Source organism: Numenius arquata, chromosome 1 (assembly GCF_964106895.1).
Source record: "Numenius arquata chromosome 1, bNumArq3.hap1.1, whole genome shotgun sequence".
NCBI lineage: Eukaryota > Metazoa > Chordata > Aves > Charadriiformes > Scolopacidae > Numenius > Numenius arquata.
This window is the reverse complement of record NC_133576.1, coordinates 116,060,427-116,637,142: the sequence shown is the minus strand read 5'-3', so window position 1 is coordinate 116,637,142 and position 576,716 is coordinate 116,060,427. Positions and strand designations below refer to the sequence as shown.

General features: G+C 41.7%; 4 protein-coding genes across 6 annotated transcripts; 2 read left to right on the top strand and 2 right to left on the bottom strand.

Moving 5' to 3' along the window:
- The first annotated feature begins 110,230 nt into the window (after positions 1 to 110,230).
- Positions 110,231 to 158,812, top strand: KL (klotho). Its single transcript, XM_074151773.1, has 5 exons — positions 110,231 to 110,971; positions 145,924 to 146,434; positions 150,646 to 150,914; positions 153,532 to 154,648; positions 158,475 to 158,812. Exons 1-5 carry the CDS (start codon positions 110,231 to 110,233, stop codon positions 158,810 to 158,812), a joined length of 2,976 nt encoding a protein of 991 aa, XP_074007874.1.
- A 14,125-nt stretch (positions 158,813 to 172,937) lies between these two features.
- Positions 172,938 to 488,482, bottom strand: STARD13 (StAR related lipid transfer domain containing 13). 3 transcript variants are annotated; one of them, XM_074155433.1, is made up of 19 exons: positions 488,286 to 488,482; positions 486,829 to 486,876; positions 436,549 to 437,458; positions 405,555 to 405,701; positions 397,753 to 397,887; positions 343,573 to 343,606; positions 209,621 to 209,692; positions 207,490 to 207,571; positions 200,092 to 200,155; positions 193,369 to 194,747; positions 191,774 to 191,947; positions 189,537 to 189,696; positions 185,384 to 185,582; positions 181,846 to 182,053; positions 180,763 to 180,877; positions 179,765 to 179,986; positions 177,944 to 178,161; positions 173,432 to 173,608; positions 172,938 to 173,055 (listed from the first exon to the last, which is right to left on the bottom strand). In XM_074155433.1, the coding sequence occupies exons 3-19, from the start codon at positions 437,299 to 437,301 to the stop codon at positions 172,938 to 172,940; spliced, it is 4,257 nt and encodes a 1,418-aa protein (XP_074011534.1). In that variant the 5' UTR covers positions 437,302 to 437,458; positions 486,829 to 486,876; positions 488,286 to 488,482. The 3 variants fall into 3 exon arrangements, with proteins under 3 accessions (XP_074011534.1, XP_074011552.1, XP_074011542.1); XM_074155451.1 differs by lacking the exons at positions 343,573 to 343,606; positions 397,753 to 397,887; positions 405,555 to 405,701; ... (1 more) ...; positions 486,829 to 486,876; positions 488,286 to 488,482 and adding an exon at positions 319,345 to 319,468; XM_074155441.1 differs by lacking the exons at positions 343,573 to 343,606; positions 397,753 to 397,887; positions 405,555 to 405,701; ... (1 more) ...; positions 486,829 to 486,876; positions 488,286 to 488,482 and adding an exon at positions 292,174 to 292,380.
- Positions 488,483 to 528,854: 40,372 nt separating this feature from the next.
- On the top strand, positions 528,855 to 540,650 carry RFC3 (replication factor C subunit 3). Its single transcript, XM_074154846.1, has 9 exons — positions 528,855 to 528,971; positions 530,649 to 530,786; positions 531,914 to 531,981; positions 534,433 to 534,530; positions 536,166 to 536,347; positions 536,597 to 536,733; positions 536,861 to 536,959; positions 537,962 to 538,031; positions 539,727 to 540,650. The coding sequence occupies exons 1-9, from the start codon at positions 528,885 to 528,887 to the stop codon at positions 539,916 to 539,918; spliced, it is 1,071 nt and encodes a 356-aa protein (XP_074010947.1). The 5' UTR covers positions 528,855 to 528,884; the 3' UTR covers positions 539,919 to 540,650.
- Positions 540,651 to 551,685: 11,035 nt separating this feature from the next.
- On the bottom strand, positions 551,686 to 573,097 carry LOC141466243 (probable tRNA methyltransferase 9B). The gene is made up of 3 exons (XM_074150069.1): positions 572,944 to 573,097; positions 565,900 to 566,073; positions 551,686 to 552,725 (listed from the first exon to the last, which is right to left on the bottom strand). The coding sequence occupies exons 1-3, from the start codon at positions 573,095 to 573,097 to the stop codon at positions 551,686 to 551,688; spliced, it is 1,368 nt and encodes a 455-aa protein (XP_074006170.1).
- Positions 573,098 to 576,716: the final 3,619 nt, after the last annotated feature.

Here is a 576,716-nt window from a genome sequence, read left to right as displayed (position 1 = left end):
CAGAACAGGCCATGAACAGTCAGGTGGTGACCAAGCCACACCAATTTCTCTCCTGAAGGGGAGCAGTATAAATTCACGGTGCTGAAAGGAGACTGGTAACAGGGTTAGATTCTAGCAATGTGCCATCACTTCATCTCCTCAGTTTAGTGAGTTTCTGTCCAAGGGAGCACTTTGGCCAGTTGGGATGAAGGTTTAGGTGAGTTACTAGTGACGTGGAGCAAGAAGTCAAGGGAGAAACTAATGGTTACAGAGATACAGAACAGGCAAAGACCAAGGTTAGCTTGCCAGCCACAGGTTAAAATGTGCCATAGTGAATGGAGCTGGGAGATGAAGACATGATTCCTGGGATGGGAAGAAACTGCAAGCTAAACTCTCTCCTGGGCATGGTCCAGCTGGTAATCCATATAGCGTTTCAATCCAGGCCATATTTGAATTAGATGAAATAAAGAATGGGTATTCTGGCTGCTTATACTGAAACATGAAGATTTTCTCTTGCACCTGCAAATAACCTAGTCTAGGCTGAGGAGGTATCAGTCAACCAGATGGGCAGAAACAGTGGTTGGATGATCAGACACGGAGAGGAGCGGATCAAGGGCTACTCTGCCTCAAGGCTGGTAACAACTGGGATCTGTCCTGGGATGTTGTTATGGGTCGCTTCCAACTTGAGATATTCTGTGTTATGTTTAACATCTTCATCAGTGACCTTGAGGAGATGCCAGAGCGCTTTGCTCATGAAGTTCCCAGATGACACAAAATGGGAGGGAGCAGTCAATATGCTGCCATACAGAGGCACCCAATAACCTCATGGTTATTGAGACCACCTCATGAAAATTATAGACCACCTCATGAAAGTCAGTAAGGATGAATGTGAAGTTCAGCCCTTGCAGAGGAAGAACCCCCGGCCATGATACAGGGTTGGGGACTGACTAGTTTGGGCAGCAGAAAATCACCTGGGGGAGTTGGTAGACAGCACTGCGGGATGCATTAACAGGAGCAAAGCCGGAAGGTGATTAGGAGATGGTGATTAGTAGTGACAGGACAAGGGGTAACAGTTTTAAATTGGAAGAGGGGAGATGTAGATTAGATACCAGAAATAAATTCTTTACTGTGAGGGTGGTGAGGCACTGGAACAGGTTGCCCAGGGAAGTTGTGGATGCCCCATCCCTGGAGGTGTTTAAGGCCAGGCTGGATGGGGCTTTGAGCAACCTGCTCTAGTGGGAGGTGTCCCTGCCCATGGCAGAGGAGTTGAAACCAGACAATCTTTAAGGTCCTTTCCAACTCTAACCATTCTATAAGTCTATGATTATTCCCTCTACTCAGTACTTGTTAGATCACATCTAGATACTGTGCTCAGTTTGGGCACCCTGAGAACATGAAAGACTAATAAATTCCTGCGAGTTCAGTGGTGGGCCACCAAGATGGTCAATGCCTGGAGCACAGGCCCTGTGAGGGGAGGCTGATGGAGCTGGGCTTCCAGTATGATTTTGGGGGACCTAAGAGCAAGCTGCTGATACCTGTGGGGAGGTTACCGAGAAGATGGGCTCTGGCTTTTCACGGCAATGCATGGTGGGAGGAAGGTAGGAGAAGTCAGAAGCTGAACCTGGATGTAAGGCTGAATGCAGGGAGAAACTTACAAAGGCAAACTGACCAAAATGGTATCAGTCAAGCAGCGGAACAGGTTGCCCAGGGAGACTATACAGTCTCCCTTGGAGATTTTTCAAGAACCAGCCGCATAAAGCTCTGAGCAACCTGGTCTGACCTCATGGCTGACCCTACTTTGAACTGGATTTTGGACTAGAGACCTCCTGAGGTCCCTTCCAGCCTGAATTATCCTATGATCCCATTCCTGTGACAGCATGGCTTATGAAGTGGGAATTGTGAAATAGGGAAACTTTCCCTGGCTTGGCAAATTTAGATCACTCTATTCTAGCATTCAGTTTTTATTCCACCTGCCATTTAGCGTCACCATAGACGAGTGTTAGCGTAGTTTAGAAGACAACAAATAAAAGCTAACAGATTGATTCACCTTAATTTTTCTGACTTGTGATTATATTTAAGTATGGGTTCAAAACAGCTTATCATACGTGTGTGCATGTATATATGCCTATATATATATATGCATGCCTGCACACATGCAGGCAGCTTGAAATCAGATTTTTACTTCTAGCTGATTTCTAGTTTTTAGTACCAGGAATATATGCATTGTTGTGTTAATAGTGTTAATTATTATTACAAGTCATGTACAATAGTCAAGGTCCTGTATGGCCGTGGGCTTAATTCATGGTTCTCCTAATCCACCGAGTACTAAATTCAAATCTCTAGATACTGTGGTGGACTCTGGATCTGAATAAATGAAGAACTACTTTAGCACAGTCAGGTTTGTTTAAAGAATTATAGAATTATTTGATATGGCAAGATGAATATTCCTCAGTGGACGATTGTCTGAAGGCAGACTGGGGTTGCTGGAGACACATGTTTGAGGAATTGCACATCTGCCAGAGGCAGCCAACAGGCACAGCAGTTTGTGCAGATGTTCTGAGACTTTCTCCAGGGCCTGGTGGAGAACTTCCACAGCCTTTTGAGGAGCATTGGTGTGCTGCTGCATGTGAGGATACTGCAACTTCTAAGAGGTCTGGCCTGTTCCTGAAGAAAGGGGGCTCTGAGCTCCTGTTCAGCTGGTTCCTGGCCGAAGCGGACACGTGCCTTTCCAGCAGGTACGGGGCAGCCCTGTACAAGCTGGCCAAGAACACAGCTTCTCAGAGCAGCAGGTAGTGCAGAACAGAGCTGGGGACCTTGCTGGGAGCACATGCCCTGCCATGGTGAGGATGTGCCACAGACCCCGGCAGCGCTGGGCCAACTGCCCCTGCGATGTCAGCAGCCTCAGCCCAAGTGCAGCTCTGCAGGGTTGGGGCTGAGGGACACTGAGGACCTCTCACCAGGGCTGGAGAGATGGGCTTTTGCCCACAGGAGGTGGATCCCTGAGAGGGTCTGTGTCACCAAGTAGCAGAGCTGTGGGAGGAAGGCAGTGGCTGCATAGCATCAGGGATGACAAGAAAGATCAACCAGATCTCTTCTCCAGGACCTCGCAGGTGTAAAAGCCTGAAACTCCCAAAAGCTGCACTCAGGGAGGCACAGGCAGAGTCTGTTGGGTGGGAAAGCAGGACTCCTACTATGACGAAGGCTAGGAGTTGGTGGCTTCTGGCCCCGCAAGTATGGCTCCTGCTCCCCCTGCAGATCTGCTACCAGGGAAGAGATTTAAGTGTCTGGCAGCAGACCAGGGGCTGGAAGCTCCCTCCAGTGCAGCTCAGTATCTCAGCTGGTAGCACTGGGAGAAAGCAGTAAATGGGAACAGTGGGAGACTCCATCTGCTGACCCAATCTGATATCTAAGGAGGCTTTTTGGGGGCTTGGATACCGCTTTTCCATGTGGGCACCAAAATTGTGCCTGGGTAGTCTAGGAATGACAGGGGAGGGAAATGGCAACTCACCATCAAGTGATGGATTGGGTTGGCAAGCAAAGGGAATCAAAAAAAAAAAAAGGCTGAAAGGGACAAATTTTGAGAAGGGAAGTACCTGCAGCACAGCTTTATGGGGGAAGGTCTCTTGCCTCTTCTGGGAAATCAGAACTGCACACCTTTCTGAAGTGCCTGTACGCTAATGCAGGTGGCAATGATGAGCAAACAGGAGAAATTAGGGGTCCTGTATGCAGTTGCAGGGCTATGATCCAGTTCAGATCACAGAGATTTGGTGAGATAGCTCACATGCCTGGAGTGCCACCATGGATGGATACGAGCTCTTAAGGAAGGTTGGAACAGGAGGGTGAGGAGGGAGAGTTCCCCTGTGTGTGAGTGCAGTAGGGGTGCACGGAGCTCTGTGTGGGGTGGATGAGGAGCCAGCTGAGAGCTTATGGGTCATGATTTCCAGGCAGGTCAACATGGGTGACGTGGGTGTCTACTACAGACTGCCTGATCTGGAAGAAGTAGTAGCTGAGGCCTTCTTCAGCCAATTGGAAGAAGCCTTATGTTTCCAGGCCTGGGTCCTTGTGGGGACTTTAGATACCAGAGGTTCCTTCCAGCCTCAAGTATTCTGTGATTCTGCCTTCTAGGAAACCTGCAGTCAAAATACCAGTCGTGGGAGTGAAGCAGTAGAGAATTACATACTCTGCTGACAAGCTGGAGAAAAAGGCTGATAGAGTAGCTTCTACCTCATTGCAAGAAGGTTTTATTTGAATTCATGGTTTGTTTTTTCACCCAGTCCTCTCCTATAGTGCTTGAGACTCCCAAGAGTTATGTTCATGGGTAAATGGGGTGTTTTATTAACCAGACACTGTACCATAATCAGGACTGTTTCCACTACTATGGGATTCCCTAGGGATGAGTCTGTGTGTCCCTTCTCCATCATAGGTCTTATCTACTAAAGAAAAAAAACCCAAACAAACCAAAACAAACCCAACAGGCCTTTTCCTGTGTTACATGTGTAACAGTTATTGGCAAGGATTTTAACTCTCCTTCCCCCAAGGATTGCTTTAGGGTTTCTTTTAGGATGTGGGAGGTGCCAGTGTGTGTGATGTGAACAGCAGAAACCAGGTCAAGCACTGGAGTTCATGACCAGACTGGCATTTGTTGGGGAGAGAGGCTGAGATCAAAGAACAGAACAGTGGTTGTACTGGGAAACTGTACTGTACAAGAGAGACAGGCTGCCGCCGGCAGTGGCCAGAAACAGGCGCCTAGGGGAGAGTAAGAACAAGATAAGAGTATATAGTAACTCCCCCAGACATCCCTGTTGCTGTAAGCCATCTTCAGTCCAGAGGATTTCCCGAGCTTGTTGGAGTTTAACTGTTTAGTAACTTGCAATGGATCTCTCTTCCAAGTCCAGTCTCTCTTTCAACCCACAGAAACTCCACGTGTAGGTGCTCCTTGGTAAGCTGTGATTGGGTGAACTGCCTCTGATTACCTGTTTCTGAATCCAGTGCCTATCACTGGACCTAATCTGACCATCCCTAGTTCTGGTGGCAGAGGACATGCTGAATGGTCAGCCCCTGACCACCATCCTCATGCCTCATGCCATGTAAAGGTCTAAACCTTTACAATACTGCTTTGGTTATCTGGTTTGGGTTTGGTTTTTTTTAAGACTATAAAGAAGCCATCCCACGTGCTTCAAAGACAACAGCAAGGATAATCAAACTTTTCTAGTTCTGCTATCTCATCTTGACATGAGGAGACTGGAACTGCCCCCGGTTTTGGCATAGTGATGGTTCTTTATTCTTTCTAATAATTCCTACCACTGGGTTGTGTCCTTTGAGCACCAAGCTGCTGTTTTGATGGAAGCAACTACCAAAACACCAAAGTCTTGCTCGTGAATGGTAACAATCAAGGGTGCTCCCTAGCTATGGGAGAAGTTTAATTCCTCCAGCAGGGATTGCAGTCCTCTGCCTTACCCAAGGAAAGTGTAAAATGGCAGAAAATGTGAGGAGGAGAGACAATATTCCCTTGCACCTTTGTTTCCTTTAAATGCTGGCTCTCTTCTCTGCCTGGGACAGCTGAGCCCTCTTGCTCAGGGTCATGAGCACTACTTGAGACTGAGGTGTCTGCACTGGCCACAGCTTAACAGCAGTAGTAGGTTGAGCCACCACTTCATTATCCAAGCTCCGGAATGACTTTCTTCATCCAAAACCGTTTAGTTTCCCTTTCACCCTGTGTTCTTGTTAAATACCTTCAACCCCCAAATTCCTCAGCAGCTCTATTACCTTGCTTGCATGCAAATTTTTAGAAAATGTTGAATGTCAAAGTTTACTTAGACCTTGAAAAGTGTCTGCCACAACAGCTCCATCTGCCACTTCACTGTCAACCCGGAATTTTTGTAGGTAACTGCTCCTTCCTATTTACTCTTTTGTTAAAAGATGAATTGACTAGTTTTGCTAACCAACCTCTGCAAGCACCAAAATCAGTCAGATTATTTTTGTTTTCAGTGGGAACAGAAAACTGCCCAAGAGCAATGTGTTTTTCACTGAGACGGTGGTTAGGCTTTTGTACCTATGGAAAGGGTGTGCGTTTCTCACTTGCATGAACAGTATAGTATTCAATGGACTTACCAGCTGGTAATTAGCTAGCAGCAAGTATAGAATGACTGTAATACTGTGATAGTCTGCTACTGCATAATCAAAAGCAAAACTATGTAGGCTTGTAACACCTGAAGAGGAAAGACCTCACTGGTAGTGCCACTCTGTTAGCAGGAGCTCCCAGTACTTCAGTTAAAAACAAGCGGGTTTCTTCCTGGCTGGCTTCTTTAAAATTTACGGTCAGGCCTGCAGCATCGGATTCTTTAACTGGGGTTTCACTTAGCCTGTGGTGCTGTTCTCTGTTTACACTTCTGTGTCCATTTGTTCCATGTCGCGTTGGCATTTAATAAGACGGGCTTCGTAGTCTTGATTTTATTTTTTCCTAAGTAAATGCACATTTCTAAAGGTTCTTCAGAAACAGGCCTGATTGTGTGAATGACTTCATAGATGGCTGAACGTGACCAGAAATGAAAAAGGTGCCAAACCCCCGACCCTGCATTTCAAGTTGCTGTGAACAATGCCTCAATGTGTCCATGATTCTGTTGGGTAAGATGATGTCACGCTGGAGTTTTTTTTTCTTGGTTACTTTAGTACAGATGTGTACACCGGACTTTGAGAAACTTGAGAACTTCGTGCTGTGATCAGTGACAGAGAGATGGACTGAGTTGTAATGGCTCAAAATATTTTGGTAGTTTCTTTAAGGTTGGATAATACCTTCACACTGGGATACCCTGCGGCTTACGGTGAGAAAGATCTTGGGAGCCAACTCATGGTGGCCTGATATGGGGAGCTGAGCAGCTGCACCCCAGCCTGGGGTGTCCCACTCATGGCTGCTGTCCTGATATGGCAGCAGGAGGTCGCTCCCACCCAAGGGAGAGGTGCAAGAGGACATGTGCCTGTGCCTTGCCCCTTCCTCACTTGAAAGGACAAGAGATAATGGGCACAAACTTGAACATAGGAAGTTCCATCTAAACATGAGGAAGAACTTCTTTACTTTGAGGGTGGCAGAGCACTGAAACAGGCTGCCCAGAGAGGTGGTGGAGTCTCCTTCTCTGGAGACGTTCAAAACCCGCCTGGACACGTTCCTGTGCAACCTGCTCTAGGTGGACCTGCTTTGGCAGGGGGGTTGGACTAGATGATCTCCAGAGGTCCCTTCCAACCCCATATCATTGTGATTCTGTGTGATTCTGTGAAAGCAGCTCATGGCCCTTTGGGTTAGGCTTTGGACAGGCGCAGGCAGAGCTGCCTGCCTGATGTGAGCAGCTGTTCCCCATCTCCTGCAGGGGAAAGAGGCACGGGGCCAGGCAGAAAACTCCTGCAAGCTGGGTCTGGCCTGCAGATCCCTGTTGGTCTCTGCTGAGCTGGCCCATCCATGCTCTAACTGTGCTGAAAACTATCTGCTTGGGCAAGACTTATAGATTTTAATTAGCATTGTTTGATGTGGGGGGAGTGGGTAAAACTGATCACATTCTGAAAATAGTTTCTGCTACTGTTTTGAACGTCAGTATTTATAAATCCAAGACTGTTAACATGTATTAGGTTTGGCACTGTTTCTGGAGTGTTGCTTTAGATTAATGTTGATGTTGTGTATGTATTGATGTATTGAATCATTTTTTTTTTTTTGTCTAGGAAATTAATGTTATCATTGTGAGCAACAAATACACTGTTTGAAAAGGCGTAAGGCTGAATTATCAGTGTGCCTGGTGGGCGTTAACATGAACTGCTTTCTTCTGTTATTTTAAACCGGTGAAATTGCTGATAAAGGGCTTTGAGTTAGGAGAAGACAGCAAGTTCGGTGCCTCCGCTTTATGGGCAGGCATCCTCTTTTAGCTGGGCATTGTGGATCAGAAGAAATAGTTTAAAAGCACAATATGCAGACAAGGCAAAAATATTCACTCATCTGATAATTTTGATTGCACTGCAGTCATTTAAAACTTTGGTACTTTCAGGAAAGAATAAATGTGGATGCTACAGAATCTGTATGAAAAAAGGAAGTATAGGGCAAGATAGGGCATGTGCACAAGGGCGTTAAGTAGATAAACAGTGTGGCGATTAATTTGAATGGTGCTGGGTAGGACCATTGCCCAGGGGGGTGTGGAAGGCAGCTGGAGGGAGCATATCCCTGGGTACTCCTGGAAGCAGTCGCTGAAAAAAGGATTATTGCTTAAAATAATTTAAATATTGATTTGTGCTCTGGGTAATTTCCATCTGACTTAGTGGAAGCTCCTTTTTACCCAGATTTTAGTCAAATCTGTGCACATTGTTATTCTGAAGAAAGATTATTTTCTCAAAGACAATGTTTACAGTTTGCAAGATGATCAAACAGATGGTTTAAATTTGTTCTGATGCTCTGTGTTTTTTCACAGTCTCTTTGTAAGTTAAATAAACTTGAAAATGATCTGTCTAGAACTGTGTCATTTCCCAGACGAGATAGCTGCTTGAGGACATGCCTCTCCTCTCTCTCCAAAGAGATCATCCTCATCTTCAGTAAATAGCAGTGACTGTGGTTCCCTGCCCTTCCAGGACTTCTGCTTCTCTCTCCACTCTGCTAAATGAACCCATGACCTCACTGCCTCCCACTGTAGCTTTTAAAAGAGGTTCTTCATCCTCCATGGACATTGTCCATGTCCTTTTCTCTTCTTGTTGGTCACCCTGACAGCATAGATCCTGTCTTCCATGCCAAGAGGGAGCAGGGAAAAAGCAGGGCAGCATGAAAGAGGTGATATTCCCAGTGTGACAGAAGTGATATTCCCAGTGTACAGCTATTCAGAATTGCAGACGTTTCCTTTTAGCATCCCTCCAACTGTTCAAAGTCTCTTTTTCCTTGCTGGCAAAGCACCCGCTGCAGCCCGCAAATGATAGCCATGTGGGTCGTCCTCTGAAGGGCTGAATGTGTGACTGTTTGTCCCATGTGTTACAGGCTGACGCTGGTTTCTGAACTAGCTCGAGTTTGTTCGGACTGGCTGGTTTCAGTCCCCTGTAGCAGGAGGTGCTGCCATAGCCCCCAGTCTGCCTCTTATGCAGTGAATGCAGTTAACAAAGATCTTTTGATGTCCTCATGAAAGCCTTGATTAACTAAGCAGCTCTAGAAAACTTATTTGTGCATGACAAAGTGATGAAAAAAAGATATTTTTCTTTTCTTTTTTTTTTTTTCTCATTTTGGGACAGGGTTGCAAATTCAGCCTCAGTTTGCTGTGCACACACATCCCTGAAGACATTTTAATGATGTACGTCTGTTGTCACTATGCTGAGGCAGATCCAACGGTAGATTCTCGTCCTTCACAGCATTTGGCGGGGCACTGGGCTAATTCCTTTTCATATTTAATTTAGGCAGAGAAGAATCAGATTGCAATTGGATACCTCTGAACTTCTCTTCATAGCTGTTGTCTCTAAATCGCTGTTAGTGCAACCAAGTAGTCCTTCAAACTGACGTAAAAACTAGCCAAGAGTATTAATCTAGTGGCTTTTTATCTTCTTTGCTTGGCATTGAAATGCAGTGTCAGAAAAGAGTGTAACTACGTAAAACCTGAAAATGTCCTTTTATTTTCTCTCCATATCTTTTATTTTTTCTTTCCAAGAAAAAGGAAAACAGGCTGGTGTAGAGATCTGTCTTGGTTTTTTTTCTGTATTTCTCTCTCTATATACTGTATTTTCCTTTTTTGACTGAATCAGAATCTTTGCTCTTTGCTGACACACATTCTGACAGTCTTTTGGGATACTAGTGACCAGTAGAATTAAAAATTATTGTGACAGAAATTTCTTTACTGCTTTTAGCAGCAGCAGAACAGTCAAAGTGGTGGACCGTGTATTCGCCTCTCTCCTGCTTTAGAAAAGGCCTCAGCAGTCGGATCCTCCTGAACCCAGTTAGTTTGAGGGGTTGGTTCCAATGAGACCAGGGTAACAGCTCATACCTGGGATAAGTCTAGTGTTAGACATTACTTATCCCATGTTAAATTACAATTTGCCATGAGCTCTGCGTAAAATCCATGGCAGTGGGCACAGCTGATACCATGGCGGTTTGGAAAAGTTAGTAGGCAAAATAAAATTTTTTCTCATTTTTAGGATAGTGTTCACAGTGAGAAGATCAAGGTACGTTCCTTTTAAGCACTTTTTTTTTTTTTTTTTTTTTTTTTTTACAAGGGTGGGGTATTTTTTACAAACTTGTGTAACCATGTTTGTACACCTGTGAGTCTGGGCTCTGCAAGCAGAAGGAACTAGCTGCAGGTTTGGACATGTTACTGTCTGCTCCTGGAGACAGCAGGACCTCCTTGTGCATACAGGGATTGGGAATGCTGGAAGGAAATATCGGGCTGTAACCATATTCTTTAGGTTTACCTTCTGGTGTATTTTTCTTCTGGTGTATTTTTCTGTCTCCATGAACAAATAACGTAGCCAATCTTGCAGGTGCTATAGACTAGATAAAACATATGCTACTTGTTTTGGTGATTTCCATGTTACACTAGGCTGGATTTCCAAATGACAAAAAATGTTTTCAATTCACAAATACAGCTCTAGTCCTCACATATATAGAGGAAAAGTATCCAGTGAAATTATCCTCTGCTCCAGAGAGGGAATGAAAACAAATACATGCAAATATAAATATTCTGGTGCTTCAGTTGACCCTTTCCTGTCAGCAACAAGTAGAGATCTCACAGTACTCAGGGGGTAGGAAAAAGGAAAAGATCCACAGTGATTCCTGCAGCTTTTAGAGTTTAATAAAGGCTGTGATCATAGTCTTGCATACGTGGTGCTGGGGCTAGAGCCTGGCCAAAGCTGCCTCTGCTCTCCTGAAGGGTACACCCTGCCAGAGCTGGCGAATGTGAGCCCTGAAGACATCACACCCTTTGTACCAATGTGCGCACTTTTTTGTTAAATGGAAAAAAAAAAAGTCCTATTTTTGATCTATAACAAATAACTTGTCTCAATCATTTGGACCAATGCTCCATTACTCTCTTGGGCGAGACCTTCACAGAGGATTTATTATTTACACTTCCATGCTCCAAGCTGGGCACTGGTAAATGCGGAGTAACAGCCAAACGCTGTTGTACAAGTTTCTGGTGTAATCTGACGTGACAGGAGAGCAAAGGGATGTGGGGAAAGCTAATGGAAATGCCAAAAGGACCACTAGTTAGAGACACGCTTCTCGGAGCTGGGTTTCTTGTGTGTTTATAAATGATCAAGGGTTTTTTCATGGGCTGCCCGCTTAATGTGTTCAAGGACCTATTTAGGGACGCAAATTAACAAGGATTTTAATGAAATACTAATAAACCTCTCAGAAACGGACATTTTCACATTTTTCAGGTAAATATTTATGAGCTTGTAAGGTAACGCTGGTCTAGAGCAGGTTTAGTACTTCTGAGGGCCCATGAGGAGCAGCAGGTGTGTTTTTGGTGAGGAGAGACTGGATCAGGTGAAAGTGGCCAAAGGACACAGCTGCAAGTCCTTGAGGAGAAATTAAAAACACAGAAAGAGGAGTGAGCCATTGCTTGAAGACATGGACAAGCAACTTCATGTGCTAAAGGTGTACTTGGAGTAAAACTCCGTGAATCTCTGGATTAAAGCTAATTTGATTGTTCTATGGCTGTTAACACAGCACTGTTTGTTGTTCTAGAAAGTTGCTGACTGCTGTTTCTGACAAGATAACAACGCCGGCTGGGGAAGGTAGAAGGCCCGTCTCCTACCTCAGTGCCTTGCCACGCGTGTCCTGGGGCAGGCCTCGGCTACAGGCCCGCGCCAGGCCGGCCACGACCGCGGCTCGCCGGCTGCCACAGCGCCGGGCGCAGCCCCGAAGAACGGCGGGCGGGGCACGGACTACGGCCCCAGATAGGAGCAACGCGGGCCGGGTAGAGGAGCGAGGGGCGGCGGGTGCGGGTGGCGGCCGGCAGGTGGCGCCGCTGTCCCCGCTGCGGCGCGGGCGGTGGCGGGGCTGGGGGAGGGGCCGCGGGGCGTCCCCTTCCCTGAGGCGGTAGCGGTCGCCTGAGGCGATAACGGTCGTTCGGGGCAGGGCCGGCGAAGCGGCTGACAACGGTTGAGACTGGCAGGTCTTAAACCGGTCAAAACTTTACTCCCAACTTTAGAAAGCTCATGTAAATCTTACTTATGCTTTTCTCTCCCTTCCTAAAATATACAGCACACATCGTAATGTCTGCCGGTACTGCAGCATGGAGGCCTGATAGTGAAAACGGCTGGCAGATATTCCACCCATTCCTCTCATGGTGTGGAGAATGCCGCTGCAGTGCAGAGCTCGACCTGCCCCACCGCTCTGCTGCCACCCTAAAAACCGGCTGACCACATTTGCAGTACTTTTATACACATTGCAGCAGAGACACATGCACCTGCCAACTGTGAGACATGGTGGCTCTAAGTTTGATGAAGCAACAACCTCAACTCGCTTCTCCGCTCCTTGAGGCTGTTAGCACCTCACATGTGCTGAGGTCTGTGTGCTCCTGGGTACAAGCTTGGGTGAGAAAGGCTGGAAGTAGCAGGTGCACAGCTTTCAGACTGGGATATTTTTACATAAAAATATGTTTGTGGGGTTTTTTTTTTGTTCTCTGAAGCTGCTGAACCATCTAGTACCTAGCGTATTACATTAAAGTTAGTGGCTTTGGTTTGTAGAGCTGTTCTGTTTTCCTTAATGTTAAGGGGGAGGGATTGGGGGGGGGAAGGAAAGTAAGTCATATTTGCTTCCATTGTTTTTAATCAAAAAGCAAAAAACACAGTCAAGAAAATTAAAATTGGAAAAGCGTAACCTTGAAGCAGAAAAAAAAAATATAAACATACATACGAAGGGGAGTTTGCAGGTAAGTTAGTTTCTCACGTATTGCAAAGATATGTGTTATCAAGTACAGCAGCCCAACATATCGGATCACTGTTTGGCATTTTAACGTGCAAGCACAGGATTTCCATTAAAAAAAAAATAATCAAAACCCAAAGGCTGTCACTGTAAATTTCTTCTAGTTGCTTTTCAGAGTTAGAAGGCTTTTTCCTTATTTTTCCTCCAGTTTACTGACTTTTCTTCTTCTCTCTTATTTTCTCTTATACCATAGGGGAAAAAAGTCAGAAGGTTACATGATTTTCAGAGGGCCACTTTTCACGCTAGAAAGAAAACCTATTAGTACAGTATTTACCAAGAAAATGTTATAAGCAACTAGGGTTCAGAAAATGAACAGCCCAACCAGATTTTGGGAAGAGCTTGTTCTTCAGGGTGTCTTAGCCACTGTGACTAAGCCATCAATTTCAGTTCTGCGTCACAGAAATACACAACTTGATTTTAGCAGGAAGTGACCTTCCTATTGGATAGACACTGATGAGAACAATGTTGGTCAGTGTTGACGTTCGTGTTTAGTGACATAAGTTATTGAGATATCAGGGAAACGCCATGAAAATGGTGTAAAGTCTGGGAAAGAAGTCTTGTGATACAAGACCTACAGAGCGAAACTTATACAGCTCTTTGGAATGACAAAAGATGTACAAATAAAAGCTACCTTATTATGAGGAGTTTTTTTCCAATTTTAGTGATGTCACCGAAAGATAACATACTGTCTGGAAGTCACTTGTATGAGTTCATCCGTGAAATACTGCTTCTGCTCACTGTAAGGCAGCTGGAGAAGGAACCAGAGGGGAAGGTTTGTGTGGGTCACTGTTGCTGGGTCCAGAGGGACCACTGATGGCCCTTTGTTGGAGTGACCAAGTGCAGGTTGACACTGACCTGTTCTGAGGCACTGCTGGTGGCAGAGACACGCTGTTTTGCACAATGGCAGCACAGGGTTCAAAAGACTGTTCATCCCCTTTCAACAGAGGTGGCTGAGAGAAGTCCCTATCTTGAGATTGTCCTTCCTGGGTTTTCAAAGCAGCACAGTGCTATGGTGGAGACGAGCTCTGCTGTCCCCGTGGGAGGCTCAGGACATACTGCATCCAGCTTTGGAGTCCTTAGCACAAGGAGGACATGGCTGTGTTTAAGCAAGTCCAGAGGAGGGCCATGAAGATGATCAGGGCTGGAGCACCTCTCCTATGAGGACAGGCTTTGAGTAACCTGGTCTAGTGGGAAGTGTCCCTGCCCATGGCAGGGGGGTTGGAACTCAATGATCTTTAAGGTCTCTTCCAAACCAAACCTTTCTATGATTTTACATGCCAGAAGATCACAGCAGATCTTCTATGTGAAGATGCTCAGCCCCCTCAAAAGCATGCTGTTCTGGAAACACATTGGTCCTGTGACTCTGGGAGCTTGCCTGCCCCCAGCCTGAGTGAGGACAGCCTTGTAGGAGGTGAGATACAGTCCATCTTTCCACATAAAGGAGTGAAATCAGCCCTGCCGAGGCCATGAGCAGGGAACAATTTCTTTGTGGCATGGCTGACCTGTCTGGTGTTACTCCTCTGGACTTGAGATTCCGAATGCTTTTTGTATTCTGTAAATGCTCTCCTGTGGAGGGGATATCAGGGGGAGAGAGAAGAGCTAATCACCCTGACTTCGTCTCTGCCCAATTTCCTCCCTGATTAAACAGGGCTGACACATGCCTTACATGGAGATTAAAGCTACTTTGTCATGGAAAACTGTAATTAGGGCTGATGGTCTAGTTCTGTAGAGACTGCAGTGAGCCTAGTGGTAGCTCCAAAGGGCCCAGTGGCTGTTTGATTTGACATGCATGGCAGAACCCGGCATATCATGATAAATCTGTCAGGCCTTTTACCTGGTTTTTAAAAAAAAAAAAAAGGTAATGGCTAGGTGTCTAGCTGTTAAAAAGCAGTGGCTGGGTGTTGGGCACTTCACGTCACCTAGCTGTCAGAAGCAGTTTCAAGAAGGCAAATTTTTTAAATTAGTATTTCTACCTTTCTGTTCTGTTTTCACCAACAAATCTAAAGAAGATGGAAGAGACTGACAAACACAATCTGTAGAGACAGAAGCAGTACCATATAGAAGGAAAATGAAAATTACGAAACTTTAGAAACATGATTATTTTTTTCCTAATGGAAATATTGTAGTCAGTGCTGGGCTCACTCATGATGGCAAGTTGTGATGGAATGGAGCAGAGCCCAAGGCCTGGGGCTGTATTCCTCACTCCATCCTCACCTGTGCGGTGGGACCTGGCTTCTAGCACTGTGACAGGCTCTTCATGAAGGAGGCCTCAAGTTCTGGTCTCCAGTCAGGTGGTGACCCAGGACTAACATTAGTTTCTAATGTAAAGCTTAGCTTGTCTCCCTCTAGATATGCGTCACAGTAGAACTCTGGAGCACAGCATACACCAGGGTGTCCCGCAGAGACAGGGTTGCTCACCTCTTTTGGGCTAGCGCTGGCTTCCCTCCCTGTTCATTTCATAGCAGCAGATAGGAAGGGACTGGCTGAATTGGTTTCTACCTTTTGGATGAACATCTAGCACAAGAAGACCTACACCTGCCCAATGTAATTTTTTGAAGATCTACATGGAGTCTTCTGTCCCCTAGTGTTGGGCTCCATCACAGGTTGACTGTTAGCAATGAAGATGTCCGTAGTGTATGCAAAGCTTTGGGAAGAGAAGAAAGATGAGAGTACCTGCAAACTGACAGCACTGTCAAACTGCAAATGCCTTTCCCACATCTCCAGCACTTCAAAGCCAAGGTCTGGGTTCAGGTGTGTCAGCAGCAGTCTCATCGTTGCCAGGTAGGGAGGGCACACCATTTCTGTGTTCAGCGTGCTACTGCACAGGTAGCAGCAGGGTTCCTTTCGTTAGAGCACGGTGCTGCTGACACCTGGGTGCTCTTCCACTGTGACCTGTTGTGTCCCTTTCAGAGCTGCTGCTTAACAGGATCTAACTCCCTGTTCCATGGGAAGTGTGTCTCTGTTGTTCGCAGGCACATGGGGTTGTTCAGCCTGGAAAAGAGAAGGCTCTGCGGAGACCTTACAGCAGCCTTCCAGTACCTAAAGGGGGCCTACAGGAGAGATGGGGAGGGACAGTTTATTGAGGGAGTAGAGCAATAGGACGAGGGGTAACAATTTTAAACTGAAGAGGGAAGATTTAGGTTAGATATTAGGAAGAAATTCTTTACTGTGAGGGTGGTGAGGCGCTGGAACAGGTTGCTCAGGGAAGTTGTGGATGCCCCATCCCTGGAAGTGTTCAAGGCCAGGCTGGATGGGGCTTTGAGCAACCTGGTCTAGTGGGAGGTGTCCCTGCCTGTGGCAGGAGCATTGGAACCTGATGATCTTTAAGGCCCCTTCCAACCCAAACCAGTCTATGATTCTATGACCTTGTATTTGTATGCATTGATTCGCAATCAAAGATGAGCTGCTTCTGTCCACCTGTGGCTTTGAGCAAGATGAGAGCACAGAGTAGGCCTAATGCTCATTGATAAAAAAAAAAAAAAAAAAAGTCACTTTTAAACTAGATTGCAGTGGCTCCTGAGCTCACTGGAAGCAAAGTCCACTTTAAAAACCAAGCTCCAATGGAAGCCGAAATGAACACTTTAAAGTGCTACTTTGCATAAAGTCTGTCTTCTTAATATGAAAGGGAGCCAAGAAAATAAGCAGGAGTTATGTTTTAGGCTCCCATACAGAAAGACAAGGAGTGCAATCTCCCTCTCATTTTCCCTTCTGATTAGGTTGTTCTCTTCAAGATGTGACATGGAGCCAACTTACAGCAAAGCAATTTCATCTCTCAGAGATGAGAAAGTCTGAATAGAGAGGACCATCAGAGATGGCAAGGTACCAAGTGAGACATACCGAGTCTCAAATAAAACATGGGCTACCCCACCTCCTGTGTCCTCTACTCTGGCTGAAGTGAAATGGGATAGTGTTGAAACACTGAAATACATAGGCCCTTTAAGTCCCAAATTTTATGCTGAGTGTACTGAGCACTGCATTAAGGCTGGCGGGTGAGTACTGCTCAGCATGCCAGGGCTCAGGGTTAAAGAGAAGCCAGGAGCTGCCTGGTGTACCTGCAAGATCAGCCCCTATTCCCATAAGGAATATGGTTCTGTGCTGTCTTACTAAGGAGAAAAGGACAGCTGCAAGGTTTGTTGTAATGTTACTGGTTAACAAAGTTCAAGGGTGAAAATGGGCAATAAGGATGGGATGACGACAAGAAATAGCATGTGCAGCAGTTGTGACCTCCCAGCCCAACTGAGCTAACTGGGAGAGAGCTTGCAGGAGCGCAAACCCAGTCATGTTAGACCAGTCTTTTCTACAGACTGCTGAAGAGCTGTTTACTTGCTCTGCTGATTGCCTCCGGCCAATTTTAATCTTGAGAGTATGCCTGCCTTGTTCTCTGCTTTGATCTCATTCCTTCTGAGTCAAAACACAAAGACGTTATTAAGATAAATTAGTAAAGACATCTCAGGAACTGGGTGGGAAATGCTGATCATCATCTCCCCTGGAGATAAAGTAATCCCCATGCTCAATCAATTCAGAGCATATAACAGTCCTGAATAACTGCTTTGAAACACAGGAAAACAATGGTGCTGTATGAATTGATTGCATTTGGCCTAATTATAGAAGACCTTTGGGTAGGGGTACTTAGAAATAAATGGGAGAGAGTGCTAGAAATGTGCATTGCTGAACAGGCTACCATGGAGTGAGTAACCTTTATGCTGTGACATTAAATACCTTCTCTCTGTGCCGGCCTGGTTTCATTAATTGTCATAAGCAAGGGAGTGGAAGTGCTCTGGAGAAAAATGCTGTATAAAGTCTAGTAAAGAAAAACACATGGGAGTGTCTGAATCATTTGGCGATGTTTCCATTTGAGAACAGCCCTCAGGAATGATTTGGTTTTGAACAAAATGAATGAAAGATGCAGTTTGGGCTTTTTGTGCATCCAGTGCCTCTGTGCTGAGCTAACAGGCCCATTTGGGAGCGCATAGGTTAAGCTGAGCAATTGGAGATGACAGATACCCTAAAAAGAGAAGATAAGTTCAAGAGTTATTATGAAGAGAGAGAAGATTAATAGTATCAAGTATTTAGAAGATTGAGATAATAATTTCACCAAGAAGTCTCTGACTTAGACTCAGCCTACAGCTATAATTCAAACCACTCATATAACAGCTACGCTTCTCAGTAATTTCTACGTCTAGAATAATCACTAATAGAAACAATCACCTATTGCCATAATTTCTCCCAAATGGTACAGTAAAGGATGCTTTGCATATTGCCTACTTGCAGAGATCAGTGTAAATCTGAGATATAAAATAGAGTGATTAATGTGTGGTTGCTGTGATTTTTATAATTTATGAAAGTCCATGAACATTTTACAGTGCCTCCAGACCTGAGGGGCATACATCAGAAGCAGCATAAAACACTAGGGTACCAGCAGAAAACAGGATGGTGTAGTATTCCAGTACTTACAGCAATGCTCATAAATTTCCATTGAGTCTACTAGGGAAGCTAACACTGTTAAACAAAAAATTGTGGGGGTGTTTTAGGGTTGTGGTTTTTTCTTGTGGTAACTCCAAAGCTCCACTTTGACCTGCAGGCCTGATGTCGCAGGCTTTCCAGGTATCAGCCAAGTAGAAAGCCAAAGCATCTTTTGACAAGCATCTGCTTAGAAAAACTTGTACTGTAGGGAGCAGTGAGGAGTAATTGTGAATATAAGTATCTCTGTATTTTTGTTTAAGAGCGAAATAGAAATGACAGTATAATTGGCAGCTGGAATCAGTCAGGATAGGGGGAACCCAGAATTTGAGGAAATTGTCCCTGGAAATCAATTAAATTGGACATGTTTTTGACCTTGAACTTTCAGTTAAATGTAGCTGAATTTTCATTGTCTTCAAAGTTCTATTCAGACTGATCTGAAATGAAGAATAAGTGAACTGGGCGCAAGCAGGATGTGTTTCCGAGGCACAGGAGTTACTGTAAGAGTGTAGTAGGGAGCTGCACAGCAGGAGCTAGTTTGAAGCTGGCAAGGTTAGGACTGAGGGAAGAACACTAAAGGAGCTACAGCACGAAGTATTATGATTTCCCCCTCCTTCCTCTTTTGTGCTAGGCTTTTTTTAGAAGGACGCTGATGAAAAGCACGGCATCCTGATGCTTACTTCTAGAATATGATTGCCTTCCAGTAGAAAAGGGGAGTAAGGAAGGTAGGGCAGCGTCTTTCTTGCAGCTCATCCAGGGATACACACTGCACTTGTTTCAGGTGGACTGTTCACTGGGATCTAGCGTGCAGGGCTGATGCAGAGTTACTGTGCAATTTTAAAGGGTCCGTGTCAGAAATGACAAAACCAGCTTGGAGGTGACTTTTGTGACTAATAAAATAGTAGCTTGTGTTTAAGTGGTATGCTTTATCTATAGCTGTTGGACTGCTTTGTCATAAGGTCTTAAGTGACAGTTCTGCCCAGATTTGGCAGGAGGAAGATCAGCCCCAAGCCACAGATTACCAGTGACTTTCTTAAGGTCGTGCAAGGAACTGCTGATGCATGAGGTAACCTCATGAGGAACCCAGGTAAACTGGGTCCTAGGACTAGGGGCCTATTTATGGCTCAACATTAAGCCAGCTCCTGCTCCTGAGGAACACTTTCCTGCATGCTATTTGCTGGGTTAAAATGCGTGGAAAAAACAGTCACCGGCAAAAGAAACCTTAAAGTTTTGTGTTGTTGGGTTTTTTTGTTGTTGTTGTTTTTGGTTTTTTCCCCTGCCTTTTAAAGCAGGCTAACTTTCTTCAAGGTAGGAGGGAAACAGTAGAGTCACCAATTAACACAGCTAGGTCAGGACAGATACAGCTGTTACCAGTAGCGATGTGAAGTTAATTACTTCCAGGTAAAAATGAAGTGACTATGAAGAGGAGTCTGAATGAACCGGTTCCCTCCCCCGGCTGTTTGTGAGGCATTGTGACTATGTGGTGGAGCTTTTCAAGGATGGACAATATTTGTATACTGTCATGTATCCGAACTTTGTGTAGCTCTGTACCTCCGTATTTACTGTATTCGTGGTAACACATGTTGCTGTTGTTTGTAACAGGCCACGGGTTTTGCAGGAGCTCTGTAAGGCTCGGGACTTACGGCTTTGTCTGGGCTTGTCTTGGCCTGCCTGGGGCTTTGCTTAATTTGTTTAGCTGCAATAGCAATTTCCTAACGACCAGGTGACTATTACACGATTTGTTCTACTTTTGCTTAGCTTTGTACAGTTTTGTGATATAACAGTAATTTTTATTTGGCTGAGAGCGACAAGTAGTTATTTAATGATGAATGTAGGACCCTAGCAAAATGGTGCAGTGTAGAAGACTATAAACATGGTGTCAATAGCAGAGGCCTTGAAAGGAAAGCTACTGGATGCACTGCAGAGGAGTTCAGATATGAGATGCCAGTAGAGGGCATGGGATGATACTTGAGACCCCACAGCTATAAACAATGCATCAGTGGTCAATGACTAATAGTTAAATAAAGGCAGACCTGGGAACTGGGTAAAACTGGTTTTAGGGGTAGCAAAGAGAACAGAGAGAAAGTATCCAGTTTATGAAAAACCTCATATGTGGTGTGAGGTCAGCTACCTTAGGATCCAGGTGGGCTGTGGAAAGGTGAGTATAACAGTGGAGAAGGGGTAGGAACTAAGCCTAGGGTGCGTGTAACAGTTTCGCCTGTATCATTATATTATTGAGAGTTAATAGCATTTTTCTTTTTTTTTTTTTCCTATAATAATTAGATTGGGATTAATAATTCAATGTTTGCGAGTTAAAGTTTCAGTGACAGTAGCAACACATTCTTGGCTTTGCTCATAAGTCATGAGCCTTTTTGTCTGTACCAGGATTTTGGCTGTAACACTTTGAACAAAGTGCATCCAAATGTCTCCCTAAAAAGATTCTCATCACACATTAAGAACACTCAGCAAAAAGGTATGGAGGTGAAATAGCTCAGAAATTCCCTAAATTCAATGTGACACGTTTCATCAGGTATTTATTTAAAAGAAAATGAATTGATTATTTGTTCTGTAGGAGGTGAAACAATGTAATAAAATTCTGAAAAGGCATCCCTATGATTTAGCTGTATCAATCAAATATATATCTTTTACTGAGGATGTTTGTTACAAGTACTTCAGTAAGCTTTGCAAAATGATATTTAGTCTACAGCTTGTTTTTGGGGGAAGGAAAGGTGAATGGATCACTGGTTATTAAGAGAAAAGCTCAGGAGTTGTTTGTTATTGATTCATCCATTACATACAGGAAATATTTCATTCAGATATTTCATGAGGCTGTATTCAAAATATAATGCGTCGTGTTTTGGTTTGCATCATAGCATGGATATGCTGCAAGAAACTTGCAATAAAACAAGATTTACTGTTATTTTTAGAATATGATTTGAATCAAATGCCTTTATAATGAAGTTTGGGACATTTACTGTGACTTTATTTTCCCTGAGCAAGTATGAATATTAACATACCTCATCATAAAACAAGCCTCTAATTAAAAAACATTTTTATCTGTAATTTACAACAATCTGGTGGATTTATTGGAATATGCCCTCATTTTCTAGTTCGGTTTAAATATACCTCTTGAAAAATTTTCTAGAACATCAGTCAAATTTGCTGATAGTGAAATTTTCTATTGATGAATTTTAATGACAAATTTGATTCAAAACAGAGAGTTCTCAATAACCGAGACTTTGATTCTAATTCTGATAGTGCAGCTGTTGGTTATCAAGTAAATACCCATTAAGATACAGCATGAAAATTGTACCACTGAGAAATACATGTTTTGAGCACCTGAATACTCTGAGAAGTAGAGTTCTGGATTGATTTCTGATGTCTAACTTGCAAAGATCTTGTGATGTGAGATGCTTTTTCCACATCAGACTTCCTCTTGCAAGCATCTTGGGTTTTGAGCTGCAGCTCAAATTTCTTGCCTGAATTATGGTACCTGGCTTGCTATTTTGTACTGTAGTACAGAACTTCCGCCACCGTAACCAGTACTCACTGACTTGGAGCCATCCTCTGACTTGTGACTCATGCTCCAGACTTGACAGTGCCTCCCAGGGCTTCACAGGGGATGAGGCAGTCCTTACCTGGAGGCTATAAAAAACCCCATTGGAGCCTCTAGCCTACTCTGTAGTTTTTTAGGCTGTTCAGTGAGGCGCCCCCAGCACGGGAGCTGCAATACATAACCATCACAGATCGGGGTATAGCTCTGACAGGAAATCAGAGTCAAAACAACCGAGCCTCTTGTTACTGTGTAAAAGCCAGCAATGTCTGAATCCCTCCTTCCACCAGCTGACTTTGCTCTTTGGAGTCCTGTTCACCTTCCTCCTGCCCCTGCCTCTCCCTCTGCTATGGGCAATATAAACAACCTCAGTCCTGGCTCTTGTCAGCGGTAGCAAGAGAAAAGAGCTGCTCTTTCTGCACAGACCACATGCAGTAGGACCATAAGGAAGAAGAAAATGCTGCCTCTTCCTTTTGTTCTGAGCATCCTGTGACAGCCTAGGATTGACCGAGCTGGTGCTTGCTGCTCGCTGTGTGCATCTGTCTGGAAATGTGTCTGGGTAAAAATTTTTTTGGTGTGTCTTGAAAATGGCAAAGGCTGGCAGCTTGTCTTGGTCTCAAAGAGAAGCTGCATCCTCCTCCAGAGTGTGCGTGCTTTTTGTCAAGGAATGCGGGCCCCCTTATTTGCCTGCCTTGTGAATTACCTGAAATACACAGCCGATGGAGAGCACCTGTCAGCACATTTCACTAGACAGCTCCAGAGGAAAAAAACAGTTTAAATAATCATCTGTCTCCCCTGTGCATCAGGAAAGAGCGATAAAAAACTGGAGATGAAAGACCATTGAAGCCTTAGGACATTTCATCTCTTTTCCTTGGGGCAAATGCAGGTCTCTTTCCTATAGTAAATACATTTCAAGCTGTTCAGTTTTAAATTTATTTAGTGACAATACTTCTGAGGCTTCCCTGGAGAGGTTGTTTTGTAATTTAATAGATGCCACTGTTGGGGATTTTTTTTTTTTTGTTCTAATTTACTAAGCACTCAGTGGTTTTCATCTTTAAAGCACATTACAGACATTAAATAATCTGCAGACAGTTACTGAGCGGTAGCTAAGCCACCACCTCTCTCACCCTGAGCCTTTCTGTTAATAACTCTGCAGGAACTCTATTCAACTTAACTCAGACGTGTTTTTCTGCAGTTAAATGAGAATTTGCAGTATGGTAAAGTGGCAGGTCAGGCACAGAATTTTTATTGTTCTTTCTTGCATTCTCATTTTAAATTGTGTGCAACTTGCTCATCATTTCAGATGCTTCCTATCGTTCAGCCCTGATAGTATTTTCCTTTTGCCAGCTGCATCTCATTGCTCTGAGCTCTACCCCAAACAACACTTCTTCTTCCTTTACCTTTCGAGGTGTGAGAAGTGTGCATGGATGATTATCTGATGTGGCCTCGTCATTCCAGGGGAGCTCAGTTCCTTCTCCCCATTTTGCTGTGCCTACCCTCCTTCTGAACTAGGCCATCTTCTGCGCTGACATCAAACTTGTCTGGCACCTCCAAGGACCAGCTTGCAGTCACATCTGTGTTTCCTCTCTCTTCCCAGCAGCAAAAGCTGCTTCATTGCCCCAGGCACCTAGAAAAATTGCTGCTGTCTCTCCTACGTGCCACTCCATGTGGAATGGCAACTCTGCTGCAGCTCGGAACAACCTCCAAGTCTAAATACCTGAGAAACTTATTGGAAGGACACAGGTCTCAGGAGATGACACCAGTGTCCATTAATGTCCTTATGGGATGGAAAAATTTACAAAGAAACTCTTTTATTGATTGTCAACAAATTGAATGCCTTTTGTTAGCCTGTTGTCCAAAATGCCCAGAGTTGGCCTGGGGGCCTGCGAAGTTGCCCTTGGCTGGCCCGTGTCCTTGTATCCTCTCCCTGGCTGCTGGGCTGTAGGTGAGGAGAGTGAGGTGGATGGCGATCTGCTCAGCTCTGTGCCATCTGGGGGTCCCTCTGCTTTCTGCGTGAACCTGGAGCCAGTGCCAAGACGGGATTTAAAACAGATTGGTCAGAACTAAAAGTTTCAGGTCAGAAAGCCTGGGAGGCTGCTTGCGAGGGTCACGCGGTGGCCCTGTCTCACCCCTTTGGCGGCTTAAACAGGGCCCCAGACAAAAGCATCTATTACACTTGGCCGCTCGTGTTTGAGGGCATATATGTTTGGACTAGATTTTGACACAGAGATATTATAAAACAGCTCTTGACCGGGACGGTGGTCCTCTCTCTTCAAGCAGCAGTTCAAGAGCTCTGCATGCTTTCAGGCAAGAATTGCCCGTGCCATGCCTGTGTAAATTGTCCTACATTTCTGCTACCTTGCAATGTGTGCACGGCTAAAAATAGCCCTGGCCTTTTAACCATCACGTTGCACACCGAGCACTTATCTGAGAGTCGGCAAACAACCGGCTCATGTAAATAGGAGAATCAAGGTAGCATCAAAAGAGCATTTGTCCGCTTTGTTTTCCCGGTAATTCCTCTTGTGGATTGGGCTGTCATTTTAAATGCAGTGAGTGCCTGTGTATTCAGCTTGCACCACTCCAGATGGCAGGTTCACCTGTTTCACATTTTATAATATCTTGTATTTCAGGGCAGTATTTAAAACTCTTACCTTTTTAATAGTTAACTCCAGGACAGAATTACACACTGCCTCAAAACCAATAAATAGCTTCAAGGAGTATTTGCTATAGGACCTTGGCTTTTTAATGTTTGAGTCTGCCTCCTGTTTTCGCCTGGGTTAGCCTACACCGTGCAGAGCCATATGTTACCCTGACACACCTGGCAGAGCAGATCAGAGTTTAGTTTGATGTTGTATTTCAGGTCAGCCAGAAAACACAGTTTCAGTCACAGTCATAAACATATTCAAGTCAAAAGTCTAAAGGAAAAAACATCTATATATTTTGATTATTAGCTAATCTGCTCTGCTGAATGCCACAGGATGAAATACTGCCTACCAGCTTACTGAGAGTAAAACAGGCATCTGAATTGTGGGATGATGATCTTGGATGAAGGCCTGTATCCTGCACACTTTCACTGATAGCACATGCCTTCTATTGGCACCTCCTCTGGGAGGCGTGCACTCCATTTTGGTTTTGTCAGCAAGACTAATGCCAGCCCTCTTGAGCACGTGCCCCTGACAAAATCCCTAAGTCACGCTACAGTAGCTGTTGCACATAAACCTCCAGAAGCTGTTCCATAACTTGGGAGTGTGAATATCTGTCCACGGTGAAAGTAATGGCACAGGATGGTTTTTTTGAAAAGTGGTAGAAGCAAGTGGGACATCTGGAGATGCACCTCCCTGTCCAGAGCTGAAATACACAACTGGGTGGAGATCCTGTTGGCATGAACAATATTGGGCATTTTAGCATTATTACCTGGTTTGGGGCTCTCTGAACTCTTGCTTCCATCCTTTTCCTTTCCTACTCTCAAAATCTATGCAACCAGGCAACAAAGCCTTTTGGAGTAATTGGTTTACTTCAGCTGTTTATATTAGCAAACCTAATGAAAGCAAAACTACTGCAAGCAATCTTAAAACGGTCACAAAAACTTGGTTTTCAGTGTTGTTCTGATCTAGGGCAGGCAGACAGTTTCTAGGGTTATAAATCTAGGCACTGCAAGCAGCAGAAAATGTACAGGCAGGTGATCAATTAAAATGCATGGTAATATAAAATGATTGTAGCAAACCATTCTGTTAGCATTCAGTCTGTATGAATTTCATTATTAACTTTGTAATGTAAACAGGAAAATTGCAGTATTTTGAATTTCCATTTAAAGATGCCAGAACTAACGACCTGTCTGCTGCTCTGTGGTGCAGGGCTGGAAGGAGAATAGATGAAATTTTGCTGTCTCAAGGGACTTGACTTTGAATGTGCTTGCAGAATAGGCAGCGGTAACAAACATCCCTCAGGCTATTTGGCCTGGCTGTACCTCTTACTCTCCCGCACTGTGTTAAGCATGTTTTTAAGTGTGTATCTCTAAAGTATGCCTGCCCTGAGAAAAGCTGCTTTGCTTTTCCTGTCTTTTACTTTAATTTCCTTCCCTATGTTTGGTACTGCGGGGAGCGAATAAAAGTGCTGGAATCACCACTACTTGCACTGAGCATTGAGTTTAGCAGTATTTACAACTACTGTTACAACAAAATTATCTGTCCATCCAATCAGAAAGGCTAGAAAAGGTTTAGAAAAGTCTCCCTGACACACCAGCTGGGACTGCTGGGCTTCACTGAAGGAAGCACTGCAGATGCTTGACTGGGTCATATCTGTTTATCATGTCTGATTTATCCTTTCCTAAGATAAACATCCCACACCAGTCAGTCTCTTTTTAAGTAAAATAGTGTCTGTGCCTCCAGTTGTTCTCCCTGTCATCCCACCCTGTGGTCTAACCTCTGATCTAAAACCCAAAATGGGTTAATTTAGATACGAGTGGTATCAGTCAGTGTTCAAACATGGACCATACCAGAGCTTGATAATTACAAAGACAGATGTTTTACAGGGCTCAACAAAAATGAGACTGAACTGGACGCTTTGTGCTAATGGGATGATAGCTAGTCAAGGATGAGTAGTAAAGTTTACATTTATACAGCACAAAACTGGAACGTTCCCATGAATCTTCAGAACTTTTATCCTCCACAACTGTGGATTGCCAGGTAATAGAACTCAGATTTAATGAGAACCCTAAAAACAATCCCTAACAGCCCACCCCCTCCAGGGTACTTCAAGCTACAGAACGTCTGTGATACACGACCAAGTGGCTCAATCAATATCCTGCGGGATGAACTTTGTCCCAAGAGGAAAAGGGACAGGATTGCTCTTCCGATGACTCTTGTGCTGACAGTTGACTTTGTGCATATTGTCCGTCCAGGGAATTACCTATGAAGGGTCTGGAGAAAGAGGAAGGGACCAAAACCCCTAGCACTTTTAGTACAAAGGCCCCCAAATTTCATGTGCTATGTGAGCATAGCGGTAGAACAGCAGAGATGAAGGGTATTGCCAATGCGTTGTATGGGGCATGCAACTTCAAGCACCCTGTTAATAATGTTTCTATTACATTTAGTATTGCAGCTTAAATTTAAGAGCTGGGTTTTCTCAGAAGTTCAGTATAAATAATTTAGAATATTTAGGGGAGTCATGAGAAAAGTATTTAGTAAATTTTTTTAAACTACGCAGCAGTTTTGTATTTGTTGCCATGTTAATCCCTCATAAACATGTTTTCATTAGCATTCTTTTTTATTGAATGCTAAGATTATTGCAAAATGAAGGTCATAACAAAAGTTTTATACCATACAAAATTGCAAAGAACCCTGCTTACTGTCTGTGCTAATTACTGCCAAAACCTTACTGCACAGATGCCAAGGAAAATAGCTAGCAAGACTCCTGGAACAATCTGCCCTCCTGATCTGCCCAAGTGGACCTCAGCATTGCACACATGGACAACCAGAATCTCTGGGGGCTTTGCCATGGCTTGTATGCAAGTAATTTGGGAGAAGTTTGGGAGAGACAAGAGTAACTTGGCCCCGCAGAGCACAAAGCTGCCATGCTCCCAGTGGACCTGGTTAGGACGGAGCGTTTGCATCCCCAGGAGTTGTGTCCTGTTCAGTGTAAACAGATGTGTTTTCGTTCATTTCAAGCCCTCTGTATTCCTCAGCTTTAATAGTTAATGAATAACTCATTGAATTCTATGCAACTTTTCCGTGCTCCACCCAGGATGGGGGGGCCCGTTATTCAGGAAGAAAATGCATTTCATTCCCTCATTACTGGATGGCCATGTACATACAGACAGATGGAGAAGGCATATGCCTTTTCTACATGGAGAAATTACAAAGGCTTAAATAAACTCCTATTAAAATCAGTTTCATTAGAGTAGCACAACCCTCCCGGATGCATATAGACTAGTTAACACCTGGCTAATACTGATTTTTTGGACGTCAGTGACTGGATGAAGCAGGTAGTTTCCTGTCTTACAGCAACAGTGTACACATGAATTGATTTTTGCAAACCCGGTTGAAAACCTTTAATAGAACATGTAGTACATATATATTATTTATGTGATTTTTGCTGTGAGAGTTAAAAACATAAAAGATTGCTGTAAGACCAAAGTTATAGTAATTATACAGCTTTTTAGGTTCTCAGGGGGAAAAAAGGATGGGTTTATTGGTTTTGATATCTATATAAACAGTAGAAAATGTGCCTAGATTAGTACAATTTGCACATGAAACAGGACAGTGTCATGTTAGCTGGTTCTTAGCACTGGAACAGACTGAGGCATTCCTGAAATTGACATTCAATGTTTAAAATAAATTTAATCTAGCTGGTGCTAGTGATCTTCAATGAATGCAAATTCTCTGATGAACATGGGCAGGTGTGGATGTTGAGAGGGAGAAAATGCAGTGATTTCCTTTTATGCAGTGCTTGCCTTCCTCCTCACTCTGGGTGGGTGAGCCCATGGGAATATGCTTTAGGTGCTTTTATGTATGAGCTCTTCAACTTTGTGAGGGGAGAGAGAAATATAGACAAGCAGTTGTTGCTGAAGGTAAAATATCATGACCCTATCCAAGTACAAGTGCTTTTCCTTTTCTCTGTAAATCTCCTACATTGCTGGCTGCTGGCTTTGGCAGTCAGGCCGCCTGCTGACCTTGGGCAGACACATGGTAACAGGGAAGTTAAATGGCCTGCCCGCAGTCAGAAAGCAGAGTGTCTCATTCCCAGAAAGTTCCCTGCTCTTCAGCCTCAAGACTGTTTTTCTTTTCCAAAGGCAGTTCCCTTTCTGCTTAAAGAAGAGATATGCCTACTTTGATGTCGACAGTCTAGAAAAAGGGGGTTTCAATCTGTGCTCAGACTGCTAGATTCTGCTGGTGCTTTCTAATGGATCTGTGACAGCTGTTGAGGAAAATCAAAGTTTTTATCACTAGGCTGAACTGCACTGTACTGGAATCCTCAGTCCCCATGGAAAATTTTCAGAGTCCCACATATTTAGAAAAGATGGAAAACCATCGCCTTGCGATTGTAATTTGTTAAGAGCTGGAATAATAGTTCTTATGAGGAAAACTCTGCGGAGTAAATGTATCCCCCAGCTACCTTGTAATCACAGAATCATAGAATGGTTATAGCTGGAAGGGACCTTAAAGATCATTGAGTTCCAACCCCCCTGCCATGGGCAGGGACACTTCCCACTAGACCAGGTTGCTCAAAGCCCCATCCAGCCTGGCCTTGAACACCTCCAGGGATGGGGCATCCACAACTTCCCTGGGCAACCTGTTCTAGTGGTTCACCACCCTCACAGTAAGGAATTTCTTCCTAATATCTAACCTAAATCTCCCCTCTTTCATTTTAAAACAGTTATCCCTCATCCTATTGCTGATAAAGAGTCCCTCCCCATCCCTCCTGTAGGCCCCCTTTAGGTCCTAGAAGGCTGCTGTAGGGTCTCCGCAGAGCCTTCTCTTCTCCAGGCTGAACAACCCCAACTCTCTCAGCCTGCCTTCATAGGGGAGGTGCTCCAGCCCTCTGATCATCTTTGTGTCCCTCCTCTGGACTCTGGACTTGTTCCAACAGGTCTATGTCCTTCTTACGTTAGGGGCTCCAAAGCTGGATGCAGTACTCCAGGTGGGGTCTCACAAGAGTGGAGTAGAGGGGCAGAATCACTTCCCTCAGCCTGCTGGCCGCACTTCTTTTGATGCAGCCCGGGATGCGGTTGGCTTTCTTGACTGCAAGCACACATTGTTGGCTCATGTTGAGCTTTTCATTCACCAGTACCCCTGAGTCCTTCTCCTTAGGGCTGTTCGCAATCCGTTCTCCACTCAGTCCTTTTATTTCTGCTTGGGATTGCCACATCCCATGTGCAGGACCTTACACTTGGCCTTGTTGAACTTCATGAGGTTTGCACGGGCCCACCTCTCAAGCCTGTCCAGGCCCCTCTGGATGGCAGCCCTTCCCTCCAGCATGTCGATCACTCCAAACAGCTTGGTGTCATTGGCATACTTGCTGAGGATGTACTCAGTCCCACTGTAATGCCACAAGAAGTTCAATTCTAGACTTCTAGACACTTACTTTTATACATATTGACTCCTTCAATATTAACTATTTCAGTTGTTGTAATTTAATATGATTCATATTTGTAGTAATGATTATTAGTTATATAATCCAATATTACAATCATATATTGATTAGAAATGCAATATTCTAGTGACAGGTTAAATTCTGTATTCTTGGTGATGCGACTTCATTACATCTTAGTATTGCAGTGCTGAAATTTTATTTACTCTCCAAAATAAACAGCTTTCCATGTAGCTTTACATAGTCAGCAGTCTTCAGTCTTTCTATTAAATTTTGCTTTTTAAAATTTATGCAGGCTCTAATCTGGGGGGTTTATACAGACCCAGGACTCTTAGGAAGTAAATCTCTGGGCAACCTCACAGGGGATTAGGTAAAGTTGAGCAATGCTCTTTTCTTTTGTTACCAGGCAGATACGCCAAGAGGGCAACGGCAGCAATTGATTCTTTTACACCGAACACTGTGTTAAGTTTCTCGCATTCAGTTGTGTAATAAAATCTCCTCCTCCTTCAAAGCAGCACTAGCTCAATGTCTCTTCCAGAAAGAGTGGCCAAAGTAGTCAGTGAATGCAGTAAATGGCTTACCATCAATGGTTTGAAAGTATTTTTAAATTTCGGTGGAATTGTTCGGTTTACAGGTTGGTTTTTAAAAGTTGCCTCTGTCAGCAGAGATCAGAGTAAGAAAATGAGTACAGAAAGGCTTGAACCACAGAACCTGAAACAAAAACGCAGCCTTGAAAGTCTGGGTTGTTTATATTCAGGGCTTCACATAATCCAGTCGTAGTGAGAGAGGGCAGACACCTGTTTGGATTTCTTTCCAGATTTCCTTAAATATGAGAACAAATTTTAGATCTGGGACTTTGGTTTGGGCCCATTTGCAGTTACAACAACGTACAGCTGTGGAAGAGCAGTGACAGAAAGGCAAAGGTTGCATGGAGGAGTAATTATTTGTAGCTACAATGCAGGAACAGACAGGATGATGGGAAGGTTGCTTAGCAGCTGTACTCACACAGTCCAGCCTCTGCTGTGTTTTCTTTGAGGATCTAATGTGCTTTCTGTTAAACTACTCATGGTGTAGGAGGACATACTTCAAGAGAGAACAACTCACTGGGCTTTTCTCATAATTAAAGCACAGTCACTATCCACTTACTGCTGTTCCTAATATTCAAAGCAAAAGCAGGGCTGACCACATTAGCCTGCTTTTCAACCGGTGCTTTTTACGAAAGGCTACATCTTAGAGCTTTTGCTCTCACTGAATATTTTTCAATCAATTTCACACCTTGGTGGAAGGACTGATGGCCGGAGCCAGGCCACTGCTGGCACTGATGTGGCTAGCTGTGGAGTGCCTGGCAATCTCCACCTTCCCACAAGTGAAGCATTTGCTGCTCTCCCTTGACCTGTGCTCCTCAGGACTCCTGCTTGACAGCTGCTTGGAAGCAGCCTACTAAGATCGTGAGCAGAGGTGTCTGTAGTGGTTTCTGTCCCCAGCAGCCCACCCTTCCCATTTCTCCTTACTGCTGCTTGTCTTAACAACTGCTTAACAACCATAGTTCGCAGGTACTGAGATAATTGGCACTGATTTAAACCACCAAGCTGTAAAATGAAATGATGTTCACCAGGAGCTGGCTTAGAAACTGCAAAGGTGTCCAGGTGGCTGTGGGGCAGGAATCTTTGCTGTCCATCCTGCAGCAGCTGAACCATGCAGCAAAATGGGAACATCCAAGAAAGAAACAGAGCAGGTAACTGGGGCAGAGATAATTTTGTAATTTCAGTCTCCCCGTTTTAAAATAGAGCTAGCAATGCCAGCAGGAGTTTTAGGGGTGGAAAGCCCTGTATTAAAACCAGATGTCACTATAGAACATCACATATAAGCAGCATACAGGCTCAGGAAAAAGTTAGTGGTGAAATCACCAGCAAAAATAAGGTTACTCTGTGTCTTCAGTTTTACATGTGTAGCTTTTCAAGGTTCTGATATAGAATATTTTTCACTTTTTATCTTTGTTTAAAGTGAGCTTTTTTTTCCCTTGTTGGCTCATTGTGCATGTCTGCATGGAACTGTAATAGGCATGGAGGAGTCACAGAACAAGTATTCATTATACTTGAATGCCAAGTCTAATATGGAACTCATGGGCAGGTGAGACTCATACTCTTATTAATGACATTTTTCTATATTATAATTCTAGCAATAAAGATGACGGTTATCCTTGCTTCTGTTGCTTGGGATAACGCATGCTGTGGTGTATAGAGCAGACAATGGTTCTCCAGGGGAGCTGGGCACAGCTCATCCACAGCCTCGATTACTGCTCTGAATATTGTGTATCCTCTTGTGTAGCATTGTAGCTCAATGTTCCTGTGCTGGCTGCACATCACCTGGGCTTTTCTTCTTTATTTTTCCCACATGCCACCCGCCAGAGAATAGGTCATACACATCAGAAAGTGACATGAGAAACGTTGCACCACCTCCTTCAAAGATTAAGCAAAGCCGAGCAAGGAAACTAACTTTAAATCATGTAGGATGTAATTGCTCCCTCCTGCGCTTCTAGCTGTCTCTTGTCTTCCGCTATTGCTTGCTATCCATGCATGCTTTAGCACACAGGACCAGGAGAGGCTGGGGATGGGAGGGTGGACAGTGGATGTCTCTTGTGTCATTGGACTCAGCTGATGTGAGACATAGGGCAGAGAGAGTTTCCCATGCCTGGGGTGTGTGGAGGAAAAAGTATGTCTGATTATGGATCTACCCAGCAAAAACACTGCTCTGCTCTCCATGTGGTGCAAACCCCATCCAGGCTACTTGTCTTAACATGCCCTCTGCATCAGGAAATAATCTCCTAGACTGCCCTGAAATGACTCTTGGTCTTAATTTAGTGACCCCAGCAACTTCTACAGCAACAAGGGTAGTTCAGATGGGAAGATTTATATGAGTTTTTCAGTTTCCCAGTGCTCACTCTATCAGGTGTCTGCCCTGCTGGGGCTCAAGGCCTACAATAAATATGTGGGGGAAATTTTTAGGGAGTCTTTGTTACTGTCTATATTATGTATCACAGCTGACAGATGTTCAGATGGTCCAGAGGTAGAATGTGTCTCTTTGCTGCTCACAGGATGCATTAATGAAGAGGGGTCAGAACAGGCAATTGTTGGGTTTGGGTTGTTTGTTTATTTTTGATTTTTTTGTTTTTTTGGGGTTTTTTTTTGTTGTTTTTTTTTTTCCACCAAAATCTATTAACAGTCTATTATTGGAAGCAAAAGGCATTGTGAACCTAGTTTAATAAATATTTTATTTTAGAAGTCATCTTGCTGTACTAGATACCACAGGCAGAGATCTTTCCTGGCTTGCTTCCGGATGTTAAAATTAAGGGAATATATGTATGTGCAGAGAAGAGTTTCAGAAGTTGCCAGGTGAAAAGCTGAAAACTCAGCATTTTAAACAATCTTCTCCCCAGTTAAAAATGAGTATTTTACTTCGGTGCTGCTCTGATGTACTTCACTCTTTGAGAAGCACACTGCATAATTGCTGCAACGTGTATTTTTGTTTCAGGTAAGGAAGGGTGTGGGATATGGCTGAGTGGTCATAACACAAGCCTAGTAAGGTGGATATCTCTGTTCTTTTGCCCACGTTGCCACTGAATCTTGTCCAGTTACTTCACTTTTCTGTGCCTCATCCTTCACTATACTAAGACTTTTATCAGATATTTAGAGCAATATAACCCTAAACAGTTGTGCATGTGCACCAGATGTATATATTAGTACTTGTATGAAGCTAACATTGCAATGAGTTTTAAGAAAAGATCTGCTTTTCCTACTTACCTTCCAAGTGGCAAATTGATCTCAGACATCAGTTGGCTGCTGCTGGCTTACTCTCAAGATGCTTGCCTTAATTTTCTGGTTTTGGTTTCACATTCAATGTCAATATGTCTTCTATTTGCTCACTGTGTACATAAGGGCCTGTAAACAACTTCAGCATTTTTCCCATGTCTGGAGACTTTGCTACTACTCTGTTATGGAAAAAAGTCCCCACTTTCCATCAGTGGTAATGGTCAGGTTCCACCCTGAGGTAATTTTGAAACGTTTCAATTTTTCCTTGCTAAAGGAAAATATTTGCTTGTTTATTATCAGCTGTGAAGTCAAGGTTTTACCTTTCACAGAAATAAATGACTTATTCTCAATGCAATTCTTTTTTCCAAAGCCTGAGGAAAACCACTTGTAATGGAAATTAGCAATGGCTATTACTGAAGAGGGGAACAAAATGTTTCCTTTTTATTATGTGTCCTATTAATAGTTACCAAGAAATGTCAGGTGGCAAAGTAGAAAAAGCAGATAACATCAAGTCATGTTTTAATCTTATTTAGTACCTCATAATGATGAACCAGAAGAGACCCTAATTATGCAGTTACATGACTTAAATAGTCTTGCTATTGTAGATAATTACATTTGCAACATGCCTTGAAAGTGTTAGTGGAGTTACGGAGCTGATTCTAAAGTAAATTTCTCATTTAATGCTTCCATGCAGAGGCAGTGATATATCTGTCTTTGAAAATGTGAAATTAATTTCTCAAGTAGTGGTAATACCACTTTTTTGAGTTTAAGGTTATGTGTAGTTCAGAGGTTTTTTTGTGCCTGTCCTCATATTTTATTCAATTGGGGAAAGAGAAAAGAAGGTTTTCATATGTGACCCAAAATGGAGACAGTTCCCCCAGCTGTTGTACCTGAAGAACTGTGTTTTCAACAAAATTACATTTTGTAGGTAGGACACTTCACCGATCTCTGAATTGCACTCACAACTTAGCCATTTCCATCCCAATAATTAGGCAAAAGAACAAATGCGACTTTATAGGATTTTATTTTGAGCGTGACAGAGCAGTGATTTGTTGCTTCACTGGGAACCTCCTCTGCCTTTTTTGTATTGTAGAGAGGATGGAAGTGCTAATGCCTGAAAATTTAAGCAAATGTTTTCCTTCCAATTTTATCTCTCTCTCCTAACACCCCTGAATATTTATCCATTTTTATATTTATAGCTTGAAATTACAGCCATTGTTTAGTAATTATTGAATTGTATGTCCTGTTTTTCTCAGAAATCTTTTGCCATTTAATCTGTCTATATTGTACAAAAAGATCTTTAAATGCCAAGTATAATATGGAACTCAGAAATATAACGTATAATAAATGTTAAAGTGCATAAGGAGCCATAGGATTTCAGCAGAAATACAGTGGGATACAATGAGAGGCTCATATCCTCAGCCGCATTGTATTTTTTTTTTTACACTAGAAGTTGCTTAGGATCAAATTACCTTCTTGTGCATAAGAATTTCTTAAGGGATAAAAAAAAATTATTTTCAAAAAATGTCCTTTCAAAAGTGTCCCTTGTTGATTGTACTCACAGGGAACTGAACAATGCATCCTTCTGCAAATGCCCCTTTATTTGATTTTCTGGTGGTGGCAACACCTCAAACTTCTAGTGGATTCAGAGCCAGGCTGTAGTCCTCCCTTTTCTGGCACATCCAAAAGATGGTTGAAACCGCTGGATCGGTATGAAACTCAGCACCATCTGTTTTATTGCAGTGCACAGTGCTAGGAAGAGGTCATAATCTCTATATATGCCTCATAACTCAGTGAGAAGAATGGATGCAATATTATCCTGTGTATTTTTCTTCCATGTGGTGCTTTTCCTCACTGTGCCAAGCGCCTGCAGGTAGAAGAAAGTGACAGGATTGCAGGGAAAGCCAGTGACATCTAAAGGCCACGCATTCCTGCTGTCAGGAGGATGGTACTTTGTCACCATATTTGCTATCACAAGTAAAATACTTGCTTTTTCTGTTCCCTATTCACTTATTCAAGCCATTGAGCAAACCAGTGTGAGAGGCTGCACATCAGTATTCAAGACACACCAGGATGTCAGGAATCTGGAGGGGGGGGGCTTGGCCTGTTCCCTTTTAAATGGGATTGAAATTGCTGAGTAGCTAGTTCTCATAGAGCCCTTTTTGTCAAGGGATCTCAAAGGGTTTCACAAAATTAACCACATGTAGCGGGTGATAAACGTCTGGTGAAAGGCAAGTGAACGATTAGCCATCGGCAGAGCCAAGAATAGGTCCCACTCTCGCTTTTTCCACCCGGCAGCGCTGCCTCTCACCAAGTTCCTCCTCACCCTTTCTTGTCTCACCAGGAGCTGCGGGAAGGACCCTGTTGCACCGAGGAGCGGGGACAGCAAGTGCTTTCCTGGGGGCCACAGACTGCGTGCCCCACGCCAGCCCCTTGCCCTGCTGGGGTCACAGCTGGAGGTGGCTCCCCATGGATGGAGGGCACGCACCTCGGAGCAGGGCTCTGTCTCCCTGCACACCCAAGCCTCCATCTCTGTGTGTCATGTTATTAGCGGGGTTGTGTTCAGGACCGTGAGACTTGGAGGCAGCGTTTCTTTTCCTGGAGGGTGTGATGGATTTGCAGCAGGGGACCTGTGGCAGTTAGTGCTTGGCAAGCACTGTGCGAGGCCGGGGGCCGAGTGACTCAGGGAAGCTATTAATAGTCTCCGTTGAGAAGCTTATATTGCCTCAATAACACGGATCATTAATTTTGCTTTTTAATCATTAAGAAAATACCTTTGTTTGAGGGAATGTTTGGGACAAAGTCAGACGTAAGAAATTTTTCTGTTTTTCTTACTCCTACTGCATTAGCTATTAACTAAGTCACTAAGTTCTTAACTACCCTCTTTTTGATAATTTAAAGCTGATGGAATGATTATATTTGTATGTATACAAATTAGTAAGCTGCTAAATCATTATTTCAAGTTGTATTGCTTTCTGAGCACTCTGTGTATATGAGAAATCTGGAGCAATAAAACACGTAATACAAACAAATTAAAGGAAGTGTTCTGGGGATTTACCCAAGGCATTTATCCTGTCTGAATACCAGTTCCTAATGAAATTATGAGGAAATAAGTGGAATTTATTTCTGCTGCTAATGTTCATTATTGTCTCCCTTTTAAAAATGTTCACTACAATATTAAGATGTCTTCTCCTCAAGTTCCCTCTCTCTCTCCAAGTTCTGTAGTTCTCTGCTCAGTGCCATTTTCCCTTTGTTCTTTCTACTAAAAATCAAACACAGTAAACTAAGTGGCTCCCAGGGCAGGTTGTGATTCAGAAAGGATACAAGCAGGGCACCACGCACAAAAAATTTAAAGTGGCCTACAGACGGTTAAAAATAGGAGGTGCAGGCCTGGCTGTGTTCCTACCACCACCCCATGCAATTAAGGACTTAAATATGTGTCGGTGGCCAACCTACATCCTTATTTTGACTTAGATGTGTGTGGTTGTGCAAGTCAACAACAATCACAGGATTACAGCTCTTCCCAAGGGTCTGTGTACAACAGCCGTGGTGCTTTGCCCGCAGGGGCAGGGCTGGAGCCCAGGCAGTGGAACCACAGCAGCCAGGTCTTGTACCACAGTCTGCACAAGCCTGCTGCTGCCAGCAGCACCCTCTAGGAAAAGTGACCATGCTTATTTTTTTGTCTGTTGCAAATGATAATTACTGCATCCAAAGATGCACAAGTGGCAGCTGCCTATTCCCAGGGTCAGATGTCACCCTGTGCAAGTATGAGTGAATGGCTTTCTGGAGACCCTCCCTGCTTCCCAGCAAAGTACGAGTTCCTTTCTCATGCCCTTGTTCCTCGTTAGGCTGACAACACCTGCTCTACCACCGCCTGCTTCTCACCTGGATCCCAGCCTGTTCCACCTGCCAAGGTTTTCCTTGTGCCAGATGAAAAAATGTCTTCCATGTGTACTGAGCCCTGCATAATTTTCTCAAAAAAGAACATCCTGCATTTAGGTAACTGAGGTTATTAATGCAGAAAATCGATGCCAGTATGTTATGTTCAGAGCCTTTTAATGTTATGTTCATTAAAATCTCATCATCATGGATTTTTCAGCAAAATCTTTGAGAGGCTTTTTATATCAACAAATCCTAGAAAGCCTTTTTATATCAATATTAATCTTATGAAGTCCTTTTTAATATCAGCATAACTTCTTAAGGCTTTTTTAACCATAAAAAACTTATCAATGCAGTCTTTAAATTTATTATGAGCCATAGAAAAGTAATAACCAAAGTACAAGCAAGCCATGCATTGCAAAGTACAAATTACAAAAACTGTTGCTGTCTTAATAACCTGAAGCTCTAAAAATCACAAGTAATGTTGTGGTGAACCTTAAGTACAGCCCTAGAGAATGCAAAATATAGTATTATGGACAGAAGATGTCCGAACAGGGACACAGCTATTACAGAACAGGAATGAGTTTTCTTTGGCCTCGAGTAAGGGCTCATGCTCTCCCCACTGTGTAAAACAGCAAGAACCACAGTGATGATAAGATCCATTCATATGGTTCATGATTCCTCACAACCTCTTAAATTGGACTTTATCTTACTGTTTTATCATAATTACTGTAGAATATGCTCCAGTGCTGATAGCAGTGCAAATGCAGTTATGATACATCTATATGTCCCATTGCCTGTTTTGCTGCTGCTCTTAATTAGCTACTTCCCCATTGGAGTCTGGCAATATACAGTTTTTGAAGTGGTAAATGACACCACAGAATCACAGAACAGTTTGAATCAGAAGAGGGTCATCTGGTTCAACCTCCACTCAGAGTGGATCCAACTAGACCAGGTTCCCTGGGGCCTTATCCAGTCAATTTTTCAGTTTCTCCAGGGAAGGAATTTTTTTTTTTCTTAATATCTAATTGGGGTTTTCCTAGGGCTTATTGCATCTTGTTCCATCACCATCTGCCTGTGAGAAGGGTCAGGCTCTGCTTTCTCTGTTGAGCATCCTAAGGCTGAAAAAACCCCTGCTCTCTCAGCTCTCCTTGTGTGTCCTGAGCTCCAATTCCCTTACCAATTTGGTGACCCTTCACTGGACTTGCATCAGTCAGGCAGCATGCAGTGAGCTTGATAACGCTATGGACCAGGGAGATTAGACACTCCTGCATAGCAGAGAGTGTGAGAGGAGAGGTGGAGAAGAACTTACTGTTTACACATTTCCAAAAAATTAGGAAGAGGCTCTGAAGAGGATCCATCCAGACCAAGGGATGGTGCTGTGGAAAATGAGTGAAGGAACTTCTGCTCTGCTCTGTAAGGACACTACTTACATCAGCCACTGCCAATGATTACCTAATTTGATTGAAAAGAAGAAAGTGAAAGAGATGTTCAAGGAGCTCGTGGAGGCATTTTGGAAGCATGGGAGGGTGGCTTATAGAGGTGCAGAGTTCTTGAGATGAGAGAACAGAAGGAAAGGGGTTTGGTGGGCAGGACTTAGTGGAATGCATACCAAATATTGAGAATTTTAAGGGATGGGCTCCCTAATGCACCAATTTTGGTGAAGTCTGAGAGGCTTCTGTACAGTCTCGGGGTGACTAAAATGAATCTGGCTGCTGCAGGGGGAGTAATATGACTGTACAGAGATAGGCAACGAACACTATGAACAGGTAACATGGCTGCTGGGTAACACATCCCGAAGCTGCTTTTGGCCTCCAAACTTCTACCCTTCAGACACAGCATCACAAAGACCAGCAGTACCAGGATTAGAGCCACACAAGAAGGGAAATATCTTCCTGTCAAACTCAATCTCCTTGCACCCAGCTATTGGGCTGTGACAGTGACACTCAAGATCTCAGTCACTTCAAAGAGAAAAGATTTCTCCCACAACCTCAGGTCAGATGCAGATCCAGCCAGAGCCTTTAGCTCCCTTTCAGTGCTCTTTGCTCTGTTTGCACAATTCAGAATGTTTCAGACTCTAGTTTGCTCTTGTGACCCATCTGCTTTGATGGTGCTTTAAGGACAATACCGTCAGACTCTTATTTGCAGGCAAGCTTTGTTTTGCCAGCTGAGAGACTGCCTCTAACCTACATGACATGAGCCACGCATAGACAAGGAGCCAGCCATGGCCTGTGGGCTTGGGCTTTCAGACAGATCTCACGCTAAGCTGTGATGGACACTGACAGTGGTAGAAGTTCATGAAATCAGGCAGCGCGAGTGTCATGGTTTCCTCAGGTCTGTCATGCACAGCTGCCCCCATGGCTAATTCGCACACACCTCTCTCACCAAAATTCACATGCTGCACAGCTGGGAAGGCCCCCATCCCTCCCCTCCCTGCTCATCCTCACCTCATTTAAAGGTGGTGTCAAGCAGCATGTGAAAACTTCCTGGTTCTTTCTTCAAGGTAGCTGGAGATAAACACATTTCTAGTATTTATCATTGAAGGGTGTTTAAGTTGTTGGAAGTGCTCTGCAGTCTTTCAGCCTGTGCCTGCTGGCTCTCAGCCCTGCTCACTCCGTGTTTGCAGCTGGTGCAGGAGACAACATGCCGTCTTAATTCAAGGCAGGTATTGATCAGTGGCCTCACAGGCCATTTACTCCTAAAAGCAAACTCTGCTGTCCTTGTGTTCACATGGTAGTTGAACAGTTCTCCATGAGATGCAGCTGTCCTGTAAGAAATGTCCTTGGACAGGGTGCTAAAGCTCATGCAGACTCTCCTAGGATAAGAGAAGGAGTGATGCCGCTGTGAATATCCATGTTATTGGTTAGATTGGCAATCACTTTCCCTTCCTCATCTTTTCTTTTTTTTTTTTTTTTTTTTTTTTTTTAAATTTATGGACTAGTTGAATACCTCTGATAATTCCAGTATCCAAAACATTTTTTGGGACAAGCCATGTTATTACTGTGCTCCAAGGGCAGGACCACAGCTGGAGGCAGTGACCTCTTCCTAGTTTAGAAACTCCATGACGTTGCACAGAGGATGAAGGGGCAAAAAGAGAGACTCCAATGGACGTGCTTTCGGTGTCTGCCAATGTGTGTAAGGCGCAGTTCAGGCCCTCTGTATTTGGGATCTTTACAGTTTCGCCAGAATTGCTCTTTCTATGTGGCCCCTCTTTCTGTGTTTTAATTAGATTACATTGGTGGGTTTTGAGGTGTGAAAATTGACAATCAAAATGGAAGGATTATTTCCCTTTTGCCTTGTGTGGGCTTTAGCATATCCGAAACCTTGAGGGCCACCTTTTGATCGCTGTCTATTCAAAATGGGAAATTTTCAGGGTTGCACTCTAGTAAAAATGACCCAATTGTGCATTTCTCTCTTCGCAACCAGCAGGACCACAGCTGCTCTACGCCTGTGTGAAGCATGTTCCTTCTGCACGGGGCATGTCTCTTAGCAGCTGGCTTGTGGGTGTGTGTACATCAAAAAAAAAAATCACTTAAACATGTTAAAAAAAATAACAAGTTGATTTTGCTAAAGGAAAAAAACGCATATCTTTGACAGTTTTTCTTTCTCACTCTCCCCCAACTGTAACAGTTGCGTAGAGGTGTCGGGCTTGCAGCTTAGTGTGGTGGTGCATGGGTTGCTCCCCACCGAGAAAGACCCATCCTTGCAATCAGAGCGGGACGTTGGCGTGGCACAGATACAGCTCCACACTTTCCCTAAAAGAGCCTCTATGCACGACAAGGCACTGTGTAGTCTGTCAGCCTGTGAAAAATCAATGGTGAAATCTCTGCCCTGACATCTGTGCTGGTGGAAAAGGCAGCCCCCATTTTACAGCACAGAGCAGGTTAACTGGTCGCTGAGATTTAGGTAGATTTTTGCCTCTTTGAGTTCATCTCATCAATCATTAGATATGAGAAAATCCATGTAGTTGTATACGTGGACCTTGCTGTAAAATTTCCGTCATTTTATTTTTCACATAGTTTCCAGTCTCCCCCAATTAAACCAGTATTTTACTATGATATGTGTACTGCTTAACAGATGAGGCTTTTTCCTATTTGATTCATTCAACTAAGAATTTTTAAACAAGTGTTATAAATTGTGACAGAGCACAGTGTTCACTCAACATCTGGATGCTTTTGTACATTTCTCAGTTCATTATGATAATTAATACCAATTTACCATGTTTCTGGGATTTTTACAGGCCATCAACGTTACTAACATTTCTACCCTTCACTGGAATGAAGATTTTTTAAATCCTTCTTCCCAACTAGGGTTACAGACACGTTAAAAGGTTTTATAAATGTTGGTATGGCTTTGGCTCATTGTGAGCTGCCATGTGTTCCCGCGGGTGCTGTGTCCTGCAGCCCCTTCCCAGGGTCCCATCGCAGTATCTGCCTCCATTCTCCCAGCAGTGGGGATATCTCCAGCTGGCAGCTGTGCAGGGCTGCGCCAAACTCTGGCGGGATTTTGTGCAGATTTAGGCACTTGAATTTGCTCTGCTCATCTTCTTAGGTCTGAGCATGAAGACAGCACTCTGAATGCAGAAAGGTCACCACTATTTGCAATTCCCACTGAAACTAATTATAATTGCTGTTTTCTTAACTTCTGTGTCCTTGTAGGACCTCATTGTAATGCTCTGCCTTTCAGAAGCTTAGATAAAACCATAAAACATACATATGTAAGGTTTTTGTACAAAATGAAGGCCTGAGTCTGTGTTTTAAACCATTTGGCTGGAGTGGGGACACCTCTATACAGATATTGAGGACTGCTCTCAGGATTGGTGCTTAGCAATTGGTCAAGTCTCTGAGCCTCTGAACCTCTGCGACTAAGCATAGTAGCTCAAGACAGATCCAGTACTGTCCTGTGAACAGGTTCAGAAAGTGGATAAATCATGACAGAAGTAGAGGCAAAGTCCTTGAAAACCTCATGAGGACTGTCCTTTTCCAGAAAACACAGTGAGATCACCTTGTCTTCATCGTGCTATCCATTTTGACTGCTGTACGCCTGTTTTTTGGTGCGGTAAAATCTAGATTATGCCTTTTAAGCTCATGACTAAAAATGGGTAACAAAGAAATACCTTGCAAATCCAAGTACTCCAGAAAATGATGGCACCCTTCTCAGAGGCAGGCCACATGCGCTCGTTTCCTGGAACATGTGCTCAAGGAATACAAAGCGGACTAAGTGGACAAGGGCAAAATTTACCTTAGAAACACTGATGTCCTGAAAGTGGAGCCTAATGTTGGTTCTGTGAATGGTCCCACAGCGAAGCATCTCCTCGCTGGCATGTAGCTGTGATCCTGAGAAACCAGCCTCCCCAAGGAAAAGCTACTCTTTATGGAACCCTCTCTTAATATCAGTTGGGACTGTTGCTTTCCTTCTGCCTGACTTTTAGTGACAGCTATGTAGAACATGTGCAGAGCTGTTGGATGATTACATATCTCTTAGTTTAAGTTGTCCCTTATTTTTTGAAGTGTCCCTGAGGGTGATTACTTCTCCCTTTTTCTATGAGTCATCACTCCATCTGTTGAGGGAGTAAAAGGTGGGTTGACTCAACCCAACTTTTGCAGAGCCTTGATAAACAATATATTGATTAAGCCTTGTTTTCAGAGAAGAGCCCAGGATCATAGCAAAAGCTAAAGAAAAATCTCAAAAATTCTTTTTTTCTCCTTGAGCTGTCCTTAGCCTTCACTGAAATGCACATCAGTGGCAAGATTCACAAACATGGCTTTGTGTTTCTGGTTTGACTATTAGAAATGTTATGAATAGCATTAATGAAATTGTACTCAAAGTAAAAAGACTTATGGAAGTGTTTTCTTTTAGCCTACAAATACTTGGCACACATGATCATTATATATTTTGTTGCCAGATGGTTTAGAGGTACAGAAAAAGCTTTTAAAGCCCAATAACGTATCAGCTCTTTCTGGTGTGGCCTTGATCGTTCCCAGGTAGACCTCTCACCAGTGCTCTGAGGAAATTTTCATGCAAATTTAGCAACTTTGAAAAAGAAGGATAGTGAGCTGTTGTGAGCTGTTCTGTACTGTTAGGAAGAGCACTTGTAGCGCCTTTGAGCATTAAAGCTGTAGAAGACGGAAAGCCTCTGAGCCCTGTGGTAGAACTACAAAGGCAGAAGTTTTCCTGTGGAGCTTACCCTACTGACTAGGACTGACATGGTGGAGAATTGAGGGAAAGACACTCGCAAATAAGCTTAATGTGAGGGCCTGGAAGAGTTTGCTGGAAATCTGCAGTGTGAAGATTGAAGAGCCTGGTTCAGAAAAAGATGAAGATCTGGGAATGATTGAGAGAAGTAGTTCCTCTGGAGGGAGTTCTGTTTGCTGAAAGCTGTTTCATCTTCCCAGCAATCCTGTTTGAAATAAAGTTGTATGTTCTGATCTCAAACTTCATGATTTATGGGTATGCACAAAGAGTGTATCCTAAATTTCTCTGACTGTATATAGATATATGTTCTTCTGCCTGTGAAACACAAAATGATACATTGGGATGAATTTACAGGAGAGTTGAAGTCTACTCAAAAGAATTACAGCTAGTGTTATCTGAGTACTTCAGCTTTTGTTAGCTGAAGAAGATCCACCACATATATCATCAGGGAGTAAATAGTAGCAGTGTGGGACACAACTTTAGGGGCTTATTAACTCAACATGCAGAGGTACAGAGCTGTCAAAGTGATCATCACATAACTAGGTGCCCAAATATTGTTCCTGAATGCTTGGTTCTTTGAATTGCATTCTTGCATGAACTGTGACTGTGATAATGACAAATGGTTACATCCCATTAATAAGGAAAGATACCCCCTCACATCTAAAAAGATGCTTTGCAATTAGTGATATAAATGATAATATGATTTGCATTAATCAGTAAAGGCAGGAGGACGGTCAGATGAAAGACAGCTTGTAAAATAATTTTACTTCCAAGAATGAAACTCTTGAAATATATTTTTTTTTATTCTGTTGCTAAAAACAACATTATGACTGGTACAGAAGCAAGAAAAGTACATTATAGAAAAACAGATGTCTGAGTGTCTGTAGGTCTTCATATAGTTACTACTTGATCATAACAGGAAATTAAATAGTATTATTGTCTAAGATTCATCCACATCTAAAATAATGCAATGGAAAATGGAGTTATTGCCAAATAGATTAGTTATTTTTTTCAACTGAGAAAGCAATTAAAGGGTTCGCTGAAAAGTCCATACTTCCTTTTGTGGTCAATGATTCCTCAAACCATTAAATGTCAAAATGCTTTTCATAGCTTTTTACTAAATAGTTGAAAGGGAAATCATCCATTGTATGATTATTTTTAAGACAACAATGAAGCTAGAGAAAGAGAATGAATATTTACTTCCACCCAGTTGCTTGTCTCCTGTCAGGAGAACATCCTGTGGGCAACTCATCATTTGACCTTGAAAGCTTTGCATCAGAATTCTTCAATTGCTTTTCCTTACTTACTAAGGGAATGTTAGGATTACCAGGACAGGAGCTCTTTTATTTTGTTAACATGAATGCACAGAAATGTTGGTGCATATCCCCTCTACACCCTTTAATTGAAAGGATCTGAAATAGCTTTGGACTATGGAAGATAATCAGTGTGTTAAGCAAAGATTTCCTGCTTGAGATTTAAAATTTTTAAAAAGTTATGTAAATAGAGATCATGATGAATAGAATTAAGAACCTAAACACTATTTACATTTATTTCAAAATGTTTAGGATCCATCCTTAAAATGAGAAACAACAGATCCCATATACTTCAAAGTTTATGACTTAATGTGTTTAGTGAAGAATGGTGAATAGACAATAGGAAGCGAAAGACCTGTGGGATGGTTCAATCACCTTTTTGGGGAAAAAGTTGATTCTTTAGGAAATTAGAGCAGACACAGAAAGATGTTTTTATGCGAAATATGGTGTGTTGAGGTTGAGTGGACAGTATGAGTCTGCGTCGCAAGGCTTGTCTTAGAAAAAGGTGCAGTGTTTGATCTTTGAAGAATAGCAATCTCAGTATCAAAAAGCTCCCCCAAATTGCGGCACTTCTATGGACTTTCATACCTCAAATGCAACAGAAGGAAACTTATTTTTCTTGTGTAAACAGAAGGACAGAGATTGCAGAAATCTGCTACATATTGTTTTTAATGTTGCTCATTCAATTAAACAATTTCACTTGTATGCATAAATGCTTTTATTAACTGATTTAAGAAAAAAGATATATTGAAAGAAATAATATGTTAAAATTGATGTTAAGCACAATTTTAAATAAAGTTCAGCCCAATTGAACACTTTGTGTTGTGATTTCTGTACCATTTCTCTACAGGCACTACTGTTTTAGTGGGTGTCACTTTGATAACAGAACTGAGGGCAGGGCATCCTTATATTCTATCTAGAAGGATAAAATCCCAGTTTCATGTTACCTAACTTAAAAGACTTAACTGAAGTATCTAGGCAGGCTCAGCCTGGGTCAATGAAGAAAGAGCATTGTAGAAAGAGCTGAAGAGAGACTATGTACCATAGCTCATGCTTTTCTGTAAATGTATGAAGCATGAACTGCTTATCTGTATATTAAGAAGCTAATACACTACTGTGAAGCAAACTTTGACTAATATATATGAATCTATTAAAAGTGTGTATATAACTACCAGTTTTCCAGTTTAGTGGGAGTTAAAGAGTCCCTCCAAACAGTTCAGAAAATAGTGATGCAGTAGAAGATGCCCTTATAAGGAGGTTTAAGTTAAAAGGTAGCTTTGGCCAAGAAAAAAGGACACAGGTTTAAGCAGCCTTCCATCAACCTGAACTCTAGATATGCAACTGGCATTTTGGGAGTGGGCATCAGAAGATGCTTTTCTTAAAAACATTCTGGTCTTGAATACATGTGGGCAAAACATCTGAAGAGTGGCTGTTACCATCAGATGTTTATTTTTTATCAGCATGTATGTGCCTGTTGTTTCATTTCTTTACAGTAAATCAGGTTGGCATGATATTAAAAACTGACAGGCAAAAAGTTAAGAAGTTAAGTGAAACAGAGAACCCCAACTCAACCAGCTTTACTAGCAAACCTGAAGCACCCAACAAAATAAATATGCATCAAACTGTGTGCTCTCAGCAGAAGGAAATGAAGCTAAACAGCCTGTGCAGTTTTGCCAATGACTGCTTTCATGGCTGGCAGCAGGGCAAGACCTTGTAAGACATGTGAGAGAGCATCAATCAGGGGAAAAGGGAGTCCTAGTCTCAGCACCATGCATTTCACATAAGGGAGAAAGATTAAGGTGTGCTTGGATGTTCTGCACTTGAAAGTAATATATTTATAGAAATATATTTTATAGCACTTGATCTTGTGGCATCACTAGCTGTTACATTCAGATTATTTCCTTACCCTACTGGAGGGGGTGCTGACATTGCAACAGATTCAGTGAGAAGAGCTGGCTAATTTTTCAGAAAGAAATATTCTCTCCCACAAAACACAGCTGAAAGCAGCAGTTACACAGGGCTAGGAGGGGAACAGAGAGCTGCCAGAACCCAAGAGCTGCCAGGTTGGACAGGAACCAAGATCAGCATAGTCCAGATCCATGCTGTGATCTAGCACCAGATGCCTCAGAAGAAGACACCAGAAAACAGCACATAACAAGTATGGGATACTTTCCACCCAGAAATGTCTCTTCCATTTGTGTAGAAATTACACACCTGTGTAGTTAGGAATCCCCTTAGCCACAGAACTAGGGAGGGCTTCCAAATCATCTTGCCATTAGTTTGTGATAATGCCAGGTATTCTTTATCTAAAAAACACAAGCCGCCTTCAAATTATTGCAAGTTCTTTGTCACATATTCTAAGCTTTCATGTTAGCAGTACAAGAGGACTCCAACTGAAGCACCTATGAAGGGTCCAAGATACCATGCATTTTTCAAAGAACAAAATGTAACACTTTCATAATGAAGCTAAGCCTGAAACAGCAGGCATCAAGAAGGAAAGTCATATTTTCAAGGAAAAAATGCATACTACATCTGTAGTAGATAGAGCCAATTCATACATGGCCAATGGAAAGTCTGAAGTTGTTTGATGCCTTTTTTTTCATATATGTATTCTTAATACCTCTTACTAAGCTTGGAATATTTATTTAGATGTTGTCCCGTAACTTGTGCGTCCCTACACATCTTGTCAGTGATAGCTGTGATGATTATTAGGGGAAGCAGTTTATTTTTCTCATGGATTTAATTCAGTTTTGAAGGTACTTATTTTCTTATGAAGATGCTGGGATTGCTGGGACTTGTTCTACTGAAGCTTGTGTTTTGTTTAGGTACATTCTATATTTACCTTTTTGTTGTTGCTGCAATCTTTACCAAATTCATAGTACTATGTAGCAGATAATTTTTTTCTGACTTTTGGATTTTTCAGATGCGTGCATGTACATAAACACACACACACATATATGTTATAATAAATTTATAATATGCATTATATACATATGTTATACGATGCATATGCATAATGTGCATAGTATTTCCAAGAAAAAGTATACTGGACATTTTATCAGACTGTATTACAGACACCAGTTAAACGATGGGTTTCAGCCCTTTTTTATTTCTGTTTTACATTTTTTGGGGGGGAATTTGAGTGTGAAATAGGATTATGTTTCTTGAAGACTTGTCTGATTGGTCATTTAACATCTATTTAGCTTCAGGACACGTGATTGTAAAGCCTTGCATTAAAGGCTGCATCCTGCTAGCAGCAGAAGCCATTCAGTATCCACTGAACGGGAAATTCCCACTGGTGGGAATTTAGGACCTGTAGCATCTTGCAAGAATGAGCCATCACCTGCCAGGGTCCCACACCACAAAACCACAAAACCGAAGAGACCCTACGCACAAATTAATGTGAAAATCTGGACCTTTTCTTGTGATGGGTCAATAGAGCTTTGCACTCTATGGAGATCAGAACTGGCCAATGTGTGGTGCTACATCTATATTGGTTTTTGGTAGCTGGGGGTATCTCAGGAGAGCCTGGTGAGCTGGTTGGGCTCAGTCCAGGCTGTAGATGCTATGCAAGTCAACATAGAGGAATCTAGGCCTAGACCAACAGGGTGGTGTAGTCTTAACCTCACCTGTTTCACATTACACCGTGCCAGTAACCTGTGGGGCTAAGTGTTTGCATTCACCAGAAAATTCAGGCAGGCTGTTAAATTATTTTCATGTCTCAGTTTCATAACTCAGTGGTTATCTGGTTTTGAAATAGTACAAATGCATTCCCTGCTGTGGGATGTGCAGCGATTAAGTGGTGAGGCAACCCAGAGGTGAGCAGCCCCGCGTCGCAGGGCCAGCCAAGGTACGGCCATCATGCCAGTGGGTGGAAAAGCTCTAACTCAGCCCAGTCTCTGCTCATCAGGGTGGGGTTTTTTTTTATTCATGTGTGGAGATCACTGCTTTTAGAGGTTAGCTTAATTCTCTGGGAAGTAAAAGGTCTTTCATGGTCCATGTTGCCACACTGCAGGGAACACAAGTTTGGCAAGAGGAAATCGACTGAATATAATGCACAGAAAAAAGAGACTGCCAGTGCTTGGGGGAGGTGGGGGGTGATCTGCAGGCTCCAGTGTGGACACGGTATGGGATACAAAAGGATGGGGCCCTTCAGGTCTTTAATCCCTCACAATTTCCCTGAAACAGCCTCAGTTGTTACAACACGAACCTTTTGATCGCGCAACCTGATTAACTGTCATAGCTTTCTAGAGAAAAAATATATTTCTTTTAAAGAAATTGTGAATTAAAATCCAGAAGATAATTCCTTATAAGTGTGAAATGCTGATGGATGATGCCATTTGGAGTCTGAAAGTCAGAGGACACGTGCTCCTCTCTGCTGCCTGGTGTAAGATGGTCCTGTTGGGAAGGGGTAGGGAACCTGAACTGGAAAGAGGGCTTCCTCTTCCTCTGCCCCACCAGCAGTCAGCATGGCAGCTGCAGCAGGGGGGCTACCTCCATGCCCTCTCAGACAGGGCTAGACCCTGTGCCAGAGGGAAGGGACGACAAGCTGAGGAGCGTGACACTGCCTAGCTGCAGTATGTTGCCTCTCCTCCTGCCGTGTGCCACGGGCCTGGCGTTGCTTGAGGCTGAACTCGAAGGTCCTCTCATGCTCCTGCCCTTGTGCTGGGATCAGGAGGGGAAGACCAGGCTGGTGGCGAAAACCATTTCTGTCGCTGTGGCTGCTCTTCTGGTTTCATCAGCACAAATCCCTTGTGATGGCACCCTTCAGTTCCTGCTGAGACTTAGGATGGCCGTGCCTCCTGCAGCCGGTCTCTATCCAACAGAGCTCTGTGGCTCAGGCTTCTTGGTTTGTTTTTTTTTTTCTTATGGTAAATTACTGACATAGGGGATGCTGAAGAATTCACTGGATTGCCTGCTAATTTGATTAGAAATTAAAGATTAGCTAATTCCACATAATTTTGGCTTTCCTCATTTGTTACAGGATCTGGCCAAGGTGGCACAGGAGAGTGGGCTGGCTCCCGAGGTGTGATGGGGTTTGGGTTAAGGTGGTTGGTACCTACAAGAAAGACTCTGCATGGCGGCCTGTTGCTCCGTTGTACTGCTGTAGGGGCCTGTGGGTGTGCATCAAGCCATGATGGAAATGTTCTGAACTAAAGAAAATGGAAACAACTTTATCTCAGGTGGGCTTTTTTTCAGCCCCTGTCTTTTCATGGTTCTAGTTTACAGCGTGGTCCCACAGGCACCCTGCCACAACTGAGAAGAAAGTGAGTTGCAGCACAGAGGTGGAAAGGGGTAGGAACTTCCTAAGCCTGTCTTTTTGTCAAAAGAAAGCTGTATTGAGTAACTTTACCTCAACCCAGGAGAATGGGTCAGTGTCAGACGCTGCAGCTTACAGCAGGTGTCCTACTCTCTTAGATGTTGCACAATCATTGACACTAATGTCAAGTGAATATTAAATACTAGCGTAGTGTGTTGTTTAACTGATCTTAAAAATCAAACTAAAATCAGATCCAAAATTGCCTTCTCCCTCCTCCTGGTATCTTGCTCAGAAGAGTTAGAGTTTAAATGTTTTTTTGAAAGAACGTCAAATCTTTACACACCTTGAAAAACGGAAGATTGATAAAATCATTGTTGCTACATACAAGCTGCAGTATGGATCCTGAGATGTTACTGTCTTCAGCTGATGGTGCCTTCATCTTCTTTTCTGTGCAAAGCAACTTGCAAATAAAGTTGAATATTTATTTTCTCTCACCAAGAACAGGTGGTCTGCATTTCTACGTTTCTAATGGTGAGGAAAGGGCCAAAAACACGAAAGACAAATTGTCCATCTAGCAAAATTAGTGGACCAGACATGCTGGAATAGGAAATGGAGCTAGGGAAGACTGGTTACAGCATCAGACTTGGGTTCAGCACAGAGAATGGTCTGTGGTTTATGACCCGTAAAAACACAATTCATCATACATCACCTGAGTAATCTCTGTTTAATTTCCCGGTGATAGTATGAGTTAACAAAACAGCCAAAAAATTTACTTTTCCAGCATGTTTTTCCCCTACCAGGAGTCCTTGCAGTTGACAGAGGTGTTTGCAATGGGTGAGGGCAATCTCTCAAGCTGTGGTTAGTGAAGGAGATGGCTCACAGGACTTGCTCTGCCTTGAGCTGCAGCTCCGTCTGTGGGGAAGTCGAGGATGTGAAGCTGCTGATTAATGACATTTTTAGCAAGAAATGCATCTCCAGCAGAGATTTTTTTTTAAAACCCCAACATTTATTTATTCATTCCTTTATTATGTGATAATGTATGCAGTTAATATTGTACTTCAAAGGCACTTTCATGTTTTCAGGGAGAGGTGTCAATGCTGTAGAGAGGTGTTTGTACTGTGTTTGTTTTTATGTTGCTTTTTGTGGGGCCTTTTTTTTTTAATCCAAGCTATTTCTGAGCTGATTAATTCAGAACTATGGGATCTGTTGCTACATACTTGTAGTCTGTGGTTATTATTTGTCTGAATCCTTCTACTCTTGTCAAAAGCCAATGAAAGAGTCTCACCAGTAGCAAATTAAGTAGTGACCTGAGATAACCTCTGCAGGTGGAGTGGCTCGGGGTGTAGTACACACTCCATAGAGGACCCGGCGAAGAGGGGGACTGTGCGACGCTGGTAGTGCTGCCACAAGGGACTTACAGTAAGTTTTTCATTATACCATGACCATCCCACAGCAATCTCTGTCCCTCAGAGAAGTCATCCCTTTCTGTGCTGTCTTCTAACAAATGCCCAGGAGGGGACTGTCACTTAATACTGATTATGTATGATAGGGACCACCAGCTCTGAGCACTGTGGAAGGCTGAAAAGGACTTGTGAGGCAGGTGGTTGTCTCCTAGCCTTCTCCTATGCCTGTGCCATATCTGCGTCTGACGTACTTATGAAGATCTCTGGTGGTAGTCTTCGCTATATTTTACTCTAGTACTGTGCTTACTGCTACAGAGTTTTTCCTCAGCTATTGTCTGGATTTTCTGTTCTGTAAGTTAGTCAAGTCCATTTTTTTTGGTCCACTACAAAATGGATTTGAAGAAAAGATTGTTCTCTTTGCAGCATCATTTTACATTCTTGAAAGCTTTATTATGTTCCTCTCAGCCATCTCTTTAGGGTAAGCAATCCCACTTCATTCAGTCTTTCCTCATATGATGTGCTTTATAGACCTCTGACTGTTCCAGTTGCTCTGCCTGTTCACCTCTTTCTGAATCGCAGCGCCCATGACCTTCTGTATCTTCAAGTTACAGTTCTGTTTTTATATTTGAGCATAGTGATGTCTTTTTACACAACAGAAGGGACATCGTTGATTGAAGCTCAGCACTTTCTCTGCACAAATCGTTAGATCACTCCAACACAGTGGTTGTGTATCTAATGGTTTCCCAGTTTGTATTTCTTAACGATCTTTCCTGACTGGGTGCAGTAACCTGCATTTGCCTCTAGAGAGGAGCGTCTTTTTTTTTTTTTTTTCAAGTGTACCTTCAATTTGTCAGGAAAGCTCTGAGCTTTGTCCTCCACTGCTGTGTTACCAGAGAGAGTGTCCTGTTTAACCTTTCTGCAAATCAATTAACATTGTTTGTCAGAGACCAGTGCCTTGGGTATTTGGTTGACACTTCCCTTTCACACTGGGAGATGAACTAACTACTTCTGTCCTGCCCTGCTGTGTTTTTTTTTATAATGCTAATATCCATTGGGAATCTGCAGTGTGTGCCATGTGGTAAGTATTCACAAACTGAAAATTCACTCTTTTTAGTCTTTTTAGTCTGGAGAAGAGAAAACTGAGGGTGGATCTGATCAATGCTTATAAAAATTTAAAGTGTGGGTGTTAGGAGGATAGGGCCAATCTTTTTTCAGTGGTGCCCAGTGACAGGACAAGAGATAATGGGCACAAATTTGAACATAAGAAGTCCCATCTAAACATAAGGACGAACTTCTTTGCTTTGAGGGTGGCAGAGCATTGGAACAGGCTGCCCAGAGATGTGGTGAGTCTCCTTCTCTGGAGACATTCAAAACCCACCTGGACGTGTTCCTGTGCAACCTGCTTTCCCCCCTGCTCTAGGGAGGTTGGACTAGGTGATCTCCAGAGGTCCTTCCAACCCCTATCATTCTGTGACTCTGTGAAACTGGAAGCTATGCTGTCTATCATTGCTAGTCACCACACTATTTACTAACCAAAATGTCTTGCAGTAGACCTTAGCAAGTTACTTTATGTTCAAAAGACAGAAATAAGCATCCTCAATACAGTGGAGACAACGGATGTCATCCTGAGGCAGGCATGTAAATCAGATCAGCTGAGTCATCCTCTGAAAGTCCCTGTCCCTCTGAACTGATTTAAAAGGGAGCATGGGGTGACTGTCTCAGACATAGTCATGGCTCAGATAAATCTCAGCCCATCTTTTTGGTGGTCATTTTACTGAGTGAAAAGAGCTGACAAAGAACCTAGTTTTCCACTGATCTGTGAAGAGGGTTGTCTTTCTGTTTGTGTTACTGAAATGAATGTAATAAACTATCAACTATGGGAAACCACTGCTGTGTTCTGAATCTGTGACTATAGACTTGAAATCCATGCATCTGTTAGTGCTCTTCACTCCAAAAAAGGTGACCTATTCAGTGGAAAGACCAACAAAGTCTTTCTGTGGACTTCAGAGGGGAGTCAGTCAGTATTCAAAAGGTTTTTCAGCAGAGGAAAGGCACAGTTTCAGACAAGGAGAGGAAATTGCTTTACGAACACCATTAAATTTGGTTCTTTAATGATTATTTGGTAAAAGCAAGTTGCACTAGTGTAGCTCACTGCTGTTGTCGATATTACTGTTCCATGCATTTTCCTGGTGTGGGTTCTGCACTTAGGAATGGAAATTACTCTTAGTAACACCCTACTTCATGAAGAGTTCTGATTTCAGTGTAATGGTTCAAGAACTGCATTAATATATATAGAATAATCCAGTAATGCAATAATACCATAATGATAGAAAAAATATAATACATATGTGTGCATGTATATGCGTCTCCCTCAGAGCCTCTCCTATATTCAGATTCTCTTACTATCTGTAGTATTGTATTGGAGTAATCCTGCTGGGGAATGCTCAGACACTGCCTTACTGACTGTACACATTTTTCCTTGCTACTACACTCATTATTCACTGACCGTAGCAGCAGTAAGCCTTCCACCCAACACGGTTTGCTAGAGACTCTTGTTTTCCTTTCGTGATCAATTCCTCAGGAGTCTAGAAGCTGCAAGGAGAGATGCTTTGAAACTTGATTTTCTTTTTGTCAAAGGGAGTTGTGCCTACCCTATTCACAGCAGTCAGTATCAGCAAATTTCCAGACCTGTCTATATTGTTTCCAGTCCTTGTGCTACTGAGAGATGTGAGACTCTGTGAAATGACAGAATTGAAAATGTTTATTTATAATAGTCATAAAGCTATATAAAAATAAAATGGCTTCTCAAGGGGATAACTAACTAATCAGAGGACAGAAAAACTCTTCACAGGGTAGACTGAAATTGTTCCCAAGCCCTACTAATGCTATTATGTTTGTGTGTTTTGCCCTGTAGAGCTTAAAGACTCTGTGGCACAAGATACTCTATAAATAGTACAGGGATGATGCATCAGTTTCTAAAGGAATGATGCATCAGTTGGAAAAACTTCATCTACCTTAACTATGAGATATTTCAAGCTGTTGTGTAAAGTCTAAAGGCTTGAATTTATTTGTTATCCAGTTCTTGCACAGTGCCTGCAAAATCCTATTTGACCTTGAGAAACTCTGAGTTTGGGGTTTCCAGCCCAAAGCTGGCAACAACAAGACTGGGGGATATGCGGGTGGGATAGTGGTCCATGTGAAAACTTGCACCTTTCAGTGCCTGATGATAAGATCATTTAATCAAGGAAAAGAAGTCACTGATATCTGACATCTTCATTGTCATGTTAAGCAACGAGGGACAACATCAGCCCATACAGGTGATTAACCTTCCCTGCTCCCCAGAGGGCTGGCTGCTCACAAGCAAGGTCAAAGGCAGATGATAGCACAGCCCTGTCACCACTTGAACTCTACCTGTACAGTAGATAAATGTGTATTTGGGAATGCAATGTTTTTTATTCTCCACAGAAGCGTGCATACTGTTCACATTTGATCCTGGGCAACTGGCTCTAGGTAGCCCTGCTTGAGCAGAGTGGTTGGAGTGGATGACTTCCAGAGGTCCCTTCCAACCTCAGCCCTTCTATGATTCTGTGATTATACTTGAAAAGTACATAAACTCCCTACCAATTTTTCCCTGAATTGAGTTAGAGGGGATTCTGACTCAAAGTCCAGTAAACGCTTCTTCTAGCATCAGCCTGGTGCTAGACTCCACTTTGTGTCGGGGTGATGACAATGTGCACAGTGCGTAAGTGTAATGTTGCTTATGGTACCATAAATTTACTAAATGTGTGACAAATGCAATACAATATGAAATACTGGGAACAACATAGTGCTTATCAGCTTAACAAGCTAAAATGTATTTGACGATGTTATCTTTGCTTTTTATTTGTGCTTGTTCATTTGCAAAATTCAATCATTTGCGATTGGCCGGCCTGTTGTTACTGCAAGTTGGTTCTGCTGAATATCGAACTTAATATAATTTGAGTGTTATTAAATATGATGCTTGGTCTATTAGTTTCATTTTAATATGTTGGACATCTTCATAGAGAGCTTTGTCTTGGTGTCCATTACAGAGGAATATCAGTTTCTAAGCAAGCTGCGGTGCTGCAAGCTGCATTTTCTGAGAGAAAGAAAGAAAAACAATTTAGGAAAATATATAGCTTGTCAATCCCCGCTTTTTCTAGTCTATGATGTGAAGGGTCTTTCAAAGACTGAACACATCACATATCAGTTGGTATAAACAGGTCATGCTACATGCCATGAATTTTAGATTGCGTGTCATTTTCATTTATTTTTCCTTATTTTGAGTAGCATCCCTGAAGTTTAAGCATGAAAAAAAGCTAGTTGAAAAAGCCTAGTGGATTTATCACCCAGCAGGTATTTGGTGACAGCTCTTGCCACAGGGATTATAACTCTTCTCTTGTCACTTTCTCCTTGAGCACAAGCTACACAGCCAGGGAATTTAAAATGCTAGCTAATGAGGGATTAGAAGCATGTAATTTTTAGAACCCTTGTACTGTCAGGAGAAAAAATAATAGTGGGTTTCCTCTGTCATTCACGCCAACCTGATCTAAATTAGCTGGAGAGACTGCAGTGAAGGACACTTCAGTTTAAAACTCTTATTTTCATGTCAGCTACGTGGCATTTCCTGGTCAACCTCTTTGTCTCCCGTGAAGGATGACAGGGAACATTCAGCTCTAGAGGTGGCTGAGAGCAGACTCGATTGCTTTTCGGGCTGTAGGCTGAGATGCGGCACAAGGTGTAGTGCGTATGTTCACCACTGCCCTTGCTAATTGTGTGCTTTAGGCTCTTCCCATACAGAGCTCCTTAGTGGTAAGGACTGGAGATTTTGGCATACATGATTCCAGTTGATCTTTGAAAGGTCTTAGAGGTGTGCCTTGCCAAACAGCAAAGGACATGGCAAAAAGTAAATGCAGAGCAGGTAGTAATCATATAATCATAGAATGGCTCAGGTTGGAAGGGACCTTAAAGACCATCGAGTTCCAACCCCCTGCCATGGGCAGGGACACCTCCCACTAGAGCAGGTTGCTCAAAGCCCCATCCAGCCTGGCCTTGAACACTTCCAGGGATGGGGCATCCACAACTTCTCTGGGCAACCTGTTCCAGTGTCTCACCACCCTCACAGTAAAGAATTCCTTCCTGATATCTAATCTAAATGTCCCTTCTTTCAGTTTAAAACCATTACCCCTCGTCCTATTGCTACGCTCTGTGATAAAAAGTCTGTCCCCATATTTCCTGTAGGCCCCCTTTAAGTACTGAAAGACCTTAGTAAGGTCTTCCCAGAGCCTTCTCTTGTCCAGGCTGAACAACCCCGGCTCTCTCAGCCTGTCCTCATAGGAGAGGTGCTCCAGCCCTCTGATCATCTTCATGGCCCTCTGCTGGACCTATTCCAACAGATCCATGTCCTGTAATCTGGCAGGGATGGATCCATGGTGGACCTTGGGCTGTAACCACCACCTCTGATGTTTGAAGAATGTGAAACCTGCATGTAGCTTTGTCCTTTGGGACCTGCTCAAGGTTTTATCCCTTTTTCTTAGTGGTAATATTAGTTTATTAATGTGGTGATAGCTTCAAAGGACTTTTTTTCTCTCTCACCATTCTCAGTATACTTTTCTGTGTGACTGATCACTCTGTTCTATGCTGTAGATACAAGTGAGGGTTATCATTTAGGACTAAACACTCAGCTGCAACAAGAAGAAAAATGACAGTACATCCAAACTCCCATTAAGTACTTTGAACTAAATGAAAAGGCTGTTACCAGAAGCCATATTCTTTTGGAATTTTTTTCTCCCTTCTTCAAGTATCTCAAATTGAAGGAAAAACTGGTTAAATTCACTGGAGATTTTAGATTCTAGGGGGTTTGGAAGACTTTGCTTTATCTTCACATCCCTCTTTAATAACTCACAATATTTCTTTTTGGTATTTTTTGGTGACGTTAGCTCTCTGCCGAAAAGGCTGTCTGAAGAGAGTGTATCTGGCTACAGACTGTAGTTCAGAGCTCTTTCAGGCTTTCTTTTTTGCATCTTAGCAAAAACTGGAATGTTTTTATTTTTATTTTTTTCTGAAGACTTTGATACAGTCTCTGGACGTGGTCTTATATTCCAAAAAGTGCATTTAATGACAAAGTTCCAGCTTGCCAGGTGTGAGGCTGGCAAGGACACAAACTACATTACATAGTGTTGGAACTAGTTGAAAAGGATGATCACTTCTGTCCTTTTTCCCTCTTCTTTTTCAGGTGGAGGGTTTGAAAGTCCTTTCTGGGAAGGGAGGGAAAGATTCTAAACCCAAAAAATCCCCATTCCCTTATGCTTCTGACAAAGTGAAAACCAGGGCCCCTAGAGTAAATTTTTAGAAGATGATCTGATCTCGTGGGTATTCCTTGAATCCCTTTTTCTAACTAAGCTCAGCTGGCACCTTCTCCAAGAGACAGCTCTGGCAGGAGTTGCACAGGATGAGTACAGCTGTTTTTACCCACACATCTGTGAAACCGACTCTTCACATTTCCAGGATGGGTGAGAGAGCTGTACTATGCTTCTGCTTTTGAAAACAGAGTCTAAGGCCTTAGACTTAGAGTGTTAGTTCTTGTGTGTTTTCCCAGGGCTCTCTTTAGAGGACCAGTGTTAAAAGTTATGAAGAGTTTTAGACATAGTAAGAGTTAAGATTGATAAAAGCATGAAGAGATGTTATTTTAAAAGAGCTCATCTTCCACACTGGTAAAGAAGAGTGTTTTTAGCAAAGGAGCAAAAGAAAAGGTCTAGTAGCAGTGGCAAGGGGCAAACCACTTTGACCTTGAATTCATACATCATCCTTAATACCATGATTCAAGCAAGTAGGATAAATAACTCCGTGCCCTTTGGACACAGACTGCTGCGCACAGCGGGTACTTTCCAGCAATGCGGATATTCTGTCCAGTCTCCCCAGAGACAGAAAGACTTTGGGCAGAGCTCAAACCCTCTTATAAACACAGTCGAGACTCCTTTGGTATTCAGCTGTTTTAGCTGACATCTGTACTAATTTATCTTTTTTAAAGTCTGTTCCGCTGGACTGCTGCCTGTATCTGTAGTGTGGAAAGGAGTTACAGAGGAGTGCTCTGAACAGATAGATAAGCAAGTGCAGTCACCAAAAGCAGAGCCCTTTTGACAACTTCAGCATTTCCAAGCACTGATTACTGGCAGTGGCAATCATTTCTAATGTACTCCCTGCCTGTAGGTATTGACGTGTTTGTTCTCATTCTCAGTCTTTGTTTAGGGCTGATTACTGTGATCACTTTTTCTGTTGTAGGTTTGCACATCAGCAGTTTAATTACAAAGACAGTTCTCTCTTAAATGTCAGCTTGCTATATTTTTGCTGTCCCTGTAGCCATTAACGCCTTTGTACTGATTCACCTGCAGTTTTACGCAGTAGACCTTGCTACCAACCTTGACGTCGATACTGTTTGTCCTTCTCATTTAAAACAGGAAAAAAGAAAAAGAACTCCTTTTTTTCCTGTAATATGAAAATGTTTGTGTCATGTTTATGTATGTACATGTACAGTTGTGTGTGAGGAAGATATATATTAATGAAAATCACGGACATTTATTCTGACGAATGGCAGTATGTTGCTTAGTGATTCATCAGGTCATGTCACATTGTCACTAAGCAACAAGATGTGATCTGACAACACTATGAATCCTTTTTTAAGTGTTTACTGGTTTCTTAGAAGTGCAAGTATTTTTTGCCCTGACCACAAGAAATTAGCTGTGAAATAGTTTAATGCTTTTATTTTTACTGTTTCTGTGGTTGTTATTTAGACTCTCTTCAGTTTGTCATCATTGTCCTCATCTCAGATATCCCAGAAGGCAAGTCGGAGTTGCTCCAAGTGTGAATTACAGCTACCAGAAATTAAAAATTCTGTCATTTTTGTCATGTTAGATTTTGTGCCCTTCTAGCTCTCATCACTTATACATCAATGCTGACCAGTGACAGTCATTCACTATGTCAATTCACTTATCAAACAACAAAGGTATTTTTAGCTTGGGTCATGATTTATTAGGTAAAAAATAGCTGTGCTTTCATATGACCCAGACTGAAAAGGAACTAGTGACCCCAGTCAGTAGATGATGGAAGTAGCCAGATACACTACTCCTGCAATCTGCTTGGTCCTTTTTCCAAGCCACCCCTTCTCAAAAGCTGCAAGATATTATTCTGGGATGAGCATTTTCCTCTTCATACAAGCAACAGGCCATGTACTTTCTGGAGCAAATGGTTGACTCAGGGGCTACTCAGCCTTCAGGTGCCTTCTGTTCCATCTGCGGAAACATCTCGTGACTCACAGGAATGACTCCAACATACAGCCATCTATTGCCTTGATGGAGACCCTGTAATGCAGCGGATTTGGTAGGAAAGCTACTACAGCTCTAACTTGCTCAGAAATTTCCAGTTGTTTGCCTCTGCCTTCCTCTGTGCCCTCCCAAGCATTGGGACCATAAAAGTGATGTTCTCCAATGGAGGGCGATCTGTGTGGGGACGCCCACCTGCTCTTCATAGTCAGAGAGCTCGTGGGTTTTACAGGAGCCCCCTTGGCTTTCTGTCTTTTGTGACAGGGAAAAGTTGAGAAACAAAAGTGAATGTTTTATGTTTGGGGTCTGCTTGGGTCACTTGGTCAGAAGACATTTGCTCATCTTAACTGAGGCTAAGAATAAGGTAAATATTAATTCCAAGTGGCGTACTGATGAACTGTGCATAGAATAGGGATGTGGCTAAAAATAGAATTGCTGCCTTCCAGTACTAAAAAAAAAGATTAATAAAAGTTTTGAAGGGCAGGAGTAACCATTAACTGAGCTGGCAGCCTCCCAGCCTTTGCTTGCACAGTTCCAGTATGGTGCAGTCCTGGTTCTGGTCAGGCTTTCTGAGCATTATTGGAGTATAAATGTCACCTAAATCAGAAACAAATTAGGCAGCTCTTGCTGGCTTAAAAAGTAGAATCAGCTGTCCTAAAAGAAGAAAGACAAATTTCCTTGAAACCAGAGCAATTTCACATTTCTTTCAAATGTGCAAATACTGGCATTGTCTTCAAATGGCGCTGTCTGTATGGGTGATAGGGAATATATTTGTCTTAGTAGCTGCCAAAATGATTTCAGTGCTGTGGTCTGTACTACTTATCTTGCATACTCATGTGTGCCGCTGTGTGAAGCTGACCCAGGTGAGGTGAGCCTGCTGTGCCTCTGCCGTGTCTCCTCCACCACCCCATGGCTGGGTCCCCTGCCGCAGGCTGTGAAGGCAAGGGATGGTGGCAACTGCCCTAAGCATAACTTGTGTTGGGGGGGGCAAGGACCAGTCAGGGAGTGCAAACCCATCCCGCAGCCTCACTGACCCTGGTGTGAAAAGGTTAATAATTACAAGACGGTTTTTGTCATACCTTGCAGGGGAACAGTGCTTTGAGTGCATCAAACAGCATGGTGTGGCAGCACTTTCCACATGCTCCCAGAGCAGTCACTGCCTCCTAGTCCTCCCTAACCCCCCACCGGCAACATTTCAGGAGAGCTCATTAGGGTTTAGCTTCCTTAGTGCAGCTCAAGTGAACAGCATCTTGTGGGGAGGTGCCTCTTTTTATGCATCCCCTCCCCGAAAAAACACTATCAATACTGAATTGCTTGTTGTGTCTCATGTCTTTTACAAGGTCATATTCACTGCACCATACGTCTCTGAAAAAAAATCAAGAAATAAATGTATTGGGTATGTAAGCCTTGCTACAAAGGGTGCTGTAAATCTGAGAGTACCTGTCTCTCCCCACAGATCAGAGAGGAAATCTAGTGCGGTGATGCTCAACTTGCCATAACCTCTCCTTCCTGCTTTCCCCACCTCTTCTTTTCAAAAGATGAAAAGTGAAATCCTGCCTCACTTTAAAATAGCCCCTTAGACAGGCTCTGTTGGGCTCCATTTATCAAAACCCTATATTGCATCCTTATCCCTTCTCAATTTAGCCCACTGATTGAAAGTCTTAAAGAAAGTATAAACTGGTATAATTTATATGCTGTAAACTGATGCAAATTTTATGCAGTGGGAAGCTCTAAATTATTCCATTATGGATTCACTTCTACATTTATCTCCAGTGTTCAGAATATATATGTCGAAGGTGAGGGTGGGGAATCCAGAATTTGCTCTTTTACACCTGTAATAGCTAGGAAAGGGTTAGATTGGGTTGGATTGGATTGCATTGCATTGGATGGGATTGAAAGTACACAGCCATTTTAAAATAGTAGGGTTTGTTCTGGAAAAGCAACAGGAACACAGAAGCAGCCATGTCAGCTCTAGTCCAGTTCAGTAGATGTCTGACTGATGGATGATGCTATCAGGTCACAACCCACTAATACCTCATTTGGAAAGTAAGAAGAAAATTCTGGGTGCAATCCTGATCCCTGAGGCACGCTATCTACATATTATTTCCGTGTCAGGCCACAGGCTCCAGCATCTGTAATCACCCATCCTGCTAGGCGCAGTCCTTACCACCATTTTGTCCAGGGCCAACTTGCACTCTTAGACAGGTCTAGGTTTAGCATGGGCAGGAGATGATTTCCAACAGGCCAGTTGTCTGACACTACCTCATGGTGGACGCCAAGGGAGTTGTAGGGTGACTGTGGGTTGCCCTATGCCATGCACCCCCAAGGCCAAGGAGAAGTCCCGCGCACATCTAATTTGCTGGAATGGATGCAGTCACAGTGTTGGGACCACACCTGGTTACTTGGAATAATTTACAGATTTGCTGTAATCACCAGTGTAATTAACATTGGTTGCAAACTCCTCTGCATTTTCTGGGTCTTACACACTGAAAATGGCTGTCATCACCCATCTTCCAAGAGGGAGCGGTGCTTTGATGAGCTGATTGGGCCAGGCGCAAAACCAGCTGTCATGAAACACAAGCCATCTGCCAAGCTCCTTCTTGGACTTGATGGAGAAGATGTTTCAAAAAGACACTCCATGAGGGAGCGTTTACACAAGGGTTTTTATTTCTTTTTGGATTACCATGTAAGTTTTAATAGTGTTCCTCCTGCAGACTATTTTCTGGCCGGAGGTGCAACTATCTAGCATATATTAAAAAGAATCAGTCAGTGGAGTTTTATCACTTCTCCTGGGGTTTTGTACTGAAGTGCACTGAAAAACATTTAAGAGGTAACAGCAGAAAAGGAAAAGATAGTCTATTTTGTTCAACAGCAGAAAGAGCTGCATGAATCCCTCTGCCTGTGCTTCAGGCTGGACTGGTGCCTCTGACCAAATTCATCCCGCACCAAAGCTTTCCTTCTGTCCAGACAATTTCAAACCTAGAGGGAGGAGAATGAAATCAGGTGGATCAGAAAAGGATGATTACTTGATGAATAATGCAGTAGTGGTTCCAATATTTAATTTTTTTTAGCTGTCACGTATTCATCAACTAGATGTGTTGGTCAGTCACTGACTGCTGCGTACTCCCCTGTGGGCATTTCTTGTCCGGGTGCGAAAGCAGCTCCCTCTGGGATTGCTAATTTGCAAAAGGTTTTATGTGAAATACCTCACTGTGAATGACACATAAGGATTTTGAGAAAAGTGTATGTATTTTAATCTAACTTTCTTGTCTTGTTTTTGCAAGCTCAGAACCCTTTTACATCTTTAGTGTCACAGCATTTTCTTGCGGTTACTCTTTATTCTGGAGGAACAAGTTGATGAAAAGAGTCAGACTGAAGTCCCAAAGCTCTCTGTCCTGTGCTGAAATTTTTATGGATGCTAAATTGCCTCTCAGATGTATCACCTTACTGTTTTAGTTGCTAGGAAATACATTTTTTATTTAATTTCTAGGAAGAACAAATAGTTAATGGAGATTAATTGGATGAGACAGAAGCAATTAATTTAAACATCCAGGAATTCAGAGGTTTGTTGGAGCAAGGATGTTGGTTGTCGCTGATAACATTTTGTAAAGTTGCAATTAGAATAAGACAAAATTATACAAATTAAAAAGACATTCTTCTTGGATCAGCAGGTTTGTTTTTTTTTTTAATCCATACACAACTGTAGAAAAACTTTTTGATATAACCACTCAGGAGGGATGACTTCCCATCTCTAGTGTATTAGTATACAACTACCCACAACTATATCAACCATATCTAATCCTTAGTGGGACTTGCTGTTTGTGTCAAACCCAGAACTGCTTTTGCTGCAGCCTCAAGCTTCCTAGGTTGTGCCCAGCAAGCTTCCAAGGATGGAAAGATCTCAAGGGCTGGAAGGCTCTGTCTCCCACACCTTGCCTTTAATAAGGAATATGGTGGGGGAATAGAGCTGAGAGATGGACATGCTCCATGTCCTTTCCTACCCACCAAACCTGCTCATGAGGAAAGCCAGTGCTTTGGTTTGGGAGGGAGCAGCACTGCCTGTAATGCCTCTCCCTCAACCAGTGTCTTTTCCCAAAGGAGAGGCTCAAGCATGGCAGCACTGTGGTGCTACTTGTGCCTCTCCATTAATCCTGGTGGGTCTGAGGGGCAAGATGGGTCCTGCCAGTGTGGCCCCCCATGAGGGGGGTGACTGGAGGGTGGCCAACATGACGCCCATCTACAAGAAGGGTCAGAAGGAGGATCCAGGGAACTATCAGCCTGTCAGCCTGACCTCGGTACCAGGAAAGATCATGGAGAGGATCATCTTGAGTGAGCTCTCACGGCAAGTGCAGGGCAGCCGAGGGATCAGGGCCAGCCAGCATGGGTTTATGAAAGGGAGATCCTGATTAACCAACTTGATCTCTTTCTATGACCATGTGACCCACCTTGTTGATGCAGGGAAGGCTGTGGACATTGTCTATCTGGACTCTGGTAAGGCCTTTGACACCATCCCCCACAGCGTTCTTCTGGAGAAGCTGGCAAATCATGGCATAGACAAGTGTACTCTTCACTGGGTAAAAAACTGGCTGGATGGCCGTGCGCAGCGAGTTGTAATTAATGGGGTGAAATCCAGTTGGCAGCCAGTCACCAGTGGTGTCCCTCAGGGCTCAGTTTTGGGGCCAGTCTTGTTTAATATCTTTCTGGATGATCTGGATAAGGGGATTGAGTGCACCCTCAGTAAGTTTGCAGATGACACCAAACTAGGTGGAGTGTTGATCTGCTTGAGGGTCGGAAGGCTCTACAGAGGGACCTGGATAGGTTGGATCAATGGGCCAAGGCCAATGGGATGAGGTTTAATAAGGCCAAGTGCCGGGTCCTGCATTTCGGTCACAACAACCCCAGGCAGCGCTACAGGCTTAGGGAAGAGTGGCTGGAAAGCTGCCCAGCAGAAAAGGACCTGGGGGTGTTGGTGGACAGGCGGCTTAACATGAGCCAGCAGTGTGCCCAGGTGGCCAAGAAGGCCAACGGCATCCTGGCCTGTATCAGGAATATCATGGCCAGCAGGAGCAGGGAAGTGATCGTGCCTCTGTACCCGGCACTGGTGAGCCTCACCTCGAGTACTGTGTTCAGTTCTGGGCCCCTCACTACAGGAAGGACATTGAGCTGCTGGAGCGTGTCCAGAGGAGAGCCACCAAGCTGGTGAGGGGTCTAGAGAACAAGTCATATGAGGAGAGGCTGAGGGAACTGGGCATGTTTAGTTTGGAGGAGGCTGAGTGGAGACCTCATTGCCCTCTACAACTACCTGAAAGGAGGTTGTAGAGAGGTGGGTGTTGGCCTCTTCTCCCAAGGGAATAATGGCAGGACCAGAGGAAATGGTCTGAAGTTGCGGCAGGGGAGGTTTAGATTAGATATTAGGAAGAATTACTTTACTGAGAGAGTGGTCAGGCACTGGAACAGCCTGCTCAGGGAGGTGGTGGAGTCACCATCCCTGGAGGTATTTAAGAAACATGTAGACATGGCACTTCAGGGCATGCTCTAGTGCCCGAGATTGTTGGTTTGTGTCTGTTTGTGGGGTTGTGTGTTTTTTGTTTGTTTTGTTTGGTTGGTTTTTTTGTGTTTTTTTTTTTTTGTAGTTAGACTTGATGATCTCAAAGGTCCCTTCCAACCAAGAAGATTCTGTGATTCTGTGATTCTGTGAGGTGCTTATGAAGGCAAATGAGTCTGCCCCAATTAGCTTGGTTGTAAGTCCAAGATTAGGAAAACCTCCTGCTACAGGATATTGTATTCTTGGAAGTGTCTCCTTGGGGTGAGGAGGAAGCCATACACCACTGAGTCTTGTTCCACTGTCGATCTTGTGAGTGTCTGGGTGAAATGAAACTGCATCAGTAACAAGCAACATTAATCTCTTTAAACTGTGTCTTTGCTTTGTGGAGTTAACTGGTACATATTGTATTGAAAACCAGAGAGTCTCAGTGACAGGAAGAGGGATGAAATCAGTCTAGCTGATGGTAGCTCAGCTTGTGATAGCTGGTACATTTATTGCTCCCAGGTGTCTGTGAACTCTCAGTTCATGGATGTCTGACTGCTCAGAAAACAGGTCCAGAGCTCCTCAGTTTGGTATTTTAAGAGAAATTGTCATTGATTTTGGATGTCTTAGTCCATAAATTTGAATCCTGAGAATTTGTTTCAGGAGAAACTCAGACATGTATGTAAGTGGAGCCAATAATTTTGACAGCCTTTCCAAGCTGAGCTGTACTTGCTTGGCACTCAGAGCTCTAATAATCTTAAACTGTCCACAGGCACATCTCACAGACCACTGTAATAGGAGACAGATAGATAAAGGAAAAAAATATGGATCAGGGCAAAATGCAGAAATTTGAAAGGGGTCGGTGACAGGGAGTGGTGGTGAAGTGCTACTGTGGTAAAAACATGTTTCTGGAGGGCTGAATTTAAATCTTGCTTGGGTTTCATCGCAGGCCCTATTAGTCTGTGCCACAAAATAGCTGACAAATACTGCCTAGCAAAGAACCAGAGTCGGAGTAATAGGAGCTCTGGCAAACCTCCATGGACACCCTCCTTGATGCCTACCTGGCACTTGCTAGTATTGATACAGCAAAGGGCCTGTCGCTGTGCCCCACCACTGCCTCAACCCAAGGAAAATGGATGGGGACTGGAATTAAATTCATGTCTTATACAAACCCGTGGAAAATCTGAATCAGCCCAAACATAGAACTGGAGAAGGCAGTTTAGCCCTGCCAGCATAGCTCATGTTTCAAGATAACTGTCAAGGTCTGGCAGTAATTTGTTCCTCCAATATTGGACACAGGAGCCCTTGGTTGCTGGGTCTGAAAGGTTTGACAAAATTTTGATCTGATGTCAAGGAGCAAGGCAGATTCCCCTCCCAACTGCATGGCTCTTTTGAGAGGAATGATTTGCTCTCTGTCACCTTTGAATGCTCATGTTTTACCTTATTGTATGAGTATTTAGTTCTTTTAGTTCTGAGAGGGTACAAATTTGATATGAAAAAAGGGAGGGAAAGTGGTGGGGAGGGAAGTCTCTGCGGCAGCTTGCGTCTCCCACACAAGGTCAGAAACTAGTTGCTGTGATGCACTGGGAGCTGTGAATTCCCATTTCTGCATTGTGGAAGCAGGATTGGGAGTTCACGGTTCTCTCCTCAATTTCAGATGGAACTGGCCTATTCATAGGTCATGGGCAGCTGACTGATGTCTAGGGTGATGCCATGTGTAGGATGTTTATTCCTAGAGGGTAGTAGGAGAAAAAGCCTATTGTGTATTAAGAACTTTTGACCTTCCAGATTTTTTAACATATATTCAATTTTTTTTTTGCAAGTGCGTGTGTATGATTTTAAAACTAAGCAAATGAATTTGCAAAACTTGAAAGTATATTTTCATTTGTGGTCTAAAAGGAAATACTTAATGTACAATGTGGTATTTTTGTATTTCTTCACAAGCAGAAGATATTATATGTTTTCTGTTAAAAAGGGGAGAAAAAAGTAATGCAAAACCCCAAGATTTCAGCATGCTGCTTGCTTTATAAGCAATGCAATATTGGTAGTCAAACCATGCCCTCCGCAGTAAGCACCCAGATTTCTCTTTTAAAGAAACAGGCATTGTTTTCCATTGGGTTTCTTGAAGAGTTCAGGAAGGGCGGATATTCATTGATTTCCCATGGCTACCTTCACATTCAGATTATTTACTGATAATTCCCTTAAGATTTGGTTGAGGTTAGAGGTTGCTTCAAAAGCCTAACTGGTTCCCTAGAATTTAGCCCCAAGTGTGGCTGGAAGTCTCAGTGCAGTAGTTGCCCTAAAGGATTTCTTGCCCATCTCCTTGAAGATTAAGTTTGGCAGCATACACCAAGAACAACCTTGGCATCAGAGAATCATAGAATCATCTAGGTTGGAAGGGACCTTTAAGATCACCAAGTCCAACCATTGCCCTAACACTGCCAAGTCCATCACTAAACCATGTCCATCACTAAACCATGTCCCTAAGCACCATGTCTACCTGTCTTTTAAACACCTCTGGGGATAGTGATTCAACCACTTCCCTGGGCAGCCTATTCTAATGTTTGATAACCCTTTCTGTGAAGAAATTTTTCCCAATATCCATCCTAAACCTCCCCTGGCGAAACTTGAGGCCGTTTCCTCTTTGGCGTTACTGATTTCAGCCCTAGCTTAAAACCAGAACTGAAATACTGTGCGAATATTCAAAGTCAGTAAGAATTTTTTCCTCTCTGCTGGGTGAAAAGATGTTGTCTCCCAGTTTGAGCATGCACAGTCCAGGAGTCTCCTCTGTGGTCTGAAGCAGGGTTGGAGCAGCTGGGAGATGCCTGTGTTCTTTGAAAAGCCTTCTAAACGCCTCAAGCTACACCATGGTAAAGTGTGCGGTCAACCTCATACTGCTCTCCATAGATCAACAAAGAAACTGTAAACTTCCAAAATTGCTGAGAAAGGATGGGCTTGCGGCAAAGGTGGTGTGCTCTGCTGTGGCAGCTTTGTGTTTTCTCCTCTTTTACCGGGGACTTCATGTAAAACCACAGATAATTGCCTATGTAATTTACCGTTGGTAATTAATTTCTATAAATTTTCTGGGCTTTAGTAGTAGAGATGCAAAATAGGAAATATAGTACTACTTTTCTTCTGGCCTTTGTCTATTCTGCTGATTTAAATTGAAAACCTTCAGAAGGGGGATCATTTTTGCTCTTTATGGGTACGTGGACTCTCATAAAGTCCTTACTGTCTCAGCTGGGATGCAGCAGCTTTGCTGCACCACAAATATTTACCAATTATTTACAGTAATTATTCCTTCATGAAGAGGCACTGAAACACAGCAAAGACTATTCTGGGAAAGAAAAACTTGCTATCAGTTGGCTGGATTGTTTGTACTGGCTGCTGTAACAGTGCAAAGTGGAATTATTTTGCTTTACACAATTGTTCCTGTAACTAAGGGAACCTCAGAACAGCTACCGACTTGTTAATTTGTTTGATACTTAAATTTTCTGGAAGCAACAAAGAAAATAAGTTTGGGGAAACTAGAAGATCAAACTGGGCACATTAATTGTTTCTCTGGCTTTTCTTTATAACTGAGATATGCTGCATGCCTCAGCAAATTATTGTTGAAACGTCTGAAGTATTAACATAAAAAACTTTAATTGAAAATATATCTCCTGAGAATTTAAGTTCTTCAGCTGTGGGCTCAGACCTCCAAGATTTTCACACATATTGCTGAGGGCTAGTGCACTGGGACATATAATCTTCTGCAGAGGATGATGCAAGTAATTCCTTTTTATAAAAATTACCCAGTTGTCAGAGTCCCCTCCCCACTGGGCTTGGTAAAGCACCAAAGCAGATACATTCTTGCCCTAAAGAATGTTCTTTTTATTAGCATGAAATATGTGGAGAGAGAGGAAGAGATGCCAAATCTGAGCAGAGCAGTGAGGATAATTTTTTAAGAGAATCCTCACAGTTTGGCTCCATTATCTAATCTTTTCCAGGTTTTGTTTATTCTTTGCTCTTGGGTTTTTGTAAAAAAGTGGGGCTTATGAAATTGTACCAGCTTTCCTTCAGTATGCCTGCCTACAATATCTCAAAGATACCATGTTTCTGAAAGTTTCAAGGAGAACTGAGTAAGTTTGAGAAGAGCAGAGACCTAGGTTTTGTCCCCTGTAAAGGGAAAGGCAGGAATAAGAGAAAGAACCTCAGCACATAGCTGTTGGGAAAATTACCATAAAAACATGCCTCGGAAATATATTTGGGCTGTTTTTTTCAAAAAGGCTCAGCAATACATCTGGACATAGAAACAAAAATGTAAACTGATATTTTTTAGTTATTAAAAACTCGCTGACCTATTTTTTTTTCTTATTTTATTTTGTTTAAGCTCATAAAAAGTTTGGATTCAGTTTGGAGTGAAACTTTAAGGGTTGAGCTCTGAAACTTTCAATGGCGTTCTAGGAACTTTTGGGTTCAAACACTGTTGAAAACCCAACTGTTTCAGGTGCTCAGATAAGCACTGATCTGCTCTGAAAAGTCATTTAGATTACCAGATGTCCTTATTCATCTGGAATGTAGGTCCTCATCCTGGCAGCCCAAAGACTTTATTTGAAAAGCTATTTTAAAGCAGATTTTCCCCATTTTCTTCCTCCATTCCTTAGTAGAAGAGCAAGCAATAGGCATCAGTTTCCAACTGGACAGAACTGAAATGATCTTCACTATAAAATCTGGTTCAGGAAATATTTTCACAATGGGACCTGTGATCTCACACAGAGGTCTGTCCTTCGAGATGTAATCAAAGCTGAAGCCATGCCCTAGATGTTCCAATATTGGTTTTCTCTTTAATTTGTGTACTTCAGATGAATGTTTTGTAATATATGAAAAGATAACAGAAAGAGCAGTTGTCAGCCATCAAATGATGTTTTTTCTAATGAAGTTCCTCAGGAATCAATACTAGCTGTGCATCTAGCCAAAATTTTATCAGCCTTCTGGAAGTAAACCACAAATAAAATTCAGATGATTTGTGAAGTACTACTGATGAAAGCAGATCAGACACATTCAGCAATGTGAAGTATGTGGTGACTGCAGGAAAGGGTCACTCAAAAAACCTGTTTTCTTCTAGGAAATGCAAAGCTTTATAATTAGAAATAAGAAATTTAGACCATTACCTGTATATAGAAATAGGAGCTGTGAAAACATTGTGGAAATGGTCAAGCAGCTATTTAGGTACAACACTGTGATGAAGAAGGCTAATACAATTAACGAAATAGGATGGAGAATGGAAGTATGAGAAGGTGATTTTTATTTTGCTTGTGGCATTATTGAGACTGATATGGGAAGGCTGCATCCTCTGGGCAGTATTCTTAGAGAATCTGCAAAACTGGAAACCTCCAGAAAGGAGCATGAGGAGAGGACAAGGGGCTCAGCTTCAGCAAGGGACTTTTTGGCTTATCCTAAGAAAATGGTTTTTTTACAGTGGTGGTGATCAAATGTTGGTACAGGCTGCTCAGAGACGTGGTTGGATGCCTGTCCATGGAGATATTCAAACCTCAGCTGGAGACAGCCTTGAGGAGTCTGCTCTCCCTTCGAAGGCCACCCTGGCTTAAGCAGGGGCTGGAAAAGGGACCTTTGGGGTCCTTTCCAGTCCCAACTCTTTCATAAGCTATGGTTTGTAGCAAAGTGCAAAAATGTTTTACACTGAGACAGAGTAAAGTTTTTGGACTCAGGATTTAACCGGGTCTTAATGGTCAAGTGAGCATACTTTCACTGTGAAAATACCTATGCCAAGGATGGGATTTGGTAGTATTCCATTTTAACTTAAGGCACCCAAATTTAGGTGTCCACAGCAGTGTCTACATATAAGCTTGCTATCACCAGTCATCACCAATGGTAACAGAGGAGGTGAAATATAGGTCAAGTGTAGATGTCTACTTGCAAGAGTTTAAAGTTTGCCAGGGTTAAATTCTACCATAAAATGCTCCTCAGTCTAATAGAGGCTTCAAAAGAGCTGTTGTGTGGAAGCTGAAGCCAGTTAAACTGGAAATAAGGAACATATTTTTAACAGGAAGGATGATTCCCCCCTTGGAGTCAATTCACCTTGTCTTACATTCTCAGCTCAAAACTGGACTGTTTTAGGGAACAAATACATCAAACATTTAATAAATCAAACACTCTTGTTTGATAACAAGAATCAACACTGACACATGAGCTCAGAAGAGGCAGTCTCATGGTTCCCTTTAGTCTGAACGTCTGCATATCTAAGAATGAAAACATTAGTTACTGCTGTCTTATACAACCAGAAGCATTAGGTTTTTGCAGCCAGCTCCAGCTCCTGTGTTGATGTGAGCTAGTCTATGCTTAGCTAGACTACATCAATTAAAGACATCCACTAGAAGAAGATGAACTAAATTAAATGGTCCCCTGCCCACTCCACCTTGATGCAATTTGCCTGCTGTCTGGCAAAAGGGACTGCGACACATTTATGCCTAGTGGGAAATTTCATTCCAGTAGACAAATCGTTGTATGGAGTTATGACTTGTCTTTTACCAATGAACATATATCTTGGATCTGGTGATTTGAAAGGTAAAAGCATGAAGATTTCTTCCCAAGAAAGCACAATTATCTGGTCTGGGAAACGACATTAACATCTTGGGTAAGATATTCAAACTTGTGACCAGAATATCCTTGCCTACCATTCCCCCTAAAACATGGATTACAAACTCTTTAGGGCAGGGACCATCCTTCTCAGTGTTGGGCCCACTTGTGGAATGGTGCTATCATAAATAATCACACCAGATGCAAATTCATTGACTTTAAATGGCCAGATGGCCTTGACCACATGCTTTTTAGTCCACTATTCTGACTCTGTCACCAGCCAAAATCTGGCTTCATGGGAAGGTGTAGATTTCATATCGTTCCCCACACAGGAAGGTATAAATTCTGTAAGTTTAACTTTTAATTCTAGAAGTTACACTTATAGAGTGGCAGAGTCTCTTTTTAGTCTCAGTAATTTTGTAGGTGCCTTATGGCCTAGAGCGTGATAACTCTTATCGTTTAAAAAAAAAATATCTGTCTAATATAGGTATGGATATTGTCATTAATTCAATGCATCTCTAATCTTATTATATTTTAAAAATGTAATACATTATTTTCCTCCTTAACAGCTTCAAATTCCCCAGTTTATTTATGATAAAGTACTTCTTATGCCAATACAAGTGTGATGCCTTTCAATGACGTTAGAATGCCCCTTAGTTTTGATCTTGGAGGGATTCCTTTCTCTTTTTCCCTTCAGGTTTTTTTTTTTTTTTTTTTTTTTCATTGGATACCTGCCAATATTCTATCAAATTATAGGATTTAGGCATGACAGACATCTTCAATAAAGTTCAGGGGTTGGTGCTGTGTGACCCCAGAGACGAATCTGACTTAATCCTTCCTGTCTCATTGCAGGTATGGATATTTGTAACACCCAGCTGTCACAGGACGCTTTTTATCAGCAGACCTCAGAGCACTTCACAAATGATCTTTTTTTGTCATCTCCTCTGTTTCTCTTTCATAGAAAGTGAAATGCAGAGAAGTAAAGTGACGGAGTTTTCTAGGGGCAGACATGGGATTAGTACCCTCACTCCCTTGACTCTTCTGTCCCAAGCTGCCCACCTTTTCTGCCTCCCACCCTCTCTGAGCAATACCATATGTATTGCAGCAGCCCAGTCATTATTAACTGATTAATTCCTTTTTTTTTTCTTTTTTTAAATGAGTGGAGCTCAGTTGCCCATTGCAGATCAGTACCGGATCCTAAATAATGGCCCTCTGGAAAATGGTTAATATCGCTATTGCATTGCAAAGATAGTTTTCTCTGAACCCAAAAGCTCCATTTGGGTGAGCTGGACAAATCCTGTTGGAAGACAGGTCCTGACATGAATCTAAAACCTCTGATTTAAAGCATCTGGTAGCTCATAATTATGGGAAATATCCCCTTTTAATTCCAGCTGTGTAGGGATATGGGATGTTAAAGAGACCAATGAAAGTGAGAAGGGTTACATTTAAGGGACAGAGCATAAGGTTTGGCCTCATGCTATGCTTGGCTTTCTTTCCAGTTCTGCTTTTAACCTGTAGTGTAAATGTGAACCAGCCTTTTAACCTTTCTATAACTGTATTTTCACATTGAAGAAATGTGAATAGTATTTCTGATATTTTAAGAAGCTCTTTGAAATCCTTCGCTTGTAAGGCATCAGAGGTCAGTAACTGTGTTTGTTGTTTGGTTGTATTTTTACACAACGATCCATAGAGAACAGTGGGTAATGCAAAGCAGTTAATTCTCATAAATATGTAGCTTATAAATATCTATAACCAAGTAATAAAAGAAAGATTCAGATTTATTGAAGACTGTAGGAGAAATGTAGCAGGCTGCTGTTTCCTATTTGGTGCACTTGGTTTAAAAGAAATGTTGTGGTTTAATTTGTGTGTATGAAGTATGCCTGATATTTTCTTTTCATTTTAAACTGTAGGATGTAAAAGAGCGATATTTCTCTTTCTGGTGTTTTTGAGAATTCATTTTCCCAATTTTAGATGTGATGAACTAGGAAATACTATTTGCTGTTTTCTAGAACCATTTTGTTTAGCTGCTCTTGTGAAACTCCTATCACAATTCACAGGTTTTGTCTATTATGGAAATGTCATTAAAGTCTGTGAGCTTTAAAAAGCATCTGTACTTAAGAAGAAAAGGAAATACCATATAATAACAAATACAACAAAAAAGCCCAAAACAGACATGGTAGAAGTACATTACATACTCTTTGCAGTAATATGCCATAGAGTTATGGCTTAATTTCCTGAGGATGAGCTGAAGTTTAACATTTTGAAGATAACTTACTGTTTTCTGTGATTTTTTCAAAGTAAAATCTTAAAAAAAAAAACCCAGAAGGCTTACCAAAGATTGGCTTGAAGACTAGATATCTATAAAATTCCTTTTGCATTGTAGTCAGCGAACCAGGACAACACTGAGAAAAACAAGTCCAAGACCTGTACGCAAAGTGTGTACACTGTGTGTTTAGCTTCAGCGATTACTGGGACTCTGAACCACTGTCATCCCGTTAATTGTTAACTTGGTTAAATACAATTCAGGCTATTTCAAAAATAAAAAAAAATAAAATGCTTGTAGTGTTCTCTTGGACCTGCCCTAAATATTAACATTCATATAGCTGATGTGAAGGGATGTATAGTGGGATCCTTCAGGATAGTTCAGGCCATGACTGAAGGACTGTCTAGTTTGCTTTGGAGGCTGTGCACTTCAAGATCACTTTCAAAGTCCCTTGTGGCTGAGAGCAACATTTGCATTGTAGAGTGCTTGATGCCACATATGGACGGTCTGTTCCCAGTGCAAGGGGTGAACATAGGACTGGGGTCCTCAATGAGCTCATATAATACTTTGAGAAACAAACATTTTGGAATCAGTGCTTCATGGGTGTTCTACAAAATATACAAGTGCATTTGATTTGCATGAACTAAAAGTGAAAATTAAGGTATTCTTTAAGAGTCTGTCTTGTTTTCTCTCCTGGGTCAACTAGAAATCTCTTGCTAGGGCTAGGGTGATAGCCTATACTTCTGTTCCCAGATCTCTGGGACAAATGCCTAACGTATGGAAGGAGCTGCTAATATATGGACAAGGATGTTGTCTTGCAAAGAGGAAATGACTTGCAGTGGTGGAAAAGTCTACCATCCTGTTCTGAACCATTTCAACATAAAACTTTCTATACTTGAACTATATAGAAATTTCATATGCAGTAATTTTTACAGCAGGTACGCTGCAAGGAGAATGATAGATTTGTGTCATGGTACCTTATCAAAAGCTAAGAAGTCCATACAGGCCTAATTATGTGAAAAAAAAAAAAGACATTTCAATTTATATATACTGTATGCAAGGACACAGCATATTCTAGCTGGTCCCCTCTGGTTTTAAAATCTGGAGGTGAGCCACTCAAAGAAGCAATTTTCGTTTAGAAACTGTATAGTGTTCAATTTTTCTTGGTCCATCCAGAATACCTAGAGAGCTTCTTCATATGTGGATGAATCCTCCCGTGTGTCTTCTCAACATAGGCAATGGGATTGAATACACCCTCAGCGAGTTTGCAGATGACACCAAAGTGAGTGGTGCAGTTGATACTCTAGAAGGAACAGATGCCATCCAGAGGGACCTGGACAGGCCAGAGAAGTGCGCCTGTGTGAGCCTTGTGAGGTTCAACAAGGCCAAGTGCAGGGTCCTGCACCTGGGTTGGAGCAACCAGAAGCCCTGCCGAGGGACACTGGTAGATGAAAAGCTGGACATAAGCTGACAATGTGAGATTGCAGCCCAGAAGGCTAACTGTTGCCTGGACTGCATCAAAAGAAGCGTGGCCAGCAGGTTGAGGGAGGTGATTCTGCCTCTCTACTCTGCTCTGGTGAGACCCCACCTGGAGTGCTGTGTCCAGCTCTGGAGACATCAGCACGGGAAAGACATGGGCCTGTTGGAGCAGGTTCAGGAGAGCACAACAAAAATGATCAGAGTGCTGGAACACCTCTCTTATGAAGACAGGCTGATAGAGTTGGGGTTATTCAGCCTGGAGAAGAGAAAGCTCTGGGGAGACCTTATTAAGGTCTTTCAGTACTTAAAGGGGGACTATAGGAAATATGAGGACAGACTTTTTAGGAGGGCCTGTTGTGATAGGACAAGGGGCAATGGTATTGAACTAAAAAAGGGTAGATTTAGACAAGATACAAGGAAGAAATTTTTTATAATGAGGGTGGTGAAACACTGGAACAGGTTGCCCGGGGGGGTGGTAGATGCCCCATCCCTGGAAACATTCAAGGTCAGCTTGGACGGGGCTCTGAGCAACCTCATCTAGTTGAAGATGTTCCTGTTCATTGCAGGGGGGTTGGACTAAATGACCTTTAAGGGTCTCTTCCAACCCAAACTATTCTATGGTTCTATAATACTTTACCATTGCTCTGTCTCTGTCTACAAGCTTCTTTATAGGAAACTTTTTTGTAATCAGTAATGAAATAGTTAATAATTATTGTGTCTTATTTGTTGTGTAACTTTTTCCTTTGCTTTCTTTTATATTAGTATAGCAAATACTGTTCTACTAGAAGGTACAATGTGACTGTGAACAATGGTTTTTTTTCCCATTTATAATATTATTAGTATTGATTTACTAATTGTATATTGAATTTGGTGCAGTGAATTTACTACCATGGTGATTCTTGTTTGTTCTTGTTAGGCAATATATTCCTTTTTTAATTCAACAGTTGAAAAAGTATTCTGATTGAGACCAGTAAGTGAAAAAAGAAATATATACAGTACTGAAAAATATTAAAAAGACAAATATTTGGAACAAAACAATGGAAGAACAATATGAATATACCACAGAAACCCAATTTTTAAACCTTTTAATTGTATCTTAGAATGAAGACTCAATAATTTTTGGTGTCTGGTAGTGAAATGGTCTCCCTGGTCAGGCAGAGGAGCATATATGTGGAATATTTTGTTGGCAGCCCAGTAGGTCTGCCTTAGGTGGCCATTTTTTTTAAATTACTACACAATGTGTCTCTAAATAAAAAAAAAAAAAAGAAAAAAAAGAAAAAATTGCCTCAGTAGCTCAGAGTGTCTCGTCTTCACCCCTGAAAATGGCCAGAGCTCACTGTTGGAGGCAAAACCCATGACACCATGACAGCCAGAGGCAAAACCCATGACACCAACAGGTCTGCCATGACACCAGAAGCCTACGCAGGTGAAGTATCTTGATGGGCTATGCTTTGGGGCTTGAGATTGTCCTAATGATGTCTTCTCCCTAGTGTGATTGTGGATGCTTCTTCTCCCTTAAATATGTAAGCGTTTTTGTTTCAGTTATGTAACATTTGTGTGAGGAAATAAGAACCCTCCTCAGCCTTGAGAATTTTTTCTATGTTACATTTCCCTACCTTTCAGTCAGATAGTGCTGTGTGAGCAGTGGTCCAACTTCCACCTGCCACTGGGGAAGGTAGAAGAAGAGAAAGCATTAGAACTGAGACGTTAAGAAAGATGTGAAGTCTTGGAGGTTTATTCTTTAATTTGAGTGAACATTCACTTCTGTTATTTTATGGTGAGCATTGAATAAATTTGTATTCTTATTAAAAGGAAAACTAATTCCAGGGTGAAATTGAAACAAACACATTGACAAGGAGCCTGTTTGGGCCTGATCTTTTTGGAGTGAGCAGATAAATGCATGCTGACTTCAACAGACACTATGTCAGGCTTTCAATATTTATGACATTAAATTCTAACCTTGATTTGCTTGCCATCCTAAATGTGGAACACTCCCAAGGACTTATATATATATGCTGTTATTTTTAATGTCTGTTCATTTTTCTAAGAAATATTTTCAACTACTTCTCACAATTTCCCTGTTCAATTTTCTTTAATTCATAATCTATCTTGGGGGAATATTAAAGGAACTAGACAGGGATTAGGATCTCACTGTGGGCTCCAAAACCCTAAAAGATGACTCTTTTGCCCAGGAGACTTGCAGCCTGAGTAAGAAGGCCTGAAAGCAAGTGGCAGTGATCTATGAGATTTCTGTGGTTTTGGGTTGTAATCCCATAAGAATCACACATTTCATCATCACTGAACACTAGCATTAGCCTGAAACCAAATTAATTTCCCTTCTCATCTGCAGGACATGTAAATGACCTGCCTGAAGAATTCTTGATTTTATTCTGCCCCACCGGATTACCCTGGATGTCAAAGTTCCCTGAGGGCCATGAAATCTTTTTGCCACTCTTGATGATTGCTCACTAGCTCTTTTAGATAGAATTGATTACTCGCATGCTTCCAAGAGAGTAGTTCTTTATACTGTCCAGATGTGGTTTGTCTTCGTGTCCATGCTGACCACTGTTGTTTTTCCCAGTAGATTCAGGAGACATAAACCAAAAGTCTTATCATAATAATCCATGGTTGCACCTGTATGAACTCCAAGTTTGTTAGAAATTGCAGGCCAAATTTTAAGGGTGCTCAACACGATGAGACTGAGTGAAATCCAAAAGCATCACAAAGATGGTAACAAAAGTGATAACAGGAAGCTATTCCAACTAATGCTGTAATTTCTTGTAGGGAGAGATGCTCTATTTTTCTCATCTCTATCATCTTTCAGAATAGCTAATCAGGAGATGGAAGAAGGATGTACACACGGCCTAGTTTCAAATGTTTAGCGCTCTAATATCCTTGTCCCAGCGATACTGAGCATTTTTCTGCTTTCTGTATAACATTTTTTCCAGCTCAAATCATAAAGCAGTAGCAATCAGGCTTCACTATTGAATTTTCTCTTCTCCCACTCTTGGGCACGAGCACAGAGTATGCAAAACAGAGAATGAAAAGTAGGAATTGTCTTGCTACTAATGGAGCAGGCAGGTGGTAACCCCACTTCCTAATGTGTATGGGTGATGGAGAAAAGCTGTAATCATCCAAGTCAGAATAAAGTGCCTTTGCACAAACCAGTCTCTGAATGGTGCAAAACGATGGTTGCCTGGCAATCTTTTTAAGCTTTTGATACTGCTAATTTGCTATGTGTTTTTCACACAGCACCATTCTTAGATAATTACTGTAGCTGGTACCATGGAAAGTAATCTTTAAATTGTATATATTAGATGGTTTTGCTGATGAGATTGCCTGCTAGCAATTGTCTTATTGTCCTGTGATGATTCCAAGTGATTGTTTCAGACCGTGAACATGATCTGGAAGCCTGGGAGTTATTGGATCAGAGTTCTGATTTTGGCAACAGCAAAACATATTGCAAAACATTATGTGAGTGGCAAAAATCCACTGTGTTCCCATATCACTGGCTATTCAGTGAAGAAATTACAAGAAATGATGCTTACCTCAAGCAGATGCTGTATTACTGTAAAGGATGGCAAAAGTTCCTGCAGTCAAGATGTGAGGATATGCAGATGGATATCTGGACAATTTACTAGTTTTCCTACAGAATATACTGAGCCTTGCTTTAGTAGATAATTATCACCTGAGCTACAGTTTCTTTGAATTTCCTCACCTGCCAAACGCTGCTACAGCTGACACACATAGTTTTTAAATAAGCTTCATTTTTTCACATTTTTTCTCCTGCCATATGCTTCCATCTCATTTTCCTTGCCATTTTGTCATCCAGATCTCACCTGCTCATCTCCTCTTTTTTCCTTTCCTCACACCTCTGTTTTTTCTCCTTGTCTTTCCCTCCTTTATAATGTTTTCTTTCTATTTTCCTTCACAGTATTTTGTTCTCTTTCCCTTTCTTGTCTTTCACCTTCCCCCTTTCTTCTTTCTGCCAGTATATTGTATCCCTCTTCTTTCTTTCTACTCAGTACGTTAATAAAACATTTGACCGTTTAAATATTTTCTGTCTCTGCTTTTCAGGCTTCTGAATTATTGCTATAGTTCTACCAAAACTTAATTACCACATCAAAGAGGAGCTGTCCTCATTTAGGCAGGATTTCAGCCTTTCCAGATTTTTTTTAACATGCTTGACCTAATTAGAAAGCCCATTTAAAACGATACTTCTACAGAAGCAGGAGGAAATTGTACAAGTTGTTGCCAGGATATTGAACATGTCTTACACAGAATTTGAGAAATATGAAAATGTCAGAAATGTTATTGAAAACATGTCTTGTATAAAAACCTTATGAGTTGTAAGAGTTGAAATAAGACTGATGGTTAGATACAATAACATCCCACTTTTATGGTGATAACACATACTTTCTCTAATGGGTAAATATGATCATTTTAACGTAATAAGCAATAATCCTGTGTCAAGACCGCTAATCACTACACTTTATGACAGCGAGCATTATTTTATGATCTATTTGCAACAAACCCACTTTTTTCCATCACATAGTTTTTATGGTCTCCTTGTTCCTAATGAAGTAAATTCACTTTCCACAGAGTCCACACAAGAACTGTATATAATAAACTGGTGAGTGCTATGATTTCCCTTCTGTAAGTATAAGTTGTTACATTCTCCAGCTATTAAGTCTTTGTATGTAAGCTTATGCTTAACTGCTTGTTATTTTAACTCTGGGTTTAAGCAGTGTGACCAGTAAATAATTGGTACTTCAGGTGTCTTCCAGTCGCATTTCTGAGATGGTGAGTCTGCAGTTACTAAATCTTTGTTAAAATTAAGATTGGCAGTAAAATGAAACATTTTAACAATCACTCCTATTAATCAGTAGAATAATTCACTTAGGAAAATGGCAAATTCAAAACTACAGGGGAATTATAGTCAAGACTACACGTCCTTCTGCACAGGGATACTTGGGCTGACAGTCATAGCTTGTTAAGCACTAAGAAAAATTTCTTCTTCAGCAGGAAACTCTCTGGTGTGTATTGTGTAAGAGACCAGCACGTTGGGGTCTCCCTGACCTTAAAAACTACAGGCAGCAACTTCTGCTGGCTTAATTCTGTTGGTCTGGATGGAGCTAAATGAGCAGAGAATTTATTACTGCATCCAGTTTCCTTAATCCCTAGGAACATGTGGATGCCCCAAAGTTATGTCTTAAAACTCCACAGCATATCTTCTTTGGTGTATAAATAAGACAGGCTGCTGTGAGAGTTAAGTACCTGACCTGCTCCCTTCTTCTGCAGCTGAACTTCACAGGGCAGTAAGTATCCTGGCTTGCGTATTTGCAAATCTCTGAGATAATGACTTATAAAACAGATATTTTTCAGACCTCTTTTAGTCTCTGCCTAGGATTTATTTGAGTCTGCTATAAGAAGAAGGTAAAAAGGTAGAAAGAAAGAAAGAACTTTCTTCTTTTTTTTTTTTTTTTAAGTGAACAGTTCTATAGCTGGAAGGAATGACTGGGAGCCAACGATTGAATGTGGGAGAAAATTAGAACCAACTGAATAATGTTGTAACTCTGTGAACACTAACTTTGAGTAGACTACAGTAGCATATGCTGTCCGTCACACTTTCTATTTGTACAATAACTGTTTAATAAAGAATGCCCTAGGAAGGTCATATTCAGAAGAAAGGCAGCCTGTGCTATGTATGGGTTCATAGCTAATTTAACTGCATAGTAAATATGCACTTTGGAGGGAGATTATGAAGTTACAATGCATGTTACTTTCACTGGTCACAGTAGGATCCCTGCATCTTCCAATGTGCCAGATCAATAAATCAGAGATTGAATAAGCCTCATTGAATATGTTTCTTGGCTCCGGTCATTTTCTCATGAAGTCCTCGGGCATCTGTTTACTTCCTCCAACTCAAGGGGGAGCAGATCACTAATATGAAACAGAGCACTTTCATGCCAAATAGCCTGAAGCCGAATGGCTCTAGATTATGTATGGTATTCACAAGCAGAATACTGATTTCTTGACTGGTAAAACTTGACAGAAATGTGCCTTCGTTTGACTGGACCCTGCAGGTATAACAATAATTTAAGTGTTCAATAATGCATTTCAAGATGCCATTCAAAGTCTTGTGGAACTTACCATATAAATTTGGTTCTTTTCAGTATTTCCTACCTCTTTCTCCGTGTGGTGGCTGATGAAATGTGTTCTCTGACTAAGGAAAACACTCCAGAAATGGCTGCTTCTTGGTGGTCTTATGTTTCATTTGTGATCACTGAGCTTGCTTCACATCTTTCAGATGCGAAGCAGTTAAGTTCCGGTTGTTTTAATAAAGCAACCACCACTGACTAGAGGCTTTACCTGTCTGTCCTGAGGTTGGAAGATCTCTGTCTTATTTGGCATATAATTTATCAGCATTTCCTCTCTTCTTGGCCCCTTAGCACAAATGAGTGACATGTGAACAATATATTCCCTTGTGACTAGCAACTTTCTGAGCATCACACATGGCAGCAGGAGCACTAACAGAAAAAACCCTACATAGACAGCAAAAATCCCATAAATCCTTAAAAGTCACCCTCCTCTTGTACTATATAAGATGTATATCAATAAAGGCAGTCCTTTTGCTGGATAGTAGAGTGGCTGATTTTCCAAGAAATACAGAGGACAACTAAATATCATTCATTAAATACCATTAAAATAAATAGAGGGTTTTGGTATCATTTTGTGCTGTAGCAGATTAGCTGCGGGAAGAAACTTATGCAAGAAATGATAACGCATATTGTGTGGTCCATTAAAGTAAATGGTATTACTATTCCATTAATTTAAATTGGAAATTAGGATTGTAGAGACTTTGCTTGCAGCAAACACACAGGGACACTTCTTTTAGAAGCTAAGGACCTTGGACTGTTCCAAGCAAAATACCATTTGGGAGACTAGTGGTCATATACTGAGTACCCTCATTTTCCGTTGGTTCACAATCAGCTGGAGGTGCTCAGCATCCCTCAGTGAAACATTAAGTGGCTGTAAAAATGAGACCTTGTTCTCCAGAGATATGTTTGGGACATAAGTCTTTTCAGACATGAGTCAAGCTGTATGTGGAGGTTTCCAGGAATGAGCTGTTTTTGATAGTGTGATAATCATAGAATCATAGAATCATCCAGGTTGGAAGAGACCCTTGGGATCATCGAGTCCAACCATCTACCCTACACTACAAAGTTCTTCCCTATATCATATCCCCCAACACCACATCTAAACCTCTCTTAAACACATCCAGGGTTGGTGACTCAACCACCTCCCTGGGCAGCTTATTCCAATGCCCGACCACTCTTTCTGTGAAAATTCTTTCCTAATGTTCAGTCTAAACCTACCCTGCTGGAGCTTGAAGCCATTCCCTCTCGTTCTGTCATTAATTACCTGTGCGAAGAGACCAGCACCAACCTCTCTACAGTGTCCTTTCAAGTAGTTGTAGAGAGTGATGAGGTCTCCCCTCAGCCTCCTCTTCCTCATACTAAACAGTCCCAGCTCCTTCAACTGCTCTTCATATGATTTGTCTTCCAGGCCCTTCACCAGCTTCATTGCCCTCCTCTGCACTCGCTCCAGCACCTCGATATCTCTCTTGTATTGAGGTGCCCAAAACTGGACACAATACTCGAGGTGTGGCCTCACCAGTGCTGAGTACAGGGGCACAATCACCTCCCTACTTCTGCTGGTCACGCTATTTCTAATACAAGCCAGGATGCCGTTGGCTTTCTTGGCCACATGGGCACACTGCTGGCTCCTATTCAGCCACTTGTCAATTAGAACCCCCAGGTCTCTTTCTTCCGGGCAGTTTTCCAACCACACTTCCCCAAGTCTGTAGCGCTGCTTGGGGTTATTGTGGCCCAAGTGCAGAACCTGGCACTTGCCCTTGTTGAAACTCATGCCATTGATTTTGGCCCAATGCTCCAATCTATCTTGGTCTCTCTGTAGAGCTTCCCTATCCTCCTGGGAATCAACACTCCTGCTTAACTTGGTGTCATCTGCGAACTTGCTGATGATACACCCTATGTCCTTGTCGAGATCATCAATAAAGACATTAAACAGAAATGGTCCTAACGCTGAGCCCTGAGGCACACCACTTGTGACCGGCTGCCAGCTGGATTTAAATCCATTGAGCACCACTCTTTGGGACCTTCCAGTCAGCCATTGCTTGACCCAGTGGATCGTATGCTCATCCAGGCCGTGTGAAGCCAGTTTTTCCACAAGAATTGTATGGGGGACAGTATCGAATGCTTTTCGAAAGTCCAGGTATACAATATCAACAGCCTTTCCCTCGTCCAATAATCTGGTTATCTTGTCATAGAAGGAGATCAGCTTCGTCTGGCAGGACCTGCCTTCTATAAAGCCATGCTGACTAGGCCTGATCCCCTGGTTGCCCATTATGTGGGTTTTGATGGCACTCAAGATGACCTGCTCCATGACCTTCCCTGGTATCGAGAGGATATCCTGTATCAGTATCAGTATCAGAGAGGATATCCTGTAACCAGTATCCTGGTTGCAGAGTCATTGAGTTCACTCTTTGGATTTTAACAAGTGCCAATTGAGGAAAGCAGTTTGTGACTTCCCCAGAAGAGCTCACTTTGAAAGTTACTGGCTTAAAGTATAGCCTGTCTCACTGGGTGGTAAACTTATTAGCCAGTATGAGAGAAACAGATCTTTCAGTGCTGTGCAAATGGACTCTGGGAAGAGATGGCGGATATAACACCACAACAGACATAGTTCTTAGACAGACAGGGCAGAATTTGTCATTGCTGCTGATTAAATCTTGAGTTTCTCCATAGTAAATAAGAGACAATGCAATAGTATTTAAATAATTAATGCAATTGAATGCATTTTACAATAGTATTTCTACTATTTCTTGACTACTTGTAATACAGTAGCATCCATACCCTAGAACTTTACTGTGCTAGATACTGCACAAATCTGTGAGAAAAAATTTGTTGCTTTTATATATGCAGGTTTTTTTTTACTGTTTGAACAAGAAAACAGATTGCTTAGAGAGCAAATGGAATCCGACTCCCTGGAACCATTCAAAACTCAACTGGACAAGGCACTGTGCAACCTGCTCCCACTTTGAAGCCTTGAGCAGTGGGTTCAGAGGTCTCTTCCAACAGAAATATTGTATGATGCTACTCTTTACTCCAAGTTATAGAGAATTATACACTTCTGTTATAATCTAAAGGACATATGAAAAGATACTTACAATGTATTGTGTTGCACAGAAGGTGTTTGAGGTGTGTAGGAGAAAAAGAAGAGTCATGGTCAGAACTCATTTTTCTACTTACCCAGCGATCCTCGTCATATTCCTCGATTCCTTTTACAAACTCATTTCCAGTCAGGCTGCACTAACTTTCACAGAATAAACTTCTTAAGATGCAAAAAATAGAGCAAGCCAGTCCAAAAAAATTCCTCTTGACCACCTCTCAGCTGCAGATGGAACTTCTTCCTGTTTGTGGCTTAAACATGGCAATAAACTCTTTGTTTTACCATGTTTAGGGACTTTTTTTTTCAGTGAGGCTTGTTGATCACATGAATTTCCAGTAAAATAAAATCAGATTGAAATGTCCCCCTGACCTCAGATATGAAGAGGTTCTCCTACTGTGACGCTGTGCCATGTCCCACAGATGCTTTCTCTGTGTGTCTGCACTAGTTGGAAGGATCTGTTTTATTTGCATCCCCTTCACAAGATCAAGGAGGCAAGACTACAGAAACATCAGATGATTAGGAATGCTCTTGGATTTGAAATTCTTGTATCTCTCAGATATAACACCAATAGTATTAGTTCTGCTTCTGTACCTGGCAGGTATTTGATGCTGAATGTAGCCAAGAAGATACTGTGCAATGCATAGAGAAGTTTGCAGTCTAAATACCTTTAGGACCATCAGGGTAGTTTTGTGTTAGTGCCAGAAACCTGTTTCTCTTGACTGTTGAAGAAGAAACAGAAAGTAGGAATGGTGTGTGAGAAAAGTCATGAAAACCCTTCCACCACTTCTCAAACCATTTTGTTTTAGATTGCCCAAACATGACTTTGTTATGATTTTCCTACATTGCTTTGGGAAATAAAAAACCAATGTTTTCATGCCAACGGTAATTTTAATTGACTCCGGTGTAAGTTGAGAAAAACTCTACAAAGTTATTCTTTCTAGTAATTCTGTGTAATGGAGCAGAGCTGGGAATAGCCCTTTTCTCAAGTGGGTCTGTAAGTCAAACAGTTGCAACAAAAGATGTAGAAGCTTATGCCCATTCACCATTACTACTGGGAGACTCCAGAGCTCCCTTATGTATTTCACTACTTCCAGTAGGAATGCAGATGTGAAGTATGATGTTACACCTCCTCAAGGACACTAAAAGCCATGGGCTTCACACTGTTCCCAGTTCATGCTTATAGTAGTGAAACTCATGCTCATTTTACACCAGAGGAAAATTCATATTCTCTCTGGGTTAGGATATAGTTAAAGTTGCAAATATGAGACTTTTTTAGTGCTATCTTTTTTGCTGTTTCTCAAAATATTTTTCTTAATCACTTGCTTCATGCCAATAATGACTATATTTAGTACATTTTATTCCACATGGACGGGAATTTATGGTTCCCACAGCTCTACAACAGATGGCCAAAGTTTGCCAAAATGCTGGCAAATGCATTAGTTAGACTGGAATCAAAGTTGTCTGCAAACACTACTTCTTTGCTACTATTTGTCACAGCCGTGGTGTTTTTTATGCTTTGATGCATTAGGGAAAAAAGCAAAACTGCAAAACATAATGAAAAACTCTTAAAAAATGCACAGATGCCATTTTAATCTCCAGTAAGTTTCCTCGTTGTACATCCAAACAAAACTAAAAGAGTTTACGGGAAATGCTGCTTGCAGTGGCTTAGCTATTGAAATTAATGGGACTGTGATACCATTCAGCTGTTTGGAAATGGAATTTGTCTTATCATACTCTTTGGGTGTAAAGAAATGTATTCGGCAGAGTACATCTTGCAAAAGGCTTCCATTGTAATGAATGTGGTATTCATTATTTTTCCTAGACAAGTTTATTTCAGAAAAAGAAAATGAATACAAATGGATTATTCAAAGTAATTTGTGAATTCACTCAATATTTTGAAAGGATAAGAAAAATGTCATGGCCATTGCCAGATAAAATGGATATCTTTAATATTACAGAAAGATGGTTATACAACACAGGCCGATCTCTTTCCTGTCCCTTACTACAATTTGCCAAGTTGCTGAGGACCCGCACCGTGACTTTCTAACTCATCTTAGCCATGGAGTGCAGCTCCCTTCTTCAGAAGTGCACTAATAAAAGACCTGTCTGCATTTCAGGTTCTGGTCAGCACAGCTTTCATTTTCACACACTTGCCTTTACACAAGCAGGTGAGGAAGGGAGAGTATGGGAGCTGTGTCTGCCACCTCAATTTGAGCTTTGGTTGGTGGGGAGGGAGAATACCTCATGGGCTGGAGGACAGCAGTTAGCTATGTTCTTCCTTGGAGAAGATGGATGATAAACCTCTTCCTGAGCCTTCTGCTCTGTGCAGCTCAAACACTTGCTCAGTTTTAAATGCATCCTGTCCCACATGTACAGCATAAAGCTGCAAAAATGAGGGGGGGGGGCGGGGAGTGGAAATAAGAAAAGTGAGGAAAAGGTGAGGTAGTCAGAAAGTGGCGAAAGCCAATTTTCTGTATGTGATTCATCCAATTAACATTTTTGTATGATTCTGTGGGAGTAAATGAGGACTTGGGTCTCAGTAATTTAATACAAAGAATGTAAAGACGGTCCCTGACTGTTAGACTTCTTGACATGAGGTCTGCTTTGTGGCATTGGGGGTGAAAAGCTGTCTTTCAGCATGAATCTCTCTAGCAATTCTCAGCTGTGTTCAGCCTTGAGAGGTGCAATGGCAGAACTGCATAAATCAACCAATTTGCTGGTTCAGGGCCAAAAAGGTGAAGAAGAATCACTAGTTTGTATCAATCAGAACCCCACCACCACCTTTTTATTCTTTTGTCACTGAACAAAATGGGTCATGTGTAACAAAATCTAAGCAATGAGGCCATCTATTCACAGCAGTGAAGGAGATGAGAGCCTTTGTAATGCTCCAGTGGCTGAGTCTATTAAAAAAAAAACACCCCACCTTCAAAGCCCTCCCACATTTAAAACCATCTCCCTCTTCCCCTCCCAGAAGAAGAGCTCCACCACAATGCTATTACATATCCCAGGTGGGCTTCTCTCATCTTGTAAGAGGTGTCCCATAGGATATAACAGGCACCCACAGCTGCTGAAGCAAAATTTGGAACTCGCATATCCTTCAAGTATGTATTTTATCTCCTAGGTCACAGAGAGAGGTGATAGCTAGATTGTATGTGGAAGGTGGAGCACCGACTTTGTAGTTACTGCTTTGCCAAATGGAAATCTGGTTCATCAAAGTGGAACAGTTTCAACAAAGTAAGATATCTCAACATTAGTCTCATTCTTTCTCCTGAAAATTCAATAAAAAGCTATTTAGAAATTGCTCAGTGTTTTTGGTTAAAAAGCTTCTTAGACACTGGCCTCTTTGGTTAAAAAGTTTCTTAGACACTGGCTTCTAGGCTTATCTTCCTTTAACCATACCCCTTGCCAATGTTGCTATTAATAAAGCATTCATAAGATATCCAAACAACTCTATGGGCCCCTTACATTTGTCAGAGGTTTTCTTTTTATCTACACACTTCCTATGTATTTTGGCTTCATTTTGAGTGATAGTAAAAGTTTGCATAGTAAGCAAATTTGAAGCATAGTAAAAGTTTGAAGTGGCGTGTTCAAAATGTTACAACAGTAGGAAAAGGCAAAATGAGGTGTGCTATTATCAGATATCAACTCCCCAGAACCCCACTGTGACTTACACAGAATTACAGAATCATCATCACATCCAACACTCCGCCATGGACAGGAACAGTTTCCACTAGACCAGGTTGCTCAAAGCCCTGTCAAACCTGACCTTGAACACTTTCAGGAATGGGGCATCCACAGCTTCTCTGGGCAACCTGTTCCAGTATCTCACCACCCTCAGAGTGAAAAATTTCTTCCTTATATCCAACATAAACCTACCCTCTTCCAGTTTAAAACCACCAGCCCTTGTCCCGTCACTGTAGTCCCTTGTAATACGTTTTTATCCATCTTTCTTATAAGCCTGATACTGAAAAGCTGCAGTAAGGTCCTGTCAGTGCCTTCTCTATTCCAGGCTGAACAACCCAAATTCTCTCAGTTTTTCTCAAAGGAGAGGTGTTCCAGCCCTCTGACAATTTCCCTGTCCCTCCTCTGGACTTGCTCTAACAGGTCGATGTCTGGGGTTACTACATGCTACTCACCTCAGAGGTTGCTCTGTTTCTTCCTTCTCTGTATCCTCCTTTGAAAACAACTGTCTGCAGGTCTATTATGATCTCCCCCAAGCCTTTCCTCCTGTGCAAAATACAGAGCTCAGTACATCCAGCTTAGTACTGCTTTCACAGTGCTGCAGCCACAGGCTTCCAGGGGCACTGTGCTGCCAAGGGGCTCACAGCCCCCATTAGCACTAACGACCACGACACGTACCCTCCAGGTCTTGTGATGTGGTGGTACCTGTACGGCTGTTCAGTCCCATACCTCCTTTCCCCTAGGAATTAGGGGACTGAATCTGTCCAGCCACTGCTGGAATGAAGGAATTCAAGAAGGGCAATGGCTCAACAGGGATGCCAGGATCCCCCCTATAAAGGTGCTCATAGTCTCTTAAATGTTGGAGAAAAGCTCTACAGCAATTAGTACGCACACTGAGAGATGGGGATGACATTTGATCTGCTTGTGCATGAACAGAATTAAAGTCAGGACAAGAGCCATATAGGTGATAGGGCCAAAGAGATGGTCCTGGTAATTTTTTTTAAGTAACAGGAACCACAGGACTTCTGAGCTACAGTTCAACTTGTAGAAAAACAAACTAGTCTAGATTTCGCTATTGCCAGTGATGGAGAACCCAGCACAGACAAGTTTTCAATGGATAAAAATTCCATTATTTATTAGGTGAACTTGTCTAGATTCAGCTTCCGGGGGCAAAAACCCTTTTCTTTGCAAGATTCCCTCTGCTGCATTGCTGTTCTCTGTGTTGTTAGACTGTGATCCAACCACCTCATAACCACTCCTTTTGTTCAGCTATGTAGTTTAAGACGCTTGATTTTTTTTACTCAGTTTTCTTGTCTTCTCACTCATTTTAATTTTCTCAAATTTTTTGCAGTTAGTCAGCTTCCTTCTTGGGCTGCACACACCAGTCCAGAGCTGAATATTCCAGCAGCAGTTGTGGCAATGCCAAAGGCAGCAGAGAGCTTCCACCAGCTGGGAAGTTTTCTGGACACTGTGTTGGAGCTCAACCCACTGGACTTTTACCTCCTTAGGCGTTCTCAGGTCTCATGATGCAGTAACATGACCTGTTACTATCACCAGTTATTATCGGCAGCAGCTATCACCTGTAGCTGGGAACAGTTATTCAGTTTATTAGTTATTCTATTAGCCTGCTGGTGTCAGATTCCAAGCAGGTTATGCACAGTGTTTCCCTCAATGTCTTCATAGTAAGCAAGCTGGAATGACTGCTTACCTTTGAATAAGGATAGCAGATAGTCAGCATAGTCTTTCCACAGGATTCTTAAACAAATTACTCTTTACTTAGATGTTGGAGGCAATATACCAATCAAAACAATCATTTCCCCTCATTACCTTCATTTGCCTTTCTCAGCCCAGTGAACTGCTGGCCGTTCAAAACCAGAGGAAAAAAGAAACTAAGTCACATTTGGAAGTAGTGCAACAACCCTGATAGCCAGAGGAGAAGCAGTGACTATCACACGTCTTGTGCTCAGTGAATATTTGACTTAGCCTTACATTCCTCCCAGCAAAGAAGGGGAACACAGTCTAGATGAAACGTCTGTGAAGTGAGTGCAAAGTGTTTGGAAAACTTTATTCACAAAGTCATTATCAGTTGTTCCCTGCCAAAGGAGGAGGAGATATTGACTGCTGTTCTGCAGAAAGCCTGTCCGGAAACTGACATGCTAATCAATGGGATAATTGAGAGGAGACCACATTTTTCATTTTGCAGATGATATCAAGCTTGGATGGACTGTAAAGCTACCAGTGAACTGGCTCAGGCTTCAGAGCGATCCTGACAAATGTGTGAAAACTGTCTGACCTTTCCCATCTCTGCAATTGAGTTCAACAGAGGCAGGAACATCTGACTGGGAACAAATGCAGGAAAGGAGATGACTGATTTGGCAGCAGCTCTGCAGAAAACGATCTGAGAATCACAGGGGATACGAAGAAGAACATGAATCAGCATCTTGCAAAAAAAGGCAAACATCATACAGAGACATATAAGTAGGAGTCTCATATATAGGTCAGTTAAAATAGTTGTCCAGCTCCACTTGGCACTTAAGAGGACTTAGACGGTATAAAGCAGTTCCTGACTTTGTAATAAAAAAATTTCAAGAATTATTATCATTATTTTTTAAATCAAGAGAGGAGAAAAGTGAAAGGATAATACAAAATTCATGGAATTAAGCTGAATCAAAGGAGTTCAATGCATTAGCTCTTGATGCATGTCCCAATAAGGATAGCGAGCACCAGTAGGTAACGTTGGCTGAGAGGTTGTGGTGTCTCTGTTACTGGATGTTTTTAGAAATAGGTTAGACAAACTGATGTTAGGATTGAGCTTGTAGAAAAGGCGATCCTGCCTTTTGGTAAGAGGTGGACTTCAGGGTGTACACAAGCCTTCGAGAGCCTTCCCAGCTCTACCTCAACCATTCTCTGACTTGGCACTGGATCATAGAATCATTTAAGTTGGAAAAGACCTTTAAGATCATCAAGTCCAACTGTTAACCTAGGACTGCCAAGTCCAGAATCACATCTACACATTTTTTTAAATATCTCCAGTGATGGTGACTCAAACACTTCCCTGGGCAACCTGTTCCAGTGCTTGATAACCCTTTCAGTGAAGAAATTTTTCCTAATATCCAATCTAAATAACATGACATGATAGTCAGAGATGAGACATGCAGCTGGGAAACAACAGCCAGAGACCTGGGTTGTTGAAGGGAGAACAGGAACAGTGTCAGCACCTCTGTACTGGCCAGAAGGTGAAAAGGAGATGTGGAAAACGTGAAAATGATTGCACATCCATGCCACATTGTGGCCCCGTTTTCTTATAAATAAGAAAAATAATAGTATGCCAGATTGAAAATAAATTGCATGGCATATATTGCTTTTTCTACTGCATCAGTAGTGCTGTAAAAGATAGACACATGCTAATACCGAGATATTTTCTTCTGGGGCTTGACCTTAAATAGCTTTAGGAGAACTCATACAACAACAGACTGGCAAGATAAAAATTTAGCACATCTCCAAATGCCACTTGCATTTCATACTATGCAGAAAACAGTCTAACTGTTCCAAAACCTCAATGTTTTCATATGCAGATTCACTTTTTCGCAAGGCCAGCAAGAAAATCACAAGCTCCTTTTATCTAGCCCGAGTGAAAGAAAAATGAATTTGACAGCTGGCCTTAAACACTTTCTCCTTGATGATTCAAAGAAAATGGAATCCATCTAAAGCTGTTGATTAATTCTTCAAATACAGATGGAGAGCAGTACCTTGAAAATCTACCCCTTACAAGTATAATAAATGAATGTATGGGAGGGGGAGGGCTTTCTTTTACAAGGTTTTCAAACATCTCTTTTCAAGGGATATAATACCTATTTTTTATTACAGGATGACTTTATCTTTACAGTTCATGAAATGCAAGAGAAAATCTTTATAGATTCTTGTAAAGGCGATATGTACTACACAGAGTCTAGACTTTGAGGAGTTGCCATGCATCCAAGCTAAACAATTTTTTCCTTTTCTTACAGTCCAAATGATTATTGGAGGCAGGAGACTAGTCAACAGTGAGGTAAAATATCTTCTAAAATATATTTTAGCAGAATTTTGAACAAATAGTAATAGTCATGGATTACAAGGCACATTTCTAGAAAGTACCAGAATATTTCATCAAATAATTAAAATATTTTTCAACATATCTGGGGCTAGTTAATCAATATATTATATTTTTAGGACTTGTTCCAGCACACAAGATTTTTTTATTGTTGTTATCAATAGTATGGGTTGTACAGTTAACCAAACAAAAAGTTTAAGAATTCCTCTAAATTTTTACAACTGTGTCAGAGTTTTCCACATAGTTATGTGGAAGTAAACCTGAGCTCTTTGTCATGACTGAACCAAAATCTGCCCCTACTTTAAATATATTACAATAGATTTGGTGAAATGTAATATGTGTTTCTGTGTTTATATGTACCTTTAAGAGAGAGGACAGTAATAAGAATTTTATTGAACACTCATATGTACACATTCAGTATGCTATAAAATATCTGATTAAATCTAACTAAAGGAGAACACTACAATTAAAAAACCCTCTTTCACTTCTTTTGAAACTTGCACACTTTCATTAAAATGAATGCAGTAGAAATGTACAATTTGCAGGAACTAATTTATCTTAACTTTTTTATTTCTTAAAAAATCATAGGAGGCTTTTAAAAGTCATTTCCTCCACAGAAAATAGGAAATAAAACACAGTAATTTTTATTGCATCTGGAGAATATAGTTTCCCCGACTGTGCCATTCAGTGGTAGTTACATGACTCTTCTAGATATGCTGACATAAAAAAAAACCAACAAATTTTGAAGGATGAGAAGAGGAATATATTTCTCAGGATGTCCACATTGAAGACTGCAGTACAAAAAACCCAATCTTTTTTTGAGCCATCATTTGTAATATCATGCAAGTAAAACATATTACTAAGGAAAGAAGCAAGTCAAATATATTCTTACAAGGCAGGGCACACTGTGCATGCAAATGAGATCATATATAAGCCCAACTCTTCCCATTTGGTGAAATATTGCTTTGGAGCTCTTCCAGAATATAGAGCACAGAGAAGCATATATAGCATTCAGATGCCCTCTAAGCAGAGGAAATCTTATTTTTCTTTGAAAATAGGGACTTTAATCAGCAGTGGTTAATAGCCAGATAGAAATGAATATGTTACCCACATTCCACTAATTAAAACAGTTCATGTTTGCTTAGACTACTGTTGCAATCATCATCCAGTAGAGGACCAGAACTGTGTCAGAGGAAGCTGCTGCTGGACGCATCCCTCTGGTAGATGCATCCACTCCTCAGTGTTTCTCTCCTCTGGAGAAGAACCATCTCCCATGCCAATAAAGTGAGCAGGACATTGGGGACCACCTGTGCAGGTCCATTGGGTGAGCTGGGCTCGAGGTTCGGTTCCATTTCATCCCATCTAGCAAATGACACTGGAGATGAAATCCTGATTTGAAGTGGCTGGTCACCTAAAAGGCAGCCTGCACCTTACAGATGGAGGATAAGGCAAGGCACACATGGATTTGAAAAATACCACCAGCTCTCCATGCTCCAGCTTCAGTAGCTAAAAACCAACTGGCTCCACCTGCCACTCTTACTGCAATTAGTTGATGAGTTTACATCAGTGACCTTCATCACCCCTGGGGTGATGTACATTCCTGGGCCAAGGCTCAGGACAAGATTTATGTATCATTTAACTCCTTCCTTTAAATAGTATACATGTGAAAATTAAAGAATCTATAATCTGTGTTTTACCTAGGCGGAGGGGTGCATTTTATTCAGTCAGAATTCAGAAAGAAGATGCACCAGTTAAAAAATAATGAAATGACTGATGTCTGTTTGATGAAAGGGAATGATAAAGAATAGAAAAATGTTATTCTTTATGCTGAGTCTAAGAGGTTTAGTGTAAAGAATAAATAAAAAGACATTTATAAGAGGATAGGTAATGATGAATTAATATTATAAACATTTATGGCTACAGAAAATCAGTATATTGTATTTTGGAAGGCAGGAAACAATGTTTTCAAAGCAACCTATCAGGACCCATGGTAAGCAATTGACTCTAAAATAATAATTTTAATCTACTTAAAGCCATTTGTAATTGGATTTTTAATATAAAATACAACCAGAAAAAAAGATTAACAGCATTATCTATGACTATATCTGGTACAAAAAGTAAAGCATGCCTGAGAAAAACTTTCTTGTGTATGAAAACGAAAGCTGGATAGGAAATATCTGAAAAGTGTTCTTGCTTTGCTCCAGAATGAGCCCTGGACCTTCTGCCTTAATCAGACAGAAACCAAGCAGACAAAAGAATTTTAAGTATTGCAGTAGGGAAGGATTTTTGGCTAGCATCAATATGAAGACATTAACGTGAAGGTCAGGTGTTCCTGCAATACAGTGCACAAAAACCACATCTGTCATGATAGTTGGTAATGTAGAATAAAACATAAACTTAGCAAATGTTCATTTATGGCAGTACAATTACGAAAGATATTTTTGCAGCACTGAAGGAAAGCATGGGTGCCCCTTCTCCAAGACGTATGAGGTTTCATTTTTTTGTCATAAATTTTTCTTGACAAGTTTTGTATTTAATTTCTGTCTGGCTATATTTATTTTTCAAGAAAGGTGGTTACATTGCAAATGGATATATGATAATTCAAAGAGTGTGACTTACACCTTGTTATACCCTTTGCGTAAGGCACACTGATACTTAGATTATGTTATCTACTCTTGTGCCTGGTCATAAGAGATAACACAGTTGTTAAGCAAGTCACATTTATTATCTTGTTACAGAATGTTCTTTTATTGCAATGGCATGCTTACTTAGCAGCTTTGAATACCTGGAGAAAATCTGAAATGGCTGCACTCCTGTCAAGAGATAAAATATGTGGAGGCAAAAGCTTCATATTCTTACAGTTCACATGGTGCTTCTCTAGAATGTGTCTGTGCTTCCACAGTCAGTCGGTCCTTTGTCCCTGCCCATGGCAGAGGGGTTGGAACTCGATGATCTTTAAGGTCCCTTCCAGGTCTAACCATTCTATGATTCTTTGGGAAAATGAAACACCTTTTCCTTCTTGGGTCCTTTCTCCATTTGTAGTCCTTTATATCTTTGGAATACCATGTTCTGAGGGTGTCTGTTGACAAGTTTTTTCCATCCATCCTGTGGCTGGTTGCGGTCACAAGATGCAACCAGCTATCAAATGGGACAAGGCAGATCAGTGTTTGAATCTGCTCTGCTGTATTCCCATCAGAGACACGAACTTTGGTTTCTTTTCTTGTATGTTTGTTCTCTCGTCACTTGCATCTCTTTCGCAATGGCACTGTAGGTGCGAGTTATGACCATTGGGGCTGCAGAGCAAGCCTTATTTGCTCTTTCCTTTGTTTATAGATGAAAACCAACTCATCCCAGCACAGTTGTGTGAAAGTGGTACTTTCCTTGCAGGTAGAAAACAGATCTTCAAGTCTTCAGGCAGAGTCATGCACATCCAAAAATCTTAATCTTAATTTCCCACAGCCAGATAAGTGAGCCAAGCCAGAAGGCTATTATGACTTGGGCTTCTCTAGCTCTTTGATTTTTTGATATGAAAATTCCATCTGTATCAAAGCTGGTATGTACATTTCCATAAAAAAGCTGTGGTTTTGATAAAGCTGCATTTTCTGACCAAAAATACTTTCTGTTGGAAAATTCCCAACCTATCCTATAAAATACCATTTGGATGACACACACTGAGATAAAATCACTGTAATAATAGCTTGAGGTTTAATATATATCTACCAGCAAGAAAGGCTAATCTCCAAAAATTTTCAGCAGTCATTTAGAGAAAGTTGTGCCTCATCCATCTGAGCTTGTTTTTAAAGCAATCTTCTCAACTTGGATATTTAATGCGATCCTTTCTGTAGCATCATTAGGGTCTTGAGCTCTGGAGATAAACTTCTGTTGGAAGCTTCTGGTAACCACCACAACAACTTGTATTATTGTCGTGTCTTTAATCCCTTTCCAAAGCTTCCCATTCACATTGATGATGTCTTCACTTTCCCTTCTTCCCCCAGAGCACCAAGGGTGCTTTCACTCTAGGTAAAAGTCAAGATGGCTATAGATAGGGGATTTTAAAGAAGCAATTAAATAGTATTAATAGGTATGGCAGACTATGCTAGCAACCAAAGTATTGTTAAGATTTGGGGTTTAAAAACAAATTCTCTCTTGTGTGAGAGAATCTGTAGGTAAACTTTGCAAAGCTCGGCATGGGAGAAAAAACAGCACTGCTCTGCTGTATAATGGTAATCTCAAGTAATCACCACTTAGCACCAGTTTTATCACCAGTGTTTAGAAATATGTCATGCATGTGTGTACACACTGAATTTCTTCCCTATCTTATTGATGGTCATGTAACTTTCTCAGAAGTGAGAGGATTAGCAATGTTTGTAAACTTGTCTGAGCCATGGCAACTGCAAGGTTTTCTACACTGTTCTTTTAGACCATGTATGTAAGTTGACTGCTGTAATTTTTTCCCCTTCTCTTAACATATGTGAATCACAGCTTCTATTTACACTCCTGAGCCCACTAGCAAACATTTTTACTGCATCATCGCTGTACATTTGTCCAGCTGGCCTGACAAGAACTTTTCTTCCACCTTCCTTCCCTCACAACTCCAGGGACCATGAATCTCCTGGGCCTCACGTTGACCTGTCCTATCCCTCCTGTCAACAAGCACCTGCGATTTTCATGCTTGGTGTTCCTGACGATGAGAAAGAGGGAGTTGGGAAGCTCAACTGCTGTGTGCAGGTCGGCATTACACAAAGTGTCGTGGAGGCAAACAGATGAGGGTAAAGGGGTATATATCACAGCAGTAATTGTGGTAGGTCTGTCTGTGTGGTGTTACCCCTTAGGAGGCAGTGTGATCATAGAATCATAGAATCATTTTGGTTGGAAGAGACCCTTATGATCATCGAGTCCAACTGCAAACCTAATATTGCCAAGTCCACCACTAAACCATGTCCCTAAGCACCACATCTACATGTCTTTTAAGAATCTCCAGGGATGGTGACTCAACCACTTCTCTGGGCAGCCTGTTCCAATGCTTGATAACCCTTTCGGTGAAGATATTTTTCCCAATATCTAATCGAAACCTTCCCTTGTGCAAGTTGAGACCATTTCACCTCATAATATGAAGTATAACTGCAGGTTAAAAGCTGGAAAAAAACATTTCTAAGGACTTACACAGATGTTTATACCCATTTTCAGAAATCTGCCCAGCATTTTGAACAGGGGCAGATGTTTTCTTTGAGTGGGAGCTGGTGGAATAACACCTTATCAAACACCAGTCAGGAAGGCTAGATGAGTTGTGGAGATGCTTAACTGGTTATTGGCGCATATGTAGATTTAAAAAAGATAATCTTGGTACCAAACAGAAAGGGCTAATAGCACTTTTAGCCCTTTCCATGCTTCTGAAGGAAAGAGAAGATAATGAAAGAGACTGATCCCTGTGCCTAGAGCTGAGTAGCACCATTTGGCTCAGGTCCACAGTGGTTATGGCTGCTCCCCTTTGTAGCAGACTGGTCTTGCAGAGAGTTGTCCAAAAGCGGAGCCAGAGAATGGCAATTAAACAGTGGGGTGATTAGGGGATAAGAGCACAGGCACATCACAGCTCTCTTTTATTTACCAGTACAGTTGGACGTGTAGGTTAGTTTACGACAGAGTAGCTCTGGTAGGACCATCCTTGTTTCGTTCCCTATAAGGCTGCTGGATTACTTTACTATTAAATCAGTGGTCCTGCAAGTGACCACAGAATTTCCCAGTTCCAAAAAGGAACAGAAATTAAAATCCTTTGCAAAAGACGCTATTTTTTTAATGTTTCAGTCTTAGAAAAGATAATTCCTTCTCTTCTACCAAGTTTGTAAATCACATTTATTCAATCTTTTATTTTTCTTCTCCACAATTTTCTCTGCTGCTTCCCCCCACCTAAACCTCTGTGTGCATCTGGGAAATGGTTACTGGAAAAAGAAGGTGTATGTGAGAAATGTCCCTGGATTAGCTCCAGTACTAAGAGACAACTGGGGTCGAGAAGCTGTCCTGGGAGTGGGTGGTAGGTGAGGAGGGGAGGCCTTTCATTTAAGGTGTAACAGGGGTAACAACAGTTGTCCTGTACCAAAAATACCCGGATGAACTGTTGGTGTGGGTCAGTTGGCACTTGCAGCCATTCAGAGACCTTCTCATGGATCCAAGCCCCCAGTTAAAAGACAGTAAAAACATTTCTGCTGGTGAAGATTATTCCCATTTTGGAAAAGGTATAAGGTAAGCCACAATTATGTAGTTTTATACCTACATCCATACTAGAGCTTTTACCAGTATTAGTATTCCATAGTGTGTTAAACAAGCCTTACTAAAAGGCTTCACTCTTTTTACCCAGCTTTGTTATGGTGTAGGTGAAGCTGAGAGAAGACAACCCTTTCAGGCTGTATATGTTTCACAGTAAAGAATCTTCCTACCTTTTCTTTAAGGAATTCTTTAAGTAATGGTCACTTGTCTGTAGGTATTCAGCTAATATGTGTTGTTTAAAGCTGACATTTGGTATACTCCGCAGCACCATTCAGTACTGCTCATATATGGGTTCGATAAAACACTGGCCAAAGTAAGCCTGGGTAGTGAATTGAGAATAAAATGCAAACGCTTGACATAAGCTAAAGCAATAAAGTAAAAGCATGCATAAGATGCTGCTGTGGGTGTGATGTTCTTTCATGAGATGGGTGGAAGAAGTGTTTGCGTTAAATATGGTATGGCCTGGGACTTAGGTGAGGAAGGGGAGCAGGGCAGGATGCAGCTGAGCAATGCTGTGCGTGAAATGAGATACCTGATCTGTTTTGATTGCTGCAAAAGAGGAGTTAGAAATCAAAACATTTCGTGTCAGCCCCAGGGAGGCTACAGAGGGTCGTGTCAACACCTTGTTACAGGCAAACATGCAACGCCTTGCCAGTTAGGTCATGAGTGTGTAAGGGACATGGCTTGAAGACAGTAAACCAGGCGGAGTGTTTGCCACCAAGCCAAGCCTGTCAGCACTTTAAGAGACAAGAGCAGTGCTGCAATCTCTGGAGACTGTATTCACCGACCCCGAGGTCTTACAGCATTGACTGCACTGACAGCTGTGAGACGGGTCTGGAGGATGCCCTTAGCCTTGGGAAGCACGCTTTCTCCAAGGCATGAAATTTTACTGAGCTTTTTGTCGGAGATACCTGCCACACTTTGAGAAATCACCGTTTTCCGGCTTTCATTTGTGATCCTCTGGAAGCTGCTGCTGGCCTGCTGAAATAATAATAGCAAACATGCTAAGACAAGTCTCACACACTGCGGGCATTGATACTCTGTCCTTGCAGCACATCCGCTGCAAGGGAACATCAAGAAAAACCATTGCATACAGAAGGGAGACTCTCAGGAGACAATGAAAAAAAGCATGAAAAATAAGTGGATGTAAAATGTTCAGCTTTTTAAGGTAAAAAACTGATTTGAACTGAAGATAGAAATAATAAAGATAAATGGACACAGATGCCTTCCTTTCAATGAATCTCTGAAAGTCAGGCCTCCAGGAATTTAAAGGATAAGTTAATAAAGAAAATGACAAAATTAACTTTTCTTGGTATCTACAACTAAGCTACAGAATTCAGGCAGATAAGTGCCATATCAGCCTTTGTGACAATATATTGCCCAAATGGCCTGCTCTGACAGCAGGACCCAAAATGTGTAGCTCACTCAATAGCTGCTACCCCTTGGTACTTAACAGAGAAATTGGTCTGGTAAATACTGGTTCTCCCGCACTTCCCGTACAAGGAGTCCTTTCCCTGTTTCAGCCAAAGGAGGAATTGCCTGATGATGCCTAACTGCAGTACATTTATTTAAATCTCTAATAGATTTAAAACTCTGTTACTGCTGTCTCCTATGAAGCATAATGCCAGGGGTCTGCTTTTCTCTCTGTGGGTGGGACTGCCTCACTGTGTATTTTTTGCTACAAAGAAAGTTTTTTTGCAATTAAAAAAAAATTAGGTTTAGATGAAGAAGACATGCACCAGGCTGGTAAGGGGGTTCATTCTTCCAGCAATGAATGCATTTGAGCATAGTCACATGGACTTCAATGAATTTTTTTCAAGCTGAATTTTTGCATGGGCTACATTCTGGGCACATGTAAAAGAGCACCGTAAATCAAAGATGTACACTTGGAAAACGCTTACTTTAGATGCTTGTACCAAACAGTAGGTAACCTTTCTACAGGCCTGAAAATTTTAGTGAATTGGTCTGCTTAACTTGCTTACATATAGCTCAAATATACATGTATCAAAGCTTCACTGATACCTCCTTCAGCCACAATTTGTGACTTTCCTCACAATCATTGAGCAGACAAACAAAACACTTTTTTTCTTAGAATCCCACATGTATTAATATTTTCTGAAGTTACCTGCTGGATGAAGAGAACTGAAACACTGATATGCCATGTGTTGCTTAATCACTGTGGCATTTTTGTTACTCCCACATTCAGCTACTGGCATTATAATTGCTGCATAGCTCCTCCTTCCTTATTATATTGCGCATCCTTCTTTGATTTGCAGCAGATATGACACTTAGGGATGAATCAGAGTGGCTGGTGGAAATCTAATCACTGACCTTGCGAAAATTTGCAATAGTCTCAAAAGCAATCTCACAGAACTGAAGTCAGTGGTAGCACATACAGCTTCCCGATTTGCCCCTCATTGTAAGTCCATCACTTGAAGAGGGCAATAAACCTAAAACATTTAACAGGCTGGCTCCTGCCCGGGAAGAAGTATTAAGAACTAACACTGTTAACAATATTATCCTATCTCTAATTTCACCCCAAGGAAGAGATGGGCTTCTTATTGCTCAAAAGATTAAACCTCCGGTGATTTCAAATATGGTTAAAGCAAGGCCTTATATTAATTATGGTAGTAGATGTATAATGTATAAAAATGTTATTAATGGTGTTAAGATAAACATTTTTGTGAGAGTACTAGTAGAGTGAGATTCGGTTTGAGATTCAGGCATTTGAATGTCTTCAATGAGAGCTGGATGATGCACGACCCACAAAGGTCCGACCATAGCAGACTGTGTAACTGGAGAGGTGAACACCCACAATGGTCAGGACTCCCATCCTTCCATATGGCATTGAGTACCATTCTGAATGTATGAGGGTATCCTGTTAGACTTCCAACTGCCATTGCAGGAGAACATAGATCTCCTGCATTCAACTGTCCACGGGAAGGTAGATGGTGTGGTTTGACCACCATTGTGTCATGCCTTAGAGTCACCATGCTGTCTACCCAAAGATGATAGATATAACACAGGACCTACAGGAGACCTGTGTTATTTTGGAATATTAAGTGGAGACAGGTGGGATACCTAGCCAAAAGTCATGTTAACTACATGTGGGCAGCTGAAATGAGCCCTCTGTGCAATATCGGCAACTCCCAAGCAGACGTGCCAGACACCATGGGCTGCTGGAGATGCAACCAGACATACGTGTTTGGGCAAGTGAGTCTCTCCTTGGTGCTTACCTTAGGGTGAGTTGAATCACTCTCTGGGCTGCATGTATTACATTGGTTAGATCTCCTTGAACTGTCATGGGCTCAACTCAGTTACCTAAACATAGGCATCTTCCGAGATGTCCTGGGGGCCCTAAGACATTAACGTGGAATGGCCAGGTAGGGCGCAAGACTGGTAACTTCTGAAGTGGGAGCCAGAGGGCTGACAGGGTACACCACAATGTCTACAATGCCAAAGGAGGCCTATGTTTAAACTACTGACTTTGTTTCTCACCCTACATATAGAAACCGATAAGTAGACAACTACAGTCCCTCCGTTAGTTCATCAGTTTTGTTAACTGTGGAAGGCGACAAGCCAGATAATTTTTGCAGGGGTCTGCCTCTTGCTCTCATAACTCTTGATATTTGAGGAATTACTGACTCCAAGCACTGCAGGAACCAACTACTGCTCCCCCAAGGTGTTCCTGACATCCTCCAGCCCAGCTCCAGAGCGTGTTTTGAAGGCCCAGCTTGCTAAGCCCCACAGCTCAACTGAGCATGGGAAGTCTCACAAAGGTTTCTTTGCTCAGAAATGGTAGACACAAGGCAACACTGCACTGTGAAAACATAGCAGTGATTTCAGCAATCTGAATCCATAGAATCCACATCCCCTTTACACACATTTGATGCGTCCTTCATAGGTTTATATCAAACATCCTTTTATTAGCCACCATATTCTACTCTGCCTCTGTTACGCATTATCTAATTGGCTAATTATTTTTTCTATAAGGTAAATATTGAGGGAAGCTCCTGTCATTACCATTACTTTAGGCTATATTTGGATGTTTTCTGGTCTGCACATCATCCTCCCTATATGACATGTATCCTGTGTAGGCTTCTTAGTTCTTTGGTAGACTACAGACATCCCATGTGTTAGTATCTGACTGCCTGTCAGACAGTCTCAAGCTTCTCATTACTTAGCTGCCCAGCTCCAAGCTTTAAATTTCATAACTGCAAGCCTTCATAGAAATGCTTTAGCCTATGCTGCTGGCCCACATACAGGACCTAGCAAGAACCTGCAAACATTCCTCCAGTCTTTCCAAGGAGCCAGATCACTTGAATAGCTATTGCTTTTAGAGACTTATTGGCTGGTGACTGTCACTTTTCAGTAAAAAGCTATTTCTTCAATCAGTGTTCAAAAATCGCAGGAAGAGTACAGAAAAAAAGCCAAAAACAACCCAACAGAAAAGAACCAAAAACTTACTACGGAAATTATTTGATTTTCAGTTATTGAAATAGTGCACTGATTCTTCTGGATAGTAGCCGTGATGCAAAATGCTTTGGCTACTGGCCATGCATCTACACTTTCATGTGTTAAAGGTGAAATTCATTACAATAATCCACTAGGGTTTTTTTCTTTTGTTAGAAAAGGTCTACTTTTCAAGACCAGACTGTTGCGGCATACTCTATGTTGGCCTAATCTGATTCAACTCCTCAACCACATTTGAAGAGGTAGACCCTAAACTGTACCTACTTACTGTTTTAGCAACAAATGTCTTGATTTACCAGTGTTTTTGAGCCAATCTTGGAAACACAGGAGTAAAGTCTTGCTAGAGTATCTGGGAACAGCTCCTAAGCACATTTATGTGAGTATGAAGCAGCACTAAAAGACTAAATGTCTTCTCAGCTGACTATAAATCATATTTCAGTACTACACACTTGACACAGTGCAGAGACTGAGTTTTTGATATTGTCAGAATTGACTTTGTATAATATAATAGTTGTGTTTATTAAAGAGCATCATATGCCTGTAGCCCTGAAAAATGTTTATGCATTTGCAGCCAGTGTCGCATGTACATTTAGTAACACAGCAGCACAGTGCAATATAGTTTAAATGACTAGTTTACAGAGTTTCAGCTCAGCTCAGTTTAAAATAACTCTTAACTGCAGAAGAGTCATTTAGGCAGGAAATCTTAAAAAGAATTAACACACTACAGTAGTTCTTAAAAGCATTCCTATTTTTTGGTGAGCCAGTCTTTGCCTTGCAGTAAAGGAGACCAATGAGCTGAAACCAACAAGAAATAAGTATCTGAACTGAGGTGTCATTCAACTGCTTTTTGTAATACAGATTTAGCAAGCACTAACTTGTCCTGCTGTGTGATTTTAGCAGGTGTAATTCTTATCAATTTACCTATGGGAAATGATTTAAAGATATGATGTTAGAAGTAATTTTGCAGGATATTCTTCCTTGACTGAATTTAATGCATAAAAAATTCAACTTCCATGTACATAAAACTCAGCATTGCATTTTCATTTTTTAATAGTAGTGCTTCTTATTTCTTCATTTAAGCCCCTGTGGATCTTTCTTTTCATAGAAGATATGGCATATTGCCAGAGGTTTTAAAATAGTAGGAATTTGAAGAGTGAAGGGAAACTCTTCAGCTGTGCCTGAACTGAAGAGATAGGATGACTGTATATGAAAAGTCACCATACGTGTCTCTAGGGTGCTGTCAGCTCTAGACTGAGCCATAGGATTCAAGCTTTCGAGCCATCCTGTGGAGACTAAATGAAATTGGTTTCAAAATGATAACAGTGTATCACAAATAGAAATTACAGTAGAAGCGAGCGCAATGACATTATGTTTCTGCTCCTTTTTATACTGCATCACAAACTGGGATTTTCACGAGTATGCACTTCTTAGGGTCGAGATCCAATCTAGCCAGCTCCAATCTAAATTGTTAAATCTATTTCACCCCTATGAGTGAACCAGTTCCTCTGTTTTCCAGAATTCTCTACCCTAAAAATGCCAAAACTCACCAGGCAACTCCCTGTTTGGCCTGTAACTTTCCTGGACACCCACCTTCACTTGCTCACACAGGCTCAGCAGACTCTGGGGAGATGAGCCTGGGGAGACAGGCCTATTTCTTCAACCTCTGCAACCCAGGGTTCGGTTCCTGCCTAAAACAGAGTCGTAGCCTGTGGCTCATGAGCTGCATGGCTGGAGTCAGCAAGGAGCACTCTTCTGTCCTCTCTCCAACATCCCTGACTCTTCTTCCTCAGCTCTGGACCCTTCTTACCAGCCAAGCCCATGTCCCCTGACTGGGATAGGAAGAGTGAGGATGTATCCGCCTCTTCACTATCTGCCTTCTCAGGAGAGAGGTAACTTCTATTCCCTTCTGTCTTTGCCCATCCCTTCTTCCACCAATTCAGAAGGCACTTTTGAAGACAGAGAGATCACTTACAAACTCTTGTCTCATTGTCTGGATAATGGGGAGGTGTTTGTGGCTTCCCAGAAGTAAGAGACAGCATTTCCAATATGTCATTTCCAATTAAAGGGCATTCCAAGATACCATCTTGGTTTCACCTTTCTTCCTATTCCCATCACCTTCTGTGATTCAGGGTTTGAAATGGGTTTACTGGTTCCCCTGAAGGTGGGTTTGCAAGGCTGGGAAGGCTTTGCAGCCCCTACCATCCAGGTATGAGGAAGCATCCAGACACCTCATGTCCCCTCCTAGGTTGCAATGGGATTGTTGTCCCTGCCCCATGCAAATAAAATATACATTTTTAGGCTTGCATTGAAGTTACTTCCCATCACCCTCCAAAGTAAGAAGGGCCAAAGGATTTGGAATTCCACTTTTCCTACAAGGGGATGTTCAGGATTTGCCCACTTCTTGGAAACACAGTTACAAAAGGGTAAATCAAAAGTGTTGGAATTTAGGCTTCTAATTTCCCACCTCACAGATCCTACTGCAGAATAGAGGAGAACAATTCAAGATCCTTTATGGGATAAAAGGAATTTGTCACACTTGAAACAGGAGATGACTAGAGTCTCCAGAATTCAAGAAAAGGCATTTCAGATTTTCCAGCACCCTTTCTATCTGCAAAAAAGCGGAGACGAGAATGATTTGGTGCTTACAGCTAGAGTAGAGGAGGATTTGATATCTTCCCAAGTATTCTTCAGCACTACACTAATTCATTACACCAGCAGGCATATTTTGGACCTGACAACACCGTGTTTCTAATTTCAATACAGTCAGTTACCAGTTGTCTTTAAACTCATTCTGAATGTACAGTGAATGCAGGCCACTAGTGGGATCAAGAGAAAAAGAAGGAATGGGTATGGAAGGCTGCATTTTTTCAAGAAAAATGGAGTTGCAACTTCTTGTCTGAGAAAAATGAGGAAGAGCTTATTTGCCTGGTGGACTGTGATGTTCTGGCAGGGATGAAGAAGGTAAATCTAGAACGCTGTTGCGTAGCTTTCCACTGGGAACAGCTATTCATCAGCAAGTGGAAGTAAAATTTGACAGCTTAGCAGTTTGCATTTAACAGACAGAATAAAGAAGTAGGTTATTATTGCAGTGATGGAAGCAGTAGAGAAAACGCTTGAGTCTAATTCAGGTGGTAATTTTTTTTCAGCAGTGTCCCCAACTGGTAGCAAGTACTTTCATATCTTGAGATGAAACTCTGAGAGTGTAAGTCTATTACACAAGGCTATTTTTAACTAACTGTATGCTTGTGTATGTTTGGAAATATCCTTGTGAACAGCGAAGGAGCATTAAAACAGAAGATGGCTGATTTAGGCACTGAGACCTCTTGTTCTGCCACAGTGAGGAGCACAGATGCTACCAGTGTAAGGCTGCTAGCTCTTCTGTGCAGATTTTAAAATGAGTAAGGGGTGTGCTGCATTGAAGTCAATGCATGATGTGACCTCAGGGAAAGCTGTTAAATGAATCTAAAGCAGTAATGGAGTTACTTTACCTAAAATTAGGTATCCCAGAAGATTCAGCCTCTTTGGGGCAGAAACAGAAATGATCAGTCGAATTTGATTGCATGCACTGACTGCACAGCTAGCAGAGAAAATCTCAGCTATAATGAAGATTATATGGACACTTACAGTATTCATTATGCATATTATCAAAAGTTGAACATCCAGTAATCACCCGCACAAAGAGTCTGAAAAGTAGATCCTGATCTGCCAACCTGGGGCAGAGTTGGAAGTGTGCTTGCTCAGCAACACAGACATGATGAAGCCATGCTTTGAACTCAAGGAGCAGTGAGGCACACCTGGATGTCTGCAAGTGTTTGGCTGACCTTTCTGCACGGTTAATATTGCACAGGGTTTGTTAGACTCTCTGTTAGAAAAAAAATAAAAATTGGCTCAGAGCAATGGGTGATTGTGTTGTCCTAAAACATGAAAACAAGCTTTCTCTGTAAGAAAAAAACCAAGCAACTGGAGGCCACAGTACACATTTTCTGACACTGAAACTAAAAAAAGCAACAAACAAAACACCCCCACCCCCTTTTTATCTCACAGACATACAGGTGAAGCGACAACTTTGTGCCAGCAACTTATGGCCAGATTTCACCCCTCAAAAATGGACTGCTTGTTTCAGGAGCACAGTCACTGTGGGTTTCCTGGATAGTTTTGGGAGAAGGTAGTCACCTCCAGAAGTTGACAAAGATCTTAGATAGGCTGACTTACATTAACAGCATAAGGCTCTTTTTTGACTGTTGAGAGGCTCTGAAAGAAACTCTCTTAATGAAGGACTTTCAGTTAAGTGCCTACTTTTAGGCATAACTGTAAATAAGATTGATCTAAGTTTTAACTAATAATTAGCAAATTAAAAGCAAATGTATCAAAACACATTTAAAAATCTCTCGCTTCCCCAGATATCAAATTAATTTTTCTCTCCTTAAACGTCAGCAATGGCCTCAGCATCACTAACACCCTGGTTTAGGCTAAGGTATTTCTGAGGCATGTCTCTACATCCCGATTTTCAAAATACTTAGGCAGTGAGCTCCAGTGAAGGCATTACACTGCCACTGAAATCAGGTCAGTGCTGAAGAGGAGCCTGGCTCTTCACTCCTTGCATGGGACTGACCGCAACAATGCCACTGTGCACTTAATCTATCTCCAGCTTCTGCAAGTAACTACCAGGTGATGCTAACACCCAGCTCTGTTGCTGCAGATCAAGTTGTCATTTACTTAGACTGTAATCACATTTCAGCAACTTGTCAGACTTTATAGCAAACTCCTGGCAGCCGATGACCAGCCCTGGTGCTGGGCCTGCCATCCCCAGCTCCCACCCCAAAAAATTCCTCCCTTAGGGCAGGGGTGTCAGTGGTCCCCTGCGCTGTTCAGACTTCTAACCTTTATCCCTCTGACATGGGAATAAATTAATTATCACCAATAGAAGACTAACTGCTATCCTGTACTCTGCATCTTTGGTCTTTTCCATAAAAACAATGCAAAACAATGCCTGAAACTGAACCTCATCAGTGAAGAAAAGGTGGAAGCTGGAAGTTCTAGAAACAGGAAAAGCAAGCACCCTGCCTGCACCCGTGAGGTGAGAGCCCATTGTGCGTGCTAGAGGAAACCTTCAGCAACTTGCAGTTGGCACTTAAATCCATCAACTCCTTATTAACGATTACCCCTGAGGACGTTTATTTTCTAAATATAAAATGAAATTATCTAAATGCCTTCATTCTGTAGTTAAACAACAACTTTATCTCCTGGGAACATCTCCTTGTCCTTAGCAGCCTGTCTAATAGGTGTGTCTTATTCTTAGATGTCCCAACTCGTGCTAGAGTCCACACAACTGAATATCAGGTTTTTACAATGTGTTGAGACAGTTCTCTCTTTCCAGTCCTGGTCGAATTATTTGGCTGAAGCAGACGAAAAGAGCAGCCTGACACCTGCCTATAAAGAGAGGTCCATGCATCACTCCCACATGATCAGTTAAAAAGTGTAACTCAATAATCAAATTTAGCTCATTTTGTTTCCTCCCCATAAAGATCCGTGAGGCATTTCTAATTGGAACTTGTTTTGCATAGGGTAAACAACCAAATACACCAACCTCCTACTCCAGGAAAGAAAAGCGTTATTACTGGGAGGTGGCGGTCCACGAATTACTGGGGGTGTGTGTGAATGTACGATGTCCTTGGACAACGAGTTGCTCTTTAATTACTATTACATGAGACATGGCAGATGCGATGTCTTTTGCCAAGGTACCACGAAGAAAATACTGGGTGAAGGAAAAATAATTTTTATTCCCTCGCCACCCCTCCCTCCTCCGCCCCCTCCCCGGGGATCGCTCCCTCCCCTCGGCCCCGCCGCAGGGGCCGCTGCCCGCCGGCCCCCGGGCTCCCCGACGAACGGCACTGCCGAGTGGGAAGGGGGCTACGCGCGGCTCCCAGGCATGGATCCAGCCGTCGAGTCTCTCCGTGGGCTCCTCAGAAAAGCCGTTTCGGGGAAAGGGTGCAGGGCACCCACAAAGGTCCCGCATCCGAGGGGAGGCACCGGAGCCGCAGCAAGGTGCGGGCGCCCGGCGAGCGGGCGGAGGGCTGCGACGGCCGCCCCTGTCACCCGCGGACGGGATCTCTGCCCTAAGGGACAAGGGGTGCGTGTGAGAGAGGCGACCCCGCAGGGGTCCACTTTTCCCCCGAGGAGCTCCCGCCCCGATGCCGCCCTTTCCTCCCCGCCCGCCCCGTCTCACCCCCTGGATCCCGCCCCCGGAGGCAGCTCTCCCCGAGGGAGCCGTGCGGGAAGGATGCAGACGGCAGCTCCGAGGTAATTATTAATAGCCGTGCCCACCGGGGAGGGGGGGGTGGGGGAGGGAAGGTGAGATAAAAGGGGGCGGGGGGCCGGGAGGAGGTAGCCGCCGTCGCGGAGCCCCGCCGGGAGCGATGGCCCCCGCCGCGCCGCTGCTGCTGCTGCTGCTGCTGTGGCGGCCGCTGCTCGGGGCGCCGGGGCAGGGCGCGGGCACCTGGTCCCGCTTCGCCCGGCTGCCCTACCCGCAGGACCAGCTCTTCCTCCACGACACCTTCCCCGACGGCTTCCTCTGGGGGGCGGGCAGCGCCGCCTACCAGACGGAGGGCGGCTGGCGGCAGGGGGGCAAAGGCGCCTCCGTCTGGGACACCTTCGCCCACCGCGCGGCTACCCCGCCGGGGTCTGCCCCGCCGGGGCCGGCGGGCGGCGACGTGGCCAGCGACAGCTACAACAACCTCTTCCGCGACGCCGAGGCGCTGCGGCGACTGGGGGTCTCCCACTACCGCTTCTCGCTGTCCTGGGCCCGGCTGCTGCCCAACGGCACGGCTCCCATCAACCCCGCCGGGCTGGAGCACTACCGCCGGCTGCTGGAACGTCTGCGGGAGCTGGGCATCGAGCCCGTCGTCACCCTCTACCACTGGGACCTGCCACAGGGCTTGCAGGATGCCTTCGGTGGCTGGGCCAGCCCTGTCCTGCCCCAGCTCTTTCACGACTATGCCGAGCTTTGCTTCCAGCATTTCGGTGGGCTGGTGCGCTACTGGTTGACCATGGACAACCCCTATGTGGTGGCCTGGCATGGCTACAGCACGGGGCGGCTGCCACCTGGCGTGCAGGGAGGCCCACGCCTCGGCTACCGGGCGGCCCACCACCTGCTCCAGGTAATGGTGGGTGGCAGGAAGGGCCCCCATGGCTCCTCGGCCACCCCGGGTCGTGCCAGGGGATGGGTGCAGAAGATGCCATCAGCCCACCCATTTCTGGGGAGCCGTTCCTTGGTCGGCTGCTGGAGTGGAAACCAAATTGATGTGCCTGACAGAGCACAGGCTGCCAATTTGTGGGCTGAAGGTGTCATAGAATCATAGAACGATTAGAGTTGGAAGGGGCCTTAAAGATCATTGAGTTCCAACCCCCCCTGCCATGAGCAGGGACACCTCCCACTAGACCAGGTTTCTCAAAGCCCCATCCAGCCTGGCCTTAAACACCTCCAGGGATGCGGCATCCACAACTTCTCTGTATCTGAGGTTACTTCGAGTTAGTGGGAACATGCCGAGTTAAAGTGCTGTGTCCTGCAGAAATACTAAGTCCTGCCCCCAGTGCTTGTGATGCCGTACTGGGTGGGTGAGTGGATGGATTCAGCTGTGCTAGTTCAGTGCTGGCTTACTCAAGTTACTGTGGAAGTGCTTAATATGACTGTAAAGAGAATTTTGTGCATTGGATAAAAAAAATCTTACTGAGTTAATGGAGATGGTAGAACTGGCCGAAATGCCATACTGAGAGATTTTCTTAACATAGGGTGGCTTTTTTTTGGCAATGTGAACTATTTGGGGGAGAAAACCCCTCTGCTCCTAGCCTAGTCTAGTAAGTGGCGTAAGTACTTTGCTATACATCATTTTTATGCAGTATACCCGTATATAGTGTGATTGTAATGTTTGCTGGAAGAAAACATTGTGGATTCTCAGGGAGAATTAAGCAGAATTGTGTAGAAATCCTTTCAGTGACAGGGGAAAGGATCCTGCCCGTCTAACTGGAATGGTGTGGTCATTAGGGTGTTATCTTAATACACGTTCACAAACTGCTAATGCCCATCTGCCCAGTGTACACTTACCGGCAGGAGTTGTATCCTAATGAGTATCATATATGAGATGGGAACACTGAGAAAACATCCAATGCATGTCTTATTCAACTTTTTGCCACTTCCTTATATTACCTTTGCATTGGTTAGTGCTACAAATAAGTCAAGAGAAAATATAGGTGGGGAAGATATGGGTAAAAATTCAGCTTAAATTCCTGGTCTTGAAGCCTTTGAATTCTTCATTTAGTACCTTGGGGTGTACTTGGCCGTGTTTCACGCTGTGATTTTTCAGTTCACTGAACTAAGTGAGTCTGCTTATGGGTAAAGTTACTCCTATAACTACATATAACTAACTGTATATAACTATTCCCCTAGGGATTAGCCCCAAATTTTGCAGCAAGGCTTCATCACCTATCAATGACCATTACGCTTTTCATACGGTCACTGAATAATTGGTGGTGAGTTATTTGCTCTACTTTGCATAGTTATTCTGAAGGCAGCGGGGCTGTGAACGAGGGGACGGGCTGCCGGCTCGGTGCCCACGGCACAGGACCTGGGGAGCAGAAACTTCATTCCTCTGTCTTCCTCCAGATCCCATGCAAAAGAATTCATTAAAGCTGGAAATTTGAGCACTCAGGTTGTCAGACCTTGGAATCCTTCAACTCCAAGGGTCGTAGGCTCACTGAGGTGGAATTTTAATGTTGCCTGTCACTTTTTTTATTTTTTTTAAAAGTCCCTCCTTTGCTGTGCAAAATGGGCAGTTAATGAGTCAGTGCATATTCTGTGTGGTTCTCCCTTCTGCCCTTTGTTGAATTTGTCACTTCAGACCTGAATTAATCCAAGGCTCTGAGAACAGACAAATAAAGATGAACACCTCTTTTGTCCTTGGCTTTTACATAATGTTGTCTGTCTTGACTATTTATATCCCACATCACCAGAGTACCTGAGTCTCTCATAATCTCAAACGTATGCTTGTTCTCATAAAAGCCCTATGGAGAAGGAAGGTGCTTTTCTATTTACTAGGTGGGAAACTGAGGCATAGACTTTCATACACCAATTAAAAAGTATAATTAAACCTGGAAAGTCTACCAATACTTGGTTTAGTGACAGAAGCTCAGGATTCCAACTCTAACCATTCTATGATTCTATGATTGGTTTTGTCCTAGTGACTGTCATTCAGGGTTTTCACAATTAGTGGACATTTCTTTTTACACAACAATGTAAGGCAGCAAGGTATCATTTTTTACATGTTTTACACATAAATGAGGAGCTGAAACACAGATGCAATTAAGACCCGAAGTGTCCACTGATTGTTAGTGCCCTGTTCCTGGCGTGTGATCTTTTTTAGAATGTTGGTCAGTTATATTATACTTCTAGCTCTTCTACAAGTCCAGATCCCAAAATCTCAAATCACCCACAGAGAAAACAGGGGATGTGCAGTTTATGCAGAAGAGCTCCCATCCCTGACTCATCAGGAGCCTTCAGTAGAGGCAGAGATAGAGCCTAACTCTTCAGGACAGAGAAGTACGGCTTTAACACTGAGATCCTCCTTTTCCTTCTTACATCTCCATAGCTTATTGATACTAGACCTATCAACTTGTGCAAGCAATGAAGTAGGAAGCTACAAAACATGGCTTCTTTGACTATGCAGCCTGATAACCATAGAGAAAGTATATGCAATCGTGTAATGAAAGATTAAGTTGTACCGCATATGGTAAGAAGTGAATCACATTTCCACATACAAATTAAATTTTTCTCTTAGATGATTCTTGAGTGTTTGACTTTGCAACTTGAATCATGTTCTTTAATGTGTGTCTGTGGGTTGCATATAATTTTGTCGGTGAGTTTGGTCAGTTGTTCTCAGGAGCACACACAACCTTGATTTAGATCAGAAGGCTGTACAGTAGTACCGCTTCATCATGTAACCTGGTGGGTGCGTGCAGCATCAAACAGTGCTGCCAGGAGATATGGTCCTCATAGCCCCACCAGAAAAGATGTGGTAGTATCATCCCACCCAAAAAAACCCCTTTTGCTACTTATATTACCCAAAAGGTCTGGTCCCAGGTTTCTTCCTAATGCTTTTTCCTTCTCTGTGGCATTCTTGTCTCCCAAGGGAAATTGAGCTTGCAGAATGTGTTTGGTTTTTAAAAGGTAAAATGCGTTGTCATTAATGTTTGATTCTTAGCAAATAAGCAGATTAACTCTTAATATGGGTGTTTTCTGATTTTTTTTTTTTTATTTACAATATGCAGTTTTAAGTGTCGTATTTCTGCATTTATTCAAACCAAAGACACTCATAAGTGGAAGGCTTAATAGCTAGTGAAAGCTGATGTCTGCTAATTTATTTTAGTGGATGCTAATTACATTAAAAGACTAAATAATTTCCTTTAAGTTCTTTAAAATTCAACAGTTATGCATGTAGATTTTGGGCTCTATCTTTCTGAGTGAGTTATTTTTTATCTGAATAAAAAATCAAATAAGAGTTTGATTCAATTCAGGTTGTTCATTTCAGGGCTTGTGAAGACAGGGCAATGAAGTTTGATCTGAATAATAATGTTTAAATTTAGCTTGAATGGATTTCATCCTATTGTATTGAATTTTTTAATTACCTTTCATTTTTCTGAACTTCCACAAGTGAGTCACAACAGATGCTAAATGCACAGAGAAAGAGACATTTTCTATACAGAGCAAATAAGAATAGTGTAAAAAAAAAACTTGTAAGAAAAAACATTTTATGGATGTATCCTTGGTTTGTTATTGAAGGATGTTGATCAGTATTCGGTGAAGACGTCGCCCTTTTATAGTATTTCCACTGACACTTGTCGCTTTTGATATATCTAAGCCCTTCAAACATAGTAAGAAATGGAGGAAGCTGTATGTGTTTATTCACAAAATAAATTGAATGGAACAAGTATAGTTCATAAAAGTTGGCATTCTCTCGAGTCAATAGCCAGAAAAGGTAATGCCAGCAATCTGTCATGTATATGAGGCATCTCTTTCTCCAGACAGAAGTTGAGAGGGGTCATTGTATTATGTTCTGGTTCTTGCAAATGCATTTTTTCATTACTGGTTCACAGTATATTGTCTGAGTTGAACATACTTGGATTTACTCAATATAAACAGCATTTGCAGAAACAGAAGAACACGTTGTTTCCCTGAAGAAGTGAGTGGAATTGCTGCCTGGAAACCAGTCACATAGCAACAGACTGATTTCCCTTCCAAAACTTTCCAAAACACAAGGTAAGTACTCTTTTGTTGACCTTCAGTGCTAAACCTAATAAAGTATCAGTAATTACAACATAGGAGAATGGTCTGTTCTCAGTGCATGTTGTTTCCTTCAAAATTCAGACAACTTTCAAACTTTCACTCAGTGCAAATGGAGTGATTCTGGATTTTCCTGAAAGTAACATGTCTCATTGTAGTTGTGAAGACAGACAGGATTTTTAGAAATAAGAAGGAATAATTCTAAGTAATAGTATTTTAATTTTTTTTCTATTCTTGATTTCTTAAGACTTAATTCAAAGATGAACGAAGAAGAAATTGCTTCTGTTTCTCGTTTTGAGTATCAGTTGGGTGGTATATATTTGCAAAGAATTTATTGCAGTAGTGATTATTCTAATCACTAATCATTTGAATCAAGTATCTTTCAAATGTCAGAGATGACAAACAAGCGCAGTCAAACCACAGAGCAAATTGAGATCTGATGCTGCAGTTTTCTATGCCAGTAGCTGTGAATGGTTATACTACGTTTACAAATAATATTAACAGCTATAGTGTACCTTTCTCAAGCTTTAGTCATCAAAAGAAAAAAAAATAAATTGAGTCTCATTTCAAAAGATGATAAATAGAGGAGTTTGGACTTTCAAGGATGCTCATTTTATTAAAATTAGCTCCAAAGATGGAATATGTAACTTTCCCCTTGTCATTTCTACCTGATCTCATACACATTTGAAAAATTGAATGTTTTCAAACGTTCCACTGTAACAAAAAAGCAATATGTTATCTTTATGGGGTACTTTGATTTTAATTATAGAACTATCAGGACTATGTGGAGAATAAGGTGTTATCATGGAAAAGTAAGAATCATAGAAGAATCATAGAATGGTTTGGGTTGGAAGGGACCTTAAAGATCATTTAGTTCCAACCCCCCTGCCATGGGCAGGGACACCTCCACTAGAGCAGGTTGCTCAAAGCCCCAAAGAGTGGGCCTTCCTCAAGTGTAGGGGTTCTAGAACTTGAACAGGTTTTTAGAGATGATAGGAAATCTTACTAAAACTCAATAGGCAGGACCTGGAAAGGCTATGCTGGTGACTGAAGTGAGATGGAAGCAGAATTTGTGTGTTCTCTGTCTGGAAGAGCACCAGGTCAAGCCTGTGGATACGTTAAGTCCCACCTCAACTTTTCTGCTGTTCATTATGAGGATGAGAATTTGTTGAGGGTCCCTGTTCATTATAAGAATTTTAATGCTTAGTAGTTATGGGTTTTATAGCTGCAAATCTGTATTTAATTTTATAGGTGGACCCAAATCTGTGTTTTCGTATCTCATTTTAAGTGTCATGTGCCTGATTTTTAATTGTCGCGGTAGCTGTTGCTGGAGGTACCTAGGTGAGATTTCTGGTTCCTATCCAAGGTAATCTAGTATGCTTCCTTTTTAAGTAGCGTGCTTTTCATTTAGGATCAAAGTTTTTATTTAACATGTTGGGCAGGGCTCTGCTCAGTGCCAAAAAGATAATGACTACTGATTAACAGCAGTTTAATATAGATAAGGGCAACAAAATTTTAACATCTCGTAAAGTCTCACTGGATACATGAGTGTAAAGCTTTCTGCTCCTTGATACTCTTTCATTTCACATTAATAAAACCTAAAAAATGTGAGATATTCTATGTTCTTCCTCATCAGCCTCCTTCCTCAAGCTGAAGAGAACCTGTATTTGTTATGGTTTCAGGGGATCTGAAGTGCAGTGTGTGGAAAGGCTTGTGTTACCGTGCATTCCCTCTATATGACAAACTTCTCCAGTTTCCATTTCATCTGGCTTCTATGGAAGGTTTCCAGTGCTTATGGTAGTTGATGGGCATAATTCCTATCTGTGCTTAAGGATATTGTTGAGACATGGAAAATAAAGCCTAGCTTTAATTTTTGTAGAGTAAAATGTATATTTTAATTTGAGATAGTTCACCACTTCTTAGCCCCTTTCCCTTTTCACTGAAGGCAAGGAGCTCTTAGAGCTTTTCCCATGATAGGTCAAGTAGACAGCAACCATCTATTGCTGTCTTGCTATTGCTATATATTGCTATTCTCTACGCTCTCTTCAGCAACCATCAGGAGGTGAAAGTGCAGAGACAGTCTTTTCTGTTGGAAGCGTCATCTTCTGTGAGGAAGAAATGCTCTGTGACGTAAGAGAGAGTTGCTTCACTCATCATGTGCCCACCTTGTAGAAGGTCAAATTCTGATCTCTCTCGCTTTGGTGGAAATTAAATCAGAATGGGACTCCAGCAGTTTTTTGGGCAATTACCTTAGCTTCGTTCCTCATGTTTATTAACTCCTTCTTTGAGTAACAGCATCTTGTTCCCAGTCTACTCTTGGGAACAAAAGATTTTTTGCCCCCTATCTTTCAGTATTTCTTCAACTAGACAGCAGCAATGAATATGTCTAAACAGCTGGTAGTATCGCTGGCAAGCAGCGACCATTAGGACAGTGAATAGAGAGCAGTGCAGAGTGTGGGCATTTGGAGGTGTCTCATTTTAACTAGTTTTGGTGATTATGGTGCATATCCTTCTAACTCTGGGAGGCACAGGGAAGAACAGACACGTGGATGTAGATGCTCTGTAGTTAACTCAGCTCCAGTTTGTGGTCTCTTGTGGTTTACAGTTTGTAGTTGGCAGAGTTTAAGGGCTATTTGCTAATCCTCCCAACTGAGTGTGTGATTTGTGTGTTTGGTTGTTGCTGATGAACAGTTAAATTGCAGAACTTAATCTGAAGGTGCAAGGCTGATCTTGGCAAAGTTTTAAAGAAGCCAAGCAACCAAAGGACCCTGCTTAGTAGAGACTTGTAAAGAAATGTAGACAAGGATATTTTCTTCTTCCTTTCCATGATGGTAAAAATAAAGAAGAAGAAATGATGAAGAAGTGCTTCTGAAGAAGTAGGGGAGGTGAGCCCCATATGCAATTATGACCGGTTGTAGAAATTATAGGGTATGTGCTATTTATTTTAAGTGCTAAATAAAAACTACTCATCCTTGAGTATTTGCCTGCCAAAGTTTATAGAAGAGTGTCTCAGGTAACTGTGAAAGCTGATTTTAGATTAAATCTGAGAATATAATGGAACAGAAGAAGAAGTTTATAGAAAACATCTCGGGATGTTTAGGAAATACATGAAAGAAGAGACTGGCTTCTGAAAGAAGACCTGAATTATAGCACTGGAGAGAAAATGTGCCAGCAGAAAGGGGAGGCAGGTTGTCAAAAAGGAAGAGTAATTAACTAAGCACTAGAGGAGAAAGATATTTGCCATCGCAAGGGACTGGAGCCTTCAGTAAAATGGGTTGGGTAGGAGGCAAAGGATACCAAGGAAGAGGAAGAATTAGATTCACACCAATGCTTTCTGTAAATGCTCCTGGCTGTAAATATCAATGATAGGAAGAAAATTTAAAGGACAATATGCATACACACGCAAAAAGGATAAAAGTTCAGTATCAATAAAATTAGATTGGCTATTAGCAGTCATGGATAGCCCTTGGAGGAATGAGTGTGTGGCCTTTCAGGGTTAATGGTAGGAACAAAAATCTGACTTTAAGAGAGCTGTAACAGTTTGAGAAAAGAGACTTTTGATGCATTTGGTGGCAGTAGAGGTAACAGTACTTGTAAACCTGTTTTCTTCCTCTTTGCTTGCAAATTCATAGCAGAATGACACATGGCAAGATTTGAAGTCTGAGAATGTAGTTCAATGGAAAAAAAAAAGAAGAAATACAAGCTGTATTAGCAATAAACAGTTTGTTGAGAATATTAGTGATAGCAGTTCTTGGCTTCTTGTGACAGCTTCAACACTACTCTGAGAGCACAAAAACACCCGTAAGAACCCTGGCCTGATAAGTTTGTAGTATATCTCTCTGGAGATTTGGCAGGGAGGGTCCTTCTAGATGCACACTGGAGTAAGACAAAGCAATTTAAGAACCTCTGGATTTGGCCACAGTGAAGCATATTTGTGTTGCTTCATTTTTTTAGTATGTTTAGTCTGAGAAAAGATAACATTCTGTGTTATAGAGAACTGCAGAAGTCAAAGTTTAGTTTTGTTTTGATTCTGAAAAAAGCCCATATTCTAAATTCTCCCAGTTACTGAACTGGCTACAGATGTAGTTTACAACAGCTGGTGTAGAAACCAAGGGACTGGGACCCTGGGTGGTCCCAGTGCCACCAGGCAGCCAGGGCTCTGGGACTTCTGCATGATGGGAAGCACAAGGGCTTTTGCACGTCTCAGGATCCAGCCAGCCTGGGATGCTGAAAGGCTGGGGAGTCCTGTGGGACACCCTGCGACGTGCTGTTCAGTGGGAGCCTGACCTGACAGGGAGCCACGCACGTTTGCAGTGGCTGTCACTTCAGTCTGCACATGATAATTTTGATACTTGCACTTCAGGTCTCATGATAACAGTTGAGCTTTGACTTCTGTTTTAGTCAGCACAGCACACCTCTAAAAGACAGCTGAATGGTTTAAAATTGGCCAGGAGAGATTATACTATGGAAATGCTCTGTTATTTTGTAAGTCCAAAAGTCAACCTAGGAATGCTTTTGTAGGTTAATCAGTTTAATGCCCTTACTAAAGGCTAGAAAATGTTAGCACCACCAGGATTATGTTTTACAAGCTATTTGCTTTACAGTTGGGAAGATAGTAGCATCTGTTTGTTTTGATCCTGCTTCTAGAAAAGACATCGGGTGGGGAGCGGGGACAGACTTGTGGCTGTTGGTCACACATTCCTGTAAGAGTTCTCTGTAATTTTCCGATGCCTTTTGTCAGTCAGCTTTTCTCTTGTTCTTTTGAATATGTAGTAGCTCTGCTGGATCAGTTGTTTTTCAAAGCTGAGGGCAAAGTTTACTCAATTTGTTTATATAACTTTCAACATTTTAAGGAATAATCTCGTTGTTGCTGCAGGCATGGAACTGTTGAACATAGTTATTGATTAATTATTCTAATTATGGTTCCTTAACTTAAATATATATATGGAAATGGTAGAATTATGCAGCATTTATTTTCTTTTGAGAAAGTAGGTTGGGAATATTTTGCATTGTCAGGCTGAGTGATTATTTTTTGTTTTGTATTTTGTAAGTAACAACATTTTGCTTCAAAATCAATTCAATAATGCTGACCTCAGGTTTGAAATGGAAGTTCAACTGGCTCCTGACTGTACAGTGATGACATTTTTTTGGTAGTACACTCATTTCATTCCTCATTTCTTTTCCTGTCATAGTACAATGTTAACTTGGGTACAAGCAGTGTTTGCAGACAGAAGGGCCACCATAGCAGAATGACCATCACTAGTTAACGTATTCCATCAGGAGGAAAAATCCAGGCCAGAGAGAGTTGTAACCAAACACGGGGTGATAGGAAAAAGGAATATTAGGAAAACAGACAAAGCACAAGGAACTGGTGAGATGTGGGGGTGACTGGCTGTGAATGGAAATGCGGGAGCTGACTTTATGAGACAATACTACATTTTTCTGTGTACCTTTAGCATTGAAACTTGACGTGAAATGAGATGGCCTGGTGTCCCCCAAAGATGACTTGTCATATGAATTTTTTTGAGGAAGCTAACTGGTGATTTAATAAAATCGCAAACCATGCCTCACAGTGATGGAGGCTAATTCCAAGAGACTGTCTGGGCTTATGGCGTCCGCTTGCTGTCCCCGCAATGCCACCAGCACAGGAAATGGGGGACACAGCAGCCTGCTAAAGAAAGGAGGGATGCTACATTAAGGCTGGGTTTCTCAAAAGAGCTTAAGGAATATAAGTGAGAAATGAATTTTCCTTAAGCTTTTTTGAGAATTCTGTCACTTTTAAGCAGTAAATTAGCAAGTTGAACAGATATATTCCTCTTAATTTGAAGAAAATGTGCATTCCCATATTCAAGTAACACCTCTGGCGTGTGAAGTGTAAGACCTTGGAAATGCACTGAGGGAGCTCTGGAACTCAGTTTGTCATCCTGCTTCCCTTACCAGCCATGAACATGCCTCTTGTTTTGAATGAGGAGGCAGTATTGGGGTATACCAAGCAGGGCAATGAACAAGCCCTCTTTTTCTTCTTCATAGTCAGCTGGCATTACTACCACCCTGTCATATCAGCTGGCTTTTTCTCAGATTCCTAATACCTCCTGTTTTCACAAAGTAATATAATGTAATTAGAGCAAGTCAGAAGGATCTAAAACCTTTGAAACTGGAATTTTCTGGTTCATTGAAATTAAAATATTTGAGAGAGGAACTTCAGTTTCCCATAAAGTTCCCAAAAAGTTGAGAACTACGGGAAATAAAAATCAGTCATTTCATTTTTACTTTGCCATGAAAATTCTTGGTTTTCCATTTAGATACGATATTGAAAAATTTCATTTTGATATAGTGAGTCAGTCATTTCACACGCTGCCTTCTATATTCTTTCATTGGATGAGTGCCCACTGCTTCAAATTGGGTCAGTTTACCCTTGTGAAATTGCTGTATAACGTGCTTCAATGTGACTGACTTCTTGAAGCTGCAGATTGATGCCTTTTATTCTTTGATGAAAGAAATAAAACAGTCTGAGAGCTGTCAGGACAGAATTCTTGCACCATAGTGGTTACTCTGTGCCTCGTATTTGTAGCTGGGCAGCTTGTGCTACTTTTGTTAGAAACTGTAATGATTCAGTCATTTATCCCACTCCGCTTTCCTATTTCTGGTAAAAAGAAAAGTGGTACTTGAAGGTAGTTGCTTAAAAGGGGGAAAAATTCTAATAAAAGCAGCACCAAATTGGCACAGTCATTCTGAGTCTGGTTGTTAGCACCAGCAAACTGTAGCACAGCAGCTCAGAAACAGCATTTTTCCATAGCCCAGCTTAGGGCAATGAATAGAGACCACTTCAATATTGGTTGGTGGTGAAATGATTATAGAAACAGCATTGTGACCACGTGAGCTATGAAAGGTGAGAACCTATGACCCACCAGTCAGATCCCACTTTACCTAAGCTGGACTCTTCCAAGAGGAATATTTGCTCTGTAACTGGTAATTTAGGAAAGGTTTATAGAAACCAGAGGAGGTGAGCATAGGTATGGATGAGATACTGGTACTGGCCTGTGGAATCTGCTTTTGGGGCTCTGGACCTTTCTTGTTATGCCTCTTTTTTCCCTCTCTCTGTGCCATGGAAGGTGGCCAGGTTCCCAGGATCACTTAGGCATTTTACCTAAATAATTTGCCTTCTGTTGCAAGAGGTTATAATAATCTGATAATAATCTTAATTCTTTCCTGTTTTATTCCTATGGCCCATTGTGATGTTTTGAGTATTTGGTGTTTTTTCTTGTGTTAAAGCTCTTGCGATTTGTTTTGCGGCTCATAATGCCATGAACGTGGGAAAAGGGGGATATATAGTGGATATTACTGTGTAGTGTTTGGGGCTAAAAGCTTGCTATGCTATTGCAGGCAACTAAACTTGATCATCTATATATCTCCTTTCTATTTTTTGCTGAGGGATTGTTCATTTTGTGAGAGTGCTTCTAGGGGAATTTTTTTAGAAATGAAGTGAGTATGGAAGAATGAAATGCAAAGAGAGACAGGAATTGGAAAGGGTCAAACGTACATTGCAGCAGCATGTTCCCAATGTGGGAAAGGACCTGGAGGGTCTAGAAACAGACTTGTGGGGCACTAGCTTTTCATATTCATAAGTAATGCTAGACCTAAGACCACACAGAAGTGCCTGACTGAGCTGTTTAAGCATCTAGGGGAAAAAGGTACACTGGGAGGTATACAGAGACAAGAGAGTCGATTGGTATGTCAAATCCGTAGAGTAATTTACCAACATAAACAGTTAACTGTCAGAGAACGTACATTGACATTGTATATAAGACAAAAACAGTAGCAATGACAACTGCCCGGAAAGCTGCCAGGCGAACTCAGCTGTTTTGTTGCATTACACTGGTTGTGTAATAAAGCAATTCCAGATTTTTTGAGTGGCTGGTGCAAGCAACCTAAGTTATTTCTCTGAAGCACCTTATTCTGGAACTGCTTCAACAGATATGAGATGGGTTGGACAAGCTGACCCATTGCAGCGATTCTTATATTCTACTATTACTCTTCTACAAGTGTAAGAAAATGTTACTTTCTGGGTCCCCACATTATGTTTCTAGTAAGGTTAATTATCGACTCCACCACTGCATAATTCACTATAGTTTAATGCAATAACTGTGCATAGATTTGGGAAGCACTAGCTCAAAGCCTCAGTTTTGTATTTCCAAATCTATAAAGGCTAGAGTATGTCCAGAAGGCAGACAGCTTTAGGTGTCATTCTGGAGCACGTCCAAAGAAACCACTGCAGTTCTGTGCTGGTGGGATGACACTGCCAATGTAGATGCTGAAAACCAATGTACATTATTGAAACTGTAGCATAATGTGGTAGTTTGGATACAGATAAATACCTTTTAGAAGGTCAACAGCATCCTGGACTGTATCGGGAACAGTGTGGTGAGTAGGACCAGGGGAGTGATTGTCCCCCTGTACTCGGCACTGGTGAGGCCCCACCTCAAATACTGCGTTCAGTTTTTGGCCCCTCACTACAGGAGGGACATTGAAGTGCTGGAGTGTGTCCAGAGAAGGGTGATGAAGCTGATGAGTGGTCTGGAGAACAAGTCTTCTGAGGAGTGGCTGAGGGAACGCGTTTTTTTTAGGGAACTGGGGATGTTTAGCCTGGAGAAAAGGAGGCTGAGGGGAGACCTTATAGCTCTCTACAGCTACCTGAAAGGAGGTTATAGCGAGCTGGGGTTGGTCTCTTCTCCCAAGTAACAGGCAACAGGACAAGAGGAAATGGCCTCAAGTTGCACCAGGGGAGGGTTAGATTGGCTATTAGGAAAAATGTCTTCACTGAAAGGGTTATCAAGCATTGGAACAAGCTTCCCAGAGAAGTGGTTGAATCGCCATCCCTGGAGGTATTTGAAAGATGGGTAGATGTGGTGCTGAGGGACATGGTTTAGTGGTAACTTGGCAGTGCTAGGTTAAAGGTTGGACTTGACTCTTAAAGGTCTCTTCCAACCAAAGGAATTATACGATTCTACAATTCTTTTCTAGCTAAAAATATTGTCTTTGTTTTGCTGACTGTGAAATGGATGGCTTAGTTGAAGAGCAGTCAGTGTGATATGCAAGTAATTTTTTTATCAGCTTGTCTCCTCCAGATCAAGGATAAAGGAGAGCACACAAGGAAAACCAGTATGCCTAATCAAGGTTGGACACCGCTGATACAGAAATGGTCTGTTTTAGTGTCAGTAGGCCACCAGCTCTCAAGCTCCACTTCATGGTGCTAATAGGAGAGTTAGATGGGGATTAGAACCTGCAGAGTTCCCATATTCATCTTTGTGTATAGCATGAAAACAATTTGTTGATATTGTCAGTGAGTAAAACTGGGACAGTCTTCAGCCTGCAAAGATTATCAATAGCAAATTATATTTATCCAACAGCTGATAAAATAATGTTAAACTACCCTGGGTTCATGTCCACCCTGAGTTACAGCTTTCAGCAGCAGGGCATTTTGCTATTTTGAGTGAGGCTGTAGGATGGAAAATTGCTCCTGCCCCACAGTTTAGCAGCATCATCGTGTTTTGTTCCAGGCGGTGTTTGCATCAGCTCTGAGACACAGTTTGGCATCTGCTTGGCCTTTCAATAGTTGGCTTTTCAATAACCATTATAAAATGTGGTCTAGAGTAAAGATATTTCTCTTGAAGCGGTTTGGCAGCATTCCCAGCGATCCCAGAGGGAAGAGCAGCTAAGACTTGTTCTAAAGCTCTGAGCCAGCTGTCCACTGGGCTGACCATGGGTGTAGCTGTGTGTACTTTGGCTCTGCACCACAACTAGCGAGTGAAGACATGGACTAAGCTGTCCTTGGCTGCCTGCAGGCCTTTGACGTAGAGCTGCATAATTTGAAGTGGTGGAACAGGAGCTCAAGACTCATACAACAGTGCTGTATCAGGGCTGGTGGTGGCTGAATGAAGATGAAGGAACACAGTGCATTGCAGTCTTCGTTGCAGTAGAACCATCTCCCTTGCAGGTTGTGGAAGTAAACACAGGGGAGAGCAATTACACTTGAACTAATTTTAGACATGTTCAGCAGAGACATCTACATTTGAGTTCGGCATCCTGATGTTCTTTTTACAAGTAATGGAGAGAAGTGAGCATGGTGTCTCTCATCCTATAACCAAAAAGAAAAATAATAATTGTTTCATTTCTGTGAAATGTCTGTGGGGTATAAACAAAACCTGTGGTGAAAAACTCAAACCCAGACTTTTTGTAGGCAGAGTTTTACACTTAGTCAAATGAGGGTGGGGAGAGGTGGGGGTGGATGACAGAGGAAGGGAGTGGTGAAGGGCTAGCTCAAAAACTGGCTTGAGATACTTTGTGTTCCTGTGACTTCTCAGATGGTGGACTCTGATCTCGTCTATTTCAGGCATGTGATATTTGTGGCGAAATCCTGTATCTCATGCTCTCCCCTGGTTTTCCTGAGCATTGAGCTGAGCCTTCTGACAGTGAAGCAGCTGATACACGTCAGCACAGTTTCCCCCTGCAAGGGCGGTCAGCAGCACCTGCTTGGTCCTGTAAAGTCAGACCAAGCAAATGGCCATGGTGTCCCATGTAAGATCTCATGGGCATTGAGTAGCCCCATCCTGTGCTTCTTTACACCTTTTTGCCAGTCAGCTGCCACTGACCCACCATGACTGTTGAAGTATGATGAAAGCATTTAATGCTTTTTCCAAAAATGTAGTTTAAAACATTAAAAAAAGTTTAAAACTTTAAAATTAACATGGCCTTTCCCTCCCTAGTTGGAACTGATATGCAAGTGGAAACCATATACTAGTCACAGTCTCTCTCTGTCTGGAAACAAAAGATGTCTCTTTCCTTTAGGGCCCCATTATTTTCTCTAAGGAAGTGATTGAACCTCATTTCAATTTAAGTTATACAATAGATATGATAAGCAGAAAACTTAAAATGTGCATCAAGTCTTAAAAATAAAAAAAGGCCCTCATTATTTTAAAACAAATCACAAGATATCCTTCCCTAGTGGGAGGTGTCCCTGCCCGTGGCAGGGGGGTTGGAACTAGATGATCTTTAAGGTCCCTTCCAACTCTAACCATTCTATGATTCTGTGATTCAATCACCTAAAGAAAACTAGCATAAGGAAAGACATACAGCCATCAGGTACTGAGGAAGAAGATAGGATGAAAAAAATGTACTTCCAAAACCAATTAATGCTTTTTGTCTGATCTATCAAGAGGGGTTATCATGTTGAGCACTGGGACTCATGGACAGGAAAGGTTAATGAGGACGAAGGTTAGATGAATGTAAATAACTACAGGTGTAATGGGCACAAAACACTCTGAATTTACAGTATCAAAGTCAAGCCAGACCCAACTGATAGCTTTCTGTGGTAACATTATCTAGAAAAATAAAATATGATAAACCTAATCAATTTGTATTTTCAGTAGGACACGAAATGGTGCCACATGGAGAATTACTGTTAAAATTCAGGAGGAAGGGAATTTTCAGCAGTAGCTACTCAGTTGCACTCAAAGTAAAAGCATCAGGCTCAAGGGCAGGTTCTACCTGAACTTTTTAATGTATTTTAACTCACATGCTTTGGCTGAGGTTAAGATTGCACTAATTAGAGCATGAGCTAAGCTTGAGGAAACATTGCCAATGCAAAGGATAATCAGGATAATAAACAGATGAACAGAAAGACTTGATTTTTTTTCCGTAAGATGAGAACTTGCTGATCACAGCATGACCATCAGATGCCAATATAATCCAGCTGTGACAAAGACACATTTGTTTCTGATCTGTATCAGGTGATGTTTCCAGCAGAGATGAGGAATTACCTTACTAGAGCATGGTTTATTTACCTGAGCAAGAACACTGGGAGAGGATATACTTGCTGTCTATAAATAGATCAATGGTAGAAACAAGTGAAGGAAAATAACTGTCTAAGCCCAGGGAGAGTTTTGGTGCAAGAACAGGTGTTTAGACTGAACATGAATAAATTTAACCTGAAAATCAGAAAAAAAAAGGAAAACCATTTGTGAAATGTGATTCTGTAATAGTCTTTCAAAGAGACTAGTATGAACAAAATACCTAGCCAATTTTACAGTGAATCTGGATCAAGTTATAAATAGGATTGTGTCATATATATATGCCCATAGCTGCAGGGGGTTGAACCTCATGCCCTTGAGGTGCTTCTTAATTTTATAATCCATTTTCCTAATCCCTGGCAGACAGTAGTCACAAGATCATAACGATAGTAATGCTTTTCCAGTAAAGTATTTTTTGTTTTTCTGTGAAAAATTTCTGAAGTCAGAACTCTTCTTACACGGTAACATGACTCATTACAGTCTTCTGGAATATTGTATCATTTAAGAAAGCATTTCCAGTGCTTTGCTCAGAATATTTCATACTTTTATGTGAAATTCTTTGTTGGGTCCACAGTGAAAACATAGCAGTTGATTAGTCATCATCCTGGGAGACTTACAATTAGCGGGACTAACTCCCGCTCTACAGTAGATCTGGCTTGTGAAAAGACTCTACTTTCATTCCCATTTTTCTCCTGCAGCACAGTCATCCCTGAAAGGAGGGATTATGGATGCAGCACTCTCAGAGTAGCAGTAAACTTCTCTTTATATATATCTATTAATTATATTTAATTAAACTGTGCTAAACTATATACTTTAAATTGGAAAGGACCAATTAAAGACTTAAAGGGTGTGGTTCATCTCACTTTAGATGTTTGCATTGTACACACATCTGAACTAGTTAGATTATGCTCCCTGTGCGCTCAGTGAAGAGACTTTTAAAGCATGATAATTCTAACCAATTTTACCCATCTACATTAGGGTAAGAGAAATTACAATCTAGAATTTCCTGTTTCTCTCCGTGGAATATAAAAGAAACCTGGAGCAAACAGTTCAGTCCTTTTTACGCAGTAGGTCAACTTTGAGAATTTATTGCCATGGCAGGTTCTGGAAGCAGGGTGTACCAGCAGACTCAAAAAGGGAGTAAGCAGATATGTGAACTGTGGGTCCATAAGCAGATACTAAACAAAATAGGCAGGAATGTTCCCCCTGACATCTCCAGCAGAACAGTGTGGATGTCTGGGAAGTAGGAGGCTAGATATCAGAAACTGACTGGGCTTATTTGTGCTCTTAAAATAGCACCATGTCCTGTTGTTGCTATCAGAGGTACTGTGCTGGATGGACTGTTGATCTGATCCAGCAGAGCATCCCTTTTGCCCTTATCTTCTGTCCCTGTATTACCAAACATGCCCAGTGGCTCATTATAAACATCTGATACATCTAATGCACTTGACTATAAATCATATCCTAATACTCTTGAATTATTTTATGTTTCAAAATACTTACATAAAATCCCCACTGTTTCTTCAGTATTTCTTTCCAACCTCTCTGCTTTCTTGCATCTTGCTAGCATAAGGAAAAGTGGGGTTTGATTGCTGTAGGTGGAGCCTTACTTTTTTCCAAGTGCTCATTTCTACAGAGATTTTTCCTTCTTCCCAATAAGACAGTAAGAACTTGCACGTCTCATGCAGAGTATCATAGCTCTTCTATAAAAGCTATAAAAGAGCTTCCAGTGAAAAAGTTGAGTTAATGTGATGCAATCTCTTCTACTTCCTTCCCTTTCTTCCCTTATTCCCTGCCTTCCTCCCTTCATCTCAGCAAAACACCTGGCTCTTCAAGCCCTTCACACTCTGATTCAGGCCAACAATTGGCTTTTCATTGGTGTTTGGGCAACTAGTTAATTATTGAACTGCCAACTGCTCTGCTTCCCGTAGCATCATTGATTGAACCACGATTCCATGCAAGTTGTGTAATTTGTGAATTTCTTAATATCTAAAGCATTATCCTGATTTAATGTATCCTGTCTTAAATCCATTTTTTCAATGTCCTTTGTACTACATACTTGTTGAAGGTTGTGTTGGCATAGCTGTGGCTAATGAAAACCTTTTTCGCTAGGACAGAATGGCTGGATGGCTCTCTCACTACCTTATGCACCATATGGGATCTCTCAAATGGAAAGATTATTTTCTGGTTTGATTTTGGTAAAAAATACAAAGCTTTTCATGCGTTTGTAGCATTAGGATGTTTAAGGGTGCATCTACAATAGCATTACAGTACAAATCAGGACTGGGTATGCAACATGAATCTCCTGATTGCCTCCATTTGCTCTACTGTAGTTTGTAGCCTGAAGTGGTTTTGGAGCACCCAGCTGGATTGGTTTTGGATGAAGGTAACCTGGAAATTGCTCTACAGAAGCACACCTAGTGTAATTCAGGCACCAATACAGGTTAGGTGTGGACCTACTGGAGACAAGTTCCGAAGAGAAAGATCTGGGGGTCCTGGTAGACAGCAAAATGACAATGAGCAAGCAGTGTGCTCTTGTGGCCAGGAAGGCCAAAGGAATCCTGGGCTGCATAGGGAAGAGTGTGGCCAGTAGGTCGAGGGAAGTCATTCTTCCCCTCTACTCTGCACTGGTGAGGCCACAACTGGAATACTGCATCCAGTTCTGGGCTCCCCAATTCAAGAGGGACAGGGAACTACTGGAAAGAGTCCAGCGAAGGGCAACGAAGATGATTCAAGGATTGGAGCATCTCCCTTATGAAGAAAGGCTGAGAGAGATGGGACTCTTTAGCCTGGAGAAGAGAAGGCTGAGGGGAGACCTTATCAATGCTTATAAGTATCTGAAGGGTGGGTTGAAGGAGGAGGGAGCCAGACTCTTTTCAGTGGTTGCCAGTGAGAGGACGAGGGGCAACAGGCACAAGTTGGAACATAGGAGGTTCCACTCAAATATGAGAAGAAACTTCTTTACGGTGAGGGTGACAGAGCCCTGGAACAGGCTGCCCAGGGAGGTCGTGGAGTCCCCTTCTCTGGAGATTTTCAAGACCCGCCTGGATGCAGTCCTGAGTAACATGCTCTGACATGCTCTGGGCAATCCTGCTTCGGCAGGGGAGTTGGATGAGATGATCTCTATGGTCCCTTCCAACTCTAAAAAAAAATTCAGTGAAATTCAACTGGCTCTGGTCCATGGCTTATTGTAGATACTGGGTCCTCAGCTCTGCTGTTTGCTAAAGTAGATGTAGGTATTATGGCTGGAAATTAACCAGCTACATATTATAATTATATTAGGCACAAAGGTACACTTAATCTCCTTTTCCATCTAACAAGCCCAGAATATATGCAAGCCATCTGGCTGCTTACCTGAGCTTGTACTGGTCTAAAAATTCAAGACTGTATTTTGAAAAAAAATCAGTCAGTGGATTTACTCCTCTTCCTGCCCTCCTGTATTTAAGCCTGAGATGTCTCTGATCAGTCTGTTGCTTAGGAGTGGCGCTGCAACAAATACTGAGCTAGTTTACAAAAACTTCTGTGGCTCTGGAAGCATTTTGATGGATGTCTTCATGGAAATTGTTGAAAGTTTTTGCTATACCTGTATAGCTCTTTGGTCAATTACTTCGAGGTGAGGCATTTCTCCAAACTCTTTAGTTTGAACTGTCCTCCTTTAAAACAGGCAATATTTAAATGGTAGGCATCTGTCTTAATGTTAGATATTGACCTAATTATCATAATTGTGTGTGGCCTCCTGACAACTGCTAACGTACCTACCCTCACAGTAAATGTGAAGCAGAGCAGCATTACTGACATATATACAGCTGGACATAGGAGGATGAAATGATGCCATATATGAACTTGCATTTCTGTTGTTCTAGTACATTTTGATCTTAAAACTGGAATTTCTCCCAGAATAAGTTATCTTTAAATTATTGGAAACATTATTGTACTTTGATATTGGATAGTTACATATCACAGTGTACTGGCAGAATTTCCAAAGATATGGTTGTAGAGAAACAAATGCCAACCCCAGACAAATTGCTTTAAAAGTGTATCTGAAGCTGTGAGTTAACTGCTTTGTTAAGATTTTGATTTGTCCTTATGTTTCTGTGTCTATATTTAAAGTGGCCAAGGAAAAAAATAAAGTTTCTAGCCGTATCTGGAATCAGTAGGAAAAAGAAAAGGTGGTTATACAGGCATTTCATTTTTTATACTCATAGCGCAATGACTCATTCATGTATACAAATATCTTGACATCGCTGGCTTTATATTTTGTTCTAGAGCAATTTGAAGTTTACTATTGCACTTTGAAATAGGAGACAAAAGATAAATTCTGTTTCCCCTTGTGCCGGTTCCTTCAACTCGGACAGTATTTTTTTGAAGACTTCATTCTGCAGCAGCGTTAGCCAAAGTGGTTTCTTTTGTGAAGAAAGCCCAATAACAAAGTTACTGTCTTTTCTTCAAGAGATAAATATTTTGTCTCCAAAAGAGAATATGAACAGAGAACTGGCAAAGAGCTGGTTAAGGAAACCTGAAACATGCAAAGTTCTTTTAAAAAAATCACATACTGGGCCTCCAGAAGTGCTCATTACACTGCCAGAGTAAAGTCTAAACCTAACTCTGCTAAGTGTGTTTAAAATTGTCCAATTGACACAATATTTATGAATAGCTCAGCCTGTTAATATGATGTTAATTCTAGTCAGAAAATGTCTAGTACTATGGTGGTGAGAGCACAGAAACTGAAACAAGGATTGCTGAAAGAAGAGTAAATTAGCCTTTACCACTGTATGTATTAACCAACACATGCCCTTTTCTGTGTGGCTTAGACTAAACAATCACCCTGACAACACTCTTCATTTTCTTTTGCTGTTTTCTATTTTTTTTAATTTTCTTTTTATTTATTTCTCTAAGGATTGGATAAAAGCTGCTGTAGGTCTTTTACTGTGGTTTCTTTTCTTGATTGCTAAGGCTGAGATTGCAGTACATTGATGTAGTAAACCCCCTCTATTCTGTATTGCATTGTATAAAAATACAGGATATACTTTCAAAAAGGAAACAACTGTAACTGGGTATTTTTATATCAATTTTATTAACATTTAGCTTCTTAGCAACAATGTTAAAACATTCATTCAATATTATGTTGGCCAAACTAGTTGGATTCCTTGTATACAAACAGATGAAAACCAGACTAATTTCTACAGATAATCAACAATATGAAGATTGTGTTTATAAAGTAAAAATTAGATATTTATTTTTAAATGCTTTTTGTTTGTTGCAGTTTTCTGCTCTACAAGAGTCCAACTATTAGCTTAAATGGTGCTTTTTACTGTGTTTGCAAACTACAATAAAGCAGGAAAACTTTTATTTGTATGCTTTTGAGTTAACACTCATCTCTGTAGTAGAGCAATTTTATATCTACCATTAAACATGCATTTAGAAACAGACATAAAGGGAGTTACTCATACCTCTGGAGTGTATTTTCATGTTTTCAGCAGGCTTTGGATGAGGTTCTAAATATCTTTCCCAAATCAAAGGAGATATAAATTTCATCTAGTTTAATCTGTGACTGTAGTATAGCCAAAAGCTTGTAGAAAAGACTGGATAAATACACATAAATCATTCTTCCCCTGAAGAAATGCAAAAATTCAAAAAAATTTTCCATGATAAAATTGGATGCTCCTCCATCTCGTGACCGAAGTCATTCTATTATTTGAGTCTTTAAAGATGTGGTACCCTAAGAGTTTATCTGCCCCCAATGAATCTTGTTTCCCCCATCTTTCCCTTCACTGGAATTTGTCTCTCCTCTTCTGGGTTCTGATTTGAACAGCTGCTCTTCATCTTCTTGATGGCTGCTGAGGAGTATGGCGATTCCTCAAAATAAAGGTAACTGACCAAAGTCTGCCTCCTCCAGTGACTGTATCCGCACTGATGAGATGTGCCTTTGCTGAGTAACTGGTTTTAATTCCTCCTGCAGTTTCCTAGATTTATCTTTCATAGCCTAATGTCATGGAAGCAATAACATTAAGGAAGAATTATGGCTAGTAATAACCATTGTATTAATTAAAACTTATCAGTTAGCCTTATGGTTCCCTGTGCTTTTGCAAAGATGGGCAGACAGCTGAGGCATCAAGACCTTGGCTGAGTCGTTATTAGTTACCAGTCATTCAGTTCTACTTGCCTTGTCCATCTACATGGTCCTATGATTCACTGTGTAAGCCTTTCAGGGGTTGTTGCTGGTGGAAGACTTCTGGAGTGAAAAAGTCTACCTTAGATCCTCTTGGTTTCCCTGATTCTTTCCATGATTTTGTTACAGTCTTATATACTCTTCCATATAATATGTCCTTCTCACAGTCATAACTTCATGCAATCACAAGACTACCTCTTTAGAAGCCACTAGGGCAAAAAAAGTTGCACACAGAGAGACAAGCCTGTACCATTTGAGAAGCCTGGAGCATCCTGCCTTGCCTCCAGCTGCCAGTCCAAAAGGTCTCACTCACAGGTCCTGTGTTGTGTCTGGTCATGCAGATGTCTCGATAGTCTGGAACTTTCCAAATGGTACTAAACGCCTCTAAACAAATTAATTGTAGGTCACAAGTGGATGTTACCACTTCTGACATCTAGTGCTATGTGTCAAGATCTGGAACTACTTTCTTCTTAGGGGTGGGAATCAATTGCTTAAGCATAGGTACCTGCTGCCATTCATGTTGTGGAATGCCCATGATATTTGCACTGGCTCACAGTTTTGACACAAGATTCATAGATAACCCATACTCTTCTGTAGTAGCAGGTCTAGGTTAGGCAGGATCTCTCTCAGACCTAAGTTGGCATTAGTGCTGGGATTCGGTTGCTTGGAAGTAGGCCTGTAATACCATTTGTATAGAACCATACCACACGGAGCTGACTTTAAGCAAAAGGGGTGAAAAAAAACAAGTCAGGCAATAGTTCCCTCCTCCCCTGATCATTGAGCAGTTTTGCGTCTAAAACAGACTCATGATCACCTGAAGCAGATCCCAGTAAGTGATGACTGCTGAGTCAAGATCAAGTGCACGTGCGTCCTGTAGCTTGGTACTCGCAATAGCAATATTGTATTTACTGGGCTATAATTCCCTTTTTTCAGTAGCCTGCAGACTGTGAGCTATTACTTCTGAATCTAGCAGTGATGTTGTAAATCCTCCTATGGTTTCTATGGATCAGGACCGAGCAGTGGTTCTTCTTGGAGCTGTTGGCTCCTTCTTGCCTGGTACGGCCTCCTGATAAGCTGTGTATGTCTGAGTGTAGTCCATAGTTCTTTCTTGTAGGGTATAGCTATTCCTCAACTTGCTCAGCACTTAACATTCTTCTGTTTGGTACAAATTATGAAATATAAAAGTATAAGTAGGATTAAAGCTACAGGATGTGGAGCCAAGTTCAAAATTCCTGCAGCTGAAGTGACCACACGAGAGGGATTCCCATCAAGACTGACACCCTGCCTTCACTGTTGCGGTTGTTTGCGAGTGATTTGCTTGCTATTGCAGTGCACTGTAATCATTGCTTTTGTGGCTTGTTTTACAACTAACTAGACTTCAGATGGTAGAGTTGAATGCTTTATTATTTGCAACAATCACGCAAAAGCTACTCCAAAAGTTACTGGATTAAAGTTAATTTAGTATACAGTTTCAGTGATTTTTTCAACTTGAGTGTTACTTGTAAAGGTGTATAATTGAAATCACATCCTTCAGTCATTTCTATTATACACGCACAAGCCAGAACATTTCAGGCAGGTCATACGCATTGAGGTAGTTTGTAGTGATTGCTTTATATTGGGTATGCGTGCAGACACAGCTGGGTCTCACATAAAACAGTTGCAGACTGATTAGAAAGAGAAGGAAGAATTCCGTATTCGCATCTGGTCAAATTGTTATCTAAACAGTTGCCTGAAGATTGAAAAACGGTACCTTCACATATGTATTACTTATCCTGCTCAGCTGCTTTTTGCATCCATTTAGAGGGCTGACTGGAACTTTCCATTGTATTCCGTAGCCCCTTGTCAGTGATGTACAGCTCTAATCTCAGAATGATTAATAGTGAAGATTATAGCAGAATAAACTCAGGTTATCATGTTGTTAGTGACTGATCTAGATTTGGGCATGAGCAACCCAATTGTTTGGTTTTAAAACAAATGCCTTTATAGAGATCACCTCAAGTAAGTCCCCTTCGTTCTGGGTTGCATTTATCTATGTTATAGCACAGAGCCCTCATCCAGTACTTTTGTTTTGACCTTGCTTAAGGATGCTCAGCTTTGCCTTGTGTGCACACGTGAGTCTTGCTGCATGCCATTGTCTGCCTGACAGCCTGAAGGTTTTGCAGTCATTAAACAACGGTGCTTACTCCGTATCATTATTTTGGTTTGATCCTCATTCATTTGAGGCTACTGTGGTGTCTGATCTCTGACAGCTTGTAATATGTTGGTTGCATATACATTAGCTGAATTTATAATTCCTGTGCCAACTATATAGCACCATGCACCTCCATATTTCTCACTGGTAACCTCCACTGGTGGGCATTGCTTTGAATTCCTTCTTTGCTGTTGCTGCCCAGTGGCTCTTGTTTCTCATGGAGGAACTCACAATGGGAAAAGCTATCCACCAGTGCATTCATCCAGAAATACCTTCTGAAGCTGTTTGGTGGGTAGCACCCAGTGAAACCACCACTGCTGTGATTGTCATTACCTTGTGGTAATGTACCTGGGCCCTGCAGCAATTACTCTTGTGTTGTGAGATTGATAAAAGACCTGTTAATTCATATTTGCAACCATGGAGCAGGTATCTTTGGGTGCTGAAAGGGGAAGGGGTCTAGTTTATGTAGTAGAAATGTTTACTATAGTACCCATTAAATAATTCTATACCCATTGTTTAATGTCTTCTCCCAGAGAGTGTTACTTTATGTTATTCTAGCCTCTTGAAAGTGACTTTTCTTGTGAACAAATTGGGTGAGATCCCCATGGTACGTTCTGGGCATCTCCTGTTGTTGTAGTTGAGTCTTCTGCTAAGCCCACACTATTGATATTCTTAAATATGCTGAGCTTGGTAATTATGCCTTTCACCCACTCTGTAATTTCTGGATCACCATGTTAAGTGTCCCAGGAGCATCACATGTGCTGTAAACTGGCTGATATTCCTTGGTTTTTTGATAACATGGGCTCCACTGCTCCTGGAGGGGTAGCAAAGTTCAAATAAAGTGGTCATGCTGGAACAGCATCTCCTGTAGGGGGGGGCTACCCTGTGTGGCTACCTATGCCAGCCTTTTTTGAATGTTTAAGAGGTCAGGTTTTGTCCTCATCTCTACTCCCATTGCTGCACCTTCTTTAACAGCTTGGTTGAAGGCTTAATCATATCTGCAAACACGGATATAAAATCCTGGGGAAAAATAAACAAACTCAGAAGAGTCCTGAGCTCATGCAGACATGTAGGGCAGGGATCTTCCTATTAATTTTGCTTTCTGTTGATAAGGTGATTAGTCTGCTCCTAAATATTTTACTCTTTCCTGTACCACTTGACCTGTTCATGACTTCATTTAGAACTGTGCTCCCAAAGTTATGGCTTACTTAATTAACTCTTTCAGCCCTTTTTGAGTCTGGGTGTGGGTTAATACCTCATCTGTTCATGAAATTACATGGGTTTGATCAGCCTCTGATAATTTTTCCTTTGTTCAGTTATAAGAATATTGTGTAAAGCTGGAGCACAGTGAAATCTGTGGGTGATGGGTGCATATGATGAGGTACTGCAGCCCCGTAAATGTTGGGAAGAATTCTTCCCAGCCTTGCCCTGATAACAAGATCACAAAGACAGCATATGTAGCATATGCTAAATCTGTTATGCCAGACTCTGGCATTTTTGGTACAACAGGTGTGGTTTATGGTGTAACAGAATTCATTGCTCAAAAATCAACCATTAGCTAGTAAATTTTGCTGTCTGCTTTTATGATAAGCCAGATTGGAGCATCAGAAATGTCTGATCTTCATGCAATTATTTGTTGCTCCAATAAGCTTTTTTCTGTGGTCTGGGAATATTTTTACTGCTTCTGGGGCTGATGGTCAGGACTCATAAACACTTTGGCATGAATACTCCTGCAGTCTAATTTCTTTTGGGACTGTAGCTCAGGAAAAGCCTCTACCCATTCATTTCTAGGTGAACTTCTGGGGTTTTTAGGCACATTAATGTACCTCAGGAATAATTTCTGACTGCCAGTCTGTCAGTCTTTCCCAACTCTACAAACATGGATTTGCCAAATCCAGTATCAGCTGATGTTCTTGTAATAATGGTATGATAGGGGTTTCTTGCTGTCTTTCTCCTGGGAAACTCTCAGCATTAAGTTGTACACAAAGTGTTCCAGTACATTTCCAGGAGCAGATACATACTTCATTTGGGTCAATTGATGAAAACGTCCCCACTCATTGCAGGAGAGTTGGACTAGATGGCCTTTAAAAGTCCTTTCGAACCCAAACCATTCTATGATGATTCTTTGAATTTATTTTGAATCTGCTGGTGTGCTCAGGGTGAGATTTGGGTTAATCATTAACACGAGAGCGAAGGGCTTCTACTCTGGGTGCTTTAAATGCAAGGATATTGGTAATAAGTAACCTGAGTTCTTTATTCTATAACTTTCACCCCAAATTGTAGGGTGTCTTCAATGTCTTTCCAAGCTAGGTTGCTGGTTTAGCTAGTTACATTAGGCCTAGCAAGCTGAAATCTCGTCACTTCCTTGTCCATTAGGTGCACATATTGATGATGGGCTTTGGTCTTGTCAGTGTTTAATTCTACCTTTTGCTAAGAAATTTTTTCTTTCGAATGCATTGTTTTAATTTTATGTCATTGGTCTTTTTTGTTTGTTCAGCTTCTGCTAACTGCTCTGAGTCTTTCCAAAGCAAATATCTTCATGGGCTTCCACTAAACCATCAGAAACACATTCTTTCTCCCTGTGAAACACCTGGCTTAACAACGTAGTTCCGCAGCATGTAGAACAAGCCTTTCCGAGTGCTATATGGAGGGAGTGAATTTGCATAGATGGGTGTTTGCCATGTCTATGTGTACCTGCCAGAAAACCAGGTGACTGACATTCATCACCTCTTCCAGAATTTTGACCCTTAAACGTATTGGAAATGTTTGCCTTTTATATATTTTTATTTAGTTCTGTCGATTATCTATTTAACACAAAATAGTTTCTTTTTTTAAAACTGGTGTCACTAAAGAGTATATATGTTACTGTGGTTGTTCTCACTTTGACTTTTGAGAGCAACAAGCTTATTCTCTTTTGGTTTCTGCCTTAGCAAAGGGGAGAGTCGTGAGTTTGGCGGCTTTTGGCTTCTGAAGGTCTGTTCTGTAGTTTGAGCGCTTCCTGCAGGCAGTTCTCTACTCCTTCCTTGGTTGTTTTGTTTCCCTCTCCATCCAGTTTGTACAAACCTTCATGAAACCAAAGGTTTGGAACCATAATGGATGCTTTCTTGCCAGTACTGTTACAAATACTGCCTTTTCCACTTTTTTAGCATCCATTTAATTTCAGTTCTCTGACTGGGCATTATTTTATCAGTTTCATATATCCTACATATATATTTGATATATTAGTTTTATATGAGTTTTATAAGAATTTTATATGCTTAACTTTTTTGCTCAGTACTGTTTCTAGCATCATGTTTCTTTCTTCCCAAGCAGAGTGTGACTTAAAATCCATTAATGTTCCTTTTGCTTTTTGGGTTGCTAATGTATTCAGCTGCCACAACCTTTACTACTGTTCCCATTAAGGGTTTCTCCAAAGTCATGGGGTTTTTTTCATCCTCTTCATTCTGCGTGTTTGTCTGATGATTGTCAGCTCTTGCAAAGTGATGGTGTTGTCTTGGTTTGTGCTGTTTACTACACCCTGTACAGTTCTGTGTGCTTGCTTTCGTGGATTACAACTAAATTCTCCTTGTTTTTTTCCCTTGTGTCTTTTTTTTTGCGGTATTTTGTGTACTTGAGTATGTCAACAGGATTGGAGCCTGAGCTGTCCTCGAAGAGGTTCATGCTCTGGTAGATGGTCGGTCTCAGTTCTGGAGCTTTTATGTGTTTATATAGCTCCAGCACGCTGAAAACAGTTTTGATAGCAATGATTATATCTTGGTCTTCCCCTAAATACTGCCTGAGCATTGTGTCCCAGATTCCAATCAGTCAAGCCTTTTATCAGGGACTATTTTAGCTCCCTTCAGTACTGCAAGATTGTCTCTCAGCTTTAAATCACTCAAACTGCTCTGTACTTTTATCTTCTTTTTGTACTCTGTTTAAGAATCTCTCATATCTTTAATATTCACATGGGTCACAACATTCCTTGAACTATTTTTGTGCAGTTCCGTAATTAATCTTTTCTGTCAGAGGTAACGGAAAATGATTAAATGCATCAAGTGTCTCAGAAGCACTTGTTGTCAGAAATAAAGCTATTTTTATCTCGTCTCCCATTGCTTCTCAAAGTCAAACGCCGCTTAATTCTTTTCCAGATGACCTTTATTTTTTCAGAGACTGTTGCGACTCGGGAGACTACAAACTGCTTTCCCAGCCCACTTGCCTCTTGGTGCTTTAGTTTATTTGAGCAGGATATCGACTGCAGTGGCTGTGCCAGCCTGCCCATGTCGTGAGTGAGGGGAACAGGCACTTTTCACTTCGCTGTCATCTGGGCATTAAAAATGGCTTGAGTGAATTGTGGCCTAGAAGCTTTCCCCTTTTCCCTCTTGCTGCCTGTGGCTTAGCTTCGTGCTTTCAGGTTACCTTCTTTTTATTCTCATGCTAGCAAAGCTCCTCTGTTTTGCCTGTGATGGGGAGAAATATTTTTTTATCTAGCTGCTGTTCTTTCAGACAAGTATTTAATGCCATCTTTGGTGGCTCTTCTGTAGAGGTGAGTATCACACCAAACAGAGGCATTGTTCTGGAGTTAATACACTGCTCTACAAGTTAAGGTGTGTGGTTTAATTTTTCTTCTATGCATGTCATAATATCTCTGTTCCCAATAGGGAAATGTAAAATAGGAGTGGTATTGCTTTCTGCCTTATGTATGGCAGGCATAAATTCATTTATGTTCATGAGGCACCAGCACGTTGCAGTGACCAGCACAGTGTGAAAAACAGTGAGTACATTGTACTGAGAAAGGAATTGAAACAAATCAGTGCACTTCAGGTGTGTGATCAGTACTTAAAACTATAATTGTACCAAATTTTACATTAAATGGTTATAGACTGAAAAATGTTCACTTGGTGTTTTATGTACCATTTACAGTCTTCCAGTATCTGAAGGGTGCCTACAGGAGAGCTGGAGGGGACTCTTTGTCAGGAAGTGTAGCCATAGGACGAGGGGTAATGGTTTTAAATTGAAAGAGGGGAGATTTAGATTAAATATCAGGAAGAAATTCTTTAATGTGAGGGTGGTGAGGCACTGGAACAGGTTGCCCAGAGAAGCTGTGGATGCCTCATCCCTGGAAGTGTTCAAGGCCAGGCTGGATGGGGCTTTGAGCGACCTGCTCTAGTGGGAGGTGTCCCTGCCCATGGCAGGGGGTTGGAACTTGATGATCTTTAAGGTCCCTTCCAACTCTAACCATTCTATGATTCTGTGATTCTATACAAGCATAATTCTAGTCCCAGGTTGCTGATACTGGGCAAAAATACCAAATTTATTGAACCAGTCATCTGTGGCAATGTTGACTAACAGACTAAAAAGAAAACTGGAATAATACATATTTGGGAAGGGATTATTGAGGAAAAACGAAGTTACTGCATGACTAACGTTATCTATAGCAAAGTCCTATGCTTTATACATGAAGATATTATTTTACCAGTTTTGAAATGTGGGAAGAACCTTAAGCAATTTTTAAATACCTGTATGTGTTATTCAGTGTTAAGAACATAATTTGCTTGTGAAAGAGAACATTTGCCCAAAGACTGTGTGGGTAAAACCTACTTGACTTTGGATCTAAGGGTGAAACATTACATGAAATGTGACATCCTTTGTTACAGCTTGCGATTAAAATACTTGCTTTTGACGATACAGGGGAAAAAACACATTATATTTTTCCCTTTCTTGGTACAAGGCACATTCTGACTAATCATATACTAGACTTTACCATGTCATTCCAATAATTATATCAATTTCGTAAGGGCTTTTGATGTAGGACTGAATAATGACATTTTTGTTGGGGATACATTGGCCTGGTTTCTAGTGATCAAAAAGCTTTTGCAGATCTTTTCCAATTAACTCTTCTCTTTGTATTGCTAAATGAGTTTCAATAACACTTTCCTATTTAGTTTCATTACCATGCAAATAGAGAGTTAATACAGAATAGTTCATCTGAGCGTGGAGAGCAGGTTATTTGTGCAGTTTATTTGTGAAATGAATGGTATTATTATTGGTTCAGAAGGCACACAACTTAAAATTGAAACAACTTGTTCTAGAGGAATGAACACAAATTATGGAATCATGATGTTCCCAATTATAATTCTTGATTTGCTCTTGTGAAGGTTATGCATCATGATAGATGTAAGTACTGAGAACTTGCAGAATGATACATATCAGTGCCAGACGCAGGAAGGTCTTAATGATCTTGGACAGGAATTTAGAGGGGTAGTCAGACAAACAAATGTCTGTGTATTACTAAATTGACTTTGTCTTTAATGATTCTTGGACTATGTGCATCTGTCCTGCAATAGAGTAGGACTTGACTGTGTCAGATTGCCTGTGTTGAATTATTTCTGCTATCACTGCAGGAATTTGGACTTTGTAAGGCTAGCCCACACTATTTGCATTGCAGGGGGCTTTTCTGTCTTGGAAATGGGTTTGACACTTCATCAAGGCTAGAATCTGGCATTATTGACTTTGGTTCACACAGGGATCTCTGGAAGACTGATCTAACATGACCAATAACAGAGTTTCACAAGTTGAGTATAGGTAGAGCGTGGTCTGAATAGGTATATTTGGTGGAAAGTCAGAGGAAAAAGAACGTATCAACTTGAAAATGGGACTGTGCCTGAGCCTGAAACCTGAAGTACAGACTTCACTTAGCTTACCTTTGTTTAGCCAAGGACAAGCTACATCTTGAGACTTTTTTTCATTTTCATGATGATATAAAACTTCATGATTTTCATGGTGATGTAAGCATTTTGAGGGTAAGGTAAATGCGGTTTAAGTTAGACCCCTCAGCACTTTGCAAAACCAGGGACATGGAGTCACCATGCTGTGTGTCAGTAAAAGTAATGAAGTGTAGATTACCATGATCTTAATCCTAGTTAGCTTTCAACCAAAAATAGGTACCAATAGGTAAGTCACTGAGATAAGGCAGTAAGATTTCATATAAATATGAAGAAACTGGTGGTAGGTTGGTTTCTACTTGTATCATCTCTATAGGAGGCTAAACTCTGATTATAGTTAATAGACATCTAGGAAGTTTCTGTTGTCCCAGCAAAGACATACAGTGTCACTTGAGCTACCCTAGGATATTCTGCCTGGCTTCCAATTGCTGCTCCAAAAGAGCAAGGTCTCCTATTAGGTCTGCCAGCGTCATTCAGATAAAACATCTCAAAAAGGTCTAGGCACCTACATTAAATCTTACTGCTAATCCATACAGTTATTGGGACCTAGGTAGTTGTTCTGCTGAGTGCGACGATATGGCTGCTGCACTGTGCTGAGGAATCACTCACTGGACTCTGGTAAGTAGATTGATTTGGAGTGGGATCTCATTAGCTCAGTGTAAGTAGTGCCATGTGAGACTTCCCAGGCTATTTAGGATCTCTCCATGGAAAATGGCAGATGTGACATAGGCCTGTATCTTTCTGGAGTGGCACCTAAATGCCTGTGTTCAGGCAGCTCAGTGGAGTCTGAGATCTCCATTGCCTGTAGTGGGAGCTTGGGCATTCAGCTCACATATGGACAGTGAAATATAAGGTGTATTTAGCTCAAAATGAGTCCCACCGTAGAATTGGGATTCATTTGCCTGAAAATAGATACAGGTGCAAATTATCATTTTACACATCCTGTAATGTCCCAGGTGTTTCTGCAGGACTGAGAGATCTGACTTAGGATTTATGGGAGACTCACAGCTTTCTGAAACTTCAGTTAGAGGCTGGAATACTCTGAATTCTCTAAAACTGCATTAGACACCTAATTTTAGGCAAATGAATTCTGTCCCAGATTTCCATAGAGACTATCTACCTTGTCACTGGCTTCTTCCCATTTTATTTCTATGTGTTTTTTGAACTACTTCATTAATCTATGTCCACAGAGCCTGGGGGCTATGATGCACTATTTTCTGTGTTTAGCTGTTTTTTTATGACAACAGTATAATTCCACTTCATGGACACTCCAGGGGGTAGACATTTAAGTGGGCTTCTTCTTGCTTGCTTTCATCTGTCTGTAGAACATGTCTTCTCTGAACTAAATAATAGGTTTTGTCTGTCATGGCTTCCTTGCTTCGTGGTAGAATCAAGGATACTAGAATGCTAGAAGATCTCTCTCCACTGACAGGAGTAGGGAGGGACGAGAATTATGAGGCGAGTCCTCCATAGTCCTTGAGGTGCTCTGTGGGTGGGCAGCAGATGACAGAGATTAAATTGTGTGTTTGCTTGTGCATGACGATATCTTAACATTTGAGACAGGAAATCTGGAGATGAGTCAGGTCCAACAGACAGATAATATATGGCACCTTTATGAGGGAAAATTTGGGTGTGCAAATTTGGGTTGCAAGTGGTGGCACATTTGTTCCCAATGGTATTTTTAAAATGGTATTTAAAATGTTGGGTGTGTAGCTTTGGTCATGGTGCATAATGCCTTTTGTTCTTTCATCAGCATAATGGAGCTTCTGCATGAAGTAAAATTAAGTCAGTGCTTAAGTCAGCTCGTATTTTTGACACAAGACCTTGAAATGGTTACTATATTTAGTTTCTCACTAGCATCAAAATCCATTGTATTAATATAGACAGATGGTAGAACTGCAGCACATTTATTTGAGCTATTGATGTATTATAAATGAGAATATGTATGTTGGAAGTTTGCAACTGAGAGCTTGAATCAGACACATGCACATAGGTGTGTACGATGATTCAGAGTTTCCTAGATTGTTCTCTTCGGGGTTTGGTGACAACTCTAAAAGGGTGTGGGTCTGGTCTCCTCTAGAGACGGTGTCAGATCTGCACAGACTTTTTGTATATCCCGTGATGACTCAAAGGCAGCAGGTTTCTGTATGGGGGCAGCTGAACTGAGCCTTGATTATTGATCCTACCTTTAGTTGTCCTTCACTTCCAGTTGTTTTTCTCCCAGCAGTGAGAATTAAAATTCTGCAAGAACAGTAGAATGATGGAATTCATTATTTTTCCTGGGTAATTAACAGTGTCTCTGTCAAAAATGATTAATAATCTTAATTGCTTCATGTTCCTAGTAGTGCTGGCAACTGGAAATCACTGTGGTTCAAAGCTTGAATGGCAAGAGTGTGTGAAAATGAAACGGTGAACAGCAACTATCAATACATTAATGATAAAATTTGCCAACATACCAATTGCATGGAGTGGGATCATAAGGCTTTCTATACGGCTTATATTCCAGGGAGGACTAAAAATGCAGGTGACATTTTGATTAATAATCTGTCATATATATTCATCACAACTGTGACTTTGTATGGCAAGAATAGAGATTCATGTCATGACAGCACATATGAACAAACAGTAGCTGATAAATCTCAAAATGCAAATGTAAACTGGGAACAGTTATTAGGTAGGCTTTATTCTAATGAATAGAGCTCATATTTTTTACCTTTTTATCAATGACCTAGAAAAATGCGTTACAATTTCTACTAATGTGCAGATGACAAAAAGATGGGACGTTGATTCATAGAGCAATCAAAATTCTCTGATAAGCTAGGTGCAAAGAAAAAAATATGGTTTAGATGGTGAAGGGCTCTGGAGATATGGTAGTTTAGATAAGCATATGCTCACAGTGTAATGCTATGGCCACATAAGCAGAAATAGTGTGTTAAACTGTCTCTGGTTTTACTGCTGGCAAGACTACCACTGGCACATTATGCCCAATTCTGCTTCTGCAGTTTAAGACAGATGATGACAAATTGGAAGAGAATCAGAGGAGAGCAGTGAGAATGGTTTGAAGCTATGCCTGAAGATAATGTGAGGTTCCAGGAACTTAATCTATTTAGCTTTCAAAGGGAACATCAAGAGACTGTTTAAATTGACTCTGTAAGATTACAAGAAAGAAATTTGGTAGAAAAGATCTTCTCACAATAACAGATAGAATTATACCGAGACAAGTGGTTGAAATCTGATGCTAGAAGTAAATAGGAAATTTTAATAAAATGAATTAAATTGAATTATTGGAATAATTTTTCAGGAGCTGTGGCGAATTGTTTTTCACTAAACTTTTTAAAATGCACATTGGTAGTGTTTCCTATACTGTGTGTTCTGGTTCAAAGAGGAATAATTTCAAGGGTGTTTCTTTGTCTCGTATTGTTTGAGAGATCTGGACAGGAATAGACTATCCTTCTTTATGTATCTGTGAATCTACAGATAAAGTGATACTCCTATAATGAAAACATACTTTGAAACATGTTTAGTTAAATTAATTTTCATTTTTGTAACTACTGGATATATGTCTGAATTCAATAATAGAAGTTAATAAAGGTATCTAGCTGACTACCAAAAGTGTGTTCATTACCTGGAATAGTATCTCATGGAAAATGGAGGTGCTGTTTTCCCAAACCAACTAGTGATTCCTAGTTGATCTATGGTATTAATATTAATATAATATGAGTTGTAAAATACTGATGAATTAATAAGGCTGAGCCTTCAAATGCATGTTTATGTGGTTACTGCGTGACACTGGACATCAGTACTTGAGGTTAATTGTGTTACTTAAAATGGAATTTCAGGTGCATTAATTACAGTCTTTCTTTTCAACAGGCCCATGCTAAAGTCTGGCATCTCTACAATGACCATTTTCGTCCAACTCAAAAAGGAAAAGTGTCCATTGCCCTTAGCTCCCACTGGATAAAACCACAACGTATGACTGAAAAAAACATAAAAGAATGTCAAAAATCCCTTGATTTCGTGCTCGGCTGGTTTGCTAAACCCATATTTATTGATGGTGACTATCCAGAGAGCATGAGGAGCAACCTCTCATCTCTGTTGCCTGAATTCAGTGAAGTTGAGAAGAAGTATATCAAAGGAACAGCAGACTTTTTTGCTCTTTCTTTTGGAGCTACCCTGAGTTTCCAGCTCTTGGACTCCCACATGAAATTCCAGCAGTTGGAATCAATAAGCCTGAGGCAGCTCCTTTACTGGATAAGCAGTGAATATAACAACCCCCAAATATTCATTGTGGAGAACAGCTGGTTTGTTTCTGGTAGCACCAAGAGAGATGATGCCAAATATATTTACTATCTCAAAAAGTTCATTATGGAAACTTTAAAAGGTAGGACTGAGGTTGTATTAATACGTGCTTGACAAAATCATAGTGCAAAATAGCCTACAGAGACTGGTTAAAGAACCAGGCTGAAAACTAATTTTGGTCTTTAACATTCATCTTGGCACTTGTGAAATGAGACTTCAAATCCCTTTCCTGGGTTTGTTCTCTTGAAGACCCTACATATTTGGTGAGCTTGATGCTGCTGTCTTTGAAGTTAGTAGGAGAATTTCTACTGTCTTTGGTGGGAGGAAGTGCAAAACATATATCAACTATACTTTCAATAGTCTTAGGGAAATTTACTGTGTTATTTATTAACAGTATTATTGTAGCTATTTGTTCAGATGAGATAGCCATTGTGTTACACTGCCATTTTCATACAGGGGATGGGCAAAAATGGCTTTGATTTTATTCTCAGCACTCATCAAGATGCACAGGAGTCCCACATTCATTTCATCTGCTATGCCAGAAATCTAATTATTGCAAATAAATTAAAAGGTCAATAAATACATTAGCCAGTGCATCCAAAATGGGGAGAATGGAAAGCAAACTGGTTACTAACTGTTGCAAGTACAGTATTTCTAGTCTACCTGAAGTCAGATGAACAGCTCATCTTCATGAAGGGGTCATATTCCTGTAACTCATATTTCTGCTTAGTTTGTAAATTGCTGGACATACATACATGCATCTGCCTTTTAATCACAGCTGACTGGAAATAATCTCAATTTACAGAGTTTCTTTCATTTTAATATGCCACTCAGTAAATAATAACAACAGCAACACCACCACTATGGCAGTCTTGTCATACTAACTTAAGAGTACTAGCACTTGCCTAAACTTTTTACAGAAAAAAAAAAAAAAAGCAAAGACAGACTAGATTTGCAGAAGGGACTTTGGCATCATTATGATGAAAATTATTGCACCCAAATCTTGTGTCATTAGAATTTGCAAAATCCAATGTGAATACCAAAGTTCTGTATACAGTATCTAGGGGAATTTAGTTGAGAAAAATCCACAAAAGACATCACAAGCCAAAGGCACATGTTGTCTCGCTCAGGCTGAGGACCTGTCTATCCAGTGCAATAAAGTACTGTAGTGTAGACATTTGTGAGCTATTTACCACGAGATTCACTTCCACATTCATGGGACAGTAAAAGGGCATTGGAGCTATAGCAGTGAGAATCAAGGATAATTAATCTAGACTCAGGGCCACATAAATGTGCTTCTGCTTCTTCTTAGACCTGGCCACTATTTTTGCCTGATTGTGTATATGCCCTGGTTCAGACAAAACTGCTTATTTCTGTATCTATGTTATCAAGTAAGTGCAGCCCTGTCAAAGCAAGCCTGTAGAGTAAAAAGAGTTGGTGTTGAGGGCCTGGAGTCCACACTGTGTGCATTCCTGAAGCCCTTTTCTGGATTAATTTCACCCCAAAGGAACCCAGGCAATGCATCCTGAGACCACTCTGTGATGTGAACCGAAGTGTGATAAGGGGGGAGATTTGCTCAAAATTTCATTTGAAGTGCTGATGTAGATGTCCATTCTGACGCTGCATGCTGTAGACAAGCTCCATACATTTTTTAATTTTTTTTTTTCTTTTGGCTCTGGAAAGGGCCTCCTTATGTGGGACTCGTAGCCTTAAATCCTTTTACTGTTTACTATTATTGAGTTTTCTTTTTTTTTTTTTTAAAGCCAAATACCATTTAGGGTTGAATAGAGTAAATAGAGCTGTAATATAAAGTAGTTAAGTATTAATTAGAGCTGCTAATTGGTTGGAGATGTCTTCTCACTTGGGTAGGTATCTAACCACTTACTCTAGGGTCATATTCACTTCCCTGCTCCGTCTCTGGTGCAACAAATACATTGATATAGTGGAGCATGTTGACCAGAAGGGTATGCAAGCTCCTCTGTGCCATGTTGAGTAGTCGATGGGTTAGGTCATTATCTGGGGAGTTAGAAGGTCTGAATTCAAAGAGTATTAAGGAGAAAGGGAACAGTCAGGCCCCTCACAGGTCAGGACTGAGCTGTTCTTAGGTATGTCCAGATGCAAGACGTAGATCCTTGGGCACCTTCCTCATGGAAGCCAGGGCTGTGGCCTTCCTGCTCCTCACCTTCATGCACTTGCTGCTGGACAGCAGCTGAGCAGAGGGTTTTAAGGATCTGTATTTAATGCTTATGGGTTGGCCGTGTTTCCTTGGAGTGTTTCTGCACTAGTGAGGTAAACAGAGCGTGAACCGAAGTGCTGTTTAATTTTTAACCCAGTTCTGTCAGAGTTCTGGCCTGAAGAGTAGCACACTTCTAGGCATGCTGTGGGGGATTGCTCAGGTCAGGAGTTACTTCCAGTAGGTAGTATGAACAAGGCCATACAGCTTCAGAAGGAAGAACAGTTCAGGTTTCAGCCAGCCTGGCTTGCACACCAACAGCCTTAAAAAAGAGGGGAGATAGACAAAGGAAAAAGAAAAAGGAAAAAAAAAAGACAATAATTGTCATTGTGTTTTTTTCAACAACTTGCAATTCAAGTGGGATACAGTATTTGAGACTTCCAAACCTTTTGGAACCTCCAAAAAATTTTCAAGTTGCTTCTTTCATAGGTGACGTTTAAAAATAAATGCATTTTTAAAGAAGGATTTGAGGAGAATTTTTATGAGGTGATCAGGAGGTGTGGGAGTGCTGTGTGATGACTTACAGAAGGGATGAGATGCTGTTCAAAGAGGAATTCTCACTGAGACCAGATCGTAAAGTGGACCTGTATTGGCTTTTACTCGGCTGGTATGGCAGATGTCATCATGGATGCATGCAGAGGTTAGAAAAATACTGGCATTTGCCAAACACAAAAGTATGATGCCTGTAGGAGGAGAAATATTCCATTTCCTTAGACATTTTCTCATGACCTCTGATAGAGACTGGGCCAAATTCATTGCTTATTTAACCACAGTTCATTTAATTGATTCACACAGGGTTACAATCAAGAATCCATGCGGTCTTTCATAACTGATTGTAATGAGGTACATTAATAAAACCAGGAAATGAGGATCTTGATATTCTTGTTGCCTGAAATAACGCTTTCAGTGTTACTAGGCTGGAAAATATTATGTACAGTCAGTACCCAGTTTGGGTTGACAGAAGATGGTGAATAATAAAAATAAACTCTGCTGGCTACAGAGCCAAACTCGAGTTCAAAAGAACATTTAAGAATGTGCTTAAATGCGTTGCTGTATTAGGGTGGGTCTAATTATGTAATTAAAATAAGCACACTCCTTTGTGCTTTCCTGAACCTGAGCCTTGCCCAGGAACATTTTGCTGAACCTCGGTGTTTAATACAACTAAAAGTGAGCATCATTTGGAATCTTAAAATAAAACTGTAATGCTGGCAATACTAACAGACGCCAGTAGACCCTGATATTGACCTACAAAGTGTGTTGTGATTTTTAAAAGTCAGTTGACCCAGAATATACACGTATTTTTAGAAACCTTTAAATATTTAAGCTGGAAAATGTTATGCCATAAAAGATGTAAAGAGATAAAATTATCAAATAAAGAGGATCTTCTGCATTATCCTTTCTACTAAAAATCTGTGGTAATAAAAATTCGTCAGCACACCAAAAGCATTGTCAGGGTTTTCTCAATATGTATTTGTATTGGAGGGGAAGGAGAGGAAAAAAAAAAAAAAAAGAGTATAACGTTTGTTTGCCTACAGGGTAGCGCTGCATTGATGGCACGGAAGCTGCACCGGCGTGAGCGAGCTGCAGTGTGTGCTCAGCAGAGTGCAGTGCAGTGCAGGCACTGGCTCCCCGGCTGCAAACAGTTCAAGCCTAGCGTGCGCTGCTCTGAGGCGCAGGTTCGGCGTGCCTAATTAGCAGCACTGCTCAAACCACTGCTGCGCCGCTGCTCTTTCTAAAGCTGGCTTGTTTAAAAGCCAAGCCAGGTATCTCTACAACCTTACGCAGTGCATGCGTGCGTCCTGCCAGCTTCCTGAGTGCAGTTGAAGTATCTTCCCTGAAAAGGGCTTTGAGGCAGCCCTGAATCGTAGAACCCTTTAGGTTGGAAAAGGCCTTTAAGATCATCAAGTCCAACCGTAAAACTAACGCTGCCAAGTCCACCACTAAACTTATCTGCCCTATTGCGTTGTTCTTACACACGAATACCACAAACATTGCTGATACGGTGTAATCTACAGAGGAAAATGAGCACTGTGATAAGCTTGGTTTTGTTCTTTCCCCAGCCACCCGGTACGACGGAGTTCATGTGTTTGGCTACACAGTCTGGTCCCTCCTGGATGGCTTTGAATGGCACAGGGGATACAGCATTCGACGTGGATTGTTTTATGTTGATTTTCAAAGCCACGACAAGAAGTTGATGCCCAAATCTTCTGTCTTGTTCTATCAAAAGCTGATAGAAAAAAATGGTTTCCCACCTTTGCCTGAAAACCAGCCCATAGATGGGATTTTTCCCTGTGGCTTTGCTTGGGGAATTGTTGACAACTACATTCAGGTGAGTCTGATGATAAAGCCAACAGGCTGTCCAGCCAGATCAGCGCACAAGTTCGTATTGATACATTTGCTGGATAGAGTGTATTTGCCAATATATATTACCACAGTGCTGCATGGAGATGGGTACAAGGCTTTTGTGCCAAACACTGTCTTTCAGTCTTTACTAGACTTTCTCCGTGTGACCAAGGAGATCCAGTCAGATTAAGATAAGATAAATTGAAATATGATAAATATTTTAGAAAAACATACAGAAATTGAAAAGGGTCTGATGCTCAGCTTCCCTGGACACATTATGTGGTGGGTTACTGGAAGTCAGTACTTTTCGAATGGAAGTTGGTTAGATCGGCTAAAGTGGATTTCCAAAGGTCCTAGTCTATGAAATAGGAAATATTACTGCTTTTTCATGTCTATAATTTTAATGGTAAAATACTTGTCTGATGTGATAATATATGTTTTAGAAAACTTTCTGAAAGCTCTTCAAACTCCAGTGGCATGTTTCTACATCTTAATGCGTATATATCCTGGTAATGTTGTTTGAGGGCTTCTGTGTAAAAAAAACCTAAGCAATATTAGGTTTGGATGAAATTTCTTTGTCATTTTGTGTAGTACTGTGTTTGATGGGGGCCTTTAGTGTCCCTGGATAGCACCTGGCTAGATCGTGGATCCAGTTCATAGTACTCAGTCTTTATTTCAACTAAATCTGATACTTTGGGAGAACCTTTCACATTTTAAGACTTCATAGCATGTGTAAAAATTGTAGCTTAGTTATGGTCTCTGTAACAGCTTGGCTCTGTAATTCTCAGATGCTGTTTTAGCTTGCAGGGCTTTTCTAACCACAGTAAAGAGGTGTACTTAAATTCAATGCTGAGGCTTGATCTAAGAACAGAATTTTTAATTTAGATTTTCCACAAAGACAGAATCTTTCTTAAGGCTAGAGTATAGGGAACTTGTTTGTTCTTTCTCACTCCAAAGTAAGATCTGACTTTGTTCTTTTGAAAAATACTGCAGTCTCCTTACCTGGTACGCCTATTTCCAAGAATATTCAACAGTTTTTCTCCTCCTAGCTCTTAGATAAATTAGGCATTGGAAATGGAATTCCTGCCTTTGGGATCGATAACAGCTATAAAGTTGTGGAGTCAGTCAGCCTAAGACAGTTAAAAAATCCCTCCCATCCCCAAAACCTTCAAAGCAGAATATTTTCATTTCAAGAGGCCATTCAAACATTCTGTGCTGTAAGGCTTAGGTACTGTGATTTGTAGATGCATCGCAGTGGAAAAACTCTTTTGACAGCATTCCCACAGTATTAGTGGCAATGCATGCTTTAGTAATCTACAAGGGACAATTCTCCAGAAAAGCAATTTCCCTCAGACATGCTGTTTTTTATTACTTTCTTCTATAAGCACAGTACTGACCTCTCCGGAGAAAACAGCAACTGATTTTCAGCAGCTTCTTTATACAGTCTGCAGACCTCAGCTACAAGTTGAACACTGGTTGTAGGCTGACACCTGCTTTTCAAACAGAGGGCAGGACAAGGAAATCCGAACCCAGGGGGAACCTTGCACCAGAAAAAAAAAAAAAAGTAGAGGGAAAAAAAAGACAAATAAACACATGTGGGACCAGTATCTTGTAGTTTGGATCTTTCTTGTAAGAGTTACGCTAGAGTGTGAGTGAGGAGATTTTTACACTGTGCATTATTTTAAGTAATTCACATTTCCATTTTCTAGTCCTTACTGTGTTTGCGATGTTCATTAATAAATGGAAGTATAATTCTGTGGGACCCTAAGAAGCTCATCTTCTACTATGTCCAGTATGTCATACAGGCAATTCTGACATCTAAGGCCCTAAAGACTTACTGGAAATGCATTTATTTTTGGAGTAATACATAGTGAGTTTACTTAGAGGTCTGAAAAAAAAATTGATTCAGGCATCAACAGCCTGCTGAAATAACTTGGCAAAGGGTTCACTATGAGTTAAATAAAACAGGATGTCTTTAGCAGGAAGGAAAAATTTTGCTTGTCAACTGAATTCGTGCTCAAAATCAAGTACAGAGCATTACTCATCTTTCATCACAGTCAGGAAAAGATCTGAACACAGAAATTATGTTGCATTCATTATTTCTTTTACTGCATTCAGGGAGTGGTCTTGAAACTGAAGCTACTGGATAATTTACAACAGTCAGTCTCTGTGTAGGTCCTTAGGTATGGCTTCTTAATCTTGAAAGAAAAACATTTTTTAAATGACTGTAGTCTGCTGAAGTTCTGCTTCTCTGGAGATCTGTCACAGGCTTAGTGCCTTATCCCTGAGCAACCCCTTGTTTCCCACGTGGACTGGCACAATCTGGAGAAGATATAGACATGGTGACCATTAGCATAAGCTTGTTTGGAAAGTAGGATGAAAATCTTATATAGATTTGATACTTTTCTGGTTTCACATGTTACCAGAAGATTAATTCATTCATATGAGTCAGAGATGTTATCGTATCAGAGATGCGAGAGAGGTGCTAAACGCAATGTTTTGAATTAACGATATTCTTTCACTAAGTTGTGTCTGATCGTTATGATGCTCCCACCTACCTAGAAGAAACAGCTTGAATCGGGTGTGTTTCTTATTCTACCTAGGTAGACACGACACCCACCCAGTTTCTTGACTCCAATGTTTATGTGTGGGATATTCACCAGACGAAGAAGCTTATTAAAGTGGATGGAGTTTTCACCTCTAGACGCAAGCGCCACTGTGTTGACTTTGCTGCTATCAGGCTCCAGATCTCTCTTCTGCAGGAAATGCATGTCACACACTTCCATTTTTCACTGAAATGGTCTTTAATCCTTCCTTTAGGTAACCTTTCTGTAGTCAACCACACACTTGTACATTATTATCAGTGTTTTGCTAGTGAACTTCTCAGAGCTAACATAACTCCTGTTGTTGCTTTATGGCAACCTATGGCCGAGAATCAAGAGCTTCCAGTTTCCCTTGCCAAATATGGAGCTTGGGAAAACCCAGAAACCATTCAAGCTTTTGTTGAGTATGCCAAATTCTGCTTTACGAGTCTTGGGGGCCATGTCAAATTTTGGATCACAATGAATGAACCGCCCGTGAAAAACTTGACATACACCGCAGGGCACAACCTGTTGAAAGCCCATGCGAAAGCATGGCATCTTTATGACAAAGAATTCAGGAGATCTCAGAAGGGTAAAATATCTATAGCTCTGCAAGCTGACTGGGTAGAACCAGCTTGTCCCTTTTCCAGGAATGACCAAGAAGTGGCTGACAGAATTTTAGAGTTTGACATCGGCTGGCTTGCAGAGCCCATCTTTGGGAATGGTGACTACCCACAGGCGATGAGAGGATGGCTTCACCGAAGAAACAGTGTTGACCTGTATAATTTCCATTTGCCTTATTTCTCAGAAGACGAAAAGAAGTTAATCCAGGGCTCATTTGATTTTTTTGCCTTGAGTCACTACACTACTACCCTCGTGGGCTGGGAGAAAGAAGATGCACTAAAATATGACCACTATCTTGAAGTTCAAATGATCAATGACATTACATGGCTGCACTCCCCCAGCAGAGCTGCGGTAGTGCCCTGGGGACTGCGTAAATTGCTGAAGTGGGTTAAATCGAAGTATGGCAATGTCCCAATTTATGTTATGGCTAATGGAATTGACGATGACCAGAATATGGTGCATGATAAGCTCAGAGTGTATTACATACAGAATTACATCAATGAAGCTTTAAAAGGTAAGGAACCATAGATGGTTTATATGTCACAAATCCCGATATTAGTATATGCCATGTGATAGAGTATGTTTAACTTTAAAAAAAGAAATCCTATGTAGAATACTCTGTAAATGAGATGTTATTACCGCAAAACAGATTTTTCCTTTGCTTTATGATTGATTATTAAACATCAGGAAGACTGACCTTGAACATATTCTGCATAAGACAGCAGAAGAACTTTTTTGTGGATTCAGGAAATTTAAGTAGATGCTATGTGAGCAGCTCCACATGTATTTAGTCAGATTTTCTTCTTATTGTATTTCTACTGTTGTTCTCCTTTGTTGCTTCTCTCTACTGATGTGCCTCAGGGCTAGGTATGAGTTCTGTTCCTCAGCTGTCTGTATCTCATCCAACAGTGATCTTATCCACCAGTGATCTTCATAATAATTCAGCTATCTACCTCATTGTGCCATTTCCTGGGCTCTTTCCTGCTCTTCAGAACCCAAACCTGTCTTTGTCTCTCTCTCAAAGACTCATAAATTATAAGGCAAAAAGGAGGCATTTTGAGTCATCCTGTCATACAACACACACTGTTCTTTAAGGGAAGCACAAGACCCGAATGAGATAATTTTTACTGATGAATCTTCTGTATCTCACTGTGAGCGTTGCAGTGGGTAATTATTTATGTTTTTATATACAAGTGTCTGTATAGATATACATAAATTTTACTTCTAGTATTAATTTCTTTAGCTTCAGTTTTAAGCCATTTTGTTGTCCATTTCCATGTATTTTACCTGTGTAAGTATTCACAGACAGAAAACAAGCTCTCTCTCATTTACCTCTTTGATAAGTAACACAGACAAAGCTCTGTGTCCCTTACTATAAAACATCATTTGGAACCTTTCCGTTACTAAACTTTTTCGCCTTTGCCAGCATTCTTCTTGAGGGGGGTAAACCCAGACCTGTTCCTACCACAGCCACACCTATATCACAGGCAGGTATAACATAACCTCTTACCCTTTTACTCCTCTTCCATACATCTAAGCAGCCCATAAGCTCTTTTGGCCGTAACAGCAGGTTGGTTACAGGCACTCTGTGGTTATCTACTGAGCTTTCAAACTCCGTTATAGATTCCTGCCCCCCAAGCAGAACTTCCTCTGCCGAAGTATGGTTTGCTTGTTCTTTGACGTCCTCATATTTGGTTGTGTTCAAATGCCAGTTGCTTGCTCGTGCAAAGCTTGATACACTAGTTAAATTATGACCCTCGCTTTTGTGTTATTTGCAAAATTTGTGATAAACAGTTTTACTTTTCTTTCATGTTGCTGATATATATTTAAGGTCATTAAATATCTTAATGCTTAAAGCCAGTCTCCATGGCCACGGTCAAAATACACCCACTGTGACACTTACTTACCTGGAATTACATTTCTAGACTTACTAGTTCTGGCTGAGACCAGTTGAAATCTGTTTATTATAGACTCCCCTTGACCTTATAACATTCTATTTTCTTGATCCAAATGCCATGTGTTACCAAGTCAGTTGCCTTGTGAAGTTCTAAGTATATTACATCAAACATCATTACTTTTATCAATCTGCTGATCTCATAAAAAAGATGTCAAGTTAGTTTGACAAGATTTATTTTTCATAAAGCTAAGGTGATTGGCATTAATCATATATATCTCCTGTAATTCTTATTTATCAAGCCTTACATAATCTATTCCACTCTTTTGCTCGGTAGCGAAGGATGGCTGGCAGTTCCATAATTTGCTAGGTCATCCTGTCCACTCTGTTAAATATCGGCTTTAACTTCCTCCTCTGTAATTTCCACCTCTTTCATGAATTACGAGACGTAAGTATGAAGTGCCCAAGATTTCCTTCTTCAGCATTTTCAAGCACTGGCTGAATGTTTTCTGCATCTGTTGTTAAAAAACATATCTTGGCTATATTTGCGCTTAAGGTTTCAATTTGTTTTTTCTATATTGCTTCTCTCCTTCCTACCACTTTAGACTGTACCAGTTCTTGGCACTTCAGTTTTTAAAACGTGTATGGGTATGGCCTTTTCTCCCAGTTCCCTGCACATACACCTGTTTTTTACAGGACTTTGTCATTCTTACTGATCTGGTACCAGTTTCCCCTGATCATTTCCTTAGCTCCTCTTCTATCCAGCCTGGAAATAGCTCCTATGTTTTTCAACTAAACTATTATAGGTAAGCCATATTTTCCTATCTTTCCACATTCTTTGTCATGGATGACTATCTACCTGCTAACTAGCCTTTACTAATACTTGCCCTGAAGTTCACTCTCCCACTTTGGACATCATATACTCCTGTACAGCGTTTGGTCTGCCAGTAATACCAGCATTTTCATTCTCTTTTCTTCTTCTGCTCTGTTATTGTGCTTTTGTCCATCTTATCCTTACACAGGGAGCAAGCTCTTAACCTTTGCATCGTGACTGATTCAGGTTTCTCCAAAACTTGCAGTTTTTTTGCAAGACCCTGTGCACTAACTGAGATGAATTACAAATTTTGTGTCCTTACTTCAGTGTGTCCTTATCTTGTGTCCTTACCTCAGTACCACTGAAGAGGAATAAGAGGGGATTTGGTACGTGTGTGCTCTTGCCTTAAACTTCCTATTCTGCCTTCTTCCTCCAGCTGGTTTCAGGGACTGCATGTGGCAGCATTTGTGTGTGTAATGTTGCTCACCTGCCATTGTTCCAGGGGAGCCAACAGGTTTGTGCAGATAAATGATTCCAGAATACGGTACAGGACCCTTTGGACTGAGGCTGTATTTTTAAGTGCTTTGTACACCAAGTACATCTTTGCCAATTGAAAACAAAGAACAGCAATAACCATTTATGTAACACTGTTAAATCCACATGCAGCTTTACAAACACAAACTAATCATCCTGGGTAGCAGCTCTGTAAAAGGGCAGCTGAATATTATTTCATTTTACACATAGAAGGTAGGTTAGAGGTACCAAAAAGAATTATCTCCAGAGGCATATGAAAATTCAGTAATCATTAGCTTTCAGTCCTGTGTTCATTAGCTAGAAGATGCTACTTTAATTTGTTAAAAATAGTGATTTTGAGAGATAAAGCATTACAGTTTGCATTCACTACTGTGGATTGATTGGTATTGTCAGGCAGGACTGATGGCGCAAGGTTAATGCTCCAGCTGCTGGACCTTTTCCAGTAGCCAAGTTAGCAGTATTTATTGTGGACATGTTCTCAATAAAGACTAATACAGGTCATCTTGGATCAGAAACTCAGGTCAATAACAAGAGAGGACTGTGATCTGCATTACCTTTCCACGTGTGCTGGTGATATCCCAGTACATGACCTTAGCATGGGCGTGTCTTTTCCTGATGTCACTGTGCCTTTGCCTAGTGAGAAGTGCAGCCTGATGTCCTCTGTTCCTTGGCCATCCCCTTCAGGAGGTCTCTGCAAGGCAGAAAGGAGCAATCAGACAAACAGGTTGCAGAAACCCAGGTGCAGGAAAACCAAAACCTGTATTCTTTGATACATGAAAGAGAGAGCCATCTTTTCACGATAGGCTCCATGCTGATCATTAAACACAGTCATGCACTCACAGCTGTGTTTACCAAGTGCAAGGAAATAAATTGCAGGATACTTTCAGATCACGCTGTCTGGCAATGGCTGACAGATTCTTACTTTTTATGAGAAACACTTCATCAATGTACATGTACCTTACCTTATTTTGGGGAAGAGAGGTGCAGATGTGGGTTTAACATCCCCCTGTCTCTGCTTTATGTACTGGCATATGATACTGCTGTTGAATGCCAAAGTGACGTTTATTCATTTCTTCAATGCTTTGTGTTCTTTCACAGCTTACACCTTGGATAACGTTAATCTGCAAGGATATTTTGTCTATTCTTTTAATGACAAGACTGCTCCTAAATATGGTCTCTACAGTTACATTGCAAATCAATATGAGCCAAAGCCTTCTATGAAACATTACAGAGAAATAATTGACAATAATGGTTTTCCTGGTCCTGAAACTACTGAGTTGCTGTGCCCAGAAGAAATTGCCTCGTGTCCTGAATGCCACTTCTTCCGAACCAGAAAATCATTATTAGCCTTTATCTCTTTCATATTTGTTGCTTTTATTGTTACTATATTCTTCATTACTTACTACTCCAAGAGGTTAGAAAGAAGGTATAAATAGAGCTGCCCCTTTGAATACGTCACTCACTGGCCTTTCTCTTGCATCTCCTTGGGAAATCTGAAATAAGAGTGCACAACGTTGTGATTGCTTCAGCACTAGGAAGGCATTTACCTTGCCTGGTACTGCAGGACATTGACACCGAGAAGAGATTGCTAGCATATGGCTTCCAGAAATCGTTTTCTCTGGTTGAGTACATTTGGTTTATGACCAGTCCTTAATTCCCGTGGTTGGCATTATCTCACAACTTTCCCTGGGACCTTTTATTGACTAGATGCTTTCCCCTCCTTTGGTTGTCCCTCGCTGAGCTGGGCAGGTGAATGTATGTTTTGAAGACATGGAGTGGTGGAAGAGCCTGAATGTCAAATTCTCCAAGAGAAGACTAGGCGCAAACAAAATGGTTTACTTTTCCAAATCAGGGTTTAATGATGATGTTGCTTGGTCAGTGCCAGCACCTGACTGGAGGAGGGAACGTGACTGAGCAGAGATGGAGGAGAATTGCACAAATCAGAGCCGACGGAGAGGACACCCCCTTTACTAAAGCAGACACAGGGGGAAGACCAGGGGGATACCAGTCTGTGCTGCTGGGAGTTCTCAATAAATCAATTAACTACTACTCAGATTGCTGACGGCTGCATCTGACTTCAGGATGTAATTGGGGAACTTCAGCTAAAGGAACTGTGTCTTTCTCCATGGGGAAAGCAGCAGGGGTATGTCCAGGGATGGCAGGGGTCATACCATCTGATGGGAAGAGATGGAAAGGGTAAAGGGGCTTCCCTTTGATTTGCTCAGTAAAAAAGCAGAGAGCAGGAGCTGCGATGTCTTTGCTGTCTCAGTTGTCAGAAAGCTGCGTGCCTGACCCTGTGCCCATGGACACGGCAGGGCTGGGGCACCCCATTGTACACAGCTGGCACTCAGCTGCTGCCCAGTTACTTACCTGCTGGAAACTTGTGGGTAATTCAATAACATGCTCTCTACATGACATTTGTGTTGAGTTTGGAGACTTTAAGTCCCAGCATTTTGGTGTAATAATCCAGCACTTCATTGTTGTTTTTGCCAGGGTCTGAGGTGTTGGAGCTGTTGGTCTGAGCCCCTTCCAGATTGGCTGGAGGGTCTCCTTTGAGCAACTGGCTCTGGCAGCTTTTCATCCCAAAGTATTACTGAACGTCTGCAGGCCTCTCATTTTTCTCTCAGCAGGATAAATTAGCAAAATATTAGCAACATTGTTTATTATTAATAATAATAGAGAATAGAGAGAATGGGAAGAAACCCTACGTTATTTTGCCTGCTTTGTGGATCACTGCATTAGGAGTGTCATCAGTATAAAGCAGTGAGGTCATTTTTCTCCGCTTTCTAACTCTAGGCCTGCATCGCCTTCAGCTGTAATTGTATTTTTATTGCTATGTGAATAATGTCACTCACTGGAAAGAATATTTTAAAGGAAATGTGCTCTGTGTTAATTAAGAATTATTTATCTACTAAAGCTGATAATGCTGTGTTAAATGTGATGTTTATCTACTGGATGACTAGTAGATGACTAAACGACCTCCCAGGGTTCCTTTCAACCTGAACACTCTGTGATTCTATACTCTAAATTAAAGCTTGCATATGAAATACGATTTTCATTCGTAATTTAAGATTATATATTTTCTTAAATAATCTATAGAAATAGAAAAGAATTAGTATCTTATCATAAAGATTAATATATTTGTCCTCCAGTTCCAGTCTTAAAATGGTATGTCTTTGCACTAATGTATATTTTGGTATTGAGATTAAGGTGAAAAATGCAGGGTAAGTGATGAAGTATTAAAATATATATAAAAATTATTTATAGCCTGGTGGGACTTGCTGAAGAAGAGCAAATTTTTAACTGCTGTGTATTTATGCATTGGTGCCTGGCGCAGTGTGGATTACAAAGACATAGCTCTCCCTAAATGTGTGAAATGCCAAATGGCTTGCTCCATGGCATGGCGATGAATCACCTTGCAATCCATTACTCCAGTAGTCAGACGCCTTCACAGTGCATAACCAAAAGTGACATTCATTTAATACAAACTGTAGCCAGGCCGTGCCTGACTTGTATGTTATGTGGGTGTGTGTAGGTATGTTATCTTGTTGTTGGTAAAACAAAAAAAGACTGGAGCTGATCTTTCTGAGCAGCCGAGCGTATGTGCGTGCCTCCCCTGGGTTTGAGGGGGTTCAGGGGGCTTGGGCAGGGCAAGAATGGAAGAGGACGGGTGCCGTGCTGGTGGGCACTGGCCTGTCCTGACACTTCACTCGCCATTAACCATCCAGTGAGTTGCTGCCCTGTGCTACTTAATGGCCCAGCCACAGCGCAATGTGTGAAACAGCAGTCTGAGCACGGAGGAGACACTGCCGGCTCTTCCCGTAGAAGCTGGGTGATATGTAACCACCGACAGGCAGATGGCACCAGCTGGATATCTAATTTGTAGGTAAATTGGGATTTGTTGCTATGAAAGCTGTATGATCGCATCCACTCATGGTGCTGTGGCCCATAGGAATAACGCAGTCTTTGGCGCAGTTCCCTTCAGAAGGGTTTTTAAATATCACTGCGGAGCAGCGACCGGCTGGAGCTGGGGACAGCGGTTGCCAAAGTCCTCTCCTAAGCAGCCTGCCTGCGGTGCTGCCTGTGCACAGCGATGCGTAGCTCTCCGTGAAGGAATTGTATAATGATGGGCCTGGGAAAATACAGGCTGGTCTGATGGAGATAATGGTATGGTTTTGCCTCGGGAATCTGCTTCATTTTACGTAATCAGGGGCCAGTGTGAGTTTGTTGTCAATCTTCTTGAAAAAAAACCACCTTCCACTAACGACAAAAAAGCCCTTGAATAGGCAAAGATTAGGTACCTGTCCAAGGGGAATTGCGGTGTGTTCATGCAAACTGATGTGGTAATCACCTCCTGCCATCAGGCTGTGGGCCGTGGGGCACCTCTTCTGTTCGATACCCATGTGTGAGAGATGATCTGGCACTTTCCCATCACCATCTGTGCATCTAGAGCAGAAATGCCGACAGCAACAAGGACTTCGAGCAGAGGGGACTCCATACTCGGGTTGCAAAGACAGCTTGGGGGAGGATGGTATTTTATTTTCTGAAGAGCAACCGGAGTCTGCATGTGATGGATGTTAACATGCAGTATTTTATGTAGACTGCTTTCTTAGTTTTAACCGTGTTTCCAGAATGAAATGTTGCTGGTTTATTCAATGCTCCAGATTAAACATGTTGTAAAATACAAAATTATATTTTTATTCAAAATATTTTTGTGACATGAGTGCAAAGCTTCTGTTTTATTTCTTGAAAAGATTGTGCAGAGTGACTGTGGGAAGGATGTCTGTGCTTAATGAAAGTTAGATTGTTTTTATAACAATCTCAGAATTGAAATAAAGATAGTGTACGTAAAAAATTGTAACACAATCTTACTGTTTAATCTGCGCCATCTCTCTGAAGTACAGAGTACCTTAGGAGAGGCTGTTACGATAACTCTGCAAGGAGTTCGTGTTGCTGTTTGTTTTTACAATGCCATATAAATAACAGTAACTTTTGTTGGAGATTGCTGTGTCCAAACAGGTTTTTCCAACAGACCTGGGGCTTTGGGTTTTGGGTCTTTGATTTTTTTGGGTTGTTTTTTTTTTTTTTTTTTTTTTTTTAGAGTGACTGTTGCTATTTAAAAACCCTGTGGAAGTAACCAAACCAATAAAAGAGTGTTTTGTTACAATAGTTTATTTCATAGTAACGCTGCAGTAAATTTAACAGCTCTTCTCTTCCTGTAGAGTTACTCACAGGCTTGAAGGACTTCATCAGCATAGTTGTGGCACTAAGTAGTCAGTTTATGGCATCTTTGTTAAACATCCTGAGGAAAATAAATGTCAAGGGTAAAGGAAGTAGGGGCAGAAAGGGACAAGAGTAAGGAATGGGACAGTGGCCATACAAGCATCAGCGTGTTTAAACATGCAACTTGCCCTTCACTTTTCTCCTTGTGTTGCATTCATTTGCTTTTGAGTCACTTAGAAACTTGATCTGTTTATTCTGCTTGCAAAAACCTCTTAGGTGAAAATGCCCTTACTCAGGGAGAAGAAATCAGATTTAGGTGCTAGATTTCAGCTTCAGCTGAGAAAGTTCAGTCTTGTTCCTTCTTCACTCATGCAAAGCTGAGAAGAGGAGGTGAGGGAAAGAAAGGGGAAATCTCTTCCCATCTTTGATGTGCCCCTCATCACAAGGCTACAGCTGGTGCTGGCTGGTTAAGCTCACCCTTTTTAAGAGATTGGAAAAAGAAGGAATAACGAGGTGAGATGAAAGTGGCAGGATCCAACGTATCAGAGGCTTCTACTTTGTTTTGCGAGTGGAACAGAAACACCACTGTCAAATGGTTCTGAGAAAATTAAGATCATTAAGAAACCAGAAAGTTGAAATAACAGCAGCCTACAGCCAAGGCACTGGTGGGTGCTGACATTTTGCTGGCTATTATTTTGCGATGCTTTGTGTGTTTGTGAAGGAGTGGCAAAAGGGCCAGCAAGGCAGAGAGGAGCCAGGGAAAATACTAAAGAAGCAGGGCAGAAAAGCCACAGACACAAGCAGATGCGTGAGTTCCTCGCCCTGGGAGCTGAGGGAACAATCCCCTGCCGTGGGGATGGGCCATGGGTTTTTGAATATTCTTTGTTAAAAATATAAAATGTGAAAAAAGGGTCTAATGGGTAAACTTCCTACCTTATTTGTCCCTTAATAGATGTATCTCCTACATGATGAATTTTACTGTCAAAAGCCTTCTCCTTGCTGGAAGACTTACTTGCAATATAACATGGCGAAGCCTCGTTATCCAGTCCCAACCCTCCTGAGCTCATCCAAATAAATGTGTTTCTGGCCCGAGTCCCAGGAGACCCATGGGGGTCTGAGGTGCAGGAGAGGTTGTCACTGTCACTGGCATGCTGTTCAAAGCAGTGGGAATGACTGCAAATTCACACCAAGTTGGATTAGTTTCTACTTTAATTCTTTTCTATTAGTGAAAGGAGTTTCTTCCTTCCTAAGACAGTAACACACAAGACTTTGGAGGTTGTTTTGGCAGGCAGAGATGAGTTTTATCTCTTTCCCCCTAACCTGGGATGTACAATGTACTTCTCACTGATTCTTTTATGGCATCAGTCCTTGCAGGGAAGAGAGGGCCTGGGCAGTGCCATCTCAGTCCCACCTGTTTGGCTGTCGGGAGCTAGAGGAACCTCCAAGCTGGATCTTCCCCCTGGGGCTGTGCCCTGCTGGGATGCGCATCCCAGCTGGAGCGATGCCGAAACCCAGGCGCCTCCCGGGCGGGATGTGCGGTGGGGCTTCCGGAGAAAAAGCAGCACCGATGGCATGTCCCGGCAGGATGCTGGCTGAAATGGTGGCTTAGCTCTCAGGAACATGCTGGCTGTTGCATTGCTGCCTTCTGCGCCCAGGACTCTGTTAACAGGCTTTTCGCTGTAAACCAGCAGGGCCGCACAAACACAACACCTGACGGAAGAAATCTGTTTTTCCTCCCACCAGAGGGAACCACGAATTGGCCGAGTGCTTAGTTCAAGAGGTGTAATGGTATAAACTACCTGCGCTGTAAAGTTTTACGAGGTGACAAAGTTTTGTAGTCTGGCAATAGCGCAGTCGAGCTGGAGGCCATCAGATGCCCTGCCAGGAAAGAGAGGGGAGCAAGCCGGCGAGGAGGGCTTCCCGGCAAGCTGCAGCCTCTCCAGTCAGCCCGGAGGGTGCCCGGAGGGGTGCAAGGCTGCCATTCCTCCAGCCTGGGACAGGTGTGATCCAGGGGCTTAATGCTCCATGAAGAATGGAGCAGGGCCAGCTCCAGCTCTCTCACCACCTCCTCTTCCCTCTTCGGGCATGTATTTATTTACATTTGGGCTATGAAATGAGGAACTAAATACCAAGGTATGACATAGGTATGCCAGGGCATGAAGTTTATTTAGAAGGCAAACTACTGTTTATAGGCCTGATGGAATTTTTGTTGATGGTTATTACTTTGCAGCAACCCTTCTGCCTCCATCTCTCCACTGGGGTCGAACGGGTCTTCTTTCCAAAAGCTGAGAAAATAAATGCTGATAAAGTAAGCTGCCAGTGTTGCAACTGTCTGTCCCAGCACTAGCTGAGCCTTTAAGTCCACTTCTGGTGGACGTTTGTGATTTTTATACACATTTGTAACTCATTTATCTGCCACATTGCTGCAGGATCTGTGAGCAGATATTGCCTTTCCTTGCACCTCGCAGCGGGAGGCGGCGAAGTCCTGCACTCGGCAGCACGTGGTTGCTCCTGCTTGGTATTCACAAGCACATTCCTCCAGCTGGTGATATATTATTATTGGGCTGGAAGAAAAATAATGCAACCAAGCTCTTATTATTTTCCCCTTTTATCTGTTTGGTCATATTAATGTGGGATAATCATTATATAAATGCACAGGAGACGCAGTCAAGGACACATTCATTTTTAAAGTCCTCCAAAGCTCTTGTACTTCAGTCATTCATCTTCTGTCTTTAATTACAGCAAGTGATCTCAGAAGCACTTAAAAGATTAAATTACTCAATTATTTGAAAAACCCAAATGCAATAACTGTATCTCTTTTCTGATAAATATCAGCGATTGCTGGAAAAGGTTGCCCAAGGCAAGAAATACTGGGAGGCCGAGGAGGCCATACTGTAACATTTTGGCCTAGCCCAGTGATACCCATTTAATTTTTCATTATTTGCAACCATAATTTTTATTTGCATTGATATTAACCACAAATGTTCCCATCCCTGTCCTGGTGCTTTCAGCGGAGAGGTCAATGTCACTGCTCAGCTATTACAAGTGTCTTGGCACCTCTTTTGAGTGCGGGGAGAACCACATAAGACCACTGGATGATAACCCCATCTTACAAAGACATAAGGCCACGCTTGGGCATCGGCATGGCTGGGTGGTAAACCCCATTGAAGGCGATGCTTGTGGTTGGGGTTTGGTTTGGTGTTTGTGAATAAAACACGTCGTGGCTCACTCCATGTTGGGGTGGGTACACTACTGGTGGACTGGCCATGCCAGTGGGCAGCCCGGTCTGGCTTGGGCTCTGCAGCCTAATAGGAAGTGGGAAAGGTGGCTTGCCAAAAGCTAGCTCTGAAATGGGTCTCTTACTGTCCCACAGCCCCAGCAGGGAGCTGTTGGTGTGCCCTGCACGTGGGTATGGCTGCCAATGCTGCAACAATGCAGCTGCAGCAGCAGAGCTTGTCCTTCCTCATCAGAAGCCCTTTTGCTCACCAGAGATCCCTAAATACAGCCACTGAAGAATGGGAAGTTTTCCTTAAATCAATTTTCCTACCTCCTTTGCAAAGCAGCAGACATGAAGAGCCCAACGCTGCGAGCCTGGGTAAGGGGTGCAGGCTGGTGTGATCCCTCCTCCCTGTGCCAGGAGGAAAGTGACTTTTCAGGGAAAGAAAAATCCAGGCTAAAGAGCTAAAATTCTGCACTCTCTCTTCATAGGCCCAGCTCTGAGTTCCTGTCCCATCAGGAGCCAGCTGACACTGGGCAAAACACCAGATCAGCCATGAACCCATGGGCAGTCTGTACTTACAGCCATGGTGGGCTCCTCGCTCATGCTGGGTAGCCAGCAGCGTGGCACATGGACGGGTGTTTGGTGTTGATAAACAAACTCCCTGCTTTCATCTACGCCCATGGCAAGTCTCTAAACTGAAAGATTCGGAGGGGGGAAAAAAAAGGACTTGCTGTTTGTTGTCAAGCCAGACAAGCTGTGGTGCATCTGGTCCTACTGCCATGAAGTCCTCCAGCCTGGCTGGAGTCGGCAAGGTGCAGTGGAGTGGCCGAGAGGACTGAGGTCAGGCTGCACACAAGCACCCAGCATCTGTCCCACATGCATGGCTGGGCACTGCTTGCCAGCAGATGCTGCTGAGAGGGTTACTGTTGTCTGCTCCCCCACCTGTGGTTCCCACGTTTATTTAATTTAAAAAAAAAAAAAAAAAAAGTAAGTAGTTTGATATATATCCTCTCAAGGAAAAGGAGTCGTTCCAGCAAGGAGCAGGCCAGGCATGGTCCAGGGAGGGACAGATGGCCCTGCGGCTAATTTGCTCCCATAAATCGCAAGCTGTTGCAAATCCTCACTGTATCGAGTGCTGGCTCTGTGTCTGAGCCGTGTGTCTGTCTCCAGGCTGCTCCGAGCAGGTGAAAGAGAAAGAGCAGAGCCTGCAGTTTTAGGCTGAGTTTCCCCAGTGCCTTTTGCAGAATCGAGTATTTTGATTAAGAAATAACCCGTAATCCTCTAGCTGGCTGCCAGCGGAGCTCCATGCAGCTGCTCTGGCCAAGCAGGCCGGTCAGTCTCCTGCTGGAGCAGAAGCTCTTGCCGCAGAACCAGGTGTTTTCTCGTTAAAGCGGAGAAAACCGGGCCCCCATCCTGTCTCCTTGCAAACTGCTGCCAGTGAACCACACGCTGCCGTTTAATTCTCTGCTCAAGGTGAAGAGCAGCTCAGTGCATTCAAACCATGGCTACCATCAGCCTCCCTGTCTTGCCGGACATACACCCAGTGCAGGAGACTGAAGGTTCCGACTTGTCATTACAGTGGGGCTGTGGAGCACCTGTGCGGTGGCACAGGCTCTTGGTTATTCTCTAGCTTCCTTGGAGGAGAGAAGGAGAAAAGACCTCTCTTCGTGCCGGAATTTTGTCCCTACTGTGGGGCATGGGACATTTGCAGACTCGAGCCCTTGCAGGCTGGCAAAACCTGGCGCCCCCCTGTTGCATCTGGGGCGGGGGCCACTGACCATGATCACCCAGCCCTGAAGGCTGAGACTGGTGGCCCTCCTGTGCAGCCTGGGCTGGGTGAGCGGGGTGCGGGCTGGAGCCCAGTGGAATCATAGAATCGTGGTTGGAAGAGACCTTTGAGATCATCAAGTCCAACCATTAACCCAGCACTGCCAAGTTACCACTAAACCATGTCCCTAAGCACCACAACTACACATCTTTCAAATACCTCCAAGGATGGTGACTCAACCGCTTCCCTCAGCAGGGCAGCCTGTTCTAATGCTTGATAACCCTTTCAGTGTAAAAATTTTTCTGAATATCCAATCTAAACCTCCCCTGGTGCAACTTGAGGCCATTCCCTTTTGTCCTATCACCTGTTACCTCCTTTCAGGTAGTTGTAGAGAGTAATAAGATCTCCCCTGGGCCTTCTTTTCTCCAGGCTAAATATCCCCAGTTCCCTAAAACAACCCCAGTTCCCTCAGCCACTCCTCATAAGACTTCTTCTTTAGACCCCTCACCAGCTTTGTTGCTCTTCTCTGAACATGCTCCATGCAGGGAAGAGGACATGGGCTCAAGCTGGGCTTAGGCAGGGGAAGAGAGCAGTGGAAAATAGCTATCCGTGGGAGGTCAGGAGTAAGGTAGTGGGATAGAGATCCTCATTTCAGAGAGGAAGGAGGTAAGTGTCCAGGTTACTTTTTCTGCAAGAGATGCTAACCTTCATCAGAGGCATAAAACCTCTGGTGTCTGGGTCCTGTTGTGGATGAGGGAGGGTATCTGGGAGTGTGTGAGACCTCCCCAACATAAGCCTATGAAAGACAGCCAAATAGTTACTTGCAGTGTTGTAATGTTTTCCCTGTCATTTACTCATTAACCCAGCCCCACTGCTCTGCTCTGTGTTAGCCCTTGAGTTTCATGTACCCGTGTGTTTGCTGAGCTGTTTCTTGCACATGGGAGTGGGACAGTCTATAGTCACACAGTGTTAGGTTAGTGTTAGGGATCTGCTCTGCTTTAGGGGAAAATGTTAGCTTTCTACATAGTATAGCTGAGCGACCCATGATGTTGAGGGAACCAGATGCCTCACAATTTAAATTGTACATTTTAACAAAGTCCAGACACTCCCCTTGTTCTGAATTTGGGGTTTGATGCCCCGTGTTCCTGGTCCCATCACACCACAATGTGCAACTGCAGTTGTAACAACATGATCCGCCTGGCCTAGCACCCACCCAAATGAAGCCCTTGTGCAGCTGTGATGGACGCACATCTGGCAGGGACAGCATGACATGGCCATGATAAATCCCCAAGGGACTGTGAGCAGGTCATGCCATTTGTGTGCTGCTTCCTGTCTGGCTGTCTGGCAAGGTCTGTGTTCACTCTCCAGCTCTTCCATCTCCCTACTGAGCTGGAGCAGCAGCATCAGTTTTCATCCTCTCCTATTTGATTCGCGGGCTCCAGCAGTCTTCTGGGTTTTTCTTCCAGTATTTTCATCTCACAGTCATTTCAGTATGGTTAGCCTGTGCTCTTGTTTAACAACTACCTGCCACCTCTGAGGCACGCCACAATCCTCCGAGGCTCACACTGATTTTGCACAGTGCATCAAACAGCAGGATGCCTTGCAGGTGACTCCTGCAAGGTGGTGTAGGGTGTATGGATGCCCAGGAATTCAATGTTATAAAGACTGCACATACCAGGAGCTGAAACATCAGTGCTGTTAGGCTTAAGACAGCCTGTTTGTCCTGGCGTTCCTACAGGTGGGTGTGAGGGAGAGATGGGAATGGAAGTGCATCACATGCTATAGTTTTTGCAGGAAAGGATGGACTCAGGCAGCTGACCATCTCTGTTATCGTAAAGAACTGGAGAAAAGTGCTTCCTTTCAGTCCAAAGTTTAATACTGAGCTTTTCCTGAATGGTGGGACATAAAGGCTTATCTTCTCCTAGATGGTCAATCATAGCTGACTCCCTGCTCAGCATCCTGTTTTTTGAGACTGCTTCTTTTGATAAGTGAAGAAAGAGCTGGAGAGGTACAGGCCCATCCAAAGGGACATTTATTTCCATCTGTAGATAATGTGCAAGACAGAGCACAGGAACCACTACCCTGCTATATCACCATCACCATCTTTTGCAGTGGCTTGATGGATTTGAGATGGCTGAAGTCTGATAATGTGAATCTAACATTCAGCATCCCATCTCCACAGTCACTCTTATGAACCTAGACTTGGATGATTATGAAAAAGAACATAGATGCAGAAACATGGCTGAATTCAGTGGGAGTCAAGGGCCTAAACACTGGTGAGGACCTGAGTTTACCTTTCTCAAGCCAGCCATCCTAGCTTAATGGCTTCTTTGGAAAACTTAATCTTTGCCATGAAGCTCTTGTGTGCTTAAGGGCACTATAGGATAAGTATAATGGGCAACAATATCATTTTGAGCCTAAAATAATTATTGAAGTCCCATATCAGAACATCTTATTGTACAGCAGGTTGCAATAAAGCAAGCAAGGGCTTAAATGTACTGTGTTTCTTTTGCCAATGGATGAAATGAGCGCACAAAGGAAACATGATTCTTTAGTGTATGCAAATTTATTCAACTCTGCAATTATTTATTTACAACTAATGACTGATACCAACAGATGAGGTAAAAATATGAGGTATTGATATGAGTATAACATTTAAAAATGCAATTATCATAATGTATTCTCAATGGCAATGTAACATTACAAAATACTGTGGTAGCTGAATGGTAGACGTGGCATAATGTGCATTTTAAAGAAATCTTATTTCATCAATACATGGCTTAGAGATGCCGGAAGCACATGATAGGACTTCTGCAAGGGTAGGAGGACAACCCTGCCTTGCTAACGGTGGCAGGTGGCACAGAGCCCCTTCCAGCTGAGCAATGACTTGTCAGACAGGATAAAACTACTATCCAGGTTTTCCCTTCATTTCCTTATTTACTGTCAGACAATTGCTATTCCCAGGGCCAAGAATTCTGTGTCCATTAATACTGAGGCACTATTGCATTCATTTATGCAAACTAATGTAGCAGAAGTGCTCTAATTGCTCGTGCTTTGGAAAAAAAGCCAGCACGAAACCTGCTGCCATGGCAACAGGCATTCGGGGAGGAATGCTTTCTGGGATGGCAGTCCCGATGGAACATGAGGACTGGCCTTGTCCCACCAGCTCACAAGCCACCACTTGCCCCTGGGAAGGCTGGATGCGGGCAGTGGTGGTTCCTTGTGGCTGGCTGGTGACTGCCAGACCTCAACATGGCCACGTAAGGGTTTGAGTGCTCCCCTGTCTTTAAGACTTAAAAAACATGCAATAGTTGCACATGGCAACTATTGTTGGCCATAAACTTGAGGCAGGAGCTCACGGGCAGCCAACCTCCCTGATCCTATGAGTTACGCAACACCACTTGTGTGACATGGAAAGAGAGGCAGGTCATGAGAGGAAAAGACAACAGTGACTTTTTCGGAGTCCTGCTGCTCCATGGCATGACCAAATGGGTCAACCCTGCCCTGTCCACCCCGAGCTCCTACCAGCTCAATTCCTCGGATTGTAGGGCAGTCCCCCACCAGCACAGCCCTTATGCCTACGCATGACACACATGGGACCGTGCTCTAGCAGCAATCAAGAACCGCACACGGTCCACCCCACAGCCCCCATACCTGGGGCAGATTCAAAGCACTGGCAGTGCCACTGCATGAAAAGACTTCTCCATTTACGCTGTAGCTTCATGTAGGACATGTATCCTGCTTAATTGACCTCATACGAAATCTTAGTGGATTTTGTCGGAAGGACTGAGCTAAAACACTGGCTATGAATGACTCAGCTGGTTTATGCAGCAATAAATAAAGTCAAAGTGAACAAATGCGATTAATGAAGAACAGTATTAACAGGCTTGTACATTCTTATTGAATCATAGATGTAATACAATTTTTGGTCTTCGGTTAGTTAAAAACAAAACAGAACCCTGCCTTAAAGGTAATGTCGACAAATTATTATTATTACTTTTAAAGCATTCTTCCATTAGCAAAATAATAGGTCCCTGAAATAGGCTTAAATGGCTCCTACTCCTCATAGTCAGGGGCTAATCCTGCTCCCACTGATGCCTAGAGAGGCAGGATCATGCAGATCAGTGCAATATAATATGAAAATGCTGTTACTATAAAAGCAATCTTTCTAAGCATAGTCTGCATTTAGTCTTTTAAATCTCCAAGGTGTGTTTAAAAGCTTTAAAAAAGTTCAGTTATTTGTATAGTAAGAATATTAAAAGGTATAGTATTCATCTCCACGTCTGTGTTCACTGGATGTGGAAAATCTGCTTTGGAGTTTCTTAACAATTAGCCATCTCTATGGGAGAAGGAAAGAACAGCACAGAAACACTTACTCAGAACCTAGACAAAACGCTAAAAAAAACCATTTACAGCTTAATAACTTACCGGTCTGATTTCAGACACCTCAATACAGACAGCGTTACCTTGTACTCTCCAAGAATGAGCAGTTACTATGAACGCTGCACATAGTGAGGTTCTCTAGTGGAAGACATACCATTAATTAAGGCAACAGGTAAGTTTTCAACACCTTGTACACAGACTTTCTGCAGCTGAATAGAAATGGCCTTCAAAATGTCTACTTCAATTACATTTCCATGTATTTTATTTGGTGAAAATGATCCACTCCTCATTATTTTTAAACATACAGCAGCCTCCCTCCTCCTTAGTTCTTTTAATTCTTCCTACATCTATTTCTAGGTACCTTCTCACAGCATACACAAACAGGAAACATATTTGACAACAGGCGTTTCTGTTACCACACAGATTATGCCCGGTAGCCCTGTGACAATAGCAAACACAGCTTATGTAGTAGTGACACACTAAGAAACAAGTGACAGATTCATTTAAGGTCCGACTGATGCAAGTGATTTGCACTGAGTTATATACAAAATAATTAATTTATACATATACATATATATAGATATAATATAGATAAATATATACATACTGTACATAATTTATTTACAATTAAAATATGCTTCTTAGAAGCCTTTAAATACCAGAGTTCTGTAACACACAATTAATGGCAATAGTCTGATTTTAAAGTAATAATGATAAAAGCTCTCAGAAGAAATGTTTACTTCAGTAATTGAAATTAATACAGAAGGGATGTGGCGGGGGGTGTTACTGGTGTCACTGGAGACACAAAGTCTCCAGAACAAAAGAACTTTCCTATAAAATTCCTGTTTCACCCTTGTACAGACCAGGTCTGGTCATATTTCTGCAGCTTAAGTAAGATCTTTGCTTTCGGCCTTCCTGTTCCCTGCCAGACCCTGATTTATGCTCCCAGGCTCCCAGGAACGCTTCCTCAGATTTTTGTTTCTGGTCCCTCGGCCATCAGAGGCTGAAATGAGTTTCTGATCCTGGCAACTTCTGCTGCACACAGATGTCCAAAGCCTTTGTTGTACCACTCTGGGGAACGTCCTCTGAAGAAATGGAAAGAGAATTATTGAGAAACTCAAATACTCAAGAAATGTGCCCCGCAGGAATGAGCTTGTCATGCTTCCTACTCCCTGCTGCCCACAGTGGTGGTGGTGACTTCAAATATTTGTCATTGTAAGCGTACTCTGAAGTTCTCCCTTGCAGTAATCAAATCAGCAGATTTTATTTCTATGATCACATCGTAACAGCGGGAGACACTGAGTAGAGAAATGAGCTTGGTGGATAGAAAACACTGCAGAAAGACTCCAAAGTAGCAAAGCTACATTGACCATGTCCCCTGTTTCCAACATCTCCCTTCCCTGAGCTGGAGGTTTTTGCCCTGCTGAATGGACATCTGCTTTTTGCAGGTGGGATACTTACTTTAGGTCAATTCTGCAGATGTGGGTCAGTCTGGCTTTTCCTGAGCCACAAGGCTCTATCAAGTACTGAGAGTCCATCACGATGGCTCGCACAGCTCCCATAAGAGGAGCCTCTTCATGCTCCACAGAGGTGGCAACCAGCATGCACATCCCCTTTGGCAAATCTGTCCTCCATGTCCTGCATCAACACATTCAAGACAGAATCACTTTAGTAAAGAAACTTTTGGGCACATGAGTAAGAACCAGAACTAAAGACACAGCTTGTCTGCTTATCCTTCCTGTTGCCTGCAATGCCACTGGACTGTCCTAGGAGTCCCTGGAGGAGTTCCGTGTTTCCCAACTGGGAGTCTGACCATAGTGTGGGTGGCCACCCATCTATGTCGTTGCAGGCTCCAGGTGGAGAAGTTTTGCTCCTCCACATGAGCATTTTGTAACCATTATGTATTACAGGGCATGATGCAGTCTTTTGCAGACAGACAGAAGTTTTGGAAAGGAGATAAACTGAGCATAAGCCATCCAGCAGTCTGAAGTTTTGCATTGCACCTGTGCAGTCTTACAGAACAAATGCAGAAATCCTCACTACTACCCACATTGACTTCTGAAACTCCCAGAACATGTTTCCAGGGCATCTGAATTAAAAATGAAGTGTCCTTTTATTTTTTTTCTCTCCCAAGTTTCAATCCTCTCTTACATGCTGCAGAAGTTTTCCACTGGGTTCAGGAGCCGTAGACTTTAATACTTAATATTTTTTTCTTGTCTGTAAGTGTTTTCTACATATTATGGTGTCTCATATCTTTCTCCTCTGCTCTTTCCTATGCTGTGGGAAGAAATGAGAAATTTCCACTGTGTTGTTTAATGTGCATCATCTTGCCATGGACTGTCTGAGACAGGGATTATGCTACCTTGGGAAGTATCATGTTTTAGAAGGTAAGCTGCTTTCAAGGACTGCTGAAGTTTGGACTTCAGCAGGTAATTTTGACATTCTGCATTTTTTGTATATGAAATTGAGCTGTTATTCAAGACACTGCAGGAAGATACTGACTTCAGGAGGTTTTACATGTGTCTGTGCATTAATAAAAATGATGAGTTATCTTGGCAGATGAAAGACATGGAGAGTAGGAAATCACACCTCAGATCTCCTGTCAAATGCTGAACCAGCTACTGTGAATGCCTGCACAGTGATTAGATGTGACCATAGCACTTTGGTAACTACATGGCACTTACTTGGGCCATTTGTGAGGTGGAAAACTATGTACCCAGAGACTGCAGAAGACTTATGATTCCTATGCCCAGCTATATGGATTTAGACCAGTTTCTGTATTTCTCTAAATATCTTACAGTAGTAAAACCAGGCATGGCGCTTAACTCACAGAGATGCTGTGATACTTAACAAACATTAAACATTTGAGGACTCTTTAACGAAAAGCAATGCCTGTGCAGGGCAGCGGAGAGCTGCATCAAATCCCAGGCATATGAAACATCACCCCTGTCCTCTTACCATTAGAGCCTTCTCAATGGAGCCTAATCCCCTTGTTATGACTGTCAAATTGAAAAAAAAAAAAAAAAAAAAAGAACAACTAAGTTTATCCTTTCACAGCCAAAAGTTTGATTGGGAAGGAGAAAACTGCCGTCTGTTAAAACATATTTATTCATGTCCCCAGAGCTGAATTATAATTTCACTGTTCACTTCCCACCAATCATAAGGTATCAAATTGACTGCGATACCGCTGGCTAACCTTGCTCTAGACTTAATGATATAAATCAAAAGAGATAAACAACAGAGTCTGACAGATCTGCCTGATGGCTGTTTTCAGCCCTTAAAAACCCACCGGGACTCAGTTTTATGATATGTATTTCAGTCCTTGGGGGTCATTCTGCCTGGGTTAGTGAAGAGAATGAGAACTCAATGGCAAGATTTTCTTTAACTGATGTGATGCTTCACCAAGGGCAAATCGTGCCTGACAAATTTGGTGGCCTTTTACCATACTGCCACAGGCTTGGTGGACAAGGGCAGAGCAACAGATGTCATCTACCTGGACTTATGCAAAGTGTTTGACACTGTCCTGCATGACATCCTGGTCTCAAAATTGGAAAGACATGGGTTCGACGGATGGACCACTCAGTGGATCAGGAATGGGCTGAATGGCCACACTCAAAGGGTTGTGGTCAATGGTTCAATGTCCAATTGGCAGCCAGTGACGAGTGGAGTTCCTCAGGGGTCAGTACTGGGACCAGTACTGTTCAACATCTTTGTTGGAGACATGGACAGTGGGATAGAGTGCACCCTCAGCAAGTTTGCCGACGACACCAAGCTCGGTGGCGCAGTTGACACGCTGGAGGGAAGGGATACCGTCCAGAGGGACCTACACAGGCTTGAGAGATGGGCTCATGCAAATCGCATGAAGTTCAACCAGGCCAAGTGCAGGGTCCTGCACCTGGGACGTGGCAATCCCAGGCACAAATACAGGTTGGGTGGAGAATGGCTGGAGAGCAGCCCTGAGGAGAAGGACTTGGGAGTGTTGGTGGATGAGAAGCTCAACATGAGCCAGCAGTACGCACTAGCAGCCCAGAAAGCCAACCGGATTCTGGGCTGCATCAAGAGAAGTGTGGCCAGCAGGTCGTGGGAGGTGATTCTGCCCCTCTACTCTGCGCTTGTGAGACCCCACCTGGAGTACTGTGTCCAGCTTTGGAGTCCTCAACACAGGAAGGACATGGACCTGTTGGAATGGGTCCAGTGGAGGGCCACGAAGATGATCAGAGGGATGAAGCACCTCCCCTACGAAGACAGGCTGAGAGAGCTGGGGTTGTTCAGCCTGGAGAAGAGAAGGCTCCGGGGAGACCTCATAGCAGCCTTCCAATATCTGAAGGGAGCCTACAGGAGAGCCGGAGAGGGACTCTTTGTCAGGAAATGTAATGACAGGACAAGGGGTAATGGTTTTAAATTGGAAGAGGGGAGATTTAGATTAGATATTCGGAGGAAATTCTTTACTGTGAGGGTGGTGAAGCACTGGAACAGGTTGCCCAGGGAAGTTGTGGATGCCCCATCCCTGGAAGTGTTTAAGGCCAGACTGGAGGGGGCTTTGAGCAACCTGGTCTAGTGGAGGTGTCCCTGCCCATGGCAGGGAGGTTGGAACTCGATGATCTTTAAGGTCCCTTCCAACTCTAACCATTCTATGATTCTATGATTCTATGTGACTGCACAGCAGGTCTTTAAAGAACATAAAACACCATGAAACCTAATAGTGAACTAAATGCCAAATAAGGGGACAGAATTAAGGTCATCACAACCTCCTTGCTGCTCCCAGACAATCTTCTTGGTGCTATCAGAGGGCCAAATTTATCACTGGTTTAACCCAAAAATATTATTTAAGAAAATTAATTATAGAATATTTAATTTAGCCCAGTGTGCTGTGGGAAGGCAAAGGAAATAGAGTAATGGGAGAATTGGTGTTTTAACATTATAAAGAACTTTCAGAAAATATTTTTTAAATCTTCACCGAAGAGTTCCAATAATTCTTCCTTTATACCGACAATATCTGCATGTTATCACTCTCTAAGAGAATACTGAAGTTCATAAATGGCATGTACTATTATATTTTATTTGGCTCATCTTTTTCCTTCAATCTTTGTTCCTTCTATTACAATTCTGACTCACTGGACTATTTCCTTTGTCAAAACTGCTTAGTATTTCTCTGGCACATCATTTCAATCGAAGAAAGTAGAGACCAAGAATGGGAATGCACAAAATCATCCTGAAATAAATAACTGTAGGAATGACCCTGTAAGTGAAATATGTCAGCAGCTCCACAATAGCTCCTAGCAAGCAAAGGGCCAGGATTTCAAAGGCAGAAGGTACATAAGAGGAATATTTTTATCTGTTCTGTACAGGCAGATAGACAATGGTAGAACTGGGACTGAATTTGGAATATTGATACACAGCTATACATTTATTTGAGAGATGTCATCCACTGGAAGACAGACAGAATACATATCTACTGCCCCTTTCTGTTCATTTCCACACTAGGATTTTTATGGGCTAGCATTTCTTGGTCTACAAAAACTCCAACTGCAAATCTAAAATAACAACTTATATATACACCATATAACAACCTTAGCTTAAAAGCATCACTATCTCCTCTACTAAACATTTGGCTCTTAAGCACCAAACATTCCCCAGAGAACAGCAAAAGCAGTGTAAAAAACAATTGGGCTCTATTTGCACTGTTTTGACAACAAACAAAGCAAAGAGGGAACAGCAGCTATTATCAGACATCTGTTCTAAGGAAGAAATGATATTTATGGCCTCAGGAGTATGCGCTGCTCAAATTACATCAGAGAAAAGGTCAGCATGCTCTGGGTATACAATTTTAATTCAGTTTCAGAAATCAACACTGCTGCCCAGAAGTAGAGTTCTGGAAGCACACTTAGACAGATGCGAAGGTTGAGATAAGACCAGATCTTCCTTGTATGCACCGCAGGAAGCAAAGGGACCGGAGAACTGCCCTTAGCTTACCTTAGAACAACAAAGTCTCGGACAGGATGAGGAGCCATGCTGTTCAAAACATACTGGTAAACTTCTGTCTGCTTGTCCAGGCTCTCGACCACCTTCCACTGCAAGAAGTCCTCATCCCAGAGGTGACGTTCTCTCAGCACTCGGTTCAGGACAACTGACGGGGGAGCTTCAACTTCCACCGAGGCTTTCCAAAGCCTTAGGGGGTTCCCATCCCCAACCTGGAGCAAAGTAACAAAGAACATAAAACCCCATGATCTATATGCATATGTTCAGCAGAAGACCACTGATGACAGAATCTTGGTATGGGTATCTGGTTTTAGCTTAAGAGCATGCAGATTTCTCTGCTAACCATCACTATTATTGCTATTGCTGCTGCTCTTCTGTATGTGAAAACATATTCATACTCATCTCGGATGAGAACTGAAGTGATACATTACTTTTGCTCTCACACCAGCGTATATCTGGACCAGTTCCCATAGCACCAGTGGAGTTGCTGTATTATTTCTGGTGTGACAGACACTTTTCCAACCCCAAGCATCCTAACTGTAATGAAGAATATGTCTCTGTGTAGAAGTAAAAACAGATGAAAGGAGAGACCAAAACCCTGGGCTGACATAAAGCTACAACCTTGGGCAATCTGATGCTGTAGCTAGGACTGAGCATCAATTAACTCTCCTGGTTAATTGGTGGAAGAGCAGAACACATGTTGATTCACTTATGTGTCAGATACACAGATGTTTGCTCCTCAAAATAGCCGCAAGGGAAGTATTGGGAAAATGCCTTTCAAAGAAGGAACACTTGAACTGCTTGCTAAGTCGAGTCTCCTGTTACACCTCCACAGCATGCAATACGGGGAGTGGAAAGTGCTAGGTTGTGTAAAAGATGAATATCCTAAATTCCACACATACATCATATCTGCATGGTTTTGAGGCTGCCATATTTCAGGCAGCAAACAAGTTAAATGTAAGCACTGGATCTTGCAATCCCTGCTTTTCTAACCCCTCCCTACACTGGCATCCTCACATACCAACACCAGCGCTCCAGAAACCTGCAGCACCTCCCACAGGCCCAGGATTGCATCCCCAGAAACCCAACTCCCACCTTAAATTATGTTGTTAAAATTCCTCCTCCCCAAAGCTCTCAGTTCCCCTGTCCTTCTGCCTGAGAGCCTCAGGAGCTCCCAATCCCTTCTGCAGTCTCCCATGCCTTGACCCCAGTCCTGTGCATGCTCCTGTTCACTCCCTCCCCTCTCCCACATCCTACTCCCATCCTGAGCCCTTCCCAACCTCTGCAGTCCCTCTCTGGAGAGGTCACTCACAGAAGCTGGCTACAAACCAGAGAAACTGTGATTTCTTTGACCTAACAAAGCTAAGTAAAAGCTAAGCCTGGCTAAGTAAAGCAGTGGGCAGCCTGAAAAAGTAGTTTTAATACCTGTGTTCTGGCTGTGTCCTCCAAACTGCTGGCAAACAACAGGAGATGGTCAGAAACCTTTCCTGTTCCCCAGTCAAAGAGCTTAGACAAGTACTGTTATCTGTCGTTTAAAATCTCAGTTCTCTTTCTGGTTGTGGTGTTTGCTGTATCGCTTACTTTATCCATTTTGGAGACCTTAGCTTGCTTTGTGTGCCTTTTTCTGGAACGTCATACTTGAATTATTATTATATTACATTTAAACTGCTTTTAAGGAGTCTTAAAACAAAAAATTGTGTGCCTCACCAGGCAGAAGGGTATGTATTTAGCCATGCAACAAGTCAGGGTGTTCCATAGCTAGGCTGTATTTTGCTTTGGTTTCTTTATTGCTTTTTCCATGTCTCCCCAAATTACCTTTTTGTAGGCGAGTTCTGTGTTCTCTATACTGGAACATGTGACCCATCCTTTGAATTTCTCTTTCGCTTCTTTCTGGAGATTCTGCATGAGACTTTCCAGGTACATCTGATAGTTCCCCCCTTCCTCATCCACTTGTTTCCCAAGCTCGTCCAGGGTGGGAGAATGCACTTCTGCATCGACATAGGAGTTTCGGGACTGGGTGACCATCTCATGAGGGACCTGAGCCACAGAAGGTGGGGGGAAACATACAGGGAAAAACTCCAGCTGAGAACTTTTCTTTAAGACAATGTGTTTCTAGGCTAATGGACCATTCAGCATCCAATTGCAATAAGCCTGTAAGCTATAAAATGGATATCTATTTCTGTCTTTGCTCCTTACATTGCAAGATGAGAAATCAAAGTAGTATAATGAAACAGTCCATGGCTCAGAATAGCACTACTCATGCAGAACAGTATAAGACTGTCAACACACCTGTGTTGCTCCTCTAGCCCCCAGAAATGTTGCCTTGTGCTTCCAGGAAAGGGAGATATGAGCACTATCTCTCTTCTACCTGCAGTGAAAGATGCAGGGAGACTGCATCTCCCTGTGTAATTTTAGCTTTATTGCATGAAATACAGAAATGAAGTGTATCGGCTCTTCTTTTTGAGATGAATAAGTTTTAATTGAGGTGCTAAAGGCATCATAATAATATGAAATGTTAAACCATCAGATTTTTATTTTAATTAGACTAAGATTTCCTAATCCAGTAATTTGGGTTGAAAACTGCCACAGAGTAATTACCCTGCATTTTTAATAGTTGCATCTTTGAATGCTAGAAAAGAACAGTCATAAAGAAATGAGATAAATAAACTTTAGATGGAGCAAGTTTACAAATAAGTGAGGCACCATCAATCTCTGAGCTAATACAAGACAGAAAATGTAAGCATAAACATAAGTACTTCAAAGGATGCTGCATTATGTGGCCATGAATAATGCCGTTTGAGTCTCTCACTCACCTCAAAAAGTTTGTTGCATTCCATTATCATGTGAGCAAGTCCCTGAGTAGCTGCCAGGTTTTCACTGAGGTCCTTCTGATCTGGCTTCCCTGTTGCATATTTTTTCTGTATTACTCTGTAAATGAATTTAGTGTCTCAGGTAAAATGAGCTGAATCTTTTTGAAATGAAAGCAAACAGCAGCAGGATGTTTGGAACACCAGAGAGAAAAGCCTATCTTTAGTTTTTATTTATCACAAAAGATTGCTCAGATTGTTGGTCCATTTTTAAAGGAAAAATATTTACATAAAATATTGTTGAGCCAAAGGTAAAAGCAGGAAAGGTTATGCATGTCCTGCATTAGGTACTGCATTGTATGCAATGCATACCTGCATTGTACCTTTTGAAATGGATTTCTAACAGACAGGGTGTACAGTGGTTTATGTTGTTACTGCTAAAAGCACTTGCTCAGACACTGGTTATACAGGTACATGACCACAAATCTCTGTATTCTTAATCAGATGGGGGGAAAAAAATAGTCAGCAGGGACATCAAGTTGGGACCACTGATGTTTAAGAGGGTCTATGCCCTGTTTAGTCTATGCTTACCACGTTACACACCATCTTAACGTGGCTTGAAATAAACTCGGTTTCCCAAGTGGCAGAACGTAGCCAGAAAATACAGGGTGAAAAACCACTCACTGAAAATCTATGTATTAAAATCCTTTAAAACCTGGTCAGTCTTTGACTTCAACCAGAGCAAAATCAGGCCCTTTGCTTTCACAGAAGCCCACATTACTTATGCAAAACTCAGAGGTGCCCCATTGAAATTTCGCATGGAAAGCAGGCACTGCACGTTCGCAACAGCCAGCCAGAAACGCCTGCTGGGCTTGTGAAAACACCTTCTGTGCATGTACAAGTTGCATGTACAAGTGTGCTTCTGGCTCTGCAGCATGGGCTTTCCCCTCTCACTGAAGCCATGCCCTGTATAACCTGTGCTGGAAAGCATATGCTTTAGAAAATTTTATCCTGCATACCTTTAGAAACATGGAAAGCATTGTTTTGCATTAAGGATATGACTATTTATGGTGTTGAGAAGAAACTTACCTTGGTGAGCTTTCTTTCTTCACTATATTGAGGTGGAAGAGGGAAGGGGCCAGACAGACAGCTATGTTCATAGGAGTCATCTGATTCTCCTCCACGGAGGTGACGTCGCTCAGGAAGCAGAGCAGAGTCTGCAAAACCTCCCGGTTCTCATCAGACATTAACATGATGGCTGCCTGCACTGCCTGCAGCCGCTGCTCCTTGGGGACGTCTGAGGAAAAGCAAGAGACATTCAAGGAGGTCAACTGTAAGATCAGATAAGGAGCCAGGAACACAGTTAGTACAGGCATTCACACTCTGGGAAGGGCTTTCTGAAGAGGCAGATGACAGGGGATGAAGGGGTGAAGACCAGCTAGTTGTTGGTGGGCTGTGGTATTTGCTCCTCCATCAAGCACCACTCGCCTAACCAGTGCATGACTTTTCTCTGCTTATTTGAAAGACTCTTCCTCAAAAAAGACTGAACTTCACTTAAAGTTTATGAAGGGAAAGTAGTACTCAGTACTCCTGTCTTTAAATGGTATTTTTCAGGTTTCTTTTATCCTCTGGGAAGGCAGTTCAAAAGTCTTAGAGAAGCTTCGGGAAAGTACTTACACTTGTGTCCTACACCATAAAAAGAGTTTAATGAAAGCGGTAATGGATACGCTTAAATAGCATCTCAGACAGATTCATTTCTGAAACTACCATAAGTTTTCTCAGTTTGGACTTGGAGCCCTCCTCTGGGTATTACATACGCTCTATATAATCGAACGGAAGAAGAACAAAAGTAGATTTACAGCACAGGGAACAGCCTGCTTTTAAGCTCTGCCTGCTAGCCCTGTACAAGCACTTTATTTTAAAAGCTTTCTGACATGGGTGACCAACTGAACACAGCCCAATGCCTCCAATTTTCTAGAAGTGGCAAGGCCAGGTCTTTCTGAGAAGTCAGGGGAGCCTTGGCTAAATCCATGCAACATGTCTTTTCTCCCCACATAGTCTCCTGGTACTCCCTCACCTGTACTGGTGCACTGGTGGGTCTCATGCATAGAGAAGACGACCAGCCAGCCTTTCAATCATAGGTTAACATTTGGCAACTGAGAATTTTGGGGAAATGGAGAAAGTTTCATCAATGTAGACTACTACACTAATCATCTCATCCCCGATCCTCTGCGTTACAGCAAACCAAACCATTCTGGATATATGAAAAAGGTCCTGGATATATGAAAAGTCTTCAGTGAGTCCCAGAAAATCAGAAATCCCTTGCCAACACCCTAAGAGGGGAAAAATCCTTCCTAACTTCACATTAGTAATTTGTTAAACAGGATGAAGGGGAAGAAAAACTCCCAGCTACAGATTTATTTAATTGCAGACATTATGAAATACAATTGGTATCCCAGCAATTTGCAACATTTTTCTTTCTGTGAAAGGAGTTTTGTCAGTAACGTCTAAAACAGAAAAATATATTTGTTGTTGGTTACATGGAAAAAACCCCATTGCTACTCATTCTTCATCCAAACATTGGTCTCCAGTGTCTACAGAGCCCATCTTTTCTTGTTCCCACCTTGATTTACACAAACCCATCCTCAAATCTTTCTGAAATCCTTTAAGTGCTGGTACAGTTCACAAAAATGTTTCCTAGCACTTTTTTTGCCCCTCTGATCAGTGTAAAGAAGAGTTCTCCGGACTTCCCACTGCAGTTCCATGTAGGGTTACAGAGTCAGCCTGTGCCCCTTTTTACAGCAATTTTTTTTGGCTGCTACCGTTGTTTCACCATTCAGCCTTCTGGCTGTTGTGAATACTAATGCCTGTTCCTGATGTGCAGATGGGGATTCCTTCTGGGTACAGACCAAATAGCGCTGATGACACTGAGATCTGCCATGTCTTTCTTCCTTTGGCAAGGGGGTAGTTTACTTGGAGTGTTTACTTGGCCTATGTCAAGATAGGACATTCCTAATTTTCATCAAGCAATAGTTTAAAGGCAATTTGTTCCCAAGGACATGTAGGACATGTCCTTCTAGTGGGTAATCTTCTCCTTGGCCACTTCACTGATGGAAACAATTGTGACCGATTGACATTTTATTAGCACTGGGAACTTCTGTTGCTTTTCTGAACAAGCTCACTGATGTGTGTGTAGACAGACGAGAGCTGCAACTTGTGAGCAGGAAAGAAGGGGAAACGATGGTCCAGGACTAAGCACCAATGGTTTCAGTTTACATGTGTCCCAAGACATCACGTATGACCAAATCCACTAAGTTCATTCACAATGCTGTCTCTCATGTGCAGGATCACAGCATTTCTCTACCAGCTACAGACACCGCGATGTTAAATACATTAGTGACTACGTGCCACAGACAGATTTTTACAGTAAAAGGAGGCACGGAAGTAACTTAGATTCTTTTGCACTGGGATTACGCAGTGTTTAAAAATGGCTTTCTATTGTTTTGGCAGCTGAAACGTCTGCAAGTGAAAAGACTAGACACACTTCTCTTTAGTGCTTCCAATTATTTGGCTTAGGCTGGCTGGGTACGCTTTTCTCTATCTGCTGGAGCACCAGCCGACTGGCCTTCATAATGGACATTGTCAGGAAAAAAACAGTAATTCCTCTGGCATTTCAGGGTTTTCCTCATTGTTTATTTCTCCCTCAGTCTGGAGAAGAGATACACAGTCATTTCCTGATTTACAGGGATTTTCATCATTCTGATGCATTTCAGTCTCAGATTTTGCTGAAGACTGCTTATGCTGGAATGAAAAGAAGAAATTTTTTCCTTTCTCTATGAGATCTTCACATAGAAGCTGAGGATGTAAACGAAGGCAGCTTGTTGCTTTCATGTACATTTTATTGACTATAATGAAAAGGCAAATAATCAAAAGTCACAGCAACGAAGAGGACTGCACAGGCACATGTTCTCATGGTCAAGTACCACTTCTCCATGCTTAGAAGACTCACTTCTATTGACATGTCTACATGAAATGAGCCCATAGTTTAAAGAAAACTGAAAAACACATGAAACTGTGCTTTTTTATGTACATGGCAGCCTGTCCTTCTGGCTTCTTTCTGATTGTGAGGCTGATATTTTCAAAGCTTTTCAAGATTTGAATGCTGTCTTTCCATGAAATTTGCTAGTACTTTGACATTGAAACCTTTAGGCGGTTCTAAAATATGAGCGGCTCAAATATGAGAAGAAACTTCTTTACGGTGAGGGTGACAGAGCCCTGGAACAGGCTGCCCAGGGAGGTCGTGGAGTCCCCTTCTTTGGAGATTTTCAAGACCCGCCTGGATGCAGTCCTGAGTAACATGCTCTGACATGCTCTGGGCAATCCTGCTTCGGCAGGGGAGTTGGACTAGATGATCTTTATGGTCCCTTCCAACTCTAAAATTCAGTGAAATTCAGTGAAAAATCTCTCAGTGAAAGAACTTGAGGGCAGAGAGGTTCTTATATGCACCTCAAAGATGAGCAGAAAGAATCCCACCCTGCATTAACATAACAAAATTTTTTGCAACATATTATTACATAATATATAATATTGTATAATTGTTTATAATAATAAAAATAGTGGAACTTACATTGGTAGATGTGTAGAAAAGTCTCTCCTAGCTTACTTGTGAGGAGAGGTTCTGGCAAGTCCCTGAAAAATTGCTTTACCATGTCTGCCACATCATATGCCGACTGGTCTTCATAGCTGACATTTTCTGGGGAGCTCTCATTCATCTGACGTAGGGCCTGGATTCGGGATTTCACTCCAGATTTTCGAAACAGACCCACCTGAAAAAGCACCATGTTGAAATGAGTTTTAAAAAGAAAGTTGTTTAGGGAATATATATATATAAAATAAATAAATAAATAAATAAAAATCTATTGCAGGCAGATCAGATCATGACCAAAGCTTGGGTTGCTTATTTTACTCTAGGCAAAAACAAGAGAAACTTGAGCAAATGTGATGATCCTAACTTTCCCACAGTCTTGTAGGCAAGTGCCTGCTCTCACAATGGGACTGTAAGAGTTAATAACACTGCTGCTCTTCATCCCATCCTAGAGGGAGAGTTCAGAGTGCATGTGGTTTCCCTGCTGCCTGAAGAGTTTAAGCAAGATGCTCAGCTGATATAAATCAGCAGTGGCTTGCTTGGCTTGGGTGACTGTCTGTTGATTTACTCCAGCTGAGAATCTAGTTCCTCATATTTATTTGGGTATGTATTTTGAAGACTAACAAGAAAATATTATGCTCAGCTAAGTAATAAATGCTGTGGCAAAAGATTAGTACATCCTGGTAGAGCTTTAAAATCCAGACCAAATCTATTTTTGCCCCTTCCTGCTCTCTGCTTCCAACAGTTCCCCCAAATCCCCCTGAAAACCCCAGTTTGAAAGCGGGGGACACAAAAGGATGACACGTGCAGTGTCACTAAGATACATTTTTATCCTGTTTGCTCTCTATTCTAAAGGAAGCGGTAATTCTTGAAATGATGTCTGCGAGTGCCTTCATGGCAGTGCTGCCCTTTTACAGCCCTTCTCCCCAGTGGAATTCCCCCGGGGCGAATTCCTGAGCCTTAACCACATTATTTATTCCCAAGTGAGTTTACAGTGTTTCACTTGGGAAGTGTCAGCACTGTTTTCCTTCAGTTTTGCAGGGGAAAAGGTGAAATACTGAGAAAGACCTATGAAAAAGGCGCATCTCAGGTTTGGAATCATAGACTTCTGCTCCTCTGTGCCCGCTGTCTCACTGGTGGTCAGTTCAGCTTTCTGCGTGGCATAGTCCACCAACAAAAATGTGTAAAGGCAAGGAAATAATGCCTTTTGGCCTTCTTCCCCTTACTCTGCCAGCACAGAGTTCACGTACCTCCCTCCTCTCCCTAGAACAACTCCCATGCTCAACTGTACAGTATTTAGGACTTTTAATTCACACATTAATGACACTAATTACACAAATCACATACTGCAGCTCTGTGAGGGGGTGTATTTATTTACATGGAGATGAACTGCTACACGAGACTGGCTGTGAGTGGCTCTTCTATGTCTTCTTATTGATGAATTTAACGTTGCTCGTGAGCTAAATTTATGTGTATGAAGTAGAGAACTAGAGTGTGCCCTGTGTACATCTTGGTGCACTGTATTTCTGTTCACAGGTGAAGCTTTGCTCTTTGTTCTGACAAGAGAATACAAGAAAGAACATCTGGCTCTTTTAATCTGGTTTTCCCTTTCTCTTCTTTTTAAATCCCTTTTCCTCTTAAAAATGTTTGCTGAGGATACAGGACACATGCTAATTCTATCAAAAAAATACAGTTTTGGTATGTGGTAGATAAATGCGAGAGCAGAGGCTCAGTTCTCTGCTTTTGATGGAAAGTGTCCTTGCTGGTGTAAAGAATCTTTAAAAACTTCCAGCTAAGTCTTATTCAAGAGGTCAGGCATCAAATCTCACCTGTGCAATCTCCTGCTGCACATCATTCTCCTAGTCTTGATCTCTGTTTTTGTTTAATGATATTTATCCAAACTCCTATTTCCCTTTTTCTTGGAAAAAATCATAATTAATCAAAAGAGGACTTGATAGAAAAAGATGTTTTAGGCACTGTTCTGCAATATTACAGACTCATTCTGTAAATAAAATGGGACTATAAATCCAGTGATTTATCAGACGTTGGTCTGGCCCAATCTCTTTATTATCCTCATGCTGTGGATCATCTGCTCTGCAAGTAGCCGTATGATGCATGACAGAAATAAAGATGCAGTTGACAAAGGCGAAGCAGTTTCTATTTCACAAGTTGAAACTGAATTAAATATCCTACAAATACTGGTGAGGCTCTTCATACCATCTTAGATGTTTCAGTGCCAGGAGCCAGACCTTACAACGCTTTAGAGCAACCTCAGTTTTATCAAGTGCATGCAGTAGAAGCTCTGATGCCTGTTCAGGACTCTAGACCGCCTTCTGCAGTGCACGGAAGAGACACATAAGAAAGATGTTGGGAGAGACTGGAGGCTGCTCAGACCTCTGGCTGGGCATTAGGAGACTTTGAATTAAATGGTAACAAACAGAGAAGCTCTGTAAAGCAGGGAAGCTGAATTCCCTGGAGGGTTCTGGCCTAGAAAGATTTTTGGTGGAAAGATATTTTAAAGATATTCTAAATTTCTATTCAATATTTTCCCAATTCCACTCCAAGTGGAAATTCAAGCTGAGTTGAAATGGCCCTTCACATAGCTCTGACTGCCTCAAATCTCTCATGAGTTTTTTTCTTCTCTTTGGTTTTACCCTCCCTTTTATTTTTCCCCCCATTTACTCCCTTCTCTTTTATCTTTCTTCCTATTGCTCTGCTTCTTTGCTGACAAGCCGATCCCTATCCCCACATCTCCTGTTCCTCATACTTGGGCAAGTATCTCCTTCTCCAATCCCATTACTGATTCCAGCCTTGCTGCATCACTGCATCACTTTTCTTCCTATACCGGGTTTCCCTGCTCAGTACACAAACCCAGATTACCACAGCGATAACCAGGCATGTTAGCTACTGAATATATTGCTTTACTGAATATATTGCTTCTAGTTGTCTCTATGCATCTTCTATTAGTACATTTCCAACAGGATATTTTTCCCATCCCTCAACTCCTGTGCTACATATGGTAGGCAGAACTCATCTCACCTCACTTTTGACACCCAGCAGTCAGATGACAAGATCTGACCACTACAGAATCTTTTTACAGTCAACAGAGAGAAAGGATAGGAAGGACTTGTGTCTCCTCACTGGCTGTAAAGGGAAATGGATGTGATTCATAGCTAGGGATCTAATTTTTTTACTTCCATTTTGGGGAAAATTACTGTCACCCAACAAAATAACCAGAACAGCAACCAGAATGGTGATCAGAAAATTGAAAGATTCAGAACTGACCACTTTGATCCTTTTCGCGTGCTCAGAGCTAGGAGAGCAGTGGTCTGCGGAGTAAAATGCTGGTTGCTCCTTTTCTAAAAGCAGTTATGGAAGAGGTCAATATCAGTAGAAGACTGAACTCAATCAGCCAGGGGGTTTCTCCCACTCCTATGTTCATAAAGATACATATCCTCATCCTGAGGGGAAGAACAGTAAAAATATGATTGGTATGTCCCTGCTCTGTGGCTAAAGGGAATAAAAAAATCTGAAATACTTTGAGGATGAGGGTCTCCCAGCTGGCTTATTGCAGCTAAGAACACTATAAAAGGAAACGTACCGTAATGGCTTTGGCATTGAACCCCTGCTGACCTAACTCTATCTGGATATATCTGACTCTGTCAACAGAATACTTTGAATATTTTGCTGACTTTGCTCTCTATTCTTGGACTTTTATTTCTTTGCTAAGTAAATAAAACCTTTTGTACCATATCTTGTGAAATGGTGAATGCAGTTAACCCTCAATGGCAAGAGTCAAGCATAAGCAGTGCAGATATGGGTAGAAGCTGAGAGTCGCGAGCTTTGATTCAATAGACATGAGGACCTTACTCCATTCTTTGAGGCAGACTATTGTATACAAATCAGCAGGACTGTTATAGCTACAGGAATTCAACAGAGTAGCTGAACACAAATGTCATAATGGCAAACCATTAGTATTGGCACCAAGTCTCAAATCATCACAGAGATCTGGCCCAACATGTGATATAGCAATCTTCAAATAATTCTGGTACTAAGTACAAAAAGCTTCAGTATTGCTTGCTTAGGGTGGCTTTTCAGAAAAAAATGAACTGAGTCCTTGGAGTAAAGTTCATACCTGATCCAGACAGTTGTTCCGTAAGTAGCGTAGTGCTTGCTGTATGCTCTGGGGAAGAGGCTGTCCCGTTCTCTGGACATGAACTATCAGAGGCACACCAAAGACATTCTTGTCCTTGTAGTCAGGGACTTTCATTCTCTTCATGAACTTTGGCACAGACCTGTAAATTAACATGAAGAGGTTGCATGAAAATAGCAGAGTACTTAGACACAGTCTCTCTGGGTAACACTGCTGGCAGAAATTGGTAACTGAGGGCACCTCCTTTTTCATAGAGATGGTGAAACAACGTTTAATGCACAATGCATGGGCACTTAACAATCTGTATAATTGATGGATTTCTTGACAATTTTGATAAGTTGATGGCCTCTCGCTCTAAGATATAGCATAACAATCTGTTCTAACAAAAAACTTTTACTGCGCAGCTGTCATCCAGCTGAAGCCAACATGGTTTAAATCATTCATTAGGGACTCAAAGGAATGGCACAGCAAAGCATAATGGAGAGGATATACGAGAGAAATGGAGGTTGAGTCTTCTAACACGCTGCATAATTTTTACACTACCAGTTACAGGACTTAGTATTTCTATTGACTAACAATTTACAGTAATAAATGATGGTGGGAAATCCCTATGTGCGAGACTCATCCCTGGTGTTACATGATTCAACTTCAGCGAAGCTGGTGAGCTTTCTTTCTTCCAAAAATGACAGTGAAAGTGAGAACAACCTGGATTCCCTTTGGGGGAGTCATGACTGCAGTGGAATTAAAAAAAAAAAAAAAAAAGGATGAATATGACCTGAATGTGACAAAGATTTTTCTCATCTGTGTGGGAAGGAGATACAATTTGGATTAAATGACCTACTGAAGGAGTACAGCATGTAACTTTACAGCTATTTAGAGTCCCACTCCTATAAAACCTTAGAGATTGATTATACAAACTGAAGAAATATTTGTCAGCAGGGAAAACCTCTGTACAAGCACCAGGATCTAGAATTCTAGTATTCTAGTCTGCTTATTTGGAGTTAGTTAGTGAGATTCATTTCAGTACAGATATTTTCAGCTGCAGGGAGCTACACCAAAGGAGAACTGTTACCTGGGGGTTCATCTTAGAATCAGAATCATTGAATTTTAGCCCTCTAATGGAGATTTAGAAAGATTTGGCAGTCCACCCTGCCTCTATACCCACTGTGGAGTGAGGCATCTCTGGCGAGTGACCCAAACCCTCAGCCTTGGATAGAATAAGCTGCCTTTGGAGTTGCCTATCTTTTTCCACTGAGCACAGACAGCCAATCCGACTTGTTCAGATTAAATTTACAACTTTTTTGAGCATCTGGTGTCAATGAGGTGGATCTTACGTGTAGTTCCTTGTATCTGTTTTTCCATCTCTAAAGGCAAACTTGTCTTACCTAGCTCACAGCTGAATTTAGTGGGGTTTTGGTGAAGTGCACTGAACATGGAAATCACAATGTAAATGTCAAGTCATATTATTTTGGGATTCAGTGTCTCTGTGTATTAGGGAAAGTTTCTGTTATCCTTTTGATTATTTCTCAGATACTTACAATCTCTTATCTATGCCCATTTCCATTCCAGTATACCTGAGTCTGCTTTGTCCATCAGGGTTTGTACACTATTAAACATGCAGAATTCTGTAGCCAGTTGCTACAGAAGGAGCCACCCTGCCAGGATTCACGTCCCTCTGCCCTTCTCTCCACTCTCTGAGTGATCAGGTAGCTGTCACAGCTGCTACAGCTGCAAGCTCCCTCTAATGCAAATCCAGGACTAGGCTAACGCTTAGATCTTTTGATCTGCAGAGAAAAGTCCTGTAACTGTTCTAACCCTTCTTTTAAAGCACAAACAAACCAATACATGAAGTACCAGCAGCAGCTGTTCCTTTTCAAATCACAAAATGAATTTTGGGGAAGACTTACTGTAAACATTTCCTACTTTTAATCACTCTCTCCTACTCCTGTTTATTTTTCTGGAACTGGAGTGTTGTTAGAGAGGCCAGGGTTGTCTCTCTGTTAGAGCACAGGAATGAAGTCAGATCTCCAGGATCTATTTCTGACTCTGCCACTGAGTCACTGGGCAGCAACGGACTAAAGAGGACGGTTTCAAATTCTACAGTTTAAGTCAATTGTTCCTTCTAATTGCATTTACTGAATTTACTATCAGAATAACAGAATTAGGAGAAACTGTTTTCCTCTGAAAATAGCTCTCTCCCAGTTATTGATGGTACTCACCAGGTCCAGCCATGTTTGTTAGACATGGAGTACTTTTCCATGATGGCAGTAAGACGAAGCAGAGAGAATTTTTGCAGTAGATTCAGCTGGGCTGCTGACTGATTGCTGATGTGAAGTGATGCGATGGAGTGGCTCAGGCGATGAGAGATTTGGAAACTATGCCATCGCAATCGCCTTTAGCAAAAGAAACAATAGAAAAATCAGACAATTGCTTTAACTGGGCAGAAAAAGATGGTACACTGTGAGGGCTGGGACAGTACACAAAACATGCATAAACACACACACACACATTATTGCTTGTGGTGTGTCAACTGAAAGAAAATGTAGCCTGGAGGCAAATAGAACAATTTGCTCAATCTCTTTAATTTTGGAAATGCCCAAAAGCTTCGATTCACAAGTGGATGTGGGTCCCACCCATGTACTCAGGGAAGCAGTGCTGCCTGCTATGCCCTTTAGCCCACACATTTCCAACAGCATGTGGGAGATCCGGATTCAAATGTTCTCTCCCTGACTCAGAATCATAGAATTTGTACTGGGATTTGGTGTCTGGTCCCTCACCTCCCAGGGGACCAGCCTGACCACCAAGGTATTTGGAGATGAGGTTCTCCAAATATCTCTACTATTAAATACTGAAGGATTTTTTGGAGAAGAGATTGAACCCTGTGTCTCCTTGGCAAGAGCCATAACCACCAAGCTGTTGAGCCACTCACATCTCCTTACTCCAATACACTTTCTCTATGTACTGGATATATTGGGGACAAAAAATCATTTCAGTTTCTTGTTTTGCTAAACATGAATTCTGGCTCAAATCCTAAAAACTTTGGCACTGCTCATTTACTGAGCAGTTTCCTCGAGTTCTCTCACTTGTGATGGTGGTGAGCAAGCACGGGCAGTAGTAAACCATGGCATGGCAGAATCCTCTGTGAGGACGTGACAAGACTAACAGCAGATCAGAAAATGCCAGGTTATTTTCTCACTGCTTGTGCACTACAAATCCACCCTACACACAGCAGTATGGGTCCACAAAGGCCTTTACCCAGGACCGTGCTTCCTTGGCTCAACAGGAACTCAGCCCTCTGACTTAAAACAGGTCTGCAAACTATTAACAAAATCCCGCTTTTCACTTTTATTAAGAAATTAATGGTATACTATCATTTCATCCAGTCATGCAAGGGACTGAGGCAGGCTGGGGAAATTCTCTTTGAGCACAAAGGGACACATTTTTGAAGCAGATGAGTGCATTAAAAAAAAGTGCACAAACCTACTGATGCATAAATACTGGGGTGCATAAGTTAGAAGACAAACTGAAAATATATCCTGCAGCATATACAGGGTCCTACTATATAATCAATGGATCAAGAAAGAAAAAAATGCCCTAGTTTGCTCTATTAAAGCAATTCTCCATAGATGCCACATAACAATTTCCCTAGCAGGATGCTCCTTCTCCCAAAGTCTCACCTTTCCTCAGGAGGTCCCCGTCCCCATACAGGATGAGGATGGTAGCCCGCACCTTCTGATGCCCAGGCTGAGAGTCTCTGTTTCATTATATTTTATTTCACAATTTATGGAATTGTGTACAAAATCTTGCTACCTACCTGCTTGGCCTTGTGAGAGATGCTCCCACCCCAGAGTCTCTCCTGTCCCTAACACCAGTGGCTTCTGATTCATTCAGGGATGTTCCATCTCTGTCCATGTCACTCGGTGTGGTCCGTCCATCAGAGACAGAGTTTCCTTCAAAATCAAGTGTGATCTGTGTGGGGGACTGGAAAGGCAACGATGGAGATTCCCTGACCGACACATCATCAACTGGCAGACCTGGTAACACATTCTTTGACCAGCCATCTACCACCTCCTGGAGTCCATTGACATGTTGCAAAATGTCATCTAAATGAGGAAAAAGGACATCTTTCTCTAAGTCCAAGAGGTCCCCGGTGCTAGCATACAAGTGGGAACCTGGCACGTTGTCATAAATACTAATTCTGCTCTCTTTAGGACAGCAAACCATCAATCCGGACTCTTTTGGAGTAGAGCAGTTCTGCTTTCCCAAAGAGATGCTGCCTGTCCTCCAGTTTACACTGTTACTGTTGTCTGTAGGGGAGAGGCTTTCAATAGAAAGTGCCTTTGGGAAGGTCCCCGGTTTGTGGTCCTTGGGAATATGCACAACCAAGTTCTCTTGGGAATGAAATTCATTTTTGCGGTTTTGGTCCACCACTTGCCGTAAGGCTGTTCCTGCCAGAACATCTAGGTCTTCCAGGTACATCCCACCTCTCTTGTTTGCTTCATGGCATTTGCGTTCCTTCAAACATGGTGTGCTCACCCCACTGCTGCTATTTTCGGACTGACTGCTGTCACTGCTGGATTTGGCAGAAAAGGAAAGTCCTCTTTTGACTGAATCTTGTCCTAAGTTTTGGAGATCACCATTGACTATCTGTACACAGTGCATGTCTTTCAAGGACTTCGGCTCACACTGGAGAACAGGTCCGCTTATCTCTAAAGGACCTGTTCTTCCTGAGCCTTTTAGTTTTCCATGCACACCTTTTGCTTTTAGTGTCTCCATGCGTTTTAGAAAGGTTCTTGCTTTGGTTCGTGTTTGTTTCTCATTCTTCAGGTTGTCCTTGGCGGACAGGGCGGTGTTTATCGCAGTGGAGTCTTGCAGCAGTGGGCTTTCTACATCATGCTGGCCAGAGCAGTCGCAGGTCTCCCTGGCAGCGCTGCTGATGCCAGACTGACTCCTGTTGTCACTCCCCCCACTGCTCTCACTGTGAATAGAGGAGACCTCAGGTTCACTCAGATCTGTAAGGACGCTCTCGCTGCTTGTTGTATTTTTCATTTTAATGTCCCCAGAAGATCCATGTCTGTCTGACCGGTGAAGCAAAGCATCAATGTCGTCCACCCGAGACCATCGTCTGCTGGTTCTTTGGAAAGTCCATTTATTACTGATAGCACAGAGGTCTTCTTCATCTGAATCTTCACTCTGGAAGACAGCAAATGGCACATGGTAAAAGCAGGTGGTTTTACTCATTATTTGAACAAATGAGATTGTGCTGCTCTATGTGAGAACAGGTGGTAAGGTCTCCCTGAATCTAGTTTATGAGAGATTGGTCATCAATCCTTTCATAACAGCCTCTTTCACTTCATTGTGAAGACTGCTATGAGCATCTTAACAAGTGAAGAATAAAAGCCTGCCCTATTTTAGGGAGCTCATGAGTCCCATCAATACCTCTAGGCTTCTGTGGGGAGAAGAGTGTACTGTGTACACTTCTTCAGTACATTTGCCTGTGTACTGAACTGTGTAGGACTGATGCCCATAGCGACTGTTTATTAAAAACAGCGTTTTAAAAGGTCCAAGTACAGGGATCCTGACTTGCAGGGATGAGGTTAAGATGCACACAGTAAAGACTGGGAAGGAATCATAGAATCACAGAATTGCCTACGTTGGAAGGGACCTTTAAGATCATCGATTCCAATCACCAACCTAACACTGCCAAAACCACCACTAAACTATGTCCCTAATGCTCCCTGAGGAGCAGGTACAACAGCAATGTGAGCCATTTAAGAAACTAAGACAGCAAATATCCGATGCTGCACTTAGTTTTGCAGTGAGAACTAAGTAAACATCTATAAACTTCACAGATCAGGTACATCTAACAGGATTTATGTTTCAGGAACATAACTACAGATGAATAGCCACGATGCTTAAAATAACAATAAACCAAATATTTGGAGGCATCACTTAGGGTGGGTCTGAGCACAGGCAAAGGAAGGCAACCGTGGAGGTGTGGGGGAGGAGGGGCAGCCAGGCTCAGTCCTGGATGGGGCAGCATCCACAGCTGAGGTGAGCTTCCCTTCAGTGGCAACCACTATCTTGATTGCCTTTTCTGACCTCCAGCCTGCCCCACTGTCTCTGGGTTCCCCCTACCCCTCCTGAGGCAGCAGCAGCCCCACAGCCCTCCCTGGTCTCATCCCTCAGCCTGGGGCACACAGGGTTGTGTTTATGTTTAGGCAGCTCCAGGAACTACTCTGCAATGCAGACAACATGCACCTTGAAAAAAAATTTGGATAAAAGAAGCTCTCCCTATGACATTTTTTCTCATCTGTTTGCTCAAACAAAAAAGATACATCTTCAGCATGAAGCGCGCAGTTGGTGTCGAACTTGCTGTTCTCTAAGGATGTGAAGCCCACAGTTGCTAATGAATACCCTTCCCTTGACTTTGAACTGAGTTTATACTGCGTTATTCTTCTACATTTGTTTTAAAGCAGAACAAACTAACTTCACCTACATGACATCCAAACAGATCTTCACATTCTTGGAAGCAGTATGAAGGCAGTAAAATATGACAGGCTGTCAGACTAAAACGAGGTGCTAAACCAGAAAGACTATTTTGGGACTGGAAAAATTCTCATTTTAAAAGTCTATTATTAGAAGTATTTTTCTATGAAGTTTTGATGGTAAAGTTATCTCCCATCTCTGACTATATCTCCGCTGGTTTGTCTAATTGAAAAATGTAAAACAAATTGTACCAGAACCCCCAAAACCTTAAATAATGCGAAACCTCAAAAGATGAAGGTTGGGATCAGTCATGTCATAAACTTTTGCCAGTTTATCACTTCAAGTCAGCCAGATGTTTTAGATCATGTCCAAACCATAAAATAAAATATAGCTATGAAATTTTGGGTTTAGTCATTCCTGTTTTATCTGTTAACGTTGAGGTGTGCAGTGCTCCTGCAGCTGATGTTAGTTCACAGGAATGAATGGAGATCTTAGTTCTGCTGCTAGTTAGAAAAAAAATTAAGCGGCTTGTGAAGTGGCAGGAAAGGGGCTAGAAAAGGCTAATACTGCTTTGGCCATTTTGTCTGCAGGGAAGAAACAGCTCTACCTTCATTTTAGCTCCACAGTTTGCTGTATGCATATACAGAGCAAAGGACTGCACAGACTCAGGCACTTAAAAATCCATCTATTGTGGTCTTAGTAGTGCCACAAAGTGGATATTTTAAAAACCGCAAGGGTATGTACTTCTAAATATTTAGTAGCAGTAATTATATCTACAAAGCATACCATTGCTGAAGAGTTGATGGCACCAGCCAATAGGATAAAAATATATTTTTTTTATTTGTTGTACATCCCAATATGTCAAAGGGACCTTAAAGAAGATTCCTGGCTGACACAAATCCCTGTAGCTGCAATGACATTACTGTATGAACTGACAGGATTTAGCCTGAATTTTCTACAAGCTGGAATCGATTAAACTAGCCAAAGTGGTAGAGACATTGTGAAAAACACCAAGTAGAGAGCACAGAGCAGGAGACAGAAATAAACATCAATTCAGTGGTGAATATACTTTAAATCATTTTTACAGGAAAATAAGTTTTGAGATTATTTTTTTTTTTTTAGAAAGTAGAGATGAACAGAAATGGATATTGGTAGTAAAAAAGTTTTGCCTCTAACTGCAACAAAGATAGGATTACATTCTCCCCAAGAACCACTCAGAAAATGCAGAGGGGTTTCGGTGTCAAAATTTGCAGCTCAATAAAAAAAAAGGTTTAATTTAGTTTTTTTAACTGGTAACGAAACATGCTTGTGTTTCATCAGAAGCAAAATCAGACAAATGAAATATCTGGATACTGAAATTCTGCCATGGTGACTCACTCCAAATTCATCTGCACTGTGAGTCCTGTGACATAATGTGCTTTTCTTTTGATGGAATCAGTAGAAATTCTGGAAGCCACGAACATCCTGAATGACCCACTGTTCTTGTTAGATATCAGAGTGAGCTGACAAATGAGACTCTCCTAAAAAAAATGCAGAGAGCACTTTGCCAACTGACATGTCACCAGCTATGGGGACAGTGGATCAAGAGTAGGTCTGAAAGCAACGATTCATCTTACACAGGCGGAGCAGGCATCTTGGAGTAGTGACTGTATACTTGTACTGACCTAGGGTGAAATCAAGTGCACGGCTTTGGACCATTTTCAGAAGTCCATTTAATACCATTATGTTTGGGAAGATGAGAAGGGGCAAGTTTCTTGAGGAGTGACTGATAACATTTGCCAAAGAGAAAGAGGTTTCGATTCACAGATTTGTCGCAGTTGCTTTAAAATAGTACAGCTTTTTGACTGAGGGTGTACTTGCCCAAGATGCAGAGGGATGCTAACAAAAGGCAAAAAGTGGGCTTATTTGCGGTGGATTTCTGCCACATTTTTCCAGCTGGGGGCAGGAATTCTCATAAATCGACAGCTGCAGAAGGCAGTTAATCCGAAGGCTAATCCCTGTCTGCTCAAATCGCTTACGGACATATTTGCAACACGTACACGAGGATTTCTGTATGCATCTCAATGAAGCCAAGGGGAAGAGAGCAGCCCACAGCGTGAATGTATGGGGTGGGAGAGCGGGTGGTGGGGAACACTCGCCCTGTGCTGGCTTTCACAGTAACCTTGCCTGGCAGCTCGCTTGGCCGTATTTTGATGAATCACTCAAGCAGCTGCGCTAGTTCTGTGTAAACCTGTTATGCTGAACCCCCAAAGCAAGCTGATTTTGCATGTCATTGTTCAGATCACCACAGAGACTATTAGGAAAGGCAGTATCTATGGCAAAAAAAGTTTACTCGGTTCAGTGTTCAATTCCAGCCCTAATTTCCAGCTTTTACACTTGCATTTACGTTTCCTTCTGTCAGCAGTCTCTCCTCCCTCTTCTTCTCTCCCCCACATTCTGTTCTACTTTCACATGCTCTGTATCTGTTGTCCCAAATCCTCTTTGTCCCCTCTTTCTCTATATTTTTCTATGCTCTGCTTCTCCCTGGCCTTGTGCAGGTATGGACCCAACTAGTTTCTGTCCCTGTGAAAGAGTACCAAGTAGGGCAGTCTCACTTCCATAGCAAATCAATGGTCATCAGCAAGAAGAGCAGCTGAGGTCTTCAATCTACTCAGAACAGGGAGGAGTGGCAGCATAAATTAATAAAAACAAAGATAACAAGAAAAACCTCCTTTTTTTCAACCCAACAGACACCTAAAGAAGCAAGCAAGCAAGCAAGCGAGCATACAAACCTCACACCAAACCCAAAATACTTGTTGAAGAGAAGAAGGACAGGAACTTCCAGAGGACAATCAGCGTTCACCTATCACCTTTATGTTGCTTTTTGTAATTCTGTCTCTTGTGCAGCTCCAGTATCTCTGCTTGAACAAAAGTACACAGGCACATGGACGCAAACCAGATGCTGCTCCAAGCAGGTCAATGACACAATCGATCAAGTCCTATTTTGTTGAAGGACTCAGTCTCTATCTATAGTGCCTACCTGCTCAAATCATAAAGTTATCATGTAATCAGGGGATTTTACTGCTCCTTCTCTCAGATGTGATGTGGGTGTTTGATGTGAAAAGTGTTGGCACTCATCAAAGACAAGAAAAACCCATCAGCTCTGAAGCAGTGAAGAGAAGAGGTCCCTGCGGCTTCGGTGAATGGACAAAATGCAAGCTAAAGATGTTACGTACACAGAGGAACAAGTGGGCATCTGCTGAAGACAGAATATCTAGACATTAAAACCGTTCTTTGTTCAAATCCCCTCAAACAGTGAATAGAGTATGAATAGACTGAATCTGCAAAGACACCAAAACTGCAACTCTAGGAGGTAGTTTTTAAAAAGCATTAGACAAACATTCTAATGAAGGGAAAACAGACACCAAGATTTCTCAGAGTCGACAACTACCACTGTACACCACTGAAGGGCTTGGGGGAATTTGTGACCAGAAAACCAAACGTTCAACAGTTAACACTGGACATGTTACAAAACTCAAAATCAATAGGCAGTTTCTGCAGTCCTTGCTGAAACCCTTTAAGCTCAAGTAGTTCCCATGTTACACAGGAGCTTGTAAGAATGACAGAGTTTATTTCCATATTCTTAACTGGGAATAAGTCAGTACAAGAAATAAAGAAAAGCTATTGTTTTCGTCTAAGCAGCTTCCACTTTTTCCAAGCAGGATTTTCCATTGTGTACTCACATGGCATTGGCAAACAAGCCAGCGTAATGAAACCGCACTGTTTTCACCCATATATTTGCACATACGCAAAGTTTTAAGAACTGCGTGTGCTCTTTTAACACACGTAGTATTGTTCCTGCTGTGTGGTCAGAGGGTTTTTAATTTTATTTATAATTTCAAGATTCAGTAATTCACATTATCATGCATCCAGATTATGCTGACACACGTATTCAAAGCCAAATACACTTAACTTACTTTAAAGAGCATTACTGACATAAAGGCTAAATTGGGGAGGTCTTATCACAAAAGCCAGGGCAAAGCCAGCACACTTCATGAAGTTTCCTTACCTTTTTTCTTTGGAAGTTCACATCGAGTTTCATTGAGGCGCACTTGTTCAGTGTGTTCAGTCGTCTACAAGGCAAAGCAAATTCAGTAGATTAGCAGTCTCTGATTAAAGGGCATGACTTTTCATAAGTTCAAAAGCTTTTCTCTTATCTGCCTGTAGAGTGCCAACTGCATACAACAGGTTTCAGAAACGATACTGGTCATATTATTCCAGGCTATAAGACCACTGTGTTAAAAGGGAATCTTAGCTTCCCATTACTTGATAGCTACATTTTATACATTGCTTTTTAATTCATAGACATTTAAGTACATAGCAAAGGAACTGGGTATAAACAAACACCTCTGATGCTGGGGAAATGACAAGAGAAGAAGAAGGTAAGTTGTCTTCTGCAGGACTGTAATATAATTGGTCTAAAATGGGGATTTCAAAGCACTGGTGAAAGACAGAAGAAAAAAATGCAGTTCCTCATTTAAGGCGGTTAGCACCTCCTTTAAAAAATTGACATAAAGAAGACCTTTGTAGCAGGCAGTTAAACGGTTCTCAACAGCCAGTAGTTCCTTTCCCATACCTGTGGATCTTACAGACAGGTTAAAACACGCAGCGTGTAACAAATCTAACATATTTGAAAAAATACTTTTAGTTATTTTTCACTGTGTTCGTAATCATGTTTTCAGGGACTCTGTAAGGCTTCTGCTCCTTAAACCCAAGGCTACCCCATGACGACAGTGGGTTGAAATGACAATCTGATAAAGATGGAAAGTCAATGCGCGTGTGCCCATGTGCAGTAAGAGGATGAAAAAACATGCTTTTTCAATAGAGAACCTACCATGCTAATCATAATTGATTAGCTTTTATCTATACTTAAAGGTCCTGATCCATGAAAGCATCCATCTTCTAAAAGCAGAGGCTCAGAGTTAAATACATTCCACTTTGACCATTTTCCAGATTTAGGGCTGAATTTCAAAATAAAGAGAGGCAGAGTGAGAGCTGTGTGCCCACAACACTCTTCTGTAGGCTGCCTGCATCTCCTGAGTCTTTGCAGCAAGAGCTGCCCCAGTTGCTTCTGGGTCTCAGGAAGAGGCTGCAAATCTTCAGAACTGATAACATTTGAAATGTACGTGATAAGTTACAAGGACTCATGAAAATAAAGTATCACATCAATAATATAATCTCTCATATAGCATAAAAACATTATGGCATTAACATATTCCTCCCCGGGACTTCTAATATTAGAAATCCTTTCAAATTGCCACTGCTAATTAAGGACCAGCCCATCAACTGTGGATCTTCCTTAAAAAAAATTCCCTTGCAAAATATCACCTGCTCATTTGTAGATAAAACACTCCTCCCTAACTCAAGCCAATAAACCCGTTATGCCATATCAGAAAAGTCCTGTGCTCATCATATTATTGTGAGTGTAATGCATGCAGAAGCACATCCTGCATGCATGATAGGAACATTCTTGTAATAAATTTCAGGCTTCGTGGCTCTGTAGCTCTGTCTTCAGCCTTCTGCCCACAAATCCTCCTCCTCAGGAATTAAATCTATTATTGCAAAGTTCATCTTTTGCCCAAACATGGAATTTCTCAACCCAAAGTAGCATTTTCTTGGGACCCTGGGGATGAATAATGTTCAGCACTTCTTTTGAGTGTAAAATGTTTAAAATTGCATATTGATATCGATTCCAAATATACAGTGGAAGAGACATATTTTCAAAGGACTCCAACTCAACTTTCTGTCTGTGGAGACGGCTTCCTCTGAGAGGTGAACTGGAGGCCCAGCTCAGAGACCCTGCACAGGGAACAGTGCTCCATCCATTCACCATGGTGCCATTTGCCTTCTAAAAACTGAGGAGCAAACCACGCATTTTGAGAGCAGGAAGGCAAGGAAGCGACAGCCCTTTGCCCTTTTTGCATCCAGGTACTTCTGGACGTGTCCAGCCAACAGCAGAAAGTGCCATCATTCTATTGAAAAGGGCTGCTTCCTCAGCACAGAAAGGTGCAGAAAGCACATGGTGAAACCAACAAGACCATCCAAAGCCATCTTTTCCCGCTAAGGGCATTTGGGAGCAAGATCGTTTCAGTAGAGAACTGTGAGGTCAGCTCTATAAAAGTGAGTATCGTTACTTAAACTGGAAGTTTGGGAAGCCACATCATTGTCCTGGCTGCTTTCTAACCTGGCTTTGCTATGAAGAACTCGTTTCATCAGAAACAAAACTACTTTTTACTGGGTGCCAGGGGCTCAACCTCAGGTTTTAAATTCACCCATCTACTAAAACATCAGCATGCTTTCTGGGGCTCTTCCAGTGCTGTGGAAAGATTTGCCAGTGAAATTAGAGAACTAATGATGATATTTGTGAGCTTGCCTGGTACTAACAACTCCAATCAAAGCCAGTCTGTTTCAACTTCTTATGCCTTGCTGATGTGCCAGCAGTGGCAGAAAGCTTTTCTCATCTGCTTAAAGTCATTAGATGACTGACAGCCAAGTACTCAACAAATCTTTCAAAAAACCAAAAATAAAGTATCTGGCTACAAAAGGCTGTCACTTATGTCCCAGTAAAAGTGAGAGGAGCACTACGCTTTCACATCACTGCTTAAAAACATGGGAGAAGACTGCCTGTTTGTAATGTTAACAAACCACAAAATCTGGACTTCAGAAAAGGTAGGAAAAACCACACTAAATAAATGCAAGAGAAGTGGCTATATAAAAACCAAATAATCTTGGATGCATTTGAGTGCTTGTCTGAAAAGCTCTGCAGTGTTCAGGGGAAGCCTGCAAAATATTTACTACAGCAAGTGCTTCACTGATTTTATTTCTTCTCCAGGCCATCGCAGGTAAACACTACCTCTATGGTTTAACACTTATCTCTATGGTGGAACATCATCTCTTTGTTACAAATGTTTGTTGATAACAATATTTCAACACCAGCGGAGTGATTGATGTGCCCAAACAGAGATGTCCGGTGGTATTTTAGATCCCCTAGAGTACCAAGCCTGGCCCTTCAGCTGCTGCAGGTGCTCTTGGGCCAGCCAGCCCATGGAGAAGTTTATTATCTTAGGAGATCTGAGATGGCATTAGACATGGGTATTTAGGGCTCTGAATCCCAACCCCAGTGCTGTATTTAATAACCCTTATGATGGAAGATTTTCAGAAGCAGTAAATCTCTGACTTTTGCATCCTGCACAGCACTAAGCAGTGTTTATAAATAAATGCAAGCTTGTAGCAACGCAGGATCTGATTGGCTGAATAGCCTCATGGGTGACCTGTTGCCCTACTTGAAGAGCCATCCAGATAATGGGAAAACAACTTTAAAGCAACATGGAGCTCCATGCATTTCCCTGGACCTGTTCTGCAGCTGCTTCCAAGCAGCTGGTGGGGAATGCAGCCAGGGGCACCAAGCAGTTGTGCAGGATGGGGCACCATGGGGAGGGTTAGTGTGAATGGCACAGCATCTCCAACCTATGCAGATCTGCAAATGTCCTCTCTTATGGATTATAGACTGTAAGAGGACCAGGCAAACACATTGTATGGTTCGTAAATTCCTGACTGAGGGAAATGACGACCCTATTTATTTGTTTTATCTTCATTCCTAGCCAAGTTTAGGTGCTGCATACACATATCCCTAGCTGGCTATCTTCTGGTGCTGTGGAATTCGGGAAGAGGCCATTCAGCTCCTCATGCCACTCTCTGCTGAGGTCTGAACACTGAACAAAATTCCTCCCAGTACCGGCAGGGCTGGTGTGTGAAGCTGGTACTGGCACATCCCTGCTCCACCAGTTTTGCGCATGAAGAGAATATACTGTTTTCTGGTCCTATCACTTTTTGGTCAAGGCTGCAACTGAGTGAGGTACCTTATAGGCTACACGCTCCCACGAGCTGAGTCAGCTCTCCCTGAGATCAGCAGGAGCCACTCTACTGATTTCAAAGCAGGACTTTCTGTACTGCATGTGGAGATCTGGGCTTATCTCCTAATAGCACCTAGAGCAATGTAACTCAGCAGACGGAACTCACGATACAATCACTTCAAAACTCTAATAGCTGGATGTCCCATGTACAGCAACATTCAGATTATTTACAAGCTATCTAAGAGATACTAGCTATGGAAAAAGAGACTGCTGGCTGCTTGGCACAGTTCAAATTTTAAGAGCTTGATTTAGGGGCCTATGTATCAGGCCGTTACATCCTTGTTCTTTATATTCTTAGTCACTGTATTTACGTGACTACAAAAAGTACAACATGGCTTGGCTTTTCCTTCTCACCCCCTTATCACAGCAGCCACAAAAGTTCCCAGAGCAGAGCTAGTTGCTGCTATTTTGGAAACGACACAGAGATCCAACTATAAAATTTTCATGCCCAATTATTATTTTGGCAGGCTGACAGCGTTCGCCTGCAGATTGCATAGCAGTTTTCTATTGTTCGTTACTCAATAAAATCTGAGTGGAATCTCTTGATAGATACGCCTCTAACCCAAAGGCCTCAAATTTGGTCTTTACTCTGCCAAATTTTCAAATGATATTATAAACAGCAGGAGCATTAGAATATCTCAAAAAGGTCACTGAAATCCTTTACAACAGGGAGTCTCGGGCTTTCTGACTAAAATACTACCAGCTGCCTTAAAAAAAGAAAAACTTCCTCTGCAGTTGTACCTCATGTTGTCTTGTGTACTGCAATGCCATAAGAAAACTGATTATAAAATGAGGTTCAGAGTCTGATTTCAATCCACAAGAGTAGAGAAATTCACTGTTTATGCTAGAACCATTACCGTTCAGAGCTAAAACTCTGCTCAAACTGATTATCCACTCCGGCATTCCAGCTTTAAAATTGCCCTCCAAATTAAAATGAGAACCCCATTTTGTTCAGCCCATTTGGGCTGAATGGACTATTGTCAGTGTGAAGGCTTGGTCATGCATAGCTTCAAGAGCACTTTTGGGTGTTTGAAGAATGGAAGTTTGGCTCCCGACCTGGGAATCAGTCCATACAGAAATAATAACCAACCTTTTTTTTAACTTTCTATTTCATAAAAGTACATCACAGCCTGTGGCTCTCGTATGATGTACTGGCATGCACCTTGTAGTAGCGCCACCACAGAGGAAAGCAAGAGTAGAAAACTGGCCACAGTGGTCAGCTGAGCTGTGAGGATTTCCAATTCACACACTGGAAAACTTGGAAGATGTTGGTTTGATAGTTACTACAGCAACAAAGCTGGTACTGGGGGCAGCGGCTCGCACTGTTTACTGTTTCTGATGAACCTGAATCTTGACATTAGGCACAATCGCTATTTACGGGTCTCTCTCAGACAAAGGTTTGGAGCTGCTGAGTTACAGCAAATTAAATGTCTGCAGTCTGAAAACATAACCTCTACATAATACTTGTATTTCTACCTGGCTAGTATATGAAGGGTTAATTCTCTTTTTTTTTTTTTTATATCTAAACTGTTTAAAAACTCTCAACAAAAATTGAGGTTAACAGGTGTTGTTTTCTGAATAAAATCATTACAGGAAAAGTTACTAGATAGTCATAAACACCTTTGTCTTTGAATAAAATAGTTTGGAAAGATCCAATATACTACAGGTCTCAGCAGTATCACTTATTTAGGCTAATATAATGCATTATGTCACATAAGTGCATCTCTCCAGCTGCCTGTTTATTTTCCAAAACCTCATCCTTTAATAAAAGAGAGAAAGAACCCCAGTCTCTAGCTGTTCAGCTCACAAAGAAATCTTCATAAATATATCAATCTACTGTCATTGTTGTAGGTCTATCTAGGAGTCTACAGAGTAGCTGGAGGAACGAGGGGAGCTGTTCTCATTTAGTTTGGTAGGTGTTGGATGCCTGGTGACCGTAACTGAAGTACTAACATTGCTAATTACTTCAGAGAAGACAGACTGGGGAGAGTCACAGAGCTATGCAATGACTGCACCTCACTGTTTGCTCTCATGAGAAAGGGACAGGGACAGACATCATACTAGCACTTTTGGACGGTCTTTCAACTGGGTAGGAGTGAGCAGAGGGGAAGAGATCTTAACCTCCTACCACTACCACTTTCCAGTTCCTAAACTACAGCAAAGTATGTCTTCCACCACGCAAGACTGAAGCAGGGGGAAGCACGCATATGTGGGAAGAAGGTTTCTTAAGCAGGTATAGCAATCCCTCCCACCAAGCTGTACAGAACAGCAGTGGATTAAGTCTGCAGTTGTTCTGCTCCCCGGCATCCTTGAGAGCAATCACTGAAAGATCCAAGTCTTTCCTACTGATTTGTCTCAGACACAAAGGCTACTACACAGAGAAAGAGAATATTCTGTTCCCCATGACTATAATAGACAAAATGAGAAACAATAGGTCTGACTTGCAGCAAGGGAGTTTTGGGAGAGTACTCTGACAGCTATGCCCAGGAATTACCTGGATTCTCCAGGAAGGAGGGCATAGCCTGGGATGGAGAGGTGGACTAGATGAACTCTCTTCCAGCCCTGTCTTCCATGTTTCTCAGAAATCCTCTCTGCGGCCCTCCACCACAGACTCATTAATGCCTGCAATGCACAGTACGATGTACAGTGGAACAGCATACATTCTCTGATGACTTTAGCCACAGTTACAGAAGGGGAAATAGAGTTTTGTCCAATTATCTTGATGTTGGTGTTGTGAAAGTTTCCATAACATGTAATAAAGCCTGCTTGGTTAGGGGCCAGATGCTCCTTTGTCCTTGCTGAAGAGGAGAGGAGCAGGAGAAAGATGAGGGGAACAATGCCTCTGCAATGTGGTTTTGCAAAACTGCCACAGAATTGCTGCTTCTTGAGTCCTGGGGGACAGTACTTGAGCAATCCAATACGGTATATTCATCACAGGCAGAGTATAAAAAGCTAGATAAACAGCAAACACAAGCCCTCTGGGAGGAGCAAACCAGTGATTAGTTGTAGCAGTTGTAGTACTGTGGGGTTCTGGTCCCACTTCTGTTACTGGTGCCAAAAGGAGAGTACCAAGGGAATCACGGCAGCATGAAAACTGCGTCTGCTGCCAGAGAAAGTACTTGCTGAATTCTGTGCAATGAAGTTTCATCTTTTCTGCTGTGCTCGGACATAAGAGCTATTCATGTGCAACCCAAAGGCGATTCCTTCATTTATTCAGGGTTTGCTTGTACTGCTAGTGCTTTCTTAAAAGGCAGGTGTTTCAAATCAATTGGATTTGGGTCTTCTCAAATCATGTGATGTTTTCTATGAGTGTAGTGAGCCCTACTCCAGGATTTTCCATAAAAGAAATTAATTCGGAATGGTATCATAGATATCATTGCTTAATTCATGTGGAGAAGCAAACATTTATGCTGCTGCTTCTGCTGCTAATCTAACAATAACAAATAAGCTCATGTTTTTAAATTATCAGAAAAGAAACTTTAGGTGTTATTTACCTGCAAAGAGGTTCTACAAGGTCCTTGTCAAGAAAATCATGATCTTTCTTTACTGCAGCAATGTCAATGGGAAACTGGTAGTCTATAAAAGGAGACACAATATTAAGATGACTGCTTGCTATTCAAATGAAAACACATTGTCTACATCTAAAATGCTTTGCATGTGCTTGCTCACAGAAATCTAGTATGACCAGTTTCACTCAGTTCTGGTTCCCTTTTCGGTTACTTCGTTATTTTTTTCTGTTAAAAGTATAGTTGAACGTCCTGTGCACCAAAGAGAGAGCAAGTTCATTTCATTTTGGCTTTAATAAAATGCTCAACTGTTAGCTGTTCTTTCTAGTACCTAGCACAAACGAATGAGATCAGAGAATTACCAACACACTTTCTCTATCCACATGAGCAAAAAGGTTCTCCATTCCCATCACAGTGACTTAATGAATTATTTGCTAGACAGACTTTTCCCATGAAATAGAAATGTTCTGTGCTTTTTGCTTTTAACACAACTCCCAATAACAACCATTGCAGACAAAGGGTTACTAGAGTAACAACAGAGACAAAAAAATAAGCTAAATTATAACCCCCAATATTAACTAAGAAGCCAGACTAGCGTGCTGGAAACTGACATTTGTAATGAAAAGTGACATGGCTGCAACACATTAGTGGGATCCATAACAGTGGGATGGGTTCTAGTGCTGTGGCTGCTCTCCAGACTGCTCTGCCACGCTTAGGTATCACAGCAGGACACCAGGATACAGGAACTACAGCCAGCAGTTTCAGACACTAGTGCTTAACACTGACATAATAGATGCCCATAAAAAGGACCTTGTTTTCCAAGATGCAGACTGTCTAGAGCGCATATTGACTTTATGGGAACTGTGGGAGACCAGCACAGGCTGTTTTTTTGGAGGGAACATCCCTTTGAGTTGGGCAGGCAGTGGGCTCTCCTTTCCATAGAGGAGACAGTATCTGAGATACTCTGATTACCAGGCAGACACAAAAGTACTACTGAGCACCCAGAGACTGTGGTAGACACACATCTATGTCAGCATTGGCAGGCTTATTAGTCTTAGTTCCTTGCTGGGTTTAACATACCAACCTGGCTCCTGGGGAGCCACCTGAGCATCTCTGCATGGTGCTCCCAGTACCCAAGCACCCGAGTGGCCCGTCAGGAGCCAGCACCTGAGCCTTCAGTGACCTCAGCTGGCCATCAGAAGCTGTAGAAGTGTCCTCATCCATCCCATGTGTGGGGATGGACGGTGTCCGAGCCGGCTCTCAGCAGAGCTGGCTCTGACCCACGAGGTTTCTTGGCCATAGCTCCATGCATGGAGCCGTGCTGCCTCTAGACCCAAGCTGACCCTGGAAGGCATCCAGCGGTATTTGGCAGAGCTGCGCTTCGGCTAATAAGCCCAAGTGGACCTGAGCTGGCTCTGTCTTTGGCAGAGAGAATATGCAGTTTGGGAAAAATGAGGCTCAGCTGCAGTTTCTCTCAGCATTGAGCTACGGAGAGCAGGAAAACCCCAGCCTCAGTTCTCAAACTGCTCCTGAATGCAGCAGCAGTGCAACCACTCACCCTGCCCTCGGGGACACCGCTTCCCTGGGCACGAACTTTACAGCTAGGAAGGGGACATGGTCATTTGCTTTGAGTTAACATCAAAATATTGGCTTTTCTTGCTTTGCAATTGTAAAACGCAGCTCAGATTTTCCACTTCCGGTAACTTTGCAGAGTTTTCAATCTTATTTTCAGTAAGATTAAAATTTTCAGTAACTGTCAGTGCTTTCAATCTTATTTTTGACATAGTCCAGGAAGTTGAAAAAAAAGGAGACCTATTATTTGGGGTTTTTTTGTATTTGGTTTTGGTTTTTTTTTTGTATTTGTTTTTGTTAACCTTTGAGATTTACACAAAATATGTCCCTCTTGGTTTTTTTTTTTTTTTTTTTGCTTTCCCATGGCTATAAGGGCAAAAATCGTACTTTTCTTTAGGCACTGGTACGACTCCAGCAGCTGAGGCTTTGCGAAACAGCCAGCCACGGCCATAACTCAGTCAAATGTAGAGTTGGCCGACTGCAAGCTCTCCTGGCAAGGGCCCAGTGCACTTTCAGTACTGCACAAAGAATAGAAAAACCTACTTACCCTCATAGAACTGAGCATACTGGGGAAATCCAGCTGCACGTAACCAGTCACACGCTTCCTTTGCTTCGATTTCTAAACAGAAAGAGAAAAAAAATTCACACTTTGTTATTTTGCATTAGAAGTTCTTTTAATTATAAGGAAATAGCAAAGAGACTTGGTCTTATGTTTGTTGCTGTTTGTTGCTTAGAAGTGCTATCATCAATCTGAAGTATTTTTTTAGATCATCAGAAAATAAAATAGAGCCCCTTGAATAAATCCACCCGCTTTCAGAGAACCCTAGGGTTTGCATAGCTGCTTGGTGACCGGGATGAAGTATGAATCATCTCCATGCAGCAGGAGAAGTTGCTCATCCAGGTTTTGGTCCTTATGTCTTACCTTCCCCCAAGGGTAAGTTGCTGGGGAGAAGTGAAGATGAAGTGTGGAAATGGGGTGACAGGCAACATGCACTGCATTTTCTCGTTTTCTGACACTTCTTGTGGAGAAAAATCCCATGTGAAAGCCACTGAAAGCTCTGCCAGGAAAACCCCAATGCAGGTCTCATGTTACTGACGGGACACTTGCACAGGTAGGATGCACCTTCCTACCTTTTGCCATTTGAACTCCATTATGTAGACTCCCTCCACAGTCAATAGAGAGACAATTAATTCCAAAGGGTGATTCATTTTACCTTAAAATAGTGTCTAAAATAGGTGGGATAAATCAACTACTGACAATGCTTTTCTCTTGTGGCTGCTAACAGAGGGATGATAAATAGCTACAGGTATGTCTGTGCAGCTAAATAAAATAGATACAGGCAGCAGCTTCAAGCACTGGACCCCAGACTGCGCACTCTTTAATTTTAATCCCCTTCCAAGCTTGTTTTGGAGTGTTTCAATTATCTATCAAGACAAATCTTTTCTTGAGAAAGCTAGTACTAAGCAGTGAGGAGAGAAATCAGTCTGTGTCAGCTTGTCCCTGCCTCTCCACTATTTAGAAGTACGGACACAGCTGATGCTGCACTAGGTTTCCCCTTTCAAACAGCTTTAATTGGGTAAGGTATATCCTACTCCCATGAAAGAGGTGGGGGAATCATCAGCTGGACAAGAGAACAGTCCCTCTTTATTTTGGGGGTGATGGTAGGGAGAGGTGACCATGAAGGAATGGAAGAAAATCATGTTCAAGAAGGGGACTACATAAGAACTAAAGCTTTTTTCCACAGGAGAGACAGATTGACTCTGCAATTACTAAAGCAGCAGTAAATAAATGTCAGCTCCACAAAAACAGACGATAAATTTTGAAGTGTCTCCAGTGAAACAGACTTTGTGCACTCCAGCAGTCACACGTGCAGTTACGTATCCAACCTCTGAGATGACCGACGCATGTTGACAGTATGGTACCTCGATTTTTACCAAGTTCCATGGGCTCATTTTATGGAAAGCAGTGTGCCAGGTCCCGCTTTGCCCAGCACCCGTGCTTCCTGCGTGTGCAGCTGCTCCCAGAGCAACTGGAGGAACAACTGAAAATAGAGGTTCAACTAGACAAATGTGGGTTTCTGGGAAAACCTGGGGAACATCTCCTTGCTGCCCAGATCTAGATCAGGATCTACCACTTGAACAGTTTTGGTTTACAAGATCAAAGTCAAAACACGTATCTGCACCTCTTACATTTGTAAAATGCTAAGGAATGGAGTGTGCAGGTGTTGAAGAAAGTAGATGTTTTATTTTGCTTATTATTCAATGTGAATGAACCAGTCAAGGGTTTTGGCACATTTGCTGTTGTAAATCTAGGCAGCCATAATACAAAGCCCTAAATATAAAACAAGCAATGGAACTGGAAAAAGAAAATCAGGCTCAGTTGCTCTTATGCATGCAAAAAAAAATTTCAGTTGTAAATCTGTTTCTGTAAATCTGTTCTACTAAAATGCATTTTTATAGATACGAGATGCTGGTGTGAATTTTTTCCCCATGTAATTCTGTTCAAATCACTCATTATACCCACAACCACTTTACCCACTGAAGCTCACTGTAAAATCTGCTTTGAATATACTCTGCAGTAAGTGACCCACACACCTTTCTGCTCCTCTAAATACTGAGTCATGCCAGCAAAATTTGTTGCAGAAATCAAAATTCAGAATCCAAGGTCTATATATCAAAAGCCCAATTTCCCAGAGACGACTAGACAGCCAGTAACAGCTCTGCAATGGCCGCAGTCATTAGCAGTGCTGAAAAGGATTTACCACCAGGTCTTCATTTGCTTTGACATTAGTTCATGTCAAGGCCAAAAAAGGAGTATGAAAGTACATTCAGTTCCTAACACTGCGCAAAAGAATGAGCAGCTTACATAAAACATGGCTCTCACTACTGCGCATCTGTGTGCTGAAAGCACATCTTTATTATGTTCCAGTGAGGCTGAATATTTTTATTAAATGCTTGGAAAAAAGACAAGTCTTTATACTTTTTTTTTTTTCTTTTGTTTAATTCAATCTCATGGAACACAGATGAACCTATCCCATTTCAAGATGTATTTTACAACTCGGAACAGCTGTACGTACATTCTAGCTTCATCTGGCCTGAAAGCACAACTAACAGAGGCTGTGGGTGATGGACAATGCTACCATTTAATGCTCTTATATGCTTATCATATTTCAATGTTTTTTGCAGTTGGCTATTCAGAGGAGCTTGCTGAGGAATCTTCCTGCAGCCCAAGTGAGATCTAAAAAATCTCAGGTTGCAATGGGTGAGTAATTGCAGGGGATAAGCAAGGAAGTAAATCTCACCCACTGTTGGGTCGGTTGGCTGTTGGTTTTTTTTGAGACCTTAACACACTGCAACCAGTCAAAAATGATTGATGGATTAACTACTGCTTTCAAATCTTTGACTCTGCCCCCTCCACAAAGAAATCTATTGGGACCATTCTCATTTTCTAAAGGATGATCTCAAACAAACAGATTCCCCCTTGAATAAGATTTGCTAAGTCAGCTTCCAGGACACTGGGTCTCAGACGTGTATCAGTGCGCAGTTCCCTCCCTTATCTCTCTTTCTTTTTTGGCCTTATTCAAAGGACAGTAGGAGGGAAAAGTATAATGTGCTGCTGGCCTACCAAAAATATGACTTTGCTCATACGAGTGTATTTCCACTGGCTAAAGGCATCTGTTCCAGGCATTCCCCTCTTGGCCCCTCCTGCAGTTTGGGTGAAAAGGCACAGCCAAGGATGTACTCCTCAGCAGACACCAAAGGTGATTTCTATTATCTCACTCTGGGCATGTAATCCAAGTTACAGTTCAGAATGCACTACGGATGCTTTCATTACTGGATATTGTAATGCTTAAAACATCATTTGAGATACTCAGTTTAACCTTCTCTTTCTGTGCACATATTCTAATTCTAATATTTGCTTTTTTGTTACTTGCTAGTTAAACATCAGTGAAGACTTCTTTGAGAAGGGATGAATACAGCACCAAACAGACGTTGCTGAAGCTGTCAATGAAGGGTTGCAGAAATACTTTTGGCAGTATTGGTCCAGTTCTGTTCCCACGTCCAGGCTAACGCAGGGATCTCAAATAGCCTGCAGCAGCTCCACTGTCTTGGTGCAACCCTGAAGGACCTGGAAAACTACATGTGTTCACAGGTAGCAGCAAGGCAGCTTGTCAACAGCAGAGAGAAGGGCTGTCATGCTGAGAAGAGTGATTTTAGAGAGGATGTGGCTCATAGTTTTGAGCTCAAGGCTCTCAGGAGCCATAGCTCCTCCCAGAAGCACATGAGCCACCACCGACTCACAAGCAGCATCTTGGTGTGACCAAAAGGCTACTCACCCCAGTGCACCTGATGGTGGGTTTTTCCTTATGCACTACTGCCCTGCTCTGCTGATGGAAAAAAAGTTGGGGATAATTTACCTACTGCTTTCCAATTGTTTGAGCAGCAGTTAATGTCAATCATTAATTATTAAGGCTAGATAATAATTCAGTCACAAATATTGACAAGCATCAGCATGTCTCAGAGCAGCTGAATTCTCAGGGTTTTTTTATCAGTTTTTAATTGAAGCTTGACAGGAAACAAATTTCTCTTTTCCATTTCACTTTACTGCTAGTAGCGAGTTATAACTGAAATCCATACATACAAAAGCCCTCCAGCCACATTTCTGGCGAGCTTGGGGTGATGATCTCCTCATGGCCTCCATGTCCCCCTCATCTACCAGCTCTTCCCAGGAAGTATGTCCAAAGTCTCCTGCACACAGACATTGCTGTTGACCTTTCTCATGTTTCACCCCAGAGGCCCTCCAGAAGTTGCCCCTGGGTCAACAAAACCTTTCGGTGCTCATATGCAAGCAGGGACTTAAAACCTTGTCACATGCTTCTTTGATCAGCTAAGCCATCTTTTTTTTTTTTTTCTCCCCTATGGGTTTGTGTCTTAATCTTCCCTCCTAGAGTTGTCCTACTGTGTATTAAATTAAATGTTTATCAGAGACACAGATGCCCAAAGCATATATCGCACAGTAGAGATTGAAGTGTAAATCTCTGCTCTGGTTGTTTTTTCTTTTTATTATTTTTAATTTATTTAGGATGTAAGTAAAGTGAAATAAGGAGGAGAGGTTCACCCAGGAAACATGACAGATGTTCAGAGCACAGCTGGGACTTGGCTTTGAGTCCATCTCTAATGTGAAGCAGTTTTGAGCTTGTGTCCCACAGACCATATGCGTGCTCTGGATGTTCTGGGGCTGAAAAGGAGATGGTTTCTTGCAGTCTTTCTCTCTAACACTTTCTCTGACTCTTCATAAACTGCTTTGACAGTGCCCAACACCAGAGGAAGACTCCAGCAGCCAGCTGCCACCAAAAGGGACATCCTGCCCAGCCTACTCCATGCCAGCTGGCTCCTTCTCCTGCTTCCCGTTGTGGCACACCAGCTCCTGGCCAACTCGTCAGAGATCTAGCTCAACCCTCTAAGCTGGCAGAAAACTAACCCCCCCCAAACCAGGAATGGACTGCTGTTGGATCTGACCCAGATCCTCTAGGGGTCCTGTTTAGTCCACATTAGCTGCATTTTAATGAGCGCAAGAAAACCAAACCACTGGGACGGTCCTTCCTCACATGAAAGAATGCAGGATAACAGTCTAAAAAGCTGTTTGGAGAAAATTGCTCTGTCAAGAGAAAATCATGTAAGTAAATACATTTTCTAACTTAGGAACTTATCACTGTCCACAAATATCAGTGCTAAGACCTAGATACTCCAGTCTTTTCCCTTTTCCTGTATAGACATCAGCATTTCACCTTGTTTCTGCCTTTCTGCCACTCTGTCTCTGTCTCTTCTATCTTCTGTTTTGGTGTTTCTCCCTTTTTTCTAAACTGTATTTTTTTATTTAAGATTCAGATATCCCTTTGCACAACACTGAAAGAAACAGCAACTAGAATAAATAAGGTACATAATTACCCCATCTATTGTGTTTACGTCAACTTTATGTGATAACCTTTATTATTCATCTGTCTGTAACAAATCACTGTTTATGCCCACTTTTTAATTCCCCCTATATTGCTTACCCCTTAAATCTAATTTACTAGACTTAAGATAAAATATCTGGGAGTGTTAGTGTTCCAATGACTAATCAAGTCATTGGAAAGGAGTGCTTTTTACTGTGCAGCCGCATCAGTGAGCTCCAGCGGCCATCCCAAGCCGGTCTGTTAGGTAGAAGAGGTCTCACTCTTGCAAGCATTGTTTGGGAGTAGAGTAACAGCTTGGTTACAGCTCGCAGGCTTTGCAGGTGGTTAATCTGGTGCTATGCTTTATATTAATTTTTGCTCCTTGTTTTACTCTCTCCTTCAAGAGAGAAGGATGACAGAGTTTGTAGCACATCTTCCAGAACAACATCTACCTGGCATTTTTGGGGTCAGGTTGGAGGCTCAGCTCAACCCTGAGTTTAATAACACTTTTTAGTCTCAGGAGTTGCTGTGGACCTGTATGAGAGGTGAACCAGAGAGTACTCCTGGGGAGGAAACACTGATCATGTCTTATACTTGAGGCATGCTCGAGGCAGCTGTAGACACCGTGTGGGAGACCTTCAGCCTTGCCTCACTGGTCTTAATGCATCCGTTGTGCCCCATACACAAGTCATCTCACCACCCTGATGTCTTCCCAGAAGAGCACTCACAAAGGCAGATGGGATCTGTAGGAAAGTTCAGTTCAGGTTGAAGCTGTATGAGAACAGCTCTAATGCGTTTCAGCTTCTTCTTGCAGCCCAGTCTGAGATACTTCAATGGCAGCCATTACTCTCCTGTCCCTGCATCTCATAATCTTTAGGATGCTTATCTGTGTAACTCTTATTTCACAGATGGAGATTTATAGCACTTTGGAAGTACATAAGCAGGTTAGAGATAAGGTTGTTGAGAATTACGTGCCTGACTCCTTTAACTGCCCATAAAAATATGGCTATGTCACTCCCCAGTTACCAATACCCTTAGAAATCTGGTCTGGCCAGACCAAATCCCAAATTTCTGGTGCCTAAACCTATCACTCCATTGTCACTTAGCTACTACATAACATTAAATGCTGATAGGCTTCCACTGAATGGCATTTGCGAAGCTACTTTGGAGCTAAGAAATTAGACTACAGTAGGGTAAAGGTGCTAAATTGTAAAGAACAGGAAAATATTTGTAAATATGAGAAAAGATGACTTTCCAAGGTCACATAGGAAATTCACAGCAAAACAGAGGCCACGTGTATAGTTTGCAAGGAGCAGGTCAATACCTTAAGTACTAGATTATCATCTCACTTCACTACTGCAAGCAGGTTGGTGTGGATCATGGAAAATTACAAAATTTCTCATGCAATTTAATAAAGACAGATACAGTTTTCTGCAACCATTCATGTTGCATTGAATTCCACCAGAATTCTTTAAAAGAGAAAATTCTGAAGTTTTATTTATAGCATGGCATAAATTTTTGTGCAAAGGATATTGGTGTCTCTGAGATTATCTAGACATTTAGCATAATTTCCTGAGAACTCTATTTGAGGGAATGCTTTTAGGTAGAGGTCTAATGGTTTACCCCTTTCCCTTCCGCCCTGTAGGACTTTTCCAATAATAACACAAAGGTAATTGTACCATGCACCAGTAAAATTACCATTTGTAGTACAAATATCACAGAATCACAGAATCTTCATGGTTGGAAGGGACCTTTGAGATCATCAAGTCTACCCATAAAAAAACCCAAAACAAACAAACAAAAAAAACCCAAACACGCACCACACCCACTCACAGACAGACGTAAATCAACAATCTCGGGCACTAGAGCATGCCCTGAAGTGCCATGTCTACACATTTCTTAAATACCTCCAGGGATGGCGACTCCACCACCTCCTTGAGCAGGCTGTTCCAGTGCCTGACCACTCTCTCAGTAAAGTAATTCTTCCTAATATCTAATCTAATCCTCCCCTGCTGCAACTTCAGACCATTTCCTCTGGTCCTGTCATTATTTCCTTGGGAGAAGAGGCCAACACCCACCTCTCTACAACCTCCTTTCAGGTAGTTGTAGAGGGCAATGAGGTCCCCCCTCAGCCTCCTCTTCTCCAAACTAAACGTGCCCAGATATAAATAAATCATAAACAAAATAAAACATAAACATACAATGAATTTGTATGATTTTACTACAGTATAGTGCATACTCTTCAATAAATCCTGATAATAAGGTTTTCAAAAGTGGAATTTCATTGGAATTATTTTATATCATGCCATATAATTACTATTAGAGGCAAGGTTATGTTTTGCAAGCAAGGAAAAAATAAAGCTGTCAAAGTGCTATTTTAGTAGACCTTAAGCTTTTGCAGAATATAGTACAATAAAATATGAGCCTTTTAAACTACTGTGGCTGACTATAATTCAAATGCCAATAGAAAAAGATCCTTTCAAGCTCATGAGTAGTTTCTTTATGTGTAATTCTTTACACTTGGTGAATAATAGTCAGATGATGTCCATTCATGCTCTGACTTCTTAGAAAGGTTGAAACTGAGAAGCATGATTATTTATGGACATGAAAAAATCTCATATGCTGAGATGAAAAGATTGGGACTGTTTACCTTGGCCAGCAGATGAATAAGGAAGGGTTATGACAAAAAGAGCACAAAATCAGGGGTAAGACAAAAATAGGAAATTGGGAATTTCTATTCACTCTGCTTTGCAGCACAAGGACAGGGAGATTAATGAAAAGGAAGGAATGAAAAAGAAGGAAGGCGATCTGAACTGATACAGTATTTTTTTTAAAGCAATCTATAAAATTCATTGCCAAAGGACACTGGGATCAGGAGGTGAGTGGGCTCAATACTGAGCTGAAGTCTTATCTGACTACTCACTGCTACCACCACAGATTTGGAAAAGGATTCTCCAGAATGGAATAAATGAAACCAAACTAAAAACAGTGTTAAGAGATTATTTCTTCCTGGTTACGTGACCCCTTATATAGCTTTTTCTTCTGAGTTACTGACATTTCTATTGCTCAGACATAGTTTGGGACTATATAAACTGTTTCTTTCAATCACTATGACGATGTTTTTCCCCTACTATAACCAAATTCTGCACAGCCCAGATGGGAGACTTCTTGTCAGCCTTTTGTCTTGAGCAAGACTGCATTTCCCAAGAAGAAAGAAGAAAGGCGTGTTATTCCAGCAGGGAGTTCAGAACCTAGTTGCCCTTTGGGTAAAAGGATTATGCTGAATTCCTTTCCTAAATTAATGGGATACTGGTAAAACTGGTAGGCCTGAAACTTATAGCAGGTTCACCAAGCATGAAACTTTACAGGTCTGGGAACACTATTCTTGCATTAACATATTTTACATCTAGATCTCATCAGAGCTAGGTATATAACACAATGGTTTCACTCATGCTAATAACATGAAGGCAGATATGCAAATAGCATCTCAACAACAGGGATAACACCAACAGACCTTTGTAACGTGCTACACCTCACAAGCTCTTTAAGCTGAGAGGTGACTTGCAGGGGCCATTGAAGCAGCCACCACAAGAAGTCAGCAGGGACGGACACAGGGACACATAAAGACCTCAGGAGTAAGAAATAAGCTGAGGGATTCTCAACTCAGAGTAATTAGTTGCCCTTCCAGACAGCCATCACTTTTCCTAAGAGTCTTTAGCATAAAATCGGTTGCCCAGGGAATTCTCCCATTATGTAGACTTCTAAGTAACTCCCTCTGGTGAGGTACAGGGTGTTCAGCACAATCAGGTACCTTAATATGAGAATGCAATGAGATTTGGACACCAAGTTGTCTTAACATTTGAAAGTCTCAGCCACAATATTAATAACCCAGCAAAGACTTTTAATAGTGCCAACTGATGCTGAAAAGTCACATCCATGCTATATGGCTCAGCTACATGATAAAAATCAGAGATTCAGGTCTTCCTTTGAGTGTCTTCTCTAGGTCTTTGCTTGCTCCTTATCATCATGATCATTTCTATTTACTGCTGGTTTCCCTTTCTCCTTTTCTTTCCATGTCTTCCATTCTGAAGTCACTTAAAACTCTCTGCCATTCATTTCTCTGATGTTTTTGCTACCCACTGTCCCACGTGTCCACTCAGTTTATACAACCTTACTCCATGCTAGTTTGTTTCCTTTTTTTTTCTGCCATCTTCCTTTCAAATTCCTGCAACACAATTTTAAACCCCTCCTAACCCAAAAATCTCTCCCTCTCTTCAAGTATCACTTCAAAACCACTTTTCTTCGTAACTTACAATTGATTTGTACAATGCAGCACTTTGTGATGACACTAATAAAACAATAGCTTGCATCCCACATCTCATCTTGAGGCACTTTAAACGGTTATAAAAACTGATGCGAAAGTTATATGTAGGGATCACTTCATCCCTGGGTGAAATGCAGCTGCATTAGGATGAAATGTGGCAGCTGCATAAAAGAACACTGCAGCAGTTTATGACAAGGAACAAGGAGAATACTCTATCCAGCTGAAACTACTAACGGGATTTATGAGATAGATAAAATTCAAATAATATATATATATTAGGAGCTGACAAGGACACCAGGCTCTCCTCCCTTTAGTCTTAGGAAAAATACTCTGGTATTGCTAATGGGCAGAAGTGATTAAGAGCTTTGTTCCCTTTACATCCTCCCCCTTCCCCATTAGGATTTATATTCCTTTTTTTGCCTTCTGACAGCCCCCATGAGTCTTGGCTCAGCACAGACTCGGCGGACCGAGTAACACCCACCCATTCTTCAGTACCATGCTGCCCTTCCCACCTATTTGGCCTGCCGTTCAAAAGCTGAGCACCACTGACTTGGGAATTAACAGGGCTTTGATACATGAGCACTGTCCGTCCACTGAAAAATATGTTTGGATAAAGGTCCGGAAAATCTGAGTCTTTAAGGGCTCAAATATAAAATATATTGTATTTTTAATGTGGAAGGAACTTTTTCAAATAGGTAGAGAAGGGGTAACAATTCCATCCTTTGGGATCTACTCCAAAACTTCTGGTGACTCATAGAGTTGCTACAGGCCAAATTTTGAAAACAGACTCTCATTTTATGAATTTCTGCCTTTGGGTTCCCAACTTAAGAGATCTAGTCGGCACCTAAACTTCCACGTATTATGGACCAAAGAGTGGCCTGAAGACCAAAATAGATGCTGAGCTCATATTGAAAAGGGAAATGTTGAGTTCAGATCATATTTAGAAAACCTTCAAGTGTATGCTCACTTGCGACCCAGATGTGCTATAAAGCGATTTTTACAGTGTATCATTGATAGTTCCATAACTAATAGATATTATTAATAAGCAGTCATTGAAACATTGTAGCTATATGTACCTGTTCATGTTATATGTTCATGTTATATATTCGTGTAACATATTCATGTTATATATCTTCTATTGGATCATTATTTTTGAAGAGTGAAAGAGCAAGTGAGCAGCCCACAGGCTGCAAAGCAGTTTTGCAGAGAAGGACCTGGAGGTCTGGTGGATACCGACTTGAGCATGAGGCAGCAATGTGCCTTTCTGGCAAGGAAGGCAGATAGCATGCTGGGCTGCATTAGGAGTGTTGCCAGCAGGTCAAGGGAGGTGATCCTTCCCCTCTTCTCAGTGCTAGTGAGGCCACATCTGGTGTGCTGGGTCCTGTTCTGGGCTCCCCAGTAAAAAGAAGATACACATTTACCGGAGTGAGTAGAGCACAGGGCTATGAAGATGAATAAGGGACTGGAGTATCTGAGAGTTGAGGAGAGGCTGAGACTGTTCAGCCTGGGGAAGAGGCCTCGGGGAATCTTACCTATGCGTATAAATATCTGAAGGGAGGGTGCAAAGAGGGCAGAGCCAGGATCTTCTCAGTGGTGCCCAGTGACACGCAATGAGCACACACTGAAACACAGCAGGCTCCATTTGAACATAGGAAAACACTTGTTTACCATGATGGTGACTGAGCACTGGTACATGCTGGTCAGGAAGGTGCTGGAATCTCCATCCTTGGGGGTATTCAAAAGCTGCCTGGATATGGTCCTAGGCAGCTGGCCGTAGGTGGCCTTGAGTATGTGGGTTGGACGAGATGACCTCCAGAGGTACCTTCCTACCTCAACCATTGTGTGATTCTGTGACTATTTGAAGAAATCTGTAAACATAGCCCTAAGGTAACCAACTGTGAGGGGGGAAAAATCTCTACCAGGAACATCATACTTCTTCTAATGGAGAATTTCTGATGAAGGCTTGTTGTAAGCTCCTCTAAGCTCCTTTTCTTCTTAAGGAAGACTAGCACCACTGATTTTAGGACCCAGAGAGTCATAGGAAGGGTAAGCATAACACCAGGGAGAGGTGTAGCCAGTAAGAAGTATATATGTATCAATTCCAACTGTGTCACTACTGGAAACTTGCCATAAATTTATAATTGGAATGATAAGTGTTGTTATCTTTGTACCTGGCCTAACTCTTTGATTAGATTGCTAGTACTTCAATTACAGCAGCAGTAAATTCTTCTATCTGTACACAAAGTATGTTTCTTCAGTGCACGTAAATTGTGCAAGGTGTTTTGTCTGGTAGTCTGCCCTTGGGATCTGGCTTGAATCTGGAAGCAGCAGATGGACCCCACTACATGCAGCTTGTTAAGCTACCCTCTGTCCTCGCAAGGTTTTGGAAAATGTCATCTCTTGCAAGGCTAGGGGAGATTTGCAGACAGCTTGAACTCAAGCAGCATACAAGATGCACAAGGTCTCCAGAGTAGCCTGACGTTCAGAGGGCTCCCAAGAGGATGTAGTGCTGGTCTGAGCATTAGTTTCAGCTCTCACGGGTACTCGTAACTCCAATTAAAGACAAAGATTTAATGTCTCTGGAAGTCAGGGTTTTCAAGCACAGTGTCCTAAACTGGAGGTCAAGTTTCAGACTTCAACGCCTCGCTTAGTTTTTCCACAATACCCAATGTGGTTTGCATGTGTGTGGTACTGAAGTTAATTGGTCAGACAGTAATTGGAGCTCCTCAGATGAAAGGCACTATGGAATGCAGGAGAATGCTTCATGTTATAATTCTAGGGAAAATGTAAACAGTACCCCAAAAGATAGATGTTGTCATCGTAAACTTTCTCTCTGAATTATGCAGATAAGTAGAACAAAATGTAATTCCTTATCAACATATTAATTATTCTTTGATTATACCCTTCATGTGCTGTAGATGTTCAAATTACATGTGGGCAATCAGATATACATCAGAGAATCTCTACCCATCCGAGGTGGTCTTCATGCTGTGAATTTATATTAAACACTGAACATTAATATGAAACTAACTCCCCTTGGAGATAATACTTTGATGTATTAATAAGAAAGACTTCTCAGTTCTTGTTTGTCATAAATTAAGATTAAAGCACTTTCTTTTGGAGTTCTCTGTGAGATGAGTAATTTGTAGTGCAAGAAATATTGATAAGATATAGCAGCTACAGAAGAGCTCAAATATTCAAGCCAGAGGTCCAAACCCATGGCCCGTACACAGCGAATGTATTGCAAAGCGCTGAGCTCCCACTGGTGTTACCAATATTATCTGTCATTATCAGCTGATTAACGCTACAAGCAGATCTGCCTTTAGATCCCACTGTTTCCTTATTAGCTCTTTCCATGAAAAGGGCTATTGAGAAAGATGTCCTGTGTATTTCTGCTGTAAAAACTAAATCCCAAGCAGCAGAATGTCAGTGGTTCACACAGTCTGGAAGTCGTCATCTGCATACATTCCAGTAACAGGAGGGCTGACGTTGTCCTGAAAGTACAGGCAAGAGCTGTACCTACACACCCAGATGACTTCTTCTGATTCACAACCATATCGTAATTATTATCATTGAAGTACATCAATATTATTAACATTTCATCATGCCTCAAGACTGTGGTGAAAAATCATTTATAAAATCAAGTTTAACATAATTATGGATATCTACTTTTTGTTATTATTATTCCTGAGAGGATTAAACATCAAACACCCATATCTGTTTAGCACCCATATCTTTATCAACATCCTGGACAAGCGGACTGAGTGCACCCTCAATAAGTTTGCCAATGACACCAAGTTGGGCAGGAGTGTTGATCTGCTTGAAGGCAGGAAGGCTCTACAGATGGATCTAGACAGGCTGGATTGATGGGCCGAGGCCAACGGGATGAGGTTCAACAAGGCAAAGTGCCAGGTCCTGCACTTGGGTCACAACAACCCCATGCAGCGCTACAAGCTTGGGGAAGGAAGAGTGGCTGGAGAGCTGCCCGGCAGGAAAAGGACCTGGGGTATTGGTCAACAGCCAGCTGAACATGAGCCAGCAGTGTGCCCAGGTGGCCAAGGCAGCCAACAGCATCCTGGCCTGTATCAGGAACAGCGTGGTGAACAGGACAAAGGAAGTGATCGTCCCCCTGTACTCGGCATTGGTGAGGCCCCACCTCAAATACCGTGTTCAGTTTTGGGCCTCTCACTACAAGAAAGACATTGAGGTGCTGGAACATGTTCAAAGAAGAGCAAGAAAGCCGGTGAAGGGTCTAGAGAACAAGTCTTATGAGGAGCAGCTGAGGGAACTGGAGTTGTTTACTGTGCAGAAAAGGAGGCTCGGGGAGACTACTACTTGAACTACTTGAAAGGAGGCTGTAGAGAGGTGAGGGTTGGTCTCTTCTCCCAAGTAACAGGTGATATGACAAGAGGAAATGGCCTCAACTTGTGCCAGGGGAGGCTTAGATTGGATCTTAGGAAAAATTTCTTCACTGAAAGGGTTATCAAGTATTGGAAGAGGCTGCCCAGGGAAGTGGTTGAATCACCATCCCTGGAGGTATTTAAAAGACAGGTACATGTGGTGCTTAGGGACATGGTCTAGTGGTGGACTTGGCAGTGCTAGGTTAATGGTTGGACTTGATGATCCTAAAGGTCTTTTCCAAGCCAAATGATTCTATGATTATTGTTTTTTTCCAGTTGCTATTTACTACAGTCATATTACTAACAAGAGCTGTCAGGATGTCTTCTTATGACTCTATGAAGAAATGATAAATCAGTAAATTAATACCAAGGACAAATATTATTTTCTTTAACTGGCTATTCTGAAAGTGTTCCATCTTCCTTTTTGGAGTTGGATTGATCCTATGTCAGTGCCAGATGTGATGTGATAAGCTGGCTCTGCCATGAGCAGGGTTTGGACCAGGCAACCTCTATTGTTCAATGGTTCTACAACTTTTAAAAATTATTTCAGTAACTGAAGAAATAGCATATGCTTACGTAAAGATGTTATTGTGAACTAAATTTTACCCTTTGCTTTGACTGTGCAGCACTGCAAAACAGTGGAGTCACACTACTGTGTTTCAGCGTGATCTAGTCCAGAGCCACTAATTACATGACTCTATGCTGATCTTTATAGAGTGATGAGAAAAACAAAGAGATTAAAGGAAACAATTACTCGCTTACTAAAAAAAGAAAATCTTTCCCCACTCTGTCTTCACAAAGGCACCCATTTTTACAAAAGTGCCTTCCAAAAACTTCTTTCTGACAGAAAAACAATACTAGATGTGGGAAGGTCAAATTAAAAGTTCTTTTTTACAGTAGCAGTCCAACTACTGTTCAGACAGCTGTTTAGACAGCTTCCATCTTCCATCACATGATGGAAATTTCACTTAATTTTACTGAATAGATACAGATAACTTTCAATATCAAAGCGGTGAACTCACAGGCCAGAGTCGTAAGGCTATTTACATTTCCTAACTGGAGGGTACAGATTTTCAAAGATGTATGAAGACTTTAACTCTCATTCACCTTCCCAAGCACCTGATTCACCCGATCCTGCCTTTTACTACCAGGTGGCTGCAGACATGAGCAATCGGGATCGTAACACGTGGATATTCTGCACACTTTGGCATTTGGCAAAAATTGCAGAGCAAACAGTTTTACCCAATGAACTGAAATGTTTTGAATATCTGAACTAAAACGCTTCTAGGATTTTTCTTCACACAAACCGTCATTTGCTTTCATTCAGTCCCCTTTGCAATGAAAGCCGCAGTCCATACGGCTGCAGAGCAACACACAGAACTCACGCTAAAGCACTTCCTACATGATAGCTGTACATAAACATTTATTCGTTCATACTGGGCGGAGGAAGGAACAGGCAACTTGGCTATAGTTGTTGGTATAGTTATTATTTTTAGCATTTTGGCTGAAGTCTCGCTTCCTTTCCATACATTTTTTTACAGAAGGCCATGGGGGTTTTACGTTCTCCTTCAAGTAGAGAGCAGACTTTTCATGTAGCGAAAATGCAGGTTTTCCATTCTGCAGCTCACCTAGGTCTGTTTCCAGCTACTAAAACCATTGTACGAAATAGCTGTTCCCTATAATACAAAATTCTGCTATAGCAGAAAAAACACTGGGTATCCATAGTACTGACATTTCTCACTTCCTTACCCTTGTTACACCACAGAGCAAATGGAAGCCAGATTAATAGGAACCCTGTAATTACTTGACAATAATCATTGCCAGCAATAAAGCAGAATTAGCAAAGAACTAATTAGTGCACCACCCAGGACTAACAACCCTCTACACTTTTTTACTGTTACTTTTAGCTACAAGCAGGAAAGACATAAATTGTTCTTTTATCAAATAGCGTGAAAGAACTTGGGTAGGTTAGATGTTTGCAGTTATCACTCTATAAAGCTGGAGTCTGCCCTTCAGCTATGTGGCATATATTAGGAAGAAGACAACAGGAAGACTGGAGACCCACCAGTGCCTGCTCCCTGCTGGACCAGGAAAATGGGTCAGTGGCGTAAGACAGCGGGAGACACCAAAGCTACCGAAGCACAAACCTACTATTTTCATGTCACTGTCTCTAGCAGGATAACAGGAGGGAATACAGAAGGGTTGGCTCCGCAAACGCCAGTGAAATACAGACCCTGGCACTTTTTAACTTGCTGGCTGAATATCAATAATTTCTTAATCTTCTAATAGTTGATGGGAAATCAGAGGGACAGTTTCAGTTGCCATCTCACAGGCAGAGTCCCTTTGCTCTGATTGCTGGAAAGCACATTCTCACTGGCCTGAGTCATTACTCGTCTGACAGCGGGCAAAGATGGTTTGGTCACTAGACAGTGCTACCAGCTAGATTAAATGACTAACTCCTTGTTCAGCCAGACTTTTGGTGGGAAATGAGACACGTCACTTAACACTTACACTTCAGTTAGAAAAGGGAAAAAATGTTCTTCCTTCCTTTGAAAGGAAAATTGTGTGACTCGATAAGCTAAAGAGCATGTTCAAAAATATGCTCCAAGTACATGAGGATCCCATAGATACATGGCATGAGGTGGTCTTCTCTCCTTTGCAACTTCAACAATCCGGTGGCCTGGATATCAAACGGGGAGGTTTCTTGGTGCTATTAAGGATTTGGTCCAGCCCTTGGCTGATCTCTAGACTTATTTATTTCACAGGAACAATGGCCATAGACAGACACAAAACACTTGCCCTTCCAGCAAATATTTCCCACTCGGAGTTGTCCTAAGCCATGACCTGATTCCTGATCAACTAGAGAGCATTCACCAGGAGATCAATGAATATAACTCATGCTATAGCTTGAGGTCAGTTTAGTCCAAGAGAGAGGCTGGTGAAGTAAAAATAAACAAGTAAAGATTATGGGTTTTTATAAAAAGTGAGAAAAGCGTTGAAGTGCATACTTGAAATATTTTCTCTGAACTCTGCAGTGCCGCTGGCACGCCGCTGCTTCAGCACTTGGTGCTTGCTCAACGTGTGCTACGTGGATGCACCAAGGTCTGCATACACACGTTTGCCAAGCCGAACGACAGAAGTAATGTGACTGTTTCTGAAAAATGAAGTGTTTATGGCTTGCTCAGTTTCAGAATATGTTTCATAATCTTCAGCACTCACAGTGTGTCACTCATGGGCTTGCAACATATTCCCTCTGAACAGAAGCTGCTTTGTGCTTACCACTGAAGACGCGTGTGCTGTGCGAGTGCCATACTGTATTTTGGCAGTAGCTGCTAGAAGTAAATTTACAGAGGATTAAGGGGATGGAAGGCAGTGTGTACTGTTATTCTGCAAAGCATTAAAATACCCTGTTTAAAGAAGAGATGAGAGATGGCTGCTATTCAAAATCTTAGGCCTGAGGTTCAATTTGCTGGGCAAAATTTCTGTTTGGTCTTCAGGAAAACAAGCCCTTGAACAACAGCAGCTGCCCTTGCCTGGAAGGAGTGCGTGAGGACACCTCCCTCCTTTGGACATCACCTCCAATGTGAGATGGGAGCCGTCCCCAGAGGCACAGGGCCACCAGGACCCGCGCCAGCTGGAAGCTCCCTGCTGGCGGCTCCACTGCCTCCGGGATCAGCTCAGGGCCCTTCCCCATTTCCAGATGTGCTCCACAAAGAGCAGGATCCAGGGGCTGCTCTGGCTTTATGTACCCTCAAGGCCAGAAGAACAAATGTATGTGCTGAGGACATGAGCCATTTTTGGCTGCCCGGTGCTACAGTAATGGGATATACAGATAAACACAAAGATAGAAAATTGTTATATATGCTTTGAAGGAAAAGGCAAAGTACTTTATTTTCCAAGTCTAGCCTTTTTCTAGACTTGACCTTGGTCTGCACTTTTAAGAATCTGACATTTTTTGATGGTTTATTTCACTTTCAGATTTTGGCAGGGTCTAGCCTCAGATATGCCAGAAGAATGATGAGATAAGTTGTTCTCCAGACAGAAACAGGAGCAGAAAACAGGCAGTTGCCTACAAAAGATGGTCTCTCCTACAGATTTCACTGTAAAAACGCCTGGCTCAGTTTTCAAAAGGAGAAGCCTAAATCTGCCAATGAAATCTCAGCAAAATGGAAGTTAAAGATTTTAAATAACCATCTTAAGAGCCCACATGTTGCTCTGAAACCACTGGTCAAAACTGAACACATGATAAAGGTATTTTGATTTAGATGAGCTGTATTTTGCAGTATTTTTTTACACTGTAATGGCAGTTAGAAACTCAGGACCCATGGTATCCTGTGGCCATCGCATTATGCTCTGAAGGCTCAATTACTACTATGGAATCACACTGTTGTACTGAAAATTACAGTTCCTTATTTTCTGGTAAAGCTTCATCTTTAAAGACAAACAATAACACAAACTAACCAGCCTGGACTCTTACTGTTTACCTGTGCTGCAGGATGTGCAGGGAAGGCAACATTGACAAAAGGGGAAAATTATAGCTGTGATGGTCTATTGGCTGACTGATTTTGGGAACAGGGTCGGGGCTTTCATTAATTTTTCAGCAACTCCAAGCCAAAGCCAATGGCTTAAAGTAGCCTAAAACTGAGTCTACAAAGCTACTATTCGTTGAATGTATTTCAAGGCATTTCCTTCATTCATTGTTTATCGACCTGGCCTTTCCTCATCAGGGGTAAAAAAACATAATGAATACTTATCACTTGCAAGCTTGAATCCCCCTGGAAAGAACTTTTTTGAGGAAAATGTTATTGTGGTGAGCACTTTCAGGGAGTGCTGGAGTTTTAAAGTTTCTCATGATGTTTTGCATTTTTCTTCTAAATGAACAGGAAAAAACTCATCTGGCTCTCATTTGAATTCTCAACAGACTTTAGAAAGGAAATTCCAACCAGAATTCCACCAGAAGTGTATTCCTATACCTAAGATCTACGTGGGAACAATGCTGTATGCTTGTCTCAAATCAACAGCAGCCAGCAGATTTGGAACTAAGGCTGGGTCAATAGTAGACCTGTTTGTTCCACACAACGGTAAGGGTCTCAGCATAGGGGCTGGTTTTATAAACCAAACTTCCATAAGACATGTCAGAAGCTTAGTATTAAGCATATGTTTAAATATCTAGTTGACCTGTCTTCACAGCAGCCATTTCATCATCCTTGTAGAACTTTTATTTGTATACAAGGGGATGTCTGGATATAAAGGGTGGCAACCATCTCACCTATCTGCAACTGCATTAGAATTATTCATCCAAGATGTTCTTGAAGGCTATGGAGAGAAAGAGGCACTTCCATAAAAATACTCATCTTATCTTAACGTCTAAAAGAGATAAAATGGCTTGTGCCCAGAAAGTGCTCATTCTTCTCTAGGTACTATACAGAGAATTTGGGAGGAAAAGGCATATAAAGCTAGAGATACTTCCAGTGAGATGAAATAAATTCTTCTTTGATGCATCTCTTGTTAATGTACTGTGTGACTTAAGGTTTGTAATTTCACCTATTTGCACCTGATTTTCTCCATTTGCAGTGATGGCGTAAATGATCTGTATCCGTGTTTGTAAAGGGATTTGAGATTTATGTAGGAACATTCCTGTGTAGGTGCTCAGTGTTTACCACAAACAGCATATATTTCCCACACAAAGCATGTCATTGAATTAGAGTTACTTGACCTCAGAATCCACTAATCTCAAACACAAGCAAGGAAATACTTGAGTTGTTCATCCCATCTATGTCTCATTCATCAATTCACCTGCTGGTTTCCATAGGATATACGTATATCTCACTTACTGGAACTAAGCCACACTTACCAAGATTTCCGCTGCAGTTGATACTACACATTCTTGGTATTCTGGTTCTCTTTAAGTATCTTAAGCTTATAAACAACTCCAAGCATTTCTAATTTTTAGAATTTTCCAGAAAAAAACTTTTCTTTCCCTAAAAATTTGGGCTCTCTGGACAAAGATGTTAGCTCAAGGCACAGGGCCAGCATAGCTAGTTCTATGTTAAAGTCATGCTGAGGGCAGGTCTTCCCAGGCAGGTAAGTGTCTCCTCTTTCCAGTGCCCTAAGAGCACTGTTCTTAGCTGTCCTTAGATGTACAAGTCCACTGGTTCCTCAGTGCACAATGGGGACTGAAGTGTAAACGTGATGTTGGCAAAGCCTCAAAGAATTCTTACAATTGACGTGAAGACAATACAACTGATTTGTAGGCACATAACTGCACTTTGCTTGCTGCATCGATTTCCTACATTTGTTGTTGATTGCCTTCTTCCCTGCACTTCTCTTCCAGTTTAGAAACTTTGGGAAGAAATTTCTAACAAGCAATTTGTTTGTGCCATGCCTATTTGGCATGCCAACTGCACTGTTACACAAATAAACAGGGAACACGATGTAACACCGCAGCAGCAGATTTAACTAAGACCCAATTGTACTTGATGCCATCTGGATGTGGGAAGAATGTTCCCTTAAACGAAAAATCTTTGACAGAAAAACAAGTTCACCCTTCACAAGTATGTACCACAACACAGGACAATACAGCATCTTTGACTTATGACTTCATTGGTAAGAAATTGGCCTAGCAATGGCATTTCTCCCCCAACAGGCAGATGTGCTCTCTACTATATCGTTCCTTCTGCACATACCTGAATTTGGGGTATCCTTTAGAGCTAGTATGATGACACTCTTTTCCAGGAAGTGGCAACCTGTCCTGTATCACCTCTCAAATAAATTACCTCTGACTGAACAACCAGTGTTAGGACGGGGGGCGCTACTGCCTCTTGATTTAGATTATGAGATTGTAAGCAGCTAAAACAAATAGTTTATTATTTCCAGGTGCAATTTATTAATTTAAATATCTCTTTTTTACTGTGTTCATCGCAGCAGAAACACAATGACAGCTTGAGTAAATGCTTTGACTTGTAATACACAGTCACCTAAAAAATTAATGATGAGTTCTTTTCCCAAAAGGCTTAAGGACAAACACATTTCCAACACCAGGGCCTCTGAAGAGGAAATACCTCAGGGAGAATATTGTTATTAGGTGACACTGAGCACATACTTAAGCAGGACTGATTGAAGCAGACTGTGTACCCTAAGGATTTAATGAGCAGCTTGGAGGAGTTGATGGTCTGAGGCATAGCCTCAGGTCATTAAACCTCAAATGGTTATTAATCCCCAGGAAACGCTATCTGTCAAGGTCATTAATGCTATTATACAGTGGAAATTGAGGGTGTATTGGGAAATTAGCATCTAGTCTGTTTGCAAGAGAAATGGTCTCAGTAGGCACGGGCAGGTCATTTCCAGGAGGACGCTGCAGTGTCCCTGAACCAGCCACACAGGAACTTCCAAGTCACTCTCTGCACCATTTCTAAGCTAAGTTGCTCTTTTGCAGAGTGTCACTACAGGAACTTTATCATGCATTGAACAGTTAAATTAGCAGCTCGGCATAACTCCAAGGGATAACATTAGCTGAAGTCCCTCCTGCTGAGTAGATACCTTAGTGTATGTTTTTAGGTTGGAATTCTGCCCTGCTATTGCCTCTTTTTAGAACAAAAACAGGAGATCTGATTCAATTCATGTATACACTGGTGACCACAGCATTTGACTGAGGGTTGAAACTGTACAGGTGTTAGGATCATCACCCTTTTCTGAGAGGTTTTCTAGGATAAAGGTCTCCCTCTGAGAGTTCTTCTAGGATAAGGGTCTCCCTCCACCTCAGTGACTTCAAGCAGAAACACCTGGAACCAGAACAAACACATCCCCTGGAGACTGAGGGGTTAACACCATGAGCCTGACCAGCTGGCAGGGAAGGACTGTACCTGGTGAGATCCCAGTCTGGGACCTTCCTCTTGGACCCCTTCTTTGTGTTGCGCACCTCGTGAATGAAGCCTGTGCTTCACAGTCACTGCTATTACCTTCCCATCAAGTATGGAAATTGCTGGTGCACCAATCCCATGACTCTTTATAAATAGGCTGTAGAGTTAGGCTGTTGTTTGTTTGGTGCTACTGTTATGTGGCTAACAGTAAAGATTAGAGGTCAGACTTAGTGATTTTTTTTTTTATTTTTTTTCTCAGATTCTGCTGCTGGTTTCTGATTTGAATTGGGCAAATAAAATCCTGTAATTCTGTTAAATTATTTTTGTGCATCAGATTTTCCTACATGAAAAGGGCTATAACCATACCTACAACAGATATTTTGAACTTTGAATTAGATCTATTTACAAGGCACCTGGAGATCTTCAGTTTCAAAACTATTATATTATAATGATCAATGCTCAGTTTTTAAGGTAATGCAACAGATTGCAATCACCTAAATCTGTTCCCTCTGCTCTAAACTAAGCAGGGAAAACAGAAAATTGTTACATAGAAGGATCATTTTGATTACATCCCTGAGGATGATTTAGCATCCTAATTATGCAGCTCTCCAAATTAAGAGAAGAAATCTTTCTTTATTAAAGAGCCTGAGGAGATTTAGAAAGCAACAGTTTATTATACTGAGTAAAAAGAAAGAACAAAAGAACATCACGATCCATTCAATTCTTCTGACGATGTCTGCATTAAATGATCAATTCTTGGACATGCATTGCTATTTACTGTTTGATAAAGTGCCCTAACATTCACTGGCGTCAGCCAGTACACCCTTACTAAATGGAATTTACACAAATGTTATTTCAATTACAAGTCTCTACACAGGTGTCAGGAATACACCCATTCATGGGGAACCTGAGGGTAAATTCACTATTGCTCTTTTGTCTGATTGGTTTCCTGAGAGATATTAATTCAATGAAATTGATAAATTATTGGAGTACACTTTTAGAATGATATTGAGAAAAAAACACCTTTGTATGATATAACTACACAGCTTTTGTATGTATTTGGGTCCTTCATTTCATGAAGCATATGATATATATGTTTAGGCACTGACACTGTAAAAAATGAAGTTACACTTTTAAGATGTAAAAACTGAAGTTAGACTTTAAAAATATAAATATAGCTGAATATTTCTAGAAGGAAACTTTCGCTTAATTTATATGTTAGACATCCAAATACCTGAAGAAGAACTGCATACATGTCACAGTAAAGAAAATTTTATTTGGCAGTACTGGCTTAGACATGGCTGTGAAGCCATAAATCACAGAAAATAAGCATTTGGACATTAAATTATTTTTGGACTTGGAAAATTCCACTAATGCTATATTTTTATAGGAGTATGTTCCTGTAACCTAGATCACAATCAAGCAATACATTTAAAGTCGTCTTCTGAAGAAAAGATGAATTTAAACTTCTGCTGTAAGGGGTCCAACTATGCAGGTTAGTGCTGTCTTGAATAAGATTGCTTTCCTGATGAGGATTTTCAACAGATTTGTGTCATCAAAATCACTGCACCTAAGCACACCTAATATTTATTTGCTTGCTTGCTTTGCTTTGCTGGATTGTGCCACACGGCACACATCGTACTATTTACGTAAGAAACAGATTTGAAAAAACCCCCATACATCCTTGATCTCTCCTGTGTTTTCAACAAAATAGACAGTTCCTTACTGCTGGGCTCCTTCTCTCTTTCTTTTATTTATGTAAGTACACATCTTCTTTCTGACTCTCCAACTTTTTTTATTGTCTTGGTTTCCACACCCATCCTACTAATGGTCAGGATACTTCAGTGAGTCTCTGTCCAATTTCATTCCTTCATTTGCTCTGGTCATTGAGTTTAGGAAAATGTTGAACTCCACTGTCTGTGAAGGCAGTCACATTTCCTTCAGTGGATCTTACACAAACATAGAGTGAGGAATAACTTGATAATAGGACCATCTGACTCATGTACTTTGGACTGATAATAACTGTAGCCACATCCTGTAAAATGACCAGTTTTAAAAAAAACTTGACTTGGCTTTTTCTTCTCCCAAGAATGACCATGCTCACTTTTATCTTAAAAAGATTTCATCTAAGAAGTTGAAATTAACCATACAAAATAAGACTGAAGTGGAGAGTGAAAGTTCATCTAATCCACTCTCTGCCGAAACTTGCAGGACTAATATTTACACTTCCTTAGAGGAATCCTGGATTCAGGACAACTCCGAAAAATATATACTCTGAGATACACCTGACCAAACAGGTTGCTTTGGTCTCAAACCGTCAAGGTGGCAAATTTACTACTCTATGCTGAAGTAGATGTTTTGATGATACAGTTCCAGCTCTGTTCTCAGTTGGAGACGTTAACTCGAGCTGTGTTCGGCCACTGTGGATGGAATGCACTGCTTACTTTTCCAGCCCTTGCATTTAACTACTTCTGGATTGCCGCACCTGTAGCTATTCAGCAGAAGCTCAATACACTTCTCATCTTTTCCTGCAAACAGTAGCTTATATTCCTGCCATGCTGGCATCTCAGCATCATTTGCATCCCTGTTTACAGAAATGGTGGCATTTCATACAATGCTGCTTTCCATGGCTTGTAAGGGCTGCTGGATGATAACCTCTCCAAACTACCACAGATTTGTCTGGATGAGCAGTCTGCACAACTGTGAGCTTCTGAAGGCAGAAGAGCGGACTCCAGGAAAGCAAAAACACCAATGAATGAAAAGCTAAGAATACACTTTGGGTGAAACATGGAAGAGAAAATTGCCAGTTCCTCAAATAACATTGTTTACTTAAGAGTATCCTGCTGGGGGCAACTATGTAACTGCAGTGACTATGAGTAACTGTACTCATGTCATGGTAATATGATGGATTATCATGAAAGTCTACTCTTAAGAGACCAATATTTGTGTCAGGCAAATACTGCTCCTCTAAATATCCCATGGCTGTCCAGTACAGAGCATAATGAACAAGAAGTGTGTCTCACCAGCCAGGAGTATGTTCTTTCAAATAAAGAAAATCCCCAAATTATAATCTTAGTGATAAATACCACTCCAAAGCAGTATTTCACAGTGAACACTTTTGCCAAACACTCTCACTACCAGGAAATAACCTGAAGAGTACATTCCTAGTTAGTATGAGTGAAAATGTCAGAATTTATCCCTAAAAGCTTGTGTATACAGAACCCTATGAATAGTTCACAGATAACGATGACTGTTTTCCTCTGCTTCTGCAAAGAAAAATGCTCCGTCAAATATACACATACTTATATTAGGAAAAAATTTCTTCACAGAAAGGGTTATCAAGCATTGGAACAGGCTGCCCAGGGAAGTGGTTGAGTCACCATCCCTGGAGGTATTTAAAAGACGTGTAGATATGACATTCAGGGACATGGTTTAGAGGTGGACTTGGCAGTTCTAGGTTAACAGTTGGATTCAATGGTCTTAAAGGTTTTTTCCAACCTAATCGATTCTATGATTCTGTATATAACTGTTCAAAAAGATTGATAGGATTTGAAGAACTAAATCTCTCTATGTATAACCACGTCTTTACCTTTAGCTGGTGTCTCTGCAATGCTCAGCATATGTAAAGTAGTAAAGAAGCATTAATTAGTATTACTTTGCTCTGATATTATTGTTTATCTTCAGTCTCAGAGCCTGAGCAGTAATGCTCTCCAATGACCTCCTAAAGCCTCAACGCAGAGATCGCACGCCTCCTCACTGCCTGCCTTCTCCTATTTCCTCTCCTTTAAAATATTTCAAGGCTGAGGTAATCCCACACAGAAAAGATGATATTCACTCTCTCTTCTAATGCAGACAGGCTTTGAAGCACTGCAGTAGGCCTTTCCCAAAATACAGTTTGCTACATTTCAATTCACACATGTTGAGTGTGGGCGTTACTGAAGGCAATTCCTGTACCGCCAAAGGGAGGCATATCTGCTTCCCCACTTAATACCTGTTGACTCAGTTTTATGCTTGTTTACAGTCTGTCTTGGTAGTTCACCCGTATGTGCAATGAACAGAATCCAACTAGATTTTGCAAGAAACGGCATGAAAAAATCCCTAAATGTTCTCTACTATTGTTTTCCATTTTTAATGGTAAGGAAGTTGTTATTGTGGTCAGAAAGGAGAGAAACACAGATGCAAAAGGAATCACCTAAAAAGGTAGTCTTAGAAAATGCTGTTATACAGGTGTCTGTCAGGGGGATCAGGTACAATTGCTCTGCTCCATTAATTTTTAATCACATCTGGCGACCAGCCTCAAAAGTCTCCAAGACTTTTGAAATTAAAAGGCTAAAATGTTCTCCTCCATCATTTTGGAAGAGGTCAGGGCATTAGTATCTGTAGTAAGTGTCAAGACCCTTCCAAAGCTGCCTTTAAGGGCTGTGCACTAACAGTGCTGTTTAAGCATGGCAGTCAGTCATGAGACCAGTAGCACCAGCTCATCTTTACCACGACGATACCATACTCCTAAGGCAAATATGGCTTTCAGGAGATGAAAAAATGAGAAAGGATAGCATCACAAATGAGCTCCTAGGAATGTTAAAATGGAAGATTATCCTTAACTGAAATGTAATACATAGCTTTTCTGTTGGCCTTTACCTTGGAATTACCTAGGATTTTATTTCATAAATATTTTATCCATAAATATACAAAATTTCTAAGAATTTTAGATCTCTTTTGCCAGCCTCCCAAAAAATAATTTTCTACTGGAAATACCTGTAATAGCCACCGAGAATTAAGAGCACACAGTACCGGGCATCTACTTTGATTCCAAGCTGTGATATTATATGTAGCTTGTTGTTGTGTACATCAGGGGTGCATGCTTTCACAGTACTTGCGGGGACTTCAAGTTAGGGGCAATTTTCTTTAATAAAAAGTACAACTGGGTATATTTAGAAACAATTTTAGTTCATGACCTTATGTTTTTCCTAAAGTCCTACATCCTAACTATAGTCACAATCTTTGTCTAAAAAGCAGTCTCCAGATTGCCAAATTCTTACTTCTGAGAATTATTTTTCAAATATCATTGCTGCCTTCCGTTTTCTCAGATACCTCATTTTGACCACCTATGCTACAAAAGCTTCCAGGAACTCACTACAATGACCTTACAGTCATGTCTTCCTTTGTCCATTTTGGGCATTTGCACTGAAATACTTAAGTAGGGAGCATAATTAATCTGCAATGAGCATGTGCTACCTTGAGACTCTCAAGTCTCTTCCTCTCTTTAATCATTTCCTAAGGATGATATATTGATTCATATAGGAAAATGTATACTTGCAATCAAATATATAAGATGTCCTGAAAGAATTATCAATTGGCCCACTATAACGACAAGAGGGTGACACAACAGAAGTATTCAAATTTGGGTTCATATTGAATGTGCCCCTAATCTGAAGATATTTTGATTCAAGATACATACCGGTTCATGCTATCGCTTAAAAAATCTCCTTCTGTCCTTAGGTTACGAGAAACTGTCTCCCTAAAGTGTTTTGTAACTGTAGATGAAAACACAGTCATTGCTTTACCCGTTAAATTCCCCACTCACCTGTATTTATTCCTGCACGAACACTCTGCCACTTGGAGACCCATCACATCCCTACCCACACCGAGAGAAGTTACGTTTTCAAAAGTGGAATTCAACTTCTATCAAGTTTCTGAAGGAATAACATTGGCATTGCTTTTTTTAATATTGTTCTCCTTTATTCAGGAGGGTTATTTTACTGCCAAGCCAGCAGATGAGCACTGAAGGGCTTTCAGATTAATGCTCAGGGCCTTCAGGTTAGATGTGTTTGCAAGAGCGCTCTGCTCCCTGAGGGCATCCTGCGAGGTAAGGATACTGCTCTGACAGCCCAAGACGGTGCTTTGCGTTCCCTCCTTGAGGAGACCCAGTGTCACCCCAGATGGACTCTGCAGTGATATCCAACAATGTGAAAACACACCAGAAGTCTCATTTGGTAAATAATAAATATGAATATATTTTTATTACTGTGCTCATGCAGAAACTATATGACCTGCTGTGCAAATAGCAGTGTGTGCTTTCCCTGAGAGTAACATTTTGGGTGAAGCTTTTCAAGCAGAGATTTCTTGCCTGAAGTGTATGTGTACACAAGTCCTACTCAGTCCAGGAGACGGTGCATATACATCGGCATAACCCCCCCCACCCCCGGTAATTCAAAATTCAAAGCAGTTGTAGACTAGACACATAATAAAAAACTTCATTTTAGGAAACTAAAGCAATGTGATGTTAGGTTCCTGCTCTGAACAGCTTCTTCCCACTGAGTACTGGGGGAACTGGGGAGACCCACTTCCCCAGGCTGAAGCCAGTCTCTGGTCACTACTCTCCTAACCCCCACTTTTAGAAGTGGTGACAGCATGAGAATATCCTAAACCAAGTGGACACTCTGAGGATCTATCCACACCACAGGATGAAAGAGGGAAATGATTATGCAGACTCAGACTGATAAAAAAATACTAGCATAGCTTTAGGAGGAAGATGCCTGAGGTCAGAAAGCAAAGGATAAATCCTAAATTATAAATACTTTGGTGGGTTACACATGCTAAATGTTTTTGGCACTGTAATATATTCAATTTCTGTGACTTCTGGTGAACAATTTGTGTCAATCTATTTTTCAAGAAGAAAATTAGCTTTCAAGAGTAGCCGATAACATCACTAGATGCCTTTCTTGAACTGCCAGTAGCTGAATTGCCCTTGGATAGTTCAAGACAAGCTCCAAATCAATGGAAAAAACTCCTGCTTATTCATAGTTAATTTTTTTTAACTATATTGTGAAGAATAAAGATGAATAAACCATATGTGTGAGCCATGATATTTTTATAACTGCAGATGGGGAGACACAGAAGGAGATGGAAGACAAAACATAGCATTCATGAACTTTTAAAACTCTCCTTGACTGTACACGCATTTTAAATATAGCTTGAGATGTTATATGCAAGTGTATTTCTCTTTTAAATTTTATTTAATAGAAGGTACATAGAGTTAATAATACCTTTAAAGGTGTCAAAGTAGGAGATGACCAAAATGTCAATTTATAGTTGCAATGTACTGATATCTCTTTAGTCTTCTATAAGTTGTATAGTTGTTTACTATGCTTGATAAGGGATATATATAACAGATGGAAGAGAGCTCTGGGGAGTAGCATGGGAGGGGGGAAGTAAGAACTTGGATTCAGTGAGGTGGGAGGAAGGAATCCAAATCTGTACGAAACTAGGCTACACTGATGCCAGTGCTCAGAAAGTAATTCATTTAGCTCAATTTTACAATATTCTCTATGGTGGGAATAAAGGTCAGCCACGACTCATCACTGGGCAATGGGCTGCTCCAACTTTTGGCAGCTCCACAATGACTCATATGAGGAGTATAGCACTCCTGCATTCTTCGCCAGTGTTGCAGGAATGACTGCATAATGTCCTTACAGCATAATGCCCTCACATTGCCTTTGCAGTCCCGTTCCTCCCACCCCTTCCTTTTTAGAAACTCCAAGAGAAGAAGATGCTAAGGGGTTGTTGCAGCAAGTAGGAGTTCTGTAGCCTACCCGTGCCCTGTGCTATGTACTTGCCTAGATCAAAAAGCTCCTGAAAGAGGCAGTTGCAATAAACTGCCTCTGAAGCATCATATTTCCCAGTGCTACAGACCTACTAAGCTCCAGCACAAATGTAGAAGAGAGAACCAAAAATGAGGAAATAATCATGCCTATAGAAAACCAACAATCAGCCAGCCATTCCCTAAATACACATCAAGTCCAACATCTCTGGAGACTCATTCTCTCTTCCACAAATGGTGTCAAAACCAAAGGCTGTACAAAGCCCATCTTCTACCAATACCAGTCAAAATCATGCAATGCATCTACCAGAACAAAGCTTTTACTGAGCATTTTTTATGATGTGAAGGGAGAAATTTGCACAAGTGTTACTATTCTTAATATTTCATTACAAACCTCAGCCAAAATCAGAACCCTATAACAATCAGTGTTGCTCAAACGTTCAATGACAAATGAGCTGGTACCTTACAGAGTTTACAGTTCTCACAGACAGGCAAAGAAGGAAAGGATAAGAAACAGAAGCTTGGAGACTTACGGATGGTCATCTTACAAAGGCAGGAATTTAGCTCCTCTCAGTTAAATGTGGGAGATGTGAGCTCAATACACTCAGAGTAGAGCCCAGGACCTCCTCCTTCTGGGGTGATTGCCCTAATTCTTGGGTTATTATGCAAGAGGAAGATAAGTCACATCCATCTTCAAATGAGTAAATGGATCCCAACTGCATGGAGGTGCCAGCATTTATTTCCCATTGTTCCTCTGTATTCCCAATGGAAGAGGTATTTACTTGAATAAGGCAGATTGAATCATCCTTGGGTGGATGGATGGATGGATGGATGGATGGATGGATGGATGGATGGAGAGGGAAAATGGGTCTCCCTCCGCAGGTCTTCAGTAAGCAACTGCTGCTCTCAGACTGTACAAGGAATGTAAGCAGCTATGACAAATGGACTGGACCATTTGCTTAACCCTGGGTACCTAAAAGCTTGAATTAAATAGACTGGGTTCTCCACAAGACACGTTGCCTCTCTAGCAAATGCCAGGGTTTCTTGATTTTTCAGACAAATACCATGGTATTGCTAATTATAGTGGGCCTGACTTTCATCTGGAATAAATTAGTGTTGTTGCTGCCAAAGACTGGCCCAGAAAATCCATGTAAAACTGCAGTATCCTTGCAAGAAAATGAAGCTCTGTGTTAGGTGGAGCCTTGTTGCTAGGAAGGCCTGTTGTTGAATGTTTTAATCCAAAAGATTAAAAACATGATTTCACATTATGGTCTCTGACTTAGCATGGTAAACAGCCTTCAAAACCACAATCTGGTAACAGTGCCTTTGTCCCTGCTTGCCATCAATGGCAGACTTTTTTCTCTTTCTTTTTTCTCAAAGTTATCCACAAAAATAAAACAGAATAAAACCAGAAACCAAGTGCTTTTTCAAAGGTAGAACATAATTTCATCCCTAAGACAGAGAACAGAAGAGTGTGGGTATTCTCTGACTGTGGACTTCTTGTAATTTAACTGAAGATAAATATTTAGATAACAACCAATGGGATATTTAATTGTCAGGAACTATTATATTTAAAGAAAGTGCTAGAGATTTTCAGACTTGTTTTCCTATGTGTGTTGACAACCCATTCCCATCATTTACACTCTGTATGACATATAAATACAATCACTGCTATAATTTGTAAATTGTTAATATTAGGACTGTAGAGATGGCTATGCTTTCAGCTCTATATAAAAAAAGACAGCTTTTACATCAACATCTGGCTGAACTTCCATTACTTTCCCAGCCGCTATTTGTATTTCTCCTCCTTCTCCTTGGCCTCCCTAGTTTTTTTTCTCATTGTTTCTCTGCCTGATTTCATCCGGGAAGCTGCACAGTCTGCAAGCTCTTGGCTCCTGTGATACTCATAAACCATGAAACAAATAAACACAGGGGAAAGGACAAAAACAAAACCAGGAGGATATTTGGTAAATCTAATTATGTGGATGTCTCCATCTGTGCACGTAATCAGGCAATGGCACCATCTGAACTGAGACACAGTATCCCACCTACGCTTTCCATCCTCTCCCCTGCTCAGTCTGTGTGAAAATGAAAGGTCTTCAGGTCAGGACCACGACTCCTCATAAATGTGACCAGCACTCACAGAAACAGAACTGGCAACAGGACAATTGGTTCATTAAACGTTACTGTCCTAAGTCAGGAACTAACCCTTAGACCTGACAAACCCACAATGGGTAGAACAACTTCTCTTGTTGCTCAGAGAAGTTGTGGATGTCCCATCCCTGGAGGTGTTCAAGACCAGGCTGGATGGGGCTTTGAGCAACCTGGTCTAGTGGGAGATGTCCCTGCCCACAACTGGGGGGTTGGATCTCAATGGTCTTTAAGGTCCCTTCCAACCCGAACCATTCTACGATTCTATGAAAAGATTCTTGAATTTCAGGAGCTACCCTCAGTACTATTTCAGATTTACTTTTATTTGAGGGAAAGTTTTCCATATCTCACCTTATCGAAGTGTAAAATAAATTCTATAATACTACTTTGTTCAAAGAGATCCTGCGAAGTATTACTAATTGGAATTTGAAATCTCTGGAGGAAAACCACCATGTAGTATCTAATGACTGGAACTGCATGGACAGAGTCTCCAGTTGGTTACCAGTGAAGCCAGAGATAAAATACTAGATTAACAGATACAGCAAAAGAACTTTAATAAGAAATGCACGTATCAGTAGCTGAAGTATTTAATGACTTTATCAGCATGCATTTGTCAAACTTCGTTGGGTTTTGTATACAGCCACAGAAACACCTCCAAAAGGATCAAAAGAATGTTATTTCTCCTATCAGAAAAATAATTTTACTCAGAGAATAAGAAAATGAAACCACTTCTCACAAAGAAAAATGAACTTGTAAGATGATGCAGCTCTGAAACAAATTACATATATTCTACTAATCAATAAAATACAGTTGCCAAGGCAACACTGACATCAGAAAGTGAAATACAGAGGTTTGTCTTACATAAACACATACACATACCAATATGTTCTGTGAACTTTTGCAATCTAGCAGTGACTTCAAGGAAAAATATGTTTATACGAAAGAACACATATTTTCCCAGGCTTGATAGATTCTTGTGTAAGAGCTTTTATGAGATTTTAGACAAGTTGTATTTTGTTTGGTAGGCTTTGTTCTTGTTCTTTTCTTACTGGAAACAAAGAAATGTTGGGAAAAAAATTGCTTTCAATGAAAATTAATTCTCTCTATTAAAGTGACTTAAAATAGTGACAACAGGATGGGGGAAGAAACTCTGCCAAAGCATTTGAATATTGATCCTGAGCATAGTTAAAACTAAAAAATTTGAATTCGTAGATTCTACTTGTATATATTATGCAGATCTCAAGGGACAAGTTCTCAGTACCAAGACTGTAAATAAGAATGTATTTTTTTGCACAGTACTAACCATTCTCATTATATCTGTCTAACCTGAGGGCTCAGTTCTGCTGCCCTATTCAACAGCTACTATAATCCCACTGAGCTGAGATGAACAAATCCCTGACTGGGATGCTATTGAGGATGACTACAGGTGATACCACTCAGCCCCTTCTAATGTCTAATTTTGTATTTAATTTGAACAGTTCAGGATATCATTTCATAGTTCCCTAGCAGGGCCTCTCAGTACAAATGTAGGTTGCTGGTACAGGCTGCCTCTTTCACTGCAGCTAAATAAAGCCCAGGTTTCCCAGCAGTGTTCACAACTCCTTGCCTCTTTTTGCAAAAACCATGGACAATAGTCGTTAGTCGTAGGATACCACCTCATGGCTCCCTAAATTACTTCTCATGTTTCACCCATCTGTGTGCTCAGCCACCTGGAGCTGGCAGATATTTTCCTAACTTGGATGCCATAGCAACCAGGGCTGAGGAATTAAGGCAGAACTATAGCTGTCTATTGAATTCGCTCTGGAAGCTCGGATAGGCAATATAAATGTAATATAAATAAATAATATGAAGCATGAGGGTATTTGGCTGCTGGCTCAAAGATCTGCCAGCATGCTCATTATCAGTACCGGGCTTTCAAGACTCTATTTTCTGAGAGATGATTTTCAAACAGTTTTTTTAAAATGAACTGGTTTAGCTCGTTCAGCACCTAGTTCACTGAAAAACTCCAGTGGAGATATCCCACTGAGATCTGGGTCAGCCTCCTAATTTTCAGTTTAGTAAAAATGTGAAGTTAACTCATTATACGGCTGTCTGAATGTTCTTGTAACGATAAACTCATGGTGTTTTTACAAAGAACTGAGAATATGGGATGGTATTTTCAGGTATGTATAAGCAATTACAGCCCAAACAAAATAGTGTCTTCATTCCTCATTGAGTTAAGTGATGAAAAGACTGACTATTATGTGTGATTACTTCTTCTATTAATTTGGATGTATAAGTGAGACATGTTCCTACAAGTCTATGGAGATTTAATGCACTATGTAAGTGCTAAACGTTAACATACATCTATATTTTGAAATCAGTGGCTCAGAAGCACAAGAGAGGTACACATCATTGCCCCTCTACCTATCACATTCACTCCTGGTCATCTGTGTGCATATTCCTGCAAACCAAATTAGGACGACAGAGCTGCCCAATTAGGTCTTTAGCCATGGGACGCATGTACCCCTGTGACAAACCAACATCTCCTAAACAAATAATTTGTTAAATCTTTTTTCTCTGACAAGCAAGGGCCCATTTCCTGCTCTGTGTGTCCAAGCCAGGACACAGAGATGCAGGAGAGACACAGGGGGGAAGGAGTAACGCCTGGATGCTATGTTCCTCTGCACTGAAAAAGAAGACACAGAGGTGCTTTTTGGAGTTGGGGTTTAAGATGCAGGTATGGGGGTCCCAGGGACCCAGGCAGCAGAGAATAGGTGCAAGCTCCAAATATTTCCCCAATATTAAGTCAGGTGGGACCATGTTGCGACTTTTTCAACTGTGCATCAGTGCTCACAGCTGGCAAAGGACTGCCATTTGCAGTTTTCATCCCTGTTCAGAGCCTGTGTAACAAGTGCTAAAGCATGTAGTACTCCTGTTTCCCCCAAAGTCACCCCTAAATGAAAAGGCCTATTCATACAGAGTAGGTAAGTGCAGCTTTTGTTCCTCCCACAGCGCTCCATGAAGATGCTCCAACCACCAACCCCTTCTGCAGGACCGTAGGTTCCCATTCACCTTGTGCCCAAATTGTTGGCTGCATTGGCAGATTTCAAGAATTGAGACAGCGCTAACCAGTGATTTCACAAGACCTTCCATTTCATTTGCAATTCAGCAACTCAATTCCACCTTTAAAAGACAGTTACTGCAGCTTTCACCCACAGGTGGAAGATCATCTCCACACAAGCCCCCTCAATCAATCCCTTCCTTTTGTCTATAATGTCCACAGATCCAACAGAAGCTTTTAGGTGACACAGGATGATTGTATTTTACTGAGTCTACTTGCCTTCAAAAGCATCAATAAATCAACAAACCAGAGGTAATTAAGGAACAAAACAATGCTAAGGGCTTGATTTAAATACGCAAACCCCAGAACATCCAGGAGTCAACCTCAGCCCATCCTGTCTGTCGCTCTGTGCAAAAATATTCTTCAGTCAGTGAACTTAGCTCGTCTGGATGTGTTCAGTGGATGGAAACTGATGTAGCTCCCCTGGCTTTTATCTGCTTAAATCAAAATCCTATTATTTTTCTAACTTTACAATCACTTATTTAAAGCAATGTCCTAGCCAAAAAAAATTGCCTGGGTGGCCTGAATATTATAGCCCCATATTTTTTATGAGGTGACCTTTCTGCTGAGTTCAAGAGACCATGCTTGATCACTAGACTTGGGTGGGAGTTTTGCTTGTGAGGATTATGAGTACATTACAAGCAAAGCCTGCTTGATTTATGCGTAATTTTTCACTAAAGGTACAAAACAAGTAGCCATCAGCTTAATGCCACTTAATGCTGAAGGCTTTAAAGGGTCACATGAAGTCATCCTTTTTATGGGACAGCAAAAATTCATGATTCTAGGTTAGGGGTATAAACGAATAAGTAAATCACAGATGCAGTGCATTCACTTGGCCTCTACTCCAAACTCATTTAGTACATAACGGCTTTGCTGCTGCCGTATGTCCTGCACAGACGTTCAGTAGGACGTTTTATCATGTTCCACAGCCTACAGAGTTCCCCCCCCCCCTTTTTTTTTTAATCTAATTTTCTGTTTTTAACAATATCTGATAAGAGAACAAGAGGCAGCTGTAGCTCTACCACCCAGCCTATGCTTGTCATGTACTCTATGGGAAAGTACAAAAGGATTAAATTTATTAAAAAATGGAATAATATGCAATGTCTGAAAAATACATTCTGTGATATTTTACCTGTAAGAAGTAGTGCTCTCAGGAAGGCACCTTTGGAGTGACCACAAGAAGGATGTCTCCAGGTAATGAAGAGACTTAAGAGCTGACTAATCATGGCGTAGGGGCCGTGTGGGCAGTAGCAGAAATGGCTGGAGGGTGAGCACACCATCCTACAAACTCTTGCAGAAGAGGAAGGGTCAAGGGCTAGCAGTCCCCAAATGTGCTCCAAATGAGCAGGAGAATGCAGTCCCAGTGGATGAAAAAATGTGTTTGCATTGGCTTAGACCACTTTTTTCCCCTCCTGCTCAAATGCAAGATTAAAGGGAGACACTGGACTTGCACAGGATCTGTTTACCAGCACTATCTCATTAAAAGTCCTGTCGATGAGGAAGGCAGTCCCCCTTTAGGATCCCATAATAAAGGCAGATCTTCTAAAGAAGACACTGGGGCTCTAGGTTTGCTCTCAGTGGCACACCTGAGGAAGAGAACCAGTACCTTCACCTGAAACCCATGGCACTACCCACTGCCCTCCTCGACTAGATCTACCAAAAAGAAGGAAAGGCTCAAACTCATTTTAATCAAGAACAAAACTGGCTACCTCTCTGGGAGGCTCCCAGCATGAAGCCGTTCTCTGGGAAGATAATGAAAACAGGTAGCTGCTGAAAAGGAGGCTGAGAAAATTAACAAAGTAGAAAAGGTTACAATTAATCTAAATTCCTGTAAACCTACAAATCAGAGGTCAACCCATGAGTAATAAAGAAATGTCTGACAGCCTTAAGCACATCCTCAAGAAATAAACAGACACAGAAAATGAGCACACATCAAGACAGCATGATGACTGGTGAAGCCAAAGTACCTCAGTGGGCTGAAAGACACTGCAGGGCAATAGCACGGGATGCTGTTTGGAAGGGACGTGATGCCAGGTTTGTTCCTGGGATACTGTTTAAACACAGTGCTTAATAGCTCCTACCAATCTGATAAAAATACCTGATAAATATGTGAAGCTTCCTCAGCTGTTGGGGTGAAGTATATCCTTCTTTCTTTCTTGTCCACTCATCAATGAAGAATGCCTTGACTGTACGGAGTGGGTTATGTTTGTGAAACTGGATGTGATGGGAGAGACACAATACTTTTCTATTTCTCCAAGTTTGTTACGTGACCCTCAACTGGACATGCCATTGTAACCATTACTAGAGGACCCTGTGAAGAGACTGATGGGTACAAAATGAAGTATTGTCAACCGAAAGATCCTTTTTCTCCCAATTTTAGTTAAACCTCAACACAGTAGCAGTGTACTGACTAGGAAACGTATCCCCCCACTCTTGTTTCATCATATGAAAATGTTGGCACTGATTCCCTTCAACATGAAAGCAAATGTCTGTAGATATGCCTGCTGTATAACAAGTGACTGTCGTGCCGTGATGTGAGGCTAATTGATTTGAAGGCAAACACCTTGACAGACAGGCAGGCAGCGCACACACAAAAATAACAGTAAGGTAAAGGAAAGACACTGATGTACAGCATATCCCGGTTGTCTCTACCATGCTTGACAAGCTCTTTATTCCTTACAAATAAAGAAGCACCAGAAATTGCGGCTATTTTAGCAACAAACGTCAGAAGAAAATTGTATCATCATCCTACCACACAGATCTCCTGTGCCAAAGCAGGATGAGCTATTTCAGCAAGCCCTGCACACTGAGAACAGACTTTTCCCCCCCAACCTTTCACAAATTCTTTCCTCCCTTTTCAATAGCAGTGCCCATCATCACCCAAGCTACCAGATGCTTACAGAGACCTGGATCCACTTCTGTCCATTCCCCTTCAGACTTCTGCAAATCATAATTTCCAAAATGTGCCCAGTGGTAGTGGAAGTAGAACCCACAACTTTTAGCTCACTAAGACGCAGAAAGAAGCAGCAAACCTCTGGCTGTGTGTAGTAGCAAAAGCAGTGGCAGGACACACCAGGCTGTCCAGCACGGTCCAGACCCTTATGAAGGTGCCAACAACCCTAACCAGAACAGGATGTCGGGATAATGTAAAGAATCCACTTTTTTTTCCCCCCGGTTGTCCCCACCATCAGTCACCGTGCCCCCTCCCCCTAAGTAAATGAAATCAATCAGCGGGGATTTCTGTAAAATACATAAAACAGTCATCTTCCAGACTCTACCAGAAGATAAATGGTTCCAGACATTGGACTGCAGCCATTTTCCCACACATGCTACAGTGTTTTGTCATCCATATTGGGCCATAATAGTGAGTGGGTTTTGTTGTTTTTTTGGTTGTTTTTTTTTTTTTTCCTCAGTCAGTAGCCAATGCTTCTGCTTCTAACTCATACATTAAAACCACTGCAACAAGAGTAATTTTTCTGTACAATTTGTAATAGAACACTTTCGTTCCCAATAATACAGTCTGGGATCCTGTACAGAACTTTGACACTTTTCTGCTACAGCTAATATCTCCTTATCGCTCCCAGCTGGAGCTTCACAAACCGTTTTGGGATTCAAGCATATCACCCCAAATACGAGCCACTGAACTGAAACGAGCACGAAACTATGAGCAGTGCAAACCTTATCTGAGAACCTGCTAACAAGAAATAATAGGATTGCTTACAATATCTCATGCTGGCTTTTGTGCTAGTTTCAAAGAAGGATACAAATACACGACAAACAATGCATCACAATGTGAGTTTACAATTAATTTTAACGTATTTTAAAGCAAGTCCTTAATAAATCTGTTAACATAAAATGCACTTTGGAAAGAACCATGGGGCTTTTTCATTATTAAGAAATGTGCAACCAAATTCTATCCTTAATTAAATCAGGAGTAATTTTATTAACTGCAGTAGACTTAAACCTGACTTACATCAGCGTAAGTGAGGGTAGGATTTAGCCCCGGGGTGTTTATATACTGTAGTTCCAGTTAGTTTAGATCTATTTGGGTGGGAACTCCTTTCCCCTTTCCAGAAAAAATATTCTTCCCTACCCTTTTTCACCTCACAACTGAGGCCAAAGCAGCCTTCTCTTCTAAGGTATTTTTCAGAAAGGTTACAGACAAATCTTATCCTTGACAGGAGATGACCTTATTAAACAAAACCACCCTCTGAAGTGATGGACTCCAGCAGTTTTAAAGTTTGTTTACAAGTTTTTAAACAAGCCACCTCAAACAGATAAGCTTATTTACATCTTAAAAATACAGCAACAACAAAACCCCAAAGCTTTAAGTAAAAGCTATTTCATAAAGGAGCTACTTATGTCTGTTTTCAAAGCTGAAAAGCCCTTCCAAACAGTGCTAGCTGCTGTACTAAACATCACTGCTACAGTATAGAAACTTACTGTCCACAGATATCCTTGGGCTTCACTGTGCCTTTGAACCAAAATCACTTTCTTCTGTACTTCATTTTCTGCTCTCTTGAAATCGGATTCCCAGTTTCTGACAGATGGCTCCTCTGTCACCGAGCGCTGCTTCCGCCTCCTTATCGCTGCCAGCTAATACTTCCACGATGCTTAGCTGTTGTCTGCGGAGCTGTGCTCTACATCATTTCTACTCTGATCAATGCTCCGCTTGGTTTTAGGTTGGTTTCTAGTCCCGCCTCCTGCTCTTGAAGAAACGAAAACTCACAGCTGGATTTTCTATAAATCATCCCTTTTAACAGTGGCTGAGCAAGTATGGCAAATACTACAGCTAAGACCTGCTGCTCTATTTGAAACTTCAAAAACAATTCCTCATCTTAATGATGCACACATGAAAGTTAATCATGTACTAAAATCACTAATACTGAAAAATAGTGGCCAGATAATTGTGACCTTCAGGGCTTAGAAGCTGATTAATGTAATACAAAACTCCTCTCTGTTCCAGAGGGGGAATATGGTAAAACATACTGCCTTGCTGAACTGCTTTATATAATGTTTCGCTTTGAACAGCAGCTTGTCATTCTTACAAAGATAAATTTACATTTACAATACAGAGCTTTTTGACAGACTAACCCAGCGTACATACTGTTTAGGCTAGCAGCCCTAAGCTTGAAAGAGCCTTTACCATCGCAGCAGCTCTTTTGAAGTGTGGGCAGGAAATACTTTTATTTTCTGCACAGCACTGAGTGCACTACACAGCGCTGAACTCATTATCATGTTTAACAAAGCGTAGAGTATAAAAGCAAGGTGGTACCATAAAAGCCGCGCTACGAACTTTGTTCCCATGAACAGAGCAAAACAGAGACGAGTTTCTGTAAACTGTAAATTGTTTTAATCCTCCGCCCTCCAGATCTTAAGAGACTGTGCTGTGGAAATTAAAAATGATTGGGCAGATCTGGGTACAGTCTGAAAGGGCTGTAAAATCCTGGGGTTCTCGGGTTTTACTATGGTGAGAGCCCCATCCCGGCTGCAACTGTTGGAAAGGCTAAAGCTGCCTCCTTCCTCGCTCACAGTTACTTGTGTCCCAGCAGTACACATGGTCCCCCGACTGCTGCCCACACTGAAGAGCAGCTGAGCTGCTGCCGTGGCTCAGTCAAGGACCCCCCGAGTTTCAGCTCCACCACTGGCTCTGGGAAGGTGTGAGAGCAGCCTTGGATCCCAGCAAGCAGGGACCCGGGGGCTTCCCTGGCCAGGAGCTAGAGCTGGATGGCTGCGTCACCAGTCATGTACGAGTGGATCTCGTGCCTTTTTGACGTCGTGTCTGCCTAACTCTAATGCGCTCCAAAAACATAGTGGAAAAACATGAAAAAAAGCACTTCTGCCTACTTACGCCAATTCTCTAAACCACTTCATTACATGCTCTGCCGTTCTCGCAAGTTCCATTTTTCCGCACGATAGATGACTTCATGGGCTCTGTCATATCCCATTTAATCCTCTTTTTTTTTTCTAAGCTGAAGAATCTCATCTGTTTCGTGCCGGGGGTGGTCAGCCTGGCTGTCCATCCCTGCACGTACTCCTGTTCCCACAAGCGATGCAGTTAGCTCTTTAGTTCACATGGTAGGAGCTGATGTTACAGCACCCGAGCTCAAGCCCTGCTCCCAGTTTGTGACTGCCATTTGTGGAAACAGGAAAATATTCTTTCTTAGCTTACAATTCTGCAGACAGTAACTGAGGAGAGTCAGTTGTCATCTTGTGATCCGACAGCTCTCCACACCCACCACGAGTGGCCTGCACACAAGAATTTGAGAACACCTACGCCAGACAAATTTCCAAATGGTTATTAGCCAGGCAGCCTAGAAGAAAGCAGCATGGAATAAGCAGCCAAGAATGCTCTGAGCTGAGGGCAGCCCCACTCTGATGCAGCTACTACCCTCTTAATCAGCAGCCGTAAGACATGGGTCCTGGGCCCCTGTCTAAGCAGCTGTGACTCAGATTTGAAGTGCTGCAACGACAGTGCTCTCCTGTGGATGCACTGGTCGATCAGCACCAGCAGCTTGATGACGGAGAGTGAAAAGAGAAGGGGAGAAGCACCATCCCTGCACCCGATCCAAATATGTAATGGCAAATATAATTAATCTACTTTGCCTGCTGTACATTCAATACTTATCAGCTGTCAAAACACACATAACTGATTAAAATTACTTGTTTGACCTTTAAAATGTACTTGAAAATCCATAAATGAGACCAATCAGTGGTACATAGCCATTTGAATAATAACAGAATTTTGAATCTAGCAAAGGCTGTAAGAGGAGATTAAAGGCTCAACACCACAGTGTGACATGCACTATATGAACCTGGGATGCAGATCTTCCAAGGACTTTTACCAGCATTTTGTCTACTGCCTGGAGTAATATTTATGGCACACGGGGCAAGATTTGCTCTTTCCATGGCCTGAAATTGTTGACCATCACATGAATAACAAGAAATAAAGCCAGCTGCCAGTGAAAAGAAATATATGATTGGACTCAGTGATCTTAAAGGTCCCGTCTAACCTAGACGATTCTATGATTCTATATTTACTCTTGAAAATACATCATCCTCCATGTGCTTTGGTTCCAGACAGTGTACTGTCCTTAGGGATGAATAAGAAGATCTGCTCCCATCACTAGTGAGCATTCAGTTCATGGGCTCAAACTAAAGTAAATCCACCATAAACCAGCAAGATGTGGTAGCATAGATGTTGGTTTATCAGGACGGTTTCCCTCTGCAAATCATCTCCTATTGGGCCACAATATTGGGCAACTGTGAAAAAAGCCCTTCAGTGGCCCAGTGGGGCTGAACACAAGGTGGCCATGCAATGAGCTCAGGTCTTGGGAGTCAGATCATCTGCACTGCTTATCTGCAAATTATTTGCTGGTTCTCTCTCTGGCTCTGTATTTGACCACTCCAACTAAACTTCTCCTAAGCAGTGTGAACACGAGTCAGTCTGTGTCCCCTGGCCATGGGATCCCTGACCCTTCTGGGTTTGGTAGCACAGATGTTGTCCCAAGGATGAAGGACAGTAGGATTGTTCTTCCTGCCACTGTTGTGCAGATACCACAGCCTTCACTTCCCCCTCACCTGGAGATAGTCATGAGATCTGCTGAGACTGGATACAAGATCTAACTGCCATAAAAAATCAGAGAGTACTTCCCAAACTGTGACTCCATAGTACAAGAGGTGACATGTTGCTAATTAGTCTCACTATCATTTAAAAAGCTTAGACAATGTCATATGAAGTGACAGACTTGGAGGCCTGCAGATATATTCAATTGCTAGGATGATCCCTTGTCCAGATGTTCAACAAGCAAGAAAGCTCTGCTGGGGGAGATCTTCATTTGGGTCTTCAGACCTGTAGCCTCTCCCTCTGCTGACACTTGGGGAATCACCAGACGAAACTTATAAATAGAAAAGCTTGGCCTTCTCAGTGCAACCAAGATGGCTACATCTGCTTGGCCCTGGACTCTTTACGGGAGTTGAATAAATTCAATTTGTCGAGCCTTCTACCATGAGGTTGGTGGGGGGAAAGGTTTTAATAGTTTAAAGGTATTCTTGACTACAGTGTATTTGTATTTGCATTTGTATATAATGCGGAAAACAGAATTATTAAAACCCTTATATTTTGCATCTTACAACTCTTAAGATACTCAAGAACACATTATTTCTTCTTACTGTCAGAGTTTGCTTTGCTAAGGCAACATGCATGACATGCTAAGACAACTGCTAGATAGACTTGGAAACACCTTGAGCCCCTTGAGAAGAAGCAACAGATACAATAAAGAATGGAAGAATGGAACCAAGCTGGAAGAATGAGCAAGATGAAGATGAGCACTTGAGTGTCCCAACATCTCCTCCCCACTGCTGCTCTGCAGCCTTGCTCCTCTGGTCATTGTGAGCTCCATTTTTAGCTGAAACTTCTTCACAGGTGGGCTATATGGTCCTGCAGCTCAAAGGCTGTTTTCCCCTCATTGGTGTTTATCCTCCAAGTTGCCAGCAATGAGGGCAGCCTTGTTCTGCCTGCAGACAGGAGACTAAAACACAGCCGCTCTTTCAATCTCCTTTGATAAAATAAGCCGTTTCCCCTCTAAGAGCTTTTCTGAATCCACCGACACAAGTTAAACAGGGGCTGGGTCATGGGGAACGAGAAACGAGTACAGTATTGCACCACAGCACCATGTACTCACCTCTCCTGTGGAAATAACATTCCTGGAGAGAGCCGATGGCCGGGCTACCTTGTCAGGCCACATTTTGGGAGTGACTTGCAATTATTCTCCAGTCTGCAAACACATTCAAGCCTTTGATCTCCTCCGTCGCTCCCAACTGCCAGCCTCCCAGATTATGCCAGGGTTTCCTGTTGCTGTCCCCTAATCACGGTACCATGCCACCGACAACCACCGCACAACCGCAAACTGTGCTGCCCACAGAGGCCGGGCACACGGAGCCACTGCCCCACCACCTGCCGCTTCCCTTTCATCCCTTTTTATTATCGCATGTCCCGTGCTAACCCTGGCAGATTCTGGAGAACTCGAGGCAAAGGTTTTATTTTGTGCTCCAGGACCAGGTGAACCCTGTCCTCAGGGTTCCCCTACAAACACAAGCATATTTTTTCCTAAAGATTATGAAATTTTGAAAAGTTACAGAGATGAGGGAACATAAAGTGCTGCATAACAGATATATTTTCAGCAAAAAAGACAAGAGGAAAGGAAAAATAATATCCAGGTTATTACTATTTGAAACTGCATCAAAATGGATATTTCAATGCAAAATCAAAAGAACAAAGGGATTTGAAAATTTTCCATCTAAAGTAGAAAATTGTGATGATAATATGTTGAGTGAGGACTTTTTTCCTGGGCAGTTTTCATGCAGTAGATGCTCTTACCTAAGATTGCTATTTCCCAAAGGCATCCTTGAACTATTTGTCATCCATTTACTGTTGCAGTGGTTATGTAAAGTAGGACAGTTGTACTATCTATCTCCACCTGATGAGAAAGCCATACACTTTTGCATTTTAATATAAAACACATTCTTTGAAGGATCAAAATATGTATTACCTAACTTATTTTTCAGGAAAACCTCTCTAATTTATACTTGGTACTCATTTAGCTTTTCAGAGTCTTTCTCCTGCTGGAAAATCCCTGGAGTTTACATGGCATATCTCTGTGTCACATGTGTTCCCTTTAATAGCCAACATAAATGTTTTTCAGCTCCAAACTCTACAGCTTGAGTCTCACTTATGAAAGTCAAGCAGCGCCTCTCTGCTTTACTCATCATGCGACTGAATCACTGCTGCTCTACCCGCTTGCCTCACTGCAATGCAGGGGCTCCCAGAGACCAGCCCAAAGCAGTTTGCTTCAGTTTGATGGAACCCAGTGATAAATCCCATCCTGATTCCTAACACTTCTCAGCAAGCTCTGTTCCCTGATATTCTTCCCTTCCCAGGAACCAGCTATGTCGTGCTCAATTCAGTGTCCTCTCCTTCTTGCCTCTCTGCTCCCGCAGGCTGAGACCTGGGAGAGCGTGGCCATATGCTCCCATTAATGTGATCCTGTGGGACAAAACATCTCCAGGGGCCCCAAAATGTCACTTGCTACACTTAAATGACAGCAGCCCAATTTAACTTGAGGTTCAGTTTGTGCATGGCAGAGGCATGGTATTTCATTAGTTTGTTCAAACGCTTCAAAGAGCTCAGAAATAAAAATTCTTGGAATTGCTGCATGAGTCAAACTTTTTTAAAAGTTTATATTAAAATGTGAATCACTGGCTTGCTTCAGGGGAGGAAAAAAAGTCTTGTTTTCAGCAAAAAGTTAATTGGGTGTCCTGAAAATCAGTAATTAAAAACACCACTAACAGACAATAATCATCTGGAGTGCTAATTTCCTTCTGTACATAAAAGGCTTAAGAAGCACAGAGTAAGAGAGAAAAGTTCGGCATCAGCGTTTGCCTCAAGACCCAATGCACCCAGGGGCTGGCTCAGGAGCCCTCCTGCAGGGAAACGAGAGCTAGAAAAGTTATTTTTGTTGCTGCAAAGAAAAGTTCGATTTCTGAAGCTATATCCCCGCTCCATTTAAAATTACCTCAGTCCCAAGGAAACCTGAAGTGTCATCCCAAGGGACATCATCGCCATCGCTATCATCCCCCATGCATTTGTCAAAGAGAAGTGCCACTACCCTGGGCAGAAAATGCTGCTCTTATTTGCAGTGCAACAATACAAGACTGGAGGCAAAGAATATGGTTTCCAAATTAAATAGCAGGAGTAATTTCTGCCGACAGGATGTAATTACTCCTCTTGTAAAAGAACTGTGGAACACTTAATGGTTTTGAGCACTAATACCTATGGAAACAGAGCCTTCCCTAAATACCCAGCCAAGTGCTAGCTTATGGTTGGCTTGGGGAGCAGTAAATGGCCGAGAATACATCCTGTACTGCCTAAAACTTCAAGGGCCTCCTTCCAAATACTGCTCTAGCTGGACTGCTGACATTTCTGAAACCAGGTACAGTCACTGCCCAGGGTGAAACTTCTTCCGTCTCTCACCGGAGCTGTAGTTAATGCACTGACTGTGCCACGGCCTTAAGTATAGATTTTCCACCATCATATCTCAATGCCAGGTCTGTGACTATTCCAGGTAATTTATCTGACAAGACAACTATATTCCCAAACACCCTGTTTATGAGCAGGGAGGATATGAGACTACGGAAAATATATCAATTTAAATGCAGTAGGATATATGGTATCTCAAAGTTGACATGCTTCTGATATTAAGTTTTTTAAGGTCTGACCAAAATACATTTCCAGGTCAGAAATAAGAAGCAGAATCTAAATACAGCAATGTTTTAATTATGGCCAGAACGCTCGCAGCATCCAAAAGCCTCTTCGTAGAAAGCACATTGCATGAAGCATGCCAGGCCTTAAGTACCCTATATCAACTCAGCTCTTACTTTTATATGCAAAAATTCATAACCATACTTATGGAAAGAGACAAGCAAAACTCTCCACAAAGCAACTCCCCTGTTGCAAGATTTTTACTAGTTACACTAGTGCAGCCTAGAGCTTGGGAGGGAACAAGTGTTATAGCACCTCCTCTTTCATTTCTCAAAAAACCATAGAGTTTTCAGAGCACATCCATACACCTAAGACCTCCTTCAACGAAACCAACTCCAAACAAGGCTAGAAGACCTACCTTACCTCTTGCAAATTATCATGCATTTCTCAGAGTTTTTAAGATGGGATTCATTAAAATAAAGAAAGGTAGTGCTTATCACGGGAGAAGATTGTCTCTAAGCAACAGGAAAAGACAAAGTTTTTCTGCACAGCCCTGCCTCAAACATCAGCGGGAAAAAATGCTTACATGCTGACAATTTACCTGAGGAACTGCTCTGGAGCTTAACAGGCCATAATCAAGACATCAGGGGTTTATTTTGAACAAGCAATTAAGGAACGGACATGAATTCTAGATGTTAGTGGTGTCAATCAGTACGTGATTCTCCCATCCTCACATCGATGGAAGAGAAAGCAAAAGAGTCTTGTTTGTGACTATTGCACAGCATAAAATTTCTTTTTTAAAAACATAAAGACTCTTTTAGAGCAAAATTCATTATGCTTGAGGTATGAAACATTGTCTCCTTGACCTTTCAGAAACCCAAAGAACTGACGTTTGATTTTTTGGTAAGTTAGGCTATTGACAAATTTGTTTTCTTTCATCACACACATGCACAAAAATCTTTACTAATTATATTTCTATCACCGTGGTCCTCCAGATCTTTCAGCGTGCTTTACAGAGGGTGAAAAAATGAAAGAAAAACAAAATCTGGCAGTACATTAGGCGGCTTTGGGCAAAGAAAATGATGGATTTTCCCAAAGTCATTTCCTGCAAAGTGAGATTTGCTGTAAAGATCTTGATTACGTATGTCAGTGCTGGGAAGCTACCAGGACACGTGAGACTATCACTTACAGCCAATGCAGCCAAGACAGAGGCCACTACTGGGTTTTAGAAATGAAGAACCCAAGCACAAGGGAACAGAGAGAGAAGGGATTTTTCAGAAGAGTCAGAGACACTGAGATTTGATTTCATTTACATCGCTCTACTACCTCCTAAGATGGTCTCAATTAGACATATTTTTGTGTACCAAACACATATGATGCCACACTCAGCCTTGTCTTCCTCTAACTCTCTTGGCAAAAGTAACAAAGACTTCCTAGCACAAAAAGGCCACACTGTGGTTTTGTTTTCAAACATCACTTCTAGGAAAAATGAAAGAAAAAAACCACACCCTCTAAAATATTCTGTACCCAAAGACAAAGCTGAATGGTTCCCTGTGAACCATTTTCAGTTTTCGCAGGCTTGGCATTTCTGGTATGAACTCAGAGAAGTCATTACCAGTAATTTTGTCATTTCAAGTGTTTGTAACATATGAGAAATAAGTGCTTTTAAATTGAGAAGTCGGATCAGGGGCACTTCCAGATCACCTTCCTACAATGTCAACCTGAAAGCATTTCATTATGTTTAAAAAATACCTTTAGATGCTCTAAGTAAAGCAAGGCATCCAACATCTGCCTAAAGAAAGAGGTTTTCAAACAAAAATGGAATGCTACAAGAAGTGAGACATGATGGAGACGATACGCTTCCTTCTTGTTCACTTGAAGGACTGCCTATTTTGTTGGATTAAGCCAAAGTCAGCCTGCAGTCAGTCATATCTTTTCTCTCTTATTGACTATAGTTTTTCTTCATTTTTAATAATCTAAAGGATTTATTTCATGGTCAAAGGAACATTCATTCCTTTGTTCTTACTGACATATGGCAACAGCTTGTCTGAACTCTGAGAAAGAATCTATCTATGAGCGTCATTTATATTTGCTGTATTTTAATGACTGCTACTATAAACCAGTCTGAATGGGGAAGCTAAAAACAGAAAGAAAATACAAGAACTGGAGTGTGTTTCAAGCACCTGTTTAAATTTATAAGCCACGAAGCAGGCGGTACGTGGTGATGATCTGGGCAGTACCAGCAATCTGGAGTGTCTCCTCTCTCCCTTCCCAGCAGGACTATCTGACAGTGCCATGGGAGAGACATGGTGTTCTTTGAGTCTACACTAACTAAATTATCAAACAAAATTAAGGGTCAGGACTTGTATGAGCATGTGAACAAATAAGCGTGATTCACAGCAGATTTCCAAGCAGCTTCTTCCATACACATAATCTCTCTCTGATGCCGGTATTTTGGTGTCTTGTACTATGTGAAGTTGGACAGTAACAGTCTTGCTGTTAGGAAGAGTGTTAAAAGCTTCTTCTCAACGCAGGCACGGCTATTGACACAAACTGGTTGTGAAATCTCTGCACCTCTGGCAAATTAACCTGAAACCAGGCTCCAGATTTGCTGAGGGTGTGGAGACAGCGCGCACAGAGGGAGTGTTTGCATAAGCCTTGTTTCCATAGGGAACCAGGGAAAACATATACTGATTTTAAAAAAATAGTTTCCCCTGGAATTTTGTAGTGGCTGGGAAGTCCTGCAGCTCTGGCCATTGCCCACTAGAGGCCGTGAAGCCCTTATGCCTGCCCTGGCCCCGGCTGTCTGAACTCAGGGAAAAGGAGATGAGGAATGGGAGACACCAAAAACGAGATATTTTTTCTTCCAGCATTAAAATCTTAAAATCTCATTTGTGGAGCAAGGCATCCCAGCCCCAGCAGGCCGGTGGGAGCAGCAGGACCTGCTCTGGGCAGCCAGCTCTGCTCACTTGCAACTGGAAAACCAGGAGGAGGAGGTGGATGATGATGATGAGGAGGAGGAGCGTGCAATGCATCTGGCTGGAGAGAAGCTACTCCTCTGTGACAAGCCCAAGGTAAACAATGAGTAGTCAAATATCATGGGCCGCTTTTAAAATCAATTCATCCTTTTGAACATCACTTATTGGAGCCTGTCAAAGCTACAGCAGTCAACAGAAAGGATGTCAAGCATGAGTGGGATTTAACGAGCAGAGTTTGCTGGAGAACTAACTACAGCAATAAACATGCGTACACAGAAAAAACATGGTGAAGGCTGGAATGCAGGGAAGAAACCCGAGGATGGTTCTCGAGAAACACATAGGGATAGTACAAGCAAAAGAAGCAATACTGGCAGAAACTCAGTTCCTCCAGTTTTAACTGGGGTTTTGCTGGTTATTCAGAGATCATATCACAACCCTGCATGAGAGACACAGTGAAATCAGTAAAAATTTGGAGACAAAACCTGCAGAGAGCTGCGCTCTAAGGGAGAACATTAAACCCCGACTTCCACAGGAGGCAAAGTCCCTACAGAGCCCAGGGCTGAAAATCAGACTTCAATATCTTTTTGCAAACTTAATTTGTTACAGGTTATCTAGAAACTTGCAAAGGGTCAATGTAGATCAGATTATTTCTTGCTGTTATTGATTGCCTTGCTTTCTGCAATGCTGAATTTCATCTGCCATTGTGCTGTTCATATACCTAGCTTAATTATATCCTGTGTAGGTCCCTTTATCTTCTGCTGTTTGGATTAATTAAATATTTTTGTGTCTTCTGCAACTTCTGACATGTCTTCCACACTTTTGCCCTAGATAATTAAACAGCTTAACTATGTCACACAATTCCTAAAATGAAATTTCAGGGCAGCCCAATAAAAACCAATGACTTTAGTGAAAATGTATATTTATTCCTCTTCCTTGTATTGCCCTCAAGTACTTGACAACCCTGTGGTCATATATTCTGTTAAGATTTGGGGACTGTGAGTTTAAGTCCCTTCTGATTGGTGAGTAGATACCTCAAAGCATTAAGGTATTATGCAAAATGTGAGTGTCATCTTGTCCTTTGACAGCTGTTTTGCAAGAAACTAGCCATCAGGTGGTCTGTGCGCTAATATACACCTTGGGGAGTTCAGTGTGGAAGAGGATTTTGACTTTTACATTTTACAAGGATACTTCGTGGTAGCCACAGTGTTTCAGTGGATGCCCCCTCACCTCAGTGGGCTAAGGCTGCCTGCCCTCCCCACATGGGCTGACAGGGACCCTCGGGCCTCAGTGCTTGGCTTGTCCTCGTGCAGTGCATAGAGATGCCCATGCTGGAGCTCCTGCTGTGATTGCAACTCCCAAACCAGTGCTCAGGGAAGCACTGTGCAAAGCGGTGCCTTGAGCTCTTCCTGGGACTGGTCAAATTTAGCTAAAGGAGGCTAAATAAATATGACAGATGTGGTGGCATTCATGAAGACGACAGTTCTTTGTTAAGAAGACAGAATTCTGTTGGTTCATTAGCAAAAGAAAAATGTGGGAAGTAGCACGAGCATCCTTTCACCTTGCGAAGGAGATGGGGAGGGAGGGAGGGAGGTGCCTGCAGATGGGGAGGTGCATCCCCACCTCACACTTCCAGCCCCAGCTCTGCAGCTCATGCAGCTCCTCTGGCCAACGCTCAAGGAGAAGCCAGGTCCTTATCTGTAACATGTTCCAGTTAGCAGACGGACCTGAGAGCAACCCCAGGTGTTCACATACTCGCTAATCCCATTAGGGCTCTTCTAAAGCAAGTTTTTTTTTTCTGGTGTCACATAAGTTACACTTAATGGGTTTGCAGTTATTAGGCAGTTAGAAAAGTTATTTGCACTTTGTGATTTGCTGCCAGAAGTGTAGCAAGAGACAAGCACTGAAGTCCTTGTGAATCCCACAGCTGCTGCTGTGACTTTTCCATGTGAGGAAGGAACAGTTGCTTGAGGCATTTTAGAGATATGCAAGAACACAGGAACAGTTTATTAATACTGGAAGTGAGTTTGCAATTACTGAGAGCAGATGGTCAGCTTGCACAGTGAATGAACCTTAAACCATCTAGACTTAAACGACTACTGCAAACATTGAAACCATACCAAATTCACTAAAAGAAATCCTACGTGCTCAGAGTCAGCAGTCAGCTCAGATTTGGATCCTATATATTGTGGCTTAAATCCAGATAAAGCTGTCAATATTAAACTGAGTCAGTGGATTTATCCCAGAGTAAATGCCCCTTCTCTTTACTTGCATACATAACTCTCAGAGCAGTCAAAGATAAGCTAAAATAAGAAGGACCTTAATAAAATAACTGTATCAGCATCATTAATAAAGCTAGGAATCAAGCTAATCCTTCCTTGTACGACTGTGACTGCTGTATCAGAGATGTGGTAGCAGCACTAACAAGACTGGAAACATAGAGCTGAAGTTACATGACTAAGTTTTTCATTAATCTATAGTCCATTAACAAAAAATAGCCATACACACACTGCTTTAACAAACATATCTGTGATGCACTCCAGAGCTTTTGAATTCTTTCTATACACCAGCTCCTTGTAAAGATTCTGTGAAAGAGCTCAAGAGAGATTTGTATCTTGAAATTACCTCTCAGTGCAACCCATGGACAAAGTAGGATTATTATTGCTATAGCCATGTAATAGTATGTATGTGCAAAGGGAAGGGCTTCCTTAGTAACACGTGCCTTTCAGCCTACATTTCAGCCTGCCAGCTCTTCATTTGCCTAAGCAAATGCAATTATTGAGGGGAAGAAGGCAGGCTATAAGCAAAAAGCTCTGCTGCGTGGCGCTTTCTGCGTGTGTGGAGGGAGTGACCTCCAATGGGTTGACCAGCCCCTGAGAGAGTCATGCAGTCATCCTCCAAAGTCTTCTTACCTGGGACATAAAATTTCAGCATCCCAGCTGAGTGCTTCTGGACTGCAAAGAGCGAAGGATCATTAAGGTTAATTTGACCTGTAGTTTACAGGGCTTTGCGACTGGGTAAACAAGTGCTTGAATGTTGTGTGGCAGCCAAAGGCAGCAGGCAGGGAGGGGTCTGCAAGTGCCAGATCTGCCTTGAATAAGAAAGTAATTGCACACTGGACTGCAGTAAGGTCCAGCCAAAAGGTTAAAACAGAAAGAATGACAGAAAAGGATTGAAAAAAGGATGGCAATTGTTTTTTTCAGCAGAGGAAGGGATGTTGGTTTGGTGGCACTCGTGATCAGTGCGACTTGCTGACCAAGGAACAGCGGTAACTTCAGACAGATCCCTCCAGTCCCGATCAACTGCTAACAAAGCACCTAAAGATTTTGCCTTGTTTTCTGTCACATAGCTGAGGGTGCATGAACTTTCTTTCCTTGCAAGTAGGATAGAATTTAGATTTTCAGGGATATACTTAAGGCAGGAAAGCTCATGTTTACATCGCACAATAAACTTTATTCCCTTCTTAGACCAGAAATCTGCATAGCAGGCTAGTTTGTTTCCAGATCTCTATATAATACAGCAATTTCACAGTCTGCCTTCATGGCACAATGTACAAGAGTATGTTGATGCATGTGACAAGCTTATACTGCCAAAAGGCTATTCCCACACCTGCAGCAAGGGAAAGTGTGGAAGGTTGTATCCATTTTCAGAATGTTCTTTTTCTAACACTTAAGCTGGAAATCACAGGATACTTAAAGAGTCCTGCAGTGCCAGCTTCGACATTGTTAAGACATTGGTATGTTGACTCAGTACCTCAGAACTGCTTTGAAGTTTTCCAAACCCTTACGAAAACAAAGTTTATACAAGAAGTTCTTTTGACAGAATGTGATTTACATATGTATCTACTTAGCATGTTGAAATCTAGCATTAAAAAATCTGTTAACTATAAAACAGTATTTCTAGCAATATCTTAATAACCCTGGTTATTCTTGGAAACATTTTGCATTTCCCTGTAATTTAAGTGATCCCACAATGACTTTAGTAGTTTATGCTATTGTATATGCCATGGCAATTCCACTTAGTGTTGTGCAAAGACCTCCCAACTTTCTAAAAACCTTTGGGTACAATTCTACAGCTGCTTTTAGCCATTAAAAATTAAACGGAAATCCTTTTTCTTCAGCCAATATTCATCCCAATGTAGATTAATTAAATATCTGGTAGCATTTGAAAACTGTTGTGATCACACAATACTCGGACTTCTGTCCGTTAGCAAAGAAATATCTGGAGCAGACGCTGGCTTACGTACTCAAGGATTTCAGATTTCCAGACATATTTTTAATTTTGTATAAACTGTTGGGGTTTTTTGTTCTTTCTAAATCTGACATTGCTCTTCATTAAGGGCTGGGATTTGGAAAAAAAAAAAAAGGCAGAAAATCCCATGGGATTGAAAACAACAGATGTTGTCTGTTTTAAGCTTCCTTTATTCCAAATCGATGAATTTAGTGCTTTTAAGATTTTCCTGCTTCTCTTTTCAGAGGCCTATGATTTGCTTTTTAAATGGATTTCAAGAGACTGGCTCTGACTGGAATGTACAGAGCAAAGAGATTTTCAACTTAACAACATACCATTTTTCAGGGAAGTTACTAGAAACATACTAAAAATATGACAGAACCAATATCAGGGCAATATCATTACATATCCATCCATACTGTGAGCAATAAATCAAACGTATCACTCTCCCAGCAAATGGGAGGCACATGCTACTCACTTCCCACCCCAATGCCTTCGTGTTTCCTGCTCCTCCATTTCAACACAGCTGGACTGTCATGCTCGAAATGCAGCATCCTGCCCCACGACTACTGCAAAGGGATTTTCAGGCTTTCTTTAGAAACAAATTTATTTTTTTTCCCCCATAACCTGTAGCTTTTCTGCACCTTCTCACCTGCCCTCCATCACTGCAGATACGGCCAAAAGAGCCTCTGCCATCAGGAGGTAAAACTCATTTCTTCTTCAGGTGAGTGACTGCAGCCTTCGAAAAGATGCTGTGATCATGATGCCAGTGATTCCAAAAAGGACTGAGTGGAAAAATAGCTGTGTAATACTGTGGAAATAATAATTCCAGATGTCAGGGAAATAATAATTCGAGATGAATACTGGGTACAGCTTTGACATCCTTTTTGAAAAAACTGAGAGGTTTCAAAAAACAGCCACAGGAATTGTGTAAGCATTGGATAAAGTAATGGCAGCAGTAATTTCACCTATCTAAAAAAGAAGTTTGAGAAACAGTGTTATTAGAGTGCAGTGGTATCTGACAGTGAGGATCTCTTCATTCCAGGAAGAGAGCACAAAAGAATGTCTGGAATGTGAGGACAGAAAAATTCAAATTAAAATTTAAAAGTATGGTTTTCATACAAGGGAAGTTAACTCTAGATCAAACTACCAAAGAATGTGGTAGATTCTGCTTTTTTTTTTTTTTTTTTTTAATTTTGTCTCCAAGGCAAGATAGGATGAGTTTCAGGGAAGGATGCTGACGCTAAACAACCAAATTCTGTTCTCAGCACAAGCCATGAATAGACAGGAGGCCAGGCCAAATGAACTAATGGGTTTAAGCTTTACAAGGTCAAATCTTTCTATTAAGTGTCAGAAACTATGTTTACAGAGATTATAGCAGTGGTCATTAATAAAAATAATTGGAACTGACTACCCCCTAGATTTAATCAGATTTGCATTGGTGCAAGTTCATTGACTTGCAAATGGAAGAAATATTAAACCTCGTCTCTTCACAGATGGCAAGATTTTAACAATGCCTTCACAAAGCCTCAATTCATATTTTATGCTGTGACTTCCTCTTGTATCCTATTTTGTTACAACACCAATTGCACTACAGAAGCAACAGAAGATAAGGCCTAATACATTTTTGTTGATTGCCAAGCTTGAAAGGATGCAAACATCAGTCCTTGGGGAATTACTATGTCATTCATACTAGAAATAAAAATCTATTTTCAGGTTAGAAAAGAGAAAAAAAAAAGCAGGTTTTCTGGTCATCACTAAGGCCATCTCTGCTTCACATTCTGATAATAAGCTTTTAATAGAATTATAGTATAGTTTGGGTTGGAAGGGACCTTTAAAGTTCATGTAGTCCAACCTCCCCTGCAATAAGCAGGGACATCTTCAACTAGATCAGGTTGCTCAGAGCCCTGTCCAACCTGACCTTGAATGTTTCTTGGATGGGGCATCTACCACCTCTCTGGGCAGCCTGTTCCAGTGTTTCACCACCCTCATCATAAAAAAATTTCTTCCTTATATCTAGTCTAAATCAACCCTCTTTTAGTTTATTACCCCTTGTCATATTGCAGCAGGCCCTTTTGTTCCTCCTGAGACTCATGAACACTGCCATTATTTCTCACATTCTTCTGCTTGCTCTGGGGTTGTTGAGTAGCTGGGAAGGTATGTGCCTATGCTATTTGCCACATGCAGGAGATGTAGAATTTCGGTTTAATTTTGAGCAGGATCAAAAGTGATTTTTCTCAATTTTCTTCCAAACTGAAATTCAAACATATTCACCTTTCAGAAATAGCAGGAAAAAAGTGTTTGGCTTCAGCCTTTGCCAATGCCTCTTAATTTCCCACCTGAAGGAGAAGGATGCAATGACACATTTTTTGATATGAAATCAAGAGCCAAGTCATTGACAACAGCAACACCAGGAGCAGCCAGCACCTGTCATGAACTCCAAGCTTGACAGTTTTGAGGTAATTTGAGGTCACCTGTCTTAAGTCCATGGACTCAGAAGACCTATGTATAAACAGAAGTGCCCCGAGCTGCACATATGAAAGTCTCTTCTGTGATTTCCAGGCTCCTCACTAGGACACAGGGAATATGTACCAGCACAGGGGACCCTGAAAGTTCTAGCTCCCCTCACAGCCCACCAGCTGAGCTATTGAAGGACACTTTGTTTCACCAGATGTTTGTCAAATCTGGCATGCTTTTACTAAAAGTTTCAAACACATCACGTCACCATAGACGGCCTGAGAAAGTTTAAGTCTGAGTGATTAAAAGATCAGTATGCCCAGTAACACTTTGGGAGGTGTGTTTGGACTGAGCTGCTGGGGCAGCTGAGATGGCTGAGGTGTTGAGAAGCAAAGCAAAGGGAAAAAAGATTTCAAACTTGTGTGGAGAGTGTGTACCTAGATCAGTCAGGAAGGAGAAGCACACATCCAGGGATATCGTGGAATAGTACTGGCAATAGAACAGCAGCAGCTGAGGGGTCAGGAGAGAGAGGTGCACAAGATTACCTGGGATATCTGCTGATAAGGGACTTCAGCTAATTTTCAATAATGACTAAGGAAATCCTCAAATATATGGCAGTTCAGTCAGTGGCTGCTATCTTGTTACTCAAAAGTGTCTATTAAAAGAGAGGTACCAGGTAAACTGAAATTTGGGAAATTGTACAAACTCGAAAATATTGAAGTTCAGTACTTGCTAACACATTCACTCCTGATGGCTTTTCAGAAAGAATATGTAAACTTTGATGCATTCATTCTTTTCAACCTTTTGTTCTCATGTATAAAATTCATCACTATAGCTCTGCAGATTTATTGACTGCTCTCACCTGTAAATTGCAGACCTGCTGCAGGCTCTGAAATTCACACCAGCTCCCAAGAAAACTTTATGGAAACTAATTTTATCTGACAATCCATGCGGATGAAGCATGTCCTGTAAATTTCTGTAATTTAACTTTATGAAAAGTATGCAAAGATTTCCTAAACAGTAAAGAGAAAGCGTAGTTGCAAAGAAATAGAATAAAAAACATGTCTATCAGCTTTAACATGCTCATCTGGAGAAGTCAGCTACTGTGAGAAGAGACATAAAGATAACATGTTTTCAAGAAGCAGCAGCAAGTTGTATCCTTCCAGTATGTTCCTGGGAAAACCCTGATGAGTGCAAAGAGAACAACTGTGAAACACTAAACATGCTGCTAATGCGCGAAGCCCTATGTTCTGGGGAGAGAAGAGCATTCAGCAATAATTGAATCATCCAGGCTGTGCTCAGTGGATACCCTAAGGTGATTATGTTCAGAATAGAAGCTTTCAGAATGTCATTTAGTAAATGAAAACAGAGTTGGATACCAGTAATAAACCAGTGCCCTCAAGCTACTCATTTTTTATAGCAACTTAATTGAAACATACAAATCACTGAATGCCAGACGCCTAGGAAAGGGGGCAGTACTGAGACCAGAACCCTAGACACTGAAATCAAGAAACAACGTATGATTTTGCTCCCAGTCAAGAAGAGTTTACAGCTAAAATTTTCTTTTTCTGGTGATAAATAGGAGCCTGTCATATTCTGAGTGCTGAATTGGATTTCCAGGATGGGTATAGAGATGGGTACCAGGTTGTTTTCAACTTTCCAATTGCTGATGCACCCAGTAAAGCGAAACCAAGAGCAAAATTTAGTTTTCTCCTTCTTATTTTAACAAGAAAGTTGTTTTAAACAGCATTAATTCCTTGATCACACGATTTCTATTACCTAATTTGCAAGAAGCAGGCCTCTATTATCTTTAAAAAGCAAGTAAAACTTTAACTCATGCTATTGTCATTTAAATGACATATAACTATTACATTTTGGATTCCTGCCTTTTTATATAAATTTAGTACTTTTTATTATAAAACTCAAGGAAAACTTCAGCAAGACTTATTCAAAGTTTTTCAAATTAGTAGCACTTCTTGCAGAGAGATATCCCTAACACAGCTGTTCTATTTAACTGCATACCAGAAGAACTAAATTGGCTTTGGAAATGTAGAATTGTAATTTTCCAAAGCTGCAGCTTAAGAAGAAAGAGCAACTCTTTGGATGTAATAAATCATCAGTGAGAGTAAAATACGAAGGAAGTCTCTCTCTTCTTGAAAGCAGAGGACACGCCCTTCCTTTCTAATAACGTACTACAAGACGGAAAACCCAGCCTGTCATTTTACACACTAACAGTTCAGCAGAGTGGTTGGGAAAGATTCGGGCCTGAGTCTGAACATGATTTTGGGCACTGGCGCTACTTGCTCAAACCTGAATTGAATCATTCTGGGAGGGGCAAAGGCACTGGAGAACAATATCCTCAGCCTCCAAAGGCAAAGAACCACCCCCAGCCTGCCCGTGCAGCCCTTCCTACCGAGCGTTGATTCACTCAGGAGTTTTGGCTGCAAGATTTCTACAAAGCCTGAGTCTCCAGCCACTGTCCCACACTCTTGTCCTGCCTGTTCTCAGCCCTTTCTTCCATTGCTGGAGATTGAGCATATCACACGACCCCAGCTACCAAGGATTTTGCAGCCATACAAGAGAACTTCATCATTTTGTGCAGAAGATTAGTTAGTATTAGTTACTTTGATGATAATTGCTCAACAACAAATTCAGTTCTTAACCCTCATTTGCATTTCCTAGAAGTTCTGTCAAACTAGTGCCTTTGGGGCTGACGCTTTCTGGGCTTAATCTCAGCCCAGAGGTGATTTTCATGCACGTAAATGTAAATTCAAACAGTTTACCTGTTCTCAAATCAGACACACATATGAGACATATTTTCCCTGGGAGCCACATCCAAAAAGCTCCATAATTGCTCAAGATTAGAAAAATATTTCACACATCTCATTGAGCTCTAAGGAATATGCCAAGTAAGAAGAAAATCTGGTTTCAGAGACTTGAAAAAACAAAAGGAGAAATATAATTAATGCAGAACGGCATTGAGATGCCTGATTTTCTCACTAGGGTCAGTGAGAGAAACTCCAGCGACACAGAGTACCTGGAGCAAGTAACTAATGTAAAGCCTGAGAAGCTTAGTTTGGTCCCCAGCCTTTCTGTTGGAGCTGCGACTGCCTCTGTTGTGCTCAGGACCCCCTGAGTACTTGCATCTGCCCCAGCGTGTGGGTGCCCTGAGCAGCATCCGGGTCTTGGGGACATCAAGCCCTGTAAAGGGAGCAATAGCACCAACCGATGTGGGCACCCACATGCTCAGTCACTGCATCGTGTCAGACAATATTGATTACCTAAGTTTTCAACAATTCAGATCCCATCCTGATATGCATGAAAAGAGTTAAGAGTTACCGTCTTTACTTCCCCTAAAAGGTGGGAGCTGGGGTTAAAAATCTGGTTTTATTCATTGCACATCAAACCCCTAACTGTGCGGTATGCTATCATTTGTTCACACTCGGGAGAGCAAGCTTTAACTTAATTATGGCAACTGGTGTGGGGAAATTAATGATCACTGAGCACTGTAAAATAGAAATCAATACTTTTGTGTCTTTCCCAAATGGTCTATTGCTAGACAGATATTCATGGTTATATTTCTCTCATCCTGTGAATATTAATAAGGTAGCAAAGACCGGCTATATACATATATCAAAGCCTCAGAAACAAGGCTATTGCTAGTGCAGGGCCCCAGCAATAACATGTTACGACTACCAACCAACTGATTTGTGGGATGCTAACTAATAGCTCTGGTATAATACAATCCTTTATTTCCTATTCTGGTACTTGTTTACTTCTGTCACCATTTATTAAAATACTGTCCTGCTATAATTAAAAAAGACAGGACAGCAATAACCTTTAGTACCTCCTTGCTGTGATAAGCAAGATGCTTAAACAAGAGCTCAGACACTTGACAGACGAGTACAAATGGGGCTAAATTCACTCTGATGAGCTGTGTGATGGCTTCTTCCATAAGTGAGGCACAACAGAGAGGCAGGTCATTAGAAATTACCCCGCAATGGGATGACTGGCATGTACAGCCTCTGCAGTCCTATTAAGCTGTTGCCACCAAATGAAAGAACCTGCTCATTGCAGGTGTAGGGAAGAGCTGTTGTACGTACCTGATGTGTGTTGAGACACTGCATGTCCCTGAGACACTGTGCTTGGGTAAATATACCCAGTACCTCACACAGCTGGACTCAGGTCCTGATTCAGCCTTGGCGCTGATACTGATCTTAAATGAATTTATAGGCATAAAACTATTAGAAAATTGACTTAATGCTGAAAGCCTGTATCGCTGTATCTGTTCCACTGTGTTGTATCATTACTTAATAAAACAGAATGTATAGAGGTAACAAATGGGTAGGCAGCCCAATGGGTTTAAAGTGTACATTGTGGTGCCACCTAATGCACGGGCCCCTCGGGTCCGGACATGGGACCCTGGGGGGAAAGAAGTCTCAGCTTGCTTCAGCCTCTGACCAGAGACATCAGATGCTCCATGTACAGGGTATTTGCTATGGTAGCCACGTCCCATATGAAAAGCACACAGGATGTAAATTCTCCTGAATTTTTGCAGCAACAGGCCAGTTTTTAGATGCCCAAGAGTGCCCATGATGACCTGTGCGTGCGGGATTATCAGTCCAGGACCAGGCACTCCCAGTCAGCCCTGGGTGTGGGCTTTCAATAAGGCCATGAAGACGACCCTGTGGCATTACAGTAACATAATGAAGCAACTATACAATTATGACTAAGGTCCATTGGTATTTATGACTTAAGAATATTTTTGTCCCTACTATAGGGCAAAGTGGAGACAAATGTTATATGATAGTCTCATTTTACCATTTAATGCAATTATATACCACTTCTTAACATAAGACACCTAAATTTCCCAGCAGACAATGATTTAAATATTTTAATTACTGAGTGGGGAAGAAACCCTGTATATGTACACATCATAAGCCATATGTACATACCATGTGCCTCTGGCCTTGCTGTGTTTTCAACTGCCGATAGTCATATCTTTCTTAGCATGTGCTCCTCCCGTCTGTTGTAACCAACTGTTGTCCCTAAGCCTACACTCAGCTTCGATCCTACAATGACTCATGCGGTTGCTCAACATAACCTCCTTTGTTTGGGTGGAACTACACGTGGTGCATAAAGATAAGGGCTAGAGCCACCACTGTTACTGCTTTTTGAGGCAGTAAATTTATTTTGTCAAATGTCTGTTGAAAGCCTGGAGCAATGGGGCTGCGGCTGTGGTTGCAATAGTGCGAACAACACTATACCCTGAGCTGACAGGGGCTGATTTAAGAGCCGTAGTCACTGTGAGCAGATTTGAACTCCTCCAGTAATGCCAGACCTCCTGGACAGATATGACACCATGAAATGTAAATAAGGGCATTGCAGAAGAAGTCCGTGAACTGGCAAGTCAGACGTCCATGTCCATTAGGTGCAGGTTTCTAAGATCCCACAGCTGGATGGTTCCTTTAACTGAGATAGGTTACTCTTGAACAAATACCATTGCTGTTTCAGGCCTTGCTTTGGGCTTTCTCTCATGCTGCATTTGAAAACTAGGGGAAGGTTCCCATTTATAAACTGAAAGTCTCTTCCACCTATTATTATAAGCCAATTTTTAATTTAAAACTCTCAAAAAAATATATGAAAGAGATCAAATCCACAAAGACTTCTTCTAAGAATTTGTTTGTGCAAAGTATATTTTGACTGATTTCCTAAAGAAATGCCGCTCACAGGACCATGCTTTGCACGTTGGTCTGTCTGTCTGTGTCAGGCTCCTCATCACCTCCCCCAATAACTTTTGAACGAATCGGCTGATTTGAAAGAGAGACAGATGGCTCAAAGGTATTAAACTCTTACAAGTTTTGTGAAAATAAGCAGCAGGGTAATGGAAAGAGAGCCTCTTAGTGGCTCACTAAAGAAAAGGCTTCGGCACAAATTCGATCCTTATTAAGCCAAAGAAAATCCGTACAAAGCTCAGCCCTGCCGTGCAAACTCAGCACAAAGAAGCCTTCACTGGGTCTGGTGTTCATGAACTTGTTCTTGTTATCTATTGCTAAGCAAACATCATCATGTTTACTGTAGAAATAGCAAGTTAAATTTTTAATAAGGACACTGCTGAGGCAGTTAATATGCAATGCAATGATATTCATTAATAAGATACCCTAAGCCACGAGCCTTGCCGTACTTACACCCTGCCTAACTTTGACATTGCATCTGAGAAAAGTATTATCACAGCATTCAGGGCTTAGATTAAGATATTTGACATTGGCAAGTACATCTAACCCCACTCAGGAGGTTTGGCATTAAACAAATAGCACTCGGCAGTCGTTGAACAAGCCCTTGAACACTCCCCCCACAATACACACATTGTCCTACAAAAAGCCTAGGTGGAGAAAGTCTGCACTTGAATCTGACAAGAAGCTTTGATCAGACAAATTAGGCCAGGCTTTTATGCAGAGTTCCTGGCTCTACAGAGGGTGTGTTTGATGGCAGCGTCCCTGCTGGAGACTTCACTTCCATTATCACTCACTGCTTGATGCTCAGCTTACAAAGGACACTGCACTTCCCAATTTTCTTGCCTATTCTGCACCACTTAATTGCTACGGGAACACTTTAAATGTTGGTATTTTAATGCTTTCTTACTTTTTAATCAAATGTTATGACCCAGAACTACACCAGTGTCTGAAAGTTTAGTTAAGAAAGAAGAGGCACAAACCTGTACCTAGAGCTTTTAGTCTTTTCAGTCCCATGTAGGGACACAACAAGCAGTGTCAAAATAAACTGCAACATCACACAGCACTGCACTCCCTGCTATAGTGGTACTGAGCAGCTACAGTGATGAAAATTGCACTTTCTGGGTGCATTCGAAGACACTGAGAACACTGGCCCCTAACGGGCTTTGTAGGCACCACCATCTAGGCTTCAGTCAGCCAAATGTGCACTCTACCAACCAAAGCGGTGACACGATTTTCTTCCCGTGGTTGCTGTCATCCCAGATGTAGTTTCAATACAAAACAGCAACCAGGTAAGTGCAAGCACTGCCACTGAAAAGGTAATTATTCTCTTCAGAGCAAAAGGAGATTCCTTCTCCTCAAGCAGGTTAAATGCCAGACCTCCTGGTCGTGTCAGTACCATGCACATTGCCAGCAGATCCTCTCCTACCTGCTTTTGGGGCCACTTTATATCTGCAATCCTGTCTATTGGTGTGCTCCTCAAGGCAAACAAATATTGCCACCACCAGCCCAACTTGACTAAACTAACTCTTCTTGAGGCAAATATTATCTTATGTACTAGCTGTGTTCATCATCCCTGGGTCCTCTCTCAAATCCCCACAGGGACATTGCTTATTGACTTCTAACACCAAGACAGCCACTCATTAAAGCCACTATTTAAACCTGTCACAATTTAGTGATGGCACCTAACTTCTGGGCTGGGGTGATGTTCAAAACCCACATCTACACAGTTGCCTCTAGCTAACCTCAAGAGCCTTACGCAAAGCTACTCGATGCATTCCTGGTTGTCTTAATCTCCGTGACCGTGTAATCCCCTCGCTGGCGTACTCCCTCCGTGCCAGACATTCCTGTCTGCAGGCAGCTGTGCCACAGGGATTGCAACAGGCAGCAGCTGCCGCCCCGGCGGTCCTGACAGTATTCAGTGCTCATGATCTCACCATTCCTGTCCTGGGTCACAAGCCATTTTGTAATACCCCACAAATATCTCCTACACTGCATCTACACTGTGCTGCAAGGATGGCGCAGCCCACTGCAGAACAATCTATCTCCACGCGCCGGCTCCACACCTGGCCATAGCTGAAAGGGTCAGAAAGGAGGAGTGTGCACAGCCAAAGGCCTTTTGCTTACCGTGTTACCCAAAAGCTCAACAGGGACAGCCAGAGTGCCCCACAATAAACTGCCACACAATTAATCAAGGCGTCAAGCTGACAAGGTGCTAAGAGCCCCCTGGGATACACCTCCCAGAGTGCTGCCCTTGGGTGTTCACAGGGCAGAGCAGGATGTCCTGCATGGGTGTGAGCTGGGACATTCACAGGTGGAACTAGAAATAAACCTTGTGGGAGACAGGAAGAAACATACGACTGATGGATGCCTTGTTGCTGGAGCGCTTCCAAAATTCTCATGTGCAAAGTCAACAGTAGAGAGTGTCTTCCATAGATGTGTTTCATCTTCTCTGTGATGCATGGAAGAGTTATTCAGAACACATGGAGAATATATGCTGTGTTTGTATAGCTGAACCATGGCTTATTGCAAATATCTTGGAACATGTATGGGGTAGACTAGGATCCTTAATTCAGTCTACCTTTCTGTGAGCTTTAAATTATTGCAGTGCCTGAATATATAACATTATGGGAAGATGCACTCAAAAGTAAGACATGAGAGCATGTGGTTCACAAGCAGCCATACTCCTATGGGTATGATCACTTCTTGTACTGCTTCAGGGCAAGGGCACGTGAACAAGCTATGGACAAGAAACCACACTAAAGCAAAAAGAACTGAGGACACCTTGAATGAAGTAAATCAACCCAACCCTAGGAAACGAGGACATTTTCCTGCCGCCTGTCCGGTAGTGTCCCTGTAGGGTCAGGCTGTTGCTCGGAACAGTGCATGGCCACCCAAAGGGACTTCCAGAGGCTCATCTTGGGTTCCCCTCTGTCAGGGAAGCTCTGTCAGCACTGCCTTCCACCCAGTCCTGTTTTCCCAGCTGCTGGGAAATTTGTACTACAGCCTCCCCAAATGACACCAACTTGGGAACGTGTTATTTTTGCTCATGAGTGTGTCTGCAGACAAGTGTTCATTTCTCTGATTTGTAAATGTGCAGCAAAGTAGGCTCACAAATATAAAACTGCATATTTTTAGCTGCAGTGGATATATAATGAAAACATTACAAATCTGTGATTTTTTTTTTTAAATGATCAGCTTATGGGCATATTTCCACTTCATTTTGTTTACAGAGTAGGGAGGCAGGAGGAGAAGAAAAAAGGGTGCAAGGGGCAACCATACAAACAAACTCTGTGCAACCAAATTAAAATATGCATAAACACTGAAATAAAATGTACATAAACTAAAAATAAATATGAGGATTTTGTTTAGACAGGTTCTTTTTATTGATCAGTGATCTTATGCACACTAGAGTTCTGTCAAATATGTAAAAGCACATTGTTACCATACTTTGCAAGGAGATTTGGAAGAGGTAGCATGTGTGTAGTATGATAAGAAAGGGGAAAATACCAAAATGAAAATGACAGTTACAGAAAGTTATCTCTGTAGGCAGATGCAAAATATAGGGCCAAAATCTGTGTCGTTATTTCTTGTGGTAGAGAGTGATAAGGCAAGAAAGTAAAGCAAATAGAGGAGAAAAATTGGACTCGTAGAAAGATAAGCAATTAAATCAAGAGCTTAGACCTGTTTTGAATCTCTGCATTTCCCAAGCATGCCGAAAAGCACTATGATATTACTGGCACATTGCAACCTCCTACCTGCTGATTCACATGAGCTCCCAGTATTTTTCTTTATGAATAATGCCAAGAGAATCTGGCTTTCCTCTGCCTAGGCACTGTGTGCTTTGCTTGCACTGGTCTCTCTTGAAATGTCAACTTTACATTTCCAATATCCATGAAGAAATTCTTAATAAAAAGATAAGATCTGCATTTCAGAATGAGACCTTTAAATCCTTTAGTCCTGCCAGTTTCTAGGGAACTTTTGTTAAGAATGAGAGACCCTATTTAATAACACCACTTTGCAATAGTAATCAAGAGAGTTGCAAACACCAGTGTATCACAGATAATAAAGGCAGTACAATCCAGGCAAACAATTTTATTCTGGATTCTTGTACACAAATGTGGAATTAAAATTTTGAATTTGTTCTGTGCATAACCTTGATATATTTTAATTAGATTTCCAATTAAGATACTTTGAAGTGTCTATTTAAAGTAATTCTGCTGAGTTATGAAGTAAGGACACATTAGAAATGTGCAAACAAATCCAATACATGGAGTTGCTTTTTTGCCTCTCTCTACGTTGCTTGTGTAGGTACAGTCTTACTTTGTTTTTAATTCAGTAATGCTGCTGATTGACACAAAAAGAAGCGGTCTCATCCCTTGCTACATTTTCGTACCACTTCTCTTGTAATAAAACCATACAAGCACAATCATTTATTTTCTTTTGGACAAAAGACCTGATGCAAGTCATTCTGCAGTTGCACTTTTACCAAGCTCAATCCAAGGGAGGGAAGAAGCGGCCAAGGACAAAACCACCCCTTTTTGGCAAGAATGTGCATTTCAGCTGGATTGCGTGTCCAGTGACACTGCCCAGCATGAGCAGTGACCTGCTCCCTTCTCCAGACCAGCACCCAGGCCACAGCCAGCGCTGCAGGAACGAGCCCCAGCCCTTACCCTGCTCACTTTGAGACTCAAACCCATTACTGACATTGCTGTCAGTACAAGAACCTTTGTTCAGGTGTTTAATGGAGATATAATTTTGGCTATAGTTTCAGCTCAGTTATAAGATAGAGGTGTTATGAGCTGTTGTTTTTAAAAAAGGTCAAGGATTGCCCCCAGGGTGCTCTGTGCCAGCTACATGTCCTGACCGGTGCCATCTTACTGATGTGCAGAGATTTTATGTACCCAATGGCAGTCACATCTGTCACCTTGCTACTGCCATACCAGTACCTTCACCAATTCCTTTGGAAAGAGCTGCAGGTGCAATGCCCCATGAAATAAATGCTATTACTTTAGTGCTGGCTTGCCTTTTGTATGTTCTTCTGTTCTGGAAAGGCAGTGTGATGTAGCGTATTTGAACACAGCGCTGGGGAATCTGGAACTGTAACTCTGGCTTTGCTGCTCTGTTACCATCTATCCTTCATCAAAATCTGTCAGCTTTGCTGTGTCCTTCTTCTGATCTTCAAATTGCAGTAACAGCTACAGATCCCACGTTCCTGAGCTGCTACCAGCATTTTCAAACGGTGCTGAACACCTCTCTCTTCTGCTTACCTCAAGGGTTTTGAATGGTATGGGGAGGAGGGTCAGGGAGGTTCAAATAATACGTCTTTAAAGTCACACTTTCCTTTGAAAACACACAGCACCACTTATAATAAATGGTAAACTTAATTATTTCTGCTAGCCAGTGGGAACTGCTTCTGGTTTTGATGTGGTACAAAACATTCCATTGAAGAGGAGACCCTAGTAATGTTTTTCTAGGTTTTCTAGATGCAGAATCACAGTGGACTCCTTATAATCTAAAGTCGTTCAAGCTTTTTTAGGTCAAAATCCTTTAAACTGGTACTTCAGAGCTGCTTTTTTTTTTTTTTTTTAAATGAATGACTTACTTATTATTAAAGCCATCAACAGTGAAAAGTAGTAAAACTGTTTATCTGGCTAAGCTAATTCCTCCAGACAACTACCATGATCATAAAAAAGAAATCTGTGATAGCCTTTTAAATGTTTGCAAGAAAGAATAAGTAATTTTTTTATATGCATTTGTTATCTGGGTTTTTTATTTTTCCTCTACTGATAGGAATTGGGGCAGAGGATATAAAAAAATGGTAGGTAACAATAACTAGATGCCTATTTTTAGCTCCAAACTCTTCTGTTTTCACAGGAACAAAAAACTGTGCAGCTTCATTTTCTTGTGTGTACATCCCCGCAGTAGACCTGCATGTACTTGCCCTCATTTACCTGAGTCATATTTGTAATCCTGGATGGGGAAAGGCAGTTTAAATACTGCCGCTGGCAAGAGCAAGACTCAGAAGTCAGGCTGAAAAACAACTTCTGATTCAGCAGCCCTGGATATTTTCGGTGGACTTCTTTATCTCCTATAGTAGTGACAGCAGTGACCCACCTTGTGTGTCTCCTTACCCCTCCTTTGTCTTATATTTATCTTAGTTGTGGCTTCTTCAGCGGCTCTGCTGGTACAGCCCCACCTCATGCTGTCCACGGGAAGTAAAAATACTGGGAAGGGTGGAACAGACCTGCCGCTCCCCTGTTATCTTGCCCTGTATCTCTCCTTTGCCCTGTATTTTCTTAAACTAATCTGTACCTCCTTAGGCTGATATAAAACAATTTAATTCAAATGGCATTAACTCATTGGACTTGACTGAATACACATCAACAGCTTTCCAAGACAAATCGCAACTAAGCAAGGCTTCAGAGTTAATTCATTTTTCTCTGCTTTCTCATATTTTCCTATTTAAAGACTGCAGAGGAAAATCGTAGGTTAGTTTCATTCAATGAATTATGGATACAATATGGAGTACCTTACAGAACTGGAAAGTTTACAGGGGTTGACTTTGCAGCATAGTGCTTATGGCACAGGTCAGTGGAGCTGGAGGTCCTGGTTCAATTATCTGTGCCGACGTACAGTTACTAATTTATATAAAACTGAAGAGGACAAGAGTTACAAGAAAGATTTACTATTGCTTATGTCATAGGAACATGGGCAAGATTTGAGCCTGGGTCATTCATAGACATGGTATTAAGTACACCATAACCAATGAGCTGTTCTCTGCTGGTTGTTAGGGAAGGAGGCAGGTCAAGTAGGCTTATCGTTGACTTGGTCTCCCATAGCATCCTTATAGCCAAACTAGGTCAGTGACAGTGTGGGTGACAACTGGCTGGAATACTAGTCTCACAGTTTGTGATCAACAGTAGAAAGTCCAACTGGTGGTTGGTTACTAGCAGCATCCTTCACCTTCAGGGATTCATACTGGACTGATACTGTTTAATGCCTTTATTAACACCCTGGATGATGGAATAAAGTGCGCTCTTAGCAAGTTTGTGGATGATACCAAACTATGGAGAAGTGGTTGATATGCTGGAGAGTTGTTCTTCAAAGTGATCTTGACAGGCTGAAGAAATTGGCTGACAAGAATCTCATACCGTTCAACATAGGTAAAGTCCTGCAGCTGGGATGGAATAAACCTCTGGAACAAGGCAGGCTGGGGCTACCTGGATGGGGACAGTCGTTGCAGAAAAGAACTCCAGAGTCCTGTTGGAAAACAAATTGAATACAAGTAGGCACTGTGCCTTTTTGGCCAAGGAGGCCACCCTCATACCAGGATAAGGTGTTAGGAAGGATGTAGCCAGCCAATCAAGTTAAGTGATTGTTTCTCTCTAATCCACACTTGTGAGCCTACTCTGTTCAGTTTGGGGTTCCCCAGTGGAAGAAAGTCATGGGCATACCAGATCAAGCCCTGCAGAAGGTCACCAAGATGGTCAAAGGGCTGAAGCACTTGACATAGGAGGAAAGATGGGCAGAGCTGGGTTTGTTCAACCTTAAGAGGAAAAGGCTAAAGCTAGGAGAGCTTATTGCTGGCTTCATCTACTTAACAGGAAAGTGGGGCCAGACTCTTTTTAGAGGTACACAGCTGTAGGATGAAAGGCAACGGAAACAATTTGCAGCATTGTAAATCCAATTAGATATAAGAGAAAAGAAAATTCACCATGAGAGTGGTCAAATGCTGGCACAAGTTGCCCACAGAAATTGTGGAAGTTGTGGTATATGAGTCCTTGGAGCTACTCAGAACTAAACTTGACAAAGCCCAGAGCAACCTGATTTAGCTGTCCCTACTCTGAGCAGGGGTTAGACTAGATGAACTCTCAATGTCTCTTCCAACCTAAATTGTTTTGTGATTCTGTGAAGTCTTTGGTCTTGATGCCTGGGAGGTTCTTGTTCATTGAAGTTTTGGAGGTTCTAATAAGCTTCAGTGAAGTAGACTGCTATCAAACCAGCAGTCATGGTTTCTGAACACCAGACTACAACCAGGTGTATTTCTTGAACTCCGTGATGCTCCTGTGATGCTCCTGCACAGATTACTTGCCTGCAAACTAGAGCTATTTTGTTTCAGCACAGTGTTTTTCTTTGCTGGGATCTGTTCAGGGATCTGAACTCTGGGTCTCTGAGACAGGAAAGAAAAATGTCCCTTAGATAGCTGGTGTGAAGACAGTATGTAACCATATGTGCACTGCCTGTTTTCTAGGAGTGAATGTCACCCGAGTCCTACTTAAAACTAGAGTCTGAACTGTATTTCAGTACATTGTAATTTGATTAAAGAACACATTGGATGAAAACTCAAGTCCAAAAGTGAATAATCTTTTCAGTAAAATACAGCTATGTGGAGCATCATGCATATTTTTAATCCTCATTGAAGAAGAACTTAAAATGTCTAAAGTCCAGTTTGCTGAATGCAAAACTTCCCTCCAGGTTAAGATTCAGATTGCCTGATACCTTTTGCACTTACTCTGTCATTGCAAAATTAAAAGACATAATGGAGAAATAAGGTAATGGAAAATCAAGTTAATCACAAACTTTCCAGTTTGGAGAAGATGAACGCTTTAGATACATTGAAAAAGAATCTACCATACCTATGTGTCTTTCTACAGGACACTGAGGCATAAATGTTGCATATATTTCTTGGTGTCTTGGATTCTGCAGAGTACATTATTTTCATTAAAAAAAAAACTACTAAATTACGCAATAAACAAAACTGCAGCATCTGATTTGACAACAGTCACTGCCATAAAGATCTCCACTACTGCTAACAGAAGGATGACATATAAAAGATAAAGATTTCTCTTTAAATCATCAAATTAATTTGTATTTTTTTCATTGTGATAAAGTTGTAGTAATTGTTACTTAAAGGCAGAAAGTAAAATTTTACATTTACGCAAGTGCTAAAACCATAACAGGGAATTTGATTCTTTTTAATTAATTGTTAAAAAAGCACCATAGTTCAATATTTTAAATTCCTATTCCATGCTATTTGCACCTCATACATGAAACATTAATCATGGTTTTATGTAATTTTATTACATCTTAAACAAAGATTCGAACCCAAATTCAGTACGAATTACATCAGTAGTTAAGTATCTAACAAGAAATGATCATCACTATAAATCTATTTTACATTTTACAATGATTGTTTAAGACAGCTGAGCCTCATATGAGCTGAAAGAGTATGTCAGCATACAGCAGCTGCTGATAATAACCAGCATGTGTTGGCAAGAGCTTTTTGTTTTCTGAAGATAATTAAAACTTGCTATAGTTTTCCAGCTGCTACATAGTCAATAAGGAATACTTTTTAAATATGGGTGGTGTATATTTGATGCATTTTAAATGGATTGTGGCCATCTCTACTGAATATTCACTCAAGACATTTATTCTATGACTTCAGGTTTTCATGTTTTCTACAAAACAAACTATATAGCAATATTTTAGACCAGAAAGTTATTAACTGCCAGCTTCAGGTGCTCAGGAGGATGAAAGCATTGTAATAACAGAAATGTTTTGCTGAATAAGAAAACATATGCACGCAACTACTTGCATCCTTATCCTTAAAATTCTGTATAATCTGTATTCAGTTTGTATTGTAAAAACTACAGTCTCTCTTTATTGGGAAAACCAAGTTTTGAAAAATTTTCTGCTCTCAGTATCAGATAGTCAGACGGCACCACAGAGCTATAAAAAATCCTGCCAGTGTGGGGAGTAAATGGTTCTGTACGCCAGTAGTTTTATATTGGTCCTCATTAAAGCCTTAATATGGGGTATTTCCAGTATTTTTAGACTACAGTCTTCCTCTAGTTCTCACATAACTTCATACACAGTGGCTGATGAAGACAGTCTTCCTGCAGTACAGTAACTGTGGGCCACATGCCCAACAAGAGTCCAAGAGCAATGCAGCATTTTTCTTAACCAAAGTCTTCTACAGAAGTGGTCTAAAACACAAATTTCTAGAACAACGAAACTTCAAAGGTCTGAGCCATTTCTGATGAACACACAATTACTTCGTTAAAGTCAAGTAGGCGAGTGGTTTCTTGAATAACCTGTATGCACTTAGTTATGAAAAAATAACTGGTTTGAATTAAAACCTCTGATGTCAGGGCACAACGAGTCCAAAATACCATTATTGTCAAGGAAACAGGAATCATTCCCAACTCAGGGCTATGATAAAGTCATATACACTCTTTTTTCCGTATTGCATGTTTTGCAGGCTCTTGTTTGTAGAGCCACTCCAGACGAGGATGCCTTGAGCAACCCTGGCCTGTGGTCCTAATTTGAGCAACCTGGTCTAGTGGGAGGTGTCCCTGCCCATGGCCGGGTGGGTTGGAACTCGATGATCTTTAAGGTCCCTTCCAACCTGAACCATTCTATGATTCTGTGATTCTATGATTATAATTGGAGGCTATCAGAGAGCTAATGAACAAAGCTTTCTGGAGAGCAGCTCCCCCAGTGCCAGAAAAGTGCAGACAGGAGTACTGTCAGAATAAAGCAAAGCAGGATGGTGAAATGATAGTTGCATGGGGCAAAACGTTTTTGAAATCTTAATTTCTATAGAAATCAGTTAAATCACTACAGAATTATATTTGTTCCACACCTCTAAGAGCTGACAGGATACTCTGCAGGAAGATGAGGGTGGATTGCTGGGTCTGGTACTGAGCAGTGCTCTCTGTGCTCTGGGCAGATGAGAAAATGCTGGGTCATTGGAACTTCCAGCAACAGTGAACTGTTTAAATCTTTGTACTTAATCTGCCTAGTGCCCTCAGAAATCTAATTTTCAGGCTTATAAGATTATATAGAACTTCTATAAAAATACCTACACAAAAATAGGTAGGTAGGTAGGTAGGTAGGTAGGTAGGTAGATAGACAGATAGACAGACAGACAGACAGATAGGTGAAACCAGGCAAACCCTGGCTGTTCAGCTTCTACACCATAGTCCAATCAGCCAACATGATCTTCCTCTGCTTCATATGTGTCCACCTGATTCCTCATGTCCATGCACCTGAGCTCCACCCCCTGGCAAGCTTGGCCGCCAGCAGTGACGGAGCCACAGCAGTACTTCATGGGTGGGTTGTGGGACACGTGCTGGGCTCTAGGCCACCCGCTGTGTGTCAGGAGAAGCCCTTGGACTAGTGACTGTGGGAGGTAGCTATGTACGACAGGGCTAACGGGAACATAAGTGATCCCTCCTCGCAGCTCTCATTGCTATTGGCTTTCTCTGAGCACCTGAGGTACAAAGTGGTTTGCACTCTCAGACTAAAAAGATAATCCAAATAACAGAAAAGGTAATAAATTTCCCTCAATGATAGTCCATTTCTCTCACCCAGCTTCACAACTCAGCTGTGGATGTCAGAAGCCAGATTACAGCCTTGAAATATGGATCATTTGCTTTGTCAGTCTTAAAATAGATTTTCACAACCCGGTATTAGAGAAAATAAGTATTGCTGAAAAAAATGTAATTTAATTTTTTTTTAGCAACTGCAATTGTTTCCTCTTAAACTTCAGAGGCCAAAATTAATGAATTGATCTTAAGATGAGAGGCCACTTGAAATAATAAGACTTTCAGCAAATAACACTGCCATTATGCGCCCGGGAGCTGAAATGCTTATTATGCAGTTCGGCGAAAACTCAAAAGACACAAAGCGTTTGACATGACTGGCAGCAGCGCCCTCTAAAAATAGCTGCACATAAAAGAGAAGTAAAATGTCACCGGAAATTTTTTCCTTCCTTCAGAAGCTGTTGGTGAATAGATCGTTCTTGGCCTGAACAGACAAAGCCTCGTGCCCCCTGTGCCAGCACAAGGGCACCCCATCGCCTCCCGATGGCACCCGCGGCCCCTTGACGAGGACATCAGGGCTGGGAGCTGCTGGGGAGGGATGGCCTGAAGTAGCTCAGAGATGAACCACAGCCACAGCATCCCCTTAGGTAGCACCACTCACACAATGTCTGAACGGCCATCGGCGGGATGAAGGCAGCTCTGGCTTTGGGCATGAAGCGCTGGATGAAGATATAATAATCCCAGCCATGAATCAGCACCGGTATTATTCGATCCAGGCTACATCACTCAGGCAGCGGTATGAAATGTAGCTTTTGCTGCAATGGCTTGGATTTTGGCAGGAGTGCCTGGTTTTAATGCAGAATCAGCCATCTGAGTGATAAAGTGGTTTTGGACAAAGAATTCTGAATAATTTGGAAGGGACTTTTAAACCAGATATAGTCCGACACATTCTGAATTTAGAAGAAGAGAAACTCCTTTTAACTCTGCATAAGACCTAGGCAGATCGCCACACTTTTAACAAAGTGAAGCTGACAGAATGGCAGTTTTAAAAAGTCCTCAGAAATATATATAAATATAGCTGTAAAAATAAAAAGAAAAAAATTAAAAGCCAAGGACTTACTGCCTCACTGTCTATGCCAAGCATTAACTTTTGGATTTTACATTATCCCCTTCAGATAAACGTTTGAAGGAAGAGAAAGCCATTATCTTTGAAGTTACAAAATGATTACATATTCAGCTGCCGCCATCAGATGCAATTAAAGACACAAAACTTAGATTCATCCCACAGAACATTTGAGTTTGCCAAACATATTATGAAAAAGCCACATTGTGCAGCTCTGAGAGTCCTGTCCTGTCCAGACTCCCATTCCCATACCAGTCGGAGACTAGGAAATACTAATGGTTCTGCCTTTTCCTGAAGCCAAAAGGATGCAAAAGGACTGTGCCTTTCACACAAGTCCTGTGCTCGTGTGATCCCAGTGCTGACAGACACTCCCTTCTCAAATATAGAGTCATCTTACATCTTTGGTCCCTTTTCAAATCTCAGGTCCTTTGGAAGGATGCTTGATGATGCTGCAGTTATTGGGATGAGCAATATGATCTAATTACTTTGAGTAATCTTTGCAGGTTCTGATTTTACACAAATTTGGGATATTGATTTCAAAAGAAGAACAGGGTTGTGGCTAGCTAATGTGAACTGTCTGCTGCATGGTATGAAATTATGAAAAAAGACTTAAGTATTTGGCTTTTTAGCAGAATTTACTTCTGCATTTATGAAGGAATGGAAAGGCAGTTCACAATAAGACACATTTACTTTTTCATCTCCCATTCCTCTTATTCAGCAGTTCAGACATGCCCACTCTGACTTAGAGAGACATTTTGCATGCAAAGGATGTATGTAGTAAGGAAGAGGGAAGACTTGTTAGAGAGCTAAGGAAAAAACCACAGGGTTCAGGACATGCTGGGGGGCGGGGGGTTGCAGAGGCGGCAGCTCCCTCCCAGAGAAGTGCTGGAGAAGAGTAAAAGCTGTTCTATCATCCTCGCTTCTGGACACATTTGGCAGTAAGAGTTGTACTGCAGCCTATAAGGAAATGCCTTTCCTTAATGAGAGGGCGTCATATTTTCCTGCAAATGTGATTTCAAGAAGGAAGCTGAGAAATCTCCCAGAAAGATGGCAGGTTTTGGGGGTGGGGGATGCTGGCGGGTACGTGTTTGTGACTAAAGAGGATAAGAGCCAGAATTAAATGTAGAGATTCCACTTTGAACTTACTGCTTTTTTCCATACTCCTAAACCACTCGAGTGATGGAGAATTAGAAATAAACACGGCACAATCAATACAGTAAACAAACCATGAAAGATACTAGTGACACATTAAGAGGCAACAAAGTCAGATACCCTTTAGGCCATAGAACTAAATGAGAGAGACAACAATAAACATATAGACAGATTTTGCTTCCAAATCCTGAAAACTTTGCTCACACAAACAGACCTTCCTCCAACCACAATCCTATTAAAAGAGAGCACAACTATTGCCAAAGGCCTATAATATCTAGCTCATTAAAACAATACCAGTTGACATTATTAGGATTTATTATTTTGCTCCTCTAGTACAGAGGAAGATTCATCTGAGTAAGTTGCAGGGCAGAGTCCTTCTTTGGCAAAGAACTTTGAGTGGAAAGCAAAGTGTCTGGTATGTTCCAGCACGGCAGCTTCCATGCTTGGCAGATGGCATTTACTTAAGATGTACTGCACAGCCCATATTTTAAACTAAGTTATTTCTCTGAGTTCACCTAACTTGTCACAAGGACAGAAACTTTTGGTCATCTGCGGGTGTATGTTAGTCAAAACCCCACCTAGTCTGAAGTGTTACGGAGTGAATTTCTTCTCCCAGTAGAATTAACCTTCTCAGACCTATAACAGATGAGAGATGAAAAGCCACAACGTGTTTTCAGGCTGAGTCACACACATTCTTTTCAGCTAAGCCATAATGCTCCCAAGTTCTCTGAATCATGCTGTCTGCTCTTAAATAGCTTCTAAATAGTCCAGCTCAAGGTGCTCAAGCCCTCCTCTCCCCCACTATATTATGGTGTGCAATTAGTCTTGTCATGATTTGCTCTAGTAATCTCAGCTGACCTGTTGAACTGAACCTGAGGGGAAACTCAACAGGTTTTTAAGCAAAAGCACACAAAGGAGAATTTTACGAGGCATGAAGATGAGGGTTTACTGACTTGCCCACATTCAAATACCTATAAAATAAGTATAAATAAGAAATTACACAACTAGCATATGCTGCATCAAGCCCACAGGCCACGTAATTCAGCATTTTACCCTCAAAAGCAGCTATTGCAAGATATAACAAACTCAACTACAGACAACTGATTAATAACCTGATAGCCTAACTACAAGGGGCCTGTTTTCTCAGTATCTTCCATTAGAGGCTTAGGCACTAGTCTAAATATATGTGATGCCCTATAAGAAACATTTCATATAATTGTTTAAGTACAACTAAAAGTCTGAGACTATTGTATGATACAAGTAAGAAAGAAAAGTGACTATGGCTAAGATGCTATTAATGACTTCATAGTGTTTGCATTTGAACCAAAATGGAGAAAAAAAAAGTCCATAAGGATCTATTGCCTAGAGATGAAAACAGTATCTGGCTGGAACGTAAATCTGCAGATTTTTTTAATTAACACTTATGGTGCTCAGGGCACAAATACAGCACTTTATTTTCAGGGATTTATATATAAATACAGACATAAGAGTCTCCCAGTAACAAAAGTGCCATGTGCAGATTCTTTTAATTAATCCATTTTTGTGAGTAATTTCTATTTTAATTCTGTTATGTAGCATGTTGTATACCCCAGTGACTTATCACTACTTCTTCTAAATTTAAACTAAAAAAAATATAATTATTATCACATGAATGATTCATTTATATAGCATACATCCTGCATTTATTGGATCAAATGTCTTTTAACATTATTGGCTCTAATTATACAATAAAGTTAATGTGAAAATTAAGTCTCTTCAGTGATCAATACAGAAGATATATAGCATAACTGCAGCTGTTCATTTCACCACAAACAATTTCAAAACAAAAATGTCACAAGTTAAGATTTCACCTTGGCTGAAATCCTGCTTTCAGTGAAATCGAGAGCAAAAGTCCCCTAACTTAAAAGAACAGCCAAGATTTCCTTCTTAGTGTCCAGCCTGCTTGTGTCAGCAGAAGTGTCACCAACACTAAGTGGCTGTGAAGCTAATAAGGCCAGAAGGAACCAGTATCATCATCGAGTCTGATCTGCAGTACCACACAGGCCATTCCTTGATACATACCATATAGATATTTCTTGATAATTTCAGCCTTTGAACCTCTTTGCCAGGTAGTGGCTCCAGTGAAAGTTTCTCCCTTTCAAATATCCCATTGTCTATGAAGTACAACTTTGTTAAACTTTAATTAGCTGGATTGCAATCTTTCACACTGCTATTTTTTTATTGTATTTTATTTTTTATAAACACACCTCAGGGCACTTTTGAGTTTATAAGGATGTTCACATTTTTTGTCTGAAAGTTTCACATAAATACTTCAATCATTTCAGAGTACAAGTTTAGAAAAAATACTTTTAAAGAAATCCTACAATTCAATTGAAGAACTCTAGTTTCTCCAAGTTCAGGGCTAAGGACTTGAGGAAAGAGTGTGTAAGGAAAGAAATACGATGGTGAAGAAGCTTCATGTGAGGTAGGGTCTCAGTTTGCAATGAACCTTCAGATACTGTAAGAAACACAGTTTTCACAGACTTAATCAAGACTTGATTTTGTTTAATGGACTCAAAGATCCCTCTGCTGTGAGCACACTCCTGCCCCACACATTTGACGCAGGAGAGGGTGACAGACCGTGCCCCAGCTGAGGTCTGCAAGGCAGCTCTGCAGCTGAGGATGTTCTGTTGATGCTCTGGGCCACCCCAGCCCCAGCCCTCTCCTCCGTCCCTAGGCGGAGAGCAGACACAGGGCCATTGCAAGCAGAGGCACTGGGGGTTAAATGGGAACTACAAACTGCTACTGCCAGGAGTCAGCCCACAAGCTCAAGAGGCAGTAGGTCACTGGGACTGGTCAGAGATGACCTAAGTTGGGGTGTTTGCACCATTACCACCAAGGCTGAATCTTACTGGTTAATCTTTTACTATCCTGGATTCGGATAATGAGGTTTAAAGATGTGTAGGTAAAGTGGCTAGCATCCAGAATGTGGGAAATGCTATGGTTCATGTTGCCTGAACAGCCATATTTTGGTCTCTTTCTATTTCTGAACAAAACCACAGTCTTTAATTACAAAAGTGTATCCTGTTTCCCATCTCCAGGGATGGACAAGTACTGCGTACCTGTGTGTACATCCAGAATGTGATCCAGGCTTTTTTAATGCAGACTATGACTGCAACATTTTCACTTACATGACTTCCAAGTTCTCCTTTTGAGTATGAGAGTACATTACAGCTGTCTACTGCTGATACTTGGTTAGTTTTACATTAACAGTTGAAATTTAAAGTCATGTAAAATGCACAATTTTTGCCAAGTCACTCGCATCACTCTGTAACACTTTCCACAAACTGTACTCATGCTTAGAAAAGAGAAGACTTAAACGTGTTGAACTAGCTCCAAAGGGAAGACTGTAGACAGAAAAAAGCATTTGTTTGTACCTCTAACTCTCGCTCAAACCAGACAAACACAGGTGACACAGAGGTATCAGTACTCAAAAAAGATCAAAAATGAACTTGCAACATATAAGAGTATAAAATATCTGCTGAGTGTTGAACAGAGAGTTTGCCTTGAAAAGTTATAGTATGCTTTGACATCGCTCCATCAAACAATTCTCTTCAACCTCTCTTGCCTGTGGGCATGAAGTGAGACAAATCACAGAGCATTACTCACTCTGGGCAGGAATTTACTCACTGAGAATAGGAATTTGTCTTATTTTCATTTATTTCTTCATATTATTTTCTTACTGAAAGTGCAGTCTAAGAATCAAATTCTACTCTAGATGAATGGGGACATTTCTTTACTGGCGATGCCAGGCTGTGCAGGGGCAGATGTGGCTTCATTCACCTTGACTTACGCTCTACCTGTACTGCACAGTCAACGATTTCAACTTAACATTTTCAGATTATGGCTTTAATTCTTGATTTCTTTTTACCTACAGTTACTTTTTATATTTTCTGTTCTCCACATAATTTAGCCATGTACTCTGAAAGAAATAACAACTTTGTGACTCATGTAATATAAATTCTTGAAAGTCACCACCTTATTTATTTAAAGAGAACATGAGTAATCATTTATGAATTCTCATACAGTTAGTGCACACAGTTTGAATAAATACCTCAGACCAAGCATGCTACACCCTGTTCCTTTATGCTGAGGCATGTGTCCCCTTCAGCATGGAAACTAACGGGCTTATGGGGGAAAGGGAATCATCAAAAGATCACATTTTGAAAATACCTATTTAATATCAGACAGATAATTACTACTCACATTCACAGGCCACCACATAATTCTGCCTCAAGGAGTCGTTTGGTGTACATAAACCAAATATTTAGGACTTTCAAAGTACGATCTGATTAAAGTAACAGTCTAGTTCCTTTCATTTCCCTTGTGGTGGTTTTCTTTTTAGAAATGATTAAATAGCATAATTCCTCTAATGACTCATTTAGTTTATTTTTAACTAACACCAAAGGAAAATACAAAGGAAAGATTCTTCAGCAAGTGTGTTTTTAAAGGAGGAAGAAAAGTTGTATTGCACAAAATGATCGAGTATTTAGCATTGTTTGGAATAGTACATGCAGCTAATGACTGAAAAGATAGAAGTACATGCAGCGCTTTGTATTACACTGCATTAGTGAATCTGGTTCCTCTCCTGGAATGGAAGTGCTCCATACATTGTACATTGTATACATTGTGATTTTGAAAATCATTCCTTTCACTAAGGAAAAATATCCCTGATGTAAAAACTTTAGTGTTTCCTACTGTGGGTGCCTCCAGGTGGAAAAGCAGCAACTGAAAAATACCTGCACAAAAAGTAGAGAGCAGGTATTCAAACAAGCCCCAAGGCAACTTAGCACTTAAACATGTGGCAGATCTGTTTTCAGCAAAGCAATTAACCAGGCAGGATTCACCATTCCAGTGATATTAAAATACAGGCTGGATGTTTTTCTAAACATACACTATAATTCAAACAGTGATTAGATGGGGAGGAGTTAACACAAGAATTGGGTAGCTGCATTCAAATGCATTGTCTTAATGGCCTTAAAATGTATGATTCAAGGACATATGAATTCAAGGAGACTACATAATGATTTACATGCTTTACTCATTTTGGTGACTGAAAGCAAGTCTTGGGTTTCATCTTGCATCTCCTGATTTACTTGTCAATACATTCTTGATAAGCTGCTCTGTGGCACTCCATAAGTAGCGAATCTCACTTGCCAATGGGTAAAACTCATTCATCTCTAAAGGGACAGCTGATTCCTCCATCCATATTACACTGCTCTTCCAGTACCCTCTGGGACTGGGACTGGGATTGACCGCAGTACCCTCACACCGTTTATGCTCTGAACAAGGCAGGCACAGAGGGAGACACGCTCACCCAGCAAACCCTCCTTAAAAGTCTTGTCAGGGTTTCATCCACCGAGGGTAAATTGGAGCCTTCAGACTGAGTTATGCTAGCCAGACTTAGCGTTTTTGGTATTACTAACATGGCTATTTTTAACAAAATTACTATTCAGTAGTTGGGGCACTGCAGAAAAGATGTGCACCTTGCATATGATTTTCTACTAGATGAGTACATTCCTATATATGGACTCAGACATCAGCATCTATTTGCACACACAATTTCATGTGAATGAACTGACACAACAAAGAACGGACTCTGTCCCTGTTTTCCATCAATAAAAGAAGTGAAGGAATCAACAATGTATTCTGAGTGATCCAAAACACACAAATATTTCATATACTGAACTGTAACATATAACACATCATCAAAACACAATACAAACATCATTTCCCACAGCTCAGTGTGGCACAGGTTGGAAAGCCGTGGCAGGGCAGCAGAGATCATCTGCCACAGACTGACTCTCCATGCAAGGAGCTGCAGAAAAGTTACATCTCAGAAACTCCTCCCTGTCCCACCACGCAGCCTCTCAAAAGCCCCAGCACCACTGGGTGGCTTTGGCAGCCCTGGCTGTCCCAGACAGCTGATAGGTTACAGGTTACAAGAGGGAACATTAAACAGCACCAGGACAGATAGAGGAGTTGTGTTGATCCATCCCATCCACAGCTGCTGCTTGAAAATTCGGTTGGTACTAGCACGGCACCCAAAACATTTTCAAGTAAACCTGGAGAGAAATCAATTACCCTTTCTTTCCATTCAACCCAGGCTGTACACCGGGTACACAGAATGACATAATATCCTTCCTGAAATTAGAGCTGCGGTGAGGACCAGTATCCTTCAAACACAACCAGTTCCCAAGACTGCCTTGCAAACAACTGCGTTTTCCTAATTGCCACAGAAACTATCTTTTTCATCTTTTTTTAAAAGCTGGCCAAAGAATTATGTATTGTTTTCTTTATAAATGCAATAAAAGTTTCATCGCTATATCCCTGTACTTCTGCCAGAGTTTGACAGCCACGGATATAAAGAATCTTACTGGAAAGCAGCACACAGAAATAGCCACTCCATTTAACTGCTGCTGGTCAGAAGCTCACACCAATTTCTGTAATACTTGCCAGATATGACAGCAAACAATGTTAACTCTATGCCTTCCCCTAGTTAGCAGAATCAAACATCTTTTTGCAAGCTGTCAAGAAAGTGACTTATCTTCAGGATCTTATTTTTCTTTCATGACAAATACACGACATACTCTTTTTCTGCATGTAGGACCACGTCCACTTTGGAAACTGGTATTCTTGGAGACAGGATGCTATGCAAAACTGTGATCAATACAAAACTATGTATTGATTTGCTTTTTAATCTGGAAAAGTCCATACAGTTGGCTTTTATTTTTTTATCCTTGTATTACTGATTCTGAATATGATTTTAAATTGCATGCACAGGCCAAATGATTTGTTCTGAGGCATTTAGCTTTAGTGCTGTGGATATATATTCAGAAAAGGAAAACCAATATCTCTCTAATGTCTGCCTAGATAACTGCATAAGCAGCTGCAGAAAGCCAAATCTGCAATTATTTTTAAGGACATGTGACAAGTTTTCTAATCCTCTGTCAGTTACACACTCTTGTTTCCAAAGGATGTTATCCCAGCTGCCTTCTTCCAGCGGCTCTGGACTTCTGCTTTGTTTTTAGCTGGATGATCATCTGTTCTCTCTCTGTGCTTTACCACAGGCAGGTTTTACCTGTGGCAACCGGAGCAGATGTACTGCTGCCAGTAACTGCTCTGCCAGTCGGAAAAGACGAACTTCAGCACCTAAGCTACTGCATAGTTTATGATTAAAAGATAATTTAGTTAAATAGCTAAGCAGGCACTAGCATTTGTCTCTGGGTTCTCTGTGTATGTGTGCATATGTAGAAACAGAAAGGTATGAATGACTGTTTCAAACTCTGACTCTAGCCAGATTAGTTCAGAATAGAGACAGGAAAAGAGCCTGAAATATGAGGCGTTGAAACCTGTTCCCCTACGAAAAAGGGGACCTGCAGAACCTGTGACAACACCAGGCTAAGGAGAGCTTCTGCCAGTAACTCACCTTGCTGAATTTTTGTCAGCAGCTGGTGACGTGCGAGAATCCTGCTCATCCTGTAGGGAGGGCGCCGGGTGGTTTGATCGAATCGCAAGTACATCTCCTGGCCCTCAGGTGACACCGAGTTTAGGTAGTAACAGCCGGTGCCAGAAGTCCTGGGCACCTGCTTAAACATCTCTGCTCCTTTAAAATCACTCCGTCAGTCTCCGCTGTGGCTACTCCAGATTATAATCAGGGTAATGAAAGGAGGGAGGAAACAAGCCCTAGGGAGCTGAAAAGAGCAAGCGCTTTAAAAGAAAAAGGAGTGCCAAAACCTACAACTCAGGATTCCTGCTTCTCCCACATGATCCGCACGGGCCAATCGCTCTGAGTCCAGCCTGTGGAAGTGGAGCCTGCTGGAGCGGGACAGCCAGTCTGCCTCAGCCCCAGAGAAGGACAACCAGCCTGCCCCAGCCCCGGCAGCCCCCTGGCTCGATGGAGCTTACCTAGCACGGAGGGGGCTGCACCAGGCTGCTTCCGAAAGCAAAGAAGAAAAAGTTGAAGACAGTCGGGAATGACTGTTTTAGAGTACACAGGGCGGTAAACCTTTTCCTCCTCCGCTCCACACCGCCCAGCTGTCGACTCATCTCTGCAGAAGATGCCCTTGCTAATTTTCTAAAAATCATACCCCTGTTTGCCAAGAAAAAGTCCATTTAGGGAAGGGCTGTCTGAATCCTCAAAACCGCACAGTACAACGAGCACTGGAACAAATGAAGCCCTTGGGATAAAAGAAAAAATCAACACTGCCTAGCAGCAGGCACTCAGCAGTAAACAAGACCCAAAATTCCCTAATATTAGTGTTACCGAGAACTGGTCACAACCTGGGAGAAGGGAAGGGGATGGAGAGATTCTGGTCTTCAGGTTCCTCACCATAACATCTTCTGGGGTTTTTTAACAGACAGAGGGGGATTTGTTTTCATTCAGACTTGCATATCAACCACTGAGTTTGCAAAACATGCTATTTCTTTAGTTAATCAAACGGAAGCAGAACATTGCCATTTTTATCAGCAAGTGGGCAGCAAATCTGACTAAAAATATATTGAAAATGCCTTCCTAGTATGCCTGCCACAAATAATTTTCCACCACATTTTAAAATACCAATATTTTGCTTTAATACACCCCTAGCGTGAGATGATTTCTAAGGGAGCAAAGCTCTTGCCAGGGAGTTTTGTGATCAAGACAGTTCCTGATACGAGCCCTGCTGGCCCACGGGAAACAATTTCACAGCCCTGGAGATCAATTTCACAGTATGACAAAACTGGAAATCACGACAACTCACAAGGCTCTTCCACCCACCCAACTGAAGGGGCCCCTGCCAAAACCCATATGCAGGCAGCAGGGCAGGGAAAGGCAGAAGGGAGGCAGCGGGGCGGCTGGCCAGCATGGATCCTGCACAGCTTGGGAACTGTGTTGCCACCTCCCAAAACCATGCCCCTTCCCATGAGGCCAGTCTCAGGCAGGGGGATGCTGGAGTGGCTGCAAGTCCCGGGCAGAAGGGACTCAACCCCAGTCCCATCCTATGGGGGATCTTGACCTCCCTAGACTCAACTTGGACGTCTACCTGTGTCCTGTTCTCCAGCCTTGAGGCCAACAACATCACGATGCGCCTTCATATGATGGAGCTCTCCTCTAACCCCCAGCCTGGATGATGCTGCCCACCAGGGAAGGACCGTGTGGTGGCATTGCCTGTGACCTGCCTGCTAGCACAGAACAAGGTCAGGCTAGCTTGCAAGAGCAGAGGTGGCCACCTAAGTGTGAGGGGGGAAAGTTGCCTCATTCACAATTATTCATTAGAATTTCACTCTGTGCAAACCCCTTAGGGTAGAGATTTACTGCGATGCAATCTGTTCTCATTACACCTTATGAATTTTATTCCTCATTGAAGTGGGACTTTTGCAGTGCTGCAAAATGGAGAAATATAATTCCAGGTACTAGAAATTTAAAATGAATGCTGTAGACTGAAAGCCTCCATTACCCTTTTTACCATACACAGCACCCACAATCCTGTACTTGCTGGTTTTTGCGTGGCTGTACTGTCTTCTCTGAGACTCCCAGCAGGGACTTCAAACTCAATACAGAAGACGTGGCACCACTACCATCCATACTCCCAAACAGGCTGGTCGCTGGCAGCCAGGGAGTAGGAATGACCAGTCTTCTCCCTCCCTTGCTGTGCAAAGTGGAAAGGCAGAAGAGCCGCACAGGTGCAGGTGGAGAGAGCCCGAGCAGCAGGGAAGGGATGGTTTCCATTCCCATCCCAGCTTGCCAAGTTAGCCTGTCAGTCACTCAGCTGCTGTCTTTTGAAGAACAAATATCCCAGAGACTCCCAAGTGTCAATGATGTGCACAGTATTTATCCAAAGAGACATTACCACCACGTGGAGAAATTCTTATTTGATTAATCTACAGTCCTTTGATGTAATTCTATTTATAAATTACCATTGCTAGTGGAAAAAGCAATTACAAACATTCTATAGCAGTCTGTTTAAATTTTCATACGGATTTCTTTTTCTGTTGGAAAACGCATTGACTTTTTCAGCTAATGGGATTCTGTATTGTTCCTTGCTATATTCCCAAAGACTAGGAAGCGGTTTAACAGAAATGTAATGCTTCAAAAGTCAGCCCAAAGAAACAAAAGCCAAGGCAAGAGCCTCAGAAAAGTATTGACTAGGGAAGAAGACTATTAAGGGTTCAACGAACCTAGTTATATGCTTGTAACAGAGAGCAAAGCACCAGCCCCAGTGCTCCTGTGGCTGCCCATCCTTCCCACGTCCCTGCCAGAGGGTAAGTGATGGGGCAGAGCTGCCCTCCCAGCTTCCCCAGCAGCACATCTCAGCGGTCACGAAGGGCAGAATGAGGAGCCTCCATTTGCTGCTTTTCCTGCCTTTCTTGCAAAAAGTCATTTTCCCTTCCTCCCGCACACAAGGGTCCAAACACAACTTCAGAACCAGAGGGCTGCTCCAGGCTCAGCGCTGCCTCTACCGTGGCGGAATTCTTTGGCTCCGGTCCAGCACTTACATAGTAGTCAAATAAAACAAGAAACAACAAGAGTTAGCTGGTCTTGCAGCACTCATTTGAAAGCTCCTGCGCTTGAAGTTGTGCACAGTGGAGGAAAGAAGTAGTCCTCATTGCATACTTTTAAAACTACTGTCTCTTCATTTTGTGATTGCCTTGACACTCACCGTTTCTTTTCAAAAATGCATCATTCAAATGAGGAAATCCCTTTGGCCGCCAACCTTTCAGACGAAAAGCACTACAGAAGCCTAAGCTGTTATATAAGAGAGCTAATTAATATTTCAGTCTCAGTTTACAGACCGTTTCTGGAATAGTTAATAGAGCAACACTGAACTTCATGCTAATGCATCTCATAAAACCAAGATGAAAGCTTTCCCGTGCATTTTACAAAGGCTGCGGGGAAGCCCCAGCGCACACCTGAAATCGCTGCCTGTCACAACAGCAGCACAGCCCAACAGATGGAAACTCAACCCCACATTCCCATGTCACGATTGTTCCATGCAGGAATTAAGATTCCCTCATAAAACCACAGCTGGAATCAGTGATTTTAAACCTGAATCAGAAATGTCTGCCCTTGTATCTATAGTGTAATGCCTACGTGTCACAGCTGGACATCTAACATGACAAACAGTGATTTGATGGGTACTGAAATTTTCTGAAAGATCGGGAGGTTTCACTTACAGTTTTATTATTAAAGCACAGCACTACTGACACCTGCATAGTGTTTATTAGTAGAATTGACAAAGTCAGGTCAAGGATGCGTACTGTTCTCTGTACGCATCCACAGGCAGAACTGCAAGACTTGATTTTCTGTTCATTGATTTATGTCTCTCTTCCATCTTTCCTACCTGAAACTGCATTTGGTGTGAGAGGGAAAGAGGAAACTCTTTGCAGAAAAAAAACTGCCCCCGGGCTACCCAGATACATACCAAACTATCACAGGCAGTACTTGAAATCTGCTTCCATTTCACTGCGAGTGGGGTGCCTTAATTGTCTGGAGAGAACAGTGTGGTGTAGTCTAGAAACGCCAAGATGTATAACGAACTATCCATTTACGACCAGTTTTGTTGAGCACAACAACAGTGTGAGTTTTTACACACCACCTTGGCCTTAGAGGATGACTCATGTAGGCATGAGGCAACGCTATAAGCAGTGGGGTAGTTGAGGGTAAACTGAGATGAACTTTCCCACTTGTATCCACATATAACAGGACCACTTACTCATGTCTTATAAGGCACCCCTCTGAATTAACTGTGAGATAGGTCCACAGTATCGTACTTGGCGTGGAGTTCTTCAGGCTCGGATTGAACCTGTAGTTCTCACACAGTAATCAGTCACTTGATCTTTCTGCCATGACCCATTTCCCTTTTATTGTTAGTTGCACTTATCTTGTTATATCGCATCTAAAATTAAATGTCAACTTGATGGCTTCTCTTCATTTGAAAGCATTGGTGCTATGAGAACAACACAGCTTCCTAATCACTGGAGGAGCACAGTTGTTATTAACATTAGTGACATGCAGTTAGAAGAAGCCGGAAACTCTTGTTTTCAAGTCACTGAAGAATAAAAAGTCAAGCATCTACTTTTAACTTGTTGATCTCTGGATTCCCTTCTATAATCCTGCAGGTAGGAAAACAGCTCAGTTTGCTGGATTGTGGCCAAAACTCCAATATCCTATATATGCAATATATCCTATATTGGATATTGGAGTCCTATCCCCATATCCTGCCCCTACCCTATCCACACATCCTGCCCCTATCCTATCCACACATCCTATATGTCTTACCTGTACCTGCCTTTACAGATGCCTGCACAGCAGCTCATGTGTTAACAACAGGCAATTCCTCCTTTCTCAAATTTAGGAAAAGAAAAAAGTCATATGTGGGGAGCCCAAAGCTGTGTTTACGATGAGGGTTTCACTTACTTCACATCTTTTGAATCCTATCTCTGGGCCTGGGACTTTTAAAAGCAGAAATTCGTTGCCTGCTGTTTAGGAAAAATGCTTTATGTTTGAACACAGACGTTTGTTTGAGACCTGAGCTGGCATTACTACAGGCTGCAAACTCATTTATACAGGGCATGAAACAGCAGGGCCTCCAGAGCAGCCAGAATGCTTCCCCCTGGCTCAGCAACACTTCGACCGTCTTCCTGATGCCGTGCCAGGGCGCCGAGGGTCTGGGGCTTGTCTGGGGCTGCCTGTAATAGGACTGGGGCAAAAGGAAAATAGTTTCTGTGAGATTTCAACGTAGCCAGGAAACGGGATGGAAGTGGCTAATAGCTGCACAGCATTATGACACAGGATCGTTTAACTAGAAAGCAACGTGTTATGGAGGCAAGTCAGCTGCTATGTCAAATGTCTGATAATCAGTTTTAAAAATCATAGAATCATAGAATAGTTTAGGTAGGAAGGATCTTTAAAGGTCATCTAGTCCAACCTTTCCTGCAATAAGAGGGACACCTTCAACTGGAGCAGCTTGCTCAGAGCCTGGTCCAACCTGACCTTGAATGTTTCCAGGGATGGGGCATCTACCACCTCTCTGGGCAACACATGCCAGTCTTTTACCACCCTCACTGTAAAAAATGTCTTCCTTATATCTAGTCTGAAACTTCACTCTTTTAATTTAAAACCATTACCTCTTGTCCTGTACCAACAGGCCCTGCTAAAAAGTTTGTCCCCATCTTTCCTGTAGGCCCCATTTAAGTACTGAAAGGCTGCAGTAACATCTCCCCAGAGTCTTCTCTTCTCCAGGTTTAACAACCCCAACTCTCTCAGCCTGTCCTCATAGAAGAGGTGTTCCAACCCTGTGATCATTTTTGTGGCCCTCCTCTGCAGGTCCATGTCCTTCTTGTGCTGAGGACCCCAGAGTCGGACACAGCACTCCAGGTGGGGTCTCATCAGAGCAGAGTAGAGGGGCAGAATCACCTCCCTCAACCTGCTGGCCACACTTCTTTTGATGCAGCCCAGGATACAGTTGGCTTTCTGGGCTATGAGTGCACTTCATCAGCTCATGTCCAGCTTTTCATCCACCAGTACTCCCAAGTCCTTCTCAGCAGAGCTGCTCTCAATCCCTTCATCCCCAAATGAGTACTGCTAAGCAAGACTTCCTCTTATGCATGAAAGATAGGCTTACAGACACCTTTGATAAACTTCAAACCAGGAGATGAGGCTTCTGAATAGTACATTATACCCTTTTCCTCTGTTACAGCATCCCCATTGCAACATCAGAGGATTAGCCATTTGCATTTTAAGATCCTAATATTTGTCATTAGCACCGGTATAAAAAGTATCTCCAGATTACAAAAGCATTAGTGGCCTGGCCAAACCACAGAAGGCAGCTCCAATACAAGCAGAGGATTAGAAATAATATGCAGGCTCAGAACAACAACAGTAGTTTGTTTATGGGCACAAAGGACGGTAGGGAGAAAAAGAAGGCAACTGCCCCACCAGCCATCCAGGCAAACTTAGAGAAATAAGGACACGTGCAAAAAGCCAAGAAAATGAGGGTCATGGCAAGACAGCTGAAGTGATTCCTCTCATCAGTCCTCCCACAGAGGAGCTCAGGGCTATCAAATCCACAAAATGAATAGTAACAAATTTGAAAAAGACTCCTCCAAGATCCTCTACCAAGAGATCCTAAGGAAGCTCAGCTATCAGGGATAAAAAGGAAAAGGCCACTTGTGGCTTAATAGCTGCTTAAATACAGGAAACAAAAGTAGTAATAAATATTCCATGTTCACAATGGTATGAGGTTCCCAGTGGACTCCCACAGAGGTTAGCACTGGAACCTGTTTTGTCCACTATCCACACACAATTTTTATAAAGAGACGGAGTAGTGAGGTGGCAAAATGTAATGATAACACCAAATTAGTGTGGAAGTCAAAATAGAAATTGGTTGGAAACACTGAGGGTTCTTACAATATTGATTGAGAAGGCCTTAAAACTGTATCTTTTGAGTGCTGATAAATGTACCTGAGAAAAAACACCCTAAACCACAACGTTATGGGATTTAATGGAACTGTTATCACTGAGGAAACAGATCTTGGATAGGTTTATGAAAATACAATAAAAGTGCTTAGTAGGAACAAAAAAGCAAAGAGGATTTTAAAACTTTTTAGAAAAGCAATTGAGAGCAAACCAACAAACATCGTTTTGCTATTACAAAGGTCTGCCCACCACTTGGCAGTGCTGAGATCTTCTCACAGTGGATGGAGTTGGGAACAGTAAGTGAAATGATCATGGGGCAGGTTCAAAAAGAATGATCATAAATATTTCTTCATCTTTGCATACCTGACCCCTGGAAGTCATTGTTAGAGGATACTGTAGCTGCCAGATTTTAGAAGAGTTCAAAAAAAGATTAGGTAAATTCCTGAAAGAAAAATCCAGCAAGGGCCATTAAGCACAAAATTCCAGCTTGTGGCTCAGGACCTCCCTGAATCACATGAACGCAGGTACAATATATAAGGTATTCAGCATCACTACATGCTTATCCCAGTGTTATATTTTTCCCAAAGCAGTTGCAACTGCCTGACTGGCCAACACATGATAGTGGGTTGGATGGGGCTGTGGTCTGACCTGGAGTGGCTGATGTGTACTCCTACGTGAGCTAACCAGCCTGCAACCACCCCGTGGACTATATAAAAGTGGAATTCTAATAGCACTGCTAGTGCATAAATGCATCAAAATAACCACTCCTGTGGTCTCTGGCTGGAGTATTTCCCTGGGCACAACCTCTCCATGCCTTCTTTGCACATTTACTGGTGAAGCATAAGCCGGTGGGTGGTCTGTTGGCTGTGATGGCAGGCTCAGACGATGTGACCTTCCTGTCCCTTCTGCTCTCCCGGGAGATTAGAAGGGACCAGGCGCTCCTGGTCAGTGGGTAAAGTCATTGCAAGGAGTTGGTTGTTTTGTCCACTGTCTGGCTGCTAATTTAGGTGTTATGGTCTTGCTCCTGTTCAGTTTTAAGCATCACATTTTTTCTCAGTCAAACCACACCAGCATATGAATATAGTCTCCACTGGCCTCAGCTGAACTCTTCCCAAGCCAAGAATAGCCAGCATAACACAGTGTGGATTCTTGAAAGACAGTGGTTCTCAACAGTAAATTAAAAAAAAAAAAAAAAAAAAAAGGTTGGATAATAAATAGAGGTCAAAATAGAAGTCAAAAGAGAGGAAGACACTTCAGGTGGCAGACTTCCTCTGCCAAAGCATTCAGAGAGTATTATGACAGGAATAAGCTAAAAGTAGTTTCCATACCCTTCATGCAAGTCCATCTGCTAAATCTATACCCAAGTTCCAAAAACTAAAGCCACAGGAACTGTGCAAATATATTTAAGTAGTGGTGGGCTAACACACATCCTCATCTCCCAGTCTTGCTAACAAAGTGTTTGGATAACACAGTGATAACATAAGAAAGTGTTTAGATAAACTTAGTTTCTTATGTTAACCAAATACACTGTAAATCCCTACACAGCCCTACTGCTGGTGTCACTCTGAACCACAGGCAAACATTCCTATCTCAGCTGAAGATTCATGCCTTAGCAGACTTCCTGTGAGGGCTTCGCTATTTATTTTCTTTTCAACAGGACTCCAGTACCATGGTGATGAAACGGGCAAGAAAGAAAATATTCAGGTTTTGATCTGGTTTTGAGAGAGGGTTTTTTCATCTCTCTGTGCTGAAGAGACAATGCTGAAGTTAGATTTTGTAAAAAAATTAAAAAAAAACAAAAGAAGACAGAACAGAATAGCTCTTAGCAACACTATTTCAAACACAACAGTGTGGGACTGGTGCATGGGAACACCAAATTCTCCAGGCTCCTTGAAATCAATGAATATTCATTGCATGATTTCAGTCCCTGGTCCAGTGAGGCAGACCCATACAATGGTTAGGGCACAGGAGTACCTAGCAGTGACTTGCTACAGAACTTCAGGGAAGTTGTATAACCTGTCTCTGTACCAATTTTCTGACTGATAACACTAATCTTTGCCTTGCTTAACTACTTTGGTACCTAAATGTAAAAAAAAAGAAAATAAAATTTTGTAGGCAGTTTCATTTGTGCAATGTGCACTGGCAGCCCAGAAAGCCAACTGCATCCTGGGCTGCATCAAGAGAAGTGTGGCCAGCAGGTCACGGGAGGTGATTCTACCCCTCTACTCTGCGCTCATGAGACCCCACCTGGAATACTATATCCAGCTTTGGAGTCCTCAACACAGGAAGGACATGGACCTGTTGGAAGGGGTCCAGCGGAGGGCCACGAAGATGATCAGAGGGATGGAGCACCTCCCCTATGAAGACAGGCTGAGAGAGCTGGGGTTGTTCAGCCTGGAGAAGAGAAGGCTCCAGGGAGACCTCATAGCAGCCTTCCAATATCTGAAGGGAGCCTACAGGAGAGCCGGAGAGGGACTCCTTGTCAGGAAATGTAATGACAGGACAAGGGGTAATGGTTTTAAATTGGAAGAGAGGAGATTTAGATTAGATGTAAAGAAGAAATTCTTTACTGTGAGGGTGGTGAAGCACTGGAACAGGTTGCCCAGGGAAGTTGTGGATGCCCCATCCCTGGAAGTGTTTAAGGCCAGGCTGGATGGGGCTTTGAGCAACCTGCTCTAGTGGAGGTGTCCCTGCCCATGGCAGTGGGGTTGGAACTCGATGATCGTTAAGGTCCCTTCCAACTCTAAGCATTCTATGATTCTATGATTTTCCTTACAAGCAATGTCAATCCACTGGAGGCAGGCTGTAGTCTACTGTAACTGCATGAAGCAAGGAGAAAATAAATATCCTTCAAAATGGTGCTATACCTGTGGTGGCTTCCTTCAGATGAGACATTGCCTAAACTTGCAGAATGCCACAGATTTCCCAATATATTATTAAATGCATGTTATCGGATCTTGTAAATACTGAGTAACAAGGATGTAGTGTTCATACATGTGGCTCTACAGAGCAACACACACTAACTGGTAAGCTGGGTCTCGACTCTAGGGCTGGACTGCACCTTTGCACGCAAGGAAGTACTCTGCAGGATGCACATAAAGCATTTTGTTTGCTAACAATTAAAATATCTCCTGTTTTTCTATAATCCCCAGGCCACCACCACCAAGACAGCCACTAGGTACAGCAAAGCCATCCCTTTGCTGGTTACTCTTCCTGGAGACCCAGGAAAGCTGGGGTTTTGGCTGATGCCTGGTGGGAGTTTGGGCTACACAGGGTGTTCCCGGGAGGGATGCTCTCTGCAGAAGTGCAGTGACCCTTTCTACCTCCACCTCTCCCATCTCCCTGATGAAGCAAACTGAATTAAGCCTCGTGGCAGCCAGCATCCCTGGTACAGTGCAGGACCATCTGGCCTGACACATGGCAGTCCCGTGACTGAGTGAGGGCACTGAATCCAGCACAGAGCTGAGGTCCATCTCCATGGCATCTGGGTACATGCTCTCCCATGCCCTGAGGAACAGGGTGCACATGACATTTTCTTCCCCCCCCTTGATTACCAGATTGGGCGTCCCAGAACCAGAGAAAAGGCTCTGCATAGAAAGTAATATGGATGAGCAGTGAACTTGGTCACTAGCCCAGCTTTAAGGCTGACCCACTGTTTCACTGCAAGTGCAACCAACACACTTGCACACTTAGCTGGTTGCATAATTTCAGCCATACTGGTGTCTAAATAGCAACCTCACAAATAAAGAAGCCGGGGAGAAATGGAACATGCATGTATGACTTATCCCTCACCCAAAGCTAGAATTTAGCATCATCTACATCAATTGCTCTGTACAGTACATTATTTGCTCTGTATATCTGAAAGAGAATGCATGAAGCCCATAGTTTTTAATCCCAAATTATTATTTTTTCATATCAGAAGATTTAGGCGTATCAAACAATTACAATTTTTTTTTTTCTAAAACAAAGCCCAAACCACAATAGTCCCTGGCAGACCTTCCACAATAAACCAGCAGTGGAGCAGTTTACCATATAAACAGATATTCATGAATTGGACAAGTCCCTGACCAGGATTTTCTGTCTCCCAGCAATCAACTGCTCTGTGCACAACTTAAGCTTTTCATTTCGAGACACTGTATTTCTTTCTTGCACCCTTTTTTTTTTTTTTTTTTCACTCACAGTTTCCACTGCACTGTATAGACACTATGGAGCTGATGTATCTTGATAAAGTTATTTTGGCCAATAAGCTGCAGGTGTTTGTTGTTTTTTTTTTACAGAGTGGAAGCCTGCCAAATAGCAGGAGTGACGCAGAGGAAAGGGTCTCCCATAGCTCCCTTGCCAGACACATGATGCTTCTCCTGAGAAAGAGCAAGCAGCCTGCTCCTCCTTCCCCAGAGCCTGCCTGTGGAAAATGCTTCCAGTGAGCAGGAAGGACCAGAGAGAGCCTGGAACCTGCGGCAATGCAGATGGGGTGAATTATTCTCCAGCAGACATTCCCTCCTTCTTCCCCCCATCCCAATATTGTTTGTACTGCCTTGAAGCATATTCTCTCTCTCCACTTCTCCCCTCTCTAGCTCTGTACACCTATACACTCCCTTGCACATCCTCCCCCCTCCTCCAGCAACCACTTACCAAGACTTCTTCTCCTCCTCTGTTGATTCCCCCTCTGTTGGAAACAGGCAGACCAAGAGAATAGGTTGACAAGGTTCATACCAGCTGTGAATTTCTTTTTTACTCTCTAGATTCCAGCATGATGAAAATATTGCCATCTACTCTCTGTTTACCCTGGCATCCTATCAAGTCCTTCCACCAGGCTTCCTCCCTGTCCCACTTTCTGAATATACAGCTCTCTTTCAAATCAACTCCACGATGTTCCTCATTTGTTGTCGTCTACTTAAGGTGTTGCTCCATGTTTATGGAATGTAGTTTTACTGGAAAAATTCCTCGGCCAAAACCTTCAAAAGGAACGACTCATCTTGGGTTGATTTTCCATTACAGTTGTGAAGCTCTGACTTTCTGGGAGCGTTGGTTTCCTCAGTCTGAACACAAGACTTCTTTGAAGTATCTCAAGTTGGGCAACTAAAAATTGCAGAACTGAAATTGCACTTGACCTTTGAGAAAGGTTAGTCCTGTTTATGTTTGCCAATTATTTTTTCCTCTCATTCAATTAGATTTTGACAGGTAAGTGCTGTTCTCAGCTCTAAGGACGTGAAATTAAGGCAAAACTGGGTCCTGAAAAAAGAGTTTCCAGACCATGCTGCTGTGGAGGTCTTTTACTCCAAACCAGAATTCATTGATTACCCTGTAAGTGCTCAGGATTTGAACTTGTGTAGCTGAGATAAGAATTGGCTTTAAAGTACTTTGCATGTACTCTGTACTTGGATTGCAAAAGAATGAACCAGAGATGCATACATTTCAGTCTTTACTTTTCCTTCTTTTATGTCCTGGGGAACCTATGACATATAGTATACTCACTGGTTCATAACATGTTACCAAACATAGTAAGTTGGATGATAAATTAAAACCAAATGGAGTTCTTAACATTTAGCTTTCAAACCACTAGTAAACCCATGTTATTTTAAAAATAAACTTTGTTCCCATTTTGCTCAGACTAGTCAAAGTTCATTTGACAGGGAGGCAACTCTGGCTGTGACACCTGTGATTGGTTTGAAAATAACTTTTTAAAATAGCAGTTGTGATGTGAGGGATTACACGTCTCCAGAAGATTACAAATGGGAAACAGACTCTGTGTCTCACCAGGTTAGGTGTAGCTCAGCTAGGAAGTGAACAGTCACATCGTAAACCTCCCTCTTACTTTGTTCCTAATTGGCAGCCTTGTTAACAACATCAGCAAAGACTGTTTACTGAAACCTGGAAGCTACAAGGTCATACCATAAACTTGTCATGCCCTTATACTCTTTCCTAAGTATCCACGAGCAGCTGTTGTGAAAAACAGGATACCTGGGGCTGGCAGACTTTTTCTCTTACTAAGGACACTGTACCAAATACAACAAATATTCACACATCAGGTAACTAACTAGTAGCTTGAAAAGTGAACCTTAAAACAGACTTTAGAGCATGTAGTACGAAATCTGCATGGCTGCTGCCCTTGTTCCTTAGCTAAACTAGCCTGGGGTCACAAATAAAATCATAGAGCTTTTATTACGATAAATTTGGTATGTCTTCTAAAGATGTGTAATTCACAATCTACCTCTCTAGAATAATCTGGAAATGTAGAAATACATTTATGCAAGGTTCAGGTACACTTGCTGGCTACTGTCAGAACATGTAACTTTAAGTCCATGTTCAAGTGCCACTGAAGCCACAGGCACCTTGTCAGTGCAATCTCCCGCTTTGTTTACTTGAGCAGGTACCTTAAAATGAAGCCAGAAATGCTATAAGTAGCAATATTTAAAATTAAACTTCTGCCATGCTAGTGACTTGCTGATTTCCATATCAAATGGACACAGGTGGCAGCTGAAGAGATGGCTTTTTCCCCGCTTGTCACTAATGCAAGCAGGTCTTTGGTGCTGTCACTTGGCTAGGATTATGGAAAGAAATAAGCACCACCGGAGGGCAATTCATTCCCCTTGTCTCACACACCTATTTCAGGATGACAGGACTTGCTTTCAGAGGTACCTATTTCTGTCCTGACTGTAAAGGACCTCGTGTGACTAGCTCAATCCTTTTAGAAGGCATCCCCACTAGACTTGCTGCTTTCAAGTCAGGGCAGATACTTCTCACCCTATATGTTATTTATAACATGAATCAAGACTGTGTGGATAGAGCATAACATAATGCTGGTACTCCAAGGACTAAATGAAACCTAAGTGGAAAAGGAGTGAAGATTTCTTTTCTCAAGTATTTCTGTCAGTCGGTACAACTTGGCAGTAGCTTGGATGCTACATTCCCATTTTGGGATCCAGCCTTGATCTGGAGATCTAGTTGAAACTGTGCTTCCACAGGGCTGACAGGTACATCAGTGGCTGTGCCACATACCTCAGGAAAGCCAGGGAAACGCTGGCATGGATTGTATTCTCACCTTCATCGGCAACCCAGGTCTTAGGATGCTGTCCTTGGGATGGGTGTCTTTGTGTCTACCATTTCACTAGCAGGGTCTGCATAGCGAAAGACTGAAAACAGCTCTGTGCTAAGGAACCCAGGGAAGAATTAAATGTTAACTTTACAAGAACTACCGTATTCCACAACTTCCTACTGATTATTTCCTATTTATCATGTTACTGCTGACTGTTTCATCCCCTGAAATTGTGTGAACATGTATGTTTTACTCAGGCATCTATTGGCAAAACTAACGCAGAGACAAGATTTCCGGTGCAAAACAATGCCCACTATTAAAGAAATAAGTCATTAAATAAGAGCATCCATAAATAGAAATGGTTGTAAAAACAAATAGGGGAAAGCATCTGGTTTGCAACATCTTTGCACAATTTGCAGTAGCTAAATCTGGACCCAATTAATGACCTGTTTATTTTCCAAAATTTCAATAAAATGCCTTGGCAAAAACTTAATCTGTCTCTGGAGAATGTCTTACTTCCTTCCATATGTTGCCCGATCTGTCACAGCAGTAAACTTCTTCCCAGTTTCATGATCCCTAACAATTGCACCAACCGATCCTTTCCATAAAATAAGAGATAATGGTTCCAGCCCTCTGAAAGTCATGATCCTCCCTCAAGAGAAAGCAGCACAAAGGAGTGAAAGAGCAAGTGAGTGCCCTGTGTTATAGCCTCTATTGTGACCTAGAATCCAGAGATTTAAAACAGTTCCTACCTACAATTCATCCCAGCTGTTTTATAATCCCTCTGAATTTGATAGTTTCTTTAAAATGCTGCCATGCCACGACTAATATACATGCCTTGGCAGTGTAACACTTGTCCTGCTGTCCTTGTTGTTCAGGGTGCCTTCAAAAGAAACAGCTTAGGCCGTTTTGTAATTACATGTTTATGGTTTTGTATAAAACAAAACAGATGTTTCAGAGTCTATTTTATTTGATGGTGTCTTCTCTAACCTAGATTCTGAAATGTATTTGATCTCTATTTAAATCAGATTAGGTATAGTATCCTCTATTTTTTTATATGCCAGAAATATGCGTGTTCTGATACTTTCATGTTTCTGATGAACTTGTGCGTCCTACCACACTGATTTAATAGATAATATTTTTAAAAAGAATATGCTGTTGGTTTAGAGGTTAAATGCAACAAAACAGGTGAGTCCACATGAATTGAACACTTAAGCATTTAAATTTACAAAGTATTTATGTGCTCTGATGAATTAATACCATAATCAAATTATAAGTTTTATTCTGAAATAAAAGCACTGGAGTTGTTAGGGACATCTAGAGAGAGCAACTGTAATTACCAAAATACTCATTTGCCAAGCTGATGTAAAGCTCTACGCTTCTGACTCTCTAGGAACTAATGCTTCTTTTTTTTTTTTTCAGGAGTGATGGAATGACTTAAGTTAGGACAATAAAACCCATCCTTACATCAGAACCCAGAGTGTTTCTGCTGATTTTGGAGAAGTTGCTCTTTATTTTCCTTAATGTAACTGGCAGAAACAAAAATGGTCCAAATCTTTAACTGTTAGATATTGAAGCTGTAACAAAGTTTCTTCCCCAGGAAGAAAATTCTTCCCCAGGAAAGAAGCTGGCCAAAACTCCAAACACCTCACCATGTGGTAGAAATTCAGGTAGAAATTCAACACACGTATGTTTGGTTATGCATGCTAATGGCAGTTACTGACATTTTGAAAGCTGACTGTGCCTTTTTGGCTATGTAATTTCCCAGTCTGTTCAAAGGTAGCTGATGGGCTAAATGCTGCCATGGGACTTTGAAATTCTCAGCGGAGAAAAGTAAGAGAAGATATGGTAAAGTTGGGTGAAGTAGTAAGTCATGCAGAAAAGAGGGATCAGTAGTCATTTTTACCTTCCTATGATACCAGAAATACAATGACGTTCAGTAAAATTTTAAAGCTACAAATTAAAGTTTAAAAACTGAAGAGAAATAATGCGTGCCACGTGTTGGTTTTACTTGAAAGGACATGATCTGACTCACTAGTTACACTATTACACAGCAGTCCTCCCCCCATCAGTTTTCTCGTATCAGCTTCTCTAGTGCTTGCCCATACTGTATTATTTTCTTCTATTTCTGCTACTTTATCTAGAGAGCTATTCTGAAGATGCGCATTTACCTTGTCTTAGACAGTGACTTCCACGAATGGAAATATTTTTTTTCCTGAAAAAAAGCGGTGCCAGCCTTTGCTGAACATCCTCACTTCACTACATCTATAAAGACACCCTACCCTCTATGACTTTATTTATAATTCAAAACATTTATTGCATCAAGGCATAACTATTACTCCATTAAAAACACTCCTTCCTAAATTTCAAGTGAATATTGTATGCATATTCAACCCACAGTATTTTAAAGTCACTCATGACTCTTTTGTTTTGTGCTTTGAGACAGTCAGATAGCTCCATATTTGTTTCTGAAGTAGCATTTGCAAGTTGAGATTGCTGCAAAATATTTGCTAAAAAATAGTGTGAATAGTTCATGGACTTGTCAGAATCCATCTGTTTGAGTCTATTAATGGGTGCATTCCCAGCTGTGGTCTTTCCAATGTCATAAATAAAAAGTTTCTTTCTTACTACAAATCTGATGGCTGAAATCTCCCTGTAAAATCGATTCATTTAGATAAAATCTGTCCTTATGTTAAAGAGACCTCTTAAAATGAGAAAGACTATGAGATGCCAATTGCATTTTCTTTCAGCAGTCAACTGACACATAAACGACACACACTCTCAAATAATTTACCACAGCATTATTCTGGATAAGCTATGAAACAGCATGCCATTCAGATCAGGATGAATGGGACTGGGGTGGGGAACGAGAGATGCATTTACCAAAGGAATGAGAGGCAAAAAACCACTCCTCCAGGCAGTGAATCCAAAATAAACATATATATATATATGCAATACACTTTAGGGAAACCAAAGCTATGAACCAATGCAGGACGTTCCTAAATCTTTAGGAACCCTTTTTTGTAATGCTAAGTGTAATTTTTCAGTATTTTGGCAGTGAGAAGTATAATTTGTAACATTGATTTTGACTTAACTCTTTCAACATTCCCTCAAGCTATCCACTTCCTGGAGCTGGCAGCTGCCCTGAATTTTTTCTTAAATTACAGCAACAGAAGACCAAATACAAAGATGTTTCAAGCTGCTCTTAGCTCAGATTCAGACAGACCTACATATGATATAAGGTACATTCGAACCACGCTTCTGTGCTGAAGGTAATTTCCTCTTAAATTCTTTCTATGACAAAACCAACTCCAGTTACTCCAGTTCTGGGATTTTTTTTAAGTGCTTCTGTATTGAACAACCTGTGAAGCTTCAGTGTCTTCTGCAACATCATGGCCTGGGACACGAGTCCCTCCTCCCCAGAAAACATGCTGCTTGGCTTCTCGGAGCACCAGTGCCATTCATTTAGTTCAAGCAATGCAAGAAACCTATTATCCCCACATCATTTTAGATCTGTGACAAGAAATACTTGTACAGAATTGACAGAATTAAAAAAGCTACTTTGGAGTTACTGAATTTATCTTGCTGCTAAAGAAATACTCGCAGTTTAAACAATTTTTAGCTAAGCATAAATTTCAAGTGTTTTTGAAACAGATTCGGAATCAAATTCTTACAGCTTAAAGAAACACAATGATTATAACTTTCAGTGCCTCCTCTTCCACTGTCCTACACCATGTTGCTGGATCTGTAAAAATTATTTCTGGACACAAAAACTTTTCTATGTACTTACTGTTCAACAGCAGCAGCAAAAAAACCCAGTATTTCAATGAAATCCGTTGAAATACGATTCACTCGGCTGTCTCTATACAGCAGAGCATGTTTGAGGTTTGATTGGCATGCTAGCTGAAAACATCTTGTTTTTTTAATTCTCACGAATTTTTATCTACTACTACACTGCTAAGTGTAGTAATTGCTGGATGTAATTTCAGGCCTCTGTGCCAAAGGATGGCGAGTTCGTTTGTACACACTGCTCCGGATTAGCACCCGGCAGGTGAGAGAGGCCATATCTGCACTGCACGGTTTTGGACTTTGTGTGATTACCTTGGGAGCCAAACACGTACTTTTTGGCATGTTTTCTTGCCTTAAGTGTCCCAAATAATGTAAGAGCTGACTCACAGTCCCTCAGACTGAGGGGTTTATGGCATTTAACCAGGGGCACGTGTTGCACACCTCTGCATGTAGCACTGGGGCATGCGGAGGCGATTTAGTTTAGTGAGCTGAGTACAACTTGTATAAACTCTAATTAAATGTGATTAAGTCCAGCTGCAAAAGCACAGAAAATAAGACTTCTGGATGGCACTCTGTCCTTGAGGGACTTAGTGTGCCTTGAATATTGCCCCATCTTAATAAAACCACTTACTGTGTCTAGTATTCTGCGATGCATGTTGTGTTCACATACCACTTGGTATTACTGTATGTAAATTACTGCCCTCTACTGGGATGACAGGCAGAGTATTTCACATGAAATTGATTATTACGTAAATAAATTAAATTCATTTTCAAAGTTTGGGGTTTTTTTTTTTAGAACCAACTGCCATGAATTGCAGATGTTCCTGATCCCTTCTTGCACCACAACCCCTTGCTGCACTCATATCTGTGTGCATTCAGTCTTTGCTTATTTGCAATATAAACTGCACCATGATGGTCTGATTGTCAAAATATTTTTGTTTCTGAACTGTAAACAGGACGTGCAAAGGACCTACAGAAGTGCAGTCTTCTTGTGGATGCTTTAATGTCAGTCAAGGAACCTCCTACACTGTTGTACTTTTAAGCCTGTAATAATCTAAGGAAACCATCACAAATTCTTTATTAATTGAAAATAATATTCCTGAAACTAAATTTTTCAAGAATCATAAGGCAGGCATCACTTCTTTAAAATCATGAAGCTGGCTTCAAACTATGACATTTTACAAAATACATATTTTTTTTTTGTTTTCTGTCTTTTCTGACTCTGAAGTTCACACTTTCAAGCTTTCTTTTCAAATTTGATATTGAAATATGCCTCAGTTGAAGTGAAAGCTGGGTTTCTCAATGCATTGTGACTCAAGGAGATGATTTTTAAAGGAATTATGGTATATAGCAGCACAGGAAATGGCCATGCTATGACAGAAAAAAACAAGACTGAACATCTGTCTCAGAAGAAATGCAAGAAATACAAAATACAAGAAGACAAATGTAAGTCAAACCACTGCTGTGCAATAAGGCCATTGCCTGGCAAGTATTGCACAAATCAAATCGGTAAGCCATCTTAGTTCTCAGAATCCTTAAAAACATTACCATATGGGACATTTTTGAAGAGGTTTTTTCATTCAAACAAAAAGCAGTAACACAAAATTCAGAACTGAGACTTCACTGATTCCTGAAACTAAACACCACGTCCTACTGTAGCTGGGAAAGCAGAAGAGTGGGAGTTCAGTCTCCAGGGCCTTACTGAGTCCAGAAATTTCCCATGTTTAGGAATTTGCTGGCCAGCCACCAACAAGGTTGTATTGATGGGAATTACTACGGTGTTCACTTAGCAGCTAAAAGTTTATTGTCGATATAAATGTTCTATATAAATGTTCTGGCATAGTTATTATTATAAATAAAGTCACTTGCATGGGGATATGGAAAGTGGTTTGTAGGATTACAGTCATACCAATAAATACAAAACACCTAATAGGAAATAACTGAGAAGATACATAATTTAATATGCCATGACTGGTATTAAGAAGCAATCTTGGGATGGAAGAAGGTCATTACGGTTTAATGTCAGACAAATAAGTGAAGTATTTGTATCAATCTGTATGAGCTCCTATGTGTCATAGAAAAATATGAGTACCAATAAACATAGAGGAACTTAAAAAATGTGTTATTATATATACTGCTTCTGGAAAACTAGTACTATGATTTGTTTCCACTGTTATAGTCTGCAAACCGCAGCAATAATTACAATGCTTACAGGAATCCTCCATAAAGGCATGGTGTAGCATACTGATGAGGCATCAGCCTTCTAGTCACATAGGAGACATCTACAGGTGGAATGAACTGAGGCCATGTATATGTGCAGAAAAACAAGGAGAAATATTGAAGAAACCTTGTGGATGCTCAAGGAACCACGCAAAGTCAATAGCAAAAAAAAACCAAACCAAAACCAAATGAAAACAAGAAAGTTGTACTATAAAAAGGACTGACATCATAACTTTTAAGGAAAAAAACAGTTTATTTTCTAAAGATTAATGTGTCATGGAAATTAGCGAACAGCCAAGCTCCAGAAAGAAGGAGACCTATCAAGAACCTTTTCTAAATCGCTATCAAATAGAAACTGACTGATTCAAATGGTATCCAGTTCTATTACCAGCACTGGTTCCCCAAGTTATCAGTGGAGTTTTCTGTCTCATAATGTTAGGAAATTAATTAATCAAGACTTAATTTCTCCTAGGAAAATAATCTCTGTTGTGGTTCTCTGATGGAAGCAGAATTTGTTCAAATACAGAATTTATGTATTTAATGTAAAACCAGAAGATGAATGTTGTTGTCATCCCAGGAACCTCCACTGCTCCTCCACAGTCACTCCAAACCTTACACAGCACATGGCAGCAGAGCCACAGCAGTGAGTATGAGAAAATCACATCTTTCTCTGGACTTTGAGACAGTAGGGAGTCCTCCATCACCCCCCTCTGCAGTCTCATGCTGATACAGAAATACTTGGCAGGTCAAGCATATTGGTATTTTTGTAATTGTATTTCTGGAATTAATTTCTTGTTGCTGAGGGTCATGAGAACCCGGCAGCAGCAGAACTAACAATGGTGGTATTTTGCCACCATCGCCCCCTTTTCAGATTCAAACCACTGGTCTTCAGGGAGTGTCTAGGGAAGGAGATAGAAATTACAGAATACTGACATAACGTGCACACAAACAAGGGTATCTATATACTTTAAAGAAATTCACCTACAAAGTTCTAACTTTAATATAGAATATATAGCACGATTAATATAATTAATGAGATCAATGTCTACTTTTCTCGTTACTACGTTTTCTTTAGGCCTGATACAAGAGCAGAAAATTTCCTGGCATGCCTGACCAAATGAATCAGTCATAACTCACCCTCTTTCTTCCCTGAAGCGCTTCATCCCGAATAAAGAACATCTTTCATAACTTTTCTCCTTGACAAAGGACAGTCTTTTCCCATTGATGGGGTCGGGTTAGAGGGGAATTTACACGTATACATCTTATCAACATATATGGGAATCAGCATTTTCTCCTCTCCAGTGCACTGGTAGGGATACAGACTGCAACACCTCCTTTTTGCTTTCTAAAAATGTACTGTATGATTGTAAAACACACCATAAAAGTATGCCCACCAAACTGGCCACAACCAATACCAGATTTTTCATATACATATCTCCCACACTCCCTAATGAAAACTGACCTGGTAAAATTATTTCATTAAAAAATCCAGTATTATCTTGAATGGCTTTAATTAGATGAACCTGCCACATTTGCACTGTACACAAAGGTCTTAATTAAGATGAAATTTCAATAATAGAATAATATCAAGATGCAGCAGACTCAAGGTTGGCCCCATACCAGGACTCTTGCCTTTGCTCAGGGTTTCTCTGAGGACCTGGGAGCCAGGTACATGTGTTTCCTTTGGGCTCTCCTAACACTGACCTCAGGATACATGACAACAGAAATAAAGAGTTCTGCTTTGCAGAGTACAAACTTGCAGAAGCAAGTTCTTAAAAATGTTTCATTTTAACTGAAAACTAAAAACTATGAGGCACTTAGAGTTTCGCTTCTTTAATTAGGCTTCAGAAATAGGGCTGCTTTTGCTTCCGTACAGGCATGACTGAAAACGGTGCTAAAATTCATATAGTTCTGGTTGTGACCGCTAGTTTTATAAGACCCATTTTTCTCTTCCCTATTGCCCAGGATCAACAGATCAGCTGGTGCCAGGGAGCACCATGTCGCCAGAGGTGCAATTACAAACTTAGGCTTGCTAATTTGCACCCAATAAAAATACAATAACCCACAAACCAACCACAAGTTACTTTTGAGAGGAGAAGGGTCATTGCCTTGGCATCTTTGCCAAATGCTGAATGTGGCAATTACTTTCTGCTGGACGATTTATTCTCCATTTTCTACCCTACTTCACCTAACGTTCAGTTTCATCTCTGACGTTGCTGTCACAGTTGAAGGGATACTTGTAGCTGCAGATCAGTGTACAAGGTCTTCCTGAACAGTTAAGGATACCTAAGAGTAGGTTTTCTAAACCTTTCCTTTTAAAGATCTTAATTTTGGCTTCTTTAGACTAAATTTTTCTTTTAATCATGAGCCTGCCTCATGCTCCTGTTTCAATTTTCGGTGCTGCAGGTCATCCATTTCTAAGATAAAACTGGTATATGGTATGTTGTCCCACTGTACATTTTCATGCTGCTTGATTGACAAACTAGTGCTTCATCCTTTGAAAGACAAACTTGTAATTGGTCTCAGAAAAATCTGTCCAAACTTGGCCAACTTATAAAACTTTGGAATGTCAAACCTAGCAAACCACTGGAGACTTGGTGGAAAACTTGTCCCCAGATTCCCATTACCCGGGTCAAGCCCAAAACAGGGTGGGAGCATCCAAGTTCCTTCCCCAAAGTCACTCCAGGCAGTTGCTCCCAGAGAGCTCTGCAGCGAAGTAGGATCTAGCATGGTGCTCAGCGGTATCCTGTCCTGTGCTGCTGTCGCAGTCAGGTAGTAGGGAGGACATCAATGAAGAGATAAGAGGAATTGTACCTGAAGAGCTAGAGGAAATTAAATGGGGGTGTAATCTCTTCAAGAACACAGAACATAGAATGTTGTGGGACACGAAGCTCAGGTGAGAAGAGATCTGGCAAAAAGGCTGTGGGTGTATCTACGCTGTGGACAAAGCAGAGCAGAAATCCCAACAGCAATCTGTGGATTGCTAAACCACAGCTAAAAGCTAAACCTAGGAAATTAGAGACAAACTTTCTATTATTAGAAGAATGTCAGGGTCACAAAGTCAAGTGCTCAAACTTCAGGAAGTCTCAGAATTGAAGTCACCTGTTTAATCTAACTCAACCCTCCTCCCATTAGGCACTCTGACAGTCTTTACCTCGTCTGCACATGCACTTCCCTAGGATCCCGTCTGACGATGGACAATGATCTAGTCGTGTATCAGAGTCTCGTACCCAGCTAAGCCAGCTGCTTGCTGCAGGACTCATGCTACACCTCTTGCAGATGCTGGAAGGCAAGCAGGAAAGGGTGGGAGACAGCACTCAGGAAAATATTGTGTTTCTGGGACTATGCCAAGTAAACGGTGCCCCCGCGGTTCCATCCCTCTCTGTCTGGTTTTCAGCAAGTCACTTGAAACAAAATCTAACCAGACTGCCAGGAATTGCAAGTTACTCATTCCCTGGGTGCAGTACAATTAGATCCTGGAGGCCGATTTGCACAACAGCAGACACCAAGAGCCGTAATTTGAATATTAAAGTAGAAAATTCAAGTTCTAACAATCAATTATTGATACTCCTGAGTTCAGTCTTACTGTGCCTCTGGTTCCTATCTGAAAAATGGGAACAACATAACCTTACAGCTTCTAGGAATACAATTAAAACATTAATAGTACAAAGTACATAAGACTCAGTACTCCCAAGCACCATGCTCATGAGCACTTGAGGGAATTTGTAATTCTGTGCTCAGCCCCAGGTTTGAGAAGGCTGCAGTACATCAGGCTCTACGTTAACAGATTCAGCAATGGGGATTGTTACTTTCTGCACTCTATGAGGCAGAAAAGCTCTGTGCAAAAAAGGGGGATGTGATCATGTCGTTAAAAGACAAACCTACACTGCGAGGAGGCTGCACAATAAGGCAGCAACAGGCATCCTTACCTCTGGTGTTTCCCGACTTTGAAGTACTGAGCTTCAAAGCTTAAATATATTCTTTGTGACTTTTTTTTTTTTTATATATATAGTAACAGAAAGAATGCCAGAGAGAAGGTGGCACTTTTCACCTACATACAACGGAGGTAACAACTACAACTTGTTGTCTTTTACTGTAACAGGTGATCATGATTTGAGCAGGGATCTCAGAATCACCTTACGGTCACCACTTTTAAAGAGTCTGTTAAATACATAAGTCAAATTCCTAAAGCAATGGCTTTCAGTAATGGCACAGAATTTCAGAATTACATTAGACCAACAGTATTTCATATAACATTTCAGACAAATAGGTCCTCACTCCAATAAGGGAGTTAAAATTCTGGTTCGCTTCCTGATCAGTTTGTGAAACCCAATTTAAACCATAAGCATAGTGGGAACACAGACAGTGTAAACTACCTCTGCAAAAATTATGAAAAGCACAGAAAAACTAAAGCTGGCACTTGTGGCACTGTAGCGGGTACACTCATTGTTTAAAAAGCAAATCCCCATCAGTGAATCAAAAAGAGTGACTAAGAGCTGTTGGGCACCACAGACCCATCCTGAATAAGAGACAGTACGGAGCAGCCCTGTGCCAGGAGCATGCCAGGAGCCAGGCTGCTGCTCACCACCTCTGCTGTGAAGGGCGAAGGAGGGAAGGGGCACACTGTGGCAGTCTTTTTGTGCACAGTGTACTTCCCACAGCAACCCAGCCATGCTGTCTGCCTCTTTGAGAGTGGCCGAGCCAAGGTTCAGCTCTCTCCTCACTCTAGCCAGGGTTCAGCTCCTTGCTCCAGCTCACACACTTGCTGCCCAGCCATGTACTGCTGCCCTCTGCTCCAGCACACGGACACTGGGGACGAAACTGTTCCACTGGGGAAAGCCCTGAGCAACCTGCCCTGCTCCCAGTGATGATCCTGCTCTGAGTCAAAGGCTGGACTAGCCTTATCACCTTTATGAATTAAGCTGTCTTGAGTTTACTTTCTTTACAGGTATATGTTGGTCAACTGGTGTCTACAACCTTAACAAATAGATTAAAAACTAAAATAGACCAAAAGTGCCTGAAAAGCTGTCATCACAAAGATGATTTAATCACAAGTCTTTATTTGGCTTGATGGTTGGAAGAATGACAGCACAATGATGGTTAAAACTGCGCTTTGTTTTGGTCATTGCTCTTAAACGCTAGTTACCAGTTACACTTCTGCTCCAACTGTCAATCAGGAGCTGAACCACAATGTCAACTTTGAGAGAAAAAGAAGGAAACTTGTGCAACTATCTACCTGAATGGGATTGGATCTATTGTGATGGAGAAGAAACTGGTCTGGCAACCTGCAAATAATGAGATGTTTAGATCAGTTTAAATTCCCTGCCTTCTCATTAACAAAAGCTGGAAGAAGAGGCATAGGAACATGCACTGCAGCTATGGGGGCCAAAGGGACAAATAAATATAAAAACAAGGACAAAAATCCCAGAGACATAAAAGCATCTCTGATGAGATGAGGTGAACAAGAGAACATCTTTGCAACCCACAGATGTTATTTGTACACTTTTTGTTATGTTGTCAGATAATTCATTTAATTAAAGGGCATGTGTATCAGTATCTCACTAGAAGATTATGAATAGCACTTAAATTATGGCAGCACATAAACTCAGGACATTAGTATTCTATCCACCTTAAATAAAAAGTCTAACTCTATCAATTTTAATACCCAGTGGCTTCAAGAAGTTGGCTACAGCTTCATGGCAGCCTGCCCAGGTCCTTTGCTCAATCAAGCACTAGTTGTCTTTGACCGAAAAAGAAAAAAATAGCCAACAGTCTCCTTGCTGAATGTCTGTTTGCATCTGCTATTAATATAGGAATAAGTACATGACATGTAAAGACAGATTAATATTTTGGGTAACCATAACACTACAAAATTAGCTGGTCTACTAATTCATTATTGAAGCTGCCGAGTTGAGATTAATTTTGCAAAAAATTGCCATGCAGTTTTTATCCGTTATTTTAATTGAATGTACATAAGAACTAATGTGCTGTAGGCACAGTTTAGACACCTATATCATACGCTGTTTACCTCTGTATTATACAATACCAGTGCCCTAGGCAAGGTCACCAAACTCCTACCAATGCTGTAGGATGTGGCTGAGGAATCCATCTTTACAAATTAGCCTTCATTATACATGATTCTGCTCATGAATCTTGATTTATTGTTTTCTGGTGTAATTTTACCTTGCACTTGCATGTACCCTCTAGATCTTTTAATTCATGAAGTATTTTACAGATACAAATTAGCGGTAAGCTTGAATGTGTAAAGTGAATGTGGTGCTGCGACAGCAGTGCTCTAAATGTGACCCAACCTACTGGAGCTCTGTGTCTTTCTGGTCTCCACCTTGGGTTGATATGACTGCAGGAGCCTGGTTTTCCAGAGCAGTTAGGAGACCTAAAGCTATAAAAGCACCTGAAATGAAACAAACCATTTCTCTCTGGGAGTTGCGGTCCTCCTCCCATGCAAACCCTATGAGGAACCAACCTGGTCCTGCAAAGTGACTAATAAAACTGATCAGACCAGCAGGTGAGCCCGCTTCCCGGAGGCAAAGTCACTTTGAGTTTGTCATTGACTATAAGCAAAGGATGAAGCCCTGTGTCAAAATATAAATGCTGAGCACGGTTCCATGGTCCAAGTTCAGAGAAAAGATCCATTTGATTCATAAGAGATATTTGGTTGGGGAGAAACTGGGAAAGCACTACCGTGGCTTGTAATAGCTCCTGCAGGTTGCAAACTCTAATTATGGATACATCTGCAGAAGAGAGAGGAATTGATTTCTGAGATGCTCAGAAGGTGCCTCCGACGTGGGGCTACCTCCAGCTTCAGCCCCGAGCCCGACCGCTTGTGGCACCATCCCCACCATGCTCGCCAGGAACCGGGCAGGTGCTAGTGCGGGGCTCCGACCTGCCTGCACCCCGCCTCTTGCCTGCAGCCCGACCTGCCCGGCCCCTGCCAACCGCATCCCTGCCGGCAGCCCCCGGCATGAAGCCCCGAGGTCTCCGCGCTCCGTCGCGGCGGCGGCAGCGAGGCGTGTGCCCCCTCCCCCCAGGCACCCCGGCCGTCCCCGGGGGCGTCCCCTCGGAGCGGGGAGCCCCGGGGTGTCCCCCCTCAGGCGGCGGCGGGCGGGTAGCGGCAGCCGCGGCGCGGCGGGACTGACCTGCGAGCCGCCGCTCCCGGACATTCCTCCACAGCAAGTCCCAGGCTTTGGCGGTGGAGTCCCGCAGCTGCTCGCTCAGGGACCTCCGGAGCTGCGCCTTGGCCGGGCGGCGCTGGCTGCTCATCCTCGGCGGCTCCGCATGCCGCCCCGGGCAGCCCCGCTCCTCAGCGCCGGCGGCGGCTCCCCTCGCCGGGGACGGGCGGGGGCGGCGGTGGCCACATGGGGCCGGCGGGGCAGCCCCGCCGCGCCGCAGCCCGCCTCACCGCCGCTCCGGGCGGGCGGGACCCTTCACCTGAGCGCCGCCCGCCCCGGCCCCCGGGGCAGCAGCAGCGTCGCCGCCAGCCTCCCTCAGCGGTCCGTCGGCTCCGCTGCCCTCTTCCCTCCTTCCCTCCCCCGCGCCTCAGCCCCCCGCCGGGGCGGGGAAGGTGACCCGGGGTCTGGCCCTGGCTCCTGCCCCGCCTGCGGCCCGGGGGTCCCCCGTGAGGGAAATGGCCGCCCCCGCCCTCCGGCCCGCCCGGGACCCCGCGCCCCTCGGGCTCGGGCACCAACGGCAGCCCCGGGCCCCGCTCCCAAATTCCGTGCCTGGGACCCTTCGTGCGGGAACCGTCCGGCCGAGCGCTCCCCGGCCGCCCCTGCTGTCAGCGCCCGGCCGTGGGCTGCCGCTCGCCGCCGCCCGCCTCAGCTCGCCCGGGGCTCGGTGGTCCCTCGGACCAAGGCTCCAGGGAGCCGCCCGCCGCCGCCGCCGCCCCAGCCCCGCCGCCCCGCTCGGCGGGAGCCCCGCTGCCAGGAGCCGGCGTCCGCCGCGCCCGGGAGAGGTCACCGGCAGCGAGGTGACGGAAAACCTGGCTGGCAGCGGGTGGTCTTTTTTGTTGTCGGGAAGCTGTAAGAGGTGTTTCACCCACGCCACGACATTTGCCAAAAGAGAGTTGTGGTTTTTTCGCGAGGTCTCTGTTTTATAAACTCTCCACTCTCAAGCCACGGTCCTTGCAACACAGCCTCTCCATCTCTTTCCCTCTTTTTCTGTGTTTCACCCACTTACCTACCACCTTCCTCCCCCTGCTTCATCCCTTCCACCCCCCTGCAGCATCTCCTCTAACAGGTGCTTATACTCCTAAAAGGTTTCAAAAATAAACCCTGGCAGCCACTTTTTGCATACATTTATAGACTAAAAGGAATCCTGAATCCTCCATCCCTAGATGAGCCAGAGAGCAATGGCAGGGCCCTTATCCCATTTAGGAAACCAGTTTTGGGCCTCTGCTTCCTCTGTGATCTGGGAAATACTGTTGTAACAGTGGCCCCTTCCCTTCCCTACCCTGGGCACCGGAGGAGTGGATGGCTCCCAGCATGGCTGGCAGCAGAGAGTCCCACAGCTGAGAAAGGCAACAGGGGCTTCATTTAATTTAGTCGCAAACCATTACTTATTGCTTACTCTTTTTGCAGAGTATTCGTGACATGCAATGAAGAGGCTGATGTTCCTGTGCCACACACTGAAACAGCTGAATACCCTGGTAAAGCAGTCATGTTAAACATTATCGATATCCCCGTCTTGTTTAAATTAAAACCATAGCTGCGATGTCAGCAATACCCATAGAAGCTAAAAGCAAACAAACCGACGTATTCTGTGTTACCACTCAGTTTTAATAATGTCTTCTGCTTACTCTCTGATGTGAATTCATTTTCCATTGTCCCTGCTCTTAAAAGGTTGATCTTAAACCACTCTACTTTATCTGATATAGTGGAGACAATGTGCTTGCTGAGACCTTGTGAAGATGTTGTATGTCACTCCTCCTCCTGCAATTCCAGCTACAGTGTCCTCCAAATGACTGCACAAACTCTTACAAGAAAAGGGATGCCTTCCAGGGACGGATGCATCCAAGATCTGTAAGGGGGACAGCATAATTATGTAAATACTCCTACATCCCATGATCCAGAGCAAACACCTGCTGATGGTAATGGGAGAAGAGAGGATTACAGTTCCTACAATCAGCTCCCCTGCCCCGTAAGTCTGCCTCTGACCTCTGCCTCACTTTATTTAATTCCCTATCAACACAGCCATTAACAGTACATAAGACCTACGATGTCTGTTTTCTGCCACGGTCTCCTGTCCACTAGAAACCAGGTAGAGACGAGAAATTCATTTCTGACATTGTACTCGGCTGCCCTGTAAAGATCAGCAGCGACACACAGTCTAAAGGTAAAATCATAAAATCAGTTTTGAAGGTTTTGTATCATACTGCTGTGTCACTACCCACAAACACCAGTGTCAGCCAGTGCTGTAAACCTTCAACAGTGCTCCTCTGCCACACTTGACTGCGCCCTCTTACTGTGTCCAGCCTGTCTGGAAGATAGATCTCCCTTTCTTCAGTTGCTTTCTGTGATGGCCAGAATGTAGCGATACAACAAAAGATGTTCTCTTCCTTTCTACACCATTTTTGAAGATGTTACTTTATCAAAAATGTCCCTAGACTTTCAGGCTTACTGAAAGCAGCTAATTAGCAATGAGAAACTAGCAATTGCTAATACCATGTTATCTCACTGCAGGTTACTAAGATAAACTCCAGTGATACGGCTGGATTTCATAATCGGCAGCAGAACTGAACTGGCAAGCCTAGACCTAACTCTGTGGCAGGCACTGACAAAAATCTTACTAATTTCAGGTACTTTATTACTGAAAACTAAATCCAGCAGCAAGATCAGATACTGTACTTTTCTCCCCAAAGAAACAATGTTATTGGATAATGAGAAAATACCTCATGCAGCAACTGGCCCATTCCTATTTTATGCCTTTAATCATAGTCAGCTGTTCAGGAGTCCAGTTACCAACACAGGTATTTTTGATGTATTACACCTAGTAGTAGCAGTTACAATAAGAGCTGTTCTACACAACCTGCTTGAAGAAAGGTATGTGTTAGGGATCATTCATAGGTCAAAGATGTTTCGCTTCCTTTTAGGATGTCAGAAAGCATGACTAAATGGTAAAGTTCTGGTCTCGCTCCACGCATTTTCGTCTGTTGGTTAAGTGCATAAGTAGCCAACTGATCAGTGCTCCTGTCTACAGCTTGAAACATTCTGACATCCTGAACAAGATGGATAACGTTTCTGGCAGAAAGAGAAGGAAAGCGCATTTTCCACAGAAACAGCAGTTTTTGTGCTTGATACTAGTTATACCAAAATGGTTCTGTTCAGAGTAATTGCAATAAAAACACTGTATATGATGAACAGAAAGAAGGATATTCCCAGTTGCCTTAAAAGAAGCTGAACTATGGTATTTGTCTTCTGTCATTGATAACAGCACATTGGCAGGAATGAAAGCGGTATTTGTCTGTCTTAAAATCTTGCAAGCATGTAAAATGTTGGGGGGAAATCTAAGCTAATTACACCCGTGCTCTTGATGCCACTGTGGCACAGAAGTCTGATGTTCTAATTATACATTTAGCAATTTATGGTTCCTCCCAATCACCATGGTAATTAAACACCAAGTTAATTGATACTACATAATAATATGGCCTCTAATTAGCAGTGTGTTTTTAATTTGTTACAGATTCCATTAGCCTGATCTAGTCCTCATAAAGTCACTGTAAAAGTTCCCATGCATCTGCTAAGAAGAGAATCAGGCCTAAGGAAAGAGAAAAATGACTACATCTTGGTTTGCCATTTCTAAATACTGAAAGACTACGATAAAAGTACAACTTTCCTTTTTTCCTCTAGTCCTTAATTATGGTGAGTCAGGATTTTTTGTTAGTTTAACCACTTCACAATATTTGTCTGCTTGAAGAAGAATAAAACAGGGTGCGTCTTGCAGAGGAAAATGTGAGAAGAGTACATCCTTGGTTACTGCGTCCTGTTTAGCAGACACAAGCTCCTTACACTTGTATCTCTTAAAAAGCAATAGTAAAACAAAAGAGGAAATCAATTAGTACTATAGGATCACTAATGCAGTCTGATGCTAATCAGTGCAATAGCAAACTGTATAATACATCTCATTCTTCAGAAACTGACTGTAAAGCAAAGAAGCTTCTTGAAGTTTATTATATAGAGTTGCTGTGCTTTTGTAGCTTCAGATAGTAGCTCAGACATCCTAGATATAACATCAAGTAATATTTATAACTTTGGCAATGATCTTTAGGGGTCCTAGAGCTCTGGAATTTGTTTTCTATCACAGGCTAAATGTCCCGAGTGTGATGTTGTAAGTCTGTGTTACCACTGGAAGGGAAGAAAAGATTTGAGGTTTTCCATTGCTTGTTTTCCTAATAGCAGACTGCAGTGAATTGCATACTAATTCTGTGGTTGAAGTTATGTGAAAAGCACTGAGGGCATATGAGTAGGTGTCCTCTTTGACATCTAAATAAACAAACAAGCATTTTGGATAGAGAAAAATAAGAATCATCGTGAACGAGGACAAAATGTTCCAGCCTGTTCCCTGGCACCCTCTCCTTGCTTGTTATTTACATATGCAAATTATCATCATTTTAAGGTAGCTTTAATGAGGATCAATTATAAAGCAGTTTCACCCTTTCCCGGTTTATCAAGAGATTGGCACCTATCTGTTCATCCTTCTCCATTTCAGCTTTCTGAAGCTCTGGGAAAGCACTTTGCCAACAGCTGAGCACTGCTGGCTTTCATTAGTCGGGGCCAAATTCTTTCACTTTTGTTCGCAGTGATTAATGCTGAAATAAACGGGACTTCTTGCAGTACTCACTGTGAAAAGGCTCCAAGTATGCTCAGACACAGACTACAGTAACAAAGTATCTGCTGTTTGACCGCGCTCCCTCTCCTTTGCTAAAACTGGCGTGGAGGGGATGGGGGGAATTAAGCTTTTCTTCTGTTCGTAGGACAGAGGATGGTACTTTGCTATTATTAATAATAATAATAAACTGTATTATCAAAGCATTTAGAACCAGAAACTGGATGGAGCAAAAATACAATCTTTGCCCTCAGGATATTACAAGCTAAATATAAAACAAGACACCAGTGGAGAGAAGAGCTAATTGGGGTAGGAAGGGTGGAGTACAAGAGAACAATAAAACAATACTGGCCAGCGACATAACTACTGGTGTTAGCACACCAGAATTAGGCTTTGGAGGCACTGACACAAAGCAAGTTAGCAAGAGGGTCTCCAAGGAAGTTAATGTGGTATCTTTCTATATTCAGAAGACCAACTCCCAAGGATGAGGGGCACTTTTAGAGAAAGCATGCAAATGTGTATTAGAAAACACATAGTAGACACACAGAAAACACAGTAGACACCAAAAGTCATCCTGTACTCCTCTCCTGTACAGAGAGACTGTGGGAATCAAGCCTTTAATATTAAACAAACGACAGATAGGGCAGGGAAGGGCCTTCAGCCTTAAGCCAAGTAGCCTCCACTTGATGCAACATAAAGGCAGGATGAACTGCAATGAATAGCGACAGCAGAGAACTGCCAGAATATTTGCATCTGGGATGCACTGAAGTTGACCGGATTGTGTCTATCACAGCAGAGTAAGTGAGACCAAAGATGAGATGGTAAACATGGGATGAAAAGTTTTTTTCTACCATGAATTTTCATCTGGAAAACTTCTTCTGACAAAAAAAAAATAATTTCTTACAGAATAAAAATTAGAGAGAATGTCTTTTTTTTTTTTTTTCCTGGAAAATAACTGCCATTTTCCTGGTTTTACCATGGAGCAGGGTTTTCACATTCTGGCCAGCCTTACCTTGGACTTTCTCTCCATCCTCACATCCTAGTTGTGTCTAGCTCTTGCAGATTATTTTTTAAAAAACCCTGTACTTCTCCAATATTGTCTCCTTAACTCGGCCTAAGTTGTCACAGGAGAATGACAAACTCCAGGTGAAAGGCCTGTGTGACAGGTAGGAGGATGCTCCATTCTGTGAGAATCGTGAAAAAGGGGATAAGGAAGTAACTGTGGCACAAATGATCATTGGATGGATTTATTGTCTAAGTAAACAGAGTGCTTCCACTGAACAGTAGACAATAAAGCTGATACTTAAGCCAAAATTCTGAAGAATTGCAGCCACAAAAGCCCTTGCACATTTCTCAGATAGCAGAGGAGAAGATTGGACAAAACAAACCAAGTGCCAATAAACTTTCACTTCCTTTCGTAAGACGCTCTGTGGACATCTTTAAAACATAGTATGTTGCAGATACGAAAGCCTGGGCTGGGAAAAAGCTGGTCACTGTAAAAATACCCAATTCTTCAATGATTAAGCAACTGGGAAAGAGAAATAAATTTTATGTGTGTAGATACAGTGGTTTTTCACTGGAGCAGAACTTGAAATTTTGAGGTGATTAATGCCCTTGAAAGATTGAGAAGCTATGTTGAAACCAGAAATGTCTCAGCACAGAATATTGCCCCTGTTCTTCTCATTCCAGCTTCTGATGTCTGATTTTTCCCCTCCTTTTTAGTTGCTTGACAAAAATACGTTATTCTAAACTACATCTTTCTTTGCTCTCAAAGTGTTCATTTCCTTAATATTGTATTGGGACCTTGTCTAAACCAAGATTTTTTTTTTTTTTTTCCAAACTTCCAACTGTTATTACCATCACAGTAGAAATAATTGGAACATTTGTGTAAAAAAGCCTTGCAGCAGTCAGTGGCAATTTAGCACACACCATATCTGGATATTGGTTCAGAGACCTGGGAGCTTGTTCCTTTTTTTATAACTCTCCTGAATTACACAGGAAAACATGATCAATCTTGACAACAGGTTCTAACAACAATGCAAAGAAATTGTTCCCAAACCCAATTTACTTATAAGAGTAAGAACTTTCTTCAGATGTACAAATACTCATGAGCACATGCCTTCCTAGTAATCAGGCCACTGACTGATGGGAGCGTGTTGCCAAGTGCCAATATATTGCAAGCTATGGATTTTTACAGAGCTTCCTCCGCTACTGGTCACACAGCTACTACTTTAAATTATTTAACAGACCTTTAATACATATATTTAATAGAATTGAAATGCGAAGCTACTAGTGTTTTTTGGACAGGAAATGAAGAATGTCATGGCCAGTTGCAATAGGGGATAGAACTTCAGGTAGGCAGATTATAATGACCAGAGTCAAAATTTGGCTGAGGCCCAAATCAACCCCTATTAACTTAAACAGTTCTACAGGATCTCAAATCATTAAGACTGATTTTAAATTTCTTCTTGCTTCCACAGTCAAGAAGGGCCAATCTGCTGCTCACAGTATTGGCTGAGTCTCATTGGAAGTGAAAGCTGGTGGCGATTCGATTGCAAGCATCATTTCCCACTGCCCCGTTGGGAAGGTTTCCCAGCCGGCTCAGAGCCTGACTAAGCCCACTCCATCACCCAGCTCTGGCACCACAGAACTCTCTATTCCAGCAGGATAAGTGGTATGGCTGTTCCTGCTAGTATAAAGGAGCTTAAGCTTAGGAAGAATGCTTGTTTTCATGACATTTAACATATCTGGGTATTCCCACTGAGAAACAGGATATTCATGCTGTGAAGAAGGGGCTGGACTAGGTGGATCTGCAGCTCTTTCTATCCAAAAATGTCTCTGTTTCTGTGAGAACATTTTGGTAGCGTCAGGCAGCACCTGTATTCCATTAACTCCAAAAGCATTTCAGTGTTTACAGTAACCAGGAAATGTCGATGTCTGTGTTATATTAACAAGTCAGCAGTAACAACTGCAGTTTCAGTTTTTAGAGCTGTGCAGAGAACGGTTTACTTTGAGTCACTGAGAGTTTTACTTTTTTCGGTTGAAACACGAACAGGCCTGTAGTATTGCCCTTGAAACCACTACAGAAAGCTTTGGAGAAAAAAGGGTTATCAAAAGAAGTCCAATATTGCTTCAGAAATGGCTTTACATAATCAGGTAGGCAGAAGCGTAGCTGTGAACTGAAAGTCTAAAAACCACTTGTGACACCAAATTTGAAGCTTCTTCACCTCAGTTTTGCTTATACTCTTCCCGCCTTTTGCATGTAGGCTGAGGAGGTTCACATAATGACATAATTTCATTCAAGCTTCAGTACCTTGGAGACAAAGCTATGTAATATTTTTATGTGGATGACACTACATAAATGCACAGTGAGGTGAGCTATAAGGTGTCGCTGCATAGTAGGCAGCAGACTTTATGAGAGCACTGATGTGCTGCTGTATAATAGTAGTCTTTATAAAAGAATTCCACTGTGAGAAATGAAATAGTCCACCATGCAAAGCATAACTTTTTGTGGTCTTCCAAATAGACTCCAACCTCTGCATGCAAGAGGCAAAAAAAAAAATCTGTTATGCACCCATTTGCTTTTCACAGAACTGAATTTTAATACTGACCTTAAATTACTATTACGTAAATAGTAACATCAGATAACATGGGAGAAAGCTAGAAAATATTAAGGTATTTTTCTTTTCTCTTTTGGGATTGAAAGCGACAACTTAATTACCATGAAAGGCAATAGCAAGGACTCCTCTGTAGCTGGCCCAGCATACCAAAGGCAGAGGGAGCTTGAGGAGGTGTTTCCCTATCACCCGCTGCTGTGTACAGCAGTGTGGCCAGAATGATGACAGAGGTCACAGCCACTGCTCTCTACTGATAACACCAAGACTCGTTTTCCAGAAAGGGACATCTTTTTTATTAAGTATTAGTTGAAAACTTGATTCCAGAAAGAATAGAGCAGGCTTCACCTCCACCTTGTAGTCCCTTGGAGCACTGTATTCTAGCTGGCCCCACTCCCCCTCTTACCATTAATAGACACATGCACATGCATAACTCCCCTCTACTTCAATTAAGTGCCATGCAAATGAAGGAGATACACATTCAGGACTGATCGAGAAGGCAACAGAAAGTTGTTATTTTGCTTTTAGGTACTACTGGTTCCAAAGTTCGTTTTCAGCATTGCAATGGTTTCTAGTGAAATTAGTTCCTATGGATGATGTCAGAACACCTTTATGGTGCTGCAGATACAGGTGTTGGTCATATTGTGTACTTATACTACTGTCATGCAGGTTCACTACAACAGCTTTTCATCATCTTGTGCTGACATAGATCTGCTCAGTAGTAATTACCTGAGATTGTTCAACATTTCAGGGAAAATTTTTGAACCATTTATATTACAAAACCCCATGTAAATTGCTTGCAGAGTAGGCGATAAAGGGATTAGAGCTCAGCAGGATCTTACATAGTGTTAGTTTTTGAGAAAGAGGATCAGTTAATTTACCTGACAGAATATTTATACTAAGTAATCCTTGACATTAATTTCATAAAAATTATCAGATACACAGTTTCAGAGTTCAGGCCTTAAAAATATTTTAGTGAATGTCACTGCTAAAAGGGAAAAAAGTGTAAGAAGTAAATCTGAAAACCAAAAACTAGACCTCTTATGCCTCAAATTGGAGGCTATTCCCAATTTCTCTTCTGAAATGTTGCTAAATAGTTTTGCAATGATCTGAAGTAGTTCACTGCTGTCAGTCAAGTCATAAGGAATACAGTTTCATCTGAAAAACATTATTGTCCTTTAGGACTTAAATAGATTTGGGGTTATCCTCCTCCTTCCTGTCCTATAGTTCATCGTTTATAGCTGGGGAAGATAAACGCAAAGTGGGTTGTGTGTACTACTAGAAAGTAACAATAGGCTCTTACTCAACTTTGTACAGGTAAAAATTACCATAGAGTCATAGAATCATAGAATGGTTTGGGTTGGAAGGGACCTTAAAGATCATTGAGTTCCAACCCCCCTGCCATGGGCAGGGACACCTCCCACCAGACCAGGTTGCTCAAAGCCCCATCCAGCCCGGCCTTGAACACCTCCAGGGATGGGGCATCCCCAGCTTCCCTGGGCAACCTGTTCCAGTGTCTCAGCACCCTCACAGTAAAGAATTCTTCCTGATATCTAGTCTAAATCTCCCCTCTTTCAGTTTAAAACAACTACCCCTTGTCCTTTCGCTCCATTCCCTGATCTAGAGTCCCTCCTCATCTCTGCTGTAGGCCCCCTTTTAATTCAGAATTGGTGAAACTCAAGGTCTTCTCAACAATCACCAGGGACGGCTTCCCTTTCTACAAGAACTGCTTTAATCATTCTTTTAAAAAAACCCCACAGTTTAGACCAAACACTAGTGACAATCTCACATTAATGGTGAAATTCTTGACTTGCTTAAGTAATTGTAAAAATTCCCATATGCTTCACTGAAAATTTCCTGCAGTGTGGGTACTTCCCTTTCTCTGCTCACTCCCATCATGCTTCTTAAGAATATGTGAGCATAAAGCCCTCAGTTTCTTGCTGATTTGATGATCATCGTTAATTGGGGAAATAGGTTCCAGCACATGAGGGTGCTACATCTTCTGTATCTTACATTCTTTGGACATCTCTAGGACTTAAAGGTGAGTAGGAATTTAGTGCCGTGACATTTTTCATTAGTTAAGTAAAATGATTTTATGTTCCCTGCATGTCATCCTTCACTGACTTCTTTGAATGTTTCTTTTTGTAGTCAGTTTTGTTGACAATGCCAGACGTCACTGTGATATAGTTCCTGAATTTATATGATGACATTATAATAATAGCAATGCTGTTCTTTATGGTTCATATAAATTAGCATTTTATTTGCTTTTATGACTAGTGCTGCAAATTGAACAGCTGCTTTGACTGAGCTGTTTTAATTAAGTTGTCCATAATGTTGTCTAGGTATTTTTCTGAGCTGGCAACACTTCATTAAGTATGCAGTATCAGTGAACGCTTCAGATCATTCCTGAGCATTACCTCACACCTAGGTAAATTGAAATCCCATCTGCTTTGAGGTTGTCAAATCACCTCGCTTTGGTGATTTGAATTTGGTCCTCAGAAATCTTTCTAATCTTTAGTACCCTAGGAAATCTTGAGTTTGCTACAGATTTTGCCATCTGTTCACTCACTTGTCAAGATAATGAAGCTTTAAATGATACTTGTCCTAGTAAAAATCTTTGTGGCAACCTATTCTTAGCCTCTCTTCATTCTGAAAACTGACAAGTTTAATTTGGGTGCCTTGGATCTTTTATGAAGTTTATGTTCTATGATGAAAATTTCCTTCCCACACTGATTTCTCACATTATTTCCTCTCTGTTTTGAAGATCTCTCCAATATTAGTTTGGAAAGCCTAGATAAGTTTTATCTCTTCCTGTTTTCCTGTGCAAAAGCTGTTTCTTTTACAGAGCCATACTGAATCCTACATCTGTATTCTCATCTGGGCATATTATAGCTTGCTTTTCTTTTTTTCAGAAACATACATGATAATTAATATGGGAAGCTGTAATTATTTTCGCTGCCCACAATGGCTTCTTTTCATCTTTAAATATGATACATTCTAGCTGCCTTGGACAGCTGAATCCGAAGAGTGTATTCCAACACTTCCACTTTTAACTCTGTTTCTGACAGTGCTTCATCTGTTATTTGCAAAGAGGACTCCAGAATGCACTCACATCCAAGCATTAAGTCTGGAAATACTCTGCCCCGGCATAAAAGATTAAGGATTTTAAAAACTGTGTCCGTAAGTCCTAAACCATAAGTCACTATCCAATTTTCAGAACTGGTTAACATTCATCAGCTACTTCTGAAATCCTTTCTGAAAATCAGGTGATTTATTTAAAGACATAAACAGGAATCTGGAAGTTCAGCTTTTGGTCCTCAGGTTTTAAACCCTGCTTCTTACTACCCAGAAATTTGTCTAATGCTCAGCCAGTCAAGGAAACATAACACATGGGTGATTTCATGATAGGCCATGATAGGTCCATTAACCAGCAGAAGGAAAAGCAAGAAATTGTTTTGATTGCAAGGGTAGAGAGGGAGTACTGTGCCTGGCTTTAGAGATCTTGCAGAGCTGTTTGCCCATTTCACTAGGAACCAAAGCTCTGGAGAACATAGAGGTACAGGGTGGAGGCAATAGGAGAGGCAGAAGGAAGAGAAAGAAGGAAGGAAGACCACTGTAAGGCATCAGGAGCCGAAGAGTAACCAGACTGTAAAGTGGCAGTGCCTTTAAGAGGAAACTGAATAGTGAAATGAATAGTAAGGAGGAAAACTAAAACTGGATTTTGCAAAGAAGGAAATGGAGAGAAAATCAACAGATACAGGGGAGTCCACAAGATTATAAAAGACAAAACCAGTAGATAGGATATATATGTGTATGATGTAGAGAAGTGTGCAGGAGGAATGAACAAAGTGCTCTGGATACACTGTTGGCTGTTTGCACTGCTAGTCCAGGTTAACTGAATTAACTGAGTTAACTTTAAAATGCTTGGTTTTATACTTCATTCATTTTAACTTAATCTGTGAATCAGAAATGCTAATATAATTTCAAAAGCAATAGGTGTAAGGTTTCCATTCCTTGAATTTTAGGCACCCATGGTTAAAAGAGAACTGAGGGAGGTGGGAAGCTGGGAGGGAGAGAGATATCCCGCAGAGGGTGACTCATTCCACTCCAAATCAGCTGCCCAATAGTAGATCTGTGGAGAACTTGATCCAGCTGAAGAAGATGTTACACTCTGAAAATGCCTCTTATCTCATTGATAGAAGAGGCGCTAGAAAGCCATCTTAGACTGCAGGTAAAGCTGGAGGTATCAATTCCATCTCAGGTTTCCTGTTTCTGTGGAATTTTAATAGTATTTCAGTATTTAACTATTGTAGGCTCATTTGAAAATTTCAGGTTGAGTATGTTTTGATTTCACTCTAAAGTCTCTAATAGATTTTAAAGCACAGTCCTCATGATTTTTGAAAGAATTTGTGTTCTGAAATCCTATGACTTATTTCTCCTTTTGTTCTTTTTTAACATGGGCTCCCTTTTGATGTGGAGACACTGGAATTGTTTTGCTGTTGAATAACAACTTTTCTCTTGCAGCACCAGCAGTAAAACATGAACACCTTGTTGGATCACGCTACAGAAATCTGAAATGGGAATCCTGCCAAAGATCGGGGCTTCCGTTTTGTTTTGACTGTCAAACTGCTCTTGCTTCTGTTAGTATCACATTCCTACCACTTGTGCTTTTCAGACACCTACAGCCAAACTCGTTCCCAGTGTAACTCCACTGGACTCAATGGAACTGCAACAGAAGTGAATTTGTCTCAGTATGTCTGTAAATTAACCAGTCATTTAAGCTGGAGAGAGTGACACTGATAAGCAATAACAGCACAGGAGTGGTGAAAGGAAGATATCTCCTAGTTAGTTTTGGACAGTTGACACTAACTCTGTTGTCAGATAAGTCTTACTGACTGTGGGAAAAGCTGAGTGGGAAAAGTCACACTCGCTGCCTGCTAACTGTAGGAGGAAAGCAGATTTGGAATGCAGAGGAAATCTTGACATCATCTGTTCCCCCAACCCCTACCAGCCAGGCAATCAAAATAACTAGCTGAGTATCAGCTGTCTCTGTTCCTGGCCCAAACAAATGTGCTTTCTTGACAAAGTTTTTGCTCACAGGAGAGGAGGCAAAAAGAAGAAAAGAGTCTAAAGTGGGTGCGGGGGAGCATTTCCTGCCAAAAAACAGGAGCTGCTTTTCTGTGACATCTAAAAGGATAATGATGAAATAAGCCTAACACTGTAGACAGAGGTGGCTCTGTGGTTTCCACAGCACAGCGATGCATACTTGACAACCCAGCAGCCCTACGCAACAGAACTCCAATACTTCATCACTCCACTTGGCCTCTGTTGACATTGTCAAGGACACTTTGCCACAGACTTCAGTAAAAGAAGGATCAAACCCAAGGGAACAAAACAACTGGAAAGGAATTCTGTGTGCCCATCCAAATTGTGTTGTGTAAGAATTAGGTGTACCCATTGGAAATGAAGATTAAAGGTATTTCCTCCCCTGTGATCATAAGACACAAGGTCTATCAAGACCTAAGGAAGCACAATATACTATTCTTACATCAGTGTTCCATATACACCCCACAGCAAGTTAGAGACACTCTCACATATTTCTGTATACGCTCAGTTACTTACCTATGTGTAACTTAATACTTTGGATATTATCCCTGTACGATTGTTGTTATGCTTAAAAAGATTCCAAGGCTACAGGGCCATAGAAGAGAAGCACAGCAACAACAGCAACAAATGAAAAGGTGTACTTTAAGTTACTGAATATTTTGAGTTCTCCAATACACTATCCAGGCACTGAGTGTACTGCATCAGTCCTGTCTGGCTTATAAATAGGTGAAAATATATAACAGGAGTAGTTTAGCTTAACTTTGGAAACTCGCCTTACCTTTTTTTTACCAAATGAAAGTCCAGAAAGCTGTAAATCAAAGATTTCAACAACGTTGAAAGACAAGAGAAGAAAGAGTGTGAAAAGAAGTGATAACTTCATGTACTATATATTTATAAAACAAACAGATGCCAACACCAGCAGTCTGCTAGTGATGCCAGAGTACCTATGGCTTTGTGCCTGCTTTGTCTACTAAAATACCCTGAAAATCCAAACTACTGGCTTTTCTTGATGGACAGCAAGGCAACTACTGCTGGGAAAGGCTGTAAGGAAGACCAGTCAGCCATGGGATATTGCAATTATTCCCTTCCATACTCCACTGCTTTGGGAAGCAGACACAGTAGAAACAGTTCTCTGAGTCTCTCCCTCCTATTTCTGCACCCCAGATCCTTCTGTCTTTGGCAGGAGTGGACCACCAACACCCACGGGGCCTTAGCCACTTGTTCTCTGATTTTTCTGTACTAGGAAGCCTTGACGTGCTGCTGCCTGAGACAGCGCTCAGAAGCGTGCCCTGGCATGCATGAGCAGATACAGAGGCTCTGTAAGATACAGAGGCTCTGCACATAAGCTCCTTGTGGTGCCAAGCTCTGCGTGGACAAAGGGCACAGAAAAGAGCACCTGGGCAGGGTGGGGACCGTAACCTGGGCACCAATCAGCTCATGGACCAAGATGCATGAAAATAATCTCTTGACAAATGATTTGAATGATGAATTAGAAACAAATGTAAATGTTTTAAGTCATCTTTTTTGTTGTGAAGAACATTGATGATAATATAGGGCTGTAAGATTTGTGAGGGAAGGACTCTCATTCTGCCTGTATGGCGCTCAAAAGGGCATTTTTCCAGGCCTGAGGCCCACTGTCACTACCTCAGCACAAACACTTTAAAAATAATAAATGACTTAATTAGCAATCCAAGTAGGTTGTATTTTTAAGACTTTGCTAAAAGAACTATAACCATTTTATGAAATATAATGTTCCCGAGCTTCCCATTTCCTCACTTACTTACAGGATTTTTTGATTCTGAAATGCTGTGAAAAGTGGAAGGTGTTTTTTTTTTCTTTACAGTTATAAATAATTTTCTATACAGCTATAAATGCATCATTAAGAGACTAATCCTACCCCCACCAAGTTAAAAGTGACTGCAATTGGCACAGAATTAGGTTCTACAAAGGAGGAATCCTTAATATTCTGCAGGATAAACCTGCAAGATTCTATACTAAAATCAGTTTACTTCTCAGAATTAAGGCAATTTAAGAATGAATTTATAATTATGGACTTGAAAACCATTCAACCAATCTAATAACTTCAGTGACACTTACAGATGGGTGTTTTCCTGACTTTTAAGAGCAAGCTTTTCTCACTAGCAAGTGCTGTCTTAGCGTTAATTACATATCATATATAATCATATATTGCAATAAGTACTGAATTTAAAGTCAGGAGAAATACTTACACCTCTGGTAAGCTAAGAATTGCAGAAAATGGCAGTTACTATTAAGCAATATACAGTGACAACTGTAACTGTTCAGGTAATTAAAAATATATTATCAGTTGTTGTTCATGGAATAAATACATTTTTAATCAACTTTGCTTAAAAGTAAATTCAACATTTCTTTTTACATTTCCATGGAGAAGTCATCCTAATCAAATTTCAGAAATTGCACGTCACAGCCTATTCCTAAATTTGCAGCTAATACTGAAAACCCAGGTGGCAATCAGGCAGAGTTATGCCTCGCATAGAGTGTGCCGAGCAGCTTCTTGACTATTTCATCGTATTGCTTAATTTTAAACCATCATTGAATTGGTTCTTAAGTCAACTCTGATGTAAAACCATTAGTTTTCACAAGAATTACACGAGGGAAAAATTTGTCCTTTTGCGTTAAAACAAATTGTCCTGACATACATACTAGCCTTATTTAACAGTGTCTTTGGGAAGCAAGAAATATTCCAGGGTAGGTATGTACCTAATATAAACCAATTTAAAATAAAAACCTAAAGCCATTACCTTCTCAGACCCCATGTCAAAAGCAAACACTTCACCAAGGCTGGAATAGCAATTTCAGATCCACTTAATAATACGCATACATAACGCAACTTTTTGGCCATCTGTTTTCTTGAACTTGCCCTTCTTATTGCTCTGCCTTCATAAAGACACAGGGCCGAAATCACAACTGACAAATGCCATTATATGCAACAGAATTATACATGGGATGGCTTTGCCATGTCTTTTGTGTTCGTATGCAGCTTCGGCCTCCTCCTATTGCTGCATTTCACCTTTGGTTTGACAGCACGGTGGAAATTACTACTTTGTTTTTGCCTTGTGCTGAGCACTCAATAAATACCAGCATCTCTACGTGCATTTCTGTCATAGCAACTTGCTGGCCTGGATGGAATCTAATACAGACAACAGGAAGGGCAGAGACTGCATGGTTTTCAGTTGAAAAGCTTGCTAAAGCAACTCTCCCGTTTCTTAGGAAGGTGCCCCTGTAGTTGACGTTAACACTACACAGCTCTTTGTCCTCCTCTAGTGGTCCCATTATATTTAGGGAGAGGCTTATGCAGTGATTACTTCCTTCAAGTTAATGTGGTTATTACTCAAGTGCAAGGTGTTGAGGCTCATGCCTAGAGATCCTGCATTCAATCCTCACACGAGCAACAGTAACGGGTTTCATCACTCTGGTGCTCATGGAAGCGGAAACTGGTGTCACCAACCATAGCCAGTCCCAGCTATGCAGATGCTGTGTCTTTTCTGTGCCATGGCCATCTCCTCTGAGCAGAGCTTGCACCACAGCAGGTTGTTTGATAGCATGAAACAGTGGCACGGTCTGATTATGGTCCAACAAAAGGTCCTATGTTGCAAAAGGTCAGAAGCTGGCTGCTTCGTTGCATAGCCTTATTGCCCCAAATAGCTTACATTAAGCACATGTTCCAGCCAGAAGCATTCCTCTGTGTTTGCCTGCCTGACTCACAAACAAAGAAATGGCACAGAATCCATCTTGTGTCCTGGGCCTTTCAGAGTGGAGCTATGTGTCATTCCGATACAGCACAGAAACCCAAAAGTTAATCCTTAGGAATTGATCCTAAATAGTTAATTAGCAAAACCTCAACCTGCAGAATTGTTACATGAGGGAAAGGTTTTCTAACGTGTAACACTAAAACTGCTGGAATTGCTACCCATTAGAAATGCTTTCTGTGAAAACAAAAGGCTCCTACATGATATGTACAGCTCATCCTTCTGTGTGTGTGTCTCTCTCAGAGCTGTAATGCTTAGTTAACATTATAACACACTAAAGATTTATTTTGCTGCTTGCATAGTTTAAAATATCTAACCTTCAAACTTTGTAAGTTATACCTTGCCCAGGAAATAAAATAGATGGACATAGCTTGCATTGTGGCTGTGAGACAGGTCAGAGGGAAAGGTCTAATTGAAACAGAAAAGAGGTATAGTAGATTTTTTTATTATTCAGTGAAAATTTTCCAGGCATTTGTTAATTTTGGAATAAATGTTAAATGCCAAAATGTGCCCTCTGGAATGACTCTTGCAAAAACCTCAGTTTAAAGAAAGTTGGTTGCTCAGATGCAGTGGTGCTGAATATGGCTGTTTGTCCACAACCTTTGCCAGATATTTGTTCAGTCATAGAAGAAAATGACTTGAGAATCCTATGGCTCCATGACTGACCTTAGTTTCTGGAAACCAACACCCCTTAATTCCAACAGAGGCAAAACTTTAAAGCAATTTATCAATCCCCGTTGGATCACCATTTGCAGCAAGGTTCCTGTCACATCTTAAGAGTAGTTACAAACCCAAGCTCATCGATCAGCTGTTTAGTGTTCAGCTCTCCTTAGGAGTCCAAGCTGTAAACAATAATGAGCTAGGAAAAATGTGTATAATACCTTCATCTGAAATCACCTATGTTTTGTACAATTATTGACTAGATACTATTTTTAACATTTACCAGCTCTAGTTTTTTTCAGTATTTTTCTTTTCTATTAAAAATGTTGACTGAAAATCAAAGTTACAGAAAGAACTATGGAGCAGGAAAATGGAGGAAGATATTTAGAATGACATTGAGTATTAGTATGTGTATAAAGTGTCTTTATACATAATTGCTTCATTTTCTCAGAAGTTTCTTTTATAAAAATCAGAGTATTCCTTAATAGATCAAGATTTTGTCTATAACTCACATACTTAACCACTAAACATATATGTTTCTAATCTAGACCTGTTTTGTTGGTTGTTTTTTTTTTCTTTTTAGAAACAGCAATATCCTGAGATATATATAGTAAAGGTTCTCATTTTCCTCTTGCTTTTGAGAGCAGTTTGCCCTCAGCTGCTCTAGTACATCAGTAGGAGCTGAGTAGCAAAGATTTGCCTTTTCAGAAGAACAAAGAAGGGGATTGTTCTATCATTTCTGATTATGAAAGGAACATACAGACAGGAAGAAGCAATCTCACTGCCTAATTTTGGGAGCCAAACTGGCACCACACAGAAGTTAGAACAGGAGCCAAATGAAAGGACTCTCTGATGCACTGACTACAGGACAAGCACCAAGTCTACTTACTTCTAATTTGAGCAATACAGAGCTTAACTAGTTAACAGGCCAAGGCCACCTAACAGCTGGGTTTAGTAGCTAGTTTACTTTCACCACACCATTCTGAGGAAAACAGCCTGTTCATTTTTCAGTCCAAAGTAAGCATCTCCACTTTGTGTTGGAAACATGACAAAGTGACCCCACTCTGCTTTCTAGTAAGTATATGGGATCACTACATGAGGATGTTTTCTTATACCCAGTTATTTAAGGTCAGGTTTCATCTTGGGTAAATTCTTGTAGCTGGAGTAATGACAGCACGAGATGTGAGTACTACCTAGGTCTCGGCAGGGACTGCAGAACATCTAACTCAGCTGCTGCTCTCCCCTGCAGAGGATGGGACAGGGGAGCTCATGGCTACAGCCTCAGCTCCACTTCCAGCACACTTGTCAGCCACCCCTGGCAAGTGAAAGGCTGAAAGAGATCACCTTCTCCATCTCCCCACGAGCAAGAGGAAAATCCCAGAACGGGTTACGGTTCAGTGAGTCACATCCATTTCCCTGGTCACATTGCCATCAACCCGTAACTGCTGCCTGGGGACTGCAGCAAAGGTAAAATACAAACACGAGCATAAAATGTTATATGACCAAGGAAATACAAAAATATGCAGTCAGTGAGAACTACTGTTTGATCTTGCAGTGAATCAAGCGCCTGCAGTTTCTAACAAGGGCCAGATGGAGTTGCAGTTCCCTCTCAGTTCCCAGAATCAGGCCCTTTGTTGGCAGTTGTTCATATACAGCTGCTGTATAGCCCAGTTCTGGTTTCTTAAGCTGTGGAGACCTCTCCTTGAAGTCAATTATCATTATGCCTGGACAAATATTGCAGGATCAGGCTATTTGTTACAGCCCTGGGACGACAACTGCCTCCATTTGAATTTTGTAATGTATCAGTCAAGGATACACAATTATCCATAGAGTACTTCTGAAATGGACCAAGGTCACATGAGGATTTTATCGTATTACTGCAGTGCACCATCTTCCTTGCCAGCCCATTGCTGTTCTGCTACAGACTACATTACCGTGCATCAGCAAATACACGAGCACACTGCTATATTTAGTGTTTCATACATACCACTGAAATAGAGGATGTGTCAGCTTTTAATCTGACTTCAAATTTTTGTCAGCAAAGTAAAAGCTCATTTTCCCTACTCGTGATGAAGTGAGCTCTGCGTTAGTCATCTTGAGCTATGTGGTGATAACTTTAAAATACATTAGGCAGCTAGAATGCTCGAGCTGGATAGAATGATTTTTACTACGAAATATACTAGGAGATAGCAAAGATGCATGGTGTCAGTCAGCCAGGTTTTAATAGTGACTACCAGAGGTTAGATAAAAGCCCCACAGCAATCTGGTGGCAAGAGGAGGAGCTAACCAAGGTGTCCCCCGTGGTACCACAGAAGGCAGTTAGGACCTCCTGGGTTACAAGTCCAGAATAGAGAGAGGTTTGGTGATACGTACTTGACAATATGAGAAGAAAAGCATTGATGATGATGATTTGAACAGAGTGGTCTGTAGCATGGCAATGGGACCGGGGCAGTCCTATTAGCGACATCATCTATTAATGACAGCAGGAATGTAGTTTAATGGTTGGAACCACAGTTACCACTAGGATCGCCATGTTCATTCTGAAAGAAAGTAGGGCTCAGTGGATGAAGCTGGCATTTTCACAGATCTTGGTAAAGCCTCAGAATAGGATGTTTTTTACATATTCATAACACTTACTCATTCATGCCATCACATACAAGGAGTACAAGTGTGAATTGTCTCCCTGTCTACTGTTTCTACACCGAGCCAACGGACAACTTGCTAACCTACAGACCAAGGGCAAGCCTGTCTACGTGAAAAGCAACTTTTCCACTCCAAAGTGCTTATTATCTCTTGCAACTGTCCCTTGAACTTTGTGAACTACATCTTAAAGGGTGTGGGTGACACCACGTTTGCAACCTAAGTCTAATTCCTAATAACATTGCATTTACTTAGTAGTGTGCAATTATATAAATATATAAATACATACATTTCCAGGTCTTTGTGGAACCCCATTTCAGCCCAACCCAGGGTTGTTCATGCCAGCCCCATGAAGCTGCAGCAGAGCTGTTCTCCAGCTCTGCCACAGTCCTGCCCAGCCATGGGACCCAACCTGCAGATTGACATCCCATCCCATCTTTGGCCCATCACCATCCTCAGGGCCCTGCCTGGCCATCCTGTAGCTGTGTCTGCCCCCACTCCCATGTGTGCCCCTGGTCCCCAGGGAGCCACCAGCCCATGCTTCACCCTGCTGTTACTAAAGAAAACAGAAAGCAGAATGAATTCATGCCTCTAGAGTCACATCTTACCATGATTTAGTATTTTTTCCTAATGCACTATTTTTTTAATGTTCAGAACATAATTGTTTCCAGTGTGTGCACCAGTACCAGTGTTATTACTTCTGGAAATAACGGCACTAGGCCTGGCAACCCTGTCAGCAATACTGGTACTTCAAAGGAGGTTCCCCTGGGGTAGCTGAGCAGTCTATGCAGCTGCAGCTTTCCTCAGGACACATTTCAGCTATTCTGCTTAACATATTGCGAGGCGCTCACTGTAAATCCAGGCAATGGAAGCCCTAAAATACTGCATTTATTTGTTAAAAAAAAAAACCAAACAAAAAAAAAGAAAAAGGCCATCAAGAGAGAGAACAACAGTCCAAAGGGCAGTTTTTTTTTTCCTCTCACACAAAAATACAGCTTACAAGGAGAACAACTAGAAGTCAAGGACAGCACAGCCCTGGGAAAGGGCTGCAGGAGCCCCTGCCCCTGGCTGCATCAGCTCTGAGCTGCATCTCCAGCTTCTGCTGGGATGGGATTACAGAGGCTGTCTCCATTCAAAATGGTTGATGGTGTATGCTGGAGAAGGCAGGCTGCTGCCCCACTATGACCCACCACTGCTCTAGGAAATGACTCTTGTGGGCCTTGAGAGCTCTAGTTTGAGAGAGCTTTCTCCACACCAACATGAGAAAGAGGTCAGGAGAGGAAAGGGAAACAACAAAAGAAAATGAGAAAGAATAAGAAGTGATAACATAAAAGGAAGGTGGTGCAGAAAACGAACTTGAGCAGAAGAATGCTGTGTTCTGTATGTGGCCGGTATGGGCAGCCTGGGGCTTCTTCTTACGCAAGAAATTCCAAAACAGAAAAAAACCTTCTTATCCAGAAAGCAGAGAAAATATCAGAAATGCTTAGGAACTGCAAATCTAGAAGGAACCCTGTCCCTCAGTCCAAGACACAGATTTGATCAATTTTTTAATTTAAATCATGTTTTCTCTTTTTTTTTTTTTTTTTTAATGTTTTAACATTACAAACTTCAAAGCCAAAAGTTTCAAAGCCAAATAAAAAGCAAAACTTCTCACTTTGAAAACTGTTAGAACATCTTGGGTCAAGACGTAACACTTATTTTACAGAAAAGATTTGAAAGAGAAATTAATGGATGCTAACCTTTTCCTGTAAAATGGTTCCGTTTGAAGAAATGGGCATTTTCTGCCAGAAGCATTTTAATGATAACTATATTACCAGCTCTATCATATGCTAGATTTCCATGATTAAAGTTCCACCTCAGTGACCAAACTGTGTCAGAAAATGACCTGCCATTCTTCTTTCATACCTGCAGTTATGAAATTTTCAACTATCATGTTCTACTGTAAAGACAGGTGCTGAACTTCATCTCTTTTAGTGACAAAATTAATGTTATCATAAAAGCAAAACAATTAAAAAATTAATCATAGTAAAAAATTGGAATGCTGCTAAAATAATCAGTTTTATTTAAAATTTATGTGCCCTTGATGTCTTTTCCTTTTCTTTATAAAGCAAGCCTTTAGTGTCACAGAGAGGTTTTGATCCAAGCAATGAAAACAAGAAAAACAATTGCTAAATCAATCTCAAAATTGATGGGATTTCTTTAGCTTTGGAAAAGCACAGACGCATGTTTCAATGACAAATACCATCATGGAATAAATACACATACAATTCATAAAGCAGAAAAAGTTAATCTGCGCAGCACTTGAATGAAAATACTTATATTTATACTATGCTCAACAGCATTCATGTTATTTTGACCTGATGTTAAGTACATGAGGGTGAAATTGCCGACAGACCCGAGTTTTCTAGGGCAGGGCTGCTGGCATTTTGCTAAGTCAGCATGTTTGCCAGCAGAGCCATTGAATCAGTGACATTGGCTGCAAAAGGCTTCATTCATCTGTTTCTAACGGTGCTAAGGTGGCCCTTGGAAAGAACTGAGAATGCAATTTAGAGCAGAGACAGATGCTACTCGGAGCAGGAAGAAATCACTGAGTTAGCAAACTGGCTTAAACTAGTCCTTCAGGCCAAGAAAATGTTGCTAAGTCATCTAGGGACAGAGGGATAATTACAACAACAATGTCCAATTGCTTTCATTTTAATTGACACACACTGCATACATATTGACTAATGAAACAGAAAAAGCAGTTGGAAATGGGTGACTCCAGAGGTCAGTTGTTTTATGACTGAAATATTTCTATCTGGCAAAAGCTTTTGTGGGAATGATGATTCACTTTAGACCAGGGATATTTCTTTTCGCAAAACTGTGGGGCTGTTATTAAATTCCAGTAACCCACATTCTGGGAACCAGTTTCTTTTCTCTGTATTTCTTAATTGTTCTTCATTACAATTTAATAAGGACGTTTACCCTCAATTAAGCAAATCATCCAAGCAGTTGCTACTCCCCATTGCAATGAATTGGTTTTGTCAAATGCGGGTTTAATTGCATGTTAAGCATCTTGCTGAATCAGGATCTCTGTGTGTATATCTGCCTATCCAAACCTTTCCTTAGCTCCTGGCACACTAACGTAGGTGGGGTTTGGGGTATCCATTCCTTTAACTCCGCTTACTGCTCTGATCTTGGTTCCTTGCAGCACATCAGCTGTAACTAAATAATTGCCCCAGAACAATTAATCACACCAACGCTGTTGACAACCGCATTAACTGTCTACTGAGCTCATGCTAAGGAGTGATTTGGGCACCGGGACTCTGTCACTGGGGACAAGGCCTGGGGGTGGTTTACATTTTTTGGTAAATGTGCCTGTGTAAGGAACCTCTGCACCAGACTCGGCTGCTGTGTGAGCACTGAGGCAGAAAAAGCACTCAGGTACACCTCACCTCCACTCACCCTATGCTCGCCAGCGCCACTCTGACACCAATAACAAATACTTGGCTTTATCCCTCTTATTTCAGAACTCACCTTGCAAGGTGTAAGTCAAAAGTTGTTGAATTATCAGCTTTCCTAAGAACCACCTAAGTCCTACACCACTATGTCACGAACAAAAGCATGGATGTGATTGCAGCAACTGCACGTAATAACTGAAACTGAGAACAGCAGAGATTCTTGTGGGTCCTCCATCAAGGCATGTATATCTACACAAGCCACCAAGAAACTTTCAGGAAGTAAAGTAGTGTCTTACCTGCTTTTTCCTTACACAGCTTCTGAAACAGCACCTGTAATAAATAAATTTTTGTTTAATGATTACACATTTTTTTCCTTCAAATAAGTTTCACATTTCAGGATGACACTCTTTGCCATTCTTAAACACCATCACTACCTTAAACAGGGCATAAAATCCAGAGCTCATCAATAAAAATCATGGAGAATATCTAGTTTTGTTTGCTAAGGACAACCTGGTGTCCATTCCCAAAACAGGTTCATCTCCCTTCCAACGAGTGAGCTTAGGAGCAGTCTCTGGCACAAGCAGGGTACATGCTGCAAGGACACATGAGGTCCAGCACACTGGAACACGCCTGGAAGTGTCTCACAATGTTGGTGGTTGGTGGGACTCACGGAGGCAGCATGCAGGCTGCTGGCGAGGCATGTGTGGGCAGCTGTACTGACAGGTGGGAAACAGGGGACACTGCGGCTATAGCAGCTTGGAGAAGCACAGTGATGGTACTTGTTCATCTGTGACCAGGAGAAGGTCCCTCTGTCTGAGGGATGTGGCCAAACTGACTTGTGTTGCATTCTTTGTATTTTTCATCTCCCTGCTTTGGGTCTCTCTTGCTAACTGGGAGTGGTACCGTTAATGTCATGCTGGACACACCTCTTGGTCCATTACTTTTCTCTTTAATAACTTGCAATGCCCAAATCAGTGATTAAATGCAAATCACCCATTCTCCTTTCATACGATAAATCCATCAACTATCTGAACAATGCAGCCTGTAAATGAAACTAGTATAATGGGTGAAACTGTGCCTAATTATTTTTTTTTTAATTAAACAGAAGGCTGAACTGATTCTTCCAGGTACCAGTGAACTCACAGGCGTGAAGTGCCCAGCCTGCTGCCAGCTGAAAAGGCAGCCACTCCTGTACCTTGCAGTGACACCCTCCTTGCTCTTGTTATCTCCTTGTTCCCATATGGACAACCATCTGCACCTTTCCGTCACATGCACCAAGTGCTCCGTTAACTCTTCAGTAAATATTGCCTCTGCAGCCTTGATAGGAATCTGTCTATAAAGACATGCTTTTTTATTTACCTTTTATTTAGTGAAGAATTTTACCGAGACGTTGGAAAATTCCTCCTCTAAGCACAGAACAGAATTGGTTAAGCATCTTTCAGTAATAGGAAAAAGTGCAGCTAGATTATAGTTGTTTTCCCTTCTGCAAAGCAATTTCATTGTAAAAAAGACTCTTACTCAGTCTGAAGGGTTGCCTGAACAGCCGCTGAAGTTAGTCTGTCTTTGGCCAGCAGGGACCAAGTGAGGTGGTCACTTCTAGATGGGAAAATAACGAGTGGCTGAATCCAAATCAGGTTTTGTTATTGGCAATTTGTAGCTTGGCTTTAGTTCCAAGTTGAGGCCTGCTCTGTCTCCTGCACACTGCTGTATGCTTCCCTGGACTGAACTGACTTGTTTAGATTTCATCCTTTGATTTTTAGCTCAGTGATGATGAAATGTCCACAGGCACAGAAGCTGAGCTCCTTCCCCAGTGAGGATCCACCAGTGCCCATGGTACCTGCATGGACCAGAGACCAGGTTGGTGCTGGTCTCTTCGCACAGGTAACTAATGACAGAACGAGAGGGAATGGCTTCAAGCTCCAGCAGGGTAGGTTTAGACTGAACATTAGGAAAGAATTTTTCACAGAAAGAGTGGTCGGGCATTGGAATAGGCTGCCCAGGGAGGTGGTTGAGTCACCATCCCTGGATGTGTTTAAGAGACGTTTAGATGTGGTGTTGGGGGATATGATATAGGGGAGAACTTTGTAGTGTAGGGTAGATGGTTGGACTTGATGATCCCAAGGGTCTCTTCCAACCTGGACGATTCTATGATTCTATGATTCCATGACCCTCGTGCCATACCTCTTCTCCTCTTGGTCTTAGAGATTCGCCTCCCCCTACATCTTCTACAGCCTAGAAGGGAGAATGTGGTTTTGATTTTGGCCAAGAAGGCCAATGGTCTTCTAGGGTACATTAAAAAGAGCGTGGTCAGCAGGTGAGGGAGGTCATCCTCCCCCTCTAGTCTGCCCTGGTAGGCCACATCTGGAGTACTGTATCTAGTTCTGAGCCCCCCAGTTCAAGAAAGATAATGAACTACTGGAGAGAGTCCAGAGGAGGGCTATGAAGATGAGCAAGGGACTGGAGCACCTCTTTTATGAGGAAAGGCTAAGAGACCTAGGTCTGTTTAGACTGGAGAAGAGAAAACTGAGGAGACCTCATGAATGCTTATAAATATCTAAAGGGTGGGTGTCAAGAGGACGGGGCCAGACTCCTTTCAGTGGTGCCCAACGACAGGACAAGAGGCAACAGGCACAAACTGGAACACAGGAAATTCCATCTCAACATGAGGAAAAACTTCTTTATTTTGAGAGTGCCAGAGCACTGGAACAGGCTGCCCAAAGAGGTTGTGGAGTCTCTTTCTCTGGAGATATTAAAAATCCGTCTGGATGTGTTCCTGTCTAGCCTGCTCTAGGTGACCCTGCTTTGGCAGGGGAGGTTGGACTAGCTGATCTCCAAAGGTCCCTTCTGACCCTGACCATTCTGCAACTCTGTGATTTTGTGATTCTGTGACGAATCGCAGCCATCTGGCTGAAAAGTAAATTCAACTTATTTCCCAAGTCTTTATGCATTGTCCCATTCTGCAAAGAGTAAGAAGCAGAACTTCAGCACTAAGCCAAAATTTCTCCAGCAGCATTGCTTAAAAACAATCAGCGCTGAGCCCTCAGGAGAGGGCTTTAGCAAAAGCATCTCACTTCCACAGAGGAATGGAAAATTCAGACACATGCTGTGTTGATTGGCAAGGGACAGGCAGTCCCACATCAGTGTGCCAGGTTTTTGGGCTGCCTTTCTGCATGAGAAACATAATTCTGTCCCTCCACTGTGCAGTGAGCCACGTTGTTCTCAATCACCCTGCTGGCGACAGGCACCTGATTTTTAGCATGATGCTGGCATAAGCACACTGGAGGCGGGTGCCTGAAGTGCCATACTGAATGTTGGGATAAGCACTTCTTGAAGAATACATAAACGACATATGAATCAAAATAAATATGTCAATCCTGCTTGGGTAGCTGCTTTCTGTGTTCTAGCACAGCCAGAAGGGCACCAGCTATTATAAAATCAAACCCAGGCTATGATAACTTCCAAAATCTTTTTAGGATGCCATATAAAAAGGATGCAAATTGTTGCTGGAACAATCCCAAGCAGCAACAGAAAGCTGCCAACTAAAGTGATTTATGGAAATAATAATGATAATGCACTATATAACTGATTGTATAACAAACTACATTTACTGGAGGACTAGCAACGCATGTGAGCAGCATGGCAGCATCTAATCAAATATATAGAAACCATGGACCAAGAGAGTACAACTCTAGCCAAAAGGCTGTTGCAGCACCTGCTGCTATGAATAATAAAGAAATCATTTGCTTACAACTCCAGCTGTAGCAATTTTGCAAGTGGAAGTGTCAAACAGAAACCAAAGACAAATCCGCTCTGCTGATATAACCATGTGTTATTTGCTGAAGTATGTAAGCCAGCAGGCAGAAACCAGGAATTTATTAGATCTTGGCTCTATTTCTCCCCCCTCAGCAGCGCTGTGGCTCAGCGGGGCCATCCCATGTTCACCTACATGAGCAAAGGCTCCCAAGAAGCCTGCTGGTGCGGCGCATCCCTTTGCTTTCTGATCAGAGCAGGATGAGCCAGCCTTGTGAATCAGGCAAAGTCCGCTCTCAGCGGTGGCACTGCTAATTCAAGGGACAACTTGCAGTGAAGTGAAGTTCAGCATCTACACTGCTAAATAAAAGATGGCCATTGATGAGGCCAAAGCACCGTGCTGGGGTTTTTCCACCTGGCTCAGCAGCTCTGGCTTTGTTACGAACAGCTCTGAAGAGCTCTGCTCAGAGCAAGCCAGCTATTGGAAAGTGTGCCCCCAGCAGTGGAGATGAGGGGACACTCGGTGCCACTTGGCCTTGGGCAAGGGACTGGTCCCTGGCTCACAGTTATATTGCCCTATAAACATAGTTTCCAAGTCTGTAGTATTAAATTTACGGGTACTGTACAGATCTACAAGATGCCCAGAGAATTTGTTAGAAATCATTACCTGAATCTAAACCTGGTAGAGCCAGACGAAAATAAGATCTCTGTTCAACAGATATTTAAAACCAGGGACACACTTTAAGCATGTGAATGATCCCATTAAAGCCACTTACAGAGCCATGCATGTGAAAAAGCGTATTTGGGGCACAGAGCAAAGGAGGGAAGAAAGGCTGTGGATATATCAGTGGGAGGAAAGTGAATATAGTGTGTTTATAAAGAACTTGAAAGATTTTCCTGAAAGGCATTCTGCGTGGAAACAAATTACCCAAATGAACTCATTGGATTAAGTAGAAGTGAAGGTAGAAGCAAAACAAAAGCATTATAAACTCAACAAGGAAAATAAACACACTCATCAAAAACTTGTTTCTCTGATGTATACATAATCTTTCATGGTTATAAGTGACCAGGGCATGGAACTCATCAAACAACTGGATTAAACGATTTAATAATGTCCCAGCAAGCTTATTGTCACATAAAAGCTTTTTTCTGACAGAGAAGATGAATACGAAAGAGTTGACTTTAACAACTTCAAAACCATTTTAATTTGCAACAGCACAGGGATTCCACAATGCCAGCCAATCCCATAATACCACATCCCATATAAAAGAAAAAAAGACCATTTTCTATCCAAGTCTTTCGCTTCCTTCTTCCCCGTCAACTCCTATTAGTTATTAGCTATTTTATGCTCTAATTTCAAATATGCACAAATCTGCCACTGGTATTTCAGAGTACCTGTCAAACTGTAATCATTCACTCTCAGGAAATCACACCCTCCAAAAAAAAATAGAAAAGGTAATTAGCGTATCTGTCCAACATGCAAATAACTCTTCTGGATGTTTAATAAAAACCCAGAGAATTTATTCAACATAGATATGGTATCAAAATTATCACTGCTATCAAATAAATGCTGGCATTTTAATAGGACTACTTGACATCTGCTGTTAATAAAAAAGGCTTTGGATTCTGCATGCTTATGTTCTGTGGTGAGCAACCAGCAGCACCACCCTGAAACACCAAACTTCCTTCAGAGGAAAAAAGGATAAATCTGTATGACTTCTTACTGGTTAACTGATACAGAAGGAAAGCACTTTGAGCTGGAAAAGGTCCTGCAAAGTGTAAAGACTGAAAATCCTGCTGGTTCCTCATTCTACCGACTTGAAAATCTGCTGGGCTTTAATTAAAGTGACACATAGACAGTTCTAAAGAAGGAAACCAGCAATCCACATGCAAAAGTTAATCATCTGATTAGCAGCTTTATTAGATCCTTTCAGAAAGATGTTGACAGAAGGAAAGAAAATCCTAGTTACTACTTCAAAATAAAATTCTATAGCCCAAAATAGGAAGCAATATTATGACACACAGCAATGTCAGCCTTAACTTGAAGTTGCCCAGCCCCAGCAATGAGATCTTCAGTCTGGATTGCGCTTGCAAGTTCCCTAGAGAGTGTTAGTCAGCTGAGAATAATGGCAATATTAAAGTTATCCCATAGAAAACACTGATGAGCTTGCTGTGTCAGAAATCCGATTTCTCTCAGAGACTTGGCAATGATCTTTGGCACAGGCTTGAAACCTCTGGTGGATTTCGGTGCTTACGTTCTATCTTCAAAGGCTGACAACAGGGCTAATAATTTTCCTTTAAAATACAGCCACTGCAGAAGTGTTCTTGGAGACCATCTTTAATATACAGCCTGAGTGTTATTAGAGAAGTCACTTGGGGCATAGAAGATAGATCTTCATGGTTGGATGGGATTCAGCCTCATATCTGCTACACCACAACGTGTTGGCCTGCTCGTCAGGTTAGAAAGTAGGGAAAAAGGGAAATTCTCAATTTCTTCCACTGAAGCTGAGCTATTGCACTGCAAACTGTTCATGGCTGATGAGGTCAAAGAAAGAAAGAAGGGTAAGCAGTTCCCCACTCTGCAGCTGAGCAAGTCCACTTGCTCATTCACAAGAAGCGTGGCCAGCACATCGAGGGAGATGATTCTACCCCTCTACTCCGCTCTGGTGAGACCCCATGTGGAGTACTGCATCCAGCTCTGGGGCCCCAAGCATAAGAAAGACAAGGACCTGCTCAAGTGGGTCCAGAGGAGGGCCACAAAGATGATCAGAGGGCTGGAGCACCTCCCCTGTGAGGACAGGCCGAGATAGTTGGGGTTGTTCAGCCTGGAGAAGAGAAGGCTCCACGGAGAACTTATAGCGGCCTTCTGATGCCTAAAGGGGCCTACAGGAAAGAAAGGAAGGGACTCCTTATCGGGGAATGCAGCGATAGGATGAGGGGTAATAGATTTAAACTGAAAGACGAGAGATTTAGATTGGCTATCACGAAGAAATTCTTTACTGTGAGGGTTCTGAGACACTGGAACAGGTTGCCCAGGGAAGTTGTGGATGCCCCATCCCTGGAAGTGTTTAAGGCCAGGCTGGATGGGGCTTTGAGCAACCTGCTCTAGTGGGAGGTGTCCCTGCCCATGGCAGGGGGGTTGGAACTCAATGATCTTTAAGGTCATTTCCAACAAGACATTCTATGATTCTATTCTATTCTATGAAATTGGGAAAACTTGGGTCCTGGTCCCCTTTTCTAGACTCTTTATTATTTGGAATCAGAAAACATTCTTAAGAAATCAATGTTTTTATGCTCTTTTCATCATGGTATTTTAAAACAGTGTAAGATATTAAGAATATGCACAGCACTGATCAAGGAAATCTTGTTCCCCATATGAACATTAGCTTCAGACAGGGTATTTGTAACTGGACGGGACAGAGCACCCTTGCTGGACCCAAAGCTCAGTGCATTTATGAGCCCTTGATCTTCCACAGTGTATAACTGCTGGGTCACCCCTAGCTCTGTTTTGAACTGCTCCAATTAACTATCTACAAGTTAAAACTTAGCATAGTTTAAGGCACTGGGGACCATTCCCAAATGGCAGAATGGAGGTAGAATCTGAGCTAGATCTGCTGCTTGCCACCATGCAGAGTCCTCTAGCATCATCTCTGCATCCACTGTACCCTCAATCACCTCCTCATGCTGTATTCCGCAGCATACAGCACGTGTCCATTCCCTAAAACCCTCACCTTGTGGCTTACAGCACAGCTTTCACTTCACTGCAGGTACAGAAGATCCCGTGTGCAAAATAATAGTTGACTTACAGGACCCCAGGAGACCACACAGAGCACAGTGGAGAGCCAGGGACAAGTGCTACACAGGATGGGCATGGTCCATCTGCTCTGCAGGGTCCCTCAGCACTCTCTTGTACACACCTATCCTAAACAATTTAACATTAAACGTATTTTCCCTATGTTAGCTTATAGTACAGCTGTCATAGTGAGAGACGGCTACTTCAGGTATCCTCAGATATAATAATGTTCCATATTTTTTGAAGCCATACAAGTATGTAAAAAAAATTTAATATTGTTCCAGTTACTGCAAAAAAGACGTGCATAGTCCAAATGCATATCAGCTTACTTGAAATTAATGGGTACTTGTACCCCAGCAAAGCAGAGATTTGGCCAGTTTTATAAATGAACATTTATAAAACTTGCTGCAACTTGAAAGGATTTCTAAGGCTTCTTCCCTGTTCTAGCCTTGCTCATTGAGATGTTTGCTGCTATCTAACCTGAACTCCAGCACGTTATCGAAAATTAACTGAATTGGTCATAAACGAGTCCAGTTCTGTAAAAGCACCGCAGACACAGTGTTTCCACAGATATTTTAAACCTCTGACACTTCATCTTGTTTTCCTGAGAGCTATGTAAAGTTTCAAGGGGTTGTCAGGAAAGGAATGTAAATAAACTGGGTTTCTCTGTAGCTGACATGAAGAAAGTCTAATTTAAGGATTCTAATTTATTTCTTTGCTTTAAACTGGCAAAATCATAAAAATTATCTTTTTCCTGGTTTCTCTGAGGATCTAGCATATAGATCCTTTTAACCATGTGCAAAGAAAATTGAACTCTAATATTTTATTATGATATTTCTAAATTGAGCCTAAGGGATTCAAGCATCCAGAAGAATTCAGAGGACACAGAAATATCTTTTGAAAACTCTAGACTTAATATGCTGAATTGTATTCTAAAAAGATGAAATACTGTAAATATTGCCTACAGATATAAAAGCATATTTAATCATTGTGCACAGCTTTGAAGAAAATTTGGAACTTATTTTCCCTAGTTCAGTGTTTTAGCTGGCAAAGTAAGACTTATTTTTAAAATGCATTTTACTTTATTCTAAATATTTCTTTCAAATTTTACACCAAGATCAGTGCAGGCTTGAAAAAGACTGTCACAGAAAGAAAGATTTATTTTCTCGTTGCTAAAAAAAATGTATCTATTCTGTCCATGTAGTATTGATAAAAGTCCAGAAAGTAAAGTGACATTTCATGTTGCTGTAGCTTTGAAAGCTTTGATCAAATAGAAAACTGGCTGAAAACTATTTTACAGTAAAAACTTTTGAATTACTTATTGAAGAGTTTAGAATAAGTGGAGCAGGGCGATAAGAAAGTCTGTAACAATGAAAAACATTTTAACAATGTTCAAAGTGAAATCAGAGGAAAACGAGCCACAAGACTAACGGTAAAAGAACATGCATTTTGGTAACTGTAACTTATCTTACTTAATTTAAAAAATTTATTATATTAACAGACCAGGGAGAATTTTATTTCCAGCAGCTGCTAATACAATTTCAAAGTATCAAGCAATTACAGCACTGGTGGTTATACCTAAATTTTTATTGAGGAGGATTTGGTTCCAACACATGAGGAGCAGCCACCTGCAGTGAGCGTTGGAGTGTGCCTCTATGGTATTTGTTATGATATTAAATCAGTCCAGTTCCTCGTTTTGCCATCAGATTGCAGGATGCCATTCAACCCTGTGGCTCAGCTGGCCATGCCTATTCATCTTCCACCAGCACTGGCACTCGTCTCGACAAATGGGAAACTAGAGCAGCAGAACATTAACTTGACCAAGAAGAAGTTTCCACGTTACCTTTGCTGCTCCTGTGATTTCCTTTGTGGGATAACATGACATTACTGTCTATTCTGCAGTGGTCTTTGCAGGTGGATTTTAACCACCATCCTTCATGGATGCCCTACTTGGCCATGACAGACCATTGAGATTGCAAACATTACAGGCAGTTGGAAGCAGTCACCCTGAAGAGAGACCTGCCTGGTCTCCTAAATTTGGCCCCAGTACAACCAGTTGAAATTTGAACATGAAACTTTTCCTATTATTCAATGAATAGTGAAAAGACTCTGTGTTAAGAAAAGCGTCTTTCTTGCTGACTATGCCATACAACAAACACAGGCAGGTATGCTCAGATACCACCATTCACATTAGCGAAACAAAATGTTGCTGCGGTTTGCAACTAACCCACTAATCCCACAGAAGGATGAGAGCAAATGATAGCAAAATCAGTAGAATCAGTAAGTTGGAGTCTGCAATTATTGAGGAAATTTTCCACCCCTTTTTTCCATGTAAAAATTCAATTGACACAACTTTTCAACAGAGAAAGCAAATTATCAAATAAAATAAAGCAAAGTATTGACATCGTTGAAAAGTTTCATTTTGATAGCTTTCAATGAAAAAACATTTTTTTGTTTAAAATGTGTTTACTTTAAAATTTAACTATATTTCACAAAACCATTTTTAGCTGGTCTTGACCTGTGATCTTGAACCAGATAATTTTACAAACCTGCAAAACTTTTCTCAGAATAGGAAAACTATTTCTACCCATATCTCTATTTTGAACGACGAAAAAGGGGTCCAGAGATATCATAAGGTCAGATGCCTTCTTCACCTTCAAAGATTTTATGATACCTTTGATTCTGGAGGCCACTGGAATTAATTTTTAAAATAGCTCCGATCAATTAAAATTCAAGTATTTTTTTTTTTCAGAGATGTAGATACTTGAAACTCCAGAATGTTACTTTTCTGTAATATATGCCCAGTAGTTTTCTTACATTTTCAGGGATTCTAAATTATGTCCGTGGATGTCCATGTTCTAACCAAAGCAAGCTGTGACAACAGCTTTTCTGTTGTCATTATTTTGACCTTTGTGGCCAGCTGGATATACCAGAGGGGCAGAACGCAGATGTCCCACTGCAGAAACAGATGCCCCTCGTCACTTCAAGGTGACCAGGGCAGCCAAACTGGCCTGGTCCAACCCAGCAAAACATGGTGGTGTACCCTCCTTTCACTTCTACAACTCTCCATAGCATTTCCCAATTTTTGTGCTTTTAAATAGGCTTTTATAGTAGTTTATATTTTTAAATCTAATTAAATCTAACCTGGCAGTTTGGTATTGTGCTCTTGCACAGTCAGGAGCAAAGCAGGCGCAGGCAACCTCAAGTGTGTAGCCAAGGGAACAGTTTGAGGAACATGTATCCTACTTTGGTCTACATGGTGTCCTGAACATTCAGTCTCCCAATTCCCAATACACACCTCCTGCGATCACTTCCTTACAGGATACAGTTTTGCCACGTCTCAAAAAATTTGGTTCTGATAAAAACAAAAATTGTCCTCTTTATGATGCTTTTACCTTTGGCAAGTCCCAGGAGCTCTTAGTCATTTTGAACTCTCGACTCTGCAGCGGGAGTAACATCAACATGCACAGAACTGTGCAAATATCAATTAATGCTCAGTCCTGCGTTAAAACAACCGGTTATGCTTCTGTACAAACAAAGACATGAATAAAAACTTGAGATAACGTAGCTGGCACAATATACGTGTGAGGGTCAGGTGGAAATGTGATGGGACAGAGGTGGGAGGAAGAAAGACAAAAAGAAGGGCAACATCTGCCAAATGGAGATGGACAGAAGTGAGAAGTGAGAACAGCCCCTGGCTTTTTTTACAATCCTGGAACAATACAGTGAGTCACACATTGCTATCATTTTTACCCTCTTGAGTGGGAAGAAGTGCTGTATCTATTTTGAAGATAAAATTAAGTGGGAAAGGTACAAGAGGTCACACAACAACAAAGAGAGGCATGAAAGCTGGGGACTGTGCTATCCTGCTATGGGAAATGAGTGACTTCTAAAGCAAACAGCAGTTAGCAGTAATCCACGGCAGAACATGAAGACCAAGCCCTCTGAGCTCTGGCTAGCGCCGTGGTGTTATTTTAGCTTGGCCCACAGTAGCACTTAGCTGGGAATGAACTTCAGACTGCCATTAGCAGCAATTTATTTGTTTTCACTATCGAGTGTCCACAGAAATGCTTCATGATGGCTGGGCCCTAAGTGGATATCAGGTATTCTCCGTCACAGTCAATAAAACTAATCACTAATATATCCTCAACCAAAAATGCCCTTTTCCCAGTAAACTGATGTACTAGCAATCAATTAAAACCTTGGTCAACATTTTATTGTCTTTTGAGGAAAAACAAAACAAAAGAGGTTTGTTTAGTGGTCAGTTTCCAGCAAAAGACAAAGCAGAGGAAAGTGAAGAACAAAGGATTTTATTCAAAAGAGTTACTGAAAATTACAGGAATTCTGCATAGCAGAAGCATTCTTCCTGAGAACATGTGTGGGGAAATGTTAGGTAACATCTCTGTTTCTTCTAGTGTCACAGCAAAGGCTGATGCCCTTAGGAAAAGCAAAGATACTGATAGGATTGTATCTTGTAATTACTTCGGAGACTAATCTTTATAAGACATTTCAGTATTGGAAACCTGCTGCAAATCCCTTTCAATTTACGATCAATTTTCTTTGATTGCCTGTGTGGTTTTGTCTTTGTTTATCCGTTTGCTTTTATGCCAGATTTAAAGAAAAATCTTTTCCATGCCTTCTTTTCCCATGCAAATGACACACGTTCCCTTTGGGAGGTTTCATAGTCTCCTTTTCTCAGAAAGAAGACAGTGATTTTTGGTATCACGCGCACCAGATAAGATGATGCCATCTACCTCACCATCTCACCACATCCACAGCAAACTCACACAAGACATCTCAGAAAAGACCGCTCTATTGTAAATTCTGGTGTAGCCCATAAGAAAATGAAAGCTTAACTCAACTGTGATGTACATCAACCTATTCTGTTTATTTTCAAAATGAACTCTTCAACCCATATAATTAAAGGACAACACATTTGTGTGATGGTTGTAAAGTTAATATTTTCATAGAAAAGTATACATTTCCCTTTGCAGTGGGGTTCACTGTCTCTTCTGCTGCCAGCAAATGTCCAGGTGCAATTCAGATAACTACCACATAAACACCTCAACAACTTCAAAGCTCTGCGTTCCCAGCCATTTGTCTTACCTTTTGCATAACCTGCCGACATTATGCAGAACAGTGTGCCCATGGTGAGAAAAACCGGGTGACTTTATGCTGCATTAGGAGTTGAGAACCCTTTATGCACATATGAACTAAGAACATGAGGGCTGTAATGCAGCAAAGGACCAACACACATGCATGGATTGAACTGATTTAGACTAGGCATGCTTGATGTTAAGCATATGCTTAAACCCAATTATTGTTATACACTAACTGTGTTGTTGGACCACATTTGACTCAATTCAGTTTGGACAGACTGGAGCTGGAAGCCTCTACTACCACATACACACACAATGCATGAACCATAATCACCCCGTCTTCTCCTGAAATAAGTATTTACACATATGTATATATATACACTTCTAATTTTTTTCCCTTCAAAAATTGCTGAGGTTCTGAGATGCCAGGAATTTGTGTGCCCATATACTGAAGGTGCTGCTGGCTTAATCTGTGACCTCAGCAAGTCAGCACAGCACTGACTGAATGAAGGAATGGATGTTCTTCAGCGATTCATTACCATCTCCACTCCCATAGTGACACTTGGATTACTGCTGTCCAGACCAAACCCTTAATCAGTTTGGTCTCTAACTTCTGCATCTGTATCACTACTAATACACATGTCCAAAGCCTAATGGCAAGACAGAAGTAAAAGGTGCTAGGGTATCCAAAAACATAAACATATTGTATCATTTATGATTTCTTGTCATACAGATATCATAAAATGTCTGTACAGAAGCGTTAACATCTTGACTTTTCTACACCATGCCACGTTTAAAATTATGAACAAAAATCATAATGAGATACTTAAGTTTCCTGCATGCATCCTTCTCTTGCAACAGAAGAGAGCAGAGATTTGTTAGGGACTGGCTCGAATTCTCTCCCTGCAGCCTCCCCCCTTGCCTCTCTCCCTGCTCCCGCATAGCCTAAAGCAGCTTCAAACTCATTTAAATATATGTACTACTGACTTAAGGCATTTTAAAGCAAAAAAAAAAGACATACTTTACTTCTTCAAATAAAATAAAATAACTGTACTCCCACAGAGGGATTTTAAAATTGGCATGTATTATTTCTCAGCTGTCACAGACAACCAAAACAAATATATTCACAGAACTATCTCCATACCTTATGCTCCTATATGATGAACTGATTTTATGCTTCTCTGCAATGCAGGCAAATATTTCATTTCTCCTCCTTGTTTTTGGGTGTTTTTTTTTTTGTAGCTAAGTACTATGACCTTCCTAAAAATATTCAAGGATCTTTTAGTGGAAAGCTCCACAAAATTCTCACAGTGTTACTGTTCTCAGTAGCTCAGTACGATATCTGAATTGAAGATTACATTTTTCCAAAAAAATGGTATTAGGCAAGTTTCAGACAAATAAAATAAGAGGAAATATTCCATAGCATTGCCTCCCATTTATGACAATATTTGTTGCATAATTTTTATACCGCTTACATGCGTATCATGGACTACAGCTGAACGCTGACAGAATTAATGAAGATTTCTCTATCACCTTGCATATCCTTAATCACTGTGAGACAAATATCATCCTTCTCTGTTTTCTCTTTCATAATTCAAGTTAATGGCCACTGCTTGAAATTTGTTTTTTACAGTTAGATTTAAGCCGCTATTCATCTTTTGAGAAGCACTGATTTGACAAAAACCACCATTGCTTCAGCTAGTCTTAAATCAAGGTAAGTCTGATTTATATAAACTGAGAGTCAGGTCCAACAAGAATAAACTTTGAAAATGAAAATTATTGCTGTCAACTCTGAAAATGGAAAAAACCCAACAGTAAAGGATGCACCTACAGGTCTACATCTATCCTCTGTATAGTTTTACTCATTCAACCATAATGACTAAAAGTAATAGTAACTCACAACACAACATCTGAACTCAGGAAGAGGCTATTGCTATTCTGGTTTTAAAAGTATTTCCTAACTGGTGTATTCTAATGTTCCAGGAAGAATTAGAACACGAAACATTCAAAAAGAGCCTCTCATTGGGCAACACCTACTCATTAATGCAAGAAAAGAATCTCAGCTTCCTATGTCCTCAGGCTGGACTGTTGTCAAAATGCACATCTGTCAATAACCTTGATGATCCCAGCTGCTGGAAAACTGGATGCTGAGATGCTTCTACTTTTACAGCTTGAATTCTGTTTCAGCATGGAGATGTACATTTGATTAGTAATTGTTTTGTTATATTATCGGGGGGGGGGGGGGGGGTGATGGTGGCTCTCCCAAAGTTTCACAGCTGTAAGACAACCAGCTCCCTACTCCTTGGGGACCTCCATGCTGTACAGAGAATGAGAGCTGCCAGCAGCACCTCGGCACACGGATGGGGCAAAAGCTGCAGGACTTTCCGCCAGAAACTCCATCTGAATTATCAGACTTGCTGGGGAGCAGTTTGGGTGTAACCAAGATAGCCACAGCTCTGGAGACAATAGTGTGACACAGCCATGTGTGCGAGTGCTTAAATTGCCTGAGCATTAGTAAGCTTTTATGGCAGATGGTGGAAAACAACTGGCATCTTAAAACATGCTTCCCTTGGCCACTTAAACCAAGAAAGTGGAAGAAGTTTTACCAAGACTTAGGTAGCTCTCCAAAGAATAAACAGAATAAAAATATAAAAACAAATAAAAGAAAGAATAAGATGTAACACCCCCGATTTTCTCTGTTATGGGACTTCAATGTCTTTCCAAGAAAAGGCCTGGAGGACAGATCTGCTAGCAGGAGTGGCTGACAAGAGAAGCATCAGCAGTGAATTATCAGAGCAGATTTTAGTGGACTAGATCCTCAGCTGTAGTATGTCCTAGGCAGATTTCCTACAAAATCCAGAAGCTGGAGCAATCATTTTGTACTTTATGGGGTAATGACATCACAAGAGAAGAGAGATGACACACTACAGTCATTCTGCTTTCTGCGCTCCAACTCATAATGACATGTAGCTGAGGACATGTCCATACTGCAGATGCGGTGAGACAGAACCTGTAAATAATTATGAGTAGCTGTTTAGCCACAGAAGCATGTAGCTTCATGCAATTGAGTTTTCAAAGGCCACTGGCGGCTTGACAGCTGATGGAAAACATCTGAGGTCTTTCGCCCAGAGTTAGCTGTACCTCAAGGCTGATAGCTAGGTCTTGACTTAGAGGACCTACCACACTCATGAGAGCTTGAAGGAGACCACCAAATACATAGAACCTTACTATTAGCTGCTACAGATCTGCTGTGAATTAATTATAGAATTTATGGAATTTTGATTTGCTTATTATGTAAGTTCAAATGTTTTATTCCTTACAGCCATAGCTGTGGCTTAATGGCCACTTGCATTTTCACATTCAGGGCCATCCAGTATTTTTAGGCTGTCTTTAAAACCCATCCACCACTAGAAACACCTATTAATATTTTACTGCTGATGAAAAGAAGAAACATTCAATTAAAACATTAATTTAAGTAGCTAAGTGTTTACACTAAACCAAAAACAACAGCATAAAATCAGATACAGGAAAGTACTTTGTGACAGCATATTTTAGCTCATCGAGTATAACAGCCCTGCACTTTGCCGAGCCTCCTTATCCCATACGTGGATTAAAGAATGAGAATATACAATTCTGGGCAGACGATTTAAGAAGGGAGGAGAGGCCTTACCTATAAATTAATTTGTCTGTGGGCTTAAGGAATTATCATTATTTCACTGACTTTTTTATATTTTAGAATCTTAGTATCCCTTTAGTATGAATACACAGCTATGCAAGCCCAATTGGGCAGCAATACTCATGATGTATTATCATGATACACTACCTGGAGTTCCTCTCCATGCTAAACACTCTTAAGGCTCTTTATAGAAAGCAGTCTGATTTCTTGCTGCATTTTCTCTACTACTTATTGCAATATTCACTTTTACTCTGCACTAAATCTAATGTAATTAAAATCTAATCTCAGGTAAACCTTAGCTCGTTTTTCACTAAAATGCATTCTACCAAGAACAGTAAATAATTAGTCAGACAAATGACAATTCTAGGATGGCTTTTATCTTCAACAGTTCTGGACGAAAGAAAAAGAGATTCAAATTACCTTCTACACAAGAGTTCCACGTTTGCTACCAGAGTGTACCCACCCCTCTTATCTCCAGAAGTCTTAGAGGTTTTGATTCTGTGTTGTGATTTTGTGGTACACTACCTGCCAGCTTTTTGATAGTCAGTGGTTTTGAGTACCTATTGAGAGCACTTTCCACATAAGCTTAAAGCACCAATTCAAGACAGCAGTGTGAGAAAGGAGCAATTTACCACTAATACAGTGTTATTTTTTATTACTTATGTTACAAAACACCACGTGTTCAGGATGCAACCAGGAATGAGATCACTTTTGTATGGGAACATACAATGTATGAAAACCTGGATGAAAAACTATGCGTATGTATAGGATGAAAGGATGATCCTTGCCTCAAAGACCTTTCATTCTTGATGCCACAGTGGAGATGACACCTGACATCTGCAACTGCGAAGGGAACGGCCATTGCTCAGCTGGGTGCCTGTTCTCAAAAGTGTAATCCAAGCTTGGATCTCAAGTGGATGGAGGATAAGATGTGCAGGCAGGCACATGAGCTTCAGAGAGGACAAGGAGATCAGCAACCCCTGGAGCTCAGCTTTTCACACCAGCCAGTTGTAGATTTCTATGCCAGGACAGAGCCTGTAGGGATGGCTCTGAAGAACTACAGCTTTCACCAGCATAGGACACTCAGGTGCCTGCTACAGATGTTTGCAATTTCTGACCCGGTGCCAGGGGATAATGGATGCAAAAGAACAAGTGGCCTTTTTCCTGCCACCAGTTCTGCCTCTAACAATGTCTGTAATTAAAAACTGAAACCTGCCGTTTTGCATACACAAGGAAATATGTATTTTACAGGTGATTTCAATATGGCACTAATTTTCCAAGATAGTCTGTTTCAGCAGCCACTCTAAATCATAAAGCAGATTATGAAAAAAATTTAAGAAAAAATGTAATGAATTCCTGGCAAGTTTTACATTCCCATTTAAAAAAAATTACATACACCCTCCCTTCCTCCCTTCCCTCCAGCAAATACCATTCATGTTTAAGATTAGATTATTTTTCTCCTGATTCTTCTTTAGCTGCCAGAGAGTGACTCATTGTCAGATTGATTTAATTACAATTACAGACCTTGTTCTCCTGGTGTTACAAGTGAGAACTAGGAAACATAAAGGAAAAGGTCAATATAGAAAAACTCTGCAAGCCAGGAGATGTTAAGCAGTGCCACTAGTGATTAGTGGTTGTTGCCTAATCTAAGATTTTTTTACAGTAATGCAACAGAAATCAGTCACACTTCCCAGATATCTACCTGAAAGGTTGGGTTTGTTTCTGTCATGCATTACAGTTTTTAGATCTTGAGCGTAAGAGTGAAACAAAAATGTAATACTTTAATAAAAGGGACATTGTGTAGTTACTATTAGCAGAATAATAAAGATCAGCTAGCTATCCATGTAACACATGCATATTTTATTTTGAAAGATTTATAAATTTGGCAATAGAGATAATTTAACATCAACTGTTCTTCTAAGACATTAGCAAAGTGGGAATGTTTTTTCAAAAGATGTTTGTAACATTAACTGTGTAATGTTAACGTATAGTACAAGGCATATTGAACATACTGTGTAGTGTCTAAGGAATAGATAAAGTTTATGACTCTAATTTATACACTTTGAAGGTAAGAATTTACTTAGAAAGAGCTCAACTTTTCTCCTCAGAAGACCTATCTGTTGTTTGCCTTTAAGTTGTTTCCAGGAGACAAAGAGAAAGGTCGAGCATAAGATACTGCTTTGTCAGAAAACTTATTTAGTATTAGTAGCCAAGAGCATTAAACTTGTACCTTACTGTAATAACTGTAATAATTTTTGTGTTTTCATATACTTCTAATTTTCAGAGAGAACCTAATTAGAGAGTAGGTATTTAACTGCACTATCCTCATCACTGCCTTTATCTAACAGCCTACATTATGCAGCTCAACATTTTACCCCTGAGAGTCTCCTCAATTTGTTTTGAGATGCTGACATGGTTGTAATAAAAAGCACAGCTACCTTAAAAGTTTTGCAGGTGAAACAATCAGTAAACCTTACTGGTTTGGCATTTCAGAAACAATTAGCTCTGCTGGAAAATTCTACAAACACAATACTGATGCAGTAACACTTTGGAAGATGCTATTAATGCCAAAGGAGAAATAAATATAATTGGAATTAAGAAAGCAGGTTAAGTTGTTAGGGCTATTTACTGCTTAAATTTATTTACTATGTTTCATTCTGGGGAAAAAAACCCTAAAGCTCTTAATTGCAGATAATAAGAGTTGCCTTTTTTTATTTTGGAGAGGAGATATTAGGTATAACAAGTAACATTGTTTGTGAGTGGTTAATTAAACATATATAATTTTAAAATTTAGGAACATAAAGTGCAGGTCAGCTGAAAATCTGTACTGGAAGGGACATCCCCTGGTATCCTGAATTTTTTTATCCACGGGAACATGCCTGTTCCGAGTGTCCTCAGCAGCAGCTAAGGCAACTCCACAGAAGAGACTCAGTTCAAAAACAGAATAGGATAAATGAAAATGAAGAGTCAGGAGAAAATCAGAATTTCCATTGCAACATTTTTGTCATAAATAATGAAAAATCAAAATAATGTAAGGTATGAAAAAAAGAACAAACCAATGCTGGAAATGTGTGAATAATTTTTATATTTAACTGAAAATAAATGTTTTGATATTCCCAATCATCAAGATGCTAGATTATGGCACGTGGAACAAAACAAACTTTGAGTTAGTCTAACAGTACATTGCACGGGTGGGATTAATTTTGTCTAGTAATAGTTGTCTACAGTGCGAACACTTATATCTGAGCCAATCATTCTATATGGGGTATTGGTCACCTCACAAAATAAACTTCTGAATAAAGCACTCTCTAAACGTGCCTGTTTTTGCCTTTGACTGGGATGACCATCTCCTCTTACATGTAAAAAGTCAGAAAAATCGACACATGCATTTTGTAGAAACAGCATTTTCCACAGAACTGTAGTTGTGCAGCGTTTGCCTTGTCTAACTGATGAGTCCCATGAATGTCTGCTGCGGTACTACCTGACTTCTCTGCAGTACCGATGTCTAGGGAAGGTATCTAATAAATGTGAAAAAATTGAAACAAACAGAAAATGTAACAGCCTCATATGAGGTGTGAATAAACTAACAGACTATTTGAAAGTAGATGCTAATAGACAAAGCTGCTGATGCCAAGTTGCTTTCTTCAGCGTAAATACATCTCAGTGAAAAACGTATGTTTGGTATCAAAGCTGCCTCCAAGGAGACAGTAGATGTTTGCATAAGTTTTTAAAAGCACACTTCCAATAAGCTGAAATTTAGGATTTGATTTATGCAGCAGAGCTAGCCCTTATAAACATATTTACTGAATGCTCAACAGGTGAATTACAGAAGAACCAACAGAAAAGGTGTTGAGAAACACAAGGCGATGCCTTGTAATGCAAAATAATATGATACATGCTGGTTAATGACCTATATATGTTGAAACGCGTTCTCTGCTGGTTGTGACGTACCACCTGCAGGTCACTGGCCCCTCCTGCTCAGATACTGTGCCCCTGAGACCCTGCCCTCCTCACACATACCACTACTCCTCCCCTCCACCCCCCCAAGATTTGCCATTGGAAGGGTTCCCGTGGGCACCTCCATCACCTCTTCCACTGAAAAGGCAGCGAGTTCCCCAAGACCTACCATTAAAACCATTTCAGCTAACCCAGTTGAAACAGGTTCAGCATCTTAAATGAGCAGCTCAAAAGTGAGACCTGAGGAAGCAGTAAGTGGCCAGGTGGCGAAGTGCAGGAGGAAAAGGAAACATTTGCAACATAGCAACAGCAAGAAGAGGGTGAGTTTATTTCCTAAAGAAATGGAGCAGTGTGCCACTATGACAGCTCAATGATACTCTCCTCTCTGGTTTGCTCTAGCCAAAAGAAGTTAAGGAGGTGTTAGGATACACACAGAGTGGATTGCTGGGACTGTTTAGTTTGAGAAAAAGGAGGCTGAGGGGAGACCTCATCACTCTCTACAACTACTTGAAAGGACGTTGTAGAGAGGTTGGTGCTGGTCTCTTCTCACAAGCAAATAGTGATAGAACAAGAGGGAATGCCTTCAAGCTGCAACAGGGTAGGTTTAGACTGGACATTAGGAAAAAATTCTTCACAGAAAGAGTGGTCAGACACTGGAGTAGGCTGCCCAGGGAGGTGGTTGAGTCACCATCCCTGGATGTGTTTAAGAGACGTTTAGATGTGGTGTTGGGGGAGAACTTTGTAGAGTAGGGTTGATGGTTGGACTCGATGATCCCAAGGGTCTTTTCCAACCTGAATGATTCTATGATTCTATTAAAGGAGAATGACACATAACATGGTGATCTTTTTCTGTGAATTAGCGTGCAGTGTCACATAGGACATCATGGAAGCATTGGTCATCTTCTCCCATATGCAGAATCACAAACTTGGAGAGGATTCACAGAGGGACCACTCAGAGTTCTCAAAAATTATGGAGAGAGTACGAAAAGAAAGGGATGGTTGCTCCTAGGAAGGAAATTAACATCATGGGAGATGTTCAAAAGCGCATAAACAATAAAAGGTATATCAAGGACTCTGTCTTAGCTTAATCTGTAACTCCAGAACAAGGACATCCAAACCCATGAATTTTGAAAATGGGAATAGGAAACAGATTTTTTACAAAATAGGAAATGATACTGTGGCATACATTTCTACAGGAAGTTTTGAAAGCAAGATCTTAGCAATAGGCAAAATAATTTGGGCATCTTTTTGGATATCAGAAATATCCAAGCCACTGCATTTTGGAAATGAAATGACTTGAATAAACCTATTTCCACGCAGGAGCCAAGTTCTTCGGGTGGAGGATGAGACCCATACTGTTAGCAGCATACTCCATGTAAGCCTACTCACCAGGCTATCCGGGTGTTGATGCTCTTTGAAATTTCTGTTTCTGGCCACTCTGAAAAAAGACACTGTGGATCTCATCCAAATGACAAGTGCTATGCCCCCCAAAATGTCTAGCAAATATTCAAAGAGGAGTTAAATGTAACACTAAAAGATACTTTGAAGTTATCACAAATTATAATTATGTTTTAAGGTAATATATAACAGCCGTGAGTGAAGTGCCTTAATTTTCTTTGCCTTCATTTTTTATTTTGTTACTTTCCTTAGTAGAAAACTCTAGATAATCCGGGCTGTGCAACACAATCCACTTATCAAACTAATTACAGTATAAATTTCTACACAATTTGTTTAACTAAGCATTAGTTGGAAACTTCTTGGGAAACCCTTACCAACATAGTGAAAACCTTCCTTTATATAAATCATTTGAAAGAATATAAGAAAGGGAAGAAATCCATTGAAATTTAGCTCTTAGAAAGCTGATGAATAAGCTAATCTGTTACCGAGTGGCTCAATGTTCAATTGTTTAAAAATGGCATAGGAACAAAACCCCAGGAGAATGCCACTGTTCTGAGCTATTTTCTTAATTAGTCCTAATGCTATTTTATAAAACTCTTATTCTCTTCTTGCGTATCTTTGATCTGGACACATAAATATGCAAAATATAGAAAATAAGTACCACAAATAGCTTCCAAAGTTAAAACTTGCACCTTAAATTGGAATTGCAGTACTGAGTAAATTACTGAATTTAGGTTTCTTTTAGGATATAAATTGAATATGTTAATTTTATTCATCAAAAACAATGGCGCAGTGCACATACATACAAAACCCACCAGAAATAAGGGAAGGTCAACCGGGCTAATCACTTTGGCTTATTTCCCTTTTCTGTACTCCCATCTGCCTATTTTCTCTGCTCTTTGTATTGAAAAATAAACGACTTGAACGTAGTAGGGCCAAAATTTGACCTACTTTTTTTTGTTCATTTTAATTAATTTCTTTTTTTGGCAACATCTCTGTAATTTCTATACCTCTTACTTCACACACGGTTTCTCTTTAAAGCAAACTAAATAATGCCACTATTCTGGCCCCGATGAGAAAACCTGTAACAGTACACTACTGAATCATCATCACCAGGGATGGATCTTTGCATTCAGATGGTGTCGTATGCAGGACGGGCATCTGCACATTGAGAAACAGGTCACCTTAAGCCTACATGAAATTAGAATTAGCAAGGCTGCAGATCAAACTAATAGAAGCAGAAGAGCATATTTCAAGAACACAGTTACCTGGAAGCGTACTCTTTTCACATAATTTTGTGCAAATAGATTGACTACACTTCGTATTAAAATGCAGTACTTTGCTCTGAATCACCTCCTCCCTGGCCAGCACAGCCCATGTTACTTATTAATCAAAGATTGTGGAAAAGGAATTTTATCAGTAGTTGAGTACAATCGTTTGAGAGGAAAGAAATCAACCTTAAGTGCAGAAATCAAATCAAGTGCTACAAAAAGTACTCTGTTCTGGTATCAGTGATGCCAACTTTTGAAAAGGAATATTTAAAATTGCTCCAGGATGGAAATGGAGCCAAAGCTGACTGCAGAAACAGACAAACCTGCCAACTCCTTATAGCAGATCTCAAGTCCTAATAACACACCAATCTGCAAGTAAATTCCCACACCTTCTCTCAGACCAGCTCAGGAATGACCGGGACTTAGGGACCACAATGGCTAACAACTCACAAGGGCTTTGTGTGCTGGGATAAGCAATGAGGAAATCAAGCTAGAGTTAATGCTTTCTTCCCCAAACTTACCTCCCCACCCCCTATTCTATTTTTTGGGACGGGTAAAGTGTAAAAAAAGTCTAACAGAGCTTTAACGAGGAATGAATACAGGACAAATGGGAGATCATGTAGGCAGACAACTGGAAAAGGGAAATGAAAAAAAATATAAACCAAATGTTGCTTAAAAGAACTGCTTTTCAGTTTACGAGTCCCACCCAAAAATCACATCCCAGCCCCAATGGAATTGTCTTTCCAGCCACTTTTCGTGCTTGGCAGATAAGATGCAGAGGGAAACAGTTTGGGTGCAGTTGCCAACCTGAATTTCATGAGATCCTTGCCAGGCTACCCTAAACACATTCATACCATCTTGCTTTAGCTTTCTGAGGTCTCTAAGGTTTGCAACGCAAAGGTGGCCTGATGAAAACAGAAGGAACAGAGAGCCTGGAAACGGACTGGCTGTGGAGCAGGAGAGTTGGTATTTCCTGTTATTTCTCAGGGATCCAAAGCAAATCTGGGATGTCATCTTAGATTTTCCACTAGTCTCCAGGCAGTCTGAGACAGTTTAGCTCACCTGCTTACACTTTCAGAGCTCTGGTGAGATAAACTGATGGTGGCAAACTAAGTAGTTGGTGCTGGATACAACTTTCAAACACATGCACTAGTGTCATTTCTATCATTTCTGGAGTAAAGAGGAGCTCAGCAGATACTTAAAAGACCATGTCACTGCACAGATACATTCACTTTTCCTCCAAGTAGCCAACAACCAGCTTGCTTGAAGGCTGCTGCAGTGGATTCTGAAATCCTCCAGAGAAGAACTGGATGAGGGCTCTGGATGAAAGGGAAAGACTGTACAGGACCTCCACCCTTATTCCTCACTGGTGACTGAAACAGAGACTTAGACTTCCTCCCTTTCTAATTCTGAAATTACACGAGATCTATTCCATTCAGGCAATACAATACCAGATGAGGCAGAAAAAACCAGCCTGGCTCCTCCAAACAAAGGGGAGAGGAAATCCTAGAATCCAAGAATGGTTTGGGTTAGAAGGGACGTTCAAAGATCATCTAACCCAACCCCCTGCCGAGGACAGGGACATCTTCCACTAGATCGGTTTTCTCGAAACCCCATCCAACCGGGCCTTGAAAACTTCCCATAATGGGGCATCCACAACTTCTCTGGACAACCTGTTCCAGGTTCTCACCACCCCCGGGAAGAAAAATACTGTAAGGAAATGGATTCTTCATCTTTCCAGTGCACTTTCAAAGAGGCTAAGTTGGAGACTGTAAATGTGGTAAACAATTGTGGGCAAAGAGTTTGTGGCCATGGTAGCTCTATTAGCTTCTCAGACAGTCCTGTCCAGAAGACAAGAGTGTACATCCCATACTAGAGAAAATCCATGTGATAAACTAAATCCCATAGAGTAGTCCTATCACTGTTGTCTGTCTTTAGCAAAAAGGAAAGCCTTAAACTATTGTGTTATAGTGTGTAACACATCCAGGACAACTGGCAAGGCAAATGTGGAAGAGAAACCTTTCATTCTTGCAGAGATAATCTCTTCCATCCTCTCCAGAGCCATACAGTTTCATAGGGTATGAATCCTGTCCCAGACAGGATGGTTTGGGAATTTGCTTTTTCTCTAGTGGAGAGTGAGCTAATGAGCACAGCCTTTTATCCAAAACATTTAGATGTCTGGAGTTCTTGCCAATTTGTTTGTTTGTTTATTAAGAAATAAGATTGCTCCTCATGCTGAGAAGTTGCAGCAGCAACTGGAGAGGCTGCTGTAGAGAGGAATGAAGAGAAAATGTGAGTCACATTTGGCAGCATCTGTCATTACACATAGCAGAAGCTGCACTTATGCCAGTACTTGCTAAAGCAAATGAACTAACAGAAACACAGTCTTATCCATCAGCATCACTCTATAGGTCAGAGCAGGCAGATGCAGCCTATCAATTTGACCTGGGATGCTGTCCCAAAAGACTTCAGGAGGGCTTTCACAGAATGATTCCAGTAAATCTAGAAAGGCCCCAGGCTATTTGAACTGAACAACAGATGTAGGGAGAGATGATATTCCTCTCAGGTACAGAACGGATTGCCTTTGCTGGAAATGCCATTAGGTATCAAAGGAGAGAAAGCGTGAAATCAAGGCCGTCCTTTCCCTTCTTCCTGAAGCTGCAGCAAAAGAGCTGGGGTGCAGGTCTGCAATTAGAAGCACCTTTGCCTTTGATCGTGAAGGATTCAGTCACAATCTGGATTACACTTCAGCCTTTATCTAGAGTCACAGCCTGGGATCTGGGGCAGAAAAAAGAGGATCTACTTAAAAGAAAATTGTAGCACTCCCTGTGGTGCTCCTTTCCTTTCCCAGGTACAAAGCCTGAATATTTGGAGAGTTGTTTATCTCACTCCAAAAAAAAAAAAAGAAGTGCTTTTACAGAAAAAGGGATCAAACACACAAAAATATTGTAGAACTTAACTGCACAAAACTCAGCATAGAAAAACAAAACAGTGACCAAAACCACGGCTTTCTCATACTAAAAAGAAAAGAAAACAAATCTAAGACCAACAAACCACCATCACCAGAAATAGCTAACATTAAGAAGAAGCCAGGATCTGAAGACAGGTGAGATAGGAAACACAGAGCAGAACGCTCTTTATTTTGGTAGTGCTATATAAAAATAAGAGTTATAGCACTACGTCCTAATTTGGTGCTGAAACTAGGTTTCCTAACCTGAAGAGATTGGATATGCAACAGATAGGTCGTGAGTGGCAGGGTCTCTCTGGGGAAAGGAACACACACTAAGAAGCAGCAAGGCATGGAATACAGAGATAGGTATTAATTTGGAAGAAATTCACTAATACATGAAGCTACCTTATTTCTATTTGGGAAATATGTATAGACATATATATACAAGTGTTCTGCACCTTGTACCAGTAATAAATAGGTAGCATCAATCCTACTGTACACAAATAGCAAATTTGACAGTCTTGGGAGGCATTATCATAGAATCATAGAATGGTTTGGGTTGGAAGGGACCTTTAAAAGTCATCTAGCTGAACCCTCCCGCAATGAGCAGGGACATCTTCAACTAGATCAGGCTGTTCAGAGCCCCGTTCAACCCAACCTTGAATGTATCCGGGGATGGGGTATCTACCACCTCTCCAGGCAACCTGTTCCAGTGCTTCACCACCCTCATTGTAAAAAATTTCTTCCTTATATCTAAGTCTGAATCTACCCTCCTTTAAGTTTAAAACCATTACCCCTTGTCCTATTGCTAGAGGCCCTAGACTTGTGGCTAGTGTCACAAGACACTAGTCACAGGCTTGTGATGGAGTCAAGGCAGGCTGCAAAGCTGGTTCGCATAGTCACAGCAAGGCATACTGCAGAAGGGAGAGCTTGTGATACTCGTGCCCAGTGTCAGGTCACACGCACTCTGCCGTTGATGCTGCTGCGCAGTGGCAAGATGGCACAGGCTGCCAGGAACCCCGGACAACTTCAACCAATCTGGTTCTGCCCAGACTGAGGTCACGTCCAGAAAAAATGTTGGACTTGCGGCTGCCCTGTGGCTCAGGCAGCCTGGAGGGAGCGTTGCTGTTGCCACTGGTGGCATCTGTCACTGCTGGTGGTCATGGAAAAATCAGGTGTAGGACCTTCAGCTTAACATATTCAAGTTCTGCTTATATTTACATCACACTAACTACCTCCAGCAAATCTACGTTTAATTTAACTACATAAAGCAGGTTTAGTTTTCTGGATGTCTGATTATCTGATCTATTTATCCACACACATATTTATGTCATCAAAGGCACGTTTAGCAACCATACTTTCTTTACATCTATATGCATACGTACATATGCATGTATAATGAGAAACATTTATCTCTCCTGGCCTTCCTTCCCAGTTATGTAACTGTTAAGCTATGTATTCAGCTATTACCCCTCTAAAACCATTCTTCTGATCCTAGCTCGGTTACAGTTTGCTGCATCTTGTTTTCATTATGCTGTAAAATTAAGGCAGTGGAGGAGGAGGGCTGTGAGAAAACCACTTGTTCAATGAAGAACCCCACAAAATTGCAAAAATGTTTTATTGAGGGTTTATGGCAGGAGCTATGCTCTTCAGATAAGATAACAAGTTTTCTCTCTCTCCCAATGGAATGCAATTCCATTTTTACACACACACAAAGATATCAGAAATAGATGCTGGATTTCGTATTTGCTGGATTTTCAAATATGTCCCAAATCAATTAACTGTTGTACTGTCATAAATATAGTTCTGCTTTTATGAGTGTCATATCTTTTGCTGATTGAGTGCCAAAATCTCTTCTCAACCATTTCATTCCAAGACAAATTGCCAGTATCCCCAGTGGCATGTATTAATTTATAGATGAGCGGGATCTTCATGGGATTACCAGCTGCTCTTCACATTTACATCTTTTGCCAAGATAATCTTTCATAATGTTTTCTTGAGCCACTCAATTACATGGAAAAACCTCTGTAATGACCAAGCCTTGGCTCACCTTGCTCTCCTGTGGAAATACTATTAAAGCATAATTCTATGGGTTGGAAAAATTACGTGAGGATATAAGAGTTGCCTCTGAAACATTTGGCTCCTTGCACAAGGAACAGCAGGCTCTGCATAGGGCCGTATCTCTCTAGCACATCTACCAGTATTGTTATTACTATTGTCATCTCAAGTACAGGCAAAACTATTGTGTGAAGTACATCTCATTCGACACATAAAAGATGCCCATGGAAAAGATTCCAAAAAGCTTTCCTTCTTAGTGTAAAAGAGACATGAGACAACAGCATGTAAACAGGAGAGAAGAAAGGCTCACCACAACTGTGCCAGGTTGGTGCACTACTGTGTGCAGCGCACAAGGGGCCCAACTCTCACCACGTTTTTCAGAAACAGAGTTGTAAGAAGGTTTTAAAAGGAAGATCGTCGCTGAGCCCTGGATGTTTACAAAGAGTTTTCCTAAAGCATGAGACCCCAAGTAAGAGAAATCACAAAAGAACTTCCTTAAATCTAGGAATTTGGGAACGGAGGGATGGAAGGTGTGGGAGTCTGCTAAGAAGAGAATATGGTAAGAAAGGAATAGGCTGTTAAGGAAGTTGCAAGTGAAAATAAAGACCTTATATTTGATACAGCAAAAACCAGAGGCATGGCTGGTGGAATGCAAAAAGAACATGGTTGAAGTGATGAGTGAGGAAAATGATATCTGCAATTACATCCGGTAGATCTGTGCAGCAGGACTGCTCTCCTTTCTCACACCAAGAATCAGGGAACCACAGAATCACAGAATTGTTGGAGTTGGAAGGGATCTTCTAGAGATGATCTAGTCCAACTCCCCTGCCAAAGCAGGATTGCCTATAGCACATTACTCAGGATTGCATCCAGGCGGGTCTTGAAAATCTCCAGAGAAGGGGACTCCACAACCTCCCTGGGCAGCCTGTTCCAGCGCTCTGTCACCCTCACCGTAAAGAAGTTCTTCCTCATATTTGAGTGGAACTTCCGCTGTTCCAGTTTGTGCCCATTGCCCCTCATCCTGTCACTGGGAACCACTGAAAAGAGTCCGGCTCCATCATCCCTCAAACCGCCTTTAGACTTACAAACATTTATAGATACTTATAAGCATTAATAAGGTCTCGCCTCAGCCTTCTCTTCTCCAGGCTAAAGAGTTCCAGCTCTCTCAGCCTTTCCTCATAAGGGAGATGCTCCAATCTCTTAATCATCTTTGTTGCCCTACGTTGGACTCTCTCCAGTAGTTCCCTGTCTCTCTTGAACTGGGGAGCCCAGAACTGGAGGCAGTATTCCAGTTGTGGCCTCACCAGTGCAGAGTAGAGGGCGAGAATCCACTAAATCCACACTAACAACCTTTAACCATTCATTCTCTGAATCATGACCTCCCTCGACCTACTGGCCACACTCTTCCCTATGCAGCCCAGGATCCCAGTGGCCCTCTTGGCAACAAGGGCACATTGCTGGCTCATGGAAAGTTTACTATCCACCAGGACTCCCAGATCCTTCTCCTCAGATGTGCTTTCCAGCTGGTCCATCCCTAACCTATATTGGTGCCTGGGGTTCTTCCTCCCCAGGTGCAGGACCTTACACTTGCCTTTATTGAACCTCATTAGGTTCTTCTCTGCCCAGCTCTCCAGCCTGTCCAGCTCACACTGGATGGCAGCACAGCCCTCCGGAGCATCAACCAGCCCTCCCAGTTTGGTATCATCAGCAAATTTGCTGAGGATACACTCTGTCCCCTCATCCAGGTCATTGATAAATATGTTGAACAAAACTGGGCCAAGCATTGACCCCTGGGGGACACCACTGGTTACAGGCCTCCAACTTGACCCTGCTCCATTAATTACAACTCTCTGAGTCCTGTCACACAACCAGCTCTCAATCCACCTCACTGCCCCCTCATCTAGCCCACACTTCCTCAGTTTCCTAATGAGGATGTTCTGGGAGACAGTGTCAAAAGCCTTGCTGAAGTCAAGGTAGATGACATCTGCTGCTCTCCCCTCATCCAGCCATCTAGTTATAACATCACAGAAAGCTATCAGATTGGTCAAGCACGATTTACCCTTGGTAAATCCATGTTGACCACTTCCAATAACTTCCCGTTCTTCAACATGTTTGGAGACAACTTCCAGAACTTCCAGAAGAAGAAGCATTTAGCTCAGTGGCTCTGCTGAATCTGGAGAGATTACTTCTGTGAGTTATCCATCTCCAGTGTCAGATAGAGCTCTGTGAACTTCAATATGATTCCTGTTGAACTGCATTCACCTGACACATTCAGTACTGGGCAATCCATGTCAAATAAGCATGGACCATGGATCAAAAAATCATCAAAAAATTATCATGGATCTAGAAAATGTGAATTGCAAGGAAAATTTGATTGAAGTAGAACGGTTAATTTAGAAAAGAGTGGGCTGAAACATGAGAGCAGTTTTCAAACATGTGGTGTAAGGAGAAAGAAAATAATCTTTTTTCCACATCTGAGGAGGACAAGAGGAAGTGAATTTAATGTCCAAGAAAACTTTAAAGAATAAACTTTCTGATGTTAAAATATAGCGAAGCACTGGTTGCACAGTGACATTGTAGGGTCTTCAAGAAGAGAGTACACAAACATCTCTCAGAAGTGACATAGATCTACCTGGTGCTACACTGTGGCCAAGGAAATGAAGTGTATCATTCAAGAAATCCCTTAAAGCATTTTTTTTCTCTCTTATTTTATTAATCTGCAAATAAGCAGTTTAAAATAAACCTGTAATAGAAGGTATTCTTCATGACTTGATCAATACAATGAGACATTTATACCTTCCTTGAACTTAACATCTGTAACCACGCTTAAAATACTGTTTCACTGGTCCAAATACTGTGCTGTGGTTTTTCAAGTGTATTTCACTGATTGGAACAGGAGAGTTAGAGATCTGAGACCTGAAATGGATCATTACTCTTCAGGTCTTGCTCTACAACTACTTCACACGCTGACAATGGGAGATGTGGCACAGAAGTCTTCCTTGCAATAAGGTAAGCTGCAAAAGTACAGTTCCTGGAACTGTGACAGAAAGGGAAAGGAGTGAGTGAAAAATTGTGAGCTGGCATCAGTGTCATCCCAGGGAGTAAAATTAAAAAAGTACCAGGATAACTCTCTAGCAAGATGAACCTCAATAGCAACTGTTGCTGGTACAGAACTATCACTTTTCCAACAAATTAGATGATCATATTTTAATTTAAAAATAACTTTTAAAAAGTTTAAAGACTACCTGGTTTCCAGTATGTTATGTTCCTATATAAGTATGGCTACACTTAACACAGAAATTAGATATTTCTTATAATCTTCAAATGCAGCTTTGCATTCAAATTCTGTGGGCACTGTAATATTTTCAAGCCTTATAATGACGTTTCCTGGACAGTTGCAAGCGATTAACCTTTATGATACTTTGAGATTTTAGCAGGGTTGAGGGACTACAAAAAGCAAATACCAAAGGACTCAAATTTGGAAAACACTATTCCCATTCATGTCACCAAACTCACTACAGACACTTGAAAAGCAATGATTAAAAATAGCTAGACTAGATGCATGTGTGTCAAGCTGCAAGTGTTCCCAGAGGATAATCGCACAGATGTCCAAGCTCACACAACGGAAATTACAAGGCAGGGTGCCTGCCACTAAAGAGACATTTTTCCTTCACACAGAAAATGGGAGACAGTCTTCAGAAAAATGCTGATGCCTTGTTCACACAGATTAAACATTCAAGTCCCTAAGGGTCCTTATTCTAGCAAGAACTGTGAGATAAATAAAGACAGAGTATCTGAAAAGGAACAATTCTTCCAAAAAAAAAAAAATCAAAACAGCATTATTAGAAATCTAAATACAAACAAATTGCAACTGAGGTCAGGATGCTGCTTTTAGTTCCCATGCCAAATCTTCCAAAATCAACATTGTGGCTTGGCTGTATGTTATCAATAACTGCTTGCCATGCATTCATCTGACATGACTCACTGACACTCAGCTTCCTTCCTGCACTTCCTCTGGCTCTCAAACATAGCTCTGTATTCAAACTTAATTAGTAATGATGTCACAGGACGGCCTCTCACAGCAGCACTGAGTTAAGCCCTGGGCTAACGCAGGCAGAAGCTGACAAGTAGGTATGGCCACTCGAGCTGGTAACATGGTCGGCTTTGGGGAGTCTGCCAGGGAAACAGAGAAGAGCATTAAGATATTGAAATCTGAATTCTAAAATAAATATTAATGCTGGCTAAATTTTTTAAAAGTGTCTGAATGACTGAATCTCTCTGTCCCATTTCTGTATGCACGGATGCAGCTGAGGAGTCTGTGTTAGCAGGCAATGTGGCTCAGGCACCTCAACATTTATACTGGTTATCTGCACAGAAAAGTCTTTGGCTCTCAAATGTTTTCATTTTAATCAAGAGGACATGACACTTTTTTCTCTTTTTTGTGGTTTTAAGAACGTCAGATTATGTCCCAAATAGAAGGCTTATGTCATTTCTTTGAAAAAAACAGTAGATATCCAGGAAAGCTTGCTGGGACACCAGACAATATAGGATGCACATTAGTAATGAGCTGTCTTTGCCAGTCTACAAGTCTCATCGTTTTGGCAGGGTCGCAATACTAAGCTGTAGCTGTTTAAAAGAAATAAACCAGCAAGTTACTGCTGAAGATGTCAACTAAGGCAGTTGCCTCAAGAAGAAAGGTAGGTTCTGCTTTCTGAATATCGACTTTCAAGCTACTTTGCTGAATGGATTATGTTGTTTGGAACAACTATTTAATACAGACATGTTTACCAGAGAAGTATAGCAAACATTAAATATAATATAAAAACAAACAAAAAAGCTGCATCACAATTTCTGTTTCCAGAGACAGCTTTGAACTGACTTTGCTATTACTAAATGTTTTATACCAAAAGCTTTTTAGGTTCATAGTTTTTCACAAACACAAAGTAAAAATAGATGTCTGCCCTTGAGTCTTAAGCCAACATAAAATATTTACAGGGATGGCATGACAACCAGTATGCTTCGGTCTCTGTAAGAAGTTGGAATTCCCCTGATAAGTGGAGCCTCTGTGAAGTATTATCACACTATTTATATCAAGTGTTATAAATTAAATTCTTATGCTGAGGTACACGTAGCCAAAGAAAATGCAGCCTACTTAAACAATACCTTTACTGACCATTTTCACACAAATTAACTTTTTTTTCCAACCTGTCAGCAAATTCTTTCTAATTGTTCTGCAATTAACCACACAGATATAAATTATTTTCTACTGCGAATAAACTAACTCCATGTCTATAAAATAATTTGCAATGGAGTTAAAATGTTAAGAACTCTTGTTCAGAGCTTTCTGATGGATGAGGTGGATCTCAGTGGTGACCCATGAGCATGTCACAAATGAAGCACAGAGAGGGAATGACCAAGCTCTGTCAGATCTGCGCAGATCCATGCAAAGCCAATTTGGATGTCTGTGTTATGTATTCTTAAATCAGAATCACAATGAAAGCACAGTGTAGAGACATCCCAATGGCTCTGGGTGATGTTAGCCAGATAAAGTCAGGTTTGTAACCTCATTCTCAGTCCTGGATCTGTCAGTAAAGCTGGCAATGGAGAAGTAAGGATGCAGGATGGATATGATGGCAATCATGGAGCAAGAAAGATGATGAAGAAGATATACAGTAGACCTGAGAGAGATTTTTCTGAGGAGCTGAAACTATAAGACACAAAACTATCAGTATTCTCCAGTGAGGGGTCAATTATCTAAAAGTTGGAAACAAATGGTCTAGGTGTTTCTGGTGCTGCTGAACTTGCCCCCAGGCACCATGCTCTGAGGTCTTGAAGAAATTCCTGTAGAAAGACTCCTGATGACCTCTGTGGGAACAAATGTATTCCCAGGCCTGCAGGACTAGAGCTACAGCTTCCCTTTGCACAGTGTCTTCTTGCTTCATGTTTACAACACCATTCTCAAACATTCAAGTAGCCACAATTTTGCTTGCTTTCCCATTAAGAACAAAGCAATTTTAAGTTGTAAGCATATGTCTTAAATCATTGGTCCCAACAGTGAGCCTCTAATGTAGCAGTGATTTGCAAAACACTTGCAGAGAGCCTTCAGAGAACCAGTTAACGATAGAATGTCATATAATGTCAAGATACTCACTCAGAAGCCATGACTCAAACAGAACAAACAAGGCACGACTCTAATCAATGTCTTCTTGGGAGGAAAAAAAAAATCAAAAAAAGGAAGACAGTCTTCAACAATGAAAGGCATTATGCCTGAAATTCTCTGGACCATCTTTTCGGCTTTCCATAGCCAACGTTCATAAAGAGTTCCTTGCATAAGGTGGGCTAAACAGAGAAAATAGATGCCTTCACCACAGGCATCAGCAGAGTTGCTGTATTCTTCAAAGCTCTTGCAGTTGTGTGCCAAAGCCTGCTGGAGCTCATCGTGCTTCTGCAGGGACTGAACTGCCTCCAGTAAGCCACTGGGCTTTACACTTTATCCATAACCGAAGAGCCTGTATGCCTATTGCCCAGCCATCTCTATGCCCGTAATTGAGACTTCTTCGGTCTACCATATCCCTTGCTGAAGAGCGGGTTTTGATCTTCACAATGTGAGATTCAGGGCATTATTTTTCAATATAAAGAGCAGCAAAATAGCACATTGGCAAAATGTCAGGTAAATACATAGGAATAAAAGGCAGCCTGGGCTCATTCCCACACTGTGCAGCATTATCATCAGGAGAAGTCTAGGGAGAGGAAACGCTGAGAAAGGAAACTCAGAACCAGAAGTCATTAGGGTTATAACTCATATGCAAGACAAAGCAACGTGTTTACTTTTAAAATTATTTAAAGTGAAATACGCCTGAACACATCATTTCCCTTGGGATAGCTGACAGTCTCTGGCAAGTACTTAAAACATCCAGGCTCCTGGGATAAAGTTTTTGGAGACAAAATGCTACCCAATATTGATTAGCATGAGAAGGAGAATCTAATTAATTTTCAAAAGCATGTGATTTCTGAAAGTTCAAGGTGATCAAGGAAAGTGGTACCATGTGCCAAATGCTAAGATGGACACTGCTAGGGAAACTGGCCCCATCTCTTAGGATTTGGTTAGAATTTAGCAGGAGTAAATTTATTGAGAAATTACATTATTCTAAGTCATTTTCTGTGGGGAAAACAAAACAAAACCAGAAGACAGCAGACAAAAAAACTCCTAAATTCCAATCCATCTTTTGGTTTTTTGCTCTTTCCTCTTCTCCATTATGCATGAACCGTGTAACTCGGAAAAGTTTAAATAATTCAGAAATCAGATGCCTTTCCCACTCTCAACAGCAACTTCGTCTTGTTCTGGATCCTCCCAGAAGGAAGGCCCACGAGGGGTATTCTCCTCACATAGCTCTCCTCAAAGCCCACTGGGAGTTTCCATGAAGGCAACTCTGCCGGGTGTGTGGCACACACCATGCCACAGGGCCATTTCATCATTCCTGGCAACTCACTGCCATTACTTAGACCTAGAGGTGTCTGTGGCTCCTCCCCAGCTATTTTCACCATATTGCTACCTCTAAGACCTCCAGAATTCCTACACAGATTCCAGCTCTTCAGGCTATTGCTCTAAAACTCAGCCTTTTTTGCACCTGAGGAGTTCTGTAAATTGCCTTTCCCAGCCCATCCTCCCCACGAGCATCCTGCAGTGGGTGCGGGAGCTGAACATCCTGATCATGATACAGTAAATCTGACTGCGTAGTTATAGCCACCTTAAAGGGAAAGCCAAACTTTCATATGCCTAAGGGGAGTGGTTTAACAAATTTATATGCAGATGGAAGCATATTAAGAGCAAACAGCTAGTCATTGACAGAATAAATATTCCCATAATAAGTGTATAACAAGGAGCAAAGGTATAGCACGCAAAGCAGATGGCTGATGTGTACAACTAAATGTGCAGGCCCCAGTAGCCTCATTTAGGCTTGCACTTTCCCTTTTTAGACTCTGGATTCCCTAGAGAATGAAAATAACATAATGATAAAAAAAACTTAAAAAAAAAAAGAACGAACACACAATTCCAGCCGACTAACTGCTGATCCAACTGAATGAGAACTGCCAGATGATACACACTGGAAATCAGGATGCCCCAGGATCTGCTGTGTTTAAATGCCTACACAAATGTGTACCTTTCAGTCAAACCAGGGGAACGGTTACCTTAAGAGCCTCAGTGGTGTGGTCCGGCTGAGTGAGGTATCTTCTTAGTTGCCTGAGTCTTTTCTCTGCAAATCATAGAATGGTTTGGGTTGGAAGGGACCTTAAAGATGATCTTGTTCCAACCCCCCTGCCATGGGCAAGGACACCTCCCACTAGACCAGGTTGCTCAAAGCCCCATCCAGCCTGGCCTTGAACACCTCCAGGGATGGGGCATCCCCAGCTTCTCTGGGCAACCTGTTCCAGTGTCTCACCACCCTCACAGTAAAGAATTTCTTTCTAGTATCTAATCTAAATCTCCCGTCTTTCAGTTTGTAACTGTTACCCTTCATGCTATTGCTACACTCCCTGAGAAAGAGTCCCTCCTCATCTCTCCTATAGGCCCCCTTCAGGTACTGGAAGGGACTTCTAATGCAGCCTTTGAAGACAGAGCACGGTGTAAACTGGGAGGCTACTGGATGTCAACCATGTTACTGGGATGCTGAGTTACTAAAAAGTGTAACTACACCTATTTTACTGGGACATCTGTCAACAGCACCCTGAACGCCTCAGGCAGCAGGGTTCAGGACTTGCCTCACTGCAGTAAGTTTGAAGGAGTAAATGGAATTACAAAGAATGTCATTTTGTATATTCTGGGCTAGGTAGGAAGGAGCAGAGCAAGTGCTGATGGCAGTATAAAAGAGTTCTGCACAGCAGGGAAGACTGATGGTGCAGGACTGAAGATCAAAAGATCCAGTTGATCCTTTCAGTACTGTGGGAGACCTCCGGTGAGATTTGGACAATCATTTGCATTCTGCCTTCCAGCTGCAAAATGGAGACAGCAAAGAACATGAAGTGTCCTTCTTGGACAACAACACACTGAAAATCTAAATATTGCAATTCACCTCTTTGCATGTGGCCATTTTTCTTCTGACACAGAAAGCAGGGGATGCAAAAATTCCAGAGGCAGATGAAATGTACTATTACAGAAATGCCCATCAGGAAACGCTGGATGTGAACTCAGTCTTGGTTACAGAACGCTTCCAGGTCCCCACACTAAAATGCTAATCATCATTAGGGGTTATAGATGAAAAGGCCTGATGAAGGCTTTTGCACTATGAAAAAAATATAATAATTCACTGATAAATCTAGGTTCAAAAAGCAGGGCAGGCTATACATTTCAGTGTTTTGTCCTCTTATTTCTTTCACGGTGATTTTTCAAAGCTATAGAACATTTGCAGCCTGGTTTGCTGTAAAATTTGTTTTCAGCAAACACTCTCTTCAAATTACTGAGTATTTTAGATGTGCCATATGGTACATAATTTTTGTCCCCACATAATGACCCTGAGGTGTTCAGAGCTGGAGAATGTCTGATACCAGTAATTCTTTCCAGAGCTAGAGGGATCTTTTTAATGTAATTTTTAATATGTTAGAGCAATACATATCTTAGGGGGGAAAAAACCCTCCCAGTTTGATAAATGCCATAGTCATAGTTGCTGTCAACCAACTAACCTCACTGTTAGTATTGCTAGGTGAAACAAACTCATAATAATGGTTCTTCTGTGTACTTAAATAAAGCTGTTTCTTACTAGAGGAAAATGAAGCACCTGCGACAATGCAACCCGGGGATGGATCTACCAGACTTGTTTGATATAAGGATGTTTATCATACACATGCTTTTCCTATCAATGCCCCACACCCCCTCCAGACTGAACCACCACCGATTTTGCTGTCAGGAAGGCTGGACCTCCTCTAGTGCTGACGGCAAGCTTTTAGTTTAGTGTGAGAACATGCATTAAGCCATGGAATTCATCCCTTCCACTGACTTTGTGAACCTCAGATACGGTGAAAAAAATTCATCTTGAAATTCATCCACGGTGGGCTGTATCTCAAATATGCTGAGAACTACAGATGTTTACTTCTCAGATAAGATCAAATCATGCTTAGACCTGCTGGGAATGAACCAGAAGTACTTCCTATGAGATGACTCCAGGGAAGCACACCCAAAGCAAGGCTGGACACTCCTTGGACACCACCATCACACCCACTGTGAAAAATGTTGAGTCGGTCCTTACGCAACAACCTTTGTAAGACTCCCCACTAAAGATCCATCTTGTCCCATACGCAGTGACTGGGTGGGGACCTTGGCCAGGTCCACACACTTCCAAAGGAGCCAAAACATTAAAAAAGGCATTGTCCCAACGTACTTTGTGTGAGACAATCAACAAAACCCACCACACTGCTTTCCCACATCCCAAGTACAAATGAATGGCTGCTGGAAAGTAAGTGTGTGAAACAGCCAAGAGGAAGGAGGCCGCAGGTATGTTGTAGGCTAGCCAGGGCTGTGGGAGCAGGAAAACATTCTGAATTCCCCAAAGGCGCAAGCTACTCTAGCTGATGAGATTTCAATCAGTTCCCATCAGCTGGAACTCCTCATCACAGGCATACACAACCGGACAGTTCAGCACCAAGATCAGTCTCTCTCAGTATAAAAGAACAAGCCACCAATTGAGCACGACAAATATATAGAAGTTAAACGTCCTCAGGAGCACTCTCAAAGAGGGGCATATAAAAACTAGTGGTCAGCAGAGAAGGTAGCACTTCTGTCAGACCTTAATATAAAAATCCCTTGTGGAGAGAAACATCAATAAATTGACTCAGAGCTACCTACCATCCAAAACTCCCAAAGTGATTGTGATAAAAAGAGGCTCTTCAATTAAATAAAACTAGCAACTGTGCAAATTTCTGTCAACCCAGAATCAGACAGTTCTGACCCTGGGCTGAATTCTGCTGTGAAACAAAGACTCAAAGACAAGTACTTGGTGAAGCTCCAGGTATGCCTTCAGAAAACGACACCCAAAGAAAGCAGGCAGAACACCCTTGAGGCTTTGGTGTGAGCACAGCTTGGGGATTAAAACTCATTATACCCATTTATTGCCAAAACTTCTTTTCTTCATATCACCACAAAGGCTAGGACTGGGGTGAGTAAGACATCCTTAATCACCCAAACCAGCTTCCCTCTGAAAAAGGGTTCGTTAAAAAGATGGACTACATTCATACAGCATTAGACTTCAAGTTAGTTGTCTAAGCTCTCAATAAATTCACACTGTGAACAGACTGAACGACTGGATGAAAACCTGGCGCAGCACATCACAAAACAGTCTGTAAGGACACGACCATTTGCATCTCAAAATGCTCTGGCTGTACAGACGAGAAGCACCACTGGCCTAGAAAGATGGCTGTCTGACATCAAAGCACAGTTGTGTTAGGATTGCACTGCCTGAACAAGGAGTGAAGAATAATTTACAGAGCCGAAGCTATAGATAGACATCTCATTAGGCAGAGCATCCGAGCCGAAATTTCAAGAACCTTTGGTAAACTATTTTTATACATGAATCAAGGCCGACTCCATAAAAAAAAAAAAAAAAAACAGCGATCAAAAGAGGTCAAGGCTTTGGATTCCTCACTGCATCCTGAGCTGGTGTGTCAGCAGAGTGATGCTGGGTGCTGACGTGAGCAGTTACCTCACCTTGCTGTGATGCAGAGGGAAGAGTGCCACCTACTGAGTCACTTGTGATGCTTCCCACAACTTCTGCCTGTCTCTATCCCTCTGACCACAACCCACCCTCCTCCAGCCCTGGGGTATCTCAGATCGCTCCCAGATACCATGTGCTTGCCGCCAGCACAGCTTCCTGCTGCGCTGCAATTACCGAAGGGAGGCATTAATTACCGAAGGGAGGCATTCAGCCTGGGAAATTAAAAGAGAATAGGATTGCCTTTTCACTTACACTGGTGTAAAGCTAGCAGGAAATCCGCATCAGGCTGCAGAGCCCCTGGGAATCGCTGTCTGGTAGCAACTGTGTTTTGATGAATTTGCTATTTATCTGCGCAGAGTTCCCTTGTATAGTAGGCACAACCGTGGATCAAGTTTGGTCAATTAACACAAACTAAAACACATTTCTTGGGACATTCTAGGACTAAGGACACATAGGCTACAGGAATTAACATCGTTAACAGAAAGCATGTAACTTTTGTAATCATGATTGTGGAGATGAAAGTGAACACTAAGGAAGAAGAGAGAGGTTCTCTGACTTTTTGTCTGCCTGGTTATCTTCTTTTGTTCTTTCATGTCATCATTTTCACAAAGCCTTTGTGCTGATAAATGTGTGGGCTCCTTTCAGCAGAAAATGTTAATGATTTACTCAATTCTTGGACTTCTGTACACCCAGAGTACTGCTCATTTCTTCAATATGGACTGTCAAATCTGCATGTTTCCCTGTATCTGAAGTCCTTTTCCAGTTATACAGATGGGCCATCACCATCACTGTACAGTCCTCCTCTGAGCACCAAATTACTTTTTCTTACTCCTGGTGATGGCTGGCTCATAGAGGATAGCACACCACTATCCACTTCAGTGTCCACGCAACTCACCAACGTGCATTGCAAAGTGCCCAGACTCTGCTTCTGCCTCAACTGCTAAAGCTTTTTTTTTTTTTTTTTTTTTTTTAAGATGAAGCTGTGAGACATGTAACTACTTCTGGACATGCTCAAATTAACATTTAGTGTGCAGGTCAAGATATTAGATTCGACAAGGAGTCTGGAAACCAGGTTCTAAACAAAAAGCTAGATGAACTAGATTGACCTGAGGAAGGCAGGCAGAAGGAAAAGCATACAAACGTTAACTTGTTCTGCATACTGATGATGAACACCAGAAGACATTTTACAGCAAGAAAGCACAGTAAAACTTTCTAATGATAAGTGGGGCAGTGAAATGTATCACCTGGACAGGCTCTGCAGTCTGTCAGCGCGGGTCTTAAAAAAGAAGCTAGACAAATTTTGTCAGGGTGACATAGGTACAGGTGATTGTGGTTTGGTAGAAGAGAATAGCTTTAATAGGTATAATTATAGAGGAATAGCAACCTCCTGAGGTCTCTCAGACCAGAGGTTGGTCCAGCTCCCCTCTAAGGCTGTGCTAACTCTGTTTCAGTCCGGAGTCACAGTCCTAGATGCAAAGTCCAATTTGTTAGCTCAAGTTTTGAGACACAAAAGTACCTCTGGAAATCTTCAGTTAAATTTTCAGCGTGCTGGCCAACCCACAACATTCTCAAGCTCTACTTTAATGGGTTGTCCAAAAATTGCATTAGGATATTTTGCAATACAGAAGCTTCAGGCACTTTTTTTTTGGTTTTTTATCAAATGATTAGTCATTGAAATATTTAAACCATGTAACACCAATTCAAAGACGGTCATAATTATGACACTTGGCTGCTTCAAATAATATGTGACCTTTCTCCTGCTGTGGACTATCAGCAGGCCCCATCTAACAACTAGCAGTTCATCTCAAAATCAATACTTTATCACTCTGTGTTCAGATCTAGGAATTTACCAAAATGCCGTCTGAATGGTAGCTACACAGAAACCTTCAGCAAATAATTCTTCTGAAGTTGTGCTTCCTTCCATACACAAAGAAATGATAGGAGAGAACTTCTTCTCTGAAGCTTTTGTCGGTTTTCCCATGTGTACACCAGGTGATTATAGCAGCAAGGGTTCTGCGTCTGAACTTTCTCCTGCCCGGAACAGGAAAAACTGGCTTCTGTAAAAATGAATGGGAAAATGGGAACACTGGAGAATATCAATACACTTTCTCACTCTTGCTACACACAAAAGCTCTTGTTAGAAAGAGCTTTTTTGGTCCAGAGCTCCATGAGAGCAAGGATGAAGGCTGCTGAGGAGCTGAGCTCTCACACTCTAAGGCACAGGGTGTAGAAGCCCTGCCCCTCATCTGGCTCTGGATGTGCTTCATGACTCTGGGTCAACAGGAGACTCCTGCATGTACCACTGCCCCATACTCCCTGATTCCCATGGGACACAAGCACAGGCTCCACTCTGGGTAAGGGAGTAAGTCCCATACAGCACCACTCTCGAGAGCTGAAGCACTGCAGAGGATTCTGGAGGAGCTATTTAAAACACGTTTCAGTGAGGCAACAGCGCCCCAGAGACTGGCTGCTAGAACCATACAGCGAGCTACCTGTGTACAGGGAGATAGTGTTAAAAAACTAAAGTCCATCAAAGCCATATACATATATATACACGTATATACATACAAGTAAATATATATATACACACATATAAAAATATGCACATGTATCTATCTATTTCTCTCTCTTTTTTTTTTTTTTTTTTTTTTTTTTTTTTTTTTTTTTGAGAAAAAGAAGGAGTTACAGAAACTTGTATGAAAAGTCCTGGGAAATGACTGGGTACACCGAAGAGAAAAAAAAAAAAAGCATTCTCTGAAAAAGCTGCTCAAGCCAAGCAGAATCCTGAACCTTCCCACATCTACCAGCTTTATTGCACAACACTTACACAAAGGGCTGTATAATCCCATTTTACTACTGTGAGATATCGCACACGCCAGGACAAGGGGGTGACAGTTGGGCAAAGATGCCTTCTCCCAGCAGAAGCACAAGAGAAAGTTGTACCTTGAGAGGGATTATCTCTGTTAGAGAGACGGGATGCACGATTTGCCATATTCATTTGCATAAAAAATGCTCTCCCTACACATTATGCTGGCCTCTGTCTCTGGTGTATTACAGATGGAAGCCCCTTCTTCCCTAGCGTGGGAAACAGGAGAGAACAGTCCACAAGCTCTCCAGAGTACAAAGAGCCTGGAGGTTTGTATTATGAGAGACCTTTGCACCACTGCTGAAGTGGGACTAGGCGTCCGACTCTACCCAAGCGCCAAAGCACCACACAAGCACTTTGGCAGTCACATTTTTAACTATACATCTCTGGTAATGTTTGAATCTCTCCACTTCCCTCTTGCTGTGAGCAACAGCTATTGTAAAAGTCAAAGGCTCCAGCTCAATCCTGTGCGCCATCCGATCAACGTGCGAAGTAGCCAAGAGAACCCTCCCTGAATAAGAATGACACGAGTCCCAAAACTGTGGCCAAGATGGTGAAAATGAGTAATAGCTACACTGGAAGAGAAACGACTTTGATAAAACTATACACATAGAACATATTCACTCTTTTTTTTTTTTCATGCTGTTGTAACAAATATACTGCAGGGCTGGAAAAAGAGTAAGCAAAAACCTGACAGATAGGTAGACAGACAAGGTATGATGGTACAGACCTCCCGAAGAAAACTCTGCTCAACAAATCCCACAAACAAAAATACAAGAGACAGGCTGGTAGGGTCTAATCCAGCACACACCTGCCAAACTCACCCATGGGAGCTGGTGTACTCTATCGCCTGTTGTTTTCTCTGGCTGCTACAAAACACAGTACAAAATTGTACTGTCACCCAATTAAATAAACGATGTGTTGCATCTAAAAGCATGAGCCCAGCTGCTGGAATAAAACATGCAAACAGAAGAAAAGAGAGATAAATCTTTTCCTTTTTGCACTTCATCGAGTATGAAGTTAACTGTAGGGAAGTAAGGTTCTCTCTCTTTATATTTGCATATGAATGGTATAATTTACCGGTATGGTTCCCGATCGCCTCTTGTTCGGCATTTAGGGAGATTCTTATTTTGACAGCTTGCAACCCAGATCTACTGACAGGGAGTCAGGGCATTTCAGTCTGTCCTTGAAAAGCAATGCATTTCTGAGGCTGTGTACTAACGCTGAAATGTAAGTCAGCAATTTTAGTGTCTATGATTAATAAGACTGCACTATTATGAAATGTGATTCTGTTCCTGCAAACAGTCTTACCAGAAAAAAAACCCAGCACTAGTACACTGCAGTATAGTTTTTGCAAAAGAATTCAGCTAGAAGATCTGAAAATTAACATAATAAGAAATGTCATTCTAGAATATTGAATATTGAATATTTCTGTTTACATATGATAAATATGCCTATAAAAGCCAAGTGGCATACGCAGGCTTAATTTGGGACGTACATATCAATGAATCCATGCCTGCCTGCAGTTTCCATTTCATCACTACAGCTGGACCTAGACGGCAAATCTCACTGAGTGGGCTTGGGACAGTTACTATGAGACAGGGACTGGGCTGGCTCAGAAAAGTGCTCACTCAGTATATTTCGCTGCCAGTCTCTGCTCATGGGGTTTCAGTGAAATCACCACCGAGTCCAGCTGCTCTGCTGCTGCTGCCGTCCCTGGTGGACCTGCTGGTTGCCCTTGCGGAGGTGAGTCACCTCTATTTCCCAACTGCTCCTGCGGTCGCTCGCTCTTTCAAAGCTTTTTTTACAACATAACAGATGTTATCAGTTTGAACTACATAAATAGTCATGTAATGCCAAGCAATAAAAATAACAAATTCCAGTCTCCTCCCAGTACAGATTTGGACTTCACACACCTTTTGAACTACATCAAACGAACTTGACTCCACAATGAGTTGGAAACTTCCATTTTACTTCATATTGTATGCAAAAAAATGCATGTAAATAATCCAGTCCACATGGTTCCATGAACAAATTAAATTATTTCTCAAAGCTGTTTTATGAATAACGATAAAGAAGCTCTTTCCTTTCTTACACAGAAAACTCAATAAGCTTTTTTAAAAAAACACACAAAGCATGTCCCTTGCCTCCAAATAATCCTTACGAGAACTAAATTAAAATAATGAATCTGATACAGAAAACTGTAAAAAGGACACTGTTTGGGTAATTTAAAATGAAATAAATATTTTCATAGATTGAGTGCTTTACCTGTAACAGTTCCTGGTAATTTTAATTGCTGTATAGCTACATTAGGATTATCTTCAGCTGACTTCAACATTTTTGTCAGAAAAAAATGGAATTGAGGTAGTAATTAAGAAAAAAAGTATGTTAAATATTGTATTTAAGGAATGTTGTGAAATTTGACAAACAAACTGCTGGATAAATACTTTTTGGTCAGTTCTGAAACACACCATAATTTGCTTCTAAATGAATCGGCATGATCTAAAAGATTTCATTTCCTTGGAACTGACATTAACATCTCACGAGTCTCCTCAATCAAGAAGACACGGGCTTTTCAGTCCATTCAGAGTTCAGGATTACGACCACCAAGAAATAAAACAACCTCTTCACTATCCAACCATCAGTATGCAGAGCAGTTATGGTGCAAGATGTTGGGAGTCTCCTCACTAAAATACTTTGAGCAAAATTTAAAACGTATATGGTAAATCAAAACAAATAAGATGATCTGTAAGCATGCATTTGGGCTGTGTGTCTTTGGGAAGACTTCTGGTCTCTCTGTTCTGTTCTTGTACTAGTGAAGAAAGGTCTGCTCAAAAACAAAAAAGAAAGAAAGTAAACTCAAAACCAAACCACCCCTTTTTAATTCTAATCAGATAAATGCAAAAGCAAAATTCCACAGGGAAGCTGCAACAAAATTAACGGGTAACAATCCTGTCCTCCCTCAAAAACCATTTAATAATAATATGACAGCATTTCTTACTATTATACATGAACAATGCAATGCCATGATCCAGTTTAAAAATCTCTAAGCATTGTTAAAAGGGACCCACAGCTCAAGATGCCATTTCTAAAAGGAAAAGGCATTGGCCTACCAACTGGCCTTGTGACCTCTTTCATTATGTTCATTTTAGGTATAAAGATCAGTAAGAATGAGTAATGAAACAGTTTGTTACTAGCTAGTTCTGATAAACACAATAATTGCATACTGTTCACCTACCTTTTCTAATTCAGGGCCTCCTTCTGCCACCATCAGAAATGAACCCCTGAGACAGCCAGTCCTTGGCATCAATCCTGCATATGCTACTCAGATACTCGATCTGTTCAGTGAGACGGATTTAGTGTTTGCTGATTTAGTATATTTACATCTTCTTGATTCATAAAGCCTGATACCATTTCCACTGAGGTTTCACTGATCTGCAGAGATGGGCAGACTGAGAATTTAGACCCAGAATTTAGGACTGTTTAGAAGATGTATCAGATGAGATTTTAATCTGCTCATTTTCCTTTCAGAAGTTTTTGAAAGTTTATCCATTCATGTACAAAACATTTACATTGAGCAAAGCTAAGATTTATACTGAGCTTCCCCTGTTCTCTGAGACTCCTCGTGGCCTCATGATTTCAGCGTAATGTGTGTGAGCAGAGTGTTGCTTGGTTCACAGACAGCTTTGTGTGAAGGAGCTGAGTGGCGGGAGGAGGGAATAAAGACAAAAGGGAAAAGAGAAGGGGCTATGCTGGGCTCTTACATTTGCAACAACTCCTTTCTGGGAGCAGACTTTGGCCAGAGTGCTGTCAGGTGCACTGGAAACAAACTGGATGAGAAAGGCTGGAGTCATCTATATCGGAATATATAGCTCTCGCTGCTAAAAATGGCAAGGAAGACGTTTGTCCTTCACTCCCTATTTGCTTCCTTGTTTGTTCCTGGAGCTGGTACAGGCTTTTCCCAGGACAATGAATTCCTCTACTAGCAAGAAACTAATTCATCTCAAAGTGGGGAAGATTGTGTCTTTCATGAGCACTTGATCATCTCAGAAATGCCTGCAAGTCTAGAGTGCTCCTGGGCACGAAGGGCAATCTCCTCACCACATGGGCAGAGCAGGGGAGGAATGGAAAGGCAGCCACCCTCTTAGAGGCGAGAAAGTCCACCATAATGGGGTACAGCTGGAGGCAGAGTGAGTCACTTTACCTGACTGTTCCACCATGCCTCTGTCCCAGTGGGATTCTGGTCGTAATAAGTACTGAAAGCAAGAAGCAAAATTCTGCAAAGATGATGTTTCAGGCTACCTGCATCTATACTGAAGAGCTAATTTGCTGACTTGATTAATATCAGCATTAAGGATACACAGGAAAGCAATTCACATGACTAAATGACACAGTGTGAAATCTGTTTTTGCTAGAATGGGAGTTAGCACTCTTTAGGAGGAACAATGGTCTTGAGGCAAAAACACAGGCCCAGGATTATGTACAGATTCTGCTCTTGACCACGCTGCAACCAACCAGTACAACTTGTAGAAAGTCAATGAGGACCTAATTTCTACAAAGATTTTTGCATCTCTTATCTGCCTGAAGTGTGCTACTCATACCAGCTGCTGAAGCATAGACAGAAATCTTCAGCTCCAACTAAGCCAAACAATTGGGTTTTCAAGCACGCCCTTTCTTTGAGAAAACGGAGCACCTAACACTAAGTCTCCCTCACTCAGATCTAGGTTTCTTACTTCATCTTCTTGTACTTCATGGGTCATACAAAGTAGCCTGACAACAGAATGGGCAGACAGCTCTCCGAGGCAAGAAATCTTTGCCCTGAGGTTGCACGAGTCTTCTCAGGGCTTAACTATCAACTTTTTCAACAGGGGGCAAGGTCAGAGTAAAGCATGATCTGCCTAATCTTCACCTAGGGAAACACACCCTTACTAGATAATAGACATAACTGCTGCTGTAAATTGTACCATGAACCAATAAATTTATGACCACATCCAGCAGAGACAGAGTGTGAAACTTATTTTAGAGCCAGGTTATATACACTTCTCAGGACCCTGAAGTTTAGGAATGCTGTACAAGGAGCTAGTCAATAGGACTCCCTGGGAAACTGCCTTCAGGGACAAAGGAGCAAAACAGAACTGGCAAATCTTTAAGGACGCTTTCCAGACAGCGCAGGAGTTCTTGATCCCCAGGTGTAAGAAATAAGGAAAGGAAAGCAAGAGACCAGCATGGCTGACTTGAGACCTGCTGGTCAAACTAAAGGGCGAGAAAGAGATGCACAGGCAGTGGAAGCAGGGACAGGTATTCTGGGAAGAGTATAGGGATACTGCCCAGTTGTATAGAGATTGGGTCAGGAAGGCCAAGGTACGACTGGAGCTGAACTTGGCAAGGGACACAAAGAACAGTAAGAAGGGCTTCTACAGGTATGTCAGCCAGAAAAGTAAGGTCAAAGAAAGCGCGCCTGCTCTGATGAGCGACACTGGCAAGCTGGTAACAATGGACAAGGAGAAGGCTGAGGTACTCAACTTTTTTGCCTCGGTCTTCACAGGCTACCTCTCTTCCCACATCTCTTGAGCGGATGGACCACAAGACGGGGACTAGAGGAGCAAAGTCCCTCCCACTGTAAGAGAAGATCAGGTTCGTGACCACCTGAGGAACCTGAGCTCACAGAAATCTATGGGACCTGACAAGATGGATCCCAGGGTCCTGAGGGAATTGGCTGACATAGTTGCAAAGCCACTCTCCATGATATTTGAAAAGTCATGGCAGTCAGGTGAAGTCCCTGGTGACTGGAAAAAGGGAAACATTGCACCCATTTTTAAAAAGGATAGAAAGGACTGTTTGGTGGATGATGAATTGGCTGGATGGTCACATCCAGAGGGTAGTGGTCAATGGCTCAATGTCCAGATGGACACTGGTGACAAGTGGGGTCACTCAGGTGTCCATATTGGGACCAGTACTGTCCCATACCTTCATCAATGATATAGAGAGTGGGATCAAGTGCACTCTAAGTTTGTGGACAACACCAAGCTGAGTGGTGTGGTAGACATGCCTGAGGCACAGGATGCCATCCATAGGGACCTGGACAAGCTCAAGAAGTGGGCCCATGTGAACTTCATGAGGTCCAACAAGGCCAAGTGCAGGGTCCTGCACCTGTGCCAGGGCAACCCCTGGTATCAATACAGGCTGGGGGATGAAGGGATTAAGAGCAGCCCTGGCAAGACTTGGGGGTACTGATTGATGAAAAGCTGAACAGGAGCAAACGATGTGTACTCACAGCCTAGAAGGCCAACTGTATCCTGATCTGCATCAAAAGAAGTGTGGCCAGCAGGTCGAGGGAGGTGATTCTGCCCTTCTATCTCTGCTCTGGTGAGACCCCACCTGGAGTAATGTGTCCGGCTCTGGAGCCCTCAGCACAGGAAAGACATGGATCTGTTGGAGCGGGTCCAGAGGAGGGCCACAAAAATTATCAGAGGGAATGAGCATCTCTCTTATCAGGACAGGCTGAGAGTGTTGGGGTTATTCAGCCTGGAGAAGAGAAGGCTCCCAGGAGACCTTATTGAGGTCTTTCAGTACTTAAAGGGGGCTTGTAAGAAAGATGGGGACAAACTTTTTAGCAGGGCCTGTTGCGACAGGTCAAGGGGTAATAGTTTTAAACTAAAAGATGGTACATTTAGATTAGATATAAGGAAGAAATTTTTTACTGAGTGAGGGTGGTGAAACACTGGAACAAGTTGCCCAGAGAGGTGGTAGATGCCCCACCCCTGGAAAGGATCAGGCTGGAAGGGGCTCTGAGCCATCTGCTCTAGTTGAAGATGTCCCTGCTCCTTGCAGGTTAGTTGGATTAGATGACCTTTAAAGGTCCCTTCTACCCCAACTTGTTCTATGATTCTATGATCTAATCTTGGATGTAAAATGCAGACTCTGCTTACATATTTCACAGAAAAATGAAGGATCAGCCTAAGGTTTGTAAATACTTTAAGATCCTCAAATTCCAAAAGAGTGCTTAGTAGAAATACAAACTGTTATGAGTTTTCACATTATAACTTCCTTCTGCACTGGATGTTGGCAGCTATTTGATAAAAGGTTTGTCACAGATGCTCACTAATGGAATAATCTCTGATCCCCGCTGGTCCGGGGGCAGCAAGACTGAACAAGTAGTGCATGAGAAACACAATGAATCTGATTTTCCTTCAGCTGCTTTTACTTTTGAATTTCTCTGGCCTCAAACAATGTCAGAGGGTCAGGCAGGCATCACACTGTCTACAGAGAGATAATGACTACTATAGTCATAGATTACAGTATTATTAGTTTTACATTTCTAAACAATGTCAGAAGATATCAGACATCTCCGGAACCTTTGACCTAAACTCTGAGACACTGTTTATAGCATCGAATAGCATTTCTCAGAAAAAAAAAAAAAAAGAATAATATCTTCTTAAAAGAATCACAAACACTTTTCTGTCATGTGGGTTAAAAGACAGTTTTGCTTCCCATTTTCTAAATCAAATGGCTTAGCACAGATAAACTACAGTTCTACAAATATTTTAAGCTATCAGAAGGTGGCAACGATGCTGAAAGAACCATTTCACCCTGTCTCATCCCCAGCCAATCTGATTCTCTCTTGCACCAGACTACATATTCATGTGGCTGAGCAGTGAACCAGACCAAGAATCCAGGTTAAAACAAGCCTGAAACCTACAAAATGATTAATTTCAGCCCACCCGGTTTAATGAACTCAAGCGTGAGAAATCAAAAGTGTGCTCATCAACTGGACTTAAAAAAAAAAACCCATAAAAGAAGACTTAAAACAGATAAAGGAAAAAGCCCACTTTGTTACCATATATGAGGTTTTGTTCCCTTACTAATTCCCAGAGCGCATACTGCAGAGGATATTTTGTTTTCTGCAAGAGCTAGAGGGTGTTTACTGGTGGGGTTTTTACATCACCTGGTATTAGACTCTTAGACCATCAGGGTCTCACAGTATCCTCTGCGCAGTGCATGGAGAGGCAGACGTTGCCCATCAAATGCCAGATCATAACTTATATGCCATGGGAGGGACTTAGCTCACCCAGATCTAAGCACCCATGCCTCAGCCAGTCACTTCTTCAAATACTCAACCAACCAACAAAAGCACTTTAGGGGCACAAAGCACTTCAACCAGGTGACCTACGTTCAGGTGACTACTTCAGGGTGAGATGGGTCTTGCCGTAGAAGTGTTTTTTTCTCTCCATTAATGGAATCTCTATGATGTAGATATAGACTTAAAAATGCCAGCATTTGTCAGGTGAAAATTTGCTGTTTGTCTCTCAGGCACCTGACTTCCCCACAACCATAGGTATGTATCTCCTTTGGTAACTCACAAATAATATTTCCCTCAGTGAAGCAACTTTTGGGGGGGAAGGGAGGAGGGGAGACATGTCATGACACATCATTGCCCTAAAACCATAATTTTCACTGTTATTCTATTAAAATGTTGTAACCAGCGTGAGTCATCTTTTAAAGGCATATAAACAGAATACCTACTGTGACACAAGTTTGCCAAAGAAACCTTCATTGCACCTTTTAAGCTGTCAGTCTAGTTGGTATCCATGAAAATGTGAGGCTAATGTCACTGCCTCGTATGGAGAATTGAACAACTGTCCCCTGCATAATTCTCTGCCTTTTATTCCTGAATTACAGCATCCCTGCTATTTCTGACATTGGTCTGCTCCACTACATTTACTAATAGCGATAAGTTATACAGTATTTAGTTTTCCAAATGCCTAGGTATATGAGCTCCTGGGAAGCAGAGACAGATAAGCTCTTTTTGACCTCCTGAACGATAAAACATTGGATGAGAAGAAAAACTAGCTCATCAAAACACAACAGGTCTGATTTATCTCTGTGTTACTCCCAAGTTATGCATTATACCACTTGGATCATGGGAGTTAAACAGATGCAACCAGGGTGTGACACAGACGAAACTGGGCCTTTTGTCATTTGGATCCATCCCCTTTACTGTAATATAAATAACTTTGGCATACTCTTCTTAAAAAACAGGGAAAATTCTCTATCTTAAGGAATAAGCAGTGAAAATTCAGGTATTGGGAGAGCCATGACAGATGCACACAGACTGAATGCCTGCAGCTAGACATGGCATTATTTGTATTTGCCAGAAATACAGCACTTAACGCCAAAAGCTGCACTTTGAAGAAAGTAAAATGATCTACTCTTCTGAACGAAATTTGCAAGCACCCAGTTTCAACATTTATCCCTAACCTAAAGCACTGGCCAATTCAAAAAATAGCCCAGTAATTTCTAAAGAAATTCTGTGCCCCCAATAGGTTTCTAGACTAGATGGTGCCCTAAGCAACAGTAGTACTTTCTGCATTACACTGCTGTTCCTACAGTATTGGAAATGTTTGAAGCAATACATGGACTGTACTGATGAAGATTTGCGGAATTGCTATTTATTGTACTAGTATTTCCTGAATTTCAACGAAAAGAGAAATGTAGACTTCAGAAAAGAAAAACACTCCAAAGTTACTTTCTCTGCCTTCTCTCCTACACACTTCTAGCCCAACAACACTATTACTGCAACATCACTTCAAAAATATTTACATAGTATTAGGGGGAAGGCAGTTAAGCAATGATACTTGTGCATGCCTGAACAATTGGCCAAGGTAAAAAACAAATAAAGTTGGCAAATATCTTACGTTTTACTGAATTCTATTATCTATTCCAACTAGAACAAGCGACAAATCAGAACAAATGTTTGTGCTTTTGCAGAAATGGAAAACAGCAAACTTATTTTGTAAGGAGAGGAAATAGCTGGTGGGAAGACAATGATCTCAATTAGTAAGCAAGTGGAGCTCACCTTCAACTTTCCATTTCAATGAACAGGAGTAGGCTCATTTCATGAAATGCAGAATTTGTATGGCAGCACACAGATCATTCTTTGGTAGATGAACAGTATGACAGTTTTAAAGATACCTTTAATATAATAGATTTTGCTTTAATCAAAATTGCGCAGATAACTTGAAATAAGCACCTCATCAGGAGAAATAGAACTGCTGAGCTATTGACTTAATGTGTAATTATTGCTAAAAACCTACTGGCTTTGGGACCGGAGGTATGGAGGGTAGCATATGCAATGGCAATATCTGAAGATGCCTCTGAACCTATGTGTGGAAGAGATGCTAGTAAGACCGATACACATGGCAGAAAATTGCCAGAAAGTATGCTTATGAACAGAATAAACAGACAGATAGTAAAACAGGCTAACAGGGAAGTGTTAAGTATGGCTTTTGGAGGCCAAGTTCTTTGAATGATCATGCAGATATGGGTGACTTGGCTGACGCAATGCACTTCCATTTCAAAAAGTTTCTGAGGAAGTTATCTACAAGACTCTTAAACTATGCTGTCAAGGAGGAAAACCAAAAAAGATTTCAAGAAATAAAAATGTCTTTTCATTGCCAACTAAAAGCAAAAAAAAATGTTAGGAATAATTGGTTGCGTTCTTTTACAGTGGATGCATATTACCAGGCAGTCTCACCTCGCAGTATATGTTCAATATACTCATAAATGATCTGGAAAATGGAGGAATAACAAGGGGCAGAGATTTCTGATGATATTAAATTATAGAGGTTGATAAAAACAAAAACTGACTGCCAATTGCTGCAAAAGGACCTCATGATGCTGAATGAGCATAAGATAAGCAGGCAGACAAAATTCACTATCAATAAATACAGTCAGACATACTGAAAAAAAACCAAACCCAAACAGTCCCAGGTATTCACTACTTCCTACAAGATTCCCAAGATTCAGTTCTTCACAGTACAAGAATTACAGCCAAATAAATAATCCAGTAGCAAATTTACAACACGAAATAAGTGTTTTTTCCTCATACTCCATAGTTAAACATTGAAATTGCTACAAGATGCTTTGGATATCAAAAGAACAAATAAATACAAAAGACAACTAGTGGCAAAAAAGACCCTTGGGGGCTATTAATTACAATACTGCAATATAGCGTTTGCCTTCAATGTGTCTGCATGATAAATACCTCAAAGGAAGCTGAAACAGCATACTATCTGCTTACCCTGTTCTTACACTTCTTTCCTGAATATCCAAAGTTAACCACTACCAAAGAAAGGACACTGGACTAGAAGTACTTTTGATACAAACCAGTGCAGCCATTTTTATCCTGTGTGATGACCATGGACACTGCTGACACCCAAGTAAGTTACAACGGAGAAGCAAAACGATCTGCATGTTGGAACCAAGTCACTGATCCTAAAATAGCTTACTTGGACATGCATAAATATAACATTTGGCTACTGAGGAAGTGAATCAAAGCCTTCTGGGGAAACCCTCTGACAGATTTTAACAGACTTCAGCATCACCTTGTAAAAAAAAAAAAAAAAAAGAAACAAAATATATATTGCTATTATTGATTAGAAGTAGGGCTTCATAAAACCTCCAGAGCTGAACACTTCTACTTACAGAGAATGCAGGGTGGAATCCACCCTGAAGTGAGCCTAAGCAACACCCAAACTAAAAATCCTAAGAGACTAATTCTAAAGTAAGTAATGAAGAAAAAGACGCAGTAGTTGATCTGATGCCTGGAATCCATCACATCTAACCTCCAGATGAGATTAAATACTCTTTAAAAATGCCTGTTTCTTTCCATTGATTATTAAGGCAGTCCAAGTGACTTGTTCAGATGTAGAAGTCTTCACTAGAATTGTCTAAAATCAAATTAGATGAATCCCACAGCCCTGGAGTCTCACTGAAGACTGAATTAACTTTCATCATCTGTACGTCTTTTGCAAACCAAACTCCTCTGTGCGTTGCAATATTTGCAGAACAAGCTACTTTGAGGAAACACAAGGACAATTTTAGTGATAAATAGTAAATTTTGAGGTTACTGAACCTCAGAGTCAGAGAATGTTGTAAATGTGCTCTAGCTACTTACATCAGTTTTAGGTCGTGCTCCAGTTGACACTGGGTAAGGTAAACTGTCTAGATCCTGGTAGTCTACTCTTCTGTTTTTCCAAGATCCTTTTCCTTGATGATCTCCATAAAAGCCTGTCTCCACTTGAACAGGGCACTGTAAGAGAATTTTAAAAACCCTGTAAATAAAGGCAAGTTATAAATATCTTTAATGTGAACTGCTAGATAAAAACATTGGCATTTTATCTTTTTAAACCTTTTTTTCTCTGATGTAAGGTAAACATTTGGGCTCAATCCTTTCTCTTAAAACCACCTGCTGCATCATTTTCACATTTGGCTAAGTTAGACGTCCAGGTATTCTGTGGTTTCTATAACAGCTAGCATACACAACTGGAAAATTAATTAGTAGTAGTACACACTTTCCTAAATATCAAGGAACTGGATCACCTCTCTCTTGGAAAAAGAAATGTTTTTATTCAAATAATTTAAAACTATCTTTTCACTTTATTTCATGTTCTTTTTCCTAACTTAAACAGAGACCCAGCAAACTCCCATTTTGAAACCACAGACACTGAACTTTCCAAATCCTCTTTTTGTGGTCCCCCAAACCTGGGGAGATCTCACTCCCACACCATTTTTAAAAAATTCGTGTCCTAACTCTGGGCCTGCATGCACCCAGCCACACTGAATTTAATGCCAGGAAGCGACCAACTGCACAACATTCTCCCATGTATTCTAGTTTGCCTCAAAAGAATGATGAGGTGTGCGAGTAAGGAGCAAGCCATGCTGCAACCCAGCAGGATCTGTGCTGGGAACAACGAAGGAGCCAAGATCATGGGCGCACTACAGAGCAGTCCCAAGCTGTTGAGTACAATCAATTAAAATCAGCCCATTTCTGGCTGCTCCCCTTCACAAGAGGACAAATTTGCTGCTGGTCTTTAACAGCAACTGCCTAGTTCCCAGTTAGTATACTTTTAGGGCTGTAAAATGAGGAGGCTTTGCACAGTTGACAAAAGAATTGGTATGGGGCCCCAAAGAGTATGAAGACAATGTACTACTGTAAGAGAATTAAGAGAATGTGTAAGTTAAAGACAAAATTTTCTTCAATGAAAGGCGTATCTCTAACATAGGATAGGCTAATTATAATCAAACAGGATTTCTGTGTCACTATCCATGAATGATAAAGGACTAAAACTGGAAAACGTGATTCTCATTCTTCAGATCTGCTTTTTTTTCCTGTACGGAAACTGAGTACACTAGACATCAAATGACAATGAAGCAGATGCATTAAACAACAGTGAAACACGCTGTTTACAGCAAGAGTGTTTTATCTCTGCTATCTCATTTACAAAATACCTCCTTCTATATTGCTAAGAAAGTCTTTTTTTTCATAGGGAAGGAGCAGGTTTTAGAGAAGCAGCACTGTTAGTTGCAGTTTTCCAAAGCTAGCAGTTTTGCTGTTAGTACATTCAGACAGCCCAGCTTTTTGTACTTAAATCATGTATTTATAGCCTTGCTGAGAGAATGTTTCAGAAAATGATTTGATGACAGATAATTATTTTTAATATATTTTCTGGAACAGATACTGAGTCATCCAGCCAGTGCTACTGCCCAATTCTATTTCCCAATAAAAAATTGATCAGCAGCAACGTGCAGTTTACACAGATGTAAAGACAGACCATCTCTTTGCATTTGTCTAAAAGTTATTATGTTTCAGAAAACACCTTAAATTTGTTCACCAAAATAATGCAAGACCCCCTGCTCTCACCCAGTAAGTCCCACAACATTTATTCACCCAGCCTATTTTCATCAGCCAATATTTAGACTTCTTCCTGCAATAGAGTATTACTAACGACAGATACTTTCGCAACAGGAAAATTTAAAGAATAATACTTCCACAAACAGATGAAAAATCCTTCAGTAAAAAACTGATTGTATCAACCTAGCAACTAAATTACAAAATATATTTGAGAGACAGCATCTGCCGTAAGAAATGAATACTCTTGTCATCTGTTAAAAATTGCCCATGCCCTCAAGAGATCAATTTTCAGAGGAGCTGCTCCACCAAACGTGTTGCCACTCATACGGTAGTCACCTACTTCTGAGACCTCAGGTCTACAAGTTGGCCTTGCACCTGTGAGCACTTCACCCCAAATCCTTTTCAATCATAACTTCTTGTGTCAGTTCCCAATTTATATAATCAAAATAGGATAAAAACGTATGAAGAACGCATAAGTGGTTCATCATTTTATAGAAGCCAAATTCATACAGTTACTAGTAAACATATGTCTAAGATATATCTTATTATTAAAGTTTCATTGTGAGTGACAAGAATAAAATATTTGATATATGTGGAACAAATTACAAGCTATAATAAGAAATATGGACCAAATGGGATGAATCTATAGAAAGTAAGTTACTCATACAACTTGTATGAAAACAAGAGTTTGTTCGTTTTTTTCCGCAACTGTTATTCTGAGATTTTCAAAATCTGCTTCTTCACAGTAAATTCATGGATATTTAGGAGGCTGTATTTTTCTTCTTGGACAATATGGGAAGAATAAGGTCAACCTGTTTTGAGGCAAATTATTAAATTAGGGCAGATGATTCCCGTGTTCAGAAATCTTTTGACTACAAATACCTTTGCAGGAGACAGCAAAGGGCATCCCATCATCAGTTCCACAACACACTGTCCCTGACTCTTGTTCTGATCTTGCTGGTCTCATCAGATAGAAATTTGTGTTAAATGTCCGCTCCAATTCCTGCAGTGAAATTGGCTCTTGGGGGTTTAAAGATCCTTTCCAGTTTGCCAAATAATGCCACAATAAAAGTGCGGCTGATTCACATGGTGTTCGCCTGCCCATAAACAATTAAAATGAAGCAAGCTTTCCTGCTTCAGAATGGGAAGACGACATGATCTGAGGGGCACCTCTCCTATAAGGCCGGCTGAGAGAGTTGGTGTTGTTCCGCCTGGAGAAGAGAAGGCTACATGGAAACCTTATAGCAGCCTTCCAGTATCTGAAGGGAGAAAACTGGAGAGGGACTTGTTTACAAGAGCATGTAGTAATAGGACAAAGGGCAATGGCTTCAAACTGGAAGACGGTAGATTTAGATTAGATATTAGGAAGAAATTTTTTGCTATGGGGGTGGTGAGGCACTGGAACAGGTTGCCCAGATGCCCCCTCCCTGGAGGTGTTCAAGACCAGGCTGGATGAGGAAATCTGGTCTAGTGGGAGCTGGAACTAAAAGATCTTTAAGATCCCTTCCAACCTAAACCATTCTATGATTCTATGATAAAGAAGAGTGTAACTGCCCAAATATCATATTGAGGAAAATGGTAATTTTGGCATCGATGTTAGAATCATCCTTGAAATCTTTTTTGGACTCATCCAAACAGATGCAACTATTGGCAAGGGAAACAAGTGTGCCAAGACCAGTGAGACTGGCTTGGAGATAGATTTTATCTGCATATTAAGCATGACCAGCTTTGTATCACTAGCACAGGCTTTTGGTGGGGGAACATTCACTCAGGAAGGCTACAAAGATGTTGTAAGGCTATGTAGGAAGAAAATTAGAAGGGCCAAAGCTCAACTAGAACTTAACCTGGCTTTAGATGTTGAGAACAATAGAGTTTCTATAAATATATTAGTAACAAAAGGAGGACTAAGGAGAATCTCCATCCTTTATTAGATGAAGGCACTAACATAGTGACAAAGGGTGAGGAGAAGGCTGAGGCATTTAATGCCTTCTTTGCCTCAGTCTTTAGTAGTAGAGTTCGTTGTTCCCTGAATACCCAGATCCTTGAGCTAGCAGATAGGGGCGGGGAGCAGAATGAAGCCCCTATAATCCAAAGGGAGATGGTGAGGGACCTGCTCCAATACCTGGAGATACACAAGTCTATGGGACCAGGTGGGATCCAACCGAGGGTACTGAGGGAGCTAGCAGAAGTGCTCGCTGAGCCACTTTCCTTCATGTATCAGCAGTCCTGGCTAACCAGGAAGGTCCCATTTGACTGGCGTCTAGCAAATCATAGAATCATAGAATCATAGAATCACCCAGGTTGGAAGAGACCCTTGGGATCATCGAGTCCAACCATCTACCCTACACTACAAAGTTCTTCCCTATATCATATCCCCCAACACCACATCTAAACGTCTCTTAAACACATCCAGGGATGGTGACTCAACCACCTCCCTGGGCAGCCTATTCCAATGCCCGACCACTCTTTCTGTGAAAAATTCTTTCCTAATGTTCAGTCTAAACCTACCCTGCTGGAGCTTGAAGCCATTCCCTCTCGTTCTGTCATTAATTACCTGTGAGAAGAGACCAGCACCAACCTCTCTACAGTGTCCTTTCAAGTAGTTGTAGAGAGTGATGAGGTCTCCCCTCAGCCTTCTCTTCCTCATACTAAACAGTCCCAGCTCCTTCAACCGCTCTTCATATGATTTGTTTTCCAGGCCCTTTACCAGCTTCGTTGCCCTCCTCTGCACTCACTCCAGCACCTCGATATCTCTCTTGTATTGAGCTGCCCAGAACTGGACACAATACTCGAGGTGTGGCCTCACCAGTGCTGAGTACAGGGGCACAATCACCTCCCTACTTCTGCTGGTCACGCTATTTCTAATACAAGCCAGGATGCCGTTGGCTTTTTTGGCCACCTGGGCACACTGCCGGCTCATATTCAGCCGCTTGTCAGTTAGAACCCCCAGGTCTCTTTCTTCCAGGCAGCTTTCCAACCACACTTCCCCAAGCCTGTAGCGCTGCTTGTTGTGGCCCAAGTGCAGAACCTGGCACTTGCCCTTGTTGAAACTCATGCCATTGATTTTGGCCCAATGATCCAATCTATCTAGGTCTCTCTGTCGAGAAATGTGACGCCCATCCACAAGAAGGGATGGCAGGATGATCCAGGGAACTACAGGCCTGTCAGTCTGATCTTGGTGCCTGGAAAGGTCATGGAACAGATCATCCTGAGTGCCATTATGCAGTGCATGAATGACACCCTGGTGATCAGGCCCAGCCAGCACGGCTTCATGAGAGGCAGGTCCTGCTTGACAAACCTGATCTCCTTCTACGACAAAGTGACCCGCTTGGTGGGTGAGGGAAAGGCTGTGGATTTTGTTTACCTGGACTTTAGTAAGGCCTCTGGCATGTTTTTCCACAGCATTCACCTGGAGAAACTGGCTGCCCACGGCTTGGACAGGAGTACTCTTCACTGGGTTAAAAACTGGCTGAAGGGCCGGGCCCAGAGAGTGCTGGTGAATGGAGTTAAATTCAGCTGGTCACGAGTGGTGTTCCCCAGGGCTCAGTATTGGGGCCGGTTCTCTTTAACATCCTTATTAATGATCTGGACAAGGGGATCGAGTGCACTCTCAGTAAGTTTGCAGATGACACCAAGCTAGGTGGGAGTGTCGACCTGCTGGAGGGTAGAAAGGCTTTGCAGAGGGATCTGGACAGGCTGGATCGAGGCCAATGGTTTGAGAACCAACACGGCCAAGTGCTGAGTCCTGCACTTGGGTCACGACAACCCCAGGCAGCGCTACAGGCTTGGGGCAGAGTGGCTGGAGAGCTGCCTGGCAGAAAAGGACCTGGGGGTGTTGGTCGACTGTCGGCTGAACATGAGCCAGCAGTGTGCCCAGGTGGCCAAGAAGGCCAACAGCATCCTGGCCTGTATCAGGAACAGTGTGGTGAGTAGGACTCGAGAGGTGATCGTCCCCCTGTACTCGGCACTGGTGAGGCCCCACCTTGAGTACTGTGTTCAGTTTTGGGCCCTTCACTACAAGCAAGACACTGAGGTGCTGGAGCTTGTCCAGAGAAGGGCAATGAAGCTGGTGAGGAGTCTGGAGAGTAAGTCTCATGAGGAGAGGCTGAGGAAGCTGGGGTTGTTCAGCCTGGAGAAAAGGAGGCTGAGGGGAGACCTTCCCGCTCTCTACAACTACCTCAAAGGAGGCTGTAGAGAGGCGGGGGTCTGTCTCTTCTCCCAAGTCACAGGCGATAGGACAAGAGGAAATGGCCTCAAGTTGCACCAGGGGAGGTTTAAGTTGGATATTAGGAAAAATTTTTACACTGAAAAGGTTATTGAGCATTGGAACAAGCTGCCCAGGGAAGTGGCTGAGGCACCATTCCTGGTGGTATTTAAAAGACGGGTACACATAGTGCTTAGAGATATGGTTTAGTGATGTCTTTTGTCAGTGTTAGGTTGATGGTTGGACTAGATGATCTGAAAGGTCCCTTCCAACCTAGGCAATTCTATGAATCTATGATATGCCCCAGAAAGAGGCTGCACCCAAAGTCCTAGCCTCTGTACTTAGAAGATGTCTTGCCACTAGGCTTTAGTAAAAGAAGTGCAAGCATCTGGGATGCTGGTGTTGGCATTCTCTATGCAACCACTTCTGATGTTGTTGTTCTTATGTATCAAAGGGCACTTGAACACATTGTCTATTTGGATTTGTTTTTCTGCTGTCTACATGCTACATGCCCTTCACTGAATGCTCCAACAATGGATCTGAAGTCCAGTGTCCTATGACGTTCAAGTCATCATGGAAGAAGGACACCTAACCAAGCCATGTTTTTTGCCTTAGAAGAATAAGCACAGCCATAAAGTCACAGGTGTTTGGATCACTGACGACCAAAACCAGACTGCCTCACAATGGGAAGCACTTAAACTCTGATGTCTTGGATTTCACTTTCAGGCAGAAAAGCAGACTACACTGCCACCACATTGTGACAGAAGACATTGAGCAGTCTCCTACAAGAATACAGAACACTATCCATTAATTGACAAGTTAATGATGAAATTAATTCAGTTGGACAGAGATGATTCTGACTTGCTGACATGTACAATAAGAAAGAAATGAGACAGTCACGGCCACTCTGTTACTAACACTCTCTCAGCAGAATATGAAAACGCTTACTGCAAAGTGCAACACCGAGATGCAAGATTCTGAACGTCCCACCTTGAGCGACATGAACATTTACACTAAGATCCACACAGACATTTACTTAAAGAATTTACTTCTACAAAAAGAAGCAGCACTGAAACAGCAGCAATGGCAAAAGGATTCAAACAAGCTCACCTTCCAGGAATTTCAAGCCAGCACTAACATTCACCACCGCAAATCCAAACAACTCTATCTTAAGAACTGACTTTAATCATAACCTAAAGCAGAAAACAAACACTCCTACTTCTCATGCTGTTCACTTTCCAGTTACTTGCTCCTATAAAAAACCCTTGCTTATTAAAAAAATTACCAAAATAATATCATTGCTTCTTAATCCCATTTGCCCTCAAAATAAAAGCTTGGGAAACCGTGTGTCATCAACTGATGACACCTGCCACCACAAAATATTTTTGACTAGAGGAATGCAGCTCTAAATCAAACATTCAGATAAAATAAAGAAAAAAATTTTTACCTCTTAAAGAAGATACATAGTGTCTCTCTTGCTGTTATGTCTTTAAATAAATACAAGTGCAAATAGGCTAGCACTAGAACTTTAAACTAACAATATTCTATCCTGAAAAACTAACAAATGCAATCATCTGGATTCAAATTCCCCTTTAAAAAAAGAAAAGGTATTTAAATGATTTTAAGCCATATTGACAGAAAACTTACAAGTTTCATCCTATATTTCTGTTTATTTGACCATTAGTCATCTAAGCAATTCATGAGATTTCATTATTATTGAGTGAAAATTGTAACTTACTTTATCCATGAACCTGAGCTCCTCAGCCTATCCAGAAACACAACCACATCTGAAAACCATAGCTTGGTGAACATCTGATAGCTAAATGTTAGAAAACATATCATACAACACACACATTCTTACCATTTGCTTTTGCCTTTTGGTAGAAGGAGTACTGGAGGGAGAAGAGCCAGCACTCAGAGCTTCTTCAATATCTAAATTCAACTGTTCCAGTTTCTTCATAAGACATGACATAGAGTCTGACCATTCAGATCCTTTTTCTGGTTGGGTCTACAAGAAATCAAACATAAACGAAGTCTTAAAACATTCAAGCTTTTTGTAACTTGAAGACTCTCACTTTTCTTCTAGCCCTCAAAGAAAAAGCTGACCAGCTCTTTCCCTGTCCTTGGGTAACTTTCTCCATTTAGAAAGCTTCAATTATCACTCCAATCCTGATGACACATATTCATAGCTGTTCTTCATACTCAAATGATCACACTCCACTTCTGTATATCTGAATGGCTTTCTAACACTTCATCTTGGGTGAATCACTGCCAGCTCAAGCTAAGCACAACCAAGACGAAAACCAAAGTAACTTTAATGTCTCCTCCCTAAGCCACTTCTATTTCAGCATCTCCTCACTTACTGCTGGTTGTCAATAAGAATCAGAACATTGAAGGTCATCGTATGCTCTGTATTTTATTCCTTACTATAATTCCAGACTTCGTCAAGTCTTGCAGCTTTCTTCTGCCCATCCTTGGTAATACTTCATTGGTTTCAAAGATTTTCTGTTTTCATGGATGTATCTTCCCCTTTTATCTGAATGGCATCACTGCATAATGGAAACATTAATCCATTGTAGTGCAACTGCCAAAATACTTTTCTTGTTCCTTAGTTTCCTCAAAGTCCTTTCCAGTGACTCCCCTTAAGCATCTTTCCATGGCAGTCCCTGTGCGTGCTGCTGTATTATGCCTCGTTATCCTCAGTCAAGAAAAACACAGTCACATTGACCTCCCTGTCATCATAGGCAGCTACAGCTCCCCAGATTAGCCTCTGTCCTGAAGTTACATCAGTTCTTTCATCCGTCTCACTTTCACAAACAATAGATGTCTTTGCAGAGAGGATAACTTCTCAGCAAACAATTCTAGCAGACTGAGCACACAAACATACTGCGTTGCCATCCTGCTAAAAACCTAAGAGCATCATACCAACAATCCAAGATATCTAGGCGAGCCAGATGAATATTATTATTATTCTTACCTGATAAATCTTTATGGTGATTTTTTTACCTTAAAGTTTCACAAGTGCAACAGAGAGATAATTGTAATTTGCTCACTACCGTAGAAAAAAGCTTTAGGAATAGAATCCAGGAGGCTCCCTCCAGTAGTATACTGACATATTTTTGCTAATAGAATTACTCATCTTCACCACAGTAAGTAAGAATGATGCCCCAGATCATCAGATATCCGGTCCAATATTACCAACAGAAGCATGCTCCCTTCAGAGGGGTGAGTATTATCTTTGTAGGGACTGCTTTGAAACATTGAAAATTTAATATCCAATCTTTAGTTTTCCAAATATTTATTTGGAATTTCCCAAATTTTTATACACCTTCGAGTGTTTTTCCTGAAATGCTGTTAGAAGTGCAAAGCTGTATTTCAACTCTGTAGCTATTATAATTATTTAAACAGATTCTTTAATTATTTCCCATTGTCTTCCCAAACATTTTAAAGTTAAATATAGGAAATACAGGATGTTCCACAGAAAGTGAGTATCAAAAGACATTCCCCCTGTTGAATCCTTTCTGAGCAAGATGATCTTACACAGGAAAAGTGTCTGTTGATAAATGTCCACATCACTCATTTCTAGACAAAGAAAAGATAGAAAAGATTCTACATTTTTCTGTAGTTATGCTTCCTCATGTATTTGTCTTTCCAAAAGTAAAGAAGGCTCAAAACACCCAACAACGAGGAAAAAACCACATAACCCAACCCAAACTCCAGCAACAATTAATGTAGGAAGTCCGTCAAAATCTAGCAAGAAGGTTCTATTTCTCAACACAGTCAAAATATACTTAAGAAAAAGGAGTCGTAAGAATGTGCATTCTTACCAATAAATGGTAAACAATTCTGAGGCAACAATTACATACAGAAATGAGTAAAGCGTGTTTGATTTTTCAGTGAGCTATGCAAAAATTGTACTTGCCAGGTGACAAACATGGAAGGTTACATTAGAAGTTTGATTTTTGAGTTAAAAAAAAAGTAGGAGAGATTTACACAAGTGCAGTCTACTTTCTGTTCCATGACAGGAAATAAAAGGATTTCAGGGGGCTAGAGGGGTGTCTCTAATTTAGCATTTTCCAAATGCAAAGATGAAAATTTATGAAGACTTAAAGAAAGGCTTCCAAATATTTCTGATGAAGACACTCCGAATGCATGTAATAACACAAACACATGATATACTGTTACAGTAAAAAATACAGCTCCATGCATTGGGAGGCACACTTTGCCTTTATCTTGACAAATATTTCCCTACTGGAACAATATTTCCAGCAGTCACCAACACTCTGCAATACATCCGTATGAGATAATGCCCCCCCCCCTCCTTATTTTTATAAGTTTCTTGTTTTACTGCAACAGAACCCAAATCTCAGTCATTCCTTAAAAATGTAAGTCCTGAAGAGTTTCCCCACACTCTAACTCTCCTAGTTTTCTCCATTCAGTTCTGTCTTTTTTAGTTCAGTAAGACTCTATATTGTGTCTACTAAGGGGATGAGGAAAAAGATGGGTTTTCATTATCCTTCAAGATAAAGCCAAATGGGCCCAGTTAACAAATGCCATTCACTAATTGGAAATTTGGCACAAAAGCACCATTTGGAACAAATACTGACTGGCTACGTATTTCAAAGGTTGCCTGAAATTTCTTGCTGAACAGCAAAAACATGATGCTACTTACATTCAAAAATATACTGCCTGCACAGTAGGACTCCTAACCAGTGAATAAACTCTGCCTAATCCATTCATGAGGAACACAGCTCCCCAGTGTTCAGCCCTAGGAACTAGGTTGGATGCCATCAAAGTGCTCAGAAGATCAGTGTATCCTGCCCATAGCAACTGCAGAGGCAGTAGGGTCAGAGCATCTTTGCAAGCTTTTGTGTCCTGCCCTTCAGGAGAAAAAAAACACCTTATTCTAAATTATCTAAGAATCACAGCCTGCTTTATTCACTGTTTTTCCCCAAAAAAGGTGTACAGGGAGAACACTCCTTTCCGTATACTCTCAAGATCTCCTTTCTCTGTTGGAGCTGCAGTCATTCAGCAATGCATAGGGATGCTGTTATTTTTTTTGAAGAACCTGAAAAGCTTAGAGACAGAAGTGCATTACAGGAACACTTTTTGTATGTTACGTCAGAATACAGAATCATAGAACCACTGAGGTTGGAAAAGACCCTTACGATCATCGAGTCCAACAGTTACCCTAACGCTACTAAGTCCACCACTAAACCATGTCCCTCAGCACTACAGCTACACATCCTTCAAATACCCCAGGGATGGTGACTCCCCCACTCCCCTGGGCAGCCTGTTCCAATGCTTGACAACCCTTTCGGTGAAGAAATTTTTCCTAATATCCAATCTAAACCTCCCCTGGTTTCAACTTGAGGCCGTTTCCTCTTGTCCTATCACAGACAGATGAGCAGTAGTAGAAAGCGAGACCAGAGAATCCCTCGTCAAACCAATCTCTCAAGGTGGAGCAACCTTATCTATGAAGATCATGTCATACATTACACAGAGAATGACATATTGCCCTTGAAAGTGAACTCCTTTGCCATACGGATTTCTCAAGTCCCATATACTCAGGTTAAACAAAAAAAGAATAAAAATATAATAAAATAGAAGTATCATCCTCTGTGCTAAATTTAAAATTAAGTGGTATGCACTTCCTTAAACTTACAGTTTACAGTTACAAATCCAGCTATTATGCTTCAGATAGTTATTGCATATGAAGGCCTAACCCAACTGTTTAATTACTAACACACATTTAGCAATCAGCCAAACATAAAATTTAGTTGTAGGTTGCTACTTCCTACAGCAACCACAGCTTGTTTTAGAACAGCAAGCTTAATGTTTCTGTTACATGTACACATTCATATCCAGATTGCGTGCTCACTTACATAGCTAAAATTTCATTACAACCAACAACAACTTACAGAGGTAAAACAGGGCGCAAGATTACGGTCCACGACCTAAACAATTACTTGCTTTTTCCTTGGATTGAGAAGTAAATACATTCCAGACATTCAACTATTTGTGCCTTTTGGAGCAAAAGCTTCTGCGCCCTGTTTTTCGGCTTCCAAGTGTTCTTCACTAATCTTATTCAGCAAAAACATCTGTGATAAAAGGCACATTTGTTTCAATGTTTTGCCCATAGAGCTTATTGCAATAGGCATAGTAGCTGCCAGCAAATCTAAATTTAAACTGAAAGAATGTGGCAGAACTGAACAAGTCCATATAGAACACCCAGGGGTCAGGGTTAACCTCGCTGCCAGACCTCATCCTATACTGGAAGCAGAAAGGCTTCCAAGTGAAGGGTTATGAGAAAATTACACAACTCTAAATTTATCTGATAACTTGTGGCTTTCACTTAAGAAACTTTCAATAGGGCCAATTGTTCTGATAATTAATATATTCTACAACTTTGAGTGATAAATTACTAACCCCCAAATGAAAAAAAAATACCAATGCTATTTAACCCTCCTACCTAATATTAAATCGGTTTAGATAAAGTTCTCTCTGATGTACAGCCTAGATCCACAAAGAATGATTTTGTGGAAGTATTTCAGAGACCAAATACTGTATTTTGCTCTTGCTGCACTGATGGGGCTCCTCTGTTCTCAAAAGAAGCTCTGTGTAAAAGAAGGTCTCACAGCCACTGGTGGCTTTGCCTACAGGGGCCGGGGGAGGAAGCCCAATTGGTTCCTTACACAAAATCCTTCTGAAATAAAGTATTTAGAATACAAAGGACACTCTTATTCTCAAAATAGATTTATGTGTGCCTCCCATATTGAAGATAAAATATTTCAAAGGGAATCTTCCCTCATATCCCACCATAGTGTTGCTTAAATATTGACAGAGCTTTAAGATGCTAACTTGTGGCACCTTTGTCCTGGAAAGCAGGTAAAGTCTGCAGTTAGCAACCTTTCCACTTCTAAGAATTGTCCTGCTGTCCATCTGAAATGATCAAAGAAAGTATCTTCAATCTAGCATAGCTGGATTGCTGGGGAAGAGAAAGCTCGTCAGAGACGTCACACAAAATTCAGAGCAATCTGAATCCTTCTGATCCCCAAAACATGGAAGTATTCACCCAAAATGGGTTATTAGGATCTCAGGAGCTTTCCCAAAGAAAAGGTACAGAAATAGTAATATGAAGATAGCATTAATTTAATCGGTTTTAAAGGAAATACCTTTTCCAGGATGAACCCTTGTCCCCCAAACATATGATATTTTCACTTCTTTAATACGTCTGTGTATGGAGCTTCATTTTTCCTTCCTGTCCACTTTCTCCTCTGCCTGGGGCCGCCCTGCCCCAAACTATTGATTTCTTCCAACAGGTTTTCAGAAGTGACACAAGCTGTAACTGTATGAACTTTGTGAAACCTTCTAAGCGTGTGATGCTCTAGAGCAAATGTTTTAAAGACACTTAAGGTTGTTTCTGGCTTTTCTCCATTTCCCCTCACAGTGCCACCACATAACCGACTTCATCTTCTTTCACTAAGCTTAACCTTGTATGTTTATAACATATGTGTTTGTGTTTTAGTAAACCACTAGCTATGCCTTTGAGTGTGAATACAGTACAATATAGAAAAATATTGTGGAAATGCTAACTTCAAGATATAGAAGGATATGCACTTGGAATTTTTTTTTATGATTAAAAGGCACGCAACATGGGAGAAAAGGGAACCCAAAGAGGTGGTACCATGAGAAAATAACGTAACACAGCCCTTACCTCATTTCATATATTTGACTATTTGTCTCAAAGGCAAACTCGTACCAGCTCAGAAATAGACTCAATTACTTCTTATAACAGCTTTTCATCTCTCAGTGAATTAGTACATTTGGCCTTTAATTTGCAATCAACACACTGATTTTGCATAGTGATAATGTCCATCGTATAAAAGAAAAGAAAATCCTGAAGTCCCATTTCAAGGATTCCTGCATCAATTCTTAGGGACTATTGCTCTAACCTAGGCAGGACAGGAGACCTGGTACCATTGGATACTTCCAAATCCTAGTTTACGGAAATACTTCCCAGATGAAGAAACCTGAGCTAAGTTCCGGGACAGAAAACCATAAACTGTATCAGCATGGTGCTTCACCCATGACAAGAGAGAGACACTGGAAGGGGAAAAGAAAGGAATTTAGTTGAAGAAAAGGTGTGGAGCAAAACGCTTTGGAAAAAAGGTCCATGCTACCACAGAAGTTTTAAAGTGCTGTAGCCCATTGTCCCAGACGGCCTAGTGTAAAAGCTCTGTTGCAGGTTTCTTTTGTTTCTAGTAAAAGCAACTAGTTTCATATTTGACTTCTCATTTAAAAAAATGACAACTTCAAATGGCACGTAGTTAGGCTTAACATCAAATTGTAATTTGGATTTGTTCCAATTTTTTTTGGTTTTTTTTCCCCCCAGTTCATAATGCCTGCAGCAATTCTCCACCTTCTAACAAATTATGATGTCAAGCAACGCTGAATTTCACAAACGGGCTGACAGGCCTGTACTGCTGGGACACGCTACAGAACTGGCACCCAAATGGCCAGACAAGCTGTCTTAATTGACATCTGCTCCTGTTTCAGCACATGAACTATCCTCTTGGGTTATCCCATCTTTAGCTGCTTCCAAGCGGATGCCAGCTCATCATTTATCTATTCTGCCAGTGAACTGTGCTTCTTGTATCCCAAATACTTGCTTCAAGGAGAAGTGAAATTCCTGACACCGTCCATTTGCATTTGGTTTGGAACCATCTGCAACAGCAATTGTACCTGCACATCACAATTAGCGACCACAAAGGTCAACATAGTTTCCACACATAGGTATTAAGACACACTTTATCTTCTTCACCGTAATTACTAACTTTAGAATACAATAACTTACCAGGACTACCTTGGAAAATGTAACCAACTCATGCCTGTTTACAGAAGGGGGTATTTTGCTGCAGCACCTGCTGACTAAGCAGTGGTGTGTTTCAGACCAGGTTTCACAAAAGCCGAGGGGCCTCATGCCACTAAATTAACAAAAAGTTACACACTGCAATAGGTAACTTACACATCCTTCTCCCCAGAGTGTCCAGCTGCACCCATAGACCACCTTTTGAGACTGGACAGGACTTAATCTGTTTTCTTAGAAAAGGTTCATCTCTTGTGGTTAGAGCCATCCAGGATGTAGAAGAGCTGGGCTCAGCTTCATCTTTGGCCTAAGGCACTGCTGAACGAGAAAAGTGGCCAGTCTGGCCCAAACCATGACAATCAGTTCTCCCATCATTTAAAAAATCAGCAGGAAGATTAAAAATGGTATCACGTTAGCACTGGGTACAAGCAGCTGTACAGGAAGTTCTTCCTCTCCCTCTTGCCAAAGAGGAAACAAGCATGAAAATCTACTGTACCAGTTGTGGCACCTACCTTGCGGGGAACAGATCAGAAGAGTTTTGCAAGTTTTAGCCAAGCAACTATGCTCTATAAAATATATAAGCACTTTGTTACAACCAATGTATTGGTCTCCCTAGTCCTACAAACAGGACTTCATCCCCAGGCTACACATTTGAGTTGCTTCCATCACACGTAGTTTCTCTTATTTGTCCAATAAACCTTGAATTATTTTTGCACAGGCAAAGCTACAAGAGGAGATCCAACACCCATAAAAACTTACCATCAGAAATTCTTCTGGAGGATAGAAAACATAGGCTAATGTCTTTCAAACAGTGAAGAAAGCTGAATCCTTCTCTTTTGGGGGAGACCAACCACTGAATTATGGAAAATGGTAACACAGCACTTCTTTCTTTTACAAAGAAAGCAGCAGCCCCCACTGCATTTTGTGGAAACCTTCATCCTCAAGATATCCACGTAGGCTCTATGTCCACCAAAGGGACTCAGAGTAACCAGTCCCACCTATGTGCTTGCCTCCCAACCAAGGTTAGCCTCAATATAGAAGCATCATGCTCTTGGTCTTAGAATGAACTGTATAATTTTGACACACACAGGAAAAAAACCCAAAACCAAACAAGCAGGAGATCTTAAACTGAGAAAACAGCCTAGAAAATAACAAAAAAACCCCAACCAACCCTACTTTATCAGTGCCTGGCTAGCCTAATGGCCAGTCTATGATAGTGGTCAGCAGCTGACACCTGAAGAAAAGGTGTAAGAACCAAGCCAAGCACTGGTATTTCACACAGGATGCTCTCCCAGTTTTCAGTACCATAACCTGCAAGTTGTATCACAACAGCAGCCATTAAGCAACAAATTAGACAGGACTTTCATGTCAAGCAACCAAATTTGGCCTGTGTCCTAGATTATTCTGGATTCGATCCAAACATTAAAAATTCAGCGCGGTTCTGGATGAGTTCTCAGATCACAGCCAACAAAAGCATGATGAGGGCAGCTCTTCAGTTATGACATTTTGGATTAGACGTGCACACTACAAACTGCTGCAAGGTCCACTGCTCCTTCTGAAACTTAGAATATAGAATTGTTTAGGTTGGAAGGGACCTTTAAGATCATCTAGTCCAGCCATCAACGTAACTGATAAAAACCATGACTAAACCATGTCTCTAAGCACCATGTAAACCCTTCTTTTGAATACCTCCAGGGATGGTGACTCAACCACTTCCCTGGGCAGCCCATTCCAATGCTTAATAACCCTTTCAGTGTAAAATTCCTTCCTCATATCCAATCTGAACCTCCCCTGGCGCAACTTGAGGCCATTTCCTCTTGTCCTATTGCCTGTGACTTGGGAGAAGAGACCGGCCCCCGCCTCTCTACAGCCTCCTTTCAGGTAGTTGTAGAGAGTGGGAAGGTCTCCCCTCAGCCTCCTTTTCTCCAGGCTGAACAACCCCAGCTCCCTCAGCCTCTCCTCATGAGACTTACTCTCCAGACCCCTCACCAGCTTCACTGCCCTTCTCTGGACCCGCTCCAGCACCTCAGTGTCTTTTTTGTGATAAGGGGACCAAAACTGGACACAGTACTTCCATCTTCCATTAAACATGAGCTTAGCCTGATGGAGGTCCAATAGAAGCAACACACTACTCTGAATTCTTCTTGTGAGCATTCTGTGAGGTCTTCGGTAAAGAAACGGTCTAGTCTAAATACTAGACCATTACAGAAAATAGATACTTTGTTCTGATCTAGGTCCTCCAAGACATAAATGCAAACCAGATCACATTGCTTCTTAATACAATGAGCAGGGAGAAAAAAAACTATTTCTTTTCCAAAATGAGAATGACTGCTACCTTAGTAGTTCTAAAAAGCCAGTAAGATTTAAAGCTCTAATACTGTGCTTGCATGCTACATATAGCCCATCTTATGCTAGATCAGTAAAACAAAAAATCTTTATATATACTTGCTTCTTCCTCACCAGATCCTTGCTCTTTTTCTGTTCTATGTGCAAACAAGAACATGTTTTTCTTGTATTGAAAGTGATTCTCATTTGGAAGAACGTAGGGAGGACAAATAGCCATGTGGAGCCCACAGAGGCCTCTCCCATGTTTGTTTGGACACAAACGTGCATACAGTAAACTTCACCCTTACCAGCTGTAAAAAAGGAAACGAGCGTGACTGGTGGAAACTACACAGTCTTTTCTGGGGAGTAGCAGTTAAAACTAACATGAAGAACAAAACAGCTACGGCAGATAAAAGGGATTAAAAAAAAATGATTTCATGACTCATGTAACGCTCAGGAGGTCCCAGACACAAACCCTATAGAGAGTAAAGCAAACTTTATGGGAAAGGCCTTCACAAGCCCTAGAGGAAAAGCCACCAGTAGGGTTACCTGCAGCATAAAGCACTGGTTCCTCACGAGAGGAAGCACTAGTGCCTTCCTTGTGCTGCTGGCCCCAGAACAAAGCAAACTGCGTGGCGTGTCCCGGTTTGGAGCAGGGGAAGCACCGTCCCACCCTGAGCAACACCAGCCCACACGGGTGCCCTCAGGGTGTCGCTGTGGACACCACCTAACTGTTAACAGGCGGTTGGTGCACGCCGTGCTTCACTTGCTAATTTAACAGTTGAAGCAGGGTTATGCTTAGTATGAATAAAACGGTAACTAAAATTGGTAAAGCAATAACCTTATTTAATTTAACATAGTAGTTGAATTAAGCAAGGATTTGGCTGCCACCTTGGCACATCACCACCCACGTGAATCGGGCAACTGTGAGAGCGCACCTCGACAAAAGCTGTTTCTGGGGTGTGTGGGCAAAGAGCATTAAAGGCACCGGGAGCTGCCAAGCAGCCCCTGCGTGCCAGCGGCAGGGCAGGGCCACCCGGCCATCCCACACACCAGTCGCGCTTCTAAAAATACCAACGCCAATGTTTCCTTGAAGAACTCTGGAGCAGATTTCAGAGATTAAGATGGTAAAGGATAAGGGCAGAGGTCTAGTAGTAACTGCCAAATTTCTAAATACAGAACCTGTCTTGAAACACTAAGTGCCAGAACGCTTTTTTATAAAAAATAAAAAGTTCTCTGAAAGATCTCTGTGTAGGCAACTATAACCTTATTACTTTTTTTCTTTAACTATCAAGGTTCTTATGTAGCTAATTTCCAGTTATTCTAATGTAAAAAAAAAAATTGTACATACAGTGAAAGAATTTCCAAGAAAACTGGTAATACAGATTGTCTCCATGTATTACGGAACTTCAGCTATTTGCTGTTTTCCGAATAAGTCATATGGTGCTTCTTTCATGCCTGTATTACATACAAAACCGTAACTCACAAAGCCATTACTGATAAAAGTAAAACTCGTAAAATGACTGCAATACTATCATTATATTCATGACAAACTACCAAAAATAACCCCCCAAAAACCCAAACCCCATTGCACAGAACAAAAAGTATACTCTTTCCGAGATTCACAAGCATTCATGGAGCTCTGTCAAATTCAACATCATTCCCTGCCCAGAAGTTCTTTGCAATCTACTACTGAGAAAAAATATTAACATTAGCAATCCACTTCTAAACAGAAATCAGAAATTAACAGAGAAAATAGAGAATGAAAGGCAGCTTCTGAAATTAGAGTACCCAAGGACAAAGAAGAGAAAGCTTGTCAGAAGGGAAGATATTTTTGGCGGCTAAGAATAGGTGGTGATGGGGAAAAGGATGGAACATGAATTATTGGAGAGCAAGAGAACAGCAGATAATCGAAATAATGTAAACCTTCTAAATTATATCCTGAACCGATTTTCATCAAGTTAACAATAAAAAGAAGGCATTAATCCCAGGCCAAGAAAATTAGGCATGATTCCCAGATCTTCGCTGTAAGTTTGACACCCAACTATCCAGGTTTAACTACTAGGCTTCACATTATTCAAAAGTAAGTTAAATGCAATCTATGGGTTTGCCGGGAGTTAAGTTTTATTGATATATTTAAAAGCATTTTTAAAAATCCATTACTCTATTAACCACTCTTGAAACTTTTAGAGAAACAAAAGAGACAGGAGTTAAATAGCTCATATTATTAACACTTTTTTAAAAAAATTACAAAATGTAGTAACTACATATTTTTTCCTTAAATAAATGCAAATGTTAAAACAGTATGTCACACAACTTAGCTTCATTGCATGTTGTGCTTATCTGCTAAACTAAAATAACTTTTCTGAAAAGTTAGTGTATAATATGTGCAAGATCCTGGGGCAAGTTCCCCCATATTATCCCAATATAATTCCACAAAAGTTCTTGTGGTTGTCCCAGTATAACAAAGACCTGCAAGTCTTAGAATGCCGGCATATAACCACACCAAATTAAAGGTGGCATATGCTTTAATTTGTGTTTATGACAGACACACTCATGATGCTACATCGGAGTTAAAGAGAAACCTAATTTTGAAACTGCAGCTCTCACAGCAGCAGAGAACCTCCCATGGACTTTGGACACACAGCAGTAGAACTATCCAGTAAAAGGCACACAAAGGCCTGGCCTTTCCCTCAGAGAAAGAACAAAGAAAGGCTTTCTCCACTTTTGTCTAGTAAGCAATTTGGTAACATTATGACCTCCAGGCCACCAGTTGTCACCCAGATCCACCCAGTACTTGGCTTCAAATAGTCTGTTTGGCAGTGGCATACCGAAATGAAAAAAAAAAAAGTAACAAAAATGTGCCGCTTTTTCCCATCCTTCACTTGGGGAAGCTTTATTTCAGCAAAAATCACAAATCAGGTTGTGCTGTCTCCACACCCTCGTGCTCAAGGGCACTGCACAACGCCACCCCCACCCAGGCCGTGGTGGCACCGCTAGGCAGCACGAAGGCCACGCCGGCCAGGCCCGACACGGCCCCGCTCCCCGGGCCGAGGCGGAGGCCAGCACGTCCCGCCGAGCGCGGCTGATGGGGAGGCGCCCGGAGGGCCCGCTTCCCCCGGCAAGGGAGGGCGGGTTTAGCCCACGTTGCGAAGCCGACGCGCCCCTTTCCCGCCGCAGCCGCCATTTGCCACGGGCGGCCGTGAGGCAGCCGGAGACCGTCCCGCACCCCGCCCCCGCCCCGCCGCCATTGCTCGGGAGCGGCGCTGCTGCCCGGCCGCGGGGGGAGAAGCGGAGCAGCCCCGTCTGAGCGAGACGCTCCTTCCCTGACGAGGGGGGGGCGGGGAGGGAGAGAGGGCACAGCCCTCCCTGAGAGGCTTCCCGCCTTCCCCGCCGACAATGGCGGCCCGCGCGCGCGCCCAACATCCCGCCCTTTCCAGAGCTGGCGCGCGCTGGGGGAGGGGGAAAATGGGCGGGGCCTCCGCCGCGGCCAGCGCCCCAAGGTGCGCGCGCAGCCCCGCCACCTTCCTCTTGTCTCCCCGCCCCCTGCTGTGACGTCGCTGGTGGGCGGAAACGGAGGGGGGGGCGGGTAAAGAAGGCCGGCTCGCGGGGCGGCAGCGCCACCTGGCGGCCCGGCACGGCACGGCGGCACCCGCGGCTCCAGAGCCCGCCCCGACGCCCCGGGAAGAGGGCGCCCCGGGAAGAGGGAGCTCCGCCGGCGGCCAGGGGAGCGCTCGCCCCAGCGAGGGCTGCGGGGAGCGGGATGAGGGATGAGGGCGGTGGGAGCCAGCCTTTGCCTTGTCCGTTGCCCCCTCGGCGCCCCGCCTTGGTAGCCGTTGGGCGGGGGCGGCTATCACAAGCTCTCTGAGGAGAACAGCCGGGCGGGCTGCGCCGGATCAACGAGGGAGCCGTTCCTCCAGAGGGCGAGGCTGAGCTCTAGAGCCGCCTCCCGCCGGCCCTGCCGGAGCGGTCGGGCCGTCCCCATTGTCTTTAGGGCCGCCGGGGACCCTGGAGTCAAGGCCGGCAGGGGCGGCTGCGAGGGGCCGCCGGGGTGCCCGGGCCGTGAGGGGGACGCCGGGCTGCCCCCCCATCCCGCCTCGCTCCTTCTCCAGCAACCTCCCCCGTGCTGTGTTTTAGCATAAAACCTGTCACAACTGGGGGGTCGGCTTTGCTCCTTCATAAAATGCTTCTTCCGTGGGGCTGTGCCTCAGTTTCCCCAGCATGAAGGAGCACTTCAGCTAAGAAGACCTGCTTCATGCAGGAGCGAGCGTGCGGAGCCTACTACTGATGCCTGCACATCTAAGCAGAGGTGGACAAGGCTTAAAAGTATTCTAAAGACCATCAGGTTTTCAGAAATGTTTCTGCAGTTGCGCACACTGATGGGAAGTTACTGCTTTTATGTTCAAAACTACAGTTACTGCTTTGCAAGCGTTAAAAATGGCTTACTGCATGTCTAAATAGTTAGATTTCTGAAAAATCTGTAATGTTCTACCTGGACAATCTGCCCCTCTGTTGTACCTGACAGATGTCAGGGTAAATCACACTATCTTAGTTCAACCTCAGAAAAAATTATTATGTCAAATCTGAGATCTGATTTGATTGCCTTGGTTTCAATAGTTCTATGAATAAGAGGACCTGCATGGATAATGTCAGACAGTTATACATGTAAAATTTACCCAAATTCTCAAAGCTAGGCAACATTGGCTGTCAGAGGCACACTACTCTGAAATCATAGAATAATAGAATGGTTAGAGTTGGAAGGGACCTTAAAGACCATTTAGTTCCAACCCCCCTGCCATGGGCAGGGACACCTCCCGCTAGACCAGGTTGCTCAAAGCCCCAAATCATAATTGTGTTTGAACCATTTGATATTACCACAATTTGCCTTAGGACAGCTGATGACTTTTGTTAGTAGTGAGGGAGCCTGAGCTCGGCTCTGATACTTGAACACAAAAGGAGACTTCAGGTGACAGAGAAAATTATTCAGACTCCTAGATTCCAGCACAGTTCAAGAGAAGAAGGTCTAAAATGAAGCATTTCCAAAAGCATTTAGATTTGCTTTTTTGTTTTGACATATTAAAATGAGTCTGAGTGGGCAGATTTGGACAGTCTTAGTTTTTGATCTTTCTGGTGATATGAAAAGATTTTTCTTCAAAGTTAATTACATTTTGCAGCATGGAAGGGAAGGATATGGGGAAGGAAGGGAGGAAGAATAGAAATCCTGGATGCTGGAAGCCAAAGTCAGGCTATAATCACAGTTCCTTTAATTACCAAGAATGAAGTCTGGCAAAGCATCAGATCCAGATTGGGAGGATCAGCCTCCTGCCTTGACATCATGACACTCAGGAGAAACTGGTAGAACAGAGAATCAAAGCTTTGAAGCCTGAATTTGAATCATGTTACAGTACAGCTCCTAGTGCCAGGGGAACTTAATTTTAATTGTGGTCCTTCGTCATTTAGTTCAATATAAATGATAATAAATAAAACTCCAATTTATATTCTTCCTTAATAAATAAAACTCAAACATATTGGGCCACATCAATCAAAATATTTTTAAATACCTTTTAAAAATTAGTTCTCTTAATTTTTCCTTCAGGCTGGTCTAGTTTTCTAGTTTCATTTACTTTTCATAATAGACCTTTCCTAACTGTTCATTATTGGAATTTATAGTTTTAATTAAAATGCTAAATATATTTTTTCCTCTGAGTTTCTTCCATTATATTTTAATGGTACTTATAGGTAAAGTAATTATACTTTAAGTAATTATTTCATATTTTCTCCTTTTTTTTTTCCTTGGTGTTTTAAAAGAACAAAGTCATACTGTTCTGTCTTGGTGCTTGCTCAACTGCTCTGACGTTTCCCCCACAATTTTTTGAGTATTTTAGATAGTTTCAAGCCAGTTGGAAAGATGATAAGAAATATCAGAGAGATACAACCTCAAAGTTTAATCAAAATTTTTGGCTGGAGGGAGACAAGAGACTCAAATGACTGTCCACTCTAAGCTAAGGGTGAGATTAAGGATGAGCCCATATTGCTTCTGAGCAGCTGCCGATTGAGCATATATGTGCTGACTGGCCGGGCAGTGAAAAGATACCTATAGCTAAAGCACATGTTGTCACTTGCCAGAATCACGGTGGATTTGGGGACATTTAGGGCAAAGGGAAATAGAGGAGACATGGGCAGGTGTGGAGATAATAGCGGGAGGAGGTGGAAAGAATGCTGGGAGAGGACTGGAGTGTGGTGGAAAAACATTGAGAGGTGGGGAATGGATTGGGAAGCAGGAGGGGCTGGAAGGGGTGAGCCGGGAAGCCAGAGGAAAGCAGGATGCATTAGTTCTGCTGAATGTCAGGGTCGTCATCTTAAATCTGAAAAACACTTTGAAATAGTTAATTTCTTTTCTGAGATAATCATCGTGGGCTGATTAGGTGAATTCTGTAGAAACAGCAAGGACAATAAATTTTCACTTCCTACCCTGAGACATTTGATTTTATAAATGGTATTTTTTTCTGTCGTGAAGGGCAGTTAGTCCCTAATCAAGAAATTGAAGAAAAATACATTGTGAGGAAGGCGATGGGTTGTTCAGTTGCTATTTGATGATTTTACAGGATTTGTGTCGCTCATCCCACATGCTGTTACATTTTCTTCATAAGGAGGAAAGGAGTTTCTCAACAGCTTCTGGTTGAGTGTCAGCCCTGCCAAGTTGCTCCTCGCAGAGCCTAGACGAATTAGAATCCCATCCCTAGTGGCCGAGGATCAAGACAGGGATGTAGTTAGTTCCTTTCTGAATATCAGCCAGGGGGTAGAGTAGTGGATTAAGATCAGTCACATAAAAGAAAACAATTATTTTATGTGGCAAAGTTGCAGCAGATAAGCACATAATTGAAAATCTTTTCTGGAGAAAAAATCATTAGGAGTGAGGAAGTAAACTAAAGATATCTGTAACTAAAGATACAGTTTAACACAAACACTAATTTTTTTTTTTTTTTTTTTTTAAGTTTTGAATTGGTCAAGTTTTTTTTTAAAGGGAGGTAGGAGTAAGTTTGAATATGGTGTTGAAATCAGAAATGTCATTATACTTGGTGACTACATAAAACTAGCTCCAAGTATTATTTATAGTACATGTACATTGTTCAGTTTTAATGTTTTTTATCCCCTGTTTTGAGAGGGCTTATGAGTTGCAGCATTTCAATTATAAGAAGCTCGTCAAAATGACATGAGGACACTGATCATAGCAACAAATAAATCTCCTTGTGTAAATTTTTGAAAGTGAGAGAGATGAGTGAAGAGGCACATTTTTCTTTTCATTGTCTACGTCTCTTAAATGCCTGCACTTAATCAGATGGGATCTCCCTCTGGAGCTCTTCAAAGACACCAATGTCTTTTCCTCTGACTGTATAAGGAATTTATGTGCTTCATTTGACAGATTACTTTCTCTATAATGTGGAAACTGGATACGTTCCCGAACACCCAGATCCAGATAATATTCTGCTGATGTCTTAACTCCGTGTTAAGGCAGGACCTGGTGTGCACCATCTCCACTCCCACTCCCTCTTGTCTTCCTCCCACATCCCTAGTTTCTCTGGGAAGAAAATTAAAATCTGAGAGCAGCAAGCCTACTCCCCCAGGCCCGGTGGATGATCAGGTACCACAGATATTTAAATATCTGCCTTTTAGATGAAAATTAAATGCCTAAATTAGAGAGATCAGATTTCACTCCTTCCTCCCTGATAAAACCAGCTTCATAGTATGAAAGGCTTTCCTACTGGACAAGGATACAGTCTTACACGTGAAGTTTTGAAAAGGCCACAGGCTCCAACACTGACACTTCTGACAAGTCATTTCCCTGTGTGTCTTTTGGGTTTTTTTCACCACTTTGTCTGGTAAACTGAGATACATATTCCTGCAACCTGCCTACGCTAAAAGCCTCAATATCAGCTGTGCTACTACAATACTCTGCTGTAGTTTATGCTCTTTCTTTTTCCTCCCAATAGTAAGAGTGCTTATGGCAAATGCAGAAACCAAGAAGCTGAAGGAATGATGTAATTAATTTTTATTAAATGCTGAATTTAAGATCATCACCTCATGCACGAGAACAGTCATCTGTCTGTGCATGTATACGTTCCTTAATTCGTTATTAATTTATGTTGTTTGTATTTTGTCTTATATTTTTAATTGTTAATGCTAGTTACCTGCTTAAAGCTTTCAGAATTTTAAGTGCATTTCTTCTGTCAGAGGTCAGAAATAGACATAAATACCACATGAGTGATCCAAACAACTTTCAGAAACTTAACTATTAATGGTATTTGTAACTACTAATGGTATTTGTAAACAGCTGAAGCCCCATCTTGCTAGAATAAAAATTAAAAAAAAACCGTAATGGTGAAGTATGTGGAAATGTTGTATTATAACTGCAGAATGCTGACTTGTGTATTTTGCTCCCCTTGGACATCTAACTTTATGAAGACTCTTTCATGGATTTTTTAATCGTAAACTGAGAAACAGAATAGTGATTACAGATTTTAGCAAGTCCTTTTCATCTCAGGAAGAAGATAACTCTGTTAAAGACCATAAAACATTCTGTTAAACAAATCGGTTTGATCTCAATTTTGAAGAAAAGGTGCCTTGATAGAGTAGCCTTAGGCACCATTCTTGGAGGAAAAGAATAATTTCTGTATCCTCAGAGCATGTAAACAAACTGCTTGTACCATATAAATTTTTTTGTATAACAGAAAGTTTGGAGATTTTGGCTTAGACCTCAAAAAATCTGTCTTTTTTAAAAGTATGATGGTCACTAAACAACAACTACTGTGACCTGAACCTTACGGTTCAGAAAAATTCCCTGTGCCCTTGCTTTAGACGTCTCCTGCTGGAATGAGAGGGGCTGAGAAAGGGGAGAGATCCATGGCAGCTACTTTTATCAACCTACAGGAGTTCTGCAAAATCTGCAAGACCTAAATGTGCTACAGGTGAAGGTGTAAGAATGAGCCTGTCCCAGGGTTTGCTGAGGTTTAGCCTAAACATTAATGACTTCCAGTTCTAATACACATTATATTTTGAGCACTGTAGTGTTATTTGCCCTTCCATGGCTCTTTGTGAAGTACCATAACTTAAAGCATTTGAAAATTCTCTTTATCTATGTTAAGGTATTTGGGCTTTATTTATATTTAGAAAAGTAATAGTTATTAGAAAGAACAGGAAAACATTACTGTTTGGAATTACTCAGGGAATTATAAGAAAAAAAAAAACCTGCTGTGGGATGATTATCAGCAATGATATTTTCTATTCACAAATATTTCAGTTCCATGTGTTATGAAATGTTTTAGCAAAACCCCATCAACCACAATAACCCAAATAAAAAAATCTGTTGACATTAACTCCAGCAAATAACTGAAAACAAACAATTCCTAGCCTATTTCAAGGTGGCTAGTATTTCAGTTAGTTCCTCCAATTATGTCTCTCAAACAAGGTTTAAAAAGTATATTTTGAAATGTAAAGGACTTAACAAAAGCAATAATAAGCAAAATCTTCCTATCAAAATGCAATATAAGGTAGAATTGCAAGATTTGCAGGTTTAAGAGGCATATCTAGGTACCTGTATCTAGGTATCTGTGTGGAGAAGGCTTTATGTGCTGCTGCATTACTGCTTGTGCTATATCCAAATGTTCCAGGATAAAAGTTGGAAGGATCCAACTTTTACATATATAGCTTGTATTTTGTTTTATATTTATTTCTTTTGGATATATGTATATACACATATATAGCGAGCTTGCATTTTAATAGTTTGTCTTAATGCACCACTTGAGGAACTTAAAAAAGTGACAAGCTCTTCCACTTGCTCCTCAATCCTGATTACCTTTGTATAGCCCTGTTGCGATAACCACCTTTTTCTTAAAAAAACACAAAATGATGACAAGGGAAATGGGCTAGAGCACACTTAGAGTGCGAATGTGCATAAACTGATCAATAAATAGTTTAGCCCTGATGGAAAAAACATTGCATAGACAATAAATAGTTTAGCCCTGATGGAAAAAACACTGCATAGACAATGTAGAAACCAGCCTAGTTGCAACCCATCCAGTATGTGTTTAAATTTAAAATCTAAAATGCCAAAGTGATAGCAATTTCCTTTGGAATCTAAGTGATTTATTTATTTATTTATTTTTAAATTTAATTTATATTTGTCAATTCATCAAACTTGAATTACTTTTCAAAGGCAGCTTCATTTTGACAACCTTCCTCTGGGGAAAATACCTTTACCTGCCAGTTAAGCTATACAAGCTCGTTAGTAGCCCACCTAGAAAGCTGCTGGAGGCTCCTGACGTATCACGCCCAAGCTGAGGAATCACTTACTGTCATGGAGAATTTTGAATCTTTGGGGAGTTTTTTTCTGAACCGGAGCAACCTTAAATTTAAAAAGAATTACTTTCTTTGCAAAACTGAATGCTTTTATTTGCCACGCTATACCTAGAAGGATTTTTGAGGTACATACTGCCAATTTTAAATTGGGTGCATAAACTAAATTTTCCTTCCTTGTTTTGTCCAGTTTTCAACCTCATACTTGCTGCTTTTACACATTCATTTTAATTTGCATTGGAATGAAATGCTGAGTGTCCTGAGCTGCTTGTGTGACCACTCCTTAGCATTTGCAACCGTTTGAACACAATTTCTGAATAAGAAAAGAACACCCATCAAGCTTAGGTATCTGCATTGCATTTAATGCAGTTGGAACTCATCTTCTGAAGAGCTTTATACAAAACTGGAAACATTGCACACAAGAGAAGGTGATCTGAGATAAAACCTGTAAATATATTCATTTCAACTAGCAATTCTTACTATTTTAGAGTTTGCTGTTATTTGTTGTTTGTATTCATGGTAAATTCTTTTATTTAAAAAAGTTTTATTCTCTCAAACGAGAACATTGAAGTGGCAATTTTAGAGTTTTCTATCTGTCATTCACATGCAAAATGCAGGCTTTGTCATGTCTGAAAAGTTTGGTTTCAAAAGCATTTTCTGAGCCTGTATAATGCACTTTTGCCTTCACTTCAGAAAAAACTGACTTCGTCCCTGCTTGCTTGGAATACTGGGGGTTTCCCATTAAAGGTTTTTAAACCTGTTTCTGTCTTTTAACCTGTCTTTTAGCATTCCTTTTCTTTTTTATTTATTTACTGTAGTGGCATTAGGTATCCTCCAAGATAAGACTAAAACTGTTAAGTCCTTACAAGGCTTGGACGATCCGAGACAGCACATGATCTATACTATAGAAAACACAAAACGGAGTATTTTGCATAAAAGATACAAGATAGTATTGCAACTTTTGCTTAAAAAACCCAGGGTCTGTGGAATATTTTTGTTTTCCAGAGGAAATCTTTTTCAGTTTCATCATCTTTCATCTCCCAAACAAAATCTTTTTCCATATATCTATACCTAAAGCTATTTGTAATGTCTTAGTGAACTCTGATGACACATCAGATAAAAGTACAGCTTCAGGTGAACTCTCAGAGTCTAGATCCTTAGTTGCACAAATACTTGGTACTCTGTTTTCTCTCAGTGCAGGCACTGATCTTGGTCAGGCCTGTTCATAAAAAGCAGCTTCACCTCTATTATGCTGTCATGAGACCTCACCTGGAGTACTGCATCCAGCTCTGGAGCCCCCAACTAAGAAGGACATGGACCTGTTGGAGCAGGTCCAGCGGAGGGCCACGAAGATGGTCAGAGGGTTAGAGCACCTCTGCTATGAGAACAGTCTCAGAGAGCTGGGGTTGTTCAGCCTGGAGAAGAGAAGGCTCCACGGAGAACTTATAGCGGCTTTCCAGTGTCTGAAGGGGGCCTATAAGAAAGCTGAAGAGGGACTTTTTACAAGGGCACGCAGTGATAGAACAAGGGGTTAGGGCTTCAAACTCAAAGAGGGTAGGTTTAGGTTAGATATCAGGAATAAATTTTTCACTATGAGGGTGGTGAGGCACTGGAACAGGTTGCCCAGGGAAGTTGTGGATACCCCATCTCTGGAGGTGTTCAAGGCCAGGCTGGATGGGGCTTTGAGCAACCTGGTCTAGTGGGAGGTGTCCCTGACCATGGCAGGGGGGTTGGAACAAGATGATCTTTAAGGTCCCTTCCAACCCAAACCATTCTATGATTCTCTGATACTGCTATCTTGGCCAGTCTGTGTATTTTTAATTCTAGCTATTGGCTTTGCATACTTTTTTTTCTTCGTCTTGTTGTATGATGTATGTCTTAAAGAATGAAATACACGCAACTTGCAGTGTTATATTCAGTTGTTCCTTGGCAGGTTTAGAAGCTTTTTTGACGAATTGCAAAGCCTTTTGCCACAGTGCAAAATCATCATTATATAGCTACTGAAATTTCACCTTTATACCATTTGAATAGGAACAATAAATACTAACTGCAAAACTTACAGTAGGCTGTGTACTATATCACTGACTACTTCATCACAAAGATTAGATTAAGGCCAGACAACATTTCTCTGAATAAACAGTACAAATAAGCTGTTAAATCTTTGACACTAAAATGTTACCTATTCTAAACCCAATTTTTGAAACATTTGATTAGAAGTCTAAATGCCAGAGAGTTTCAGAATCCATAGAAAGCACCAATAGAGAAAGCCAAGTAACACAATGCAAAAGTCTGGTGAGATTTTAGTGAAGTTAATTTCTGGAAGAAAAGTGTATCAAATGCAGGAGCTGGCCTCAATGTCCTGTCTGTTTTATTTCTAGAGAACTCCAAACTAATTCAGAGGAGGTTTCACTTAGTTACACTGCAAAGGTCTTAGTTCTGAAATAATTCAAAACTGGGCAAGACTTTTAGTTTGGACAAAAACTTGGATAGGTAAAAGCAGTCTATTTCCATTTTTATTACAATTTAAAATACTTGATAGTTGGCATGATTGTTAAGAAGGGTCTTGAGGGTGATGACATTCTCTCCTAAAGCAAATAACCACACAAGAATGTCATCAAATGAAATCTCAGATCCATCATCCTAAAATTTCTATGAAGTTCAGTACATTTCTAAAAAGTTTTTAAGTTTCTCTGCATTTGTTCAAACACTGATCTCAGTGTTCACACAGGTTGCTGGTTATATGATAGCTGGTGATGTGGTGGTGCAAATGGTCATAGATCCGGGGGCATGTCCAATCATATGATAGTCTGTGATCCTGTGGTACTACCAAGGAAATATTACATTACAACATCAAGCTAACATTACTTTATTGGAATTTCACACAAAGAAGACAGAGGGATCCTAGGTATATCACTAGAATCCGATTTTATTAACTGGGTATATGTTACCTAGGAATAACTTTCAAAAGCATTTAAATGCTGTATAGGAAGGGCCACAAACTTTCAGTGGGACTTTCCTGTGCGTGAGGAAATTTGTAACTCCCTTTCCTTACTCCTGCTCAAGAACTTTGCCATATTATGAAATAGACTTTGCAGGGTTATTAAATCAGTAACATTATTACTTTTTCAGTTCTTTTGCTGGACTTGAAAGACATACCAAATCCCCACCTGTCAGCCAAAGAAGCTTGAAAATGCAACCCAACCCGGTCCCCTCATCTTTTGCGCAAGTTTCCAGTCTCACAAGTGGTGCTGCTTACTGCCCATCCCACAGTTTATGCAGAATCTCCATCTGCACTTTGAAGGAATATCTTAATTTCAGTGGTAAGCAGATTAACAGATTTCTACATGTTTCTTCTGGTTCTCCCCACCGAAGACCCAGTCTGTAATTCTCTCAGGTGCCTGCTCTCGTGCTCTGACAGAGGAATGTAGTTCATCAGAGCCTTGACTTAGACAGGACTTATTTTCTGTTGACTTTTGCTCTACTTCTGCAGAGATATGTGAAACATTTGAATGGTCTCACAATGCACAGGTTTCAGATGTTTTCAAATACTTGTAAAGGAGAATCCTGATACACCTCTTCTATTTTATGGGCTTAGTGCGACCGTAAATACATAATGTATTTTATGTTTTCTGTCAAGAGCAATAGTAATACTGCTGTTTCCTGAGGTGGCCATATGATTCTTAAGTATTCAAAAACATGACAGATAAACCAGTCTGTATCTGAAAAAAATCATAACCCAAGTAACATATGATGAATATTCTCCCATTTTGGTATAATTCACCAATTATGTTAACTACATATGGTATTCTGCAGATGGTATTCCGCAGCACAAATTATTTCAAATTCTATGAAGGGTCAACTGCAAAAAAGCCCTCTGAATTTTTTGAGCACTATTCCACCCATCACATGGAGGTTTGTTTATCAGCTTTGCTTTTGAAAAAGGACAGATTTTTTGCCCTCATATTACAACTTTTCTTCAGGAGAGTTTTGACCAAGCCCAAGTGGGGATTGCTGAAAATAGCTTATAGGATATTTTTTACAAAAACAGAGTATATGTGTTTTCTCCAGTTTCAGCCCAGCAGCTTCAGCAGCCCATTGATGCCCACTGAAGACAATCTTGTGATTTGAGAGACAGGCACCTGCTGATGTCATGAAAGCGCATCTTTTTGGGGGGCACATACATGTTAACTTTTAAATTTTCTAGTAACAAACAATGAATCATGCATGTTTATTAAAACATGTAAGCATCATGGAAGTAAACCAATAAATGAGATAAAAGATAGTAATTTTGATGTTATCATTTTTTCCTACATGATTCCAATATACCTTTGATACGATCTTTCAGCATATATATCAAAGATAGTAAAATGATGTTATAATTTTTCCCTACATGATTCCAATATACCAGTTGTCTTTGATACAATCTTTCAGCATATCCTTAAGTTACTATACCTGACTGTACTGTTATTTTCCAAAGTTCCTATATTTTTGTAATAGAAACAGCTATTTATTAGCCATACAGCTAATTTCTACTTAAGTAAGATGCAAATTTGAAGTTACTGCTCCCCTCAATCACAATCACGGAATCACGGATCACGGAATCATAGAATTGTCAGAGTTGGAAGGGACCTCTAGAAATCATCTAGTCCAACTCCCCTGCCGAAGCAGGGTTGCCTAGAGCACATTACTCAGGACTGCATCAAGGTGGGTCTTGAAAATCTCCAGAGAAGGGGACTCCACAACCTCCCTGGGCATAAGAAGTAGCAGACAAGAAATGACATCTCCTAATGGAAAATCATCACATTATTAAGAATAGTGGGATTAGAGAAAAATGTACTCTGTGCAAAGTGCTATGATCATCATTAGTCCCTCAAATTTGTGACGTTAATAAAAGACTCTTTGTTTTAAATTAATAATTCCTAAAACAGCATTTATCTTATTTTAGTATTAAGAGCTGATTGTGGTTATTTATTGACTGATAATAATGCATCGTTACTAAAGTAATCAGCAGTTCTCCGACTCCTTTGCCAGGCAGGTAGAAAACAAGCATAAACACTAGAAACTTTCCAAAGTTCAACTCACCGTGTCTCCACCTATCAGTTTGAGAGGATGTATAATTGAAATACAGAAAGTGCACATCTGAGACACACAAAGGAAATAAGAGTTTACAAAGCTCAGTGCATCACTCCTGTCTTAGACAAGTCCTTTCCCATTTTCCTCCCCTTAATTTCCTGCTCTCTTCTCCCTGGTAATTATTTCAGCACTCAGCTCTCCTACCTGGGTAGACATCCCATGGCTGCAGAAGAGGAACAAAAAAGAGATAATAACAACTGTATTATTTCTCATGAAGAAATCATCACAAGTTTGCAACCACTCTTCTCCTCTAGTTTTGGAGTTTCTATTTGACAGGGTAAAGAGAAGAACAGAATTCCAAAGTATGGGAGGAATGGGAGAAGGAATTTGTGCTTCACTCTGTTATGTTCTTTACTAGTTTTTGCTCTTGTACAACTAAATTAAAGAAGAAAGTATTGCAGGACAATTTTTAGATAGCTTAAATTCCACCTAAGTTCCAGTGCCTCATTAATGAAAACAGCGAAGTGCCTCTTGGAAAAGTGCTTCACAGTGGCTAAGCAAGGACCTGAGCAGGAATACCAGAGGTACAAGGACTTAGTGGAATTTAAGCCATCCAAATATAAGGGTCAAAAGCCTACTTTGGGAGGCCCAATTACTGATCATAGTTGTCGGCTTGACTGCTACTCTGTTTTGATCATTTAAATTGAATGAACTCAATCTAATTTGAATAAAGCAAATTCATTGTCAAAGACTTAAAGCTTTCTGATTTGTTTCTCATTGGATATGATTACTTGATTACAACGTTTACAAGCCACACAGAATACGTATCCTTTAAGGAGTCATAACTAACTTCAAAGGCTATGGCTTTGAATAAATTTTTGTGGATTTATCACCTCCTTCATGTCCTTGTCTATTTATCTTGTCTTGCCCCTTTGGTGACTTCTGGCGTTTGTGAAAAGAAGAAACAAAACAGGCCAGAAGCAGACAAAATGTAGGACAGACGCTATGGAGACTTCCATATCATGTCTCAGCAAATTATTTCAGCTTGAATCTGAACTCTTATGGTCTAAGCTGATACAATGATTATCAAACTTGCCACTCAGTAATAATTGTATAATAAGGATAAAGACTACTTAATTGTAGTACAAGGATAGAACAAGGAAATTAATGAAAATAAGTGAATAATCAAGGAAAGAGTCTGGAAAGCCAGATCACCCGTCTTCCTGCCAGTAAAGGACTGTTTTCTGTAACCATTTCCGGCTTTCAGCTGGTTTAGCTTTAAATGTCAAAAGCAATGGAGTTTTCACGAATCTCCCTTAGAACACCACAGTTTTACTTAAAGATTTACTCAGGGTGAAAGGTGATGGCACAACTACCCCATTGACACCACCCAGTGCTGTACGGTGACTGGGTCTCCTGGCGTTGTACTGGCCACTCCCATGACTGTGCAGCCTCCTCCAAAAGTCTTTGAGTTTATAGACTGGAGACCATATCCTGACAAAGATATTCATTGTGAATGCTACCTTAATTACCTAAATTATCTGTTTGGGTCATCTTGTCTCCGTTACTCCTAGAGAGTGGTATCTCTTTGTTTGACCCAGCTGAACAAGGTAACATTTAATGCAAATATTAGACCATCAGTGTCTGGCTTTAAACCGCCCAGCAGGTTTGGTTTAGATCTTCCTAAATGTGTTGAAAGAGGCGTGATGTAAATCTGTATGCAGCTTGGGCTCCTGAAAGGTCTCTCAGATTCCTGTGTAAGGGCTAGCAGATTTGATGCTCTGGGCCCAACACACTGCTTGCCAGCTTGCACAGCAGAGATGGCGGTGGCAGAGGCTCCCTTAATGGATTCCTCCCAAATTATTAATTATAACAGCCTTCCAGTACGTGAAGGGGGCTTACAGGATAGAGGGGGAGGGACTCTTTCTCAGGGAGTGTAGTGATAGGCCGAGGGGTAATGGTTTTAAATTGAAAGAGAGGAGATTTAGATTAGATATTAGGAAGAAATTCTTTACTGTGAGGGTGGTGAAGCACTGGAACAGGTTGCCCAGGGAAGTTGTGGATGGCCCATCCCTGGAAGTGTTTAAGGCCAGGCTGGATGGGGCTTTGAGCAACCTGCTCTAGTGGAGGTGTCCCTGCCCATGGCAGGGGGGATGGAACTCAATGATCTTTAAGGTCCCGTCCAACTCTAAGCATTCTGTGATTCTATGATTCTATGACTCTTGTTCCTTTAAGAATTTTTCTAAGATTCTCCTGGGAGTTACACCTACATGTAACACTTGCCAACAGTCAATTCTTCAACCTTTCCAGATGTATTTGAGAAAGAGGTGACTGTGTTCCATCAAGAAGCAGCCCTGAGAAGAGGAGTCATTTGGAGAACTCGGTGGGTTCTCCAGTGAGGAAAGTTTCCCAGTATGTCGTCCTGGCACAGACGCTGGGAGGCTGCGGTGGGGCTGCTGGAGCACCGAGCACATCCTGATGGTTAGCTTTAATCAGTTCCTTTCCAGAATGTGGGCTTCCTGGCTGGCCCTCTTCTCTCTCTGATACAACATGAGAAGTTCTGACAACTCACTTAGATGGCTTAAGTAATATCAACAGTGACAGAAACCTTTTTGGCTGTTCTAATAGATAAGATGGGCTCCCCAAAGAGATGCTGTGAAACTGTCCCAGTGAGGATTTCCAGTTTGCTGCCATGTTGGTAAGACCATGCTTGCCTCCCTACAGCAGCCAACAACATGAGCAGGATTTCTATACAATCTCTGAGGTGAGGGAAGATCCATGACAACTCACTTTGTCAAGGCTATGACTTCATAATACTTCTTTTTGCCTAATATCTGTCAAATATCTTCAATTTTTTACTTGACTGAAATGCTACTCCTGGAAGTAATACAGATTGTTTTGAGACCATGAAAGGATAAGGTAAGATTACTGATGTGAAGTTGCATAGTAGTTCCCGCTTAAATACGATTATCAACTGGGTCCTGCTCAGTACAGTTTGAAGAAATGGCAATGTAGAAAAATGTTATGTTTCAGAAGCTATTCTCAATAATTTATTGCTGCTGCATACTGAGCTGGCTGCACGCCCGAAGAGAGCATGTAGTTTAATATGAAGACTTGAAGTAAAACAAGCAAGGAAGAATGGCTCAAGAAACCACTTCAGAGTTGCTGAGAAAACCCTTGGACAGAACAAAGCAAACAATCATAAATAATATTAGAAGGACATGAATGATGTTCAAAAAATTCCCATTCAAGATAGAAGGGGAGTTTTGCAAGGAAGGTGGGCAGAGAAGAGAAATCTGTAACAAGGGTACAGAAACTCACTGGTGTACTTAAGGATGTGGTGTCTTAACGATGGTGTTATCCAGATCACCGTCCCAAAATGAGAAATAATATGAACAGTATTTCAAACATATATATATAGACTTGTTTCTAAATCTTCAAAATTTTGCTTCCCCAGTTGAAATAAATTTTATTTTTAATTTAAGAATTCTATTTGGGCATTAAATGTGTGACTGATTACAAACTCCATACGAGGAAAAAAAAGGTTGCCAAATTTAGATTTGACTGGTCTAAGGGTGGAAACTCAGGGACCATACTGAATTCATAAATTGAACAGAAGTATCATTTATCTTGTAATACTTGGAACAGGCAGATTTTGTATACCTTTGGAAAAAAAGAAAGCTTTTTTTTTTTTTTTAATGGGCACCATTATATGAGTTGTTTTCAGCAGATTTTCTTCTGCTTGTAACAAAGTTGGCAGCATACACATATTGTGTTTTTTCCATCTTCCCTCTACTTGTTTACTGTTCAGTGTACTTGGAGATTTGTCTCTGCTTATAAATTAGAATGAAACAAGAAGTTCAACAATTATCATTTAAATGCGTGTAACAGCTATTTAAGAGGAGATTTGGACACTGGCTTTGCTCTGCCTTTCCTCCTTTCGGTACATAAAATAGAAGATTTGCAGTCACTAAGTACATTTCCTTAGGAATGCCCCTGCAGGGTAGATCTTAATCACTATCTCACTGTGAACTCTCTTAGCAAGGACTTAGCCAGGATCTCTGTCAGGGTGCTATGTGTGATAGCCTGTATCTGTATAGCCGAGGTTATTGGTTATACTATTTTTAAGTCTAGGGCTTAGCAGTAATCATTGCTTTTGACAACATTTTTACGCCATGCTGTCTTTATTTAGTTAATTTGTTTCCACTAGAAAGACATTTTTCCACAGCCCTATTTCTAAATAATAGAAATAAGTAACTTGACAAGGACATACATTTGCTTCAACCAGAGTCGTGGGGGGAGTTTTTAGTCTGAATAGCAATGCCTGATTGCTGCTAAAATTTGAGAGACAAGATAATCCTTTTTTTTTTTTTTAATTCTTGGAGGCTTTCCTGGAATGATACATACTTATTTACATAGAAAAAAAATCAAAACCAGGACTGCATCATTGCATCTGTACAGCTTTTGAAATGTTTTGACACATTTGCTGAGATTTACTAGGTAATTTCACATGCTTGTCTGGCAATTTATAATCCATTATTTTCCGCTACAAGTTGCATCCTTGAGTTTATTTTACGGCATAGACATAAAGTAAACTAAATGACAACAGCCCCTGGCCTCTCCCTTTTATCTATGGGAATGACCTTCAGTAAACAGAATCCAAGGGATGTTGCGCATGCATTTTGCTAGTTATTTATATTAATGGGAATGTTTCTGAGTAAACGAGGAAGCAAGACTTGGCTTAGGATAGAGTAACAATGCAATTATTTAATAAACCACGTGTCAAAAGAATCTCACAGGGTCAGTATTGCATCAAAAGGTGCGCTAATTTGGAACCATCTTTGGGCCTTGGTTTTCTAATATTAGCTGCTGAGAAAAAAGTGGCTTATTTCTCTGTGAGCTGATGGGTTTCCACAGTAAAGTTGGGATATATATAAAATACAGCACAAAACTCCCACGCAGTTAAGGGCAGAATTAGTCTCCCCAAATTGAAGATAGATTAGTGTTAAAGGAGAGAAGTAATTAAGTATTGCATACCATAATTTTGATGGACATTATAGTAAAAATTCTACTTTCTTTTATTTAATCAAAAATCAATGAAGCAACTCTGTATTATAAGCCCTAGAAGTAAAAGGAGAACTGCAGATAGAGAAAAATAAAACAAACTGAGTAAAAGACTAGGGCTTCATCCTGATTTTCAAAGCATAGGGCAGATGTACACAGAAAAAAACTTTTAAAAGCTTGAGGAGGAGAAGAGAGAGGAAGGAAAGGTATGCCTGACCTGCAGTTTAAGATTAATTTGTGCTGCAAGTTCAGGAACGTTGGAATTTTCAGGGTTTGTTTTGCCCACTATTTGGAGTCACTTCATATTTTTCTGCTGCATTGGAGCTGCACTTTTCCAATGATAAACATGTTTAGCTCCAGGCATTTGGTTTGTCACCAGCTGGGAGCAGGAGGAAAGCCCTGCTTATTCTCCTGACTAGTGAGAAGTCACTTGGAAAGCTGCTGTTCCTCCAGTTCCAAAAACTACAGCTAATTTACTCAACCATTTTGGTTTTTGGAAAAGTTATAGTTGGATGATTCTTATTACAGAGTGTTTTTCATTTTGACCTAAATCTTCTTATGTTTTCATTTTGGTTATTGGGCTAAAGAGCATCATAATGTGTACCAGTACAGATACAAAAAACCCCCTGTTTATTTTATTTTATTATAGACCAGATTGTAACCTGCCCTCTATATTATTTTAATGAAATAAGAACACAGAAAACACTGTTATTTATCAGAAGAAGTGCTTTTGGTTAAGTGGTGCACTGCTACAGTCCACTACACTAAAAAGGGCCATTTTTCAGCACAATGAAATATACTCTGCTCTCAGAGTAAACCTGAGCTCTATCCTTTTGGAACAGTCCATAGACGCATGGAATATATGCTGTACGTGGCATGATGTATGGTCTTGTAGGAGCAGGGGAAGCTGAGCCAATGTTCCCATTTTAAAAAGCAAGGGAAAACAGAAAACCAATTTGAAGTTCAGGCTAATAGAAGTGTGGCTAATCTGAAGTAGTAGACTTGTCTTATGTAAAAACCTAGTATACTTTTACTGTAGGTTTATAGTCCTAATTATGAAATTCACATTAATTATCACTGTATAACAATAACTCCTCCTCCTCCTGTAACCATCCTTGAGTGACACCACTTATTTAAAACACACTTGGAACAAAAGAGTAGCTTGTATTACCTCCAGCTCCATGTGTTTTTCTTCCTTGTCATGGTTCTTCAATTCCTTTTCAGAATGATCATTGCAGTCTTCTAAATGACAGATGTGTTGACATTTAGTAAGTTCACGTTTAGCTTGCTTTCTTTGGGAAACATTCCTTCTCTGAAGACCACTGAAAAATGCCTCATACAGTGGCAGTTCTGTAAACACGTCATCATCTCTACCATCTGCTTCTTCCTCTTCAGATGAAAAATCTTCCGCTTCTCCTGCCTCGCAAATATAGAGTTTAGTATTAGCTTCATGCGATAAAAATTCAAAATCAGAAAATGTAATAGCACTTTGTTTGTGTTTTATGACCCTGACCTCATGACTCCTTCCCGGTTTCTTGTCTGAATTTGTTCCTGTGAGGACTGGCCATTCCGTGTGCAAGGGAAGGTTTAAAGGATCTTCCTTTGGCTTGTGCCTTGCGGAACAGAGTAATTCTTCACAAAGGTGCTTTGTCTCAGGCTGATCGGTGGCACTGACGCACCCTGCAGCCGTGCCAGGTTGCAAGGATATCTCATTGTGGTCTAATAAGGATGACACAGCCAGAAAACGCAACTCAGGTTCCAGTAAAACTTTCTGAAATTCAGATGGACTTGTCTGTTTTTCTATCTTTCTTTGGTATTCTTCATACTTTGCTTCCTCTGGAGTCCCCAGGCGCTTGGCAGATGTAAGATAAGGTGAGCCCTGTTCTTCTTCATAGATGTTAGTTTCCATTCCAATGAGTTTCATCCATCAGAGATCAAAATGACTTCATTCTTGGTTTTCTTAAGAAACATAACTCCGCGTATGTAGCCCGGAAATATCTTCGTATTTTTCCAAAACCATGATCACACAATCATTATTAATGCCTGGATTCTCATACAAAACATGTGAATCCTCTCTGCTCCTGAAAAAAAAAAATAAAAATTAATGATGGCAACATGCTTGCATTGGAGTGCATCAGCAAAAGTAGTCCTGAAACATGAAATTCATGTACCAAATTTACTTACAGGTCTCCTAAAAATATTTGATGTATGCTGATTAAATGCACTTAGAACATGAGAACCTTGACTTGTTTACCTCAGAGACTAGGAAAGAACGGGCAAATGTAGAAATGTTTTTTAAATATTGACTTTATGTTGATTATTGACACAATGGTTCAGAGTCATTCAAAGTGGTTAGGTATATGCTTGTTACTGAAACATGTCTCAGTTCTCTATATTGTCTGTTAAATCATTGAAAACTTATACAGTGTTCTGATAAAGCTGCTAAAATGTCACGGGGAAGAGCAAGGAGCCAAAGTAGTTGACAAAAAAGAAAGAAGATTTCAATATAGGTAGAATTTTCTGTGAATTGCCAATGCAGTGCAGCACCTGTCCACTTCCAATAAATTTGCAAAGAAAAAAGAGGAGGTTAAAAATAACAGAGAGCTTCAGCACTACATCAGAGTTGGCCATGTCTGGTTTAAATCAGCCTTAACTTCTGTGCTCACATCCGGGCTGTGCACCTCCAACGCGTGGGAAGAAGGGAGCAGCTGAAGAACCGATCCTGCATCGGTGAATAGCTTACATTCACCCATATATGTCATTTACTTCTTGTGACAGATTGAATATTGATAGTATTTATTTTAATGATTGTTTCAGTACTCCATCTGTGAGACAGCAAAGCCGAACAGAAGCTTTTCAAAATAAAAAGGGAAGCTTAAGCCTTTGATGTGTGTGGCAAACCTGTCAGTGCTGAAGAAGACATGTCAGAAGGCAGTGCTGTGATTGTCAAAGTGGGAAGCAAGCGGAGTCAGATGCTGGCATGTGACGTGCCTCTCACCGCATGTGCCATAAACTGAGCAATGCACACCAGATAGGCAGATTTTCATGTTGGTTAGTCTGCATTTCAGTGTTACAACCATACATAGGGTAACAGAAGGAATACTGATACGCATACAGAAAATTTGGATTTCTTATGTTACCTTTGTCACTTGAACTGCAGTTGTAAAAGGTGTGAGCATGCAGGTAAAGAGTGTTTAGAATCGTAGAATGGTTAGAGTTGGAAGGGACCTTAAAGATCATGTGGTTCCAACCCCCTGCCATGGGCCGGGACACCTCCCACTAGACCAGGTTGCTCAAAGCCCCATCCAGCCTGGCCTTAAACACTTCCAGGGATGGGGCATCCACAACTTCCCTGGGCAACCTGTTCCAGTGCTTCACCACCCAGAGTTCCTCTCCGCTATTGCTAGCCATTAAAAAATCAGACATTATTGTAAGCTGTCTAGCCTCCTGCTGGAGTCAGTGGAGAGAGAAAAATGCTTCCAGAAGGTAAATGCTCTCACTTATCTTGGATACCTATTTTGACATGGGATGAGTCTCCCTCCTGGCATGAGTGCTTTATCCAAAAATACAGAGTATGTCTAGACGAAAAGCTTACACCAGTCGCCCAGATTTCAGAGGGACAAATAAAGTCAAGAAGAATTGCAGCCTGTATCTTTTGTCACACAATAGTAATAGATTGCTTTGTCTACGTGTGAATGAGAAACCTACATTTGAAGCCCTCATTCTCTCGAGTTAGCCATAGCCACTGTGTAGAAGTATCTTCTCTTTCAGAAGTGCTGGACACCTTTGCTTCTCCCTAACATTATGTGAACTAATTGAGCACAATGTCTTTGAAAAAGAAAATGCATTCCCACATTTGTAGGGAATTATGTGAATTGTGGGGACAGTGAAAAGGCCTCCTGCCATTTCAGCTGAATATTATTGTCTGTGTTTCACTGTGAGCCATCGCCTTTGTTTTTCAGTCCCTGGCACCTTGGTACCCTGCAAGAAGTCATGCTGCTAGCACCCATCCTCCCTCCATGCAAAGGTAGGTATAAGCAAAAAAGGTTTGCCTATTCTAGAAGACTCCCCAAAAGGCAGCCAAAAGAGCTTTGGCCTGGCTTCCCACGCCATCCTGCTGCCCTCAGGTGAGAGAGGAGGTTGTATTCACCACCATTGGTGCTGGTGGCTGCCCTGTTCCTCACCTATTGGTAGTTCCAGCAGAAGTAGCAGTGCTCAGTTCTCCAGGTCTTCCTCACAGAGTCTCTCTCCTGGCCTTACCCCATCCTATTGTCACTCTTTCTTCTCTGGCAGAAATTACCCATCCTTAGCATTTTCCCTCAGCCTTCTTTATTTCTGGTAATGCTGCCAAGCAGGCTCTGCTGTGATGACATTTGCAGGAACACACCTTTGTGTTCATAGGAATATCTTTGCTGTATCAACCCCAAAATACAGCAAAAAAAAATGCTCCAGAAGAAGTTACAGAAATTCTGCAATAGGCAAGTGTGGGATAAGTGAATTACATGATTTTTATTTCTAGTATTTTGGGATGATGCTTTAGACTCCAAAACATGAATTATCATCCCTGCAAAAATTTGTATTTTTTGTTGTCTCTGAATATTCCTAGCATCTAAAATCAATACCCAGCTTCTTTTAAAATTTTGCTAAGTTCTTTCTCTCAAATTAGTTTTGGGGGTTTTTTTTGTTTGTTTTTTTGGTTTTGTTTTTTTTTCAGGATGTGGTGTAAAGCTGTAATTTTTACAGTTGAATTACGAAAGGTGTGAAAGAGTTTTTCTGTTTATTAGATTTGCTTACTCCATTGGACCCTTTTTTTGTTTTTCCTGGGATGAGACTGGAACAAAGAAAGTATGCAAAAGTAGGCTGGTTTTGTGCAACTATGGCAAGAAATCTCTGAAGAGGAAGTGGTAAGAAAAGAGAGTGTGAGTTTACTCTTATTCATCCTGTGGAACATATCTCTTTACTCAATCTAGCAGTTGCTGGAAAAAACCCCACGCTCTTATACAAAATATCAAATTCCATATTTTATAAAGAGTTACACATAGACATTTATAGCTCCTAAAAATGGAGCATTTTTGGCAGAGCTGTGGATTTGGAAATCCTGCCCATAGCAAAACGTGTAACTCAGAGAGGCCTGAACATTCAGAGCTAAATCTGTACGTGTCATAAAAGGCTCTGCAAAATAATATAATTCTCACCACAGTTCTGAATGTATGCGCTTACAAGTTCTGAAAAATAATAATCTTTCTGGAAAAGGTCTTCAAGGCTTTATAAATAGGGAAATAACTTTCATATGCATACGTAATTCTAAATACATACTGTAGCATTAGCTCTGCTGGTAGGTGCTAGGTAAAGGTAGCTAGGTAGGTAAAGATGTTGAATAATTAAAGTCTCTTGGGTGTGTACGGTTTTTTTCCAACTAAAAAGGGAAATGTAGAGGCTACCACAGCTAACTGTCCAACCAGAACTGACTCCAAAACAACTTAAGGAAGAGCATAAAAAAAGCAACACAGGATTTTTTAAAGCTAAAATGTGAAATCCATATCTGGGTGTAGCAACTTCAGCTTTTCACACACATGAGTTTAAAACTTACAAACCAAATTTTATTTGTTTAGGAAAGCTCCTTACAATCGGCAATAAATTAATACAGGTTTGTGATACAGCTAGTGAAATGCTACATAAGGAAAGTTCTCATGTGGTCTGACACAAGCAAATGTGTATGTGCAAGACTCACAGACTCTATTGGCTTGATTCCCCTTTGCCCTGACAACCAAAATTTATATTAAAACTCACCAAGTTTTGCATAAAGATCACAAAAAAAAAAAAAAAAGCACATATTAAGCTTAATCATTAAATAGAAAGATTTTACAGAGACTTTAATATTCATAGACTCATTTCTATGTTCTTGAGTTAATACAGGGAAAATTGTTTCCTGGGGCAAATGATCATGCTTTATTTGATAGGGCTACTATAACAGCAAGTCACCTAAACAAACTTTTCAAACATTGCTTAAATTAGTGCATTTCAATACATTATGTATTTTTGGCATTACAGACCATGTGAATGTGTGGAATTTTCTCACTTTAAATTCAATTTAAACTCGAACTGACATAGTAAACCAGCAAATCAAGTCCTGATCCTGGCTGGAACAGTACACCACTCATCTAAAATAACAAGTTTTTGCCCCTCAGCCCCTAATGCATTTGTTTCCCTTTCACATTGACTTTGCTTAGTATTTCCCGTTGACTTAAACAATCTTCCCCTGAAAAATTAAGCAAACAAGCCAAGAGAATGTGAGACACATAGACTAAGAGCAAATTAGGAGATTAGATTTAGGATTTAGATTAGGAGATTATTTTTTCCTGATGATAATTTTACCTGTTTTTGCAAGGTAACCCCATATTTTTCAATTCAGTTAATTTCCATAAGCGTAACAACAGGAACCCAGTTAGTAGCCAAAAGATCCTCCAAGCGTTGGGGCAGAACAGAAAAAGAAGTGAGCAGATCCTTAACAAAAGGCATTTCAGCTTGCTTGCTGCACAAGAACTCTGTCAACAGAAGTATGTGAGAGAATCCCTGGGGCGAAAGCAGCCTTCTGCAAGCACTGGCCAAATTATTCACAGAAAAAGACAGAAAAAAAAAAAAAAAAGGAGAAGGAGAGTAAGAGAATGCTTCACAAGAACACCAGGCACTTCTAAAAATACTGTGTGACCTCATTCTTCACATTATGGCAGACCTTAACATTGTGCTTTGCTTTATCACCTGGAGCACCTGGAGTCAGGTTCCCACTGCACACGCTCGAGTCTGGATGCTGTCAGGTTTTGAGAAGGTGGGCTGTGAAATGCCTTTTGATGTTGCATAAAGCCAGTATAAAGGAATACCAAAATTAGCTCTCCATGTTACTTGCAGATTCTAATTATTGTTTGCCTGTGTTTCTTCAAGACCTACATTAGCTGCCAAAGCTTCACAAGTCTTCCCTTTTGTATCTATTAATAGGATCATAGCTTGCAGACAGACTTCTGCATACACTGCAAAGGGTAGCTATAGTGTAGGTTACTGGACATACGAGTTTCTGAGTGCGCTTATAAATCAGCTATTTGCAAATCTAGCCTAGAAAGGAAAAGGATGAATTATCACTGGAAATACAGGGTGAGAAGACTCTGAGTTATAGTTTAATTTTGGAAGTGCTTTCCTGTATTGCTTTTGATTAGAGTAAACAGCAAAAATGGAAAAGCTGCAATACCCTTCTACTCATGTAATGGATCCTGCTTGCTAGTAGTAGTAGATTACATTTTTCACCTTGAGATATCCAGGCACAGATATTTGGCACAGATGCTGCCAAATCTACGTCCCTCCTGACTCATTTCAGTGAGTGAGGGAGGCGGCACTTAGATGCTGATTTCTCTTGCACCTCATGCACCTGATTGCCTACACTGAAGTTAAACAGTGTTTTAGTCAGCAAAGAATTTGGCATATTTATGAATGAGTCACTCAGCAAATGGAGCCACATCTCGAGGCAACCATTTTACAGGAATTACTTTATATGACAGTTTAGTGAGGCTTGTCTCAACTTAAAAGTGTTTATTATCCCAGGACAGCTGTACGACCAAGCCTGTCCTTCAGCTTTGCCACGTCTGTCCCCACCACCACCATGGCAGAAGCTCATTTTACATTGCCAAGGAAAGTAAAATATCTTCTCAAATGCAATAAACTACAATGATAAAGAGACACTTGGCTAATTTAACTGCACCTAGATTCATGTCTGTCTTAGGTGCAACTGTTGGTCACAGATGTGCTGTTTTCCAACCACCGTCTTAACTAATGCAGCTATGTTAGCAATTTATTTACAGCTGGACCTACCTGCAATGTATAGGAGGGAAAGACTCTGCTCCAGGATGGATTATTGACACATTTATAGAATCATAGAATCATCTGGGCTGGAAGGGACCTTCAAAGGTGATCTAGTCCGACCCCCCCCACAGTCAGCGGGGACACCCCCAACTAGACGAGGTTGCCCAGGGCCTTGTTGAGCCTTACCTTGAATGTCTCCAGGGAAGGGGCCTCAACCTCTTTCCTTGGCAACCTATTCCAGTGCTCCACCACCCTCATGGTAAAGAACTTATTCCTAATGTCTAATCTAAATCTGCTTTTTTCCAGTTTAAAGCCATTACCCCTTGTTCTGTCATTGCTGGCCTTTGTAAACAGACTGTCTCCAGCCTTCCTGTAGGCCCCCTTCAGGTACTGGAAGGCCGCTATTAGGTCTCCCCGGGGCCTCCTCTTCTCCAGGCTGAACAACCCCAGCTCCCTCAGCCTGTCCTCGTAGCAGAGGGGCTCCAACCCCCTGATCATTTTGGTGGCCCTCTTCTGGACCCTCTCTATCAGGTCCATGTCCTTCTTATATTGAGGGCTCCAGACCTGCACACAGCACTCCAGGTGAGGTCTCACCAGAGCAGTGTAAAGTGGCAGAATCACTTCTCTGGATCTGCTGGCAACACATCTCTTGATGCAGCTCAGGATGTGATTGGCCTTCTGGGCTGCAAGTGCACACTGCCTGCTCATGTCCAGCTTTCATCCATCAGCACCCCCAAGTCCCTTTCCTCAGGGCTGCTTTCTAATACCTCATCCCCCAGTCTGTATTGATAGCGAGGGTATTGATAGAGTCTGTATTGACAGCGATAGCTGTATTTCGTGCTATTAGCTGAGCCTGAGGTTGAGTTTAATCCAGCCGAGGCTCTAACACCCTGCCAGCGTGCTGACTCAATTGTGTTCGAGTCTAAAACAGCATTCTCAACAGCACTGTCTTTGTCACTTTACCACCGTGTGGGAACAGTGGTTGAATTGCTAATAAGGTGAGAAAATATCCTCTGTAATACAACTGTGGCCATTTCTAAGAACTTAGATCAATGGGCAATGTTTAGTCCTAGTTAGTTTACATAAAGTGGGCCTTGACTTTGCAAATCATTCTGCTCTGTGCAGCCCATGAATAGCGTGGTTACCATCCTGAGTGAAATAACCAGTAAAGCGAAGGACTAGATGTGGTTCTTCACACTTGAAGATTCTCTTATCTCCTGCATACCTGATTACATCCTCCCAAAAGAAAGTATCGAAAAGGAGTCAGGTATGAATGGGATATTGAGGGCATCTTTCAGCATGTCTCTGAGAACATGATTGAAGTACCTTTAAAGAGTAAGATCTGGCTTTCGTTCTGCCACTAGGCTTCTTTTAGCATTACATTCAATGTATTGCTTTTGTATTCCATGTTCTGCCTCACGTATTTTGTCTTGCACCTATGAAATGGAGCGTCAAGCTCCTGATGAGATATTGTCCGGAGGTTGTTCGACTACATGCTTTTAGAAGGCAATTTTGAATGATTTAAGACTACACTCTGAGCTACTTGATAAATTAAACCTGATGTGAAGTTGCTGAAAATCCTAATGCTTACAGGAAAGGCGGAGTGAAAGGGGTGTGTGTCTGCATATGCGTTTATCTAAAATCTGTGGTATTAAATGAAAACCAGAAATTTTTTATATATTGCCCTAGAATACTTTGGCTTTGTTTTTATATGAACGGTGCAATCAACATGAAACAGGAAGAGCAGCTAGTCATACACAGACACTGTTCATAAACTGAGGCCCCCAAAAGAACCAACACCTAATAAATATTTTTAAAATAACACTGGATAAACCACATAGGAAAAAAAAAAGAAGTCTGTCTCTCTTTAGGTTGAGGATCTTGGCATTGGTAAGATCGCAGCTCTTCATCTAAGCAGCCAGTCCAAACCAAAGTCAGGAAACAGGCTTTCTGCAAGCAAAGACACACAGGTATGAGCTGCTTCTCCCTGCAGTTTAAATACTACCACTGTTTCTTCAGCTTGGAAAGTGAATTCCATTACATATGTTCGAGGGATGCTCAATGGACTGGTTGGAAATTAATCTGCATTTTGCACAAAAGGAAAGAGGCTGGAAGAAACAATTTTCTCATATGGGAAGATACCTATATTAAGATGGACGGCTCAAGGGTTATATTCACATCTTTACTTTTTTTTTTCAAGCTCATGAAGCCCAGTTTGGGTGGTTTCCAAACTTGCATGCATCCTTCTCAGCAATCTCTGCTGAACCTGTGACACCCATCAGCAGCCAAAGACACTGGACAAAGGCAGTTTTCTAGCACTTCGTAGGGGCAGAGACTGGTATAGATCTGTGTTTATTGTATGGTTCATAATTCCTTACAAATGAAAGAAATTAAATTCTTTAAAGTTATTTCCTTCTTTGAAAATGGAAAACATATCACTGCCTTGGGTATGTTCATGAGAAGGTATCATTTCATACTAATTTCACTTATAATCACTATTATCCACTGTCTGCATATAAGGTATTGGACGCTTGTGTCTACTGTGACCACACAGCCAGTAGAAGAGATGTAAACAGCATGGACGCTTGTGTCTACTGTGACCACACAGCCAGTAGAAGAGATGTAAACAGCATGGATGCTTGTGTCTACTGTGACCACACAGCCAGTAGAAGAGATGTAAACAGCAATCGAAGTTTCTTTATCACACAAAACCATGCCTTAATCACATCTCATCTTCTGTCAATAAAAACTGTTTTGTTTGATTTACTAATTGGCATAAAGAACAGAAGAGACAGAGGCTTCAACAGGCATCATGCCTGAAGATCAGCACTTGTTTTAATAGGCTGAACTCTTCTTGTTAATTCTGTTCATAGAGAAGAGTTGTATTTCATTAGAAATATCCACCTTTTTCCCCCTGAACTGAGTTCTCTTAAACAGGGATAAAACAATGATCTTAACCAAACCACTACGTCCCAAGCTCTTGATTTTCCTAGAATCTATTAAATTCCCCCAACACCTCCAACAACCTTCAGTAACTCTGTAGCACCCTGCTTCTGCTTCAAGCTTCCCTCACACCAGCAAGATAAATTTGAAGTCTTGATACTATTCTTCAAAGTTGTTCCGGTGCCTTTGACTCTTCCTTCTGTCCTTGCAATCTGTGGCCGTGCCCACCCCAGGGGTGAAAGCCTGGCACCGGGGCAGAGGCTTCCCAGCAGCTGCCAAGATCTACTGCGCGCAGCTCATGAGAAACCACAATAAAAATAAATCTCTCCTGCTGTTTTCTGAGCAATGTATAAACAGAAGAATAACTCACAAGACACTGGTGTTTGGGACAAGAAGAGGCTCAGGCAACTGTATTTCAGCTAGTCTGAAATCAGCCAGCCTGGGGAGGCGGAAGCAGACGGACCGCGGTAGCTACTGAACCTTGCACAAGTTTATTAATCCTGCTTACAGGACTGGGCTCTTTCTGATACCTAAACCAGCTCACTGAATATCTGAAGGAAAAATAGGGAAAAATTCATTTGCTTAAACATAGGCTTCTAGTGCCCTGTGAGGCATCCTGGACTACCCCCAGCCCAGAGAGGTGCGAATCTCCTCCAAGTCCTTTGACATATCTCCTGTGTGGGTATTGTAGGTTGGCAGGGTGTCTCGAAGGGCACAGGTAGGCACTTGTTCAGGCAAATGGATTGTACCTTCAGTTTACTTAGTAGGCTACTCAAAGTATTTAACTTCGGGCACCTAACTTTGGTGACTAATTTAGGATTCTTAGGTAAGAGCCTTAACCTCTCCTTTGCCTATATAAAAAGCCTATGTTCTTAATATGCACCTAAATTCAGCTGGGATAAGTACTGTATTACTTCCAAAAACAGGAAAAAAAAGTCTGTATGAGTCTCCTGGTTAAGAAAAGAAGCTCTTGTAGGAAGCCAAATTGATCAAAATTGCCAGCAGCTCTCTGGTGTGTAAGGACCTGTACCTGTGCCGCTGTACATTATTATGGAAAGTTTCAAAGCTAAATCAGAACATACTCAGAAAACAAACAAGAACAAGCACTTTAGTGCCATGGGTATTAAATTGGTTTGTGGCATTTTGGCTCCCCGGGTTTGTGCTCCTATCAGTCTTTCAAAGTTTCTGCAGTGTTTTGGCAACGTGCTACATTTCTCGGTTGAAATACACTGCTTAATGCAAGACTGGTAAACAGCTTGAATAGGCAGGGCTTTGATTTATGAACTGCATCAATATGGTAATGAGGATGTTGGCTGGGCAATTAGTTTTAAATTGTATAAGCTCACACTAGCTCTTGTTATTATGAGTACAAAGGTTTGTCAGAACACCTCTGAGTTCAGTATTTCAGAATCCTCCAGTGCCTTCATACCTATTAGACCAGAACTGCTGCAAATTAAAACCTCTGCTACACCTTCTGAATCTAATATCACTAAACCATTTGTATGAAAATATCAGCAGTAAATAGATGCATCCATTAAAATGCTACTTTGCATGCAGTGGTTTTTTTGGTTGTTTTTTTTTTTTTTTTCTTTTCAGTCCAAGATGGGCTTTGGACTCCAGCAATGTCTTTATCACCCTCTTTAATCAGTGTCTGTAATGAATGCTAAAGAAATGGTGACCCCCGCAATAAATGCCTATTACTACGAAGGCCATGCCGGAGGGCAGACTCCTTCTCTCAAGACCTGCTGGGTGCATGAGATATAAGTGGCAGCAGGGGAGGACCATGTCAGCCTCAATGAAGATAAGTTATTTCAGAGGGAGGAAAAGTTATTTTGGAGGAACCTCCTGTGATCCCTATCTGTATGTGCGATAAGGCCAAGGCGAGTCCTGCTCAATCAGTTTTGGTCAAGAAACATTTTTTGGTAAAAGAACTCTTCCCTCAAAACCAATGTATTTTTGGTGGATAACCCAATGCATTTTTGTTTAATCCAGAACAAAAAAAAACATTTATGTGGGGGGATATTTAATCCTTTTGATTAATCTATTTAATTTGTCAGAGCTTTCAGAGGAGAGAAGTGTTCAAATATGAACTGTTCAGATGAGAATTTCAGTATTTTCAACCTTTTTATCTCTTGCTTCCCCGTGTGATTTTTTTTTTTATTATTATTAAGTACTCAGTTAATTTGACAGAAATTCACAGTTCTTTTCAATTCTTTTCTTGGGGTAAGTTTATGGGGGTTTTGTCCAGTTATACCAGGCAAAGTCAAAACATGCAGCAATACTTTAGTGACAGCTACTTTAGACGTGGCCAAAGTTTTATTTATGTACAGAAGGAAGTGTTTCTTAAGCCAAGGTGCATATTTAATGCCTGAATAGCTATTTTGAACAAATTCTCTGTTTGCCTTTCTGTTTTTTGCTAATTTCTCCTTCCTTTTGAGATCTTCCTATAATTAGTTACACTCATCTGTTTTCCAGTTTCAGTTCTTGAATTCCAGATTTCTACTTAATGAGGTTTCTTCTGTTTGCTAAATTAGAGAGACTTACGGTATCAGATGATCTTTTCCCCTAGAAGGGGTCTTTATAGACTTTTTATCAAATAACAGCTCTCCTTTTTGGATAAACTTAAACAACTAAACATTTTAAATGGTCTAACAAATGTAGTCTAAAAATATCTAAACCAGCTTTAAGCTTACTACACTGAGCCTGACACAGAATAAAGCAGTGGAGTTGAGGCATACTGCTGCGATGCACCTTGTTTATGGTATCCAAAGAGTCAGCTCAGAGACCTTTACGTGGCACCTGCAATAAATATATGCCAAGTTCAGAGGTCATTTTTGAAGCTCTTCTCTGGATCCCCCACAAGTTTGGTTTCTTGTAGTATAGATTTCTCCTGTGAGACTTCCTCAGATTTTCTCTACCTGTGACGTCTTTCCTCTATGCAGAATAAAAATGCTTTGGGCATTTCCATGTGACTTTGTGGAATGAAGCAGCAAATAACCACCCCATCATGAAAAACTGTGCAATCCCCTAGTTGATGCTGTTAGAAATTGTAAAGGGTCTACTACATCTGAAGCATACTCCACAAATAAAGAATGACCTGGATATTTTTTTCCAGAAACAAATCTGGAGTAGAGAAAAATATCTGAAACACTCACTTTATGCAGACTAAAAGGTATATGAAGCAAAAATGCAGGAAATTTATTTCTTAACTTTTTCCAGCTTTCCTTTTCTGCGTAAGCCATTTCTTTCCAACCTTTAATTAATAAAAACAAAAGATAAGTAGAAATCTTAACCAAGGGGGTTGTCCATTGCCTGGCAGGATGAAGCTCACACAGAACATGAAATTCAATTAATCTGATTCCCATGGAAACACAGTATTGAATCAAATTTGGTTATAGAGCCTTTTAAACAAGCGGAATGGTTATTTCCAGGTTGTACAAGCATTCAGTCAAATGGTCAACACTCTCCTCCCTCTAGGCAAGGGCCTCTGCAACTCTCCAAATATATTAACTTCTGAGATAGATGGTGTCTTTCATCCTCTCTTTTACATGTACAAAGTATGTTGTGTTCATGTAAGAGATTTTATTTCCTTCAGAGTGCTGCAGATGAGTCATTAATTCAGATATCAGAGGAGCAAAATTAGCCATTTTTTTCCCTTGAGATAGGAAAAAAACCAACAACAAACAGTTGCCTTGAATAAGTTTTAGATGTGCCAGAGATTCAGTTTCAGTCTTCATGCATTAAAATTGCCAGAGTGCTCGTTTGTGCATATTACACGTACTTTTATAGAGACTCTGTTACGGGTCAGGATGCCTGTACCATCACGGGATGAGTTAAAGATCTGTCAGCAAATCAGGTTTTCATGGGTATAAAACTCATTCCCTGTAAATTGTACCAGGGTAAAATGTTGGCATATATTTGTCGTGTGAGATAAAGAATCTTTTTTAACAATGAGGAATAATCACCACATTGGTAATTTTTAGTTATAAAGCAGAAAAACAAGTAAATGGGTGCATCTGACTGTTTCATTAGCTTTCTGGTCAAACAAACGGTAGAACAAATGTTCTCCGTTTGTGCTCTCAGAGCCTTCCTATCCTAATGCTCCGTATAGTTTAAGTTTTTGGTATTTTCATGATAAAATATCTTAAGGGCTTGACCTTCAAAAAGCCATAGGCCTCTCCTTTTGAAAAACATCAGCCACTTCTGACATGTGCCTCTCCAAAGGGATCATTTGAATCATAGAATCATAGAATCATAGAATGGCTAGAGTTGGAAAGGACCTTAAAGATCATTGAGTTCCAACCCCCCTGCCATGGGCAGGGACACCTCTCACTAGAGCAGGTTGCTCAAAGCCCCATCCAGCCTGGCCTTGAACACTTCCAGGGATGGGGCATCCACAACTTCCCTGGGCAACCTGTTCCAGTGCCTCACCACCCTCACTGTAAAGAATTTCTTCCTTATATCTAATCTAAATCTCTTCTCTTCCAATTTAAAACCATTGCCCCTTGTCCTGTCACCACTCTTCCTGACAAAGAGTCCCTCTTCAGCTCTTCTGTAGGCTCCCTTCAGGTATTGATAGGCTGTTATAAGGTCTCCCCGGAGCCTTCTCTTCTCCAGGCTGAACAACCCCAGCTCTCTCAGTCTGTCTTCATAGGAGAGGTGCTCCATCCCTCTGATCATCCTCGTGGCCCTCCGCTGGACCCGTTCCAACAGGTCCATTTGAGCAATGATAAACATTCTGATTTCAAAACACCAGCCCCTCTTCGGCTTTTTTTTTTTTTTTTTTTTTTTTTAAAACCTGTTTTACTCCCTGCTTCTCTTAAGAGAAGCTTAAAAATTGTAAGAGACTGTAACTAATGCAACCTTGGCTCCCTGAGCCAAAGCGATGACAGGGCGAAGCAGATGTATGAAATATGGACTTCCCTGTACACCTCAGCCGGGCATAAATCTCAAACCACCCACGCCAGGAAGAGTGGCAGGGACAGGAAAGGAGCAATGTCACCCGCACCAGGGCATTTACTGCTGACAGGTTTCTCGCTGCCACCTCTCTCTTTCTTTCAGCTGCGGCAAATGAACATCGGCTGTGCTTTTTGAGGGTGGGGGAACGTGGAATTGGTCTTGTCCGTCTTTCGTCACCACAAGTTGAGTGAACATGTGGCAGTGCCTGCAGCCACAATGGCACTGTGTATCATTAGCCATAGGGCTGCTCTGCTTTCGTCAAGCCCCGCTTTGCAAGGTGATGCCCAAAAGCAGTGAAATGTGGAGTTACTCTCAGGCTTTCTTGGGAAAAATAGAGCCCCATGTAGGAAACGAAGCAAAGGACGTGCAGTAAGTGGGAAATTAGCTGTGCCGCTTCCCCAAAACTTATATCCTCAGGGCTCCAACAAACCCTGGAACAGCCATGCTCTGAGCTCAGGAAATAGGCTGCATGATAAGAAATAAATGGGAAAATGAGGATTTGTATTTATTTAAAATTTCTGTTGCTCCAGCAGATGAAAATTAACTACCTTGGTCAGGGTCAGATTGCATATAGATGAAGAGAAAATTTTAACACCTCCCTTAAACTGTGTATATTCGCAAATTAACATACTTGTTAGCCTTTTCCTATCTCTATTTTTATGTTCTAAGAACCTAAAATCCCATACACTAACAGAATATTCGCACATATGCAAATGCTCACACAAGAACTCTGTTTATTAGAGAGTCTGGAATGTACTCCACCTGTGTTTATTATAATGCACTACTGGCAACAGCCCCTTAAATCATTGGGAGGGCTGTCCTAGGAGTCAGGATTGCTAGGAGTTCCCATTGCAGTGAGAGATTGACAAATACAAGACTGAGAGTTGCCTGCACACCTTCATCTTGTTCCCATTGAGAATGTATATTATAATACTGTTTTTAATTACATGATCCTACAGTTTTGGAGCCTGAGTTTTCCTGCTTCACCCTGCATATCATCCTACAGACAGGTAACCAATGAGTGTCAATGCAGGAAGGGCAACGGTAAAACAAGACATGCTAATTTTTGACTATGTGCTGTGATAAGTAATTACTGTTGTTTTAGCATGCTTCTGTGTGAGTCAGTTATATGTACTTGTGTAATTGTGCAAGAGGCTATGTTTCCCTTTAATTTCAATAGAGTACCTACCTGGCGACATCACATTTTTAGTGAATTCTTGTCATACATAACCTTCAGTTAAGTAAAGAAATATTAACTTATATAAACAATTCCAAAGATATTTGAAAGTATCCTAAACAAACACCATACCAGCGAAGGTACAGGCAAGTAGAAGGTATTTATGAGATTCTACCTGAGATAACACTGAGTTTCCTTTTCTCAGAGTAAGATGTGGAGTGCCAGTGAGTTTACCTGCTATGGGTTTACTGCTACAAAATTCCCTCACCACTCTCCACACAGAAACATAGGAAAACAGCAATGTCCACTATTGATTTGCACCAACCAACCTCCAGGCTGAAGATGGAGTCCATGTTCTGGGCGCCCACAATAACTTTTCTAGTTGTGAACCTCCACTCATGCAACTGGCCTACCAACTTCCAGGATTTGCTTTGGGAGAGTTTTTATGTAGTGGCGTCAGTCAAACACTGCATATGGAAGCAATACTTCAGAGACGATTTCAATGCTGCTGTAGAAATGGCCACCACACTGAGTAAGTTGTATTTTAAAGGATAACCAGTATTGAAAAGACAACTGGGAAGGTTCCCTCAAATGTGTGTTCTCCGTTCATAGCTGGCAGTGGCAACTAGTTATATATTGTTCTTTATCAAACACCATGTTATCTCAAATTAACAATCGTGTGGCAAGATTTCTGTTTACTCTGATGGGTACTTGATGAGGTAATAAAGAAATAAAATTATGCCAATTCCAAGATTTTCAAAATTCTCCTTTTCCATTTGCTTCTAGAAGACTTTATAGCTTTGTTTTGTGCAGCATCTTCCGTATGGGGCGTGCTCCCTTAGCACATACTTGAGGAGCTTATGCTACACACAAGTAAGACAACTGAGGATAAGCAGTCACATATTTGCATGCCTGTTGTTACAAATTCAGCAATGCCTCTTACTCTGTAACAGCTAGTAAGACACTTAGGAATTTCTAAACATAAGGTACTTCTACATTTAACCAGGAACAGTGGATGAGGCTGAATTAAGCACATTCAGTTTTTTTCCTCTCCCAAAAGATATGGGACAAATCACTCCCTGTAGAAGTGCAGAGGAGCTTAGAAATCCGATGCAGGGGCACGCGACAGACAGAAGTGTCTCTGGTCTGGGGACCTGGGTGGGACAGCAGACATAAACTGATCACTAGTGATGCAGGGAGAGAAGGCAAACACCTTCAGAAGTCGAATTATGGGTGAAAGATGGGCATTGTATTCTAGATGTGCTGTAAAACTAAGTGTTCTTTGGAGTTAAAACAATTGGAGATTTTCCAATGTGCTGTTTCTGAAGCCTTGCTTCTTTGGCTCCTATGCATCTGCCTCAATATTCTTCACCCTCTCACCCAGGCTAAAAACCTTTCAAATTGAAAATGTTGCCTCTAGAAATTCATCAAATCTAAAAATATCGATCTTGCAGAGTAAGTTCAAATAGCCTGCTACATTGAAATGAACATCTGGTTTTAGAGCTTAATTTATGCTGTCATTTCTTTTGATATTTGCTAAACATTAGCTTTCCCTCTCTTGCAATGTTGTTTTTCTACAAGCTAGAGCTTTGTAGACATTACAGGTAGGCATGTACTGAATACTGGAAGGGACTGAGATCTATAAATATTACTGGGCTGAAGGTATCACAGCTCAGTATCTAGCAAAGTTAACTGAAGTGGGACTTTCAACTGTCTTCCTGCTATCAAAGATTTCACATCTTGAGAATAAAAAGACACTTTTAAAAGGACTATTTGGGGCCATTATTCAGTAACACACCAGTCAGTTTACCAAAAACTTCTGTTTCATAGGCTAGTAGAAGATACTAAGCCATAGATTTGTATAACTTTTCTATCAGTCATTTGCAGCCTCTGGAAAGTTTTCTCTTGTATGATCACCATTATTAAGCTATACTTTTCTACCCTACCTCTTCCTAACAGTTAGCAATAATGGTCTCTGCTCAAAGGAAGGGTAAAGGCCAGAAAGGTGAATGGCAGAAAGGGTTATGGCAGTAAGAGAGGTGACCAAGTGCCAGTCTGCCACAGGGGTATGAAAATTCAGGAAGTCAGAATAAAAGAGAGAGAGAGGTTGAAAAACAAAAAGAACTAATTCCCAGCTCTTCTCAACTCACCCTCAATAAAATTTAGTTGTTCAGCTCCATCTGCCCAAGGCTTGTCCTCTGCCTGAGGCTGCTCCGCCAGTCCTTAGCACCCCATTCCCACTTATTTCCCCCTTCACGTTCCCTGCGTGCCCGTTTGTCCTACCTGTGCCAAACACCTTGGCACTCCTGATGCTCCCTTTCTCTTGATGGATGCTCTTCAGTGAATGATACCTTGCAAGCAGGAACACGACGGTCCTTGCAGTCTTGGAGGGGCAGGCAGGAGAGAATTGCCCCACTGCATGGTCCATGACCTCCCTCTCTCGGGGCAGCCTGCAGGCAGGGAGGAGGCAGCCCGGGCTGCTCTGCCTTCTGGCAAGCCCAGGCAGCTCTGCCTTTTGGCAAGCTGAGTTGTCTGACTCCGGTGGTGCCTCCAGTGTGCATTTGTAAGCTTATTGTACACGAACAACGCATCTGGTATTAGGCCTTTTGTGCCTCTATCTTGACTTATAATGTGAGGATAAAGATTAAAGGAAAAGACCTGAGAAGTAGAATTGTCTTGTACAGTGAGGGAGGGATCTGGGGAGGGTTCACATTGGCTGAAATGAATGCTTGCTTTCCCAGAGAGCTAGAAATGCTTTAGATTTTGGGTGAAGGATGATATTTTTGAGCTATATGTTACTTCGAGTGATCTGACACCTTACTGGCACTGGTCAGAGAAGGGGTGAGCTCATATTCTGTAGTTACATGTGGAGCTATAACTCAGCCCATCTTAGAAAGACTTTGAGTCTCAGTATCACAAATAAACTGCAAAAAAGAAATAAGTGGAAGCAAGGAGCAGGGCCTGGGACTCTCTCTTCCCAGGGAAGCTCCTCTTATAACAGGCCAAAGGCCCCAGTACCATCTCACTTGCTAGTTTTTGCCCTGTAAATCTAATGTTCCTTTCAGCGGGGTGTTTGGTGCAGGCAGAACTGTGCCATGCCAGATTATGTTCCAGCCTGGTGGCTGAGATGGGCTTTCCTGGAAAGCAGGAGCAGTGTTTCAGGCTGAGGGTCTAGAAAGCAAGTGTTCCAGCTCATGGACAATCAGTGAGAAGCTTCCTCTGCTGCTGCCATTAGAGCAACATCTCTTCTGGGTTAATAGATCCATCTATCATGAATGCGATTTAGCAGAAAACCTGTTCCCAGGAATAAGTCCTGCTTTAAAGCCTGGGGTGCTAAGCACAGGTCATCATGAGGGTCTTGCCATGGGATGGGTCAGGAGGGTGTGGAGGGGATCGCAACAACCCAAGCTCCCATGCTTTTACAGGACTGAGAGCGGACTAAAGTGCTGGTTGCTACTGGCCTCCGGTTCTTTTGCTAACCAGGGCTGAGTTTCCATACCAGGCAAGCCAGCAGCTCCTTTTTTAGACTTAAACCACAACAGAAGCCAACATATAGGCAGCACTGCTAAACCTGGGGGTTAAAAAGGGAGGATATATAGCAGCTGAGTTTATCAGTGTGGATACAAGCACAATAAAAAGATACCGCATCTGGCAAGGAAGAAACTGCAGAAAAAGATCAAGAAAGTAACAGTAAAATACTGGTAGCATGTATCTCCACAACATAGTTAAATCACTGAATTTCAGTGCTAACAGCTAAAATGCAGTGAGATAAAAATGGAAAAGTGAAAAGTCATCTTAAAGCAAAAATTCAGAATTGGAGATATGATGCAAAGATGACTCACAGGCAGCACTTTGGATTTAGCTGGCATGCATAGGGAGCTTCCCTGTTAAAGGGAGCTAAAACTTTGTCAATGCCAGAGGACTATTACAACAGAAGAGTTGCTTTAGCCCCAAAATGGTGTTTTCTAACAAAGCTCTGCCTCCTGATAAGGGAACACCAAAGCTGACTCAGAGAACTCTGAGCTGGGACTCTGCCCAGAGGAATAATACGAGTCATCTTAACCACTCTTACAGCTCCCTCTGTCAATTTACTAAAAGCATCATATCTGCAGTTGGATCTGTGGTTTAGAAAATGTGGCCTAGGGCAGGATTTTTTTTGCCACTATGTCAATACTTTACAAGATCCAGAATGTGTTTAATAGCAGGTTGATAGAGATTAAAAAATATCACTAGAATTCTCAAAATATAATTCTTGCTTTCTCTGGATAACATCTCACAGAAAGACAGGCTTCAAAAGCCATGATTTTAAAGTGATGAAATCTCTGCTGCTTCACTGCCTCTTTCCCTGACTCCTCCTTTGGCTCAAAGGAGTTGTGCCAATATAAAAAAATGTTATTTATGTTGCGGTAGGGCCAGGGTGCCATATAAAGAATCACTTCTTTACTGTGCGAGGTGCAGTAAATTCACAGGAACGAGTCCCTGCTCAAGGAACTCACAGCCTATACCTCTGAACATGACACAACACAAATAACTATGGAAAGCACAAACCAACCATACAGAAGCTGGATCGTGATGAGCATATATAAACACAAATATTGGCCAGTCAGCCCCCAGAGGCTCATGAAGCTGTTTGAAGGCTGTAGAAATACCAATGCATCACAGATTGCTAATTTTACAGTCACATCAGGGATCACTTAAAAACAGCATTAAAAAACATTTTTAAAAAGCATAAAAGCCTTACTGAGTTGTGCCTCAGTTCTAAAAAGACATTAGGATGTTGGGGAGTTTTTTGCCACCCTAAATTAGAATCAGGTAGAATCAAGAAGCAAGGATAATTAAAATATATAAGTGAAAATATTTTCAGTGGTCTTGTTGGAAGACCACTGAGCGAGTTACTGGTTTTAAGCTTTCTACATAGAAGTTTGACTTAGGGGAGATTTGAATTATTTTACTCATCCAAACCACTTCAGCCATCTAAAGTAATAATTTTTAAAGCATTGATAGGTCAATGCAACCCCACAGTTTTCTGTTGTGTTTTTGGTATCATTCTTTCTTCTAAGGGGATTTTCAGTTTATTCTGAAGATTAATGAACCATTTATTCTCAGCCATAAATTAATTAAAACCCATTCATTCAAATTACAATAATTCCAGATACTCAAGACTATTTTCCATGTTTGTGCCTCTTTTCCAAGATTCCATAAAGTAGTAAAAAAAAAAATAATATATATATCACAATTATGGGGGGAAAGCATGTAGGAAACAAGAGAAGAGAGATGTGTATATAATTTTTAGAACATTTTGCACCCGGAATTAAATTTTACATCAAATTTAAAGACAAAAGCGTCTGTATTTTACCCTTCATCTTAAGTAATGTGTTACTAGAAACAAGACTGATTTTTACCTGCAGAGCATTTTATGAAGTAATTCTCAATCTGTCACCATGTTTACTCCTAAAAAAAAAATAAAAATCCTGGAAAACTGCTCTCCAGAGATGCAACTTGTTTTGGCAAAATAAGTCCTCAACAAACTTATTTTCCTAGCATAACATAAAGCAATTTCCTGAGTGGAATAAGCTATATGGGCAAAGGGGACTGTTTGCTGCTGAATCTAGAATTTCTTCCATGCAAAATGTCTTGGTCAGAGATGTGATTCTCCTCCATTAGCTACTCTGTTCTAATTTAATGTAGTTATTAAAGACAGTTCTTCAGATGATACCACACCAAAGAGCAAGAACAACAACAACAACAACAACAACAAAGGATTAAACCCAGTTGGTGGTTTGCTCCCAACGACCGGCTGAATCAGAGCAAAACAGATTGCTGAGGTGTGTCTTCTGAGACTCACACAGTCTTGGTTTGGCATGTTTATGGCTGTGTCATCTAGTTGTATTTTGTTAAAGTTGATTAATATAAGTAGATTGTATAGATATATCATCTAATAAAGCAATCCAAAGCAGTACTCTGAACTTTTTGTAAAAAATGTCATTGCTGCATTATTCATTTTATTGAATACTGCACCCAGGCAATTAATCAATCTGAACTGCAAAATAAAATTAAAAGTGTTAGGTTTTTTAGTATAGCTAGAAGACTCAGCTGCAGAAAGGTGCAAGGAAATGGGATGAAAGCAAAACTAAAGCTCCTCAAAGACATTTTGTTTAAAAAATGGTTTTTTTTCATTAACCTGGGCGCAAAATGATTTCCCACCAAAAAAAAAAAATCACCTATTTTGAAGTAGGAGAAATGTAAAAGTGTTAAAAGAAAGTTTACGCTTGTGTACCACTACTCTGACATGCTCTAGTATGACATCATAATAGGGCAAATACTCTTGTTCTTCTTTTATTTCTGAATTAATTTAGGAAGCATTTTACAAGCATTAATAAAATGACTTTTCTGAAATAACATAAAATATTTTGAAACTATGGAAAAAATAGTTTTTCATATGAATTCTTTCGGGATCCCTGTTTTGAAGAAATTTACGGAGCTGTTTCCATCCTGAGCTGCAGTGAAATGTATTTTAAAATGCTAAAAATTCTTGCAGGATATAAACTATGATTTCTGCTATGCACCAGTCGAAACCCTAGAGAAATTGTCTCTGCTCTAGAGAAGTCACATAAATTGGCAAAATTGATTGAGAAGGATTATTAACCTTATTTTAAAGATCATTATCTCTGTCATAGATACTAGTCTGAAGATATATAGATGAAAAAAACTGAAGCTAGTAAAAGACAGCCTCAGTTTTACTTACTGAAGCTGCCTTGAGATAGAAGTGGCAAGGAAAGCCCTGGAGTACATAAAACTGTTGAGTTTGGGTAGGTATAATTCTGGCAACTGGGATAAATCTTTCATAAAAATTGCAACCATAACTTGTGAAAGGACCCCAGAAGCCCAATCAGTCACCCAAGATTTACTCCATAATCCAAGTTTAGGAACAGGACCCATTAGGCACAGTCTGCGTGACCAGTTTTCAATGTTTTTCTCAAAATGAACTGCATGTCAGAAGAGTCTGTTACTCTCCAAGGACAGCAGAAGGAGCATAGGATGACAAAGCATAGGTTATCTTTGCTGTCCAGATGAATACCACCAGGACTATCCAAGCCAAAACCCACATGTTCTTCCAGGAGACACCCAAAGCTGTCTCCTGGGTGAATATGGTTTAGCTAGGAGCATCTTCATTGCTAGAGGGTACCAGCACAGTGCTCTGATGTTCTATGGGAAGCAAAGTCTCGGTACTTCAGCAGGGACCTTTGAAGGACGTAGCAGTTCTAGGCATGTCCCATTTCCAATTAATCTACGGGTGCTATAGACTTGGGATTAGTCTATCTAACTTGTTAGTAAGAAGTTTTACAGAACCACAGAATAGTAGGGGTTGGAAGGGACCTCTGGAGATCATCTAGTCCAACACCCCTGCCAAAGTCAGTTCACCTAGAGCAGGCTGGACAGGAACACGTCAGGCAGGTTTTGAATATCTCCAGAAGAGACTCCACAACCTCTTTGGGCAGCCTGTTCCAGTGCTCTGGCACCCTCAAAGTAAAGAAGCTTTTCCTCATGTTCAGATGGAATTTCCTGTGTTGCAGTTTGTGCCCATTGCCCCTTGTCCTGTCGTTGGGCACCACTGAAAAGAGTCTGGCCCCATCCTCTTGACACCCACACTTCCCATTAAAAAAAAAAAATGTGCAGAGCGTACACGGAGATTTTGGCAGAAAGAACTCCTGCCTCACTCATGATTTTCTTGCACTTCTGGTCGAGCAAATAAATCACCTTTGAACACTGTTTAGGAAACATGCAGCATGAATGTAGACTGTCTAAAATAATAACCTGATTATTGATGCCCTGTAAGTCAATCTAAGTCCATCTCACATTAACCTTTTCTCTGAGCAGCTTTTTCATTAGTAGATGATTAAGTGATTGGAAACAGGTGAAAACAAAGCTACTCAGCTTGCAAAGGGGAAGACCACTGTCCCAGTTGCCTCCACCTGTTCTGTCATTTTTCAGAGTCAGAAGCACTAGCTGAAACTGGGCCACCTCCTGCACAAATGGATTCAAAATCTTAAACCCAAAGCATTGTAAATTAGTGGAGAAACACATTTTTCTTTTAAGGGAGCTTAAGTTCATGCTTTGCCTGCTGTACTCAGCTTCCAAATTATATCTTTCATTTTCCCCTACTACAAAAACATGAAACAGGTGACTGAGGTGGAATGCCCATTTATTCCAGTACCATATTACTATATTTGATGTCACAGAAACCTTACTTTTCACCTGCCAGAAGTTCGTCAGAATTGTGCAGTGTGTTCTTCTGCAGCACCAGACCATAGAGAGAGTCAAGCAATTTTGCAAGACCTACAATACTATGCACATAAACCTTTAAAGCATTTAATGAAAAAAATTAGTTACATATTTCTTGCTGTTAGCCTTTAAATATTATCTCTATTTTTAATGCCCGGAAGCTTAACTTTGAAGACACACCACACACACACCCCCCGCCAGAACAGCACAGTAGATTGAAATACCAAACAACACAGAAAAAGAGCCATTTGTGACTGACAGGAACCATGAGCTGGGCATCCTGATCATATCGCAACAGTTATAAATAGCTTATTGCATCTAATACCAGTTTCCACTACCTTGTTTGCCAGGTTATTACATATACAGAGTAGACTTCTGCTGAGAGAAATACACTTCACTTTCAGCCCATGACCTCATATTTTACCTTTTTGCTATAGATTCAGACCTAGTTCTGTGTTCACCCCTTAGGTACTTGTACACTGTAATTAAATCCTATCTCACCTGCTCCTTTTTCACGGCCCAACATGTCAAGGTCTTGGAGCCATTTCTTCAGAAGATGTATTCTCCTGTCTCCTAAATTAGCCTTGTTCCCTGGACCCCTTCCAAAGCTTCCTTAGGGAATGCACCAAATTACAAACCTCTTGAAAGATTTAGAGGTCCAGCGGGGCTGCACGTGGTGCAATAATTGGGGGAGGCTGGCTTTAAAGGATATGGCTGGGCAGGTTAAAGTCAATGGAAGTTCAACTGGTGGAGAGATTAGAGGATCAAGGCTTAACAGTCTGAATGCAAAATGTGAGCTAAAGACATACGCAGGGATTCAAGCAGCATCTGTTCAAATCCTAAATCGAGGGCTGACTTTCATTTCTCTGTCTGCATTGTAATGCCTGGTGTAAATAGTTACGGCTGTGGGGAAGCCCGTGGAGTAGTTGCAATTTGCTCTATGTGGTGTGTAGCTGGAGGGAGACATCTTAGTGTGCATAAGATACTGCAGGGAAGGAGAACAGCAAAAGTCCCTGCCCTGGAGGCTGGGGGGAGGCAGGGAGGGAGGAGCATCTCTGGAAGCTGCTGGATTCCCGTCCTGCCCAGAGCCAGGGCCAGGAGACTGCCTCGAGCCTCCAGACCCTGTCCTCCACAACTGCTGGTAGGGGAGTGAGGGGGAACCAGAGCTGGAGTACCAGCACCTCCATCCCATGGGATGCGTGGAGGGCTCTGTTTCCTGGCTGGCTTGGCCAGCTGCGGGAGGCTGGACTGCTGCCCGACCCACCTGGCAGGCACAGTCATGGGGGAACGTCTAAATGCAATGAATACATCACATAAATAAACCATAAGTGTAATTTGTCCTGAAAGCCAAAGAAATGTTCTGTTTAACTATGTCTGGTTGTTCGGTGATTGCAGCGAGCGCACTGACAGTCACTATGATGTACTGTGTTCTGCTGAATAGTCTCTTAATAATAGCTGTGTGACAACTCGTAAATGACATTTCTCATATACAACACCCGATAATGTCAGCTTCACTATACTAATACACCCATTTCTTTAATATCTAAGTCTTTCAGATATCTGGAGAGCAATGTCTGCCTAAAAAGCAAAGCAATTTTTGTGCTCTTTGTCAGAAGACTTTGCACTCTGTTTTCCACAGAAAATGGTGACGTCCTTTCTCTGTCATAGGATAGCCCTAATCCCAATAGGTATATGCAATGTTAAATAAAAATAAGGGTAGGAAAATAAATCATAGTATTTGCCCATTTATCCCATGTAAATGAGTGTAATAAAACCAAAGTATTTTTAAGATGCCATACTGAAAATCTTTCAGGGAGCAGGTCAGTCCTGAGACACACTATTCAAAGGCCTTTCCTGTAAGAGGTGTACTCCTAGGGCTAAACAGCACATTCCCCAAAACTGTGGAGCTCCGTGAATGTCACATATCAAGAGCAGGACTGTTCCTTAAAATCCTTCAGTGTATGTTCTGCTAGGGATCCCTATAAAATATGTGTCGAATCTAATATTTTGTATTTCATTCATGCCCCCTTTATAAAAGTCCCTGACCAGGGATCAGCCAGTCTTGTTTAGTCTTTATCTGACAAGTATATACCAAACTCCTAGAATTGCTTCTTTCTTTTACCTTGTATTCTACTTTCTGTAGTTTTCATTCTGTCTCCTTCCTTTATATTATAGGTGGGATGAAGAATTACAGTGTAAGTCAATACCAGGAGAGTATTTCCTTCCTGAACCCACACTGAAATGCTGTTCATTTACATGTGGGCTCTTGTACTTGGCAACCAGCTAACAACATGATTTTTGCAATGTTAAGGGGAAAAGTTCAGGTAATGAAACAAAGTCCAATTAGCGGAACTAGTGTCAAAGGGCTAATGGCTCTGCAAAGGATTAAAATGTGCACGATACCAGAACTGGCTGTATTTACATGTTTTAGACAAAGTGGGAGAGAACTGCTGAACCCTCCTGCACGAGAGGCAGCCATCGCCGATCATTTTGCAGCATGACCACAGACAACAGGCTCTACAAATCTCTTGTGAGAAATGGACCTTGTCTGAAGGAGCTTCCAATTTAAACATGCAAAACAAGAGGCTGCAGGAAAAAAAAAACCAGAGTCAGAAAACTCAGTCAGGCAGCAGACATGTGATAAAGTCAACAATTCCATAGATCCAGATTCTGTTCCCGTTTGATTTCGTTCAAGGACTCCAAGTCTTAGGTTGTTCTCACAAGAGTACAAGCAGAGAATCGGCAAATGAAGGCAGCCAAAGTCATTGTCGTTATATCTAAAAGGTGCTAAAAACCTATTGAAGATTTTTTTGGGATTTAAATGAGTTTTCAGCAGGCCTTGCATAGGCTCTGCAAGGCTACCCGGCAAGTCGGTGGCAAATCCAGGAATACAATTTGGGAAGCCCAGACTCGGTTACAGCCCACACTGCTGGTGAATCAGTGTCACTGCCACCTTCTTAACTTAGACCTTCGCTGCTCCCTCCAACTGAAATGCGGGCCTCAAAAGCAGAGCACAATGACTGCACGCTACATTGATGTAAAGCTTTCTCCTCTGATTTTCTAAAACTACGTTTTCATTTTTGTTTGTTAAAAGACTTAATGTTTAAATCATGTTTTAACAGCCAAGAAAATGTGTTCTGTTAAAAGATTCCTACAGTGTATGTATGGCCTGTTTAAATAACCTTTTTCCCATCTTCTCTGTAATCAGAGGATTTGAATTCTAATGCAATGCGTTCATGCTAGAACCTGATTATATCCCAGAGCTACAATTCTGAGTGGCATCAGTCCACGGTATCTGACGGTATTTGCCAAAAACATGTCAGGACTCCCCTATAGTTCAAATCACCCCATAAATTCTACGCTTACACAACATCGGTGACCTCATACTCAAAGCATGCCTTAATGATCAAGCAAGTGGAAACGTTCAGTAAATACATTGAATGTTTGACATTGTTATCAGTGGGTGTTCCCTGGGTCTCTTGTGAAACAATCCCAAGATTAATGCAAGGCCAAGAAGTGTCAGCCAAGTGAAACCCTTAAAAGTTACTTAAGAAATTTAAATAGACAGTTTTTTTCTGTGCTAAAATTCAGCAAAGTATTTCCTAGAGAAGTACTGGCAAAGAAAAAATGTATTTTTTGAACTGTGAGTTATCTTCATTACTTTGACTGATTTTCTTTTAAGTCATTGCTACTGACATTATGAAGCTGTGGGAAGTATACCAGCCTCCAGAGGAAGTCTGAGAAATTAAAGATTTAGAAGTCTACTAAATCTTTGATAAAGTTTGTTACAAAAATGATGCTCAATATAGACAAGTATTTCAGCCTTTCAACCTCTCTAAATCTGGCTTTAGAAATACTCCCAATAAGAAAAAAAGGTTGATTCCAAAAAGCAGAGCGCAGTGCCCCCTCTACAGTGCATGAAGGACTTGGCTACTTCTGCTGATTTCGACGTCAGCAGAAGGCATTGACGTGCTATAACAGCATAACAGAGGGAGAAAGGAATAGAATCAGAAAGAAAACCAGGGGTTTTAAATTTATTTTTCCCATTTATCTATCTTTCACTTTAGAAACTGTATTGGCTTTATGTATACATGGATGCTTCCCGTGCTGAATATCCAGTGACATCATATATCAGACACATGGGGCAGCCTCTCAGTCCCATGTGGACAGTGAGCAGCACATAAAAGCAGCACATGAAAGAAGAAATGTTTAACAACTTCTTGTCACGACCACCATGCTTGGCATTGCCTTTCTTTTGTAGTCTTGTTAGGAATTAAACCTTGACCCTATAAGTAATATACACACCTGATTATGTACCTGATCAGCCTGCTGAAGTGAATGAGACAACTCAAATGCTTTAAGTACACGTACAGAGAATATACAGGGCAGGGGTTGAGCTTGGAAACTTCATGTTAATATATCTTATACCAATACAGAGACATTAAAAAGACATTAAGAAAAAAAAAAGTCCCATAGCTAAACCTATCAACAGCAAGAAGTGCAAAACTGATTTCCTGACCTGCTGGCTGGCACTCAGTCAGAAGCATCGCCTGGTTACCTTTGCCCTGAAACGATTTCCATCAAATAATTCACATTCATAAACTACAGAATATAAAGGGAACACCACAAATGACAGATTTGCAATGGCCTGAGCTGAAAGGAACTCTCTGCCTTGGATTACAGGTGCCCGTATGACCCTACAAGTTGGCTATAATCCTGTTCAAGGTGGTGGTAAAAATGATGGATTACAATCACACGTATGTGCGCTACATTACTAAGTAATGAGCTGCACTGTACTACATGTTTTGCCTCCAGGAACATCTACTTATGTCATTCTTTTAGCTGTCTTTTTGCAGCAGAACATAGTTTGATAACCAACATCGTCGGTTTCAGGGATGTAGCAGCATTGTGCTGAATCTTTAGTCTCAATTAGTGTGTGTAAAATGAAATATTTACAGCAAAATGGTCCAAGGATTCTACAGACAAAAAAAAAATAATAAATCAGGCCTGAAACTTCTGAATTAGCAGAAGTTTCCCACTTTCCTTACCAGCCCTTACCTCTGAATTCAAAACCTTGCTGTGTCAATGAGCAAATTCACAAGTAAACGTGTGAGAGAAAAAGCAGTGCAACACCCCTCCCAACAGCACCTGTGCTCCCTGCTCTGTCATACCTTTTGCATGGCCTTAAACTAACCTGATCACCTGGCTTTCAACAGTGTCCAAATGCCTAAAGAAATAAAAAAACATTTAGAGGGATGTACCAAGCACCTAAACAAATTAAGATTGCCCCATTCGCTTGTATACTTCAGGAATGAACATGCAAACCCTGGTGGTGAGGGAAAGATTTAAGGACTTCCTTAGGAAAAGAGTTGAACCTGGGCTGAGAAATGAGTGGGCTGACATTTGTTCCTGCCCTGGATCCCATGGCACTGAAGAGGCATTATGAGCATCCTGGTGCAGTTCTCTGGCCTAAGGTAGTTTCTTCATTCCTCATGAAAGATAAAGCTTATTTTCATTTTAATTGCTTTTTTTTTTCAACGTAGGGACTTCATGTGGATAGCACCTTACTGGAATAAGTGATACCAGCCGTTATGTGATAGATAATGGCTCGGTAATGATTTTTAAAGGCTATATTACAATAAACAGAAAATATGTTTATCCTATTACAGCTAATGCCAAGGATAAAATCCTCTGTGACTCCTCCATGTGCACACAAACCAGACACTGACAGCCCCAGCTGCAGGCCCCATTTTACCAGTTTATCCAATTCGTTCTCAGTGAGTAATTGCATCTTGTCTTGTTTCTAATCTAATTCCATCCATTATCCAAGATGAATAATTTCCAGGGATGCAGTAGAGGGGCGGAAACGTCTGCAAAGAATAAAAACTGTGCAAATCTATTTTGTGATATATTTTGTGATATATGCAGCCCATGACTCTTCTGCCTACACTTCTTGCATCTGAGTAGGTCTGCTTGTGCAGGGAAGAGGAGAATGAGAGGCACAAGCCACTACCTGAATATCCAATATTTATGCATCCCATGTGGCAAAAATAAGCATATAGACCACTGCCTATAGCATGAACCCATATATTTACCTGCACTCTTTGCCTCTCCATACCTCTGTTTCTGGCCTCCTGTAAGATGGGAAGGTTATTCAGGCAGCCACCACCTTTTTGCTCTGTGCCTGTACGGCAGTCAGAACAGGCGAGTTGTTTTTCAGAAAGGGTGTCCTATGCCAAAAGGCAGGACAAATTAAAATGCCTCTATGTTAAAAGGGCACGTATTAGGTCATTGTCTACATGGCCTAAAAGCAGCCTAGTAGGATGGAATGGCCCACTTCTGGAGGGGTAGAGGTCTCCTCTCTTCAGCACTCTTCCCATTTTTGTCCCTGTATAGTCATATGGGGACAGAAGGATGCCTTAGCAGCTTCTCAGTAAGTGCCCTCTATCACAATGTCTAAGGACTCCAAATTCAAGCCACTGCTCTAACTGTGTAGTGACTTCATTTGGAAGTGAACCCGAAGGAGCAAAAGGTAAGATAATTTCTTGTTTCTAGGAAAAGAACTGCAAAATGAAAAAGCATGGAGTCTTCTTTACCAAAGGCATAAATCAGCCTTCTCAACTCACAGCCCCAAGGGAACTGCATATGCTATCCATAAAATCAGATTGTTTATGAAATTAGATGTTTGTTTAATTCATCGATGTTCGTATGCCTGACTCATCATAAATCTCAATATGTAAATTGCCCAACTACATAGATTTCAGCACGTTCAGAGTTCACACTGATTTCCATACAGAAGACATTAGAGAATTCCCAGTTTAGTCATTAGCACTGTTTTAAGGGGTATTTACAGAGTTAGAAATGTGTCTCCCGCTCCCAGTCCTCCACCAGTGGCCTTGAACCCTGCAAGCTGAAGGTGGGTTTAGGGCCCTGGGCTGCACTCCAGCTGCGTGCCTGGGTGCCAGTAGGGACCCTGATCATAGAATCATAGAATAGTTAGACCTGGAAGGGACCTTAAAGATCATCAAGTTCCAACCCCCCTGCCATGGGCAGGGACACCTCCCACTACACCAGGTGCCCTCTGCCCAGCTCAGGGCAGGACAGAGCTCTAAACCATGCCCATGCAGTGCTTGTGTCTTAAGCCCACATTACGGTTTGGGTCCCTCCAGAGACTCATTTGGGCATTTAGGTCCCTCCATGCTGATTTCTGAACCACAGAGGGACTCTGGTGGCCAGCAGCACCAAGGGCATCAAACAGATGCACGTCTCAGCACTGCAAGGAGGATCATATGGACACGGGGAAATTGAAGATATCACAGGCTCAGCTGAACTGGTCTCTGTAAGTTTGCACCTCAAGTCCAGCCCCCAAGCCCACGTCAGGTGCCGAAGCAGACAGCAGAGTGCATATTTAACACAGAGTTTATCATGCCAGTTTATGTGTTTTAAGACTGTCAAAGGCAGGATTCTGTCGAGGTCGCTTATCTCACAGAAGGCAGCAGCGTGATGGAGTGTAAAAACACACCACTGACACAAAAGCAGACTGAAGTTAATTTAAAAGCAAAGCTAAACATCTGCTCCAAGAACCAGCTTTCTAAGGCAGAGATGGGAGCAGTAAAGTTTGAAACATTACAGAGTGTTTAACCAGTACCACACCAGCTGTTAGACATTTTTGGCAATGGTGCAGATATTATCTGGCAAGTTCTCACGAGCAGCTGACAAGAATGAAGAGTGACAGATATAAGAAACAGAAAATGCCAACCATATGGCATGAATATTATGCTAATGTTTCAGGTGTCAAGCAGTAGTCGCTTGTTTTTAATTTGAGTGCGCAAAATTTATATGGATTTTAATGATTACACAATGTTATACACAATTACATTTACGTCTCCATATTGTTACAACTGTAATTTTGCCATTTAACAGTAATAGACACTGCACTAAATTTGTCCACTTAGGAGCAATGTTGTTATCTTTATGGCTTTAATAACACATTCCCACCTCACAGGTGTAATATCTATTCCTACAAACAGTGCGGCGGCAGTCAATGGATGCGCCTGTGATCCAATCTGCAAGACATGGCTGGCTGACGCCATGGCATCGGGTTGTTTGGTAAATGCTAACAGCCCACGAGAACTGCAGCAGCCAACCTGGGCATGGGTGTCTCCACAAAAGTCAGCGATGCTGATTTGACCCCCAAACGTCTTTGCGCCGCTGCTGGTGTTGCATTTACCATGGGTTTTCAAAGAAAGGGCCAGCTCCTGCCCTCACCAGGAGGGCAACCTCATGGCATACGGGGGGTCTGAGCTCCAGGCACTGAAGGGGAGCCCCACAGGCAGCCCAGCTTCCCCCAGGTTTCCTGGGGAAAACCCCCAGGTTTTCCTTAGCCTGCTGCTAAGCTGTTTTACAGACCACGTGCTGCACCAGAAATGGATTTTTCTCCCTGAGAAGTGGAAGTAGCAAAGCCTGGTGCCATAAAGTTGTGTGTCCTGCTTGCTCTGTGTTTCACACTTCAAGAAGCTTAGATCGCCCTTGTATCTCTGATGAAAAAGGGAAAGGAAAATCAGCCCCAAGTGCTGGGATTGTCAAGAGCTGGCTCAGATGGATAAGGCATAAAAATGTCTGGTTGGAGAGAGCAGACTTGTTTAATGGTTCATTTTGGGCTGAGGATGCCTCTCCATCAGTCTGTAAAGCAGTACATAACACGTGTGACATCTGTGCTAAGGAACGGGGCGGTGGTTTGACTGACTGCAAAGGGGGCCGGCACTACCCCCTGTGTCTGTTTTACAAAAGGAATGAAAAAGAAGTATGGGGGTGTTAAGTAGACAACACAATGTGGAAAACGCTCAGTGACTGTTTTTTAATTATCAAAAAAAGGCTTGTGCTGGTAATAAACATCAGTTCAGGAATCAGCCCTTTTCCAAGGAGCTGGAGAGAACAAGAAGCGCTACTTTACTCAGGCTATGGCAGAAAATTTCAAACTCATGAGTTGATGGATGGCATCGGGGAATGAGTGGAAAATTCTGAATCAAGCAGCAGCAAAGCTCCAACTGGAGATGAGGAACCAGATGCTGATATGTTGCCAGGAGAATGGACTCGATGCAGAGATTGCTTACTGTGATGCTATTTGCATCCATGTAAAAGAATTAAGTGGTGTAAACTCTTTTAAACACATTTGTGGGGGAGTCTCCACTCCTCGTGGCATTATATGGTGAGAGTATCATGCAGATATAATGAGCATTGGCTGAACTGTGTTATGAAGGGAGAAGAGTCCGACAAACACGTAGAACAACTGGTGGAGCACGCCTGGGAAAGAGGCAGGTGGGGCTGGGAAGTCTGGACACTCCCCGGCTCCGAGTGGCAAAGAGGAATGTTTTGCAAACACTCCTGGATGTATTTGTGATTCAGGTCTTTGCTGTGCTTTTGAACTACACTGAAGATTGAGTAGATGATAGAAAACGTCCGCCTGGCCCCGCCTGCCACAGTTGCAGTGTTAATAGTAAACTAGTGGAGGATATATTGGAATAAGCACTTTCTGTCATGAAAGCACCAAAAGACAGCCCAGATGTTGCAAGATGAAGCCTGAATATTTGCCTGGAGATAAAAGTCGTGCCATTCTTCGGTGAGTTTCCCATTACAGAAGCTGGCTGAAGAGCACATTGCCCCCCTGCATGGCTCCGACAGTGGCTGCCCATGTTCCCATTGCCCTTAAATGCAACTCATACTTTCCAGGCTCTTTGGGAGCAGCATCTTCTGCTTCTTCTAGCAGGCCTTTGAGTCTAGCCAGCATCAGAGAGTCTCCTGGAAGCCCTCACAGCTCGCTAGGGTCCCTCAATTTAGTACCTTCCTGTCACTCTGATATCATCTCAGTGTGTCTGCCTGCTCTTGACTGCTGTACTGGTACTTCTGTCAGCAGCGAGAGACAAAGCTGCTCTCAGTATTTTTATTTTCCTGCTTTTCTAAAGGGCATAACCAAGTATTTTCGTAAAGTGCAGTCTGGCTTTTTCCTCTTTGAAAATCTTCGGGCCAAGTCTTCATCTCATTTTTCTTTCCTGTATAGAATTAGCTCACATTTTCAAAGCAATGTTCAATGTATAATTCATATTAACACAGACTGCCGCTAGTCCACACACCCAGCTTCCAGGTTAACCTCTGGAAACGGCATTTTTATACATAGAGAACAGCTCCGGTCTTATTGCAAAGAGCAAGAACAATTACAAAAGGAGGACAAACATTGCCCTCCAGTTATCCCATAACTGCTGCAAAGGCAAAACAAAGGTAGTGTTTAGGCACAGCCAAAACTGAGATCCAAGCCACGTTAAGTGGAGGTAGGATGCAGCTGTCCCATAGTATGTCTCTGTGCTTGCAGTTTAGCACATTGTCGGTCTTGCTGTTGCACCAAAGACATCTTGCACCTATATCTAACATAGTAATTGCTTTAAGTTGCCTGTTTTATTTTGCTCTGAAAAGGAATAAAGCAGTCTGGTGTCAGTTTGGGGGTGATAACCAACAATTCTGCTGATAGTAATGACCGTCAGCTCAGAGGTGAAAAAACAATGGAAAGAAAATAATTTCAAAAGCGTGGCAGAAGCGGTGACCTGCCTGGGCACCAGTGCATGTGCAACACCCCTGGAGGAGGCAGAGATGTGCCTCCTGGCACACTGTGCCGGATTTCGGGCCACGGGCAGAGGCACAGCGAGGCAGGAATGTGCCATCCCCTGCATGGCCCCTGGCGAGGAGGACGTGGAGGAGCAGCAGACAGGAGCAGAGGCAGGAACGGAGGGATGCGAGTGCGGCTGCTCCCTGCCCTGATACTTATCCTTGGGCTGCCTTGGGGAACGCATTTCACATCTCTGGGCTTCTGTTCCTCCTCCCACCTTTTGTTTGTGATCTTTTCAGAGCAGGACTGTCTCCTAATACATGTTTATACAGTGACTAGTATGATGAGGCCCTGATCTTGCTTGAGGCCTCTAGGCATGACTGTAATACAAACAATAAATCATCATCATAAAACAGGACTGCACAGATCCATAACTTCTGTCATAACTCATGGCTGAAGTGTCAGCAGCTCACAGACACATGACAAGGTCAGGGAGACCGTGAAGGGCCAGAAGAAGTGAATCCACACAGAAAAGAAGAGATGTTGAAGGGCTTTGAAATATTTTTAAGATCTGTCAGTGTCATACCTGTGTCAGTTCACGGCTGATTTCCTTTACTGATGGCATGTCCTGACAGCAGCAATGTGGCCGGGAAAGCGATTGAGCCACATATCACAGCAGAAGGCGATGGCGGTCACCAGAGTGCAGCCGGCAGGAAAACGTGCATGTATGGTCAGCAGGTACTTGCCATCCATGGCTTCTGTGCAGCACTGTCCTGAAGCCTGCACTTGAGTGCACCAAACAGGGAACCAAGCTTCAACTAAAGCATCTCTTTGTCCTTTTATGGAGGTCTATAGACCATTATTTGTATTTCTTCTCTTTTTCCTCTCTCTCCCATGGAAGAAAGCTGTGTGGGTATCCCATGCAGGGGATTTCAGCAGCTCTGGAGACTCTCCCTCCTGCCTGGGAGTCAGCTCAGACCTACACAAAGCATCGCTGGCCGGGGAACCGCTTCCCCAGCAGGTATTCCCAGGCGGCCTCCAGGCACATGGCTAAATTCCCCAAAGGACCCAGCGCTGCTCAGATCAACGACATGCTTTGCAAAAGCTGTCATCACACTCTAGGGTTACACATTTTTTCAGTGTCCTCTAACCTGTAGAGGCAAGGAGTTTGGGAAACCCGGAGCATAACAGGAAAGAGTTTGCTGCAGGAATGTAAGGAGCTGATGGTACAAAACCCAGCAGTTATGTCCATTCAAAGCAATTCAAGTAAGCATACAAATACCTTTAAATCATTATACCTGGCAAGAAGCCATGCTGTGTCTTCAGCCAAAGTGTGATGCTTTGAGAAAATGTAGCTTTGGTGAGCTGAATATCAGATGAAAAAGAAGCACTAGGGAAGGTTCAAGTTCCACTTAATGGAAAAATACTTTGTTCTTGATGAACTGAAGGATTTACACTATTCTTTGTAGCTTTGCATCTTCTGGGTAACAATGTGCAGTCTCCTCCTCATTCCTGAGATTAGAAGTTTCAAAATATTTTTAAATGTTTCAAAAGAAATTTAGTCTTTAAAGTCTTCCCTGCTGTAGGTCACTGAAGGCTAGCCTGTCTGTCACGTTGGTTTGATGGCTTACACAACAGGCAATACCATCTTATTCCCAGTTATGACTAGAAGCTTCTTTAGCGACTCCTATTTGCCAGATTACATCCTTTGTTACACAGAAAATTACAAGAAGAAGGGTTTTGGGTTTTTTTTCAGAATTCATCTTCTAGAAAATTTAAACTTGGTATTGAGTACTCTAAATGAAAGCAGCTTATTATCCAATTATATTGCCAAAATCTCTGCTACTCTATCTTTGTGGAGTAAATCTCCATAATTAGGATGAGAATTGGGCCAAATAGCTTTGGCAGAGCTGGTAGCGTAAATCAGATGAACACAGAGAATTAAAACAACGGAGCAGGAAAGAGAAGAGTGGGAAGGGCTGGGAAGTGACATCAAATAAAGATGTGAAACAGATGTGCTTGAACCTGGGCAAGTATATGCTTTGGGATAAATGAAACAGAAAAGAAGCAGTTTTCCCTGGAGAGCTACCCAGTAGAAAAGTGATTTAAAGAAGAATTTGAATTCAGAGTATATGCCACAGTCAGCATGATAACACATGCATTAGGCACCGAGAAAGGCCAGCATAGAAAAAGATCTAGAGGAAGAAAAAGAGAAAAAATGTTCAAGCAACTGGAAAGCTGGAGAGATAGCAGAAGTTTTGAGAATGTGCAGGAACCAGACTTGGGAAGGCTGGACACTAGCTGAAGACAAAAGTCCTCCTAAAGAAAGTAATTCAAATAATTTGATCTACCCTTCAGTATGATGTAAGTGGGCTACTTACACGCTTAACACTAGATGCAATGCCACTAAAATGTTCTGTGGTCACTCTTGTCCTTCATTTTACTGCTCCTGTGACAATGCCCACATGACAACAGCCCATGAAGCATCACCAAAATTGTCCTCTCTCCATAAGGCATCACCAAAAGGGTCCTCTCTCTGGCCTGACTATGCTTGTATCTTGCTCTACGAAGCCCAGATCCTGGTAATGTCAGCCCAGCATCTCATCCTTATTGCAATATTCAGACACCCTCTGAACTACCTCATTTGAATCCATGCAAAACAAAGCTCTTTATATCTTGGTTTCAGAAGATCAATTTGTCGTCCTCTCCCATCCTCCCCACAGACACAGCCTTGTGGTACTCCCTGTAAGGTCGTCCTCTTTGAGCTCACCTCTTCTATCAAATCTTACAGCTCAATGAGACTGACTATTCCTCACTTTGCCCAGCTAACAGCAGCAGATTCAACTTCCAGTCTATCATCTACCTCTCTTGCTTTCCTTCCATTCACATGTAAAGTTAACCTATTAAACTTTAAACATAGGGTTTTTATATACTTAAAAGCTTTAAATGTAGTTAACTTGTAAATTTTAACATAGCTAACATAGTAAACTCATCTTCAAAATTTCTTCTTGAGCTACTGTTGTGGTGCTCTACAGCTCAGGCTCATCTGACACTGGTTAGGTGGATATGGACTTCTCTTTCTACTTCTTTCTACTCTCTACTTCCACTTCTACGCATTGTTTTTTGCTGCCATCTCATCACCCTAACCTTCACTGCAGGCAAGTTTGGAGTAAGGTGGGGCTGTGAAGCAGTCTGACTGTCAGGGCAGTCAGGGTACCACAAGGAAAAGTCCTCCTAACGTAGAAAGTCTTCACTCTGGGTAGGACTAGGGACTATTCTCTCTCATTACCATCATCTCCAGGAAGGCAAGAAGGCATCTGTTGAATCAGTATAATAGCCTTGACCTCCATTTGCCCTTTGTCTTTCCAGCTGTAGAGTCCCACCCTTATCTCTCATTAACCACGTAAAAATAAAAACACCGTTTTGTTTTCCCACCTCCAGGCAGCTGCAGAACCTTCCCCGACCAGCCTTAAGTCAAATCTCTTGTCCCTGGAGTCCTAACTCTTGGGAAACCCACTAAGCAGTCTTGGTTTGCAATCTGTGAAAAGCAGCATTTTCCCTTGTGCTCCGTGCCTTTCGGCTGGCTTCATCTGGGATCAACCAAGGGGGGAGATGATACAGGCTGAACTCATGGCAAAGGAATGCAAGGGAGAGAATGGCAGTGGCAAAGGAACAAACTAAAAATTAGGTTATTTAATTTCTCTGTGGTATAATTTACTATTTCAAATGAAGACCAGTATTATTTACCCTCCCTGTTCCGAGTCCCAGTGTTTCTCTTTCTTTACTGTACTGGCCTACAAGACTTGGGCTCCTCAGAAGACTTTTCTTGGCCGTCTTGGCTTTACCAGCTGTTGACACTGACTCAGCCCTTGAGCTGTTAGCCAAATGACATAGTTAGCAAAGGCTGACCTCCTTGACTGACTTGGCCAGAGACATCTCCTGTGCAGAAAAGAAGAGAAGCGGGACTTACGGGTGCAGCTCTGCCAGGAGAATCAGGCACATGGTATCTAACATTTTTGCATGCTTTCTAAGCCCTGCCAAACTTCTGGAGACTTTCCCTTTGCAGTTCTGTCCCCATAGGGTCTCCTGGAGGAAAGATGCGGAGATGGCCAGAGCATGGAGAATAACATTCGCCCAGGTCACAGTCACATTGCCTTTGTGGAGCCCCATGGAGACAGGCGGGGAGGGACTTGGAGTCAGTCATTGCCATTTACATCACAGCTGCATCCCCACTGACAGGTGTGGCCTTATTTCCATCATTTTCTTGGCTGTTTGGAGGTTCATCATCAGATATGATTGCTGGCCAGATCACGCCTGGGTGTCACAGCTCTGCAGCGCACTCGGAGGCACAGCACCAGGAGTTCCCCATCCCTGCTTCTACTGAGGTCAGGGCAGGGGCCCCATCAGCTGCCACACATGCAAGGACATGACCTTAAAATCACAACTTTTTTAAACATTTTGGAGGAATACAGGTTGCTGACAGAGGCTTTGAAATAACCCAAATTTTAGGTCAGGATGAAAACTCTGTGAAGCTAGCTTCAAAGAAAGATTTAGTTTGGTCATATCTGTAATCTGGGGATTGATTAAAAGAAGAAAAGTTTCAGTAACTAATTTCTACAGGGTCTGAAATATAACAGGTTATTAAATACACAACCTAATGGCTGCAGAATCTGACAGAGATATTGTTCTCTCCGAGCACTTGTAAATAGAGTATTTCAGATGATTAAATAGCTAATAAAGTCAGAGTCTTTACTAAGCAGATGGATACCAGCAATACTGCAAAGGTAATTATAGATTTCTATCAAAAAATTCTTGACTCAAAATATTTATTCTCAGACTGAAGTTAATATGCTGGTCTCAATTAAAAAGAAAATATTTTAGCCACTATTAAAAAGTTTCAAATTTGGTCTAGTGTAGTGGCTTTCAATTACAACCAGTTTCAAGGTGTATGTTTTCAGATTGGAAATTTTTTCAAGGTAAATTCTCAGCAGTTGTCACATCAAACTATTTCTTCCATTAATCATGATCTAAGGCTTTTTTGGCAGCATAGGGATCATAAAATCATAGAATCATAGGATAGTTTGGGTTGGAAGGGACATTAAAGATCAACGAGTTCCAACCCCCTGCCATGGGCAGGGACACCTCCCACTAGAGCAGGTTGCTCAAAGCCCCATCCAGCCTGGCCTTGAACACCTCCAGGGATGGGGCATCCACAACTTCTCTGGGCAACCTGTTCCAATGTCTCACCACCCTCACAGTAAAGAATTTCTTCCTAATATCTAATGTAAATCTCTCCTGTTTCAGTTTAAAACTGTTACCCCTTGTCCTATCACTACATGCCCTTGTAAAAAGTCCCTCTTCAGCTTTCTTATAGGCCCCCTTCAGATACGGAAAGCCGCTACAAGTTCTCTGTGGAGCCTTCTCTTCTCCAGGCTGAACAACCCCAACTCTCTCAGACTGTTCTCATAGGAGACGTGCTTCATCCCTCTGATCATCTTCGTGGCCTCCTCTGGACCCGCTCCAACAGGTCCATGTCCTTCTTAGTTGGGGGCTCCAGAGCTGGACACAGTACTCCACGTGGTGTCTCATGAGCGCAGAGTAGAGGGGCAGAATCACCTCCCGTGACCTGCTGGCCACACTTCTCTTGATGCAGCCCAGGATGTGGTTGGCTTTCTGGGCTGTGAGCGCACATTGCTGGCCCATGTTGAGCTTCTCATCAATCAACACCCCCAAGATCTGCATCTTTGGGCTGTGTTTTTCCTTTGCTCCTTCACAGACATTAGATAGTTGTAATATCTGTACCCCTCCAAAGTTGCAGAGTGGTAAGAAAGGGTCAAAGAAACAGAAAACTGTTAGGGATGCTTTCAGAACAGAAAAACTACAGAAGAATCCTGCATGCACAAAATTATTCATTTGCCTTTGTTGCTATTTCAGCCTGCCTTTTTTTCCACTGATCTTTTAGATCCTTTACTCCTTCCCTGTGAGGGCTATTAGAAAACCAGGGTATTTTTTTCTATCTTGCATACACTGCTATGTTCGCTAATTCACAGACTGCAGAAAAAAAGTTCCTTACATAGTAAATTATCCCATTATCACAGAGGAGCATGCTGCAGAGCTTGTATTTATGCTGAAGCTAGTTTATCTCTTCCTATGATTATTTTTGCCTGGTTTATAAAAATGTAATAGATGCTCATTTCCATTTAGTTGAGCCAACACGCATCATACAGCAATGCCCATGTCTGCCTTGCTTTGCATTTCTTTATGTCATTGCCTATGCCCGCTTCACCAACACTGACCCAATGCCTCAACACGCTCTTTTTCCTCTTTGAAGCCCTCTCTTGAGGGCTCAATGCTACTGTAAATTCAGTTGAGAAATTAGAGGGCAATGGCTCAACTGTAGAGCAATAAAAGATATTTTAAATATATACAAAGAAAACCTGTTTTTTCATTCCTCTCCTACCATTTGGGTAGTGCTGCGTTTCTCAGACAAAGCATTTCCAAGAAGCAGAGAGTTTCTGGGTATGTGCGTATGACACCTGGGCTGGAGAAGAGGGCTGAAGACCAGCACACTCCTGCTGTATGTGGCTGTCTCTACCACCTGTGGCTCCAGCACCACCATCCATGGGGTAAAGGACAGCCCATGCTCACCCCACCTATAAAATACAGCATGGAGGTGGCTGTGACCACAGCTGCGTGGGCAGCTTAACCTGCTCTGACATTGTTAAGAAATGCCCTCACAGATTTCATGTCCAAGCATTATATCCCCTGGTAAATCACCGGTAAAGAATGGCTGCCAGAGCCTGAACTCCAGCCCTCCAGGAAGATCATGCCACGGGTCAAGAGAGGGTTGCTGGTGTACTCGATCATGTGGATTGATTGTAAAAATAGTCATACCAAAACCACGAGCAGGACTATCCCTTAGTTATCCTTTCTTCCCAGGAAGATCAGTCTCACAGGCAAACTATAAGTAAAGGATTTCAGCAGCGTGTGAGTGGGACGGATGCCTGCACGGTCAGAGGGGGTCGTTGCACCATGGATGCAAGCACGGGGAGCATTACAAAGGACCGATCCCTGTCCAAGTACATGAGTGTGCAGGATCCAGCAGGTTTTGGAGGCTGCTACGATACATATTAAACTACTTGCTCTTCTGCATCTAAATACGGGTGCCAGGTAGGTTGAGAGTTAGGTCCAAGCCAGAGATTTTTATCAAAATCACAAATTTATATGCCAGAGCTGAAGGAGTCTTGTATCCTGTTGTTTTTTTTTTCTTTTGGATTACCAGCCATCGAAAGAGATCTTGCTGCTAAATGTTTACTTAGGTTATTGAGGCACTTACACTTCATCTGAGATTTTGGTTTGTTCCCATTTCTAGTGAAGTTTGAGTGTAATAAAGAGTATTTTAACCTCTATTTACTGCACTGACCATCAGCTACCTAGATCTTTTATTTCCACTGTCAGTGACAACAAGAAATTGGTGACAAAAATGACTATTGTGGTTGTAACTGCAGTGTTATTTATAAACAGCTAGATGCAGAAAAAATGCAATTTAAATTTCATTGTGAGCAATATTCAGGCCTAGAGCTCCCTAATGCACAATTCATTGCTGCTTAAATTGTAGTCATTACTCTCATACTGCAATACTGTTTGTCATGATAAAGGAAAATTACTTTTCTGTCAATTACTCCTGCAAGATTAGTTAATTTACATTTGCAAAGGGTATGGAACAGCATCTCAATTCCACGGAGATGTTTCTCAGAATTTTGGGCAATTTAAGGCTTGGGGGGAAAAGTAAATGGAAGTTGGCTTTAAAATTTTAAAAAGGGATGCTGCATACGTCCCAAGGTCTTTGTACCCCTATGAAGAGCAGCAATGAAGAGTCGATATATCATCACTTACAGACTGCTAACTTCAGAGTTACAGAAAAGTGGACTGAGGACCTGGAAGACCTGAAGCACGTTTCTCTCTGCTTCACTACTGGGCAGCCAAGCTGGCAGCATTTGAAATCACTGCTCCTGACTACATGCGAGTTGTGTGTGCAAGTAATCTACAGAAAACATCCTACCCTTTGGCATCCCTTTCTGCAAACATCTGTATGTTTGTTTAATCCATGTTGGCATGGAGATAGCAAGAGCCAAAAGCATGAGAAGGAATGTTATTTTCACTTACTTGCTTGGAAATTCTGGGTGAGTTTTAGCATGCCTGACTTGGATGCCCACCTGAGGCATCACAGTTCCTGATCCTAGCAGCCTAATTTAAGGTGTTGAAGTTTGGTGCCTGAGTTCCTTGGAGGGGTGAGGGAGTACGGGAGTGCAACAGTGCCTGAGGGACAGTGCTATTTCACCATGCTGGAGCAGCCAAGAGGCCCGAGCATCCCCTGGGATTCTTCTCACTAAAACCAGAGGTGGCATGGGAGGCAGCAGTGGCTGTGCTAGCTGCAACTTGCCCAATGCTCCTGGGGGTGAGGGCACCTGCTGCAGACATGATGCCGTCGCTCCCCAGCCTGCAGGGATTCACACCGACATTTTCCTGACAGAGAGAGTAACATTTGGCGAGGTCTCAAATTTAGCACCCAGAGTGGGCAGGGTTATAACCCACCTCTGCCCTGCAGCCCTGCAGAGTTGCTTAAAGCACCTCGAAGCTGAGGTCGTGGGTTTTTTCCTGTGAGTTGAGCAGAACCTGTGGAGCGCAGACACACCATGCAGGCGTACTCCCACGGACTACGTGCAGCTGGCACAGCAGAGCTTAATCTCTAGGTATTATTGCAATTAAAATGATGAAATACCAACAGCACAGGCATCCTCAACACTGATGCTTGTGTTCAGGCATGTCGGACTATGCTGATACCAATATCCTGATCCTATATTGGCATCACAGCTCTCATGGCGTTTTGCAATGTTTTAAATTTTAACCCCCGCCAAATTCCAGCCAATATAGTCGCAGTCCTCCTTCCCAATATTGCTCTCAACGAGGGGCAGAGTATCCTTATCTTTCCTCCCCAGCTGGAGCCGTGTGTGGTTGCTGTTGCTGCGCTTCAGTGCAGAATGTTTCAAAGGCAGAAATTACACAGGAGGAAGCTCTCTGAAGAGTTTAAGAAGTGTTTGAGGGCACCTTAATTATATATTATTTCTGTTCACATTAGGTTTAGTGAACCTGCAACGCTGCTCAACCTAAAACCGGACCCTGCTCCAGCCACCCATGAAAAACATTACAAAGTGCTTAAAAATCACCAATGTTTATGTTGCCTTTAATTATTTTCCATTTCTGTTACCTGGATTTTCTTTTGAGATGCATTTTCTTGGTTAACGTCAAGGCTAGAATTCTACCTTGCGCAAAAGGTAAATCCACATAGGTTTCCATGAATCATGTTATAACTAGATGTTATAGATGTTAAGAATGATGTTAAGAATGATGTTATAACTAGATGGCTGGATGAGGGGAGAGCAGCAGATGTCATCTACCTTGATTTCAGCAAGGCTTTTGACACTGTCTCCCAGAACATCCTCATTAGGAAACTGAGGAGGTGTGGGCTAGATGAGGGGGCAGTGAGGTGGATTGAGAGCTGGTTGTGTGACAGGACTCAGAGGGTTGTAATTAATGGAGCAGGGTCAAGTTGGAGGCCTGTAACCAGTGGTGTCCCCCAAGAGTCAATACTTGGTCCAGTTTTGTTCAACGTATTTATCAATGACCTGGATGAGGGGACAGAGTGTATCCTCAGCAAGTTTGCTGATGATACCAAACTGGGAGGGCTGGCTGACACTCCAGAGGACTGTGCTGCCATCCAGTGTGACCTGGACAGGCTGGAGAGCTGGGCAGAGAAGAACCTAATGAGGCTCAATAAAGGCAAGTGTAGGATCCTGTACCTGGGGAGGAAGAACCCCAGGCACCAATATGGGTTAGGGATGGATCTTCTGGAAAGCACGTCTGAGGAGAAGGATCTGGGAGTCCTGGTGGATAGTAAACTTTCTATGAGCCAGCAATGTGCCCTTGTTGCCAAGAGGGCCACTGGGATCCTGGGCTGCATAGGGAAGAGTGTGGCCAGTAGGTCGAGGGAGGTCATTCTCGCCCTCTACTCTGCACTGATGAGGCCACAACTGGAATACTGCCTCCAGTTCTGGGCTCCCCAGTTCAAGAGAGACAGGGAACTACTGGAAAGAGTCCAACGTAGGGCAACAAAGATGGTTAAGAGATTGGAGCATCTCCCTTATGAGGAAAGGCTGAGAGAGCTGGGGCTCTTTAGCCTGGAGAAGAGAAGGCTGAGGGGAGACCTTATTAATGCTTACAACTATGTAAAGGGCGGTTTGAGGGATGATGGAGCTGGACTCTTTTCAGTGGTTCCCAGTGACAGGATGAGGGGCAATGGGCACAAACTGGAACAGCGGAAGTTCCACTCAAATATGAGGAAGAACTTCTTTACGGTGAGGGTGACAGAGCACTGGAACAGGCTGCCCAGGGAGGTTGTGGAGTCCCCTTCTCTGGAGATTTTCAAGACCCGCCTGGGTGCAGTCCTGAGTAATGTGCTCTAGGCAATCCTGCTTTGGCAGGGGAGTTGGACTAGATGATCTCTAGAAGGTCCCTTCCAACTCCAACAATTCCGTGATTCCGTGATTCTGTGAATCAGTGTTTTAATTAGGAAGGCCTAAATTCTGCTGGTTAATAAAGATAGGTATGAAGACATGAAGGTAGGTGTGAAGATATAAATGTATAAAGATATGTATCAAGGCATAAAGATATACACTGAAATTTTTAAAGTTTCAGCTTGTGATGATGACAGACAATACCTAAAATTATTTTCAGACTTTTTTTCCTTTGGCTAAATTCCAAAATATTAGAGTCAGTCCCACTGGTTTGCTCACAACTTAAGTCTTTAAATGTCCCCTGCTTAAAATAGACTTAATTCCTCCATTTGTATCACTGCAATAATATGCTAGGGAAAAGGCTCTTAACCCTTTATTCGTAGAGGGACAGACATATCTTATTCTGTAAACTGTTGAAAAAGGTAGGGTTTTTTGTGATGGCCAGATATGACCTTCACAGTGCTATCACTTCAGGACATAATGCAGTAGCACTGAAACAGCCGGGGTTTAAATGTTGAAAAATCCAGCTGTGGTTGTAAAGGTTTTGGGAGCAACTGCATTTGGGATCCCTCTAATTTATTTGGACAGAGGCAGAGAGCTCATGGTCTGGGTTGCTCAGCAGTGCACCTCCCTCCTGCCCTGCACATCCCCCTTTCAACAGCGTGAACCCAAATGATGCACCTACCTTTGGCACATGAATACACCTCCTTTTCTGACAACCCACAACCAGCAATTTAATTAAGGTAATTTAATTTGTCTTCAAAACAATGTATTATGCATTAATTAAGTTAACTTAATTTGTCTTCAAAACAGAACATTATTCATTCACCCTAAGGCATGAAACACATAGCACAAAGGGTAAAAAACAACATCAGAGGTACATGACTTTTACTCATACCCTCATCTGTCCCCTCGCCAGCTTTTGTGCTTTCTCATTTTCAGCTTCAAGAAGCATTCGTGTCGTATGAGCACAACCCTGTTTTTTCAGTGCTTTTCCTTGCCCTGTAACTCCCTTCCTTTCACACATTGCTTCTGGAAAGCTTCTCTCAGGTGACTCAAAGGCCCCAATTTCACAAAGATTTTGACAGATTATAGTGTGATACTTCTCAGGCCTGAAAAAACAGTGATATTAGCAGTGTCGCAGCCAAGGTGTTATCTCTTATGTCCACAAACCTCCTTAAATTTGCAGGCTCTTTTGTACGTGCTAAGCCACTGCTTCTCTTCTTCTGCTCCATCCCTTTCATAGCCCTTACTGACTCAGTGCACGACAAATATCCCCATCTCACAAGTGCATATGTGGAAGCAGAATATTCATTTTAAAAATAAAAATATCAGGCAGATTTTTCTACTTTCCTACTTATTCCAAAATAACAGCCTGTGATACGTTCCTGTCAGCAGCAGCAGATGCAACAGAATGATAAATATTTATAAAAAGTAAGATTCTATAAAACTTTAAAGTTGTGATAAGACATTATAAATGTCTATAAAAGTTTTGTAATTAGGCTGCATACATCATATGAATATTTTGTGTTACAGGTAAGTCTTGTGCCCATACAGATGGAATTTAGTAAGTTATTTTGGACTAATGGAGTGCTGTTGTTGAGAACATGCCTACATAGCACAAAAATATCTGAGCAATGATAAAAAGTACTTCAAAAGAAACTATTTTAGCTGCAGTTCAGTGGAGCCTTAGCTTCATCTAATCCTCACTTCAGTGGTAGATATGAGCACACTTCATTCTAGGAACTTGTGAAGCGCCAAAGAAGAACAGGCACTTCCCTGCCCGTTGGCCTCGTCGGTGGTTTTTTTTCTCGGTGATGCTGAATGTTTAGAGACTTGAGTGTCCCTGGAAATCCACACAGCAGGTACCGCTTCTAATGAACTCCTTAAAATCTGAACATACTCTGTTTTTGTTTCCTGTTCAGAGTAACCAGGAAACCAGCCTCACCCCAGACCTTACACGGAGTCCTCCCCTTAAGATCCTTTTGCAGCTTTGGCATTTCCAACTAGCAGAGATGAATTGCCTATTGGTAAAAATATTGCAGAATTTCAGCTCTTTAGTGGCAGCAAGAGAGGTATAAACCAGCCATTTCTGACCAGCAATAGCAGTATGAGCTGGCTCTCCCATCTGAAAAGCAGCCAATTTATGCCTTTGGGATGAATTTCAGGAGATAGGACAGAGCCTGCAGATAGCCACACAAAACCTCTTTGCTCTTTAGGGCAGCAGCTCTGGACTATTCTAGCACGCAGAGCAGGGAAATCAAAGCGGTCATAAGGAAGCCCCACCTATAGTACAAAATAATCCCATTAGTCTCTCCTCGGCAAAGACCTGGGAGTTATTTTGCTGGGTAGGTGGCCATGGGAACAGTGTGGTTATCATCACAAAACAGAGGCGGAAACAGAACTTGCTCTAGGAATGGGGAAGCAGCTTCCAGGATGTCTCAGAGTATCACAGAGAGCGGTACTTTCACAGCAAGAAGCCAAGCTTCCTAAAACAACATCACCAGTAAAGAACAACATAAACCTAAAAATTATCAATGAAAACCCAAAATCTTTCTGAGTAGGAGGAAAGAAAATAGAGTACACATGCACTTTATTGCTTGAGGTGTTTGTCAAAGGGTTAGACAAGGTACGACGGCAAGTAGTTGGACTTAGCACCTTTCTGCAAAACTATGTATAGTTTGAAGAGACGTAACTGAAGTTGGTGGAATAGAAGTGAAATTGTGCTGTTTAATCTTTTCTTTTGGAAGAAGCTGGAGGTAAGAGCACAACTAGAAGCTGGCAGGACCACAGCCATCCTCCTGCTAGCAACAAGCCCAGCCGCAGCAGCTCTTGTGTTACGTCCTCGCCCAGCCTGGCAGGGGTGCCAGCTGCATGTATGGAGCCACATTCCAACTCTGGTCACGCTGGAATGAATCCAGGGTCATGTCATTGACTTCAATGAAGCTATTCTTTATTCACGCTTGCCTAGCTGAGAATCTGGCCCATTCTATATAGGTAGCAATGTCTAATAGAGAAAAGAGTGCTAAACTAAGGGAACAAGAAGAACCAGACTGTCACATAAACACAAAATATTTTACATTATAAGGATATAGAGGCTCTTTAGTTTTAGGAATTTATCAGCATTTAAAGGACAGGCCACTGAAAAGCATTTCTGTATATGTCCACATTTTTATTTTAACCGTCCTTCTCTATTTTAGAAAATGGAAAGAAAATTGTTTGATTTTAACATTATTGAAATAAAAATACTGCAATTTGTTCAACACAGAATACTAATTCATTATACATTTATTAGCAGTTTGGGTTAAAACGTCTTCCATTTAGGATTTTCTCCATGTCAGTTAAGAAGGCCTCTCTGGTTGAAATATGTTTTCTCTCTCAGAGCATTTTTCTGTCAGAGCCAAATTCAGCTTTGGGAAAAACACTGTGTTTTGGTCTGCTGGACAAATCCGGGGTGTCCCTGCTGTAGTGAGCAACAAAAGATAGAGGAAAGGAATGAAGGCAAGGGAAATTTATCATCACTTTGATGATAAATTTCCAGTAAGTTCAGATTCACTCAGGCCACAGCTTGATGATACTCTAAGTCTAACTTTAGAGATCCCAGTGCTGTAACAAAACCTCTGCAACCAATAATGTAAGAGTAGCAAAATGGTATAGATTTACTCTAGCAGTTAATTTGTTAAAGAAATATTGACATTTACTTTGTACCAGGCAATGGAATGAATTGCCTCATCGCCAGTTGTACAGAGTTGGTATACATCCCATGTTATGTGCTCTGACTAATTCAGCAGAAATGCACTCGTATGCCCACACCTCATCTGGATGCTGCTTGTGTTGCTGCGTGATCTGGAGGAGCCCAGGTGGAGAACGAGTGGTGGTGGATCCACTGGGGGTGGGATTTCTGCCATACCTACTTAGCCATAACACGCCACTGATTTTTCTTTTCATATCACCGTTGGATTTCACCTGGACCCAACAGAATACAAAAGCATAAACTGATGCAATGCACTTGCCAAGGCACAGAAACTTGAAGTTGCTTGCTTTCTAAGGAAAATATGTGTTAAATTGGGAAGGATGTTGGATTGTTTTGGATAGCTGGAGAAGAGCTGTGGAACAATCCAGACAGAATTCGAAACAACTTTTCTTTTTTTTTAAAAAAGATGTATCTCAGCTTTTACTAACTTTATCTAAGTGAATCAAGAAAAGTTCCAGCATAGCTCTTTTCACTGAATATTGTATATAAAATAATGTCCTAGGATAACAGAGGTCATCCTAGACCATCCTGGACGGTTCCCACAGGAAAGCGAAAATATCATAAGCCTGGAGTCACAGACTGCCGGCTCAGGTTTGGACTCCTGACCTGGGTACCAGCCCCTAGAGCTCTCCCACAGAAAAACATTTCATTATTCCTATTCAAACACATGCAAGAAAGAGCAGGTTATTAATGTTTCAGATACAAGAATGATCCTCGTGTGCTATGTACCTGTTAAATTTATTTCTAAAAATCTGCATCAGAGTGGACAATATTCTCTTAAACTCATTTCCCGCAATCATCATTAATTGGCCAGCTTGCTAACACCTGGTACCAACAGATTTTTCATCCAGCGAGCGCAGTGCCACACAATGGTAACAGCAGGTTTTAACCTGATCCCTCTCTACACGCAAGCAAACATCAAGTGACGCCCGTGACAAAGACACACAGACCAGCCTGACATTTGCTGATAACTCCCAGGAGATTCTCCCTCAGCACAACTAGTCCTGCTCAAACACATTTTCCAGTGGAACAGATAATTTGAAACCATTTCCAGCTAGACTAATTGCATTCACTGAAAAGAGCATCCTCCCTCTCCTCAGTACACATTTATTAGTGCAGCCACAAATGCAGCTAACGCTTTGTGAAGTTTTCCAAAGCAATAATTATTTCATCTTACGAGAATTCGCAACAGCTTGCTTGATAATGAAAAGTTATTATGCAGATATATATACTTCATGCAAAGTTGCACACCAAAAAAAAAAAAAAAAAAAAAAAAAAAGGTAGGCGTTTAAAACTGATGTTTAAATTCCACTCACAGTTTTGAAGTCTAAGCACAAAACTTTGCAGCTGTAGCTCCAAGCTGTCTGGAAAGATAATGCAGTCCATCAGATATCCTGGTTTTGTTTTCTTGCATGAAAATATCAGCTGTCAGAGGCACAGGAGCGGACTTCAAGGCCCGGCCCCTTCTGCGGAGCACACCAATCGGGAGACCCTGGGAGCACATGTGGAAAGCCGTCACGGGCAGCATATGCTCCGTGGGACCCGGCTGCCAGACGAGCGCAGGTGACAGTGAAACGGGGGGCTGGGGGTGCCCCGGCCAGGGCTGCCGGCCCCGAGCCCCACTGGGGAGGAGAAGCGGGGGGCTGGAGGGGGAGCACCACCTTGGTCGTGGGAGCAAAGGCAGAGCCTGTTGCAGACCGCATCAGTGCTACTGGTCACCATAAGGACACCAGAGCCTGTGCCTTACTCCTTTGGGCCTTATTCTTAAAAATAATCTCATCTGCCATTCATTGTATTGAATGCTTCTTCACTTTTTCTCCGAGTTGCTATCCCAACCCCATTTATGGCTTTTTATTCCAAACCTCATCCCCGCAAAACCATGCCTCTGGAAAGCTCCTGGGCATCGGCAGCCCCTTGTCCCAGCGGGGGTGTCGCTGCTCTGGACCCAGCAGGTCAGCCAATGGGTTTCCTTCCCTTTTCCCCCAAAGTTCACTCTCCCCTCGCTCTGCAACCAGCTGCCCCCAGGCTCCTGCTCCTCCTCTGCCTCCGCCGCTGAAAGCTCCCTGCATCCAGCTTTGCTCCTGCCTGTCAGTCAGAGAGGTCCTTTTCTCCTTGCATCCGCTTAACCCGATGACATTTAAATTCGAACTGCTTGGAAACTGTATTTAGAGACACAGCCCCACAGCTTCCCGGCTCGCTGGGCGCCCAGCCCTGGTGCAGAACCTGGGGTGAGTAAAACGCGGATAACATCAACGCGGGTGGAAAGTGCAGCAGTAACGCAGTGCGTGAAGTCAAAAATCAGACCGTACGTCAGTGAGCGGGATGAACTAACATCTGTAGATTTGTTTTCACTCCTGGAAGCATACCTGCAAGCCACAACATGCTGGGAAGGAAAACCAGTAAACACACCAGCGCAAAAGCTGTGCCTTTTTCCAGCCAAAGTACGAGACCTAAAGGCCTTCCCATCTCACATCTCGCATAATCTCGGTGCTGGCTTTATTAATTCGGAGCAGTAGATTTATTTGACCAAATAGCCTTACTTTTGCAGACAGGGTGCAGGTTAGAGTGGACCGGCTGTAATAAAAAAAAGTCTAGCTCTAGTCTGTGAATAACTTGCTGATTGAATTAAATTAAATTAATTTTGCTTCTACATTCTGTTTTAGTAGGTTAGTAATTCACTAGAGGCTCATTTTATAATGCTTTTCTTACAGCGGATATAATCAGGCTGGTTAAAAACTTTGACAAAACTCCTTTTTCCACCCCCAGAACCCACCGGTTTCTCAGAGGAAAAACTCCTGCAGAAAGACACCGATACAGGACGGACTTCGGTCAGTGAAATAAGTTCCCGCCGGTTTCAGGGTGGAATTTCCCATTTCCAGAGGCCGAGGCCAGCACGCCCCGAGCAGGAAATAACTCTCCGTTAGTAAGAGCCAAGAGCTGTAGTGGAAGTAATTTCTTTTATCGGCCGCCGGCGGGGCGGGGAGGAGCGAGAAGGACCGTCTTTGGGGTGTGTAAGGTCTTTTTCAGCTCCGCAACAAGGAGCAAACTTGTTTCCAGTTCCCAGCTTGGGAACATTTTGTTCAGAGGTTTCCGAGCTGGGAGCGGCCAGGGCAAGGCTGGCCAGAGGTTTTCCTGCCTGATCCTGATCCCAATCCCAATCCCGCGCCCGGGGCTGGGCAGGGGTTCGGAGCTGGGTCAGCCTGCCTGGCTCTCCCCGGGGCTGCACCCCGCAGCACAGCGGGACAAACCTTCACCCCCTTTTGCTGCTGAAGAAGATGCACCATCCAGCAGCGCTTTGGAGGGAGGGGTGGAGGAAAAAATGTTGAGCCTTGTAAAATGGGTATTTCTGTTGAGTCTGAGACCTTACCAGGGCGATGCAGAGGAACCTGAGCAGAAACCTCCCCTGTATGGCCAGGGGATCAGCCTGTGGCTCTGTTACCCCGACATCCTCACTGGCTTTCCACAAGCTTTAAAAGCGTCTGGCTTCATTGTTCCTTTTTTTGATCCTACATGAGGTGAAACCTCCAAAAGAGGCAGTTCTGCCCCATCCAGCGTCATACCCACCTGGCAGTGACAAGCGGGACTACGAATCCGCACTGGCACACCTGAGACCTGCCTTAACCTGCCTCCTGTCCATACAGGTCATAGCCACCGTGGGGGTAGGAGAGTCGGCCCAAATTCGCATCTGGCCTGGGAAACTCAGCCTGCCAGCCTGAGTTAAACACACAGCCAAGCAGACAGTTCTTGAAAGCTAAGCATATATGCACTAATGGCTGAGATTTAACAAGTCACCTTACCACAGCAGTTCAAGAATGAACAGTCCTGTCATCTCTCTCAGCTTATTTACTTACCAACACAGACGGCTCCCCGCAGGACATGTGTGCCATCTACTAATTCCCAGGCATCTCACTGGCAAGCCTTTTTTCCCCAACTCCCAGCACATATATATATATTTTTCCTCTCCTTTTAGTCCTGCTTATGCCTGACTGTGTCATACTAAATTCCTGTCCTTGGTATTTACAGCCTGCAAATATTTGTAGACTTATCACATTGCCTGTGAGCCACCGCTTCACCAAGCTCTATGTATTTTTTCCCTCATTAATCAGTTCCTCCAACCTCTCTATTTTTGCTGCTCTTTCCTGTAGAGTTTGCAGATTTTGTTTGTGTTTAAAAGATAGCAGAGGCAAGTTTATTTCTCTTTTCTTTAAAGAAGGGCAATAGCTGGATGAAAATAAAAGCATATTAAGGACAGTTTAAGGCAAATTTGTGTTTGAGCTGACCAGCTCTAAACTTCATACTTATTTCCTTTTTTCACATTTGTTCAGATGACTAGAGTTGTACTGAAACCCTGACGCTGCAAACTTTTGTATTCCCTTTCATCAAACTCATTAACCTATAATTCACCATCTTGGGTAAATTCGTTGACTTGCATGAAGTGACCTAATGTGCAGGCAAATGTGTGTGCAAACAGTTGTACGGTTGCAGCCTCAGGATGAGACCATCAGTGGTACCTGGTACCTGACAGGACAAGAGGAAATGGGCACAAATTTGAACATAGGAAGTTCCATCTAAACATGAGGAGGAACTTCTTTTCTTTGAGAGTGGCAGAGCACTGGAACAGGCTGCCCAGAGAGGTGGTGGAGTCTCCATCTCTGGAGACATTCAAAATCCACCTGGACACGTTCCTGTGCAACCTGCTCTGGGTGGAACTGCTTTGGCAGGGGGGTTGGACTAGATGATCCCCTGAGGTCCCTTCCAACCCCATATCATTCTGTGATTCTGTGAATCAAATCTGCACTGTTGCCAGAGAGGTGGAGTCTCTGCAGCCAAAACCCAGAGCCCAAGAGGGACTCCAGCCCTGCCTGAAGCAGGCAGTGATTTAGGAGCAGGCAAGCTGGGTCAGCGGTCACCTGAGAAAGCCGATACCTGCAGCAGCCTCTCTGTCTCCCTATCTTCCCTATGCTACCCCCACGGCCAAAGTGCAAGCAGTCATCTGAGTAAAAAGAACCACCTTGCAACATCCTGTGAACACCACGTGAGTCTCTCCAACCTTTGCTACCAGACCCCATGTGGTTGGCTGTAGCACAAATAGTACTTTACTCTGCTAAAGAACCCACTGGAATCTCACTATACTTACTAAGGCTTAGTAGGAATTGAAGGAGAAAAAAAAATAATCCCCAGACAGTTTAAATAAGGTTTGATTATTCATGGGAGAAACAGAGGAATGTTAAAATTCTCCTGGGTTTGTTGGGAGCCTCTGGCATTGCCCCAGACTGCTGTTTTCCAACCACCCCCTTTGCTTGGATGCCCCTAAATCCAGACAGTAAGTTTAGATAAGTGAAATTCCTGCATAGGTGATGAAAGATCAGAGGACAATTTGGGGCTGCCCTCCGTCTGGTGTATTTTGGGTGCTTGGTGGAGTTTGGCTCCTTCCAGATCCTGGGAAAAAGATTAAACTCTGCACCTTCTGTCCGACTCTCTCCATCAGAGGCTATTCCCTTTGGGCCCCAGTCTGTCTGTGCAATGCAGGGGCCAGAGAGAACAAGGTCTGTACTTGTATTCTAGTTATATTAGGCTTATTTTTATTCACATGAACTACAGCAAGCTGTAGCGGTGCTGCTGCTGTCACTTCAGCGGCAGCGCTTCCGTTAAGGCTGTTTTATCATTCCAAGGCAAACAAAAGCAACCTAAACAAACGCAAGATAAAGGCAATGAAATCAGTGCTTTAGAAATGATAGCTGGTTGTCTTTGCAGTAATTTGCATGATCTTGTGGTTTAGGCCTGTTTTATGGTCCTTGTAATTCCATGAAATGTGTGGCACGCTTTCAGTGGGTTTTCCAGCTCTTGACATAACTGATACACGGAGTGCTTCATCGGAAAACCTCATAGCAAGGTTTTTTAAATAATACTTGAGTTGAATCCAATCCAATCACATTGCTCTAGAACGATTTCTTTAAGACTTTGAAAGTGGGCAAAACAAATTTCTATCTAAAATTCATCATAACTCATACCAAGACAAGGCAAGAATGCCTTCTGGCTGGTCTGATTAACAGCTAATATATCATATACTGATACCAGCATCATAAATACATTTTAATTTCCCCTAGATAATTTCAGTTAGTAAGTAGAAGTATCACCCAGCTCAGAAATTAATTCAAAAAAATAAACATAATTAACAACTAAACTCCTTTCTTTTGTTGTTTTGTTTTGTTTCAGAAACTAAGGTCTAAGTTCTGGTTTAAAAAATTTTCATTTTTTGAGCAAGGTTTGCAGGTTTTCACCCCATAAAACCAGTACCTTGAGAAAGAATCCAAATACTCTAAACCAGACTTCTGAGGGCAACTGTTTATATAAATCAGCTCAACCAGCTCCCCTCAACAATGCAGCACTTATAAATGCGATAGTGCCGTCCACTTTCCATTAATATGCAGCTATCAGTTGGTGAGTCACGCCATAAAGCATTTAACAACTGTTCTCATAAATACCATACACCATCTGTTAACTGAATCAAAGGGCTACGTGCCAATTTTACTTTTGGATAGAAAGGTCTGTTTTAAAATTACTCCAGCAGTCTCACGGTGTACAGATATTGTAAAAAATGAGTCTAGAGACATGTCATTCCACCCAATTCCCAAAGAGCACAGCTGAGAAAGAAAACATTTTTATCCAGTGGGATACTTTGACATTTCGCCATTTGTTCTCATTGCAAGTTGGAACTACAGGACTTGAAAATTTCATTATTCATGGCAGGAAATTGGAACCTGATTTTTTTATATTCTTAGTAAAGATGTCTACATTAGGTTTATTAATAATTTATATTGAAATGAAGTGTTCTGACATGCCCAAAATACAAAAAAAAAAAAAAAAAGAGTTTTTATCTGAGGTTGCTGGAGTGATCTGAGATACTTCATTTCACAGAAGTTCAGTTTAAGATTCCATATGGTGACAATGGCGCGTCACCTTACAGGAATGCTGGCTCGGGCCATCGTCCCATCCCTCAGGCTGGACACTGATTAGGTCACATCTTGTCTATCACAAAGAGGCAGAGAAGTCCCCTGATGCAGCTGACTCAAGGTTAAGTTATGTGAGAGCTAAGAGAGGAAGCTTAGGGCATTGTCACTGTGTTGGCAACCATTACACAGTTGAAATTAAATTTCTATAAAATTCGGATAACTGAAACTACTATGATTTTTCCTGACACATACAAATGTATGGACATTTTAGTGGGAAATGATTTAAATGTCTAAAAGATACATTAATTGGTCTAATGAAATGTACTTGTCATAACACACTTTTTCCCTATCTATACATTTTTCAGTTTTCATTTTTCAGATATAAACCAATTATCTACTGCCTTTCACTGAAGCTGTGTCCAGTCAATTATAGAGGCCGAACTTAAACTGGTTACACTCCAGAGGTGGTAGTGGGAGGGAAGGAACAGTGGAAGTGATGGAGGGGCTGAAAGTGACTGAAATATCACATGGGGAGCTGGAGGTGAAGGTGCATTACAGTGTGTGGGTCCAAGGGAGTGGATCTGCAAGAAGTAAGCAGGAATAAATCAATATTTAGAGTGTAGAAATAAAATCCTACCAAATTATGTATATCTCCTTTTCTCAAGCAAATGCTAGGGGAAAAAAAAAAAAACAAACCAACAGAGAGGTTTCCCTGGGCACAGTTTTAAAACAAGGGCTACAAATTTCAGGGAGTGGAGAACATGTCCATCCTACTCAGAGGTAACTGTGCCCTTCAAAGAGCTAATGTTGCTTCTGTAAGCTAGCAGAAAATTTTACCTCCTAAATGTCCCTGTTTCTCCACCTTCACGCTGTCACCTGGCTACAGCATTATTCCATTTCTGAAGATAAGATTGACACAAACCAAGGTATTTCACAGATTTATATCTAAAAGCCTTCCATATCCCCCAAATATAAATGTTGGCCTTGAGATGTTGACCTCATCAGGTTTGAACAATTTTACAAGGCAGTGGCACTGTTTTCCAAAACCAGATGTTTTAAAAAGAAATTCTGAAGTATTGAAAACTCACAGTTAACCTTGCAAAGAAATACAAAACTGAAGCAACTTTCCTCCATGGTGACAGAAGCTCTGTTGCTGGTGTTAAGTTCTTTAATTATAAAACTCCAGGCAGAGACATTCTTGGATGTTTCTTTTCTGCGCTGCTCTTGATGACTGTGTTTTTCTGATCCACAAAAGCAACAATATACATTCTGGCTTATTTGAGAGTGGTGGCTATAACAGTAAGAATGAATATAAGGTCTAAGAGATCATATTGTGCAACTATGAACAAAAAAGGACAGCCATTTCATTCTCAGACAATTTTTGCATAGGGCAAAACTCTTAGAAATGAAAGTGAGGAGGTTACAGAAAAGAAAGATATCCTACATCTTCCCTGTCTAATCACAATAGTTATATTGAACTAGAGGTGAGATAAAGTGACTGCATGGGGTCTGCCAAAACAGGGTCCCAACATCTGTGATGTCCATACTGCAGCAGTTCTCCACCACCTCTGGAGGGCTCATATTATTATTCTTTATATTCTATGATCTACTATCATTCATTTTTCCATTTTATGTAGTGTTCCTGCTTCTTACAGCACCAGCTTCTGTATCTAGCAGAAACACTCCGGAAAGTAATTGTATTTTAAAAAAATCACTTGAATCAATTGGATTCCTGAAGTTCTTTTTCCATTCATCTCCTCCTTGATCTTCTCTGTCCTAGAGCAAATGAGTTGCTCTTCCCTGTCATGCCTCCACATACCAGCTTCTGCACAACAGAACTGCTCTGACCCTTCAACCTCCCTGCCAACCTAGACCTTCTTGGGGACAGACTTTTACCTTGGTGCTCAGCTTCCTTCAAGCCACCCTCAAAAGAAGAGTTCAGTTGCAGACTGGAGTTTAGTCACTGAGCCTCAAGTTGCCGCTCATGTGCTTCCCCAAGAACAAGGGCCCCAGCCACATATCTTCATTCTTAGAGCTGGACTTCTAATCCTATCACAGAATCAAACAAGATTTGAAATTCTCAAATCTGGCTGTAAAATTAAAATCTCCCTGTTCTATGAGTATTTTAAAAACACTGAATGTGCCAGATCAAGTCTCCTCACCCGTGTGCATATTGTGAGCAACACGTGTCCTCTCCATGCTCTGGGCAGAGCTGAACTGCCTCTGCCTTTGATCTAAGCAAAAGAAGGGAAAGTGGATGCCTTAGGAATGTGCCAGCCCTACATTCAAGTACTATGCTTGCCAAGATCATACGACTTTCTGGTTTTGGCAGAAAACTGTGGCATGTTCTTCTCTTTTTGGCAAATGGACATAACTTGGCAATGGCACATTTCAGACTTGTGTGTTCTTGCAATATAGAGGGAAAATATACTGCCCAAACAGCCTCCATGACTACTGGAGGAATAATAATATTCATTTTCTTGCCAGAGGAGCATTCTTAGGGAGACGTCACAGGCTCACAGAAATGTTGGTTGGAAGGAACCTCTGGAGGTTCAACCTGCAGCTCAAAGCAGAACTCTTGCCAGCGCTTGGTCAGGTCAGCCATACTTTTTCTAGTTGAGTTTTCAAGACTCATTTCAAGGATGGAGATTCCACCACCGCTCTCACTACTCTCTCAAACTGTTTCCCAAACTCTAGTCTGAATCTCTGAAGACACAATCTGTGTTCTTTGCCTCTTCTACAACTGGGCATTTCCCACTTCCAAGAAATGTTTGATTGTTTAGTCTTTGTAATACCCCTTTGCGTAGTTGTAGGCTGTTATTTGATCACCTCCTGGCCTTGTCTTCATCCCAGAGACCCCAGCATCTCTTTCAGGTAATGTGCTTTAGGCCCCAAACCAGACAATGTTCCAGATGGGCCAGTGCCAAGCAGACAGGATACTAACATCCCTTGCTATGCCGGGCATGGTCCTTGCAATGGAGCTGAGGAAGCAGTCTGCTTCATCTGTAATGACTGCCCACTGTTGGCTCATATTCACCTGGATCCGTAGGGTCTTTTCACTTGGGCCAGCCTGCTCCTCAGCCAGTTGTTTCCAGCCCGTTCTGGTGCAGGGTTTATTCTGCCACACATGTGGGGCTTTGCCCTTCTCCTTTCTGAAGAAGTTTGGAATTCATAGCATTTCTGTTGGCCCAGTCCTCAAGTTTCTCAAGATCACGCTGAACTGAAGCACACCAGTCAACATCAGCCGTTCCCCCTGGTTTGCAAGTTTGCTAAAGGTGCACTTGCTGTCATCATTGAGGTAGTTATGAACATGTAAAGCAATATAGGTCCCATGCCAACCCCTGTGGTACTCTGTGTGTTACCAGACAGCAAGCTGCAGCATCAAGCACTGATTACTCCTGATGAGCCCAATGGTGCAGCCAACTTTCAACTAGTCTGAGGCTGCTCTTCCAGCCCATACATACATCCTCAGCTTCCGAGTGAGAACACCACGGGTGTCAAAAGCCTCACTAAGTCAAGCTATAGCACATCCACCACATTCCTCTTGTCCAAAAAGAGAGATGATAACTGGACACAATGATAAGGGCTTAAGAGTAATTTTTTCTGAACAAGACAGTTCAGGCACTAGAGGCAATATAACTGTGTTAACACAATGTTCCCAAAAATGGCCCTACTAGTCCCAGGACTGTGGAGGAGGCAAAGGCACTAACTAATATGACTATTTTGCTGCTGATGCCTTCATTAGCTTAAATCTCCTTTGGCTCCAGCACTGTGCTGCATAAGCATATGCAAAGAGTTGAGTATTAGCTTTTCACCTTCCCTCCAATTCACTGCAGGCTGGTTTTGTCAATATAGCGGCATTTATGGAATCCAGTAGATGGTAAAATAGAAATGGCATCATCATTAACGTTGCCTTTCCTAGCAAGTAGGGAACATGTTGTATACAACTCTTTCCAGTGTTCTCACAGGATAAGAACACAGAAAATAAAAGCAATTTTTTCCTTCAGCTAGAGAAAGCATTTCAAGAGAAGACAGCACACACTGTCACACTGGTGTTAAAATCAGACTGGGGCGGTCATAAGAATTAGCAATGCTATTGAGTGAGAGAGAAAAGCTGCTTTGTTCTTAACATAGTTCCTTTTATCTGCCAGAATGCCGCAGTAACCTCAAACTTTCTCCATATTTCTTTGAAGCAATATTGTCAGCAATGGCTACTGCAGTCACTTTGTACCATACAAAACCCTGCACCTAACTTGTACAAATTACTACTATTTTTATTTGCACGCATATGAAAAACTGGCATATGCAGTGCTGACAACAGCATCATTCCAATGTGTGCTTCACTTCACTGAAGTGATACTGAAATATTTAGGAATTAGCTAACAGTTGGGCATGCAGAATTTGTTACAAAGTGCAGAGCACTAAGATGATCACTAAACATGAAGAGGAGAGAAAACTTTCAAAGAGAACCAGAAAACAAGCAATGGATTTCTATTGTCCAGTATGTTGCTGAAAACTGTAGACCACTGACCTTATTACAGTAAAATTCAGAGCACTTAGTAATGTGTTATCTCATTACAGAATAATGTCTATTGGACACAGCCTATTACTTCTATTAAAATGGATGTGCAGAGAGGGTATGATCAGAGAAATGTGGAGCAAGAGATGTTCAGTTCTCACTCAGGTACACAACAAGCAGCAGAGTACTAGGTAATCCAATTGCCCTCATTAACTGCAAGACTGCTGCATGCTCCACTCTCCTGAAATAGCCTCCTGCAGCCTCATTATAATGACAGTAATCTGCTAGATTTGTGGAAAAAGTAGATGGTTTATCATCTTTAAACGTAGTCCCAGAGCTGCTTTCCATATACAATCTCTCTCTTGCTTTCTGAGATGTCATCTTTGTAGAATTTCTAGAGTCCTGGTAATAGATCTGTATGTACAATAACAAAGGACCTTTGAGATATCACAAATTCTTTAATGCGTCAGCCAAGAAACCTTGGAGAAAAGACAATGGATAAGTGAGAAACGCAGAAATTAAAATGCCAAATCCAGCTTGGGTGAAAGATGAATACTCTGGTTTAAATTGGATGTATCCTACACCAGAATGAGACTGACAAAGTATTTTATTTTTGAGAGAACTGGTGGCCTCAGCTTTAAAAGAGGATGGAAAGAGATAGCTAGACCCACAGTTTACAGAACAGATCTTCTCGGTCTACTTCTTTTCCCACTGGAGAATTACAAATGTGAAGGAAGCATTCAGCCCAGATTTTATGACGTCTGCTCAAGAGAATGTCTTTCAATGAGGCACCAAGAAGAGATCGCAGAGTATGGCAACACATACCGATCCTGTGAGCGTGCAGCATTTAATCTTGTTTTACATAGGGAGGCACAAGATAGCCATCCCTGGAGACGCTGTTCTCACCAGGCATGTCTTCTGGTCTAGGAGGCGTGCAACCACCAACGGTGCTGCTTAGTTCAACTTGTCATATTTAGCACAAGGTTCAGTGAGAGCCTCAAGCACTTCAAGTGATGGCTACTGAATAATTTGCCATAAGTACAAGAGCACCACCTTGTGATACCTGAATCACAGCGTGCCAGCTGGAGTAGGAGAGTGGCAGGAGCAAGCCGACTCCTGCCCATCCCCGAGAGTCCTCTGTCCCTGGGACAGTCACCATCACACAAACCTGGATGCACTCCCTCTTCATTGCTTGTTGCCTTAGCGAAACAAAAGACCACAGAGACAAATGTGGAACACTGATAGTTGAGTTGGGGGAAGACGTAGTACAGCTAATATTTTCCAGTGTCTGGATGTCTGGAAGCAGGACAACTTCCAGTGCAAGTAATATTATACATCCATCCAAAAGGATGTGGCATTAGCAGTAATAAATCACCTGGCTATAGCAACAGCCACCAACCAAATGTCTTTACAGCACAACAGCATACAGGATTTATTAAACTGAATTGCTGTAAACCAGGTAAAATCTTAGGCTAAGGCAACAGATTTATTTTTCTGGGTTTTCAAGTGTAAGACTGGTTAGACAGCACAGTCTTGCTCTGCATAGCTGATCAGCTTTTGTCTTTTGCTCTCTCTTCAATAGCACCATTAAAACTGCCAGCCCCAAGATACAGTTCCAGGTCCTAGTGAAAAGACTTCATAGGAGACAAAAGAGAACGCTACTTTCCAATTTTTATAAAACAGCACATTCTCTCAGAGCTGCCTTTCATACTATAGTGAAATTCCCATTGTGGTGGGAAATTTTTAAAAAGTTTGTAGAAGCCGAGGATGCTTGTCTGGCAAAATAAGGTGTAAAGGTTGTACATAAAATGCAAAACAGTGCCTAGATGCTATGTGAAACAATACTCTGGAATAAAAAAAAAATCTGGTCTTACAATCACGTTTGCAAAAGAAAGAGGTTGGCAAAGAAAACTGAAGAAGTCCCAAGGCTTAAAATTTTAATGTTTTTCAACATATAGCTGTAGTCAAATCAATGCAAGCTTTGGAAGTGCTAGATGAATTTAAATCCTATTCTAGTAATTATGTTAGGAATATGAAGCAATATAGAAAATTTTAAAACCTCACCTCCTGCTCATTTACATAGCAAAATGAGAAACCGTTTGAATCCTTGCCATATTTTTGAAACAAGACATTTTTATAAATTCAAATAATTTAGGAAGAGATTCCAAAAGCCTTTAGGTGCCTATGGTGTAGCTCAAGCAGAGTTTAGATACCCGAATTCAAGTGAGTGAGTCACAAAAATTCTGCCTGTGGCATGCATACCTGAAAGGCACCTAAGCTGTCATCAGTAAAGATATTTAGGCACCTAAAGTACTTCTAATGCATATTCCCAGAGGCCTTCTTATCTTGGAGGAGATGAGTGTCTCAGCATATATTTTGTTTCACAGTGTGTTTAGGCATTCTCACACTAGTTGTTCAGATGCCTAAAATCCTTTGTAGATCAGGGATGGTTACACAATGCCTGGCCTGTACCAACACCACTGAGCTCAGCACAAAGCAGAGAGTTCATACGCCTACTGTTACTCCAAAAGCAGTTCAAAGAACATCCCATCACTTGCATTACATGAAAGGTGAGGAACAGTACCACTACTGCTAGGTATTTTCTTTTAACAAAGCAAACAAGTTAATCATACCCAAGCAGCAACTGAAGTGGCTACGGGGGACTTCAGAGCTGTAAATCCTTCCTTCTCATAGGCATCTGAATCCCAGGGACAGAGAGAGGGAACTTCAGACACATTCCTCTTTTCAGCATTTTCTCTGCATCCCTCTCCTTGGCACCCTGGCTGTTGCAAATCCCACAGCCCGGTGCTGACTCTTTCCCTCAGCTGTATAGGACAGTTTGGTGAGTAACTCAGGGCTGCAAATTTCTGCCTCTGAGGCGGGCACTGGGAAGCCAGGCTGGATGTCATCACATGTGGGTCCCTGTGCATCTAGACCTTGAAGGCTTTTCTTTTTCATCCTAACACATGTAATTATAAACCCGGATTCTGGCAGCCACTTGTCCAGAAATGTTAAATAATGCAGGACTGTCCTTGTACTGACATTCATTCTCTGAGACAGTTTTGTAGGCCTTATAAAACATCAATATGCATGAAATTTTGCAATCAAAGGAATAATCTGAAACTTTGTGTTCTTATTTTTGAATAAAGAACAACTTTTGAAGCACACCCCTTTCATTTACCAGTGAAAGACCCTAAATAAAGCACCCCAGATCATTGCAATATCTTACTGAGTATTCCTGCTGCTATACTGAAAATGTCTCTATGAGTGTAAAATCATTGCTAGGATGTTTTTAGTAAAGAATAGTATACTAGACAGCATGGCAATATTCTCTGTAAATGTGAAATACCTTAAACACAGATCAACACTGCAACAAGCAATACAGGAACTGGGGCTACAGTGAGAGTAAAACCTTGTGGAGCATCTCTATATGTCAGTATCTTGGTACTATGGCTGGGAAGGACCAAGTGGACTTGCCACTCTGCAGGCCCACAGTATGTGTCATAAGCTGCTAAAGGAGGTAAAAAAAAGGCAGTTTGCATCTGTCATCTGACCACCTTAGGGCTGAAGGATTTCTCCCTTTCAGAATTAAGATAACAGCTACTAGAAGAGCACATCCAGAAATGCGCTTAAAAATAGCATAGCTATAACAGACAATTTAAATAAATTTTTAATGCTGTAAATAAATATGTTCATGTCAGTTGGCCAAATGTTTTCTTTACATGAAAACACATGAAGAGGACTGTGCCCCAAACCATAACCTATAGAAAATGTTAATCTGTTGAGGCCAAGATGAGAGACACAGTAAAATGCTGGTCATTATTTCTTTAGGTATCGACTATAATGGTCCTGTTCCCTCTTCACATTTTTTCTGGTGTTCGTTTTGGGATATTTCCCCACTATGGGCCTGTGTACAGTAACTCAGGACCATCCCAGCGGCAGGTGTCCAGCAGCAGCCTCCTCCACTCTCTCTCAAAACCCACTGATCCCCTCAGTGGTACCACTGCTGCCTGGGCAATCATGCCCCATCCTCCTGCGAAGTGACTTTAACAAGTCCAGGGACAGAGGTCAAAATTAAAGTTGCAGGTAACTTCAGCCATGGCACAAAAATAGCTTCCACCAGTACTTCAAACACTGCACTAATCATAATTCTGTGTATATCTACCTCCTGGTGGCAGTTTCTAGAGCTTTTGCAGCCATTAACACTCACTAATATTTAGCAGTAAGAACCCACCAGAAATGTCACAGCCAGGAAGTAAAATGCTACACCCACAATTCTTTGTGTATTATATTCCACTTTCATTAAAGCACAAGAAAACAGAGAAAACAGCCTCAGAAAAGTTCATTTAGCCAGTTTGAGAAAGATGTGATTTTTTTTGTGTGTGTGATACTGGCTTATGTATGTATCCATTTTCTCAGCCTGACCTTTTCCAGATCAGCCTCTGTTGTTTAGAAAATAGGCTGTCTTTGATTCATGTTGGATTTCCACTCAACATCAAAGGGGTTTGCATAACATGGATCAAGAGATCAAAGATGCTAATAATCTCCTGAAATCTGCTTGGTTGTGCCATTCAAACTAGTACACTGGTAAGAGAGAGCTTCGATAGTTATTATGTTAAGGAAAACACAGTGAGTTTGGGAAGTTTTCCTTGCAACATTCACTGCCATTCACAGTTTCGAGATAAGACAAGACAGCTAAATATCCCTAATTATCCTCTCATGTTGATTTCTCTCCTTTAGCAATTGATGCTACTTTTCATTTCATTTTCAAAAAGTGACATTGCGAGCTAATAAATGTTTGCAGTATCTAAACAGGCACTCTCAGTCTGTCAAGGCTTGAACAGACGCACAATTCATGAACTGAAACTACGTGATATAACGACTCAACTATTTATTGACTTGATGAAGCAAAGCTTGTTACTAACAATAGCCTATTCAGACTAACCTTTCTTTTCTGATAAACACACTAAAACAAGAAACTATATGGAATTCTGTTTTTTTGAAATACAGATGAACCCATTTTAGTTCTTATCATAGATGGGAAACATTTTCTCGTTTATTCTTCAGATAATTTTGAGCTTAAAGTTTTCCTTTTAAAATACTTCTGCAGCTTTCCATAGGGAAGGATATTCCAGAGCTACAAAAAAATACTGTACATTGATTCATATTCCCCATCAGCTTGCTCATTTCAAGGTTATAACAAAGTTCATCCCCAAATGATGTCAATAATTTATGACAGTAAACATCTGTGTTCCTAATATACTGAATAGTTCATAATGCGCATGACTCATATTTAAATCACTCGCTCCAAGTCTTTGAATTATCAAGTGGAAAACAAGAAGAATGGAACAAAACTACTGCACTGCTTTAAGAGAAAATCAAATTTGAAAAGCTGTGGTATTCTGAATAATCTCATAATCATTTAAAATGCTGTGCAGCACCGGCAGAAAAGCAGTAAATAGGCATCACGTTGTAAATTGTGCTGTAATCCATGTCAGATTCTCAATGACGCTGGAAAGGCATGTATCTTTAAATATGAGCAACGTGTATATTGGAAAAGATATAGCTGGATGAAAACAAATATCAGTCAATACTGATACAAATTTTGACCTCCTGATTTCACTATCAAGACCAGAAAAACTGCTGTAATTGCTGCGCTAGATAAGAACAATGCACTGAATTTACAGCAGTTTAATGTCTGCTATGGATGTAGTTTTTTAAATGCAAAGCAGACAATGAACTTCTTTGCATGATTAAGAGGCATTTTGTGATGGACGCAGCTGCATAAATGAAGAGCATTCAGCCAAATCACTCAGGAGGTCACTGCCATTGAAACATGTTTTTATTTGGGTAGGAAGCCATTATAAGTTTGGTAAAAAACTTGGGGCTCTTGATTTCCATTTAATTTGAGTATTTAGGCACTTAATGCAAAAATGGAGCATCTCCAACAGGAAGGACTGGTGTATACCCATAGGAAAGCACAATGTACTCCAGAAGGGAGAAAATTCAGTTGGGAGATCCCAGTACAAACTCACTCGGCTAAATAAGTTGCCCAAGAGAATTACATTGAAGTTTTTAATTTGTCAGCAGTCTAACTTAATTACAAGCCTCTAGATTATCCTTAGGCAGGAACTACTTTAGTTTTTCTTGTGGGACTTGGTTGGTTTTGTGTGACATATCTAACCAGACATGGAAACATGAAGGCGAGTGTCAGGCTGCATCTCTAGCCCAGTGGCTTGGACGACTGCCTGGAAATCTGCTGCCCTGAGTTCTCAGTAATGTTTCCATGTGAAATCATGTCCTCAGGAGAGGGAGACTGCTTTCTCCTTCCCTCTTGTCACACTTGGTTGGCTGGGATACTAGTCCAGAGTATGGGAAGATTTAACTTGGCCCCCACACCCAATGTAAGCCCTGAAACCTCCAGGTAAATTCAGCCCAACTGAGGGGATACGAGCGGTTCCCATCCCATCAGGCTGGTTTCTTGGTTGGGCAGTGGGTCCCAAAGGCCAGACAACGTGCTGCAGAGGAGGGTGGCCATGGCTCCTGGGCGGCCCGTGGGCCACACTGCTATGCCAGGCACTGATGGTGCTTTGAGATCTCAGCTGTGGACAGAGTCTCAGAACTGAGTCCCTGCCAGGTCAGTCTGTGGGGACACAGGCACATGGTCTGGGCTTGCTGTGCACTCTGAATGGCACAGGCTTGCTAGAAAGAAACCTTGCTTTGGCCTGGTTGAACAAAGAGCTTTTGATGGGACTTAGGGAAAAAAAGAAGGCTTACCACCTTTGGAAGAAGGGACAAGCAACTCAGGAAGAGTACAGAGATCTTGTTAGGTTATACAGAGAAAAAATTAGGAAGGTAAAAGCCCAGCTGGAACTCTACCTGGCCATTAATATAAGGGACAACAAAAAAAGTTTTTATAAATACATCAACAAAAAGAGAGTCAGGGAGAATCTCCATCACTTACTGGATGCGGGGGGACTGGATGCGACCAAGGACGAGGAGAAGGTTGAGATACTTAATGCCTTCTTTGCATCTGTCTTCAATAGTTGGACCAGCTACCCCCAGGGTGTTCAGCCTCCTGGGCTGGAAGATAAGGATGGAGAGCAGAACAACCCCCCCCCTAATCCAGGAGGAAGTAGTTGATGATTTGCTTATGCACCTGGACACGCATAAGTCCATGGGGCCGGATGGGATTCACCCAGGGGTACTCAGGGTACCAAGCCTCTCTCCATTGTCTATCAACAATCCTGGTCAACAGGAGAGGTACCAGATGACTGGAGGGTAGCCAATGTGACGCCCATCTACAAGAAGGGCCGGAAGGAGGATCCAGGAAACTATAGGTCTGTCAGTCTGACATCGGTACCGGGAAAGATCATGGAGAGGATCATCTTGAGTGAGCTCTCACGGCAAGTGCAGAACAGCCAAGGGATCAGGGTCAGCCAGCATGGGTTTATGAAAGGGAGGTCCTGCTTAACCAACTTGATCTCTTTCTATGACCATGTGACCCGCCTTCTTGATGCAGGGAAGGCTGTGGACGTTGTCTACCTGGACTTTGGTAAGGCCTTTGACACCATCCCCCACAGCGTTCTCCTGGAGAAGCTGGCAAATCATGGCATAGACAAGTGTACTCTTCACTGGGTAAGAAACTGGCTGGATGGCCGTGCCCAGAGAGTTGTGATTAATGCGGTGAAATCCACTTGGCGGCCGGTCACCAGTGGTGTCCCTCAGGGCTCAGTTTTGGGGCCAGTCTTGTTTAATATCTTTCTGGATGATCTGGATAAGGGGATTGAGTGCACCCTCAGTAAGTTTGCAGATGACACCAAACTAGGTGGGAGTGTTGATCTGCTTGAGGGTCGGCAGGCTCTACAGAGGGACCTGGACAGGTTGGATCAATGGGCCAAGGCCAATGGGATGAGGTTTAATAAGGCCAAGTGCCGGGTCCTGCATTTCGGTCACAACAATCCCAGGCAACGCTACAGGCTTGGGGAAGAGTGGCTGGAAAGCTGCCCAGCAGAAAAGGACCTGGGGGTGTTGGTGGACAGGCGGCTTAACATGAGCCAGCAGTGTGCCCAGGTGGCCAAGAAGGCCAACGGCATCCTGGCCTGTATCAGGAATATCATGGCCAGCAGGAGCAGGGAAGTGATGGTGCCTCTGTACCCGGCACTGGTGAGGCCTCACCTCGAGTACTGTGTTCTGTTCTGGGCCCCTCACTACAGGAAGGACATTGAAGTACTGGAGCGTGTCCAGAGGAGAGCCACCAAGCTGGTGAGGGGTCTAGAGAACAAGTCATATGAGGAGAGGCTGAGGGAACTGGGCATGTTTAGTTTGGAGAAGAGGAGGCTGAGGGGAGACCTCATTGCCCTCTACAACTACCTCAAAGGAGATTGTAGAGAGGTGGGTGTTGGCCTCTTCTCCCAAGGGAATAATGACAGGACCAGAGGAGATGGTCTGAAGTTGCAGCAGGGGAGGTTTAGATTAGATATTAGGAAGAATTACTTTACTGAGAGAGTGGTCAAACACTGGAACAGCCTGCCCAGGGAGGTGGTGGAATCGCCATCCCTGGAGGTATTTAAGGAACGTGTAGATGGGCACTTCAGGGCATGCTCTAGTGCCCGAGATTGTTGGTTTGTGTCTGTTTGTGGGTGGGTGTGGTGTGTGGTTGTGGGTTGGTGTTTGGTTTGTTTTGGTTTTGGTGTTGGTTTTTGTTGTTTTGTTTTTTTTTTTTTTTTATTGGTTGGACTTGATGATCTCAAAGGTCCCTTCCAACCAAGAAGATTCTGTGATTCTGTGAAAATTGTTCTGCGTGCCTGGAGATTGTGCTTGGGTAAGGGGAGTCTGCTGGGAAGCAAAAAGCTACGTGCAGCTCAAGGTTCCTCTAACTACTCCTGTCCTGTCACCAAGGACAGACAATCCGCAGGGTGCCTTACTCTACCCGCTGCTCTGACATCCGAGGTCAGTCAGGAAGCTTCCACTCACAGTCCCTAAACGTGGACACAAAGAGGCAAGAGGCACCATCTCCCAGCAGATTGCTGGGATTAGTTCTCCTACTCACCCAAGAGGTCAATTCTGGTGATTACGTTCTCTACTGCTCTGGCTTTTTGATGTGGGATTGCATATATTTTGTGAGGAAGATCTTTATACTTCACATTAGCAATTGTGATATGCACATTTCTTCAAATACAGCATACGGTTTGTGAGATCTTGTAATCAGACACATTTTATAAAATTAAGGACCATAGGAATGCTATTATTTGTAATGGGTATTGCAAAGAATTTGCAGCTACTGAGGAGAACACATTTCTACTGCAAATCCTGTACAAAATCTTATATAGACATAAAACTCCCTAGAAGTATCTTTTCAAATTATTATTGTTTTCTGCCTTCACCACTTTATGAAAGATCAAAAGAGCTAACTAAATTTCTTTTGAAAGGAATTACAAATTCTGAAGAATCAATAAATACAACTGTATTCCCAGCAGAACATTTTTATATTGTGCTAGACAAGGATGAAGATGCATTTCCTGTAAACTTAGTTATGAAAAAGACAGCTCAGAGACTACAATTTAATTACTATGATATAACAAGACATCTGGGGAAATTTCTAGATTGGCAGCTTTTGAAAGAGTTTACAAAGTGATTTTACAAAAAAAAAGGAAATACTTATTTTTTGTGTAGGGTATTTTTCGCTATGCAAGTTTAGGTATTTATGTAGAAAGGAAATTTTGTCAATATTTTAAAACAGGGAAAAAAAAAAGATTAGAAGATAAAATCCAGATATGAGGTGGTAGAAGTATGCCACTTCACAAGAACAGGACTCCTTTCATGAGCAAGTATTTGTTCTTCCCTTATTGTATGGGTAACATTTATAGCCGATTCTATACCACAGTGTTCGTTAACATGAAGAACTAATGGGAGAAATTATCACTCTTTTGGCCTTTGAAAATTTTACTGAGGAGTTTATCATCAATGATATTTCTGTGTAAATAGCCTTGCTGATTTTTTTAACCTAATCATTTAATAGCTTTCCATGTTCCTACAGTATTTACTTTATTATCAAAATAAGCAAACTAACCCTTGATCTTATTTTCTCTTTGAATTCAGAATAACATTTTTTCCATTGTGTTTTTCTAGTTTAATGCTGGTGAAATTCCACTGAATTTATGGGCAGCTATTCTGCTATAAAACTGATAGAGTATTAAGCTTTTCTACCCAGCTTTTCTTTTATCACCTCAGATAAATAAGACCTTTTATAGAAATGCACTCTATTTTTTTAGAAAAGCTCCCACTTGTCTAATTTGTTGTTCAGAAGCTTTTGTAGATGTTTATCCAAAGTTGGACATAATGGTTGTTCACTCCACATGGACAGATAAATAAAATGCCGCCAATTTCCTTTATTCCCCAAATTCACTTCCATTCCTCAAAATGTGCAGATACTTCTTGGCTTTACATCATGCCCTAAAGGTAACTTTGGAAGATGCAGGTTCAACGCCCAGAGTGACCACCTTACCTTGCAAGAGCTGTCCAGGTCTTTGCAACACCAAAATCACACGCTTTAGTTGTCAGAGGCCTTGTAAGAGGCACCAGTAGGAAACCAACAGATTTTCTTCACTGCATCCCTCCAGATGCCAACAGCACTTCAGGACTCAAATGAAGTGGCAATCAACTGGCATTCGAAGAAACTCCAGGTTTGCTGATTTTTTCATAATGGTGCCACGAGCAGACATGAGGAAGGTGCAGACCTGAAGCCCATCAGCTGACTAGACATTAAACTCCTGTTCTCCACCTTTTGCACTCTGGCTTCAGATGCCTGATGACACAGTCATGTCCAGAGAGCCATACAGCCATCATCTGGGCCACATCAACAAGGGACGTACAGTATACCACTTAGGAATAATTTTGCTGCTATACTATTATATTTATGAGAGAATTATTATGTAATCTGGCCAAATCCCTTCACTGGTGTCATCAACACATGTGGAGAAATCAGAATTACGGCCTTCTGATCACAGCTACAGCCAACCATCCTTAAGAAAAAACGTGATATACATGGGACAACAGTAGCTTTTCAAAACTCCTGCAGATTCTTGACTTGGAGACAATCAAGATGGTGCTGGGACCTCTGGGGCACCTCAAAGCTGACCCAAATCATGCTGGGCTTTTTGTCCATCAGCGGCATTGTACTTGCACAGGCAGCATCTCTATGCAGCCAGCCAAGAAAACCTCCTCGCAGCTCTGTGCCATCAAAGTCGCACAAACTAGCTGGAGTGTCCTGCTGAGGGAGGCCGCCGACCCCCTTGCCTGCCCAGATACAGCTTTGGAAAGATCTGACACATTAATTACTCACATGATACGCGTTACCCATTTTGAGTACAATATAGCAAGTGTTACTCTGTACTAGGATGACTACATGTCCTGTACTGACACTGTAATAAACACAGTATTACAATAACTCTTCTTTGGCAAGAGCTTGTGTCTCTCAGTGACAGCGTCACCGCTAAAGCTACATCTGCAGGTTTAATCTCTCTGGCTGCTCTTTCTAGGCTGGCGGTCTTTTCTGAAGTCCATTTCCTTCCTTGCTACGTTATCACTTATGACTGACAAAGGGCAAATGGCTCAAACATTTGCAAACAAACATCATAAGACAGTCCCTGCCCTGAAGAGAATGTAATTTGCTTTGGATACTGACAAATTAATCATTTATTCTGAACTTTTAGTTTCTTTACCAAAACTTTACCTCTCCTGGTGTGTGGCCAGCAGTGCCAGACCTGGGCTGTGGGAGCAGAGCAAATCACAGCCCGACCTGTGGGGCAGGAAGGGAGATCGCTCCCGTCCCAGCCTTGCATCACGGATAGATTTTCTCAACAGAAAGGCAGTCAATGGGAAATGTATGAGCAGTGAAGGAAGCAAGATCCCAAGGTTTTCCCCCACCACCTGCACTCTGTATTGTGTTGGGTCTCTGAGTCTTGCATTTGCAATGCCTGGTGTCCTGGCTCTAACAGTGAGGGTGGAGGGTCTTTTCTCCCCCCACCCCCCTCCTCAGCTTGCCCATGAAGGTGACCTCATCCATGGGAGGGAGCTGCAGAACCTAAACTTTTCAGGCACTGTGAGACCAGAACTGGGGCTTCTATCTCTGGATCCTGTGCTCAGGTGCACCCTGTCAAAGAAAAGAGGGTGGCATCAACAGAAGAAATGGCTATATAATATAGCTATTAATGGCTAACCCCTGAGGGCTGGAGACTAGAGGACAGCCAGAACTGCTGCTTGGGACTTCACAATGACACTCTGGCCTCTTCCAAATTCCAGAGTTCAGGATCTGTCCCTAATTCCATTTCACTCTGAAACTGCTTCTGTTTTATATACTCTCACCATATGCCAGAAGGAACTCCTCTATTTGCAAAACATTTGTTTTCTGAGAATCTGGCCATGCTGACCTATTGCTATGACCTTGCCCAAAACAAAAGGCATCTCTAAATAGCGCAGACTTTGTGAGGAGTTGAAAGTGAACCACAGGTGAAATGTATTATTTTAAACTTCCATATTAGCAGAGAAAGACATTGGCAGAGAAAAATAAAATAAACCTCCCTATAACCTTGTAGTTCAAACCCTTTTTTAGATAGCTGGCTTCACTTTCAAACAAGTTTTATAACAAGAGCAAATAAACTCAAAATATTTGATGGTAACCATCCAAAATGCTTGGAGTTTTTGACATGCTTTCACATGTACTTCTTGGCTGCTATAAACAGCAGGTTAGTGTCAACGTGAGTTTCTCCTGTCTGTTGCCCTTCCAAATCCCCAGGAGGCAAAGGCACTTCATGTTAGCCTTCCTGAAGGTCACATTTGCTCCTGCTCACACATTCTGTAAATACAGAGCTCAGTTTCATACCGGTCAAGGCAGGGACATTGGTACATGTACATGTTCTGCAACACCAGATAAGCTGTTATTATTCTGTTACTGTACTGAGATTTACTCTCTCTGTGTCCTGACTAATCAGTCCACTTAGAAACTCTTCTCTGCCTTCAGCAACTGTGATTTTAAAACTCTGTAGCCCATTTGGATTTCCTGTATACTTGCAAGAAAGTAAAATCCAATGCTATTTACAGGAAGGTTTGAACCCTTATCCTGGGCTTTGTGCGCTCATGTAAAGTTTCTTTTCATGCTTTTTTTCCTTCATGACTTTGCCTCTTAATAACTTCCTACTTAGGACTGCACAAATATTATGCTTTCACTGCGGCCACTGCCTGACCGGGCTCAGAAGTTCAGCCATTCAGCTGGTACATAGAAAAGCAAGAAGGGGTGCAAAGGCTTACACCTGCAACCCGCAGGTGCAGGTAGGAGGAACTGACATTTTAGGCATGCAGAAGCTGAGGCCAGTGTTTGAGAGAGCAGGTCCCACTCCTCACGGTAGCTCTTACATTTACATATTCTGACAGGCTTCTGGCAGGAGGCAGCTGAAAGTGATGAGCTGTCTCAACAGATTAAAATTAAATTCTATTGAAGAAAACAACATACAAAAATTATGTTTCTGTATAATCTGTGTGATTAAATGTTACTTGTTTCAAAGCTAATGTTTCTGTCACTTTCAATTACAGCTTCTGGAAGCTTTATTCTGCATCATTTAATCTCTTTAAATAAGTCTCCTGTTCGGCTTTCTTATAGGGATTGGCACACTTAGTATGAATATTGCACTCCTACTAACTCTTACAATAACATCGCTGACTCTAATTTAGAATTATGTTAATTGTATCTGCTCTCCCTTAATGCCTGGAAGTTGAAAAATGAAAAGGAACAAAATCAAATGGAGTCACACTCAGGAACTTTTTTACCAGTCAAGTTGTATAGAGCAGGCTCAGGTCACTCTTCTGTGATGAGCAAATGAAAATTTAATCATTTCTAAACAGTGGCAGACATTTATTGCTGAAGAATGGTTTTCGAAGCATCCTCAATTTTTTGGTTTTACTATTCTAAAAGCTGAAGGGTTGCACAATTTTTTCATTTTGTTGTGCCGTTTTCAAGTTTTCAGACAAACACTGAAATTGAGTTAAATTATGATTGGGTTAAACAAATTACAAATTGTTCAACTAGTCTGAAACTCTTGAGGTAAATGAAGTTAGACAAAAATTCCTATTTTGTTGAAAGAAGAGCCTTTGAATCAAGAGAAATATAAACGCTCATCTCCATGCCTACATTTGGCTGAGTATTTTTCCTTTATTAGTCTAAGGAAATTATGATTTATGTGCAAAAGGAAGCTACGCTTAAAATTAATGAGTAAGCGGAAGAAAGCGGGGGGGAGGGAGCTATGCTAGCTAAAAAAAAAAGGGGGTTGTCGCCAAACGCTGCTCTCCAAGGCGAGCTCTGCCACCTCGTGGGCTACTGCCCTCTTACAGGGCAGATCCCGGAGCTCGGGAGGGGAGAGCAAAGCAGCCCGGAGGAGAGAGTACAGAGCAGTATAGGGAGAAACAGGTCTGAAGGAAAAAAAATAAAATAAATTGTATAAAGAATTTCATTAAAATGAGGGGTTTGAATCATAATTCTTAAAATTCAGCTCTTGTTATAAAGGAAATCATGTCATCAGGGCAGCAAGGTGTATTTTTCTAGCTGATTTTTCCAACTGGTATTTCCAGATTGAAGCTTTTTCACCATCATTAGATATAGTGCAGCCATTCAGTGTTTGTATTACTGGATCGGGGAGTGTTTTTCAGCTCCCAGGTCCAGGTCCAAGGTCCATGCAAGTCCCAGATCCCTGCAGGAACAGGGACACTGGCACCCTGACCAGGTAAATGAATCTTTACAGACCCCAAAGCATCAGAAGTAGCACTCTGGCAATCAGCAATGCTAAATGCAGCCATAGTCCAGCTTTGTGACCCAGATATACTTCTTTTGTAGCTGCTTGTCATTTTTTTTTCTATAGAAGTTCACCAAACTATGCAAATCAGTGATTTTTCAATTTGCTGAGCTAAACAGAAACCTGAATATAGTTACAAACAAACAAGCAAAATTGACTTTTTCTTGTCAAATGAAAAGCTGGAAAAATAGTTTGAATCAACCTACAAAATTTCTTTGACTGAAAAGCGTAATCATTAAGCAGTTGAAAATACAAGCTTGGTGATTTCAAGCTAAGAACGTTATTCAGTGAATGTTTCCTTTTTAGAAACGTTGTGCCGCTCTGGCTTTTCTTGCGTTTTCAGGAAGCAATAAAAGTACTAACAAATCAAGGCAAAACCAGCAAATAAGTTCAGTCGCCTCCAATTTTAGCATGCTCCATATTCAACAGTTCTCCTCAAGGTGCATAAGCAGCTTTTTGCTTTTGACTTGAGATCCTAATTGCGAACTAGCAGCTCCAAACCGGGCAGGGCTGCTGGAGAAGTGTGGGCAGAGCCCTCGTTACACCATGGTTCCTGTGTTGTCTCAGGTCTCTGGCTTCCTGACCTTGATCAGGTACAAATACGTGATCCATCACTGAACCAAATGACTAAGCCTTGCAGTGGAAAAAAGTGGCAGACACCCAAACAATGATGTCATCTTGTGACATAAATATAGCTGCCCTCCTCACATATATGCTATTTTAGCCATGCCACCTAATCAGCAGTTTGCTTGTGGTCTGTCAGAGGAGGAACAAAAAGATTTTTAATGTTTGGTTTAATCGTTTGAACTGAAAAGCCACAAGAAATAAGAAAGGGGAGAATGTCTGTGAAAATGCCACATTTACAGGGATAAATTTTTGTATTACAGAGTTTGACTATTCTTGGCTAAACAAACACGCTCAGCTCCTAAAGGACGTGGTTCCTTTGTTATTTCTCTGTGACAAAATTAAAAAAAACGAGTGACCTGGAAGAAAACTCTCAGATATAACCATATGGCTTTGATCCCTTAGGTTTCATTTCAAAAGTAAGATGAGAATTTAAAACATCAGGTGCTTTCAGGAATGGTAACTACTTGTTATAAGATAAATCTCTGAATTTTTAGCACTTGACAGATTGCTAATGAAAACAAGGAGCTAAATGAGATATGTACAAAAGATAAGGTTCCATTTTGTTTCTCAAGTAACCAAGCACATAGACAAATCTACCTGAATTGCTGGAAGTCACTGTGGTAGAATTAAAAAATCAGAACAAAAAAAAAAAAGTGCACTTCAACAGATTTTAAGCAATATACTTGGAACAAGGTTTATATATTATAAATTTTTTGATATGATGAATGAATCAAATATACTGAAGCATCATAGATTCTAGGTGACTGTTATTGTCACTGCCCTTGTATTGAAGGCATAAGCAGTATTTAAATAGATTAACAAGGGTTAAAGGATAGCAGTAGGTAGGTAGATAAGGAAGATGTGATTCTGATTCATTTATTGATGAGTCATATGCTACAATCATATTTCATTGATAGGGGCTAAGAACTAGCCATGCTTTTATGATGATACAAAAATAGGGAACACTATTATCTGACTAAAGGTCTTTCAACAAGTGCTTTTTTAATAGAAAAGTCATACAAATTCCTGAAGTAATCCAGATTTTACTGTAAACTGTGGAGAGTTTACATGACAGTTCTTTAAATTTATTTTTATTTTTATAATGCTCATTTAATAGTATCAGATTGATGAGATGGTTTTGAGGGAGAAAAAAAATCAATAAAGTAGCCTGGTTGAGGGATGTAGATATCTTGTTTACCATTCACCAGTGGCAGAAAGAACAAAAGTCTGTAAAGTGATGAAGCAGAAAGTTAAAGATCTCCAATAGCAGCTGACAAAAATTTATAATTTGATGCCATGTGATGAAGAAAAAAAAAAAAAATTCTGAAGAAAGCTGAACTCTCTTCTTTCCCAGGACCATTAGCAGAGCATTTATTATATACAGTCCTACCAATGATACTTTAATAAGCACAATGCATCGTATTTGTAGTCACTCAGATTTAAATCAGGGAAATAATCTGACCCTGCCTGCTCACCAGACACATGGAAACAGCATAGTTCTCCCTCTGTATTCTGTCAGCTGTTGTGTGACTCCTACGTTTCTCACTTAGGAAGGACCTGCTGCTCTAGAAAATATGATATGTCACCAGACCCTTTAAAATGTGGTCAGCGTTCACCAAGATCATCGTAGCAGTCATATCATAATGAGATTATTTTAATCTTGGCAGCAGAAGCAGAGCAAGGCAGATTATTTGCATCTTTTCAGGGTGGTTAGGACCAAGAGCAATCTAGCTCAAAATTACTGAGATTCAGTATTTCTGTGATGGCTTTAAAAGGAATTTGGTGGACTCCTCCCCTCGGTTGTTAACGAAAATCCACATCATAACACCCTCCCCGAATCATATGAGTCCGATACCTTAGTCCAGAGGGAGGACAGTAGGACAATACAGGAAAGGAACTCAAAGGGCCCACACCACACGGCCTTCTCTGATTATTAAGAGGGTCTACTCTCTTGGGAAGGTTCGTCAAGGCTTGCAAGAGGTAAGACAGAGGCCAGCGGAACACCCACAGTTGCAGCCAGATTTGCAACGCTTTATCTATGGGAAAATGACCTGATGATTCAGGCTGGTGCAATAAAATCTCCTGCTGTTTCGTCCTATATACTAGTACTTAAGTTTTTGTTACCACTCGAATTCTGCCGCAGTAGGAAGCTGCTTGTGCAGCGTATTATTCTTGTGCCGGCCATGATTAGAAAACCTTCACTTCCTGAGTTTTTTACAAACAGTAATATATTTTTAAAAATAATGAAAAAATTAGATTATTTTGAAACAAAAACAAACCTGTGAGTATATGAGTAGCAGTAACTATAGCAGAAGGAGCTAATTTGTTTTTCTCAACCAGAGCTTCATGCAGTGTCATTTTTCTTTTTCACGTCCCTGTACTGTTGAAAACACCAGTTTATGGCACAGCTCATAGGGCTTACAAACGCACTTTCCTTCGGAGTCTGGTGTATATTCTCCTGAGGCCCTCAGACAATTACAGTAAAAAATAGAAGCATCAATTGCAATCTTTTCACACAGCATGGTATTACTCCTGCTGAGGTTTTAATTTGTCCTGAGACTGTACATATCAGCAGTTTTTCAAAATTTCATTATAAACTGGTATTTCATTCGGCCTAAAAGCCAGCTTATTTTCTTCTTGCACCAAGGTTTCCCAGACAGCAAAATCAGTGTGGTTCCCAGGCTCGTGGGCAAAGGGGCTTGGGAGTTAAGGAATAAAGAGTTGCCCAGATTGGCAATTACGGATCCTTGCCAGGCTGGGGAAGCAGCAAGGGGCTAAGGAGCTTCCTCTGCACGTAACACTACTACCTCGCAGAGCAAGCAGCTGAAAGCATTAGCGTCAGCCTGCAAGACTTTACATCCTGGAATATGGGGGAAAAGAACCAGGATGGAAACTGGTGGAAGAAAGGGTGGAAAAAAATCTCCCACCTGTATCTCTGTATGTTGCCTTTGCGATCTTGTCTAAGCCCGGTTTTTCAAAGCCATCTCCTGTTCCCCGCTAAATCAGTGGGAATTTTACTCCCCTTACAATGACACACAGACTGCTTGAAACAACACCCATCCAAATCAGTGGAAAAATTAGAATTTACATAGATTTGCATTAGATTGCACCTTCACACTTGCTTTTAATTAAACAAAGAAGCCCTCTTCTACTGAAGCTGGACATAGTTTATCAAATAATAGGGAGGTTGAAGAGAGGCAGGGGTTGGTCTCTTCTCCAGGCGATCACAGGCGCCTGGACACAGGCGATAGGACAAGAGGAAATGGCCTCAAGTTGCACCAGGGAAGGTTCAGATTGGATATCAGGAAAAATTTTTACACTGAAAGGGTTATTAAGTATTGGAATGGGCTGGGGCTGCCCAGGGAAGTGGTTGAGGCACCATCCCTGGAGGTGTTCAAAAGACGGGTTGACATAGTGCTTAGTGACAAGGTTTAGTAATATGGATTTTTTTGTTTTGTTTTGTTTTTTGTTTTTGTTTTTTTTAATCACAGTTAGGTTGATGGTTGGACTAGATTATCTTAAAGGTCCCTTCCAACCTAGACAATTCTATGATTCTGTAAATATCTCTAAAAACCATAGTCCAAATGAACCACTGCATAATACAAGTTAATAATAGTGATTCTAAGCAGGATCTGAAGAAAGCCACATCATGCAATAAAATCATAAAAGCTGAAAAAAAAGCTACTTTGTTGATTTTCTTCAAGTCATTTTTCTGAGGCACTCTATCTTCACTGTGATCTTCAAAAAGTTTTACAGAGCAACATTGAAAGGTTCCACAGGCTAATATTTCACTGAGAAGTGATGTGACAAATTTTTCTGATATTGAGTATTTGACTACAGCAACAAGGTTTCCAAGGCTATACATTGCTAATGGGGTGATTTAAAAATTCAGGATTTCTTTATATGACATATAAAAATCAAAGATGACATTCAGCTAGATCAAGAATAAAGTATCATTTAAATGGAACACACTTTGAAACAGAAAAAAAAAGCCCAAGGGCTGCTCTAAATTACTTTTAAATAGGAAAAATAACACATTACTTCCTTAACCCTTAACTCCTGCTCAATACCTTCAAAATATTTCTACATAACCTTGTAAGTAATTTTTACAATTCTGACAAAGTGTAAATTGTGCTAATTGGATCTGGCGTCCTTCTTGGCAATCCTAATACAGAGATGGCTGAATTGCAGAATAACTTATTCTGTCACGCCTGTGTATTTCTTAGTTACCTACAAAATAATTCCAAGATTTAAGAAAGATAGAATTCTAAATTAGAAAGGCAATAGATCAACAGGTCAAATCCTGTTTTGAACTCTGATCAATATCTGATATTGCAGGAGGAAGAAAAAGCCCTGTTCTTAACCATCCACATATTTATCAGTCACTGCATGTGAAGAAAGACATTCTTTCTGATCTTTACAGGCAATCTGCTTACTCTTTGATGCATAAGATTTAAATAGCCCAATTTTTATTTTGTTTTATAAATTTAATAGGAAATAATTAGGTTTACATACATAATTCATCCATGGTATTTGATTGTTGGAAACAAACAAACTTTGGACAATCCCTTTATTCTGAAATCACAGAATGACTGACACCAGCATGTAGAATAGGGAAGCAGAGAGCAGTATATTATACTGATGAATGATGTCAAGGACATGTAACATAGGATGTTCAATGACAAACACAAGTTGGGGAAAAAAAAGGAGAGAAAAGCAATGACTCTTTACCTGAGGGTGCTTCTGTAACTTTTAGAACAGCTGGATGGCCAAGAATGAGTATTCCACTACACTACTAAATATATTATAAAGTTACTGAGATTTTAAATCTAGTAAATCAAAGTTTCTTTGTACATTATAGACAAAAATCTGAACCTATGGAAATCAACAGCAAAATAACCATTTCCTTTACTGCGATAAAATTTCTCCCCATTCCTATAATGATTTAATAATTAAAGCTTTTGCTAGTGCCAAAAACGTTAACAGTGTCATCTTTTAAACTTACATATTGTGACTTTTCTTAGAGGTTCTTTGACTAATGATACAGTATAGGCTTCACATGTATACAGGCAGCTATACAGCAAAGCTGGTCAGCTGCCTTCTGAAATCAGTGAGTCTCAGAATTGTTTTGATAACCACCAGTTTCATAAACACAAGTTTTCTGAAAGAACAAAGGACAAGAGGTAATGGGCACAAACTTGAACATAGGAAGTTCCATCTAAACATGAGGAGGAACTTCTTTACTTTGAGGGTGGCAGAGCACTGGAACAGGCTGCCCAGAGAGGTGGTGGAGTCTCCATCTCTGGACACATTCAAAACCCACCTGAACAAGTTCCTGTGCAACCTGCTCTAGGTGAACCTGCTTTGGCAGGGGGGTTGGACTAGATGATCTCCAAAGATCCCTTCCAACCCCATATCATTCTGTGATTCTGATTCTGTGATTATGTGAACAGTGTACCCCCTAGAAGAAAATTCAGACTCTAGATGTCTATTAGAAATAGACAAAAAATGCTATTAGAAATAGAAGCGAATTTTCTCTTTGTATCTTTAGTATTAACAAGTTTTGATAAAGTCCAATATGCAAGATAGGCTCATTGATGTCATCCCCAATGTGTCCCCCCATGTATCTATGTCTGTCTTCTTACACAGCCTTAAACATCTAAGAAAACTCCTCCTTGATCTTTTAGATACCTTGTTCTAAGGCACTTCTCCTGCAACGCCTATATTAGTTCGTGAGTTTACACTTCTATCAATGCTTAAATAAATTTTCATATGTGATACTGCTCTAACTCATTTACCCTTATCATGTTCTCTCCTTGCTGTTTATTAGCTACATTTGTTATGTCGCATTTAAAATTAGATTGGGAGGTATTTGGGGAAGGAATCATTAGCAGGTTGCAATCAGAACTCTAATTATGTTGCTACTGGAGGGTGCTGAGGAAGCCATAGCTGAGTGAACAGATGTACTCATTTTTAATGGGGGAAGTCATGTCATAGTAAATTACTGCTCTATTTTCTAGACTACGGGCCAATTGAAGGACTTGCAGGTAAAAAGTGGTAACAGAACTGAAACTGAAAAGGCATGACATATCTGACATACTAAATGCAGACATTTCATGCTGCTGCTCAGACGCTGCAGACTGCTGCAGAATGCAAATAGACCCAACACTTCTTCCACCGGTTACCAACAAAGTGGCAGAAAGGCAGAGTTTCTGGAAAAAGATAAACAAGGTGTTGACAGGAAAAGGTACAAGAGAAAGGAAGGGTTTATTGCCTGGCAATGTTAAAGAATCACAGTTGCTTTTTCTGGGGGCAAGATAATTTACCAGTAGAGGCACTAATGGCCTAAAAAGTCAAATTCCTGCTTCCTGCAAGAAATAGTCTGCTCTGGCTGAGCAGAAGAATGACAGAAAAGATATAGAACCTAATTAAGAGCTTATTAAGCTAAGCAGGAAGCTTACGATGACAAAAGGGCCTAGGTCTGTAGGCCCTGAATAAATACATACGACTTGATCCTGTCTGGACTAAATCCCCATATAAAACAAAAGGGAAAAATGAATAGTCCACGCTGCAGACAGATACCGTATATCTGGGTTCAGTAGGTGCATGCACAATGATGGAGATGAGATGGAAGATAAATGTGGGAGAGCAGAGCAGCTGGACCAGACAACCCCAGCTCACTGCCCCCTCCCTCGCAGCAACCAAAGATGCACAGGACAGAGTAGAAAAGCAGAGCAAATAGAGAGTGAGAATTTCCCTGGACATTCTCCCAACCTTCAACAATTGTTCCAGGGCCTCTCTGAGCCAGATATAGCTCCCACCCACAAATTTAGTAAACATCATATATTTGTCTTCTTGTGAATTTATGCAGCCTCCTCCCTAAACTCATATGAACTTGTAGCTTCCACCACATCTGATGGCAAGGACTTCTACAGTGTTAACTATGCCCCGAGTGAAGAACCACATTCTTCTCCTTGTTTTGAACCTGTCAGGTGCTACTTTGAGTTCATGCCCCTTAATTCCCACAATAAGCAATCAGTCTCCTGTGCTCAAGTTTTCCAGGAGGCAGTCAGCATGACTGGTGAGTGAGTACTGAAGCTGGGACTAGGAAGTCATACAATACTCATGCTTCCTTATACTGGTAAGTGAGAAAGGCCCAGGAATGCATGTCAGCACTGTACCACTGATACTGCCCAAGACTAAGCATGTTCCTCGGCACAATTTTGGCCCATTCTCACTAATGCTTTCTAAGCCAATGCCAAGGTGTGCTCTGGAGAACAGCACATCCTAGGGACTGTTCCTAATAGGTAGCATGGAGAAGACTGCACCACGTCTGGCTTCCTCCACTTTACCCTGTCCTCCAGCACTACCCTAGCAGGCCCTTCATCCTCTAATACGGGCCATATGCCCTCATGTCATACCCCAAGATGTGTCATATATATGTTCAGTGTCATGCTATGAAAACTTCACTCTGGTGGGATGCAGCTCAGCCCTCACATTGTATCAGACGGTCAAGATGGAAAAAAACCACATTAAAAATAGATATTATGTCTTAGAGACTCCACCTTGGGGCCAGGGGAGATTGAGGGCCAAGTGTTATGAAGTCTGTAGGCTAGACACACCAAAGTCTGTATCACTCAGCTTCAGGCCCAGAGAGTGGTCCCCAAGCCTAGTTTGATTTAGTAGCACTCATATAGCCTTAGCTTACACTTATACTGATACACCACACAGGGCCTGGGCCCATATCATTAAACTCTTTAAATGATCCTTGGCATGATTTTGGCTTGGGCCAATGAATAATCACTCAAAGGGAAGCCTGAGTGTTGCCTGGGGAGTAGCAAAAGTCGGGAGCTATTCTCAGTAGGCCCCATGGATGGGAACAAACATGATGTCCTCTTCTATAACATTTGCTGAGAGCTGGTCTCATTAACAGAGAATGGTCACTCTCTGTTTTTATTTACTACTATAGATGTTGGTTTGGATTAGCAAATAAAGGACACCTGCACAAATGGAACTGTACAAGTTTATGTAGCCTTCCAGACACGATCTGCAATGTAGTATGTCTACAGCAGTCAAGTGGAATCCATTGGCCAAATCCAAAAAGATGTGCTGGCATCCAAAGAGGCAAGATATGCTGATCTTGCTCTCTCCCTCTTTACCTCTTTCCTATAAAGCTTGTTAGCTTATTGTTTACTTACAAAGAACTCATCTCAGTTCTGACCTCCGATACCAACTTCTAATTAGCCACTGCACAAGGATATTACAAATCTCTAAAAGGAAAGATGCCTAAGTGCAGAGAAGGTGCAAAAAAAAAGAACAGGTTCCAGAAAGGAAAATTTTGTAGGAGGCAGCAAAAGTGACAGTCTGTGCACATGTACTCATAGCCACAGGATCCCTGTAAACAACTGCCTTAATGAAGAGCTGCTTAGAAACGGGGAGGTCTCTCATCACCCAGATCAGAAGCTATGAAGGACAGGCCATTTACAAAACTATCAAGAGTGGTCTTAGGCCTACATATGAAAAGGAAATAAAGTTAAAGACGGGGCAGCAAAAGTAGCCCTAACACATCGCTCTGGCAATATGACTCTACAAGATTTTAAACTGACTGAAGTTGGCACAAGCATGGTCTTGACAAGCCCTTACACCCAGCTGAGTCTATAGCAGGAATTCCAGGGATCTAGATGGATAACAAAACGTTTGCTTTTATTGCCCACTTAGGTCACTAAACCAGCTTTTCATGGAACTAGATAAGCACAGTAACAGGAAAGGGTAAAGGGTAGAAAGTCGTCGGGGGGGAGAAAGAGGCACGGCAGCCACAACTTAGATCACTTTATAATATTATAAAATTTTAGTTTATGCACCTTGTTTCTCTATCACAAAACACAGTGCTGTCACATACATGCAGCTAGAAAATAATCCATACATTCTAACAGCTGCATATCTGAAGGATGAGCTTAATGGTTCTTCAAGGCCTACATACCCTGATGGTTTAAGCTGATTCTTCCTGATGACAGACACCTGAGGCAAAATGAAACAAGAGAACAGCTTTGTCATGAATACAGCAAATTATTCATATGAACTCAGTCTTACTTGCACTAAAGTTTAAAAAGAGGCTCTTCACACAGTCCAAGATGAGTTCTCCTCTTCACTGTAAGGAAATACAAATTCAGACAGATACCTGAAGAAGCAGAAGGACAAAATATATGGAGACAACTAATGTAAAGTATCTGCTTAATCTATTATGTCTTATTTTCCTTATATTCAACATCATAGCAGTCTGTTCAAGGTGTGTTTAACATTTAACGCTGGGTTCTACATTGCCTACTTTAACAAAACCCACTAATTTTGAATGACCTTGCCTAAGAAAGATAAGAACCAGAGGAGTGATCAGAAGACCTTGCGACAAAGTTTTCCTTTCTGTCTGACAATAATAAAATACTAATAGCTTGTATTGCTCTCTGGCCATTTTCCATGACCACAGTCATGTCATAGCGTTATGTGCACAAGTCTCCAGTTACTATCATAGAATCATAGAATCATAGAATGGCTAGAGTTGGAAAGGACCTTAAAGATCATCTAGTTCCAACCCCCCTGCCATGGGCAGGGACACCTCTCACTAGAGCAGGTTGCTTAAAGCCCCATCCAGCCTGGCCTTGAACACTTCCAGGGATGGGGCATCCACAACTTCCCTGGGCAACCTGTTCCAGTGCCTCACCACCCTCACTGTAAAGAATTTCTTCTTTATATCTAATCTAAATCTCTTCTCTTCCAATTTAAAACCATTGCCCCTTGTCCTGTCACCACTCTTCCTGACAAAGAGTCCCTCTTCAGCTCTTCTGTAGGCTCCCTTCAGGTATTGATAGGCTGTTATAAGGTCTCCCCGGAGCCTTCTCTTCTCCAGGCTGAACAACCCCAGCTCTCTCAGTCTGTCGACTAGAGGCAGATACATCTGTGGTAAACATTTCCCAAACTAAATTTCTATTCCAGATTTCTTTTGTCATTGCATATTGGATATTTTCATGTATAGAACCTGGAAGTGTAGAATAATGTAGCATGTTTTGTTGTTATAGATACGTTTTTAAGAGAAACACATTTACATTGAGGATCTAAGAATACGCTGCTTTTAACTGAAAAGGAAAGTGTGAGTATAAATTGTTGTTGGTCATATACCCTGTATTACTTTTTATCCAGATTACAGAGAACTGTTCCCACCTCGGTCAGCAGATTCCACCTACTCAAATATGAACAGGGCTGGCCTCAGATTAGCCAGTAACTCTGAGTAAGCCTCCAATGAGTTTACTGACTGACTAAAACATCAAAACCTGAAAGATTAGCAAACTTTACTGAAACCAACATTGAACTTAAGATGAAAGCTCTTCTGAAAATGAAGAGTCTCAGGAGAAAAGGAGGAAATTCAAAGGCTTCAGTATGTCCATTGATTCAACAAAAATGTAATTGCTCTACAAGGGAAAAGACAAATTAAGAGACGCGAGCAAGACTGCTGCAACCTGAATAAAAGAGATCCTACCATCATTATTTGATGATTTTATAGGAGATTAAATTATGGTAGTCAATCTCTGACATATTAGTGGGTTCATAAAACATAGTATGTGCTGTAGAACCTTTGAGTTTCAGTAAAAGTATGAAAACCACAATTAGGGACAACCAACATGTTCTGCCAATGGCGCAGCATAGATACGGGTTTGGATCACATCAGATTATAGCAACATCCTTCACAGGAATGCAATGGAAATCTGTTTTTTATGTCCCACATTTATTCCCATCTTTGGAAATACACCAAGATTTGTTCATTTATTAATATTCTATGAATTCAAAGAAGCTGCACTATTTAGCATCTGGAGAAAAGTTTTAAAAAAAAAAAAGAAAAAAAAAGAAAGAGTTATCAAATGTTAGAAATCTAGAAAACACCTATTATCTTAGCCACGTTAGTTAGAATATTACAGGCAAAGCCATCTAGGAATTTTTTGATGCAACTTCTTTCCTGTACATTCATCTGCCTTTTTGCAAAAATGCATTTCATGAATTTTTCATTGTAAAAGTAGTTCAAGTCAATAAAATTTCTAGTTCAAGTATTGGTGAGAATGGAAGCAAAGACTCCCATATTTCAAAATAAGTCGTTGTCCTTCATCAGTGATAACTATCCTTGCCCAGAAAGAGACATCTTCAAAAAATTATTTCCTAATTACAGGTCAAGCACCAATATTTGTTCATATAGTTAAATATCTGGCAGCATGTCATTCTTTAAAGAGCATCATGGTTAGTTTCCATAATGGAACTTGTATGTCTTATTTAGAATACATCCAGAAAAAAATGCTGAATATTTCTTACTGAGTTGGTTTCAGAATACCTTTAAATTCAAGTCTGAGATCCTAAGTGGACAAGACCTTCCTTTGCTCCAGTTCTTCTGTTATTGCAAAATACAGGATGATGGAAACTGAAGAACATGCCTATATATTTTAGTCAGTGACCTTGTAAATCTCAGGGGGAAAGACTTAAATTACAAATGAAAACAGCCTATTGTTTTTATCAAAACCTTCAAAAGAAAATAAGCAAGTACTCAACATAGCTGTAGTTCATCTGAAGAATGGATCTGTAGCTCTACATGTCCCCAGATGGATGTTTGAATTTATATTCAGAATATTTTAAAAACTTCAACTATCTCCTTATGTTTTTCTACCATGATTAACTGTGCTGCTGTAAATCTTGGTTAAATGTGTAGCTTGACAATTCCTAATGGTAGAAATAAAAGCTCTTAGGTTTGCACAGCTATGCACAATTAAGGCCACAGAGGCCTAAGAACAGCAAAATATATCTCATCTTCTCTTCTAATTCTCCAGGCACACTAGAGACTAGGGAAGCTGAGCAGGGTCTGGCCTTTAGCAGCAGGAGCTGGAACATGAAGAAATACCGCTTAAATTAGAACATTTTATAATACTGGCAAGTGTCCTGAGTGCATGAAAATGTGATACTTTTGCTTTTTTTTTTTTTTAAATACACCTACCTCTTTTCATCTTTCCAGTTCTTTAGTAAAGGACTTTGCTTAATCTTTTCCATGTGGACAAATGTGTAAAATCTTTTGCAGTAATGACTGATGGACAGGATGTATCCTCCAATTAAATGTTATCTCTCTAATCTTTTCCATAATACACCTTCAGTGGCTGTGAAAACATACCTTTTTACACCTTTTTTGTTTGCCTCATCGTTGCTTGGAAAATTTTTATGATGTTTTTATTACTTTAATTTTCCAGACTAAATAAAGGATTGCAAGACAAACCATTAGGCTGTTGAAGAAGTAGAATGTCTTGGTTTTATGTCTTTTACAAAGAAGCAGCTTCTTCAGTGCTGCCAATCTATAGGGGATATATTTATTTTAGATTTTTATTTGGCTATCACTGTTAATGTTGTTCTTTCCACTGTCACATTCCATCTGCATGACATCAGCATGTCACCAACAGAACAGATGTCACTTTATTATGGTCTTTTTTTTTTTTTTAATTGTAATTAGTGATCTGGTCTTTCTTGACGTGCTACAATTTACTTCGAGCAATATAGGCACTCTGATGGGGACAGGGTGATATAACCTAGAGTGACAGCCAACAGAGTGGCAATAATCTACTAAAATATTTGAAACTGAAAAGAAAAATCTATCTTGTTCAGCTAAGCAGCCTGAAGGATCAAAGGATGCCAAACAGTCTTCTGTCTGAAAACCACAAGTTGCTGTACAGCATTACGGTACTTGGACTTGTTAATGGCTACTTGGATCACTAGCAGCAATCATGATGTAAAAAGATTTAGGAGGTCAGTATAATAATGCTATAATTTGTTCTAACATCATTTCAAGAATCCATTTAAAACTGCTTAAAAAAGATTAAATACATATATTTATTTTTTTTTAAACGCTGGACCCAGGTCTTACAATTTTACTTCGATTTGGGTGTGGGATGGATTTTCTTTTATAGTGCCTGACATTGTGTCACTTTCTAATAAGATGGCTGCTGGTAGTGAGAGGCTCAAAATGCCATTTGTAGTTAAAATCTATATTTTCAGATACATTGTCTGGTTTATTCATGCAGAGAAGTCATTTTACCTTTTGACCTTTCTGCTGGACTGAACAAAATGAGTGAAGACATATTTTAAGAGTCCTTATATTTGAGTGAATTGTGACTGCAGCTGACATTGCCACAGTCTCCTGTATTATCTGCATTAATTTATTTGTAATACACTTGGCCAAACCATCCCATTTTAGATATTTACTTCTTTTTGTTTAAATTTATAGTGAAACTAAAAAATTAATGAGGTAGAAAATCAAAGCGTTCTAGAGCATTTTAATCAGATATAAAGAATGACAACTGCAATGCCTCATGCAGGCCCATGTTTTAAAATGATAACATTTTTCACTTAACAAACTACTTCTGTTCATCTGCTTAATTACTTTTTAAGGAAAGGAATAACTTAACTGAAAGCTTAAGTATAAGCCCATGCTTAAATGCATTGCTGAGGTAGGGCACAATTCCCAGCATTTTCTCCTTGGGATAACAAGAAATCTTATGGAAGTTTAATGACCTAATAATGAAAAGAGCTTAGGGCCCTTTCAGAGATGGCACATGTCTTCACTCCTCCTTGATCTTGTTGGGAGATGAAAGTACCTAAAAGCCCACTGGACTGAGTCCTACCTGCATAAGCCTAACGTCATCCAAAAGGGATTTGTTTTCACCGGTACTTTGAAATCCTGGAGAATCTGTCAGAGCACTTGCTGGAAGCTGGCATGCATTAGTAAAAACAGTATCTCTGGGGGCTGGAATAACTGAGCAGGTTATAAGGAGTTACCACAGAAGTTGCAATTAAGTCAAGCGTGACGGATAGACACAAGAAGAGCGGCCCCTCACTCAGAAATTACTAAAAAGTCAGGTAAATGAGCAACGGATCTGAAAAAGCTTAAAAAGGCTAGTCATAAATATAGCTAGCCAATGTGGATACCAAAGGAATTAATGGTCAAATTCAGAGATCACTCTCAGAAACAGCAGGTGTTAAGCAGAGAGAACAGTCACTCATGAGAAATGCTGAAGACCCACAAAATGTAAGTGTTGAAAACGGCAGAGGAACAGGTCACTCTGTGACGCTGAGCATAACAAAGGACTCAAAGATAAGCACCGGACAGGGTATTGCTGCTGCTGCAGCTTTCACAGACTCAGGTATGTACGAGGGCAGTGCTGGCAAAGCAGTACAAGGTGAATTTGCTAATTCATGGCAATCTGCAAATAAAACTGATTCATGAGTGTCTATGAGAGCAAGTAATGTAACTATTTCAGATAAACAGGTAACCGAATCATAGAATGGTTAGAGTTGGAAGGGACCTTAAAGATCATTGAGTTCCAACCCCCCTGCCATGGGCAGGGACACCTCCCACTAAAGCCACTCAAAGCCCCATCCAGCCTGGCCTTTAACACCTCCAGGGATGGGGCATCCACAACTTCCCCGGGCAGCCTGTTCCAGTGCCTCACCACCCTCATGCTAAAGAATTTTTTTCTAGTATTTAATCTAAATCTCCCCTCTTCCAATTCAAAACCATTACCCCTCGTCCTATTGCTGCACTCCCTGATAAAGAGTCCCTCCCCATCTCTCCTGTAGGCACACTTCAGGTACTGGAAGGCTGCTATAAGATCTCCCTAGAGTCTTCTCTTCTCCAGGCTGAACAATCCCAGCTCTCTCAGCCTGTCCTCATAGGAGAGGTGCTCCAGCCCTCTGATCATTTTCATGGCCCTCTGCTGGACCCATTCCAACAGGTCCATGTCCTTCCTGTGTTGAGGACTCCAAAGCTGGACACAGTACTCCAGGTGGCGTCTCATGAGAACAGAGTAGAGGGGCAGAATCACCTCCCGCGACCTGTTGGCCCCGCTTCTTTTGACGCAGCCCAGGATGCGGTTGGCTTTCTGGGCTGCCAGCATGCATTGCTGGCTCATGTTGAGCTTCTCATCCACCAACACTCCCAAGTCCTTCTCCTCAGCGCTGCTCTCCATTCTCCGCCCAACCTGTATTTGTGCCTGGGATTGCCATGTCCCAGGTGCAGGACCCTGCATGCTACTAAGTAAAGTGCTCTCTCTTTGTGCCTACTAGGTTTATGTGATCTTTATAAGTAACTTGATTGTTGTCTAGGTTAATGAAGTTATTACCTTCATTACGGCTTTCTGACTGTGTGAACACAGAGCTGATAAAATATGAACAGTCACATGAACTTTTCACCTAATTGTATTTTTTTCACAGAAATCACGTAAGTAAAAAAATTACACTGACACATTTCAGCCCATTCATGTGCATACTGGTATTTTATTACTTTAAAGGATTCTGCTTTAAGTAATATCATTTGTGCATGATGCTTCATTTTTTAAGGCTAATACACAAGGAAACAAAATGAGAGTTTCTTATATATACATTCTGTATGTAATTCTGTACATGCGTATTCTGTATACACATAAAGCCACACACATAGACGGAGCTTGCAAACTCACAGTGCGATACATTGATCATGGACAACCCACGGATGCGTAATGAGGCTGTGAGCCCAGGATGACACCAAGACAAAGAACCTAAGGACCGTATGTTCCCCTGACACAGAAAACCAGCCTCTTTGTGCCGGCCATCTGTAGAGGTCCAGAGGCCTAACGCGGCCTGCAGAGGCTGGTGGTAGGCTGGGCAGCCAGGCCATGGCTGCCTGAGGGACTCTTTCCCGTCAGCCCCTTACTACTTCCTTCCCCCTTGGTACATCCCTATGGAACCTCACCTCAGATCCCACCCTCGCCCCAGCCTTCTGCTGGTCTGCCCTGGCCGCTCAGCCCACACCGCCCGTGTGGCGTTGCCAGCCCCCCCCCCTGCTGCCATCATCACTCGCGTGAACTATCTGCATCCAATCTGTGAAACAAGTATTAAAAAAATGAGTTAAGATCAATAAAAATAATGAGTTTGCTACAAACAACAAGAGATCCCAGCGCTGGCACCAGCACTGCCGGGCCGGCTGCTCCCTGTCGCTGCCGGGTGCAGCCCCAGCGCCATGACAGGGTTCCACCAGCGGCCCCCCCACCATGTAAGAAGGCAGGACCCGGCCATGGCCAGAACGCGGCTGCTGCCCCCGGGAGCACGAGCTTTGCCGCTTCACACACAAAACCTGCGGTGGAACCGCGGGGAGAGCTGGAATTTGAGGGGTGAAAACTCCTCAAAGCCGGCGGGGACCGAGGGGTCAACAGCAGCGCCCCACAGCGGCTTCGGCCTGGAAGGGTGCCTCGGGGGCGGGGCAGTAGGGTGCTTCCGCCTCCTCCGCGGCTGCTGCCGCCGCGGCTTGTCCCTAGGCGGCCGCCGTAGCCGGCCGCTCCTCCCGCCGCAGCTCCGCGCCCGGCGACGCGCGCTTTTGAACCGCCATGAGCCTGTGGGTGGACAAGTACCGGCCCGGGTCCCTCAGCAAGCTCGACTTCCACCGCGAGCAGGCGGCGCAGCTCCGCAACCTGGTGAGGGGGCGCCCGGGCCCGCCGGTGCGGCGCTCGGCGGTCTTCAGTCGTGGCGGCCGCCTGAGGCGAGCTCGCCACTGGGCCCCTCTCCTTCGGAGCCGGGGTTCCGCGGCCCATAAGCCGTGACTGCGGGCCCGCAGGGCGGGGGTTGGAAGCTTCTCCTTTGTGCAGGCCCCATCCTTCGGGGCAGCGTCCCCGCCGGTGGGAAGGGAGTCCACTGGCATCGTGGGCCTTCTTGTGAGGGCGGTCTGTGAGCTACGGAAAAGGCTGCCAGGAAAATGGTGGCTTGGCTTTTTCAGGAGTGACGTGCGTCTGTGCTTCCTGCTGGCTTTAACTGAGAATGATCAGTACCTCTAAAAATAATTCTTACCTTATCACAGACTGGTTGAGGTTGGAAGAGACCTTGAAGATCATTGAGTTCCAAACCCCCTGCCGTGGGCAGGGACACCTCCCACTAGACCAGGTTGCTCAAAGCCCCATCTAGCCTGGTCTTGAACACATCTAGGTATGAGGAATCCACAACTTCTCTGGGAAATCTTTTCAAATGCCTCACCACCCTCATAGTGAAAAATTTCTTCCTTGTTTCCTTAAAGTTAGGTGGTGTTTTAAGGTGAGCAACTCGGAATAAAACTCAGGACTATGTGATTGCTTGGATGTTAAAGGACTTCCCCCCTCTTCCCCTTCTCTGCAGCGTGCTGACTTCTTCACTAGACTGATTAATTCTCTGTGTTTCTGTATCACTTATGTCTCCCTGGAGCATTCCCTTCTCCAGCTAGACCTTACTCAGGCCTTCAAGTACCTGAAGGGTGCCTACAAAAAAGCTGGAGAGGGACTTTTTACAAGGGCATATAGTGATAGGATGAGGGGTTTTGGCTTCAAGCTGGAAGAGGGTAGATTTACATTAGATATTGGAAGAAATTTTTCACTGTGGGGGTTGTGAGACACTGGAACAGGTTGCCCAGAGAAGTTGTGGCTGCCCCATCCCTGGAGGTGTTCAAGGCCAGGCTGGATGGGGCTTTGAGCAACCTGCTCTAGTGGGAGGTGTCCCTGCCCATGGCAGGGGGTTGGAAGTCAATGATCTTTAAAGTCTCTTCCAACCTAAACTATTCTATTGTTCTGTAATTGTAAATTCTGAATATGGGATTTGGCCAGATGTTCTCCAGGTCATGCTTTTTAGCTTTTCAAGAAACAAACTCCTAACTTCGTTTAAGTACAGGCTATCTATTACTTGTTTGTCCAGATTCAAGGCTTGCAAATGAAACAACAAAGTAATTATATATATGTATATATATACATAATTCAGTTTGTGTGTATATGCTTTAAACTTTGTTTTAATCCTTTTATACTGTGTGTTTATTGCATCTGTCACTCTAGAAACCTTGGAATGCATATAAATGCTGAGGGGGTTTTGTTGGGTTTTGGGGTTGTTTTGCTGGGGTTTTTTTGAGGGGTGAGGTGTTTGGAGTTAAATGAGTTACATATGGTCTTCAGAAAAAGATTATTGGAAATACTGCTGCAGGAAAGAAATTCAGCAGTTCTAATTCTAGGTTCTATGTTGTGACTGAGCTGCATCTGGAAAAGTAATTTCATGTAAACTTGGGTGAGAGTGGAAGGATGAACATTCTCTTATAAGGAAAATACTGTTGTAGCTAACTAATCTTTTTGCTTTGTGTTTAGGTTCAATGTGGTGACTTCCCTCACCTGTTGGTGTATGGACCATCAGGAGCTGGAAAAAAGACAAGAATAATGTGTTTGTTAAGGGAATTATATGGTGCAGGAGTGGAAAAACTGAGAATTGAACATCAGAGTATAACGGTAAAAAAAATAAGTCTCCTATCTGCTGCAAAATAATGTGGATATTTCATAGAATCATAGAATGGTTAGAGTTGGAAGGGACCTTAAAAATCATCGAGTTCCAACCCCCCTGCCATGGGCAGGGACACCTCCACTAGAGCAGGTTGCTCAAAGCCCCATCCAGCCTGACCTGGAACACTTCCAGAGATGAGGCATCCACAGCCTCCCTGGGCAACCTGTTCCAGTGCTTCACCACCCTCACAGTAAAGATTTTCTTCCTAATATCTAAATCTCCCCTCTTCCAGTTTAAAGCCATTATTCCTTGTTCTGTCACTACACTTCCTGAAAAAGAGTCCCTCCCCATCTCTTCTGTAGGCACACTTCAGATATTGGAAGGCTGCTGTGAGGTCTCCCTGGAGCCTTCTCTTCTCCAGGCTGAACAACCCCAACTCTCTCAGCCTGTCTTCATAGGAGAGGTGCTCCTTCCCTCTGATCATCTTCGTGGCCCTTTTTATTTATATACAGATGTGTTCCTGTTGTGAGACCTTTATATTTATGTCAGTTTTAAAATTTTTTTTTTTTTCACTCGGTATCTTTAAGCTCTTTTATGTAATTAATCAGACTAGTTTGGTTACTTGAACAGATGCTTTTGCCAGATCATCCTGTTCCTTAGGTCTTCATAGGTGGAAGGATGTGGGGGCTTCTTTGTTGTTGTGGTGGATTTTTTCCCACAGGTCAGTTTGGACAATAGGATGTAGACTAGCTCTCAATAAGATGTATAGAATTTCATTTGTCTAAAAAATGTTTTTTGAATGATTAGCACTGCTTTTCTCATAGATGCAAGTTCTAATTTGTTTTCATATTCCCATAGTTACAATTTCAGCATTAGGGAAAAAAAAAAAATTGTATCTGCCTTGGTCTTAGGCATTTAACTGATTATTATTAAAAGGTTATATTATCCATTCAAAGTCCTTGTTATGGATATAACATGTAGGGTTGGGGGTAGGTGATGCTTATGTTTAGTATCTCAGTAGTTTTTTGATCTCTGAGTCTTTAGGTGATCTAGCCAGTTGTAATCTATAAGATAAATTTGTGCATCAGATTTTTACAAGACTTTCTGAAATTTAATATGCTTACTTTCTACATAGGCACCTTCTAAAAAGAAAATTGAAATTAGCACCATTGCAAGTAATTATCATCTTGAAGTTAACCCAAGGTAAGTGTATGGTAAAAATGTCACACTGCAAATATAAGCCGCTGGTCATGTTGCGAGTGGTTTCAACCTGGGTATATAAGGACCTGATTGTCCAATTTACTGGGCAAATTAGATAATGGTATATGCGTTTGGACTGCAAATGGGAGCAGGGAAAGGACTTTTAATTGAACAGCTTAAGTGAACACAAATTTGCATTGCTGTATACTAAAGACAGTAACATTCTGCTTAACTAGCCAGATAAGCACGCTGATGTTGAGGACTGGGTAACAAGCAATTCTAGATTCATAGATTTAACCATTTAGGTTGAAATTGAAAGCTTCTGTTGGAACCGACACCCCCACATTGTTAGTTCTCTCACAAATACAAAAATAAAGTGATTTGAAAGTAAGTAAGGTTTACCCGGTAACTCTTAAAATAAAGAGTTTAGAGCACGGGGTGAAAACAGCACCACAGAATACTGGGAATCCTGTCATGAGTGAGGTCAGATGTTGATTTAAATGACAGAAGCAATAATGGTGTACTCTGTGTCAACTTTGACAGTTGTGAAAGTGCAGGTGATAGTTCACTGACCCAGAGTAAATACTTATATTTACCTGAAACCCTTTAATGTTGCCTTAAGTCACATGACAGTAAATGTCATTGTCCACTGGGAGCCTTTGGTTATGTTGGCTTTGTTGTCTGGGCTGCGGTTACAAGAAAATGTGTGTCCTGGAGTAACTTTCATCTTTGTACTTATTGCTAAGTCTTTTCTTGTATTGCTCTGTATTTTAGATGCTATTCTCATGTATTCTCATGTCTCCTTTAAAAGCTTGTTCTGCAGCTAATCTCTGTGTATTGCTGGTTATTCTAATACAGCCCTGCTGACCAAACAGTGAATCTGTGTGTGCTGTGCTGTAGTCTGCGAAGTTTGATTGAATTATAATACTGTGAAATCATGTTGTGCATCTTCAGTAACATGGAACATGATAAATGGCTCACAGGGAAAGGAAATTAACTTCTGGGAAGGTCTATGCAGACATTAAATTTATTACGGAACTTTATTAGATAGACCTGTTCCTTTTTTTCCTCCAAAAGGAGGATATTGTTTGAATTCCAAAGCGTTGTCAGCTGATCACTTGACTAGTTTGGGTAGATGCTTTAAAATTGGTTCTCCTGAGTAAGTGGGTAGTGGGAGAATTAAGGAACAACAAAAAGTAAACATTTGTATGGTAACTCTGCCTTTCTTCACTGTTTTCCTGGAATGTTTGCTGTGGTCATATAATAGCAAGGATCATGAAATTATAACCCTAGGTTCTCTGTTACTGCAGAGACTAATTTATCTTTAAATATTAGGAAACTATTTTAATTACTTTCCATTTCCAATAACTGGCCTAGCTCATAAATAGAACCAGTTTGTTTTGTTTTGCCTTTTTTCTTTTTTTTCCCCTACTGTAATCACAGGTCCACTCCCTCGCTGAAGGACAGGTATCTGCAGTCAAAGTCAGCGTATCCTGTTCAGCAGGTTGTGAATGGTTGAGCTAATGTGGTTCTGTACATTCTGCTGCCTTCTCCTTGGCAAGAATGGGGAACCTCTGGTTGAGCGGTCACTAGAACAGGACAGAAAAATGCCTTTTTCATTTGCTTGCCAGTGAAACATTGCAGACCTACTGCTGCCTCTGTGAAGGCATTAGTCTGGGGATGCTAAAGAGTGTGGGGTTTTTCCCCTCTTTTTCTTTGCTTTTCCAGTAATTTAGTCTGCAAGTCAGTCCCCAGCGGTTGTCAAATCCAAGTCAAGCTAGCTGAGCTTGGGGGACTGAGAAAGTTGTGCAGTGCTTTTCTAGGGGACAGTAAGGAGAAGAGGCAGGAAGGCAATCTAGTATGTCCTCATGTTTACCTGCCTTCTAAGAGGAAAAAAGTTGACCATCTGTGCTGTAATAGTATCTGAGTATCAATCTTTTACTACTAACTCTTTAACTTCACTGTCTCTGCCATTCAAGTTTACGTTAAGCTTACAAGTTGTTCGTGGCATGACATCTGATTTTCAGGGGAAAAAACCCTATGCATTTACACCGGTTCCTTGGAGTCAGGTATCCGATTGTGTGGTTAAACTTAAATTTTCTTCCCATAGTGAGTAAAAACGTCCACTTTACATGTCTTTGGCCACATTACAAGTCACAAACGTTTAGATTGCTCATACCAAAAAATAAGTTCTGTTTTAAAGAGGTAATAAACCACTTGGCAACAGTTTCACTACTTCCCAGTACAGTGCTACTATTCCAGCTGTGCCTGCATAATCCTTGAGTCATTTTTGTTATTGGGAAGGTGACTTTGTCAACAAAGGATCTGTGTTGAGCTTAAGTCTGACCTCTTCTGAATTCTTTTGACATTCTTGTTTGGGGCTGCCTAGGATGATGTATTTTATATGCAGTATAAAGGTGTTTTAAAACAAGTTTTATTCAAACTCCTGTACAGTGATGCAGGAAACAATGACCGTGTAGTAATTCAGGAACTCTTGAAGACAGTAGCACAATCCCAACAGCTTGAGACAAGTACTCAACGAGATTTTAAAGGTGAGTAAAAACAGTTAAAATCAGTCAAAGTACTTTTTAAACTTGTTTTTCAGAGATTTCAGTTGACTGTTTTATTTGTACCTATATATTGTGTGAGGGCATACGTGAACCTTTCCCAAATCAAACAACCTCCCATTTTTCTTCACTGTGGAAATATCTTGAGTGGTTAAATATTTAGTATGAGTTTGTCTGTTGTGTTGGTTTCTTAGGAGGACAGAGTGTGGTTGAATGACTGTGGTTGGGCAGAGGGAGCTGGGATTCCTGCTGTCTTTTTCCCAAGTCTACCACTGAAATGCACCGTAACTTAATTTAATGATCTATAGTAGAAGTTGCATTATGAGCTACTTTGGTTTAATATTGCCTTGAGGGGCAGGATAACTGTGTGGTAAATGGTGCTGTGTAACTTCGGTGTTAGCCGCTTATTTGTAGTGTTTTGGAGGATAAGCTATCTTGGGCAGAAAGTTTAGAAGCATTTTATCCATAGTGTACGGAAGGACACTGGGTAGGAAAATGAAGGCTTTCACTGAGTTTTCCAAGATGCATGTTGCCACAACAGGTTTATTTTTCCTCCCCATAACTATATTTAAAGCAAAATTAGAACTATATACCAAGATTGAAGGAGAGAGGAAATATTGTCAGATAAAATAGAGCAGAAATTAGTTGGAAATGGTCATGGATTTAGTATTTTGTCTTGTTTTCCTCACTGTTCTCAGGAAATACTGTATTTCACCTTAGCTGCTAGACACTGATTGGCTCTACCAGTTATTGCTGTATATATCCTTACAGCTGCCATGCATCTCAAAGTATCTGGTGATCACAGAATCGCATGGGGTTGGAAGGGACCTCTGGAGATCATCTAGTCCAACTCCCCTGTGGCTGGATGTGTGCTGCTCTCCTTTGGCTGCACATATAACCAGAACAGAAATGGGAGAAGAGCAATGGGCTGACTTGTTCCTCCAGGCTGTTCTCACTGGACCATTCACAGTACTGAAAGGAACCATCTCTGAGTTGCCTATGGAGGAACCTGCAGAAGGCAGCTGATTAGATTAGCTGCCTCATATTAGGTGTCTCCTGATTGTTTTGTTGTTTTGAAGCATTTTTGAAATATGCTTTATCTTTTTTTTTTTTCTTTAAAAGACCATGGAAAGGTGCTGCAGCTACAGTAACAAGGCAGCTTTCTACTACTCCTTTGTTAAGCTATGACATTGGCTTTTAAATATAAAACTTATTAAGGGGAGTCTTCAAGAAATTTTTTGCTTTTTGATATGTACTTATGCCATAAACTCTTTTGCATTTCTTGCTCAAAAATTCTTTTAAAAAGTTACTGTACTAATTATCAAAGTGAAAGCTTCTACACCTGCCTGGATTATTTCTTGGCACTGAAGTGTTGCAGACCCTGCTCTGAAGAAATTGACATTCCAGGACATGAATACAGGGTGCGAAGGAGCAGAAGGTTATACAGTCAAAAAGGCATGTGGGTTGTCTTAATCTTTATTTTCCTGCCTGTGGAACCATGCTGCCTCTTTCTGCTTGTGTCACTTACTTTTGGTATTATCACTTGTATGTCAAAGTACTTGTTTTCTTAGAAAGATTTGATATTAATAAAAAACCTTACTATTTTAAATACTTTTTCAGTGGTGCTGTTAACAGAAGTCGACAAACTCACTAAAGATGCTCAGCATGCTTTGCGAAGAACAATGGAGAAGTACATGGCGACCTGCAGGTTGATCCTGTGCTGCAACTCTATGTCAAAAATTATAGGACCTATTCAAAGCAGATGCCTGGCTGTACGAGTGCCTGCTCCCAGCATTGAAGATGTATGTTGAAACAGAAGCGAAAATAAGTTATTTAAAACTTCTTACTGGATAAATAAGATTTCATAAGTCCACAGCAAGAACTTTACTTCCACAAAGTGACCTAGTTTTTCTTTGTGGTGGGTGACCTGTCAAGCATGTCTTAGAAAAGACTGGTCTATCTCTGGTCCAGAAATATGTCGGACAGGAGAATCTGTAGGTGCTAAATAGTTTGCTAAATGTTGCACTCCTTGCTATCTGTTTCCCATCTAGATCTGCCATGTCTTGTCCAGTGTTTGTAAGAAAGAAGGCCTGACTCTTCCACAGGAACTGGCTCAAAGGCTTGCAGAGAAATCTGGCAGGAATCTTCGGAAAGCACTACTTATGTGTGAATCCTGCAGAGTACAACAGTAAGTCAATGCTAAAAATTAATGTAAATTATACTCGCGGAGACATAAATGAACTTACTTCTGAGGCCTTATTAGAATAGGTGACAGTTTGCTTTGATTTTAAGTTTTTAATAATATTATTATATAGGTATCCTTTTACTGCTGATCAAGACATTCCTGAGATGGACTGGGAAGTTTATTTGAGAGAAACTGCAAATGCTATTGTTGGTCAACAGTCACCACAAAGGTAGGTGAATATGCTTTGCAATATTAAAGCTTGCTTGCAGCTTTAAATTATGCTTTTGGTGTACTCTTGAACCTAAAAAAAAAGTTGTATTTTAAAATGTGGCATCTTTACTTTTAGTTACATGTAATTTTCTGGTATTTCTACTGAAGCTGGTACTTTGCAGGCAGAGGAAGTGAGCTTTAAAATTAGCAGAGGCGGCTGAATGAGCTTCAGGAACTGAAGCAATTGTTGGTTTTCTCTGTTGAAGCTTTGTAATCAAAAGTAAGCATAAGCTTAGTTGCATGTTGCGCTCGCTCTTTGTGTGTGAGGGGGTGTTGTGTTTGTTATATTTAAAGCTTCTGTTTCACCATCTTTAGCATAATACACCTTTGTAAAAGAACTGGAAATGAGAAATCATCGTGTTTAAGAACATTGGGAGTTGTCCCCTTTATCCATCTTGGTGTCATATACACAGCCTGGTCCTTTTAGTCTGTTCCATATAGTACATGAGATGTCACTTAAATTCTTGTATTTAATTTAAATGCTTGTAGTCTCTTACCTCCTGATATCAAAAGTTGAGAATTGATAACTGTCACTTTCTGCCAACTAATCACCTTACCCCCTCTTGTAAACAGACAGAAAAACAGTGTAAATGAATCTTGTGGCTCTAATCAATTTTATGGTGTCTTCTCACTAATCTTAAACAGGAATAATAATTTTGATATGAAGAGGAATTAAAGACAAGCCTGAGACAAATTCTAATACCTGCCTAACTTCTAGATTAACTGAGACCAGTGTAACTGGAGTATATGTAACTTACATTACTGTTTGAATAAGAAGTGGTCTGTAGTATATGAATTAAAACTGATTTGTGCAATGCTTTTGGGTTTAAAATACCAAAAACAGAAAAAAACTTTGCTTGGGTTGACTCTCTTTTTCTTGCAGTGTATTTCACAAATAGTAAAACCACGTTAGTATGCTTTGGGGACATACTTCTGATATTTTGTGGTGTCTTTCCAACAGGCTTTTAGAAGTCCGTGGACGGCTTTATGAACTCCTGACACACTGCATTCCTCCAGAGATTATAATGAAGGTAATTCAGCTGTGTAGCTCTTCAGGTGTTATAAATATTAACGCTATGACAGCCTCAAGTTGAGTTTTTTAAAAAAACACACCGAAACATAGCGAATTATCCAAATATTGATGAAGAGCTTTGTCCTTTCCAAATAGATGTGAGTGACCAAAAGATACTTTTCACTTGTGTTTCTTTCCACTACAGTAACTAGAATATTCCAGGTTATTGCTCTGAAACAGTAATTAAAGACCTTGTTCCTGCAAACGCTGACACAGAGCATTCACTTCTTGTGATCTTCAGTCAATATACTAGACTGTTTAGTTAGATTCATGCTTAAATATATTTAGACATGATAGTTTTGACTTGTAGATTTTGGGGGCAGGAAGCTCCTGTTCTCCAATTTGGAAAATGTAAATATGTAGTTTATTTTTGTTGCAGGCTTGCTTGTTCACACCTCTGTTGAATGGTTTACTAAAACTTGTTCTGTGATCATAGAACAGCAGCATCGTAGCTGAGTGAAAACAAAGGGGGACATGCTTTGTCCCCCTGAAGACTCCTCAGGCCAGTTTCTGTATTGAGGCACAGATATATTTTATGGGGTAATTTTGATTATGATTTGTTTTCTTATGTAACAGTTTTGTTGTTATAAGTTCAGTATTTGCTATGTTTGAGAGAGGTTTGCTGAAGGATGCAGCAGAGCTCTTCAAAGACAGAAGTCATCTTGGGAGAAAAAAGACAAATGGGACATGCATGTTTTTATTTCAGGCAGGATGAAAGGATGCTGAAGAAAACAAGAGCAGAGCAAAGATAAAAGCCAATGTTTGCAACTTACCATAGGTGGACTTTGCCATCAGACATAATTAAAAGATAATAAATTTCTTTTGATGTTAAATGATTTCTGCTTTCTGTCAGTTTTGGTAGTTAGATGTTTCATTAACCTTCCTTTCTTATGGTGGGTAACTGGATCTTGCATTGCCCTGTTTGAGGACTGTTGTTGTCAGGCCAAAGGTGGATTTCTCTGCCCACTCCCTCTCCATAAACTTGAAATGGTCTAGAGATACTTCTCAATTAATCTTGCCCATTTTAATAAAGATGGATTTGCAATGATTTTATTGCTGTCTTCAATGCAAAATACTGCATTTCTGGTTTTTGTAATGACTAAAATATTCTTGTAAAGTATCTTGTGTGTGTCTACACATACATATGTATGTAAATATAAACAGATATACTTTAACTTTAAATAAGCCCTTTCCTTGTTATTCATTCATGGTGTTTCTCTTTGTACACAATGCTGTCAAGATAGGAAGTAAGTGATTTTAATACACTTGCTGTCTTGGTAAAAACTCTCCCCAGAGCCGTGTGCCTGCATGCAGTAGAGACTATAGTATTTGTAGATGAGGTTAATTTATTTTCTTAAGGCATAAGTAGTTCCAGTATATGATTATTTTTTTTTTTTCTCCATCTAAGAACACAATAGGGAACAACTATTCAGACATGAAGAATTTATCTTGAAAGAAAGTTCTGAAGACACATAGTTCTATAAGCCTAGTTTGGTCAAATATGTAATGATGTAATAATTCTTGAATGTCTTTTCTGTTGGATTCGTGAGTGAACTACTGGTCATAGCTTGGCTATTTTCAGAGAAATTAGGTTATTCGCTTAATAAAAAAATACATAATTTTTCATATACTGTCATGGTTTTTCCCCTTTTAGGGCCTCCTGACAGAACTTCTAAATAACTGTGATGGACAACTGAAAGGAGAAGTTGCACAGATGGCGGCCTTCTATGAACACCGCCTACAATTGGGCAGCAAAGCCGTTTATCATCTGGAAGCATTTGTAGCAAAGTTTATGGCAATTTACAAGAAGTTTATGGAGGATGGACTAGATGACATGATGTTTTAACTCTGATGCCCAAACTTGTACGCAGAATGTTGTGTCATGATGCCAAGAACGTTGCAAATGTTGTCTGCTTGTCCATGCTTGATTGTGTGTGGGTGTAGTTCAAAGGCAAACATTTTATTTTGCTATTAATACAAAACACAGTGAGCTAAAGAACAACGTTTGTTCAGGTTTAGAAACCAGATGGATTGTTTGACAGCCACAAATCCATCTTTAGATCCATACAAAATACATTAGCCTTTCAGAAAGACAACAAGTTGCCTTGGAAGACATGTAAGATCCTAGTTGCTTTGCAGTATTTGTAAGCTGACTTTGCAAAGAGAGAACACGGCTGCTGCGTGCTTGCTTTTTGATTGCTGGTGGGCAAGGCCGTAAGGAAAAGATGGTTTTTCCACATTATGGTAAGTTCTAGGTTGAGCATGTATGTTCTGCCTCCTGATTTATGTATCTTGCTGTTTGTCTGGCTGCTTTTATTTTAGCCACACTGTTTTTTATGGTGTGATGACACAGAATGTTTTCCGACTCTTCTTTGAAACTGTGGATGAGCAATACTTTTGTGTTGCTTCTGAATCAGCTTGACAACGCTTGTCTACAGACACAAAATGCTGTTCAGGTAAAGATTATTCCTTTGTCTGGTTTAACCTAGGGGAGGTTTTCAACTTTTAACAGATATTCTTTCATCTCTTAAACTGGTATTTTTTAAGTGGCAAAATAAATTGTAAAAATACGAACACCAAATGAAATGCTGAATTAGTATTTTAACTGTCCGATTACCTAGGTATGCTTTTGTTTGCTTTGGTGTAGACTATTTCAGAAAGGTGGGATGTACCCCCCCATTGGAAGACAAAAGGGAGCCACTGAAGTTTAAAAACAAACAAACAAACAAAAAAGACCCCAACTCAACAACCCACAAAATAATAAAAATCCCACCCACTGCCCCCTATGCTACTTTACGCTGCAAGTCTCTCACACGTTATGCCTATGCACTATGGTATCCTAAAATGGAGTGAATTCATGCCCTTTGTTACTTCACTGTGCTAATTTAGGCTTTTACTAGATAGTATTTAAAGTGAATTAAATAGTTTCACATCCCATCCCCCGCCCCCCCCCCCCCCTTTATTTTTTAGCAGGCAAGGGTTTAGTATTTGGGGTTTTTTGTGTTAGAGCCAGTTCAGCGTAATGGCAGTATTTTGGAAGCCAGGGCCCACCTTCTAGTAATTGATAAAGAAAGAATCTCACTAGTTAGTAATAACTCTGTCATCCCCTTTAAAATGTACAAAAGGCAGCATTGATCCTTAAAGAGGGGGTGTCACTGCCATTCTCAGGAACTTGGCCATCCCATGTGTGCTGTTAATGCACAGCTTGCCTCAGATTCGTTCTCGGTACGACGGTGCGGGCCTGTCTCACGCTCAACTGGTCTCTTTAAAACTGAGGAAGTCCAGAAGATGGATTTTTTTTTTTTTTTTTTTTTCTTCTTCCATCTGCTCTTGTCACCCAAATCCACAGCGCTGGTAGCTTGTCAATGTGAGCGTCTTGACTGTCAGAGATCCTGGAAAACCATTAAATTAGTCAGTGATAGTGGAAACGGGTACTGAAATCCATTACAAAGAAGAGCACAAGCATGGTAGAGGGGGCATAATTACTGCATGTACAAATTGCCCCCTCTTTCAGGAGCTTAGTCTGATTTGCTCATTTTTAAAAGCTGAACAGACTTTACCATTTGCCTACTACAAGTATAGCATGTAATGAAACAAAAGCTGACGAAACACTTCCACCTCCCCCCCCGCCCCCCCCAAAAAAAAAACAACTCCCAAAAACTAATGTGACAGCAGAGGAAGAGAGAAATTGTGAAATACAGTTGAAATGCAGAGGGACAGTGTTGCTGTGGAGGGTGGAGAGGTGGGAGTTGGACCCTGGGTTTGTCACCTGGAGGAAGCTGAGGAGCGGTTTGCTGTTCCAAAAGATCTCAGCAGCTTCGCCTAGGAGACTGAAACCCCAACGTAAATGTCTCTGTAGGTGTTCTGCCGCCTCTTCTTGAAGTTTCATTTTTATCATGGTCTACCGGGGATGAATCAAGGGTAGTCAAGGATGGAAAAATGGGATAATGACCGGGGATTGCTGGGAGAGGAAGTGGCTGTCACTGTTCCTGAAAGCCTGACTCCTGCCTCTTTGTCTTCCAGTCACGCACAAATTTAAATACATGGGCCCAGTACCTCATGAGTCTCTGCACACATTTTTCCTTCCTACAGTAATTCTTAAGGCAATTTTGCCTTAGTATCCGTAAGAGGCTCCCCAGGGAAGTGGTGACTGCACCAAGCCTGTTGGAGTTCAAGGAGCATCTGGATGATGCTCTTAGTCATATGGTTTAGTTTTAGGCAGTCCTGCGGGGAGCAGGGACTGGGACTCGATGATCCTTAGGGATCCCTTCCGCCTTAAGAGATTCTATGATAGTCAGTAAGTGGTGTGCTTTTTAGGAACATCTTAGAGGCTCACTGCCTTGGATGCTGCTTCCTCTCCCTTTTGGGTAGCATTAGAGGCGATGTGGTGCAGAACTGAGGTCCTGGGCTGTGCCAGAGGAAGCAGAGACCAGTAACCCCCATCCTACTGTCAAATGGGACTGATGGGAAAGTATCAGCAGGTGGTCGTCAGAAACAAAAAGGAGTTTTCTGCCAGGTTTTTCCTCTCGTGGGGCTGCCATGTAACCCTTTTACCAGAAAAGCAGAACCTTAGCCTGGTAAGGAAGGGTGTCCAGGGGTGGAGACAGCTGCTGTGAGCACCGCACGCCTGCTTCACAAGTCGAGTGGGAGAGGCGGCGCAGACAGGCTTTTAAACACTGAACAGCCCAGGACCAACCTCTAGATGATCCATTTCTTCAGCCCATTTAATCTTTTGAGTCCTGCTTAGAATCGCCTCTGAATCGCACGCTGAGAGGATTACCCTGCCTTTCATCCGGCGTCACCTCCCGCGACTTCCAAACGAAAACTCTATGCTGCTCCCACCCAGGTGGGGCTTAAACACTGAACAACTCTTAGGAGGTTGCAGAGGAGTCAGCTTCCTGCTAGCACAGAAAGCCAGAGGTGAAACCAATGTTTTTAAAAAAGCGATCAAGAAACTAAAGATAGCAACCACTTTAGTTAAAACTTCCTCTGCTCCCCCGAGACCAGCGGTGCAAAGGGCGAGTCGTGTATTCAGGTTTTATTCCCCGTTTGTGAAGTCCAAGTGTTAACTCCCGTGAGAAATGTTATTTTTAAAATCACATTATTTTTAGACATCCATGGTAAACAACTCCACTTGAGCGTTAATCATAAAACAACATATTGTCTGATGGGAAGATGATTTTTAAAATGTATTTTGTTAAATAAATTCATAAGAACAAAGCTGACATGAGGAACGTCCCTTTCTCTACCAAAGAAGTACCCTGATTATCGCGGGCTAGAAGGTAAGGTAGATAAGAGAAGAGTTCATTATCACAGTTTTTCCTTCCAGTGCAGGGAATTCAAGATTATTACAGTTCATTGATATAAAGTAATAGCCGTAATTTGTCTTGTTGGAAAGAGCTCTGCTATGCCTAAGCAGCCTTTAATCCTTCTTGCTTAACATTTTTTTGCCTGCGCTAGCAATTAGCGCTGTATTAATTTGTTGCATTGGATTTCAATCAGTGACCCAAACCAAAGCCCAGAGTTGTAGTCTACTACGCAAAAGTTGTCTTAATGTGACAGTGAAATGTGCTTCTAGCTCTTGAAGGCCAAAGTACTTCCCTCGGCCTTTATGTTCCATAAGGAGGGAAGGAATGTAAAGACGTAAGCACGCAAGAGATAAACCTCTGTTGTGGAACGTGCCCTGCAGGCTGGTCCATAGTACCTCAGGCAAGTTCCATGTCAGGAACTAGTTGCGCGTTACAAAATGACCAAGATTAAAAGAGTTTGCCATTAACTTCGATACACTGAGGAATCGAATTGGAATTTTCTCCGTCATCAAAATTGAAATGATTTTCTGTCCAAATTAATTAGGACAACTGGGCCCTAACCCAGTATTTTTTATTTTTTTATTTTTTTTTTAAAGCAGTGGATGGTTTGCTTGGCTGAAAAATGAGCCTATTAGCAGTTAAACATTCCTATAATAGCTTTTTTTCCTACAGTTGTGTACAGTGTGTGTGCTGGACTTCTGGAATAAATTGCATACTTTATTTCAGCAATCCTGAAGCTCTTAAATATCGTCCAAATCATTTGAGTGTTAGGTGGTATTTAAGCGGGGATGAGTTTGGCATCTCTTAAGTAGGAGTGAGACATAAGATCTCAAGCAGAAGGAGCCTGAAGCACGTTACTTCACCACTGATACCCCTGGTCCATCTGCATTTCTCCTAGCAGAGGTGCTGGGGCACCCATCACCATCTCTGTCCTGGCACCTTCTTGGAGGTGATCTTCAGCCTTCTCCATGGACATGGAGTAGGTGTTGGTCTTTCACTACGGAGCCTGCCTTAGGAACAAGACGCTATGAAATGTCATCTAAAATGCTGGGCAACAGCTACGGTTACTGTCCTCGTCTTCCCTGCAGTAACACAGTGCTGGGAGCATCCTCACTGCCAGGCCAGAGTGCTCCATCAAAATCACTAGTGGTCCAGTAGCAATGCGTGTGGGTGGCTCAGCAAGACAGGAGCACCTGAAGCTTGGAGGAATGTCTGTTTTGCTGTGTCAAGGGGAAACTTTGCCCTTGACACAATGAGGTACTTTATCAGGAATGTGTCCCTGATAGCCTTTTAAGTGACTTTCAGCTCTTAATAAAAACTACAATTTCTTAGTCCCACGTAAGTCCTGCAGGTACTTGGAACTCTTTCTCAGGGACCATCTCCCAGAAGTTAGTCAATTGATATTGTTTTTCTACAGTCTTCTCAGTGTTATTCCCAAAGTAATTTCATGCCACGATAACTGCTGGAGTGCAGGTTCCTAGCTCCACCTTGTTCATGCTGTCTTCTTCCCAGGGTCCCTTCCAACCATGTCTGTGATGCCCTTTGAGATTTCTCCTCCTCTTCAGGTCCCCTTCTCACCTGGTTTTCAAAGGAAGGTGAAATACCTGAAACTGATTTCCAAGAAAAAAGGTGGGTGGAAACACATGCTCTGGGCAATCCTGCTTCGGCAGGGGAGTTGGACTAGATGATCTTTATGGTCCCTTCCAACTCTAAAAAAATCAGTGAAATTCAGTGAAACAGCAGGAGCTGGTTTGAGAGTGGCCGGGGACTGGTGGAGGAGGTCGGCTACCAGAAAGCACAAGAACAAGGCAGGGGGAGCTTTAGACACTTGACAGACAGCTGTGAGGGAGATGTCTCTCTGCTTGGGAACCATCTCCCTGGGCAGGGATCTACAGATATTCTTCTCCTACAAGGGAGGAGACCAAGGCTCATGCTTTGCTGAAGGCTGGAGCACTCAGCCAGGAGTGGGCGAGCTGGATTCTGCACTTGCTCCATCTAAAGAGAATTAAACGAGGGTGAGTCATTTTGTTTCCCATTAATAGGTTTATTTCAGTATTACTTATTAATGCAATTTACTGTTACCTAGCAGTGTGTTTAGGAGGGAAGTTACAGCTTAAAAATAGCTGTTAAAATTCTGCCTCCTCCATGATGGAAATAATTTCTACTGTGCATCTGTGGCTGATCTGTTTGATGGCGTCCCTGCCTTTCACACCCAATAGTTCCTTTGAAGCCCCCGCAAGATTTGCTGAATCAGCAGTCTGCACAGATGCATTTGAGGGACATGGGAACATTGGAATTTCTTAAAATAGCAATAAAAGGACAAATTGACTGCAATTTCTGAAAATAACAGTCAGTGAACTAGTTACTGCCTAATATTCAAATCCAGCTTGCTCACCTGCCCTCCCCATCAGCCCACGGGGTTGGCAGGTCTCAGAAGGGGGCATCTCCACCCTTTTTGTTGATGTGGTCCACTGCAGCCACGGTTCATGGGCTAGAAGGAGAGCAAGCAAAAGAGGCTGGTTTGGTGCCTGGTGAGAAGGCATTTGAAAGAGGAGTCATCCTGGCATATGTCTATGGCTACCATATGCCCAAGAACAGAAAAAGAAAAGGCAGTTTCTGCATGTTTCCCTGCTCTAAAGCATGGGATCTTCAGGTAGCCCCAAGCACTTCTCCTCTTCCCTGAAGCTCCAAGCTGCTGTGTCTCCCAAACCACCCTGCTTTACAGCCACCAATGCCCAGCACAGTCAATGCTTCTCAACCCAGAGCAGGTCTTCCATCCCCTAGTGTCCTAGCGCTTCTTTTTCATGAGGACACCCCAAATTCAGTATCTGTAATCCTCTGACCTGTCTTACATCTTCCCACTCAAACTTCCTTATACCTCCTTTTCTGCCAGTCTGGCACTAGAGTTGCCCCTTTCTGACCCCAGGCCCCAGCATGTACCTGTTCTCATTCCAGGCTCTTTGGCTGCAGCTGGCAAGCCTTGTCCAGGATAACAGCTCTTCAGTAACATTTCCCATGAAAGACAAGGTCTGCCTCCTGCCTCTGGTGCTGTAGGTTTGAAGGGACTTCTGGAGGTTGTCTTGTCCAAGCCTCTTCTCTGAGCAGATCCAGCCACACTGGGCTGCTCAGTCCTCACCAGCTGAGGTTTCAGTATCTCCGAGGACACAGAATCCATCACCCCTCTGGGCAGCCCATTTCACTGCCCGCACGGGGAAAACCTTTTCCTAATTTTCTAATTTCTAAAAATTTCTAATTGGAACCTTCCCTTACACATTTGAGCTCAGTCCAGAGATCCCCACTCAGCTGTGTTGGCCTTCTGCCACATCCCCTCAACTTTCCGCACGTGAAACGGACCGTTCCTGTGCTTGGAAGAGGTTGTTCTCCAACAGGTAGTAGCTCATCACGCTGCAGTAGGAGACATTTTCAATTTTATTTACAAAGCTGTGTAGAGACGCCTGACTATGAGGGTGGAGGGAAAGTGCTGGTGGGGAAAAAAAATTAAAATGGCTCCTGGGCTTTACCAGTAGGAAGCTTGCATTTCACTAGTCAGACTGGTTTCGTAGAAAGTGCCTTTTCTGTTCAGGTTCCCAGAAAGGCTCTATGCCAGCTCTGGCATGGCTTACTCTTAAAATATTTTTTCTTGGATATTTTTAACCTCTTTTCAACCCACTATATACAGTTTTAAAGAGCAGAGTTTGGGTATGGGGCAAGTGAAGACTAAGAGATGGAGACCTACTGTCCTGCTCCCCCTCTTGGCTGACGCAGTGTTTCCCCAAACAATTTTTCCTGGTTTTGCCTGGGACAATTTACTTTGCTTTATTAAATGTGATGCTTTTAGTTGGAAGTCTGTGACAGCCAGCGAATGGCACAGTTTTGCTGTAGCTAAATGTTGCCAATGTGGGCTTTCACTGCAAGCTGGCGTCCTTTTTTAAACTTGAAACAGCGTGTCCATGTCAAATGATTTGTTGTGCCAGATTATGAAGGCGACACTTAGCACAGTCCTGGTCACAATGAGATCTGAAAGGCATGCTAGTAAAGTACACGTTTTTGAGAAATCCCCAGAATATTTTCTGTTCTTTTTACCACTTGGAATCCTTCTGCAAACTGTTGTTTTCAGTCTTGAGTGAGAAAGAAGGAAAGGAAATCAGGATCCCCATCAAAGAGAAGAAAGAAAGAAAGAAGTCAGAATGACAAAGCAGACAAGGACAGATCCTGGGGGAAGACAGGTATACTCATTAATTGTATTTACATTTCAAAGACGAGTTAACTGCGGTGTTCTCAATCATACCCTATACTTGGGTTCCCTGCCACACACCATGAATAATAAATGCACTTTGCGGGATAGAATAAATGACCCAATAGGCTTCTTCCACTTATAATTTCATGGGCAATCTTAATTTGAGAGGTCAGTACAAATGCCTATGGTAAGTGACAATTTTAGGCCAGTAATTACTAATTAAGACAGAAGGCAAGATGCTGGCTAAGGCACTTTCAAATAGATCACAGATAACCTTGCAGGAGCTGATTAACTCAAAGAGAACACCTCCTTAGGTGATAGCTACCAAATGATACTTAGAACAATTTTTAAAATTAAAAAGGATGAGGGAAAAGGATTTATGAAACTCTTGGCTGAGTTTTCTCTGGAGAAAGAATTTTGATAATAAGTGGGATTAGCTGTTTGCCAATTAGCAGACAATTAGAAGGAAGACATTTACCCAGTGGGCAAAAATCTTCTGTGATAGACTCACACTCATCAAACCTGTTTACGCCAAAGGAGGATAAACAGGGCTGCGCTCACAGGGTCTTAGCTCTAGTGACGTGAGCAGCGCTGGCTGCCGCTACCGCACCAACTTCACGTGGGACTCGATGTGACAGTGCTTCACGTGGCAAGCACAGAAGAGAGGACCCCAAGCTGTGCTTGTGGATCCTGGAATGGCTGTGGACGATTTCCCAGGGGTCCACAAAAGAAATTAGGAACGGCACAGCAACGGTTTGTGGAGAATTGTGGGGGATTTTTAGTGACCTGCAAATCAGAAAAAGGGAGAAGACATTGACTTTATTAATAATAGTGTCTGTAAAGGTGATAATCATTGGTAGATCAGAGATAGTGTCACACATTGGAAGCTTTTCTGAAAGTGTCCCTTGGACAGATGAGGCCTCAAATGACCATAAATTCAGAGTGGCAGATGCTGTAAAGAAGAGCTGAGTGAGGCTGATGCTTTTTGTCTTTTTATTTTTTTCCAGCTTAACAATGAATTTTTTTGCATGGTTCCTACAAAATAGGGATATGTAGGCAGCGCTGTTTGGCCAAAAGGTGGAGTTGGGGATGAATCTGTCTGATTTTACAGTTGTTCATGCTCCTTTTTTCCATCCACAGAACGTAACAGATTCCTAGGTAGGGTCCATCTCTCCTAACTGAAGCCTCCAGGAATCAGTGTTTAGGACTGAGCTTCTCTCTAAGCTACTTCCACAAGCAATAGAAAAGAGATGAGCAGGTGGTGAACATGAGCCCTCTAGCTTCTCAAGGTGTATTTCATGGTTCATCCTCTAAAGGGGCTATTTCTTGCCATTAACTCTACGGGCAATATAGAGTGCAAATGTAGACTTACACACAATTCTACAGTCTAGATGCCTACATGAGGCCAGAAAAATTATGCCTTTCTATTCTAAAACCCAGCTCAGAATAGAAAAGAGCACAAGAGGAAAAGAAATTGGGACTAAGCCCTGCTCGGGAGCGCAGAGCATCCCTTCCAGGGATGCTTCCAGGGGATGAGCATCCCCTGCTGCATCCCTTGGCGCAAGGTAGTACCTACCCTGAGGATTACAAATGCAGACTGTGATGTTGAAATGAAGGAATGAACTCATTCCTGGTTTTGCTGCTGGCATCCTGATCAAAATGAGAATTTCAAATAGAGTTTATGGCTTTATAACATTTGTGACATGCATAAATGTGAGGAAGTATTAATACATGTTCCTTCCAACCAAAGCCACGTTTTTGCTTTCTTTCCCTGCACAGTCAAGGGCCATGTCCTAGGGCAGCTTCAGTTGCAAGAAGCTGAATTTATTCTGATCCCAGGAAACACTTGGCCCCCTCCAGAGGCAACTATCATGAGCGGAAGCCATCCCGTGTGGAAGCAGGTCTAACCCATGCCTTAGGCAGCACTTTGCTACACAAGAAATAGGCCTTCGCAGTTTGTTTCATTCAAAACAAGGACATTAACTCCTTGTTGAAGGGGAGGTTTGCTTTTAGAGCCGCTGACAGTTGTCCAGAGATTAAAATTCCTTCCAGTTAGGCTAGTACTGTCCCTGTAACATGGATCTTGTTTGGGAACATCTGACCTGGAGCAGGCAGACAGAGCTACCCAGCATTAGGACAAGTCTAACGGTGGCTCATTGCACCCTAGGGAAGAACTGGAGATGATGAGCACCTTTACTTCAGGGAATGCTGGGGCAGGCTAAACTCTTCCAAAGAGGACCAGTCAGGTTCAGTTAAAATACCTGTGCTGGTTTCCAGAAAAACTAGACATCAGATGTTCTTGAGGGCAAGGACTGGCAGCTATGATCAAAGGCATTTTCCTGGTGCGTCGTGTGGGTTAACAGCCTGTTGAGCAGTAGGAGCGGACGTGATGGAGAGGCTCAGAGCTGCAACGTGCTGCTGCTGCTGCTTAGTGCAACCTGAAGCTGCATTGAAAAATAGAGGGATGCTGTCAAGTCCTTCTGGCAGTGGAAAAAAGCGTACAAAATGAAGGGAACGGTGTCGTCAGAGCCGAATGGCAGCAATATTTTGTGACTGAAAATTATTTTCTGCACTTGCCCAATGGTACGAACACTTAGGGGAAAAAAAGGAGCTCTGCAGAGGCAGTCATTACAGATGGAGGAGACTGATTAGCCCCTCTAGCTTTTCCACCTGAAAATACAAGATGTACTATGATACCGCTGACGTGAACTCCATGGGAGGAAGTAAAGGAAATGTGATTACAGATATTATATCCAAATCGAATTAAAGCAGCATTAAAAAACTCAGATTATTGTACAGTTCCATGCTACGTTGGAAAACATGATATGCTACTGCTACTGACAGACGCATAAAGAACACGCAGGGGCTTATTTCTCAGAAAACAAGTTTGATCTCTGCCTTGCTGATTCACAAATCCACAGAAACAAAGGCAGGAAGTAAAATTATGGACAGACCTTCCCAGCATGTAAATAATCACCAGCAAAGCAGCCCTGTTGCATGGGATTTCTGTTTATTTTTCTTTCAAATATTTACTCTACATTGCAACCTTAAGCAAAGTTATTTAGCTCAGTTTCTTTATCTATAAAAACTGGATAATGAATCTGATTTTCTTTGCAAAAGGCAAATCTGTAGATAAGAGCATTAGTATTGCATGCTCATGTTAATAAATATTTTCTATATTTTCATTGACTAGTGGTCACTGGACCACTTTCATGTCCTATGCTCATTCACAGTACAGATTTAAATGAGTTATTAAATCCTGACTCCTCCTAGTTTTGCTGACAGGGAGAAAGATCAATCCTTAAGCTGGTTTATCGTATTTATATATGCTGTATCCTTAAGCATAAACGTCAAGCTAATATTTAAAACTAATTTTTTGGAGGGGGTCATGTACTGGCATTTATGGAGGCAAATCTCTCTGCTTTCTTGGCTGTGATTGCTACAAGGCAATGAAAAAGAACTCTAGACCATGACAGTGTCATGAGTTACTGCCTCTGCCATCAGGGCTCTATACAACTAGTAATTCTGATAAAAGACTGTCTGTCTCATATGACTGGAAGTATCATATAGGCTGACAAAGTGAACAGCAACAAAATAGTACATCTTTCAGTTACTTCCTGCATTATGTTACATCAAGTGGCAGAGTACAATGCATTTTAAAATAAAAAGTTGACATGAATGATTATATAGTAATAAATGAATAACAAAGACTTTTAAATGCACACGTAAAAAATAATCCAGAAATCACCTTCCTTTACCTGTTTTCAAGCAACAGAACACAGCTGGCAGCTGTTTATGAAAGGGGATCAGTGTGCTAAAATGCGCTCAGTCTGGAATAATAACTCTAGAAAAAAAAATTCAAGAGGTGTATTTTAAGAACAAATCAAAGAAAACAAAGTCACAGAACCTGAGAGTTTCAAAGCAGTCTCCTCCTCATATGTCTCCCTTTCCCCCAAAACAAACCCAAGGCTATAAAAAGCTTCAAGAAAGATTTTCACAGGCGCTGAGCTTTCAAAAGGAAGAAAGCCCCTAAGTATTCTTTGTGCATTTCAGTAAGGAAATTTCCCCTAGATCTTCCACACTTCAGTCTTTTCCGCGATCACGCACCAATTGGCATGGTCAAAGTACGAATGAGTAATATGTAGCTCAGGAATATGACGCTCTATCAGCTCAGCCAGCTCCCCTTCTTTAAAAACATGGTAGTACCTCAGCCAGGCCCCGTCTGGACCCGCCTGCTGTCCGCTCTGCGTGGCCAGGGCACACTCATTGACCACTTTCTGCAGAGAAGAGCCCATTCTCCTTTTGTTCTGAGGTTGGCAGAAAGCTCCTTCTTTTGGGTGATGGTCTATTTTAAGTTGTTGTCTGACAGCTAATTCTTTCTGATGTGAAATCAGGTCAGGTAAACACACTCCGCTGCAGTCGTGAAGGCTCTCTGCAGCCATAGGGAGCTGTAGAGTTGCTTGCCCTAATTCTGAATAGCAACTTCTGAAAGCCTTCGAGCAGTGTGACATGGGCAGCACAGGTTTAACAGCCACTTCAAAAGCTGTTGTCTTTTCAAAAGTTGGTTTGCAATGTAGAAAAAAGTCAGAAGCGCGTTTCAGAAAGCCATGCTCTCTGTTTTTTCCAACTTTTTTTTCTCTGTTTAATTCATTCAGCTGAACACCGTAATTGCGGTACCTAATGAGCTCTTCTTGGTGCCACTGATCATCCACATCTAATACCGAGTCAAGTGATCTTGAGAACAGAGACCGTCTCAGAGATTTCTCTAACACCCTGTGCGATGCTTTTTTCTCCCCTCCACAGGACGAGCTCCTTGACGTCCTGTGTACCTCTGATGTCCCATCCAACTTATGACAGGGCTGGTTCAAAGCCAGCTCTTTGTCCTTGTGAAGAACTGATTTTTGTACGCTACGTGAGCAAGGCTCACCTAAGGAGCAGGAAGGAGGTGAAGGATTCCAGGGAACAAAGACATCTTGCTTTTCAAATCTTCTCCGTTTTTGCTCCATTGCCCACACATATATCATTATCTGGCCTCCTACTCTCAAGATGCGAGCCATCTCTTTTATTGCTCGCATGCGCCTCTCTTCCGTTGAAAAATGGTGAATCACTAGAACAGAACAGATAAGGTGAATAAGTATCCCTCGAGGCACTAATGAATACAGAGTATAAGGACAAGGACTGGCTCTGACACACTGGCAGCCGGTGGTTTGCACCACAGGACTACATCATTTATCTTCCATTGTGCTATGTGTTATTGTACTACCTCTAACATCTCTAACATTGTACTATCTCTAACTCTTTAGAGTTCATAACACACTGACTTATTTTAAAAACAGCAGAATTTAGAAACATCGGAACAAGTGACACCTTTCAGATTGGCAATAAACAATGCAACAGTCTTGTTTTCTCAAGAAAAGGCTACCACTTGGTCAGTGGCAAAGCCACCTGGCCCTTTTTGACCCTCATCTAATGCTCATCTGCAGCCTGAAAAAAGCAATTCTGAGAGACCAAGGCCATACATGGTCCTTGCAACAGTCGTGCTAGTGATCCTGCTGACGATAACTAGAAAAAAAAGGTTAAAACTGCCTGCCCATTTCTTCTCCTTTATGGACAGATGTCAGTAACAGAGCAGAAAAAAATGAACAGTCACTGTCAGCCTGAGGTAGATCTAAATCATCAACATATGGATGAAAGACACGGTCAATTAGCATTTGTGTACTTCTGCCGTTAGCAAGCATATATCACAAAACCAAATAATTAGATAATCCAACTCTTGCTTGATAAGGCTCACCAGCACACAAATATGTGTGATATGGAGAAATTCTCATCATTACGATGGCCAAACTCAAGCAGACCCAGCTTCGCTTGAGTCAGAACTGAGTTTAAATCTGACTCTCATTTCAATAAAAATTTTTGCCGCCAAAAGGGCAATTGATCTCTGGATTTGGCAGGAATTTGCCAAACAGCTCTGAAACTGCACAGCTCTACTGCAATTCACAACAGATGTCAAGGTTGATCAGGTCTTGGTGAACAGTAGGGACTTCAGCAAAGTTTCAGTTACATAAACGAATGTTACATGAGAAACAAGAATAGGAAAAAGTCCTGGTATAGCGCTGGAAAGGAAAGGGCACATACTAAAAATGCTGAAAACAAAGAGCAATAGAATTAGTGATATTTATCCAATCTTATATTTTCCTCAGTGAAAATGCATATGCCAGTTTGGGCAGATATTTCTACACAAACCACTCAGGTTACAATGATAAGCCAGTGTTTGGTTAAACTGTTGTGGTGTTTTCCAAAGAAAAATAACAGAACTTTCAAGAAAAAAGAAAAGGTGCAAATATCAATTCTTTCTAGAAAGTATAGAAAATACTAGCAGAAGCTCTGTATCTGCAGCCTCTCTGTGTCTGTCAGAGCGGCCATTCACCATCAGATCCATTTTGCCTCAGAAAAAGAGACACTTTACAATTAAAAGAATAACAGCGTGCAATCCAGCTGAGATAGGAAAACACTCTCCCTGCAATGAATGATGCATTCAGAGCCTCGGCGGCAATGTCAGGATCAAAAGGCAAGCTTTGAAGAAATAGGGTCTTTTAACATTTAGTTATTCAGCTGCTCTGCCTGTAGGTTTCACTTGTCTGAGATGAACAGAATTCAATTGCAAAAGCTCAGGTCTTCCAGCACTAGCCGAGATGTTGACATTGAAACATTATGGCCTTTTTAATTAAAAAAGCATCAACTATCATTTAAGAAATTACAGCATATTAATAAAATCTCACGCTGAGCAAAACTTCAGTGTTGTCAAGATAAATTTGTCAGGTAATTTTAAAAGTGAGGGGTGATGTATTCCACTTAAAAACAGTATCCGCATGGGGCAACATCACACTATCCTGAAATCATAGATTATCATGCAAATTATAGCAGGATTGTTTTTAATCAAAGCCAAACCTGTCAGGATCCAAGATCACCACGCAGCCACATTTACCTAAAGCAGGCAGCTTCTTAAAAATAATTTCTTTCTTTTCCTTGACATTAAATTCCTTGTATGTTGGAACTGGGTTTAAGCTGAACAATCTGTACTGTGCAGGAAAGGTGGCATTTCAGAGATGGAGCAGCTCATGCTAGGTGGCAGTGAGGCACAAAGGCTCACCAAGGGCCTGGCTGCAGCCCAGCAGTGACATGAGCCTGCTTCCCTCCCCTCCGGTGGAAATGGTTCAAATCAGCTTCTCCTCCAACTCCCCTCATAGTAATGAGTAGATGGCACTGGGGGCTATAGTTCGTAAAATCATAGGATGGTTTGGGTTGGAAGGGACCTTCAAATGTCATCTAGTCCAACCCCCCTGCCCTGGGCAGGGACACAGTCTACTAGATTGGGTTGTCAAAGCCCCATCCAACCTGGCCTTGGACACCTCCAGGGATGGGGCATCCACAATTTCCTTGGGCAGCCTGTTCCAGTGCCTCACCACCCTCATAGTGAAAAATTTCTTCCCAATATCTAATATAAATCTACTTTCTTTCCATTTAAAACCATTGCCCCTGTCCTGTCACTACATGCCCTGGTACAAAGTCTCTCTCCATATTTCTTGCAAGCCCCTTTTAAGTATTGAACGACTGCAATAAGGTCCTCCTGGAGTCTTTCAGCGCTACACCCCTAGAACAATCTTTCACCAGCTGTTCAACATATTTTAAGATGAATTCCCACCATCCAAACACTATAAAACAAGGGTCCAGATACTCGAAACTGCATTTGCCATAATGACCGGTTCTTTAAATGAAAATCAGCTTTGTCCTAAATTACAATAAATATAGAAGCTTGAAGGTGGTGAGAACAATATCAGGGCAGAGGAAGCTCATCCTGGGTTGGAGCAAACATCCCTCCAGCATGGGGATGTGGCAGCAGTCAGCACCAGATGTTCAGGAAAGAAAGAAGGGAAGACTACTGATGCTCTCTCCCCTTGTTTCCTGTGGTCAGCAGCCTGAGAGCTTCCTCAGCCACAGGCCAGAGCTTGTATCTAATAGCCAGTGATGGATCTTTCCTCCATGAATACTTTCTTGGACTCACTTGTACTTTGGATTACACAAATTCACGTCAAAGGAATCTGCAATTTAATTACATACTTTTTAGAAAAATTGTTCCTTCTGTTTTAAAGCTTCCCCTGTGGTTCTCCTGTTGTAAGAAACCATAAAAATTTATTCCCTATTCACTAATTTAATATCATTTGTAGGTTTCAGGATGCTATCCCCCTCTGCCTCAGGAGCAGTATGATGTATACACTTCTTTAATGATACTTTTATGATGATACTCTTTTTTCTTAGGTGAAGAGCCCTAGCCCGTTAATCTATCCTTATACATAAACAATTTGTACCTTTGATCATTGTAAGGACCTTATTTCCTTCCAGAGATGGAGAAAACCTGAATGACATGCAGTATTCAAGATACGGATGCACCAGGTATTTATCTCCTACAATTCTTCTGGATTTTAATTTTCGTCTTTAATACTTGAATACTTTTTTGACCAGGTTTGAACAGCTAGCTAATATTTTTCAGGGCAATGAAAAGGAGTCTGATAATGACTTCAGTATCTCTTTCCTGAACAAGAATAGTGGGTACCACTGTGTCTGTAGACTTAAGTTATTTTTCTTCTGTGCACATTACCTAGCATTTATCCACAAGTAATTTTCTGCAATTTCGCACCCAGTCATTAGTTTCACATGAGACTTCTTTTGCAACTCTTTGCAAAACTGAATAACTCTGCGTCACCAGCAAACTTTATCACTAGCCTATTCATTTCGTATGTAATTATAAATTACATAGGAGTTTGTTGAACAGTGGCCTTTTTACAGGTGCCATACACCTACACTAGGCATTCAACACTGAGCCTTTCAGTACTTTCCACACTTGTCTGCTACCATTTTACCCTTCGGGCATTCCCTTTCAATTTTCCTTACGAGATTCTTCCTCTCTGGTAGTAAACTTGTATGCAGTGGATTTTTTACAACATTTTTGTTCCTAGCAGGAGGTTCGATTACGCTCACATTACAGGCAGTGAGATAATGTGGTTCGTGCACAATTACTTATTGATGTGGGCCTGATGCACCATTTCAGACTAATAAGAGTTGTTTCCCTTTTGTGGGTTCTCAGATTAATCTTTCCAAGAGGCTTCGTGCCCCTGTGTATCATTTATACAACCTACATATGGATAATTGCAGTTTCTCAATATTGTGTTTTCTGCCCTCACAGCCCTCACAATCTCTCTTAATAATCTGTGGTCATTTTCTCCAAGTTTATTGGAGTTACCGATACATCCTTATTATTACACTGTTCTCCTCTGTAGCTGTCTACCTACTAGCATTTCTTCCAGAAGTTTATCCTCATGCTTTTTTCCACAGAAGAATATTCAGAGCTTTCTAGCTGTTACGCAACCCTTGTAACAAAAGCTAGAGAAAACTCTGAAGTTAACTACAAAAAGGGCTTTAATGAACATTATACCATGATCATACTAACCAACGCCATGCCATGGCGATGAGGACAAGTAGGACCACATTCAGTTTTTTAAACATCCAAACAAACCATTGCAAAATGGAACAAGCACAAAAATACTTGTTTAGGGTGAGCACAGATGCTTGTCCAAAACCCCTGGCAGCTCTTTGCAGCAGCAAGGCCTTGCTTCATGGATCAACAGATGTTACAAATCAAGCATTCCTTTTCATTTTGGCCATACATTCCCCTCTCATCTACTGAAAGTCAATCCAAATTAACTTTGTGCCATGTACTGCTCATTCCCACCACTTTTGTTTAAATTGAAGACAAAGATTTTCCATAACTGAAAAATACATAATGCAATTTTAGATTTCAAATGGGGGGGGGGGGTGAGGAGGAAAGGAGAACATTTCGAAGATTCTTCTCTTCTTCATTTCATAAGAATATAATTAATTGCTCCTTCTCTTAATACTGTGACTAATCCTACTAAAAGGGATTATTTAGAACAAGAAGACAATGCAGGATACATTTTTGTGTCATTCAGCTGTCTTCAGAGAACAAAACTGAAAGCATCAACAACTGATTTTTTTTTTAGAAGTCATTTTCAAAATGAGTATTTTAGGTCAGTGATTCAATTTAAACCCTGTTAAATGGCAAAAAGAAATCTGTGTAATCAGAAATTGCTTTTCTCTGTCAAATTTCTTTACTGAGGTTAAATCCCTTCAGAGACATTTGGAAAGTATTTAAGGATCACAGAATCTTTATCTTTGAGACTCTTTTGTATATGCTGTATATACACTTCAGATGTCACTTTATCTCTGTCAGCTCTAATAATAGGAACAATTGAAACATATATAGAAGGCATGATTCTAAGTTAAATATGATTTTATTCTCTTCATTATGGTGGTATCAAAAATAAAAAGGGGAGGAAAAATACTAATCTACTCAAGAATTATTTAAAGGAATTACTGAGTAAACTTCAAACAGTGTTTCCATTAAAAACTTTTTTCTATTAAAAACATAACTCCTTAATTACTTACGTTGGAAAATTTGTTCTTTCTTTAATTTTCCCACATTTGTGGTTAGCATTAGCAAATGAGGATGTTGCCTTAATAAAAATCATTATAATTATGAAATTTAATTAACTTATTAAAGCCTTGATTCAGGAATATAATTATATGCTTAATTTTAAGCATTTGAGTAGCTACACTGGTTTCAGCGGGATTACTTCTGCCTTTATATTAAAGACAATTCTGAAATTCTTGTCACAGCAGCATAGAAGTGTGGACACCTATAGCTAAAACCAGCAAAAGAGGGTAATAAAATAAGGTCAAGTGGAGCAGCTCTCTTCAAGCCGCTTCCCTCCTTTGCTTCGTGCCATCCTCGAGGCGCCTGCTCCGAGCCTGGATTACTCCTCCCTTCTTCCCACCCAGAGCAGCAGGGCTCTGCCTGGAGCTGCTGCCCCAGTCTCACCGGTTGCAGAACTTCTGGGGTTCACCTGGTGGGCTCTCAGAGCCGGCTCTGTCTGCTCTTGAAGCCCATTTAATCTTGCTTACACACTTTATATTAGTCACTACATAGAGAGGAAATGATGCAGGCAGCTGCTGTCTTTCCTTCCTTCCCGGGTGTGCTCCTACGTGCGGGGCTACAGGATTAGGCTCCTCTTCCACCCGCCTTGTGGTTTTTGGCTGCAGATTCCAAGGTATGGTGGTGGTTTTCTCCATCCAGCGCAGATGGGTGTTTGAAGACTGGGGCATGTCCCCAGGTATTGGAAATGCGGGTTTGAACCCCCCACCAGCTGAGGAAGGAGGAGCATCCAGCTCTCCCACTTTCTGGGTGAGCACCCTGAGGACTTGGCTGCACTGGAAAGAGGAAAAAAGCAAAATCTCTGCAATGTTCTGTTAGACACCAACACCAAAGGAGGCCTCGGCACTAGGGATCCTCATTAAGTGAAGAAGGTTTAAATGTGCACCCAGCTTAGGTGCCTGAACGCCGTTCCGGATCCATTCTGGATTTCAACATCTTACTCAGCAGGAGAATAAGCTTTTGGTAGTACAGAGTGAAATCCTTGAGCTCGGAAGCCTGCTGTTGAGTGACAGCACAAACCTGCCAAAACCATCATGTGGCAGCTGCTCAGCCATCTCTCCTTCCAAAACTATGGCTGTGTTGCTCTGCGCCCCGAGATAGCAGAGGACGACAGCCGCACATGAGCAAGTTGTGCAGCTGATGAGAAGCTGTCACCTCTTCTAATGACGCCCAACAGCCGATCAAGACCTTGAAACCAGGTAACGTTGTTAAGAAAATGTGGGTGAGATTTAAAATAGATATACTGTCAACATGACGACAGTGATAAGACCACAGATAGCCAACTGTGGTCTAAAATAAATGATTACATTTTAAAATGCTGAGCAGGCTGCTGGATGCTACTGTGAAAATTAAACTAAATATAAGGGTCTGTTTGGAGTTTTGCACCACTTCTGCACTCCAGTAACTTGGAGCAATCGAGGGGACCGTAAGGTGCAGAGCTCATTCTATTCTGATGCACATTTTTCTAAGAAAAAAAAAAGACAGAGTCAAGTTTTCTGACCTGATCCCATCCTGAGATACCTATGTATGATCCACTGGGAATAAACTTAGGATATTGTTGATAAATCAATTATCACTTGCATGAAAATATAAACGTAAGGAACACAAAGCTTCTGGTTTAATTGAGATAGAAATCAGGCTCCTCGCTGTTAGTAAGAATTGCACCGATAGACAACGCTATCAGCTGGCAAGACCAGTGAGAACAACCGCGTGAATGACAGATAAAGCCTGCAGGTGTTAACCACAGGCTCTCACTGCCCTGTGGAGCTTCTCTGCATCTCTAAGAATTTGTGATTGCTAGCTTAGAAATAACTGCATTATTCGCTTTAAATAAAACACTAATGGTGGTGAGATCAAAGCTGAACTCAGGTCTCACAGATGTCTCAGAAGAATCATAGAATCATCTAGGTTAGAAGGCACCTTTAAGATCATCAAGTCCAACCATCAACCTAACACTGTCAAAACCACCACTAAACAAAGTCTCTAAGCACTATGTCTACCCGTCTTTTAACTAACTCCAGGGATGGTGACTTCACCACTTCCCTGGGCAGCCTGTTCCAATAACCCTTTTGGTGAAGAAATTTTTCATTAGATCCAATCTAAACTTCCTCTGGCCAATTCCTCTTGTCACTTGGAGACGAGACCGACCCCCACCCCACTACAACCTCCTTTCAGGTATTTGTAGAGACTGGTAAGGTCTCCCCCCTCCTTTTCACCAGAATAAACAACCCCAGTTCCCTCAGCCACTCCTTGTAAGACTTGTTCTCCAGACCCCTCACCAGCTTTGTTGCCCTTCTCTGTACTTGCTCCAGAATATAAATGTCTCTCTTGTAGTGAGGGGCTGAAAACTGAACACAGTATTTGAGATGTGGCATCACCAGTGCTGAGTAAAGGGGGACGATCACTTCCCTAGTCCTGCTGGCCACACTATTCCTGATACAGGCAAGAAGCAGAGGTAGTCTGTGGGTGGCCTTGTCAAAACCAGAATATCCCACTATGGGTGGCATTTCTCCTCTGTCTCCAAGGCCTCTTGTGATATTCTGACTGCCATTAGGGAGGAGAGTTTGCCCCTGTGAGAAGAGCTCTATTAACATTAGGCAGCGACTGGTTATAGGAGAGTCAATGGATTTTTCTCAAAAAGGCCATGTGGCCTTTACATTAAAATAGATGCAGAAAAATGGAGGTCGTTCATTTTCCAGCTCCAAGGTAGAATTAAACACTTGGCCCAAATGTGACCCAAATTGGTCTAACCTGCTCTTAAAAGCCTTTTAATATCTGAGGTAAACAACCTTTGCTGCAAGGTAAGATGATTTTTTTTCTTTCGATGTCAAATAAAGATTAACTTTCTGTAAAAATAATTTATGTATTTGAAGACTATTACGTTTCCTTCAGTCTTTTATTATTTTTTTTCTTGATTAACCTAACCCAATTTCTTCAGCTTCCTTTAATAATTCAGATTTTCCAAACATCAGTTATTTAAAATGTCTCCATATTGATTAAAAACTTCGTAAGGCGTGGTCCCCAAAAGCAGATATGATATTCCACCTTGGATCTCAAAAGTACCAAACGCAGGAGGGTGACTCATTCTTCTGCCTTCCATGAAACTGCTCTGTCACCACACCCCAGACAAGTATTTCCCTGGTCTTGTAAGAGCACGACACTACTCATACATAGTGGCTGTGCTCCATCTTGCCTGGCCATTATTTCTCCCTTTGTTCATTGAATGTTTCCTTCCCAAGCATAGTATGTCCGTCTCGATGGTTTCTGTATCTCTTCTTGTTGATTTCAGACAACTCTCCATCATTTGGATGTCAAATGCCATCTTCCAAAATAATTCCAACTCTTTCTACCCAGGAGTCATTCACAAATTGTTCAATATGCTCTCTAGCTTCCTATCAAAGTTATTAATTAAAAATTTGCATAGAAACAGATGTAGGGTGCGTCCCAAGAGCATCCCATTTGAAACATGTCTGGATTAGACAGTGAACCACTGATTCATTTTGAGAATGATTTTTTTCCATATTCTTAGCTCTATTTACTTATTTTACTTGCAACAATGACATGTGAGTCAAAATATATCATGTCTTCTCCTGCTGCTCTGTCTATTGGGATGATTACCCTGTCAAAGACAGAAAGCAGATTGGCTTGCTCCTGACAAAGACATGTTGACAGTTTCCCATTACATTAGTATTCTGTAGGTTTAAATAATTTATTCTATTTAAATTAGATTATTTAAATTATTTATTCTCTTATCCTTGCATAAATCTAAGTTAGACTGGCTCCCTCTTGATGTTATTTCTCTCTCTTTTGGAAACAAGTATTATATATGCTTTTCTTCACTTGCTGGAGATCTTAAAGATAATCTGCTAGCTCACAAGTAGTTTAAGATTAATTTTATGATTTCCTAACAATTTGTGTAACCTAATTTATCTAAATATTCTTTAAGACGTTACTTCCTTTTCACAGGTTAAACTCCTGTCCTGTGGTTAAAACTCTACTAACTTATTGATGACTACTATTAACCAGAGAAAAACGCAACTTCCCCGTGTTATTTGCTCTTTTCTTTTTGTTTTCCTCTTGCTTTGTATGCATTTATAAAACCTCATCCTAATTCTAATTCATGTTATGCTGTAGTCATCCTGACTTTGGTTCTTCACACCATCCCTTATAATTATTGATCCTCATGCTTTTTGATGATTTGTTTTCAATTTTTACAGCATAAAAGAGTTCCTGATGCTGTCATACCAGGCCTCATTATACTCTGCTTTCCACTGGGACAGGTTGCTTGTTGTGCCTTGAATATTGCTTCTTTTAGGGAATCTAATTTTCTGACCACTGTGCCTTTTTGTTGAAAAAAGTTAAAAACCTGTTAGAATATAATCCTGATTGATCCTTAGGAAAAACAGAAATTAAGAGAACTGGCAGGTAGTGATGATATACTTATCTGACCAAACCATTATGTAGAAATAACCAAGGTTATGCAGAAATACGAGGTTTCTTTATAGGGTAAAGAAATTATGACATGATGGCTTTGCAATGTTGTGCCCATATTAAGTGGCACAACAGTGCAATACAACTACACTGATATGATCTGATACTAACACTTGGTTTCTTCTTGCTCAGTGTCTCATTGAATTTTACCATAAAGACAGGACCTTATATAGTAAGGAAACTCTCCTGGACCTTTTATTTGGACTTCTTTAAGAATCACACTATTTGCAATTACGCAGACTATTTTCTGAGACAGTGCAAATTAGAGGACTAGACAGATTTGTGTCTTTTAGGTTCCCCTCATTTTCTCTGTTAAATTACCACAACTAAAAGATCACAGATTAAAGCAAAGTTAATTTTCACATATTGGTATTAACACCAAGGAAAGCCATTTGATGCTCTTCACTCCAGGAACCCTTTTTTTTCCCACTGGGATGAAGAGTTTGATCAGATATTTCAGTAATATAAAATAACTTTACTGAGTTGAGTATCTGACTCCTAATAAGAGAGGAAAATGTGATGTCTTCAACTTTGCATTTGGAGGAAAAAAATTACTTATCTAAACTAATAGGAAAAGCTGCTTCTTATCCCTTGCCCATCACAGAGTCCAAGAGCTCTGCATATACAAGATTTTATTAACACAGAACATGATCTTTGCATGTAAAAAGGAAAGCCACTTTGACAAAAGTAAAGCCATGCTAAAAAATCAGCCCTGCATTATGATTCCGAGCAATTCCTTAGCCAAAATGGAAATATGAGTGCCAGTCCTCTTTCCATTCCTGCAAGTGGCAAAAATCCCACTTATTTCAATAATACAGGAATGGCTTCATCATGCTAACAATAATGAAGGCATCAGTATATGGCAAAGGGGTTGATTCTGTTGTTTGGTGGTATTAAATCTCAAATAAAATTATGCTATGAATACACTGAGAAAGTGAGTGTGATTTCTTTCTTTCAGTGAAAACATTGTGGAATGAATTGCATACTCACAGGGCAAATTTGTCTCCTTGAAGAGAAAGTTAAGTGTTTTAAAGCAGCACATTCTAAACTTTTGCTGATATATCACATCTAGATTTGTTTCTTGTCAGTATAGGTTATCGCGTTTATGGAACTGGCAAAAAATCGTTCACTATATATGCATACGCAATAGGTGTTGAGTAGAAGGAAAAATCATCAAGTTAGGCTTGACGCTCCTCCTCTACCAATATTTCTTACCAGAGACCTGGCTTTAGAACACCTACAGAAATTTCTTGCTTCCTTTGACAATCTCCTGAAGATTAGAAGAAGACATGCTTATCCAAACTATAGTATATATGTACTATACTAGCATTATACTATATACTATTATATATAATAATTCAACATTTTTTTTTTAATCTTTATAATACATCTAAAGCATATTTTTCAGCAATAATAAGGAAATATGATCATTATTATGTTTCAAGCATGGTCTGTGAGGGTAAAGGCTGCAACAGAAATAACTTCGTAATTTGCAGCCATATTATGGTGCTGAAAGGGCCACAGTCCATAACCACACAGTTCTGCCTGTCACCTGAGTGTCCTTCTGGATTCCTCACTAATTCCAGCTTCTTGGACAACAGCCATGCAAACGTGGCTTTAAGCTTGCTATGGATGGGAAGGCCTGTAGTTCTGCATCTCCAGCAGCAATCCCAGCCCAGCTACTCTGCTTTTCTATAGCCTGTTCACAAGTTCTCCTGGGACACTGACTCTTTTGAGTCAGACAACTTCTGAACATTGCTACATACCCTTTTCAACATCTCTGGCTTGTCCTTCACTTCCTTACCCTGGATTTCCACAGAATGCCAACTCACCTTTGGGCACACGATTGTTGTTACCCTGTCTGGGCAAAGGATGTGAACACCCAATAATAAGGAGTGTTAGCTATTTGTCATGTTTCCTAAATCATGACTGAAAGATTTCAGACAGTGTAGCTGAGCACTGTCCACAGCCCATACAATAATGTACCACTGACAATAATGCAATCTCAAATTTCCATCAAATGTCAAACTGTAAGACATGGACCTGGACTTGAAAAGTGAAGTCCTTCAGGGCTTAAAGAAAGGTCACCTGAGACATGGAGAAGAGGCTGTGTAAGGCTCACTATTCACTAACTTCAAGAGATGGGAGGTATTAACATTTCACTTTGATTTAACAAGGCTTAGAGACCTTCACACCCTTTTGGTTGAGAAAATGAAAATCAAGTTTGCTGAGCGCTGTAATTTGTTTTATTTCCAGTATTGTCCAACTTTTAATCAGTATGAGCTTAATACCTAACTTTTAAAAGGTGGTTGAGTAATTTCAAGACTCCCAAAACAACAGAACCTGCACAATTTAAAAGAGAAAAAAGTAAAGGCTAAAGCTGCCATTGAATGTCTGCTTTAAAAGTGGCAAAGACAGGTAGTTCCTCCATCATTAAGTTAAACTGAAAAGGGCAACTAAACTAAAAGGAAAAATCTTACAGTGAAGAAATGAAATCTGAGGTTATTAGATGAACGTTTTAAGGAAGCACTGCCACTGAAACAAGCACTTCTGCTTGCTTTGTCGTTGCCTCCTTGTTTCTTCTCTGCATTATCCCCAGCGTTTGCTGAAACAGGTCTCTCTGCAGTGAAGCACTGGGTAACTGATTTGGCTAAAAGTAACCTTCCTTTTTGCTGGTTACCTTCCAGACGGATCAACGTCATGATCATCCTCATCAGCACAAAAATGATTGTCTTGGCTGACAAACCATGGAGCATGGGAGTAAAAAACCTTTGGAAAGGTGCAGAAGGATTTAATACTGAGCTTCAAATATGCTCAGTGTTCCTAAGCAAGGTTTGTTGGATTTTGCTCCCGATAGAGCCAACATTTCAAATTTCTGCCATGTAATAAGGCAAAAATAAGGCTTTTCTTTCCTGATTTGCACACTGTACTCTAGTTGTGCTTGGATCAGAATAAAACAGCTCACATCTGTGTGACTTACCCATTTTTCAGTTTTTCACTGAGTTTATTTATAATAATATACACATATATAAATGCGTGTATATATGTGTATACACATATATATAAAATAATATACATTTCTTGTGTTAATATAGATTTACCTGGTCTACAAACCCCAAAATATTCTGTTGGTCACTGAAAAAACCCCAAACCTAGAAGAGACTAAATACTTTAAACCCTTTAAAGGTCTGACCTATAGACACTGGCAGTACGCAGAACTTACCAGCAATGGACAGGACAGCATCGAAACACTCACTTCGATAAGGTAGACACAAGCTATGGCACACCATAACTTCATGGCCTTCATTTCGTGCTGATTCCACCAACGGGAAACAGTAGTCACAACCCAGTTTATAGACTTGAGAATTGATGTGAAGGTATTTTCCACTTCCACAGCCTGAAGAAATAATGAGGAGGAGAAAGAAAGGTGGACATTTGGTGTCTGTATAAAAGAAAATGTATTCCTGACATAAGCCATGATGCACACCCTTGACTGGCCTAATAGCTTGAAATTCTCCACCCATTTTAAAGGAGATGATACAATTGCAGTGGAATTCAGGCTTTTTTTTACCATCACAGTACAATGAGCACAGACTGCTCCTTTCTGTCTAGCAGGCTCTCTGCTGCGTGACAGGAGGTGTTCAAGTAGGATTGCTAGAGAGCATTTACCTTGGCTTTCCCACCACATACAGAATCAAAAATATTTATGGTAATGATGCTACTGCAATTCTACTTGTAATAGACTCAAAATGCTAAGTGAAAGCATCATGTAGTGGGAGCAGAGCACTGAATTATTCCTGTGTATTGAAATGCTGATAGACAAACTAGACTGCTAAGTAATTAAGTCACTATTAGACCAAACCATTAAATCCATTGTTTGCTGTTTTAACTGCTGCTAATTGCTGTCACCATGACAACAGTGGAGTTTCTTTTTCGGGTATCTCCATGCAGTTTCCTTTCCATAATGGAGCCTGTGACACGGAAATTTACATCTTCCCAAACTGAAATACTTCTTGTGTTGAAATAAAGGCAGACATCTTTCGATAAGAACGGTTTTAATGTCAGCAGTAAAATGGTTCTTATCTAAATTTTTCATAGAATCATAGAATCATAGAATGGTTAGAGTTGGAAGGGACCTTAAAGACCATCGAGTTCCAACCCCCCTGCCATGGGCAGAGACACCTGCCACTAGACCAGGTTGCTCAAAGCCCCATCCAGCCTGGCCTTGAACACTTCCAGGGATGGGAATCCCAACATGTAGCAAATTGGGTAAGGAAGGCAAGAAACCACCATGGTTGAGCCGGGACCTGCTGGTCAAACTAAGGGGTAAGATGGGGCTACACAGGAAATGGAAGAAGGGACAGGCAACCTGGGAAGAGTATAGGGATGTTGCCCGGCTGTGTAGGAATGAGGTCAGGGAGGCCAAGGCACAGCTAGAATTGGACTTGGCAAGGGACATAAAGAAAAACAAGAAAGGCTTCTACAGGTACATTAACCAGAAAAGGAAGGTTAAAGAAAATGTACCCTCCCTAAAGAGCAGCAATGGGGAACTTGTATCAATGGAGGAAGAGAAGGCAGAAGTTCTCAATAATTTTTTTGCCTCAGTCTTCACTGGCAACCCCTCTCCTCCTAGCTCTTGTATTGATGGCCCACAAGTTGAGGATCCAGGTGACAAAGTCCATCCCACTATAACTGAAGGCATGGTACGTGATCACCTAAGGAATCTAAAGACATACAAGTCCATGGGACCTGATGAAATCCATCCCAGAGTCCTGAAGGAACTGGCTGATGAAGTTGCAAAACCACTTTCCATGATATTCGAAAAGTCATGGCAGTCAGGTGAAGTCCCTGCAGACTGGAAGAAAGGAAACATCACACCCATTTTTAAAAAGGGAAGAAAGGAGGACCCTGGGAACTACCGACCTGTCAGCCTCACCTCTGTGCCTGGGAAGATCATGGAACAGATCCTTCTGGACGCCATGCTTGGGCACATGGAGGACAGGGGGATGATTCAGGACAGCCAACATGGCTTTACTAGGGGCAAGTCCTGCCTGACTAACCTAGTGGCCTTCTATGATAAAGTGACTAGGTCAGTAGACAAGGGGCGACCTATGGATGTAATCTATCTGGACTTCTGTAAGGCCTTTGACACAGTTCCTCACAACATTCTACTTGCCAAATTGGAGGGATACGGATTTGATGGGTGGACGGTTCGGTGGATAAGGAATTGGCTGAATGGTCACACCCAGAGGGTGGTACTCAATGGCTTTAAGTCCAGATGGAGAGCAGTGACTAGTGATGCCCCTCAAGGGTCCGTGCTGGGACCAGTACTGTTTAACATTTTTATCAAAGACATAGACAGAGGGATTGAGAGCACCATCAGCAAGTTTGCAGATGACACCAAGCTGTGTGGTGTTGTCAATACACCGGAGGGACGGGATGTCATTCAGAGGGACCTGGACAGGCTGGAGAGGTGGGCCCAGATGAACCTCATGAGGTTCAACAAAAGCAAGTGCAGGATTCTGCACCTGGGAAGAAACAATCCTCAGTATAAATACAGACTGGGGGATGAGGTATTAGAAAGCAGCCCTGAGGAAAGGGACTTGGGGGTGCTGATTGACGAGAAGCTGGACATGAGCAGGCAATGTGCTCTCGCAGCCCAAAAGGCCAATCACATCCTGGGCTGCATCAAAAGAAGTGTTGCCAGCAGATCCAGAGAGGTGATTCTGCCACTTTACTCTGCTCTGGTGAGACCTCACCTGGAGTACTGTGTGCAGGTCTGGAGCCCTCAATATAGAAAGGACATGGACCTGATGGAGCGGGTCCAGAGGAGGGCCACCAAAATGATCAGGGGGCTGGAGCACCTCTCCTATGAGGACAGACTGAGGGAGCTGGGGTTGTTCAGCCTGGAGAAGAGGAGGCTCCGGGGAGACCTCATAGCGGCCTTCCAGTACCTGAGGGGGGCCTACAGGAAGGCTGGGGAGGGTCTGTTTACAAAGGCCTGCAGTGACAGGATGAGGGGCAATGGTTTTAAGCTGGAGAAGGGGAGATTTAGATTGGATATTAGGAAAAAATTCTTTACCATGAGGGTGGTGGAACACTGGAACAGGTTGCCCAGGGAGGTGGTTGAGGCCCCTTCCCTTGAGATATTCAAGGTGAATCTCGACGAGGCCCTGGGCAACCTGGTCTAGTAGGAGGTGTCCCTGCTGACTGCGGGGAGGTCGGACTAGATGACCTTTGGAGGTCCCTTCCGGCCTGGACCAATCTATGAATCTATGAATCTATGAATCTATGGGGCATCGACAACTTCCCTGGGCAACCTGTTCCAGTGCTTCACCACCCTCACAGTAAAGAATTTCCTCCTAATATCTAATCTAAATCTCCCCTCTTCCAATTTAAAACCATCACCCCTTGTCCTGTCACTACACTCCCTGAAAAAGAGTCCCTCTCCGGCTCTCCTGTAGGCTCCCTTCAGATACTGGAAGGCTGCTATGAGGTCTCCCTGGAGCCTTTTCTTCTCCAGGCTGAACAGCCCCAGCTCTCTCAGCCTGTCTTCATAGGGGAGGTGCTCCATCCCTCTGATCATCTTCGTGGCCCTCTGCTGAACCTGTTCCAACAGGTCATAGAATCATAGAATCATAGAATCATCCAGGTTGGAAGAGACCCTTGGGATCATCGAGTCCAACCATCTACCCTACACTACAAAGTTCTTCCCTATATCATATCCCCCAACACCACATCTAAACGTCTCTTAAACACATCCAGGGATGGTGACTCAACCACCTCTCTGGGCAGCCTATTCCAATGCCCGACCACTCTTTCTGTGAAAAATTCTTTCCTAATGTTCAGTCTAAACCTACCCTGCTGGAGCTTGAAGCCATTCCCTCTCGTTCTGTCATTAATTACCTGTGCTAAGAGACCAGCACCAACCTCTCTACAGTGTCCTTTCAAGTAGTTGTAGAGAGTGATGAGGTCTCCCCTCAGCCTTCTCTTCCTCATACTAAACAGTCCCAGCTCCTTCAACCGCTCTTCATATGATTTGTTTTCCAGGCCCTTCACCAGCTTCGTTGCCCTCCTCTGCACTCGCTCCAGCACCTCGATATCTCTCTTGGATTGAGGTGCCCAAAACTGGACACAATACTCGAGGTGTGGCCTCACCAGTGCTGAGTACAGGGGCACAATCACCTCCCTACTTCTGCTGGTCACACTATTTCTAATACAAGCCAGGATGCCGTTGGCTTTCTTGGCCACCTGGGCACACTGCCGGCTCATATTCAGCCGCTTGTCAGTTAGAACCCCCAGGTCTCCTTCTTCCAGGCAGCTTTCCAACCACACTTCCCCAAGCCTGTAGCGCTGCTTGGGGTTGTTGTGGCCCAAGTGCAGAACCTGGCACTTGCCCTTGTTGAAACTCATGCCATTGATTTTGGCCCAATGATCCAATCTATCTAGGTCTCTCTGTAGAGGTCCATGTCCTAATAATAATCCTTTTAATTATTTGTTTGCAGAATTATCTGGATCTTAACACAAAGTGCATTTTAAAGTAGATTATTGATTTTAAAAACTTGCCTTCTCACTTGCACCATAAAAATCATAGTTCAGACTAAGATTAGGGAGGTAAATGCATTGGGCTCACATAATACCCTGTACCTTGTGCAGACCTTACTTCGCATCCTGTTTATGGCTACTCTTACATCAAACCTTAAGCTTGGGTCAGAGCCCAGATTTTCTCTCTCTTTTTTTTTTTTAAATTGTAGTTATTTTGGAGCCTTCCAAATTTTTAAGTCGCTATATTTAGGTTACAGCCATCCCATAAGCACCTATTCTGAAACCCGGTGTGGGTCCCTATGTTTGATAAGGAGCCTCCCAGTCCCATCAACCTGTTGTGCCATTTGAATGGGAGATGAATCATCGCTGAGCTGCAGATAGAAGTCTGCTTCTAACTGCTTTTCTGATATTAACTGCTGATCCGATCTCCAGGGAATGAAAGAAAGATATCCAGAGAAAAGCTGGAGCACCCTCAGTCCTTCCCATGACTGACTTCAGCACCAGCTGAGAAGAGGTGCTGTGAAATGGTGCCAGCCCTTGGATAATATTAGACTCTATTTTCCAAGGAGACAGAGCAGGAAGAGGACTACCCTGGAGCTCTGACTGGAAGAGAACTCCAGGGCTTTTTCTGGTTTTCACTTTTGGAGGAAAAGGCCTCAGTATAAGCCAAACAAGAGCTACTATAAAGATTTCCTCTAATCGGACACCAGGGGCTGCTTCCCAGGGATGGAGGGGCAGGGGAGAGCCCTGCAGGTAGACTCCTCTCCAGCGCCGTGGCACCACTCTTGGCAATTTTTTCACATGAAACTCATCTCCAGCCACGGACAGCGCAAGAGCGTGTCAGCAGCCTCCATGGGCCAAAGCCCAGGAGCCAAGCCTGAGCTTAAATTACAGCATTACTATGACATCAGTAAAAATTCAATGTGCTGGCTCTTTGTACCTGTTTTATTTGTTGACATTGAAAACACAGCAAAATCTGCCAAGATCTGGTAGGAATATAGTTCCCAGCATTTAGACTGTGATAAACTGGGAAAAGATATGGTAAAGTTTGAATGACGCCCAAAAAGTTAGGGTGATTAGCTCAACCCTCAGTGATTTTTCCCTTTCACAAATGCTCCCGTGCTATAGCGGGGAGACTACACGTATGTGTTGCTGAAAAGGATTACCAGTCCAAAAAGCTATTTAGAAGTCTAGCCTACACATACAGAAATGATGAGTTAATGCCCAGATCTCATTTGGGCAACCAGCATGTGTCCACTTTTGGTGCAGGGGCTGAAGCCAGTACAGAGGCTTCCTTCCTATCATTTAGACATTCTCAAACCACCTGGAATTAAAAACTGTAACACATTGTTCCCCAAATCACTCAGGACAGTGTCACAACACTTGCTTCAAATTGGCCACACACAATACATGTTGTTAGAGCTAAGCAAAATTTCAAGTTCCAGAATTATCATCTCAATACACAACATTATCGTTATCATCCACTAATGATATTTAGCTTCAGTTTAGTGCTTCAGTTTAGTTGACCTGCTGGATACTGGGAAAAGTCAAATTGTCTTCCTATACCTACGAATATACCTACTACCTAGAGTACTGTGTTCAGTTTTGGGCCCCTCACTACAGGAAAGACATTGAAGTGCTGGAGCGTGTCCAGAGGAGAGCCACCAAGCTGGTGAGGGGTCTGGAGAACAAGTCCTATGAGGAGAGGCTGAGGGAACTGGGCATGTTTAGTTTGGAGAAGAGGAGGCTGAGGGGAGACCTCATTGCCCTCTACAACTACCTGAAAGGAAACTGTAGAGAGGCGGGGGTTGGCCTCTTCTCCCAAGGGAATAACGACAGGACCAGAGGAAATGGTCTGAAGTTGCGGCAGGGGAGGTTTAGATTAGATATTAGGAAGAATTACTTTACTGAGAGAGTGGTCAAGCACTGGAACAGCCTGCCCAGGGAGGTGGTGGAGTCACCATCCCTGGAGGTATTTAAGAAACGTGTAGACGTGGCTCTTCAGGGCATGCTCTAGTGCCCGGGATTGTTGGTTTGTGGTGGGGTGTTGTGTGTGGGGTTTAGTTGATGGATGCTGCTTGCTTTTTTTTTTTTTTTGGGGGGGGTGTTGTTGTTTGTTTGGTTTTGTGTTGTGTTTTTTTGTTTGTTTGTGTGTTTTTGTGGTTTTTTTTGTTTTTTTTTTTTGTTTTTTTTTTTGTTTTTTTGTTTTTTGTTTTTTTTTGTTTTTTTTTTTTTTTTTGTTTTTTTTTTTGGTTTTTTTTTGTTTTTTTTTTTTGTTTTTTTTTTGTTTTTTTTTTGGTTTTTTTGGGTTTTTTTGTTTTTTTGTTTTTTTTTTTGTTTTTTTTTGTTTTTTTTTGTTTTTTTTTGTTTTTTTTTGTTTTTTTGTTTTTTTGTTTTTTTGTTTTTTTTTGTTTTTTTTGTTTTTTTTTGTTTTTTTTTTGTTTTGTTTTTTGTTTTTTTTTTTTTGTTTTTTTTTTTTTGTTTTTTTTTTTAATGTGGTTGGACTCGATGATCTCAAAGGTCCCTTCCAACCACTAAGATTCTGTGATTCTGTGATTCTGTGAATGGTAGAGAAAAGTAGAAGGCAAATTTGATAGTCAGTCTGGCCATTTGGATTCCCAAGTCTGACTCACAAGCTCCAAACTCTTCTGCCGCAAACATTGCTTGAGAGAGAGAACATACTTAAACTGTGATTAGCAATGGGATAAACAACCCCACTCACCAATATCAGCAATCAGACTGCCTGGTTCCTGCTCTGAAATGAACTGCTGCACCTTTGGCCATGCCTTGTAGCGTGTGTCATTGAAGTAAGGAGCAATTTTCTCATATACGCTATGAACATGGTCCCTCTCGAGTTGGCTTGCCTCCTCCTCCATCACAACCAAGGCTAGGCTAACTCACTAGAGAAAGGAGAGGGAGAAAAACAAGTGCTGAAACCCTTGTTAACAAAGTACATTTCCTTAAGTTAAGCACTATGACATTGTTTATTTAGGAAATAGTATTTCCAAATACTATGTTGCCATTAAATTGTTGAGGCTTTTCAAGGAAGAAAGGTCATCCATTTTATGATTTTATACAATATATTGTTTTCTTATATAAGTCTGAAAGGAGTTTTATGACCTACCACTCAGCATTTATTAACTTGCTTATATCGTTATACTTTGAAAGTTGTTAACTTTTGCTTCCTCAAGTCTTCCACCCTTTTTCAGTCTACCCTTGAAAAAAGTATTTTCTAAGTCCTGTGTTTACAGACACATCTTAAAACACAGCAACTGAAAATGGTGATGAATACCAAAAGATGCTCAGAGTCTGAAACAAAAGCTCCGAGAGGCATCATTTCTCCTCCGCTTCATTCAGCAGCCGGGAAGATCCACGCTTACAGACTCCATTGCACAATTCATTGACACCGTGTGTTACAGTGAACAAAAATCTTTCCAGCTTCCCAAGCACCCTTTTTCTTCAGCTGTTCTGGATTGGTGTGGTGCACTGGTATTAGCAATGCCCCCCAGGAAAACTCTGTGATATTGTGAATAGTCTCTTGCATCTTAAGCCATTGTTCTATTCACCATGAAGTTTTTGTACAGAAAGACTGTAAAAACTGTGAACTTCAGTGAATATATGCCAGGATTTCCACTGATTTATGTGAAGACTTGGGCCACCCAGACAGGCTGCTTCTGCTCCACTCACATGCTGCAAACAGCTCCATGCAGAGTAACTTCTCCTCTGAGCCAAAGGTATCAATGACAGCACCTCACGCAAGATCTCTCACTGCAGGCTGGCCATTAATCTGACTCCTGATACAATCCTTATCTAGTCCTTATTTCCAAACCCATAAACATTTAAAATCCTGTCAACTCAAAAGTTCTGTGATTTCCTAGGCAGTTAGATCAAAGAGAAACACTGAAGCAGGCTAAACCCAATTTTGATCCTGCAGGAACAGCAAGAAAGTAACTCTGGAGGGGTTTTGGTTATGTCATTTATTAATCCAAGAAACTGTGCTAGGTATAAATCCTATAGCCCTTAGTGTCTTCTATCATATCAGATATTCACTCAGCATCACTGGGAAATTGCCCAGAATGCAAGTTTCCTGAATATCCTACATAGATCAAAGTGTTGACAAGTATTTGAGTGGGGTGCAGAAATTCTTTGGAAGATCATCGCGGTTCTCTTCATTATGTGCTGCTACATAACAGCCACTTTAGAAACACAGATTATTAAAAAAAAAAAAAAGACAATGAATGTGAGTTGCCTTGGTTTAGTCTGTGCTGCACTGCAATATCTTTTTAGCTTCTAGTGAGATTTAAAGCCGTCACCTTGCAAGCACTTCCACAGGTGCTTAACTCTGTGTGTGCAAACAATACCACTGACCAAATCCAGTGGGGACATTCCAGGCACAGAGTTCACCACATGCATGAGCGTGTACAAGACTGGCTCTCCAAGGCAGAAGGATTTTTTTTTTTTTATTGTTCTTCATTATAACCAAACTCTGCTGTAGAAGGTAGTTTTTTAAAAATACCTTCAGAAAAACCCTGGTTGAAATAGCTGAAGTGCTCTGCTGGGGATCATTTCAAGAGGAAGCTGATGTACTATCAAATATACAGGGAAAGGCAGAAGGAGGCGAGAGGAGAGGGAAATTGTTCTTTGGAAAAGCTGCAACATCATTTCAAAGCTTTGCTATTGCTTCATTTGACAAGAGGAAATAATAACTGGTGAACTGATGTAAGATCACAGGAATAAAGAGAACAGAGATGTGTTTAACTCTAGGCTTATGCTCAGGATACCTCACTTAGGCAGAGGGACAGTCTGGAAGATGCTACCAGCCTGAGACACTTAATTACCAGGAAAAGAAAGAAGGTGTTTATGAAACCACCTAGCAGGAGAAAGCACATAGTGAGACACCCTTTCAAACTAAGGCAAAAAAATGAGTTCTGTATAAAACAGTCTCTCCTCTAGAACAGGAGGGGAAAAAAAAAAAAGAAAAAAAAAAAAGAAAATAAACAGGGGCTATCATTAAATCCCACCTAAAATTAAGCAAGACATAGCACCTTTTGTTTTAAAACAGTAGCTCCAAGAGTGAGGGCAATGGTCTGGACTCTCTGAAATTTAAAAGTCCAACTCTGCAAGGCAGAATTAAGATAAATTTTCTGTAAGGTTCTTATAAGAAAGTAACCCTTTGTGGAGGAGGCTGAAGGAATAGACCAGACAGGTTGGACCCCAGCAACCACCAGTCATGCTATGGACATTTCTGCCCAGAGGAGTCCAATGAGCACCCACCTCCTACGCTTACCAAGCCATAAACCACAAAATGCTTGTCAACACCCCATTTAATGCTTTTAGTACAACAGGCTGAAAACCGTGTAAAATACAGCATGCCAGATAAAGAGAGCAAAGAGATGTTCAAGGGCACAGCCACTAATACTAAGTAAAAACCTTCAGACAATCCTAGGAAGCTGGTTACAACCCGCATTGCAGAAGCAAGAAAAAAAAAAACAAAATCAAAAAGCAAACATGGATGCCCACCAATCTAGCCTGCGGGAAAATCATTTCTGGGGGATGGACTGAGGTTCAAACATATGTTTTATACATACCACTCTGAATCTCAAAGACTATCCATTTCCTCTATCATGCACGACATCCTTTCTCTAGTCACAGGGAAAGCCAGAAAATAACTTAGGAATCAAGCTGTGCATCAGGAAAAAAAACAAAGACATTTTCTGCCCAACACAAAATTGGATATTTAGTGCTGCAAATGTCACACAATGGCATTTTACATTGGTGGTGTTTGCTTACTTGCATAACAAAGGCTTTGGGGAATGCAGATATTTTCTTTTGAGCACACTCACCCCTACCTTTATGCAAATTAAAAGAAACCTAAATCTATTCATGCGGGGCTGGCAGGAAAGCAAAACGAAGAGGTACAGAGCAGCAGTTCAGCCTGACTGCCTGTCACCTAATCTTTAGTTAAACTTGACACAACTTGATTGAAAGTGAAATTAAATTTGAGTTTAAGCGCCATTAAAAACTTCTGAGTTCATAAGTGTTTATTAACTTCCTGAACGCTGTGAAGCCTCTGACTGTTCGTGCGGGATGTGAGCCTCGTGCAGGCTGTACCCCAACTCAGCTGCTCTGATTTTCAATCTAATAAGAGTATAAACTGAATTGGTAATAAGTTTGCTTTTGACAGGGAGAGTCTTCTAGAAGGATGTGTCATCAGAGACCTCCTGGATGTAATGAGTAATTCCTGATTAAAACAACGCCTATTCTTTCCCTCTCCCAAGGCCCCTCCAGCCCCTTTGGAGCCCCGTGCACGTGGGCCACGCCATAGAAGAGCTGGTGGGAGCGCAGGAAAAATGGGGCTGGCTTGGAGACGGGTCCCAGTGGCATGGAGCCCTCCCTGCCCCAGGCTGGACAGAGAGACAAAACCGGAGCTGCCCAGCTGAGCTGGGCTTCTTCAGGAACAAGATTAACTTAAGTCTTGAAGCAATTAGTGCCAGC

What these genes read in the sequence shown, in the direction of transcription:
- KL (XM_074151773.1), top strand. Translation starts at nt 110,231, where the DNA reads ATGGCCCCCGCCGCGCCGCTGCTGCTGCTGCTGCTGCTGTGGCGGCCG. An exon ending in CGGCCCACCACCTGCTCCAG is followed by an intron (nt 110,972 to 145,923) that starts GTAATGGTGGGT and finishes TCTTTTCAACAG; the next exon opens with GCCCATGCTAAAGTCTGGCA. An exon ending in TTGTTGACAACTACATTCAG is followed by an intron (nt 150,915 to 153,531) that starts GTGAGTCTGATG and finishes TATTCTACCTAG; the next exon opens with GTAGACACGACACCCACCCA.
- STARD13 (XM_074155433.1), bottom strand. Translation starts at nt 437,301, where the DNA reads ATGAAACTCATTGGAATGGAAACTAACATCTATGAAGAAGAACAGGGC. An exon ending in GAGCACGACCTAAAACTGAT is followed by an intron (nt 343,607 to 397,752) that starts GTAAGTAGCTAG and finishes TATTTATTACAG; the next exon opens with GTGCTGTTTCAGAAGCTGTG. An exon ending in GGAACAACTGTCTGGATCAG is followed by an intron (nt 185,583 to 189,536) that starts GTATGAACTTTA and finishes GTGCTTTTTCAG; the next exon opens with GTGGGTCTGTTTCGAAAATC.
- RFC3 (XM_074154846.1), top strand. Translation starts at nt 528,885, where the DNA reads ATGAGCCTGTGGGTGGACAAGTACCGGCCCGGGTCCCTCAGCAAGCTC. An exon ending in TTGAACATCAGAGTATAACG is followed by an intron (nt 530,787 to 531,913) that starts GTAAAAAAAATA and finishes CTTTCTACATAG; the next exon opens with GCACCTTCTAAAAAGAAAAT. An exon ending in GAATCCTGCAGAGTACAACA is followed by an intron (nt 536,734 to 536,860) that starts GTAAGTCAATGC and finishes ATTATTATATAG; the next exon opens with GTATCCTTTTACTGCTGATC.
- LOC141466243 (XM_074150069.1), bottom strand. Translation starts at nt 573,097, where the DNA reads ATGGAGGAGGAGGCAAGCCAACTCGAGAGGGACCATGTTCATAGCGTA. An exon ending in CAGTCTGATTGCTGATATTG is followed by an intron (nt 566,074 to 572,943) that starts GTGAGTGGGGTT and finishes TTATTTCTTCAG; the next exon opens with GCTGTGGAAGTGGAAAATAC. An exon ending in TGCTGTCCTGTCCATTGCTG is followed by an intron (nt 552,726 to 565,899) that starts GTAAGTTCTGCG and finishes GTTCTGTTCTAG; the next exon opens with TGATTCACCATTTTTCAACG.